General features: G+C 37.2%; 4 protein-coding genes and 5 long non-coding RNA genes across 29 annotated transcripts; 4 read left to right on the plus strand and 5 right to left on the minus strand.

The window, feature by feature from the left end:
- Positions 1-2,914: 2,914 nt before the first annotated feature.
- Positions 2,915-4,456, minus strand: si:ch211-262h13.4. The gene is made up of 3 exons (NR_186750.1): positions 4,319-4,456; positions 3,925-4,039; positions 2,915-3,441 (listed from the first exon to the last, which is right to left on the minus strand). It is a non-coding gene; the product is annotated as a si:ch211-262h13.4 (long non-coding RNA).
- Positions 4,457-18,211: 13,755 nt separating this feature from the next.
- Positions 18,212-25,634, minus strand: LOC147843138 (uncharacterized). Its single transcript, XM_087261655.1, has 10 exons — positions 25,096-25,634; positions 23,892-24,017; positions 23,618-23,728; positions 23,062-23,196; positions 22,008-22,718; positions 21,810-21,904; positions 21,657-21,701; positions 20,245-20,737; positions 19,851-19,965; positions 18,212-19,368 (listed from the first exon to the last, which is right to left on the minus strand). The coding sequence occupies exons 1-9, from the start codon at positions 25,379-25,381 to the stop codon at positions 19,880-19,882; spliced, it is 2,088 nt and encodes a 695-aa protein (XP_087117781.1). The 5' UTR covers positions 25,382-25,634; the 3' UTR covers positions 18,212-19,368; positions 19,851-19,879.
- Positions 25,635-27,217: 1,583 nt separating this feature from the next.
- On the minus strand, positions 27,218-34,582 carry LOC141375428 (uncharacterized). The gene is made up of 10 exons (XM_087261653.1): positions 34,024-34,582; positions 32,884-33,009; positions 32,610-32,720; positions 32,054-32,188; positions 31,012-31,710; positions 30,814-30,908; positions 30,661-30,705; positions 29,249-29,741; positions 28,855-28,969; positions 27,218-28,371 (listed from the first exon to the last, which is right to left on the minus strand). Exons 1-9 carry the CDS (start codon positions 34,307-34,309, stop codon positions 28,884-28,886), a joined length of 2,076 nt encoding a protein of 691 aa, XP_087117779.1. The 5' UTR covers positions 34,310-34,582; the 3' UTR covers positions 27,218-28,371; positions 28,855-28,883.
- Positions 34,583-47,057: 12,475 nt separating this feature from the next.
- Positions 47,058-125,139, minus strand: LOC137496194 (uncharacterized). 2 transcript variants are annotated; one of them, XR_015496102.1, is made up of 7 exons: positions 125,083-125,139; positions 124,657-124,754; positions 123,559-123,685; positions 123,297-123,382; positions 122,949-122,991; positions 122,019-122,851; positions 47,058-47,192 (listed from the first exon to the last, which is right to left on the minus strand). It is a non-coding gene; the product is annotated as an uncharacterized LOC137496194 (long non-coding RNA). The 2 variants fall into 2 exon arrangements; XR_015496103.1 differs by lacking the exon at positions 47,058-47,192 and adding an exon at positions 124,199-124,392 and having other exon boundaries at positions 122,306-122,851.
- adamts18 (ADAM metallopeptidase with thrombospondin type 1 motif, 18) lies at positions 101,618-189,397 on the plus strand. 8 transcript variants are annotated; one of them, XM_087261636.1, is made up of 23 exons: positions 101,618-101,996; positions 102,087-102,159; positions 103,266-103,585; positions 129,707-129,993; positions 130,338-130,537; positions 130,619-130,702; positions 132,114-132,273; positions 132,848-132,953; positions 133,666-133,803; positions 136,795-136,948; positions 137,991-138,086; positions 140,015-140,163; positions 149,718-149,890; positions 153,422-153,552; positions 153,714-153,837; positions 156,711-156,958; positions 164,001-164,121; positions 164,761-164,887; positions 176,705-176,909; positions 178,720-178,914; positions 180,967-181,203; positions 181,300-181,477; positions 185,836-189,397. In XM_087261636.1, exons 4-23 carry the CDS (start codon positions 129,810-129,812, stop codon positions 185,952-185,954), a joined length of 3,129 nt encoding a protein of 1,042 aa, XP_087117762.1. In that variant the 5' UTR covers positions 101,618-101,996; positions 102,087-102,159; positions 103,266-103,585; positions 129,707-129,809; the 3' UTR covers positions 185,955-189,397. The 8 variants fall into 8 exon arrangements, with proteins under 8 accessions (XP_087117762.1, XP_087117763.1, XP_087117758.1 ...); XM_087261637.1 differs by having other exon boundaries at positions 153,425-153,552; XM_087261632.1 differs by having other exon boundaries at positions 129,707-129,989.
- On the plus strand, positions 104,359-115,277 carry LOC147836080 (uncharacterized). The gene is made up of 3 exons (XR_015496132.1): positions 104,359-108,619; positions 108,675-113,624; positions 113,780-115,277. It is a non-coding gene; the product is annotated as an uncharacterized LOC147836080 (long non-coding RNA).
- Positions 189,398-193,593: 4,196 nt separating the features above from the next.
- On the plus strand, positions 193,594-481,086 carry LOC147836081 (uncharacterized). Of its 6 annotated transcripts, none has more exons than XM_087261674.1 (5): positions 193,594-193,729; positions 415,934-416,022; positions 416,134-416,204; positions 471,133-471,311; positions 476,546-478,629. In XM_087261674.1, the coding sequence occupies exons 1-4, from the start codon at positions 193,724-193,726 to the stop codon at positions 471,303-471,305; spliced, it is 339 nt and encodes a 112-aa protein (XP_087117800.1). In that variant the 5' UTR covers positions 193,594-193,723; the 3' UTR covers positions 471,306-471,311; positions 476,546-478,629. The 6 variants fall into 6 exon arrangements, 4 of the variants coding, with proteins under 4 accessions (XP_087117800.1, XP_087117802.1, XP_087117803.1 ...); XM_087261676.1 differs by lacking the exons at positions 471,133-471,311; positions 476,546-478,629 and adding exons at positions 445,762-445,886; positions 457,154-458,120; XM_087261677.1 differs by lacking the exons at positions 471,133-471,311; positions 476,546-478,629 and adding exons at positions 445,762-445,871; positions 446,251-447,838.
- Positions 481,087-545,933: 64,847 nt separating this feature from the next.
- LOC141375431 (uncharacterized) lies at positions 545,934-549,624 on the minus strand. Its single transcript, XR_015496123.1, has 2 exons — positions 549,484-549,624; positions 545,934-548,179 (listed from the first exon to the last, which is right to left on the minus strand). It is a non-coding gene; the product is annotated as an uncharacterized LOC141375431 (long non-coding RNA).
- A 12,437-nt stretch (positions 549,625-562,061) lies between these two features.
- On the plus strand, positions 562,062-569,711 carry LOC147836082 (uncharacterized). 8 transcript variants are annotated; one of them, XR_015496076.1, is made up of 14 exons: positions 562,062-562,139; positions 562,419-562,553; positions 563,782-563,815; positions 563,978-564,007; positions 564,099-564,168; positions 564,495-564,524; positions 564,621-564,690; positions 564,776-564,803; positions 565,011-565,040; positions 565,148-565,217; positions 565,571-565,615; positions 566,592-566,725; positions 566,804-566,935; positions 569,432-569,711. It is a non-coding gene; the product is annotated as an uncharacterized LOC147836082 (long non-coding RNA). The 8 variants fall into 8 exon arrangements; XR_015496077.1 differs by having other exon boundaries at positions 566,595-566,725; XR_015496073.1 differs by lacking the exon at positions 563,978-564,007.
- Positions 569,712-576,716: the final 7,005 nt, after the last annotated feature.

A 576,716-nucleotide genomic window follows, 5' to 3' on the forward strand; every position in this document is an offset into this window, starting at 1 on the left:
ACGGACGCGTTAGCCAATCAGATCGCTGTATGCAAATACACCTGCTAGAAAGTGGCCTATTGCTGACTGAATTTTATTTTCTGACGCTTCCATTCAGACACGCCTTCAGTCAAGGGTTGACACTGAAGCCCCGTTTGATTGGGGCGCAACACGAGTGACGTGCAGTTCGTTAATATCAATCGTCATGGCAGAGTCAGGAAAACGTACAGCTAAGCGTAAATACGAAGATGAGGGCAGAACATTTTTATCTGAATGGGATTTTACACTGAAACTAGTGAAATCAAAGCATCGCTTTGTTCTTACTGACACACATGTGAAAGAGTTACTACGAGTAGCCACAACTGAATACGAGCCAGACCTGAAAAAGATTGTGGAAACCAAGGAATGTCAGGTGTCCCACTGAGTCAAGTAAAATGAGGTAGGCTAATTTAAATCCATGAAAACTATTGCGTTATATAATTAGGTGTATAAGTTATTGTGACAGATATACTGTTGTTTGCACATCTGTTGTGTGGCTCTTTGCAGTGATAAAGTTTTTTTTTTTTGGCTCATCATGCCAAACAGGTTCGCCACCCCTGATCTATACTGACCAGCCCTGCTTAGCTTCAGAGAGTCTTGTGCTGCAGGGTGAGATTGCTGTGGTGGTTGGTTGACAGTGTGAAGTGAAGATCGCTGTGTGTGTCTCTGTTTGACATTTACATGTTTTACATACATTTTTCTGAATTGATATACATGCGAGGGTGACATGGTGGCGCAGTGGGTAGTGCTGTCGGCTCATAGCAAGAAGGTTGCTGGTTCGAGTCCTGGCTGGGTCAGTTGTCATTTCTTGTTGGCGTGGGTCTCTGGATGCAGCCTTTATGATGCAAGCTGAGACTGCATCACTCAGAGATGCAACGTCAGACACAGTGCACTCAAATAGAGCTAGTGACATCATTGTAAGGGGTGGGGTTAGGTGAGCGCATTATAAAGCATTAGATGCAGCTCACATTGCACTGCACCAGGTCTGCATCCCGGTTTCCCCCACAGTCCAAACACATGCGCTATAGGGGAACTGAATAACTGCCACAGTGAATTACGCTACATGAATGGACCAAGTCTGGCTTCCATACAAGAGGCAAACATGGACCATATCTGGACCGAGTCTCAGCCAGGTTAATAACCCATAACTGGGCCTGAACTGGGCCAGATATGTTGGTGTGTTGCGACTGCAATGTTTTTATAAACCCATGAAGCATTTCGCATTACGGCTGAGCTTTTTCTTGAAGCCACCTGATTGACGGAATTTTTTCTTTACTCAAAAATAATTTAAATGTGTTTTAAAAGTGGGTCAAGATAGACCAAACTTACATGGCCCACATATACATTTAAACATCTGGGCCAAATACTACATTTGATATCTGGCCCAAGTCCTGTGTGCCGCCTGTAAGACGGTGCCACCTCAGCTAAACCTGGGCCATGTTGGCCCACATGCTGCATGCCAGTGCTGGACGAATGCCTGCTGTGCCAGCTTTATACCAAATCTGGGCCAGAATTCTTTGCTACCCGGGAATATTAACTTTGATCTAAACCATACCGGTCATCTGCTGCATAAAATATGTGCAGGATAAGTTGGTGGTTCATTCCGCTGTGGTGAACTCTGTGAAATCAGAATTATTCGCCCGCCTGTCAATTGTTGTTTTCTTTTTAAAATATTTCCTAAAGGATGTTTAACAGAGTCAGGCATTTTCACAACAAACTCTTCATGTACTCTCAATATACAAGACTATATTTAGAATAACAAAGTGCTTAAATGATTCAAAATGAGAATAAAACAGAACTGACAGCAAACTCACCGTTATCCAGCTCATACTCAGAGGCTCCAGGGAAATATTAGCAGTGTTTAGGAGACAATATCTGCATGAGGGACCACTTAAAGGGAGCGTTCACCCAGAAATAGAACTTCTGTGGTCATTTTCTTCTGTTGACCACAAAGGAAGATGAACTGAAGAATGTTGCAAACGCATGACCACTGACATCCATAGTAGAATAAACAAATAGTGTGGAAGTCAATGGCTATTCTTCAAAATATCCACTTTTGTGTTCAACAACAAACTCAAGCTAGTTTTGAACAAGTCTGGAATGAGTAAATAATGGCAAACCTTTCATTTGTGGAAATACAATCAACTTTATTCAGAGCAAAATTCACACTGCCTCTGTAATGCTGATACTGCAGGATATCGATGGTAAGATCATCTGAAGAGGATGTGTTGTTTCTCCAGAGATTATGAGGATGATGATTAAATAAATCCACCATGAATGAGTTGAACACCGGCACTCTCAACATCTCTGATTTCACCTGTAAAATTCTGTCAGCATTAATCCCTCTTTACTTGTTTATGTGTGTTAGTTTATGTATATGTATGTGTATTATTATTATTATTATTATTTATTGTTATTAAAAGGCCCTCCACCACCACCTTACTCCTCCTAGATCATTTCTGATATCAGTAATTCTGAGATCTCCCTCATCCACAAAGTCCAGAAAAATACCAGAATTGTTTTCTTGTGGCAGTTTCTGGACTTTGTTTCTGAGCAACTTGGGGCTGTTGCTGTCCATGAAGGATGAGGGAGCTCTCTGATTTCATCTAAAAATATCTTCATTTGTGTTCAGGGGATTTATTTGCCAGATTAGTAATGCTTGCTCATTTCAGCCTAGGGCTGTCCAAACATAACATTACAAATATAGAAGTCTACAATTACTTTAGGGTCAGTGTTAGTAATGCACACATCCACCCACAACACAAACTGAAGAAAACAAGGCCCTCCACCACCCCCTACTCCTCCTAGATCATTTCTGATATCAGTAATTCTGAAATCTGAGATCTCCCTCATCCTCAAAGTCCAGAAAAATACACAAAAAAGATTTTCCGGCAGTTTCTGGACTTTGTTTCTGAGCAACTTGGGGCTGTTGCTGTCCATGAAGGATGAGGGAGCTCTCTGATTTCATCTAAAGTTCTCTTCATTTGTGTTCAGGGGATTTATTTGCCAGATTAGTAATGCTTGCTCATTTTTTAACAGTTTTGTAATTCATTATTGTTTTAAACCTTCTGCTTATCATATAAACCTGACCCAATGCTTTGTTCTGGTGCTGGTGTTTCTTCATCCTCATCCTCTAGAGGAACAACACGTCCTCCTCAAAATGCACTCAGATTTAACCATCCACATCCTCAGAGTCCATCACGGGTTTCCATTTCTGCCTGCACAGAAGAGGCAGTTTCCTGGCACTGATGACGACGCTGATCCTGCAGTGTTTGGGTCTCAGGACAGACTCTGGATCAGGCTCTGGTTCTGGATCAGTTAGATGTGGGTTCTTCTTGGCTTCTTTATGACGTTTGTGTTGGTTTTTATGAGTTTTTTTATAGAAATGTTTTGTTAATTTTCTGCAGAAGACCTTGCTGCTTTCTGTGTGAAGTCCATACAGAGAAAAACACAAGAGGAAATATTAAAAACATGTCTGGCATTTGTCTAGCGCATATTTATATGACATGAGAAGCATCCCAGCGGGCACCTTGATGACAAAACTACATCAGAAACAGCATAAAAATGCAGATCGATTTATGTCAGCTGATTAACTTGACGTGTTTTTGACGCCAGTGTTAGATTTCAATTTGATGTCGTTTAGACGTCAAGCTAGTTTACATGCATTGTAGAGATATTTGTAATTTGTACTTGAAGCTTTCAGATGAATAAAACATTTCTTATAATACTTTATGTGTCTTTATTTTAGTGGTCAAAAGGACATCAGTGTGTAGATGTCAGGTAGACGTCAAGGTTCTGACATCAAATTGATCAGGGTTTTGGACATGCTTTCTTATGTTGTTTTGACATCAAAGTGAGATCCTAAACCTGGTAAATGTAGTTCCCTTCAGGCTGTGTTGTGTTTACCTTCATCTGTATCGTGTCTCGTCTTCATTCTACGCTCTCTTCATCCAGTCGTGTTGTAAGAACTGATCAAGCGTCATGTTTTGTCTCAGACACTTTGTGATCAGATCTCGGCAGTCTGTACAAGGGGAAAGAAGGTTAATACACTGCTTATAAGACTACATCTTACTTATAAGACTGTATAATATTCACTAAAGCTGACATTTATCAAGATACCTTCTGAAATGTGTGATTAAAAGACTAACAATGACAAGGGCTGTATCCTAAACCGCCCCCTATACCCTTAATAGTGCAGTATTTGCCAAGATGTGCATAAATCTTCAGAAAGTGCATAAAAATATAGGTTTAACTTGAAAAATGAAGGTTATGGAAACACAGCTAGTGTCTGTTCACTCACCTCTCATTAAGCTGGGTGGAAGCGAAATCTTGCCCTTGACTTTAACATCGAAGTAGTTGACCAAGTCTCCGGTCATCATGTAATGCAGCAGGCAGCCTATAGCCCAGGCGCTAGATAAGACTGCTTTATCGTAGTTGTGTGCTTCCACTTTGTAAGCGCAGCCGAAGTCGATCAGCTTGATCTGCATAGTCTTCTTGTTGACCAGGATGTTGTCAGAATGCAGGTCGTTGTGCACGATTCCTTTGTCGATGCAATGCTGGACTGCCAGGACTATCTGTTGCACCAGGCATCGTGCCACAGGTTCGGCCAGCTTGCCCTTCTTGCTTACAAAGTCAGTCAGGACTACACAAGGCTTGGGGTACTCCAGGACCATTGAAATGCATTTAGGTTCATTAAACCACTCGTACATTTCGATCACGTATTTGCACAATGGCGGACGCTTCAGCATGAGCATGATCTCCACTTCTTTAAAAGGTTTGGTAGCTAAACCAGGCTGTGAGAAAGAGAGAACAGGGGTTAGTAGATGCAGATCTGAAGGAAGACTTCATTTAAAAGAGTAGTTCACGCAAAATAAATGTTTTCAGATTTCAGAAAAGCTTTATGCTCTTAATGCTCTAATAGCAATATATTTTGCAGAAGATTTTTCCGATATCGTGCGGCCCTAGTTCAACTGTAATCAAGCAAAGCTCCAAGAACACTTTTGTGCACCAAAACACTGTAAAATGGCTGTGTGTGTGTTTGTCTTCTGCATCAGATCAGGGTTTGTGTTTACTGTGGTCAATGCAACTCTTGCCTGTTGCTCTACTGACTCTAATGGCTATACGCCATGCTGACCATAGTGTTGACCATAGTGAACACACTCTGAGCTGATGCCAACAAGAATACAAGAATTTGTTTGGTGTACAAAAGTGTTCTTGGAGCTTCGTTTGATTACAGTTGAACTACTGGAGATAACTGTTTTGACAATGTTTCTGGTATTTTTCTAACATTTTGAGTCCCTTGTTGTCTATGAAGGATGAGGGAGCTCTCAGATTTCATCTAACACATCTTCATTTGCGTTCTGGTTATGAACGGAGGTCTCGGGGATGAGGGATTAATAACAGAATTTTCATTTCTGGTAAACTAATGTTTAAATGCATGCTACGTTGCTTTAGTATTTCTGTATTTCAGCCACAAACTACAGTAACTGTTCACATTAATCAGATTTCACCACAATATCTGGGCATAAAGGTCAATTTTACAGTAGTTAAGCGATGAAGAACTGCAAAATGACTTTCCTCAACTGGACCATGAGTGAAATGTTCATGCAGATTCACATGACTGGATTTGGCCTTTTGAAATTCAACTACGCAACAGTAAATGTGTCCAAACCATCAACGAATTAAACACAGAGTGATTGTTTTCCAACTTACTACTTGGGTGGCATCGTTTCCCTTCTCAATCTGCTTGATGGCAACCTGCAAAGAGGAAATGCAATTATTCTTTTGCTCCCACATATTCTTCATCAACACAGATGCTCAATTAGACAATTAAAGACAGCAAAATGTGTAGTAAGAGAGTTTTACCTTCATGCAATCAGATTTACGGAGCGCTTTTTGCACTGTGCCGAAGGCCCCGCTTCCCAGAATAGCTCCCAGCTTGTAGAAACTTCCCAAAGGTCCTGAAAAAGAAGAGTTTAAGAGCTTTCAGGTCCATCATACTGATATTATCTTACACTAACAAATATATGTTGTATTAGCAAATATTATAGTACTGACGCCTACCATCAGAGGCTCCTAACGCCGAGATCTGGAGCCCCGAAGGTCCAGGGACAGGCTCTTCATCCGAATCTGGCTCTTTATCTGGATCTGGCTCTTCATCCGAATCTGGCTCTTCATCCTGATCTGGCTCTTTATCCGGATCTGGCTCTTTATCTGGATCTGGCTCTTTATCCGGATCTGGCTCTCGATCTGGGTCCGGCTCTTGATCTGGATCTGGCTCTTCACCCGGATCTGGCTCTCGATCTGGATCTTCACCCGGATCTGGCTCTTGATCTGGATCTGAATCTCCACCCGGATCTGGCTCTTCACCCGGATCTGGCTCTTGATCTGGATCAGACTCTGGATCCGGCTCTGGGTCTTCATCATACTCTTGATCTGGATCTGGCTCTCGATCTGGCTCTTGATCTGGCTCTTGATCTGGCTCTCGATCTGGCTCTCGATCTGGCTCTCGATCTGGCTCTTGATCTGGCTCTTGATCTGGCTCTGGATCTGGCTCTCGATCTGGCTCTTGATCTGGCTCTTGATCTGGCTCTGGATCTGGCTCTGGATCTGGACCCAGCTCATGATCTGGATTGTGCTCTGAATCAGGATCTGGCTCTTGATCTGGATTTGGCTCTTGATCTGGATTGAACTCTGTATCCGGCTCTTGATCTGGATCAGAATCAGGCTCCCCTTTGTTCCGTCTTCTGCGGAGGAAAGGCTTCTTCATGAGCTTCCACACCCTCCTGAAGAAAGCCTGGATTTTGTTCCTCCTGCTGCCTTGTGTTTGGATTTCTGAAATGAAGGAAAAGAACAAAGAAAAGATCAGAGACGTGACGGTCAGTGATTGTGTTCGCTATTAGGAATATATAAATGTAAAACAGGAAAAATATAAAACATTAAATACATTACTTTAATTTCACAGGACCTTTAAGGAGTATAAATCAGGCCTGTGAGAATAGTTGCTTCATGTCTATAATAAGTGCATTAAACTATCATATTGTGTTGTTGATCTGATGATGTTCAGGTTTGATTTTGCCCTCTGTCTGCAACTTTTGAGCTGCTGATTTTCTCACGATTTGTACTAAGAGCAGCTGAATGTCTGTCATTTCTTTTGTGTGTGTGCAGACGGTCTCACTGGTTGTGTTTTCCTCCACATTGTTATCAGGAGAGGACTCATACGGTGCTGTACTGTCATCAGAATGCATTGACCAGTCCTCTTCCAGCCACGGACAGAAGTCGCTGCAGAAGCTGATGATCTCCAAAAGTGAGCCTGCATGACAAAACCAGTCTTAATGGTCAATAATCAGAAACAGAGATTAATGCAAACACTTTACTGGACTCATCATGATACTGTCTCATAAATATGGATGAGAGTTTATGCATGCTTATGACTGTCAACTATTACAACAGTCACCTGTGTGCCTTTGTTACCTGTATTACTGTAACTTGACATAAACAAATACATCATAACCTGTTATTGTCAGGAAAATTTACCAAGACAACATAACATGTCATAAATCTGTCATCAACATGATTGGCATGAGGCCTTTCTATTTTAAAATCACATTATTTCTCATTTTGTTTCATATATAACGTGTCTAATTTCATTTATACATTTATTTTAATCCTCCAATACACTCATAGATCTCCTCACCCAGTTTATAAAATGGTTTAAATGTAAGAAAGCTTACCTGTTGTGTTTTTCTCAAGTGCTGTACCGGCATCGGAAACCACAGTCCAGTCCTCCTCGTCCAGCCAGGGACAGAAGTTACTGCAGAAGCTGATGGTCTCCAAAAATGACCCTGGACACCAAAATCAGTCATAATGGTCAGTTTATTAATAATAAAATATATGAATGAAAATCTTCATGGATCAAAGTCTGTGTAAAACCCATTATTGATCATTTCTCATTTGTGTTTAAGAGTGTTTTAGTCATTTAAGTCTAGTGGCTGCTGACAGACTCACCGGTTGTGTTTTTCTCCACATTATTATCAGTAGCGGGTTCACCGGCATCCGAAACCACAGTCCAGTCCTCCTCGTCCAGCCAGGAACAGAAGTTACTGCAGAAGCTGATGGTCTCCAAAAATGAACCTGAAAAACAAAATCAGTCATGAGGGTCGATTTTCAGAAACTTTCTGAACTATTCATAACAAAACTTCTCCATGGAAAATGATGAACTATTCCTTAATGCACTGAAGATTGCTGCACGAACAGAAAATCATCCATTTTAACTCATACAATGAATTTCTGGCGTTCTAAAACATTTATTCCTAAATTATATATATATAGTTCACAGTGTGTCTGATAATGTTTGATAATATTTGTTCTTCTGGAGAAAGTCTTATTTGTTTTATTTGGGCTAGAATAAAAGCAGTTTTTAATTGTTTAAACAGCATTTTAAGCTCAATATTATTCGCCCCTTTAAGCTATATTTGTTTTGGATAGTCTACAGAACAAACCATCGTTATACAATAACTTGCCTAATTACCCTAACCTGCCTAGTTACCCTAATTACCCTAGTGAAGCCTTTACATGTCACTTTAAGCTGTATAGAAGTGTCTTGAAGAATATCTAGTCTAATATTATTTACTGTCATCATGACAAAGAGGAAATAAATCAGTTATTAGAGATGAGTTATTAACACTATTATGTGCAGAAATGTGCTGGAGAAATCTGCTCTCCGCTACACAGAAAATAAGGGAAAAAATGAACAGGGGGCGAATAATTCAGACTTCAACTGTACATATATATATATATATATATATATATATATATATATATATATATATGTGTGTGTGTGTGAGTGTGATATCTGCATTTTCTAATAGGACACATCCTGAGGGGGTTAAGATAGTGCTGGATGTGTATTGATTGTTTTGGCTAGGCCCAGTGAATAGAAAAGTCTCACTTTTGGACAATTTACCTCACAGGACAACTTTTCTCATCCTAAAGTCTATTTAAACCCCATTATTGATCATTTATCGTTATTGTTTCATGTGTAATGTGTCTTTTTCATTTCTACATTTATTTTAATTCCTCAATGCTTGGAGAATTATATCTCTACTCTTGTGTTAATGGTTTTAACAGCTAATTAAGCTTGAGTGTTTGCTGATAGTCTCACCGGTTGCATTTCTCTCCACTTTATTAGCAGTAGAGGGCTTGTGAAGTGCTGTAGCGGCCTCTGAAACCACAGTCCCGTCCACCTGGTCAAGCCAGGGACAGAAGTCGTCGCAGAAGCCGATTGTGTCGAGCCACAAACCTGCCTCCGCTTTCTCCATTCCACCACACACAGATGCTGTTGCTGCCATCGCGTGGTCAAACACAGGCATCGTGTTTTCACTCATAAATTGTTCTACTTCACTCGTAAAAGTGCTGTAAGTCGACAGATAATTAGTAAATCGATCCATTTACTCAAACTCTGTAAACGCGCTCAAATGACAATCCTTTCACTAGCTTGATAATCACTGAACTGGAGAGTGGTTAGCCGCGTGACGTCACTTATGGAATTTTTGGAATGGCGTCTCTAGCCGCGTTTATTTTCAAAAGTTCAGATTCTTCAGAACAGCACAGAAATGAGTGAATATTACCGAGCCAGCACTGATTTCATATCTGAAACCGGGCCGTAATCAATACACAACAGCTCCTGTCAGAGTCTGCCTCAGAAATAACAGCTCGTCAATGTCAAAATGTCAGCCAATCAAATCAAACAGGGCGGGCTTTACAGTTCGCGGAGAATATTTCAAAATTAATTTCCCAAAATACTAAATTAATACTCGAGTACAAATGATCAAATTCACTAATCACTATGCTCTGGACTGAGTTTTCTGTGTCAGATTACTGTATTGACACTTTATAAAGGACTGAATACTAAATAGCTGATAATATACGTTACTCTTCTGTCTTTTTGCATATAAAAAATAACTTTTAAGGCTGAAAATAAACTTTAAGAGCTCTTTAAAAATGTCCAGAGCTGATTGTTTTAGATTACCCCATTTGGGTTGGTGAATGTAACATTTAGACTACCTAATAATTAACACAAATCACAATAAATGTTATAATTGGGGGGAAATGAAGAAAACCACTGATTAATCTGAGTGAACACAGCAAATTGACAGTTTATTAAAGGAAAAGTCACATAGTTAAAGGTTCATTATTAGTGAGAATTGTATTAAAGTGTGATCAAATTATTGCTTGTTAATTAGTAAACATGGATCATAATGTACATCATGTTACATAAACCTGTATAATAAATACACTCATATTGAAGAGGTTTAATTGTTTCAAGGCATTAAAATAAGCCATCTGCTTATAAAAAATAAACTTTTCATTGAAAAATCACCAAAAGTCTGACCTAAAGGTTTCTGCATACTGTTTTAGATTTTAGAAATAAAATTCTGCCATCTGAGAGGAAAAAAAATCAGCAATTTACATACATAATTTATTATTTACTTCACATTTCTTTTGGACAGATTCATCTAAAACAAAATTCCCATTCATTTTCAATGTGGGGTCAGCAACTACAGTAAGATCAGCTTTAAACATGTTCGATCAACAATCCGTCTCTCAATGACTTTCAAATCCAAGCTTATTTAATATGAGATGTGTTGATCTGAGATGCTGTACAATTGACACACAAAGCACAATTGAGTTTGTATTTATTCCTTTTCACCACACATTTTAAAGGATTTTCACAATACCTTTAAAGGTTTTTGAGTCAGACAGCTCCAACTTATTAATAACAATAACACAACTCATATCTTTCAAAATACCTGATTTATTACACCTGAAGATGAAACAAACGAATCACAATATTTATAATACATCACAATAGTCAGCGCTGAGAAGGCAAATGCTTTAGGTGTTAATTTAAATATGAATAATACACACACACACACTGTTGTGATGAGTCAGAAGGCATTGAATCCATTTGCAAGCTTTATTAAAAGCACACATACAAACAAACACAAAGGGCAATCCAGGAGACAGAACGTGGGACAGGCAAAAGTTCAAAGGCAGGCAGATATCTTACTGGTCAGAATAACAGGCTGGAGATCAGGGGCAGGCAGATGTCTTTCGTAATCGTAGAACAAGCACAGGGTCAGAAACACAGATCAGTCCGAAGCAGGGAGTATGGAACGCTCAGAAATGACAGCCAGGCAAATCAAGACTTCGCAAAGACCCAGAGCGTGAGTGTGGTATATATACACGAGAGCTGATGAGTTGCACCTGGACCGCAATCAGTGCCAGGTAGCAGGGCTTATGGGAGTTTGAGTCCGTGAGTCGAATTAGAATTCTGGCGATGGCTCCCTCTGGTGGTGCACAAGAGGATTGGCATCGCCCTCATTTACAACAGAACCCCCCTCCTGCGAGCGGCTCCTGAAGCGAGAAGGCACCTGACGCCGGGGTCTACCGCGCTGTCGGGGGGCTGGTTTCTCTGGGAACCTCTGATGAAACTCTTCCGTGAGAGTTGGGTCTAGGATATCCCTAGCATTCACCCAGGACCGTTCCTCTGGACCATACCCTTCCCAGTCCACCAGATATTGGAGGGCGCCACCCCGACGTCGAGAGTCCAGCACTTCTCGAACGAGATAGGCTTCCTCGCCCTCGATCATGACAGGTGAGGGGGTCCTGGTTTTCGATTCCTCCTCAGCCGCCTCCTCTCGTGGACCACCAGCGGGTTTGAGTAATGACATGTGAAAAGTAGGAGAAATACGATAATGATTAGGCAAGGCTAAGCGGAAAGACACTGGAGTGATCTGGCGTAAAATTTTGAATGGCCCTACATACCTGGGACTGAGTTTGCGGCAGGGTAATCTCAGACGAAGGTCTCGTGTCGACAACCACACCCACTGCCCTGGTTGATACGTGGGTCCCTGGCGTCGATGACGGTTCGCCTGAATCTCTCTCCTCCGAACTGCCCTCATGAGATGTCTGTAAGCCTGATTCCAAACATCCTCACTCCGTTGCAGCCAATCCGTGACAGCAGGTAACTCAGTGGGTTCTCCGGACCATGGAAACAGAGGTGGTTGGTAGCCAAGAATACATTTAAATGGCGTAATACCCGTAGCTGGCTTTATTAATGAATTTTGTGCATATTCTGCCCACATTAGATATCGGCTCCAGTCGTGCTGTTGTTGATGACAGTAGGAACGTAGAAATCTGATGACTTCTTGATTCATTCGTTCAGTTTGACCGTTGGATTGAGGATGGTACCCTGAGGTGAGACTAACATTAATATTTAGATTTTTACAGAGAGCGGACCATACCCGGGAAGTGAATTGGGATCCTCTGTCTGAGACGATATCATCAGGTAAGCCAAACATTCGAAATACATGATTGCACAGGGCTTCTGCGGTTTCAAAGGCAGAAGGCAATTTGGGCAATGGTATTAGGCGACAAGCCTTGGAGAAACGATCAACCACCGTGAGAATGACTGTGTTGTTCTGGGAAACAGGAAGATCCGTGATAAAGTCCACCGCTATATGGGACCAGGGTCGTTGAGGAACAGGTAGCGGTTGTAATAAGCCAGCAGGGGTTTGGTGAGATGCCTTCGTTGTTTGGCAAATTTTACATTTCTGAACATAATTAATCACATCCTTCGTGAGAGACGACCACCAGAAACGAGCTTTGACTAACTCCAATGTTGCAGTGATGCCTGGATGCCCCGAGCTGGGAGTGTCATGAACATGGGTCAGTAATCGGGTACGTATGTTATTGGGTACAAAAATTAGGTGATTCGGACAGTCTACTGGAGGGTTGTTTTCTCAGTTAGCCTCTTGGATCTCGGTAAGTATGTCCCACTGTACTGGAGCCACTAATAAGTTTGTGGGAAGAATGGTTTCATCACTAATTGTGGGTTTATCCTCTGATAGCCTGGATAGTGCATCTGCCTTACCATTTTTACTCCCTGGTCTATAGGTGACAATGAAGTTGAATCTGGTGAAGAACAAAGCCCAACGAGCTTGTCTGGGATTTAGACGTTTGGCTGAGCGGAGATATTCCAGATTCTTGTGATCAGTTAAGATGGTGAATTGTTGACTAGCTCCCTCCAGCCAGTGTCTCCATTCTTCCAGGGCTAATTTCATTGCCAGTAATTCGCGATTTCCCACATCATAATTTCGTTCTGCGCTGGTCAATTTACGGGAGAAGAAGGCACATGGATACATTTTGGATGGCTGACCCTGACGTTGGGATAACACCGCCCCGAATCTGTGTTGGATGCATCCACTTCCACAATGAAAGGTAGGTCTGGGTTGGGATGACGGAGAATAGGAACTGTGGTGAATTGAATCTTCAGATCACTAAATGCTTGGCGTGCTTCAGAGGACCAGGTTAGTTTGTGGGAGCTTCGTTTGGTCATGGCTGTTAACGGTGCGGCTATTGAACTAAAGCCTCTGATAAACCGTCTATAGAAGTTGGCAAAACCTAGAAATCGCTGCAACTCCTTGAGATTCTGGGGTAACGGCCATTGTTGAACTGCCTGTACTTTCGTGTCATCCATAGTAACCCCTTCTGCACTGATGACGTATCCCAAAAAGGCGATCTGTGTCTGGTGAAACTCACACTTCTCTAATTTGGCGTACAGACGATGTTGAATCATGCGTTGCAACACCATACGTACATGTTCAACATGTTCCTCCATCGTGTTTGAATATATCAGGATATCGTCAATGTAAATGATAACCCAGCGATCCAGCATATCCCGAAAGACATCATTCATAAAGGATTGGAACACGGACGGACAGTTTGACAGGCCGAAGGGCATTACCGTGTACTCGTAGTGCCCCCTAGTGGTGGAAAACGCGGTCTTCCACTCGTCACCGGCACGGATTCTGACCAGGTTGTATGCACTGCGAAGGTCAAGCTTGGTATAATATCTAGCCTTTCTTAATTGTTCCAGGGCAGGAGGTACGAGGGGTAATGGATAGCGGAATTTTACGGTGATTTCATTGAGCCCTCGGTAATCAATACAGGGACGTAAACTGCCATCTTTCTTCTTTACAAAGAAGAATCCAGCTGAAGCAGGAGATGTAGAAGGTCGAATGAAACCTTTGGCCAATTCCTCGTCGATATATTCAGACATTGCCTTGTGCTCAGGTTGTGACAGAGGAAATATTCGACCCGTTGGAGGACTGGAGCCTGGAATTAATTCAATAGCACAATCGCTTGGTCGATGTGGGGGATGTTGAGTAGCTTTTTGTTTGCTAAAAGCTTCATGTAAGTCATGGTACTCAATGGGGATTCATTCATCAACGAGTTCAGGTAACATATTGGTGATTCGCAATGGAATCTTGTGAATGGGCTGGATGCACTGTTTCATGCATGACTCACTCCACTGCAATATCTGTCCGTCCCTCCAGGAGATATGAGGATCATGTTGTCGTAACCATGGCAGTCCCAATACCAGTGGATGATTAACTGAATCAATAATGTAGAATTGCATTTCTTCAATGTGTAGAACACCAACTTGTAACTGTAGCTTATTCGTAATCATACGGATGCGTCCTTCACCCACAGGACGACCGTCTAATGCTTCTACTGCAAGACAGGAATCATATGAGCTGAGAGATAGTTCGTGATTTAAAGCAAATTTCTTAGATATAAAGTTTCCGGCAGACCCAGAGTCAACAAGAGCCGTGGTATTAATCATTCTTTTATCAAATTTAATAATGACAGGAATCAGTACACTGAAAAGTGCTGGAACATGGGAAGGACTCACCGATTGAACTGGGGTATGAGGTCGTACACTGCAGGTGGATTTCCTGTGCCCTGATTGGCCGCAGTACAGGCATAGATGATTTTGCAATCAGTGCATTCTTTCCTCATGGGTAAGACGGGTGAAACCCAATTGCATGGTTCATCAGGGGGCGTGTCGCCTGAAACGTGGAGCTGTGTGCGAGGGTTTCTACGGCTGCGAATCAGATGATCAAGACGGATGGTAAGTTCAATGAGTTCGTTCAATTTCTTTCCTTCGTCACGGCAAGCCAATTCAGATTGTAGAGTGGTAGTCAGACCCCGTCTGAATAGTGTCTTCAGTGTGTCCTCAACCCAGTTAGTTTGAGCAGCGAGAGTGCGAAATGATAAGGCGTATTCTGCAGCGGTGTTACGCCCCTGGGTAAGAGAAAGTAACTGCTCACCGGGGCTTCTCCCCTCTGCTGGGTGTTCAAACACTTCCCGAAACTGCTTGAGAAAATCTTCAAATGTGGGGTAGTTACATTCCTCCTCCTTCCATATCGCTGTAGCCCATTCCAGCGCTTTCCCCGTTAACAGATTGCATACAAAAGCTACCCGACTAGAATCAGTGGGATATAATGCAGGTTGTTGGTTAACAAATAGTTTGCATTGTAATAGAAAGCCTTTGCAGCGAGAAGGTGAACCATCAAACTTTTCAGGAAAAGCTAATCGGGGACTTACGGTAGCCGGAGTACTGGAGACATGCGTTGGACGAGGAGCTGTAATGGTAGCAGGCGGGGTAACTGCAGGATTCGGATGGCGGAGTTGTTGCATAGCTCTCACCAGTTCCTCCGTGAGAGAAGTTAGATGGGTGAGTTGTTGATGATGGGTGGCTAACTGAGTGGCTTGAGCGGAAAGTTCAGTAGAAACTTGTGCTAAAGCTGCTGGATTCTGTAGTGGCGAAGTCTTCTGTTGTGATGAGTCAGAAAGCATTGAATCTATTTGCAAGCTTTATTAAAAGCACACATACAAACAAACACAAAGGGCAATCCAGGAGACAGAACGTGGGACAGGCAAAAGTTCAAAGGCAGGCAGAATAACAGGTCAGACTGGTCAGAATAACAGGCTGGAGATCAGGGGCAGGCAGATGTCTTTCGTAATCGTAGAACAAGCACAGGGTCAGAAACACAGATCAGTCCGAAGCAGGGAGTATGGAACGCTCAGAAATGACAGCCAGGCAAATCAAGACTTCGCAAAGACCCAGAGCGTGAGTGTGGTATATATACACGAGAGCTGATGAGTTGCACCTGGACTGCAATCAGTGCCAGGTAGCAGGGCTTATGGGAGTTTGAGTCCGTGAGTCGAATTAGAATTCTGGCAATGGCTCCCTCTGGTAGTGCACAAGAGGATTGGCATCGCCCTTATTTACAACACACACACACACACACACACATACACACACACACACACACACACACACACACACACATAGCTATATATATATATATATATATATATATATATATATATATATATATATATATAAAGCTATTTTTTTTAAATGTCAGATTTTGTTGACAAATATCAAGCGTAATTTGTCCACCATTTAATAAAAGAAATCCAACAAACTCAATATTTATTGAATTATTTAAGTCCTCACAGAGGAATTATGTGGCAGCAGTGTGTGAATATCAGTCACTGGTGATTATAACTCCAGCAGGTCATTTTGAAAAAGGCTCTAAGGTCAAGTATAGGAGCGGTACTAACAGTGTACATATATATGTGTGCATATATACTGCTTATGATCGCAAGAAGTGAAGAGTGTTGTACACAGTATGGTGTCCCCTTCACGTTTACTGGGACATCAGGACTCACACAATCTCTCTAACAGCACTTCCACCAGCAACACTGACCATCCATACTGACCAGCCCTGCTTAGCTTCAGAGAGTCTTGTGCTGCAGGGTAAGATTGCTGTGGTGGTTGGTTGACAGTGCGAAGTGAAGATCGCTGTGTGTGTCTCTGTTTGACATTTACATGTTTTACATACATTTTTCTGAATTGATATACATGCGAGGGTGACATGGTGGCGCAGTGGGTAGTGCTGTCGGCTCATAGCAAGAAGGTTGCTGGTTCGAGTCCTGGCTGGGTCAGTTGTCATTTCTTGTTGACGTGGGTCTCTGGATGCAGCCTTTATGATGCAAGCTGAGACTGCATCACTCAGAGATGCAACGTCAGACACAGTGCACTCAAATAGAGCTAGTGACATCATTGTAAGGGGTGGGGTTAGGTGAGCGCATTATAAAGCATTAGATGCAGCTCACATTGCACTGCACCAGGTCTGCATCCCGGTTTCCCCCACAGTCCAAACACATGCGCTATAGGGGAACTGAATAACTGCCACAGTGAATTACGCTACATGAATGGACCAAGTCTGGCTTCCATACAAGAGGCAAACATGGACCATATCTGGACCGAGTCTCAGCCAGGTTAATAACCCATAACTGGGCCTGAACTGGGCCAGATATGTTGGTGTGTTGCGACTGCAATGTTTTTATAAACCCATGAAGCATTTCGCATTACGGCTGAGCTTTTTCTTGAAGCCACCTGATTGACGGAATTTTTTCTTTACTCAAAAATAATTTAAATGTGTTTTAAAAGTGGGTCAAGATAGACCAAACTTACATGGCCCACATATACATTTAAACATCTGGGCCAAATACTACATTTGATATCTGGCCCAAGTTCTGTGTGCCGCCTGTAAGACGGTGCCACCTCAGCTAATCCTGGGCCATGTTGGCCCACATGCTGCATGCCAGTGCTGGACGAATGCCTGCTGTGCCAGCTTTATACCAAATCTGGGCCAGAATTCTTTGCTACCCGGGAATATTAACTTTGATCTAAACCATACCGGTCATCTGCTGCATAAAATATGTGCAGGATAAGTTGGTGGTTCATTCCGCTGTGGCGAACTCTGTGAAATCAGAATTATTCGCCCGCCTGTCAATTGTTGTTTTCTTTTTAAAATATTTCCCAAAGGATGTTTAACAGAGTCAGGCATTTTCACAACAAACTCTTCATGTACTCTCAATATACAAGACTATATTTAGAATAACAAAGTGCTTAAATGATTCAAAATGAGAATAAAACAGAACTGACAGCAAACTCACCGTTATCCAGCTCATACTCAGAGGCTCCAGGGAAATATTAGCAGTGTTTAGGAGACAATATCTGCATGAGGGACCACTTAAAGGGAGCGTTCACCCAGAAATAGAAATTCTGTGGTCATTTTCTTCTGTTGAACACAAAGGAAGATGAACTGAAGAATGTTGCAAACGCGTGACCACTGACATCCATAGTAGAATAAACAAATACTGTGGAAGTCAAAGGCTATTCTTCAAAATATCCACTTTTGTGTTCAACAACAAACTCAAGCTAGTTTTGAACAAGTCTGGAATGAGTAAATAATGGCAAACCTTTCATTTGTGGAAATACAATCAACTTTATTCAGAGCAAAATTCACACTGCCTCTGTAATGCTAATACTGCAGGATATCGATGGTAAGATCATCTGAAGAGGATGTGTTGTTTCTCCAGAGATTATGAGGATGATGATTAAATAAATCCACCATGAAAAGGCCCTCCACCACCACCTTACTCCTCCTAGATCTTTTCTGATATCAGTAATTCTGAGATCTCCCTCATCCACAAAGTCCAGAAAAATACCAGAATTGTTTTCTTGTGGCAGTTTCTGGACTTTGTTTCTGAGCAACTTGGGGCTGTTGCTGTCCATGAAGGATGAGGGAGCTCTCTGATTTCATCTAAAAATATCTTCATTTGTGTTCAGGGGATTTATTTGCCAGATTAGTAATGCTTGCTCATTTCAGCCTAGGGCTGTCCAAACATAACATTACAAATATAGAAGTCTACAATTACTTTAGGGTCAGTGTTAGTAATGCACACATCCACCCACAACACAAACTGAAGAAAACAAGGCCCTCCACCACCCCCTACTCCTCCTAGATCATTTCTGATATCAGTAATTCTGAAATCTGAGATCTCCCTCATCCTCAAAGTCCAGAAAAATACACAAAAAAGATTTTCCGGCAGTTTCTGGACTTTGTTTCTGAGCAACTTGGGGCTGTTGCTGTCCATGAAGGATGAGGGAGCTCTCTGATTTCATCTAAAGTTCTCTTCATTTGTGTTCAGGGGATTTATTTGCCAGATTAGTAATGCTTGCTCATTTTTTAACAGTTTTGTAATTCATTATTGTTTTAAACCTTCTGCTTATCATATAAACCTGACCCAATGCTTTGTTCTGGTGCTGGTGTTTCTTCATCCTCATCCTCTAGAGGAACAACACGTCCTCCTCAAAATGCACTCAGATTTAACCATCCACATCCTCAGAGTCCATCACGGGTTTCCATTTCTGCCTGCACAGAAGAGGCAGTTTCCTGGCACTGATGACGACGCTGATCCTGCAGTGTTTGGGTCTCAGGACAGACTCTGGATCAGGCTCTGGTTCTGGATCAGTTAGATGTGGGTTCTTCTTGGCTTCTTTATGACGTTTGTGTTGGTTTTTATGAGTTTTTTTATAGAAATGTTTTGTTAATTTTCTGCAGAAGACCTTGCTGCTTTCTGTGTGAAGTCCATACAGAGAAAAACACAAGAGGAAATATAAAAACATGTCTGGCATTTGTCTAGCGCATATTTATATGACATGAGAAGCATCCCAGCGGGCACCTTGATGACAAAACTACATCAGAAACAGCATAAAAATGCAGATCGATTTATGTCAGCTGATTAACTTGACGTGTTTTTGACGCCAGTGTTAGATTTCAATTTGATGTCGTTTAGACGTCAAGCTAGTTTACATGCATTGTAGAGATATTTGTAATTTGTACTTGAAGCTTTCAGATGAATAAAACATTTCTTATAATACTTTATGTGTCTTTATTTTAGTGGTCAAAAGGACATCAGTGTGTAGATGTCAGGTAGACGTCAAGGTTCTGACATCAAATTGATCAGGGTTTTGGACATGCTTTCTTATGTTGTTTTGACATCAAAGTGAGATCCTAAACCTGGTAAATGTAGTTCCCTTCAGGCTGTGTTGTGTTTACCTTCATCTGTATCGTGTCTCGTCTTCATTCTACGCTCTCTTCATCCAGTCGTGTTGTAAGAACTGATCAAGCGTCATGTTTTGTCTCAGACACTTTGTGATCAGATCTCGGCAGTCTGTACAAGGGGAAAGAAGGTTAATACACTGCTTATAAGACTACATCTTACTTATAAGACTGTATAATATTCACTAAAGCTGACATTTATCAAGATACCTTCTGAAATGTGGGATTAAAAGACTAACAATGACAAGGGCTGTATCCTAAACCGCCCCCTATACCCTTAATAGTGCAGTATTTGCCAAGATGTGCATAAATCTTCAGAATGTGCATAAAAATGTAGGTTTAACTTAAAAAATGAAGGTTATGGAAACACAGCTAGTGTCTGTTCACTCACCTCTCATTAAGCTGGGTGGAAGCGAAATCTTGCCCTTGACTTTAACATCGAAGTAGTTGACCAAGTCTCCGGTCATCATGTAATGCAGCAGGCAGCCTATAGCCCAGGCGCTAGATAAGACTGCTTTATCGTAGTTGTGTGCTTCCACTTTGTAAGCGCAGCCGAAGTCGATCAGCTTGATCTGGAAAGTCTTCTTGTTGACCAGGATGTTGTCAGAATGCAGGTCGTTGTGCACGATTCCTTTGTCGATGCAATGCTGGACTGCCAGGACTATTTGTTGCACCAGGCATCGTGCCACAGGTTCGGCCAGCTTGCCCTTCTTGCTTACAAAGTCAGTCAGGACTACACAAGGCTTGGGGTACTCCAGGACCATTGAAATGCATTTAGGTTCATTAAACCACTCGTACATTTCGATCACGTATTTGCACAATGGCGGACGCTTCAGCATGAGCATGATCTCCACTTCTTTAAAAGGTTTGGTAGCTAAACCAGGCTGTGAGAAAGAGAGAACAGGGGTTAGTAGATGCAGATCTGAAGGAAGACTTCATTTAAAAGAGTAGTTCACGCAAAATAAATGTTTTCAGATTTCAGAAAAGCTTTATGCTCTTAATGCTCTAATAGCAATATATTTTGCAGAAGATTTTTCCGATATCGTGCGGCCCTAGTTCAACTGTAATCAAACGAAGCTCCAAGAACACTTTTGTGCACCAAAACACTGTAAAATGGCTGTGTGTGTGTTTGTCTTCTGCATCAGATCAGGGTTTGTGTTTACTGTGGTCAATGCAACTCTTGCCTGTTGCTCTACTGACTCTAATGGCTATACGCCATGCTGACCATAGTGTTGACCATAGTGAACACACTCTGAGCTGATGCCAACAAGAATACAAGAATTTGTTTGGTGTACAAAAGTGTTCTTGGAGCTTCGTTTGATTACAGTTGAACTACTGGAGATAACTGTTTTGACAATGTTTCTGGTATTTTTCTAACATTTTGAGTCCCTTGTTGTCTATGAAGGATGAGGGAGCTCTCAGATTTCATCTAACACATCTTCATTTGTGTTCTGGTTATGAACGGAGGTCTCGGGGATGAGGGATTAATAACAGAATTTCCATTTCTGGTAAACTAATGTTTAAATGCATGCTACGTTGCTTTAGTATTTCTGTATTACAGCCACAAACTACAGTAACTGTTCACATTAATCAGATTTCACCACAATATCTGGGCATAAAGGTCAATTTTACAGTAGTTTAGCGATGAAGAACTGCAAAATGACTTTCCTCAACTGGACCATGAGTGAAATGTTCATGCAGATTCACATGACTGGATTTGGCCTTTTGAAATTCAACTACGCAACAGTAAATGTGTCCAAACCATCAACGAATTAAACACAGAGTGATTGTTTTCCAACTTACTACATGGGTGGCATCGTTTCCCTTCTCAATCTGCTTGATGGCAACCTGCAAAGAGGAAATGCAATTATTCTTTTGCTCCCACATATTCTTCATCAACACAGATGCTCAATTAGACAATTAAAGACAGCAAAATGTGTAGTAAGAGAGTTTTACCTTCATGCAATCAGATTTACGGAGCGCTTTTTGCACTGTGCCGAAGGCCCCGCTTCCCAGAATAGCTCCCAGCTTGTAGAAACTTCCCAAAGGTCCTGAAAAAGAAGAGTTTAAGAGCTTTCAGGTCCATCATACTGATATTGTCTTACACTAACAAATATATGTTGTACTAGCAAATATTATAGTACTGACGCCTACCATCAGAGGCTCCTAACGCCGAGATCTGGAGCCCCGAAGGTCCAGGGACAGGCTCTTCATCCGAATCTGGCTCTTTATCTGGATCTGGCTCTTCATCCGAATCTGGCTCTTCATCCTGATCTGGCTCTTTATCCGGATCTGGCTCTTTATCTGGATCTGGCTCTTTATCCGGATCTGGCTCTCGATCTGGGTCCGGCTCTTGATCTGGATCTGGCTCTTCACCCGGATCTGGCTCTCGATCTGGATCTTCACCCGGATCTGGCTCTTGATCTGGATCTGAATCTCCACCCGGATCTGGCTCTTCACCCGGATCTGGCTCTTGATCTGGATCAGACTCTGGATCCGGCTCTGGGTCTTCATCATACTCTTGATCTGGATCTGGCTCTCGATCTGGCTCTTGATCTGGCTCTTGATCTGGCTCTTGATCTGGCTCTCGATCTGGCTCTTGATCTGGCTCTTGATCTGGCTCTGGATCTGGATCTGGATCTGGACCCAGCTCATGATCTGGATTGTGCTCTGAATCAGGATCTGGCTCTTGATCTGGATTTGGCTCTTGATCTGGATTGAACTCTGTATCCGGCTCTTGATCTGGATCAGAATCAGGCTCCCCTTTGTTCCGTCTTCTGCGGAGGAAAGGCTTCTTCATGAGCTTCCACACCCTCCTGAAGAAAGCCTGGATTTTGTTCCTCCTGCTGCCTTGTGTTTGGATTTCTGAAATAAAGGAAAAGAACAAAGAAAAGATCAGAGACGTGACGGTCAGTGATTGTGTTCGCTATTAAGAATATATAAATGTAAAACAGGAAAAATATAAAACATTAAATACATTATTTTAATTTCACAGGACCTTTAAGGAGTAGAAATCAGGCCTGTGAGAATAGTTGCTTCATGTCTATAATAAGTGCATTAAACTATCATATTGTGTTGTTGATCTGATGATGTTCAGGTTTGATTTTGCCCTCTGTCTGCAACTTTTGAGCTGCTGATTTTCTCATGATTTGTACTAAGAGCAGCTGAATGTCTGTCATTTCTTTTGTGTGTGTGCAGACGGTCTCACTGGTTGTGTTTTCCTCCACATTGTTATCAGGAGAGGACTCATACGGTGCTGTACTGTCATCAGAATGCATTGACCAGTCCTCTTCCAGCCACGGACAGAAGTCGCTGCAGAAGCTGATGATCTCCAAAAGTGAGCCTGCATGACAAAACCAGTCTTAATGGTCAATAATCAGAAACGGAGATTAATGCAAACACTTTACTGGACTCATCATGATACTGTCTCATAAATATGGATGAGAGTTTATGCATGCTTATGACTGTCAACTATTACAACAGTCACCTGTGTGCCTTTGTTACCTGTATTACTGTAACTTGACATAAACAAATACATCATAACCTGTTATTGTCAGGAAAATTTACCAAGACAACATAACATGTCATAAATCTGTCATCAACATGATTGGCATGAGGCCGTTCTATTTTAAAATCACATTATTTCTCATTTTGTTTCATATATAACGTGTCTAATTTCATTTATACATTTATTTTAATCCTCCAATACACTCATAGATCTCCTCACCCAGTTTATAAAATGGTTTAAATGTAAGAAAGCTTACCTGTTGTGTTTTTCTCAAGTGCTGTACCGGCATCGGAAACCACAGTCCAGTCCTCCTCGTCCAGCCAGGGACAGAAGTTACTGCAGAAGCTGATGGTCTCCAAAAATGACCCTGGACACCAAAATCAGTCATAATGGTCAGTTTATTAATAATAAAATATATGAATGAAAATCTTCATGGATCAAAGTCTGTGTAAAACCCATTATTGATCATTTCTCATTTGTGTTTAAGAGTGTTTTAGTCATTTAAGTCTAGTGGCTGCTGACAGACTCACCGGTTGTGTTTTTCTCCACATTATTATCAGTAGCGGGTTCACCGGCATCCGAAACCACAGTCCAGTCCTCCTCGTCCAGCCAGGAACAGAAGTTACTGCAGAAGCTGATGGTCTCCAAAAATGAACCTGGACACCAAAATCAGTCATGAGGGTCGATTTTCAGAAACTTTCTGAACTATTCATAACAAAACTTCTCCATGGAAAATGATGAACTATTCCTTAATGCACTGAAGATTGCTGCACGAACAGAAAATCATCCATTTTAACTCATACAATGAATTTCTGGCGTTCTAAAACATTTATTCCTAAATTATATATATATATATATATATATATATATATATATATATATATATATATATATATATATATATATATATATATATATATATATAGTTCACAGTGTGTCTGATAATGTTTGATAATATTTGTTCTTCTGGAGAAAGTCTTATTTGTTTTATTTGGGCTAGAATAAAAGCAGTTTTTAATTGTTTAAACAGCATTTTAAGCTCAATATTATTCGCCCCTTTAAGCTATATTTGTTTTGGATAGTCTACAGAACAAACCATCGTTATACAATAACTTGCCTAATTACCCTAACCTGCCTAGTTACCCTAATTACCCTAGTGAAGCCTTTACATGTCACTTTAAGCTGTATAGAAGTGTCTTGAAGAATATCTAGTCTAATATTATTTACTGTCATCATGACAAAGAGGAAATAAATCAGTTATTAGAGATGAGTTATTAACACTATTATGTGCAGAAATGTGCTGGAGAAATCTGCTCTCCGCTGCACAGAAAATAAGGGAAAAAATGAATAGGGGGGCGAATAATTCAGACTTCAACTGTACATATATATATATATATATGTGTGTGTGTGTGTGAGTGTGATATCTGCATTCTCTAATAGGACACATCCTGAGGGGGTTAAGATAGTGCTGGATGTGTATTGATTGTTTTGGCTAGGCCCAGTGAATAGAAAAGTCTCACTTTTGGACAATTTACCTCACAGGACAACTTTTCTCATCCTAAAGTCTATTTAAACCCCATTATTGATCATTTATCGTTATTGTTTCATGTGTAATGTGTCTTTTTCATTTCTACATTTATTTTAATCCCTCAATGCTTGGAGAATTATATCTCTACTCTTGTTTTTAATGGTTTTAACAGCTAATTAAGCTTGAGTGTTTGCTGATAGTCTCACCGGTTGCATTTCTCTCCACTTTATTAGCAGTAGAGGGCTTGTGAAGTGCTGTAGCGGCCTCTGAAACCACAGTCCCGTCCACCTGGTCAAGCCAGGGACAGAAGTCGTCGCAGAAGCCGATTGTGTCGAGCCACAAACCTGCCTCCGCTTTCTCCATTCCACCACACACAGATGCTGTTGCTGCCATCGCGTGGTCAAACACAGGCATCGTGTTTTCACTCATAAATTGTTCTACTTCACTCGTAAAAGTGCTGTAAGTCGACAGATAATTAGTAAATCGATCCATTTACTCAAACTCTGTAAACGCGCTCAAATGACAATCCTTTCACTAGCTTGATAATCACTGAACTGGAGAGTGGTTAGCCGCGTGACGTCACTTATGGAATTTTTGGAATGGCGTCTCTAGCCGCGTTTATTTTCAAAAGTTCAGATTCTTCAGAACAGCACAGAAATGAGTGAATATTACCGAGCCAGCACTGATTTCATATCTGAAACCGGGCCGTAATCAATACACAACAGCTCCTGTCAGAGTCTGCCTCAGAAATAACAGCTCGTCAATGTCAAAATGTCAGCCAATCAAATCAAACAGGGCGGGCTTTACAGTTCGCGGAGAATATTTCAAAATTAATTTCCCAAAATACTAAATTAATACTCGAGTACAAATGATCAAATTCACTAATCACTATGCTCTGGACTGAGTTTTCTGTGTCAGATTACTGTATTGACACTTTATAAAGGACTGAATACTAAATAGCTGATAATATACGTTACTCTTCTGTCTTTTTGCATATAAAAATAACTTTTAAGGCTGAAAATAAACTTTAAGAGCTCTTTAAAAATGTCCAGAGCTGATTGTTTTAGATTACCCCATTTGGGTTGGTGAATGTAACATTTAGACTACCTAATAATTAACACAAATCACAATAAATGTTATAATTGGGGGGAAATGAAGAAAACCACTGATTAATCTGAGTGAACACAGCAAATTGACAGTTTATTAAAGGAAAAGTCACATAGTTAAAGGTTCATTATTAGTGAGAATTGTATTAAAGTGTGATCAAATTATTGCTTGTTAATTAGTAAACATGGATCATAATGTACATCATGTTACATAAACCTGTATAATAAATACACTCATATTGAAGAGGTTTAATTGTTTCAAGGCATTAAAATAAGCCATCTGCTTATAAAAAATAAACTTTTCATTGAAAAATCACCAAAAGTCTGACCTAAAGGTTTCTGCATACTGTTTTAGATTTTAGAAATAAAATTCTGCCATCTGAGAGGAAAAAAAATCAGCAATTTACATACATAATTTATTATTTACTTCACATTTCTTTTGGACAGATTCATCTAAAACAAAATTCCCATTCATTTTCAATGTGGGGTCAGCAACTACAGTAAGATCAGCTTTAAACATGTTCGATCAACAATCCGTCTCTCAATGACTTTCAAATCCAAGCTTATTTAATATGAGATGTGTTGATCTGAGATGCTGTACAATTGACACACAAAGCACAATTGAGTTTGTATTTATTCCTTTTCACCACACATTTTAAAGGATTTTCACAATACCTTTAAAGGTTTTTGAGTCAGACAGCTCCAACTTATTAATAACAATAACACAACTCATATCTTTCAAAATACCTGATTTATTACACCTGAAGATGAAACAAACGAATCACAATATTTATAATACATCACAATAGTCAGCGCTGAGAAGGCAAATGCTTTAGGTGTTAATTTTAATATGAATAATACACACACACACACACACACACACACACACACACACACACACACACACACACACACACACACACACACATAGCTATATATATAATATATAGCTATATATATATATATATATATATATATAGCTATATATATATAAGGGAGCGTTCACCCAGAAATAGAAATTCTGTGGTCATTTTCTTCTGTTGAACACAAAGGAAGATGAACTGAAGAATGTTGCAAACGCGTGACCACTGACATCCATAGTAGAATAAACAAATACTGTGGAAGTCAAAGGCTATTCTTCAAAATATCCACTTTTGTGTTCAACAACAAACTCAAGCTAGTTTTGAACAAGTCTGGAATGAGTAAATAATGGCAAACCTTTCATTTGTGGAAATACAATCAACTTTATTCAGAACAAAGTTCACACTGCCTCTGTAATGCTGATACTGCAGGATATCGATGGTAAGATCATCTGAAGAGGATGTGTTGTTTCTCCAGAGATTATGAGGATGATGATTAAATAAATCCACCATGAAAAGGCCCTCCACCACCACCTTACTCCTCCTAGATCTTTTCTGATATCAGTAATTCTGAGATCTCCCTCATCCACAAAGTCCAGAAAAATACCAGAATTGTTTTCTTGTGGCAGTTTCTGGACTTTGTTTCTGAGCAACTTGGGGCTGTTGCTGTCCATGAAGGATGAGGGAGCTCTCTGATTTCATCTAAAATATCTTCATTTGTGTTCAGGGGATTTATTTGCCAGATTAGTAATGCTTGCTCATTTCAGCCTAGGGCTGTCCAAACATAACATTACAAATATAGAAGTCTACAATTACTTCAGGGTCAGTGTTAGTAATGCACACATCCACCCACAACACAAACTGAAGAAAACAAGGCCCTCCACCACCCCCTACTCCTCCTAGATCATTTCTGATATCAGTAATTCTGAAATCTGAGATCTCCCTCATCCTCAAAGTCCAGAAAATACACAAAAAAGATTTTCCGGCAGTTTCTGGACTTTGTTTCTGAGCAACTTGGGGCTGTTGCTGTCCATGAAGGATGAGGGAGCTCTCTGATTTCATCTAAAGTTCTCTTCATTTGTGTTCAGGGGATTTATTTGCCAGATTAGTAATGCTTGCTCATTTTTTAACAGTTTTGTAATTCATTATTGTTTTAAACCTTCTGCTTATCATATAAACCTGACCCAATGCTTTGTTCTGGTGCTGGTGTTTCTTCATCCTCATCCTCTAGAGGAACAACACGTCCTCCTCAAAATGCACTCAGATTTAACCATCCACATCCTCAGAGTCCATCACGGGTTTCCATTTCTGCCTGCACAGAAGAGGCAGTTTCCTGGCACTGATGACGACGCTGATCCTGCAGTGTTTGGGTCTCAGGACAGACTCTGGATCAGGCTCTGGTTCTGGATCAGTTAGATGTGGGTTCTTCTTGGCTTCTTTATGACGTTTGTGTTGGTTTTTATGAGTTTTTTATAGAAATGTTTTGTTAATTTTCTGCAGAAGACCTTGCTGCTTTCTGTGTGAAGTCCATACAGAGAAAAACACAAGAGGAAATATTAAAAACATGTCTGGCATTTGTCTAGCGCATATTTATATGACATGAGAAGCATCCCAGCGGGCACCTTGATGACAAAACTACATCAGAAACAGCATAAAAATGCAGATCGATTTATGTCAGCTGATTAACTTGACGTGTTTTTGACGCCAGTGTTAGATTTCAATTTGATGTCGTTTAGACGTCAAGCTAGTTTACATGCATTGTAGAGATATTTGTAATTTGTACTTGAAGCTTTCAGATGAATAAAACATTTCTTATAATACTTAATGTGTCTTTATTTTAGTGGTCAAAAGGACATCAGTGTGTAGATGTCAGGTAGACGTCAAGGTTCTGACATCAAATTGATCAGGGTTTTGGACATGCTTTCTTATGTTGTTTTGACATCAAAGTGAGATCCTAAACCTGGTAAATGTAGTTCCCTTCAGGCTGTGTTGTGTTTACCTTCATCTGTATCGTGTCTCGTCTTCATTCTACGCTCTCTTCATCCAGTCGTGTTGTAAGAACTGATCAAGCGTCATGTTTTGTCTCAGACACTTTGTGATCAGATCTCGGCAGTCTGTACAAGGGGAAAGAAGGTTAATACACTGCTTATAAGACTACATCTTACTTATAAGACTGTATAATATTCACTAAAGCTGACATTTATCAAGATACCTTCTGAAATGTGGGATTAAAAGACTAACAATGACAAGGGCTGTATCCTAAACCGCCCCCTATACCCTTAATAGTGCAGTATTTGCCAAGATGTGCATATATCTTCAGAATGTGCATAAAAATGTAGGTTTAACTTAAAAAATGAAGGTTATGGAAACACAGCTAGTGTCTGTTCACTCACCTCTCATTAAGCTGGGTGGAAGCGAAATCTTGCCCTTGACTTTAACATCGAAGTAGTTGACCAAGTCTCCGGTCATCATGTAATGCAGCAGGCAGCCTATAGCCCAGGCGCTAGATAAGACTGCTTTATCGTAGTTGTGTGCTTCCACTTTGTAAGCGCAGCCGAAGTCGATCAGCTTGATCTGGAAAGTCTTCTTGTTGACCAGGATGTTGTCAGAATGCAGGTCGTTGTGCACGATTCCTTTGTCGATGCAATGCTGGACTGCCAGGACTATCTGTTGCACCAGGCATCGTGCCACAGGTTCGGCCAGCTTGCCCTTCTTGCTTACAAAGTCAGTCAGGACTACACAAGGCTTGGGGTACTCCAGGACCATTGAAATGCATTTAGGTTCATTAAACCACTCGTACATTTCGATCACGTATTTGCACAATGGCGGACGCTTCAGCATGAGCATGATCTCCACTTCTTTAAAAGGTTTGGTAGCTAAACCAGGCTGTGAGAAAGAGAGAACAGGGGTTAGTAGATGCAGATCTGAAGGAAGACTTCATTTAAAAGAGTAGTTCACGCAAAATAAATGTTTTCAGATTTCAGAAAAGCTTTATGCTCTTAATGCTCTAATAGCAATATATTTTGCAGAAGATTTTTCCAATATCGTGCGGCCCTAGTTCAACTGTAATCAAACGAAGCTCCAAGAACACTTTTGTGCACCAAAATACTGTAAAATGGCTGTGTGTGTGTTTGTCTTCTGCATCAGATCAGGGTTTGTGTTTACTGTGGTCAATGCAACTCTTGCCTGTTGCTCTACTGACTCTAATGGCCATACGCCATGCTGACCATAGTGTTGACCATAGTGAACACACTCTGAGCTGATGCGAACAAGAATACAAGAATTTGTTTGGTGTACAAAAGTGTTCTTGGAGCTTCGTTTGATTACAGTTGAACTACTGGAGATAACTGTTTTGACAATGTTTCTGGTATTTTTCTAACATTTTGAGTCCCTTGTTGTCTATGAAGGATGAGGGAGCTCTCAGATTTCATCTAACACATCTTCATTTGCGTTCTGGTTATGAACGGAGGTCTCGGGGATGAGGGATTAATAACAGAATTTCCATTTCTGGTAAACTAATGTTTAAATGCATGCTACGTTGCTTTAGTATTTCTGTATTTCAGCCACAAACTACAGTAACTGTTTACATTTATCAGATTTCACCACAATATCTGGGCATAAAGGTCAATTTTACAGTAGTTTAGCGATGAAGAACTGCAAAATGACTTTCTTCAACTGGACCATGAGTGAAATGTTCATGCAGATTCACATGACTGGATTTGGCCTTTTGAAATTCAACTATGCAACAGTAAATGTGTCCAAACCATCAACGAATTAAACACAGAGTGATTGTTTTCCAACTTACTACTTGGGTGGCATCGTTTCCCTTCTCAATCTGCTTGATGGCAACCTGCAAAGAGGAAATGCAATTATTCTTTTGCTCCCACATATTCTTCATCAACACAGATGCTCAATTAGACAATTAAAGACAGCAAAATGTGTAGTAAGAGAGTTTTACCTTCATGCAATCAGATTTACGGAGCGCTTTTTGCACTGTGCCGAAGGCCCCGCTTCCCAGAATAGCTCCCAGCTTGTAGAAACTTCCCAAAGGTCCTGAAAAAGAAGAGTTTAAGAGCTTTCAGGTCCATCATACTGATATTATCTTACACTAACAAATATATGTTGTATTAGCAAATATTATAGTACTGACGCCTACCATCAGAGGCTCCTAACGCCGAGATCAGGAGCCCCGAAGGTCCAGGGACAGGCTCTTCATCCGAATCTGGCTCTTTATCTGGATCTGGCTCTTCATCCGAATCTGGCTCTTCATCCTGATCTGGCTCTTTATCCGGATCTGGCTTTTTATCTGGATCTGGCTCTTTATCCGGATCTGGCTCTCGATCTGGGTCCGGCTCTTGATCTGGATCTGGCTCTTCACTCGGATCTGGCTCTCGATCTGGATCTTCACCCGGATCTGGCTCTTGATCTGGATCTGAATCTCCACCCGGATCTGGCTCTTCACCCGGATCTGGCTCTTGATCTGGATCAGACTCTGGATCCGGCTCTGGGTCTTCATCATACTCTTGATCTGGATCTGGCTCTCGATCTGGCTCTTGATCTGGCTCTTGATCTGGCTCTCGATCTGGCTCTCGATCTGGCTCTTGATCTGGCTCTGGATCTGGCTCTGGATCTGGACCCATCTCATGATCTGGATTGTGCTCTGAATCAGGATCTGGCTCTTGATCTGGATTTGGCTCTTGATCTGGATTGAACTCTGTATCCGGCTCTTGATCTGGATCAGAATCAGGCTCCCCTTTGTTCCGTCTTCTACGGAGGAAAGGCTTCTTCATGAGCTTCCACACCCTCCTGAAGAAAGCCTGGATTTTGTTCCTCTTGCTGCCTTGTGTTTGGATTTCTGAAATGAAGGAAAAGAACAAAGAAAAGATCAGAGACGTGACGGTCAGTGATTGTGTTCGCTATTAAGAATATATAAATGTAAAACAGGAAAAATATAAAACATTAAATACATTACTTTAATTTCACAGGACCTTTAAGGAGTAGAAATCAGGCCTGTGAGAATAGTTGCTTCATGTCTATAATAAGTGCATTAAACTATCATATTGTGTTGTTGATCTGATGATGTTCAGGTTTGATTTTGCCCTCTGTCTGCAACTTTTGAGCTGCTGATTTTCTCATGATTTGTACTAAGAGCAGCTGAATGTCTGTCATTTCTTTTGTGTGTGTGCAGACGGTCTCACTGGTTGTGTTTTCCTCCACATTGTTATCAGGAGAGGACTCATACGGTGCTGTACTGTCATCAGAATGCATTGACCAGTCCTCTTCCAGCCACGGACAGAAGTCGCTGCAGAAGCTGATGATCTCCAAAAGTGAGCCTGCATGACAAAACCAGTCTTAATGGTCAATAATCAGAAACGGAGATTAATGCAAACACTTTACTGGACTCATCATGATACTGTCTCATAAATATGGATGAGAGTTTATGCATGCTTATGACTGTCAACTATTACAACAGTCACCTGTGTGCCTTTGTTACCTGTATTACTGTAACTTGACATAAACAAATACATCATAACCTGTTATTGTCAGGAAAATTTACCAAGACAACATAACATGTCATAAATCTGTCATCAACATGATTGGCATGAGGCCGTTCTATTTTAAAATCACATTATTTCTCATTTTGTTTCATATATAACGTGTCTAATTTCATTTATACATTTATTTTAATCCTCCAATACACTCATAGATCTCCTCACCCAGTTTATAAAATTGTTTCAATCTAAGACAGCTTACCTGTTGTGTTTTTCTCAAGTGCTGTACCGGCATCGGAAACCACAGTCCAGTCCTCCTCGTCCAGCCAGGGACAGAAGTTACTGCAGAAGCTAATGGTCTCCAAAAATGAACCTGGACACCAAAATCAGTCATAATGGTCAGTTTATTAATAATAAAATATATGAATGAAAATCTTCATGGATCAAAGTCTGTATAAAACCCATTATTGATCATTTCTCATTTGTGTTTAAGAGTGTTTTAGTCATTTAAGTCTAGTGGCTGCTGACAGACTCACCGGTTGTGTTTTTCTCCACATTATTGTCAGTAGCGGGTTCACCGGCATCCGAAACCACAGTCCAGTCCTCCTCGTCCAGCCAGGAACAGAAGTTACTGCAGAAGCTGATGGTCTCCAAAAATGAACCTGAAAAACAAAATCAGTCATGAGGGTCGATTTTCAGAAACTTTCTGAACTATTCATAACAAAACTTCTCCATGGAAAATGATGAACTATTCCTTAATGCACTGAAGATTGCTGCACGAACAGAAAATCATCCATTTTGACTCATACAATGAATTTCTGGCGTTCCAAAACATTTATTTATTAAATTATATATATATATAGTTCACAGTATGTCTGATAATATTTGATAATGTTTGTTCTTCTAGAGAAAGTCTTATTTGTTTTATTTGGGCTAGAATAAAAGCAGTTTTTAATTGTTTAAACAGCATTTTAAGCTCAATATTATTTGCCCCTTTAAGCTATATTTGTTTTGGATAGTCTACAGAACAAACCATCGTTATACAATAACTTGCCTAATTACCCTAACCTGCCTAGTTACCCTAATTACCCTAGTGAAGCCTTTACATGTCACTTTAAGCTGTATAGAAGTGTCTTGAAGAACATCTAGTCTAATATTATTTACTGTCATCATGACAAAGAGGAAATATATCAGTTTTTAGAGATGAGTTATTAACACTATTATGTGCAGAAATGTGCTGGAGAAATCTGCTCTCCGCTACACAGAAAATAAGGGAAAAAATGAACAGGGGGGCGAATAATTCAGACTTCAACTGTACATATATATATATGTGTGTGTGTGTGTGTGTGTGTGTGTAAGTGTGATATCTGCATTTTCTAATAGGACACATCCTGAGGGGGTTAAGATAGTGCTGGATGTGTATTGATTGTTTTGGCTAGGCCCAGTGAATAGAAAAGTCTCGCTTTTGGACAATTTACCTCACAGGACAACTTTTTTCATCCTAAAGTCTATTTAAACCCCATTATTGATCATTTATCGTTATTGTTTCATATGTAATGTGTCTTTTTCATTTCTACATTTATTTTAATTCCTCAATGCTTGGAGAATTATATCTCTACTCTTGTGTTAATGGTTTTAACAGCTAATTAAGCTTGAGTGTTTGCTGATAGTCTCACCGGTTGCATTTCTCTCCACTTTATTAGCAGTAGAGGGCTTGTGAAGTGCTGTAGCGGCCTCTGAAACCACAGTCCCGTCCACCTGGTCAAGCCAGGGACAGAAGTCGTCGCAGAAGCCGATTGTGTCGAGCCACAAACCTGCCTCCGCTTTCTCCATTCCACCACACACAGATGCTGTTGCTGCCATCGCGTGGTCAAACACAGGCATCGTGTTTTCACTCATAAATTGTTCTACTTCACTCGTAAAAGTGCTGTAAGTCGACAGATAATTAGTAAATCGATCCATTTACTCAAACTCTGTAAACGCGCTCAAATGACAATCCTTTCACTAGCTTGATAATCACTGAACTGGAGAGTGGTTAGCCGCGTGACGTCACTTATGGAATTTTTGGAATGGCGTCTCTAGCCGCGTTTATTTTCAAAAGTTCAGATTCTTCAGAACAGCACAGAAATGAGTGAATATTACCGAGCCAGCACTGATTTCATATCTGAAACCGGGCCGTAATCAATACACAACAGCTCCTGTCAGAGTCTGCCTCAGAAATAACAGCTCGTCAATGTCAAAATGTCAGCCAATCAAATCAAACAGGGCGGGCTTTACAGTTCGCGGAGAATATTTCAAAATTAATTTCCCAAAATACTAAATTAATACTCGAGTACAAATGATCAAATTCACTAATCACTATGCTCTGGACTGAGTTTTCTGTGTCAGATTACTGTATTGACACTTTATAAAGAACTGAATAGCCTACTAAATAGCTGATAATATACGTTACTCTTCTGGATATAAGAAAACCTTTATAGGCTGAAAATAAACTTTAAGAGCTGTTTAAAAATGTCCAGAGCTTATTGTTTTAGATTACTCCATTTGGGTTGGTGAATGTAACATTTAGACTACCTAATAATTAACACAAATCACAATAAATGTTATAATTGGGGGGAAATGAAGAAAACCACTGATTAATCTGAGTGAACACAGCAAATTGACAGTTTATTAAAGGAAAAGTCACATAGTTAAAGGTTCATTATTAGTGAGTCTCTCTCACTCTCACTCTCTCACTCTCACTCACTCACTCACGCGGGCATGCACTGTGGTCTCATGAGGAAACGCTGCTTTTTGATATAAGGTGCGTTCGACATGAAGCTCAGCTGCAGCCGGTGATCAACGAGATTAGCCGAGCGCAGGTGGGGGCGGAGTTGATAACGGAGCCGTCAAGACGGACAGCTGGACACTTCGCGAGTTGCTGCAGTCATGATGACCGATCACATGGGGGTCATCATATATATATATATATATATATATATATATATATATATATATATATATATATATATATATATATATATATATATATATATATATATATATATATATATTTTGTTTTTTGTTTTTTGTTATTTTTATTTATAACAACAAAACATTTACAAATAAAACAGAATACAGTCTCTACAAACTGTAGTTCCTTTTTAAACAATAAGGGAGAATTACGAATAAAATATTACAAATGCATGAGAGAAATAAGAGGAAATGAGAGGTTAATATAAACATAAAAACGAACAGGTCTATTAAATACAAAGCAATAAGCATAAATTCTAGGAGTTAAACATCAATCTTTAGGCTAATACTTTTTGTTTGAATATGCTAAAAAAAGGTTTACATATATGTACATTTATAGATATAAAAATTTCCAATGTAAAAAGCAAAACAAGGTGTTTTGATTAGGTCTTAATAAATGAGATTATTTTGGATAATGAATGAATTTTCAAAAAAGCATTTTAATCCAAAAAGATTGTGTTGAAAAGAACAAAAGGTAAAATAAGTGAGCTATGTAGAAGTTTCCCAGAAAGAGCAGGTAGCCTTTAAACTGCTAGACAGGAAATAAAATATATATTTATATTATAATAATAAAACCATTTTATAATTATTTAATAAAAAAGTTATTTAGCTTTATTTGTTAAGAGGGCTTTAGGGTGGCAGGATCAATGATGATGATTATTTTATTTCAAGTCTGTAAGACTTATTTAGGTTATTCACTAAAATATACACTAAAATATATAATTTAAATCGTTCATGGAGATGAATGCAGTAAATAGTCTGTATAAAAAGGTTGAAAATAAACCTGTGCAAACAAGCTAACCTTTATAACCGGATTATTTAACAAAAGATGATACTGCAGTAAAATATTTGTAGTCTTTTAATAAGCAAGATGTGTACAGGATAGAGAGGGTGTGAAAAGTGAATTGTTTGTTTTGAAACTTTTGAATCGGAATTTGTCCAATTATAAACCCGAAATACACGTGTTTGTTGTCATGTGGTGAACTCGGCCAATCGTGTAATATCGGTGTCGTCATCAGAGCTCCTGCAGTCGATCTTCAGAAGCTGCACGGTCTGAGTCTGCCGTCTGATCTCGGAGCGCTGTCGCGGTACTTTGATGCCACATGTGACAGTCACATGGCGTCGGCGCAGCATCAATCCGGACAAGATTTCTAACCAGCATGCACCGCTTTAAGACAGATTTCGATCGATCTGCGCAGCGCTGCATGAAGTCGAACGCACCTATAGTGTTTTTCTTGCTCCCGAATACAAATAATTTTTCAAGTATTTGTTCGAATCAAGTATTCGTAAAAACACGCTATTCGTGCCTTTCCGAATACCGTATTCGGGTTCGGCTCCACCCTTAAATATGCATATATAAATGTATGCATTTTATTTCTAAATACAACATGAGAAGTATGTACATTTAGAAATATATTTTGGTCCATTAATTGACACGTGAGATATTTGTGTGTATAAATATTGAGTTTATCCCCCCAACCCCCATAAAAAAATAAAATAAAAAAAATTACAGGTTTAAAAGTACTAGATTATGCAGCACTTTCATACTATTTACTATTGCTGATCTGTTACTATGTATGTCCAGCAGATGGCAGAATATACGTCTTTCAATGAAAGTTTCTTAGAACTAGGCTAGAAGTTGATATCCATATAAGTTCAGATATCCAGATATCACAGCTCTCTAATTTAATTTCTCTTTTGCATAATTTATTATATCATTTGCTCTATAATTTTCTATGTGAAGCTGCTTTGACACAATCTACATTGTAAAAGCGCTATAGAAATAAAGGTGAATTGAATTGTATATTAAAGGAATAGTTTTCCAGAGATGGGTTGTGGCTGGAAAGACATTCCGCTGTGGCAACTCCGGATTAATAAAGGGACTAAGCCAACAAGAAAATGAATGAATGAATGATTTAAAGGAATAGTTCAAGCAAAAATACATTTCTGTAAACATAAATATTTTTGGGTGAACTATCTCTTTAATCAGGCAGATGTCCTTGGGTCATTACATGTATTATTTGAATAATAATTTTATATTTAGCTGCTATTAAATAATTTCTCTCTGACTCTAACAATGCTCATCTCACATTGTACGACACCAGACAAGACATTATCCAAAATCAAGTTTTTTATTACTTAAATCTCTCCTAAAAAAGTAAATAAGTCTGTTCTGACCAGCTTTTACATAGCACTGAATATGTGTGAGGTTATGCTTTGTATATTCTAGAATATAACAATGTTGTGGATGGTAAATTGCACATTAATGTGAATAAAAGTTAAACAGTCTCATATATTTATCCATCATGCACAACACAACACATAGCCAACTATTGAGTTTTTATTGATTCCGGAAAAAGGTTCTTTTTTGAAGCATCAACACAATATCTAATAAAACAAAGACTCACAGCTCGGTGGACTTGAATGTAATAGTTATGCTTATGAAGTTAACTCTGGCATTATTTAAACAGTGTTTAAAACTCTGAATCCGGTGATTACAATAGTTGCAGAGTGTGAAATTAGATGAAGATAGTAGTTTCTCTCCTCCAAGTTCTAGGAGATTCGTCTGGAAACTAATGGAAACAGGGCTCATTACACTCGCCTTATATTTAATTAAGTCTTTCCCATAGAAATTAAAAGCCTGATCTGCAATATTAAACACAAAATGTTCCCCACAGGATATAAGCTTACGGGGAATAACGCTACAGCGTGGCTGTGTATAGAAGCTGACAGCAGTCTCTACTTCACTTAGATTGGGTTGACAGACAGCGGCGCTGCTGTGCTGGGGACCAGAGGAATTCTAGGTGATGTATGAATTTGCAGACAAATGAACTGTGAATGTGGGACAAGAGTGAACTCCACCCCTTAGAGGTCAGAGAACGCACAGACTCCCATAAGAGAATAACATATGGTGTATCAGCATATCAGACATATAAGGAAAGGAGTATAATGGTCCAATGTTGTACTAATATTACGGTGCAAAACAATCTGTTAATTCACAGTTTTATGACTGAATATGTTACCAGAAATGGTTCATAGCCTGTGATTGATGGGGGTACATTTTCTTTTTTTAATGCATTATGGGACTGATATCTGTTTTAACACTTTTTTTATGTTGAAAATGTTTCTAGAGTTTAAGTTACTTTTATTGACGTAATTATTATGAAACAATACATTTATCAAGTTCACTCAGAAGGGATTTGTTTTAGGAAAGTTTACAATTTCAAAACACTTAATAGAGCTGAAATATGGGAATGTCCTCTGAAAAAAAGATATCTGGTCATCTTATTAAGACGTTTAAATCATAGATGACCTAAGTTGGCCTATGGTAACCTTTGATTTGGTCCACCAACCCATCTAAAAAGAGAGGGAGAATGATAGGGAGGTGGCTGGGCAAATTCCTTTGACAGAGAATGTTATTTCGATTCTAATGTAACTTTTTGTTTCTTTGTTTTATTGCTGAGCTACAAAAAAGCCAACTAAAATTAAATGATTCAAATAATGCATTGTAAATAAATCAGACTTTTAAAATGTAAAACCTGTCACTTGACAAAAAAACAATGCACAAGACATCGTCGAGCAAATCAGCAGCACATCGACTAGTGTTTTCAGCACTGAACTCCATTGTGTTATAAATGAGACTGTTTATGTTTTTAATGTAATAAGTAGCAAAATGATACTGCATTAGTTAATATAATTTAAAACAATGTTTTCTAGTTATTTTTAAAATATTAGCGAAAATATTAAGAAATTAGCCATGGCAAATTTAATATAAAACGGTGTGATATATTCGGTTAGGTAAATAATCGGCCCACATCCCTCAATCAAGTTTGGTTTTTAGAACTGTATAAGAAAATGTTTGGGCACCCCTGGTTTGAAATTTTTATATAAAATTAGCATTTTTCTAAGGCTGTTGTGTGTAGTATTGGTAATTTTACCCATAGTACAAATAATCGGTTATTATCATTGTCTTACTGTGAATTCACTGAACGTAAACAAAGGAGGCTGAGAAAAACGCCCATTTTAGAGGAAATTTTTAGAAGGCTTTTCTGAAGACACACTGGACTCTTCAAGTATTTATTAGAGTGTAAATTGAATTTTACTACCAAATAAAAATTCTAAATGTAGCGAAATAATGGTTAATGAAGTGCAATTTACCCTTCCTGTTCAGGGCTTGTTGTTTCTAGTGTTATTTAGTATTACGGTTGAGGTTATTATTATTACTATTACATTTTTTTTCTTTTCCCCAGTTTCTGTTTAATGGAAATAATCTATATTTTTTAAATATCTAATTTCTAACTGATTTATTTTTTATTTTTGCCATGATGACAGTAGATAATATTTTACTAGATACTTTTCAAGATATAGTATTTAGCTTAAAGTGTAATTTAAAGGCTAATTAACTTGGCAGGTTATGGTAGTTGGGGAAGTCATTGTATAACAGTGGTTTGCTCTGTAGCCAGTAGAATTAACAGACAATGTTTTTAATCTGGTGAGACTTTAAATGAAATATTTTTAAAAGCTTATCCTAAATTTGTACATTTTTTATCAAAAGTAATCCTTTTAGATTTTTATCTTATATTTTATTATTATTATTAATTTATTTTATCTTGTGAATTATTTATTGTTTATTTGTTACAATATTTTTATAGGTATAGAAAAGTGGCATTTAGGTGTCATGGTGGCGCAGTGGGTAGCACAATCACCTCACAGCAAGAAAGTCGCTGGTTTGAACCTTAGCTGGGTCAGTTGGCATTTCTGTGTGGAGTTTGCATGTTCTCCCTGTGTTGGCGTAGGTTTACTCCAGTTGCTCCGGTTCCCTCATTTTTTGCCATGACATAGCCAGAGAAGCTGATATGGCAATAAACTCAAAATTCTCTCGCTGTAGCCAGTAGGAAAAAAAAATCTGCAGACAAAAAAATATATATTATAGAAATACTGTGAACATTTCCTTTATCCGTTAAATATCACTTAAGAAATATTTAAATAATAATTAACTAATAATTTTGCCCTCAACTGTCTGCATGCACTGTATGTAAACATGTTTGAGTAAGTGTTGAAAATATAAACTGTGTTTACATATGCACAATTTTAGAAGGGGAAAAAAAAATCCATTATTTATCATTAATATAATTATATTTGTATATCAACTGTAATGAATCATTTGGATAAGCTAGGCTTGATTAAATAATGAAATCGTTTAGCAATTAAATAAAGTTAAATAGGGTATATGCACAGCTAATGTTTCTTTCCATGCTAATAAACTTCAGATAAATGGTTAGTGTGACGTTTTTCAATTTTATACGGTTCCTTTTACAGCATCGATGTTGTAATGTAATTACAATACATTCAGTTAAATAGACTTCGGCATGCATTTAGTTGTTCAAGTGTAAAACAAGATGAAAAGTCGTTTAACACGCACGCGCCCGTCAGAAACTCCATTGAAAATACTAGAGTAAAATAAATTTTCGTATTTTAATGACATGGCGCTGACATTCTGAGACCCACATCATATCGTATAAGAATCAGGCAGTGAAGATCATTGATTTTTAAAGAAAACAGATTTTAGACGTGCCGATTTTGTAATGGCATACAGTTCACTGGAAGCGTTTGACCCAGATTACTGAAAAATTAAAAGTCCTTCTGCATACTTTCGCATATGCCTTATTAGCTAAAATAAAAATAGGAACAAAATCAAATGCTATTTAAATAAATATAAAAAATGCATTTGATGTCATTAAACATTTCATGATCACATTGTGAGTAAAAAGAAAAAAAAAACTGCCCAATAATCCAATGGACTCATTGTACATAATAAATGTACATGTATGTCTGCATAAGCCACAGTTTACTTACAGACAACCCCTATTTCTAATGAGACGACATTGGTTTATTGTAACCTGCATTGGCCTTACAGTCTAGACCCCTTGTTGTGCTTATAAGCACTTTGTAGTTTATATGGCAGTTACAAGGTTGTTATCCTGTCCAATATTCTGTGCTGTCTGAGTCGTATGTCCCTGCACTACCTCTCCAGTACAGTTTACACTTTTATTGCTCTTTAAAAAGTGCCCTATGAAAATCCTTGAAACTTGAATCTAAATATTTATCCTCCATTAAGTCACATATTCCCTCTCATGCTCCTACATTTTACACATCCTCAGGCAATCCGGATAATATTTGGCTCCCTCTAAGATACACGGCAAACAATAAAATTACCCTCCATCATTGACAAAGTAATCCTTGCTAGTCTCCACACACTTCATAATCGGCGCAGGAACAAGCAGAGTGACACACACCCATCAACACATGCTCTTTTGCAGAGATTATCTCACCAAACAAACCCTCTGAAGGTTTGGAAACACTCCAATCCATGCAAGAACAGTAAAGTTGCGTGAAACGCACAAATCATAGCGACGGCGAGTCTGCGGTTGTTCGTGATCCAGACTCTTATACCTACTCGCAACTGTAGTTTAGAGTGACATTTAAATAGCTTTATTGCATTAGCTCTGACACATCCAGACAGAAACAATTCAGGAAATCAGCACTCAGTCTACAAATTACGCAGGTTTGAAAATGGTTCATGTGACAACTGAAATTACCTTCCCCAAAAGCAAATACAAGGAAAACAATAGCCTCATTTTGATCAATTAGTTTGAACCTCAGGTATGGTATTGGGCTTGGCGTATTGCTATAAATCTGTCCATATGAATGTTGTAGCAACATGGCCTATAAATACCAGAGGTTGCTAGTGTGAATGAAGCTACAAATTTGACATTAATAAGGTGAAAACAACATTACTTTGTGAATGCCAGTATGATCTCACCACGTATGAAATACGTAAAGGCTAATTTATATTCATCATATATCAACATTCACATTCATCTGAAGTTCAAAGACAGCTAAAATGCCATATTATCTAAAGACTCGCATCTGCCGCACAGTATCCCATGCTATACTTATTATCAACCTTGTTTCCATTGCATTTGTTGTTTTGTCTTTTGTTGGGTCTATGGTATATTTAAAGAGTTTTTTATCAAATCTTTTTTAAAGTTAGGTTTTTATTAATTTATTTTTATGATACTTTTTTTTTCAAATATATGATGCTTGAGTCATTCTATAGCTTGTAAGTCATTTCAAACCAGAGGGTGCTTTAGAGCTATATTACGGCCACTGACAGTGAGCATCCTCTTCATATCAAACTGACATTCTGTAAACTAACCAGCATGTAAACAATTAGAATTTGGAAAATTACAAAATGTTTGGTAATTAGGATTAGAACTTATGTTGGGAGAAAAATCAATGTCAATTAAAATTGTAAAAAATATTAATGTTTTATTAATTAATTTTGTTCATAAACACTTTTTTTTTTACTTACACTACATTAAAACAGGATAGCAAAATTAATGGTGTTGTTTATTATTGACACATCGAAAAGTGCAATTAACAAAGAAATGTTTTGCTTTGATGGTGGAAATAAAATATTACATCAGTGCAAGTAGAAAAATAGTATTAGATATTTTTTAGATGTAGATATATAGATTAGATATATCTTTAATTGGCCTTTGAGTAACATTTTTGATTAACATTTTTGTTAATTAGGCTAGACATTGGACAAAAAAAAAAAAATATATATATATATATATATATATATATATATATATATATATATATATATATATATATATATATATATATATATATATATATATATATACATATATATATATATAAAAAATACTGACCTAAAAAGTCATTTTTAAAAATGGAGAAAAAAAGGCGGAACATAAATAAGACTTTATCCAGAGGACAAATATAATAGGAAATACTTCTGTTCTGAAAATTTCTGTTTTGTTAAATATTACTTGGGGAAAAATGAAAAAGATTTACTATATCTGATTTCAGACTTGTTATTTACAACTTATTTAATAATGAGTTTTACATTTTAATGAATCATTAAAATGTTGGTCCCTAAAATTAAATGTCCCTCTATTCTATGTGTATTGGCAACACCTCTGGTTCTGTCTCTTATATTTTTTGTGTGCAAGTATCAAGTTGCTAGCTGCTTTTCACTTCTTTTCCCAATGTTATTACTAATAACAAAGGTTTCTGAATTCTACATATAGCCCCTTTAACAGTGGAATTATCTGGTGAAAAATCTGGCTCTCTATGCTCTCAAGAGACTTTGCTCTCAGTTTTTATGTTGTTTTATAGCACCACTGCTGAGCGCAGATCTCAGCTGATTCTAATATTTAATACTAATATTTAATATTTTTGTGACATTCACCGTCATCTATGCCAAAGCTATATATCAGGCTCTTGTATTTCATATACAGTAACTGCATCATGATGAACTTGTGTCTTGCTGATCTGTTGTAGTGAAAATGACCTAAGGGGACTTAGCAGCATTCTTCTTGTTGCTAGATTGATTTGTAGAAGATTCAGGACAATATAAATGCATAATGATTAAATAATTTAAGCTGAATCAACATTTCAACATTCCATTTATAAGCAGAGGTAAATCACATTTAGCAGATGGACTTAACCCTATAGATGTGTCTGTGTAAACCATTAGCCACCAACAAATGCCACTTGCTTCATCTCTTTGGTGTTCGTCTTACAGAACAAACAGTTTGAATTGGGTAACAATGTGGAATGTCTGAGAAACAATGAAAAAAGTCAACTGTAGTCCAAAATGTCAGGCTTCTACAGTATTTCTACTCTGACAGGCTCGTTTAGTCTCTGGCAGTATTATTAGTCACCAGTGAGGGGTTCATTTTGACTGTGATTATTGCCATGTTAACTGTGAACTGATGGAGCCCATTATCCACTGAAAGTATGACGTCATCACTTTTTGAATGGATAGAGCGATAAGGCCATGCTGGCAACCAGAGGCAGGCTACAATTGTGGGAAAGAAAGTGACCACGTAAACTGGTGTTCCTCATACATAATGAATGCTTATGGAACAGTCTTAAATGTATATAAATGCAATTCTACACCGACTAACTAAACTGCCTGAGAGTTTGAAGGCTCTCTCACATAAATGTTAAGTATGAGTTCTCTCAGCAGATCATCAGCACCCTGAGGACAGACACCGTAAATTAAATATATTTTAAAACATAAAGATAAGTCTGTAAAGTTAATATGTGATATACTACTAGAGCCCAACAAATTTGTGTAATCAAATCTAGTTGTTTGTTGTTCCAAATTTCCTTTCAAAAAATACAAATAAATAAATACTATTAACACATATACAAAAATCTTACAAAGCCAAGTTTAACCTTAATGTCCTTATGAATTGAAAATTCATGTTTATTTTGCTAGTAGTGACATTGTTATTATTTAGGTGAAAAATATTATTCTTTATGATAAAATAATGTGAAAAAATATTGTGGAAGTTAATCTACTAAAAAAACGTTTTGGTAATCTTTCATCAATGTCTGAATATTTACTTCCTTATTTGAAGTTGCTGCCCTTGTGTTGACATCGATTTGACAGCTTTAGCTACAATACTCTTAACCATGCCCATCTTACCATTAGTTTGCTACAGGGAAATGATTTGCAAAAATAAAGCCCCAACCCTACTCAGTATTTCCTTTCAGTTGAAAATACATCAGCATTGTAAAATAAAAGTCTCCGCAACTTCAGGTTCACATGGACATTAACGTCAAATATTATTTGGTTCTAGTTTTGGGAATAGATTTGTTTGACCTTCATAATGGTTCTCAGACATACTATTCTGCTAATGTGGACAAAACTCTAAAATACTCTGAAAGTGCGCTATTATTCAGAGAAAAGTCATATTCCTGCTTAAGATACTTTTTTGAGACACTTTTTTTTCTGTCAGTTAAATATATAGGTTCTGTTCAAAATGATAATCCTTTTGATCTGTAGGTATGTGTATAATTTTTAATTTCAGATTTCAGATGACTGTTCATGAGAACTCCTTTGTGGCTCATATGTGTCTTTAAATCATGTCTCTGCTGAGCCTGCACTTCCCAACTATCTAAACAACTTTATGTCATGAAAATGTGAAATTCATGAAAAAGGCCACAAACACTCAAAGTGTCATTTGTGACAAGGCCATGCTGTTCAGGAAGTAATGTCCTTAGGAAAAGTAATTTTTTTGAGAAAAGATAGAAGAAGAAAATAAAAAAAACACAAATTAGTGAAGTCTAAACCTTGCCCACCAGTTCAGATGTGCACAATCTTAATATTTCTATTTTGTTTCCTAACCTCTGAGTGGGGTTGTTCATTTAGTTGTCCCTTTTTAGAGTGTGGCTGCAGGTACTCCACTGTCTATCTGAATCAGGATAAATCTGACCAGAGTGTTACAGAAACCACACGGCCAAAAGCATTGGCAGTAGCATGGCCACAGCATGAAGTGTGAGCTGCAGGAACTTTCTAAATTAATGACAGGTTTAACAGATTCTTGCGTTCACACTCCCAAGCATTTACACAAGGGGATCTTACTGGACTAGGCACAGTCAAACATGATTTCTGTTAAAATCCCCCTTCAGTCCTCTTTGGCTGGGATCCACGCAGTGCTACCTGCTTGATGAAACCTTATCCCTGAACTTGCTCCAGATGCCCCCATGAGGTGCATCTTAGCCATAATGCTTTCTACACATGTGAGGGGTGGAGTTGGGTGTTGTGGCGTTGACGTTTTGAAGCAGTAGGGTCTAAGGAAGCTTCTCAACAGGGAAGGTGAGAGAGTAAGAAAACAATATAAATAAAACAGACTGGGATGAAGAAGAAAACACAATGCATAAAACTCTAGTTTTTGCTTTGAACTAGATAAGAAGTGGGATAAAGAGGAGCAGGAGACAGAATACGAAGCCAGCGGAGCCCACAGGTACACAAACATGTGGTTTCAACTTCCAGAAGCTTTCAGCTTGATTCTTTGAATTAGCTATTCAAGTGCAGACATGCTCAAACTGATTCGTTTGCTCCATGTCCAAAAATATGGGTTCCTCTGTAGCCTCTGGAACTGGAGGGTTACTACCTTTAAGTTATTATTATGAATGAGAGATTAAAAAAAACACAAGACAGCAGTGAACCTGCTTAAGACAGCCAAAGGAGGATGAATGGGGTGAAAGCGCAGGGTGAAAACCTCAAATGGAGATTAAAAGTTAGTAAATGGGGAAAATAAGAGAGGGCTTTGCTTAGTACTAAATGTGGGTCAGGCATGACCATGACCTTCCCATACTGCAGATGTTGTCTTCTTTGAAGCACATTCTTACCATCCTAGAGGGAGTCTACCAATAACACAGGTGTAGACACACTTTCCTGCGCTAGGCTGCGTAATTTATGGCAATGGGTTGCCTAAGGGAGTCATTAGAGAGGGGTATTCCCTGTCAGAACGAGATCCTTGTTGCTGGCAATGGCCCTGGATAAAGTCGACGATGAGAACCGATGTAGATAAAGTCATGAGCACAGAACGGAAAGAGGCCCCTCTTGTCTCTTGTATACACATCCTCTCAGGCCGCCAAGCTTGGAGTTGCATGTTCTGCACAGCTCACCATAAACAGCTCTCGCAGGCCAACAGACTTCATGCCTGAGTGGGGCTCCTTCAACCCGCTGAATCATGAAATGTTTCAAGAATGGTGTCACCACACCAAAGACTCATCTCGCAATGAGCTGCCACTGGGGGGAGGTGGTGAGCAGCTGTAAGGGCAGTGTGAATGACAGTAAGCTGCTGATAAACTATTAGTTTATTGTCATATTTGTTATTGTTTACCATGATAAACTACATATTAATCATATACATTAATGCATTTGACCCAGCTTAAAATATACTGATTTTGTTTAAAACTTAAAATCTTTTAACATTTCCTGTGTCATAGTTTGTTTCTTTCTCAGAAATGATTTAAAGAACAAATACCCTTTATTTTCTATTATCTCACAACTAAAACATTACAGTTGACTGGATTGTAACAGCTTGATCAAAACATAAATAAAAATTGATATGAGGTGGCAATTTCAAATGTATTTGAACTTTGTGATTCACATGTAATCTTTAAATGATGATGACATGAAGGTCCACTCTAAACCTGGTGTGATGTTAAAGCATGGCTCTGCTTTGCATTTCTCTCATTCTCAGTGAGTTGTAAATGGTGGGCTGCCATCTTTGCTGTGGCACCCAGCAAGCAATTGAAGTCCCCGTATTGTAACGCGGTTCCTAGAGAAACAGAATATTAAAAGACAAAACAGTGGGCATGGCTTGTTTTTTTGATAGCGAGCAGAATGGATGTTGTAAAGTAGGCAGTTAATTTAGAAAGCCTGAGAAAGGGTTGGGGGAGAATTATTACAACCTAACAAGACAACCTAACAAGCGTGGTAAATATGTTAGCCACGCCTAGTTCCTAAGATATGTAATCTGTCAATCTAACTGAAAACAAACAGGAAGTGCATTTTCAGACTTCATTTAAAGATTAGAAGGGCAAACTATTTTCTTTTGCTAAATGACATGTACATATTGTTCACCACAAAACTACCAATGTGAGCTAACAAAATCATATGGTTAGTTTTGATTTATTGGGCACTTTAAGGTTGTCTTGTTCAAGTCTTTGGGATTGTATGTGTAAAAGATGTTCATACTGGGAATCAAATCTTTGAATTGATACTCTAAAACAACTAGACCTAGAAAGTATTAATTAAATTGCACAGATTAGCCACAAATCTGCCAAAATATAAGTAATAGCTGTCTAGATGGTTTTGTTGGTTGTAAGGAGACACCTACAACCTGAGCTGACTTCAAAAGGGAGAGTGATATAACTGCTGGTTTGAGCTGAGGGCTGTGGGAGCAGAGCGAGATTGGTGGTGCGAGTGGTAAGGAGTGCCATACCAATCTCAAGTCCCAAAGAGTTGCTCCAGAGGGATAAAGAGATGAACAACTACAATAAATGATGAGAGAGGACAAGGCTCTAGCATCTTGTGTTGTTAATTTTATGTTTCTGCAGCAGTCATTAAAGAAGAGCTGCTGCTTACTTTACATTTACTGACTAGATTCCACTTTCCTAATCTTTTAACCTTGCTACATTGGTGCCAAAGTGTAGAAGGAAGAATGGGCTGGTGGTGATTGCTCCTGTGGTTGCTTGTTGGATTGGTAATGGAGCAACTTGTTCACAGCTTTGTCGGTAACAGGCAATTGTGTTCATCTAGTGTGAAAGTTGCATAGTGTTGCTTTAAAGCTGTTGTGAAATGAAAGTGTATGTTTTTTTTTTTAATTGCGACATGTGAAAAGGTTGTTGAGCACTCCATTCTATTAATTAGGTGTTGTCTGAAGTGTTCTTGCTCTGAAGTGAAGGCAGTTGAATGTGAGTGAATAATATTTCTAAAAAGTAGGGGTTTAACACTGGCATCCTGGCCAAATTTGCACACTGGCCTCTGTCCATCATGGCCTCCTAACCATCTGCTTATCATAATTGGCTTCATCACTCGCTCAGTTGGCGTTTTTGTGTGGAGTTTGCATGTTCTACCTGCGTTCTGTGTTCTCCCGGAGATGGGTTGCAGCTGGAAGGGCATGTTCGTAAAAACATGCTGGATAAGTTGGCGGTTCATTCCACTGTGGCGACCCCGTATTAATAAAGGGACTTAGCCAAAAAGAAAATGAATGAATGAATGAGTAGAGGTCACGTCCCCAGGTGCTTGATCCACAAGAACAGCAAGCACCGAAATCTGCCCACTTTTCATCTGATTACTGACGGCAGGCTTAGAGGGATCACTCTTGATTTTAATAATGTCTTCAGATGAAACGGCAACCGGGGCGCTCCCTTTCTTTAATCTTCCTTTCCGGTGACATCAAATCCTCATTATTGTCTAAAGCACGTGTGAATGTCTGTATGACCTTCGTTGTCTGATGCAGAAAGGAAAGGTAAGCGATTATGCCGCTGTCACAGAGGCTCACCTGTATGAGAAAATAATGGTCTGAAACCTGAAAAATGCCCAATGGACGGTATACAGAGTAGGGGATTAAGGCATGTATGAATTTCAAGGTTTACATAACATCCTGTCTACTATGATATAGTCACAGGCACAGCTATAAACTTTACACCCACAAACCGCTGGCTGAACGTCTGATGCGTAAGCCATACAAAATTGGAAGCATTTTATAATTTAAAGCATAGACTCTTTATAATATGTCCAAGAGTTTCATACACTGCTCTGTTATTGCAAGTCATAAACACTCCATTTTCACACCCTTAAACATGACTCTTAATTAAACAAACAGCGATTTGGTTGGTTTACATGTCAGTCAGATGGCCTCTGTTTGGTCCTTGGCCAGTAAAGGGATGGAGACCAAAATAGAGAATCGTCACCCAGAAGAGATTATTGCTGCTTGTTTAAACTACTCATTTAAAAGGAGCTGAGTCAACACAATACTTGAGCTTTGGACAATTTAATTTGAACAATATAATTGTTTTATGTTCAACCCACTCAAATTTGTAAAAACAATTAAATAAACTTAATTGATATTTGTTGGGACAACATGAAGAATTGTGTATAACCCAGCATTTTTACAGCATTTCTTTTTATAAAGACTATGAATTCAGTGCTTATGATAAAGTCTTCATGTTCAGTTTGGGGATAAAAAGAGAAGCGAAATATAAAAGATGGGAGCATGATTAAAAATAAATGTTTACAATTTATGATTTAATTAACAGATTACCATTGAATATCACTTTATAACTCTGCACATGTGCACGGTTAGAAGGACACTGGTTATTTATAAACAGACAATGGCTGTTTATTAATGCATTACATTTACATTTAGCCATCTAGCAGATGCTTTTATCTAAAGTGATGTACAAATGAGGACAATAGAAACGCTTCAGGTCACCGAAGAGCAGCAATATATAAATGCCATTAAAAGTCTTAAGTTGATTTAGACTTTTTAGTTTTTATTTATTTATTTTTTTAATCAGACAAACAGGAAAAGCAGTTAAGGGTAACTAGTAAGTGTTGTTGTTAGTCAGTTAGGTGTTGACGAAACAGTCTTCGAGCATTTCTTAAAGATGAACAAAGACTTGTTTGTGTTGAGTTAGGTAGGTCAATCCATCAGGATTGAATGTTAAAGATGATTGTCCTTGCAATTGAATTTGTAGGGTATTGAACCCAAAGTGACGCTAGGTAGCAGTATGCAGGATTGGGCGACTACAGCAATGTGGTCAGTGAATTTCAGCTGGTCATCAAGCACCACTGATAGGTTACTGATGGTCGTGAATAGAATGATGTTCCCAGCTATATGGTGAAATTGTGAGCATGTGTTCGGGAGGTTGGAATTACCAGCAGTAAAATTTTGGAAAGGTTTAGTTGAAGGTAAAAGTCCTTCATCCAGACAGAGGTCAGACCTGCTGATATTCAAGAGTTCCCACTTAGATATGCTTGGCATTTATAGCAGGTTTGGCATGCTGTCTCGGGAGAGAACTCTGAGCTCGGAGATATTTGAGCCCAGGGCTCCCGCCCGGTCTAGAAGCATATCAGGAGAACCGAGATCAGGTAGGTCTTGATCGCTCCCCCTTTAGAAGTGGAGAAAAAGGAGGAGATGGGGTGGAAGGGGGGATTCTTCCAAAAAGAAGATAGAGCAATAAGCAGAAAGTGATCCATTTATATTAAGCTAGGATCATTCTGATTGGATTATTACTGATTATGGATGAGTGCCCAGCGGTGCAAAATCATATCACGTGCTACTCTCGAAATTAGTTTATGAAACTTCACTTCATGCAGTGGTTGTTGTGTGTGAGAGGCAGAGATGGCTGTCATTAGAATGGAAATAATAGGAAAAGTCATGTTTTTGAATGACAGTCCCAAGTGGTGTCATGTAGATGGAGGAGAGATGTCCTAGGACAGAGCCCTGAGCCACCCCAGTAAAAAAAAATGGCAGCTTCGATACGTGTTCTGCATATCTTCAAGACACCCTAAAAGGTCTACCTAAGGGCATAAGTATGAAGAATGTGGAGATCAAAACACCTTTGGAACCCATTGATTAATTTGTATAGACAAACAACATACTTGAAAAAATATTTTCATTGTTTCACATCTTCATTTTTGGAAGTGATATCTCTTTTTTAAGTTTTGTGTGTAGAAGTGTCAGTTGACAGTTGTTTTGGCATTGTAAATGTTTGATGAAGTGTGACAATGGAGCTAAAGCATCTGGTGAACCATATAATGCAACAGAGACAACAAGATGCTTCAGTGAGTATAAATATATATTTATACTGTTGTAATAATTTATTACCCAATTTGAACCCACTTTTACTTTTCTCTGTTTACTCTGTGTAGATGTTTATTCTTTTTTTTTTCTTCTATAATAATAGTATGTGGTCAGAGTGCAAGCCAAAACAAATTCCTTGTTTATATGAATATACTTATAGCCCATAAAGCTCGTTCTGAATCTCATTCAGATAAAACGTCATGCATTTTTTTGCATAGCAATGTGGAACGTGTCACTTCTTGTGCCTGAGCGGAATATCTTCAAAAACCCCTGAGCTTGCTTGAGTGCACTTAGAGAGACATGCCAGATGTTTGTTCAGATGCAAGAATGAGAGCTCAGGTGTCTTGCTGACACCATTCTGTTTCCTCCCAACAGAATGTCTTCCCATTCTGTCAATCACTGCTATAAGTACTCCTTAGAGGAGTTAATGAATAATTTGCCACCTGAAGGCTTGTCTTCTTACAGGATGCTTCTAATCTCTGACCCTTGCTCTAAAATCATTGCCACTGTCAGTTACCAGTCATGTTTTAATCCAGACAGTGATACAAAAAGAACTGTGTGTGGAGAATACACAAAATACAGTACACCCATCAATTTTGAGTAATACTTTATTTTGATTGCCCCTATTGCACATTTTGCTCATTAAATGTTGCATTAAAACTACATGTCAATTACTTCCCATTTGAGTATTAGTAGATTGTTTGCTTAATTTCTGTTGATACTGCTACTTCAACAGACATTTAACTGACTATAGGAAACTTTGCAAGTACATGTCAACTTACTCTAACCCCAACCCAACAGTCTGCTTATAATTAAATGAGAATTAGTTGGCATGTAGATGCAATGTAACTTAAATTCAACAAAATGCGTTAAAGGGACCATCAAAATAAAGTGATACTGAATTTTCTTAATTTTTTTGCACTCTTTATCAAATTAAAATATTGTTACCAAAATACCAAAAACTATTGACAATGGTAAAATAAAATGTAATAATTGATCCAAATTGTGATAACTGTTTTAATCTGTAATAAATAATAATAATAATAAAACATTCGATAGTAAAGCTGTTTTTATTTAGTGCAACATGATCTTTCAGAAATCATTCAGATATGCGGATTTGTTGCACTAGATATATTTGTGCTAATGAATATTTGTAAAAAAAATTATGGCCCATTTCTTTTTTCAAGATTCTTAATAAATAGAAAATATTTTAAAAAGCTGTATTTTTTTGTCAACTGATCATTAAATAGCATCAAATATCAATTACAAAACAGTATTATAGAAAGATTTACTGCTCTTATGGATTAAATTCTTAAGTTGACAGTTTTAATTGTCTAAAAATGACACTTATAATGAAGGAATCATAAGTTGCTTAATTTCAGTATAAAGTTTATTGTATTTTGTACAATTTTTCATAATACATAATATTTTATTGTTCAGTATTTCTAATACTAAAAGATACTCATTATTGCAGGCATTTACAAATGTTCTGTTTTACATGTACAATCTATAGACAAAACAGTGAAACACTTTTCACATGCTCAATTACACTTATTTACTTGCAGTCCTTAACTTAAATATATGTTTTAATTAACATGTGCTGACTTTATTTTTTTGCAATGTGGTCTTTTAAGACCAACTGTTTATCAAAGATCTCCCCAAGATTCCTGACTTATTTAGAAGGTACAATATAATTGTAGATGACTCCAGCTGGATAGTCAAATTATGTACTGTATTATGTACAGGCAGAGTTTGAATGTTCTCCCCGTGTTAGTGTGGGTATCCTCTGGGTGCTCCAGTTTCCCCCACAGTCTAAAGACATGCGCTATAGTTGAATTGGGTGGACTAAATTGGCCGTAGTGTATGTGTGTGAATGTAAGTGAATGGGTGTGTCCTAGTACTGGGTTGCAGCTGCATCCGCTGTGTCAAACATATGCTGCATAATTTGGCGGCTCATTTCGCTCTGGCAACTCCTTATGAATAAAGGAACTAAGCCGAAACAAAATGAATTAATGAATTATCTACAGCCAGATTTGTAGGGAAATGCTCAGGGAAAGCACCAAATGGTGATATTTCATCAATGCTGAGATTTCCTTCAGGCAGTGCAAGATCCACAAAGCTACTGTTGGATCGTTTAGTTGAACTGAGAGATAGATCTGTGTGCCATCAGCAAGCATAACAATAGTAAAAAAAAAACATGTTCTGGAATGATAGGACCCAGGAAAGTGGTGTAATCTGAGAAGGGGTCCAAGAACTGATCCCTGAGGAACCCCCATGACCAGATGTGCTTCGGATACCTCTCTCCTCCAGACAACACTTAAGATCTATTCGTGAAGTTAGACTTAAACCATTAATGTGGAGTTAAACATGCCCATCAAGAATATATGGATAGAACAATCTGATGATTCACAGTGTAGAAGGCAGCAGACAGGTCTAGCAGAAGCAGAACGGATGATTTAGAACCAGCTTTAGCAATCTTCAGGTTATAGCAGTCTCCTCAGGTCTAATAATTAATTAATTAATTAATTAATTAATTAAATAATAATTATTATAATTCTTGTTATTATTATTATAAAAATATGAAGAAGAAAAACATCCATTTATTGATTAAAATTCCAAACTGCTTGTCCAACCTTTGCAGGGTCTCAGGAATAGAGAACACCATACTAAGCGTTTGAAGAAGCATTCATATGCATGGCATGTCTTCCATCAGGCTGTTTGAGTGTTTAAACTGTGCTGCTCTTCTGTTGTTTGTGGGGGCGAATGCTTATGTGGGTGTATGTGGGTAACCCTTAACCTCCGCTGTGGCCTCTAATCGATCACGTCTGCTCCTGCCCTTTCATCTGCTGTTAGCTGGGCTTGACTGGCCACGTGGGCTTTGCTAAGTTCATCCAAACCGAAGCCCTGACTCAGCAAGTGACCAGAGGGCAGGGAATCCGAGGCTGGGAAAGAGCTTTAGCCTCAGGATGCACAGAGCCGGAGTCTGCATTTGCCAGCAATCCTCCAACACAGAGGCTCTGTTTCGGACTCTCCAGGATACTTCTTATTTCTTTCACTGGCTCAGGTTTTCAAACCACCATCAGTCTCAGTGAAGTGGGGATGTGTATTAAGGCGTTTCGGAAAGTAGTTTCCATTATTCGAGAAATTTAAGTCAATATTTGTCTTTGACACTAATGACTCTCAATTGAAAACACTAATGTGGTAAAGGGATAAAGGCCGTCTCTATCCGTCAGACTGAGAGACATTGGAAAGTGAGCTGGACTGTGCTCTCGCTCACAGTTAGAGGTGTGGTGCTGTACTGTATGTGGGTGTGGGGTTATGGGTGGATGGAGGTAGTGGTGTAAACCCAGGCTCTGTGTTATGGATTTTGTCGGTTAATGTTTCTGCATTTCCCTATCATCATTCTAAATCCAGCACTCAGTTTGGGAAAGGCCCTATTCTTACTCTGTCTTCCACAGAGTTGTCCTATAGAGGCTTAATGGAACTTAACCTGCCTTTTTTTCACCGATGGCCTACAATACTATGAACTTATTCATTTTTAAACATTAGATGCTGAATTTTTTATTTCGTTATTGGCCAATCAGATGCTCTTATAGAAGGAAGATATACATTTGTAACACTCATAATAACCATGTAGAAATAAATCAATTTTTGTCCGGGGAACAATGTTTTTATTTTTGAAGAGATATAACCATTACAATAAATGTTATTATGTGTTTGGATTACTTTGGATTCAGATATGTGGAGTTATGTTGAGAATTATAAAACAACAATTTTTTTTAACACACCTTGAATGCATAATAAACTTTTTAACCCATTGTGAAGGTTAATATGACTTAATCCTGGCTAGAGCTCCTGCTCTTTTTCTTTCTCTTGAGAGTGTCTTTTTCCAGGGAGTATTTTTTGTTCAATAAATAAATATTTCAAATCAAGTCAAGTCGAGTTACATGTGTGGACATACAGAGGAATGAAATGTCATGTCTCACAGGACAAAAACACAACACTGGACATAAGAGCTATGCATAACCTATGCATAACAAATATATACTATAAGATACTTAACTATACACATAAGACAAGCTATCCAAGTACTTTTACATGAGACTGAACAATGCTGTGCAGGATATTGTGTAAGAGAGGTATTAAAGGTAAATATTGTGCAAAAGAGGTATTTAAGGTTTAATATTGTGCAAGAGATGGAGTTTAGATAAAATGTCAGGTACATAAGCGAGAATAATGTTTCTACAGGTGGTTTGTCAAGCCCACTCACCTGAATGAAGCACAATTTAAAAATCACAGTGCTTCCAAGAGACATGGACTGATTAACAAAGTGCCTATAGTGCAAATGTGCAACCTTGTGCAAGAGTCAGAGAGATGAAAGGGTGTCTTTTCTACAGTTGGTTTGTTAAGCCCACTCACCTGTATGGGACATACTCAGGAATGCATGGGGATATTTGTGAGCATGTTCTGTTTGCGGAAAGCTTTTCCTGTCAGACAAATAAATAAATCTAAATATTAGGTTGGATGACTCAACATCTGATTAGTAGGGACCGCTTATGGATGTCAGCAGACCACTTTTGGACATGACTGGATGTCAAAGGGCCACTTTTAGACGTAAGTGCAAAACAGGTTTGGTGTCTGAGTGTTCGATTGGTAGGGACTGATTTTGGATGTCCATGGACCACTTTCGGTCGTCAGTGGACATTTAAAAGGTTTGGTGTCTTAACCTCTCATTAATTGGAACCACACTCTGGTGTCACTGGATAGTGAATGCTAGTATACCACTGCATTTGGACATTACTGGATATCATTGGACTGCTTTTGGATGTCAGAGGACAGTTGCTTTTAGGACAACTTTTACTTGACAATGATGTAGCCAGGCGAAGCAGTGGCGCAGTAGGTAGTGCTGTCGCCTCACAGCAAGAAGGTCGGTGGGTTGCAGGTTCGATCCTCGACTCAGTTGGCGTTTCTGTGTTGAGTTTGCATGTTCTCCCTGTGTTTGCGTGGGTTTCCCCCGGGTGCTCCGGTTTCTCACAGAGTCCAAAGACATGCGGTACAGGTGAATTGGGTAAGCTAAATTGTTCGTAGTGCATGAGGGTGTGAGTGAATGTGTGTGTGTGTGGATGTGTTCCAGAGATGGGTTGCGGCTGGAAGGGCATCCGCTGCGTAAAAATGTGCTGGATAAATTGGCGATTCATTCCGCTGTGGCGACCCTGGATTAATAAAGGGACAAAGCTGACAAGAAAATGAATGAATGATGTAGCAAAAGTTTTTCTCTTTTAAAGAGTTTGAATAAATGTAAAGGTCTAAAGCGGGACCTGACCAGATTTTATTGCGTGTGGGAATTAATTTCCGAATCAAAAGCGGTATCGGTCGGTAACTCTTGTGTAGTTTAAATGGGAGTGGGCGGGCTAACATTATATTGTTCTCCAAAGAAATAGAGAGAGAGCATGAGCGAGAGAGAAAGCACGCACATCCGCCATGGTGCTGTGTGTGTGTGTGTGTGTGTGTGTGTGTGTGTGTGTTTGTGTCTGTGTGTGTGTGTGTGTAAATGAGAGAGCACACATCCGCCATGGTGCTGTGTGTTGCTTGTTATAGGCTGTCTGGATTAGGAGCATCCAACTTGGTGTTGTTTGGGAGGCATTTCACATTCTTCCTTGACCCCGTATGTACCTGCTATGTGTATAGAAATAATGCTGATAGGATATATGAAGCACAACAGGTAGTTGGCAAATATTTTTAGTTGATATGTTTATAAATCTGACTTTGAAAGAGTCAGTGCCTCACCAGCCACAAACCTCACCGCACGTAACTGTTTAAGCCGGCACTCATGTCTTATCACAAAGGGGCAAACAAAACGGACATTTAGCCTACAATTCTTGCACAATCTACACTTTTATCTGTTATCTTTCTCTTTTGGTAGTACCCAATTTTAACGTGAGACTTTGGAAACCAGATCTTAATTTAGCGGGAGCGGTCAGGTTGGGTAGAAATTGGGGCATGTCAGGCAGCGAGTGACGGTCGGGTACGCAATAAAACCTGGCGGTAGTGGGACTTAGAATTCAGTCTCGCACAGATCTCCACAACAGTGTTTCAACACAATTTGTGTTAATACATTTGCTAAAAAGCTGCCAGCAGTTGGTGCTGTGACCTTGTTAGTAAAGAATAACTAGGAATATGATGATTAGAGTTGCCGTTGGCACTGATGTGTATGTAGTATTTGCATGTGTCTATGATGCATCTCCATTATTTGTTGTAATATTGAAGCAAGTCCACTCTTTGCTGAAGAATCGTTAGCAAACTCTTGAGCAGCATTGCTATGTATTATGTCATTAATTTGACAATGGATATATATTGCACATGTTTACATGCCTGACAAATGCTACAATTGGGCATAACACTGCCCGTTTCAAAGATTCCCATATTAGGTGTTTACTCAGAAATAATAATGATGATATTTTCAAAAACTTTTATTTTGAAACCCGTTTTCAAAATGATGTGTTTTCAGTCCCCAAAACAAAGAAGTTTTGGGCTAAAAATGTTGTTGTGTAAATGGCCCCTAAGTGGGATAGTTTTTACTGCATGTCAACTGCATGTAAATATTTACAGAGTGTAAGATGATGTCATGTCTCGGGTTCTGTGTTGGTAATACTGATTGTCTCCGCTGTGAGCAGCAGAAGTGGTGCAACTCCAGGACTGAGCGGCCATATCAAAACAGAGTCGCTGCTCATTCTGACCAATCAGGGCGGAAAATTGGAGACAAGGGGCCTACGTGGACTTCTAAAGCCAGGCCAATGCACAGCAACCCACGCATAGTGTTTCCTTTGCCCTTTCAAAGAGTCCTCACAGATCACACTAACAATCCCTATTGTAATACATCATTGGGAAACAAATGTCACTCCATCAAAATGCAGTTATTCAAGCATAAATGCATATGGTTGCTTTTTCATCACAAAGTCTGGTGTAGCAGACGAACCCCCAAGAGAGTGACAGCTAGTACTTATCTTCATTAAGTTTGACACAATAAAATAACAATACTAAGGAACTATTCTAAGTTCACAATAAGCTGATTCACCAGCATTTTGAAATTCATTTTAATTACATTTTTGCATTTGCTTAATCTTCCATCAGATTTTTTCCCCTTAGGGCTGGCAAAATGACCTAAAATCAAAATCTTGAATAATGAAAAACTATTGCTACCAATAATCTGTCAGACTTCTGAATATCAAATTAATAAATATTAATAATTGTGTTCTCTCGAACTACCACACCCGAGGGGTATTGCACAAAAGTGCAATCAAGAAAGCCTGGATAACAGAAAAAGTGCAGCTTGACCTAGTTTAATTGGGTCCTCCTGGATTATTGTTTATTCACGGCATCTGTTTAAAGACCATGGGATCGATCGCAAAATCAATGATGCAATGATGGATAAAACCTGATGTGAGCCAATCGAGTAACAAGATGAAAAAAACACCTCTCTTGTCAACCAATCTGGGAACTCCCATTACTTTCATTCTGCGAATTAACAAACATATGAGGATGTGTATTAACTAATTAAATGGTTCACTTTGCCTTAAATGTGACCAGTTGACATTCATGCTACAAATAAATTTATCGTGAAGATTATTGCAAACACTTACCCAATATGGCAGATTTATTTTATCTGTTTATTTAATCAAATTTATTTAATCTTCATCATTTATTAATTGCTTTCATTCATAATTTTTCTTTCTGATTGAGTTTAGTTAATCGATTGTTTCATCATCATATATATAAAATTTTAATCTGAAATGGATATATATGGACATATATAAAATGATTGCTTATTATTAATTCTAATTGTTGGAAAATATATGTAAATAGCCAAGAGCATGGAGTGAGTATAAAACAAATTAATTTTTTGTAACATTGGCAATGAAACTAACATAAACTGTTTTTCTCAGTGGCTTTGGTGCATTTCTCACAACACTATTTACATTTGCACAACAGTTAATGCATTTCTCAAAACAATTAGTCATTTGTGCACATCATAGTAGCAGTTTCTCATGCCTTTCAACAATTTGCAAATGCTTTTGGTCATGCATGTTTTGCTTTCATACAACTCTGCTGTTTATAACATCAGTTGCTTATGTCATGTCAATCAAAATTAACTTGTGAATGCTGAATAGTCATTCCATATAAAGCTAATAGTCCTCATTTCATTACTTGAGTCATTACATGCAAATCTGTCAAGCAAATTTTATTTAAAAAAATTAAATATTTTTTCCTGAAAATGTCTTCTAAACTGAACTATTTTATGAATGATTTAGACCTATGTATGTTGTAGGTTCAGCTTCAATATGTGCTGCAATATTGTTTACAGTTGTGCACATGTACCAAGGGAAGTGTATGTTTGTTGTAAATAAGGGTGTGTTTGTTGTTTTGCACAATGCTGTGAAGAAATTAGAATTGCAAAGAAGTAAAAATGTGAAAGATAAATTCAGTGTCTTGTACTCAGATAGCACAGTAAATGCAGTAATGTCTAACTTTACTGAAGTTTTCAAATGGCTGTGCAAATAGTATAAAGTGCTGTCTTGAGCATTTTCAGGAAGCGTCACCGAAATCTGATTTTTTTGCATTGGAAAGAATTAACAGAGTAAACTGTCATATTGAAAACATGGCAAAGCCATTTCACTATCTTGTTCATAAACAATGATGTCAGGACTTTTCATCTTGATGAAACTGACACTTACATTGACATGAATACTTGCTTTTGAGGAATGAGCTATCTATTTTAAGCAAGTGACACGCTTTTGCAGGTTACTAGGTTTTGCAGTTTGTAATAATTGTTTTGAGAAATGCATTAACGGTTGTGCAAATGTAAATAGTGTTGTGAGAAATGCACCAAAGCCACTGAGAAAAATTTTAAATCACAAGGATTAATCTTAGCCTGTTTGTTAGTCTAAGAATAAATCTCGTAGTAAATTTATTTAGCTTAATTTAGCCAGGTTAGCCTTACAATCCCAGCTTAATCTTACTTTTGTGTACCCCTCCGGTACTTAACCAGTTGTGATAGATAGATGGATGGATGGATGGATGGATGGATGGATGGATGGATGGATGGATGGATGGATGGATGGATGGACGGATGGACGGACGGACAGACAGACAGACCGACTGACCCATTCATCCATCCATCCATCCAACCAACCAACCAACCAACCAACCAACCAACCAAACCAAACCAAATACAATTCTTGTAAAGCCAGCATTTTATTTACGTTTTTTTTTTTTTTTTAATCAAATATCTCAATTTAGCATTTATATAAACTTTTGTGGGAAAACTATGCATGGAATCTAACAGTAATCAATAAACAATTAACTACAATTTATTTTGACACAATTATCTTCATCTTTAAACATCTTCACAAACACACTTCACAAGTTTAACATCCTGAACCTGAAATTTAGGCTGAAATCCAACAAGTAAAAGGCAGAAATTGCCTTCTCTTGTCTTGAGCATATAACAAGGAGGTCCATAAAATGAGTTTCCCAGTATTTTCATAAGAAATAACTGAGGGTGCGAAGTCAAGAAAATGAATGCTTGATTAGCTGAGCTGTGGGTTTGCTCTTTGACAGACAGTGGATAATGGGTATTTACAGTAATTACAGCAGACAAACATGCCTGAGCGTGCGGCTGCATTGTACTCTGTCTCCCACAGTGAATGTGTTTTAACGAGGAACAAATCATCTGTGGATTTCTTAATTGATGACTCTTATATTTACAGTACTGTATTTCCACTGCTCTTCAGGCTCATCGAAATGTGTAATTGAGATGTGAAGTTTGAGATGCTCCGAGGGTGGAGGGGTTTCAGGATGTATCAGTGTGTTTTGAAGGATCTGCTTCAACGCTTTTGTTTAGACAAGAGGGATAAAGGCTTTCAGCGAGAGAAATGAAGCTGATGACAGAGTAATTTACAGTGTGTGAGCCGGAGACCAGTTGTAATCTTCGATGAGGGGATGGATTTATTTTTTGATCTCTTGTTCTATTGCATTAGAAACACCCAGCACACTAAGAAAATAAATATAAAAAAAGCCAGGCGAAATGCCATTATACCCAAAGCTCCTGAAAACTGCAGAAGCAAAATAAACAGGCTTGATTTATCACCTGAGAGGAAAAAGCTCATTGTAGAACAAAGTAGGACATGACAAAGCCACATTGCTCCTGATGTTTATCACTTGCTGACTGGTGCAGAGTGTTTGGATCTGTTTAATTCATTGCATGAGTCTCAGAAGCCACACACCCTGGAGATCAAAAGATTGCAGAGTGAATCAGCTATTGTGTAAAAACTGGGCTATTGTACATAAGTGTATTGGAAGCACGTATGCTTCAGTGTGTGTGTGCTCACTTTAAAAGTGCTGACTGCTTATGAATTTTTGAATATTGCACTCATCGTATTTATGCTATAGTATATGACTGTAAGTTTACTCTAGATGCATCAACAAAAGATTTTTAAAGCATATTCCAAGCCACTAGTTTGACTTAGCCTGGTAAATAATTAAGTTTAGCTTCCTGCCTGCGAAAGGTGCTTGAATTATTTACTAAGAGCCACAGAGGCCTATAGAGTTATAAAGGCATAAGAGTCACTTATGTCACCATTTTGATAGTTCAATAACTTCATCAAGATTTTTTGAATTCATCTTCAATGCCTTTTTCTTCATCTTACCTCAGACATACTCAATTATGTTTATGTCCAGTGACTGGGCTAGCCAATCCTGGAGCACATTGACCTTCTTTGCTTTTAGGAACTTTGTTGTGGAGGCTGAAGTATGAAATGGAGCGTTATCATGATGAAGAATTTGCCCTCTCCTGTGGTTTGTAATATAATGGGCAGAACAAATGTCAGGCTTTTGCCATACACTCTGCAGATCTCTCACATGCCCCCATACTGAATGTAACTCCAAACCATGATTATTCCTTGACTGGACTTATTCCTTGACTAAACTTGGAGTGCGATTTAACAGATGATTAATCGAACAAATCTACCTTCCGACACTTTTCCAAATGATCAACTAGATGTCAAGTTATTTTTTGCTTTTACAACTGGGATTGATGACAAGACTTTTATCAGGTAGTGTAGATTTAGACACTTTACATCTACTTGGATGTAAACACCAGCATTGGATTGCACTGTAATCTGCTACTGAACACATTGGTTTGGTTATTTATACTATCTAAACAATGGGAAAATAATGTGCAAGCTGCTTAATCATATAGGGAACAACTTGGTGAGAAGGAAAAAGTGAAATATGTTGACAAACTGACTTTTATAGGCTATCTTTGCTTACTTTCTTAACTTTTAAATATTTATTTCTGGTCCGGCAGATTAGTACAGGCCAAAACATAGGAATTGATAATTAGCAAGTTTGGTTCAGTTTAGTGGCTTTGTTTAAGGGCAATATGGTTGATTGATTATGTGTCGGGAAAACCCTCTAATAACTGCAGAAAGCTAATGGTAGCATCTCTATTCATCTTAATGGTGTTTGGCTGGAGCACACTGTAAAAAAATCTGTTGTTTAACTTTTTTTTCTGGCAGCTGGGGTGCCGGAGGAAAAAAAAAAAGTAAAATAGTGCCTGTTAACTAACAAAAATTTATTGCAAAATAATGAACGTTTAATTACAGAAATTGTCTGCCGAATTGAATCAGGGTAAATTTCTGTAATTTAACATCTTTTATTTTACGGTAAATTTCAGTAATTTAACAGCTGCTATTTCACTTTTTTGGCACCCCAGCTGCTAAGATAGCAGATTTTTTTTGCAGTGCAGTTTTGCTTAAAGTATACTTACACAACAACAATAGATATATACACTAGATATTGCATACGGACCCTGAGCATGCGTCAATAGCGCCGCCATATTTGTAGCCCTTTAAAATGTTACATGCCTTTTAGATCAGAAAGGTTATTTTGCACATTGAGATGCAAGGATATCGATGGTTCACACGAGTTGTTCATAACGGAGATTCATTCACAAACAAATCCGTTAGAGTGAGAAGTGAAAGCAGGAAAGGAGGTGTGTTTCAGGACACAGATTAGATCAAATTTAACAGGGAGCGTGGATGATATATTTCCATACAAACATATGCTCTTAGTCGGCAATGCCCGTGCACTCATTATCCATCAATGTAGAAAAGTGATGTAAAATTATAATTTTCGTAATTTAAAAAAACAAAACTGTGTACTGACCACCAAGAAAACTTCCGATCATAGATATATGTAGTTAGTCAAAATTATTAGGCCCCCCCTTAATTTATTTATTTTTTTTATATTTCCCAAATGATGTTCATCAGAGCAAGGAAATTTTCACAGTATGTCTGATAATATTTTTTCTTTGGGGAAAGTCTTATTTGTTTTATTTTGGCTAGAATAAAAGCAGTTTTTAATTTTTTAAAATCTATTTTAAGGTCAAATTTATTAGCCCCTTTAAACTAACCTTTTTTGATACACTACAAAACAAATCAGCGTTATACAATGACTTGCCTAATTACCCTAACCTGCCTAGTTAACTTAATTAACCTAGTTAAGCCTTTAAATGTCACTTTAAGTTTTATAGAAGTGTCTAGGAAAAATATGTAGTCAAATATTATTTACTGTCATCATGGCAAAAATAAATCAGTTATTAGAAATGAGTTATTAAAACTATTATGTTTAGAAATGTGTTGAAAAAAAAAACTTTTTTCCATTAAACAGAAATAGATAAAAAGGGTGGCTAATAATTCAGGGGGGCTAATAATTCTGACTTCAACTGCATATATGTGTATATATCTATGGCTCCGGGTGGCCAGTCCTCCACTGAACCTTGGTCCTGCATTCATTTCAAAGGAGCGCTACCCTGTACTAAAATGCGGCTCTATTGATGCATTCCTTCCAATAGACAACTATAGCGTAGACGACATCTAATTTAAATGTGCATGGCGATAGTAAAAAAATAATAATAATAATTGTTTGTGTTCTATAAGGCTTCACATGTACACAAAGTTTTCAAAACAATTTACATTTACATATATTTGTGAAAACTGCCAAAAATGCTGTTACATGTGCAAGGTAAGTAGTTGGCACTGTGATCTTGTTAGTACAAAGTATCTGTAGGAATATGACGATTAGACTTGTCGCTGGCACTGATGTGTATGTAGTATTTGCGGTGTACATGATGCGTCTCCACTATTGGTTGTAATATTGAAGCAAATCCACGCTTTGCCCCTAAACAACATTACCACTATTGTTGTGTGTTGCTCATTTTTTTAAGATTTGCTTATTGGAGTGTTTACACACAAGGGAAACTATGTGCTTCAGCCTCCAAAAAGCTGTTGTCCTGTAAACAAACAGGCAATATGCAGAAAAAGTAAGCGGCCATTAAACTTGTTTAACAGCTTCAAAATGTTGCCTTTAGAGATAGCACATGGTGGTAAGAGGACAATGTCTGAATCTAATGATTTTGTTAGATCATGTTTACAAAGAGGGAGGCACAGTTCCAGAATCCAAACACTAAAGGTGCTTCAGGAATTGAATTAGCAAGGTATTTAAACAAAATATCCTTCAATGCTGTGAAAGTCTACAGTCCTTTGCTTTTAATTCTGACAGTTGAGCTAAAAAATAAAGATGACACCTGAGAGCTTGTGGCTAGCGGTGAGTAAATGTGCTGCTTAATCTAACAAGGATACATAAATAGTTCAAAATTTGTCACTTTGGTGGCTAATTTGTACATATTACCATGAGTTCGATTATTTTTAAAAAGAGGCATGGCACCAAACACCACCCCTAAACCCAACCATCATTGGGTGATGAGCAAAATGTATTAAAATGCAAGAACAAGAGCATACTAATTTATACAATTTAGCTACTAAATCTAAAAGTTACAAATTGGCTTCAGATCAGTAGACCAGAGAGAATAGACCAGAAGTCCGTCCAAAATCAGTTTTGTGAGCTTATTGTCCATGTAAATGGTGTAAATGAAGTTAATGCAACAAATCAGCTACCTAAGCCATTGGATATTTTCTCTTCTGTGCTCAGTCCTGTCTTTTCCTAATTATAGTTAACTGGGTCATGTTAATTGGGTTAGCTGGGTCAAGTTAACGGCCAAACTTCAACCCATTGATCATGAAAAAAAGCAAAACATGACATCTTCCTATTGAGTTCCCTCTCTGTTTCATATCCACAAGAAAATTACAGATCGTTTCATTGTTCTGTCAGACCTGGGGGCTTTTATTCTCTGAAAGAGTGCAGAGATGATGTTCATGACACACCTCGGGGGAAATGAAGACCTCTTTCACACCACTTTTGGCAAACTAAAACCCAGCCCTATATATGAAGTGAACAAACGATCTTTGTTTTCAATGCTTAGTTGAGTTTTTAAAAGGGTAACTGTGTGTGTGTGTGTGTGTGTGTGTGTGTGTGTGTGTGTGTGTGTGTGTGTGTGTGTGTGTGTGTGTGTGTGTGTGTGTTGTTGAGGGGAGGTTGGCAGCGACCCACATGTAGAATCAACAGAAGAAAAAAAGTAAAGTTGGTGTGCAGGTGCTGTGGAGTTAAGAAACAACATGAGCACAGAAGACTGCACCTGAATCTCAGGCTCTCAGAGTGATCATCCAGTCAGTGCAGAGCTCTCCCTCTCCGCTGAGCTTTGTGGTCAGCAACACTTCATCCTCCAGCTTGTAGAACTTGGATAACAGTTTTACAGTTTCAGCATGGAGCACTGGCCCATAACAGAAGTCTGCTTTTGTTTTCACAGAGCTACTTTTACTGTAAAGACAAGATCCTTAAATACACCCCAAGTCAAAAGCCTTTAATTTTTTAAATTGTTAAAAAATAAATAATAAAGACTAAATAAATTATATTTGCTCAAATATAAAAGTATTTGGATACATTGATTTGCTAAATGTGCTATTTTGCTTTTAGTGGTTTTATTGGTTAGCCTAATTGCAATTTAATGTAGCATCAATGAAAGAAAAAGAAAGAGCTGAAATCCCAACATAATCTTACGGCAATTCGTAACGCTTTGATTTGGTAGCTATTTCATATGAATTTCGATCTCGTTTATACAATTTAGAACTATTTTCTTATATCTTAATGATGGTTGGGTTTAGGGGTGGGGTTGGGTGCCACGTCTCCTTTTTAAAATCCTACATTTTCATATGACTGAACTTGTGAATTAACCACTAAACTGACTAAACGTAAAATACTTACCTTTCCTCATGAGATCAAGCTGGAAATTCACATTTTTAAAAAATGCATTGCTAAATCCCAATAATATTTCACTGGATGATATCACTGTACTTTTAATAGGGTAAATTGATATAAAAACATTTAAAAGATATTGGCTGCCTGTGAAGTATCGCATAGATTTAAAAATGTTATTGGTAATTTTCAAGGCTTTGCATAAACTTGCACCACAATATCTGGCTGACCTTTACAAGACTCTACTATCAAAGACCCCTATCAAAAATTTACGATCTTCTTAGTGTGGTCTTTTAGCTATTCCTACAACTTGTCTGCGATCTAGGGGCAACAGGATCTTTTCTCATTATGATCCCTGCTGACATTAGAAATGCAAAGTCTCTTGCAGTTTTTAAATCTTTGCTTAAAACTTTTTTGTTTATAATTGATTGTTTTTGTAAACTTTTATATTGCGACTAGACAGTATTAAAACGAGACTTTACTTACAAATATAACACAATCAAGCATTTTAGAATATGACATTAAGACCCCTAAAATCAACTGAAAGAATACTAAAGTATAAATTATTAATATAATAGTTAAATTAATACAAATTTAAACACTGTTAAACTAATCTGTCATCCATTATCTGTTTTTTTATTTCTTTTTTGTATGTTGTCTTGATATGTAAAACACTTTGACAAAATAACTTTAAAAGTTCTACATAAAATAAATGTATTATTTTATTATATTATTATTATTTTTGATCCTACAATTTTAAACAGTTGTGTTTAATGTTTTTATGTTGGGTTTTCCCAGAAAAGCAGATCTTTCCAGTGCTTAGCATTCCTGTTTCAGATAATAATTTTGGCTAATTGCTCTTAGCAATTGGAATCTGAAACCCATTATTGGTATTTTAGGCTTTCCAGCTCTCAATGCTCCATGCTTCACTCCAAGCTTTTGGCATAATATAACCTACACATCTTTTATACAGTGGGGGAAATAAGTATTGAACACATCATGTTTCTGGGGAAAAAAAATTCTAAAGGAGCTGTTGACATGGAATTGAGCCGGATTTCTGTAAAAACCCAAACAATACAAACATAAAACAAAAAAACAACAATGTTACGTGTAATAACAATGAAATGACAAAAGGAAAAAGAACTGAACTACTGAAATGCCTTCAGCAGAATGTAAAAATCTTGATGGTTCTTTGGGTCTCGTCTATCAAGTCTAATCTTTATTTTGTATTTTCTGTTGGATTTAAGTCAGGTGATTGGCTGGGCCATTCTACAGCTTTTATTTTGTAAATATTTGAAACTTTCCTTGGCTGTGTTTTGGATCATTGTTTTGCTGAAATGTCCACTCTGGTTTTATTTTCATCATCCTGATAATGTACATATTGGAATGAAGCTGCTAATATTTATTTATGTTGGTGAAGGGCAGAATAACTACTGAGAAATTTCAACTGCTGTCTGGGCTTTTACTACCTTTCTACACCTCCCTGTCTTCATGTGTTCAATTACTTTTCCTATGTCATTTAGTATTATTACGCATAACTTAATTGATCAATTTACCTTAATTAAAATGGTTTTCTTTGTATACATATACATCTATTTTTTTGGTTGTTATTAACATCTGGTGAAAATTTCGATAGTAACCAGACGATAGTAAGTTTTTTTTTGTTTTTTTTTTGGGAGGGCAGGATAAAATGTCCTGATGGGGTTGTGGTGCTGCTCAAATAGAAATATGTATGAAATATATTGTTATGTAAAAAAGTAGCATTGCCTTAAAAATTTAATAAAGTGCAAATATTTAAAATAGCTTTTATTTATTTGATTTAAGCAGTGAAAACATTACCCGTTGCAATTCTAAATCAAAGTAAGATATCAAAGTAAGAGATGTTATACATTATGTTTGTATTTTTTACAGATGGCAAATAAGAGGGAAATTTATGTTAAAAAACATAAATAAATAAAAAAAATAGCAGTATTAATATTTTCCTCTTTAAATGTAAAACTTTTTAACACTTTTAAACAGCTTAAATTACTAAATTGTTGTGTTGAATTAAGTCAAATGTTTTGGCACCCAGAAACAGGTATTTCAGTCCATAATGAACAAACTGCATCTCACCATTCTTGTGATGTTTGGGTTTTGCTTCAGAAACTGAATTTTGAATGTCAACCCAACTGTTTTCACTTGGGTTGAGGTCAGGGTATTGAGCGAGCCACCCCATCACCTCAGTCTTTTTTTCCTGACATCAAAAGGCTGCTCACACATATTTTTGGGGTCGTTGTCTAGTTGAAAGACTCATTTCATGGGCCTCTCTTCGGCATATAAGGCAACATTATCTCTTAAGTTTTTTGCCACTTTAAAGTATTGAAGATTATTTTTTTATTGAATTACATAGTTTTTCTGAACAATGCTTGGAATAAACCATTTTATGTCACAGTTCAGAAAAAAAATGTAATTTATAGCAATGTGTGACACATTGCTGACCTACCTCCTTAATGAAAGACCATTAATAACATCTGTTATATTCACAGAATTAATTATTTCTCTCATTAAACTCTACACTGACATTATTTTGAATGCTCACTTTCAAGGATTTAACCAATTCCTCTGCACAGACAGCAGAAAGGACATTACAGCTGGGTCTATTGTTTTCTAATCGCAAATAATTCATTTGTTCATGATTTACTTTTGCTACTGTGATTTTGAACAGTGGTTCAAGAGGTTTTATGTTGTACTGCTAGTTTTTATGACAACTATGTGTCCATTCCACAAATGTCCTGCATTTAAAGATTTGTACAGACCACAGTAAAACATTTTAGTACAGTGTTCATCTATCCATATGTTAATCACAGATATATTTTTATTAATGCCAAATATAGTATTTAATGTGACTGGATGTGAGCCCCAAAACAATCGACCCCTTTTAAATAATATTTTACAGCACATGTTCCCTTAAGTAAATAATTATAATACAGCTCTCAAATTGCATGTTTTTTTTCCTGCTTTAAGCAGAATGTTCAAAGTAACATGAACAGGAATCACTCCACCCATAGACAAGGCACACCACAAAGTAGAGGAATTATCATAATCAGGGATGAACATTTCCCTATAGGACCAATCTAAAAATATCTCATGCCAAAAGTCTTCCTTGCAATTTTTCTACCTCATGATGTGTTTACCCTCTAAGATTGGAAATGCTGACATTTTGAGCTGGGACACTGACCAGAGAGAGAGAGAGATTAGAGGAGTGTGTCCCGCCAGTGTGGTGAAAGAGTTTAGGCACCCTGAGGTCTGTCACATCCTCCTGGATGAGACTATGCCATGTGGCACAGCCGGCTCACTTAACATTGGTAAAAATAAATTGTTGAGGAAAATCCAAAATCACAGGCAGCTTGCTACGTTTAACATTTTATGTTCACTCTGTTTGTATTTAAAACTTCCTAATAATTGCATAGCATACACTCAACATTTAATCATGCTGTAAGCTCATATTTTCTCATATTAAACAATGTTTATATTTGTATTATTTAATATTATTCCTGATCATTTATTTTTCGATTGATTTTAGGAGTCTTAATGCCATATTCCCAAATGGTTAATGGTGTTATAATACTATCTAGTGGCATTATAAAAGTCTGCAAAAAAAATCATACTAAATTTAACATTTGTAAAAGTTGTATTAATAAATACATTTTAATAAATGTGAATGTACACTCACTGGCCACTTTATTAGGTACACCTGTCCAACTGCTCATTAACACAAATTTCTGATCATCCAATCACATGGCAGCAACTAAATGCATTTAGGCATGTAGACATGGTCAAGGCGATCTGCTGCAGTTTAAACAGAACATTAGAATAGGGAAGAAGGGAGATTTAAGTGACTTTGAGTGTGGCATGGTTGTTGTGCCAGACAGGCTGGTCTGAGTATTTCAGAAACTGCTGATCAACTGGGATTTTCACATACAACCATTTCTAAAGTTTACCGAGAATGCTTTGAAAAAGAGAAAATATCCAGTAAGCAGCAGTTCTGTAGGCGCAAATGCCTTGTTAATGCCAGAGGTCTGAGGAGAATGGCCAGACTGGTTCCAGCTGATAGAAAGGCAACAGTAACTCAAATAAGCAGTCTTTACAACCGATGTATGCAGAAGAGCATCTCTGAACGCACAACATGCCGATCCTTGAGGTGGATGGGCTACAGCAGCAGAAGACTACACTGGGTGCCACTCTTGTCAGCTAAAACAGGAAAGTGAGGCTACAATTCGCACAGGCTCACCAAAATTGGACAATAGAAGATTGGAAAAACATTGCCTGGTCTAATGAGTCTCGATTACTGTATCACCATTTGCATGGTAGGGTCAGAATTTGGCATCAACAACATGAAAGCATGGATCCATCCTGCCTTGTATGGTGTGGGGGATATTTTCTGTCACGTGACATAAAAGATGAGGAACCCAATTGCAAGAAAAAACAAAGTCTTTTAATATAGTTCTCACAATTAGACAGATAATTGGTGAGTGGCTGGAGGCACTGAACAGGTGAATAATATAGTGGTGGTCTGGTTCGGCAGCACTGATCAAATGTTCATAAACTCATCAACAGAGCAGATAAAACATTCGTCATAGAAGAGACCGGGATGTCTCAGATGTACTTCATCAACAGAGCGGATCACACATTCATCAGGAAGAAACAGGAAGCATCAGATACTGCAACATGGAATATAACCAGACCACTCACCACCAGCGAAGAGAGGAGCCTGACAAAACACAAAGAACCGTGAGCAAAACAACGAACTGACAACGTGAGACAGGAACGCTGAACATTTATAGGCACAACAAATGTGCTACACCTGTAGCGCGCTGATTATCAGCCGAGCGGCGCTACGGAACAGTTCCGGTAACAAAGATCATGTGACCGCTCAGCTGATGACATGAAAACAAACACCCACTGACAGCCACGCGACACCCACACAAACACAGAGAGAGAAAGGCACACATACTTAGAAACACGTATAATAATAATGAACTGTCACACAACGCAGACACTTCAAATAAGGAGCAGATGAATCCACAACCGTGACATTACCCTCTCCCCTAGGGACGCCTCCTGGCGTCCCCAGACGAGCCTACCTGGCGATTGTAATCATCGATAAGAGAGTGGTCCAGTATGTCCCCGGCTGGAACCCAACTTCTCTCCTCCGGACCGTAACCCTCCCAGTCCACCAAGTACTGAAATCCTCGTCCCCTCCGTCTAGAGTCCAGAATGCGCTTAACCGAATAAGCAGTCTCCCCATCTACGAGACGCGGCGGGGGGGGAACTGGAGTGTGCGGATTAATTGCCGTATGAAAAACGGGCTTTACTTTGGATACATGAAATACGGGATGAATTCTCCTGTACGCTGGAGGTAATTTGAGGCGGATTGCCACTGGACTAATGATTTTAGTGACAATAAAAGGGCCAATAAATTTAGGAGCTAACTTATTGCAAACGGTGCGGAGAGGAATGTTTTTAGAAGAAAGCCACACTTTTTGACCGACAACGTAAACGGGAGGCTTAGACCGGTGGCGATCGGCTTTAGCCTTGGTGCGCGTCCCCACTCGGAGGAGGGTCTGTCTGGCCCTGTTCCAAGTGCGACGGCACCTCTGGACAAAGGCGTGAACAGAGGGAACCGCGACTTCGGATTCCAGACTGGGAAAAACTGGTGGCTGGTAACCTAGACTACACTGAAACGGAGAAAGGCCCGTGGACGACACTGGTAACGAATTATGTGCGTACTCCACCCACGAAAGTTGTTGACTCCAGGAGGAGGGATTCTGCGAGACCAAACATCGCAATGTGCGCTCAAGATCCTGATTGGCTCTCTCGGTCTGGCCGTTACTCTGGGGATGAAAACCAGAAGAAAGACTAACAGTGGCCCCCAATAAACGGCAGAATTCTCTCCAGAATCTAGAGACAAACTGAGGCCCCCTGTCAGAAACCACGTCCATCGGGAGGCCATGAATGCGAAAGACATGATCAATGACAGCAACCGCTGTCTCTCTGGCTGATGGTAATTTGGGCAGAGAGATAAAATGAGCAGCCTTCGAGAACCTGTCCACCACGGTCAAAACTACCGTGTTACCGTTAGAGGATGGAAGACCCGTAACAAAATCTAGCGAGATGTGTGACCAGGGTCTTGAAGGTACTGACAGCGGTTGAAGGAGCCCAGCAGGTGGGCGATTGGAAGACTTAGAAACCGCACAGACAGAGCAAGCCAATACAAAAATCGCGCACATCACGAGCCATAGTTGGCCACCAGAATCGTTGTTTGATAACGAATAACGTGCGACTCACCCCTGGGTGACAAGCTACCTTGGAGGAATGACCCCACCGGACAACGTCGGACCGTAATTCCTCCGGCACGAATAACCGACTCGGTGGGCATCCGATCGGGGGCGTTACCCCATTCAAGGCTGTGCGAACCCTCGACTCGATCTCCCAGGAAATGTTCGCTACAACAATCCCCTGAGGAAGCACAGGATCAGGTGATGACGTGCGATCCGACGGGTCGAAAAGACGTGATAATGCGTCAGGTTTGATGTTTTTGGAGCCTGGTCTGTAAGAGATCGTAAAATTAAACCGTCCGAAAAATAATGCCCACCGAGCCTGCCTGGAGTTTAATCTTTTAGCGGATCTAATATATTCAAGATTCTTATGATCAGTCCAGACGATAAAGGGCACCCCCGAGCCCTCTAACCAATGACGCCACTCCTCCAAAGCAAGTTTGACGGCCAACAACTCTCGATTACCAATGTCGTAATTTCTTTCAGCAGGAGATAATCGATGAGAGAAATACGCGCAAGGATGGATCTTGCCATCCGAGGAGGAGCGCTGGGACAGAATGGCTCCGACCCCAACCTCAGACGCATCGACCTCCACCACAAACTGCCGGGAAGGATCAGGGGCAATGAGGATCGGGGCTGAAACGAAGCAGCCTTTTAGTTTGGAAAAGGCAGCTTCAGCTGCACTGGACCACCTGAACGGCATCTTGGAGGAGGTCAAGGAAGTCAGAGGTGCGGCGAGCTGGCTGAAATTGCGAATAAAACGCCGGTAAAAATTGGCAAAGCCCAGAAACCTCTGCAGGGCCTTACGGGAATCTGGGGTTGGCCAATCTACCACAGCCTGAATCTTCTCTGGATCCATGCGCATCCCCTCGACTGACACAATATGTCCCAAGAACTGAACCGACTGTGCATGAAAAACGCATTTCTCCGCCTTGACATAAAGCCCATTCTCTAACAGCCTCTGCAACACTCGCCTGACGTGTTGAACGTGTTCCTGGAGAGAGTGAGAAAAAATCAGAATGTCATCCAGGTAGACATAAATAAACTGATCTATCATATCTCTCAACACGTCATTGACGAGTGCCTGGAAAACAGCCGGAGCGTTGGAAAGGCCGAAGGGCAGAACGCAGTACTCAAAATGCCCTCTAGGGGTGTTAAACGCTGTTTTCCACTCATCCCCGGGTCTTATGCGAACCAAATGATAAGCATTGCGGAGATCTAACTTTGTGAAAAAGTTCGCCCCCTGCAGGCGCTCGAAGGCCGAAGACATCAACGGCAAAGGGTAGGTATTCTTAACCGTGATGCTGTTCAACCCTCGATAGTCAATGCATGGGCGAAGGGAACCATCCTTCTTTTTCACAAAAAAAAATCCCGCTCCCGCCCGTGAAGAAGACGGGCGGATGATCTTGGCTGCTAGAGAATCAGAAATATATTTCTCCATGGCCTCCCTCTCTGGAACAGACAGTGAATATAACTTGCCCTTGGGCGGAGACGTACCTGGCAATAAGTCTATAGCACAGTCATAGGGACGGTGAGGAGGTAGAGAAGCAGCCCGGGACTTACTGAACACTCTCTTCAGGTCATGGTACTCACGGGGCACGTTTGACAGATCCACCTGCTCCTCCTGAAACACAGAACAAGGAACAGTGGAACAAGCAGACAATAAACAAGACTTGTGACAACTCTCACTCCATGAAAAAACTGCACTGTGGCCCCAGTTAATGTGGGGCTTGTGTAGGACCAACCACGGATGTCCCAAAATGACAGGATTATTAACAGATTTAGTAAGAAAGAAAGAAATGCTTTCAGTATGATTTCCTGAAGTGACAAGTCTAATAGGAGCTGTGATGTGTGTGATGGTTGGAAGAGATAATCCGCTAAGTGCTTGGACTGCTATGGGTGAGGAAAGAGGAGAGAAAGGAATTTTTAACTCATTAACTAAATCAGAGTCAATAAAGTTCCCTTCAGCTCCTGAATCAATGAGCGCATAACAGGAATGAAAACTTGAATTAAATCCCAACTTAATGGGTAGAGATGTGGTATTGGGAGAGTCCTTTCCAGTCATAATCTCTCCCACCAAAAAACGCTTACCATTAGGTGAATTATTGTTCTTGACCGTGCATAAGGCTGCAAAATGCCCTGCAACCCCACAGTACATACACAAACCACTTGTGCGTCGGCGGTGTTTCTCCTCCGCTGAGAGGCGAAATCCTCCCATTTGTTTGGGCTCGGATTCTGGAACAGGAAGTGTAGCCTCCGAACAACCGGTCTGTGAAGCCAAACATTGTGAACGAAGCTCTCTGTGGGCACTCCTGCGCTGAAGGCGATTGTCCACCCTTATGGCCAGGTTAATGAGACCGTCCAGTGTCTTGGGAAGCTCCAAAACGTAGATCTCATCCTTAATACGGTCCGCCAGTCCGTGAAAGAACATGTCCCACTGTGCTTCGCTGTTCCACCCGCACTCGGCCGCCAGGGTGCGAAAGTCGATGGAATATTCCGCCACACTGTGCTCCTCCTGACGGAGCTCAGCGAGTCGTCTGGCTGCCTCTCTCCCCGAAGTCGCTGGATCGAAAACCACCCGGAGTTCCTCTGAAAACGCTTTAAAAGACACACAACAGGGAAGTCTCTTCTCCCAGACCATTGTTCCCCATAATGCAGCTTTGTCCGTCAGTAAGTTGATTAAAAATGCCACCTTGCTCGCCTCAGTGGGAAAAAATGAGGGCTGGAGTGATATAAAAAGATCACATTTGGTAATGAAGGATCTGCATAAATGGGGTTCACCTGAATAACTTTGTGGTGGTGGTAGTCGTGGTTCGGAGGTCCGTGAACTCTCATTAAAAACAGGACTGGGTGGTAGTTTGACTGGAGACACTGACAACGTGGATCCGGCTTGGAGACCCGAACTGAGTTGCTGAACTTGATTAGACAGCTCGGTGATTTGATTAAAAAGTGCTTGGATGGTCTGGCTGGAAACCTCCATACTTGCTGGGTTCAAATCTGGTCAGTTCGTTCTGTCACGTGACATAAAAGATGAGGAACCCAATTGCAAGAAAAAACAAAGTCTTTTAATATAGTTCTCACAATTAGACAGATAATTGGTGAGTGGCTGGAGGCACTGAACAGGTGAATAATATAGTGGTGGTCTGGTTCGGCAGCACTGATCAAATGTTCATAAACTCATCAACAGAGCAGATAAAACATTCGTCATAGAAGAGACCGGGATGTCTCAGATGTACTTCATCAACAGAGCGGATCACACATTCATCAGGAAGAAACAGGAAGCATCAGATACTGCAACATGGAATATAACCAGACCACTCACCACCAGCGAAGAGAGGAGCCTGACAAAACACAAAGAACCGTGAGCAAAACAACGAACTGACAACGTGAGACAGGAACGCTGAACATTTATAGGCACAACAAATGTGCTACACCTGTAGCGCGCTGATTATCAGCCGAGCGGCGCTACGGAACAGTTCCGGTAACAAAGATCATGTGACCGCTCAGCTGATGACATGAAAACAAACACCCACTGACAGCCACGCGACACCCACACAAACACAGAGAGAGAAAGGCACACATACTTAGAAACACGTATAATAATAATGAACTGTCACACAACGCAGACACTTCAAATAAGGAGCAGATGAATCCACAACCGTGACATTTTCTTGGCACACTTTGCCCCATTAGTACCAATTGAGCATCGTGTCAGCACCACAGGAACAAGAAATTCAAATCATGGATGTGCAAAATCTCTGAGGAATATTTCCAGTACCTTGCTGAATCTATGCCACAAAGGATTAAGGCAGTTCTGAAAAAAAGAGGTCCAACCCGGTCTTAGTAATGTGTACTTAATAAAGTGACCAGTGAGTGTATATTTTATAAATTAATTTAGTAAAAATGTATTTAAAAAGCAACAATGCTTTGTATATAAAGTTCAGATGTTTGATTCTCTTAGTCTCTTAAGTACATTAATGCTGCATTTCTTTGATGAAAATAGAGTAATGTTATAAAATGTTATTACAGTAAAAATGTTTTCAGCTGTATTATTTAGAAAAAAAAGTGTTTTCTTTATGTGAAGGCAAAGCTGAATTTTTAGCAGCCGTTAATCCAGTCTTCAGTGTCACATCATGTAAAAATGTATACCTCTAATGCACTATAAGCTGCTTTGGATAAAAGCATCTGTCAAATGCATAAATGTAAAAAAAAACCTTCTTAAGATTTATATCCTGTTATTCACATATTTCCCAACTACATTGCGATTATGATAGTTTGCATCTGTGGTACATGGAGCATTGTGGTTATTGCACAAACACACACACACACACACACACATGAGTATGTATAATCTGGTAAAGCCGATTTGGGTGTGGTCATATTAATCATTTCTATCTGGGAGGTGAAGCTGCTGTATTTGATACAGAGAGCTCAAGCATTGCTCTATCTGTAGACTCGCAGCACTAATGAGTGACAGGCAGCTCCCACAAACACAAAGCCCTGCTTATCCTCTTTAAGGCATAAATCCAAATTCATTTGAGTAATCCCTGGCAAATATTCCTCAGGCACAGACCTCATGTTCATCAGAGCTTCCGTGGTGATTTCTGGGAGAGAGATCGGTGCGTTTGATCTGACCCCACGCCCCTCACTTGCTGATGGATAAAAAGTTCTCAAAGGGGAAAGTCTTACGTCAGATGTTTTTACACTGTCAAACACACTCCTGTCACTGCGCATTTCAATGGGAAGACTTTCTCCACCTGAACCTTTGGTGTGTGTTTATGTTTACACAGACGTGTGGGAAGTAAATTATCCCGTCTGCTGTCTCCGAAGTGCGTGTGTTTTCTTCGCTTTATTAAGCTTTACAGCCCATAAACCTATAGTTCTCTAGGAGTGCTGGGCTTTGATGGAGAGCTGTTAATTTTCTCTGCTCTCCCTGACTGTTGTGCAGCACCGTGAAATGGTGATGACTGGGTTAAGACCTTTCTAATAAAAGCTATTATGTGGGTTGTGAGAACCGGCACGTGATTTACTCTCGGGGTCATCTGCTTGTTCCTTTCATTCAGTTTTCTCCAGGCATGTCTTTGGCCACTCGGAGACGTAAACTCCTCTCACCTAAAAAGATCAGAGGAAATAAAACATACGCAAAAACTAAGTGGATGGCTGGATGGTAATTTATGGCTTCGCAAATATAGCAGCAGATCATGATGTGGTCCAGAGGGCACTGTGGAGCCGAGCTGTTGACAGTGAGCGATTGGATTTGCTCTACCCACCCATTATTCAAAAATGTGGCTCAACTACATCCAGTGCGCTCTATCAGCTGTGAGTCTACCATTTGGGTCTGTGCTGATGTGGCACAACTATGTCAGACAGTCTGTACACTTTGCCAGGCCACACGAGCTGCAAGGAGTTTTATGATAGTCTGTAACTGTTGGCGAAGGCCAATGAGAATGATAGAATATGTAATGCTGTAAATGAATCTGTTGCGAAATTTCTTAAAACAACTCATTTTTTACGGTTGACTCTAAATGCAACCTATAGCTCACTTCAGAATGAATATATCATGACAAACAAGTTAAAGATTAGCAGCCAAGCAATCAATTTATCTGTTTCTACAGAACAGGGGAACAGTAATTGGTAAAAGCCTAGGGGTTTTAAGGGCCCTTAAGCTTTTCTTGCAATTATTATTTTTTTTTTGGACTTGATAATAAGAGTTGATCTATTTTTTTTTAGCTCTCCTTTACAATGTTTAATTCACAATTGATACTCATGAGACTCCCATTCCATCAGCAAATTGCCAAGCGATGTCAGTGACAAAACTCCAGCCCAAGCTTGTAAAAAACATGAAGCTTTGGTGACATTATTTTGCTTCTCCTATGTTTCACGAAGGTTCCAAAGTGTAAAACATGTTCAGTTTTCTCAGTAACAGATAAATGTGATGGTGGTGATGCTTTATTATTTTGGTTTGTTTGTTTTACAACAGTTAAAAATTAATGGTGGATGAGTAGTGCTAATTTTAGATAATGCTTTATCGCCTTTGAAATGAACGCATCACCTACACCAAACATTTCCCTTGATATGGTCTAGTGTTGCCAGACTTTCAGACTCATGGCAGACACCGCAGCTTATAATCAAATGAAATCCGATATTTGTGAAAATGTAAAGTCGTTATCCCTACAAGAACAGTGTGAAATCAGTGTGCAATCATTAAGTCATTCATTCAATGGATGTTGTGTTCAGTAATAAAGAGTCTGTGCCATGAACTTCTCATACTTCAAAAATGCAATGTGTAGCTAGTCCTGATGAGCTTAAATTTTCGCAAAAAAAGTGTTTAAATAAGTACTTTGTGCACCATGTGCTTTAGACATTTATCTAAGGTTGAGACCATAAAACGAAACCAAAAATGTTTAAGAAAAAGCTACCAAACAAGTTTGCTGCGTTCCAAAGTGATACATATGGTGATAGCCATGTGATGCACAAGTTACAAAATTACCCTCTTACCGTACGTTCACACCGAAAGCAACAAGAGTGTCAAAGTAGGCAGAAGTCATTTATTTTCAATGAGAGTCAGTGGCAAGAAATCAAGTCAACTTTATGGTAACGAGCTATGATGCGGTTCGGCGGCAAGCAATCAAAGTGAAGAAGTCCACCACTTGAGAGGAGTTCAGAGAACACAGACCTGCGAACTTTGGTTCTGACCACAGTTGTTCCCAAAAAGGTTTGATTATTGCGGTCCTGTAAGTTTCTTACAGTAACATACATTTTGAAAAGTTACTGGAAGTTACTGATGTGCATTAATGTTATATATATTTACATTTTAAAAAGCGCTTCAGAATATTTTAGACATTGGATAATTAAGTGGAGCAGAGCCACACCACGTTTAACTTGATCTTCCATTGTGAAATGAATTTGATAAAAAGTGTGCAACATTTTTACGCTAGAAAGCATGTTTTATGCAGGAATGTAACTGATTTGATATGCTGCAATGGCCCCTTTAAATACGAGATAAATGTAGCGAATTTTGACGCTCTCGCCTCAGAAGCTGAAGGCAGACAGTGTTGTCGACAGGGCGGCTAGAGCGACCTTGGATGCTCTCACCGCTTTTGGTGTGAACTTTACCCAAAAATTTAAATTCTGTTATTAATTACTCACCGTCTTGTTGTTCCAATACCCTGAGATCTTCTTTCATCTATAGAACACAAAGATATTTTAGATGAAATCCAAGAGCTCCCTCATCATCTGTAGAGAGCAATAGTCTTGAGACATTCACAGTCCAGAAAAGGAAGCTATAACATTGTCAAAAGTTTCCATCCACATTTGACTGTATCATACAAAGCTCCAAGAACAATTTTGTGTGCCAAAAAACTGCAAATATGACTTTGTTTGTTTATATCTTCTCTTACTTGCCAGATTTTTATGTGTGTTTACTATGAGCAATACAACATATTGTCATTACAGTCAGCACAACAACACACAAGTGTCAAACCCAGGCTCATTCTAAAAACGTACCGCTATATACATTTCTGGGGAACGCCAAATATGTCCCAGGAGGTATGTTTTTTTTTGCAGTTTTTTATTTTTGCAAATCCACCAGAGGTACTGTGTATGCTTTTTGCGATCTAAATTTCTCTCATGAGTGCCATTTGCGCCTGCTTTTCTTACCTAAATAATTTTGCAATCTCCAGAAATGTATATAGGGCTACATTTACAGAATGAGCCTATATTGCAAGTGTCGTATTAAGTGCAGTAAAAGCACACCCTGATTTGTTCTGTAATACATTGCCAAAGAATAGTCTTTTCTGGCACCTAAAAAGTGTTCTTTTAGGTTTGTTTGATTACAGTTAAACCATTCAAGTCCAAGTTCAAAGTTTTTGTTCCATATCTAGACCGTTGCTGTTTATGTAGGATGAGGGAGCTCTCTACTTTATTTATTTGTATATTTGTACCTATTTATTTTGAGAAACTGTCTTTTGCTTCAATTCAATATGACAACTAGTCTCTCTGAGTTTTTCTGAAGGTACTTTATGCTTTGTTTTGTAAATCTTAAGTTGAAATGCTTTACTGTAATATCAACAGGTTGAGGCAAATTTTGTAAAGCCAACAGATTCAATTGACAATAAATGCTTGGATGACCACACTGAGCCATCTTCTTCACTGACTTCCACATTATAATAGGAACAACCTCTTGTAACCTTGAATTTTGCATTGTGTCTATATTTGCATATTACTGCATAACATGCATGTAACCTCAACTTGGATAATGTGCTGACTGTCCACGGCTTTTTTTCTGACCATCAACTGATAGTCTCAGAGGGCTATGAGTCAGTCCCATGTCTACCTAAGACAAGAATGAAGTAATGCTCTTTCATTCACAAACATAAACCCGCTCAATGAGAAGAAAAAGGAAGAGGAAAAAATAGGTCATAAACTCCCATTGTAGGATGGGTAACTGGAGCTCTTCACATAGTCAGGGCCAACTTTTTCTCTTTACACACACACACACAAATATAAACTTGAATGGCTGATTGTGGTTAACAGCGGTGGCTTTGCTATTGATGGAGCTCTTCTAGCTGTCTCCCATTCACAACAGAGACCATGTCACAACGTGTCCCGTCACGCCTGTCTTGTGCCTCCAAATGTCAATGGAAGTTAAATATTTATCTGCCTAGTCCCTGTTACAGCAAGTGCATTGTCTAAGGGCTTGATTGACTTTGTATTTTTAATATGGTAGAGTCTCTGTCCATTCATTCTCTGTGGTGGTTACACTGTGACAGAGCAGGATGTTGAATCTTCCATGGAATACTGTACAGTATGTTGCTGTTATATTGAGTAATGTAATATTTACCCTCGTGAGCATTACCGTGTGTTCTCATATTAACAGCTTCTGGCATTCATACTGAGAGCTGAGCAGTGAAGTGTTTTGTTTCAGAAGTTTGTTCAATGAAATCAAACCCCCTCACACACATCCTGCACATGCATTGTACACATTTGTTGACTGTAAACATCAAGATTGGCTGAGAAAAAATAAAAATCTAAACTGACATATTCTCTGAGACTTGCATAATTAGATTGTGAGCATTTAAAAGTTCTAATATGAATGTTTGTAGTATGAATATAATCCAGGCACAATACATTTGTCATATGGACTCTGGACCACAAAATATGTCTCAAGTTGCACTGGGACATTTGTATGCTGTGACACCCAACAGTCAACTTTGTCAAATGAAGTGAGTGTAGGTAACTCAAAATGAATTGAAAGTTAATTCTACTCATTTAAAAAGATGTTTTGAACTAAGTGTTGAAGGTAAAGAGTTAATTAAATGCCTCATTACTTCAACTTAAATGAAGTGAGTTCACAGTACCCATTAGGATTAGTTTTTGAACCTAAATGGCTTGTTGCAATTGGTTTTCTTCAAATGGTTTGAGTTACCTTAACTTACTGGATTTTACAGTACTCAGTTGATTTAAGTTCTCTTCATTTATTGGGTTTTACTAAAGGGACTAAGCCGAAAAGAAAATGAATGAATTAATTGATTTTTACTTTGCTCAAATTGCTTCATTTACTTAAATGAATTAAGTTCACAGTGCTCATTAGGGTTAGTTTTTGAACTTAAATAGTTTGTCGCAATCTGTTTTCTCAAATGGTTTGAGTTACCTTAACTTATTGGGTTTTATAGTGTAGGGATAGCCGAAAATACAATGATGAGTCTAAATTATAGATTTTAGTTTTAATGCAGAAAATAATTATACTAGTTAATGGTCAAAAAAAGATCATGTTCCATAAAGGAATTTTGTAAATGTTCTACTGTAAATACGTGTATTCAAACAGAACATTTATGATATGCATTGCTAACAACTTAATTTGAACACGTTAAAGGCAATTGTCTCAATATTTAGTTTTTTTTTTTTTAAATCCTCAGATTCCAGATTTTTAAATAGCCATGCAGGAAAATAGTGTCTATCCTAATGTATCACTCGTCAATGGAAATAGTTTGTTTTTAATTATGATTTCAGTTGATGTGTTCCCTGGGTCAAATATTATCATCATCTTGTAATTTACTAGTTATTTACATCTTGTTCCGACCTCATGTCTCATGGCCTTAGTAGTTACCATGCACACTTCTCAGAAGTATAAACTCATCCAATCACTTTTTACCTGCTGCTTTATGTATAAACTGTAGGTATATAGACTTTTGTTTTTGAATGCTATGATTATATTTGTCATTTTATTTATACAATTAATGTGTATGTAGAATAGCTTATTAGCATAAGCTAATATGCAGCCCTGCAATGCACTGTGAGGATCCTTTTAAAAGCCTTTTTCAGATATTTTACATTTATAAGCTAAATAATCTGTATTTGAATGACAAATTGATATTGTAATTGTAATGGATTGCATTTACTCATACTTTGTATCAGCAAGGGGCAGCACGGTAGCGTAGTGGGTAGCACAATCGCCTCACAGCAAGGTTGCTGGTTCGAGTCCAGGCCGGGTCAGTTGGCATTTCTGTGCAAAGTTTGCATGTTCTCCCTGTGTTGGCGTGGTTTTCTCCAGATGCTTCTGTTTCCCTGACAAAAACATGTGGTATAGGTGAATTGGATTGGCTAAATTGTCTGTAGTTAATGTATAGATGTTTCCCAGTGATGGGTTGCAGCTGGAAAGGCATCCGCTGCAAAAAACATAAGCTGGATTAGTTGGCGGTTCATTTCGCTTAGGCGACCACAGATTAATGAAGAGACTAAGCCAAAAAATAAAAATAAATGAATGAATGGATGAATTGTATCAGCAAAATTATGTATTTTGGCCCTGCTTGTTGCACCTACTGGTGAAAACTATATACTCTGCACAACGAGTCACAAGAAAATAAAATGCACAGAATCCTGCCTGGAAGACTTAGATAAGTACAGTGGATATATAAATTGTATTATATTAAGTTATATACTTACTGGTCATTTTATTAGGTACACCTATTTAAGTACAATTGACCTATTTCCGGGTCCTACTTTCAACAGGATAATGCATCATGTTATAAAGCACGAATCATCTCAGACTGCCTTCTTGAACATGACAATGAGTTCACTGTACTCAAATGGCATCCACAGTTACCAGATCTCTATCCAATAAAGCAGCTTTGGAATGTTCAGCCGATCTGCAGCAACTGTGTGATGCTATCGTGTCAATATGGACCAAAATCTCTGAGGAATATTTCCAGTACCTTAAATCTATGCCACGAAGGATTAAGGCAGTTCTCAGGGCAAAAGGCGGGCCAACCTGTTACTAGTAAGGTGTACCTAATAAAGTGACCGGTGAATTTATTATAACAATATATAAATTATACATATAAGCTACAAATCTATGGAAGAGTGTAAATTCAATTCTCAAACAGTTAAGTTTCCTGCAATAACATATGATAAGAATTAAGAACTTATTGTAAATTCCTTCAGGTTAAATAGTTATACATTTTTGCTTGAGCCAAGTGTTTTATCCATTACACATGGATGACACTGAAACCAAAAGTGCCCTGCGCAAAAGTTACAGGCTGAGTGACTATTTGAGCAGAGGACAGGCTGTGATGACTGTGAATAGGTCAGAGTGAATAGGCCTCCTGTTGATGGCCGGAGACGTCTCTTTAGCCTCTCTACAGGAGAAGAAAGCCAGACTGCCACTCGGCCCACTAATGCTGCCTGCAGCTATTTGTAAGACCCTGTGTGAATGCAAGAATGCAGAGGTGGAGGGGGGGCTAATTTGACAAAGTGAAAGCAAATCATCTTAGAGAGTGAAAGGAGCATGTAAGAAAAGAATGTATGTGTGTGTCCGTGTGTTTTCATACTTTTGATGGGCCGGCCAGCAGGGGGCTACATTGGGAATTCCCAAAGCATGCCGAAACACATCCCCTCCTTTTCCAGACTCTTTAACCCCAGGTTCTGTTCACTGGAGATCCTCTCACATTTATGGTATTTTCTCATTCATAGTGTTCTGACTCTCACTAAACCTTCCTTTGGTAATAAAAATCAGCCCTTTTGTCAGCTTTGCCAAATTCAGACATGTAAAGTCTTAAATCTTAGCAAGCTTGTCTTCAAGCATAATGGCGTAAAAATATGTATATGGACATTATTTTGCAATCTCTTTCAATAAAATCTAAGATAAAATCCAATCGGTTTAAAATGACATTGCAATAAAGAGTTAAAGTCAAACATTTTCAAGTGCGTTCTCTCCATTCACAAAAACACTCTTTATTTAGGTTTCTTTTCTGCCTGGTGTTGGGTACAAAGAAAATGAACTTGGCGAACAGATTCAGCTTTTGGTGTTGTTAGTGCCCATTAGCCTTTTCACCAGTATTATTGTCCTTTTAAATAAATTCAAACACACTCTGAAACACAATGAGAAATATCTCAAAGCAATGTAAGTTATAAGTTATTTAACTTATATTTAAGTTATAACAACTACTTCTTTTGACATTACATTTTCTACAGCAGTGTTTGGATGTACAAACTGCAACTTAAACACTTACTTTTCAAACAATTCAGAGGGACAAATGGCAACACTTACTTCCTATATTTTCCCATGTTGAGGTACAGTCTGTGACAGTTCTTTTTATACTGTCTCTCACCTATATTGAAGCTGCTATGAGTATAAATGAGATAGTTTGCCTAACAAATACATACAGAATATTGTTATAATTGAAGGATTTTAATTGACCAGGCTTCAACAATTTATTGACAGTATATGCAGCAATAAATCATTAAATAACAATTTTATAATCATAACAAAGATAAATAGGACAAAAAAGAACTATTTGGACAGGCACTTTCATGTGTCAAGAATTTAGCAATATTAATTGTAGTTTTTCTTTTGGCATAAAAAGTTTTTTATAAATAAATTAATTTAGCACATAAAAAAGCATTTTGATATTTGATAAGTGTTTGCATTTTTTGCTTGGTCAAATCACCTGCATATTAGCTCTTAACAGCTTATATGCATGATTCATATAAAGTATATAATTATTCCCGAAGGAAGGGAAAAAAAATACAGTTGAAAAGTTGTTAGCCCCCCTTTGAAGTTATTTCTTTTTTTAGATATTTCCCAATTGATGTTTAACAGAGCAGAGAAATTTTCCCAGTATGTCTGATAATAATGTTTCTTTTGGAGAAAGTCTTATTTGTTTTATTTTGGCTAGAATAAAAGCAATTTTAAAATTTTAAGCACCATTTTAAGGTCAAAATGACCAGCCTTAAGCTATATACTTTTTTCTATTGGCTACAGAACAAACAATTCTTATACAATAACTTGCCTAATTACCCTAACCTGCCTAATTAACCCAATTAACCTAGTTAAGCCTTTAAATCTCACTTTAAGCTGAATAGAAGTGTCTTGAAAAATATCTAGTAAAATATTATTTACGGTCATCATGGCAAAGATAAAATAAATCAGTCATTAGAAATAAGCTATTAAAACTATTATGTTTAAAAATGTGTTGAAAAAATCTCTCTGTTAAAAAGAAATTGGGGAAAACATATACGGGGTGGGCTAATAAATCTGACTTCAACTGTTTATAAGATATATATGAATATTGACAATATCTATTATACAATCCCAGAAATTGCTCCGAGAAAGAGCAGTAGTGTTTCAAATATGCACAATTGTATTGCTACTTCTATAGTCCTCAATTATTTACAGTACTATTGTAATAAAATACCAGCAATAATACATACTTTCAGTATCACCTTTGCTTGAAATGACAATCTAATCCTGTTTTAGCCTGCTCCTGAGCAGGTTTGCACTTTCAATGCAATGACAACAACTTCTGAATTAGTTTTGAAAATCAAAATTATCCTGCATTGTTTCAAAATAGTCAAAAATCCAGCTAATTGAGTAATCCACGTATGAAGTACAGACACCTGTAAAGTGGAACACATCTTTGGGTAGGATTGCTTCACTTCATTCCCTCATTTATTTAAATCCACGGTTTATAACATATAAATTAAGAATAGCCAAAGATGCATGCCTATTTTTTATACCAAAGCTTTCAATGTTGATAGACCTTCAGAGGATAACGTTTCTAAATTGATGTCTGCATCCGAGCTTCTCTTTCTCACCTGAGGCATTTCCACAACTGTTGTGCCTTTCATTGAATATGTAACTGAAGTCCTCTGCTGCTGATGCCAAAGTTATGGAATTGGAGACACACATAGTATCCTCTTTGTATCAAAATCAGAGTAGACAAAAACCCATTAATCACTTGCGTCAAAATCAAGCATTGCATGAGGGATAAGCACACCACATTTTACCACATTGCTCTGTTCTTCATCACTGACAAATGTTTCATGATCGCCTTATCTCTCAGTTGAGTTGTGTCAGCATGCAACATTTTTGTGCAATTCAGAAATCCTTTGCGTATATGCTAATGATTCTTGAGTCTTATGGCTTTGTGTTCATATGTTCCATTCTGCAAAAAACAAAACAAAAAAAACACAAATAGATTTTCTTGAACTTACAATACATATAATGCAGCACCTATCTTTGATTATTCTGCAGCATTCCTTTTTTCTTTGGCATACCAGAGTTTTGATTTCTCAGAACTTGATATTGCTTGCCTCTCTGCCAGTCTTTTAGCTACTTGAAACAGTGGATCACCTGGCCCTCAGACAAACCTCCTGATCTGACTCATATTGTTCTCTAACTTGTACTCAGAACAATAGTGCAATGAGCTTAAATTTGTACTTATCTTGCTGAACATTTTAAAGTCACACTTGAGTAACACATTACTCACAGAGTTAAGATCAGAGTGTGAGAATTGTGTGATGTTATGCTAATGTCACACAACCATCACAGGGTTAAGATCACAGTATAAGGATCGTCTGATGTCACTTGTCATATCAAATGTATTGATAAATTAAGAGTTATGGGATATTGGCATGAATTATTTTTGTGTTTGACAGATTGATTTATTTGTTGTGAGAATACAGTGTGAGAATCATGTAATGTCACACATTACACACAGGATGTACTTCCCAAATGCTTTACTTCCCAAAGCATGTCGAAACACATCCCCTCCTTTTCCAGACTCTTTAACCTCAGGTCCTGTTCACTGGAGATCCTCTCACTTTTATGCTCTTTTCTCAGTCATTCTGTCTATCTCACTGACCCTTTCTTTGCTAGTAAAATCACCAAACTTTAATCTACTTTAGTCATGTAGAGTCTTAAATCCAAGGAGGCTTGATCTTTACCTCAAGTTTAATGGCTGCATTTCAGACTGATCAAATAAAACGAATGAATTATGTCCTTATTTGTTCCTAAATCTAAACCTCACCGTCCAGTGCGAGCACTTTAACTCTGACTAACCTTGGATAGAGACCATCAACCCATTTCTGCAATGTTCATAACAGAATTCACAAACCAATCTTTTTTGGCAGCACGACATGTGGCATAAATAATATTCATAGATGGGCATTATTTTGCAATCTCCTCTTAGTATAATCTAAAGCGAAATCCATGGAGTTTAAAATGACATCACAATGGAGAAGTGGTAAGGCACCAATGGAATCTGCAAACAGGCTTGGTGACAAATCATAATTATGATAAATATTATGATAAATATGTTATCTGGTTTTCTAGCCAAAATGGGAAAAGATAACTTCAGAATATTACACTCATGCTACTATAATATTTAGTATTTAGAGATGTTTTTAGACTGTAAAGAGGAGCCCAATGAGAGGTTCATGCACAGAGTGAAGTTTGTTGTTATTAATTCTAGTTGCTTTTTATTTATCAATGTAATGATATATGTTATTATACTGATAATCATATCAGTATTTACAGAAAAATGCACATTTATATAATATTATCTTTATTGGCTTGATAAGAGAATAATGGCCAAGAACGTGTTTGATAAATTAAAGCCAATACATTTTTTTATTAATGTCCTCTGTTGAACCACTTCAGATGTTTTATTGACGTTCCTTCCATGTCACGGTGTTATACGCACCAGTGGGTGTTTAAAGAGTTTATGTTAAAACAATTGGTCATCAATCTGGCCGTTTTTTTCGCTTTGAATATAAGATAAGATGTAAGATATATATGTTTCTTTGCAGTTTCCTTGTTAATAGAATAAAATATTACAAATGCAATCAGTTTTCCACTTTATCTGTTTGCTGTTTTTTTTTTAATAAGTAATTTTCTTAACAGAAAAAACTATTAACAAACAGAAGAAGTTAATGGTGATTATCTCAATCAAAAATGTATTATTGTAATGATTTATTATTTGGCAGTATACATTTATGCATGCATTTATGCATTTTATGCATTTATGCATTTTTTTGCATCCTTTTGCACTTCAACAGTTTCAAAATATTATAATAAGAAGATCAAATACTTATTTAACCCTTTAAAGGGATAGTTCAAGGGCGACAAGGTGGCATAGTGGTTGGCACTGTCATCTCACAGCAAGAAGGACGCTGGTTCGAGTCCCATCTGTGCCAGTTGGCATTTTTGTGTAGGGTTTGCATGTTCTCCCCGTGTTCGCGTGGGTTTCCTCTGGGTGCTCTGGTTTCCCCCAGAGTCCAAAAGACATGAGCTATAGGTGGATTGAATAAACTGAATTGGCTATAATGTATGAGTGTGAATGTGAAAGTGAATGGATGTTTCCCAGTTCATTCTGCTGTGGCGACCCCTGATGAATAAAGGGACTAAGCCAAAGGAAATTTAATGAATGTAGAAATAGTTCACCCAAATTTACTCTGTTGGGACAGAATACAGTTTTAACCTAAAGAATGACCAGTCTGTCAGATGAAGAAGAGCCGGAGTCAGAGATTGAAATAAATAAATCAAGTTTACTGAAGATAGTTTGCAGTTTCATCAGCAGAAGCCAGCTTCAACACTCGCAATGAGTTCCTAGGCCACTCTGCCTTATTTTTCCTATGCTAGTGTGAGGATCCTTATACTGTGGTTAGTGACTTAGCCAATGTTACTGTTTAAATGCCATCAAGTCTAAAATATTTAATAAAAATAATGAGGAACAGGATGATGAGAAAAGGATAATCGTTGATCCATGTTGAGATAGATTGGAAGGTATACATCCAAATCCTTAAACTCACCTTCATGTTGTTACATTTACATTACATTGCATTTAATTATATAACAGACACTTTCAGTTACAAACGTATTAATTTTTTAAAATTCTTTTGAGCTAAAAAAGGAGTCATTTTGAAGACAGCTGAAAACCACTGACCTCCATTTGTAGGAAAAACAAAACTGTAATAGTCAATGGTTATAGGTTTTCAGCATTCTTAAAAATATCTTTCTTTCTTGCAAAAGAAAAAAACCCTCAAACAGGGTTGGAACAAGCAAAAGGTGAGTAAATAATGACAGGATTTTCATTTTTGGATTTTCATTTTTGGGTGAATAAAAACAAAATCTTTTAAATGTTAATATAAAAATTTACCTACGCCTACTCTATTAAACACTTCTAAGATTAGTTAGAGATTTGTTTGTCAGATCAACACATCTATGCAATGAATGATATATTAAATTTTTTGTATAAAATACTATATAATTGAACTATGACCATCAGATACTTTCTTAACTGCTGTTTTCTTAGTTGTCCTTTTTTCAACTGTAATTTTAGTAACTCTTAAATGATTATTATTACAATGTAAAGATTTAACTCTGAGATTGTCAGTGCTTTAACAGGAGGTCAAAAAGTAGTTTGAGAAAGTTACTCCGTCTTTCACCCTGAGGAAGTATCTGTCAGCACATCAATCACCCCCTGAAAGACACTTCTGTGGTGGGTAAGTGTCTCCCTGTTGTTTATTTGTCCAGCGATTTTAATGTTCATCTTTGCTCACCTCTCGTAGTCTTAAGCTCCAGGATGACTCCCTCAGCAGCCTGCTCGGGGCTAAGATGGACCAAGCCTCCTGGTGGGATCAAAGGCTAGCTTTATCCTCCAGAGGGGTGTAGGTTACAGTGCAATTCACTTTATGGGTGGTCAAAGGGTCAGATGTACATGTAACCACATAGGAGATAAATCCGTAAGAGTAACAGGCCCAGGGTCAGCAGATATGCTGTGATGTATGAGGCGAATGTGGGCGATATCACGTCCGCTGCTCTTACAGACCACCAGGACTCAGACACTCAGTTCACTGGCGACTTATCTAAAATGTGGTGCCTTGAAATCAGAGCTCAGAGATAGATAATAAAGAGAAGCTTTGGCTTTTAGGGTAGAATAAATCGTCAGATGCAGTTAAACACAGAAGCTCAATGTTTCTGTAACACTGGTAGAACAGGTATGTCAAGGAGATAGTCTCTTTAGATTATTTAGATTGTAGTTCATTTACTTGTGTTACAATGATAGTTTATTTATTAATTTCAAGCTTGCTGACGACTTGAAATCATCTGTGTCTTGTATTCTTTACATTGTGGGGACCAAATGCACACACACGTAAAGCAATTCTAGCAAATGCTGACCTTGCGAGGACATTTTTGGCCCCCATAAAACCCTTTAATAAATCACACAGATTAAAGTATTTTAAACATCTCAAAAAATGCGGGGTCTCAAAAAGTATTAAAAGTTGATGAATCAATTATGAGAAAAATAAGGCCCTTAAAAGTCTTACAAGGTCTTAAATTGTGTTCAACCTTTGTCCAAAGTGTTTAACTTCAAAAGAGCATAAATATATTTATATTACTTCTAATTATAAAAATGGCGTCCTTAATCCATACGATTGGTTCGGGTCCGAGCGCTGAGGCCGGGCGCTGATGCCAAGCTGTACATCTAAGCTTCTTCATTCAATTGATGTCATGTAATTTGCGACAAATAGGGGAAGGTAATGTGATGCTCTCCACATGTAGCGAAACCATAGAGCAAAACAGACGGCAAAATGGGAAAATATAAGATTTTGTACTCCTGGTTGGAGAAAGATGAGCTTAAACAGTGGCTGAAGCCTGTCGCTAAAAAACAACCGCATATTTTATTCTTTTTAATAAAATATCCATATAATGAAATTTTCCTCTGGACAGTAAATTGTTAAGCATTGAAGCTGTGGTAAATCTGCCACTCTCCCTCCAATGTATTACCATATCAGATGGGAATTAATTCAAAATAAATCAATAATGTGTTGTTGATATAGCTCAATGGGGCATTGTAAGTAAATCATTATTGTCAACCAGGCCCAGTGGGGCTATTTTTTATGGATTTTAGTGTTTTAGAAAGACCTATTGTAAAATTAAAGCTTGTTAATTAGTATAAATACCAAAATACGTTTTGGTATGTATATATTAATTTTTCAGTAAACTTAAAATATGTTGTTTTTGAACCAAAATAAGGACTAAATTTATGCTGTATGTAGTTTTTCTGCTTATAGTAACATATCAGAGACTAAGGGTCTGTATGTGTTCATATATGTAGCAATTATTTATTTATTTAGTATAATTGCAGATTTTACAGTAGACTATTTCACACTGTCATTGATCTGCAGTTATAATCAAATTATGTTCATAGAAAAGTTAGTAATAAACATTTATACACAAGTATTTATGTGTATAAAGCATCTGTTTTGTGAGAAGTGTTTTTCATTTGATATGTGAACAACCTGTACACCTTTACTGTAGACATTTATTCGAGGGAGAATGACGTAGACTGAAACTTTCTGTCGTACACCACGCCCATCAAAAGGGTACCCTTGGTAGTGAAAATGCAAGTCTGATAAAGGTGACCCGTATATCTTACCGTACCATACCGGTCAGTGTAAACGAGCCATAACATACATGCAAGAGTGATAGAGCCCACTCTATGTGCAAAACCCTTTACACAGACTTTATCACTTCACCACTTGCATGGCTCCACTAATGACGTTTCTAATCAATGTGTTTCAAACAATATTGAAAGTAGTTCGGGAACAGTTGTGACAAACTAGTTTGTTTGGGTTTATTCCGTATTTTAGTACTCTTTAACAGAAAATGAATGAGAAGTGGAATGAGGACCTTTCTTTCCCTCTATCGTATATTATACAATATTGGTCAGACTTTATGTTGTTATTTTAAGGTACAAGTCTCACTAATAACAAACCATTAGCAAAGACTTTTAACTCCTAAGTTGCTGCTTAATAATGCTTAATAGTTAGCAAGGTAGTAGGTGGGTTTAGGTATTGGTTAGGATTAGCCATGTAGGATTAAATTCTTTGATACTTTATAAGTTCAAATAGACAGCCTATGTCTTAATAGTAAGCAAATAATAAGCCAGTAGTTAATAGTGGGAATTGGTACTGAAATTAAAGTGTCAAGGAAGGTTGAGAAGATCTTTTTATGCAGAGGCCAAGAGGTTGTCATTTGATGCATGTTTAAAAATCTCACTGGGCCATACAATTTAGATTTATATATCTGACAGAGTTCTATATATTGTATGTTTAGTTTACATGTCAGGCTGTTTGACAGAGTAAATTGAGCTATAAGCACTGTATCTTTATCTTGATTATTGTATTTGGAGTGTCCTTGGTGCCACTCCTTATCCCCCAGCTCTCTCTGGTCATTGTGGTAAGTCAAGAAAGAGGCTTCAGAACAAACTTCTGCCTGTTCCTTCAACCTCTCCACTCCTGCAATTTTTATATTTTCCACACATGTTGGGGGAAAAAAAACAACAACAATATTTAGGCTGCAATTACCGGAGAGTAAAATTCTATGTCTGACGGCGAATGAAGGACGATGGTTTCGTATGGTCAAACACACCACTCAGAAGATTCTTCGAGGGCAGACCACTAAACTAAAAATACTTTTGAGTCTGGTCTGTTTGCGCACTCCAAACAAGAACACAACTGAGTGTTGCTGTGAGGTTTACGCTAGCTGTCTTTAGCAAGCATAAATCAGATGCTAATAGGATGTGGTGTGTTTTCTGCTTGTGATTTGTGAGCTTCCGTGTACAACAATAAATAAACCCTGACATGTAAAAGGAGTGAGTACAGGAACAAATGGTATGAATGTGTGCAGATATGTTCTGTAGGTATGCATGTCACAGTGTGTATTTGATAGATCAGAGTGAGAATCCTTTAAAGAAGAGTCGGCAGACTCCCAGGTGCCTCGTCTCCCACAAATTATCTTCCTCTTACCTTAAGCCTGCGGGGCTAAATCCCACCTGTGGTGATACTCTACACAGGTTCTTTCTTTTTTGTGGATTGAAAGAGAAGGGGGGTGTTATTAATTTATTTATTGCATAGACAGGAGTATATTTTGTTATCAAAAAGTGGTCAACTTAAATTTATTACACTTGCATGTTGAATGTTTATTTTGCTAATTTGTATTTCTAGTTTATTGTGGATGTTTAACCAAAAGTTTAATCTTTCTAATCTTCAATCCAATTGATAACTGAACTTTTCTTATAAAATTACTTTCCTTTTTAGGTGAAATCACTGAGGCCAGTCAGACTACTAGATAATGTTGCCCAACAGCTACACTGTAAAAAATGTGTTGCTCACTTTAAGAGCACCTATGATGAAAATTATCTTTTGGAAGCTGTTTGGACTGAATTGTGTAAGTATAGTGTGTCCACAGTCATATTGGAGTGATATAAAGACAATAGGTATCTTTTTTTTAAATTTCCTGACATGAAATAGGAATTAAGTCCCTCCCATTTTGAGGCCGACCACAACATGATGTAGGAGTGCGGTTTCCCCACCCCCCGATTTGATTGACAGCCGTGTGTTAACATGTCTCTGTAGTAAAGCATATAATCATATCAACAGGACGTGCGCAAAGCAACTGAGATTAAAAGATCTGGGGTGCGTTTCCCAAAATACACATAACTCAAACTATCATAGTATGATGCAGTGTTTGGGAAAAGTATGATGCAGTGTTTGGGAAAAGAATGATGCAGTGACGAGTGTTTTCCAAAACCCGTAGTTTCTCTCACACAGATCCATCGTTTGAACCACGTTAGTTATAGCGTAAAACACTCATTATGAAGCTGTAAATGGGGTGGTAACAACTTCTTTAGAGATGAACCCCGTAATTTCTTTGTGCAAATTATATTGTTTTACACGCAAGCACATTTAAAAAAATCCAAATTATATTGTTTTACACGCACGCGCATTTAAAAAAATCCTATATTAGTTTTGGTTAAAAAAAATGCATATGGGGGAAGACTGGGAATAGAACACAGCAAGGAACTATGTTTCTAACTACAGCTCCAGAGGTGCAGTTGCAAGTGTATAAGTTTGTGAATATTCGTTCTAACGACGGATTTGGGAAATGCCAAATCAACGAATTATGCTTGAAACGACAGAACTTGCGGTCTGAGTTGGCTAGATGGATTTCGAAAAAGCACTCCTGTTCAGCTCACTGTGATCATCAATCATCATCAAATGTGATCAAGAATGAGTTTTACACATTTAAAACATTTTTAAAACAGTGCATATTTGTAATAAAGTAAGTTAAAGACTAAAATTGCTGTAATTCATCTCCACAGCCGCATGTCAGTACAAGACTATTCAATCCTGGTTTGTGGACGTTAAATCAGGTTTATTTTGTGCATTAATATAATGTATATCCATATAGCAGTGGATATTAATGTGTATCCTGTCACATTTGTAGTGCAAAGTTAAACGCACATGCGCGTTGTGTGTATGTGTGTAAACTTTGTAATGATGTTGTTTGTGATTGCAGTGTCATTGCAGAAAGGCTTGAATTAACTCCACAACAAATCAAATAATCATTGGTAACTTTCTTACTTTAATATTTCTCACAAACATTATGTGAGATCTGCTTACTTTATGTCTGTCACTGTGCTGTTTATCTGACCATTGTGTTTAGAGCTCACAATTCCAATATTCTGAAAGGTATAATTAATAATCTGATGAGTGTTTTGAGGTGAAACTTTTTTTAAAGATCTTAAATTTTTTAAAGGGGGTAAAATAGGTGCTTTTTTAATTTTTGAGTTTACCTTTTTTAACAATACATCTTTACAAGTCACTTTTGCAGCTTTTTTAAACTACTTAATTAAAAAAATGTTGAAAGAATACAATTTTTCCTTTTTTTTAGGGACAATTTATACATTTTATGTTTAATCCACCTAAAAATGTAAAAATAATTAAGTTAACTTAATTGATTTGCGTTGGGACAACATTAAAGTATTGTGTGGAACCCAGCATTTTATCAGTTTTTATCTATTAAGTAGACTTAAAAGATCACTTTAAAATTAGTTTAACTTAAAAAACAATTTGAAACCTGATTAACCATTTAAATTAAGTTAATGTAAAAAACATTTGACATTTATGAGACAATTTCTGCTTTAGAAATGGGTTATTTCTATCTTTCACAAGCAGTCGTCAATGGGCTTCAAACACACACACACAGCCAGAGTCACCACCCCACACCCCTACCAGAGACACACACACACACAGCCACTCAATTTTAATATTAAAATTATAAAAATATTATTCAAATATTATAATTTTAATAATATAATTTATTGCAATAATATAAAATATAAAGTAATGGTTTTAATAACGGTTGAGATTTTTTATTTAATTTGATTAAAATTTAATTAATAATATTACAATATTTAATTTAATATTATAGTTTAATTACCAGAATTATATAGTCTGTCATATAGTCATATAGTCTGATAAAAATCTAATTACCGGAATTATAACTTAATTAAACTGATAAGTATCTAATTACCGAAATTGTAAAGTTTATAAAATTTAAGGGGCAGGGCTGTCATCAATCAAAATTTTCTCTCTCTAACATTACAGTGTACAGTAAATCACTATTATTTTAACAAAATGACATTCTACCTGTCTCTATTCTTGTATCACTTTCCTCATCAAATAAACTAGTAAAATTTCCTCTCTGATTTAGAATAAAGGTGAATAGAGTGTTTTAGCAGTACAAAAGATGTATTGAAAAAAGCCCATTATGGAAATGAGACACTTACAGTTTTATGGGTCAACACTGATGGCTTTTAAAAGGGAATGGGGGAGGGGGCATTATCCTAGATTAAGGCGTCATTAGCTACACTCTTATCAGATTTTACATATCATTCTTTTTCTCTTTAACCTCCCCCCGACCCCCCATGCCCACACAGACATACACGAATGCGTGCAGGCCTCTAGAAACACAAAGACTAAGCAAACAGATCTTACAAAACAGACCTCCGCATATACAAACCGCTCTCCCTTGTATTTGTATTTATCCGAATGTATTTAGATGAGCATTTGACCCTTGTCTTTAGGCCATGTCATGTTGATAGTATCGGAGTTATTTATTTTCATTGCCCTGAACTTCAAGGAGCTCCACTGACAATGTCAAGCTGTCGTTCTAAAACCAGGCTCTTTAACAATACTAACATTATGAAATATGCTTGATCATTTATAGACTGCTGACACTGTTTTGAAATCTATATTCTCGGGCCAGGTGCACAATTGCAGAGAATAGCAAACAGACAGTAAACAACATTAAACAGACAGTAAACAGCCACATCAGCACCGATTTAGCCAATGTTTGACCCATACATGTGGACACAAGAGCTTGAAATGCCGATCCTTAGTTACTCCTTCAGAAAACAAAGACTGATATTTATTTTTAATTTATTTTAAATGTGTTTGTCTGTGATAATGCTAATTGGACGCCTTCGAGTCACTAGATAACAGATATCAGGGATGTTCTCCAGGGTATGAGCAGAAGTCAACAGGTCAGGCTTAAAAGGCAGTTATTTCCTAGTTATTTCCTAGACTGTTTGGGGTTTCGGTGACACAGTCAAATAAATAGTGGGTGCAACCGCCACTCAAAGGTGTATTGATTCTTGTCATGGATTAAGATTTATGACCTCTCCCAATCCACATCCTAGTCTGGATACCACATTTACTTCTAAAGATGCAGCCCACGTAGACTATATTATGGATAAACATTTGTTTTCTTCCCAAAAAGAATGGAAGTCGGAAGATTCTGAGGTTTTTATTTAGAATCCAACGTGTTCAGCTCTATAATTTCCCCTTCAGTACAATGAATGATTGTTTACAAACCTGATTTTAAATACATGAATGGCTGCGCTGTGTATTTCTGCATAGATAAATTGAACCCCGCATTATTTAGAGATGTGCTTCATTCAGACATTACAATTGCAGTGCTGCACTATGTTCTTTAAAACCCAGTATGGGGTAAATTAAGAGCAGATACGGGCAACCCTGACCTGGCATACTTCTTCCCAGCTGGAGCCCCTGCTGGAAAAGCTATTTCTTCACAAGACTCAAACAAATATAAAACAAATGGTGTACGGCCGTATAACAAGAAGAAGAAGAACAAATGCTAGCAAATATGAGGTCAGATGCACAGTTATGACCTCACTGCCTATTGCATTACGTTAAATTGCGAAAGTTGCTTTAAGCTATCATAAGCGCCAGTGTTTTGCATGAAGCAAAACTGAATTGATGACAATGCAGGTTTAAGAGACATTTCATTTACTCCAGAAGTTTGTATTGGCAGGGATTATATCTTTGCCCCCCTCCAGGGTTTAACTGCTCATTGGTTGGTTGCGTACAGCCTGATTTTGGACAGAAGTCTATGAGTGAAGCTTTTGACACTCCATTTAACATGCTGTGTACATAAACCCATATGTCAGCATGGCTTTATGGGGTTGTACGTTGGACTGTCTGTGCCCACTTCATTAAGTGGGCACAGATTTAAAACCAGGGAAAAAAGTATTGGCACGCAAACACATGCTAAACAATGTAGTCAAAGCAAAAACCATCTTCCATTGGGGTTTGATGCATTTGGCTTGGACAATCTGAGCCCTAAGCCAACATTTGCTAAAACATCTGACAACACTCTTTCGGAGGACTTTTTTGCAAAATGAGGCTCGAAACTAATGGATTGTAAAGTACAATTAAGTTCACTGAATGATCCTTTTCACATAGAGACTTTCTTTGAGCTACTTGTCATATGGCTGATATTGTGTATAGCATGGGAATCTTGGCCTCCTCTGTTCATTAGAAGCAAATCAGAAACTAGTGAGAGTTTTTTTCTTTAAGTAAAATAATAAAATAAATACTTTTAATCCACATTGTATGACGTCTTGAATTGATCTTTTATGCTTTGGCTGAACCGTGACTTTAACTTTTATGTGATTCATAAAATTTTAGTATGAAAATCAGGTAGTTTTATGAGATGGTTTAATAAACCAGTGAACAGGGAAAGCAATCAAACAAATGAGATTGCTCAAATTCACCCAAATGTAGACAGCTTTTGTTTTAATAAGACTGTGAGACTTTCCTCTGCGGTTTGGTTATCCTAAAGTTAGTAATCTATAACTAATTAATATTGAGAAATTGATAAATCTCTTAAACAATTACCTTAAAAAAAGATTTTCATGACTTTTTTTTTCTGCTTGCAGTCTCATGAAAGCCTTCTCAGTAACACTAACATTGATATTGTTATTTAGGACTAATATTCAATCTACAGTGCAAAATTTAGAGCACCATGCAATAAGTGAAAAATGATTTAACTCAAAAGTTGGTAATGAACAGCTAGTGAACGAGAAAGCATATGCTTGATCATTTTAAATAGTCAAAAATTATTGTACTCAAAATCTAGACATTTTGAAAGCTAGACATTTTGGAAATTATATAACACCATCTGAACTCAAAGACTTGTATAGTCTGAATCCTGAGACTCTTAGGGAGGGTTTTGTCCGTGTAGCATCCGTTCAGTCGATTATTCTATCTATTTATATTCTATTTTGTATAGGTGTGTTTGCAGGTAGCGAGTTTACATGTATGTGGACGTATGTATCAAGTTTATGTATATATGTAAGTTTCATAGATATTGTTTTGAACATCCAGTATATGGAAGTAATTTATAAGTGTAAATGTACCTGTTTTATGTATGAGTTGATAAGCGAAGTTTGATATAAATCCTACAGCCTCATAGCTATTTGACCAATCAGCAGAAAGCGTGGCATCTCCGTCTCGTGCACACCCACACGTTGAAATCTCGTTTTTTTTGGTGTTCATTTTTTGATCAAACGAATAAACAAATAAATGCCTCGTTATTTCGTTTTTGTTTTGTGTTTGTTTTAATTCTTTTGAGTTAAAAACAGGATAACTTATTAGCTTTTTTGTGCCTAAAGATTAAACAGTAAAACTAAATATTGACTGTTTTTCTGGTGTTTTGTTTTCCAGAATAAATAGATTTATCAAATGAATGGACTGGGTTCACACTGGTCTGGTTCTCTTGGTTCTTTGAGTGTGGGCCAAAATCGAAACCTGTAACCAACTTCCATAGTAGCTATTTGTTTTTCCTACTATGGAATCAATGGTTACAGGCTTGCAGATTTCTTTAAATATCTTCTTTTGTGCTCAGCAGAAAAAAAGATAAACATAAAGCTGTGGAACCACTTGAGGGTGAGTAAAGAAGTTTTAATTTTGGGTGAACCGTCCCTTTAAATCAGTTTTTAACATTGTCCATATGCTAAGACAACCAGGCTTATATAAGCATTCATTCATTCTTATATCTTGTGATATGCCCTGTTTTTGTTTCATAAGATGTGTTGGAATCACAGCAGATTTTGTTTGAAAGTGAGTGTCTTTGCATTTCATGATTTTGCCAAGTACGAAGCGATCCTGGATTAATTTCTATGTTGATCCTGGAACATCATTTTTGTTTGAAAATGTAATCCTTAACTTTTCCCTTCCCCTAAACCCAACCATAACTGTAAATTATTCCAAAGTTCAGAGGTGAATAATTGTTGGATAACACTCAGAAGTGCGTAAACCTAACCATAAGCCTAAATTTACCATAAACTGTAAATGTATCTCTTAATTCTGATTGGCTGATTGAAATATTGTTCCAGGATCAGATGTTAATCCAGGAACATGTCCTACATGGTGAAATCAGGTTGGCGGAGCATCTTTTCAGGGGTGTCTGTCAGCTCTGGAAGTTTACTAAGATGAATCACACTAAAACAGAGCTATCACACCAGTGTTTAATATAATCACACCAAACTAATCAAGTGCTGATTCTTCACTTGAGGTGTTAGTAAAGGAATTGTCCTGTTGAATGTCAACTCTGTAATCTGACTTCAGACTACTGAGAGTCCCAACTAATTTACTCAAAAGTTATATTACGTAGAATGTCGGGAAACAGGCCGAATAAATAAATAAAGCAGATACAAGCTGTCACATATTATTAAACCAAAAGCACCCAGCAATCAGCGGTTTGAGATTCATGACATTAGAGTTTGAACAAGACCTGACGTGAAAGCGCTTCATTATACAGTACAGCATACAGTATCATAAATCATCCCTCAGCCCATTCACTACTCTTCAGCTCCACATTAAACACATAAACTCCTTCGACAGCATGTGTTTACTTGCTCGGACGGTTCTGTGAACATGCTTCTCATTTCAATGAACTCTGTGATCTGTGCACGCGCGGACCGTCGGACAGTGAGGAGCGCTAATACACTGAACCGCCGGCAGATGCTCGTCGCTGATTGGTCCAAACTTAAAACTCCACTCTTTGCCCATCAGCCGGTGCCACTATCCCTAGTATACACAGACGCACACACATACGCACACACACACGCATACGCGCCGACTGTCACCACTCTGGAGTCAGCAGTTCTGCGTGTACCTGTGCTTGCAAACAGAGGGAGCGCGCATTAGCCAAATGGACCCGGTGGATTTTACTTGAGGAGCGACAGAAACGGGACTATTAGACAATTAGCAATGTCTCCATATTGCATTGCATGGATTTACGGACTGTTGCTTGTCACGTTTTTGAAGAGTTAACGGCAAAGGTGCATGCATACCAACATGGATTGCCTTTTCCTTTTGCTTTGGAGTTTACAAGTCCCACTGGTAACCTGCACATCATTTAGATCGCTGGCAAGTGTGTCGTTTGGAAACTTTCTAAAGGCAGGTGACATGTTGACAGCTATTTATTTATCATTTTGCACTCAGTATCATTTACCAAGTTAATTGTGGTGAGTTCTTTGCGCTTTGCAGGCTGTGCAGTTCTGTTGTTTACACTCTGTGGCATCGGTCTCGTTTACCGGAGACACCGGCGGACTGTATCAAGGTTTGTGTCTTTACGCACTGCAGTTGTATTTCCGTTGCAAATGATGACAACATATGATTGATGCCGAATTGTCAATGCATGCTTCCGCGCACGGGTTAAAACAAAAAGCCGTACCTGCCTTCCTTGGATACAGGCTACCTGTACACAAATATAAATACACCGAAGCACCACATTAAGTTTCAGTGAATTAAAGGGTTTACAACACAGCCTAAAAGCTCCCAAGATGAGTGCTTCCCGTGCCGGTGGTCGTGCGCTAGCCTGTGTAGTGTGTACTGTTGTATGTGTGGGAGCATTAAAGGGATTCCCTCATCTCTTCTCTGCCGCGTACTTGAAGTTAGTCACAGATCATTTATTGTCTTTTTAATTAATATTTACATTGCCAATCAAAAGTTTGGGAAACACATACTCTGGAGATTTTGGTTAAATGTTTTGTTTATATATTCAAGCTAGATTTAATGTAAGTTTAGTTTCATCTTTTCACATCTACTGCAGGGTAGAATGGACATCGCTTATAAATATAATGTACAAAATGCAGAAATATGCAGGTAGCTTGCAGATTTTGACAAGACCCCATGAAATGGCCTGAGTAGTATTCCTTTATTGAAACCTTTTGTACTGACTAAGAACAATTTTTAGTTATGTTGAAACATAAGGTCTAGTGCTTTAAAAATATACATTCATTCATTTTCTTTTTGGCCAAGTCCCTTTATTAATTAGTGTTCGCCACAGTGGAATAAACCGCTAACTTACTTAGCATATGTTTTCCGCAGTGGATGCCTTTCCAGCTGCAACCCATCACTGGGAAACACCCATGTTTTTATTAACGCCCTGTTTTTATTATACCGAGTGACAACCTCATTAGGGAGAATTTGATTGGACAAAAATGTGTGTAGTGCAGAATGAGTCATCGATGTATTTGGTGGATGTTTTTCTCAAAAAATAAATAAAGACTACACAAATAAACGAAACCAAAAATCTAACAAACATCAAGAAAAGCTACAAAACTCCTTTAAAGACTCATTACTGTTATATTAGACCACTGCAATTGACCAGTGAAAGACTGATGTTGACTCGTGTGATTTAAACTGTGTTTGTTTCACCCACAGATTATGATTTTGCCACACCAGTGGAAGTGGACTCCTATGGAGGCTACATTTCGCATGATGTGTCAAGACATGGACGGAGTCGAAGGTCTCTGTCAGAAGCTGGCAGTTTAGTGCACTATCATGTCTCTGCTTTTGGCAAGGAACTACATTTAGACCTCCAGCCATCCCACGTGCTGGCAGAGGGGTTTACCGTACAGACACTGGGTGCAGAGGGCATCAATACAGCAACACTTGACCCCTCTATTCATAACTGTTTCTATCAAGGTTCCATACGAAACCATTCTGATTCATCTGTGGCTTTATCCACCTGTACAGGTTTGGTAAGTGTCTGCTTTTACACTAAAACATTCACTGAAATCAGATCATTAAAACCTACATACACATTTTCAATATGAATTAAATGCAGTTTGATTGAATGCTGAAGAATATTCTTCAGTGGGTTTCCTCAAGATTTTCAGATGAGGGTTAATTAGGGGTTGAGGTGTTCAGTTAGGGCTGTTATAAAGTCTATGGTAAGCGTATCTTAAATATATTTGAACATTTTGGTTTGTAAACATTTTAAAATGTATCAGCATATTTCCACCTGTAGTTTGGTTAAAACTTACTGTTATTTTGTATTTTATTTCAAGTAATATACAATAATAAGTGTTCTATTTTTTTGTTTAGTATAAAACATTTGTGTTGCCCTTTATATTGAATTACTGCTTAGTACTGTATGCATTTGTATAACTTTGTCAGTTTGGTTTTAGAAAAAAGGACATATTTACATTCTCACATTGTTAATTTACTTATTAATTACATGGATATATTTTAAGTAGCTGTATATGTCAATAGATGTAAATGTCAAGTATTGTGCAAACATATTTGAGTTACAGTTAATGTGCTTCTGGGTGCTTAGGAAGTATATAGTGTGCTTCTATGCATATAGTGTAATAAATAAAGAACATATGAAGTGTGCACGAAGAGCTTAGTAAAACAAGATCACTGAAGCACTGAATGAAACCAACACAGAGGCATGATTTGTGTGTGGCAGAGCTGTGCATTGAGCTTTGTTTGACAAGTCTTGGTTATTGGTTTATGTTTTCATTCACAGAGGATCATGTCACACCTTCCGGATGGTGGGCTACTGTAAAATCATACCCAGAGTTGTGCTGACGGTTTTGTCTCTGCTGCCTGCTCTTTTGTTCTATGTTTGCCCTGCTTTCCTGCCTTCCTTGTTCTCTACAATTAAAGACAGAGCGAGGTTTCAGGCGCTTGGCTGGCAGCGCTAATCTTTGCATTGTCCTTTTCATTAGTGGTAGCTTCTCAACAATAAAGCAGCAGTGACCCATTCTTTTAAAACTGTGTGACAACACAATGTGATTTGGGAGCAATTGCATCTGAATAGACTGCAGGGACTCTTTGATCTACTCCCCCTTTCTTTTGAAGCTCCTTTTTTGAACGATGGCCCAAACTCTAAATGATTCTCTCGGTGGTCTTAAAGGTGCCCCTATTTCACATATACAGGACGCCAAACAAGACCTGTGTGTCCCTTCGGATTTTGTGCTTAAATGTACATAAGAAAAAGGAAATGTCCGAGAAAAAAAGGGGGCTCTCTCATTCTGTCACTCTGCCTCTTTCACTCTCCCTTTCTTTGTCAGAGTGAAAAAGAACGAGTCACAGAGGACTTTAACCCTTCCATGTCATCTCCGCTTGATGAGGAGCTTTGGATTAAGTACAAATGAGAACCCATTCATCCCTCTGCTGATCCGCAGCTAACCCTTGTGCTGCGAAAGGCCGAGGAGGCAGTTGCTTAGAGAGGTTTTGTGTGGCGAGAATGTCGGTCCAAAAGTAAAATCAATGGTTATGTGGATGAGAACCCCCGCAGTCGGTACATGCCATCCATTAGGTTACTGAGTTGATGAAAGCCCGATTTGCTTGAACTAGTCCTCTTGCTTTCTGTTAAACAGTGCATAAAATAGCAGATGGAGAGGGATTCTGTTGTTAAACGAAGAACAGGCGGTCCAAGCCTTTAAATCAGGAATAGAGGGATTTACTCAGTAAATCCTGCTTCATTTAAAGTTTTTAATTACTGAGTGCTCTTCAATTGTTGTTATCACTTGCTTCCAGTGGATTGTCTGGCCTCAGATTAACGGCAAGATCAAACGTTTCCATCCAACTTTAAAAAAGCACACATCATTGCAGTAATGAAATGCTTGTTATTTTGTGTATTAGTTTAGTTTTTTATGCTGTATTATGTTGATTGAAAATCTTGTACATGAGCTCCTCCAGAATGGCATATGAATTAGTGCCACAGTGGAAACATCTTCAGTTTGTGAAAGCAGATTACTGGTGGAGATACTGGGGTGGCGTTTTGCAATGTCCGGTTCAGAGGTCAGAACTCCACCAGATCAAGTTGCAGGCCTGCATGGCTGTGCAAGTTCAGAGTTGCTTTTCCAATCTTGATAAATGCACATCCTTGGGCTTCCGTTGGGTTACCATTACTTTTAGCTGGTGACAGGTTCAAGCCAGCCCCCTTGGCTGATCCTGCTTTCTAGATCTGTTTTGACTGGCAGGGCCAGTCAAAGTCATTGAGAAGTAGATCCAGTATGACAATACAATATTTAGAAATCTTTAATAATACTGTTTAACAGACTATTGATGAATTAAATATTCTGGCAGGGCGACACAGTGGCACAGTGGGTAACGTTGTCGCCTCACAGCAAGAAGGTCGCTGGTTCAAGCCCCCGCTGGCTCAGTTGTCATTTCTGTGTGGAGTGTGCATGTTCTCCTCATATTCGCATGGGTTTCCTCCAGGTGTTGTGGTTTCCCCCACAGTCCAAAGACATGCGCTATAGGTGAATTGAATAAGCTAAATTGGCTGTAAGGTATGAGTGTGTGTGAATGCTAGAGTGTATAAGTTTTTCCCACTGCTGGGTTGCTGCTGGAAGGGCATTCGATAAGTAAAACATATGCTGGAGAAGTTAGCGGTTTATTCCGCTGTAGGGAATAATCATAAAAGAAAATAAATTAATGGATGAAATATTTTGGCATATTTAGTTGTTCTTATGATTCATAGCCTATGACACATTAGCACTGAATTCTGGTTGGTTCACTAGCTTCAACTCAATGATTGACTTGTCAGCTTAAGTTGTTGAAGCTGGTAATCAGATAGTAGAAATGCAATGCTTCTTTATTGGGTTGTGTTAACTGATGCCATTGTTTGCTAACAATTAGTATGTTAGCAATCCCTGCCGGTAGAGATAACTTTAAGTTGACTAAATAACCTCAGGTTACAAATGTTGATGTTGTGAATTAATCAATTATCCCAATCAACAAACAAAAGAGGCAAAGCTTCTCCCTTATCATGATGTACAACTTGATAATAGGCATGGGATGATAACCGTTTTTAGGGTATACCGCGGTTTGGAACAGTCAAGGTTTTAAAACAGTAAAAAATTTAATGCTGTAAATATTTTATTTAAATTTTTTTGGTTTCTTTTTTTAGGTCAGCAGTATCTCCAGCAGATAATATATCCAAAGATGTGGTTTTAAATTGTAAAGAAATCAGTGTTTTTGAAACAAATGATGACAGCAGAAGTCAATAATTGATTTGAATTATTTAGCCTGACATGTTTACTGCTTCAAAATATTTGAAAAGTTTCTTAAAATAAATTATATTCAGATTTTTTTTTTTACCAAGATGATTAAAAATAATATATTTTTGAGCAGTAATCACAATACTGTGAAATCTTGATATTTTTGTCCAAGGTTATCATATCGTCAGAATCTTATACCGGCCTATGCCTACTTGATAAAGATGTTTATTGCTTATTTAGTACAAGCTGTTTTCTGAGCCCTGGAGTCCTCAATTTTTTTCATTAGCTTTTTTTGTTCCTGTTCATTGTACACGGTCGTTGAAGTAAAATTATTGGAGTCCACCTTGAAGACAACTGAGGATACCTAATTATCTTTCTGGTCTTTGAATAGTTTGAAAGCAGGGATTTGTAGGAAAGAGGATTCAATACAATCGCCTTTCACTGAATTTTAGCTCTTTCCAAACATGTCCAATCATGCTGAACTTAGACATGACCTTTCCCAAGCCCCCACTGTCTCTTTTGTTCACGGTCAGACTGTCATTTATTTTTCATCTAGTTACTGTTTACATGATAGCACACTTGAAATAGGGTCCTATATGAGTAACGTATTTGCTCTGTTGCTGTGGATTAATGAACTGAATACTAAGCCTTCATAAATGTATTGATTGACCAAATTGTCGCTTTCAAAGGATAGGTTCTTGTAAACTGTGAATATGTTTAAAACAGGTAACCTAATTAATTATGCAGTATGCACAACCGTTATAAGGTGTTAGTTACTTCAGCTTAACAGGTTTCCCACAGGGATTCTTCTACTCTGTCTTTGGGGGTGGAGATGTTTCATGAAGTCTTTCTGGATGGATGGTGAAGTGTTCTTTTATCTTTTATGGACAGCCCAACCCATAGTCCAGCCTTGTGGGTGCTAGACTGTCTGTGAATGTGTGAGGTGTGTATGTGTGTGAAGTGCTGGTGAAGCACTTCAGCTGTGTTTATTCAGTGCCAGACCTGCTGGTTCAAGCTGATGCGCTAACGTGTGGGATTGCACTTAGGGACAGTTGTGATGCTAATTCACCCTGACTGGAAAGGAGGAAAGCTGTCAGTGCACTCAAAGTTTGTGTGGACACACTGCAGTGAGAGTAAAGCACCGGGCCATTCATACATCAATGGATGAGAGAGGCCGGGAATTGCCTTATGCAGACTCTAAGAGTACTTCTTTAGTTTTTGCATGACTTTGGAATAAGATTGCGAGAAAATCTTTTGAGGCTTTCAACAAAGTTGGCACTCATGGATTGTGCTGAAATGACCACTGTTGGAAACCTTACAGTTTGAGATCCTCTTCCTGGTGTAAATTAAATGTCAAGGCATTAAAAGGCATCATGGCTTGCTGACCTTTCCTTCTTACCTTTCCATCTTACGTGAGCTGGTCCTATGCTGGTCCTTATAGAGTGGTACAGTGCTGTATGGTTCGGTATGGGTCACCTTTATCAGGCTTGCATTTTCTACTGCTTAAAGGGTACCAATGGTTACAGAAAAACTACATACAGCATACATTTAGTCCTTATATGGGGACAAAAACAACACACAACATATAGCCCACAGTCAGTGCAAACCTCACATCTGTATCTTAAATCTTCACCAGCTCATGTAACTACTTGTTAAAAAGTAATTCCGTCATTCCAAGTTCATATTAGCATGATAATATTTAACCATGGCAGTTTGTTCATGTTTTAGGTTGCTAAAACAATCATTTGCTCCTTTGTTTTTTCTGGCTTTTCCTTTGTTTTTTCAAGCTTCACTCTTGCATTTGTCCATTTCTGAAAGGATTGGAGGTCAGAAGCACTTCAAAAATCATGCGCACGTTATTATCATCAGCTCAAGAATTTTGTCGTTTCAAATATAGATGCGCTGCGAGTGCACTTGAGAAAGCGAAACTGCTAACGCTTTAGACGCCCTCGTAAAAAACTAACGGGCACTTGATAGATTCTGCTCTTCTTCTTGGCTTTATGGCTGTTCAAGATGACGACAAGGTTTGTTTGAGCTCAGGTCGACCATGGCTCGCTATTATATGTATATATTATCACGGTGTAATATCTCAGCTGTGTTTTTTTAAAAATGGTGGTTCCTTTGTTTTCATTCTCCTGGCTTGTTGCATGAGCTAGTGAGCTATCTCTTTAAACCAATAGCTATTAGTTGTATGTCTTGCTCTGCCTTTTGGTACCCTTTTGTTGTGCTCATTACCCTTTGCAAGGGGTACCCAAAAAGTGGTACGGTACGGTTCACTTTTAGCAGGGCCGGCCCGTGGCATAGGTAGTATAGGCAAATGCTAAGGGCGCTGTACATCCAGGGGGTACCAGAAATGAGCGCGGATAAGTTGGATTTGTTTTTGATATTCCTGAGACATTCAGTAATAGATGGCAATAACTCAAAAACCTCTTAGCCTAAAAAGATCTAAAGTGTGTTTTCTACAAAAAGACAAAGGTGGTTATGTTTCACAGCTGTCTCTTTTTTTTTTTTTTTCGCTCAACATTACGAGCACTGCTCCGTTTAGCCGGAGATATGCGTTTAGCCAGGAGAGCTTGTGCGGAGTGAAGCTTTCAGTAAGGGACCGTCGGAAAAGTGCTTCTTTTTTTCCATTTTTTTTTTTTTGCTCTGTCCTGCGTGTTTTGTTTTAAACACAACTAATTTTCTCTTAAATGTGCACAAACAGTTACTAAAGTAGTCAAATGCTTCATTCATTCATTCACATAGATCTGTGCATTCTTGCATTAACATCTCTGTTATCAAACAAAACACAATGAGAGATTAATCTGCTGTTCTTCACTAAATAACTATAGTAACTTTAATCAATATGCAAATACAATAAAAAGTTAAATAGATTTTATAGCTTTATTTAATTTCTGTATAGGGAATTGATTTTAATACAATTTTATTTTATTGTCAATATTTTCTATTGTTTGCTGTGTATTCTATCATTTGAAGCTATTTGTTGTCCCAATTTTTTTCCCAACGTTGACAGATATGGCATAACATTGCTAATCAATAAATATCTATAGTGCTATCTGTTAGTTTTAATGTCAGCTAATGTTATAGAAGGGCATAGATTTTATGGAAAATAGAAATTGTAATGTAACTACCCCCATCATTCCTTCCTCAAGCAAATATAAGATTTATTCAGCTATAATGTTAATTGCATTGGCATATTTACCTGACGTTTTCCCAGCTTGTAGTAGTCGATCAAAAAGCTATTTAGTTTTTTATGACTATATGTACACTAGCAGTGGTGGAATTTACTGCAATGTGACAGGGCACTATCTGAAATCTTGCCTAGGGCGCCAAATTGGTTAGGGCCGGGCCTGACTTTTAGGTACCTTTTGACAGTGGAAACGGCCATAAAAGCGTACCTAACTGAACCGTACCTAAATGTACAACTCAGTGGAAACGGGCCATAAATAACTAGCTCCTGCTCAGAACCAGCAAATAACCAGTTTGAACCAGCTCATGACCACATCATAAGCTAATAACCAGCTCAAACCAGCAGTCATGCTTCAAAACTAACTGACCATGCAACCTTATTCCAGTGCTCAATGGTAAAGTTCTTACAGTCGGCCATATAGTTCCATATGCACCAGAGTGAAATGCACATGATGTGACATATTCCACACATTAACTACATTATAACCTTCGGTGAACCAAGTAGAACTTCAGTAAGCTCGGGCCAGATAAGATAGCCATTAAGGAAGTTTATTTAACAAAGATTGTGTGAAGAACTAATCCAGCAGCTAATCCAACCAGTCAGTGAAAAAGGAGGCTGGGATATTTAGCTGTCAATCACCTCTGTCCTGTTAAATCTTCACAACATCTATCCACCACATCCCTGCCTAACCCTTGTCTGGTTCCCACCCAGTGTAAAACAGAGGAAGAAGTGACACCTTGAACCACTGTTGGTTAAATCCCACCACAGCTGACTGGGAGCAACCCATATGCCTTGCTGTGTATTTCCGAAGATAAACAATGATATTTGCTATACATGCAACATGCTTGTGGTGATGTTTTTATCAACACACTTCACAAATATCTATAGGAGAATGGCTAGAACCAGTCTGGGATTTTCCTGCTACGATTTGACTCAGTCCCTTGAATTAAGTCTGCTAGCTGAGACTCGGTGCCCTGCTACCATGGGAGACAATGCTCAGGTGACGTGGTGGACATTTATACTTGTCTGAGTTTTGGGAGGGCAGACAGACAAATTGAATCCAGAGTGAATATACGCTGGCTCCTTTGTAGTTACAAATGTTCCCCACTCCCCCTTTCATAATTCATGGGGTGTTATGCCATGTTAGCACTATAGAAGTTTGCCAGGGGCTATTCCCTGGTGGTCTTTGTGGTGACAGTGATGTAGAGGCTGCTTAGGGATGCCAGGAAGAGAGAGAGGCTATAGGGGAGAGCGAGGAAGAGGAAAGGCAGGCTGGTCCTGTAATAGCTCTTGTTCTCACTCACTTGAAGACCTAAAACTAATGGGCAGTGGTGAAGTGGCTGTCACACCAGCTCTGAGAAGCCATACATATTACACACAAACCCTTATCTAGTGACTTGGACCGTTTGGGATGGACATTTTAAAAATATAATTTCTCCATTGAGGTTTAATTATTTTAGTGAAGCTCATGCATCTTTCTGAGAGTTATAGTGTTAAGAACGAACACCCTTTTGTCACAGACAACTTAGCTGTTCATCCCAGGCTCATTGGAGATACAGTATGTGCCCAGGGCTACATTTTTGGAAACTGCAAAATATGTGGCTGAGGCGACGTCTGCTTGCAGCTTGTTTTTATAAATCCACTAGAGGCTGCTGTGTAAATTTTTGACGATTTCAGATGTGTTACTAGGCCAAGTTTTGCTCATACACTGTATTCTCATGCACATCCATTTTATTTTATTTTTTACCTGCTTTCTGTAGCCTATAATCTACCTTCCGACAGAGATCAGCTGCAAGCTTGACTAAACACATCTGTCTTTAATTATCAAGTTCTCCTTTAGATCCTTCTTAGTTGGTTTAATTGATAAGGGTTGGAGCTAAGCTCTGCAGGAAGGTAGTCTGAGGCTCTGGTAACACTAATACGTTTTAGTTTTAAGACACATAACTTTTGCCATGGTTATGCCTTCTGTTCACCCTATCCCAGAGTTTTTAAGCCCCTAAAATGGAACGTTTTGAAAACGCTGATAAGGCCGTTTTGGTTTTAAAATGCTGCTGCTCGGTGTCAGTGTGGATCAGGGAAAACAGACACCTCTGAAAATGAAGGCGTGGCTGCAGACATTTGACTGTCTAGACATTCCTCTATCTTCACTGTATGCATATTTATAACAAAACAAAGCCTTTAACTTAACTGCCTCCTTTCATTTTCGTTGAAAAATATAAAACGCACCCTGTCTTTTCTCCTGAATATCAATTTCAATAGTCAATAATGACTATTATAAAAGTATAACGTACAATAAGTTTATACAATATAGGAAATAAAAGCAAGCAATCAGTCAATATGCAGAATCAGCTTTTCAGAATCAACAGAATTAACTTATCTTTCCACTCAGACAAAACAAGTCACCTGAAAAAGACCAAAGAGTCGTTAGTGAAAAGATTAATTAAATAACACATTTAACAGCTAGTGAGATGAGATCCAGTGGTACCCGTATATCCTTGATGAACTGTCCGACGTGCACTGCTCTCACCTGGGTAGATGTGCACAAAGCATCTGCTGCCTGCCTGGAGCTCAGAATTGTGCATGCGCTTCATCGCAAGCCAGAGTGTGTGTGTGGTCATGTGATGTGCGTTTTTAGCGGTATAGTGTTGACGGAGATATTTTCAGAAACTCTAGATAAAACGCTAGTGTGGGCGTGGATCATTTTTGTTCAAAAATGCAGTTTTAAAACTGAAAGGAGTGAGCATGATGTAGTACTTTTATAGATTGCACATAGTAAAAGCTGCTTTACATTTTCAATTTAAATTTAATATTTTGTATAGTCCAGCTAAGGTCTTTCGAGAGTTTATGTTTATATTACTCATTCTTGTGGGTTCAGATCTGCAAGTTCTGCAGCATTTTTAGGCATCATAGAGGATTGTGTTAGCATAGCAACATTTGCAACACCACAATCCTTTCATCTATGTAGATTGTCCCAAATCGTTAACAAAGTATTGCTGTAAGTCTAGGCATTTTCATCTTCTTAAGTCAAGATTCAATATTCTGATTCCTCTTTCCAACTTTGATCCACTATCCCCTGTTTATATGTCTTAGAGTTTTATGTGGTGACTATAAATAGTGCTTTGAACTCAATTCACCTACACATGCCCTCGGAAAGAAATTTACTTTTATTGACTAGCAGTGCATTAAAATTAATGCCCTTGTATATATGCACTAAAAATAACATATACTGAACTTTTTTTCTCTGTACATTACAGTGTGCCTGCTGAAGTTAGTGCATGTAGAGTTGTTTTAGTGCATGTAGAGTCAACATTTTAAATGTTTATATTTCTTTTAACATATCAACCATAACTAAATTTAGCATGTGACTACTGAGGAAAGCAGTTTTGTTTATGATTGGTTATCTGTAGGCCCACACGAAATCTGTGCGCGCAGAATTCCGTAGATTTCCACAGATTTTTAGCCTATTATTAATTCTGTTTATTTACTTAAGTAAATGTGTGTAAATTAATATTTATTCAGTTTTTAAATTAATTACAGTAATATTATTGACTAATATGAAAATATTAGTCAATGTTTATTATTAGTCAATATGTCTTTTCGTAGATATATGAGACACTTGCTTTGTTTACCAAATAAAGTGGATCTAATTGTATTTGCATTTTAATTGGGCATATTTTACTTTTGCTTTCAGTTTGACGGAGCTGCCGTCCGTTTGTTTTGGTTTAGATGGCAGTCTCCGTGAGGAGGTGCCGTCACTGTTATTAATAAATAATTTAAACCTGCGTCGGTTCTCCGCCTCCTTCTTCCTGGCGGCCAAAGGGCCCTGAACGACATTACAATATTATTTTTTATTTTACATATAAGGGTTTTAGTTATGATAGTACCAAAATAATTCCGCTGAAATCCGCATATTTTTTACCAAAATTCTCAGCAGAAATAGCGAAAAAACATCCGCAGATTTTGTCTGACCCTAGTTATCAGTTATAAACACAACATAACTTTATTGCAATATATCATTTCAGACCTCGAAGACACTTTTTATTATTCTACAAGACCTATTTGAACCCAGTGTTTCCTAACCCAAGCTTTAAAATGCTTAAATAATGTACACATCCTGTAACAGCGTTGAGGCCAATTTCTGTTTATTTATTTATTTTCAAATGACCATTAAGTGTCTATTATTTGTCTGTGCATGCAAACACTCTGTCGCTGCTGTAGCCATAGAGTTGATGCTCTGGTCAGATGTAACCCAGCGGTGGAATGCAGATGTGTTTTAAAGCTGGGTAATAAGCAGCTTTGGGTTTCTCACTGCTCCCTTCCAGCCTTTAACAGCATGTAAGCACTTACTCATCTAGATTATTATACCACAGTTGGAGGCTTTAAAAACACTCACAGTTTACACAAAGAGATGCTAATTACATTTCACAAAATCAGAGACAGGCAATAAATTATTTCCCATACTTACAATGAAGACTCGCTAGTGATGGATTCAAAGACTGATCTCACGAAACCACATAAAACAGACAGTCTTTGCGGTTTAGTCGACTATAGAGCAGTGCTTTGGTTTATTAGTTAATTCCCAACATCTAATGTTCCTTTGATTAAGTTAAGACTCCAACTTAAGGGGAGTGAGAGTTAAAAGAGCTCTCGTGCTTTCTGTGCTTGCTGCGAAAAATGAAACGTGTTCATCTGGCAGCAGACTCTGGCCCTCTAATCTACATCTCTTACAAGTGTTTCTTGAAGGAGATAACTAGAAGTCTGACACATGAATGTGAAACCAGAAGAAGAGACTGTGGTTGAGTGCTTCCCCAGTGTAATAGGCTTGAAGTAGTCAGGTGGTTTTTGGAGAAGGCTGTAGTTAGACTCTTGTGTTATTATGTGATCGCCTGTCATACGTTATTACATTAAAAGTGTTGAAGTACAGAAATGTCTGTTCTGTAGTAGAAATTCGCTTTTTTATGTCAGATAAACTCGTTTGACCTTAATTGTTACACGAAGTAGCTTTTGAGGATTTAAGCACATATTTTAGTAATGTGATACATTTAAACACCCACCGTTCGCTGATGTAAAAATAAAGGCCAAAAGTGTTTTTTTTAATATGTGTATTTTTACATGTACAGTGGTGGACAGTAACTCAATATATTTAATTCACTGCTGTACATTTTTGAGTCTCTGCCTTTGTCAGAGTATTTATTTTAGGAAACTTTAACTGTTATTAAACTACATTCCAAAAAAAAAAAAAAATTTTTTACTACAAGAGATAGCAATATCAAAAAGATAGATATTCTGTTATCATTTAGTCACCATTGACTTGTTACAAACTATTAGAGATTTTTTGTGGTTCTCTTTTTTTGGGTTTACTTTGGTTCTGATATTTCAAAGAATGTTGGAAACCGGTAACCATTCACAACCATAGAGGAAAAAAAATACTAATAAATAAATGGTTGCCAGTTTTCATTCATTCATTCATTCATTTATTTTCCTTCGACTTAATCTCTTTATTTATCAGGGGGAAGCCACAGCAGAATGAACCACCAACTTGTCCAGCATATGTTTTACACAGCGTATGGCGTTCCAGCTGCAATCCAGTACTGGGAAACATCCATACACATTCATTCACACACATACACTACGAACAATTTAGTTTATTCAATTAATTTATACCAGGCGACGCAATGGCGCAGTAGGTAGTGCTGTCACTTTACAGCAAGTAAAGCAGGTGCTTCAGTTTCCCCCACAGTCCAAAGACATGCGGTACAGGTGAATTGGGTAGGCTAAATTGTCCGTAGTGTATGTGTGTAAATGAGTGTGTATGAATGTTTCCCAGAGATAGGTTGCAGCAGGAAGGGCATCCGCTGCGTAAAACATATGCTGGATAAGTTGGCGGTTCATTTCACTGTGGTGACCCCAGATTAATAAAGGGACTAAGCCATAAAGAAAATGAATTAATGAATTCATCTATACCCCATGTCTTTGGACTGTGGAGGAAACCGGAGCATCTGTGGGAAACCAACAGCAACACATGGAGAACATGCAAGCTCCACACAGAAATGCCAACTGACCCAGCCAGAACTTGAACCACTCCTGAGCCACTGTGTCCCCCATTACCAGATTTCAACATTTTTAAAAACATTTTAGCTTGTGTTCAACAAAGTTACCGTTACCAGAGTAGAAGTTATTTTGATCTTGAGAACCGTCACTTGCTCATATCCTATTTATGAATGAGATGAATAATGTCTTTTAACCTGATAATTGGTTCACAAAAAGCATTGGACAAATTAGTGTTGTGAACTGGACAGATCATTAAATTAGCAAACATAGTGTGGTGGCCACTAATTATTAAAGGGACAAAGCTGAAAAGAAAACGAATGAAGTGTCAAAAACTGGCATCACGGTGGCGCAGTGGGTAGCACAATCACCTCATAGCACCTCATAGGTTGCTGGTTTGAGCCTCAGCTGGGTCAGTTGGCATTTCTCTGTGGAGTTTGTATATTCTCCCCATGTTTGCGTGGGTTTCCTCCGGGTGCTCCGGTTTCCCCCACAAGTCCAAAGACACGTGGTACTGGTAAATTGGGTAAGCTAATTTGTAGTGTATGTGTGTAAGTGAGTGTGTATGGGGGTTTTCCAGTGATGGGTTGCAACTGGAAGGGCATCTGCTGCTTAAAACATATGCTGGATAAGTCGGCGGTTCATTCTGCTGTGGCGACCCCAGATAAAAAAAAAGGGACTAAGCCGAAAAGAAAATGAATGAACTGATGTATGCAGCTGATGTAAATTAGTAATACGCAATTTTAGGATTTATAATTGTAAATGAAAATCATTTTTAGGTCTTGACAGCTGTGTTTATTTATTTTTGTTAAACACTTAGTATATGGAATAATTTGGTATTTGCATTTGTTTTGCTCCAAGAATTTTTATTATTTATCAGCATGGTCATCAGGCAAGCTTTCGTTATAAAATGAGACATATGCATGTTTTATTAATCTACTTCAGCTCGTATTCACGTTTTTTTGACCAACAATATAATATGGAAGTAGGCATGCCCATCCAAATTTTAAGTGTGCTTAGAAATATCAGGACCTAGCTGCATAGTATGTAATTGGGAGAAAATATCACCTGGGTATGCAATATGAAAAAGTCTGTAGAAAAAAAAAGGAAAGATATGTTGTGATAATAGGATCGCTGAGGCTCTTCAGTCAGTTTTCTCTCTCGTCTTCAGCCAGCTCCTTTCTTTCTGCATCTCGTCAGACATAATGGCCAAAAAAAAAATAAAAAATTGGCTCCAGCTGGAATCCATTTACCCCCATTATTGAAGCAAAGCGCCTCCATCTGCTAACTGCTGGACTAAGTTGTTAGATATTTGACAGTAAAGTTTGTTATGCCTCTAAAACAAATGAAATACATGTGTTTTAATTGTGTGCGGTGGACTGCAGGGCACATGCAGTGGTCCTGCAGGATGTTGGTTAAACACATGCTTGCGGGGTGCCACGTTTAGGGAGGGCTTCTCTTCAGGAAGCTCGTCTAGAGTAATGTGCCGGAGTATATTCAGAAAATGGCAGCATCAAAATCTGGCAGCTTTTCAGATAACGGCATCTTTTTTAGTAAATCATCTCCCATCCCTAACTACCTTAGTCGGCTATATCTAGATATGGTTGCAAATAATAGTTGATTATAAATGTAAAAATACTTAAATTATTATTATTATTGTTTATATTATTGTTATTAGAGCTTATTAGAGGGGAAAATAATCTGTCTGTCTGGGTGGTTTGAAAGATACATGCAAACCCACATCACAGCAATGGGAGTTGTCCAGTTATTTTTGAAAGTAGTATTTCATAATTTGTGCAGAACATGGATCAATGGCATTGGTTTTCTGGTTGTGAGCAAAGTTTTAATGCAAATCCACACTGTAATTCCAATACACTAATAATAGGGTGATTCTACGCTATTATCATCAAAAAAGAATGTTACCCTGTTATTTAAAGAAAGTAAATTACATACTGGCCTTCTTTGGTACTGTAGATTTGTATGTGGCAGATGTTAGACGTTACAGTCTTTATGTGCATTTGATGTTTGTAATGCTTGAATGCACATTTTAGTTTTACAGTGGCGTGCACCATGACTTATGCATGAATAAAGTCAAACCCACAGAGACAGTGTGAAGGAAAAGAGATGTCCTGAGAATACATTTTAATATGCAGTATGATTATTCTCCACAATGTTGGTGTATATCCTTGATTAGTTTAGGCCAAGAATCCATAATTAATGATTGTTATATTCAGAGGACTCGACGATGAGTCTGTCCTACTGGCCTGTAGCCCAGTGTCAGAGGGATTCAGGCCAGATGACAGAACTGTCACTTGTCCTTTCGCGCCAGTGCGTTGATACTGAAAACTTTGCAATAATTGATTTTGCACATTGCTCTAGACATATTTTTACAAAAAAGAAGTGATGGTCTTCAAAGCACCAGTAAGTATCAGAAGTTAAAAGAACACTATTTGTACATCATTTTTGCAGATTTGTTTAGGCCTGACTTTTACAATAAATGTGGTTCATATTAATTATTTCTGTAATTAGTGTTACATTTCATTCAAATTTCTGCTATTTACTTTTTAAATTTTATTTACATTTATGTATTGGTTATGGACTTGTTATTTCCGAACAAATTTATATGAAAGATAATGACTTACAAATTTGTGCAACTTGTGCCTCATTTCATCTAAATGATACAGTTCTGTTCAGTGCAGTATGGTATGGATCAGTACAGGTCACCCTGATCAGGCTTGCGTTTCCACTGACAACTCTTTCTTTACTTGGTAGGTGTGGTGTATGGCAGAAAGTTAGGATCAAAGTTGTTCTCACTCAAGGAACAAGGTTTACATGCTGTTCAAATGAAGTTCGTTTTTTTAAATGTAGAAGCGTGGTAATTGCATGCATTTAGAGAGAAGAAGAGGCCCAGTGAAACACACAGTGAACTGTCCCATAAACAACAATGAGGACATAGAGAAGATCTTGCTCTTGCTTCTTATCATGGGGATTTCACACTAAGACATCAAGCTCTGTCATCATTGTATTTCAGTGTCATGTCTTGGATGTGTAGTTGAAAATGGTGCTTTCTGAGTTTTTTTCTGCTGGCTTGTTGCACACGTTGCTGACGATTCTTTGTAAGCTAATAGCATTTAGCAGTGAACCTAGCTCCAACCTTTTGGTACTTGTTGTTGTGCTAGTTACCCTTGTGAAAGGGTGGCAAAAAGTGCTATGTTATGGTTTGTTAATTCGGTACCTTTGATAGTGGAAATGAACATAAATGCTGTATGGATAATACTGTACCGCTCAGTTTAAACAATTATTACTTTTTATTACTTGTTTTTTTGTCCTATTATTAATTTATTATTAATTATTATTAATTTATTGTTTGACACAGTGCAAATTATTTTCTGGAAAGTACAATAAATATTGTTTATAGCAAACATATTTTAATGGTGATTATGATATTAGTTATAAATATATATTAAGGAGACAACTGATCACTACTTTTTTTGGTCACACTTTATTTTGATGGACCGTTTGTTGAATTTAAGTTACATTGCATCTACATGCAGTTACATTCTCATTAGATTATAAGTAGACATTTAGGTTTAGGGTTGTGATTAGTGTAAGTTGGCATGTACTTGCAAAGTTTCTTATAGTCAGTTAAATGTCTGTTGAAGAAGTAGTATCAACAGCTATTAAGCTAATACTCAAATGGACCATCAAAATAAAGTGTTACCCTTCTTTTTGTGATCATGTTTGCAGATAGTATGGTAAATTAATAAACTCTACATCTGACGTCACAATTATTTTTCCTTCAGTTTGTGAAAAGAAGCTGTTAGCCATAAGACGAAAGGTCAGCGTGGCTGGAGAGGTGGCCCTGTAGCCCTGTGTTAAATGGTGGGAGCAGATGCCCCAAATGAGCGTGGCAGCCTGCCATGGTCTACCACTGTTTTCACAGCATGCGTTTTTGCGGGCACCGCCTCGGCCCTGGGAGTGCCCTCTGTTTACTTTGCCACCTGCGAGATGGGAGGGGTCGGGGCACATGTGATCAAACACACAGGGGCATGAAGAACAGAAGGGGGTTAAATCAGTAAGTGAATGCACAGCTATTTTGCAAGGATTTGCCCATTCGTGGAGGCTGGGATTAGGTAGAATTCCAGAGCCAGCCGGAATGTGTGAGCTTCAGCAGCCTGGGAGACAAAGGTTAAAGATCTAGTCTCAAAGAGGGAAGATGACCTCCACTGAGAAGTGCAGGAAGATGTACTGTCCCATGACATACGGCTTCTTTATGACACCGCAGGTTCCTAAATATTATGTTTGAATTTTATGTATTATATAATGTATGTCTTTTAGGAAAACATTTAGTATTTAAACATTCAGTTTTTATTTCACCCCCCAAGTCAAACTGAAAGGACAGAGTGGCTCATCTTTAGGATGGTATGTTTATTATATCTTTGTGGTTGTGGGTGAAATATTTCTTTTACTTAGCTAGAAACTTAAAGACAGCCGGTTGGCTTCTCTGAATGTTGTATCTTTGGCAATAATGACTCTGCTAGAATGAATATTGCCCTGGCAGTGATTACTGGAGTAATATAATTTATTTTACAACTCCAGCACTTCCCACTTTGCAAAGCCAGGCCTGTCAGGAGTAGGCATGGGCTGATATAAGTTTTGGATGGTATGATAAACTTGTATAAATAAACACCACGGTTTCACAATATTGTAATTTCTACTCTAAAATAGGTTATTTTCTTTTTACCCCTTTGAACACAATACATTTTATTTTAGGAAATATTTATAATATTTTGGAGCAGTAAATGTGTATATATATATATATATATATATATATATCCCCTAAAATATACCTTAGGAATGGTATAACAGAAAACTTTATAGGTTTTAAAACCTTGACTTTCCCAAACCGCTGTAAATCTTGAAACTGGCTATCATCCCATGCCTAGTGATGAGCATAGTCATTGTTGATGAATTAATAATAAATTGGTCTCATTACTAATATGGCCATATGCAGAGTCTGAATGAAAATATTTAACAGGAAAGAGAAGTCAGTAAATCGATATTTGACCATTTACACCACCCTTGTCTGTCTGCAAGTGCAGTAAAGCAATTATTGATTTTTTAAAACTTATCAGTAATCCCATGCAAGTGCTGTATGTACACATTAAGTGCAAGAAAATTAACAAAACAGTACAACATTAGTGTTTTTGTCTTCTAATGCAAACCAGTGGCATTTCTGCAGTTACTTGTTTAATTTCTGAAACAATCAGCAGTTTTGAATTAATCATTTAAGCTAATGATTTGATTACTGCTCATGTAAATAGCAAATTTGTTTTGTTTCTGAATTAATCTCCTTTTTCGAATAATCAAAGTAAATGAATTAACAAAATAGATGAGCATTTAAATCAGGGGTCTCAAACTCAAATTGGCAGAGGGTCATTTCAGTGACTGGCAAATCATAGGGGGACCGTTGTAACTTTCAAGCACAAGAAAAAAGTGGAAACTTGACATAATTGATGCATCTTAAGACAACAGACATGACGCTTATATTTCAAGCATTACCTGTCACCAGTGATAATGCAAATCAGCGCGTTTATCCGTCACACAGCTGCTGAAATATATATGTGGCTGTTGTGTGTGTGGCCAAGCATTGGACACACATTCAGCATTCTTCCATAGAGTATATGCAGTCAACACTCTAGCTTCTTGTTTATTGTTGTACATATTGAGGTGGAATTTCAAACTGCTATGATAGCGTAAGAACAGCAGAAAGTGTGGGTAACTTTAGTGACTAAAATTGTTCTTTTAAATATCTTAAAGGTCTCTATCGTAAAGATTTAGGCACAAAGTCTAAAGGCTGATTTATACTTCTGTGTCAAACGCCAGCATATGCTACGTCGTTGACGCATAGCCCTTCGCCGTGGCCGTCGGCGTCACTGACGTGCACCTCTCAAAAAATGTAACTAGCAAAATATGGGGACCCAAAACAACTCTATGGGTGTTAATTTCAACCCTTTGAAAGTGTCTCATGGGGTCCACTCAAAACAGAGTTAAATCAACACTTTCAAAAGGGTTGGCACATTGACACCGAAGTAAGGGTTAATTTTAACTCTGGGCAGAGTTAAAATATGTAACTATATTTAACACCGCCTGGTGTAATATATTGTTATTTTATTCAACTCTCTTGAGTGTAAATATGGTAAAAAGGTCAAATAGACTGTAAATTACAAAATAAAAAAACATTTTATTTGAAAACATTCACCACTTCAACAATTCATTCAGTTTTTAAAATGCAACAATGTCAAATATGCTTTAAATGTTTTATTAGTACAGACAATATCAACAAAATATGTATGACCAGTGCTCAAAAAGGCTGTTTCAGTCCTTTGGTCCAAACTTGATGTTTCATCAGAGCCATTTGAAAGTTCAATATAGCGTCACTCATAGTTTTCTTCTGAACTCATAGTTTTCTGAAATTACATTTTAAACAACTTGGCGTGCAAATCTTTCACTTCTGGTGTTTCCTTTGTCCTCCATATCAAACACAGCAGTTTAAATGAAGGTACAAATGCTGTAAACTTGTGTGAAAACAAACTGGAGCTAGGAAATCTCATCAAGCATGTCCTGTGAATGAAGTGCTTCCCAGCCACAGGATGACCTTTTTATCCATGACGATGTAGCAGCTGCTGATCGCTCGTCTGGTGGTTCCTGATGCACGGATATACTGTAGGGTGATGCTCATCTAAGAACTCTTCAAGACTCCAGCATGACTAAGAAAAATGTTTGAAAACAAATTGCAATCAAATTCTATGATATATTTAAAAGAACATTTAAAGTAAATAAAACATTCAAGAAATCTAAACTCACCTTTTGAAAATCTTCATGATGATCCACAACTTGACTCTCCCAGCTGGTTGAGGTGACAAGATATGGAAAAGTAGAAAAAACACATACATCACTGTTGGATCTCCAAAAACAATTAGGTTAACCACTATGACTAGAACTGGAAAAACAGGCAGCTGTCTGTCCAGAATCCTGAATTTAACACAACACTTGGAGCAAAATTTAGAGGAGCTTAAAATCTTTTATATCATTTAGTGATGCTGATTTCCCCAAAATATTGGCCACAGTGTAAAAATATTCATAAACTTACAGTTTTCTGTAAGCGTGTGCGTGCATGTGTGTGTGTGTGTGTGTGTGTGCGTGTTTCTTTACCAGATTCAACTTGTTAGGCCCTTTCAGGTCCAGTATTGACGCCACCTTTCCTGGAGTCTAGCAGATGTTTCAGGTCCAAATATAATCTAAAATATTAGCATAAGCAGAAGAGGAAAAGTGCAAAGTAAAGAGCAAAACATTATTTAAGTAACAGTTCACCCACAATACAAAACTTATCACCTTCATGTCATTTGTTATTCTTTAATGCAGTAATACCCTCTCAGCCTATTGTGAAACAAATACAGAACTTTATCAAACATACCTTCATTATTATCACCACATATGACCAAGAAGTTGTGCTTGGTCATTTCACCAACTCTGGAAATACACCATCCGTCTCTAATCAGCCACCGTCACAGGGTCTTGTGTTATTGTATAGAGAACTGTGGCTGTTAAAAAACAACAAAACATTAGTATCTAACACATATGCATAACCTTCAGATAAAAAAGAGAGATGAACATCACAAAGTATGCCTCACACTTTTTCAGATATCTTTTGATTCAGATGTTGATTATTGATAATAAATCTACAAATCAAACCTGTATCATCATTAGGCTGCTCAAATATGAATCAGTTGATTAATTTTACAGACAGGTGGCTGTTTACAACGCACTAAATTGTCTTTAATAAAACGGAAATGTTGTGTACAGTACATGCTAAGTTTAGCCTATAGTTTTAAGCACAATATCATGTGGGAGAAAAAGCTTGACTAAGATGTTCCTGACAACAGAAATAGCCTAACTTACTAACGTCAGATATCCCAAGTTGGGAAAAGTCATTTACGGGGGATACAGAGTTGATTTGCGGGAGGTAGCGGGAGAGATGAGTACCTGAAGAGCAATGAGATGAGTTGCGCGCGACGTACCTAAAGAGCGGTGGGGGTGACTTGCGCGCGACGTACCTGAAGAGCTGGGAGGGATGCGGTGCAGAGGGGTGTGCAAAGTGTTTAATGACCGGGCGGGAGACGCACGATTTCCAGGAGATTATCATTCATTTGCGGGTATCTACTTGGGCATCTGGGAGTCTCTGTGCATTTGCGGGATAACGTTAACGTTAGTCCCGCAACTTCCGGGAGACTTCTGTAACGTCAAATGTCTGAAAGTGCAAACGCGGTCATTTAAAGACATTAATGTTAACATTCCGACTTTAATGGTTGTCAACACTTAATATAATTCAAGCGTAACTGTTACGTTATCACACGAGTCTATGGACTAACGGTAAGTTATATGGACGGCCACGAATCAACCAGTTTAAAAGGGCCGCGGTGTTTAAAATAACCAAATTAACGTACACGAATAACAAACAATCATATGTTTTAGTCAGGAAGCCTTTTACAAGTAAGCATGTTCATTTACTCACCAGATACGTTTTAGAAACTCTCCAGAGCTCATGGAAACCGTCCTGTGTTGCCGTTAGCATCCGGGCAGAGTAGGCTAGGCGCTCCGGGGAATCCCTCGCTAGTTTGTTTCGAATTAAAGGAGAAGTGTCGATTTTATTTTACAGATGGGTAACAACGCACAAAATGGCATTAAGCGTGACAGAAATGTGTTGAACATGTACATTTGATGTTTTTATGCACTATGTATGCGTGAGCATTTATAAAAACATTCTTGAAAAGAAGTCAATAGTAATGCAGTTAAGCTAGATACACAAACGACCATGAATGAACCGCAGAAGTTTAAAATTGTCACTCCATTCTAAAGTTATTAACTTAACAATATGTTTACAACTGTATTTCCTTAAAGAAAGTCAGTAAAATACCAACATTTAGGTAGTTTGACTCACCAGTTGCTGTTCTAAACCTCAGATGGAAAATGGCGTCTGGAAAATTCTTCAGTGACTGGGGCTGCATGAATTCCCGGATGTTGGAAATAACACCACCAAGTGTTGAAAACTTAACTCCTTGATTTCGCACTGAATAAAATCAATTTTAACTCTTATTATACTCATTTATCAAAATCTAACTCTTTAACGTCAACACTTTACTCTGAAATGCTTCAACACCAAGAATTTAACTCTGATGAATTTGCTGTGTACAAGTCGCAACAACGCGTAACGCAAGCTCTGTGATTGGTCGGCTTGGTAGCGCTGACGAGTCTGGGCGATTGTTTACAAGTGTGGAGTCCCGTGAAGGAGCTCCGGATGGAAAGTTTTGTTTCGTGTTCACCTCATAGTTAAAGTTGTTGCACGTCTGCCGGTTCCTGCCTCAAAATGAGCGAGTTTGAGCCACTTGTACATCCAGGAAGTGTTCAGGAAAAGCAAAACAGCAGCGAAGAAACTCTACACAGAGGAACATTTACACCTCACTGCCAACTAGCGTTTCGGAAGTGTTAATGCAGACCAACAGAGACAGCGCGCAGAAGTATAAATGCACAGACACGGGCGTTGCATGCGCCGCGGGTTACGCCGGTCACTTGACGCAGAAGTATAAACTAGGCTTAAAGCGCATGGCGCAAAAGCATTAAGGGCATGTCAGAATTTACTGTTGCTGTTCTAAGGATGAAAATATATGCTCTGCACCATGGAGCATGGTCTAACAGGGTTGTGCTTATTCTCTTAATGAGTTATGAGTGTGTTTTGAGCATTACATGCATTAAACCAGTCAGAGTCTCATCTCCCATTCCCTTTAAGAGTCAGTTGCATTAGGCCATGGCACATTTGCTATTTACATGGTGGACTTTGTGTATGGAAAAACTGAATGCTTCACTAGCAAGAAAACAGTTAAACAGACCATCTGCAGTGCGAGAATAAAGAATAAGTCTCCTCCATTTGGCTTCTTTACTTTCTCTTTACTTTACTTTTACTCTTTAATTTACTACTCTACTTTTGTAGATATGGCGGTATGTTTTTAAGGTTTTAAGGTGCACAACTAACACTCTCTAAGCTGGACTTTAGACCAGTTTTTAGTTTGTCAATTGTCAAGTTCCTCAAAATAACAACGCAATGGATTTTGCATTTAAACAATCTGGCTCAAAATGAGAATATTAGGGTTGTATGATAGGGCCTGAATTGTTATTCTCTATAACTTTCTTTTTGTAAAACTACAAAGAGGGGGAAGTATCAAGCCTGTATATTCACATTTACGTTAACATGTTCAGTTCAACCAGCAGTAGAATTTTACTAATGTACATAGTTTTTATACAAATCTTAAAATCCAAGAAAATCTATTAAATGAGACCCTTTAAATGAAATATTAGAAAAATATCATATTTGTTACTCAACCTGCTTAATGTGTATGCCATGAAAAAGTGTTTGCATAAGTGTTTGCTGTATGAAACTGATAATACTCAATGTCTATCAAAATAGAGCTTTAGTAAAAATAGAGCACTTACGGACATATATTTCAACGTTTAAATCAACTCAGAAACAAACTGCATGTGGGTTATTCTCGGCCGCACGCTAGGAGAAACTGAAAGTAAAACTTATCCTAATGCACAGCCGTAAATGTCCAGCAGGTGGCAGGCCAAAACCACATGTGGCTATATGCGACTGTACAACAATGATAGTGACTCAAAAAAATATGTTTTGGTGGACCGAATATTGTTATATTTTTGAAATCAGTTGTGGATCAGAGGGGATGCGTAAATAGCCCATGGGCCAGGAGTTTGAGACTCCTGATTTAAATGAATGATTCAGTTACAATAATGTTTTTCCTCTTTGCACTGGGAGAACAGTATACCTCCAAACATCAACACAATCATTGACTGTTTTCCAAAATAACATATGATATAAATGTAACAAAAAATCTATAATGCATAACATAAATATTCATTAGGTAAAATCACTGTGTAGTATGTATGTTTTATAAAGCTGACATAAATAGCTTTTTCCACTGGCACTACAATTTTCAAAGAGTGATTCAATCCTGAAATACTGCTACATTTACCTGGAAACGACATTGCACAGAAACACTGACCCAATCCAAATAAATCTTCAACACAAGTATCTGACTTATAATGAAGTAATTAAGCTCTGACATGTTTTATTAGTAATGGCTAAATATGCGCATGTGTTGGCTTGCAGTGAATATATCCCAGGGCACTAATGCATGTCACCATCATAGCAGACGATAAGCTTCGGGCTTGCCTTTGACCCCGCACCTCATTAATCACTTCTCACGAATGTCTGACCTCTCAAACATGCCATCTAATTCAGCTCTAAAAGATACATAAAACTCCCCCAACTCAGATAAGATGAGACTGGATGATGTGATTTCGAGTATGCTTCTGAAAATGTGGCTGTGTTAGAATTAATATTACCCTCGTTGCATGGTAGATAAACAACAGTAAGTTGCCTCTCAGGCTTTATTTTTCCACGGAAAAAGAGAGTTAATTAGGGAGTTTCAAGGCCTGAGTGCTGTTGAGAGAGGATGTAGATGTGATAGTCTATCAAACCTGTCATGCCTGGCTTTTGGCCATGCTAATCGTCACTATAAAACAAGCTGCTGAAAGGTTATGCTGCATATGAATTTTCCCTTTGCTCTCTGTACTGAAACATTTGATAAATGGGCAGCTCCGTAAGATGCCTCCAGAAGCCCCAGGCTGCTCTACGTCCCACCATGTCATCTTTTGTTTATTGTGTACTGACAGCTGTAACTATGGCGATGCCCGTTTTTTGTGACTCTGCAACAGCTGTTTTTTTTAAGCACCAAAGTTTCAGCTGGAGGACCACGAATCCCCCGCAGCCAGGAATGTAAAAGTCTATGGTCTCCTGGAGGGCTTTTCTTCCATGACATCAAACTCACTTAAATACCTCACGTCTTTGATTTGATATATTTTCAGTCCCGTATCTGTGCACTTCGATTTATAACTTGAACCAGAGGGATAGGTTTACTAGACGTTGACCTCTGTTGACAGCATCTGTTGCGTGCTGATTGCCACCAAAAACAAGTTCAAGTCAGCCCTCAGTTTGTAGAAAGAAAACAATAAACATGCTGACAGTTGTGTCCACTTGTGCTTACAATGGAGATCTTTTAATTAATCACAGTATGCAACACATGCTGTTGCATTTAAGCTGGAAAATGACCTTAACTTGCAATAGTGGTAACAAGAGAAGCACAATGTATTGGTATTGAATTGATTATCCGCTGTTCTCAATAGACAGTATTGTCAATATTTGCTAAATATCAGCAATCTATTTTTGTAAAACATCCGCCATTTTTTTTAATGCTCAAATAATTTTCAAATAATGTTTTGATGCCTCATATATTTATTAGTATAGTATATATTTTTTATTATTTTGACAAAATTATGTATAATTTTAATAACAAAATACTTTTTTGTTTAATCTGTATTGACCATAGTTGTAATATTTGTGCACAATAATTCTCTACTGTAAAAAAAACAGACATTATTTATAACGCACATATACAGGTGGGAGGCACATATGCAACCTGTCTACACCGTTCACCTCAAATTAAAGCTGACAGTTTGCAGTTAAAGCACATAAATAGAGCCAAAAGTGTAAGAATTGTGTCGATGTCTCAATATTCATGGACCTGACTATATATATACAGTTGGAGTCAAAATTATCCCCCAAAACCGAACCGCGTATTAATTCATTCAGAAAGGCTCCCAAAGCATGGATCCGTGACTGAAATGTGACTTCTGGTGGACAGTAGCAGACTCCAAAATAAGACGCAGATTCAGTTCCACATGAGGTTAATTAGCAAATAATAAATTTTACGAATGTAAACATTAGATGAGCAGGTTACAATGTAACCCCTTGTCCTAACTACATGCTATGTAACGAGATTTGCAGTCATGAGCAATTTGGCTATTTGCACCAGACAAAACACGACATAAATTTAAATATAGCCATTCAGAAGCACAGAATATGCACTCAGTCACAAAATGGTAAAGTTTATAATCTCATTAATAGATATTAAACTTCTTTAACATTATTAAATGCGCATGCTGAATCACTCATATGTGTTTAGTGCTAAAGTTCAATTTTATTTTTATTTTCAAGATCTGAGGTGACCTATCTGCTGTTGTTTTCAGTAGTATGTCATTTAAAATGGCATTCAAACTCACATTGTTAGCATTTAACACTGAATAAAGCTGATGAGGTGTACCTGAGGTGATCATTATCAGTTTTCTGTTTCTAAACAAGCTGTTTCTAATATATCAATTAAAGGTGTTGGTTAGGACAAAAACTCCTTTAAATATGGAAAATAATCCTTCTATTGTGTGCCGTTGCTTTTATTTAGAACACGATTTAAATCAGCCTTTAGGTTCGAAGTTTGGACTTGTTTTGATCCAGGAATGCAATACCTAGTTCAACCACTGGGTGTCAAACTTACATACTGCACCTTTAAATAGTAATCTGTTTATCTGTCTTTCATGCAGACACATTTCAACCAAATTGTTTGTTATTACATTTATACCTCTTCCTCTGTGCTCTGCAGTCGGGCCTGATCCGGTACTCCAGTGAGGAACTTTTCATTACTCCACTACCACAGCATTTGGCTTTACAACACAACTACAGCGCCCCCTCTGGACATCACCCACATGTCATCTACAAGCGGTCAGCTGAGCGCAGAGTGCATGCTGATAAAACTGACCGGACCAGTCGCTTTAAATCTAGCAACCCCTATGAAGATCATCACCATCATCACCACCACCACCGTCACCATGATTACCAACACGGAAAGCTTCAGAGACAACATTTCTGCGGACGCCGCAAGCAATGTATGTAAGGGAATTTCCTTTTTAGTTTTTATTTTGTATTTGGAAAGCACATTATATAATTGTAGTAGCATTCATCAGCAAACCTCTTTGAGATATTCTGACTGATTCCAAAAGCAAAACTGTTGAGTCATTATCATCTGTTGTACCGAATGAATTGAATGAAAGCTTGGAAACGGCATGTGAGGTTAATGACTGTGTATTTCCTGCTCTGTCATCGCCTCTCCACTGCTTTTATCTGGGAGCTAGCTTGGAAAGTGGACAAGCAGTTATTTGAGGCAATTTCCAGTTTCTCTCACTCTTTTTCATGAGTTTCCATGCTTTTATCTTTTCACCTGATCCTAACTACAGATACTCCCAAGCCTCCTACAGAGGATCACTTTGTCATGCCTGACGAGTTTGAGCAGCAAATCCGAGTAAAACGCTCAGAGATCACATCGAGCAAAGAGGGTGGGCTGAACGTGGAAACTCTGGTGGTGGCAGACCGGAAGATGCTGGAGAAACATGGCAGAGACAATGTCACTACCTATGTCCTTACTGTCATGAACATGGTGGGTGGAGCTACTACACTGTACTACATTAAAGACACTTTGTTTCTAAAGTGATGTGTCAAGTAATGTTATGTTAAAAAGGTCTCCAGTCTTTTCAAGGATGGGACTATTGGGAATGATATCAACATTGTTGTGGTCAGCCTCCTCCTACTTGAGAAAGATCCGGTAAGAAAGATAAGTGTCTGTCTGTCTGTCTGTCTGTCTGTCTGTCTGTCTGTCTGTCTGTCTGTCTGTTAGCCATAGCTGTTCATCTATCTGTCCATTCATCCATCCACCCACCCATCCATCTATCCATCCATCCATCCATCCATCCATCCATCCATTTTTCGGATGAGACGTTTAACGGAGGTCCTGACTCTCTGGGGTTGTTAAAATCCCAGGATGTTCTTCAAAAAGACTAGGGGTTTAATCCCGGCATCCCGGCCAGTTTTGCCCCCTGGTCTCTGTCCATCATGGCCTCCTAACCATGCCCATATCATAATTGGCTTCATCACTTATTCTCCTCTCCACCAATCAGCTGGTGTGTGGTGTGTGGTCTGGCGCAATATGGCTGCCGTCGCATTATCTAGGTGGATGCTGCACACTGGTGGTGGATGAGGAGATTCCCTCAATGTGTAACGCGCTTTGAAGCAGAAAAAGCACTATATAAATGTAAGGAGTTATTATTAAGTATTATTATTATCCATCTATCTGTAAACCCACCCACCCATCTATCCACCAATCCATCCACAAACCATCCATTAACCGATCCATCCATGTACCCATCCATCCATCCATTCACCTACCCACACATCTATCGATCCCACCCACCACCCACCCATCCAAACACCCACACACCCATCCATCCAATCACCAATCCATACATTCACTCATACACACCCACCCACCCATTCAAACACCCACCCACCCATCCATCCATCTATCCATATACCATCCCACCCATTCATCCATCCATTCATCCATCCATCCATCCATCCACCCACTGACCCATCCATCCATCCATCCATCCATCCACCGACCCATTAATCCACTAATCCATCCATCCACCCATCCATCCATCTTTCCACCAATCCATCCATCCACCCATCCATACACCCCCACCCATTCAAACACCCACCCATCCATCCATCCATCTATATACCAATCCACCCATCCATCCATCCACCCACCGATCCATCCATCCATTCATCCACCGACCCATCCATCTATTCATTCATCCATCCATCCATCCATCCATTCATTAACCGATCCATCCATGTATCTATCCAGTGTCATTTCTGGTAGTAATAAGGTGGCTAAATAAAAGGTATTATAATTTTTAAATTGAAGTTATCATTTTCTAGGGGTATGAGTAGTTTTGGGCTGGACTGTATGTCTTAATTTGCTTTTATGACAACAGCACAGAGGACTCTGGCCACTACAGCTTGTTTGTTTTTATTTAAAGGAGAGTCTACTTTTTGAATGATTCCCAGCATTTTCTAAGTTTCTTTCATACTCGACAGACACCTGATCATTCATTACTTTCTTTTCTTTCTCTCACCACTCCTTTGATCTCTCTTGGTTTCACTGCTGTCAGCTGGGCCTGTCTATCAACCACCACGCAGACCAATCCCTTAACAGCTTCTGCCAGTGGCAATCGGGCCTTGTAGGTAAAAATGGCAAGCGGCACGACCATGCTATACTGCTGACAGGGCTGGACATCTGCTCTTGGAAGAATGAACCGTGTGACACCTTGGGTAAGGCACTTGACATGCACCATCCAGCATCAGGGTCACATGTTGTGATGTCAGCAGCTACTCAAGTCCTAGAGAGTGCATTACACAATGGCAAGGTTAGAAAGAGCTTGTGGTTGGTGATGCATGTCCTGGGTTGGCCTCAGGCAAAGAACTTCACCTGAATGAATCCAAGAAAACTCAAATCCACTTTGCAGTCAGTTGGCAGCTTCTTCAGTTTTTGCTATAGAGGCGTCAGCCAAATGTAATGAATTCAGCTTTAAAGCTCCAAACCACAAGTATGCACCTCTTTGAATGTATGGCAAAGGGGAAAGCACTGCTTTTATATTGCCTCTGTATGATGTGAAACTCAAACCGAAGCCTTTTTCTGAAACCATGCAGTCAGAAAAATAGTAAAATGGGATTGTGTTTCAATTTCTTTAGGTTTGAAAACACTAGGGTTGAGATAAGTGATATTTAAATCATATATTACTGCTTTCATCCACAACTCTTGGACTTTAATGTCTCTGTAAGCAATTCATTTGATTCATATTTGACTTGTACCTCTGTTTTGTTCTTTCTAACTTTATGTCTGCAGGTTTTGCTCCGATAAGTGGGATGTGTAGCAAATATCGGAGCTGCACGATTAATGAAGACACAGGGTTGGGCCTTGCTTTCACAATCGCTCATGAATCGGGACATAAGTATGTTCATTCCTACTTTCATATCACGCACTTTTACATTTGGGGAAACCATATGCTGTGTAACAGACAAACATTTTGTTTGTGTTTAACGGTTGCCATTGTGATAAGGGGAAGTTTATGTTGTACGTCTGAGATTTAGTTTTTATGACAGCCGTATTTTGAGCCGATTGGTCCTTTGGCATGTTCTCAACATAAACTGGAAGGAAATCTTTCCTGGAGAACCACCAGGTTGATAACACGTTGTGGGATTTGTTATTCTCAGTGGTTGAAATGTTTTGGTCAAATGAAATGGACACGTGCCTGCTATGTGCATGGTGTTTGGGGCAAAATCTTCACTAGCCAACAGTCATTAATCACTCATTTATTGAGGAGTGGTCATTTATAAACACATGACATGTCTTGCCAGCATTGCACATGTCTGCTATATTTCGTGATTATAGTTGTTTATTTTGAAGCATTAATTGGTCTGAATCTCACAGGGCTGATGAAAGTATGCCTCTGAATGTGTCAGTGTGAATCTCGTCCAATTCGGCTGAGTACAGAGATTATTAAAGGGGTTTGTGGGATGAAAGAGCTTTCAGCTACAGAGGTAATGTCCCACCTGACTGAGGGAGTGGTTTCTGTCCTGGGGTTGTTCATTAATAGTCTCTCTGGGTAAAACTCACAATCTCCATTTCTCCCTCTTTTTCGCTCCCTCTATGTTTTGCTCCAGTTTTGGAATGATCCATGACGGAGAGGGGAATCCCTGCCGGAAGACTGAGGGGAACATAATGTCTCCAACACTCGCCGGGAATAATGGTGTTTTCTCGTGGTCTGCATGTAGCCGACAATACCTTAACCGGTTTTTAGGGTAAACTTTAACCTTCACTTTACATTATATTATTCTCCGACTAAAGTGTACATTTTGGAAATGTTTTTTTTTATCTTCACTGTAAAAAAATTTAAGTCAGCACAACAACAACAACAACAAAAAACATAATCCTTATTTCCTTTCCCTTTTTTCTTGTTCACTCAGCTTTTGAAAACATCAGCTGCACAAACAAAAGATTATTAGTTTTCTGGAGAGGTGAACAAAACGTTTGTATTTATTATCAGCAGAATTGGAATGCCTGAAGTTGTGTGAACAAAAAGAAACATTATTCTTATTTTCTTTAGTTTTTTCTTGTGTACTCAACTTTTCTTTCACACCTTTAATTGATAGGACAGTGGAGAGTAAAGCCAGGAAAGGAGAAGAGAGAGGAAGGCTTGGCATAGTACCTCGAGGCGGGAATCGAACTCAGACAACGCACTAATCACTACACCATTGGCACCGACATCCACTCTTGAAACAAATTTTTGAAAACATCAGTTGCACTGACCTAAACTGTCTTAAGTTGAGTAAACAAAAATTTTATTTTGGAAATCGATACTTAGAAATAATACATTATCAGAACAAACAAACATAGTACAACTGAAAAAATCAGGAAGGCACAAAAGCATTTTTTTCTGTTTTGTCCTGCCATGTTTTGATCCTTGTCTTGTTTACCGTTATTGTTTGTTTACCTTCTGTCCTGTTTCTAATTCTGTCTAATGCATGTTTTGTTAACATTTCTCTGTTTTATTTTGTTTTCCCTTGAACTATGTTTGTTTGTTCTGATAATGTATTATTTCTTAGTATCAATTTCCACAAGAGTTTTTTTGTTCACTCAACTTTAGACATTTTAGGTCAGTGCAACTGCTGTTTTCAAAGATTTAATACAAGTCAGCACCAATGATGTAGTGGTTAGTGCGTTGACACATAGCACTCTGGTTTTCACAGCGACTTGAGTTCGATTCTCTCATTGAGGTCCTATGCTGATCCCTCCCCTCTCTTCTCTCCTGACACTTTTCTGTCTACTATCCTATCAATTAAAGATAAAAAACAATTAAGTACAAAAGAAAAAACAAAAGGAAATAAGATTATGTTTTTTGTTTTCTCAACTTCAGGCATTTCAGTTCTGCAGACAAAAAAAATTTCACCTGGCACAACTTAAAAAGGTTTGTTACAGAGTTGCTCACCTCTCCAGAAAACTAATAATCTTATGTTAACCCAACTAAAGGATTTTTGTATTACTGACAAATAATTGTAGTTCAGTGCAGCTGATGTTTTCAAAAGTTGAGTGAACAAGAAAAAGCGTAACTAATACAAAATAATTTAATAAAACAGTGTAACATCCGGATGAGTTTTTGATCCAGATGTTACCTTTTTTTAGTAAGAATGCACTATAATGCAAAAAAAAAAATTAAACATTCATAATGTTACAAAATGTATAGGCTAATTGATTTATATTTAAAATGTACATATTAGGTGCATGTGAAGACTCATAATTTGTATTGATTAATTGATAATAAACTAAGTTTTGTGAAAAAAATGTCATGGGTAAGATAATCTTGCACTTTATCATTTAGAAAACAGGTTTCAAACTCAGTTCTTCACAGCTCTGCACAGTTTAGCTTTAACCCTAATTAAACACACCTTATCAAACTAACCGAGTCCTTCAGACTTGTTTGAAACCTACAGATAAGTGGGTTGAAGCAGGGTTGGAACTAAACTTTGCAGAGCTGCGGCCCTCCAGGAACTGGATTTGACACCTGTGCTTTAGAATGACAAATGAAACAGCATGGTTAACATTATCAACATATATACATATTAAAGTTAATTAGTAATTTAGGACTGTGATCCTTAAATAGTATCAAATTACTTTTGTTTGTCAATAGTTTTGCGTATATATAAAATTTGTTACACTGAATGACATTTTAGTGGGTGTCGCTTGTAAAGCATGGTAAAAATTTATGATAGTAATAATGTTTTGCTCAGAAAAAAAGAAAAAGGGGGTGTTACGGTGGTGCAATGGGTAGCATATTCGCCTTACAGCAAGAAGGTCACTGGTTCGAGCCTAAGCTTGGTCAGTTGGCATTTCTGTGTGGAGTTTGCAGGTTCTCCCCTTGGTTTAGTGGGTTTGCTCCGGATTCTCCGATTTCCCCCCCCCCCAGTAGAAAGACATGTGCTATAGGTGAACTGCGTATGTTGAATTGTCCGTGGTGTATGTATATGTATAGGAGTGTATGGTAGTTTCCCGGTGATGGGTTGCAACTGGAAGGGCATCCACTGTGTGAAACTTATGCTGGATAAGTTGGCGGTTCATTCCGCTGTGGGGATCCCTGAGTAATAAAGAGACTAAGCTGAAAAGAAAATGATGAAATGAAAAAAGAGAAAGGACACAAAAAAACAGTACAGTAAGGAAAAAAATCAAGCTGTTTTATTGCTTTCATGGATATTATGAGTCAAAGGTCCTATTTAATCAGGGGGTCCACAGGGACTTAAAAAGTGTTAAAAGTCTTAAATGCTATTTTACAAGGTATTCAATTTTATATATGATTAAGCAAGGCATGATTGGTTGTTAAAGTTTGTCTGAATTAAATCTGTGAATATCAGGATGCTGTGTGGCTTATGAACTCAATGAAATCCTGCTAGATTTGACATCATGCTGCTTTGTTTACTGCAAAAACCAACACTTTTATTTCTGCAGTTTTATAGGCGCCAACCTGCTGAATTAGCTAGATTTGTAAGATTTTTATTCAGTATATGAAAAATGTTTTAGTTTTGGATTAGTTTCTTACGTTAATATTTAGTAAATATACTGTTTAAATATAAGTTTAAATCTCGCCAGTGTTTCCGGTTGAAACCTAAAGTGGTTATAAAGTCTTAAAATGTATGGAAAGGGTCTTAAAAAAGGTCTTAAAAGGTATTGAATTTCACTCTCTGATTCCTGTATATACTCTGTTAATGCTCATCTTTCTTCATGTACATTCATCTTCACAGTACAGCTCAGGCTTCGTGTCTAGTGGACGAGCCCAAGCAGATTGGCCAGTACAAGTATCCTGAGCAGCTTCCAGGTCAGCTGTACGATGCAGATATACAGTGCAAATGGCAGTTTGGCTCAAAGGCAAAACTATGCGGCCTGGACTTTGTAAAGGTAATGCATAGCATTTAAGATTTTCCATTCATAGTTGAAGCACTTTAATGGATCTTCATACCAAATTTGTTTGAACACATGTTGGAAACGGTAAACGCCTCAGCTTCACTGAATCCTTTTGACAAAACACAATATCACGAAAGCATTCACCGAGATTGAGTTCATTCAGAGTCTCGGATATTTAAATGTGCTTTAACCTGTAATGTTTGTGTGCAGAGACTTTATGGTCAACACAAACACACATCAGAGTTTCAGAAAGAAAACAAACTGCTGAGAGGAACCCATTGCCTCAAAATCTACTCTAAGTCTTCATTCATAGTCCCTGCGGAACAAAGGTTCCACAAAGATGGACAGGGCCCCCTTTGGCATCCGCTGTAGCCTTTAGCGTCTAACGCACACATTGATATGCAAATAGTTATGCTTGGGAAATGAACATTGCGAGAGTCTATCTGTGGGATTAGCTCTCATGCTATGGACTTCCTCTCCTGTTGCTTTTGTGCTCTTCGGAGACTGAAAAGAGTCTTGAACGTCGACCTTGATGGAAGGCAGCTGTACATCTTAATTAAGAATGATTGTGGAGATAAAACCCACTGTTTTTGTTTCCTCCATCCCCCACAAACCATCCCGTCCTTGTCACAAAGTCGTTGAGATGTAATTAGCCGTGGGAGCTAGCGGCATTAGCTACCCGATGATCCATGGTCCGGTGTTGTTAGCTTTTTGTAAACCACATCTCTCTCTCACTCGTCTGCCAGATGCAATCGGGCCGTCGGCCAGCAGTGGCCGGTCTCCCAACCTCTCATCACCCATTATTATCATCGTATTGTGGGAAGAAACAAAATGCAACGATAATAGCGTGTTTCTTTTGGGCAGCACAGTGATTGATTTTGACAGGCTTTTTTATTTGTTGGGAAAGTTGATTGGCCGTTGCTGTAGAAACAGGAGGTCGTCGTGGTGAGGTACAAGTCAGGGAGGTTGAATGGTTTCCCAGCGGGTGTAGTAGGCCTGTCTTTGACTGTTCTCTCTGTGTGTTCGTGCCCACCAGGACATCTGTAAATCATTGTGGTGCCACAGAACAGGACACCGGTGTGAGACCAAGTTCATGCCTGCTGCCGAGGGCACCATCTGTGGAGCAGACATGGTGAGTGAGTGCTTGTCTGTGTGAACTTGATGAACCACCACTGTCCGAATTCTCTCTAGCCACCTGTGGTATTGTTCTCTGCTTTGTGTGAATGAGCGTAAAGACGGCTTGTCCTGCGTATCTTTCCACTCGACGAGGGTGAGAGGTGCTGATGTGTGGGACTCTGTGGCTTGGCTGGGCCGAGTCCTGCTCTCCAGGTGTAACTCTGGGCTTAGTCCCAAACCAGCAGGCCACAAGATCTCCTCAGCAGATACACACTCTCTCCATTTACCTCACATCCCCTCTCATGCCTTCTCTTTGACTTGAAAGAAATCACGTTGGTCTTCTGTTATCTCTTCATTTACCACACAAACACGGATTTCGGGTTGCGTTGGGCCTTTTGAATGTAGGCACATTTCTCCTGAGGATGTTTTTATATCGGAAAAAAAGTGTAAAATAAGAAAATTGAAAAATAAGGCATTTCACAACTCAGACATAATTTATAGTGTGATATTCACAGTTTTTAACCATTATAATACCACAACTGCAAGAAATAGTTATAATGTGAGGTATAATTTAACATTATAAAATACGAGGTCGCAATTGTATGTATGTTACGTTACGATATAATAATTTGCTGATAATTGATAATAATAGCTTGTTTGGCACGCTGTCCCCTGAGCTCATAAGATCCTCGAGGTTCCTCCTGTTAGCAGGGCGATAGTGTAGTTTGAGCTCAGGTAGATCTCAATAAACTTCCCCGACTTATTTCTGCCTAATGACAGATAAAGGAGTGGCTAAAAAGAGATGTACGACTTACTAAGAGTGTGACTATGATGCCGGTTTAGAATGTTCGATTTACTTAGGGTGCTTTCACACCTACACTTTTGTTTCGGAACGTATCTCGTTTGCCCAGTTAGCGCGGCTCGTTTGGCATATGTGAACAGGGCAATCGCGCTCTGTTCCGCGCCAAAGTAATCGCTCCGAGATCGCTTGAATGAGGTGGTCTCGGCTCGATTGAAACGAACCCTGGAGCGGTTAGATTGCAGTTAGAAAGAGATCCGATCCGAGAGCTGTTATGTCACAGTGTTTTATGGATATGTAATAGGCTTACGGCTATATGAAGAGAGAATTATGAGTATGGCGGGAAGTTTCGCGAGTCTCCGGATGCCCGCAAACGAGTGATGATCTCCCGGTAATCTCGCGTCTCCCTCCCGGTACTCAAATAGGCATCGTCGTGCACCCTTCTCACCCCTCCCCACCGCATCTCTCCTCAGACACGTCGCACGCGCGCACCCTGTCAATCACCACCAAACCACCACCTCTTCTGACAGCTGAGCAGGACGCTGCAAAATAAACCCTGACACTCTGACCAATGTGAGGAGAGTTTACTCGCACGTGACTTTTTTTTTAGCTCTTTTGGTCCGATTAGAAACTTTGCAGTGTGAAAGCAAACCGCTCCAAGAGCAAAGAGCAACAATGTAACAATTGTAATCTCTGTTTCGGAACAACTGAATCGATTCACAGGTGTGAAAGCACCCTTAGGTACCACGTGAGCACAGGGTGAACAAGCAAACTCTGCACAGAAATGCTGACTGTTTAGTAGGGATATTAAGCTGTGACATTCTTGCTGTGAGGCAACAGTGCTAATCACTGGTCAAAAGAGTCGCCCAATCTAGAATGGAGGGGGTGTAGAGGTAAGAAGGGGGATTCTTTAAGACAAAAATACTAGGAAGAAACTTTGGTTATTTATAGTGAGTTAGGAATCATCTGATTGGTGAATTATGTATTGGCTAATGCGGAACCAGCCATGGACAATCAATTGCGCGTGATCCTCTTGAAATTAGTTTTTAAATAAACTTCACTCCTTGAGAACTCAACTGGAATGGAACCAGACTTTCACACATTACTGATCAAGATGATCTTTCTTCTTCTTTTCCATAATTCAGTGGTGTCGAAAAGGACAGTGTGTCAAATTTGGTGATCACGGTCCTAAAGCAGTGCACGGCCAGTGGTCAGGCTGGTCTGAGTGGTCTGACTGTTCACGTACCTGCGGTGGAGGGGTCATGTATCGAGAGAGATCCTGCAACAGCCCCAGGTAAACAGCGACACACTCATTTATCCCCAGACATAATATTCTGCCTTTTATTTTTAAATGAACTATCAGCAATTGAATTGAGTTTTAGTTTGTGTGAGAAAGAAAACGCAGATATATGGCCTTTAATTTTAAATGTGTGTTGTGGCTCATTGTTTGTGCCTGTCACCACAGTAAGAAATGAATGGCACTTTGGATGGTAGATCAATGGTGAAAACACATGTGTTTCCTGACCGACTGACCCACTGTGACTCCTAGATTACCCCCGAACTTTGACACACTGAGTAATCTTGGATTAAGTGCGTTCTGGTATGTCAGGGTTCACTGAAGCAGTATGCCCTTAAATCAGTGTGCAAGATCATTGTCTCTACAAATGACAATTAGAATGGATATTAGTCGCAGTGGATGAAATAATAAAAAGAGCCTAAACATCTGGCAGATGCTTTTATAAACTTACATTAAATCTAATGTCGAGTGTCTGTCAAATGGCAGATGTATTTTTTTGTGCGTTCAGGTTCAGGTGCTTCCTTTCTGTATGCGGCGGCAGGTTTATTTGAGATTGGGTTTCTATAGACCGCAGGTGGATCTACATGTGGTTTGGTCAAGCTGACGGAACACGGGATTGTGCTTCATCAACATTTGGCTGTCTAGAGCATCTTAACATATTTCTGTTGGAATGGGAAATACTTATAATGTCTTAGACAGCCAAACCAACATCTCAGTAAAGAAAGTAATAAAGCAAGAAAGAAACTATTCAAAGTGATGTGAGGTTGAGAACTTCTTTAAAACCTTGAAAATATACCTTCTCCAGAAAAGGTGCATATAATTTCTTTTATGCATTGTGATCTCTTACAACATTTTGGTAGAATCTTGCAGTTGATTTAAAGATCCTTTACACAGAATCTGAGAATTAGAGAGGAGATGTTTTGCTAAATAAAGAAGCTATTTTTTAATAGCATTGAGAAACCTTTAAATTGACCTAAATGCATTTATCATTTGTTGTATTTAATTGAGAAAACAAATGGTGATAATCTTTTATTTTGCCCTACATTTTTGGATTTGTTTAATCTTATGTGCATGCAGATATTGAAAGGTTTTCAGCTTGAGTGCTATATATTTTTGTCATGTTTCTGATGGTGTGTATTAGTCCAGAGATGTTTGATCCACTGAGAAAAGCTTAGGGTGTAGTGAATCTGTCAGATGGTCTTGCTTTTAATGCACCATTTGCGAAGTAATCTGAGATTTTGGGAACGTATCAGTCTCCATTTACTGTTTTTGCTATCAGTGTCACCCCCCTTATGGTTCAATAAAAATAAAGGAATAATGCTGCTGCTTAACTTCAGTCCTGATTAATACAGTCAGTGCAACAAAACTCTCTTCACTAGAGGTGTGAACCTATACTGGTCTTACGGTTTGGTTCGGTTACGATTATCATGCCATCGATTCGGTTCAATTCGATATCTCGGTGCATCACGGTGCATTGACAATGCTTTCCATATACAGTGTTATATTTTAGGGGGGAGGCTATAACATGCTGTCTGTATAAACACACAGACACACAGCAACACACTGTCACTCATTGTCTCTCACTGTCAAACACATTCACAAACATAGACAGCATCAAACAAACAAACACACACACACAAACAAACACACTTAAGCCCTTGCAACAGGGAGAGCTCGCGCTGAGCGGAGCAGAAAAACGAAAAAAATAAGCACTTTTCCGACGGTCCCTTACTGAGAGCTCCTCTCAGCGCGAGCTCTGCCGGCTAAAGTAAACGCAGACTGCGAGGGCTTAAACGGAGCAGTGCTCGTAATGTCGAGCGAAAAAAAGAAAGACAGCTGTGAAACATAACCAGCTTTGTCTTTCTGTAGCAAACACACTTTAGATCTTTTTAGGGTAAGCGTTTTTTGAGTTATTGACCAAACAAAACCAACTGAACCGCGCTCATTTCTGGCGCCCCACTGGATATACAGCGCCCTAAGCATTTGCCTATGGTGCCTATGCCACGGGTCGGCCCTGAGTTGGCTGAGTGTTGTAAATAACGGCGCTCACCTCCCTCGCGACAGAGCGCATAGGAGATAAATGACGTCACTACATAATAACCGGTTATGGTTATTACTGAATCGATACCAAATTGTCCGCGTCTGCATCGCGGTGCACCGAAGAAACAGTTACTTTTGACACCCCTACTCTTCACATTGAGTGGCTGTTTACACACATTTAAGCCTCAATGTACACTTTAGATTACTGCCTCTTTTAACATTTGAGAACATATTGAAGTTAAATGCATATTCAAAATAAGAAGTGGTATCCTAGTTGTGATGTTTTTTTTTTTGTTTGTTTTTTATAAAATTTTTTGTATTTGAATAATATTAAACACTGGCATCTAGGATTTCCTTAAAATAAATAAATAAACCTTACTCTGTTTTCCATTTTTTGTCCTCAACTGTGCAGATTCAAACAAAGAAACCTTTTAAAAAGCACGGGAATTGCATCATTTAATAAACTGCCCTAAAATAACAGAAGTCTTGTGCAACTTAAAAAATAGACAACAGATTAATAATATTAAACACATCCTAGCTTTTTTTTTAACAGTAAAGAATTAGAACTTCTTTATAATTTCTGTTTTAATTAAATAAAAATGTAATTGCATTTTTAAATCACATAGTGCAGGTACAACTAGTTACTACTCAACACAACTTAAATGTCTGTATATATTAGTTCTAATCCATGTAAACTTTGAAAAAGGTTGAACATTTCTAGTGCACTTGTTCTGAATCACTGTGTTCATGCATCAAATGCAACCCAGGCTCATTGAAAATACGTGCCTTAGCCTTCATTGCATATTTCAGATGACAAGTCTAGTAGAGAGCGCTCTACATTTTTTGCAGATCTGAAATATGTTACTCAGGGTCTGTTTTGATATATGTGTCAGATTCATGTTCTTGGTGGGAGTTGCACAGATCACCTTCTGAACACTGACCTAAATCCTTCGCTAAACCCAAACAAAGGTGTTGTCAAATGCAAACGTAAGACCTTTTACCTTGATCTTACACTGCTTTTTTATCTCTTTTATGGGACCGTGCTTCTCAAACTCAAGCAGTCAAGAACAAGTGCGTCACAACAAGTACAAGAGTTTGTGGTTTTATTTTAATGCATAGATATTGTTGCTTTTTTGGTATTATTCTTATGTTTCTATTGTCTCTGTAACTATCATTAATGTGTATAAATACATTGGATGCCTGTGGGGCTCATTTTAACTACACTGTAAAAAATAAAAAGCTGAGTTAACTTAAAGTTTTAAAGAAACCGGCTGCAAATAAATTTTGAGTTTATTAAGCTTCAGTGGCTAAAGTTGTGCCAATTCTTTTTTTAAGTTGACTGAAATGGCTGTTTTAAGTCAAGTATACTTTTGAAATAATTTGGCACAACTTCAACCACTGAAGCTTAATAATCTCAAAATTTATTTGCAGCCGGTTGCTGTAAAGTTTTAGCTTAACAGAGCTGTTTATTTTTTACAGTGGTAAACGCTTAAATGAAGAAATCAAAATTCTAAGTCTCCTCAACTGATTTTTTTTTTACTTTCATTGAACAAACAGTTCCAAACATGCAGCTAAATTGTTTTTATGACTAAGTTTAGCTCAAAATATGTCCATCTAACTTACAATTTTAAACTGAGTTAAAATATTTTAAGTTGGATTTTTTAAAGTGTAGAAACTGCAGTCAAACATATGTTTAGTACACATTTTTGCAGTTTCACAAAAATGTAAGCTGACGCACATATGGTTCCAATGAGCCTGTGTTAATTAAATGGACTATTAAATGAAGTATAGTTTAAAAGACTGTTGATGTAAAAAAAAAAAAGTGTATATATATATATATATATATATATATATATATATATATATATATATATATATATATATATATATATATATATATATATATATATATATGTATGAAAACTTAATACATTTCCATGGACAAAAAAAGAAAAAAAATATATTCTGTATGGTAATATATTTTGCTAAAGTCATTTGATCTGTTTCAATCCAAAAGCAAAAGTTCCTGTTTCAGAACAGGCATTTTGATGGATAATCTCCCTTTGCGGCTCTCAGACAGCACCTGCAGCAGAAAGAGGTGCTGGTATGTCTTGTGTTTGTGGCGGTGAGGTTCAAGGGGAATCCCTGTACTCATCACTTCAGTATAAAGTCCTCAGGAGACAGCTGTTGAAGCCAGCAGCACAACATATCATCTTACTTGGATAACATTTATCAATAAAAGTGATCCTAAAAATGTGACTGACTCCATATTCAGCTGCTAGATTTACAGCTTCATGAATCTCTTTGTTTGAAAAATATGTTTCTTAGCAAGTCTAGAGGAGATGATTTTTGATGGACTTGCTTTTTTTGTAAGCTTGTTTAGTGTACAGGAAACTTTTATAAACTAGCAGAGAGGTAGGGGTAGCATTAATGCATCATTACCGGGGGCCAAAGTTGAAAGAGTAGGATGCAGATATATGATCACCCACAGGACTTCGGAAAGCCCCTAACAAACAAACGATCCATTTTCATTACATCATTGTTTGGTATTGTTTATTTATATGCAGAGGGCTGTGTTTTAATGACTTGACTTTAAAGTGGATACCTAATGGGTAACAGTGTGGGCATAATGAGAGTTTGATTAAAGATAGGGGTCTAGGAGATGGGAGATGTATTAAGGGAGTGGGATAGAGAAGAATGTGGGTCTAGGTAGGAGTTTTGGAGGGATTTTGGCAAGCAGACAGACTGAGTGACCTTGTTTCCTTCAAAATGTGTAGTAATGCTGTTTTGAATATGACATTGTCTGATTGGAACACAGTTGCTACAAGGTCTTGTTAATATTTAGAGGGAGAAAGAGAGAATAATGTTGTGTTAAGATTAGCATGTAGCACAAAATTGATTTGGACACAGTTACTTTAATGTCTTATCAGAAAATCTACACATGTCCGTCTCCCCCACATCTCTCTCTTTCTCTCTCTGTGTGCTCTGTGTTGTTGTTGTAAGTGCTTTACCATATGGGCCCATAGTATACTATCTCTAAAGCTCTAATAGGATCAGCCTGAAAACCTGCTCCAAAAACAAAAGCAGACATGCACAAACAGCCATCTGACAGCACTGTTAGACTGTCATTGTTCTCATTGACTTCTCTTGAGTTGCAAAAGACATTATTTCTTTTAAATAAAAATCACATGAAGCTTTTTTGCATGCCAACTGAGTAGGCGGCAACATAGGCTGATTCTGAAAATGTAACCATATATACATCTCTGGAAATGTTTGAGTTATGTAGCTTGAAGTATGTATGGCTGCATTTCGTTTTTAAAACGGATGATTTGAGGCGGTATGATGCCATTTCTTGTCGCTCTTACCAGCTGACTGGTTACCTCAGTATGGACAGCTTTCCCACTGTTACCAGTTTGTCTAGTTAGCTCACTATCTATGTTGGCAGACTTGAGACACAGGGAGGAGTTAACCACAATGGCAGGGTTCGAGTCCAGTGAAGTATGGTTCAGGAAGCAGTTAAGACAAATAACAGAAGCCAAAAAAGTAAAATAAACAAGTAAACAACAGGGTGAGAATGTGTTAAAATTTGAAAACATGGGAAATAATCAGGTGAGGGCTTTTCTTTTTCTGGATTGCAATTGGTGCTTTTGAAAACCCTATTGGTTGGGTTTAGGGAAGGAGGAGGGTGGGTCGGTCAATCGGTCAGTCAGTCATTCAGTTAGTTGGTTGACAGTGACCTCTGGTGTATTTACGCGATAATAGCAGGTGCGAATGGCACTCGTGAGAAATATTAGAGATCTGAAAAAGCATACACAGTGACCTCTGGTGAATTCGCGAAAACAAAAAATGCAAAAGAAACGTAGCTTCTGGGATGTATTTAGTGCGCTCCAGACATGTATATAGCGAAACGTTTTCAGAATGAGCCTGGAAGTAGGGATGCACCATTTGACCAGCCATAAATTGGAACTTTATTTTTGTTTTATTTTAACCAGTCTTGGTCCATACTTGCATGTAAAATGCTTTGCAATTCTATTCAGTGTGGAAAACATTACAAAGCCTGTAACTGGACATTAACAGATGCCAGGGATGCTTACAACAGAGCACAGATCTACTAGCATACAACACACTATACCAGACATTTTCTTTTTACCTTTCCAATTTTATAATGCATGTTAATTGACACTGTGATGTAAAAAAATGCTGTAAACTGTAAAATTCATAAGTGCACTGTGGATTAGCAATTGCAATTGTGATGTAGTTTTACAATTATAAGTTAATTTACACTGCACTTGTAAATTTTACAGTAATACTGGCACAATTTACAAGTTCACAGTAAATTAACAATAACTGTGCTGTAGTTTTATAAAATTGCCAGTACTGTACATTTTACTGCATTCTTTTTGTGTAACCGAAGAAATGCTGTTGCTATATACAGTTGAAGTCAGAATCTTAGCCACCCTGAATTATCAAACATTTGTTTAAGAGCTAACTCTATATATTATTTTTTGCATGCAGCTAAATCTAACTACTGTAGTTACCCACTTATTACCACTCCACAATTTCAAAATGGCTGTTCTAGACACTATAAGTATGTTGTATGATTTGTATGAACAATATTGCATCTGTTTCCCAATGCTTATTCATTTCGATCATCATACATGCATAAAGAGCACAAGGAAGGCCCAATTGTCCTCTCTTTGAGTGGTTTCTTAACCTCAAGTGTGAACACGCAATAAAAAGCTAAAGGCCAGAGACCAAAAAGAACATGCACAGACACAATGACAGGCCCGTGGCGCACTCCTTTACTTTGAGGTTAGTCTACAAGAGAGTACCCAAGAGTCTTCCACTTGAAAACATGCAACCATATGCCGCAAGCATGCCTCCGCTCTCACAGCCTTAGTTACAGAAGCTCTGGGCTGCTTTTCCCTGAGGAAAGAGGGTGACTTTCTGCTTCATGTGGCACTCGGAGGCATTCCTGTGGCATTGGGAGGAGGCTTCTGCTCTTCCCCAGCCTGGAGCTGCCTCAGCAAGACAGGGGGAAGATTTGAAGTGATTGTCCAGAGTCTGAGAGTTGACCTTTTTATATAAAGTCCTGTGTGCAACAGTTTAATTTGTTCACAGAGTAGTTTGCACTGATAAAATAAACATTCACCAGCATGGACCACACTACACTTTGAGCTAGACTTTATTGTAGGGATGTAGGGATGAAGGGGATGGTAAAAGAACAGTGGGATGAAGGGGAAGGTAAGTAAGAAGATAAATAGTTAACAGGTAGGTAGGTTGATCAGGCGTCCAACAATGATGACCAGGGACTCAAAGTGGGGGTACCGTTTCTGTAATATTTTGATTGAGTTATAGGACCCCCCATTCAACCTAGGAGTGAAGAGAGGTTTATAGGCTTGTGAATGGGAAGGGAAGTAATAGAAGGAGGGAGAGTGGGTTCGAGAAAATGAGAATAGTGCTAGAGGCTGGTCTGCTTTAAATTAGTTTAAGGGAGTAGGTGATTGGTTAAGGAGACAAAGTGAGGCGTGGTTCAGCTGCTGAACCTTTGCTAACAAGTTAAGTACTCCATAACAAAAAAGTCATATTTAAAACACATGAATGCTTTCATCCTTAGAACACTATTACATATATATATTTTTGACTCAGATATTTAATGCAACCCCCCTCCCAAATGTTCATTAAGACATAAAAGCTGTTGAGCTCTTGAATCCAAGTCTTCTGAAGATGCACAATTGATTAATACAGGTAGTCGAAAATTAACTATCCACAAAAAAATGGTAATATAGTCCACTGCCTTTCAAGGCTGATGCCTGTATTTTCATCACAATGGAAAATAATAATTTTACTAAAATTAACTGTTGCAAGCAAGCCATCTCCAGGTTGAAGGAAAGTCTTTACCCCAGGTTAAGGTGTTCAAGTATCTTGGGGTTTTGTTCATGAGTGAGAGAAGGATGGATGGTGAGATTGACAGGTGAATCAGTGCAGTGGCAGCAGTAATGCAGTCGATGTATCGGTTCATTGTCGTAAAAAAGGAGCTGACCCGAAAGGCTTTCCATTTATCGGTCAATCTATGTTCCTACTTTCACCTATGGTCATGAGCTTTGGGTCAAGACCAAAAGGACAAGATCTCGGATACAAGCAGCTGAAATTAGTTTCCCTCGCAGAGTGGCAGGGCACACTCTTATAGATAGAATTAGGAGCTCTGTCACTCAGGAGGAGCTAGGAGTGGAGCCGCTGCTCCTCCACATTGACAGAAGTCAGCTGAGGTGGCTCAGGCATCTGTTTCGGATGCCTCCTGGACACTTACGGCTCATTCACACAATTCACACAGTCAGCCCCAATTTCAGACACGCCCTCTGTCAAGCATTGATGCTGAATCCCCATGTGAATTGGGCGTTATCTAGAGAGATGTTCCAGGCATATCCCACCGGGAGGAGGCCTCGGGAAAGACCCAAGACACACTGGATAAACTATGTCTCTCTGCTGGCCTGAAAACTCCTCAGGATCATCCCGGAGGAAATGAAGGAAGTGTCTGGAGAGAGGGAAGTCTAGAGTTCTCTCCTAAGACTGCTGCTCCCTCAACCCGGCCTTGGAACAGCAGATGAAAATGAATGAATAACTAATGCAAGTTAAAAGAAATGAAGAAATGCAAAAACAATTGAAACATTGAAAGGAAATTTGTGCCTTCGTAGCGATCTTCCTGTATCCTGTATGACATCAACAGAAGGACCGCCACTCCAAATGGGGAAGCAAATGGCCAGACTTTGTTTAAAGATTGCCAAAAAATAAATACATTCAGTGGATTAACATCCACAGATTGATTATTCACCTTAAGAATAGCAATGTGAGCTAGCAAAATAAACAGTAAATATTTATTTCATGCAGACTGTAAGTATACTTTATGATGTAGTGTTTCCAATGAATGAATGGCATTCCACATTAGATCAAGCAGATTTATTTTAGTTGAGTGGATGTTTTATTGCTAGATCAGCATTGTGATATTCACCAGAAGGCTTGCACTACTTCTCCTGAAGAGAAGCTTGTAGGTTAACTAGTTTAGAAAACAAAAGATTCCCAATATAAATGCAACAGGGAAGCAAGTCGACTCAGATAACACAATGTGTAAAGTAAATTAGTCCAGCTGTGTGTTGTCTTGTTCTCGCTGAAGTTTATTATTCAGAAATCATAGCTGTTGAAAACACGAGCAGGTCCAAGTCATGAATGGAATCGCATCCTGAACATTTTATATCTTTTACAGCTGTCAGTTGGGATGGGATTCAGTCGGACACATCACCGATAACACACAAAGACATTCCCTCAGCGCAAATGCTAATGCACATCATATGAAATGCATCTCACCAGCCGCTCTTCCAAAAAAAATAGCAAATGGCTGTCATTCCACTCACATGTTGAATGCTTGCTTAGGCACATCTGTTTCTTCTCTTCTTCTCTCTCTCTAACCTTGCTTCCATGTTCGCTCGTGCTAATTGCTGGTTGTTTCACCCAAGCCCACAGCACAACGGCAAGTTCTGCCAAGGCCCCGGTCGACTGCACCAGCTGTGTAACACCAAGCCATGCCAGCCCGATGGAGTGGACTTCAGAGCTCAGCAGTGCGCAGAGTACAACAGCAAACCATTCAGGGGGTGGTACTACAAATGGAAGCCATACACCAAAGTGGAAGGTATGGGAGATATCTGGGCCTTAATGCATTAATTACCAACAAAAACAAGTGTCTCTTTAACAGTTGAAAAAGAGAGTGCAGCAAACCTCTGCTGCGGGTTCAGTATCGCTGTGTTTATTGGACATGTAAGACTTAATTCTTTGTATATAAAGGCTAATTAAATGTATAATTAATATGGGGATTTAACTAACTATTCTATTCTCTATGCACTGTAAAAATATCTGATTTATTTGGTGATTCACATGTTTTTTGCATTTACTTTTTGAACACCTATAATGCAGTTTGGAAGCATTAATAAACAAAAACAAAATCCAATGATAAATAAAAACAAGAAACTGTTATTTATTAATAAACTATTATTCAAAGGTTTGAGGTCACAAGTTGTTACTTATTTAATAAATATTATTTTACAAATATATTTTTCTATAAATTTTTATAATGTTTATAACATGCATTTTATTAATGTAATCTAATATATAATAATTGATATTAATATAATATAATTTATATGCTTTTAGCATTTAAACATCACTCTAACAGGCTGATTTGGTGCTCAAGAAACATTTCATATTGTTATCGAAGTTAGAAATTATTTGTCAATATTTTTAAAGTCTATGATGTCACTTTTGAACAAAATCTTGCTGAATAAAATATTCACTCACTCACTCACTATGATTTATCAGAGGGTCCCCACCATAGAATAAACCGCCATGAATTAAAAGATTAAGGGCTCTATTGTAACAATCTAGGCGCAAAGTCTAAAGTGGATGTCGCAAAAGCAATAAGGACGTGTCCGAATCCACTTTTGCTATTTTAAAGACAGAAAATACAGTTTGTGCCACTGCGCATGGCCTAACAAGGTTGTGCTTATTCTCTTAATGAGTTATGGGTGTGTTTTAAACATAACGTGCATTAAACCAATCAGAGTCTCATCTCCCATTCCCTATTAGAGCCATGATGCATTTGCTATTTACATGACAGACTTTGTTAGTGAAAAAAACTGAATACTTCACTATCGAAAAAACAGTAAACAGACCATCTGCAGCGCAAGGATGAAGAATGAGCCTCCTCCATTCGGCCTCTTTACTTTCTTTTTACTTTACTTTTACTCTTTACTTTCGGGAATAAGGAAACGGTGTTGTACGCCCTCCACTGAAGACATCCATTAGCCTACATATTTAATTTTTTTTAAGCGCAAAGATTTGTTTGAACTATTTCTAAATTCAGTTCTAATTTCCAGCAAATGAATTAAAAACCATGAGCTCTGCGCTGGACCTAAGACCAGTTTTTAGTTGGTCAATGGCACAGTCTATTTCAGTTCAGTTCAGCTCAAATTAGCGTGCCAACAATGCGCCTTAACACACCTCTTTTATAGACCAGCACACCCATGAGTCTCCAAAGTGGCACAAATGCATTCGCTATAAACAACATGGCACAAAACGTGAAAATTAAGGGTTTCGTTGGTCTGAAAATAGCAACAAATCGCGCCATACACGTCTTGCACTATAGTTTCTTAAAAAAACTGAATACAAATCTTACTGACCTCCAAACTTTTGACCGGTATATGTACCCCAACAAAACTTCTGAAAACATTAATCTTAGATCTTGTCTACTTAGTTTTTAATACCCTCTGATATCTGAGTCAGCATGAACAGGTGTGTTTTTAAATAGTAATCATTCCCATTTGTTTCTGACAATATGCAGTGAGATTGTTACATGGGACAAACGTGTTCCGCCCAAGCGATTCATCTCAACGAATGTGTTGACTGAGCTGTGTGTGGATTTGGACTGGAAACGTGTAAGCACTCGTTCTGTGAGCTCAGTGCTCTGATCAACCCAGTAGGCAGGTTCGTACCTGAACAGGACCCACTGAGTCTGTTTATGCGTTTGGCCTTTCATATGTCAGTTTCGAAGAAAGATCAGAAGAGGAGATTCTGAGCTGTCTCCAGGGGTGTGAATGAAGCTCCATGTTTTCAATAGTAGATCATATTTGGCCTTGGGATATTTCACTGGCTACTACATCTGTTACGAAGCACTTACCGTTGTTTGACTGGGATTTTGGAGTTCAATCAAATTTCATTAAACACTGACGTCTTACTGGTGTTGTTGTTGTTATGTTTTATATGCCCTTATTATTTATCGATGTAGCGATTCCTGTTAAAATTCTTGCTGTTGTTTAGTTTCCCTTACAGCAGCACCTATGGACCTGTAACATCACTAGTTGTGTTAAAAAGAAAAGTATTTTATGATCTAATAGGATCCTAGAAGGACAAAACCCACAGTATCATACAGTTCATACTGTGCTTGTGTATTGAATGAAGCTGGGTCTGTTTCTTCTGACTGGGAAGTGCGGATGCGTCTCTGATAGGTCCATATTTCTCTCCCGGTGGGAGAGTTGGACAGAGTCATTGCTCTTGCATTCCAGCTTTATGGGCCGGTTTGTAACAGAGTTTTAAATTTTAGTGTAACATGTGTTCTGTGGATACGTTCTCTACAACACAGCGAGTCTTCCAGTTGTTTCATGGCCAACCACACACAGCTTACACTTGCCCAGTAATTAGCACTAGACGGTTGTAAACATTGCATTGTGTCTGCTTGGAATAAATTATGAAAATGTATTATTACTTTACAACTTATAAATGATAATTATTTATTTATTTTTAATTCATTAATTTTATTTGGGTGTAGTTCCTTATATATCCGGGGTCGCCACAGCATAATGAACCGCAAACTATTCTGGAATATGTTTTACGCTGTGGATGCCTTTCCAGCCATTACTGGGAAACACCCATAAACTCTCACATTCACACTCCTATATTAGGGCCAATTTTGTTTACCCAGTTCACATATGCCACATGTCTTTGGACTGTGGAGGAAACCCACCATGCATTTTATTTTATTTTATTTATTTATTGTTTAATTTTTATTTATTTATGATAATAATAATAATAATTATTATTATTATTATTATTATTATTATTATTTATAAAAAAATTTAATTAAATTTTTTATTAATTTTTTTATTTAATTAATTTAAAAAAATTTATTATTTTATTTATTTATTTATTATTATTATTAATAATATTATTATTATTGTTTATTTATTTTTTATTTTAACTTTTAAGTTTGATTTAATTTAGTTTATTTTTTTATTTTATTTTATTATTTTGTGTATTCATTTATTTATTTCTATTTATTTGTTTATTTATTTTTGTATTTTTTTTCCCAATTGTATTACTGCAATGATCCCATTCTGAACCTCAACCCACCTGAACATACTAAACTGCCGTATTGGAATCATTGGTTTTATGAGTGTGTGCATAGGTCTTGAAGAACTGTTTTTCATTTGATGTAAAAGTCCACCTGCATTTTGTCTGATAAATGTTGATACGGTTATAGCTCACGCATATGTTCTCTTGCATGAAACTTCATAGCAGCATGCTTCATTTACCTGTTCACAGCTTCAGAAGATCTCATATAAAATCACTCTGGAGATATAAGATCTAATGACCTCATTCATCTCCTATCTAGAAGAGGACATCTGCAAGCTGTACTGCATCGCTGAGGACTTTGATTTTTTCTTTGCTATGTCCAGCAAAGTTAAAGATGGGACATCTTGCTCTGACTACAAAGGGGGCGTGTGCATAGACGGGATATGTGAGGTATGTGAGGAGATGATGATACTGAGATGGCTGTGCATTTTGCACTGGTTTTCTGCATGACAATTGATTGACATATGCACTTATTTGTGTTCAACAGGCCCAGTGGGCTGAACTGACTGTGTCATTTTGACAATTTAATTTTAATAACTTTTCCTGTGTAGCCGGTGGGCTGTGACCAGGTGTTGGGATCAAAGGCCGCTCTGGATGCCTGTGGGGTGTGTAAAGGAGACAACTCCACCTGCAAGTTCTACAGTGGCCAGTACACCCTTCAGCACAGAGCCAATGGTGAGTCTTTATTCAGGCCAATTCTGATTCATTCAGATTGACCTTTTAAAGAAAATAAAAGGCATCAAGAAAAAGAAATTAGTCAGTTATATCCAGAGTCAGACAGAATCTGCGGACATTTTGTGCTATTTCTGCACAGAATTTTGTAAAAAACTGCGGATTTTTGCTAAATGATTTTGGGAGTATCATAACTAAAAACTCAATATATAAAAGAAAATTAGATGTTTTTAACTTATGGGCATCATGGTGGTGCAATGGGTAGTACGATCGCCTCACAGCAAGAAGGTGGTCGGTCCAAGCCTTAACTGGGTCCAGTTGGCATTTCTGTGTGCAGTGTGCATGTTCTCCCCTTGTTCACGTGGGTTTTCTCCTGGTGCTCTGGGAGTATCATAATTAAAATGATACTAAAATGATACTCTGGTTTCCCCTACAGTCCAAACACATGCGCTATAGGTGAATTGGATAAGCTAAAATTGTCCATTGTGTTTGTGTGAGAATGCGTGTGTATGGGTGTTTCCTAGTGATAGGTTGCAGCATCCGCTGCATAAAACATATGCTGGATAAGTTGGCGGTTCATTCTGCTGTGGCGACCACAGATTAATAAAGGGACTAAGCCAAAAAGAAAATGAATGAATGAAATGTTTTTAACTTATTTAATTAAATAAATAACTTCATTATTTAATGTGTACAATGCAAATCCGATATTATCCACTTATTTGGTCAACAAACCAAAGCTTTCATATGATATATCTACTAAAAATTACTTTAAAAACTTTATTGTAAATAAATAATATGAACATTTTAATATTAGTCAATGATACTATTGACATTAATTTAACAACTGATTACATATATATTCCCACGAGTAAATAAATAGACTAAATGGTTGGTGAAAATCTGCAGATTTCTATGTGTGCAGATTCCGTGTGGGCCTATATATCGTATGGTTTGTTTGAAAAATTTCTGATATTCTATTTTGGTGTTCAAGAAATTATAACTTATTGAACTTATTAAAATAATTATTAAAAACTCACTCCCTCACATTCTTTCGGCTTATTCACTGCTTTTTCAGGGGTAGCCACAGCTGAATGATCCACCATTTTTTCAGGCTATTGTTTTACACAGTGGGTGCCCTTCCTGCTGCAACCCAGTATTCTGAATACAACCGTCAGGGTTGGGAAACTCCCAAGCATTCCTCCATTCACACACACACACACTCATAAATTACTATTTATTTATACATTACAAACTATTTATTCATTCATTTTCTTTTAGGCTTAGTCCCTTTATTAATCGCCACAGCGGAATAAACCGCTAACTCATCCAGCATATGTTTTACACAGCGGATGCTCTTCCAGCTGCAATCCATAACTGGGAAACACCATACACATTCATTCACACACATGCACTACGGACAATTTCAACTCACCTAATTCACCTATAGCGCATGTCTTTGTACTGTGGGGGAAACGGGAGCACCCGGAGGAAACCCACGCGAACACGGAGAACATGCAAACTCCACACAGAAACGCCAACTGACACAGCCGAGGCTCAATCCAGCGGGCTTCTTGCTGTGAGGCAACTAAGCTAACCACTTAGCCACCATGCCGCTCCAGTGCTGAACGCATTTGCACTACACCTAGGTAAATCTTTAATATTCAGAGGAAGTCCAAAAAGTGCAACCGGAGGACACGACTTGATGTTCATCTGTCACAGAAGAAAAGCATTTGAAAATTGATTACCAAAAAGAGCTTATAGAGAGGCAAAGCCATAACATATATTAAATCTGTAAAGGCTTGCTTTAAGCAAGATCACATAGGGTCAAAACCTTGTATAATCATAGGCAATCTCACTTTTGTCCAGTAAATTCGATGAACAAATTTTAATTGGATAAGACAATAGCTATGTTTCCATCCACCTATTTTTATGCACATTTTAGATATGCGCATAAATAAACGGTTGATTGAAATGCCAAGATGCGCATTCATTTTAAAAATGAGAACTGAATAACTGAGTAGAATAAACTTTTTATTCGATAAGAAAAGATGCGCATAAACTACAATGGAAACACTTTTACAGCACAAACTCCAATATATGCATTAAAAAAGGTCATGTGATTTTGTTATAAGAGATCATGCCATGATAAAAAATGTGTGTAAATGGATAAACCAGCAGGCTGAGCACTGTAAAACATCAGAAATGTTGTTTTAGTCATTCTAAAGCCTTACCATTTCAGTATTAGTGTTATTTTATTATTTATGACCTCCAGAACTGTCAAGTGTCTGTGCTCCGCGTCTGACACCTTCAAACACCACTGCGCGTTGACTGCGTGTCAGGATTGCCTTCTGAGGCGTAGTCATTTATTAGATGAAGAAAAGATTGATGCAGCTTCTCTTACTGCAGCAAATTCAGTTTTCACTGTTGATATTTGAAACCAGTTAATCTGGAAGTGACCATTTTGTTGTCTTTGATTTGTTGGATGAAAACGCAGCTTTATTTGCACGTCTTTGATGCGATTATTCTAGTTTTGCTCATAAAGTTCATTTGCATTTTTGGATGGGAACATAGCTAATGTCATGCACAGATATAGGAGGTATGAATACGGGACAAAAATCTGGCTCTTACTGTCATTTTTAAGTGGTCCATGTGCCACTGTAGAGCTCTTCTCTGCAAGCTTTACAGAAAACAACACTTTTTCATCCAAATTCATGTATTTTTTAGAGTACTTACAACCGTCTGGCACCTCATCACTCTTATCCATCTGAAGGAGGTGATAATGCGTCAGTTCAATGATGCCAGTTCTTCTGAAATGGTAGAAGTGGCAGAAGTCAGCAGACATGGTGAACCCATTTTTTCTCCTTTTCCCTTCTCAGAGTATTACCCTGTTGTGATGGTTCCTGCCGGCGCGAGGAGCATTCAAGTGCAGGAGATGGAGATTTCCAACAGCTACCTGGCTGTTCGCAGCCTGAAACGTGGCACTTATTACCTGACGGCGGATTGGACGGTGGACTGGCCGGGCAGGTTCCAGTTTGCCGGTACTACATTCAACTATCAGCGCTCTTTCAACCGGCCTGAGACGTTGTTCGCCACAGGCCCCACTAATGAGACCCTGCTCTTTGAAGTGAGTCACCCCCGTTCCCGTTCTGCCTGACACCTGTTAGCGAATTAGCCATGACAGGGTCTTGGCAAGAGCGCCGTGGCCATTCGGTCAGATGAAAACAAGGCTAAGGGACAGTGGGTGGGCGAGAGAGATGAGAAGCAAATGAGGGAAAGATAGAGAGAGAGACACAAGAGAAGGCACACAAATGAGCCGAATGGGCAGACTAACGCCTCTGTTTGGGATTAATTGCAGGCCAGAACCGACGTGGTCATTGCGACTTTCATCTTCAGTATGTAGAGACTCCAGATCAAACGACGCGACAATGTGAATGGCTCTAAGCTTTGAACTCACTGCACTGTGTGCTCTTGCTAATGGGCAGCACAGGGCACCTCTTACATGAATAATGATGAGTATGGGTATAGGTGACCTTTCAGGTCATAGTAAGGGTGCTTCATATAACTGTACACATCTGAAGCACATCTGAAAAACAGATCTGATGAAACAATTAAACTTTTGTTTTAACAGATTACTCCATTAGTTTGGCAGCTGGTAAAGGAATAATTGATGATTTAACATTCATTCAATCATTCATTCATTTTCTTTTCGGCATAGTATCTTTATGGCTCATTTCCACTGACTGGTAAAGTACGCTTCGGTTCGGGTCGGTACGGGTTATCTTTATCAGGCATGCGTTTCCACTACCAAGGGCACCCTTTTGGTGGGCGTGGTGTATGACAAAGTTTTTACATTTTCGCTCGCTTGAGAAAATGTCTACAGTAAAGCTGTACGGGTCGCTTACATATCATATGAGAAGCACTTCTCACAATATACCCCTGTATAAATGTTTATTACTAACTTTTCTATGAACAAGATTTGATTATAACTGCAAATCATTGACAGTGCAAAATATCCTACTGTAACGTCTGTAATTATATAAAATAAATGCAACGTATATGAACACATGCAGGCTCTTACAGTCTCCGAAATGTTTCCAACTACAGAAGAACTACAGACAGCAGACATTTAGTGCTTATTTAGGTTCAAAAACAACAGGAAATATAGCCCACAATGTAGTCCACAGTCAGAGCAGACCTCTCATCTGTGTCTGTAATCTTCAGCAGCACATGTAGCCTCTGTTGAAGAGAAATTCCATCTTTCTGAGTTCATAATAGTCCAAAAGGTGAAGATAATACTTAAACAAGACAGTTTGTTCATGTTTGCTGAAAAAATAATATGGTCCTTTTTTCCAGCTTCTCCTTTTTTTCCACGCTTCACTCTCGCGTTTTGACAGTATCTGACAGAATCGGGATACAATAGCATGTCAATAATTAAGCGCACATTATTATCATGAGCTCAAGAAGTTTGTTATTTCAGATATAGACGTGCGGCGAGTGCAAGCAGGAAAGCGAAACCGCTCGCACATCAGACTGGCTCGTAAAAAACTAATTGCCACAGGGTAAATCTGCAATTCTTTTTGGCTTTGTGGCTGTTCATCAAGACGACGACAAGGTTTGTTTGAGCCTGGGTCGACCATGGCTCGTTATTATATGTATATATATTTCCGCTGTAATCTCTCGCTGTGTATTTCAAACATGGCAGGTTTTTGTTTTCATTCTGGCTTGTTGCGTAAGCGTATGACGTATCTCTGTAAACCAATAGCGTTCAGCTGTAAGTCTAGCTCTGCCTTTTGGTACCCTTTCGAAAGGGATACCGAATAGTAGTACTTTACGGTTCGGTTCAGTACGCCTTTTGACAGTGGAAACGGCCATAAAAGCGTACCAAACCGAACCGTACCGTACCACTCAGTGGAAACGGGCCATTATTAACCTGGGGTCGCCACAGCGGAATGAACCGCCAACTTATCTAGCAAATTTTTTACGCAGCGGATGCCCTTCCAGCTGCAACCTTTCACTGGGAAACATCCATACCCAAACTAATTCACACACATACACTACGGATGATTTAGCCTACCCAACAAGCAACCTTCTTGCTGGAGGCAATCGTGCTATGCACTGTGTTACCTGGCAACCCTAATGTATCATTTAATCATAAGAAAAAAATGCACACCTTGGTTTTTGATGGTCACTTCTAGACATTTTGTTAACTACAAGAACTTTGTTCACTCTTTATTTTAATGTACAATTCTCACTATTAATAAACCATGAACTGTTGCTGCGTCCCAATTCACATACTTATACTACACCCTAAAAGTATGAGCTTTTTTGTGAAGGAAAAGTATATACTTTCGAGTGTGTAACAGCATTACTTTCATATTTAAATGCCTACCTTATTGGACAAGCAGCAGCAGGACAATCTGACATTCGGGAGTCTTTCATGCAGAGAAATCTCCTCAGGTATTTAAATAATTATGCATTCAGAAGTTGTCCAAACATATCTTGAAATAAGTTAACATTGTTGTTGCAGATGAAATATAACACAGAAAACGAGATTTAAATATGTTCCACTTTAAACCTTAAACCTCTTTACTTGATGTTTGGTCTCGTGCGTCTGCCATGTTTATAGTTTATTTACACCTTTTCACTCATGTTTGTAGTTCTAATCAAATTCACGTCCAATGCGCAATGTATTGTGGGCTATATCAGCGATTAGAGTATGGACGATTCTAAACTTTGAATTTTTATTGGTAATAGTAAACCATGCAGGAACCTTCGGTGTATTCTTTTCAACATACTACGATTCGGACATACTTATTCTATTTTCAAATACTACTTAACATGGACAGTATGTGAGTTGGGATGCAGCATATGACTTTTGCCTCAATAAAATAATTTGCTGCTTATTAATAGGTATTAAGGTTGTATAGAATCATGGATTGTATGTACTTTATAAGTGCAAATAAACCACTAATATCTTAACAATAGGCACGTAATAGCATAACTTTACAACTATTTCAATTGCTAATTATCTGCTAACACTTTATTTGGATGGTTGCCTCTAAACATTTGGCTGAATAAAAGTAACTCTGCTTCCAGCCATTACAGTATCAATTGACCGTCTGCTTAATATGAATTAATGTAGTTATTTTGCTGTATATTTTTATGCTAATGCTTTATTCTGATGGTTTTCCTGAATACGTTCGGTGCACTGCAAGAAAGTTTTCAATTACATGCAAGAATCACTTCAGTAAAGCCATGCCTAAATATAAGTTGACATGTAGTTTTAAAGTTTCTTTTTGTCAACAGAATGTCTGAGGAGGTTCATCAAAATATAACATGATATATGATGTTTACAACAAAAGACAAACATAAAGAATAATTGTATGGCACCAATATATTTGTACTGCTGAATATTTTCTAAAAATAATTTAAATGTTGTAATCCAAAGTCTAATTAAATTAAATTTGACCAGATTTCATTTTTTTTCAAAAACCTACAACCTTTTTGTTTTTTTTTATTATTTGTTTATTTAATTATTTAACCAGTTACAATATCTCTTCTACCAGGGATTCCTGGTCTAGACAGGCAGCATAGGACAGAGCTACAAAAAAATACATATCACAACACATAGACACACACAAAAATAATATAAAACCTAATCAATTGTTAAAATGTGCACTGTTCTAAATTGACTTCAAAATATTTTAAAATATAGTGATAGATGGTATAGATTTCATATGTAATATATCTTGAAGCTCATTCCATACTTATGGTGCATACTTGGAGAATGCAGATCGACATAACTCTGAGTGGAAAAAATGCCATCTTAAGAAAGAGTATATATGCTGATCTGGTATTTGAGCAGTACTTCAACAAATGCTGTAAATCGTTCTAGTGCCATACTCCACTATCTGTGCAAAAGGAATGATGTTTAGAGACACTTTAAGATCTAACATCTCTGAACGCCTTTTTTGTACATTTGCCAGTTCAAAATTCAGTTACACCACACTCTCAGAAATAAAGGTACAGGAGCTGTTCCTGGGGCGGTATCTTTTCAAAAGATACGTATTTGTGCCCAAAGAGTTCACAGTGGTACCTCAAAGGTGCATATTAGTCCCCAAATTTACCTACAAAGTACTCTTCAGGACTCTTCAGGTACAAATATGTATTTTTTAAAAAGGTACTGCCCCAGTGACAGCTCCTGTACCTTTATTTCTCAGAGTGTTTATCATACCACCAAATTTCTTTTGTTGGAAACATCCCAAGCTGTTAAAAACCCAATTGTCCTTTATGATCAAACTTGATGGCTTTGCAGGTGTTGTTGTGTAAGTTATACAACAGTCAGGCATGCTTCATTTAATACATTTTCATTCTGACCTTATTTACTGGCCTTTGATCTGCACCACACTCAACCTGTGTGTTACGTGTATGCAGCTTTCCCCTTGAGCCCGCGTGCCCTCTGTTTATTACGTTTTCCCAGGGTGGGTGGTGGCAGCGGAGTTCTGATTTGCTGATGAGTTGGCATTAATCTCCCTAAGTATGCTCTGTAATTTCAAAAAGAAGAGGAGGGTAGAGAGAGATTAAAAGATTAAGATTTCTGCAATTGAACTCAATAGATCAGAGAGGCTCGGGGTTGCGATTCGAGGGAAGCAGCTGGTCAATTAGGCTTGGCTGGATCTTTGTCCTGCTATGGAAAATAGATACTTCAGCTTCAAGACCCTTAATGAACACTTAAGAAATTTGAATGTAAACTATGATGAGGTACTAAATCTTGTAATCAGCTCAGCATGGTAGATTGAGAGGTACTAGATTTAGTAAAGCAGTTTCCTTCAGACTTGACATATTTCTGACTGAGAAATACTTTTTAGAATTCATTTACTTATGGATATTCTTGTGCCATGTTTTAATAGGGTAATGCCAATCCTCAATGATGCATTTAAATCCCCAATAAACTTAATAGTCATATCCCTTCCCTCACTTGGAGGTTAAAATAAGATACCCGAGTGTACAGTGGTGTACACTTAGTAATATCTAGTAACAACAGTTACTAGAAACCAGTTGTAGTTTGAAGGATATTACCAGCTGGAGCAGACTTGTTTCAAAACGTTTGGTTTCAGACACTGGTTAAATCTCCAGAAAAAAACTCCAAAATGATTCCCCAAAATAATTCTTATTTATGTCACATCGGTTTGTTAATAACATTTGGTTAAATGTTGAAACTGTACACCCACTAATCAGTTTTTAATCCACTCTTGCTTCTTCTGTAACTGACATGTTTTTAGCAAGGGAACACATAGATTTTTGTGTAGTAACCCAATACTGGGAGTGCTTGATAATGAACCTGTCCTAGTGGTCCTGTTCAATAGAGTTCAGTAATTGCCCCAGATTTTCTGTCATTATTCAGAATGACTAGGGTGAAAGATAGTAAGGGAGCGTCCACACTGAGAAACGGGATAGAAAAACATGGAGTGAAGCTATTATTCCAGCATAAGACAATAGAAAATGCAAAGAGGCAGTAGGTTTTAGGATGTTTAGCATGTTGAGTCAATGTTCAAAATTGTGTTTCTTGTTGCATATGTTAGGACTGAAATTCTAGACATCCTATATCAGAGCACAGACATGCTGCAATGGGCTCATGCAGGCCTTGACCCTGGATCAGGAGAGGTAGAGTTTCCCCATGTGTTGTATCCATAGTCAGATGGCTAGCCGGATCACAGATGGATCAGAGACCTCCTCCTGAGCCTGATTCTGGAATAGCTGCTCTGTGTTCAGTGCCAACTGTAAATCTGGACCAGCTTTGAACAGGCTAGCGTGCAGGGTCTCGTGGACTGATTCCAGGGCAATAGATTCAGCCTGGACACTTGAAGGGAGAATGAGCCAAGAAATGTTAAAAAGTTTGCTAACTTGCCACTGTCTTTCAAGAAACTTGTTTTACTTCCTCTGGAAGTCCTCCATCTCTCAAACACAGCCTTTGTTTGATTCGCACAATGTCTTCTGCTGTTCTGTTGATAGATTCCTTCCACTTCTGCAGGTTTGGACTTACTGTACTTGTGATAGTTTCAGTTACATTCACATCCCATTGAAACAAAAACAAAAAAAAAAACAAAAGGGATTGCACACAAATTTATACTCTTCATCCTGTATAACGTATATGCATTTGACACTTACCTGATCCCAAGTTTGGCTAGGAAACTACAGGTAGAGGATTTAAGCTAACCCAATAATCTGACAATGCATTGAGCCCGTTTGAAGAGCATTTATTGTGTTTATTGTGACAGATTAAAGATAATCTACCCACATCAGCAGCAGCCTGCCACACGCTTCCTGTTCAAACCATTAACTCACTGAGGGTAAATCCAGAGTAATTAAAGGTCTGCATAATCCATACTTCAGCTCGTACTCTTACTTACGAGAAATTTGGGTTGCCTTGCTATTACTGTTGGTTTGTGTAAACACTGCTGCAAACTTTTCATTGACCCTTTCGGTTTGATCCTTGTTTAGCTGCTTTGTTTATACTTTTGACATATAATTTGGTGGTTTACCAGTTCCAGTGAATTTAGTGTTGTTGCATTTTTTTATTGCAAATAGTCTAAGGAAATTCCCCATGTGGCAAAGCCTAAAAACAAAGGTCCTCTTCTTGTTGCAGGACTTTTCCACTCCATTAGAGTTATCCTCAGGCTGTCCTCAGTGGCCCTGGGCACAGATTTAGTGAGGAACTGGCTGAACTTCCTCTGTGGTCTAGTCTCACATGAACAACTGTAAGATCTTCTCCAGGAACAGGCACCAAAACTATAGCATGCAGGCCTACCAAAACATAAATATGGATGTCAAAATTTCAGGGAAATAAAGTCTCACAGTATACTACTACGGAAAAATATTCAGATTCAACCTACCCACTATTTGGTCCACTTGTGCCGTTTTCCAAGCTGACAAGCTTCAGTTCAAGTACATAGACAATCTAATTCAAGTACCCCTCTAGAGCAGCATCACGAGACACACTGTGGTGTCATCTCTTAGTCCCAATGGAGCTATAATCATAAAACACCACTAGACACTATGGCACCTTTCCTTTTACTTTATTTAGACTTGTTCTTTAACTGCACATTTCTCCAGACTTCTGAAGGGTAGTGTATATAAAAAAAACTATTACCTCTTCTTGTTCACAGATTCTTCTTCAAGGTAAGAATCCTGGTATAACATGGGAGTACACTCTACCACATCCAGAGAAGAAGCATAACTACACCTGGTCTGTTGTGCGCTCTGACTGCTCGGCACCTTGTGCGGGAGGTGAGTTGATGCTGAATGTACGGTAAATGTTTGCTTTGTTGACTCAAGTGGGAGAGAGCAAGTTGCAGTTCATGCGTGTTAGTAGGAGGAAGGAAGCGCATGTGTGTGTTTGTCCAGGTCCATCAAATGCACCTTTGTGAACAGGATAGAAAGACAAAAGTGTGCCCCTCCTTCCTCCAGACCTCCCAATCTCACTGGCTCATCTCTGTGTTAGTGGCTCCTCCATTCACAGTCAGTTGTCTGAGTGTTGGTAGCAGACAGGCAGCACTATGACATGCCCAGAGCACAGATCTCTATCTGCGCTCTCACACAGTTTCATTCATGCTTTTCTTTCAAACGGACCTCTGGGCCGCCCCTCCTGGCCTCTCACACTGACAGAGGCCCAGCTTTGTTTGCCACAACAGAAGCCACACTACAGTACTGCCATTCATCCTGAGCTCCCTTAATCCCCAAAAAGACCATTCACGGACAGTGTGTCCCAACTTTCCTTTTTAAAAGATTGCTCAGAGGATGCATTAGTTTATCGCATGATAAAGATGCATGTTAGGCCATGTTAAAAAGATGGATTGCTGCAATATGTCCACAGAGAGTAAATGTTTGCACTCACTATCTTTGTATCTGGTTTTAACTCTCTCTAAGGTCGTGTATCGACGAAAGCCATTTGTCTGCAGGATCAGCAGACGCAGGTCAACTCTTCACTCTGCAACCCTCAAACAAGACCGGTGGTTGGCTCTCACCTGTGCAACACACAGCCCTGCCCTGCCTAGTAAGAGTCTCTGTCTGTTTTGTTTTGGTTTAAGATTTGACTCTCTTTCAATTTAGGAACTAGAATTTGAATTGAATCCCAGCATCGAAAGATAAACCAGAATTTGAATTATAATGCCATGAGGTACTTTGCATATACAAACTATAAAAATGATGTCACGTTAATCCGTGATATGTAAAGTTAATGCATTAAATACAAACTATTATGATCACACTTTATTTTGATGGTCCGTTTGTTGAACTTAAGTTACATTGCATCTACATGCCAACTAATTCTCAATAGATTATGAGTAAACTGTTAGGTTGGGGTTAGGGTTGGGTTTAGGGTTAGTGTGAGTTCAAATGTACTTGCAAATTATCTTATAGTCAGTTAAATGTCTGTTGAAGGAGCAGTATCATCAGATATTAAGCAGTCTACTAATATTCAAACGGACCATCAAAATAAAGTGTTACTATTATTGTTATGAAATACTTGATTATGATTGGTCATTCACGACATTACAAAGTTTGATATTCCAAGACAACAACTGTTAAAGCTAATAACAGAGGCTCATCTGGGTACTTTTTAATCATGTTGACCGTTATGCCTATCTGTCATCTGTCAGTGTTAATGAATTATTACACCTCAGATCTGTTTTGCATCTAATTGTTAAGTTTTGTGGCAAGTCGGTATGTAATAAGTGGGATATTGTACATCTAGCCGGTTGTTTTTGCAGCATAAAGCCCTTTAGTCTTATATAACAGCCTGAGCTGTTGATAACCCTGTGTGGCTTTATTCTGCCAGAAGAACCATTTAAATCAGGGGTGGCCAAACATTGTCCTGGAGGGCCAATGTCCTGCATTGTTTAACTTCAACATCTTTCAACACACCTGCCTGGAAGTTTCTAAAGAGAGTTTGATTAGCTGGTTCAGGTGTGTCTAAACACTGCAGGACACTGGACCTCCAGGATGTGAGTTTGAGGGAATACAGTATCCCTTTCATAATATACAACAATGGTGATAGTACCTTCAACCAATTGAATATATTGTTTTGGTAAGTATCAAAGCATGATTGTTGTGTTTAGATAAGCCTAAACAAAGTAAATAAAGGGAGAACATGCATCATGTTCTTGAAATAGTTTTAAATATTGAAGTAACAACTCTGTTCTTTGTTCTGGACATCCATGCTCTCCAGCACTATTGGTGGGCACGGTGCCCTGGTATGTCTGTCTGAAATCAGACATGGTGGATTCAGCGTGAGCAGAACCCAAATTAAATCTCTAAAAAGTCACGTTCTTCCTTGGGTACTCCTCTCTGTTTCATTCTTTAAAAAAAAACAGGATTAACATAGCTTCCAGACAGGGACTGACTACTCCTTCACTGCCCAAACTCCAACTCCAAGCCACAGCCTGCCACACACGCACCTCCTAAATTATACAAATGCAAAGCCACATGCATACATGCGCACATAAGGCACATATACACACAAATACTAGTCTCTCATTCTGTCTTGTGTTTTTGTTGACTACAGTGAATTACTAGTCAAAAATTCCAAGAATTGGAGCCATATTTTTTTTAAACTCCCACTATATTTACATTGAGTGAAAATGGTTATAGTGTTATATTTGGAAACGAGCAGAATAAATGGAAAAAAAGGCACATTGAAGAAGTTGATGAATGAATTGGATAGAGACATTGTACTTTGTATGAAACATGCTTAATGACTTTTTTTGCATGGAAAAAGAGAGAAAGAAAAGCAGGGACTGTCTCACTAGGGATCCTGAGAAAACATTCTCCGTCTAGGTGTCAGAAACCTCCTCTGGGCTCTGGAGACTGAAAGGAGCTGCTCAAAACAGCCTTTCTCTGGGTGTCTCAGAGCTGAAGTCAATCTGCCGGTCCATCTTCCTTTAGAGAGGCCTACTGCCTTTCATATAAGAGCAACCCCTTAACTTGACTTGATTTACGGATCTCTTGCCTTATAGAGGCATCTACATGCCCAACATCCCTCAATTGCCAGCCTGAAAGGCATTGACGCACCATTCTGGTGCTCAGATAACAAATCACCCCTTCTGGCTTTCCTCCCTCAGTCCTTTTCACTTTTTTTCTTTTTGGCCTAACATTGTGTGAAATGTTGGCTGCGACCGATTATAATGTGCAGGCTATGGTGAGGCGATTCTAAAAGGGGAAATCAAGACCATATGATTGTTTCCTTACAGCAACAAGCTCTAACCGATTTGGCTTGTCCCATTCAAAGCCTGACAAATAGTCCAATAACAGTGTAATTGAAAACAATGCAGGGTTGACGGGAGAGCAGCATGTCTGCGGCCGTGCTGGATATGTGGAGACAGACTACACAGGTTCCCATCACTCATCACCAATATCTGCCTGTTACCCGATGACACTTTAACTCAGGGAGCTGAAAGGCTTTGATTACCAGTGGAGATTATCACTGATCCCAGACTCCTTCTGTTGGCGTCAAATCTAAATGACATCATTATCCTGGTGGTGGGGGGTCACAAAATGAGTTAGTTATTATGCCATACCTACAGTTGAGAAGTTAATGCAGAAATATTATAAAATGTAAGCGAAGATAAAAAAAAAATATTTTAACTAATTTGATCCATCCATGTCTTTTATTTATTTATATACTTTATTTATTATTTAATATTATTTCTATTTAATACTGTGGGCCACACAGTGGCTCAGTGGTTAGCACTGTCACCTCACAGCAAGAAGGTTGCTGGTTTGAGTCCCGGCTGGGCCAGTTGGCATTTTTGTGGAGAGTTTGCATGTTCTCCCTGTGATCGTGTGGGTTTCCTTCGGGTGCTCCGGTTTCCCCCACAGTCCAAAGACATGCGGGACAAGTGAATTGAATAAACTTAATTTGCTGTAGTGTATGTGTGAATAAGTATGAATGGATGCAGCTGTGTAAAACATATGCTGGATAAGTTGGCAGTTCATTCCGCTGTCGCTATCCTTGATGAATAATGGGACTAAGCTGAAGGAAAATGAATGAATTAATTATTTAATGTTATTACTGGCTGTCCTGTAGAAATTCAGCTTTCCATATTAAATAGGCTAATATTCCAGTAGGGTAATTTTTAATTATTACTGTCTTTTAATAGTAATAATAATAATACATTTTATTTAAAAGGCGCCTTTCTAGCAACTGAAGGACACCGTACAATCAACAAGAGCAATAAAACAACAAGAGAAATAATAAAATATACACAGCAAAAGTGCAGATAATATTAAGTATTAAAAGCCATCTTAAATAAGTGGGTTTTGAGTCTTGATTTGAACAGTGTGAGGGAGTCAATGTTTCTGATGGCAGGTGGTAGAGAGTTCCAAGGCCGCGGAGCAGAGCGGCTAAATGCTCTGTTGCCCATAGTTGAAAGGCGAGAAGAGGAAACAGACAAGTGGAGAGAGGAAGAATATCGCTGGGTGCGAGAAGGAACAGAAATTTGGATGAGGGCAGACAAATATGGAGGGGCGAGATTGTGGATGGCTTTGAATGTTAACATCAAGATTTTAAAGTCAATTCGAAAATGAACAGGTAACCAATGAAGCTGCTGCAGGACAGGGGTGATGTGATGAGAAGAAGGGGTTCTGGTGATGATACGGGCAGCTGAGTTCTGGACCAACTGAAGCTTACGGAGAGATTTATGAGTGAGACCAAAGAGAAGAGAGTTGCAATAATCTAAACGAGATGTGACAAGGCTATGAACGAGAACAGCAGTGGCATGAGGGGTAAGAGAAGGGCGGAGACGGTTAATGTTGCGTAGGTGGAAGTAAGCAGACCGGGTGATGCTATTTATGTGAGAATCAAAAGATAGGGTGCTATCAAGGATGACACCCAGACTCTTAACCTGTTTAGAGGAATAAATGGAACAGTCGTCAATTGAGAGAGAAAAGCTGTCAGTTTTGGAGAGTGTTGATTTGGTACCAACAAGCAAAACCTCAGTTTTTGAACTATTTAGTTTGAGGAAGTTAAGAGAGAGCCAGGACTTGATTTCTGCTAAGCAGTCTGTAAGGGATGTAGGTGGAAAACAAGAAGAGGGTTTGCCAGAGAGATAGAGCTGGGTGTCATCCGCATAGCATAGCACCGCATAGCTTTTGGCAGAGCCTGTTGCCTGTCACCACTCAGTCCACCACTGCTATAAATTTGTATATGTTTACTAGATTTACTACATATATTATTCACTTTTGGGTGTTCTTTTACACTTAGAGCTAGTGACAGTTTCCTTTAAGGAACGATTGTTTACAACCTCCTAGTAGGAAAGTATGACAGCTTTCACCCAGTGATAAGCACACTTATTCAGCAAAATTAACGTTAAAGTGAGCGGTGTTCATCTGACAGGTCTTTTGTGATAGCACCTCCCAGTGGATATTGGATATTACGAAATGGCCAAGCATCCAGTGGCCCGAAATATACAACTATCTCATTGAAACTCCAAGTGATTTTACAAGAAAGAAGTTACAAGCCTACAAGTCTTTGGATGCCTACAATTTTGTTCTGTGTGGGCATGTGCAAGAATTAACCATATTTAGCTGTCTTTGGTGAAATCATTCCTGCAATCAACAACGAGTAATGTGTATAGTTCAGCATAGCGTGAACTTACCTGATTTGAAATGAGAACTGCAGAGTCAAGCATTTTTAATTAGCTCCTCACTTCATTCAGCTCTTCTGATGGCTGTTAGCCAAAGCCGTCTGTGGTTTTTTAAAGCAGTGGGATGTACGGTAAAAGTTCATTTTTTTCTATTTTTGGTTTTGTGAATTTGGCATCCTTCCGCTCAACATGGCATGTTTTCTATTGCAGCACAGTCTTTTTTTGCAACCGCTATGCGCGGTTGAACCCGTGTGACGTCATGTGTCACATAGGTTGGTAATTCCCCTTTAGAGAAGGAGGAAGGCGAGTCAGCCAATCGGCCAGTAATTCAGTCAGTCAATCAGTCAACAACGGCCTCTGGTGGATTACACGAGAACAGCGGGCACGAATGGCACTAGCAAGAGAAGTTTGAGGTTTCAAAAAGCATACAGAGCGGCCTCTGGTTGATTCGTGAAAACAAAAAGTGCAAAAAAAACGTACTTATTAGGACAAATTTCAAGATCTCCAAAAATGTATATAATGGTACATTTTTAAAATGAGACTTTGTTGGATTATTTTGTAGGTCAGAGGTGTCCAAACTCGGTCCTGGAGGGCTGGTGTCCTGCTGAGTTTAGCTCAAACTTGCTTCAGCACACCTACCAGGAAGTTTCTAGTATGTCTTGCAGAAGCTTGATTAGCTAGTTCAGGTGTGTTTGATTAGGATTGGAGCCAAACTCTCTAGGACACCGGCCCTCCAAGACTCCCTGTTGTAGACACCCCTGTTGTAGGTAGACTGAGAGACACCTTTTTAAGCAGTTGGAGTAGGTGCGCTAAGGTTCAGATGGTAGCATTTACACTTACACTCTGACTACTTTAGATGTCTTGAGTGGATGTGGAATATATCAGATACTCAACAGTAAATTGATGCCTTTTGGAGGACAAAAGAACTTGCAGTGGTTAGTTTGCAGCATCATTTGTGAAGAGCTTCCAAGTTTTGTTGGACATTTTATTTCTTTTATTAACTGCACTAAGAGGAGTCGCACAAGTATTTATTTTAACCAAACCAAGCATGCCAAGTGTGAACACACCCTTACTCTTCATCATATCATTTTTAAGCCAGCATATTGTTTAGGACTTTCATATATAAATAAAAATGTCTTTTTGTGTGTATTTCACAAATCACAGAAAGAATTTTCATTTTCCTTTTTTTAAAAGCTTATCAAATGTAGATGCAATGAGGTATTATCTTAAATGGCCTTGTGTTTTTCTCCTCTCTGCACGATATTCCCACCATTCAAGATGGATTTGCTTCTCTCTCTGTGTATGTCATAAGTGTGTTTATTGTTAAGGCAGACAGGTTCTAAATCCCACAGTTACTAATGACCTCCCCCACTGTACGCAGAGCTGAGTCTGTTTCCCCATATAGTGAATGACATCACGGCCTTACCATATCAACTTCAGACTGCCGAAACATTATTTGTTTGAGGCATTATGTGCTTTGATTTATGACCGCTGAAAAGAGGAAAACTAAGAAAGGGTGCAGGAAAGGGAAAATAAATAGACCTTTGGAAACACTTCCAGAAAAAGTTTGGGCATGCATTCAAAACAGAAGAGAAAGACAGAAGCTTCTGCTTATCTTTCCAGCAAATATCTTTAGTGTTGACAGGTCTGCCCATGTTTTATTATGGCGCAAAAGAGACCACATCCCTCTGGGGATCGACTGCGTCTAGTTGGCCAGGAATTGAATGCTAATCTTCAGACTGTGGCCTACAAGACTCAGTCTGACGATGTTCTCCCGACTGCAAACGCTGCCCTGCTGCTTCTGTAAAGCGTGGAGTGCGGCGACTTCAAACGTGGGCCTTGATTTGTTCCCTAAAATGTCATGAAAAGATAAATGCATGTCTTAAAGACTTTTGCAGTGCTCTGTTGCATGATTGCATGTTTGCTTTTGTCTTCAAATGGCACTCTTCAGGCACAGACAGTAAAACATTTTACAGTAGCTGTTTTTCCATCTAAAGCTGCAAATGTAACTTACGTGGGAAGTTAGGATATCATAAATTATTTGCAAATGAAGCATTATTTCTATCCTACACTCTCATAAGCTTACACTTTTCAAAAGGTTCAGGTTTGTATCTATAGGTCTTTGCTGGAGCCTTAAGGCTGAGACACACCAAGCCAACGGCTGTTGGTAGAGTCAGGCTGTTGGTAAGCATCTGTCAGACTAGTTTGTTTGGTGTGTTCTACACATTGCCTCTCATTGGGCTCACATCTGATTACACATTTTGCAGTGCAAGAAAATGCAATCTTGTGAGCCAGATCTAGGTACTTTAGTCAAATTATGCACTTTTATTCATTTCGGAACGATGTAAATATCCTCTGAGATAATTACATGGATATCAATTTCCAGTCAGTTCTCCAGTCAAAATATGGATTGCATCTAAGTCACATAAGAAAATTTATTTGGTAAATGTGTTTCCATCATAATTTGATCATGTTTTCTCATTTAATAAAATTCAGACTTAATTATCTGAATACATGGACCTTTATAAACATTTTAAGTTTTTCTATGCATCTTGGAATTGCCATTCAACCGTTTTATGCATAATCATAAAAATAAGCAGATAAATATGTGGATGGAAATAGCTAGTGAATCATTTTTTTTTTACTTTCTGTTAATTTATTTTAATTAAAAGATTAGCACCAACATGTTCTGATTTCTGAAGACCAAATAACAGGAATAAATCACAGGGCTACAGTTATATTTAAAACATGTTTCTGGATGGATGGATGGATGGATGGATGGATGGATGGATGGATGGATGAATGGATAGATAGATAGACAGACAGACAGACAGACAGATAGACAGACAGATAGATAGATAGATAGATAGATAGATAGATAGATAGATAGATAGATAGATAGATAGATAGATAGATAGATAGATAGATAGATAGATAGATAGATAGATATATAGATAGATAGATAGATAGATAGATAGATAGATAGATAGATAGATAGATAGATAGATAGTTGCTGCAGATTTGTCAGATGCACATCTGTGTAAATCTCCTGTTCCACCATGTCCCAACGGTGCTCTATTGGATTGAGATCTGGTGACTGGGGAGGTCATTTGAGTACTGCGAACTCATTGTCATGCTCAAGAAACCAGTCTGAGATGATTCATGCTTTATATTATGGAGCATTATCCTAAAAAAGATGGGTACACTGTGGTCATAAAGGGATGGGACATGGTCAGCAACAATACTCAGGTAGGCTATGGTGTTGACATGATGGTCAGTTAGTACTAATGGGCCCAAAGTATGCCAAGAAAGTAACCCCCCCCACCACCACCACCAGTCTGAACCGTTGATACAAGGCAGGATGGATCCATGCTTTCATGTTGTTGACACCAAATTTTGACCCCACCAACCGAATGTTGCAGCAGAAATTAAAAGAGATTTCTGATCAGACCAGGCAACGTTTTTCCAATTTTCTATTGACCAATTTTGGTGAGCCTGTGCGAATTGTAGCCTCAGTTTCCTGTTCTTAGCTTACAGTGTGGCACCCGTTGTGGTCTTCTGCTGCTGTAGCCCATCTGCTTCAAGGTTTGACGAGTTGTGCACTCAATGATGCTCTTCTGCATACCTTGGTTGTAACAAGTGTTTATTTGAGTTACTGTTGCCTTTCTTTTAACTGGAACCAGTGTGGCCATTCTTCTTTGACCTCTGGCATTAACAAGGCATTTGCGCCCACAAAACTTCTACTATGAGATGGTTTTGCATGAAAATCCCAGTACATCAGCAGTTTCTGAATCACTCAGACCAGGCCGCTTAGCACCTAAAACAATGTCATGTTCAAAGTCACTTAAATTACCTTTCTTCCCCATTCTGATGCCCGGTTTGAACTGCAGCAGATCGTCTTGAGCATGTATACATGCCTAAATGCATTGAGTTGCTGCCATGTGATTGACTGATTAGAAATTTGTGTTAATGAGCAGTTAGACAGGTGTACCTAATAAACTGGCCTGTAATATGTATATTTTTATAAAATACAGCTTTGGTGAGCATTAGATACTATTCAAAAAATTTTAAGACTACTGTATTGAATAACTGATATGTTTCCATAATAACTGAAATATTCTGTAATGAATAATGATGCATAATATTAATTCAATATTCTGTAATGAACAACCAATATATCATGCAACCAAACGTAGCCGAAGTGGTTAACGCGCATGCTTTGGTCAGTTTAAACTGATATATTTAGCAAAATAAATAAATGAAAAGTTGCGTGGGTTTAGAAAAATACATGGTTCTCTTAGAGCTCTTAAACTGACAAACACTTCCAAACCAAAACCATTCCCCAGAGAGCGCTAAAAATTCAGCATTTGTCCCGCAGTATGACCAAGGGTAGCTTAAATTTCAGCAAGTGATATGGAACAAGTATGCATTATGGGTGCATCGTTTTAGGCAGACATGCGGAGGCTGCCAGCAAAATCAGACTGTATCCAGAAATGTGAAGCAGTCCGCATATTATTGTCCCCAAAGATATGTCTCGTTTAATTGTATGCTTGAAATATGCGAGTTATTGAAAGATTCCAGAAATGTAAAATTAAAACAGGAGCCAGCAGTGGTTTGCAGTGAGGCACGGCAGCTCAGCTCTTGACCAATGACACATTGTCATTTATGTGGCAAAGAGAGCGCGAGGAAGAGGGAAAAGACATATTGTGCCGTGGATCAAGTTTCTTCCCTCAATTAAAATAGCAGTTTAACCATCTCCCTTCAATTTGTCAGATGGCTGGAGGGAAAATGAAAGGATTTTTCTCAGGTCTGTGTGAGTGGTTGGGTGGAACTGGGTCTTCTAAGAAGTCGACCCAGGGCGTCTGTCCGGTGTTGCGGCCACAGCTCTCGTCATAGCTGTCATTTGCTCTAATCTCTCCTTCGTCTGCCCAGCTCTATTTTAAAGCCTCTTTTCATCCACAGCCAAAAGAAGCAGGCACAGAGTTGCAATCTGAGCACTGGAAGAAAACTGATCTGGCACCAGTGTTAATTTATACACATTTAGTCTTGTCTTATAGAGCGAAATGCTAGTATTTTCATTCATTCATTCATTTTCTTGTCGGCTTAGTCCTATTATTAATCCGGGGTCGCCATAGAGGAATGAACCGCCAACTTACCCAGCACGTTTTTACGCAGCGGATGCCCTTCCAGCTGCAACCCATCTCTGGAAAACATCCACACACACTCATTCACACTCATTCACTACGGATAATATAGCCTACCCAAATCACCTGTAGCACATGTCTTTGGACTCTGGGGGAAACCGGAGCACCTGGAGGACGTGAACGCAGGGAGAACATGCAAACTTTACACAGAAACGCCAACTGACCCAGCCGAGGCTCGAACCAGCGACCTTCTTGCTGTGAGGCGACAGCACTACCTACTGCGCCACTGCGTCGCCCATGCAAGTATTTTTTCATACAAATTATTTAAATTTTATCCCCATTCCAAAAAAGTGCCAAATTAAACCAGATATTTATTACAAATGTTAAATTACTTCTTCTAAATGTTCTTTTGTGCTGCAAGAACCTAATCAACATTATGAAATGATTTATGTATAATTGTTTAATTATCAAAATTCTGCTTTAACAGGACAGAAATAAATTTATTTAATAAAAACTGAAAAAAATAATATATTGTTATTTAGATTTTTTTTTTATGTCAATTAATTTTGATCAAATGAATCCAAAGCAAATAAACTGAGCAAAGAGGCTTGTTAAAACGTGTAAAAGAAAATATATATACATAATATATATAATAAATATATAAAGAATAACTCAGCCCACACACACACACACACACACACACACACACACACACACACACACATACACATACACATACACACTCAATACATATACACACTCAATTTAATTAAGGTTAATAATTTCAAACATGTTTTTACATGATTGGCCATGAGGGGGCACTGTTGCAATATCACAAATACAATTTGGAAACGCCAAATGTGCAAAGACAAACTTTGACATATACTGAGAGTATTCAAATGAGTGATTTCGATTTATGCCAGCTGTTGTTCATCATATTGCTGCAGTGAAATTGATGCCACTATGACTTTAGTAATGTTTTGAAATGTGAAGAAATCATATTTATGAACTCAAGATGTCTGCGTCTACTGGTAGCATTTCAGTTCTGTGGCTGGAAGAATTAGCGTAAAAGATAAATGTGTATGTTTATATGAGGAAAAGGGTGGAGCGGGTGCACACAGATGTATGTGGTTTCTTCATTAGTGTTTCCATCATGTGGTGTGCAGAGTAATCAGATCAGTCATAATTTAATGATCATCACATTAGGCAGATTTCTTTTGAAGAAGATTGTGTGTATGTGTGTGTACATGTCTGTGACCTACAGTATGGATGTAAAGTCTCCTCTTCAAGTTTTGTTACCAAAGGCTTGCATGTGACACTGGGCCACAAATAAGTGTCAATTTTTGGATACTGAGATTTATGCATGATCTGGAAGTTGAATAGATTGAACTAAACCTTTCCATTGATGTATGGCTAGTTAGGATATTTAGTCCAGATAAAACTATTAAAAATCTGGAATCTAAGGGGTTTAAAAAAATTTAAATACTGATAAATTTGCCTTTAAACTTGTCCAAATGATGTTCTTAGCAATGCATATTACTAAAAAAAAATTATACAAAATACATTAACGATAAGAATTGTACAAAATGTCCTCATTGAAGATGATCTTTATTTAGTATTCTAATGATTTTGATAAAAGAAAATGATAATTTTGACCCATACATGGTATTTTTGGCTAATTCTACAATTTTCTGACCACATATATTCTCAATCAGCAATCAGTAAGGCTCAATTGATCATGTGACATAAAAGACAGGGGGGGAAAAAATCAAATACAAACCAGTTATTTTAAGTCATAAATGATGTTGATGCAGTATGGATGTCCAGTGTCCTCCTCCATGTTAAAATGTGATAAAATAATAAAAACACAAGCTTTGTGTCTAAAGGTTTTTATATTTTTGATCACCAATCAGCAAGACTCAGTGGACCATGTGACATAAAAAAATAATGGTGTTGTCTTTATATATTTATTGTTGTAAATAACTGTGTTTAATAGTAGACTATAGTAAAGTACTATGCTCACTTCTGAGGTAATGTGAAATAGCTCGGGTTCATGCCTCAAGATCAGATGTTTTGTCTTGACAGCTGGACCACAGGTAAATGGGGAGTGTGTAGCAGAACATGTGGAGGTGGCCAGCAGACGAGAAACATCCGCTGCCTGAGGAAGGTGACGTACCAGCGGGAGGAGGTGGCCGCTCAGTCCTTGTGCCCAGTAATGGCTCCGGCTCAACTACAGCCCTGCAACACACAGTCATGTCCTCCAGAGTGGAGTACCAGCTCCTGGACCCAGGTACTGTTGGATTACACACAATATTCTGTCAATTCTTTGCACTTTATGTTTTTTTTCAGCATTTTAGTTTTTGTGGTTTGAAAAGAGTGGATTCACAATGTCACTTGTACAGTCTGACTAGTGTGTAATTGTATTGTGTTAAGTTTTAAGATGTTTTGTAGAGTATACTGTATATGCAGTCAGGTATATATGTTTAGGATAAATAGGATAGGTTATTTTGTTTTGCTTAAGTTTCAATGATGACCAAATATATTACAAAACCTACAGAGAAACAAAACAAGAAAAAAAGTATATCTTATTACTTTATTTTAGGGTACAATTCTTGCTATTGCCAAACCATTACCTATGACATTTCACTCAACAAACTAATTTGCTTATTAAGGTAATGAGATCATACAGAATATGTACTTTACACAGTAAGTGCTAACAAATAGCCATTATCTTAATATTTGCTAGGTAATAAGTCACGGCTCCTACACAGGAGTGTGTAACATAAATATGCATCACAACACATTATCTATCACCATCTATTTCTTTCCATTAGAATAAATAGGATGTTGTATTGCAAATATAGTCAAAAGAAGAAGAAAAACAGACCAGATCGTGCTGAAATTCAGAAATTCTGCTAATGCCTATTATATAAACACCCCCTTAAATTGTAACCCCTTCAGATTCATTTTTTGTAAAATGCTCAAACAGTTCCACTTTAAAGCAATAAACCTTAGATAGAATAAATAGGATGTTGTATTGCAAATATAGTCAAAAGAAGAAGAAAAACAGTTAAAATTAGTTAATTCTAACTATCTAACTGAATAAATAAATAAGATTGCTAAAATATTCATATAAATGTTATATAAAATAATAATAATTATAAAATTGTTAAATTCAGTTGACCAAAAGGCCTGAAATGTTCTCTTTTATTCTGTTAGATAGTTTTACAAATGTATGGGCTATTTTCAATCCAACTCTTGTATTTAACTCACTTTATTTTGCAAATCATGTTATAATAAATCAAATTTAGTTGTCTGAGCTTGACCAGATCGTGCTGAAATTCAGAAATTCTGCTAATGCCTATTATATAAACACCCCCTTAAATTGTAACCCCTTCAGATTCATTTTTTGTAAAATGCTCAAACAGTTCCACTTTAAAGCAATAAACCAAATATTGAAAGGAATATTTGAGATGGCCAGAGTAAATTGTAAAAGCATCAGAGCTGAAACATTACTGCCCCCTGCTGTTATTGAACATGTAGCGCATTCTGCTTCATCCGTCTCACTCTTGTTTACATTCAGAGTGCATTCTGCACATGGTTGAAGTGACCATGCATTGTTTGGGAGTACAAATGAGCACACTGTTTAATCTAAAATCTTGTAACATGCTTTGCCATAGCATATCTGCTGGTTTAAATATAGTTTTTATGTGTCTGAAAGATTTTTTTTTTCATATAAACAGGAATTCCAGAGAATGTTGAAACACACCAAAGTTCATTTGATCAGTAGCAGAGAAGCTGAATCTTTAAACTTTTTTTTTTTCAGTCTAATTTGATGAAATATGGTAAATCATAAATCATTGTTACACATAAAGCGTTTGCAATCTTTGAGAAATGGTAGTTGATATTGACTAAATTCCTCCTTTAAAGGTCAGAATAAGTTCACAGCGCCTGTCTCCAGAGTTCATATCAACTGTTGTTGGAGGTGAAACTGCGTGCCACTGTGACCTTTACAATGCTTAAACTAACATCACTCAAAGACCGCATGAGGGTAACTCTCTTTCTCTCTGTTTATCTTTCTTTTTCTCTCTTCTCTGAAGTGCTCGAAGACCTGCGGACGAGGCTTGAAGAAGCGCAGTGTTTTCTGCAGGAGCACTGATCCAGGTGCCAGGGCTGTGGTGGTGCCTGACAGCATGTGTAAATTACACCTGAAGCCCAAAGCCCAGGAGAGCTGTGTGCTGAGCCGCTGCCCCAAGAATGAGCGTCTTCAGTGGATAACTAGCGCCTGGGGAGAGGTAAGGCCCTCATAGGAATATCAAAGGTTATGTAGAAGCACTCGCACAAACTGTTCATATATAGAATGTGCATACATTGATGGTAATAAAATGTTGTTATGCAAATCACACACAGTAACATCCAAATTCAGACAACATACATGATGTTGGTGTGTGATGCAATCCAATGCAGTTTAGGTTGTGGCTAGATTAATGTGGATTCACTTAAAAACATTTTGATTAAGTTATTGTGTTAAAGCTAATAAAAGTTAGTTTTCTAAGATAGGCCAGAACATGCTTTGCCTACGTTAAGTTTCAAATCCACATTGCAGCAGTAGAAAAAGTATAAGTCATCTTAATGCATATTATTCATTCATTCATTTTCCTGCTGCTTGGTCCCTGAATTTATCACAGCGGATTGAACCAGCAACTATTCCGGCATATGTTTTACACAGCGGAGGCTTTTCCCAGCACAGGGAAATTATTGTATATCCATAAAAGTAAAAAAAAATATTAATAAAAAGGACAGAAATGGTGATTTAAGTGATGATATTAAGAGACCAGACATGAGTGTGTTTTCAGCCTAATCTTCTGGTATAATATTTTTTCAGCAAAATATTTAAGTAATTACAGGCTCATTCATGTCACACTTATGTTATGCTTCAGGTTTGTTATTGCAAATTAAATTTAGGTCATTTAAGTAATTCAGTTGGAATATTGGGCATATTAACATTTATATTTACGCTACAAAGTATAAGTGAATAACGTGTAGCTGGCTAATGCTGGTAAAGACATTGATATCTATATGTACAAAATGTATCTGTTGACTAAACATCCATCATCATTTTTTAGAAACAGCATTTTCAAAGGTGTGATAGAGTTCCTTGATTTAATGTTAAATTGTTCTCTGGTATATACATAGAAAGTATGTGGCTTAGGTAATATCTGAAATTTTCCAGAAACAGTTTTGGTCACACTTTACTTTGATGGTCCGTTTGTTAAATTTAAGTTACATTGCATCTACATGACAACTGATTCTCATTAAATTGTAAGTAGAGTATTAGGTTAGGGTTAGTGTAAGATCACATGTACTTGCAAGTTTCTTATAGTCAGTTAAATGTCTGTTGAAGGAGCAGTATCGACAGATATAAAGAAGAAAGTCTACTAATACTCAAATAGACAATCAAAATAGTGTTACAACAGTTTTATATCCTCTTGACTATTTTGAGGGATGTAAACAAAAACAATGGTCCCAACATATTTCCTGCTTTACATTTTTAATTCAATAGCTTCAAAGAATCCAAAAAGAGCCACATATTGCTAAATTGTCATGGTATGCGTTTTAACATTAAGTTATGAATGATTTGTCTCTTGTTACAGTTATGAAGTAGTTTGATAACAAGCAGGACATGTTCATGGGCCAATAGCATCACCACAATGAAATGGTCTATAACTTCAGGAATTACCACTATACACTTATCTTGAGCAGTTTACATGTGTTTTTTGCTTCATTACATACAAACAACCGCAAATTACACAATATACATGATAAACTAACAAAATATACATTTAAACAGCTTTGTAAAACAGTATTTGCAAAATGTTGTGTTCTGACAATGAGCTGTCATGAGATGAGATACTTCATGCCTGGTTTTGGTACCTGAAAGCTCTATATTTACAGTTTCATTTTCAAAATAAGAGTCCCACATATATAGTAAGTATAATACAAGCTTAGATCAACTTCATAATAAGAATGAGTTTATCATTGTTATAATTTTATTAGAAGTGTTGAATACATTAGATTATAATAATAATACAAAAGTTATAAAAAAAAAAAAAACTAAGTAAGTTTTAAGTGACTCATGATTGTAATATATTACTTCTAAAAGTAACTTAACCCAACCCTGCCCATTAGGAAGTGTTATGGCCAATTAAACACTGCGTGTGCGTGGATATTAATGATCCTTTGTGGATCGTCAGAGTCTTTGTCGATTTTCTCATTGGCATTTTGTTTTACCCTCATAGGATTTGCATGGAAACAATGTGTTATCTAATTGTTGGGTTATTTGACAGTGTTCGGCCTCCTGTGGAGCAGGAGTAAGGAGAAGAGAGCTGCACTGTGGGGAGAAAGACTCTCAAGGAGGCTACACCGAGTTCCCTGCGAGGAGGTGCAGGAACTTACAAAAGCCTGAAGCAGATCTCGAGCAATCCTGTAATAACGGCCCTTGCCCAGAGCCCTTGGCACCCCAGCTCCTCCAGCCTGGCGGACCTTCTGTGACACTGGGCTGGTACTCTTCTCCTTGGCTGCAGGTTTGTGTAACTAGCTCTTCATAACTAATCAGTCCTTTGTTCTGTCTCTATTCTGCCAAGGCTCTAATATTTCGGTCCTGTCTCTGTGTATTTCAGTGCACAGTGTCCTGTGGTGGTGGGGTGCAGACACGCAGTGTTCAGTGTCTGAGACAGGGGCGTCCGTCAGTGGGCTGTTTCCCTCACCAGAGACCGATAAGCTCACGGGCCTGCAATACACACTTCTGTCCTGCTCCAATCCCAGTGCCAGTCCCACCTCCTTCACCCACTCTTAAAGGTAAAAGCTGCTTTAGTTTAACATTTGACATTCGAATCAAACAAAACATCATTTTCAGTCTGTACTGCTATTTAAACACTTTTGGTCAGTAAAATTATAAAATAAAAAGTGCTATAAAGCAAGTATAACTAAATACTGTTTTAAACTTTCTACTAACTCTTTTTCCCACCATTGACTAGAAATCTTGTCTCAAATTATAAGATAATCAGAGAACATTAAAGTCAGATTGCATTTAAAAATGAAGAGTTGTACAGCTTTTCTTTGATTACTTTTGATTGCCTCAGCAAAGAGATCCATTCCTAAGTGTGTGTGCATTTTCTCTGTTTTTTGTCAAAATGTTGCAATTTGCATTCAAGTGGTGATAAAACATGATCACATCATATATGGTCATATATTTCTAGCAGAAAATGTTCTAAGGCACTGTCAATTTTAAGTGAAAATCATAAAAAGAAACAAAAAACCGGTGATGGCTGGTAACTTCATTCATTCATTCATTCATTTATTCATTGGTTTTCTTTTCTGCCTAGTCCCTTTATTAATCTGGGGTCTAAGCAGCGGAATGAACCGCCAACTTATCCAGCATATGTTTTACGCCATCACTGCACCCAATTCACCTATATACCACATGTCTTTGGACCGAAGGAACCCGAAGGAAACCCACATGAACACGGGGAGAACATGCAAACTCCACACAGGGCTGGCAACTTTAAAAAAAAATTACTGGCAGGGAAGGGGTAATCAAACAGAACTAAAAGCAATATTATGGTTTTCAAAAAATATTAAGCAGCATTACATTTTTTAAGACTGATAATAATGATAATAATAAGTATTATTAAATTATATTAGAAGGATTTGTGACACAGCAGACTTGAATAGTAGCTATCACATGAATACATTTGATCATTTATCTTAAACAGGCAGTCACTTGAGAAGTGCTCAAAACAAACGCAGTGGCGCAGTAGGTAGTGCTGTCGCCTCACAGCAAGAAGGTCGCTGGTTCGAACCTCGGCTCAGTTGGCGTTTCTGTGTGTAGTTTGCATGTTCTCCCTGCCTTCATGTGGGTTTCCTCCGGGTGCTCCAGTTTCCCCCACAGTCTAAAGACATGCAGTACAGGTGAATTGGGTAGGCTAAATTGTCTGTAGTGTATGAGTGTGTGTATAAATGAGTGTGTGGATGTTTCCCAGAGATGGGTTGCAGATGGAAGGGCATCCGCTGCGTAAAAACATTCTGGATAAGTTGGCGGTTCATTCCGCTGTGGTGACCCCGGATTAATAAAGGGACTAAGCCAACAAAAAAAATGAATGAATGAAATTGGCGGTAGTGTATGTGTGTGCATGTGAGAGTGTGCGGGTGTTCCCAAGTACTGGGTTGCAGCTGGAAGGGCATCTACTGTGTTAAACCTGTGCTGGATAAGTTGACAGTTCATTCCGCTGTGATGACTCCTAATGAATAAAGGGACTAAGCCAAAGGAAAATAAATGAATGAACGAATGAATGAATAAATAAATGAATGAATGGTTGCCATCCTTAAGACCTGAACTCCCACTTTTACCTCAACTCTTATCTCGCTCAACAGTACCTGCAATGCCTGAGAGGACACATCACTGAATGTTTATTGGTTATGACTTACCGCTGAATGTTTGTTTGTTAAGGACTCTCATATCTCGCTCTGTAGAGGAGCTGGCGGAGCATGACGTTAGTAATGTCATGGGTTGGATTCTCAGGAAACATTTACTGATAAAATGGATACCTTACTTTGGCTAAAGCATCTGCCAACTGCATAAATGTATACATAATTTCAGTGCGTTTTATTGTTGTTTTGATTCACATGTATCAAAGGCAATTATCAAGCTTCACTAATAGAATTAGAGTTTATATTAATACATTATGTATTAGTTGTAAAAACAATGTGCAGTTTGCTTGTTGATTCAGTTGATAACAAGTCAACTGAATTATATATCCACAGAAGAGTGAAATACAATGTGTGATTAAACATCATCAATTAATATCATAATAGTATGACTTATACCAGTATTTCTCAACCACATTCCTGGAGCACCACCAAATTCTGCATGTTTTGGATTTCTTTTTTGTCTGTCATACCCTTTACAGAGCTGTTTCTCGATTCCCAGACTTGCGTTCTCATGGAGAGAAGTCTTGCCAGGTTACCTCTATAGAACGAATTCGGAAGACGGCGAGAACACAGAAAGCGCCCTGTGAGAAATGAGATGCTGCTCTTGCTGATGGTCACATGACCTTCACATATTTGTAACGGACAAGGATTTAAACATTACAGCATTCATACAACGATTTATTGTTTTCTCCCTTTTCAATACATATACCATGCACAAAATTCTCATTGAGGGAAACTCAATAAGTTATATCTCTGAACTTCATTAATAAACGGGTATAGAATGCTGTGCTTCCCACCTCCTTTATTTAGCTGAAATGACTTCTGGGACTTCTCGAGCGAATTTAGTGCTTAAGACTGCATTGACGCATCCTCGATATCAAGAACACATCCGGGAACTTTCACACGTCTTCCGTTGGTCTTGAGTTTTTGAAATGAACTTTTACGGTTGATGATTACCTTTCACGAGAACACAAGGATGCAAGAACGCATACTAAGAAACAGCCCAGGTCTTTTAGTCTCTGCTATTGAGCTGATGATCTGAATCAAGTGTGTTTGGTTAAGAAAACATAAAAAATGTGCAGAGCTGGTGGACCTCCAGGAATGTAGTTGAGGAACACTGACTTATGCAATATCAGTGGTGTAAAGTAAGAAATTACAAATACTCAAATTACTGCAATTGAGTCATTTTTCTCAGAAATTGTAATTTACTAAGTAGTTGTGTACTTTTACTTTCCCTTGAGTACATTTTTAGTGCAGTATTGGTACTTTTACTCCACTACTTTCCTTCAACCAGCAGTCACTACTTAATTATTTCTTGTCTACAGGGATTATAAAAATCAGTCTTATGATTTCTGTCCAATCAATTTGCACATAGAAAGTAAATCGCATCATAATGAACTACCTCAAGATATGCAGCAAACCGTCTGGAAGCATTAAAAGTCTCCAAGAGGATACTTTACACGCAATGACCCAGAGACTGTTTAAACTGGATGTCACTGATGAGAAGATGACGGATGTTTACTGTATGATGACCAAAATGGCCTTAAAGAATCACTAAATGCACTTCAGAATGTTACGTTTACACACACACACACACACACACACACAAATTACATGTTAACACATCAACCTCATCGTAATACTCACTACTCTTGAGTACGTTAAAAAGGGCTACTTTTTACTCATACTTTGAGTAATATTTACAGCAGATACTTTTACTCTACTTGCCCTATATTTTTGGGCAAGTAATAGTACTTTTAAGTATGATTTACTCGGTACTCATTACTCACCCTCCACTTGCTCCAAACCTATCTGAGATTTTTTTTTCTTCTGTTGAACAGTTTTTTTTTCTCAAAGAATGTTGGAAACCAGTGCCCATTGACGTCCACTGTATTTATTTATTTATTTACTTTGGATGTCAATGGCAACCCTTTTCCAACTATCTTCAAACATTCTCGTGTTCAATAGAAGAAAAAAATAGCATAAACATTAGCATTTCACTTCATAAGACGTTAGTGGGAGCCAGGGGCAAACGTTTTGTTTGTGATATGTTTATACTGTTGTTTCATTAGCCTTATTTAATGTTATTTAGAAGGTAAAAGTCACCTACTTCATGAATGGTCTAGCTGTGTTTAAATCAACAGCACTTTTTCATTTTTGGGTGAACTTTACATTTAATTATAACGATTTTGAAAACTCGAAAACATATTAAAATATTCATTCATTTTCTTTTTGACTTAGTCACATTATAATTCATGGGTCGCCACAGTGGAATGAACCGCCAACTCATCCAGAATATGTTTTACGCAGCGGATGCCCTTCCAGCCGTAACCCAACACTGGAAAACATATTGATATATGTTTTTTTATTTATTTTGGTAGTACTGAGCACATAACACAAAGGACAGAACTGTGTTTGTGTGCATAATTGTTCATTCCCATGGGAGATTTCAGTTTGAGGGTCTTCAGAGAGCAGGTCAGGTCCTTATCAGTATGCCAGAGCTGTATTTCCAAGTGGTTAGCAACCTCTCTGCAACGTCTCTATATTCATGGTAAACAGCACTTACTCAAAAGTGTTTCTTCAGGCTTAAATAAAAGATCCAGTCATTTTTATTTCTGTAGCACTTTATACAATGTGGATTGTGTCAAAGACATTTTACATTGATGAACAGGAAATGATGAGAAGGTACTCAAAATAATAGTCATTTTGTGTCTTTCCGTTAACAGAAGACCAGCCATGCATTGACTTCTTCAGCTGGTGTCATCTGGTGCCTCAGCATGGTGTTTGCAATCACAAATTCTACGGTCAACAATGCTGCAAGTCCTGCTCCGCAAAGAGACAGTAAAGCAGAAAATCTTCACTTCCCTCAGGCCTCCTCACTGACTCTGAGATCTGTAAATCCTTGTGATAAAGATGGCCACTATGGACAAAGTTGATATTTGCGAGATGTGGTACAGAAAGAGAAATTCCAACAGTCCGTGTCTTGGACTGATAAGAGATAATGAGAGCCTGGTGTCCGAGGAACTCAAAAACACATTGGACTGATTCTGGCTTTATTGGAGGTTTTTCAAAAGCCAATCTACGGAACATTTACATTGTAAATACCTTTGTTTGTTCTCCTTTGATTGGAGATGCAAGCATCAGTTAAAGCCATTAAGAGACAGCTATATGCTACATTGATGAGAACCATTGGCGTTACTCTGGTCAATGTGTGGCTGTGCACTCCTGAAGTACTGTAGAATTTGTGTTTCCTCTTTGAGCTCCAGACGAACCCATAAAACAATATGTTTACCAGCAAGTTAATGAAAACCGAAACACAACATCCTTAGAGCCCATTCATACCATTTTTGTTCCACTGCACTGCTTTTTAATTAATTTCTGTGTAAACACTTACTTAAAGTTACACAAACTAATTTCGAGAGAAGCACGTGATATGATTGATTGCAGCTGGTCTCCCATCCATAATCATTAGTAAGCCAATCAGATTAATCCAAACTCACTATAAATAGCCCGTCTAGTGCCCACTATAAATCCATCCCATCTCCCCTTTTTCCTCCTTAACAGGGTGAGCTCTCGAGAACTATCTGATCTCGGACACCCTTACATGCTCATTGACCATACGGGAGCCCTCGACTCAAACATCTCCGAGCTCAGGGTTCTCTCCCAGGACAGCATACCAAACCTGTGAATGTTATCAAGCCAATATCTTAAGTGCGAACTCTTGAAGTGACGTTTCACAAACTAATTTCAAGAGGAGCATGTGGTATGATTGATCGAGACTGGTCTCCCATCCCTAATCATTACTAAGGCAATCAGATTAATTCAAACTCCCTGTAAATAACCCGTCTAGTATTACTCCCTTATCTTCGTTTTTTGAAGAATCCCCCATCCACCCCATTTCCTCCTTTACCAAGAGGATTTGTTGAAAACTATCTGATCACGGACACCTTTACATGCTCATCAACCAGGAGGGAGCCCTGGGCTCAATTATTTCCAAGCTCAGGGTTCTCTCCCAGGACGGCATGCTAAACCTACTAATGTTATCAAGCAATATCTAAGTGTGAACTCTTGAAGTGAAGTTTCACTAACTAAAGCTGCGGGGTCACACTGGAGTTTGAGCATGCGAAATTCTGTCGGACGGTGCTGCGAAAAGGGGTGGGAATAAACAAGATGATTAGACATTTAAAAAAGCGAGCGATTGGTCCGTATTTAAAATTTCTGTCCAGAGATGTCATGTTTTAATCCGCGATTGGTCTCACGCAGTCAAATGATGCGATTTTGCAGGTCAGAGTCACCAAGTTTGAACTTTGCAACGCAGTGAACTACGAAACTTGATGCATGACTTTGCGTTTTCGGTCTGACGCATTCATGTGCGTATGAATGGAAGTCTATGGGGAGAAACGTCCAGTGTGAGCGCAGCTCAATTTTGAGAGGAGCACATGATATGATTGATTGAGAACTACCTGATCTCGTACCCCCTTACAAGACCAGGCGGGAGCTCTGGGCTCAATAATCTTCGAGCTCAGGGTTCTCTCCTGGGACAGCATGCCAAACCTGCTAATATTATCAAGCAATATCTAAGTGTGAACTCTTGAAATGTGTCTTTCTCTATTCCGTGCCGCACTGCTTTTTCAGTGTTTTGCACAGAAGAGTCTCATTTTCGTGACAATTATCAACGTGTCTCGTGTTTTAAATGCATATTTTGTGAATGACAACATTTTAGACTACACAGAAAACTTTATGTATTTTGGCTTTTCATTTACACTACAGCAACAGTTTGAGGGCAAACATTTGGAGAATGCATTTTTTTTACTATTATTTCCATTTTTCATTCCAAGAAACACGATGTAGTCAAAACATTGGCATCATGTACTTTACAACAGTCAAGGAACATTTGCTTTAATTTAAAATGCAGATTGGAATTCAAATTGGATTTCATTCATGCTAAATTTGCTAAAAAAAATGCAGAAAAAGTAAGGACATTTTAATTGCGCCTGCTTTACATGACTGCTTTATTAAATCAGGAAATATTTTGAATCAGTGTTTTTGGTGCAATAAGAAGTGCAGTGTACATTCATGTTTCATTTTTTACACCCCTAAACAGCCTAACTACATCATATCATATTTTCCTTGGCAATCAAAACCCTTTTGATGATCTCATGTTTACAAACTAACTTAAGACTTGCCAAAATCGCCAGTCAAGAGAGCGTCCATGTATGTAGGCTTCTGATTTTAACACATTTTAACATGCGCAGATTATCTCTGTGGAACTGCTGAGACTTGTAAAATTGATTCGCAATCCCATGTGATCAGCACAGAAGTCTAAAGCAGACAAGATAGATTTATCATTAATGAAGATCAGCGCTTCTGCTGAAATATGTAGTGGGTCCATCGACGGATGAACTACGTTTGTGTATGTGCGCTAGTGTGTGTCATTTGTTCATGCAGTGCTATCTCCCACACGGCGTACGAGAGGGCTGAGCTCGTCCCAGATGTGTGTCAGAGAGAGTAGAGTAACTTGCTCTCAGTCACTTTAGAGGGACCAATTAGTGTGCAGGAGTGAGTGTCATGTTCAGGAGGAGGAGCAGCTAACAAACCCAAGCCTCCCAGGACTCGGGACCTCATCTCAGTTTACTTTGTTAGAGCTCTCCGTCTCTTTCTCTTCCAACTCTCGGAGTGCTGCAGTTGTTTTGTGCTTAACAGAAGAGTGGAGTTTCACCTCGCACAGGGTTCAGGTATGACGGTCGTGCTCTAGCAATAAACATTAGAGCAGATGGCACAAGAGGTATAGCATCAGCACTCGTTCTGTCCTCATTTCATTCCAAACACTTCATTACCAGTCCCCAATCCCTTGAAGGGATATTTGCATACACTAATAAGTGCAAAAGGTCACTTTTAAAAGTGGATGTTGCACTGCAGGGTGCAGTTCTTTCTTTGCAGAACCATTTCAAAGGGTACTTCCGTTTATTTTTAGTTGTATAACTTCTGGATGTCCATTAATGAACTCTCGGTCTCTGTACTCGACTTTAAAAGTGTTCCTAATCATGAACAAATGGGGAAATACATTGTTTAGCCTTGTTGTGATGTTATGTATGTTGTACAAATGATGAGTTATGTCTTTTCTCACTGTCTGGACGGAAAAACGTTGTAATTTATTACTATGTCAAAATAGTTCCTGGGCTACAGTGTTGTCTGGAGAGGAGCTTCCTGTATAATAGCACACTGTAAGTGTGATATTTAATATTTTCGCTGAAAGTTTTATAATAAAAAAGTATTTGATTTACTGTATCCCTCCAGTGAGGCTTTTTCCGCTTAGTGGTCTTGCAACGGCGAGAACAGAAAGCACTTGAACGATGAAAACGCTGCAATATTTAAGGGATGAAAAATGATATGCTGTCATCACAACAAATTACTATGAACATCAAGCCAGCAGCAAAGTGGGTTTTAAATAAAATACTCCCTAGCATAATATCGACAAGGAAAACAGACTTGGTCTTCATGTAAATATAAAACATTGTTTAAATTGTGCCACTATAAGGGACAGATTATCAGTGGTGAAAAGTAACAAATTACAAATGACTGTATTTGACTAGTTTTTTTTAGGAATTGTAATTTACTAAGTAGTTTTAAAAATGTATACTTTTCTCTTGAGTACATTTTTAGTGCAGTATCTGTACTTTTACTCTACTACTTTCCTTCAACCTGCAGTCACTAATTTCTTGCTTTCTTGTCTATGGTAATTGGCTAAAGTAGAAAAATCAGTCCTGTGATTCTTGTCCAGTCAAATCGCACATAGAAAGTAAATCAACCTCAAGACATGGGTGCTTTATAAATGCAGCGATCCTTTTAGAAGCATTAAAAAAGGCCTAGAAGGTGTCCCAAGTTTTTGCACACAATGACCCAGAGACTTTTTGTTGACTGCATATCACTGATGAGAAAATGAAGGATGTTGTCTGTATGATAACTGAAATTACCTTACAAGGATTCAAAGAAGGACTCTACAAATGAAGGAATGAATGAATGAATGAAAGTCCTAATGAAGGACGGAGCAAAAATGTGAACGAACGGACAAATGAATGAGTAAACGAATTAAACTAGCAGGCACACAACATCATAAGACGTTATTATTAGGTTAGATTTAGGTCATGATGTCAGGTGACCAAAATTTAATCTCTAGCAAGTGTCTTAGAACAACATTATTTTGACATACAATAACATTGTCAAATTACGTTGATATCTGGTTGTTATTTTGTTTTGGAAAGTGACCAAAATCCAACGCCTGACAGATATCACAGTGATAACATCCACATAATGTCAAGGTGTAACATAATTAGACATTGATTTTTGGTTTATTTAAGGTTGGATATTGCTGTCAGCCTGATGTTGGGTTCTGATGTCAACCCGAATTTCATTTCCAAACAAAATCCAATGTCCCCACAAAATTGGGGTATGAGGGGTACAACATCAATATGACATCATGTTGATGTCCTGTGCCTGCAGGGAAGGGAGGAACAAAGGAAGGAACAAATTAATGAAGAAAGGATGTAAGGAAGGACTGAACAAACTAAGGAAGGAACTAATAAATGAAATAACAAAACACCTAATGAAGGAAGGAACAAAAATATGAACGAATGAACAAATAAATGGGTGAACGAATGAAGGGAGGAACGAAGGAAAGAACAAATTAATGAAGAAAGGATTGAAGGAAGTACTGAACAAACAAAGGACTGAAGGAACGAATGGTCGAATGAATGAATGAATGAACAAAGGACCTAATAAAGGAAGGTAAAAACATAAACAAATGAACAAGTGAACAAATGAAGGAAGGAACGAAGGAACAAATGAATGAAGGAACGAACGAACAACGAATGAATAAAGAACAGAACAAACAATGGAATAAAGGTTAGAAGGATCGAACGAATGTAGGAAGATCACAAAATGCACTACAGAATGTTACGTTTACACATCCCCGCACAAACTGCATGTAAATGCATCAACTTTTCACAGCATAATACCCACTACTCTTGGGTACTTTTAAAAGGGTTACATTTTACTCATATTTTCAGTAATATTTACAGCAGATACTTTTAATCTACTTGCATTAGATTTTTGGGCAAGTAATGGTACTTGAGTATGATTTTTCACTACTCTTTCCACCACTGATAATGATAAGCTATAAACACTAAAACGGAAAACCTCTGATACACAGAACAATGTTTCCCAGCCAATCCTAATGTGAAATAACCCAAACATTCGTATTCCTTTCTTTCCTCTTTGTGTTCCAGGCAAAATGTTCCTGTGTGTACTAAATGCCCCAGTAAATCACACTGAGTTTGCTTAAGCCCTCCCTTGGCACTCTTGAATATCTCTTCCTCCTCATAGTATGCACGCATTTGTCATTTTTGTCATATTTCTTAATTTCCTGTGTGTACAATTATTTGTGATAATTTCTGACAGCATCGAGAGACTCGTAAAAGAAAGGAGCAATTCCTCATCCGTGTCACTGGATGCACAGACACTGATTATGAAGACTGAATACCAAGCACGTCTGTGGCATTTCTATATCCTCTTGTGCATGGTGCAGACTCGCTTTGTTTCTCTCTCTCTCTCTCCTCACACAAACATGCACACAGAAGACTCTTCACTCTCACAATTCACTGTGTCACTTCAGCTCTGGCAGTATGATGCTTCTTTGGAGTACCGCTCACTTTTGACAGGTTTTCTAATCACATCTTAACAGGGCGCTGGCCGTGAGCACGCTCTCTTTCACTCTCTCTTTCTCTCCTTCTCAGCCCTTAGATGAAGTGAGAGCTGTCATCTCTTCCAGACATATCTCCAGTCATCAGCTAAAGGTCATCATCCAGCATCCACTCTGTGCCCTTGCAGACAATAAAGCACTTTAAGGGTGAATGCACGTAAAACAATGATTCACAACAGGTGGGTCGCAGGTCAGTTCTTATTGTGGAAATAATAATACAACTAATACAATGTAAATAACCATCTAAATCTGTTTAGTTGAGTGATATTTTAGAGCTTAGCAAAATAGGCGTCATTCATTTTCTTTTAGGCTTAGTCCCTTCATTAATCAGGGGTCGCCACAGCAGAATGAACCACCAACTTATCCAGGATATGTTTTACGCAGCAGATGCCGTTCTAGCCACAACCCAGCACCTGAAAAAACCCATACACACTAGCATACACATACACTATGGCAAATTAGGTTTATTCAGTTCACCTATAGAGCATGTGTTTGGACTGTGGGGGAAACTGGAGCACAAAATAGGCTTATAAACAAATAATAATAAATATTTATAAATGCTTTGGTGTTTAATGTACAAACTGTGCAGCAAAATAGCATCATTTTGTGGCCGTTTATCAGCATACATAATTACACCCCACACAAATCTATCTTTTAAATTCATATGTTTAATAGGAAGCTACATAACACAGGTAGCAAAGAATTCTGGCCCAGATTTGGCATAAAGTCGGCACAGCAGTCATTCGTCTGGCACTGGCATACAGCATGTGGGCCAAACATATCCCGGGTTTCGCAGAGGTGGCACCGTCTTTAAGGTGGCATTCAAGACCTGGGCCAGGTAATTTAGTATTTGGCCCAGATGTGGAAAATTTATATGTGAGCTACGTAAGTTTGGTCTGTCAGACCGAATTTTAAAATACATTTATGTTATATTTGAGTGAAGAATATATCAGGTTGCTTCGAGAAAAAGCATGGCCATAAAGCAAAATGCTTCACAGGTTTATCAAATTCATTGCAGTCGTGACACACCAAGATATTTGGCCCAGTTCAGGCCCAGTATATGGGTTATTAACTTGTCTGAAACTTGTCCAGATTTGATGCTCGTCCCTTGTATGGAAGCCTAAACTGGTCCAATCACGTGCCATAATTCACTGCGGCACCAGGGCTGATTGTGTGGACCAGAGCTGGGCTAGAGAAATTTTGCTATGTGGAAATATTATATTTGTGTATGTACTTTAGATTACTGAAGCTAATCTGGAGCTAATTTAACCAAATAACTTACGATAACAGTCCAAAAACAAGTACACCAAAATTTATGTTCTAGAAAAATATTAAATTCTAAATAAAAAAAGGAAAAATCAAGAAAAGCAAAACAATTTAAAAAATATTGAAATTATGTAGATTGTATTTGTTTATTTGCAATATTTTGCTTGAATTTAAATGTATTATCTTTAAATGTCTAAATATGTTGGGTGACTAATATATCATATTAATAAATATCTGTGTTTAATAAATCTGTTTTGTTTAAATGCAACAAAATACATTGCTAGTAATAAATACATTACTTTAATCACTGAGAAATGAATATAAATATTCATTTTCAAAATGGGGTGTACTCATTTATGATGAGCATCACAACCACAAAACTATGCCATTATAATATTGAACGTTTATAATATATATGAACAAAATAATAAAATATCTAATATTTACATGGAGTCACCTCAGGTAGCCCCGCCCATGTAAAACTCATTCGTTTTCTGTGCATACTCATAAGCTTGGATTCAAAGTTTTGAAATGGATTTGGATTGATTCACTGCATAGGGTTCTGAAGAAGCATTGCGAAGTCTAGGAAAATGCAGGTATGTGCTTTATGGTTTATTTCGCGATGGATGTATAAATGTGCATCGAGGATTTGCACACGTGGTGTTCAGAATGGCTGCTGTTGGAAGAGCGTCGTTGCTAATATGGCGTCCTGTACTGTTATTTTTTGTTCGCATAATTTTGTTTGTCTGCCTGTCTAGTTCATGGTTTGATTTAATGTTTACTGTTGTGCTTCCTGAGGTATAAAGCACACTAATGTCACTTGACACACTTGTGAATCACTTGTAAATGTGTGTTTGTGAATGCACACAGTACACGCATGCATGCATGCATATTCATCATAAAAAGTTGCTGTTTGGATTTAAGAAAAACACTTAGTCGTTTAACTCTTTTAAATGTGTAGTTTATTTTTATTTAACCCTTTAAGGTGCACTCCTTTAATTTTTTTTGGCCCACGCTTGCATTTAATAATAAAGCCTACTGACACAACTCTGATAAATAGTAATAAGCAAATAAAAATAATAATGATAACCTATGGATAAAAGATTGACCAGGTGGTTATGATGCTTGGTAAAGGGAAAATGGCAATGTTGCATTGGATGGTCATAATTTGCAATGAATGTGCAAAGATTCTCTGGGCTCAAATAGTTAAGATGGATAGATAGCTGCGGTGCCTTACGCTCAGCAACAGAGTACTTTCATACTAGACTGTGACACAGTTGGTGAGAGCTGGTTCTTGTTAAGTTGCCTAAAGAAAAATAGGCGCTGGTAAGCCTTCTTGAACAGGCTGGAGGTGTTGGTGGTCCAGGAAAGGTCCTTTGAGATGTGGGTCCCCAGGAACTTGGAGGATGAGACGAGCTTAACGGCCATCCCATTGATGTGGATGGGATCATGTGAGGCTGTTCGTCTTTTCCTGAAGTCTACAATAAGCTCCTTGGTCTTGGTGGTGTTAAGGAACAGATTATTATCAGAGCATCAAGTGGCCAAATGCTGTATCTCCTCCCAAACGTGCTTGAGTTTATTAGTTCTGCTGAAAACAAAATAAGATATTTTGTAGAAAGCTAAAAACCCGTAACCATTGACTACCATAGTATTTGTTTTCCCAACTGTGGAGGTCAATGGTTACAGGTTTTTCTTTTTCTTCAAATTATCTTTTTTTTTTTTCAACAGAACAAAGAAACTTATAAGGTATTATAACCTAAATGGTGAATACATTTTCAGTTTGAATTAATTGACCTGAACACCTGAACTGCATGTCTTGAGATGTGCTGGAGTTGACAGTGGACAGGACGCCTCAAGGTCACAAAGGTGGTTTCATTATTAGTAATTGATCCCTCTGCCGTAAATGAGTAAAACTTTTGTCATATCGTGATGACTGCATAAAGCAACCAAAGCTAAAAATGATCCTAAAGTTGGGTACTATATGGCTCCTGCCTGCGATGTCATTCCAGCACATCTCATTCTTAACTGCAACCCATATTTGTCCGTCAAACCCCTTTAAACACCCACAAACTACAGCAGCTATTTCTGCTGAGAATTTAGTTTTATTTGAATTTATTTTAGGAGTATTGTAACTTAAAACTTAATATAAATAATACCTTTTTAACTTTAATGTTACAATGCAAATTCATCTACATCCACTTGTTTGGTAAACAAAGGAAGCCTCTCATATAATACATGGTTTCCGCTACTAGCTTCTTATTCAAAATATTCAGTCGTTTTTTTAAATAGCGGGTTAAAATCACACCGAAAACGTATGAAATAAGTGAATAATAACAGCGCAAACTTTTCTGTTACCTTAGTAGTGCTGTGCGTTCTGTTTAACCCTTTAAGGTGACGTGCTGACTGACTGACAGGTGCGTGATGCGTGAGACCAGCAAACACGGCGTAGCTTTCAGTTATGATGAACACAGTTTTCATAATTATACTTTAATTACAGATAAAGGTCTGTGGCTCTGCATATAATGACTTTATCTTGCTGTAGTTTATAGCCGTTTCGCTTTACTTCAGGACGCATTAATGCCGTGGTCCGCTCCGCAAGTCTATTAAAAACTAAATAAATATAAATTTACACACGTAAGTAAATAGACTAAAGGGCTAAAAATCTGTGGAAATCTGCACATTTCTGCACGCAGATTCCGTGTGGGCCTACTTATTACTTACACTTACACATGCTTATAACTTGTGAAGTTTAATCCAGCACGTTTCAGTCTTTCAGTGGAGTTCAGGTCCATTGGTGGTGGTCAATTTGAATTCTTGCATTGTATTTCTGAAATGTGACCATGGGATACGTCCTCCAACATGGTCGTTTAAGAAATGAAGCAGAAGAAAAAAGACTGAAGTAAGAAACATTAATCACTGCAGTACATGAACAATTATATACCCATAAGAATTAGCTTATATATAAACAACATTTGGGTGGTGGTGGGGTGACACGCAGCGTATATTGTTGTTGTAGAGTAAGATTAAACAAATCACAATGTAATACTTTCAGTCATATTACTAGTTCTCATGTCCAATGTTATTTTTTGGCTCCTGAGTGAAAAGCAGTTGAAAAGCACTGATGTAGACTCTCAGTTGCGTTCACACAGAAACCATGTTCACACAAGCATCCCACTCCATGTCAGTGCTTTTCTTCCCAATTTCTTGCTTTTTTTACACACATGCACGCACACACACACACACACACACACACAAACCCTTTCTCGTCGCCTCTGTGGGAGAATTTCAGCGTAGGTTATTTCGGGAGGATTAAAACGTCAGTGTGGGTTTAGATGGCTGTGATTGTGTCTAGGCTCAGGAGCGGGGCTCATTTGTAGCTGTCAGTCGGCATTGGCCTTTTCTCAGTAATGTAAAGATGGCAGTCTCCGTGGCCCCGTTTGTCGCTGCAAGAGCGATCTCGCAGATTATCATCTCAAAGGGACCGATAGCGGCTCGCTCCACCTTTGTGTGGCTGCCTCTCCAGCTGAGCGGAAGACCCCCGACCCCCACAGTCTCGACTCCTGGAAGCTCTGCGACTTTGAAAAGTTTTACTGGTGGCATTAAAACCCTGTCAGAAAGTCTATATAGGGGAGATTTGTGGATTGCCACCCACGTTTTACAGGCTTTGGGGGGAAAATAGAGCTGTATTATGGAACTTGACATGTCTCATAACCGGCACAGTAAAAATGGGTTTTGTGGTAATGTCTCAATTAAATGATTTCACTCAAGGCAAAAACATTATTTAATAAGTCTAAATGAAGCCAGCTATAGATTGGGTTATACCAAAAACAATATTTTTTAAGGTCAGATCGGGTAGAAATACAGCTGCTCCATGAAGCAAAAAATGAAGTTTCTTTCATCTTTTACTAACCCTTGTGCTGTTTCTTACCACTATGACTTCCTTTCTTCTGCAGAACACAAAAGGAGAAACTGAAGACTGTTTTCTATGACCGTTTTCATGCATTTACAAAGAATAGAGAGTAAAGCTTTCAGACATCAAAAGTGCCATAAAAGCAGTCCATATAACGCGTATGCTATTTGCAAGGTCTTCAGAAGCCACACTATACCTTTTTTGTGAGATGAGTCAGTAAAATTCACAGAAAAAATAAGTTTGCATCCTCACTCTTCTTTGTAAATTCATAATAGATGGCTGTGTCTGAATTAAGGCTGCACAATATATCGTTTCAGCATCGCAATGTGCCACAGATCAGAACACACAAGATTTCTAGACTCACTAGTTTAACCATGCTGGAGTGAAAGTTTATCATGTGCTTTTAAGGCCTGTGAAGAGGACACACAAAATTTGACTGCTTATATATCTAATAAAGATGTGTTTATTTAATTATTTATACAATGAAGACTAAACAGTGTTTATTTTTTATTTTTTTTATTCAGTTTTTATATGTGAATAATTCCAGAACAATCCCTGTAATCTTTCAGAATAATCTCAATTAATTTAAATAAATGAGTTCTTTCAAAAAGAACTCAAGCTATCTGGTGACATTTTATTCATATCGCAATATACAGTTGAAGTCAGGATTATTAGAGCACTGTTTATTTTTTTCCCCAATTTTTGTTTTGCGGAGAGAAGATTTCTTCAACATGCATTTAAACATAATAGTTTTAATAACTCATTTCTGATAACTGATTTATTTTATCTATGCTATGAAGACAGTAAATAATATTTAACTAAATATTTTTCAAGACACTTCTATACAGCTTAAAGTGACATTTAAAGGCTTAACTCTGTTAATTAGGTTAACTAGGCAGGTTAGGGTAATTGGTCAAGTTATTGTATGATGATGGTTTGTTCTGTAGACTTTTTTTTTATTATTAAAAACTGCTTTTATTCTAGCTAAAATAAAACAAATAAACAAACAAACAAATTTTCTTTGGAAGAAAAAATATTATGAGACATACTGTAAAAATTCCCTTGCTCTGTTAAACATCATTTGGGAAATATTTTTTAAAATAAATATTTAAAAAATATAAATATTTATATAAATATTTAAAAAATTCAAAGGAGGGGTAATAATTCTGACTTCAACTTTATATTGTAGTGAAACAAAATATCACAATGTCAAGTTTTTCAATATCCTGCTTGTCTAAATTATAAAAGCAGAATTCTATTCTATTCTATTCTATTCTATTCTATTCTATTCTATTCATGAATTCGAGTCATACCATTGAGTTATGTTTAAACAACATCTAGATTAATGCTGTAAAATTGTCACCTCTTCACATCGATCTGCAAAATTATAAAAATTCTGCAAAAGTGTTAAGCCTCATTCACACTACAAGCGACTCGCAGCAGCAAAGCAACAAACGGCCATTGATTTCAGCAGAGAATCATTTAAGTTTATGCAAATTAAGAGCAACTTTCTTGATTGACAGCCGATAGGAGCACCAGTAGAGCTCAGGTGATCCTCTCAGGTCGCTCAGAGACCGGTTTTATTCGTGCTGTATATACCTACACAGACCTGCGTTTGCAGCAGGTTGCCACCCAGAGCGACAGGCTGACGAAGTCGCTGCTAGTCTAAATGAGGCATTATTCATACTTGGCAACTATTTGTAATGAACACTGAAACTGCAATGATATGGGTCTATAGTCCACTTTTAAATACATTTTTCTCATTTGCCTACAGTATAATCTGATCATGTGCATAAAGTTTGTGCATGACGTCACCATTATTACAAAATCAAGCTTTTGAACTTCCAAAATGTTGTTGTTAGGTAAATAGTCGTCAAAATTAATTTAAAAAAATCAGTTTTAATTGGAAAGTCTGTTGTGTAAAAAGTCCTTCTTTATTTTTAGTATTCAACTAATTTTAAAATAGGATTATCACTGAAGACAACTGCAATTCAGTCAGTTTTCCACTCAACCCTATCGAGTATGATTTAGACGACTTGAAATTTAGTGCATGGATTACTTTTATGACTAGAATCGTAGTCACGTGGACTACTTTTATTATGCTTTCATCTTGTTTTTGCCTCCTTTTGAAGCTTAAAAGCTCCAGCTTATTCAAATCGCATGAAAAGATCAGCGAAAACAAATTGTCTTCGTATTTTGTTCTTTTGTGTTCCACTGAAGAAAGGAAGTCATACGGGTCTGAGACAACATGAGGGTGGGTAAATGATGACAGAACCATCCCATAAAGGTAACAACTGCACATTTTCAGATAATTTCCACAGACAGAGATGAAGGAGCTTGATGTTTCGTGGCACTGAGATTGTATCCTCACCTTATCAAACTTATAAAGCACTCGTATCAGAAGATGTAGCCCATCACGCTGACAAAAATGAAAAGAACTGTTTCTAAAATTTCCTTTCAGCTTTGCTCTTTTGCCCCTTATCCCATTGGGAAAATCCAATCGTAGCTGCTCAGACACAGCGTGATAGATCACAATTACAATTATTATTTATCCTATTACCTTCTAATTGGACATCCGTCCCATGCATTCACCTCTACTTTTACATCCCACGCACATACAGTACATATACAAAAGAAATAGCAGCTCGATGTTGGCACTTCAAACAGAAAAGGTCCACAAACACCTTCCTCCATTGCTTTTCTGAATAATGCATTTTGTAGTGGTTAAGGGCAAATTTACTGCAGAACATCTCTGTGCATCTCCTCCACAGATCATTGATTAAAATTGTAATTTATTGTTTTTTTCCCCTGTGCGCTCTGAATATTATTGATCTGTGTGTTTGTGGCTGTGCTCTCTCATCTATCTTCCTTTGAGCGACTTGTTCAGATTTTGCTCTCCCTTGAAATGTAAGAATTGATTACAATTCCTATAGCGGAGGCAGGCAGCCTTGCTGACCTTGGAGCGAAGTAAAAGACGCTAGCGCGCGACGAGAGGAGCGTTTGTCCCCCATTCTCTCTCTCTCTCTCTCCCTCTCCTCTGCTTTAACCTCTCCACTTCAAGGCTATTGCGATGCATTTCAGAACTCTTAAACTGTCGTACTGTATTACCTTAAAGACCACAGGCAATCTGAAGTCCTTCCTTTTGACACTCCAGAATTAATCAATTTACTGCCAAAAGCAGATCCATTTCTTGTCAGTGTATTTCAAGGAGCTGATGTGCCTGATATTGTAAAACAGCCCCATGCCTGCACACACACACACCTACCGACCGAACGACCCTCTCCTCTTCTCTCGCCTCCCCTGAGATGTTGTGTGTTGGAGGACATCGATTTATTTTACATAGTAATACAAACAGTGGGAGGGAACAGGTCACCTCAGCTATTGCCACCTGTGCGTCGCCATGAAGCACATGGCACAGGTCAGTGAAGCCCTTTCTGCTTGAGTGGCTGCTGCATATTTCATTGTACGCATGAAGAATGCCAGTTGTCGCTTCGGAGCGGGAATGTTTTGAGTGGAAGCAGCTCTGTTCCGCTCAGCTCCAGTAGAGGGAGGTGCTCACCTGCTGCTGAGCTGCCGGCTGCAGTCTCTGAGGACAGGGAAACACAATTAGATTCTTTCAAGGATGAAGATCTGTCATTGCATGAGCGCTTTAAAAGGGATCTGCACTTGTATGTAGATATGGCAGTGTGTGGGTATCTTTTTTGATCCGTGGGCTGATGTAAATGTGATGTAAATGTGTTTGTTTTGATACATTCAGTATATTTAGATTTTATTAGATTTTTTTTGCACTGTACATATTGTTCAGAATTGGGCTTGGAAAAACCCAAAATTGATATCCTTAGGGGGGTTCTAAAGACCCACCCCTCACTGACAAAGATCTAGAATTTGTCCCATTCATGAGCCAATTTGTCCTATTTTGACTGCTATGCCGTCATAAATAATGAAAATAACCCAGCAAAAAAGGCTTTAAGACCAAGCAGAATGCTCGCTACTGTATTGTTTTCAAATGGAGAAAACATTTGACAAATAACTTTTATTCTAAATCTTGGACCTTATTCTTGAAACTAAAAATGACCAATAAAAAAGTGTGAAGCACCAAAAGCGACCCATATTACAAATTTGAATACTATTTGAATACTATTTTGGCTATTGGTGTTATCCATGAAAAGATGCTAGAAAAATTGTGAAGCTTTATTATTATTATTATTATTATTAAATGTTTTATTATTCACATGGCCAAATTCTGACTGAGGAAAGTTAAATGTGCTGGCCAGTTTGATATTTGCCTAATAAATTACTAAAGGCTAGAGTTTTTTATTTAAAACTTTTATTCTAATGATATTATATTGTAATAAATTTGTATTTTAAAAATAAATATTTTTCATATTTCTTTATTCTTAATAATTGTAGTAATGATGACCATCCGACAAGCTAATTCAGCTAAAAATAGTGCTTAAAATGTAACCTAAAATCAGTATATATAAAAAAGAAGCATCCCTCTCACCAGGTTTGCTACTGGCCTGTGCATTTATCTTGTACATTGTGCACAAATTTATCTTTAAACTTAAAAAAGATTTAACTAAAGTTGTTTTTCAATGTATAGAATACCACTATTATCTGTCAAAGGTAAATATGATGAAATATTCTGTTTTTTTATGTTTTTGAAATAAGTCTCTGCTTACCAAGGCTGAACTTATTAAAAGAAAAATACCAGCACTGGCAGTCAAAGGTTCTACTCTATACAGTAATAAGTTTTTTTTTTTCTTTTTTTTTCATGTGAATACATTTTAAAATGTACTTTTCGCTGCGATTCTATGCAATTCTGTACCACAATACCATTCATAAGTAGGGCCAGATGGAATCTGCAGACGTTTTTTGCTATTTCTGCAGAGAATTTTGGTTAAAATCTGTGGATTTCTGCGAAATTATTTTGGCAGTATCATAACTAAAACCTTAATATGTGAAATCAAAAATTAATATCTTTTTAACCTTTATGTAATGTTTAAAGTGCAAAACAATTAGATTCACTTTATTTGGTAAACAAAGCAAGTCTCCCATCTATTATATCTACTAAAAGACAGAAAATATTACTTTACAAACGGTATTGTAAATAAATCAGATGAACATTTTCATATTAGTCAATAATATTACTGCAATTAATTAAAAAAACTGAATAAATATAAATCTGCACACATTTACTCAAGTAAATAAACACAATTAATGATGGGCTAAAAATCGGTTGAAAATCTGCAGATTTGGCGTGCGCAGATTCCGTGGGGGCCTAAAAGTGTAATTGAAGTATGAAATTGAGATTTGTACATCATCCGAAAGCTAAATAAATAAGCTTTCCACTCCATTTGTGGTTGTTATAAGACACATTTTAAATCAGAGGTAGAATTAAAATCTAGAATTGCTTTAAATGTGTCTTTAAAGTTAATAGCAATACATATTACTAAATTTGTTTTGATGTATTTATGGCTGGAAATTTACAAAATGTCTTGTTGTCTTGAAACATGATCTTGATTTAATATTATAATGATTTTTTTGATGTACAATTTTGGCCCATATAGTATATTGTTGGCTATTCCTATAAATATACCCCATCCAACTGGTTTTGTAGCCGAGGGTGGAATATTTAGGGGAGAATGAGGATGAAAGTAGCAATTTTCATAACCTCATTTTAAAAGATAATGATTATAGCAGAAATATCTATCTATCTATCTATCTATCTATCTATCTATCTATCTATCTATCTATCTATCTATCTATCTATCTATCTATCTATCTATCTATCTATCTATCTATCTATCTATCTATATATATATATATATATATATTTATTTATTTATTTATTTTTTTGCTTTGGTTAGTTACTCACAAGAGTGGCCTATCAAAACCAGGTGTTATTTTGTGTCAATGTACAGTAGAACAACTCTAATATAACTTCAATTTAAACAAAAGGAGCACATTGTTGCTTTTGACCCCATCAGCAGACGAAAGTAACACAACAATATTTGCTAGATTTACTGGCTTAATCTTGTTTATCTGACTATGACTATGTTAAAGTTAACTGCAAACATTCTTTCATTTCTTTGTCATACATTTTTGCAAAAATATTAAAACTGCATTTTCACTTTAAACTTCAGTTCCATCAAATGTTTCAAAAGCAAAATGTTCACATTTTCTACAACTGTTGAATTCTTTTTATTATTATTGGCAATATGCATATATTCTTTGAAACATCTGAATTTAAACACTGCAAACTGTAATGTGGAAGTGAAAAAATAAGTTATGGCTATTATCAGTGGGACATAAAAAACAGTGTTACATTCGCCCCCACAGGAAGTCCTGCCATTTAAACATGATTTACTTTTAAACCGAAAAACTCAGACAAGGCAAATTTAAGCCTGTGTTATTGTACTAAATAACCTGTAGATTGATCAGTAGTGTGACACATGAAAGAGAAACACAACTTGCAATAAGGAAAAAAGTCCACTTAAAAACAGAAATTCTGAGCTAACCGGGGGTCACAGTCCTGAAATCAGGTGATATTCGGCAGCTCCATCAAAGGTTACATGCTGAATGTGCTGTTATAGGCTGGAAATCAAATGTTAGGGCTTCGAGAAAATCGCTTTGTTACTTTTATCCCACTTTACGTTCGTTTCCGCTCTCCCCTACACATTTTGCATACCGATGAACTATTCATTATTTTTCATCAGTGCAGCATTTTGTTCAAATATAGATAATAAAATATTATGCTTTAAAATGTCTCAAGATGCTTTTTGTTTTCAATATATATAGAGAGCTACAGTGACTCACCTTGACATATTTGACAAACAGCAATTCATAGAAACTTTTCACTGAGCTAATCATCGTAGATGAAATGTATGGAAACCATTCTTTGTGTGAATATGTTGAATTTCTATATTTTTGACATTCAAATACGGGTCATTGACATCTCACTATTATCCACAAAGCAATAAAAAACATACTGATACAGAGAGAAAGCAGAGATGATACGTTTCACTTTTTGAACAAAGCAACAAAAGAGTTCTTTCACTCAGCCTTAATGTCTTTAACACATTTTAACATTATTGGACATGGACCAAAGCTCCAGTTATAAAAAAAGAAGCCCCAAGATTTCATTTGTGAACTTAAACGTTTGTGAAACGTATACAGGATATCACCGTTTTCGGTTTTCAGTACGCGTACAGGAGCTGTCACACTTCCGTTGCTTTAGTTGGTGGCAACTGCTGTGCATCTTTGTTTAAGTGTCTGTTTGGCGAAGCTGACATTCTGCATAGTTTGTCTAAAAAAAACTCATCGAAATTGACAGAGACAGTGTTCAGCGCTCTAAAGGAGAGCTATTTTTACACCGCGGTCTCTGAAGATTCCTCCAAAAGACAAGTGACAGGCAGGTATAACTCAAAACTGGCCTGCCATCTCCAAAGATAACGCCACTATCTCTGCTACCTGGAACTGTTTTGCTTGAGAGCTGTCAACATTTGTCAGCTGGAGACAGGGGAGTGTCGATGACAGTTACAGCTCACACTTAAGTTGTCGTCATTCTTTCTTTCTTTTTTTTTTTTAACTCGACGCCTCTGGTAAAGTGAGCATGAAAGTGGTGAGTTGTGGCAGCGTTGCTACCCGTTGTCGTTATTAAAGCACAAAACAAGCTGTCACTGAAAGCCAAGCCACGCTCCTGTCGGGCTCGGGAGCCTTCATGTGATGCCATGAAACTCAAAACAAATAAAGCGCGTGCGCCTCTAATAACTTTGGAATAAATAAATCATATTTACAAATCACTCCATTATTAAGGGGAGCGACAGCGAGCGCCATGAGCGCACTCTCCTTCTCGGTATGTGCCCAAAGCCCAAGGCACAGCTGTCAAACACGGTAACAATTACAATAGATATCACGGCAAATGAAGCAAATCAATCACCTTTCCCCCCTCCCCTCCATCACCTTCTCAAAGAGAGAATAAACAATCATTAACATTCTCCACTGCCAATAAGGTCTGTTTTGCTCTGGGAGGCTCAGGTTCTCATTTGGGATCCACTTTCGGGGGTGGAGAGGGGGGACGAGTGCACTCCCATAAGCCCTTGCTGTGGGAAGTTGACTCTCCTCTCTGCAGTCTGCCACCGCGTACCTGTTCACATCCCTGGCATCACATCAGTTAGTGGAGATTTAAAGAATGGTTTCTGCCGGGACCTGTTCAGGGGGTTTGGGGGCTTAATTAGTCCAGAGCAGTGCATGCTGTTGGAGAAGTGATTACCAGACCAGCCTTCAGAAAAAAAGAGCTGTGAAGTGTAGTTTTGGAGAACAGCGGGACGCAACGATTAGTTCCACTGCAGACGCAACAAGAGGAGAAACAGAGACAGTTGTTTTGACTCCTTAATACCTTCCCACTGTTCCAGGCTGGAGCTGTAACAAGGCACACTCAATAAAAGAGGACTTCACTCTTTCGTCAAGTGCACACTGCAGCACAGCTGTTGTTATCAGAGACACACAAGTGTGGGAAATCACAGTCAGGCTTCCTTCCAGTGGTTTAGATATTATTAAAGAAAAATTATGTGCTTTTATTTTTAGTATTAACAAGCATAAATGATTTTCCTACTTAACGTTTTCGTTTTGTTTTGAATCCAAATATCTACAAATTCTTGAATCAAGAAGTATTTAAATAAGTAAGAAAAGCATTTTTTTGCAGTGAAATAACAGCATGAAAATAAAACCTTCCAAAAACTGATTTAAGTTTGTTTTATTGGCAGTTTTGGAAGGTGTTTTACATGCGGAAAAATTGTGCAATTGAATTTAGTAATACATAAAGGATTGCAAAAAAATAAAAAATAAATAAAAATCACATGAGTAGCAGTGGGATATGACTGTATATTGGCACTGGTGGGAGGCATGTGTTGGCTCGAGGCTGCAAGCCGAGTGCCTTAGTGCAGACAGCTATATTGTGCTGCTATGAGTGTGATATTGTGATTATACAACATTTTGACGGCATAATTGTGTATACAAAAATAATATCAGACACAGAGTCTAAAGATCATTTTGTATGAGGAACTACTTTCTTCTGCATTCACATCTGCAGTTGACGTCAGAACAGCAGAAACCATTGCTACTTTACCAACGTCCCTTTAGAGCTAGTTTTTTAATGATTCTCTAGCAATAATAATTGAAGTGATGACATAACAGGTTATTTTGCTCACATTTTAAGATTATAAGGCTGAACGGCATGAAATGCCATCAGTCTACAGAGATTTAACATTAGGCTGTAGGAAAAACTGTAGTAGGCGAGGCAGTGGTGCAGTAGGTAGTGCTGTCGCCTCACAGCAAGAAGGTTGCTGGGTCGCTGGTTCGAACCTCGACTCAGTTGGCATTTCAGTGTGGAGTTTGCATGTTCTCCCTGACTTCGCGTGGGTTTCCTCCGGTTGCTGCGGTTTCCCCCACAGTCCAAAGACATGTGGTACAGGTGAATTGAGTAGGCTAAATTGTCCGTAGTGTATGAGTGGTTGTGTGAATGTGTGTGTGGATGTTTCCCAATGATGGGTTGCAGCTGGAAGGGCATCCGCTGCGTAAAAACGTGCTGGATAAGTTGGCGGTTCATTCCGCTGTGGCGACCCCGGATTAATAAAGGGACTAAGCCGACAAGAAAATGAATAAGTGAATGAATGAATGTTTGTATGTGTATTTAGTGACATTTTCTCTTTAAAATATTAACTTATTGTCCTCCAATATACCTATTTTTTGTTAACCTTCTCCTAGCTCCAAGTGATGTTACTTTCTCTGAAGGCAAACCCTTGAAATCATTGAGGCATGTCATCTAATCTTTACTCATTATTTTGTACAAAATGTTTAGAATACACAAATAGATTCATTATTTCTCAACTGTTATTGGGATATTTCAGTTATTTATATTTTTCCATTCACTTTTTAAAAAACAATAATACAATGGAACTGCTTTTTTATTATATTAAAATTTTTTTAGAAATACCATGTTGTAACAGCTTGTCAGCTGTTACTCTCCAGTCTACTGGTGGTTTAAAACATTTAACAGTAATTTAAACAACTATTAGAAATAGAATCAAATGCCCCCTATCACATTTAGCATTATCTTACATTAATAATGGATTCAGTTTAGTGTAAACTATACATGTCTTATGTATCATTCCAGTTTAAGGTAAACTAAAAGCTTTGAAATGTACCTGCGATTCTAGAATGAGGCACGTGTATAATCAGATACCATCTCAAGAACTCTGTTGTTCCCTGACACTAAATACCATCCTAATTTTTCTTGTAACCAAATAAAATTCACCAAATTTAAATATATACAAATAAACAAGTTCAATTTTTTTTCTTTAGAAGTAAAGGAGAAGCAACTTGTGTATGTACTTGCTGACATTAGGAGATTACACCATGAAGCTGGATTAGCTGGCAACCAAGTTTAAAGTTTAGTTCAACTCTGGGTTTCTGGGTATGGTATAGGCAGATTAGTCTGGGTTTGAGATAGCAAACCAATCAGCTGTGAGCAAAGTGAAATCTCGGACACCCAGGGGCACTGTAACAGGGAAGATTATGATTATATTTAGGGGCCCTGGTCACACAGGGGCATCAGCCAACTTCTTTACATTGGCATATGATTTTTGGCTTTTAAATTGAACCTTTGCACAATAATCTATGCACGGCATAATGAAAAGCAACCCTTTATTTGTTCTAAGAGAATGTGTGTTGTAGGACTGGGCAATACAGCAAAAATAAATATCATGATATAATCTTTCATATCATTCGGTATTGGTAATTATTGAATTTTTTTTATTATTATTATTTTTTTTACAATCCATTTAGGATTTCTATTTATTTAACCAATTTATTTAAATTTAACAGCATTGCTAAGGTAAATAGCTTTATTAGTCAAAAGCAAAAAAATAAAATAAAATAAACAAAAATATATTGTCTCTTATGTTTTATAATAAAATAAACGATAGTGTTAAAGAGACTCTTAAACGTGATAGATAAAATGTTACAAAGCGTGTGTAATAGTAAAGTGTAAACGCTAAACAATCAGAGCAAACTTTAAGGTAGATCAACACCTGTGAGGTTGTCAATAATAATGATACATTAAACCTCAAAGTCTGTAAACAAAACAATTTATGACAATTAAATCTGAGCTTTCAAGTAATGGAACCAACTATCATTATTCAAATACATACTGCAACATTACAAATTGTGAAGTTGAATCAGGGGCACTGTTGGAGGGGAAGTTAGGATGATTCTAAGGGTCCACGCCATTTTGTGACTCCCAGAGTTACTGCCATCAGATGATTTGCCATATTATTATTGCCATATTGTCTTCAAACAAGTTTGTGAGTCAGATAAAAATATCTGGATGAATTGATCTAAAATCAATGTGTGTGCTCTCCCACCAATGCCCAGCACCGTGCCCCCCAACCCCCGGTGGTTATTTTTGCCTTTTGACCATCACATTTCTGCTCTTCACTTTTCATCCCTGTGCCAAAAAAAAAAAAAGCTCTTCACTTTCGTCCGCGATAAGCACAACCACCCCCCACTCCCCAACTCTTCACTTTCATCTGCAACAACCCTATAACCCCCACCCATCCCTCTGCCCTCAATTTAGTTCACAACATAATCTATATGTTGTCATAGGGCTCATACCAGCCAGTTGTGCCCATGAGTTGAAAGACTACATTTCCCCTATGCCAAAAAAAATCTTTTAAGTGGGGTGCCTGTGGCTGGCATGCACAAAAAAACAAAAAAAAACAAAAGCCACTCTGGTAATTACTATCTCGTCACTGCTGCTAGTTTCTGCGCTCATTTTTTACGTGTTATTTTTATATGATTTTTTTTTCAATTCAATTCACCTTTATTTCTGTAGTGTTTTTACAATGTAGATTGTGTCAAAGCAGCTTCACATAGATAATTATAGTTAATTGAAACAGTATCAGTTCAGTTTTCAGAGTTTCAGTTCAGTTCAGTTTAGATTAGTTCAGTTCAGTTCAATGTGTTTTAATATTCACTGCTAAGAGTCCAAACACTGAAGAGTAATCCATCGATGCGCAGCTCTACAAATCCTGAACTATGCCAGCCAGTGGTGACAGTGGCGAGGAAAAAAAGCTTCATCAATTGGCGAAAGTGAAGGAAAAGTTGGGCACGACCCATTTCTCATATGACCAAGCGTCTTGTGCAGAGCTGCAGTCTAGGTGCTGGAGGCTGGAGAATGCTGGACCTCAGCGAAGACTCATCTGTCTCTGGAGTCTCACAGGAATCAGACGCATGCTCTTAACTTCTCCATGACCACCACAGCAGCTGCTACGGCCTGGTCCAAGATTGTGGAAACCTTGGGATCATCTCTTTACAGTTCTTTACAGTGCTTCAGTGGCACTGCATAATCTTCGGTGGCCTTGGGATGAGTATCCCCAGGTGGAAATATAGAAGGTATGAGGTAGTGATGATAAAACCCAACTGGAGTCTGTTCACATGTGACTAAAAGCAAGTAAAAACATGAATGTGTGGATTCCTTAACCATTGTCAATGAACTTTGCACTCATGCTCCCCTGGTGTCTCTTATCTAGACGACCATCAACCGTTTTCTCAAAGGACGACAGACGGTTTGCTACGGTTTCGATACAAGTTCAGATTTATGAAGATTTAAAAAGCACTGCAGAGTTTGGGTGCTCAGTGTTTGTCTAATAAGAGGTAATTAGTCTACTATTATTACCAAAATGTGTATGTTCCATACAAAGTGTGAAGCAGATTGGTTAGTTCTACTACATGAATCGCACTGCGCAAGTGGCATTCTGAAAAGTTGAGATGTTTTTGACTGGAAGAGCATGGAAAATGCAACCGCGTCATGTGCGCTCCGCATGCACACCCTGTGCACGTCACTCCCAAACCCTGGGCTTCGATTGGAAATAACCATAAGCTTATTGGCATTCCTTCCAAGGCACGCGCACAGCCGGCACATTTTTTAAAAACTATAGCGCTTCATACTGAAACTTCATACCAAACTTTTTTTTTAATATTGTTATTGACAATGGTGTTTGGTCAATAAATATCGATACCATCTTATTTGTTCTTACACTGTAAAAAATGCTGTGTTACACACAATCAATTTAGTGTTGGAAAAACGAAGGAATTAAGTTAAATTAAAAAGAAATTAAGTTAACTTGTTAATTTTTACAAATTTAAGTGGATTGAACATAAAATATATTTTCGCAAAAAATTTGTTTCAGCTTATTTTAAATAATTAATTTGAACAAACAGCAAACTGATTTTTTTTTGGAATGTAAGGCATTTGTGGGTTATTCAGTTCTTTAATTTGTGCATCATTCAGGTAGATGTAAAAACTGTGGCGGTATCTTTTCAAAGTTTGTGTTGGTGTCTAAATAGTCCTTGTCTTAAAAGTATATACTGTATGAGTACCTGAAGTGTACATTTTAGTCACAAAAAGTACAAAAATGTTCTATTTGAACGCCTTAAAAATCTACAACACCCATGAGTTTTTGTTACTTTTTTACTTTTACTTTTGTTTTAAATTGTACTAAAAAATTCCCTGAAAAAAAAAACAGAATGGAATACCATCATTTTTTTTTCAGCATCACCTTTTTCAGCTTCAAATAACAGAATCTAATCTTGTGATGCTTAGCACAGAATTTAATCTAATCTAAATGAAATAAACATGCACCTATAGCAGTTTTGGGCTTAAAGACCTGTTGCTATGACAACAACCCCTGCTTGAGTTTTGAAGAACGAAATTATCCTGAATCACGTCTAATCCCCAATAATCAAATCCAGCTAATTGAGCAATCCACATATGAAGAACGGACCCCTGGGGCAGTTACCCAGGGGGCCCAGAATCTGTTGCAGCACCCCTGCTGACTCTCAAGTTACAGATCATATGCATTCGAAATAAACAATCAATAGATAAAGTTTTAAACATGACTCCAGAACACGTTAAAATTTTTAAACTATACAGTAGTAACTATATAAACTAACTTCACAACTTGCTTTGCTTCATAATAAACTTTTACTTGCACTGCAATAGCATAATATTTTCTTTTAGTTGTCATCTTTTAAACAGCTTCTTTCATCTTGCTGTTTAAATGTTTAAATCCTTCATATATTTCAAACTTTTAATCTTTAGCTGTGAATCTGGCCAACTCTCTCACAAGAAGTAAAGCACAGATTCAATCCATGTGAATGGATCAAAGCCTGAGTTGACAGAGAAAATGGATGATCAGAGTTATGGTGTCAAGTCAAAACTAATTCTGTGACCCCAAGTTTTTTAATTGTAATACACACCCTTGGCATCAATAGACTGAACAGAGGACATAAACTATCTGTTTAACTATAAATTAAAAAGGATTTCCTAGTCAAAGAACTCCTGAGTAGGACTGCACAACATTGGCAATATTTAGTTTTTCTGTGATATATATATTGTGATATGAAATTTAATCTAAATGGAATTTAGATTGATCGGGTTGATTTTTGTAAGTGTGTCTTAAAAAAAAAAAAAAAAAATATATATATATATATATATATATATATATATAAACAAATTGCAAGGAAGAATAATTACAAAAGAGCAAAGTAAAAAGAAACATAGCTTTTTGGTTTCCAGAGAATTAAACAGTATTCAGGGGCAGAATTTGATGATGAAACGACAGTAATAGTGTAAAACGACACTATATAGTCTTGGTTGTATTAATAAATCCGTAAAATAATTCTTCATTAAAGTTACAAATTGTGCGAAAATGCTTTAAGCTGTCTTGAAATGGTTTTAAAACGCATGCAAATTTTAAAGTTCACTCTGTTATGGTTAATTTGTACTTTGCAATTACTGCTTAAAACTCATGCATTCTCAATTGTGGATCAACTATAATCCTTTAACATTGCATATTTTGGACTGTGACTATTGTGGACACACACATTGCAGTATCAATGCTGAAACGATATATTGTGCAGCCCTACTCCAGAGCTACACCTACCTATTACATCATCGCCAAACACCAGTAGTAGTTTTATGGCGTTTACCAGCTGAAGCAGTTTAAAATTGAAGACTAATTTTTCTGGAAGCTGTTGCAAACTCCTGAAATAAACTCTAAACCTGTAATATCTAGTGGTGTAACGGATCCCAAATCTCATGGTTTGTCACACTACGATTATTGAGTCACAGATCAGACCATTTTTCAGATCAGAAAAAAAGAGAGGAGACAAATGTCATTTGCTTTCCATTTACACAAAAATATCACTGCAAAAACCATTGATTTTAACAAACATAACTTAGAACCTGTGATTTTAATATAATAAAAATAAAAATCAAGGAAGAACCAGCGAAAAAAAAGGAAAATATTCAATTCGAAAAATGATCTTTACTACTGTTACTAATAATGCTAAATATAGAAATCTAACATCTTGAACAACATGTCATATTTATTTTCAATTAATGATTCAATAATTCACACATTAAACTTATTTTTTCATTATAGGTGGATCATTTTTGAAAACCTATTCAGTGACATCATTTTGATGGTTGTTTGCCGCCACCTATTGGTTGTGCAATGTAATTGCTACAACATTCACCAGCATCAAGTTCCATTAAACAGTGATTTACCATAATCTTTACCATAAACATCTGTGTTTATATAGAACTATAATCTGTTCTCCCAGTACTTCTGTGTTATTTGATTGTTTGTAACAAGAGTAAAAACTGAATCACTCTTGATCAAATGCATTTTTGAATGCAACGCTTTGAAGGATTAATAAACATGTTTATTGTTATTATTTATCATTCATGTTGCATGGGTTTACATTGACATCTGTTTAATTGTGATGTTTAATTGTGCAGCGTTACACTGAATGCATTAATGCAGGCTAAACAAACTGTGACTGAAAACACCCATATGTACTAGCGTTAGTGTTTTTCAGCTAATTTATGAACTTCCGGCGAAAGGTTTATGTTTTCGTGCACGGGTGAATTATACCTTATAAATACAGTATATGTGACACTTAACGCCATTTGAAGGTGTCAATGTTGCTGTGAAGACTTGTGCCTTGCTTCTCTCCTGACCTTGAAAATATAATTGTCTGAATCGTAGAAAAGCTGAATTAAGATCGTGTGTAGAGTCGAATCGAGATGGTGATCTTTGTTGTATAGTATATGAAGTATATGAGGTTTTTAATGTGCAGTGTGCAGGATGATTTTCAGTGAACAATGACTATTAGGTCTAGTTGCACTTTAAGATTTATTTCTAAACGAAAAAGTTTCTCAGCAGGTTTATTTTCTTTCTTTTACTTCAATCTATCCATAGAGCAGTATAGATATCCTGCTAAATATTTTGTTTTATTTAATTCTGTTAGAAACAGAAAAGGCTTTGGAGTGGTGTGGGTGAGTAAATGACAACACAAAGACTTTTTCTTACCCCATCTCAAATTTTCTTTCCTCTTTTTAAAGCTACAATCTAACAACATTAAATGAGATTTATGCTCAAAGCAAGGAAATAACAATTTGCCAGCAGGGTGTGAGAGGGAAAATACACTTAATTCCAGAGATATTCTGTGAAAACAAGTCGTACTACATTACACACTTTTGCTCATCAAGTAAATGCGTCTTGTTTTAATGATAGTTCGTTTTACAGAGAAACCAGCCCAGATCCTGATTAGGAATATTACGTTCTGTTTTGTTGAGATTCCACTGCTCTTTTAGTCTATTCTAATAGAGCCCTTTTTCAGAAATCTGAATATATGCTTTTAAAGATGAAGGATGATAATGCAGCTCTGTTCTCCCCGCTCCTCTTCAGAACAAAACATTAAACCCAAAGCGCTACTCAGCTTATTTTCAGCCCCGCTTTTAGCTCGGAAGTGCTGGATATTGCTGCAGAGTGTCTGCTGCCTGAATACCCGAGAGCGTCTGTGGCCACTGCAGTCCTTTCACCCAGCATGGGTTATTTATGTCTGTGCTGTGAGAGGGTCAGTGCACAACACGGGCCAAAGCCGCGTGCAGGAGGACTGGACCCTGAGATGAGGATGTTGCTTCATCCAGAGACTCGCAAGCCTCCTCGTTCCCTGCTGACTAGTGAGATGACAGGTGAGGTGGAGGGGTTTAATTCGTCAAAGACGTCTCGCTGGCAGTGTTTGTGCCCAGCTGTGCATGTTTGTGTGTATGCATATAGGTGAGGGGGTGTGTTTTGAACAGAAACACGCATCCTAGTCCAAATATATCCATGCATATTTAGTCTCAGGTGCATAGGCAGATCCAAACAAGCTCAGTATGTTGATTCGCAGGGACATGCGCACGAATACAGGCAACGTGTGTGCACACATTCCAACACCTAGCTAATGGAAGTGAACACAAATGTGCATTCCCGCAAACACAGACTGGGGTTTGTAGAGTGTGGTGGTATATAAAAGCCAGTATGATCCATCCCCAGCTGTCTGTTTCTAGGTAGCTTATGGATGACGTTCCCTCCTTTATCCGTTTGCTATTATGGTTGAAGGCTTGTATGTACTACCAAATTTCATAAATTAAAAAAAAAAAAACATTTTAGTTTAAATGTCAGAATTGCACACTAAAACTTGTAATTGTAATGTTACTGTACATCTTTTATTTAAGAGATACACATATATACAATTCTGTTTGCATCAGCGTTGGGCGATGTTGACCAATTTGGCATCGTATGATGTCTAATGTAAAATATTGCAATGGATGATGGCATCGTCATCGCAGGCGTCGGTGAATTAATTATTAATTAATAATTAATTAATTCATAACAAATAAATTATTTGTAGCCCACCGTTTCAACTACCTGAACCGCATGGTCTTTTTTTTTTTTACCCATAACCAAATCAGAAATAAATAAAGCTAAGTTACATACAAATTACCACCTCAATCAGTTTTTCAGTGAGACTCTGGCATGAATGGGCAGTGATCTGTGTAATTATAATGGTGTCGACAAACTTGGCTGGTAAAAAAGGTGCACAACCAACAGGAACGAGCCAACAGTATCTGAGGTATGAGCGTGAAAGCAAAAGATTCAAACAGTGTATTGACGCTGTGACACGTTACCTGATAGATTCAAAAGACTGAAGAGTCGTTAGAGACTAAATATCCTGTTTAACAAATATAGTGAGACGCGATCCAGTGGTACATCCTTGCACTGCTCAAAGCATCAGCTGAGCTGGAGCTCAGACGAGCGCATTACTGTGTGTGTGTGTGTGTGTGTGTGATTACGTGATGATGTGCGTTTTCAGCAAGTGGTACTCGTATAGTGCTGAAGGAGGGCTGTTCAGAAATGCTAGATAAAATGCCAGTGTGGACGTGATTCATTGTCATTCTAATATACCATTTTAAAACTAAGACATATTAGTGTAAATGGGGCCTAGGTGTGTATTTTTGCGAGCGGGTTTGCGAAAGGGTACGGGCGGAGGATCGCGATGGCATCGTCTATTGACCCTTGCATCTCACAATTTAGACTGTTTTTCCTTTCAGAATTCCATTTTGTTGTAAAGTTTTGTCAGGTAGTGTATACACAAGTTGCAATTGATTATTTTTTATTTAATGTTTTTTTTTTTTTTTTCATGGTGGAAACAAACTTCCACAATTATGCTCTTTCATATATGTAACTATAAAATTAATAGTATGTTGAACTCTCCATCTTTCTCTGCATGGGGGAGTTTTCCCTTTCGAATTACAAAAGGCTTCGCAGCAGGTAGCCGGAAAGGCCTCTAATGGGTGTACATCTAGAGAGAATGACAGCAGAAGTGTTTTTATTTATTTATTTATTTTTTTTTGTGGCTGTTGTTGTTTTTATGATGCGTTTTAATGGCTTCAGGGGTCCGGCAAGCCAGCAGAGTTGTGTTTTCCATGCACGCCATGTCCCTGTCTCCTAGTCCGCCCTCCCCTCTGGCCCTGTGGGATTTGGAAAAGCACTCTGTTGAGGGCTCATCAGCCGCCTGGCATTTGATCAATTCGGAGGTCCCTTTGTGCAGGTAACCCACAGATAAAAGACATTGTTATCAGCATAGAATCGCAGGCAGATAACAGGGTCTGAGAGAAAGAAAAGGAGAGGATGGGAGAGAGAGGCGGAGGGGGAGACTGAGAGGGACAAGGAGAGATGTGGATAACGAAAGAGGGAGTGACACGTTGGAGGTCAACACCTTGATATGAGCCGTTACAGCTGTCAGAGGTTTGAGAGTGAAAAGAGAAGCAAGATAATGGTGATGGTCTGCTGGTAAAATGCTACTTGTTAAAGGAGAGTAATTATTATCGCAGAGGTGTTTAGCAAGGTTAATCACAGTTAACAAAAATGGACAATAAAATGAAAGCTAAGATTTAAAATCATTTTCGTTAACTGAAAAAAAAAAAAAAACGAGTTTAAAAAAATAATAGAACTGAAACTGTCCATACAAAACTAACTAAAACTATAGCAAAAACGTCCTTCGTTTTCGTCTTTGTAAATGTATTTGATACATAATCTTACTGTAAGCCTTTTAGAGTAAATCTGTTTACTTCACGCTGCAGGTGTTTGACCTCGGAATCTGTAATCTTGCTGCCATTGACCAGATCGAGCCGGTTCTCCTCCAGTTATCTTCGCTGTTGCTCCTGTGACAAAACAGCAATTGGACATGACAGCAGCACTGTGACAACATTAAATACAACCCAGGCAGAGACTTAAAATTATAACTTTAACACATTTGGCCGAATAATGGGTTTTATTTCTGTATTAGTGATCGCGATCGCAAACATTTTTTTAACCAGATCTTCTAAAAAAACCTGACAGAATCATTTGAAACGATTCGCGTCTCCAGGAAGCACTATTATCCGCAAACTTCTTACTTTTTAACATGCCTAATACCCCTTTATGACTCTAAATAAACCAATATATACCATTATTCAGTTAGAACAGTACAGGGAGATCAGATTTGAGAAGCGGTGAACCAATAATACTTCGCATGGTTGATTCAGGGAACCAAACACAAACAGTACATGGCAGCCTGCTGTGACTGAACTAAGTGAAGTTTATTTTATAAACTATTTTTGAATGGATCACATGCTTATGATTGCTTGCCACGACCCCTACTCCTCCTCCTTTCATAGATGGGTGGCACGGTGGCCCAGTGGTTAGCACTGTTGCCTCACAGCAAGAACGTCACTGGTTCTAGTTCTTACCTAACCAACCAACGTTTCTGTGCTCACGTGGGTTTCTCCCGGGTTCCCCGGTTTCCTTCCACCGTCCAAAAACATGGAGCTTAGGTTAATTAACTAATCTAAATTGACACCATAGACATGCTCCTAGTAAGTAGATATATCTTTAGAGCAATCACTATCTGTTCATTTACTACTACAGCAAGGAAGTTCTCTCTTTGTACAAGTTTCAAGAGTTCACACTTAGCTGATTATTGATTCTAAGGCCCCGTTTACACTAGTGCGTTTTAGTTTGAAAACACATAAGTTTTGCTACGGTTACGCCATCCGTCCACACTACGCCGGAGTTCTCGAGCGCCGAAAACGGAGCGTTTCGAAAACGCTGGAGTGGCCGTTTTCATTCTAAAACGCTGCTGCTCCGTCTCAGTGTGGATGGGGAAAGACGGAGACATCTGAAAACGGAGGCGGGGCTGCAGACATTCGCCTCTCTGATTGGGGCTTTTCCTCAATATTAAGTAGCCTAACACACACAGTTCAGTCCTGAATCTTCTCCGTGTAAGTTCAGACATCGCAAGTTTGATCAAGGCTGCAGTCTCTTCTTCTCAGTTTGATATGGAAAACATACCGAGGACACGCGTCAATCTTCACAGGGAACCGTGTACTTTATAACTTCATTCACATTACCTTGGCTACGTTGTTTCACTTTCTCAACAATAAAATGTAAACTTGATATAAGGAACTGCCTATTTTTATTTTAATATTAACAACTAAACAGACAGCAGACATGTTGAGGCGTCGTGCTGCATATATGAGCGTCATCTTCACTGTGTGGATATTAATAACAAAACGGAGCCGATAACAACTGCCTTCTTTCAATTTCAGTGAAAATACGAAACACACCCTCTCTTTTGCTGAATATCAGTTTTAATAATCGATAATGGCCATTATAAAAGTATAACATACAATAAGTTTATACATTATAGGAAATAAAGGCAAGCGATCAGTCAATATACAGAATGTAGGCTACGTGGTTTCATTAATCATTAACTTATCTTTGCGCTCAGCCAAAACACGTTACCTGAGAACAAGTAATAGATTCCAATGACCAAAGTCAGGGAATATGTCGTTAGATAAAGACAACAAGATGAATGAAATATCACGTTTAATAAATATAGTGAGATTAGATCCAGCGGGAGATGCTTGATGAGAAGTCCGACTAGCAGAGCTCTCATCTGGGTAGACAGGCTCCAGCGATTGCCAAAGTGTGTGTGTGTGGTCACGTGATGTGCGTTTTCAGCGTTTTGGTGTGGACGGAGAGCAGTTCAGAAACGCTGGGTAAAACGTGAGTGTGGACGCGGATCGTTTTCATTCTAAAACGCCGTTTTAAAACTAAAACGCACTAGTGTAAACGGGGCCTAAAGCTTGTTTGGCATGCTGTCCTGGGAGAGAGCCCTGAGCTCATAGGATCCTCAAGCCCTGGGCTCTCTCCCGTTTGCAAGGCGAGAGGGGAGTTTGAGCTCAGGTAGATACCTCTCGCCTCTTCTCTTCAGACCCATCTGAGCAAAACAAGTACATTTTCTACCCCAATAAAGGCTTCTTTCTCATTATTTAGATAATAAAAAATGTTTCCATGTCAGTCTCGAGTGTTTGGTTGTGAGACGTAGTTTGGGCAAGGTTGTTGGTGATTTTTTCCATTTAAAGTCATATTGTGTGAAACCCTGTCGCCGATCCATCTTGGAGTATAAACAAAGCTGCAACGAAGTGCTACCCCAGATAGTCAGGGAGTGCGAAAACACCTGTGACACAACTACTTTGAAAATCGTGCAGTCTGAACTCGGCATAAGGCGGCTGTTTTTGAATATGTGTCCTCTGAATACATGTTTCAAAAAATGCATGGTTGCGTTTTTATATACAAAATTTATTATGATGATTTTTAATCTTGCACCTAACAAATATCCTTATTTAGAAAAAAAAACTGAAACTAATACTGAAACAGATGAAAACTCAACTAAAACAAAGCAATTTAAAAAGATTGAAACTAATAAAAACAAATCAATCTACCTCTAAAACCTATTAAAACAAACTGAATTTGAAAACAAAAAGTCAATATGAAATAAAAACTAAAACTGCTAAAAAATCCAAAACTACGCTAAACTACGCTTGGTATTAAGAGGTTTTCTATTAAACTTGAATATATTTAATTGATGGATTTTTCTGTTGCAAACCAAGAAAATGTTTTTCTGTTTTGTAATTATTCTTATTTTTTATTTGCCCACAATTTTGTCCTAACATATTGTGAAAATGATAAATGAGTGTGGTCGTCTGTTCTCTCTGGTCATTTTAAACTCTGTGCTGATAACATTTTACAATAGTGCTGAAAAAAAAAGTCTTCTACTTAATTAAGAACGAATCACTCTAATGGAACTTCACTGCTACTTGCAATTCAAAATTAAATGGAAGGTTTTTTTAGGTAAATCTAAATGAAGACAATGTCATTCATTGAGATTGTTTTAAAACGGCTGAGTTCCAACGAGACCAGAGCTGCAGGAAAATAATAAGGCTATGACAAAGAGCATATTGACATGACGTCCTGCACGCTTGGTTTGATGTGCTTTACTCACAGTGTCAAAGACAACTGAGGACGAAAAGCATGAGCTGTAATATAAAACATTAAACAATGACAGCCAGATAAAACAACACGTTCTCAGCGTTGTGTATTATCACAGCATTCTTTCTGTTTTTCTTTTTTCCCCTCTGATATGTTTGATAGTGCTGAGGTTGGGTCTGTATTTTTGTTAAAGTCAATAATACATAAAATCGAACCAGACATAGACAACTGGAGGCTTCTGCTTTGCCCAGCATAACACCCTAAAACTCTACAGCAATGATGATGGAGGAAAATGGATGCTGATAAAAGATAGTGGTAGAGAGAGAGAGAGGGAGAGAGAGACTGAGTGCAAGGAGAGGTGGACCGGGCAGAGCTGCCCTGCATGAGCTCCGGATGGGACGGGGATGTGCTCTAATTAGACGAGAGCTTTTTGCATCATGGCTGAATCCCCAGCAGATACTGAATCTGGCAGTCTTCTGCGAGTTACTTCACTCCTACATTCAGTAGGACACAAACTGCTTTCAATCTTTCTTTCGTCTTTCATTTTGTCTGCATTTTTCACTCGTTCACCTTTCTCTCATTCCCCCTTTCGTTTCTATCTTTCTTATTTTCTTTGGTTTTTTCAAAGTGCTTACCTCTCATCTTTCATTTCCACCACTCACTCTTTCTTTCTTACATTTCTTTTTTCCTTCCCTCCTTTCTTTTTTCTTTTGTACAGTCTTTTTCTTTATCTCGTCTCTCCTCCATTCACTCGCCCCTTTCATCCTTCCTTCATTCATTTGTTCAATCTGTTTCCTTTCAACATTTGTTACTTCCCCACTTACCATTTTCTTTCTTTCTTTCTTTCTTTCTTTCTTTCTTTCTTTCTTTCTTTCTTTCTTTCTTTCTTTCTTTCTTTCTTTCTTTCTTTCTTTCTTTCTTTCTTTCTTTCTTTCTTTCTTTCTTTCATTTTAGCTTTCCATACTTTCTTTGTTAGTTTAGTATCCATCCATACACCCATCCATTCATCCATGTTTGTTTTTTTATTGATTCCCCCATTCTCTTATCCTCCTTTCCTTGCTTCTCTCATTCCTTTCCTTGTTTTTTGGATGGATCCATCCATCCATCCATCCATCATTAGTTCACTCTGTCCTTTCCTTCATTCTCTTTTCTTTTCATCATTTATCACTTTTTCATTTTTCCAAGCATCAACCGTCCTTCAAATTGTTTTCCCACTTATTTTTATGTATTTTTCATTTTCTTTCTTTCTTTCTTTCTTTCTTTCTTTCTTTCTTTCTTTCTTTCTTTCTTTCTTTCTTTCTTTCTTTCTTTCTTTCTTTCTTTCTTTCTTTCTTTCTTTCTTTCTTTCTTTCCCCTTCTCCTTTCTCCATTTCTTTATACTTCCTCTTATATTTTCTTATTCATTTTGTTAAATATTTTCTCTCTAATCCTTTCTTCATTTCTTCCTTTTTTCTTTTTTGCATTGTCTTTCTTTTTCTCATTTCTTTCACTTTTTCTTTTTAGTTTGTTGAATCCATCCATCCGTCCATCCATCCAACCATCCATCCATCTTTCTTTATTGTTTTTTCCCTTCTCTTATCCTTCTTTCCTTGCTTTTCATTTAATTGTTTTATCTTAAATTTTGCTGAGCATCCATCCATCCATCCATCCATCCATCCATCCATCCATCCATCCATCCATCCACCCATCCATCCATCCATCCATCCACATTTTTTTCCTTCTGTACTTCATTTCATTTTTCATTCTCTCCTTTATTCATTCCATTGTTGTTTTGTCAGTCTCAGTCTCTATTTTCCCTGCTTATTCTTGTTCTGCTTAAATGGAAATATATGTATGTGTCTATGTATGTGCGCGCTCTGTGGGAGGGGCAGGTCTATTCATGGCACAGTGACAAGGCCATCAGCTCAGCACGACACATCCGGATTTGCAGGAGTCCTCCACACATTCAAAACTATTACCCATGACCTTTTACTGTAGCAGAGACACCCCCCACCACTGTCTAAAACAACAACACAAGCACAGAAAGACACACAGAACACAAACACACACACCTCCCAAAAACGGTGTTCAGATGCTCTGTATATCAACTGCAAAGCAATGTTGAGAATTGCTTTTATGGCCAGAGGAGATGCTGGTTTATCAGGCTAACCAGCTGTTGGTTATCATAAGCTCAGTGCAGGTGGAGACTCTGAAATGGTAATGGCTGAACAGCTGTAGATGCCGTTCTCATCAGCGCTGGAAGTTGGGAAAAGTGACAGAGTTTATCACCTCCTGCCCAGCCCACAGCCGCCACACACTGCTTGCATGACACCACCTGTCACAGCACTGTCCATCAAACAGGACTCGCCGCCCATGCAGAGTCACAGACTCTCCATCCCAGGAGGCTCAGAGGCGAAATATCTGCTGGGTGATATATATCGCTGCTACCACCCTGTCCCCTCTGGCAACACAAACCTTTATTTAACCCACACACTTTGCTTTGCCTCCATTTTTTTCCAAGCCATCGCCAATGCATGTTTCTTTTAAGCAGGACAGCTCTGTTCTGTGATGTATATCCCAGTTGATCTCATGTTTTTATCTCTCTAAATAAAATCTATAATCATAGTCCTGTTTCAATAGGAGTGCACCATCCTGCTCTCCTGTCGTCTGTTGTCCCCTGCCTCGTCCACATAAAAGTGAAGAGACTAATTTAGTCTGAAGTGCTCTGTTGTTGCTTGGCTGTGCGTATTGCATGCTGGAGGACCGAATTGAGAGGTTTCGTTAAATGACTGGATGCAGCTGTGGAATGAGTCATGTTTGCATAGGTGGACAAGAGTGAGATTGCTGTTAAGAGTTTTGGGCTTAGTAGGTCTCCTTGGCTTAACCTTTTCAATGTGGCAAGATCAATTGGAAGAAATATGTGAAAAGACTACATTATTGTTTGCTGGCTTTGTTGCATGGCATTAGGTTGTGATGATTATGTACAGTACTGTAATCCTTTAGCAGATGCTTTTATTCGAAGCAAATGAGGAACTCAGAAGTGATCAGGTCAACAACAGAGCAACGATAGGTGGGTGCTGTGGCAGTCCTATTAAATTAATAAATAATGAAAATGTAGATTGAAATGAGACAGAACAAAGAATGGTGCTGTTAGAAATCAGAATCAGAAATCAGAAAGAGCTTTATTGCCAGATATGTCTCGCATACGAGTAATTTGTTTTCATGACAAAGCTTCTACAGTGCAACAGACTTACAGAGACAGGACAAAAAACAGATAATAAATATATTTAAAAAATAGAAGTAAATAGTGAATGCAAATATACAAATTGGATGTACATGTATATTACTATGTACAACATTATAAAGGATTAACCAACCGGGCACACCGGTTGCAAAAAAAAAAGACCGGTTGCAATAGCAAACATGTTGTGCTGTGCGATAGGATGCCAAATTCAACTTAAATTTTACCGTACACCATACTGCTTTTAATGCCAATTGCAGATGTCTTTGGCTAACAGCCATCAAAAGAGCTGAACAGAGTACAATTCCGTCTTCTTTCCTTGTCTTTGGCTAGGCAGAACCTCGGTTTTTAGCTCTATAAAGTTTCTGGTAATCATGGAACATTATTTCTTGCACGTGACCACACAGAACAAAATAATAGGCGTTCAAAAACTTTTAGGCCTTTAACTTCTCTCTTGTAAAAACAGTTGGAGTTTCATTGAGATATATTGAGTTGTATATTTCAGGCTGGATGCTTAGCCATTTTGTCTTATCCAATATCCATTGGGAGGGTGCTATCGCAAATGGACCTGTCAGACAAATGCCGCTGTCTTTAACGTTAATTTCGGAGAATAACTGTGCTTATCACTGGGTGATAAGCTGTTATAATACACTAAAAGCATTATGTAAATAGTATATATATTATTTTAATCTGGCATTCACTGTCATGCAATAAAGCATGCACACTGTAAATCTAAATATATAGATATATAATGATCTAAATTTTTCACAGTTTAAAGGCTTGTAAACATCGTTTTTTGTCAGATTTTTTTCAAGACATTTTTGTGCATTAAAACCCAGGCGATTTTCATCTGCGTTAAGCAGAGTGAACACACAAAATCACCTCCTGACATTAGATGGCACTTAATGAACTTGCAAGTCATGAAAGAAAAGTAAATTGAAACTCACCATCTAATCCTACATGCTACTCTCAGCTCCTACTGACATTATTGTAGTTGTGGTTAGTTGTTCAGACACCAATGAACAAAACACCTCCACATTCATCTAGCCTTGGTGCATCATTTTCTTCACAGCTTAAGCTCCTCCAATTGGTGTTTACTGTAACTTCAACAGCTCTGGGCATGTGAACAAAAGTGCCGATTTGATTAGTGGAGAATTTTTTGATGTGGTACGTCAAACCAGAGTTGCCCAAACTAGGGCCCAAAGTTGGCTCGTGGTAACCTTTGATTTGGCCCGCCGACCAATAAGAGAAGAGATCAGAGAATCCTTCAAACTGAGATCATTATGTCTTATTTAACATAACTTTTTACTTGTTTAATTGCTGAGCTACAGAAAAGCAAAACTGCGTGGGTTTCCTTTGGGAGCTCCGGTTTCCCCCACAGTCCAAAGACATGCGGCACAGGTGTATTGGGTAGGCTAAATTGTCCGAAATGTATGAGTGTGAATGAGTGTGTATGGATGTTTCCCAGAGATGGGTTGCAGCTGGAAGGGTATCTGCTGCGTAAAACATGCTGCAAATGGTTGGCGGTTCATTCTGCTGTGGCGACCCCAGATTAATAAAAATTATTGAACTCCATTGTGTAATAAATGACATTGTTTAATCTTAATAATAGATAGTATAATTATTAAAATGGTTAGTTTTATATATATATATATATATATATATATATATATATATATATATATATATTTTTTTTTTTTTTTTAAATAGTATTAAATATTAAGTTACCCTGACAACCTTAATGTAATACAGTTTGGTACAATTAGCTTCAGCCCACCACCCTCAATCAAGCTTGTTTTTGGCTCTTCGTAAGAAAATGTTTGGGCACCCCTAGTCAAAACAAAAAAAGGGGCACGATCACATTAGGGCACTGGTTACGAGGCATTGAGCATTGACGAAAACACAATCAAAAAGTGTCCTGGTGTGAACTGGCCTTAACTCTAAAACTTGAAGGGTCAAACTCCTAAAAGGCACTTTTAACCCTCTTAGTTGTTCTGTGAGTCTGTTCTTTTGTGATGTATTGCCGCTTGGACTGTCAATGAAAATCCACTGTGGAGCTTGCTTGCCTATGCATGGCTTTTTTTTAGAGAAAGTTTCCTCTCTTTCAAAATCAACTGTAAAAAACACAGCGTCTAAAACTTACTATTGGAAACATTTAACTCTGGTCAGGCCAGAAGCAGACTGAGAGTGCCCTTGGATTGCATGCCCAGTGGATAATGGAGGTAGAAGTTTTCCTGCCTTTTTTGTAAGACAACATTTTTTTTCTCTGCGCTTAGCACTAAAGCATGCTGCATACGCAGTCAGGTTTTACTGAAAGTACATTTTGCTTGGACTTAAGTACCAACATTTTAAATCCATCAATAATGACACAATCTGTTGGTTAAGTCTCTCAGAAAACTGTTGTGTTGATATTTTGTGGGATTATATTTTATTATATTTTTATTACATTATATTATATTATATTATATTATATTATATTATATTATATTATATTATATTATTATATATTGATAGATATTGATTTTTCAATCAGTATTTTGGGGACAGTTCTTTCAATGTTGCACAAGTCATTTATGTAGGGATAGTTCATCCAAAAATTAAAACGTACTCACTCACAATTTATTCAATGGCTTAAAACCTTTTTGAGTTTCTATATTTTGTTGAAGACAAAAGAAGATACTTATAAAAATGTTAGAACCTGTAACCACTGACTTCCATAGAAGAACAAAGTACTTACAGGTTACAGGTTTCCAGTTTTTTTTATCTTTTTTTAAACTGAATTATAAAGCTCAAACAGTTTTGGGACCCATTCCTTAATTCTTAAAGACTATAAGACAATAAGACTTTCCAGCGTGGCATAATTATGATTATTATAATTTTTACTTACTTATTTTATTGTAAGCTACTGTATCTAGTGTATCATATATGAATGAACTCGGTCCTCAATGATCTCCTCAACACCGACCCACTGTCGTCTCCATGACCTCTAAAACTCCACCTCAGCTCCATCCCACCGCAGCTGAGCCGCTCTATCCAGTCTCCCCTACACCAGATCTAAAAAGAGCCGCTCTCCACCACCAACAAAATGAAGCAATATAAATGATAATTTGTAATATTTCAGCAGGGACTGGCTTGACTCTCACTTATGTAGATGAATAAAACATCATTGGTAGCGCTTATTGCCAATCTGAGGTGGCTATGAAATGAGAACATTTTAAACCAATGTTCTTTAAACTCTCTCTCTTCCTCCCTCTCTTCGGTGTGCACACTTTCTTCATTATATTTACATTTAGGTTCGCCAGGCAAATAGACTCCATTCTGCCGTTCCCTTAATGCATATACCACTGCTGTAACTATATGATCAGTCAATGTTTAAAAGACACATTATGAAATGGATCATTTTCATAATTGTATTGTCTTATTCCCGGGCAGCTCACTTCCCCACCCACAATCCTCAGCCGGCAGCCTTCAGCACTGGACCATAAGCATCAATTTGCAAAGCTGTCACACAAATGCTTATCAACCAATGCCCCGGCCTTGGTCTTCTCATCCCTTAACAATTACAGATAACAAGATGAACACTAGAAATGAAAAGGCAGCAGCGCTGAGTGGGCCTAGATTGGAGCCGCATATCACCAACTCCTCTTCACATTAACCTTGAGCTGATGATCTCATCACGGTCATTCCTTCCACCATCTGAAGTGAAAACAAAATGGCTAAATTTTGGAGTGCAGTCAAACTGCAGCGCCTCGGCCAGATTCTTCACTTCTTCCTAATTTGGTTTTGATGCTTTGGATCGATTTGATAGCGGGCGCTGCCAAGGAGTGCATTTGTTGTAAGGCATAAATATTTACGTGGGTGCAATAAACGTGACCTGTGTCTGGCAGGACTCGGCTGTTCATGTAAATGGCCCTGCCGCTGCATCGTTACTGTACATACGATGGAGAGTGCAATCCTGCGTAAAAGTGTGTGCAGGCCTGTGATAATATTTTGATAGAGTCCATCAGCGGCGTGAATCCTTAAGCCTGATTTACTGAGGTGCTGTGCTGCAGATACAGGCCAGAGAGGCGAGAAGGAAGGGGTCCGGAATGTTTCCTTCTACCCTGTTGAATTGAACTTGATAACTGCGGATCTAATTCCAGCAGGGAAATGCAATACATCTTATTTATCACCACACACACATAGACACTACAGCGTTATGACTGGGAAACGCCACAACCGAAAGAACAAGGCAAACATGCGTACCATATAACCACAGCACTAATGTATGCTCCTTATCTTCTCATTTCCCAGCCACAGCTATTACCATTCCAGCAAAACATGTAGAAGCTCTAGTGTTTCTTTCATAAAAACCTCATAATGCAGTATCGGATCAGGAGGAGAGAATGGGAGCAAGATAAGAGGAAAATCCCCAAATGTTTGATGTCTCAAGATGAGATTTAAAAAAAAAAAAAAAAAAAGAGCAAGCACTACAAAAAAAAAAAAAAAAAACCTCCAAATGTTTGATGGTACCGCATGGTTCAGCCTATTGTGAGGTTTCAGGTTTTAGACAGCTAGAGGAGTTAGCTTGGAATTTAAGAGGTGAACTGCATTTTCTTACACAAGATGGCACTGCATCGCCTCGGTGAGAAAGATGACTGCTTCAGGCCTGCGATCGTATCTGCAAGGGATCAGCTAAGGGGAAAGAAGTCGGCTTTGATGAATACAATGACTTTAAAGACACAATAACTAACTTCAGCCATTTTATGCTGCATTTATCAAAAACATATCTTTCTTTTACAGGCATTACCTAAGCCTTGCAAAGAATTTCATACCTGCAATGACTAAAAAAAAGACACTTCATCTAAAAATGAAACTTCTGTTGTTATTCACCCACACCGTTCCAAATCTGTATATCGCTATTATTTCTGATAAATGTAAATAAGTAAACAATGGGATTTCCAATGTCGGCTAAACTTTGGGTGAGCAAAAGAACATTATTTAACCTTAACTTGCATATTAAAATAATTTGAGATAACCAGGCCTGTCACAATAATAAATATTTTAACTAATCGTACAACACATGGATAATACCTAAATCATTTTTGGTGATTCATTATACAGTTGAAGTGAGATTTATTATCCCATCCTTTGAATTTTTTTTCTTTTTTAAATATTTCCTAAACGATGTTTAACAGAGCAAGGAAATGTTCACAGTATGTCTGATGTTTTTTCTTGTGGTGAAAGTTTTATTTGTTTTATTTCAGTTAAAGTAAAAGCAGTTTTAATTAGTTTTTTTTAAAGGTCAAAATTATTGGTTATTAATACTCTAGTTAACAGAAATGAGTTATTAAAACTAATATATTTAGAAATGGGTTGAAAAAAATCTTCATCAGAAATTCTGGGAAATTCGGGGAAAAATAAATAGGGGCTTATAGTTCAGGGGGGCTAATAATTCTGACTTCAACTGTATATCATTCATACATAGAAACAATTCTAGCAACATTTCAGCTGATCTCTATCTCTATTGGCTGTGTCAGTGTCAGTGTCTGTGTGGTTTAAAAAACACTTGTATTTATTATAAATGACTTTAGTATATTGTCATATTGGTGTATTGGTGTCATATAGATCTGTTAGCAGATATCGCAGCCTCTTATACTTTTTACCTTGCACTTTTTTATGAACATTAATGATTATTATTATTTTTTTGTTTAGGATATACGTTTTCACATTCTGATTCCAACGTCTAATTATTAAATAGTTTAAATAAAATATTCTTAAGAATAAAATATTATGTGTTCTTTGAGTGTACTTGCATTCTGATATTATATTCTCATTCTGGCGTTATATAATGAGTGACATAAAATAGTCTTAAAATGTAAATAATATCGTTAACCGCAATATATTTTAGTGCAATATATCCTACAACAAAACAATAGATATCGCGACAGGCCTAGAGATAACAAGATACAATATTTGGCATCTAAATGTTAAAAATCATTAGGCAGACAGCATAGTAGTGAAGATTAAGCTGCACAAACATATTAGTGATAACATACCAGGGCTTAACAGGGTCATATTGACTGGCTTGCAGGTCATCGTGGGATCAATAATATGTAGGAGTTGGTAATGACTCAAAAGTTGCCTATATGGTGAAAGCATAAAAATGTGGGAACAATTAACAATTTCCATCAATTCAGGTTGTTCGATGCCTTTCCCCTGAGAAGCCGGTACCCTACAGAGAACTAGCCATTTGGAGAATAGATGAATGTATTGACAGAATTGTCTGTTTTCTTTGCAAATGTCACATTTTAATGTCATTATTTTGGCTTTGGTGAAGTATTTTAGTTTGTTTATTAGTCCACTTTATTTGACCTTGTGGTGAGTCCTCAGGCTTGGGTTGGTTTATCTGGTAAGTGTGAGAAATCTCTCTCTCTCTCTCTTCAACTCCTTGTTCATGGACTTTAAAACTCCCCACTGTTTTTTTTTTGCCCCATAACTGATACATTGTTCATAGGAGGTTGTTTTTGATCTCAAAGGAGTTCATTTTATCCAGACAGTGATGTTGCTTTGGTAACAGTGGTTCTTCTAGCATTGTTTGAAAAGACCAGATAATGCTCTTGATCAGACAAACACAGAGAGTTCTATCTAAAAACAGCATGATGCTTTGTGTCAGAATGTATTTTCAGAAGCATATTTGGCCTTGACCCAGCCTAGTTTAGCAGACATCAAATAACAGCGGCAGGTAGATCAGCCGAGATGAGCCTGTGACCACGAATATGAGAGAACAAAGACAAGGCCATGTTTTTGGGGTCAGAACTATCAGTCAGCTTATTTAGCCGAGTGCTGTTTTAGGATAGCAATCTGTCAGCTTGTAGTGTTTATCTCGTCCTGTGCTAAAGATAGGACATACACACTCGGCTTACAGCTCAACATGCAGAATGACTTGTCCAAATAATTGAACATCATATATCATGCAAAAGAACTCGAGGGTAAACATAATGCACCGGATTGTAGGGTTGTCGCAATACCATTAATTCATCTTACGATACTATACCAGCTGAAGTATTACTATACCAAGTAGCATTGCGATACGTTAATTTACTACTCAAATTATAAAGAAAATTGTCAGAAATACTATATTTTGTTATAATAGGCCTACATGAATTTAATTCATAATTCCCTTATTATTTAAAACAGCATTATTTGCACGTAACTTCACCTAAATTTTATTCATTCTGTTTATTTTGTAGATAATTGACCATCAAAAAATATATAAAAATAAAGATAGACATTATACCAAATGAAATGTGTCACAAAATAAGCATTTTTCCAACACAATTTGGATGTATGAAGTGGTCAAACGTTGTTTCCGGTTGCTATTTTGGGTTTTTCATCTATTGTTTTATAAGGTAACAATCCAAAATGATTCAAAATTTTACTTTGTGAGTCGTTCTTTTAAATAAATTGTCGCAATTGTTGTAGCTACTAAGTTATATTCACAGGAACAGAAATGAACCAATTCAGATGTGCATTCACATTGAAGCGTTAGAAAACATGTAAGAGGCTACCATAAAAGGCGCAAATTCGACAGTTTTGCAGCCTTAAAGGGCTTCACAGACTATTCAAATAAAATGGTTTATTGATGCGCATGCACCATTATTTATTGTAGATGGACCATCAATGACGATACTACCGTTTACTAACTAAAGTGGCACCGCCAGTATCTTGGAGCCATAGAACCGCGATACTACCATAGTACCAGTAAACCATGCAACCCTACCAGATTGTTATGGATGTTTACACTATCAACCCTAAGCTTAACTGAATTAAAACAGAATGATATAGATATTTCACCCCCTCAAAAATTAAAACGGAAAAAAACAAAAAAAACAACATCACATTTTTTGTAGATATTGTCACTCAGAAATATGCCCTTGTTTATAATAAAATAAAACTGTTGAAATGTAAAGTATAGCCTTTGAGATGTATTGATTTAGCCCTCAATGAAGTATTGTAAGGTCAGACAAAATTAGCTTGGATTACCTGTTTTATTTTTTACTGCTACGGTTAAGTAAATTGTGGTATTGGTTTCTATTTGAGAGCTACTCAGAGAGTTGATGTCTGCTACTTGCCCAATACGACCCATGGGTTTGCAAGATAATACACCTAAATGGAGAAAATCAATCTGTCCCCAGCTTCACTTGTGGTGTTAAAGTGATTCCGTGGTGGATTTCTCCATGCTAGTTTGTTGATGACACTCACACCGTTTAGTTCCGGTAACTCTTCATTTTTCTTGTGGGGTCATTTTGTCATTTGAACACATTGACTTTGTCTTTCCTGAAATGTTGCACTGCGGTTTGACTTGAAAAGGCGAAAGCCAATTTAATACATGCAGCAATACTTTAATACAGGGAGAATAGTACATTCTGCCGCCTGTTCAAAGCTGATGTTAGTATCTTTTACGGTAACTGTCATATTAGAAACTCAGGCTGGATTTTTACCTATTAATTCAGCCAGGGCATTTCTGCATGGCTGATCTGTTGCCCTGTAGAATTTACTGAGTCACAATCTAATGAAAGTCATGATGAAGAGGCAATGCTCATACCTTTAGAACTAGATTATTATGGCTTTCTGTTCTGCTGCTTGGTAAATGTTAGAGCCTAGCACAATGAAGTTATTTGGAGATGCACCTAAACTGACATTTCCATGTGTAGACTGAGAGTGTTGCAACGTGTCTTGCATTGTATTTCTTCTACAAGGCATTTGTCCTGGAAATACCTTGAGAGAGATTAAACTTTATTTTGATGGTCCCCTTTCGACTTTCTGTTGACTACATGTAGAACTGGGCGATACATCAGTCAATATTGATAATTATCTCTACAAATGTGAAAATCTCAGTTTCGTTTAGGAAACCAGAGTCAGAGAGTTAAATGTTCATTAAACAAACAGATCCACCAGATAAGCAAATTCACAAGTGTGTGAGGTACGATATTTATTCATTCATTCTTTTTCCTTCAGCTTTGTTTGCTATTTATCAGGGGTCACCACAGCGGAATGAACCACCAACTATTCCGGCATACTGTATGTTTTTTGCAGCTGATGTGAGGTGACAGTGCTAACTACTGAGTCACTGTGTCACCATAGGTGCATTATTTACAATGATAAGTATCTCTAAAGCTTTTATTGAGTCTTTCGGCAGCCCTATTTTCTTATCAAAATATCTTAGAGTTAGATTCTGCATGCTCTAATGCACAGGTGTCAAACTCAGTTCCAAAAGGGCCGCAGCTCTGCACAGTTTAGTTCCAACCCTAATTAAACACACCTGATCAAACTAATTGAGTCCTTCAGGCTTGTTTGAAACCTACAGGTAAGTGTGTTGGAGCAGGGTTGGAAATAAACTGTGCAGGGCTTCGGCCCTCCAGGAATTGAGTTTGACACCCCTGCTCTAATGGATGTTATCAAATCATGACAGGATGCAGATGTAAGTTTATGTTCAGTAAAATAATAACATGTAAAAATTAGAGATGTAACGATTGTAATTTATTCAAGTATGTGATGATTCTAATTAGTAGAAATGTTGAAAAGGGTCAGTTGACTAATATGCCAGTGTTGAAGATGTGCAAATGCAAATGATGTTAACTTACACTAACAGAACAACAAATATGATGCACATAAACCGTAAGCACAGTGAAAAACTCATGTAACAGACATTTAATAAGCCAAACCACAAGGACCGGTTGATTTGTCGCTCCGCTTGCTTCGACGAGTGCTACAGAGATGGCACGGTGCAGATGTTTTTTTCAGACTGAAAGAGAAAGTTGTTCTGTGGCAAAACCAGGTATCAGATTATTTTTACCCTCTCCTTTTCAAATTAGTTTATGCATATTTTAGCAATTTGCTTATCATTATTATTGAATATTTGAAAATGTTCAAGGTTATCTCTTCTCAAGTGTATTAAGTAAGTATTGAAGTAATGTTAATTATTCACTTTTATAATCATGTTCAACTCCTGGCTCCTACTATGTAATTAGTCATTTTATAATCAGTATTTTATGCCAGTGGCCACCTCTGTACACACTGCTCTCTGGTTTAGGAAAGGCTTTCCTCTTCCCGCCAGCCATCTCAGTCCCCATTGAAAGAGTTTTTGTTTTTCAGCTGGGGACATTGTAAATGTGCAAAGACCTCAGCTTATGCCAGAAAGTATAGATATCATCACCTTGGAATTATAAGGTTCTATCAGCGTTCTGAATGATTTTGAGATATTGAGCTTCAAAGTTTTTGTATTTCATATAGCAAACACAGTATGCGTGTAACATTTGTTTTTTAAGTAAAAAGTTTTAAAATGTAAACAACTTATAAAAAACATCCCATAATGTAAATAAGTTGTCATTTAATACGAATGTCAATTACTCAATTTTGACAAAAATGTCAGATAAAACCTTATAAATCTAATAAGGGTGTCACGATCCTCCAAATTCTCGATTCGATTACATTTTCGATTCTAAAGTCACAGTTCGATTCGATTTTCGATTATGAATAATTAATTAATTGATAACGAATGAATTATTAGTAGCCTACCATTTAAACTACCTAACCTGCATGGTCTTTGTTTTACCTATAAACAAATCATACAGTAAATGAATAAAGGCAAGTTACACGCATAATTACCACCTGTCAATCACCTTTTCTGTGGGACTCGTGAATAGGCAGTGATCTGTGTCGTTATAATGGTGTCGGTAAAAAAGGTGCACAGCCAACAGTATCTGAGGTGTGCGCTTAAATGACTAAGTACAAGTGAGTGAAGGATTGAAGCAGTCTACTGACCCGCTAACTGCCTGTACCCGCTGTCTCGAGCGCATGGCTGTGTGTGCGTCTGTGTCTGTGTGCCTGTGTGTGAATGAGTGTGTGTGGTCACGTGATGTGCGTTTTCAGCTGTAGTGAGGAAGGAGGGCTGCTCAGAAATGCTACACGCCACTGTGGATGTCAAATCCTTGTCGTTCTAAAATGCCATTTAAAAAAAAGACATATTAATGTAAACAGGGCCTGAGTGTGTACTTTTCGCGAGCAGATTTGCAACGGGAGCGGGGCGGAGGATCGCGATGCCGGTGTTGTCTATCAGACGAACCCTACGTAGGCTACATAGCAGAGCTTGCAAACTGTGTTTTTTTTGTCGACAACACGAACGTTGTCAACATAATTCACTGGAAATCCAAAATGCTTCCACACCAGCGACTTCATTGAAAGAGTAAAGGGTTTAAGTTCTGTCGACGGGTCTCCTGCGTCTGCAGTTTAACAAGCACTTCAATAAGCGTGTATTTTTCCCGCTTGGCAAGCCAAGCTAACGTGACATGGGGGCGTGGCAGTATCGACAATTAAATTTTTTTTACTCGATAATCGAAATTGAGCATAAATTTCGATCGATTTAGATTTAAAATCGAAATCATGACACCCTTAAAATCTAAGGTGACGATATGCTGATAATTCTTTAAAAAAAAATTTAAATCCCAACAGTATTAGTTTGTTTATATTAACAATATTTTTTTCTTTTTTTTTTAAAAAAGATTTGTTTTTGGCCTTTTTTGCCTTTTTTAGATAGGACAGTATTTATACAGGAAGCGAATTGGGAGAGAGAGTGGGGGGGGGGTGGGCTTTGGATGGGGGTAGGGAAATGTCCTCGAGCCGGGATTCGATCTCGGGACGCCCTGACGTGCCACTGCACCTCATGTCAACGCGCCAACCACTAGGCCATTGCGCCGACTATATTAACAATATTAACTTTTATTTTACATCTACAGAATTGTGAGAAAGAATCGTGATCTTAATTTTAAGCAAAAAAATCGTGATTCACATTTTAGCCAGAATCGTGCAGCCCTATTACATATTGTAATAATTATTGTTATTGTTTTATGGCCCAGCCCTAACTTAAAGTAGCTTTGCAACTGTTTATCAAAACAGATTACTTGTTAAGCAGTCAGGTTAAAGTACCAACAGTCGGTTCTTTTCTGACTATCCTCCCGAACATTTTTTTTCATGAACACTGCGTTTTTATAACAGATACAGTATGTAAATGTATAATAAACCATGCTAAATACTTTTATGCTTTAAATTTCATAGTTTAAAAAAAAATGACATGAAACCGTATCTTCTCTATGCCTAGAGTGCCTTGCTGATTTTAGCATCGCATTGGGTACACTAGGTCCAGTGTGTAGAATGTGGGTCAGTATTACAAAATGGATATGCGTCTTTATACAGTGTGACTAAATGTATCACTGAGCTTTGGATTTTCCGAACAGATCTGCAGCGTCCCATATGCATTCAGAAACAATCAAGACAACAATAACATATTCCTGGCATTCTGAGGGCTAATGCTTTGTGTGTTTTTTCCTTTTTTTTCCCTTCCCCGCTAAGTAGGTTTTAAGAGCCTTTAGTGAAATGAGTCTAACGCAGGCCTTTTAGAGCGACACGCTCGCTTTGATCATTGCTTTCTCTTGTGTGTATGTTTGTGTGGGTGACTGCGATTCATTTGTTGGTGTATAGTTATAATTAGACAGCAGCAACCGTATGTATATGTTAAATTTGAAGGAGGAAAAAAAGCATTCTCATGGAAAAGATTAAATGGGCGACTTTTGGAAAGTCCCCAGCTCACTAAGTCTTTAAATGGGCTCTAGCTGTGTTCAGTAAAGTACTACAAAACCCTCATAATTAATCCTCTATTTTGAGCTCCATTTCTCAACCGCTAATAGTGACGTACGAGAATAAAATTGTCCATTCCGAGAGCTACTTTTACAGGAAACACGTTTACATCCAGACGCCAACGTTTTCGCAAGCGAAAAATAGCTGTATGAAATACTTGAAAGAGAGTGTGTTAAAAAATCAAGCAGCAAAGCCGAGGAGACAAAAGACCGCCGTAGAAAAGGAGTAAGCTGTAGAAAAGGTCAGATTTAGCAAGATTCCCCTGTCTAATCTGTTATCATCTTCTTTCATTCTAGATTTTCTCCTCCTGATGTGTTTTAATGAATAGCTGAGCTCTTTTCATCCTGTATCAGCCAGCGCTGGTCAGTTACAATCAATCACACCTGCAGAGAGAAGAAAATCTATCGACCTTTCTCTGTCACATTTTTCAGATGCATGCAGGTTTTTTCAGCCAAAATATTTTAGCCTGTAGTCATGAGCTGGGTGGGTTTTATTGATTAAACATTAAAGGCCAAAGAGAGGCTCTTGGCCTCCTCTCCATGTGGGGCAGCAGAGGGACTGACCTAAAATCCACTGATGTTTTTTCTGGATACCTCCAAAGCTCTGGTCCACGATCAAGTGCTCGCAGCCCTATAAACCCTGACTCTTTTCAGCGAGATCATCTGGGATACAGTTGTGCTGTGGGCCATCTCTCTCCTCAAACACCGTGCAGGTCTGCAAATTAACACATTTAAGCTGTGCAGCTTGGAGCAAACACAAACACTACACACACCATTTTTCTGTAGATTATAGGTCAAATTGCTGTGCTGGATGGTTTCGACTTCCTCTGCATTTTGAAAGAGACCCAGTCTTAGCAACAGCCTTGAAATGCATCGGTTTGGGGGAAATAACACTTTAGCACACCATCTTGCAACCTTTCTGTGCATTCTAAATGCGTTTCGGCCACATATTTGACAGCAATCTCATACCTGAACCGAGTCTGCACTGGAAATGAACAAATACCTTATGTGACGGACATGCAAAGCCGCAATCAATACTTCTCACAAATGGATAGTGTGTGTTTGACGCACTTTTGGAGAAATAGAGGTGCTAACCTCTGCTGTCTGTCAGGCTGCTGCCTTATTTTTGGCCGTCACTTGGTAGATGCAATCAGCCAACAGTTTTTCATCCAGTCACCTCCTCCATTTCTGTCAAATCACACTAGAGAATGGGAGCATAGGTAAAGGTTAGAGATCATCGTCTCTCATTATTTTGATTTTTTCTTTTATTTCGCAAAAGTGCTGAACTAATTTAAAAACTTTAAAGTCTTCCTTAAGGGAAGCAGTTACTGTTTTCTCTGTGTTATTATTGAAATGACCTACAGATGCACACCGGGGGGCTGAGTTTGTTGTGCGGTTTAACAAAGTAAATCGTCTGCGCTGTCAGTCGGCATCTGTTCAGTCGGAGGGAATCTGGTGCAGTGTATATCCAGTTTCGAATGTCTGTTTAAAGCCCTTGTCTGATGTGAAGTGACGTTTTGGTTTGCTGTGACTGCCATCATATGATCATACTGGTGCATTTGTGCTGTGGTGTTTGAGATTAAAAAATAAACAAATCACACATTTCTGCTAGACATTTTTAGTCTTTTTTTTAGTAGGACATTTGGAACGATTTTTTTTTTTTTTTTTGCTGCTAAATCATAAAATTCATACATTGAATCTTTTACCAGATGCTGTCATGAAATCATAAAACGCAAGTCAATGGCTTAATTTTTTTTAAGGGTTTACTATTTTTCACATTGCACCACAGTGCTATATGTTGATGTACTTAACACTAGAACTACTGGGGTGGTCATTTTGACATTTTTAAATACATAACTATAATACACTGATCTTTTAAAAATGTCTGTATATTTATTTTCAACATTTTTATTTTATTAAAAGGACAAAAGCCATGAGTATTTCTAAATGCAATTACTATAGCTTTTAAAATGACGGCTTGCAGTTTCACCATGATTTTCAATATGTGTGAGTTTGATGCCTAGCTAACAGAAAACATAACTTTCTGATAGCAAAAACAAATCTAGTGCCATAATGTAACCAGTGAGGTCTAGTGAGTAACACATATATAGGCTGTATTGCCAAAAATATTGTATTTTTAGGCTAATGACTACATAAAACATGACAATAGACATTGATTCATTCATTTTCTTTAGACTTAGTCCCTTTATTCATCGAGGTTAAAATGGATAAGAATGAATCACCAACTTATTCAGTATATGTTCTACACAGAGGATGTTCTTCCAGCTGCAACCCAGTATCCAAGATCCACACAAAAATGCCAACTGACCCAGCTGGAACTCAAACAAGTGACCTTCCTGCTGTGAGGTGACCACTGTGCCCCTGTGTCGCCCACAACAGACATTCAAAGCTTAATTTTAATATCTTAATAAAACTTTTAAATGTAAATATAATATGACAATATGCCATCTTATATGAGAATGGTCAGAACAACCACTGTGGTAATTCTAGTAGTTCCAGTGTAAACCGCTAGGCTACTGGCACCAACAGGCTACCAGCACTTTGAGTCAAAGACACAAATAGACAAACAGGAATTATTATAGGTTGCTTGTTATGATACACTGACACTCACTTAAATGATCTGCCCATGGAAGAAACATTTAATCTATCTAATTATTCTATCTGTTACAGTTCACATCTTTGAATTAAACATAGTAATGTTTACAAAAACATTATTGGAATCAAAGGTTAATATTTATTAGACCTAAGATGAACTAAAACATAATTAGTTGTTCAATTAATTAACCTTCAAATGAGGGTGGCATGGTGGCTCAGTGCTTAGCACTGTTGCTTCACTGCAAGAAGGTCGCTGGTTCGAGTCCTGACTGTTTCTGTGTGGAGTTTGCATGTTCTCCTCGTGTTGGTGTGTGTTTTCTTTGAGTGCTCCAGTTTCCCCCACCAGTTTAAAAACATGCACTATTAGTGAATTGGATTGAAGTAAATTGGCTGTAGTGTATGAGTGTGTGCATGTGTGTGAATGCAAGAGTGTATGGGTGTTTCACCATACTGGGTTGCAGCTGGAAGGGCATCTGCTTGTATAAAAGATATGCAGGAATAGTTGGCGGTTCATTCTGCCATGGCAACCCCTGATAAATAAGGGAATAACTGAAGGAAAATAAATGAATGAACTTTAATTGAATTAATAAGTTCTTTGTGACTAATGTTAAAGAATAATAAATAATGTTAATGAATAATAAATAAATACTGTAACAAATGGGTTGCTTTGCTTTAATATTAAACAAATGCATTACATATTGTAGCCTGACTATAAAGTGCTACTAAAAAGTAAAGGTATCAAATTAGGTTGTAGGTTGACCTTTTTGTTGCTAAGCAAAAGTGGCAAATACAATCCTAACAAGGCAAAGCGAGAGAAAACAACACGTTCTGCCTGAATCAGTCTCTGTATGAGGTGATATCACACACTATAAATTTACCACATGCAAAAGCGAGGAGTCTGTCGAATCAAATTGCATTTTGTACAGTTGCCGCTTTGATCATGTTAAACAGGGAGGTCCCTGGAGGAGCATTGCATGTGTTTACAGGGTACAGTGGTGTCGGAGAGTCAATGCTGCAGCTTAGTAACAGCCGACATGACAGACATACGCTCCCACTGTACTGCTATAAATGTATGACATGTCTCGCCAATCCCCCCCACCATCATCCTCTCATCCCCTTTGATTAAAAAAGTACATCTGAGACATGCACACAAGTCTGAAGAACACCAGAGCGCACGAGAGATGGAAAAAGAATTAAGGTATGCATTTGTTATTAAGCATTGCAGCAATTTACGCTGGGTGGGAAAAGAGAGAACAGTTTCTGTGGTAACCTGAAGAATACAATTTAGTGGTCATTGAGTTCTCTGGGTCAACTAATAGTGCCGACTTTAATGAGCTCCAGGCGAACAGAGAGAAATAAATATATAACTAGTATTCTACTCATTTTGCACTGATCAAAACAGATGACCTATTTTCTCCTCTGGCCGACAATACATTGAGGAAAAACACTATGCCGAGGGATTTATTTATTTATTTTCATTCTGCAAACTTTGACAGGTAAAAGCTAGAAGACAAGCAGTTATAAGATTTGAGAACAGACAAGTCAGCAACAAAATGAAAATAAAAGAGAGAATAAAAATCACTACTAAGTCATTTTGACTGCACTCATTAAAAATTGACTATATAGATGGATGCAGTGGCATGACTGCAGTGTTTAGAGAATACAAGTGATGAAGAGGCTGCAAATTCATTTGACAAGTGTAAATATTCTCAGATAAACAAACCAGATGCGGAATGCAAAAACAAGGGCAGTGGTTCTGCCATATTTAACTAGCTATCTGTAGCTTTATACTTCAAAAGAAGATGCTTTCAGAGGTGACCTACAGGCTGTAGAGTGACGAAGAAGGATTTTTCTGATTGAGTCATTTGTGGTGGTGACGCAGTGGCGCAGTAGGTAGTGCTGTCACCTCACAGCAAGAAGGTTGCTGGTTTGAGCCTCGGCTGGGTCAGTTGGTGTTTCTGTTTAGAGTTTGCATGTTCTCCCCGCGTTCACGTGGGTTTCCTCCGGGTGCTCCAGTTTTTCCCACAGTCTAAAGACATGCGGTTACAGGTGAATTGCGTAGGCTAAATTGTCTGTAGTGTATAGGTGTAAATGAGTGTATATGGATGTTTCCCAGAGATTGGTTGCAGCTGGAAGATTAATAAAGGGACTAAGCCGAAAAGAAAATGAATGAATGAATGAGTCATTTGTGGTTTGCAAATGAAGATGGAAGCAAGTTTTAGGGTTCATTTGAATCTCGATGCTTTGCATTCACTGTGTGTTCAGTGCAAATATCTGCTAATTGTAAAATCTAATATTGTTCATGTCATCGCCAAAGAAGCTCGCCTTTACAAAGTTTAAACTGAAACTGCGGCTCATGACAAAGAGCAGTATTGCGCCAGTGGTCGTCGCGAGAATCCTGCTCTGCCTGTTCATAAATTGGTATGGCTGACTTGCCTGCTTTTTTCCAAAACACAGAAAAAATCAGCTCATAACGAGACTGAGCATTTAAAATTACACAAACCCAAACCCATACATTTAAAGAGTGATAGAAGTGAGACTTTACTTTGTTTTGTCCATTCCTTCTTGAGATGTATATTACTTTTCTATTTAGTCACTGAAAACTTTTGCAGTTTTCAGCATTGAATTTAATGATGTAATATAATCTTTTGTTTGTTTTGTAGCAGAAATATTATTTATTAAATTGACATGCATATAAAACAATAGTGCAAATTAAATATTTCTTACTGCAATGCTTCATTTTTGTTTGATGCAAACCATAAATGTATTTTTTTTATAAAGTAACAGACTTTTTATAGCAGATAACTTGCATTCAAGCGCATTCAAAGCAGCATCTAATGAGTAATGTTATTCATTGTAACTATTTTTGTGATTTTCATCATCATTAATATTCTATAATTTTTAGACATTTATTTTGGAATTATAGCTATGTATATAAGCTGAGTCTGAGAGTTTTAATTATTTGATAGTTTATTTCACATTTCTTGTTTGTAAAGGCTAAATACAAATAAAAAGTAAACATTCATTTTTTTGTACTGTTTTTATTTAAAGTAAAAAGAGCCTGGATGTTATTATAGACTTTGCAAATTCATTTTGCAGACATTTGTGGGTACAGACATCCTTAGTGTGCAGTCTTGCCAGTTTTTTCCTGGCTTTTTAATATTGTCCATATTGATATCGGAATTATATTATATCAACCGAAATTAAGAAATATATCGTGATATAAATTTTTGCCATATCGTCCAGCACACAAACCAACAGAGAAGGTGGTAAGGGGGGACAATCGAACTTGGGTACGGTCCAGCCAATTGAACCAATTGTGAAAGCACCCTTACTGCACTTTGGCAGAATTGTAATTTTCATAGAAAAGTGTGTGACATTACCTTGTTCTAATGACTCTTAAAAGGTCAAAGAGAGCAAAGCTTCATTTCCGGCTGTCTCACCACTGTGATATCAGACCGTCAAGAGGAAAGCGAGACTAAAAACTGAGAAAGCTGTGACACACATGGACTCATTTCGACATTAATTCAGCATGGAGGTAAAAGACAGACTAAATGAAGATGTTAAACACTTTGACCTCATGTTAATAAGTGTTCATTACACAAGGAAAATGGCCCATCTGTTCAAGGTTCTTGCAGAAGATAAGATGTAACAAATCCTCGAATAGCACATTTAACCTTCATAAATTCTAATACTGTACATAAATGTCTTATAGAGTCACATCCCTCAGAATCATGGGGGCACTCAGCCACTTTCATAACCTCACTATGCTAAACAGAATCACTCAAAGGTGGAGGGAAGACGGCAGGTTGTGGTGATGGGGTGGCAGTGAAAGGTTGTGATGACAGAGCAGGTCTATTACTATTCATGTGGCTGTAAAATTCCGCTTTTACTACTGAAAAAGCTCCCATTTGTAATCTTACTCTGGTCCACCTTCACTACTGCCTGCATATATCTGTGTTGATGAGTTGCTCCGTAGGGTCTTGAACTGTTTGAGATCTGCCAAGCTGACTTTGTGATCTCCATCCAGCCTCCTCGGGTGCTCTCCTCTCCCAATGGCAGTGATTAACGAATATGCGATCATCTCCATCATTAGTCCTGCCCCCCTCTGAGAATATGCCACAAGCAAATCAACCAGAACCTGAATGACCTGCTCTCTCCTCCCACTCTTCTGCCCTGGCTCCCAGTCAGACCCTCCAGTTCATCCAAGACCAAGACATCACCATCAGGGTAGCGACAGCAGACGGTCCGGCCCAGAGCCCATGATCCCAGCTGCACTAGGGCTGAAGAAATTAAAAAAGGACACCATGCAGGGGGACAGAACAGTGTAACTAAGCTAAGTCATTATAAGGGGATTTTGTGCTGGAATGTTTTCATAGTCCCTATAACCAATGATGAAAATAATTATAGAGACTTTGTACTGCAGGTTTTATGGTGAAAAAAAAGTTTACGCCAAAATTTAAATGACCTCAAAATTTACTGTCCCTCATGTGGTTTTACACCTTTTGAATTTCATTCTTTTGAACACAAAATAAGTATTTTGAAAAGGGCTGGAGCCCATCAACTTACATAGTAGGGTGAAAAAAATACTATGGAAGTCCATGGGCACAGTCTTTTTCAAAATACCTTATTTTGTGTTGAAGCAAAAAGGTTTTGAATAAGTGAAAAGTGAGTAAATGATTGGTGATTAATTTTTCAGTGTCACTGTCTTTACGTGACTTTTAAAACATAAAAACATTTCATAGTTCTTAGAACTTAAAAAAGTACTTGTTTTTTTGGTGTGTTCTGGATGATGAACAAGTCAGGACCATTGCTGTTTATAGACAGAGTTTTTGGATTTCATTCAAAAGGCCTTAATTTGTGTTTTGAAGATGAACAAAGATCTCAGGGCATCGAAAACCCCATTAAGAGTAGGGTCACAATAGGAAGTGTCATTGATGTAAGTTTGTAAGTCTGAATGAGTGATATATACAGTCAGGGCTTGACATTAACTTTTTTGATTACCAGCCACTCATTCGCTATTTTCACTAGCTACAATTTTGTTGTTGGGAATATGTATTTTATATGCATATGCATTTCATTTTTTATGTGTTGTGATCAGTGTTAATTTCATTGATGAAAAATGCTCATTATAATTGAAAAGTATATCATTTGAAAAGTAAAGTATTATATTATAAAGTATTATAATTTGAAAAGTAATTGATCCACAAAAGACGCGGGATGCGGTTACATCATCATGTGTAGGAGCGTCTGGCTGATTAATTTTTGTATAATGAGATGGCAACAGCTGAGAGAAGAAGAAGATTTCTGTTTGATGTCAAGACAAAAAGACCATAAACTGTATGGTGAGGAAAAAGCTGATCTAATCAAATCTAAAGTGACATCAGCGTGCCAGGGAATTACCCCAAAATTAACCGTAAACTTAATCTTTTTATTTACCTGAGTGTGTGCATTGTCCTGTCTGTTTCCAAGAGAACCGATCACACAGTTGCAATTCAGGCATGGTTGCTTCGCGGAAGGTAACGGGAGCGCCCCTGTGTCTCACCGTCCACATGATCAACCTGGTATTTACCTGCTTTCTTTTGCTCGCACGAACAGTTATTTTGACAGTTAATCATGCTGCTTCTCGATTGTAAGATCACTTTTGCACACATATTGACAGACAATCATAAACTTTAATTCTAATCTTTAGTGACCAGCCAGCACTGGCAAATTTAAAAATTATTTTCAGCCAGCCAAAATTGCTAGTGGGTGTCTGTCTAACTCGCCACAGCTGAAGGCCTCGTTTACACTAGTGCGTTTTAGTTTTAAAACGGCGTTTTAGAATGAAAACGATCCGCGTCCACACTCGCGTTTTACCCAGCGTTTCTGAACTGCTCTCCGTCCACACCAAAACGCTGAAAACGCACATCACGTGACCACACACACACACACTTTGGCAAGCGCTCCAGCATTTCTACCCAGATGAGAGCTCTGCTAGTCGGACTTCTCATCAAGCATCTCCCGCTGGATCTAATCTCACTATATTTATTAAACGTGATATTTCATTCATCTTGTTGTCTTTATCTAACGACATATTCCCTGACTTTGGTCATTGGAATCTATTACTTGTTCTCAGGTAACGTGTTTTGGCTGAGCGCAAAGATAAGTTAATGATTAATGAAACCACGTAGCCTACATTCTGTATATTGACTGATCGCTTGCCTTTATTTCCTATAATGTATAAACTTATTGTATGTTATACTTTTATAATGACCATTATCGATTATTAAAACTGATATTCAGCAAAAGAGAGGGTATGTTTCGTATTTTCACTGAAATTAAAAGGAGGCAGTTGTTATCGGCTCCGTTTTGTTATAAATATGCACACAGTGAAGATGACGCTCATATATGCAGCACGACGCCTCAACATTTCTGCTGTCTGTTTAGTTGTTAATATTAAAATAAAAATAGGCAGTTCCTTATATCAAGTTTACATTTTATTGTTGAGAAAGTGAAACAACGTAGCCAAGGTGATGTGAATGAAGTTATAAAGTACACTGTTCCCTGTGAAGATTGACGCGTGTCCTCGGTATGTTTTCCATATCAAACTGAGAAGAAGAGATGCAGCCTTGATCAAACTTGCGAAGTCTGAACTTACACGGAGAAGATTCAGGACTGAACTGTGTGTTAGGCTACTTAAAATTGAGGAAAAGCCCCAATCAGAGAGGCGAATGTCAGCAGCCCCGCCTCCGTTTTTAGATGTCTCCGTTTTCCATCATCCACACTGAGACGGAGCAGCAGCGTTTTAGAATGAAAACGGCCTCTCCAGCATTTTCGAAACGCTCCGTTTTCGGCGCTCGAGAACTCCGGCGTAGTGTGGACGGATGGCGTAACCGTAGCAAAACTTATGCGTTTTCAAACTAAAACGCATTAGTGTAAACGGGGCCGAAATCTACCCGCATTTGATGGGTTGGTGGGTGTTAAAAATAAGCCCTGTATACAGTACATGCAATGTATTTTAAAATGTATCAAGGCAAATAGAAAACTAATGCTAATACATTAATTTAAGCATTAACCTGTGCCCTTGTCTACAATGCTTTGACAAGTTGTCATAGGTTCTTTCAGTCCCATAACTTACTTTCTGATTTTGTCTAACAGCATGCTTTTTGTTGCAGCCGACCTGCATACAAGTTTTTAATGAAGTGCGAATACAAAAGGGAAAATAAAGATTTAGTTATTTAGTTTAGTTTTTTGGTGAACAGCATGGTTTCTATAACTGAGAAAGAAAAGACTTTTTATATAGAAATGTCTCTTGGGGGAAATATGTAAATTACCCAGCACAATAGCAATTGGAATTGCACTACTATACTGTAAAACCCATCAGTCAACTTGATCAAATGAAATGTGTGTAGTTAACTTAAAATTGACTGAAAGTTAATTCTACTCATTTGAAAAGAGTTTTAAACTCAGTGTTGAAGGTAATGAGTTAATTAGATACTTCATTTCTTTAACTTAAGTGGGGTAAGTTCACAGTACTCATATAGATTAGGTTTTTTTTTTTTAACTCAAATGGTTTGTAGCAATCTATTCCCTCAAATGGTTTGAGTTGCCTTAACTTATTGGGTTTTACAGTACTCAGTTGATATGAGTTCTCTTCATTTATTGGGTTTTACTGTGCTCAGATTGCTTCATTTACTCGAATGGATTCTTGATACTTAAATGATTTGGTACTTTAATTGATTTGTTGCAATTGCTTTCCAGAAAGGTTAGTTACTGTAACTTTTTGGGTTTTACAGTGTACTGCTGTATTTTTGGTGCATACTGGTGATGCGAATGCAACCAGGGAACTAGCTGTAAGAATTAGTTCTTGAAAGTGCCATCCTTGTTCCTATAACTACCATGTGAGAACGTTAATGCGGTTGATCATTAACAGACAGGAAAAATTAATCATCATGTGCCATTAATATTCATAGTTTTTATTAGGAATCTACAATATATGAATTTGTTATTGTCAGCATGTTATATTTTTTTAGTATCAATGAATTTTATCATTATTGTTATTATCAATAAAAACATGTATTTTTTTGTTCTAATAATAAATTAACAATACTTAATACTAATACTACTAATAATAGAAATGTACAATTTTGCGTTAATTAATATTGAAAATATTTATTTAAAAAAATAACTTTAGTTTCAGAGATTTGTTCATGCCTAGATTTAGAACACTTCTAAAATCTCTCTCTCAGCCTAAATAACCCTAAACCCTGATTTAATTTTATCTCAGTTTTGCTGTGAAAATATAATTTATCTGACGTAAGCTTGCCTAAAACCATCCATATGACAGCAGTACATCAGGGTGGGCTAAGGTTAAAGCTGTTTGCCTTTTTTGCCATCTATAGGCATGTCTGAAAGGACGTCTACTTGCGTCAGCCAAGAGAAAACATACCATCACCGCTCACTGGCCAAATAATTGCAGACTTTGATTATTCCCAATTTTGTCTGGAAAGCATGTGGCCATTGCTAACAGGCGCACATGCATAAAGACGGGTGCCACTGATGCTCTCGGTTTCTGCTGTAATTGAACCAAATGGGAATCAGCAGTGCCATAGTTCACACCCTGTCAGTGTTTACATGCTGATACACAAGAGACCGTCTCATTAGCGCCTCCTTCAAACGGCTCTACCAAAAAAACCACACCAGGCCTGGGATGTTGAGATGTGTGGGACTTGGCCAAGGGATGTTCTTGGGGGATGAAAGCACATGTGGAATGCCAACAGCACTGAGGCAGCATTCTTTGGATTTATAGTCGTCAATTGTGAGGAACCGATTGGTCATGAAGAAGAAATGGGGAGTCTGTAAATTGGGCACTGAGCTTCAATAGACCATCTGTGAAAGGATTACAAACTGCTCCTGCATAAATAATGCCTGACAAACAAATTAGGACAGATATTGTAGCTGACAATCCTGCAACCAGGGTCGCTGAGCCAAATTGTTGATTGAGTTCTTTTCTGAGACGTTTCCAATTTTTCTCTGGACTCAGTGATCTTGACATATCAGAACTAATTTTTAAACAAGGTTTTCGCATATTAATAAATAAATCAGTTTCATAAATCTGAATGAGATGTTCGGCTGCATGATTAATAAAATCAAAATGATAAATAAATGAATTGCAAATTTCACCCACTTTCGCAATAGTAGTGCAAACCAGATATTTTAGTTTTAAAGGGAGGCACAACTTAAAAGGTTTGAGAAGCATGGAAATGTTATATGTAAAATACATGACCATATATAATTACTATTATTAGTAGTTTGGACCTGTAAAACTTTTTACTGGTATACAAAACATTATACAGCTAATAATGATGGTATTCAAATGTTTTGGTTTGTGATTGATTGCTAAAGCTTTTATCAGGTTATTCATTTATCCATTAATTTTCCTTCGGCTTAGCCTCTTTATTCATCAGGGGTCGTTACAGTGGAATCAGCCACCAACTTATCCAGCATTTGCTTTACACAGCGAAAGCTCTTCCAGCTGCAAACCAGTACTGGAAAACTCACACACACACTCTCAAATTCACACACATACACTATGGCCAGTTTAGCTTAACCAATTCGCCTATAGCGCATGTCTTTGGACACTGGTGGAAACCAGAGCACCCAGAGGAAACCCAAGCCAACAGGGAGAGAACATGCAAACTCCACACAGAAACGTTAATTGGCCCAGCTGGTGCTCGAACAAGTGACCGTGCCGCCTTTTATCAGGTTATATGTACTACAAATACTTAATATATTGCTTTATTGTATACTTTACATGTTCAGACTCAAGAATAAATAAATGTGTAAATCAAATTAAAATGCAAAAGGATTACAACAATCAATTGGTAAGTCTAATTGGTAAATGTTAATAACTGATAATTAATAACTGATCAAACTCAACTGTATTTTTAATACTAATATGAACACACAGTAGTAAAATAAACTGATTATAGATCTGTAATCTGATTATGACTATACAATTTGATACATTAATTGGCATCGACCAATAAATTTGTCATCTAAAGAAAACTAAATATTATGTCTTTTTTATTTAGAGTTTACAGTTGTCAAATTAACGAATGTTGGACTATTGGAGAAATTTCAGTCAATATTTCATTAAATTAAATTTTTCTTTATTTCTATAGCGCTTTTACAATGTAGATTGTGTCAAAGCAGCTTAACATAGAATTTTTAGTAAACTGAAGCTCTGTCAGTCAAGTTTTCAGAGTTTGTTCAGTTTAGTTCAGTTCGGTGTGGTTTAATTTTCACTGCTGTAGAGCAGATCCATTTATGTGCAGTTCCACAAGTCTCAAACCAAGCAAGCCAGTGGTGACCGTGGCGAGGAACAAATTTCACCAATTGATAAAAGTGAAGGAAAAAAAAAACCTTGAGAGAAACCAGGCTCAGTTGGGCACGACCATTTCTCCTCTGGCCAAACCTTTTGTGCAGAGCTGTAGTCTACGCGCTGGAGGTTGGAGAACACTGAATGTCCGTTGTGGAGAAGCTGCAGATTTGAGTAGGTCACCGGTGGGTGTTCAGGCTGACCCATGTGGTCAATGCGGAGACTCGTCTGTCACTGGGGTCTTTCAGGAATCTCATGCGCTCCACTCCTCCAATACCACCACAGCATCTGCTCAGGATACGGCCCGTTCCAGGGTTATTAGACATCTAGAAGTCCTCTATGGTTGGCATCATCTCTTCACAGGTCTTGGATCAATGTTGCGACACAATCTCTAAGGAAAATAGGGAAATATTTCACGTTAGAATGCCAGATTAGCATGTGAAAATTTTCATGTTCACATTGAAAATCATAAAATCCTATATCGTTTAGTCATCTATAGACATTCACTCTGGATTTAGATCACCAGTCTTTCATTTCTACTGGAATGCCATTTAAAAGCTTCCATTCATCTGAGGCTTTTATTATTTACTAAAACATGCGCGTCATAGCAAACTTCGATTTTAATTCTGCAAATGCATTTTAATGTGAAGAAGCAGGCTGATAAGCACACAAACCTGCACGTTTGCGAGAGGTTGAGTTTTTGTGCTTGTGGCTCCACAGTGTTTCTTTCCAAGGCCAATCACCATCCATCAGCGTCAATATTGATGTGTTCTAATTGTAGAGCACACTTGATCCTGATCTTTAAGAATCCCTGCAGGGCGAATAAGCAAGGCCATTTGTTTCAGTGGAGCCTCCATTTGAACAGGTCCATCTTTATATGAAGGAACTAGAGCTGCCATTCAAAGATGTTTAAAGGACGGGCCTGTGTTGTTGCAGAAAAAAAATAGCAGAGATGGTAATGAATGCTTTATGATTACAGCTCTCTCTCGATCTATAGATGACGGTGATACAATAATCCCTTTTAAAGGATGTGGCACAGCCCTTAGGGGGCTTATTGTGTTGATTTAGCCTTCTCATTGTCAGCGAGTTATCTGCCACAATGGGGTGGTGAGTGGTGTAATTCCTTCATGGCTTTCAAACATCACAGTGACATGACTTTTGTTTCTGCTCACGCTGTAGTGTTTTCCTGCAGCTATTTCTTTGCGGAGATAAATGGGTATCAGCCTCTACAATTGCAAATGTGTTGGTAAATAATTGAGAATTCTGAACGATTGTGTTACAGCTGAAACATGCATTAATTGAATTGGAAAGATTCATTATGCATCATGAGTTTATGCTTCATTATGGATTATGTAGCAACATTATGCAGCTATCATTACAGTAATGACACAACATTTCTTTAGCCATGCTAGGTTTGCAGTACAAAAGTACTAGGCTACAAAAACAGCTACAATGTCAGGGTTCAACGCTAAGGATTTTTTCTACTGGCCTGAATATTTTCACTGAGTTAATAGTTATTTCTTAGCCACATATTGTAAATAATATATGTAAATAAATGTTGCAAATCTAAAATTTCAATGTAGAATTTAAAAATGTTAATAAATGTATAATGAGCAAAATTTACAATGTTATGCAAACAAAAAAGCAATATCGAAAATATGCAGGTATTTTATTGCAGTTGTAATTCATTTAACAAAATGTGGCTGACTTGCCAAACTGACGGCAAACTGTGAAAAACATCACTACATTTTTTTCAATTGTGTTGTATCCAAATAAAAGTCTGCTTCCAAGACATTAGAAGCAGACCTTTTCTTTTAGCATCATAATTTGATGTTGCTGCCTCTTTGCTGCACTGGTAGTTACCAAGTTACAGAAAAAATAACATGCTCACAGCACATAAGAGGAACCGAAAAGCAATATGGTGTTTGCGAAATGACATTAAAAGTAGCATTTAAAGGCTGTTTGTTAATACTTAGGCAAAAACCCAATTCTCCCCCTCAGCCCTTCCTTTACCCCTACCCCCTAAATTTGCGTGTTCCCGTGAAGGGGTAGGGGTGTATCAATTTTTAGCTTGAAGCTGTAAGGCTAAGAGGAAGGGGGTGAATAGGCCTTCGAACAAAGATTTTTCGGGGCCACGCTCCAAACCAAGGGGTAAGAAAATTTCCCGGAATACACCAGCCTCAACAGCAGAATCGCAGCACCCGGAAGTAAGGAGATCCAAAAATTAGTATTTTTTTTTTTTGTCATTATTATGAATTTTTACAACAAACAAGCATATGTTTTAATATATTCATAACAGCGTTCCTGTTTTACCCTCATGCTTTAAAAAAATGCTAAATAAAAACAGCTATATTTTGTGATCTATAATCACTAATAATAACTCCTGTACAGCAGTCCCGCAACATTCTGACACTCTTATAACCTGTCAGTAATGTCTAGTGCTATGAAGCAAGAGATCACAGTGACATATGATGATTTAGGTGCTGTAGTGCTGTCCCAAATCTTAGGGGTAAATGTTAAAACCCTTTCCCTTCACCCTCGCTTTTATGGGCCAAGGGAAGGGTAAAGGGTTAGGGGTACAAAAATAGAATTGGATTGGGCCTAAGACCATATTTGCATGCAACTCACAAATAGTTGCAGTCAAATTAAACTTTAGTGACAAGGCCAGTCGGGCCAGTAATGATCCTGTCTACTAGCCTGAACATCTCGCACACTGGTCCCGGGCCATCGGGCAGTCCTTATTGTTAAGCTTTGAATGTATTCAGACACAGAAATAGGCATTATTCTGGAGGCTATGGTATTTTGAGCTTTACAGATACATTCTGGAGACACCAAAGGTTTATCTTACATCTTGTAGAAAGAGTGAAACAGGTGCCTAAAAACATTTATATTTTAAAAAGTCAAAGAAATGTGATCGGTAGTGAATGGAAAAAAAAGAAAAGGTTTTACTCAAAACTACAGTATATTGGCCTTTTGTAGTGCATAAAATAATAATATTTTTAAAATATTTCAGGTTTGTACTGTATATTATGCGTATTGTTGTAATACTTGATTATACTGATAATATATTATATTTAATTAATATTTTGGACTAAACAGAGGAGCATTGTTTTGTGAACATTCTAAAATGCATGTCCAATTAAAAGATTTTCAGTTTCACAGCAGTTCATTAAGATTTTAGCACAAAGTAACCCTATGAAAAAATTTGGCTTTGTGTAAACGAACGAGTGAGGTTACAAAAATTCATTCTAATTAGCCACTAGTTTGCCAAAAAATATATAAAAAAGCTTGTCATGCAGATGGGACAAATGTTCTCAAAGGACAAAGAAAGCAAGGTTATACACTGCTCATCAAAACAAAACAAACTAAAAAATGCATCCTTGATGTACAGAGATGCTGAATTATGAACATCAGGCTAATGTTTTTGCCACCTTTTTATACCTTTGAGAATCAAAGAGACACTTGTTTGTTTTACTCAGGAAAGCCATCTTGCAAATGTCAAACTAAAACAGGAGGGAGTGCAGGGGGAAAAAAAAGTGTTGTTGAGCCTGGTAATTGGAGAGGAACAAGGCACTGCTTCACTGTCAATTCAGCAAGCCGGTCCCCAGACAGTAAAACAACATCCCTGACAGAGAACAATAAACACTTCTTGTGTAACAATTCGTAAACATGTGTCCTGAGGGTCATACTTTATTTTGAGGGCCTTTTTCTGCAGTCGTTGAACTGCTAATATAGACAGCAGGGTTCCTGCTGAAGCCTCCAGCCACAAGAAAGAGACAAATCAACTCGCTCTGCACACATCCACCAGTGCTCGGTCCATAACAGTGATCACAGCAAAATTTCATTAATCACAAAGCCTTGTGCCTGCTAGACAAGAAAGATGAGTAAACAGAGAGAACGTTCTACGCACACTTCCAAGAGTGCTAAATCATCCTTTGAAAAACAATACCACCATTTTTTCTTTCCCCACTTTCTTTGTCACCGGTTTTTATTTTTCCATCAAAACACTGTTGCACCATTTTAAAACTAGATGTGCAATTAATCTAACAGTGCTAATATGAGCAATACAACAATAGGTGCATTTCTGAAATAAGTCATGCGTAAATTCTGTAATTTGCACATGATGACTTGAATAGGTTTATTTGGAAAGAATGAGTAGTACTAGATTAGAAATCAACCCCCAATTGGTTATACTAATATTGTGCCTTTTTCCATGAATAGGTTACTGTAATCAGGTTTGGAAGGTCCAATTTAGTGGAATCTATAGAATGTCAGATGACTATTTTAAGAATTGCACTGGGTCTGAGGAAACACAGGTTAACTATAACTAAACTTAAACATAACAGGGCTCAACAGTAAGGATTGCTTGATGGCCCGAGGCCAGCGTGTGAGACGCTTGGGACAGCAGACATGAAGGTGACTGGCCCGATTAGGCCAGTGCTGCAATGTCACTAAAGCAAATGCAGTCCTACGTTGCTTTTACACCCTAGAGTGCTGTTTATCTGTTAGGAAAATTAACAGAAATTATCATCTGATAACTGTTCCATATTTTAATCTTATGATATTTTGTATTAGGCCTGTTGTTTTGTTCATTTCTACAATGACACCTAGACAGAAAGATTAACATTGATATGTTTCATGACCAGACTGCAGTCTCGCTTCATCTGTTATTTCTCTCTATTATTTGAGCCCATAATGCATAATTCTAGGCAACATTTTTTTTCAAATAGATTAATTCAATAGTAGGGGTGTCAAAATTAATTGTTTCTTCGGTGCACCGTGATGCAGACGTGGACAATTCGGTGTCGGTTCAGTAATAATCATAACCGGTTATTGAGTACTGACGCCATTTTTCTCACATGCGCTATGTCGCCGTAGCTTACTATGGTGAGGGAGGCAAGCGCAAGTATTTACAATGCTCCAAATACTTAAAAAGGCAGAAACTGTGCACAATTTTACTGCGTGTGTGTTTTCTGGACAGTCTTTCACTGACACTTACAGCAGAAGCCCCTATTTCACTGCGACTGAGAGAATGAAAGTAAACTTCATTTCTCTCTCTCTCTCTCTCTCTCTCTCTCTCTCTCTCTCACTGTTGCCCATTTGACCTGCTGGCATGACTTTTCCTCTCCTCTCAGCTGTTACAGCGATACTTCTGGATAGAGGTCTGCATTCCTGCGGCTATACCGTGGAAATTGCGGGACCCGACCAGGTTTCTTGCAGCGTGGAAAAAAATTTCTGCGGGAGCGGTCGGTAACTCTGGTGTAATTTGAACGGGAGAGGGCAGGACAATATGTATGTAATATGTATCAAGAAATGTGTGTGTGTGTGTGTGTGTGTGTGTGTGTGTGTGTGTGTGTGTGCGCGTGCGTGCGTGTGTTTATGTGTGTAAATGAGAGAGAGAGCGTGTGCTCTGTCACTTGTTTGGTGCTGTCTGTTTGTGCATGTATGTGTGTGAGTGAGAGCGTGATGCTGTGCGTCTATGTGTGTTTATACAGACAGCTTTTTGTAGCCCCCACCCCCCAAATATAAAACTGTGTATGGAATGTGTCGTAGATTCACCCAGATATCGAATTGAACTGAATTCGTGGCATGATAATCGTAACCGAACCGTGAGACCAGTGTAGGTTCACACCCCTATTCAATAGATAGATTTTTACAAAACTTGACAATGAAAATAAGGCTATGTATGAGAAAGTCTTACGTCTCTGATTTATAAAAAAATGTTATATTGTTAAATACTTATTTATTAAATATTTGTTTATTATTTATTGTATGTAGTTTCAAATGAAATTATTACTCCAATCATTATTGCTTTTATTACTATTACCATTGATAATAATAAAAATCATAATCATAATAACAATAATAATAATAATAATAATTCATATTAGAGTGATTTCTCTGCAGGTTCATATGACTCTGAAGACTGGAGTAATGAAGCTGAAAATTCATCTTTAAAATCACTGGAATAAATTCTTTAATTAAATTATAAACTACTTTTGAACAGTTATTTTATAGTGCAATAACATTTCACAATTTTACAATTTGTACTGTATTTTTGTTAAAATAATTTTGGTGGAGCCAGTGAAAATTTTGGCAAGGTAAGTAAAAATCTGAACCACTGGCCGGAACATAAAATGTAGTTTAAATTTGCGGCTCACTTCACTTTGAAAATTGTTGCACATTTATTAACCTTTTACCGAGCACACATTGAGAAAAAAAAAAAAAACATTGGAAAAACCCTACATATGTATATGTATACAGTTGAATTTTTACCCCCCTCCCCGAATTATTATCCCCCCTGCTTATTTTTTTCCCCAGCTTCTGTTTAACAGGAAGAAGATTTTTTTCAACACATTACTAATCATTATAGTTATAATAACTCATCTATGATAACTGATTTATTTTATCTTTGCCATGATGACAATAAATAATATTTTTTCAAGTCACTTTTTATACAGCTTAAAGTGACATTTAAAGGGTTTATGTTAACTAGGTTAGGGTAGGGTAGGGTAATTAGGCAAGTTATTGTATAATGCTGGTTTGTTCTGTAGACAATCGAAATAATATAGCTTAAGGGGGCTAATAATTTTGACCTAAAAATGGTGTTCTATGACAGTATTCTAGATGAAATAAAACAAAAAATACTTTCTTCAAATGAAAAAAATATTATCAGACATACTGTGAAAATTTACTTGGACTGTTAAACATCATTTGGGAAAAATCTAAAAAACAAACAAACAAAAAAAAAATCTAAAGGGGGTTAATACTTCTGACTTAAACTGTATATAGTAATCAATGTCAATGGCGTTACCATATATGGTCCTTCATGCACCTGACAAAGGGTTAAACCATATATATTATAAATCACAGCCGACCCGATGTGAGAAAATACTGTAACCCATATTGTGATATGGATTTTATTCAACATATCATTCATCCCTATATAAACCCCAGTGTATCTCGTTTTCATGCTCTAGCCTGCTTCTCTGTCACTTCTCTTAAGGACAAAGGCAAAAAGCTGACAAGCACCCGCCACGATCACCTCCGTGCTTCATGTGAAAACGCAGCCCTACAAGTGTTTACCCAGACACTCCTGAATGCTTTCCGTCACAAACTCTCTGACTCCAATCCATCAAGCCAACATTTAGACATCACCAAGTGTAGTTGGCAGGACCGAGTCGGGGGAAATTCAATAGGGGCTGTCCAACGACTTGACATTCTCCTTAAAGGACAACACATTCAATCATTTCATGTAAATAGGAGGGGCCATTGACGCTGTATTTCATGTCTTTAGTGTTGTCGGCCATGATGGATGCAGATCACGTCTTGTGTTTTATCACATCAATATGATTTCCTCCCATCAGAATGAAGCTGCTGCTTCATCCCCTCCGAACGCATCCCAGCGATATTTCTGAGAAGAGAGATGCTACTGAAATTCACAATTAAGGTAATAAGACTTAGTTTTAACCCCAAAGCAGAAATGCAAATATTTCAGATGTGCAGCAACAGCAAATCTGTCGACATTTGATGAGTATTTTTCGATGTTCTTTTTTAAATGCAAATGTCATCAGATTGTTTTTCTGATCCCCTAAATGCAGAACAGGGACTCATTCGGATAACAGCCGAGGGGAGGGCAAAGATTCACTAAACGCAGCCTCTAATTACTCATGAATTCCTTCGCTCAGCAGTCCACAGGCTTATATGCAGCAGTTCCCTCCTCACTTTCCGATTATGGCCTCTACTTTCCCTATGGGACCAATAGCAACTCCAACTCTATTAGGTCCGACAGCACTTACCAATATGAACTACTCAATAACAACAGGAGGAAACACGGCGTGCTCTGTTAGCAAAAAAAAAAAGAAGAAGAAAGAAATAAACAATCCAGTTTTCTTTCTATTACTCATGTTCTTCTCTTCTAATATGTCTGTGCAAGTATGAAGGCACCCCGGTGTAACACTTTGGATAATGATATGAGATGAATCAGAGCTTTACGACCCCATCCGGTCAGGTAAATCACACCACCCTCTTTTATTTTATTATATTAGTCCTGCACTTCTGTACACACATCAATATCGACTGCGTGATTGGTGAGAGATGAATAAGTTGGAATGAGCTTTATTACACTCCCAAGGAGGTCAGAATAACATAGAATTGGAATGGGTTGATCTTTCAGTTGTTGCAGATAGAATTAAAAGTAAGGATGGACGATGTAGACTTAAAACAATATCATAATATTTTCTGGTAATATTGCGATAATCATAATTTATATGCACCCACTGACAGTCAAAAAAGTGTTGTATCTTTAGAGAGGTGTATTCATTTATAAATTTATATAATTCTGACAGTCACGCACCGCTACATGAACTCAATATTTTGAGGATTGCATATGAGGAGCATCGGCGCCTGTAATGGAAGGGAATTCCACCATTTTTGTACTTATTTCAAAGTGTTTTCATGCCTACACTGTAAAAAGCAATCCGTTATTTATGTTTTTTTTCTGCCAGCTGAAGTGCTGGAAAATAAAACGTAAAATAACAGCCGTTAAATTACAGACATTTACTGTAAAAAACAGATGGTAAAGTACAGAAATGTACCAGAAATGTAAATTTAAGGAAATTTCTGAAATTTATCGTCTGTTATTTTATGGTAAATATCTGTAATTTAATGGCCGTTATTTAACTCCAGCACCACAGCTGCCGCAAAAAAACATAAAATATTAGATTTTTTATAGTGTATTTAAAATGAAAGCACAGAACGGATAAGAGCATGAGGCATCCCCTGGTGGTTCGGCAACATGGTTTGAGTATATGGAGGATCCGCCCTTTCATGTTTATCGCCATCCTTCTGAGAAATATTGAAAATATGGTAAAATGCCTTTACCGGATGATAGTGGGATAGAATTGTAAATTAATTCTAGGAGAATCCTGGGAAAAAGGGGGGGTTGACAGGTATGATGGAAACAAATCAATGTAAACTTCACACTCAAGTTAATTAATTAGAATGAATTTATCGCCCAGCCCTACACAAAACTGTATTGCACTGTAGCAATTCAGATCACTCATCCTTACAGCAAAGCCTTCCTGCAACTATAAACAGCAATAACTGAGAGGCCGCTAGAGTTGTGTACACACACACGCATAACAAACTGACAGTATCACTGCCTGTGCCCGCCATGTTTAATTGATGCCTTGTCTGTGTGATAATCGAAAGCCAGACAGAGTGGACAGGTGCCATCTGAATCCTCTCCTGCCCGCTGTTTGCGAAATTCTCTGGGCTCAGGTGCTAATTTATGCTGCCACACCACTTTTCACCCTGACTGCACTATCAGAGACCCTAAGGCACTCTATGGGACAATCTCATTTACTGGTGAGAATATATAACATCGCTCTCACTCTCTGCCCGCAAGTGAGAGGAGCACAATGAGACGGTTCTAGAATAGCACAAGTCACGGCAGCAGAGCTCATGTCACAGTAACAAAACTGTGATGAAAATCTGGTCAACATAAAAATCTAATTTGGTTTGTGTTCATTAAAAAAAAAACTGCTTATAAAAATAAATCTTGATTACCCTTGTTCCTTGTTAGCGTGCATAATATTTGTATATTCATTCTTTATTAGTGTTTCTGAACCACAGACAGTATTATTGGCTTGCTTTCTCTAAATATATTTGGTTTTCTTAAACCTATCCCATATTTAAACATTACAACGATTGCTTACCCTTAGTATGAGGAAGTAGTAATTAAGAATTTATAGAGTGAAAGTCATCTAATAGTGCCCTAATCTAAAGGATTACCAAATGTTCAATCGATATATGGAAGTTTGTTTCTATTAGATCAGTGTATCTACCGATATCGAAACCCAATTCAATACTTGTATTATACATAAAAAGAACAAAGACGAGCAAAGAAACATCCAGGATGTTCCTTATTTTTTATTTAATACTTCTGAGAGGTAGCTTGAACAATCAAGTATTAAATAACATACATTTTTCACTTTTGGACTTTAGTACAACATAAAAACAACTAGCACCTCAACTTATAATACCCGGCAGGCAATCCCAAGTTTACATATCCCACAGTTTGCTATGGCAATCTTGTCGTCATCACCTTTATAATACCTCCAGACCACAGACATACTCGTGCGTTCCGCTTCAAGCTGCTTTCGTGTTCTACTTTGCCGGCATTTAACCAATAGCGTCTCTGCAACAAAATCATGTCATGCTGCATACATTGCTGTTTCTGTGTGAAGTATGTATACATACACAGCTGAAGAAAGAATTATTAGCCCCCCTGAATTATAAACCGCTTGTTTATTTTTTCCTCAATTTCTGTTTAACGAAGAGAAAATTGTTTCAACACATTTCTAAACATAATAGTTTTAAGAACTAATTTCTAACAACTGATTTATTTTATCTTTGCCATGATGACAGTAAATAATGTTTTACTAGATATTTTTCAAGACTTCTTTACAGCTTAAAGTGACATTTAAAGGCTTAACTAGGTTAATTAGGTTAACTAGGCAGGTTAGGGTAATTAGGCAAGCTATTGTATAACAGTGGTTTGTTTTGTAGATTATCGAGAAAAAATATAGCTTAAAGGGGCTGATAATTTTGTCCCTAAAATGGTGTTTAAAAAATTAATAACTGCTTTTGCTCTAGCCAAAAATAAAAACAAAAAAAACAAAAAAGACTTTCTCCACAAGAAAAATATCAGACATACTGTGAAAATGTCCTTGCTCTGTTAAACATCATTTGGAAAATATTTAAAAAAGAAGAAAAAAATTCAAAGAGGGCTTATAATTCTGACTTCAACTGTATATTCGAGTCCTGATCAGGAGGTAACATTCGATTCGATCAAGTCTGACACCACTAATTTTCAATCACGTGCTCGGATCTGGACATCATTAATGTATGATATATAATCTATAACATATCAGACACCCCAGTTTTTTTTTCAATTTTGTGATCACTGAATCCAACGCAAAATCAACAAAAAGTCGAAAATTGTTGCGACCCTGCAAAATTCTTAATTTAAAAGCAAAATAATTGCAAAAAAATTCAAATAATCTCATAAAACGTCCAATTCCAAACCATTTAATCAAATAATATGTATTTCAGTTGGTAATTAATTATTTTACATGACTTATAGATGTTGCATACATATTTGCATACGAGTGATGTATTTGAGTTCTCGAAAAAAAATTACGTCTCACCTGTTTCCTCACGACCATTACATTACATGGAATGGGGTCAGCAGGAGTTTTCAACTTGTGCAGTAATCAGATGAATCGCGACTGATTTACATGTGAAGTCATAGCAAAGATGAGATGTAAACATCCTGTGGCGCAAATTGGGCACTTTGTGCGTTTCACATGCTTTAGACTGCAAAAGAAAGTGTCAGCAAACTTCTAACAAATAGACCTTTTCTGCCATTGACGAGTTTTACAGCAATTCATGCTTTAGGTGTATTATGATAGGGGACACCCTAACGCATGTCCTATGTGTGACACGATGTCAAATGCTCCGGGGAGTGCAATTTGAGAGGAAGTAAGATTGTTGATAAAAATAAGAGTTATGCAAACTTAATCCCTACTGTTTTAGATCTTGTCTTGACAAGAGACCAAAATAAAGAAGCTTTATTTTTATGATTTGTGTCATTGTCATTTTTTCAAATTGCTATATATATATATATATATATATATATATATATATATATATATATATATATATATATATATATAATGTATTCTTTTATTTTTTTATATATTACGCAAAAAAAAAGCATTTACTTTAGTTCAAATAACTATATTTTAAAACGAAGACAAGGGCTGCGTCCGAAACCGCCTACTACTCAGTAGGTACTGCATTAGAATTCAAACGTACTACTCGGCCGTTAGAACAGTAAGTTCTATACAGTATGAATGTGAAAAGTATGAATGGAATTCGGATGTACTACATCCGCCATTTTGTCATGGTCACATGACCTACCTGCGTCAGTTGTGTTGCCTCACTTCCATTCATGAATTCTCTCACAGGGCATTATGGGATAGCGCACCATGCATGGGATGCGCACTACAGAATCTCACCGGAAGTATTAAGTCATCCGGGTACTTCTCGCTTACTGATTTTCGAATTCTATGAATTCGGACATACTACTCAGCTCAGATACTGATTTTAGCGTACTATATAGTATGGAAGTATGCGGTTTCTGACGCAGCCAAGATGTTTTACTTACCCCAGTGGCAGAAATTTTTACTTGTTTTAAGGATAAGCTCTTTATGTTTACCTATTTCTTTTTAAGTTACTTCTTAAAGACTATTTTTACTTGAACTATGATATTTTAGATATTTGAACTAGAAATGAGCCAAAGTAAGAAAAGCCTTTTTCAAAATTATGGTTAGACTGCCCAGAAAGCTTTCAAAATCTTGTGAAACTGCAATATTTATTGCAGGAAAATGTAATATATCAATATAATTTTATTCCAGTGACATGCAGCCCTAATATATATAACACTAACAAAAATTGCTAATCATATAAGAAATTCTATGTCTTAACATTGAGCACAATATTTTATTGTTTTGTTCTATCTATTGCATACATAAATGACAAAGCTGCTCTAATTTACTTTCAACGGGCTGTAATTACGAGTTTTTTGATGTGTAGTAATCTGATAGTCCTTTAAGTGTAATAATTTATCTCATATTGCTCCAAACCAGTCTGACCTTACGTCTTCTGTGGAACCAAAAGTGGAAATTTAAACAGCTAATGATAAAATCTAATGTTTAAGCATTTGGTGGATGCTTTATCTAAAGTGAATTAAATTACATTCAAAGTATGCATGAAAGAAATGATCCTGCAGTTTCAGAAAACTTGGAATTTGAACAATCCACTCCAAAGCCTTTGTATGGGAAAGAGTGCCCAGTACATCCATAAATATGTCTACTTTTGTCTTCTGAATAGCATAATAAAGTCATACGGGTCTGCAACAATATAAAAATGACTAGATTTTCATTTCTTGGTGAACTCTCTTGATGGAGAATATTTGTAAAGATATAAAATTGATAAAAGAGTTAACCATTGTGGATGAAATATAAAACGGTTGTATTATCTGCAGTCTGAGAGATAAATCTGAGAGATGTGGGCAGTGAAATGGTCTGTTTATGGTAGAAACTGGTGCAAGTCAACTTCCAGTGATGGAATATTACGGTTTCTGGCTGTGGGATTTACTCTTGAGTTTGTTGTTGTTGATGTTGTCTGGATGACAGCTGATAGCACTGTGAGCACTGGGACTCCCATTTATTATTAATGGCCTGTGTGTCATGGCTGTCACTTCACATTGTTTTTGCGTTACCTCGAGGAAGAGCTCACAATGATGCATTCACTCACACACAGACTCAAACACACTTGTTTCCCCAAACTGACCTCGCAACATTTTCAGCCTCCCTTTTAGTGCTGTGTGGATACTTTCAAGATGTGCTTCTCTGATGTGCGGAGGCAGAGGGAATGAAGGATGCTGGTTCAAAAGCTTTCCACACCATGTGAAGGCCAGACACTTTGCTCCAAAAGACCACGCTTTCCACGCGTCAACCCGTCAGCTGCTTGAAAGACAGATAAAGGCTAGGCAGAAAATAAAGATGTGACATCAAATTGCTTTTTAATTCAGCGGAATTAGCATAGTCTACATTGTTTCATGTTTGAACAGCACCTTAGTGGTTAGACAGCTTCAAGAAAGATTTTGTGTTAACTTTTCCTCACGCAGAGCTGATGAACACAAACCCGCCATTGTCACTGAGTGCTGAAAGTCAATTTATAAGATAATTGAAGTAATCTCTCTCACAAATAAATAGATTTTAAATGAATAAAACTTGATTTTTGATCTACGAAGTTGTGAATCGCTTTTATTGGCTTTTGTCAGAGATGCATGCTGGCCTCCTGCGGTGTTCAAATATATACTGGGAATAAAGTCAGTGTTATTATGCGGGACCAAATTAGCCTTACTGCTGAGCAAATCGATACATACTAGCAGAGGGGATTAACTTATAAAAGTCAAGATGAGCAACCAATGGCAGCTTTGAATGATTTTTCTACTGAGATATTCCTCCAGTACACTGCGTGAGGCGTTTAGAGCAATATACAGGTGTCTGGGGTGAAAGCAAATTGATAAACAATATTACGACAGGTTTATAAGGTGGACACCCAAGTGATTAGGGGATTTAGGGGTCCAGATGACTGTCCAAAGGATGGATGTACTTTGACAGTCACTTGTGCTTGATGAAGATCATTAGGCTCTCTTAATCACAGCCTACACTGTAGAACATTAGTCGATTGCCTGTGAAATTGCATTTACTCATGTTTGTAACACTACAATCAATTTCGCTATGTTGTAATGATGAATGATATTGAGTGACTCGCATGCGAGATGCATGGATCAAACAGAACCAAACTTATTGGACTGAAGTCCTGCGGCATGGCTGCTGACACGTGATGCGCACACAAATGTTGTAATTCTAATAATAGCGAGGTGACCTTTACTCACAATTCTGGGTTTTAATCTGCAATGTGCTGTTAATTATCAGGTTGTGGGACTGGAAATGATATCCCATTGTCTTCGTGGCACAGGACGGTGGACAACTTGGAAATATGTTATCTTGACTGTAGTGAAGGTGTAGAGGGGAAAAAAATAAATTTCCTGAAAATGAGCCGTGGCATCTAATTAGATTGAATGCTGCTGAGGTTGAGTTGTTGCCAAAAGCGCTGCTTTTGAATTAAAAATGTGGTGTTTGGCATGGGAGACAAGGTAGAGTTTGTGGTCAAGGAGAGACCAGACAAAAGCCCTCATCAGGTAAATCAGGGCTGACTTTTATTTCTTCAGGTGACAAAGCTGGGTGGCCTTCTCAGGCCAGAGAACAGTAAAGCGTCCTGACAGAATGACTTGCAAGGGCGCACAGGGGGCGGGGGAACAGTGCTCTTTCAGTCTCTGCAGTGACACTTTACTTTGTGTGTGTGTGTGTGTGTGTGTGTGTGTGTGTGTGTGTGTGTGTGTGTGTGTGTGTGTGTGTGTGTGTGTGTGTGTGTGTGTGTGTGTGTGTGTGTGTGAAAGAAAGAAAGAGAGAGAAAGAAAGAGAGAGAGAGAGGACAATGGACCGTTCAGGAAAAAAAATGTTTAAAATATTTCAATTGTCCAGTTATGCTAAATCCTGTATTATTTTAGGTGAAAAACTTTTCGAATATGGGTCAATGACATACAACCATAATCACTTTTTAAAAATCATTTTTTTCATGAGGGGCAGCATGGTGGCTCAGTGGTTAGCACCATGGCCTCACAGCAAAAAGATTGCTGGTTCGAGCCCTGGCTCGGTCAGTTGGCGTTTCTTGGTGGAGTTTGCATGTTCTCCCCTGCAGGTGTGGGTTACCTCCAGGTGCTCTGGTTTCCCACACAGTCCAATCACATGCGCTATAGGTGAATTGAATAAGCTAAATTGTCCGTATGTGTGTGAATGAGTGTGTATGGGTGTTTCACAGTGCTCGGTTGCAGCCGGAAGGGCATCCGCTGCATAAAACATATGCTGAATAAATTGGCAGTTAATTCCAAGTGGTGCTCGCTGCAGAGCCATTTGAGGAGAGGTGGGCTCCAGAGAGGGGGAGCTTAAGCTTGAGCTCCACCTTTTTTGCACTTCTTCTACGAGTGATGTCACTGGGGGTAGGGTTAGGGGTGGGGTTGGTGTACGCATTAAAACAGCTTACAGGAGGAGGAGCGACAGCTCATGCTCCCCCTCTCTGGAGCTCACCTCTCCTCAAATGGCTCTGCAGCGAGCACCCTCTCGTTAATTCTGCTGTTGCAACCAACCAATAAATAAATAAATAAATAAATACATACATACATACATACATACATACATACATACATACATACATACATACATACATACATAAAATTAAATTAAAAGTCAGATTTTATTTTTTTTAAATAAGATAAGTCTTGCACTTGTCTAAAAACTACAGAAAAGCACAGTCCAGTATACCAGAATTTAATTGTTATTGAACCAAAATCTTTTTGTCCCAACAAAAAAATGTGTTATTGCTGAAATGATGAGTTTGTGAGCTCTGTTATAAAATAGTTGTATGTTGTATACTGTATATGAGTACATTATATGTTAGGAAAATTTCATTTAGTGAACAAACACTTTTAAAATGACAAGGTAATGTTTTTTTTTTCAGTGACACCTTTAGATTGTTTTATTCTGGTTTTAAATATAGACTTAAGTACTATTTTAAGTACACATTAATGACACACTCTAAACCTAATTTATTTGTTATGGTTTTGCTTGCTTGCTTCTGAGTGTTTAGACTATAGATACAGTTTTGTTCTTAAAGTAAATAAAAGATTACCTTTAACTATGACTTGTGTAATGGTGAAAACCACTAAAATTGCAGATTTTAGATTTTAGACAGTTGTATTATTATTTGTATTTTTTATTTTTTACTTTTTACTTTTTAAGAACTGACATGAACAAAATTAAACAAAACAACTAGTTTACAAAATTATTATTTATCATTTTTACCAGTTGAAGCATTAAATGGCATGTATCAATAATCACAATACTGTGACAGTCTGAAACCGTGGTATTTTTATCCAAGGTTATCATACCATCCGAAATTTATACCGGCCCATGCCTAGTATCAGTAAACTACTTAATTTTTTTCTGCCCTTAATTTTAAATGAGTTTTTCTTTATGATAGCAAGACATGTGTTGATCATTTTAACTTTATTCCTTTCCCTAATGAATAGATTTGTTTATGCATTTGAAGACATCTAAAAAAGATGTTTAGAAAAATCTAATAATTATCATGGCCTTTACCCTTGTGGCTTTATTCTCTGTGGAGTGGAGGTTAAATAGGCTACTGCACATCTGTGACTTTTTTCATTGAAAGCAAAATGTGGACCCTTATTATAGAGTAATTTGCTCTAAATGATATTTATATGTCACATGCTGCCCTGACTTCCTCTGGGGCTCTGCAGGCCCACCATAGAAACATGCAATTTCCCAGTGAAAGCCATGGTCTGAAATGTGTAAACACGGCTAAATTACATCCGGACTATATGATTTGCTTTGTTGGTTTGGTTGTTTGTTTGGAGTCCAGTAACCAAGCATGGCTTCATTAGGTGGTGGAAGCTGTGAGGTTTCACCTCCCCTGTGCATTTTCCAGATGCCCACTGATGGGCCACTGCTGGCAGAGGTGTTAGCATCACATTTGCCTCCATCAGGGACACAAATATCACAGTATCAGTCACACTTCACTTCACATTAAGTCTGTCTAATTAAGGCCGAAAAAGGAGGAGATGTGGGAGTTAAGGCACACATGCAGACACTGCTGCTTTCCCATTACTGCCTGTCAGCGCCATTTTGTAAAACAACCCAGTCAGCAAGTGCTCGCTGAAGTGCAGTTGTCCGTGTGTCTGTTTTTAAGCCATTTCTTTTTTACACTTTTTGCACCAACACTTCCTCATTTCTATTCTTCAAATGTTTTATCGTGAATAAAACGCCCTCTGAGGAGCAGATAGTCCAAACCCTGACTTTTTCGATTTATGTTTGAGAAAGCCGGCGGACCACAGGGGTTAATTAAAAGCGTAATTGCTGTTATTAAAGCCCTCTTCCCATTTCTCCTGCCTTTTTTTTTTCCAGCTTTCTGACACCGCTTGCAGAACTCACTCTTTTTGGCATCTGGAGCTCCTATTAAAAGATGTGGGCTTGATTCTCCTCCAGATGTTCCGGCTAATCATCTGTCCAAAAAGGAAACACTTTATAAGCATTCCAAATATTTACACACCCGAACACTTGCGATGCAGGTTTTAGCCCCTTGGGTTGGACCCAAAGCTTGGGAAATCTATGAAGTCTTAATAGAGTCAGCCTTAACCACCTCTCAGAAGCAGATGCTCTTTTGTATGAGTGCGGTTCAAATACGTGCGTTTTATTAGGTGTTAAACACAAGCGTAATCACGGTGCTTCCGAGCTCACAGACTGCTGTGCCTATGCCAGAATGTGGCATCACCACTCCTCTGCCATCCTCAACCGAGAACACCCGAGGAGCTTAAAGTGATATAAATGTTCTTGAGTGACAGCGTAAATCTGTACGATGACAAATAACCTCCTTTGAAGTCAACGCCGCGTCCAATAGGATACAAGTTTTGTATTATAAAAATGCCCCAATGGCTGAAAAAAGCAAAGCACAATGTCAAAGTGACAATCTCAGCTCGCTAGCTATGAGGAGTGAGGGTGTTATCTGAATAAGAGCGTCACGCTCGCTTAAATCTGTATTCCGTGGTAACTTGGCACGTCGATGACGGGGGAAAAAATAGCACATAATAAAGTCAGCGCAAATGAACATTTTTCGTGTCCAATGCATGCTGCAATACATCACAATTCTGCAGCCGGGCCCAGAGTAATATATAAACTTAGGAGGCTGTCTTGTTGCAAAAATGAAAATGTACTTCTAAGAAATGAGCAATTTCCCCATGGAAGAATTGAAAATTCAAAGGGACTGTCTGCCGGTGACCTGTCATCAATCATGGCTGGTGCGCTGGGGGCCTGGGAGAACGGCCGTCCATTGACAGGTGCTACCCGGTGCCTAATGGCACACAGCAAACACAGAGCAGTGCGAAGGCAAGGCAATAGGACTGTTAATTGCTCTGGCTCTGCTCTGGAATACTGAAAGCGGCTGGCTGAAGGCACACGGCGTCCGCGGCCTCCCCTGCTCTCATTTCCCCGCCGGATCCCGTGGATGCCTTGCAGATTACGTGCCCAAACCAATTGCTTTCGGCCCTTCCAATACTTATTGAAGCAGGAGTCTCTGACATGTGACAATAAGAGATACTGGCAGCTCAAAAGCTGCAGCTCATTCTGTAGGTTAAATAGCCCTTCCAACGATGACTGCGAGAATGAAATGGAAAGTTTTTTTTCGAGGTGCTTCATTTCAGGGTATTTGACTTTCTAGGTTTACGTCTTCATTAATGTGAAATGAAACACAAAACACGTCAGAGTGGTTCAATGTTTGATTGCAGCGTGGGCGTTTTTTTTTTTCTTCTTTTTTCTCTGCTTGACAAAATAGTCTAAATTGTCGAATATGGCTCAGTCAGAGCCAAAGCATTACCTACACCTCCCATCAATAATTCTTTCCAAACCACACCACTTAAATCGTATGAACTGCTTTAAAGCCTTCATATGTGTGCCGTGCCCAGATGTGTGCGTTTCTCTCCTCATTTGTTTCAGGCATTAATAGTGAAAAACCGCATTAATATTCCTGGAAACCGAGCGCTCTTTTTCTCAGCTGAGGCGGATTTCCATTCCAACTGTCATCTGGCGTATATGAGCTTTTATTGATGTATGACTGTGTCAGGCTCTTCATTTTTGGAGTCAGTAAATGCAGATGCTCATAGGTTATAATGGGTCTTTGTTAGCGTGCTGTCTGTGTATGTGGAAAGCTGAAAGGAGGAGAAAGATGGAGTGGATGTGAGGTAGCTCTCATTGTGTGTGAAGCTCTCCACCATCTGCAGGCTGAGCGTGTGGCTCCCTGTCGATGGCTCCTGATGAGGGCCAGATGTTCACTCTGGCTGCTGTGTGTTCCATTAGGAGCTTCAAGGCTAAACGTGTTACTCTCTCAAGCCTGTGGGTTTTGTTCAGTGTGGGTTCTTGTCAGAGGGTGCATGCCAGGATTCAGCTTAATTCCAGGACAGCCTGCCATTTCTTTTTTAAATAGCCACTTTCTTTCTTTCTTTCTTTCTTTCTTTCTTTCTTTCTTTCTTTCTTTCTTTCTTTCTTTCTTTCTGCAGTAGTTTAATAATTTGTCAACTTTATTTCTTGTTGAAATAAAGTTTGTGTTTTGGCGCTGAAGAATATATAGTAGACTTGTTTTGAGGGACTTCACCTCTGTTATTTATTCATTTTTGTAGATAACTGACCAACAAAGCATACAATAAAATTAAGATACAAAATATACCAAACATTTTCCTACAAATTTTTTTTGAAGTGTATAATTTTTTAGTTCGAGCACTTGTTACACATCTGTGCTGGTGGATGACTTTATAGAAAATAAGGAATTAATTAATGCACCATTGTAAATTGTTGTGCCAAAGACCTCTGTCAAATAGGCATATTTGCTTTATTAGTAATGTAGGTCATAATTTTTAAAATTATGTTTTAAGCATCCGATTTTTCCTCAGTGCTGATGAGCTTTCATTTTCTCTATCTCTTGTAATAGGTGTGTTATATCATCGAACTGTTCGATAGAATAAGTGTGTAAATAAAAATTTGTAATCAACCATAGTGTCTTAAAATCCCTTTGTTAGAGAAAGTTGCAGAGCTACTTTATTCTGCCACAGATTTACATCTGAAGTTGACTGCAACAGCTTAGCAAAAGCCATTGCTAATTCAAAAATGCCACTTTAGAACAAGAATCTGAATCATTTTATTGCATCGTGTACCGTATTGTCTTAGTGAAGCTATAACAGCTCAATGACTGCTCACAGCTCAGGATCATAATGCAAAATGGCATAAAACAAAGTCTTCAACATCTGGGAACATAAAAACTAAACACTGCAGTCAGACCATTTTCCTCTGAAGCAAATAAAAAGAATAAGTGTCCGTCAGAGCGATGCTCTCTGTGGGGATTAAAAGAGCTAAATGCCTGTTGGCGCGCTGGAAGTCTACATTTTCAAATAGACGCTATCCTTATGTATAAACCACATATTTGAAATCTAAAAAACTACATTCTTTTCCTAATAGTATATTATGTGGTATGGCAGCTTCAGTATTTGTAACTACTCAAATTATTTTAGTCTTTCACTTAGCACTCATTGCAGGTGGAGTGATACACATGGCATAAGAGGCTGGAACAGTTTATTAGTGTAAACTAATAGAAAACGATTTGCCAGATTTGTACAAATAAGCACTCATGCACACGCAGACTTGTATATGTGATTTCAAGGACTCTCTATTGGCATAATGTAATGAAACACCAAGATATAAACATATCCGCATAATTGAGTAGGATAAACTTTTTATTCAATAAGAAAAGATGCACATAAACTATGTACATACAATGTATGGATGTACATAAAATTCAACATTCAGGTCTTTTTGACCAACTGCATCTCTGTTTAATGTTTATCGTCTTTTTTTCATATTTATTTTGTGTTCACACTTGTCGCTTATGTACACTGTAAGCTTCTGTAGCCAAAAACAAATTCCTTGTGTGTGTGAACAATTAAACTGATTCTGATTCTGAAACACTTTTACCAAGAAAATTTCAGTATGTGCATTAAAAAGGTCATGTGATTTTGTTATAAGAGATCATGTGATGATAAAAATGTGTGTGAATGGACAACCCAGCAGGCCGAGCATATTGTAAAAACATTTGAAATGTTGTTTTGGTCATTCTAAAACACTTTAACCATCTCAGTATTAGTGTTATTATATTATTAGGTACCTCCAGAATCAAGAGCATTTGTGCGTCGTGTCTCAAACGCCAACATGAATTCATTGCATGTCAGCATCTGTCTTTTGAGGCGCAAGTCATTTATTAAATAAAGAAAAGATTCACGCAGCTTCTCCTACCGCTGCAAACTCTGTTTTTTCTGTTGATATTTGGCACCAGGTGATTAGAAAGTGATGATTTTGTTCTCTTTGACTACTTGGATGGAAACGTTGCTTTATTCGCATGTCTTTTATGCGATATTCCAGTTTTGCGCATAAATTTAATTCACATGTTTAGATGGAAACATACATAATGTCTTATAAATTTCATACTCATGTTGTTATACAAATTCTGTCCAAATGTAAACCACAGAAATTAGTAATTCATTAATTCAAGTTTATTTACAAAGCATTTTTCACAAAAAGTACACAAAAGGTGCACATTATTGTATTAAAATTAATATCAGAAAATGTTAATAGTTACTATAACTTTATTAGTTACTAATAACCATAACTAATAAACTAAATAATAGCTTTTAACAGATTAATGTTATTCAATATAAGAATAGTTAACTTACAGTTATATAATAAATAGTTGATGTCATCGTGCACATGTTCAATGAAATGTATTTGTGTATTAAGTGTTGTCCTTGAAGTACAAAATCACACACAAGCTTTCATGAATGCACTCACGCAAACACTTAGCTTGGATGACCTTTTCTTTTAGAGTAAAACTGAATTTTCATCACTAGTTGTTTGGACGCTTAAAGAAAGTAATATTACTTTCTTATTAGAATTTCATATTACATTCATGTATTTGGCAGATGCTCTTATCCAAAGCGACTTACACTGCACTGAAGGTACACATCTGATCACATTGCTTGCTTTCCCTGGGAACTGAGCCCACAGCTTTTTAATTGTTCCCCAAAATATTTATTTAATTAAAATGATGGCAGTGTTTCTGCACCACCATCTTTCATCAATTTTGGAAATGCTTTTTTTTTTCTCTCAGAGAACCCCCAAGCAAAGAAACTCTGACTGTGTCTGTAATCTTAAGAGGATCTCAGGTTAGCACACAAGTGAGGCAGCAGAATTTGAAGAGTTGCTTTTTTTCATGCATTCAATTCTTCCACTCCACTGGTTGCTGTTGACACCTGACCTAGCAGATTTCCCCTGTGTCCTCTGATGTTTGTTAGTCGGCTGCTTACTAACACTGTGTGGAAATCTTGGCAATGTTCATTGATTAAAATGATGTTTACTGGTGGCTGTAACAAGCTTTGCTTCTTGCTGTGTTTATGCATGGCGGTCTTTATCGCTGATAGTGGACCCTGCAGGGTGCTACTATGAAATTAAGTGGAAGTTTACAAGACCACTGTGTCGATACAGGAGTTGAGGATAAAGAGGGGCAAAGAACCAGTTCTTTGTTATACTGACACTTTCGTTTTATCGTCTTCTCAATAGGCAAGCACTTGGGAAGCAAAAATGTTCATTTTGAAAGAAAAACAACTGAAAATATCTACTTTCTTGGGAAATAGCTGCAGTTGCTAAATGTGCGTTCGGTAGGAGAACAAAAAGCATGAAGACCAATGTAACCCCATGTGCATTTTCTATCAGGTGTGTAACCCGGTTTGGACCGAGGCTGTAGGTAATATCTTTGATGAAAACTGTTTTCTTTGATTTTCTCCAAAGCTCTTTCTTGGCGTGACAGAGCAGGTCAACAACAGCTGCAGGGATTCTTCTTAATTATAAAAAAACATGCTGTTTGAAGGGAGTAGGAGAAAAAAAAGAGCAAGAAAAATACTTCAGGTCTCGCCTGCAGTGCATACTGATATAATTTTCATAGTAATGAGTCCTGGATGGTATTCTCCACGGTAAAGGTGAAATTATAAAAGGATAAGTAGGGGAGGGCAGACGGTGCGAGGAGGGGAAGAGTCTTAATTAATCTTGCAGTTTGCTCAGAGGGTGAGGGTCACATCACATACATCTGATAACAGATATATCGGAATTTCACTTGAAGGGAGGAAGTGGCTCATCAGCTTTTAATATTTAAGATGTCATAAAAACAAACGCACATCATTTGGCTGTTCAGTGAATCAGTAATAAAGCATTCCAACATGTATTATCTTTTGAAAGATTTTAAACACACTAGTGTTTCATTTACATCCTAAATGATTTTCAAGATGTTAGAGACCACAAACTTAAAAAAAAAAAAGATTTACAACTTTTTCACCAGATGTTTGCAAAAAAGAGCACAGCACACCCCAGCAGATTTTCAATGAGTCCCAAATGTGAAATTTCAGGAAATCTTCCGAGACTTTCGAGAAAAAATTAAATTGATAAAAAGAAAAAATTGTGCTGTTGCCACAAATCGACAAGCTTTGTCCTCATCTCAGCATCTCAGCTGTCCAAATTCATTTCACTTTGTGCTGCACCAATGTTTGTTATACTTCCGTCTTCTGTTCTCTTGCTTTCTGATTGGATATTGTTTTGCTTCACGTGTTGATCTGTGGCTCGTATGCAAGTTTGTCCCCACACACACACATAGAGATATTTCTGATCGTAAATATTCAATGTATTGACAGATTTGGGATTGGAAAGCCTCAAGCCCAATTTACACTAATACGTTTTAGTTTTAAAACGCATATGTTTTGCTATGGTTATGTCTTCGGGCCACACTACCCCGAAGTTTTCGAGACCTGAAAACGGAGACATCTGAAAACGGAGGTGTGGCTGCAGACATTCGTCTATCAAACTGGAGCTTTGTCACAAAGTGCACAAAGTCTTGCATCTTTTCCTTGTAAGTTCAGACTTTGCAAGTTTGAGATGGAAAATAAACTACAGAAGAGATGTTGGGTGAATCTTTCAAAGGGAACAGTGTACTTTAAAACCTCATTCACATCACTTTGTTTCACTTTCTTTACAATAAAAACAAAACATGACATAAGGAACTGCTTATTTTCATTTTTATATTAACAACCTAACAAAAATGTTGAGGCGTCGTGTAGCTACATTTATATAACTGTCATTTTCACTGTATGCATTTATCAAAATGGACCCTATAACATAATTGCCTCCTTTGATTTTCATTAAAAAATATGAAAGATGCCCTCTCTTTTGCTGAATATCAGTTTTAATAATCAATACTGGCCCTTATAAAAGTATAATGTACAATAAGTTTATGCATTAAAGAAAATTAGTAATAGATACCTTTAGAACAAGTAGTAGATGTGAAAGGCCAAAGAGTCGTTAGGTAAAGGCAGGATGATTTAATTATCACGTTTAACAATAATAGTGAGATGAGATCCAGTGGTACCTGTATATACCTGATAAACTGTCTGACATGCGCTGCTCTCACCTGGATAGGTGGCCTCAAAGCACCCACTGACTGCCTGGGGCTCAGAACGTGTGCATACTCTGCAGCGCATTCCAGAGTGTGTGTGTGGTCATGAGATCTACGTTTTCAGCAGTATATTGTGGACGGAGATCTTTTCAGAAACGCTAGGTGAAACGCCTGTTTGAAAGTGGGTAGTTTTTCTTCTAAACGCCATTTTAAAACTAAAATTAATTAGTGTAAATGCGACCTCAGACATTTTTCCAAGTAGTTGTTAACAAACCTCACACTCTTTAGAACCGTCAAGTCAGTCAGCCCAATTATCTTGTGATGTGTGCATACGATGGAAGAATGAAAGTTAAAACCAAACTCACAGCAATTGTATAGTTGTTTTAGGTATATTTGGCATCTCTGAAAATATTCATGTGTTACGTGTGAGGGTGGAAGGATTGTTAAAAATTGTTGGATTCCTTAGATGGATGGCTGGTTCTGGACGAACTCATAATTTACACGTATTACGACTATGATAATTCACAGACCTTGGTAATCATGATGGCCTGTGCTCTAATGCCAGACAATCTGCATTTCTCCAAGGCACAACAGATTCCCTTAAGTCACACTTGATGAATTTTATCTTGTAAACCACAACCACAGTGAGAAATATGAATGCCAAATACATTGCTGTTAATTATTTAACAGGAGACAATGTCATGATGTCATTTCAAACAATGCTGTGTTTTATGTATTTCATTGTTTATTGTATTGCATTTAGGTTTGCATGCCTTCTTAGGATTACAAGAAATTGTATTATGGGTACATTTTTATGTGCGTACCAAACTGAAAGTCCCAGGAAGTAATTTAAATAGGTTAAATTAAATTTTTTATAATTTGTCAATAGTTGACTAGAAAGTAGAAAGAAATTAACTTCATTAAACATCCATTAAGAGGTTATATTTGCTTCCTGGTATTGATATTTATATATATATTTTAAATTACCTTAGCAATTATACCTATGTTGTCTTTCATTTAATATACAGTACTGTGCAATTACATCTGAGAGTCAAAATAAATCATTACAACAAACTACTTGCTAAATAAATATTTAGTATATAAATGTTTAGTATAACATTAACATGCTATATACTAACATATAGCAACTGTTTATTATATAAATGACTAATATTCAATACATGAACTTATAAGAATAATCTAATATTTTAAGTTTTGAGCATTGCTCTTGATATTGCAATTCTGTTTATGGTTACACTTTATTTTAATGTACAATTCACACTAATAATAAACCATTAACTAAGACTTTTAGCTCGATAAACTAATAATTAGCTGCCATTTTTTCAGACCATTCTCTGTAAACCCTAGAGATGGTTGTGCGTGAAAATCTCAGTAGATCAGCAGTTTCTGAAATACTCAGATCAGCCCGTCTGACACCAACAACCACGTTCAAAGTCACTTAAATCACTTTTCATCCCCATTCTGATGCACGGTTTGAACTGCAGCAAATCGTCTTGACCATGTCTACATGCCTAAATTCATTGAGTTGCTGCCATGTAACTGGCTGATTAGACATTTGTGCTAATGAGCAGTTGGACAGGTGTACCTAATAAAGAGGCCAGTGAGTGTATATGTTTGTACTTTTTTTGTGTTTCTCTTATCAGATCATTTGAATGCCGGTCACAAGAGAGGAGTGTTAAAAATATGCATTTTATATCTTTATATTTTCTTGATTTCGTCCTTTGAGGGCTGAGAAAATGTTCATTTGTTAGACAGCTTTCATTAGCACTTGTGATTTTTGCTGCTTGCTGCAGTTAAAAGAAGATCAACCCCGAATTTCTGCAGAATCAGCAGATTGTCCATTACAGGAATAAGACAGATATAGATTGGTGTCTGATCGATTGGTGCACCTCTATATATCACCATGAAATTGACATCTAGTAATGAGTGTAGTGCCAAAGCATAAACAGAAGCATGCGATCACAAGACTCATGCTGTTATTAGTGCTAAATGATGCAGGTTTTGTACCCACTCTGGTTTTTAGATCAAAGACTTTGAATTTAATGCCTTTTCTTTGGCGAGATTCATGAGCAATTTGACACAAGTTCTATGACTCATTAGCTTACATGCATTCAGAAGTGCTAAATTGCCAAAGAATTAAGCTCGGTGCTTTTGCTCACTGTTTTCAGTCTGATCGCCTTCAGGTCCAAGCACTCCTGCTATGAGATGAGCATAATGAGGCAGGAGATGTTTGATCGATGGGCTTGGTTAATGTGAAAATGAAATGGTTTGAGCTCTGTGGCTCTTCTCTATATAATATTGTGCTGTAAATTGAAGCAGTGGGATTATTCAGCAAGAGAGAGTATCAAAGGATTGAGAGGAACTGTACAATTTTACTGACATGTAAAAATACTATATAAAATGCACCTTAAACTAAGAACAGGAATCATCAGGGATTTGACATGATATCTTCTCATATTATATCAACACGGTCTCACTGCAATTCGTAACCTTTTGATTTAGTGGCTAATTTGCATAGACTCATACAATATTATTCCTACAATTTATTTATTTATTTATTTTTAAACGTTTATTTGTGTTTATTTGTTAAGCCTTTAATTATTTGTTGATATGACCAACTCAATTTCAAATACAATACAACTCAATTTCTCCTTACAAGACAAAAGTTTAAACATTCAATTGTAATTCATGGTATTTCATAATAAAAATGTTGTTCATGTTCAATATGATATATTTTATTAGTGAATGTTTGTATGTTTAGTTTTTTATTTTTATTATTGATTGTTAGTAGTACAATCTATGAACATTACCAAGTCATTACAACAATGTATAGACAAATAAGAACAGAGATTAGAAATTCATACAGTTTAGTACGATTTGCTTGTCCCCAATGATGGTTGGGTTAAGGGGCGGGGTTGGGTGCCCCTGATTTTTTAAATCATAGATTTTTGTATTAATGAACTTTGTATGAACAAATTTGTAAAAATTAGCCACTAAACTGACAAAACGAAAAATAGTTACGTTTTCTCAACGTTTTTGACTGCACTTGGTGAAAATAAAATATGATAATACAAAAAAGAAGAAAAAAAACATTGACAATCAGTTCTAAAAGGACAAAATGCTTTGTTTTGTATTTGCATGTCATATAGTGCATGTCTTTGGACTGTGGGGGAGAACTGAGCAACCGGAGGTAACCCACGCAAACACTGAGAGAACTTCTCACTGAAATGCCAACTGATACAGCCGGGACTCAAACCAGTGACTTTCTTGCTATGAGGTGACAGTGCTAGCCACCGTGTCACCACCGTGTCACCTAACTCTGATTCTTTTTTTTTCTGACTCTTTGCAATTTAGTTTAATAACTATTAATTAAGAGTATTGTGAATTGATTGCATTTGAGTTCTCATGTCATTTAATTCAAGTGATTGAAATTATACAACTCTTATTGGGTTAAATGCTTTGTGTACATCTAAAAACTAAATACATTTCTAAAGCCAATTAAATTGAAGAAATAAATAACTTTTTACATTAAATTGTACTTAACAAGTAATTCTCAAATAGACTATGACTTTACTGAAATGTTATAATTAACTTGTTTTAGTGAAATTTAATCCAGAGTTTTTAATAAAAAATAGTGTGTTAAAGAATAAGAGATATCATTATTAGAAATATAATGAATATGTGCATTTACAATAAATAGTGAAGTAAACACTGCCAGTGCAGCAAAAGTTTTAGAAGGCAGCTAATAGTAAATATTATATTAGTCAAAATCAATCAAAATCTATTTGATTTTATTAATTTAGTTTCATTAAAAAAATATATTTATTAATACAAATCTATATATTAATATTCAAATGCAAATTTTAATTTAAGCTATTGCTTATATTAATTGACAACTTTGGGATTTTATTGTCATTTACAGTTGAAATCAGAATTATTAGCCCCCCCCTGAATTATTCGACCCTGTTACCCCCCCCCCCCCCCAATTTCTGTTTAACAGAGAGATTATTTTAAACACAATTACTAATCATAATAGTTTTAACAACTCATCTCTAATAACTGATTTGTTTTATCTTTGCCATGATGACAGTAAATTATATTTTACTAGATATTTTTCAAGACATTTCTATACAGCTTAAAATGATATTTAAAGGCTTAACTAGGTTAATTAGGTTAACTAGGCAGGTTAGGGTAATTAGGCAAGTTATTGTATAATGATGGTTTGTTCTGTAGACTATCGAAAACAAATATACCTGAAGGGCTAATAATATTGACCTTTAAATGGTGTTTTAAAAAAAATTAAAACTGCTTTTATTCTAGCCAAAACAAAACAAATAAAACTTTCTCCAGAAGAAAAAAATATTATCAGACATACTGTGAAAATGTCCTTGCTCTGTTCGACATCATTTGGAGGGAAAAAAAAATCAAAATGAGGCTAATAGTTCTGACTTCAACTGTATATTGAGACTGTTGATTTTGCTTTTTGATGCCATTATTATTATTATTATTATTATTATTATTATTATTAAAAACTCCCTATAAGAAATCCATAAAAAAATAGTAATTATATATATATATATATATATATATATGTATATATATATATATATATATATATATATATATATATATATATATATATATATATTTGTTTTTTTTTTTAGTTGGGGCTGATTTATGCATTATAACATGCATGTCCCACTCAGACAATGGATGGTTTTAGTCTACTGAGAAAAAAAAAAACAGAAAAAAACAACAACTAACAAACAAACAAAAAAAGTTTCAACATCAACCACATGTAAACATTATGACATTTCAACATCAAAATTATTTGGAGAAGAGATCAAGGTCAACTATTGCAATCTATCATTTATGCAGTTCACAAAAATGCTTTTCATTTTGTGGTTTTAGTTTTTGTTCTTTATAAAAGGAAATCCTGTTTAACAAAGTTTAAAAGATCACTTGTTAAATATATAATTTTTATATAAATGTGTAAAATGTTCAATGATTAATAATGAATAAATTATGCATTAAAAGAGAAAAAGACTCTCAAATAACCCTAACATAAAACGTTTACACATTAGTAAATTATAGGGGAGATTAAGTCTGGATGTCATATGGAGCAGTTGTCATAACAAATTCCTATAAAAGTTTGATAAAGTCTGGTTCCATGCGGTTTTAAATTATAATATTTCTGTGAACTCTGTTATTCAGACTACAATCGAGTGATCAACATTTTTGCGTAACATCTCTAAGAATAAACACAATAAACCCTGACTTGAAGCATATGTTTCTGCATGGAACATTTATTGTAAACAAACAGTGTGTTCTTAGGTCAAGGGTGTTTTGAACAATCAATTGTTCCATACATGTTTTTGTTTGAGGCTTAACCATTGTTTTCCTGGTGAATAGTCAATTCAAGAAGGGTGAATTGTGTCTTTCTTTCTTGGTTGATAACAGTTAAAGAGAGTTTTTGTAACCAAGACTTGCCTATATGTATTAAAACAACAACTTGCATTCATTTAAGTATGGATTATACAGAATTCCATGGTCTGTTGAAATTCTTGATTCTGATTAGCTAGGGTGTGTGCATTATTTTCGTTGATACACACAGGTAGTTCCAGTAAGTTTTGATCACAGTCTGAAATAAACGTGCTTCTCCCAAACGTTTGTAGTTACCCGAGTATTTCACATGTACTTAACAGGAAACCAATGAAGACTGTTAATGGCGGATGGGAAATCCGCAAAATTAGAAAAATACTCATCAATTATGCCACAAAATGAAGTTTTAAAAGGTTTTCAAGTGAGAATATAGTTATTTTAAAGTCAAATCCGCAGTTTATGTATAAAGAAAGCATCTTTAAAAGTTTCGACTCTAAGCTCCAGGAGGTTAGCGATAGCTCTGCCAACACAGCATGCAACAGAACAAAGTGTAAAGGCTTAAAGTTGATAGGAAATAATATAAACTATCTTTAATTTCATTAGCCAATGAATAAAGTACCATATTCCTAAAGCGTATTTAATTGATATGGTACTTTTAGTAAGATTTGTATGTTTATTATGAAATTTTAATTGCAGTAATTATGCTATAGGTAGCCTAGCTTTTGCAGTATTAAAAGTAATGTTATGTTAGAAGAACGCCAATATACAGATCCTTCCTCATCAGAGAAGTGGTAGAAAGTCGACCAAAGAAACATATGTGACTGGAAACACACTCCATTTGTGACTGGAAATGACTTATTTGTCCACCTGTGATCGGATTGATGAAATCGCATCTTAATGACGTTAGCAGGTATGAACAGCATGCTGCGCTTTGTGTGGTCTTTCACCTCCATGTCGTGCATTAAAATCCTTTAACATACGGCAAGCTGTTGATTATCCCTTACATTAGCCGAGTTCAGACTGCACAATTTTCAAAGTAGTCACGTCACAGATGTTTTCACACTGCATGACTATCTGGGGTAGCATTCCGTCGCGAACACATTTCACACGGCAGGATTTTGAGTCGCCAACAGGTCCAGATATTTAGCATGACAAATATCTTGTGGGTGTCGGCGACTCATCTAAATTCTCCGAAATCAAAAGAGATAGTTTTTGATAATTGGTTAATCACATGAACAAGCACTAATTTGCCTGTGATTTCAGACATTTGTCAGTGTTTACTTAAAGCCTGTTGGCGAGCCAAATTCGTGGCTAAAATCATGCAGTCTGCGCTCTGCATTACAGGCATTGCCATGTCTGTATAATATTCTTATCTGTGGAATATAATGTTTTTATTTACAATTTCATTAACTTTACAATTGATTCTATTTAACTTGTTTTAGGACAAAGTGACCAGTTTCCAGTGTTTTCCCTAACAAACATAATTGTTTACAAAAATGTATTTTTATGTAAAATGTATATTATTTTTTATGGCTTTAGCAGGCTAAAAATAAAAAAAAACAAACATAAAAAATAATAATAAAATAAATAAATAAATAGATAAAAACAGAGAAAAAAACAAAAGTAAAAATATTAAAGCGTACCTATTTTACCCCTTTTACGAGATGTAGCATAAGTCTTTGGTGTCTCCAGAATGTGACTATAAAGTTTCAGCTCAAAACACCCATCAGATCATTTATTATAGCCTCCAGAATATGCCCATTTTGCTGTTAATTACATTGTAGCTATTTTTGTAGCCTGTAGCTTTAAATGCAAATAAGCTGCTTCTCTGTTCCCTGCCCACTGTTCCTACGTGCGTGTCTGCTTCTCTTCATGCCTTGCGACAGTTAAACAGCAAAGTGACAGAGACAGACTTGAAGCTAAAATACAGCTCATTAGTCAATTTAATTTATTTATTATTTATTTAAGCCTTTCTGAAATGATGAATCACACACAAATGCTGTTTTCAGTACACACAGACACATATCACATATGTCATCATGGGACCGTGGTAATTAGCTGTTAAGAAATACATAGCAATTTTCTGCATCTATTACAAACATACTGTTTTTAAAAAAAATGTTTTTAAACTTATAAAAATCACAGAGAGTTGTAACAGATATTTTAATCCTAGTTTATTTGCAAAAAAAGTTCTTGTAACGTGTATACATGTTATTATGCAAACTTGCAAACTAAAATAGGATTTGGATCCTATTTTAACGTCAGGAAATTAAAAAAAGAGACTTGTTGGGTTTATATCACTCCAGTATGACAGTGAACACCCTATACCACAGGTGTCAAACTCAATTCCTGGAGGGCCGAAGCCCTGCACAGTTTAGTTCCAACCCTGCTCCAACACACTTACCTGTAGCGGGTAAATTGATGGCTTCATGATTGGGTATAAATGTATAATCTCAGTCTTTGCAAGCAAAGCTGGCTCATTGCTCATGGCTCATTGCGTTGTGCCAAAAGTCTTGTGAGAATTGTCAAACAAAGCAAAAATCACAATTTTCAATGCAACATTACGACCAATTAAGGTCTTTACCTCTGCATGAAAAAAGTCACGCCATGCTATTAAATAAAGCCAAATGAGCTTCTGCTATGATTCATACATTCTTGTGTCTTCTTGGAATTCAATTTTAACACAACTACATTTAAACAAGATAGCAGATAATCCATGCTTGGTATTATATGTTGATACTTGTAGAGCATATTAGCATTTTAGGAAACTTTAATAGTTTCTTCATCAACATTCAGTCAGGATGCACATGCAAAAGACCAAACTGAAGACAAAAACTTTCCTTGGGGATGTTAGTTTTCTCGTTGGTCATCTCAGCTCCTAAGGGCATGACATCATCTCTATAAAAGCTGAAAGTCAAGGCCCCCTTATCTCTACCGCATTCAGCAACCAGGCATCACATGAGAAGATGCTGAACTAACAGCCTTTATCAGCTAATGAGCTAACTCGTTACATGTCTTTTATGGGAAGTTTATGGTGATTAAATCAAGTCTCTTTCTGCACATGCAACAACAGTGTGCTTTTGTAAGCACAGAGTGAATTGTCTAGTCTGCCATTTCTGATGTCCAGATCTGTTTGATATTGGAAACGTATAGCTCATCATAAAAAAGAAAATCACACAATGATGGTACTGACTGTTGAGCTACTAAAGTATTTTCTATTTGATAAGACTGGGCTTTTAAGATTTTAACCTATAAAAATACAGGGGGTTAGTATGCTCAATTTCCATGAGTCACATTTATAAATGTGGTTTACGAACAAAACAGGACTGGAAACATGCATATATCACTTCCTTTGCAAATGTTTTGATCTATAAACGGCAAACGTCAACATGCTCCAGTAGTCTGGCTGCAGATTCGCACTTGCACCTCCAAGCTTGCACGCTCGGACTTGCACGATCAGGCAACCGCGCTTCCTCTGCAAGTGATGTCATTTAAAATCGCCACCTGTGTCTGCATGCATGAAAGTCCTTCGGTAATTTAACTTAAGGGTGTCCCTGAGGCGGAAAAATCTCTCAGGTAACGGATTTCATTAAGATCGTTGCAACAAACTTCTTATCTATCACCCTTACTCAATTGCCTGTTTTTCTAAGCGTTTCACTGTGGTTTCTGGCAACATACAGCGACGGGTGCCACAGTTGCTATAGTTACGTAAACAGATTGTAACGAACCACGAATGCTTGCCTTACAACAGCTCTGCAGTATTGCTACACATCATCTGTGCCACTTTCTTTCCGTTAAGCGAGTCGAGACGTTCCCTTATTGAGTCGATCTCAGCATTATGTTTGGAGGACCTATAAAACTGGACTGGGATCATGTAGAGACTGTTGAAGCTGCACTGCAACTGTGATTTCATATGGACGCACTCCTGTGCAGACGAGCGAACTTATCAAGAATAGTTATTATTATAAATATAGTTTCCCAAGTCGTTTAAGAATCATTAATATTATATGCAGCATCCTTAATTTATTTCCTTTGGTAAGGCAAAATCTTTCCTTTAAAGTTTATACTTAGAGGGAAAATGTGCTTAATGCATTAGAAATCTTGAAGCATCAGAATCAGTGTCACGGTCACCAGCGATTCAGCCTGTGCAGATTAAACACAGTTCACTAACAGACTACAAATTTGCCCTTTTGGACTACAAGTTCCAGTCATGCACCACTCACACACACCTGTTCTGAGTTCCGTTAATGAAACACACAGACACAGCTAAAGCTGCTCATTAACTGATTTCAAGGACTATTTAAACAGCGCACACACACACGCATCTATGCTGAGTCTTATGACATTATAACATTTTCCTTGCCTTGCCGGTTTTGACCCTCACTTTGTTTGTTTGTTTACATTGTATGCTGCCTGCCTTTTGATGATTCGCCTATGTATTGATCACGACTCTGGATTGCCAGTATGCATCTGTTTTTTTCTGTGTTGACTGTTGCTTGCCTGACCATTCTCTGCATTATAAACCCTGCATTTGGATCCGCACCTCCCTTGTCAATGCTCGCTTCACATTACAATCGGTACTCGGTATCAGCCGATCACCATGACAAGGAATTGGTACTCTGCATCAGCTGCAAAAATCCTAATCGGAGCAAAACGTACATAGCATTTTTTTTCTATTATGAAAGTCGATGGATGCCAGCAACCAGGATCCTTCAAAATATATATATATTTTTGTGTTCAACAGAAGAAGGAAACCCGTAAAGGTTTAAAACCGCATGAGGTAGAATAAATGATGAGGTAATCTTCAGGAACTATGCTTTGCATGTTGCAGCCATCAAAATCAAACTGTTTATATTTAGAGAATACAATATATTCATTAGGATTACATAATTTAAATAAATGGTAAATAGAATCAGCAAATCACATATTGTGTATTTTTTTGCATTTTCCCCAACTTTTTAGAATTGTGCCATGTGGAACATTTTCCTAAACACAGTATTTAGATCATATTTAAAATACTGCTCTGCTGTCAACACTGTGTACGTTTAAAAACACTTGGTCTACATTTAAATCTCTCTAGAAACAGATCTACAGGTTTGAAGGTTTGTTTCTGAGTGTCATGCAATTGAGAGCAAATCAGGTGATGGTATTGCTTTTGTTTTACACTTTACATTTGATCCTTATTACATGATAATTACTTTGATGAACTAAATCTGAAACCGTGAGGCACCACACAGTTATCAGTACAGCCTGTAGTGAGGATAATTTGTACCATCACAGCTCGACATGGGCTGTTATGTTCTGAGATCAACTTTTCTCTCACATTTTTGGCTGGTGAATACTTTGGGAGAAAAATAATATCTCAAGGTAGAGTTGACAGTCAAGTGAAGTGACCTGACCTTAGCTTGGTGCCAATGAACAGGCCCTTTAATAAAACTCCTTTGGGTGGTTTGGTCTTTACAAATAAAACTGAATGCTGTGCTTTTTTTTGTTTGTTTGTTTTCTTTAGCCACTAGAACCATGTACATGCTTGACCATGATCAAGTCTATAACCATTCAAACTGCAGTTCGTGCACAGTACACAGTACACTAGAAGAAGAATGATAGTAGGAGTAAAGCAATATAGAAATATAATAGCGATGTTAAAATCTAAAAAGAAGTGAGTTTCAAATAATCTAAGTAATGAAAAGGACAGAACATAATAAACAAACTAGCCAAAAGTGTTTCTCAAGGCTGTATCCTCCACAGAAGAGCAGGGTATTGTAGTTGTGACTGTTTTGTTAGCAGCTCCAGCCTTTCTGAGGCCTGTGAAGCATCACAATAAATAAAAGACTGAAAAAAATCAAAAGAAATGACTGTAGTGTTGCAAGTCAAGCATGAAAGCGAGGATAAAATGTTCTGTTTAGAATGTTAATTGTGAGTTTGTAATCATGCCATAAATATTAATGTGCTCATTAGCAGGTGTCAGCCCCATCAGGCTCTTGTACGTTGCAGAGTCGGCTGCGCCATTTGATGAGCTTGTTAATGGAATCCAAACGAGTTGAATGGAAGGTATTGTGGGTGACCAAAATTTTACGATGTTATGAGAGATGTTTGTGACCTGTAGACCTTGTACTAGTTAACCTATTTTTTTTTACTTAAAACCTTGTGAAATTGTCTCATTCTTGTGACAATGTCTCATTGTCAGCAATGATTTGACATGGGGTGATTATATGTATATATAATGATTAGATTTTTTGGACTGTTTTCGAATGTGCAGTACAGATTTTGTAAGATTATGACTAAGCCTTGTTCACAGCCACAATTTGGTCATCTGAGACAAATTTGGAAAATCCTAAAAGATTCCTGTAATCCTAGGCTAAAATCTGTGGTCTTAAATCTTTGGTTTGATGTATTCACTCAGCCTCTTAATAGCCATTGCGATGAAATCTTCCCTCTGATTAAAGGTACAGTATGTAATTTTAACACCCAGTGGTCGAACTAGGTATTGCGCACCTGGTTTAAAACATGCAATTGCATGTTGCCGGATTGACGACATCAACAGTAGTGTGCCTGACTTTCGAGCCTAAAGGCTGATTTAAACTGTGTTCTAAATACAAGCAGTGACACGATAGAAAGAATAATTTCCTTATTAAAGAGCCCATATTATACATGAAATAGGGTCATATCTTGGTTGTAAGGGTATCCAACAACAGTCTAATATGCATGCAAGGTCAAAAAACACTTTCATGGTCATGCATAATCTGCATTTATTTTTACCTAATTATCCCAGCGACTCCCGTATGAATCGTCCAGTGATTCATTTGTTCCCAAACCCCTCCTTAGCGCGAAGCTAATCTGCGCTGATTGGACCGATGACAGTCTGTTGCGATTGGTCGACTGCCTTCAGTCAGAGAGTGAAATGCCCAACAGCTAATCAGCAATATAAAAGTAATCCCAGTTCATACACGCTCGATAGTGTAGGCGTGTATTTTAGCTGCCAGTGGGTCAATGTAAATACAGTTGATGGACTTAAAAATACAGACGACTAACTATTTTATTGAGCAAAAACTCCAAAAACTGTCGAGGAGGTCTCCTAGCTTGTCTCACTCTGCTCTTTTCACAGACACACACACAAACACACATATTGCCCTCGTCCTTGCGCGCGCGCACACACACACACACACACACACACACAAAAACACACACACACACACCTCCGGACGACAACGCTCCCGCTTCCGCCCGCACCCGCCAAGTTTTAGCCTGAACCCGACCGCTCCCGCTTATATTAAGAATTTGTTGACCCGCCCCGTTTTCTGCCCGCCGCGCCCGATCCTGCTAAAGAGCGGGGGAGAACAAAACCGAAAATCACCCAGCTAAACAGTCCAGACAGCCAAGCTGTCTGTATAAACACACACTCAAGCACCAAGCAGACACACAGGCAAAGCTCTCTCTCTCTCTCATTCGCATAGCAATATCCGGGATATTGCTAGACAGCCCGCTCCCGTCCCAAATTAAACCCATTACCGACCGCTCCTGCGAATTATTCGGAAAATTATTCCCGCGCCGCAGAAATCTAGTCGGGTCCCGCGGCACCCGTGGGACAGCTGCGGGAATGCAGACCTCTACCACGGAGCTCCGTAAACAAAGCAGCACGCGTCGCATTTTTAACGTGACTTTGCACGCGATAAGAGAATATAGCCAGTTAACCTGATACAGTACACTCGGTTACAAGTAACAAATCACAACTAAATACATTTGAAAGCTAGAGTAAACGAGGCAACAACTTTAATCGCACGTACTTACACTTGAGAAATGGAGGAAGAAACCCATCCTGACGTCCATCAGTAAGTTACTCTTTACTGATCCTTCCTTTAACAAACGCCGATGAAGTATTCTTTGTAGCATGTAGTTTCCAGAAGTTTCCAGTAGTTTCCAATTGCTTGGTTATAATGCTGAGGTTTCATCTTTGGGTAGAGACTCGATAATATCCATCTGCAGTGTGACTTCAATCGACCGGCATGTTTGTGTGTGCGTGTTTGTGGGCATGTTTGTGTGTGTCTGGGTTTCTATGTCAGAGGGCGGGGCCGCAGGGTTCAAATCTCCCGGGTTTGCGCGTGCACGTGAATAACTTGGTTTCGTTCGTACGTCATGGCGAAACACCTAATGACTCGGTATCAAGGCGACTCGTTTGAAGCACTATGAGTCGACTCTTTTATGGATAAATCAACCGTGTTAAACACTGTACTCTTAAAGATTTAAGCCTTAGCTGGATACTTCACTTCACTTAGAGCTGTGTTACACACTACATGGAGGGTAATTTTCAAAAACCCATAATATGGGCTCTTTAAAAGGAGTTTTTATTCTATTTTTAATTCTTATAAATTACTATTTCTTGCAGCTGAACAACAGAAAACTGACAATGATCTCCTCAGGTTCACCTCATTTGCTTTATTCAGTGTCGAATGCTAAAAATGTGAGTTTAAATGCTATTTTACATGACAATTGTTGCCATACTACTGAAAGCAGCAGCAGATAATTCACTTCAGATCATAAAAATAAAATAAACCATTTGAAATGGAACTTTAGAACTGTGACTGATATGAAGTGATTCAGCATTTACATTTACTAATGTTAATATGTATTAATTATATTATAAACCTTACCATTTCGTTGGAGTGCAGTAAGTGAACTATTCTGTGCTTCTCAATGGCTGTGTTTAAATTTCTGTCATGTTTCGTCTGGTGCAAACAGCCATTACATCGTGATGTAGCTTGCTGTTAGGACATGGGGTTACAATGTTACCTGATCATATTTAAAAAAAAATTAATAACCACCTCATGTGGAACTCTGAATCTGGGTCTTATTTCGGAGGCTGCTACTGTCCATCGGATGTCACATTTCGGTCATGGGCACATGCTTTGAGAGCCTCCCTGACTGAATGAATAAGATATGCTGTATTCTACAAAGGCAACACAGGGTGCTGAATTATAATTGGATAAACTGTTTTTGTCATTTAATCCGCCCAATGCCAAAGATGTTATTTTGGTCATTTTGTCATAAAACATTACATGCCAGATGAAAAAGTCTGGCATGTAATGCCCATTTTCAAAGCAGAATATCTGACTTTAGCATTGTTTTTCAGATAAACAAGAATGTTCACATCACTTGGCATGTTTCTTAAATATCTGCAAACCTAATATGGTATTTTTATGTTTTAGAATTGTCAAAAACTTACATACAGCACCTTTAATTTCAGTCAGTGTCAAAACATTTCAGACTCTATGCGGCAGTGGACTGCAGCTGCTAGTGTCGAACCAAAAACCAATAGGAGCAATGAATCTTATACTGTAATGCAATCAGTGCAACAAACAGTCCTGTTTATTGGAGAAAAGATTTTGAAATATTTGAATAGTTTTATTACCTAATTTCTAATAATTAAATTATTTTGTCTTTGCCATGGTGACAGTGGATAATTTTGTATTGTTATTTTGCAAGATAGTTTTGAGTTGAAAGTGCAATTTAAAGTCTTAACTGGGTTATTTTGTTAACTAGGCAAGTTAGTGCAATTAGGCAGGTTATTGTATAACAGTGGTTTGTTCTGTAGACAGTCTAAAAAAAATCTTAATAGTGCTAGTAAATTTTTGCCTTAAAATAAAAATAAATAAAAACTGCTTTTATTCCAGCAAAGATGAAAGTAAAGACTTTCTACAAAGCAGAAAAAAATATTGTAGGAACAACTGTGAAATTGACCTTGGCCTATTAAACATCACTTGAAATATATTGAATGAAAAAAAAATATTTGACAAGATGGCTAATAATTTTGACTTTAACTGTATATATTTGTTTAAGGATTGATATTTTGTTGGGAATCCAAGCTATGATATTGGTGTTACTAGTAGGGATTAAGTTTTTAGCAGATACCAGTAACACTATATATTTGGAGGCTGAAATTGATATCTTTATAAATATAAATCTAATATGACTTTTGTTTCTGAATCTGATTACAAAAATCCATCCATCCATCCATCCATCCATCCATCCATCCATCCATCCATCCATCCAAAAATTGTATGACATTTTAAAAATATTCACATGTATTTTGTGTATGCATTTATATTTGTTGTAATGTGTGAGAAGTATAATGTTTTATACTCAATGATCTCGCATAGATCAGTCATTTTTAATAGATCAACAGCCAAAACTTCATTGTTTTCAGGCAATTTTTGTTTTATTTTTATTTTTTCCTGATGTTTTCCCACTAATAATATAATAATAGATTATTATAGATGTAATACAAAGTACAAGTATCAAGTCAAGCCTTGATATCAGCTGTTTCAGTGCATTAAAATAATTGGATTGTTGGTACAAAAAAAAAATAATAATAAAAACTTGATGATTTTACATGCCTCTTTTATAGTGTGATTATTGGTGAATTATATTGAATCCAATTTGAGTCAGAGGCTCAACATAAAACTCATACCCAAATTCCAAACATGCAGCAACATGAGTTTTAAAAACTAACATATGTGACAGGCATCTTTGGCATAGCCTTTATGAATAAATGTCATGAACCATCAGCCCACTGAGACAGACTACAAAGAGCATCTGCACGGACAGATCATCAGATGAGTTTAAAAAAAAAACATTACGTTATCAGTCTCAATACTCGCGTGGCTCAGTCTGGGCAGCTTCTGGCTAGCATATTCATTCGTTTTATGATGAAACCTGTTGCAAATATACATAAAAAAGAGGACTTCATCAGAGCAAAGCAAAACGCAATTAAAGGCCTTCAATAATGAACATCTAATCTTATAATTACCTTTATTATAATAGTACTAAAGGGACGAATTTATAAGAAGGCCCGGTTCAAGGCACTGTACATTAAGCAGATATTATGCGCAGCTCCTTATTTAAATCAAAAGGAGCAATTATGTCATAGACTGATGACTCATTAACTCCCCTTTTAAAAAGCCTCCCCAACATCAAATGTGAGATCCTGCTTTTATTCAAGGCCTCGTGCTCAAAAATAGTCTCGTTACACACCAAGACCATGTGACAAAAGCAGCTCTTGTCCTACTGAGTCAAGAAAATTTGCTATTCAGGAATCAAGAGGCAGCCTGCAATACGAAGAAAACAATAGTCCCAAAGCCTCTTTCATGGATGCGTGGGAGAAGTATTGAAAATATGGCTATGTTTGGATTTTAGAAGGGGCTCATTACATTTTTGCTAATCAAGAATCAACCTTTGCCAGTGAAGCTAAAAAGCACTAAACGATTTCTACAGTTTTGCTTTCTCCAGCCAGATGACGTAACGTTTCTCCGCATCCTTTCTTGGTTACCTTTATGAATGCCAACACATTCTGTTCTATTCAGTACACACAATGCATTTTGGCTTTCGCTAAGCACTGGTTTGCTAAACTCATGATGCTGTTAGCAAAACATTCAAAGTGATTTGAAGTTGAAATCGAAAGGCCTGGAGAAAAGCGTATGTGTGCAACATTTCAGCGCTTCCCTGAATAGGACCTGATGTGATGCCATCCTGTGCAACTGAACATTAAATTCCATCCCAATTCGACTAATTCATTTTTTCTCTCTCTCTCTCTCTTTCTCTGTTTGTGGGAGTCTGGGCTCCATGCAGAGCAAAAATCAATTTGCCATCTCAGATTGTCATATTCCCTCTCACCTACCCGTCTGCCCGCAATTATTGTCTCACAGCCACTTCTTGCTGAGAAAGGGTCCCCTGAGTGGCAATCCATTTTTTTTTTCATAAGCAGACATGCACAAGGCCCTACACACAGAAATGCACACGCACAGCTCCACTGGAGATTAAAGGTGGCTTGCGGTGACCCTGGCTTATAAAAGATAGAGGCATAGGAGGCAGGGTGAGACGGCTGGCATCTTTCCTCACGGAGCATTAACAATGTGCAGTGGACAAGGGTCTGCATGCCACAGCAGATATAAGTGTCATCTTGCACCCATAACATCACACTACAATAGTTATATTTTACAGGTGACAATTGAAAATAGAAAACATGACAGTTGGAAAAAACAATATGTTTAAAAATGTTTGATGTTTAATTTGATTAAAACGTTCTAAAAGCACATATTTATGAGCTTGGAATATTATTAAAATCAAAAGATTTCTATTCACTATATTTTAAGATTATTTTTATTATCATTAAGATTCCGTGTTTTGGTTAATGCATAGCAATTAATGCAAGTTACGTGATTGTATACAATATAAATGATAAATAATGAGTAAAGTAACACATTGAAAAAATAAGTATTAATATTTGAGTTACTTTTTGAAAAATGTAATGCAAGTTACTTTTTAGTTAATTTGCTTTTTAAAAATTGCTAAATTAAAATGAGCGCACATTTTCTCACAAGGAAGATGCTAACAACAGAGTCCGGATTCAAATGCAGGATTTATTATAAAGAGATTGGTCAGGCAGGCAAGGATCAAAATCAGGAGCAAATGGATGTATACAGGGAATCCAGAGTTGTGATCAGTACAGGCAAGCAGCAAACAACATCAACAAACAAACAAAGCAAGGGTCTAACATGGAAGGAAAACACATCGTAATTTTAACTTGACAGACAAACAAGACTCAGCAATCATGTTAGTGTGAGTGCTTTCTTTATAGTCTGGGTAATGAATGATGAGCTTCAGCTGTCTCTCTGTGTGTATGTAATCACCGGAAACAAGGAGCAGGTGTGTGTAAGCGGACTATGACTGGAACTTGTAGTCGTTAAAAAGGCGGATTCGTAGTCTGTTAGGGATCTGCAGTCTCTTGATCGCCGGTGATCCTAACAATGGTAAATCCCACACACAATGATAGAATGCAGGAACAGACAGATATGAAGATGACAGATATTTCTGTGATGGAAATATTCTCAATATTTTGAAAGAAAAGGAAAAGAGGATTATCTGAATGAACAGTGATTTTACTTTTAAATAAGACAACAAGTACAAAAAGTTGCAAACGCATTTGTGTTGTTTTATGCCATGTTTGAGAAATAACAATAATAACCTACTCATATTAACCTTTATTTTACATCTACATAATTGTGAGAAAATCATAGTCTTGATTTTAAGCAAATAAATAAATAAATAAATAAAATAATCTTATTTTAGCCACAACTGTGCTGCCCTAATATAGGCAGAAATCTAATGTCAAATTTTGCAAGTCATTGAAAAAATGAAAAATAGCAGATATTTACACCACAAATAATTTTGTTCTTAGATGTTACTTTTTTTTTGTCTTGTTTCTAGTCCAAATACCTAAGCATTCCTAATTTAAGAAGCATTCTTTAGACTGACAGAGAATATCTACCTTATACTGGCAGATTATTTGGCTTGTTCTAAGAAAAAAACTTACTTAAAGTTATTGTTTTTTACATTTTTTACTTGTCTAAAAATTGCTTCTTAATATGTTTTTGAAAATATATTTGGACTAAAAACAAATTAAAGCCTCAGCATCTTGTTTCTTTTTTCCTATGTCTAAACTTGTTTTTAGATTATTTTGCTCACAATAGTTGTAGATTGTTTAGCTTATTTTAAAAAGAAACAATTCTAATGTTCTTTCTAAAAACAAGACAATAATTTTTGCTTGTCTAGAAAATGCTAATTCGCCAACGAAAATTTGGACTAGAAACTCTTTAGTAAAACGGAGTTTCTAACACCTGATGTTGAAGTCCCTTGAAACTGTCCCCGGTAATAACCAGCATTTAGACCTGTTCTTCTGAAAGTTATTTGATTCTTTTTTGACATGTATCTTCATGAGTAGTCTGAACACATCTGCATAAAACGGCAATAAGCAAACTTCTCACATTTGGACTGTTTGCAGGCCTTTGTTAGAGAGTCTTATATTAGACTACTGTTTATTACAAAACTCCTTGAAATTGTTATATCTTCTCTGAGTTTTTCTACAAAGAAAGTCACAGAATCTTTTCACAATGTCGCGAAAGTTGTTCACATATATTCGGGTAAACATTATATTTCTGTTTGATGAAATCTTATCGGCTTTCTGCTTTAGAATGACTACTGAGTCTCTCAGATGTTCAGACTCGCACATGAAATTGTTTTCCTTTCAGTGCTTACGTCTGTGATTCATGGATTCATCTGGTGCTTTTGATGACGATCGGTCTCAAGCACAAAGGAAAGGAAGGGCAGCTAATAAACAGCGTGCTCAGAAGTCTACCTCAGGACCCCTGCTGACATCTGATAGCATGCGCTTATCACATCCTTGCTCTCTCCTCTCTCAATGACAGAGCTGATCTCTGCCAACTTTCTGCATACAGTCCCCACCTTTCATTCCACCGCCAGCCCCTTATTTGAAATTCGGGATCCAGGCTTTAAATTTTATTAGCAGCCTTTATTAAAGCCACCTGTGGAAAAAAAGGGAAATGGAGAAAAGTGGAGATAAAAGAGGAGTGGCGAGAGAAAAGCGCTACATTAATTCATTGTCAGGAGAGTGCACAATGTGATTAAAACAGAATGGAGAGATGGAACGTCCACTGCCTCATTGTGCCAGCGCTCAGATATAATTGCCAATCAAATCCAGTCCTTTGTCATTCGCCACTCCAGCCCCCCCACTACCCTTTTCCCCCCTCCTCTATATGTCAATCTCTGAACCTCTGCACATGCTCGCAGAGTCTGCAGCCGGAGGCGCCGATAAAATGGCTCCCTCGTTGCTTAACTCTTTAGCCATCAATAAAACGACACGGACAGTGCATTAGCATAGAGCCCATTGTTAGCATAATGGAGTTTAGAGTGTCTAGAAAATGAGGCTAACCTGCAGTTAGCGCAGTGTCTCGCGGCTACATTGTGTTTTACAACTGTTTCCTTTTGTTCTGCTCAAGCACCAGGACTGTCCACAAAGAATGGGCCATTTCAAATATTAATACTGTTATTGTAATCCAGGCCGGTCAGACCCGGGCTCTTGTGTTACAGCAGAGTTGAGAATTGGAAGCTGTTATACATTTGTAAAATTACACGGGTAGCATTCAGTGATAGGATAAGGATGATGGAGGAAAGTCTTCATCAGAAGTGTCATGGGTTATGTCATGAAAGCTGGGGCATTCCCACCAGATATAAGAATTAGCCACCAGACTGGTCCCCTGGGAGCTGAGGTTTTTTTTTTTTTTTGGTTGCATTCTCACTATCAGGGAATTCTGGTGTCACATATGCTGGCAGAGAGCATCATTAAGAGTTGTTGTATAGATTCATTCAAAGTATTTTCTTTTCAAAAATTGCGATATCATCCAACACAATCTCAAGTCATTTGGGGGCACATCTCCTTTTAATAATTGTACATTTTCATGTTATATTATTTAAAAATATTTACGTTTTCTTATGAGATCAGACTGGTGTCATCCAATTTTAACACTAGAACCACCGAGGGTCAATAAATGCCTACAATTGTTTAAATGTTTCTAAATTTTACCCACGCACGTATTCTGTTTAGATATGGTTAAATGATATACTATTTTACTGTATTAGGCCACTTTGTTAACAAAGAAGTGTCTACAGCAGGGATGCCTAAAAGTTTCATATTAGGGGTAAAAAGCAAACTTGATTCAGGGCGGTGGCCTGAATATATACCAAACTGTATATATTAAATTTGCCAGGGGTAGTTTTCAAATTTATTCTGTAAGATTTTAAAATAACTTTAAATCATATTGACTAACACAGTATAATTTTTACCACTTTATAATGAACATATTACAGTAAAAACATAAACAATCTCATATATAATACAAGTTCAATGATAAATACACTAGCTTACTTTGATTTGCTCGCAGATCTTGTGCATCTGTCAAGTGACAGTATTTACATTTTAAAAGTCTGATTCATTTACAGTATTTAATTGAATCATTTAATTTTAGTTGGTTTTTTTGTATCTCAGCAATAAAAAAAAAAAAAAATCAAAGGGTTGTGTTAAATTTGAAATGACGATCACTGTCAAAGGCAATCGCCCCACCCATCTCCCTCTCTTTGGGATGGTGGGCCTAATCAAATGTTACCATCAGCTAACTTTGGCCTGTGGGCCTTACTTTGGGCATCTCTGGTTTAAAATGTTGAAATGATTATTTCTAATCATCAACTATATTTTTGTCTTTTTTAGTTTGGGTCTTTTTTATGCAGGTTACATGTGATTATAATATAGTCAATAATCAAATATTAAGATCAGTGCTTAATTTGTGAATTTAGAGATCCTAAAAAAGATCAGGGTAACTGATCCAGCATATTGCCTGAAGATGGAGATTTGCTGCGCCTGAAAATAGAGCGGGGGGTGTGTCGAATGGTGGAGGGGTGATGCGGATGAAGGACGAAAGTGAAGAGCGGGGGGTTGTCGCAGACGAAAGTGAAGAGGGTTAGGAAGTCGGGAAGACAGTAAAAGTGACCAGTCATTTCATAGTCATTTATCACACATATATGTAGAATACAAACATTCAGAGCACAGCTTTTCCATAGTAATTTGATTAGTCTATTAATTTTTAGTTTCAATAAGAGAACAACACCAGTAAAGTTTAAAAATTCCAGAGCTGCCTAAAACATCTTAATTTGTGTCTTAGAGGCTTGCTGTCAGATTTACATTTACATTTACATTTAGTCATTTAGCAGACGCTTTTATCCAAAGCGACTTGCAAATGAGGACAAGGAAGCAATTTACACAACTAAGAGCAACAATGAATAAGTGCTATAGGCAAGTTTCAGGTCTGTAAAGTCTAAGAAGGGGAGTATTAGTAGTATTAGTTTTTTTTTTCTTTTAAATAAAAAAAATAAACTAATAAACTCCATAAACTAGATACTGAATCAACCTGGACACATAACTTACTTTTATGTTAAGCTGCTTTGAAACAATTTGATCACCATTTTTGTGATCCAAGACCCGTGAACAGATGATGCCAACCATCGAGGACCTCAAGTATAACACATACAAAGAGATGGTACCATAGAGCAGTGGTTCTCAAAGTGGGGGTCGGGACCCCTTGAGGGGTCGCGGAACAATGAAGGGGGGTCGCCTGGTGATTTCCAAAAATCTACTTATTATTATTAGGCCATAAGAATTACCATATTTTATCCATAACCAACTGAAGAGAAAAAAAAACAGTCGTTTATAGTTACTACAGTTGCTTATTTACTTGTTCTATTGGATTGCGACCCCTGGGGTAAATACATTATATTAAAGACAGCAATAGCGTCAAATGCAGCAGATTGATTTTATAACACCAGGTTAAACTTTCTGGCCCATTTACAGCACTGACATACATAAAAGAAATTAAACGAAGAATAGACTTGGGTCTCTTGGTGTGTGTGTGCGCCATTGCATGCAAGTTTTCTGTATTTATAATCACCTCAGAGGATATTGGGGGTCGCGAGTCACTGACATTGTTATTTTAGGGGTTGCGTGCTGAAAAGTTTGGGAACCCCTGCCAAAGAGGACTTCTAGAGGTCTCCATAATCTTGGAACAGGCTTTATCCTGAGTAGATGCTCTGGTGGTCATGGAGGAGTGGAGAGCATGAGACTGATTCCTGAAAGATCCCAGTGATAGATGAGTCTCTGCATTGATCCCATGGGCCAGCCTGTACACGCACTGGTGACCTATTCACACCTGCAGCTTCTCCACGATGGACGTCCAGCGTTGTCTTTTCTCTGATGCCTAGACTGGAGATCTGCACAAGAAGTTTAGTCTGAGGAGAAATTTAGTCTGACCAACAGAGCCTGGTTTCTTTCAAGGTTTTTTCCATTCACTTTCGTCAATTGTTGAAGTTTGTTCCTCGCCACTGTCGCCACTGGCTTTCATGGTTTGGGACTTATGTAGCTTTGCATCGATGGATTTGCTCTTCAGTGTTTAGACTTTTAGCAGAGAAAATGAAACCACACCCACCTGAACTAAACTGAACTCTGAAAACTGGACTGACACTGTTTCAATTTACTAGAACTTCTTTTTTTAAGCTGTGTTAACACAGTCTACTTTGTAAAAGCGCTTCAGAAATGATGAATTGAATGTCCATTCATCCATTTTCCGTTCAGCTTAGTCCCTTTATTAATCTGGGGTCGCCACAGCGGAATGAACCGCCAACTTATCCAGCACGTTTTTACGCAGCGGATGCCCTTCCAGCCACAACCCATCTTTGGGAAACATCCACACACACACATAATACGGACAATTAAAAAAAAAAGCCTACCCAATTCACCTGTACCACATGTCTTTGGACTGTGGGGGAAATTGGAGCACCCGGAGGAAACCCACACAGGAAGAACATGCAAACTCCACACAGAAACGCCAACTGAGCCGAGGTTCGAACCAGCGACCTTCTTGCTGTGAGGCGACAGCACCACCTACTGCACCACTGCTTTGCCTTTGAATTGAATGTCTGCCGCATAAAATATATGCCAGAGTAATTAATGGTTTATTCCGCTGTGGCGAGCCCTGAAAAATAAGTGACTAAGCCGAAGGATAGTGAGTGAGTGACTTAATTGTAAATAAGTCAAATTGACATTTTATGGAAGGTCTGTTATATACATTTGAAAAACAGTGACGGAAAAAATTTAGCCCATGGTGGATAAAATGTTAAAACTAATATTTCAGTTATGTACAATTTTGCTGTCATAACCTTATTTGTTAGACATCAAGGTTAAGTTTTATTTGTCAAGAACCACAAAAACAATCAGCATTTTAATTTATTTGTTTATTAAGTTTTGTGGCAGGCTAATACATTTTTGTCAGGAACCTATTTGAAATAAATAAAGTATTTCAGCCATGGCCAGCCTGCAAAGGAGGATGTGAATTGCGATAATGGAATATTTTTTTCACAAAATGACATTTACTCTCCACAGACCTGTCCCTGCAGGTCACGTTCTGAGCCCTTCTTAAATTAGTCTGCACAATCCTTTTGTGCCAAACTTTGGCTCCCCCAAATCCCTGAGCGCTATCAGCTGTCTTTCCCCAGGTAGCGCCACTGTTTATGTTCTTGTTCTTCTTTTTGGAATCACTCTCGCTGTGCTGCCTTTTTCACAGATCCACGGATAGTCCAAGCAGCTTTCAATAACCACAGTGGCAGTATAGAACGTCTGCGCGGCCCCTGCAGGGTTACCTGCTGCGCCTGAGCCCTGAGGCGGAACATCAGAGCGAGCCTCAGTCAGGCAGAAAATGGAGACCGAGCCATATCAGTCCTCGCAACCAAGAGCAGATGATCTTTTCAGAGGAGTCCTTAAAAATTAACTGCTAAGGGATGTTAACTGTGGGCGCTCGCATTTGCTGGTTCTCTTTCTGTGAGATGTTCTTCTGCCAGTTGATTTGTGGTGGGTGTTGTTGATGTACTCCAAATTGCTCTTGAAAAGAATGTCTGTTTGCAGAGCAAAAAGTGGCCAATTAAGCTCAGGGGTTCGTCGTGATGCTTCGGCAATTATCTTCTAGTGGTTGTGTAAAATAGCCACGCGGCGATATAGATGAATGATACGTTTTTAAAATGGCCAGATCCACAGTGTGTGGCTGTGTAGATGGACTACCTCTCTATTATCATTTGAAAAGGCTCTAAGTGCATTACGAGCGCGTTTATAGTGGAGATACGAATGCGTGCGGCCTAATAGTACTTCCATATTTTTTTTTAAAACATGGCCGTGCAAGTCTGAGAGTACATCAGTGAGCCAAATCACCTCCTTGTGCGAGATTTTCTATAACACACATCCGCTCGCCTCCATTATTCAAGTCCTTTCATAACGTGTCATTCTCAACACGAGAAAAGCTATTTCACTATGACTCATGGCTCCATCCCTCACTGCAAACATCAAGCTGAGACTTTAATCAAAAGGCATTTCAGTAAACAAAACACCATCTCACCCTCACGCACGTCAAAGAAGAGACAGAAAGCGCTCAAACCGGGAGAAAATATGTTGTCAGATCATTTTTATGTTTGGTTGCTTTCCAAGTTTGTAAAAACAAAGGACCATGTGATGCGGCGCTGCTTTTGTAGGTTACATGGATGCTTTTTGATGAGAGACAATGAATAAGGGATAAGTTGTTTGCTACTCTGAGGACCAGTCGCTCTATTATTTACACTGGAAAACCACAATGGCTTTACAGAGCGAGCGCAAGCAAATATGAGAAGCTCTGGAGGAGGCTGATGGCTGACACCTCAGGGTATCCTCCTGGAACATCCCCATAATTCCCAGTCGTGTCTGTCTGGAACATTTAAATCACTGTCTAACAATAACCGGGACATGCTGACTGAGGAACGTTCAAAAACTTGTCATCCAGTGTATGAGGTATGGTTATGTGACAAGCTTTGTGTCACATCTTTATTTCTGTGTAGCTCACGCTCTTTTATTAATATTTTTTGGAGCACTTTCAGAACACTTCTGGCTCTCTCAGAATGACTCCTTATTATGAAAGACCCAGACGGAAGGGACATAATGCCGCTCTGAGAAATCGATTACAAAGGTTGAAAAGGACGAACGTTTAGGTATGAAACCTGTGGTAACTCAGCACTGGGTTAAATGGTGAGCAGGAGGCTGATAGTGTGAAAGGAAGTATAGAGCAAAGGAAGGGCGTTATGCAAGCTGTAGAGAGGTAATCATGGTTATATGTACATTTAACTTCTCCTGAGAAATTTCTGATTGTGAGTTTAAAAATCATAGTTGCTTTTAGTATGATGTGCACACAAGTGTTTTAGCTGTTATACAATTCATATAAGTAATGTGTAAGCTTAACCAGCTTAATGAGCCAACCGTTATGCCTTTATTTTGTTAAAGTGTTCATTAACAATACACACAATGCATACAAGCTAATTGTATGACCAGCATTCATAGTTAAAGCTTATAATGATCAGCGACAAATAGCTTTAATCATAAAGCTTTAATTGATGCTTTCCAATTTATCAATTCGGAGCTAAAAACAGTAACGAGTATCTCATTTGTAATAATGACTTGATGGTGCTGTTCATGGTCACTCAATTAGTAAATACAATTTATTCTGACATGACTTCTGCACACCATTATGCAAGTGTCGTATGAATGTTGCTATTTGCTATTTACATACTAAAATAAAATTATGCAATTAATTGAGCAAATGTGAGTAAATGTCTGAATAATGTGTAACAATAGATTATATCTATAATTCGAGCTCTCTCTCTCTCTCTCTGTGTGTGTGTGTGTGTGTGTGTGTGTGTCTATATTCAGCCACTTTATTAGGTACACCTCACTAGTACCAGGCTTGACCCCTTTTGCCTTCACAACTGTCTTAATCCTCCATGGCATAGATTCAACAAGGTACTGGCAATGTTTCTTAGAGATTGTGGTCCATATTGACATGTTAGCATCACGCAGTTGCTGCAGATTTGACAGCTGCACAACCACGATGCGCATCTCCCGTTCCACCACATCCCAAAGGTGCTCTATTAGATTGAGATCTGGTGACTGTGGAGGCCATTATAGTACAGTGAACTCATTGTCATGTTCAAGAAACCAGTCTGAGATGATTCACGCTTTATGACATGGAGCGTTATCCTGCTGAAAGTAGCCGTCAGAAGATGGGTACACTGTGGTCATAACGGGATGGACATGGTCAGCAACAATACTGTGGTAGGCTTTGGTGTTAACGCGATGCTCAATTGGTATTAATTGCTGAAAGTGTGCCTAGAAAATATCCTCCACACCATTACACCACCACCACTAGTCTAAACCGTTGATGCAAGGCAGCATGGATCCATGCTTTCATGTTGCTGATGCCAAAATCTAATTCATCAGACCAGACAGCGTTTTTCCAATCTTCTATTGTCCAATTTTGGTGAGGCTGTGTGAATTGTAGCCTCAGTTTCCTGTTCTTAGCTAACAGTAGTGGCATCCAGTGTGGTCTTCTACTGCTGTAGCCCATCCGCCTCAAAGTTTGACGTGTTGTGACCCTCTTCTGCTTACCTTGGTTGTAACGAGTGTTTTTTTTGAGTTACTGTTGCCTTTCTTTTAGCTGGAACCAGTCTGGCTATTCTCCTCTGGCATCAACAAGGCATCAAAACCCACAGAACTGCCGCTTACTGGATATTTTCTCTTTTTCAGACCATTCTCTGTAAACCCTAGAGATGGTTGTGCATGAAAATTCCAGTAGAATAGTTTATACTTTGTTTATACAATACTCAGACCAGCCTGTCTGACACTAACAACCAAGCCATGTTCAAAGTCACTTAAATCACATTTCTTCCCCATTTTGGTTTGAACTGTACTAGATCGTTTTGACCATGTATACATGCCTAATTGAATTGAGTTGCTGCCATGTGATTGGCTGATTAGAAATTAGCGTTAGCAAGCAGTTAGGTATATATATATATATATATATATATATATATATATATATATATATATATATATATATATATATATATATATATATATATATTACAATAATTAAGTAACAATTTAAAATTACTTTTTAAAAATAAAATACAATTAAATACAAGTAGTTTATAAAACATTAATTGAGTTGATTAATATGTTTCCTCAAATGAGCATATCAGAGTCATTTCTGAAGTATATGTAATACTGTAAACTTCACAAGCATGACTTATATTTTAGAAATATATTTCAAAACAAAAAAATATTTTACAATATTACTGTTTTTATTTTTTTTATTATTTTTTTTAGTTTTGATCAAAGAAATGCAGCCTTGCTTCAGTACATCTTCCAAGTGTCACTTCCTCCTCCATAACACTTGAGGGAGCTATACATTTCCTCATGAAAGCTTAGCTTGAATTCATCACAAATAATGTCCAGTCATAACAAAGAGCATCTGCTCTGATGAAACTTGTGAAGTGTATGTACACGTTAAGCAGTGTTTGAAGGTGAGTGCAGCATCTACGTTTTTCTCCTGTTGATAGTTGTGACAGTGAAATTGCTATAATCATAGCCTCAGCTTGACAGGTTTTATCTTCCCATCATAGCAGGCCCATTTCTGCAGCTTGTTTTAGTGCAGCATGTGGTAGATGGGGTTGAGCTGTGTCAGAGGTAACACTCTTCCAAGTGCCTTTGTTGGACCTGCAAGAAAACCCAGCACAATAATTGCTTGCATCCTTGTTTTTCCCTCATAGACCTAAAGGAGCAGGTGCTAAACCTTCAAAGACAGGAATTGCCAAATCTCTGTGGAGTGGGAGGCTTCTGACAAGATGGCAGAATGATCGCAGGATTGGAAGGAAAGCAAGATAACTGTCAATGTCGTATTTAGTATGAGATGCATGGCATCTCTTTAACAGTCTGCTGATTTTGGTCCTGACACACGCAGACTCTCTTCTCCTTTCCTCTCTGATAGACGCTTCCTCCTCTGCCGCCTCCTCTTCTCTCGCTCTCAAACCTTCACAAGTGAAATGAAAGCGAGCTAATGAGATCATTTGAGCAGAGATCACACGACACTCTGTTTGTTAGATTAATCGAAGATAACAAGCCATAAGTTTGCCAATAGCCAAAGATTAAGACATGAAAAGGCGGCAGTTCTTTCTGTTGCAGAGAAGAAAGAGGCGAGAAGAAATAGAGAAAGAGTAAAGGTAGAACTGAAGCTCATGCAGGAAAAATAATGAGGATTAGAAGACGTAAACGCCGTAAGACTCCTGCATGCTGGACTTGGATAATGTAGCACCGATAGTATTGCCAAACAGGAGAAGAAAGCCCCCATACTGAGTCTTCAACGCACTCGCTCTCAGCACTTCATTACCCAGCAGGCAATTGGAATGGAAAAAGAAAGTACGAAACGTCTCACCTACACATGCCCATGCTGTTTGCCTTTATATTCATGTCTGTCTGCCAAGGATCAAGCGCACTGAGGGCATTAAGCCTAAGAGAGTGCACTAAACATGTATCACACACAAGCCATGACACATTTGCTCGCCAACTGTAAAACACCCTCATCTCAGTCCATGCGGCACGTTCATGTACTCATTTTGGTCTCCAAAGCTGCACACTGACAGTGGTTTCTTTTATTTTGTTCGTGGAATGAAATGTAAAGTGATGTATCTTCTGACATTCAGTGTGTCTACATGCACTTTAACCGTTTGAATCGATAATTCCTTTTAAAATGTCATATAAATGCTTTTGGTCTGGCTGAAATCACAGCAGTCGTGCTGCATATATTCTTTTCTTTTGTGAGGTTGGACTAATGGACTTGATGATTGTAGCCTGGCTTCATTCACCGTTTATGCACATTAATCAAGTAAGACCGGGCTTGTGAGGTTTGGTTAATCCTTCTTATATTTAAATCTAATGGTGTTATGCACATGCATGACATTATTAAAAAGATGTCAACTTTGGCCAGAGGTTGTGATTGGAATAGGGATTGCAAAACTGAATGTTATTTCTTGTTTCACTCTAAATAGTTGATTTACAGCTCTGTTATGAATTACTCACCCTCATGTCTTTGTAATCCCCTGAGAACTTTGTTCATTTTTTGAATACAGATTAAGATATTTTAGATTTAATCCAAGAGCTCTTTGCCTGTCCAATGACAGGAATTGTACAAATGCTGTACAAAAATCGTGCTGGACCGTTCTTCATGCTTAACCACTCCATTCCATGCCAAACCGGGCCAGACAGCATGAATACGGTTTCGTCGTGCTGCAACAAAGCTCTTCCGAACATTACACAAAATGCATCAGCAGTTGCCTTGGTAACGCAACGTAAACGGCTCCTTTTGTTCAGTTGAATTTAAATAAAAGTCTGAACTATTTCTTTCATGTTCTTGCGTGAAAGCGAAAGCAAACATGTGACTGAACACTGTTGTGCTATATATAGGGTTACTAAATATAGCTACAAGTCACAGCACCTGTATTTATTTAGAGGTCAAATGTTGTGCGGCTCTGGGCAAATTTTATTTGGAGGGAAAATAACCGAAATGTAATGTGATGATTAAAAATTATTAGAGGGGAAATTAGTAATATATTTTAAATCTCTGCACATAACAGAAAAATAAACTATAATAATGCAACAATAATAGTGCCTTTGTATTAGTGGCAGAAATATATATTTTGGACAGGCAATGTCAAAAGTTAGCGGGCACTTTTTATAATGAAAAATATAGCACTTAAATTATTTAATTTTTAACAACCAAATTAAACAGCAGTTTTACATCAAAAGTTGATAATGATATAAAATATACTGGCAATTTTGGTTGGCAGTAATACTGTAAATTTTACTGTAAAACTACAGCACAATTGTAATTGTTAATTTTCAGTGCACTTGTAAATTTTGTAGTACTAGCAACCAAAACTGGCAGTAATACTGTAGATTTTACAGCAACCCTTTACAGTGTTTTCTAAAATCAAAACAGTATATGTGGATTTTTTTGTACTATTTAAACATTTCAAGAAATTGTTTATTTTTAGCACGCTCATGCCAATTGTGGCTATCATGATAAGCAAGCTGTATGAAAATGAGGAAGGCAGCATGCTCAATACAGTTAAAGTCAGATTTAGCTGCCCCCCCTGAGTTTTTATTACCCCCGTTTATTTATATCCCAATTTCACTTTAGAGGCTAGAAGAATTTTTAATCACATTTCTAAACATAATAGTTTTAATAACTCATTTCTAATAACTGATTTATTTTATCTTTGCCATGATGACAGTAAATAATACTTGTCTAGATATTTTTAAGACACTTCTATTCAGCTAAAAAGTAACATTTAAAGGCTTAACTAGGTTAATTAGGTTAAGGCAAGAAAGGGTAATTAGATAAGTTATTGTAGAATGATGGTTTGTTTTGTAGACAATCGAAAACAAAAATAGCTTAAAGGGGCTAATCATTTTGACCTTAAAATGTTTAAAAAAAATAAAAACTGCTTTTATTCTAGCCGAAATAAAACAAATCAAACTTTCTCCAGAAGAAAAAAAAAATCAGACATTCTGTCAAAATCTTCTTACTCTGCTAAACATAATTTGGGAAATATTTAAAAAAGAAAAAAAAAAGATCAAAGGAGAGCTAATAATTCTGACTTCAACTGTACTTTCTTGGTTTGATTTTAAATTGTGCACTCTATTACCCAATGCACTACACAATAGCTGCAGCATACGGGAGTTGTGTCATTCTGATTAAGATAACATATTCCTTTAAACATCTGTGAGTGTAATCACCTTGCCACAAAGGTTAAACTGTGGCAAAGCAGGATTTCTTAACCTATTTTTACTTGACTGATGAACAAGCTAATTGGTCTTTTGACTGAATAACAGGTGTTCTTAATTGACAAATGCATAAAGGGCCCCAGAGTGGACAGACAGAGATTAATGACCGGCGTTTCTTTGACGCGTTTCCTCACACCTCTTTTTTTTAGCCATATCACGGGGTGTCTCTCTCTTTGTGCTTCCATGTGCTTGTGTTTTCTTGAATTATGCTAATTGTTTGTTTGACACAGATAGAAGTGCACCAGGGTCTGTTATCATAAATGAATTGTTTAACTAAACTAACTGTGTTATAATTTATTCTCTTTTACAACATTCCAGCTTTTTTATTTGTCTGCTGTGGGAAAACAAGGATATTGTAATATCTCTGACACCCAAAGTGCTTTGCAAAAACAGCATTCAGAAAATGATGATAAGAAATAACAACAACAATAATAGTAATGTTTAATCATAAGGTCACACTTAATTTTGATGGTCCGTTTGTTGAACTCAAGTTACATTGCATCTACATGCCAACTAATTCTCATTAGATTATAAGTAGACTGTTTGGTTGGGGTTAGTGTTGGTGTAAGTTGACTTATTTGCAAAGTTTCTTATAGTCAGTTAAATGTTGGTCAAAGGAGCAGCATCAACACATATTAAACCGACAGTCTACTAATAAAGTGTAACCAATCATAAAATGAATTTAATAAATAAGAGCAATAAAAAAATTCTGGGTTGTTGTAACTGCATGTTGGATCAAATATGCACAAACAACGGTTAAAAAGTGTAGTTTACATTTAATTGAAAATAATATCAATACTATACTACTACTATTAATAATAATCATAACAATCCAATGTTGAGTTACAACAAATCCCAGCATTTTTAAAATATAATAACAACAATAACAACAACAAAATCCACAACAATAATAATTAATCATAACAATTATTTAATAAATATTCTAAATGAATTGAAAATAATATTACTACTACTACTACTACTTCTACAACTAATAATAATAACAACCCAACATTTTTAAAATATAATAATAACAACAACAACAACAAAAACAAGAACAAAACTAATTATTATTTAAAACAAATATTTAATAAATACTCTAAATTAATTGAAAATACTACTACTACTACTATTACTACTACTAATAATAATAATAATAACAACCCAACGTTGATTTACAACAACGAAGCATTTTTAAAATATAATAATACTACGAATAATAATAATAATAACAACAATAGTAATCATAATAATATGAATAATTATTAATCATAACAATTATTTAATAAATAATAACAGTTAATGAAATCCTGAGTTGTTATAACCCAGTGTTTGGTCAAATATACAAAAACACAATGGTTAAAAAGTTTTGTTTAATTTTAATTGAAAATAATATTAATACTACTAATAAAAACAACCCAATGTTGAGTTACAACAACACAGCATGTTAAAAAAAAAAAAAAAAAAAAAAAAAATTAATAATGACACCAACAAAACATCAACAATAACAACAAGTATTTAAAACATAATAACAATTTTAAAATTCTGGGTTTAAAAGAACACAAAAGTTAAAAGTGTAGTTTAAATTTAATTAAAAATAATATTTATACTATTACTACTACTACTAATATTAACAACACAACGTTGAGTTACAGCAATCCAGCCTTTTTTTAAATAATAATAATAATAACAATAATAATAATAATAATAATAATAATAAGACAACTTTGGAACAACTTATAGGGGATTCAATATAATTTAATATAATATAATAATTATAATTTTTTTATTAAACGGCTGTATCACTTTAAATATAGCAAAAGAGAGTTTAATTAGTTTGTCTCTACAAGTCTAGTCATCAAAGCGTGTTTAATATGTCATGCCAAATGTTAATTTTTTAGACAGAGTGCAAAAACATATTCAAACTAGGGTTAATTTGACGTAAAAACCTCATTGTGATTGTTGCTGTAGTTTGTCTAACCTGACAAAAGACACCGTGTTTGTTTGTAATAAATCACATGTGATTATACATAATTAACGCTTCATTAGGATGAGCCCATTACTCCAAGCAGAAAAAAAAGGGCAAAACCAATGATGCGACTGCGGGCTCTCAGATTTGTTTTATAGCTTAAACCCACAACAAGTTATCTGTCAGTTTGCTGTGGTGACAAGCCATACATAACCATTTCATATGACTCTGGCCTCATATTAATTATCTGCAGAGATATCACTGTGTGCCGACAAGAGTCTTAATGAGAGCAGAAATGAGATTGTTCGCTTGAACGGTATTAATGTATGTGTATGGATCTGGACTGTTAACTCGGTCTGAATGACAAGTGCTAGTAAACAAGTGATTAAGCTGGAAAGGGAAAGATGATTGAAGTCTGTGTCATCTGAATACATGTCTTGTGCTCTGTCTGTTGAAGAATGAGCTGGTGTTAAAAAAAAAAAAAAACAACAACTGTAGGAGAGAAAGGGTGAAAGATGGAGAGTTGTAAGGGAATTAGAACAGCAAAAGAAGAGCAGCTGGTTAGGGATGTTCCTCTACCTCTGGGAACTGACTTGGAGAGAAGTTCACATGGAATCAACCTACTTAATCCAGAGAGAGAGAGAGAGAGGGAGAGAGGGAAAAGATTACATTCCCTGTCTAACCTGTGAGAAAGGGGGAACAAAATCATCTCTAAGTGGGTTATATGTAAAGAGATATTATGATGGAGTAATCTATTACTGAAACTCTGAGAGGTGCTGTTAGTTTGATACTTTCAAGCTTAGTTGGATAAAAAGGTTTGAAGTATTAATTATAAAACATATATGATTCAGATTTTTAAAAGCAATTTTGTTGGAATTTGGATCATATTATTGTTGATAGTAATAGATGCCATTTATTAAGGAGAATGTTGTCAGTGTCTGGAAAATAAATTCCTATTTTTTTGTACTTGCTTTTATTGACTTCCTTTTTAATATGAGACAGAGACACTATTGAGTTCTTCATATTCTGTGTGTTATTCCGGGCTTAATTTGCAAGTTTCTGTTCCAAGGTCAAAATAGTTTGTCAAATGTTAAAAGCAACATAGAACAGTGCTTAAAACTTAGCTGATACCGTTTACAGTTAATGATGCATCACGAGATGTAGAAACATTCAAATATAATATCAAATACCACATTTATTTATTTACTGTATTTACCTTTAGGAAAGCTAGGTTGCTGCTCAACCTGTGGTCTTTGTGGGTTCTAAAGCTGGGTTTATACTTTCGCCTGGCGCCGCATCGCGCATCTCTGCTGACTACGCGCGCATCTCTCGAAACAGACAAGGCTTTTATACTTGATGTGTTCGTCGTTGTGATATTCGTTAAAATGACGGGGGGTGGTCAAAAGAAACCCGAAGTAGAAAGTTTCTAGTACTATGTCATATCATTAATTTCACTTAATATTTTTTTACTAATTATTTGTTATGTTTTAATGACTCTAAAGATTTTAATAACCATTCAAGAATTTTTTAATCAAACTTTGATGCATCACTTGCTTTTGTTCATATATCGGACAGTTTTACCTATTAATGAGTTTATTAAAATATTAATGACAACAGAACATGGGTTGCTTTACAAATATTTTTTTATTATGGCAAGAATAAAAACAAAAAAGTACACTTGCTAAAAAATACAGATGTTTTTTTAGATGTAGCCCTTTTCATAATTCACATATTACTGTCTGGCTAGTTTCTGTCCTCTACTGATATGCTAAAGGCAATAATGCTCCAACATTCCTGACCATTATCACCAAAAAGCCTGGAAAAACAGGGCATCGGTTTATTGTAAACCAATAGGTTCAAATATTCCTTCCCAGTGATCAAAGAAATATTTATTTCCTTAATTAGAGCATATACATTAGTGTAAAACCTATGAATGGTGGAAAAACATATTCTGTAATTGAGTACCTGGGTCTCCACTTTTGCCATGACCTCTTAAAAATCCCAGTATGTTCTTTGAAAAACTTAGGGGTTTAACCCTGACATCCTGGCCAAATTTGCCCATTGGCCTCTGTCCATCATGGCCTCCTAACCATCTTCATATCATAATTGGCTTCATCCCTCTGTCTCCACTCCACCAATCAGCTGGTGTGTGGTGTGTGGTCTGGCGTAATATGACTGCCGTTGCATCATCCAGGTGGATGCGAATTAGCTTAAATGTCCAGTGCCTCTGTAACTGTGAATAAAAGCAGGTAACTCAAGGTAATCTGTAACAGAACAGGAGGAGAGAGCAAGAACACAAGGTACAGGGACACTGGTGGTGGATGAGAAGATTTCCCCCGAAATTGTGTAAAGCTAAAAATTACAAAATTGTGTAAAAATAAATGCCTGTTTAATGCATTGCATTGTATCAAAAACAAAATCAAAAATTCATATCATACTGAAGTGCAACATGGCATTACACCACCAGTGATATATATATATATATGCCCTCAAATCAGGGACTAAGCCGAAAGATAGAAAGTGAGTTTCTGCTGTAAACAACTATACAGCAGAAACTCACTTTCTATCTTTCGGCTTAGTCCCTGATTTATCATCAGGGGTTGCCACGGTGGAATTAATCACCAATTACTTATGCTTTATGTGGCAGATGCTTTTCCAGATGTAACCCAGTGCTGGGAAACACCCACACACTCTCTAATTCTTACACATTCGTACACTACGGCAAGTTTAGTTTACTCATACACCTATACCACATGTCTTTAGACCCGAGCACCCAGAAGAAACACACACAAACACTGGGAGAACAAGCAAGCTCCACAGAAATGCCTCCTGGCACAGACAAAACTTACTTTTAGAAACTAAGCAATTAAACCACAATTATTCCAATAATAGAAAAAGTGGACTGACTGTCTTAAACAGTAAAAACAAAACATTCTAAAGAACAATACAGTTAGTATTAGCTGCCCTCTTTTGATCCTTCCTCTGTTGTCAAGTGAAGCATCTGTGCAGTGTAGCAACAGGCAATGTTTTGACTCTCGCATGAAGTGCGTTCTTGTTACATCTTTTACGATTTGTAATTTAACATCAAATGTTTCATGAAAAAACTGGCTCATATGAAAATGTCATTTTCAACTGTTTCATACCACAGTAAAATACAGGAAAAACTATGCCCTAAATTGATAATAAAGAACAAATTTCTTTATTTTAATATGGAACAATTCTGCATTACAGTAAATAAGATGGTGGGAAACCCTAAGCTTGAGAGTATTTGTTTTTATAAAACTTTTTTTTTTTTTCCAAAAAAAGGAACTAGTGTAGATACTACAGTACATGTTGCTGACATGCTTGTAAAATTAAAAGAAGTGTAAAAATGTTTGATTAAAAAATGTTTGATTTAATTCTGGAATGTACTCAAGCTCATGCATTCCAAATCTCTGTGGTAAAAACAAAGCCAATCCTAAAGCTATAGGGACTCTAACCAAATATTTGTGAATGGGCCTTCTAGCAAAGGCTTAATAAAAGTCCTATAATCCCCTGAACTTTTTTAGTGCACTGTAAAACCCAAAAAGTTAAGGTAAATCAAACCGTTTGAGGAAACCGATTGCAACAAATCATTTAAGTTCAAAAACGAATCCTAATGAGTACTGTGAACTTAATCCAATTGAGTAAACGAAGCAATTTGAGCACAGTAAAACCCAATAAATAAAGAGAACTCAAACCAATGGACCACTGTAAAAACTAATAAGTTAAGGCAACTCAAACCGTTTGAGGAAACTGCTTGCTACAATCCATTTAAGTTAAAAAACTGAACTCAAATTTCAAGAGTTCACACTTAGATACTGTTTGACAACTTGTTAGCAAGTTAGCAGGTTTGGCATGCTGTCCCGGGAGAGAACCCTGAGCTCGGAGATAGTTGAGCCCAGGGCTCCCGCCAGGTCCATAGAGCATGTGAGGGGAGTACGAGGTCAGGTGTTCTCGGGAGCTCCCCTCGGCAAAAGAGGAAAGGAGGAGAAGGGGTGGATGGGGGGTTTCTTCGGGAAAACGAAGATAAGGGAGTAGTTCTTAGCTAGGTTACTTATAGTGAGTTTGGATGAATCTGATTGGCTAACTAATGAGTGTAGATGAGTGGCCAGCTGCAGTCAATCATATCACGTGGTCCTCTCGAAATTAGTTTGTGAAACATTATTTATAATTAACTCATTACCTTCAACACTGAGTTCAAAACTCTTTCCAATTGAGTAGAACTAACTTTTAGTAACACTCATTAAGTTGACTGTTGGGTTTTACAGTGTGCCATTTCACAAACAAACAAACAAACAAACAAACAAACAAACAAACAAACAAACAAACAAACAAACAAACAAACAGTGAGTTGATACAGTCAGTTATACAATACACAAATAAATAAACAATTTAGCCTATTAAAATTAAGAGCCTAATACACAGAGACTGTATCAGTTAATCTGATCTCATTACTTTTATATTAGACATAAATTCTAATTAAAAAGACTATAGTTGTTTGTGAAAAAACTTGACATAATTATAAAATTTTCTTCATAATTATCAAAGATTCTCTCATTTGTTGTTCATTAACATTCAGTGACAGAGTGTCATTTAAAGACTGCATGCACACATTTATTATATGCAACATTTAAAAGTAACATGAATGAACATTGAATACTTTTGCCAGCTGTTTATACCAATTTCAGACATTCTCAACTGTGTTTAAGGTAAAAAGATTTAAGTGTGTGTTAAAGAAGCTGTAGTTTCATTTATAGCACCATTCCATTGCTCAAGGTTACCTAACATAGCAAACAAAACAAACACACTGAGCTGTTGAGGTAACATTTTGCAAAATACAGATTGAAAATATCTGTTTTTAGCTGAGCCTTAAAGATAGACAGAACTATTGGTCCATTTAAAGGGTCACGAAACACCAAAACACATTTTTTGAGCTGTTGACAGTCGTATATGTGTCCCACACTGCTAAAAACACTATTAGGACACCTATATTTCACTAAAAAGTGTAAATTGGTTGTTTTTGCGTTATTTCAAGCAAATTCGTACTTCCTGTTTGAAACGAATTTTTGAAGCTGCGTCACGGTCATGACATAATAGCGTGTATTCCAGCGTGCAGACTGGGCGTCTGTGCCAGAGTGTGCCTTATTACGTCTTACAGTGTGTTGCATTAATGCATGAGTAAGGCTTGGTTCAAACCAATCAGCGCGCTCTATTGTGCAACTTCATTAATATTCATTAGTGTCACCGTCTTTACACCACAGAGACGCCACGTTGTGTTGGCAAAACAAGCGTGAAGTGTTGCTTTTACAGTTTGCTGCCATTAAGTTTCGTTTTCATTTTCTCTCTGTGAGAGCTCAGCTGGATCACGTGTGGATTACAGTGTACGCGACGCTCGACAACAATAATTTACGTGTCTAAGGGGGATTATTGTTTACCTGAGAGCTGTTCTCATCTGCAAATGCTGAAATCCGGATTCCGGATGTAGTCTTCTCTTCATAAAGACGCGGCTCTAGTTGCTGGTGATTGTCCTGTCTCTACAGATTTGGTAAGTGAGCGACCAGTGCTCTTTGTATATTCAGTTTGTTCGTATCAAATAAGTTAACTATTGCATTGAGTGCAAACATGTTAGCACCGCATTTTGTGACCGGAATAACACACGCGGCTTTCGGACGCTACCTGCCGTGTGCATCTAAGTTTCCGGGAAATGCGGAGTTTTTTTTCTGTCATTCGCCGTGCGGTATAAAACATTGCATGAAAAATACACGCTTAGAGCAGTTCCTCGAATCAAATATCTCATTTGTCGCGAGGGGCATGAATGAATTCCCTGAATGAAAGAGCCAAACTGCAGTTAAAGTCCGACATTTAATAATTTGGCAAATAATTCGACTACAGATGTCCATGTAGGTTAAACACCATCCCTTTCTCCTGTGTATTTTGACTGAAACTCGCGCGTGCCCAAATAGACACTCCCACACCCTCCCACTTTAGTTCCTCCGACACTCCCCCCTAAACAGAGCTGGACACCCCCACTTTTCTGACTTTTTCCAAAGAAGAGGTGTGAAAACACCCTGCTGAAACGAAGGGGTTTCATGGCCCTTTAAGCTTATACTCAAATCACAAAGTGATATACAAAAGCCATTCAAGGCTTGTCCCAACACAAATCTTTTAAGTTAACACTTTTAACAAATTTATGTGGATTGAACCAAAAAAATAAATAAATTAAGTTGTCCCAATGAAATCTCAATTGTGTTGTTTCAGCTCATTTTAAATATGTAGTCTGAACAAATAAAACAAATATATATTTTGAGTGAAGGGCAGGATGGGAAATTCTGGCTTAGCTCAGGGTGTAGCAAATGGCAACCAAATGGTACTGTATAAAGAGTGACTCTTCACAGTATGTCAACCTACCATTTCCCTCTGTATTTATTCTGTAATTTTAGAAGAAAGGAAAGGGCTTGTTTTGGGATTTTATATCATACTAAAATGTCAAATGCCATATTTGTTCATATTTACACGAATGGCCTAGCTAGCTCGTATCTGTCTCCCTGTTGTCCTCCAATAATGTAATGTTAATATATGTATCAATGGTGTACATTTGCTTTTGTGATTGGTGGGGACGTAATTTGACAACCCCCCCCCTCCCAACCTTGTAAAATTGTTAAATGAATTTAAATTAAATTAAACCTGACATTTAAAATGTAAAGTTAAAGGAATGTATGACAAAGGTAATTTATTAAAGACTTTCATTTACTGAGGGCTTGTTTGTGCATAATTACTCACCACCTCATCTGAACACATTTTTGCAAGTATAATATTGGCGTGAATGCACTTGAGGCTAAAAGATGACTTTAGATGTCCATGTTTTTTTCCTTCTCTGAGAATGCAAACAGAACAGCACATGCTCTGTTTCGCACTTAAAAAAAACTTATTAAATAAATAAATCAAATACAATTAGTAATAAAAACTAAATTAAATCAAGCATGTCTTATGGTGCAAAAGTAAATTTACATGATTTTACTTTGACCAGTAGTGAATGCAGACTTCTGGAAAGGGGAGGCATCGACACAATAACCATTTTATCTCGATTGTTGTTTTTTTTATAATCGTTGTAGAGGCCAAAATTAAAACAAAATTTTAATTGCACATCCATGGTTACTATTATGGTGGACTTTAAGTGACTGACACTTTTCTTTAAAATTGTAGCTGTTTATGTCCATGTCTTGTCTGATTCTTGCACAGTAAGCCTGACTGGAAAATTTCCACAAAGCATTATTTCATTTTGGAGGCGATTAAATTATTGATGGGGACATTTTAATAGTCTGTGGCTAATGGTGGGGACACATCCCCTCCGTCCATGCTAATTGTACAATGTTGATATGTGTACTCATTCATTCATTCATTCATTCATTCCTTCATTCATTTTCTGACGCTTTTCTAAAGCTGGGTCATGAGAACAGCAGTCTTAGGAAAGAACTCCAGACTTCCTTCTCCCCAGACACTTCCTCCAGCTCCTCCGGAAGGATCCCGAGGCATTTCCAGGCCAGCCGAGAGACATAGTCCCTCCAGCGTGTCCTGGGTCTTCCTTGAGGTCTCCTCCTGGTGGGACATTCCTGGAACACCTCCCTAGATAGGCGTCCAGGAGGCTTCCGAAACAGATGCCTGAGCCACCTCAGCTGACTTCTCTTAATGTGGAGGAGCAGCGGCTCTACTCCGAGCTCCTCCCGAGTGTCAGAGCTCCTCACCCTATCCCTAAGAGTGCGCCCTGCCACCCTTCGAAGGAAACTTATTTCGCCTGCTTGTATCCGAGATCTTGTCCTTTCGGTCATGACCCAAAGCTCATGACCATACAGTAGGTGAGAGTAGGAACGTAGATTGACCAGTAAATCGTAAGCTTTGCCTTTCGGCTCAGCTTCTTCTTTACCACAACGGACCGGTGAATCGACCACATTACTGCTGCCGCTGCACCAATCCACCAGTCAATCTCGATATTTGCAAAGAAAAAAAAAACTGTATTTACTGATGAAAAAGTGACCTGCGCAGATTTTTGCAACATTTTACTGCTGCTTCTTCCTCAAGTGCTTTCTTTTAGGTGTACTTTCCCTTTCTGCTCCACCTGGCTGCTTTCTTTGTCTGTTTAGCCACTTTAGCGGAGGGCGTGAACATTTAATTTATTGTACGTTGTTTTTGAAAAAAAAAATCTCTTTACTACAGTGATCAAACAAACAGGAAGATTTTAGAAAAAGCAGTGATATGCAACTATTTCACCAATAATTTCATAGTGTTTTTATAATTGCTGAACAAGGCGTCATGTGTAGCCCTTGTATTACATATGTTTAAGAGCAAGCGGGACCTTTGCACCATGGTGGTTGGGGGAAAAAGTTTTTTACATTAGATGTCACCTATGCTATTGTTGTCTATTAGAAGAAATGCGTCAACAGAGCCGCCATTTTAGTACAGGGTAGCGCTCCTTTGAAATGAATGTGGGACCAAGGTGCAGTGGAGGACTGGTCATCAGAAGCCATAGATATGTAAACATTTATACATGATTGTTAGTTTTACTGGTGGTGACAATGCAATTATATATATTTTTAATTTACAAAAATCGACAAATTCAACAAAGAGTGTGTGTTTGTGTGCATGGAAATGTTTTATCTTCCTCACTGTTAAATGTCATCTAATTTGTGTCCTGAAGCACACACCCTCTTCCGCTTACTTCTCATTTCAACGGAGGGAGCGATTCATTTGTGAATGAATCTTCGTTATGAATGACTAGTTCACTTAGCCGACAGTTATACAAGTTTCTAGCAACGCAGCATTTTGTTTTCATATTTAATTTACATTGTATGTTTATTTTATTCAACAAACCTAGCATAAGCCTAGAATTTAGTGTTAGTTGGTGCTACTTTGCCTTATGGCCAGTGCACTAAGAGAGTGTATTATCATCAGTAGCGTGACTTGAGCACAAAAGTTCATAACAAACAAAATCATAAAAAACAAAATCTTACCTATGAAATGTGATGCCTTTATGATTTGTTTTCTTTGTTTGCTTGTTACTACATTCGTACACAGCACTAAAGTCCAGCATTTTTACATTGACTTTGCGGTTAACCAGTATGGTTGAATGACTTTTGTCCTTGAAGCACTGTACAAATGTGGTGGCGCTATTGACGCATGCTCAGAGTCCGTATGCGATAACTAGTGTATATATATCTATGGCTGGGGGCCCTATGCAGGTTGCATACTGTGCATATAGAGAGAATCTATATGTACCTCTTAAAATATCAATAGTTTGCAACTTGGCAGTTGTATGTGCAGTCTCCATCTTCTAAAAACAGCACATATCTATCAATATAAAATATCTTCTTGAGATTTGAAAAGCAAAGCATGATCAATAAAAGCATGTTTATTTACACATTGACCTATCCTCTCCATGCACTCTTTTTTCTGTCAGAAGTCAGAAGGTCAGCAGGAACTTCTTCATTACATTCAACACAGGACAAAGGAAAAGTATGACCTTTCTCTAACCTACATTTTAAGCAGAATATTAAGTATTGTGTGTCTATTATGAGAAGAGCTTATATTTATGTGGCTCTAATCACCATGACATACTTCTTAAGGCACTGTCTTAATATAACTGACAGTTCTTTAATCAAAGACACACGAACATCATGTTTGATTCCTATGTCTTGAATCTTTCTTGGCAGTATGTCTTCTGAAGGGGGGAATGGTTTGAAGTGGACCAATTCTGTAATCCATGAAGGGTAAAAAAAGCAAGCGCACCGAGATAAGTCATTCACTATGGATTATAGTCACTACTGTGGCCTTCCTATTTCTGGCACAATGAAGTCTAATCCCAAACTTTAGGCTGGATTGAGCTAACCACGGCTGTCAATATTCCGGGCCTGTCATCTCCGACGTGGCACCCATAAAACTAGAGGCTCTGAATAGAACCTGAACATTTGCATTCCAACTAGCATTAATGTGAAAGGGTGGAACAAGTCGCTTTGAAAGTCATCCAGTGTGAAGCTCACAACTATTAGCAAAAAGAGGGCTGGAGGGAGGTTGAGCGCTTTCTGCCGTGCTATATCCTATTCCCCAGTTAAGGCTTTTTGCTGGAATCGCTGGTGTATTTCGTATATGAGCTTACGACTCCACACTGTGTGGAAAATCCCCCAGCTGCTTGGGTCCTTGGGCATTGAAAATGTCATTTTTAATCACACTCCCCTCTGAGATCCCATCCCTGTGATCAAAGACGCCCAGACTTTAAGTTTACATGCCAACAAAGATGCAGTTTGGGGACATCTCTACAGAAGCCTTTCACATGGGTGAGTGGGTGCACAAGGACTGATGGCGGTGTATAAAAGGCTATAAGAGTCCTAGGAGGACCCCTGAATTGGTATTTCAGTGTACAGTAGTAGTAGCTTAGCAGTCAAGCTTAGACTTTTCTTTGGTGCTATTTATAAAATTGGATGATGTTAACCCCATGACCCACATCTACCAGATATGGGAAGTAACAAAGTACTAGAGCTGTGAACCTACACTAGTCTCACAGTTCGGTTCGGTTACAATTATCATGCCATTAATTTGGTTCAATTCGATATTTTGGTGCATCACGGTGCATTGAAGGTGCTTTCCATACACAGTTTTATATTTTCTTCACAGCAGCATTTCTTGTATTAAAATGTATGAATATATTCATATTTATATACTATTTGTAAAACAATTTTGTCATTTAATACAAACAGTCAGATATATAAACTGTAACTTTAACCAACACGAGCATTTAGCAAGTAATATAAACAAATATAAATATCCAGCTCAATTTCTGATCCTTGTCTAGTTCTCTTACACCCCTTTGATTGGTCACACCCTCAACAAAAACGGTTGCGATTGGCTCTTGCGCGCTGCGTTCTTCACAGATGAGTGATACTAATAAGCGGCAGGCGGCAGCAGCGATCTCACAGCTGATGTATGATAGACACGGTGGAGAAAACTCTGCAGACACGCGCTCGTTTCTGTATGCAAAAGTAACGCTGTAAAACAGCCGAGAAGAGAAGAAAAGCCACGCCAGCAGGTCAAATGGGCCACTGTGTGTGTGTGAGAAAGAGAGAGAGAGACAGAGCGAGAGCAAGAGAGAAAGAAAGAAATGGAGTAGGCTACTTTCATTCTCTCGATCTCAGTGAAATAGGGGCTTTTGTTGTATATGTCAGTGAAAGACTGATCCAGCAAACACACACAGTGAAATTGTGCACAGTTTATGAGTTTTAAGTAGTTAAAGCGCTGTAAATACTCGCGATCGCCTCCCTCGCGACAGAGCGCATATGAGGTAAATGACGTCAGTAATAACCGATTATGATTATTACTAAACCGATACCGAATTGTCCGCGTCTGCATCGCAGTGCACCGAAGAAACGATTAATTTTGACACCCCCACAAAGTACAAATACTTTGTTACTGTACTAAAGTACATTTTATTGGTATCAGTACTTTTTACTACTCCTTACATTTTTACACAGATATCTACTCCTTCTGTTTTTAAATCAGCTTGTTACTTTAGTTTTCATGTGTTTGTTGGCAAAATTATGAGAGAGGCAAGGATGATTATGCACATGAGACAGAGGGAGACAGAGAATTTAACATTACTGACGCTGCCCTGTTTACACGTTAATAATTTAGCTTGACCAGATCAAAGGTAAACAAGAGAGAAAAATTTCAGTTCAAAAATATGCCATATAAATGCTTAAGGTTAAAGTCTTTTGTCCACTTCCGATCATATTACATAATATTTCTCTCTTTCAATCTAATACTGCGAAAAAAGTGCTTTTATTGGTGAAGATTTGTACATTTAGTTCTAAAACAATCAAATACTTTATAAAAACTTCATGCATTGAGAATTATTTCCTTTATTTACTATGAGTTCATATTTTCTAATACAGAATTTATGCTGTTTAACAGTTTCATGTATGTTTTTTTATTGACTATAAAATCATATAATATAGGCATATTAATCTTCATTTAATTTTTTTAACACGTTTCACAAATATAAATATATAACAATATAATGCGAAATATCCTGAATTTATCATGTGAATAAAAGATCATGCACATGTTTTGTAGGCTGTAGTCATGCCTGTGTATTTAGCTTTTTGCATAGAATAAATGTAATAACAGAATTAATATTTGTCCATTAAATAAAATATTCACAATACCCTGAAAAACAAACACTGAAATAATGGTTTTGTATGAGAGCTGCTAATGCAAGAAAAAAAAAGAAGTTTGCAGTCAAATATGATCCTTCAGCTTAGTCCCTGATTTATCAGGGGTTGCCACAGCGGAACGAACCACCAATTATTTCAGCATATGTTTTACGTAGTGGATGCCCTTCCAGCCACAACACATTACTAGAAACACCCATACACTCTTACATTCACACATGCACTTACACACTTGGGCCAGTTTAGTTGATCTATTCACCCATACGGCATGTCTTTGGACCCTTTTTATTTAAGTACATTTTTGAGGCTGTACTTTTTTACTTTTACTTAAGTATAAAATTGTAATCAGTACTTTAACTTTTACCAGAGTCATTTTAAACATGATAATCTGTACTTCTACTTGAGTAAAGGATGTGTGTTTTTTTGCAGTCTCTGACATCTACTATTGCTTGGTTAAGATTTTGAGGGCAAAATACCAAACATTTCAAGAGGAATCAGAATGAAACTGATTTCCGCATTCATTTTGTGATGTGTGAAAAGATATATCTCTTGTGTGGAACTTGCTGTTAAACTTAAAAAAAAAAAAAAAAAAAAAACTCATTTAATTATAATTATGCATTGTAAAAAAAAAATATATATATATATATAAGCTAAGTTATTAATAACATTCAACAATCTTTGATTTAATCTACAGAATGAAGATGAGTTACGAATGTTACTTTGAGTAGTGTGGTTTCTATTTGTGATTAAAACCAATTACTGTACATCTTGTTGAAACTGAAATCAAGTTTTAGTTCCATTACTTTTACATTTGTGGAATTAATAGTCATTCATTTAAAAGAGAAAGAAACAATAAAAGAAAGAGCATACTACAATTAGATTTGGCAATTCAAATTATCCAAATATTTTGGAAAATAAAATCATGGTCAAAATTCTATCCGCTTGTTCAGTCCAAGTGGCATATTAAGCTGAATGGGGAGACAACAACTGGTAATATAAAACGTTTACAAAGTGATGTAACACTTTAGAAAACATGTTTTATATATATATATATATATATATATATATATATATATATATTTATATATATATATATATTTTTTTTTTTTTTAAACTTTTTTTTTAACTTTTTTTTTCTTTTTTAAATATTTCCCAAATGATGTTTAACAAAGCAAGGGAATTTTGACAGTATGTCTGATAATATTATTTAGTCTGCAGAAAGTCTTAATTGTTTTATTTCAGCTAGAATAAAAAGCTTTTATTCTAGCTGAAATAAAACAATTTTATATATATATATATATATATATATATATATATATATATATATATATATATATATATATATATATATATATATATATATATATATATAAATTTATTGCTATATATTTTAAAGTTTTTATTTTATTTTTTAAAATTATTTGCCACTTTAAGCTTTAATTTTTTCGATTTTCTACAGAACTAACCATCGTTTTACAATAACTTGCCTAATTACCCTAACCTGCCTAGTTAACCTAATTAACCTAGTTAAACATTTACATGTCACTTTAAGCTGTGTAGTAGTGTCTTGAAAAATGTCTTGTCAAATAATATTTACTGTCATCATGGTAAAGATAAAATAAATCAGTTATTAGAGATAGCCAGAAAGTGATTAGTTTTTTTTTTTATTAAAAAATTTTGCATGCAAAAATTCTTTATACAAAAATATTGGTGTCTGAGGTGCAGCAAGTCCAGAGACTGATGTGTACACTACGATTTCATATACTATTCACTTTAATGTGTGATATGACTAAACAGTAGTCATAAACATTTTTTTCTCAATTCAAATGAGTAGCAGCTTGGATCCGGAAACAGTATTTCATACATTACCAATATTTCATGACTTAACAAGCGAATAAGAAAATATAGATTTTTAGTTAAATATTATTACTTTTCTTTTATGGAAAAGCATCCCTAAAGCAGTCCTTAATACTGTTAATTTGAGGCTGAAATTAGTCAAATTAGGGTTAAAAATGGTCTGCATCCTTGATTGACCTTCATTCGTATCTTTCACGACATTGCACCAGCCTCTATGAAATTGATATTCAACCAAAGAGTCCATCAAAAAGCGGAAGGCATTCTCTTCTGCATTTTGAAGCTTCTCAATGGTCTTCCCCGGGAGTGTTGTGCGTACACATTATTATGTTTCCTGGCGAGCTCTACTGCTAGCAAATATCCCTCTCTCTATGGTGAACTGCAGTGCATCTGTGCCAGCAGAGCGTCCCCGTGGTATCGCTCTTTGTGTACACATTACCCTTATTCTGTGCATAAAGGCCTGCACTGCGGCACATGCTCATCACCGCGCACACGCGCACGCAACAATGGGGAAAGCACGCGTGCCAATGAATCGCATTGGACTCAACCGGGTTGGAGTCGCCAGCAAAAACATTCAGTGTTGAATGACTGTCTTTGTTGCGGCTGATCTCAGAGGAGCCGGCAGAGGAGTATTATCCGGCCAAAGCTGGCAGTCTCCAGCCACAAGGAGAATTGCAATGCACCGAAGAGCGTACGGCGGCTATGTGACGATTTAAAAGCAATTCCAGTCAAAGAATCTCATTTCTGTGGTTATCACGCTCGAGCAAACGCCACTCTCCTCTCTGCTGGACTGAGGGAGAAAAATCTCTCCTGTGCTATACCTTTCCCTCCTTCTCAGCAGGCTTTGACCGCTCTCAGTCAGACTACGTCCTGGCTTTGAGACTGGGACATGATACTGCGGGCATTAGACTAGCAATGATGCCTCTCAGTAAGCTCACCCCCCTTTTCCTTGCACTTAAAATGACCAAGATTGTTTCATTTTCAGTTCAATGTATGGTGATCACATTTCTAAAATCTAAAATGCCTGCATTTTCCACTTCAGTGGACAAAATAGCATTGAAATATCACTTATGATTATCTCTAAATTTAAAAAAAACGTGGACAACATATTTTGTACATTATTATTTTGTAATTAACCTTTTAAAGTCAAGTGTTATTTTTGGCTTTTCACCTGAATTTTGCCTACCCAAATTCAAAAGCTTCTCACATCCACACGCAGAGGTGTAATTGCAAAATTTTGGCATCGTTTTAAAGAAAACCGTTTTAAAGAAAACCAACTTTCATTAAAAAAACTGTTGAAAGTAATTAAGATAATTGTATATATTGTCTCTGTTATAATAAACCCCTTCAACAAAGAGGAACTTTTTTGTAAACTCAAATTTGAAAGTGTACCATTTAGGTTCTGTGTGGTCTAAGTTGTTGTAATTAATTTTGGTGGTTCCTGCACATGTCAGTAATCATAGGAAAAAGATAAATGTCTCGGTCATAATCTATGCAAAAGTTATTCTATTCAAACTGATGAAGAACGGAACTACTTATGGGAGTATTGAGCCAGTACGGACCTTTAAAGTTTAAACAGTGCTGAAGTAAATGATGTCATGGAACCGGTATCAGGTTTGCATAGTAAAATAGGGACACCCTTGAAACCTAGTCACTCTATTTCAAGCTGTTCTGTTACAGTACGTACAATCACTGATCTGCCACTGTTTAAAGCAAAACTTAAAGGTGCAGTGGGTAATTGTCTTCAGAAACTTTTTTGTTGTTGTGCTGGTTGAAAGTCTCTTCATATTCCAATTGTAGTGATTAAAGTAAATGATCTACATGTATTTATAAGTATTTTGATATTCTGGGTATCGCATAAGACTAAAAAAAGTTCATCCATTCAAATATTGTTGGGTCAATAATTCCCATACTTCTGCTAAGTAACCCAAACTGCCTGTCAGCAAATGTAGGTTTGAACATCTGCAGCCGTTAACGCAGATCCACCGTTAGTGCGGGCTCACATGCACACTAAAGACAAGGAGAGAAAAACAAATGCTGAATCAAAACTTTTTAAAATCCTGGATCAATATTGGAGTTACTTTTGCACACTGGAGGAAAGATTATAGATTTTATTGGTACAAAGGAGTTATATGCACAGAAGTGTTGTTCAGCCACTGAAATCTTCAGGTGAAAGATTGATGTGACTATTTACAATTTCATAAGGTACGTTTTACAGCATCGATAATGTAGGATTTTATTTAGTTTCACAACAAAACATAAGTCAATAGCGCTATTCTGCCTAGCATGCTTTACTGAGGTCAAGTTGGTGTTCACATTCACATCACATTGGTTCAATTTTGAACAATGACAACCTGTGACACGCTGGCTATATTGTTATCCATGCTACTTTGAATATTCGGTTTGAAATAGCATGTAAGTATAGCTTAGTAATTATTGTAATTCCTTCCCGCTGCCGTTGTTTTAGGAGAGCATGTGAGAGAGGGTTGTCTGTCATTTTTAAGGTGTGCATGCTTGTGTATCAAGAGGCATGGCTTTGGACGGCAGGGGAGGGACTGTGTTGCAAAGAGATTATGCTAACCGGTTAGCATTGTTTCAGATCACCTACTGCACCTATAAGACATACTTTTTCATAAACACTGTAGTAGCACTATGACACTTTTCTTCAGTCGAATGTTTTATTGATATTTTTGTATAGATTATGAAATATTTATTTGTAATTTGTTATTGTTTTTATGTTGTAAAGCACTTTTGGCCAAAATTGGATGTAAGGTGCTAAATAAGTGGTTGGTTGGTTGGTTGAATGGTGGATTGATTTGATGTGATCGATCCATCCATCCATGTGACAAATTTGTGTGACCTCCAAATTATGAGTCTTCTTATTAAAAGATTCTTCTAAAAATTTCTGGTCGTTGCCTACAAAATGTCATCAAACAATGATACTTGTGACCTCACATGAACCCTTTAACTGCGCAACCAAAAAAGAAAAGAAAACAACAACATCTGGATTGCATTTCTTCACACCCAATGTCAAACTCAATGCATTTTGTTTTTCAAGACATACTGAAGTTTGTCTTGCGCGCTTGGGTTTTTTTTTAGTTACTTCTTTGGTTTAGTGCGTTTATCTTATCGTTGCTATTATTCAAAAGAAGGTAATGATTCGCACTCAATTGCTTCGTACTGTTTTTATTTTGACTTTTTCTTACATTTTACGGGTGATATGTCTTTTTCAAGACATCCCACAATTTCTAAAATATCAACCTCTACCAACTGGTTGATATGTTGATTTATGGTAAAAGTACCGGAATTAATACATATACTATGAAAAAATCAGAAAATATGAAGTGTAAGACCAGTTTATTTAAAAACAATATTTTTTTAAAATGCTAAATCACCTTTATTTTTGCAATAAGTTTGCCATAAAATATTTTAGCTTCTCATTTAACATGTTTTATTTATTTTGTATTACTTCCAATAAAACGAAAATCAAGTGTAGTGAACAAGATTATGTTTGTTTGATTTGTTTTGTAAACCAACAATTCTGTGTGTGTACACAATTATTTAAAACAGCCATGCTTTAAACCACTTTATTAGTCATTATTTAGACTTGTGTCTTGTTATTGCCAGGCGTTTAAAAGCACTCTAGTGCAAAAACATAGAAAGTCTGTCCATTGACCCAATGGCTGAAAGATTTGACGCATTACATTGCACTGGAAAGAGTCACCTACATTATAAAGGGCAAATTAAAAGAGTACCATGAAATTTGGGGTCTGTTTATACAATTTTTGGAACAAAACTATACAATGGCACTAGCATGTACCTATCATGCTTTGGCATGGGACGATAACCGTTTTCAAGGTACACCGCGGTTTGGAAAAATCAAGTTTTTGAAACTGTTAAAATTTTCTGTAATACCGTTGCTAAGGTACGTATACTATTTTTTAAATAATTTTTGTTTTTGTTTTTTTAGGATAACAGTTTCTCCAGCACAAAAGATATCCAAAGATGCTATTTTAAATTGTAAAAAAAAAAAAAAAATCCGTTTTTAAAATAAATGAAGACAGCAGAAGTCATTGATTCACTTGAATTATTTAGCCTGATATGTTTGTTTAATGTTTCTCAAAATAAAATATATTTTGTTCAAAGTGGAAAAAAGTTGTTTTTTTTTCTACCCAGACATTTAAAACAAATTTTTTATTATTTTTTTATTTGTTTTAGAGTAGTAATCACGAAACTGTGAAACTGTGATATTTTTATCCAAGGTTGTCATACAATCAGAATCTTACACAGACCCATGCCTAATCATGCTTCTGATTAATTGATTGATATTTGTTTTTGTATGTGGAATATAGTAAATGCTTTTATTTGTCTTAGCCCATGCATAACAATATATGAAGAGTTCAGATGCCTCTAAGTGCCATCTGAAATTTTCTCCTAAAATGATCATTTGTCTCAACCACCTATAGTTATGTTCAAGTATATTTCACTTTAAAAGCAGTGAAAAAAAAAAGAATTTATCACTATAAAAGTAAAATTTCTGAGCATACACAGGCTCACAGAGAAGAGAGTTAAAAAGTAAAAAAAGAGTGTAATTTCATGTTACATTTCAAGTAAAAAAAAAAAAAAAAAGTAAAAAGTAAAAAAAAATAGTCATTATTTAAAACAGTCAAAACATGATCAATCATTTGGTAGAGTGGCCAGTTAAAGGATGAATGTTCCCAGAAATGCTCATGGTCAACTTTCCATGAGCAATGGGCTCAGTTGAACATAAATAATCTGTAGTAATGGACAAAACTCTCTTCTATGATTTGCCTATCCAGCACCACTGCTGTCTCTCTCTCTCAGCATGCTTTTACCATTTCAGACACACTGCGTCCTGGCTTTGAGACCGGGACATGATACTGTGGGTATTAGTCTAGCATGAATCCCTCTCAGCAAACTCACCCACCTTTTTCCCTGCCCCTGTAATTAAAGGCTCCCACTATAATTAAGCCCTATAAATGAGCAAACATAATTAGAGGAACGTTGCATGGAATAAATGGGAATGGGATGTGCAGGTGAAATTTTTTTAGCCTTTTGTTGAGGAATGAGGGGTGGATCCTAATGTGCTTTGTGAACCAAGGAGAACAAAGTTAATTGTTTATGACCTAAATATTGTCCTATTATTGCCGGGTTGCACGTTGCAATGTGCTGCTTTGCTATTCATGGGTTACAACGTCGGGCATGCATAATAAAAAAGAGCTACACTGTGAATATTCATGACTAGTCAGTTTGAATTTTGTTTAGCATAATTTTCGATTGGTACACTTTAGCCTGCGAAAACAAGATGTCTGTCAGGAATATGGGCGGATTGGTTATTACGGATAATATTTGACCTACTTGTTTTTATTTATAAACAAGTTGTTGCATTCTTCATCTGAAAAAGCTTTAGAAATACATTTTAACACGCCAAGTAGTTCTCTTCAAACACTTCAAAACTACCTGACTAAACTTTTCTTGGATCAAAGTCTCTTGATAATGTGAATTAAGGTGATTGGGTCCCCTGCTGTGGCCTTTACGGTGTTGCTATTGAAACATGTAATTTGAGAGCATGTCACCGAATTCAGTCAGACAGACACATAAAATTGGTATGGCCGACCATTGCTGTGTAATTTGCTTTTGTTGCTTCCATTGCTCATGTTGACAGAACGTGTGCTTTCATACACTCGAGTATCGCCGTGTTTGGTGTGAGGTCATGTAGCGGACTGATAACAGGGTACCGGCAGTCTCTCAATGAGTTACGACTCCCTGTGGCAGAGCCAACAGTACCCGACATGACATCTGCTGAAATACAGCTCATATAAATCTCCGAACAAGCTCCCGTAACACACCCAGAGAGAGCATGACAAGTTTAGTGAACAAAGTTGTGTTTCTCACCAGTAACGCGACCAATTAAAGAGACTGTAATAGCCTGTTATTATTCCTAATCTTCAAATCCTCGCCATGTCTTCTTTCATTTTCCCATGTGTTCAGCAAATAGTGAATTGAATTATGTGAACATTGGAAAACACACACACACACATGGGGAGTCTTAATGAAAGTAAGATCAAAAGATTACTTAATATGCAACTGTGTTATTAAACACAATACTGATGGTGAGCAAACAGCGTATTTGCTAAAACCCTTTCAGGCCACCGGATCTGTGCAAAACTCCCGTTAAAATGAACAGAGCAAATCTGGAACCATCCTGAGCTCCAATATATTATGTATTCTTCTCTCACATTGGCTTTAATTCCCTCGCGCAGACAGGCGAACACAATAAAACCCACTTTTTCAAACAAACATGCAGCATGCAGGCACATGAGAGGAGCTAAAGAAGTTTTCACTTCTGGTGTACATGAGCTAAATTTAACTCCTCAGATGGAGATTAAACCTCATCAATGTCCCTGTAAGAGAGGGCTGTATTTAGCTTGGATGACAGGAGAACACATCAGTTGTTTTGGCCCTTGTAAAAAATATGTTTGGAACTTTATCTGTGTACTGTGATGCAGTATATTTTTAGATGACATCTGTACATTGGTGGCATTATGGATGTTTAATCACATGTATGTTTGCTTGAGTTTATTTTTCTATGGTTAATTTGATAGCAATTGTTGATGTGTTGTGATATGTAATGTCATTTTATCTATTAAATAATTTAAGAATAACAGTGAAGACGTTGGAATTGTATGTTTTTCTATGCTTTTTACATTTACAGTACCAATGATTAATTTGAATTTCTTGTGTGATTAATTAATGATTAATTGGATGAATTACTTGACACATCATGTAATTAATTGGATTGCACATTTTTATAACTTCATTCATTCATTCATTTTCTTGTCGGCTTAGTCCCTTTATTAATCCGGGGTCGCCACAGCGGAATGAACCGCCAACTTATCCAGCAGGTTTTTTTACGCAGCGAATGCCCTTCCAGCCGCAACCCATCTTTGGGAAACATCCACACACACATTCACACACACACACTTATACACTATGGACAATTTAGCCTACCCAATTCACCTGTACCACATGTCTTTGGACTGTGGGGGAAACCGGAGCACCCGGAGGAAACCCACGCGAAGGCAGGGAGAACATGCAAACTCCACACAGAAACGCCAACTGAGATGAGGTTCGAACCAGCAACCTTTTTGCTGTGAGGCGACAGCACTACCTACTGCGCCACTGCCTCGCCCATTTTTATAACTTGACAGCCCTAATTATATTACATTATTTCATATTTAGTGCTGGGCAATTATTATTGGCAAATTATCTTGTTCATAATAAAAATTGTATTTACAATTTACAGCAACCTATAACAGTGTGTGTACTATGTACATTTAGTATGTGTGTATATAAATACACTCATTCATGGAAATGTTAAATAAACAGGAAGTAGCTGAGGTATGTATGTAATATGTATTCATTAAATTATGCATATGTGTATATATATATATGTGTGTGTGTGTGTGTATATATATATATATATATATATATATATATATATATATATATATATATATATATATGTGTGTGTGTGTATATATATATATATATATATATATATATATATATATATATATATATATATATATATATATATATATATATATATATGTATGTATATATATATATATATATATATATATATATATATATATATATATATATATATATATATATATATATATATTGATTTATTTAAATATTCATTATTAATTAATATACATACTACAAATATTTTATATAAAAAAATAAACATAATGAAAATTAAATATTTATATAATTATATATTATATTATAATGGCCTCATGAGAAACATGTTTTTTGACCTATACTCACTGCCCACTTTATTAGGTACACCTGTTCAACTGCTCATTGAGCTCGGAAGAGAATTGCCAGACTGGTTCAGGCTGATATAAAGGCAACAGTTACTCAAGTAATCACTTGTTAAAACCGAGGTATGCAGAAGAGCATCTCTGAATTCACAGCACATCGAACCTTGAAGCAGATAGGCTACAGCAGCAGAAGATCTCACTGAGTGTCACTCCTGTCAGCTAAGAACAGGAAACTGAGGCTACAATTCGCACAGACTCACCAAAATTGGACAATAGAAGATTGAAAAAAATGTTGCCTGGTCTGATGAGGCTCAACTTCTGCTCTGACATTCGGATGGTAGGGTCAGAATTTGGTGTCAACAACATGAAAGCATGGATCTGTCTTAGGCCCCGTTTACACTAGTGCGTTTTAGTTTTAAAACGGCGTTGTAGAATGAAAACGATCCGCGTCCACACTCGCGTTTTACCCAGCGTTTCTGAACTGCTCTCCGTCCACACCAAAACGCTGAAAACGCACATCACGTGACCACACACACACTCTCGGGCAAGCGCTCCAGCATTTCTACCCAGACGAGAGCTCTGCTTGTCGGACTGCTCATCAAGCATCTCCCGCTGGATCTAATCTCCCTATATTTGCTAAACGTGATATTTCATTCATGTTGTTGTCTTTATCTAACGACATAGGCCAATTCCCTGACTTTGATCATTGTAATCTATTAAGTTACTTGTTCACGGGTAACATGTTTTGGTTAAGCGCAAAGATAAGTTAATGATTAATCCAGGTACATTGACTGATCGCTTGCCTTTATTTCCTACAATGTATAAACTTATTGTATGTTATACTTTTATAATTATCGATTATCAAAACTGATATTCAGCAAAAGAGAGGGTGCGTTTCGTATTTTCACTGAAATTGAAAGGAGGCAGTTGTTATCGGCTCCGTTTTGTTATAAATATCCAAACAGTGAAGATGATGCTCATATATGCCGCCTCAACATTTCTGCTGTCTGTTAAGTTGCTAATATTAAAAAGAAAATAGGCAGTTCCTTAAATCATGTTTACATTTTATTGTTGAGAAAGTGAAACAACGTAGCCAAGGTGATGTGAATGAAGTTATAAAGTACACTGTTCCCTTTGAAGATTTACCCGTGTCCTCGGTATGTTTTCCATATCAAACTGAGAAGGGGGAGACTGCAGCTGATCAAACTTGCGAAGTCTTAACTTACAAGAAGAGGATGCGTGACTGAACTGTGTGTGGGCTACTTAATATTGAGGAAAAGCCCCAATTAGATAGGCGAACGTTTGCAGCCCCGCCTCCGTTTTCAGATATCTCCGTCTTTCCCCATCCACACTGAGACGGAGCAGCAGCGTTTTAGAATGAAAACGGCCTTTCCAGCGTTTTCGAAACGCTCCGTTTTCGGCGCTCGAGAACTCCGGCGTAGTGTGGACGGATGGCGTAACCGTAGCAAAACTTATGCGTTTTCAAACTAAAACGCACTAGTGTAAACGGGGCCTTAACTTGTATCAGCGTTTCAGGCTGCTGTTGGTGGTGTAATGGTGTGAATGATATATTATCTTTGCACACTTTGGGCCCATTAATACCAACTGTGAGTGTTGTTAATGACCTTGTTTATACCTTTCTGACCACAGTGTACTTCGAATGGCTACTTCCAGCAGGATAATGTACCATTTCATAAAGCGTGAATCATCTCAGACTGCTTTTTTGTACATGACAATGAGTTCACTTTACTCGAATGGCCTCCACGCTCACCAGATCCTCAATCCAGTAGAGCACCCTTGGGATGTGGTGGAACCGGAGATTCACATCATGGATGTGCAGCTGACAAATCTGCAGCAACTGCGTGATGCTATCATGTCAATATGGATCCAAATCTCTGATATATATTTCTAGTACCTTATTGAATCTATGCAATGAAGGATTAAGGCTGAAGGCAAAAGGGGATTTAATCCCGGTACTAGTGTGGTGTACCTAATAAAGTGGCCAGTGAGTGTATTTATGTTGTCTTAATAAGGTCGAGTTGTCATGACAAAAACAGTTTGTGATACATTTGTTTATGCCAAGTTGTCATAAAGACATCTCAGTCATTGTCACTGTAGCATTTAATATGACACAGCTAATAAGCTGGCTTAAAAAAATCTTACATGTACATAATATTTCATAGAATGACTATAAAGGTATGATGTCAGCCTTATGAACACTTCAAGTAATTTATTTTAAGTATGCAACACACCTAGCTTTCCATTTGAGCTTTATTTTCCTTATCCAAGAAAACCTTTGCCAGTTTTGAATGTACATTGAATGTGGAATATTTTCCGTAATACCCCATGAATAAATCCACTTCTGAGTCCACAGAAGTCTCTGTTGCCAGACACTTCATTTTTAATGCCTGTGTCACAGAGGATATTCACACTTCTGCCCTGTTCGAACCTCCTATAATAGGCTATGAGAATGAGCGGTTTAGGCCCCAGGAACACTATGAATCTGAGGATGCCAGACATGTACATGCATTGAGCATAAAACACAGAAATAAGCCAAATTATGTTACTACACCTACTGTACTGAAATAAATTCTTCACCTCAGCCCTCAAGGCAATTCTGTTTGACAGGTCGAAGACAAATTGAAAGCAATTTTACTCCTAACAATGACTGCCCACGCTGAGAATGTCCACGAACATTTTGGTTTGTTCAAGCAGAAGTTCCATACAAAGATTTGCTTGAATAACAAATAGTAAACCTGTTATACCAATTTTAAGATACCAGTCAGAAGATACAGTATCAGCTCAGATGGAAAAAAGAAACCTGGTCTCTCCCTGAGGACCGATAAACATTTTATTTATACTTTCATGTGCACATATGTAGGCCTATACTTTTGAATTATTCATCAACTCATTTAGTCTGTTAGATTTGTTGATTGATATTTAAAGAGCCGCAGTTAAAGCCCTTGAAAAGTGAGATAACTTTATTTAGTTTGTTCATAACATTTAGTCAAGGCTGATATATATAAAGCTGCAAATATAAAGCATTATTAGAACAAAACAAGACTTGATCCAAAAATAAAAGTGAGATCAAATCAAAATGTAATTAATCAAACTCGCATTTGTAAACAAAACATGACCCACGCTGGAAAAAAGAGAAGCCTTTGTTGTTATGACTTTGATTCTCTTCGTTTTCGCAAATGGGAATTAATGATAAGAATCCCTGTGATTATGAAATGAAATAATGATTAACAAACAAACAACAGTGGGGGAGAGCGGGAACACATAGACAGAAGGAGAATAACAAAGCGAACCGACTCTAGAGACAACTTTAATAATTCTGCATATGAGAGGGCGAGGAAGACCTGTCATGCACAGCTTTCAAATATGAATGTTTTAGATTTGTCTCTAATTAGAACTTGTTGAATATAGAGAAAATCACCATCTTGATAGTAAAGATCACCTGTTCTCATGTTGGACATCTCCAACATTTATTGTAATCCCCTTACAGCATATCGCACTTTTCATTCTCTCTTTTCTGTTTAAGATCAAAGCCGCAGTATATGAAGTTAAGCATGGGAATGTAAAGGTGTGTTGTTTTATGATGTGAAACATATATTGTGTTGGATTTATGCTTTGTTTTTTGTATGCATATTGATTTATCATGACCTGAGAAATGTTCTACATCAAAAAAAAAAAAAAAAAAAAGATCTGCTATGTAGCCACAAGCCTTGTTTTCCTCTAGACTGTGAGACACTGTCTATGTAATTGTGTGTAGTTTAGTGAGAGTGGCATTGCTCTAGCAGCTAAAACCCCAGGGTGAGCATGTCTACGCTGTAGTTAGATTTTTCTAGCCTATTCATTAATAATGACTTGAGAAGCAAAAGCACTTTAACATTTTTATAGCAAAACAATATGAGATTTTTTTTTCGTCTGACGGAACTGAGAGCATCAAAGCTTTCCTCGCTGTTTCCTTTCTTACTGTTTTTGAAGCAGTCATCTGTAACACTAGTTGTGTAAAATGATACCACTTTTCATTCATTCGTAAATATGCATATGGTACAAATACAGTTAAAGTCAGAATTATTAGCCCCTCTGTTTATTTTTTCCCCAATTTCTGTTTAACAGAGAGATTTTCTCAACACATTTCTAATCATAATAGTTTTAATAACTCATTTCTAATAACTGATTTATTTTATCTTTGCCATAATGACAGTAAATAATATTTAACTAGATATTTTTCAAGACACTTCTATACAGCTTAAAGTGACATTTAAAGGCTTAGCTAGATTAATTAGGTTAATTAGGCAGGTTAGGGTAATTAGGCAAGTTATTGTATAACGATGGTTTATTCTGTAGACTATTGGGGAAAAAAAAAATCTTTAAAGGGACTAATAATTTTGTCCCTAAAATGTATTTTTTTAAATTATAAATTGCTTTTACTATAGCCAAAATAAAACAAAAAAAGTAGAGAAAAAATATTATCAGACATTTTGAAAATTTTCTTGCTCTGTTAGGAAATATTTTAAAAAGAAAAAGAAAAAATAAGAGCGGCTAATAATTCTGACTTCAACCGTAGTTGACATATGTCAGGAGTGTAGTGAAAAAGGTTTTAATCCTCAGGGGTCTGAGGTGATTTCTGGACCCCTAAGATGTTTTGACATGCCCTGACATTTGTTGTCATTTCACCTACTTATTACATAGTATTGGCCAACATGTATTTTTTTTGTATTCAGCACAAACTGTGCTACAATAATATGTGAGAAATATTTATGTACAGTATACATGCTTGAATTTTTTAGAAAAAAAAAAAAATGAGTGGTTAGTAGGTTTTGGGGCGTCATGGTGTTGCAGTGGGTAGCACGACCGCCTCACAGCAAGAAGGTCGCTGGTTCGAGCCCTGGCTGGGTTGGTTGACATTTTTGTGTGGAGTTTGCATGTTCTCCCCATGTTTGGGAGGGTTTCCTCCGGGTGCTCCAATTTCCCCCACAAGTCCAAAGACATGCATAGGTGAATTGGGTAAGCTAAAATTGTCCGTAGTGTATGTGTGTGAATGAGAGTTTATGGGTGTTTCCCAGTGATGGGCTGCAGCTGGAAGGGCATCCTCTGCTAAAAAACATGTGCTGGATAAGTTGGCAGTTCATTCTGCTGTTGCGACTCCGGATTAATAAAGGGACTAAGCCGAAAAGAAAATGAATGAATGAATGTCTGTCATGTATTCGTTAAGATTCTGCTATTTTTTTTCTGACCACAGTTTACGTTACATTACATTTACTGATTTCAATTAGGCCACTAGTTATCAGTCAGGGGCCCAGGACCCAATAGGGGGACTTAGCAAACTTAAAGGGGGCTGCAGAATGATGTAATCAGTGACAGATGACATGAGGCAAATCGTGCCCTCTTATTGTCACGGTGTGCACAATTTTTTTTCTCTTTATTTTTTATTAATTCATTTTTGACTAAATCAGGAGTGCAAAATCAACATGGCGAGACTTTTGTTTTTCAGAATCACAGCGCTTCACTAAATAATCAAGTAGGGCTTTTAGTCCAGAAGTGTGATATTTGGAGAAATACTGCTGTTTTACACATTAACTTTGCATTTCATTAAAAAGAATTACCATTTATATTCATTTTGGACAAAATTATGCAGTCTAATGAGTGAATAAATGAAATGACTAAAATATGAAATTGTCAAAACATATTAAAATTAAATTAAATTAAAAATATTTTTAAATAATCAAATTAAATATAAAAAGAAATAAATAAAAAAAGTGGTTTTAAAAAATAGGGAAAGAAACTTTTTATTGTCTGTGTGTGTGCTTATGTGTTTGAGTGTGGTTTTCTGTGCTTTTATCGATACATGCGATGCAAATGCAAAGGCGAACGTGTCAGTCCGCGTGTGAGCGAGAGCTCCCCTCTCATGTTTAAATTGCCTGGACGGTCATTTGGCTCATGCTTAAATTCCATCTTTAATCTGGCATAGAAGCTGCCTGGCGCTGGCGGCCCTGGACAGTCACAAAATCAATTGCCTAGAAATGACATCTGCCAGGATCAGCCTCAGGAGCGCTCCTAGGTTGCATAAATGAAATCAGAGGTCCTAATTGTAGGCTGATTTATTCACTTGTCTGAGTGCATCATGGCAGATCTGCACACTGCCCTCAGCACCCGCTGACTGCTTATACTGAAGCATTGAGTCCTCCTGTGTTTGCCTTTAACTCTCGCTCTCTCTCTCTGAAGCCACCAGTGACAAAAATCACATTCATTAATTCAGAACTTTAGAGGCCAAGGAAAAATGAAATGAAGTGAACTGTCATTTGGCTCAAGCTAGATAAAAATATTGATGCCTACAGACATGGGCCTAACACAAAGGAAAATAAGTTGCTTTGCCAGCTCTTGTTCATTTTGAATGGACATTTATAAACAGACACATCTGACAGTAAGCCACAGCAAGGCGATTCGCAGGAAGTGGGGAAGCGGCAAACACATGCAAACAACCTGCAGAGCAGGAAGTAAGAAGCTTTGGAAGTGAGACATCATTTCCACCCGAGTGGTGCTGCCTCTGATTCTCCGTGGGCAGCCGTTGGATCGCCACCCTGATATTTCCGCCAGGGGGATTAAAGGGGCGACAGCCCGGTGAAACTTTAACCTGCCGCTCCTCTAAATAAAACATTGAACAATGCTGAGTAAAGTGGCACTGAGCCAGAGAGGTATTAAACATTGATGCAGCTCCTGGGTCACAGGAGGAAATGTATCTAAGCTGTGAGTTCCTCTCCATCAGCTCCCCGTCGCAGAGGGATGCAAATTCAGAACTCGGGGATCTGATAAAAGAATGGGAGGGAGATAAAGTCAAGGAAGAGGAGAGAAAATAGTAAAAGGGTTCTCTCGTTGTCCTCTTGCCTCAGATAATTGTAGCATGTGTGTTTAAAGTTGCTATTTTGCAGCAATTATAATCCTTAACCTCTCTCAGGTCAGCTAAAAAATTGAAAGCATGAAGTTTGATAAGTATAAAATTATTAAGTTTTTTTTTTTTACCTGAAGAAAAGGCAGACCCAAGATTCATGCTAGAATATTACACATTATTTCCTATTATTTCATACACATTATTTCCTATTTCCTAGGTACTGACATAAAAACATAATTACTGAATAGGTTGAAAATTCCTTATACTAACCAAGGTTTCATTTATTTCATGAAAACTGAAGTAAAACACTAGTATTGTGAAAAAAAAATCAATTCAAAAGAACTGTTTTCTATCATAATGTATGTTGAAATGCAATTTATTCTTGCATTTTCATAATGAAATGAATGTTATTCGTTATTAACATTATAAATGCCTTTACTGACACTGTAGAATGTGTTGTGTCCTTGCTGAATTCATGCATTAAGTTTCTTAATAATATTCACCGATGACATAACCTCCGTTCTTTATATCATGTTTTCATAAGTATCTCAAGTCTCAAGTGTCTTGAAGTGTTTAGTGTTTTAGTGTTTATTTTTTATTTTATTTTATTTTATTAGGTACATTTTACTAGTACTGGTTGTGTCTTTAGAAATGCCTTCATTCTACATAGTATTCAGCAAAATGCTGGAGACATTACCTGGAATTTTTTCAGTATATTAACATAATTACATGATGCAGTTGCAGCAGACTTGTGGGCAAATCCCCTTTTCTCCACACCTACAAAAGGTGCTCTATTAGTATTGAGATCTGAAGACTGTGTAGACCATCTGAGCATAGTGAACTCACTGTCATGTTCGAGAAGCATGTTTGTTGTCCAAATTTGGAGAGCCTCTGCAAACTGCAGCTTTATTTAAATCTTTAACAACATTGACAATATATTAGAGTACAGAGCTCTACAACAAAATGCAAAACGCAAACATCACTGTTGATGTGTAGCGTATATGTAAGGGAGTTTGGTAGTTGTAGTTTTTTAATTTATGATTAAGTCAGTCGCACATGTGTGCCTTGCAGTTTTAAAGGGTCTAAACATGCTCGAAAACTCACGAAACCTTACACACATGCCAGAAGTGGCGAAAATTTACGTTTGTTGTAGCTTTCTGAAGTGGGTGTGGAAAAATGACTCTACAGTGCCACCTATGCACATTTGATGAAGTGGCCTCCGAGTTACGTTTTACGCAACCGTATGAAAATTGGCACACACATCAAACATGCCAATACCTACAAAAAAGTCTTTTGGAGTAAAATCTCAAATCCAACAGGAAGTTTTGTCCTGGTCGCACACAGTAAGTTTTGGTCACAATTGTTACAGAAATGGTCGCACTGTAGAGCCCTGCAGTATGATATACTGTAAAATAGGGAACTGTTACTCAAATACAGCCTATATGTATGTTAATCACTGAATGATATAGTTCATAAAAAGTTTTTTTTTTTTTAAGTGAGTACACTTAGTAAATTATTTTTATTGTTTACATATTTTCGAAACAATTAAACGGAACAATAAGCATTAAACCTCTAATGCTAAATGTTCACCACTTCAGGAAAATATGTTATGCAATGCAATCATTGCCCCTGTTCAAATCCACTTACATTTTCAATGAATGGGGCCTATTTGATTGCATTTAGTGTGATTTTTGACTTTGTGATTAACTAGTGTAGCGTAGAGAGCTGCTTGAGCCAATTCCATTTCATTTTCAACGAGGGCAGGTGCACGTTATAAGAAGTCTTACAGCTATATGTGGAGAGGCACAGCATATTGACTCCGTCCACAAATAAAAAACAGATTTAAATTCTTAGCCTGTGAGGTATATGTGCTCATATCTGTGCACGCGAGTGGCCAAGCATCCAAAGCACCGCTCATATACCTTTGAAATGAATCACGCTTTCTATTTTGCCTTCAGAACCTGTTTATTCTGGTTGGAAGAAAAGTCTGGCCAATCTGTTTTAGAAGATCAGCCTCAATCCCTTAGGCTCAGTTCGATTGGATATATTTAAAGCTATACGTCCTGCATCCTTCTGTGTATTCTTATATTTCAATGGCTTTCAGAGACCCAGGTGCTCTTTGCTGGCTACAATTTTCCTCTCTGCAGGATTAACTCAATAATATGCCCTCGCTCCAGGAGCTGGGGCTGGTATCGTCGTCTGACATTTTCAGCTGTCTGCGGGTCTCCAAGATGTGGCGGGTGTACCTTAGACTGTAAACAGGGTCAAACAATCCCAGTGTCGATCAATACCCCAAAGAGAGACCTAACAGGCCCAGCACTGCCAGACATATTCAGCAAGCCAGCCTCTTCAGTTCCAATGAGTGGCAGCCAACAGGAAAATAAAGCGCCACAAATCTTCAACAAGGCTAATGACTCAGGGCAGGGTAAACCAGCCACATTAAAACGACATCATAACGCCTGTTTTCCTAAGATGCTCACGCTTAACCACACGCCAATGTCGATTGAGGAGCAGGCAGTCTATTCGGCCTCTCTCTCCCTGTTCTCCTGCACCCTGGTGGCAGATGTTGCACCATAGAGACGATTAAACACATCAGCATCTCCATGAAATGTGAATGAGGCAATGACAACATTCTGCTGAGATCACAATGGTAGTCGCATCACGCCTTACTCATTCTGACTTCTTTCACATAATCACTGCAGCTGGATCCAATATTTCCCCACATAAAGGCTATGTGGCCTGGAGCATCATGTATCATTGAAAACTTTTATCGCTTGTTTTTGTTTTTGTCTTTTTTGAATTATTTTATACTGTTGACCAACATCCAATTGTGATGTTTGTGTGGTTTTTACATTCAGAAACAATAAGTAATAGGCTATTTTTTTTCTACCCACCTGTCTTTTGGAAGTCCCTTACTATGAATGGATAACAGTTCTGCATAGCAAACTAAATACATTTCAACTAAACTAAACTTCCCCTGGGCAAGAAGGTCGCTGGTTCGAGCCCCTGCTGGGTCAATTGGCATTTCTGTGTGGAGTTTGCATGTTCTCACTGCATTCATGTTAGAGCTGCACAATTAATCATTAAAAGATCGCGATTTGATTCGACCCCCTAGACGATCTTAATCCAGCCTTTCTACGATTCTGTCAATCATATTTTCAAGTTCAGGAGAGAAGAAAAGGCGGCTGCACGAGTCTTTTCATTGTTTCACACACGTTGCTCAGTGACATTGACACCTCCAAATGATGTTGAATGAGTTACATACAGTATTTATAAGGTATAATTCACCTAAAATTTCATATTTGTCTTAACATGATGTTTTCGCGGCCGGGAAATCACATGTGACTTGAGCTGCTGACCTACTTAATGATAGACGCGCGCGAGTCTACTTTAGTGAACAGAACCTGCATATGTTGCGAGTAACAGGTAATACTGTTGTAAATAATATTCAGTTTGTGGCACAGAGGGATCGTTTGGGAGCCGCCCGAAATATGAACAAGAACTTAGCTGTCAAAATGAAAATGAAAGTGTGCACTTCATTTAAATGATCATATCACATTTTAGAGTTATGATTACGACAAGCATTTGCTATGTTTTTTTCTGTCATAGCGAACACACAGTTGTGCATGAAAATAAATGTTTACAGTGTCAGTATAACTAATCTAGCCTATATATTGTTGAATATAATCTGATAATGGCAAATGTCTGATTTTACCAGTGAATAAAATTGTCTAATATGACAGATTGCAAGCATACATCTCAAATTCAACATCAGAATTATTATAAGTAGAATAAAATTATTTATTGAAACCAGTAGACCTACACATAATATTAGTATCGATGTTGTGCCATATGTTTGTTTTTACCATACCTTTATTTTACATCTACAGAATCTTTATTTTAAGAGATCTTTATTTTAAGCAAAAAAAAAAAATCGCGATTCTCATTTTAGCCAGAATCGTGCAGCTCTAATTCATGTGATATAGGTGAAATGAATTAGCTAAATTGGTCGTAGAGTATGAGTGTGAATGCAAGAGTGTATGGGTGTTTACTAGTCTTAGGTTGTAGCTGGAAGGGCATTGTGGAGATACTCCTTTGTGTAGATGTGGCAATCAGATGTCTGATCCCAAATTTCAAGACAATGAACCGACTAAATCTCAAATATTATGGATGTTCCAGCTCAGAAATCGCATTAACTGAGAATTTTTGGTCAATTATTTGAAGAGCAGTCTGTTGAAGTCATAAACTTCTAACAATAAAAACATAAACAATACAATTCAATAGAGTTCAATACCTTATACTAGTCAATCTGCACTGTAAAAATATATCTGTTAATTAACAGTTTACGTATTTTGTGATTCACAAGTGTTTTTCATTTATTAATTTTGTGCATTATGTGACCTTGATCTCTGTTTTGTCGACTTTTAATCTTGAAAATTCAACTCTACAGTTTAACAAAGTGATTTTATTGACATTTTAGTATATTCATGCATTAGAAATTATATAGAGGGAAATAAGTCTGTAAAATAACAGAAAATGTACTGTCAGTTTATTACAAGGTTTTTGTATTTTAATGTTCAACACCAACCCAGACAATATAATATTAAACTATTGAAAATTGTAACACTTTTTCCAACTTTTCAAGGTTAAAAGTTGTTGGAAGAAAGATTAGGGTTTCATAATACAATTCAAAAGCATAAATGAATGAGAAAAACTAAAAACATAAATCACAAAATTACAGATAAATCACTCTAATTTACGGATATTTTTACAGTGAGCTCTGTGCATCTGCCTATGCCTTAATTTGCTCACAGATGTCTTGTGCATTGTCCTCTGTTGGGTGACAGTATTTTAGAAAAAAATCTGATTCATTCATAACTCAATTACTTGTAGCTCTACAATTAAAGAAACAAAAGGTTATGATAAAGGGATTGTTCACCTAAAAATAAAAATTGTCATCATTTACTCATGCTTTACTTGTTTCAAAACATTTTTCAAAACATGCTTGAGGAAGAGTTAATAATGAGTAAATTTTCACCTTTGTGTAAATTATCCCTTTAATTTAGAAACAACGCGATCTTTGTTAAAGGCATTCCACCCAACCTTCCCCATCATTCTCCCTCTTTTCTCAGATGGTATGGCAGGCCAAATCAAAGGTTACCATGGGCCAACTTTGTCCTGCAGGATCTAGAGTAGCTTGGGCATCTCTGATCTTAAACAATCCAAAACACACGACTAAAATCATATGGTTTATTACAATATACAAAAAAAAAAAAAACAACACAACGTTTGTATGATCACATAACCATACATATTAATACTTTCTCCTTGATGACTGCAAAGTATTCACAATATTCATATATAATATTTTCTTGTCGGCTTAGTCTCTTTATTAATCCGGGGTCACCACAGCGGAACGAACCGCCAATTTATCCAGCAAGTTTTTATGTATCGGATGCTCTTCCAGCCGCAACCCATCACTGGGACCCATCTCCATACACACATTCACACACACACACTCATACACTACGGACAATTTAGCCTACCCAATTCACCAGTACCGCATGTCTTTGGACTGTGGGGGAAACCGGAGGACCCGGAGGAAACCCACGCAAAGGCAGGGAGAACATGCAAACTCCACACCGAAACACCAACTGAGCCGAGGCTCGAACCAGCAACCCAGCGGCCTCAATCATGTTTAAAAGTAGTTAAGCATAGTTTGTTGAGAATCATGTTAGCCAGACTTAAACTTTATTTCACCTTCATGTGCTTCAAATTGAGGTAGAATAGCATTGTGGAATGGACTTGAGCTTGCATTACAGTTTAATATGTCAGGGCACCTTCCTCAATTATTAAATCACAGCTCTGTTGTACCTGATGTTTAAATGAGAAGTACGAGCAAACATAAATGTGAGAGGCACAGTTAAGCCCATTTCACTGCGTGCTAATCTTACTCCCACCACTTCTCGTTCCAGAGGGTTAAACACTTGACTTTACATGCTTATGGATCACATTTTCCATATTTCCACTTCTCTGAATCTGAATGAGTGCATTTGAAAGTTTAAACTGACGAATATAAATGTCACGGGACATCCATTGCGAACGAGTTTGTGGAATAGCATAAAAACTGGCCCCGAATCACCAGAGCATGCAGTGGTAATGATAAGGCCATTACCTAGGCTATGAAGAGACGTTGCCAATTCTGTCACCCAAAATTAGAGAAGAGCCAGTAACGCTCCCACATTTTTGTCGCTCTTGTTTGGAGAGGATTCAGCCTGTCAATAAGTATACCATAATAGTGTGGAAGTACTGCCAGTTCGAATAAAACAACAGAGAGATCAACTGAATGAAAGGTGACCTTGCCATAATTGAGATTCATCACAGGCATGGCGGGCGTCGGAGGGGAGAAACGAGAGCGAATGAAATAAAAGACAGAGAGAGAGAGGGAATAACACAACCCAAATATGCATTGCCAATTTTATAGGAGAACGGCCAACTGTTGTTCGATCGCACGGCCTGAATCTCAATTCCAGGCTTAAAGCGAAAGTTCCCTTTTTTCATGTTTAGCTCCCTACGTCTCTTCTTCTCTCTCTTTTTTTTTCTCTTATTGTGCAGGGCAGCATGTATAGAGAGGCAAATTATGCCTTCCCTGCAGTAGAAAGAGCTTGCGGTCGGAGCTGTTCACTCTGTGGGAGAGATAACAGAGCTCAGCAATCCAGCAGTCAGACAGAAGATTTCACTTAATACGCCGACTTCAATCACATTATTTCCTTATTTAAAATTCGGAGGGAATCAACCTCCTGTGCAGAGCTTCAAGGCAACAGACAGATGTAAGTAAGCTGGATGTCAGGGCATGAATAGGACTCAGTGGGACCTGGCTTACGCCGGGTGAGATTATGCTGCCTTTTCAGTGATGTACAATGGGCAGGTTTGAGTTTCTGCTGTATCCCTCTGCAGGGAAATATAAAGGCCTCACTGTCCAGTCGCCAGATTCATGGCTGTGCCATCCAATGATGGTAAATGAGCACAATTTGTTTGCTTGGATAGTGTTTAACATTTGAGTAAAAATCTATATGATTACGCTTAAGCCTATACAATGATTATGCTTAAGCCTGTTCACCTTATTTTTCATGTACGAGTGAGCGCAGCCATTTGAATCTCTTTGGCTCGAGACTTCCTGTCTCATTAACTTGCATTAATTTTTAGACGTTAAAAAGAGCTCGTTATGCTGCTTGATGTTGCAATCTGATATTTCCTTATTATATTAATCTACTTTGTCTGTATTGTCATGCAAACACTTGTTAGTAGAGTAAGTAGTTCGACCATTTTCTGTGGTTTATTATTACTAGTTATTTCTCCCATAGGCAACTGAATCTGAAGTTTTAAAACGATCGCAAAAACGAGCACACTTCTGCATTTTAAAATAAAGTCAATACAATGAAATAAAAGTGAAAATTACCTTTCATGTGGTAACACAGCTATATCTCAATGAAAACATTCTGCTGAGTTAGTTTTAAATCTTTTTATACATGGTTTTAAAATACACCATGCATAAAGTTATGGTTGTTGTTAGATCGGATACACTTGCGGCCAGAAGTTAACAAGAATTAGTTATATTATTTATTAAATTTCCCATTTATTGTATTTTATTAGCGTCTACCGCCAACCCAACCCTAAACCCAACCGTAACAGGACTGTAAAAATATGAATTATTGTTATACAGTGTCATAAAAAATGCTGCTATGTTGATGTGCATATCGCACTTCCAGCCAGCCGTGTATCCGATCTAGACTTTATCTAATGTTATTGTCACACAAAAGAAAGTGTTGACTCAGAGTCATTAAAATAAGACATTTTCCAAACAGATCCCAAGCTGTTTCGTGGTGATGTCTGAGTTAAACATTGCCTGCCCATTTGTTGTTGATGCAGACCTGGGAAAACTTATATCATATTCTGGAGCAGGGGTCCTCAATCTCGATCTTGGAGTTCTGGTGTACTGCAGATTTTAGCTTCAACTTGCCTTAATACATCTGCAAGAATGTTTCTAGAAAGCCTAATAAAGCTGCGGTCACATTGGATTTTTCACCCCATAGACTTCTATTCATATGCATGTGAATGCATCAGACTAGAAACGCATGCTTTTGTCACGTTTTGCAGTTCGTTGCATTGCAAAGTTTAAGCTTGGTGAAATTGGACAAACTTGGGGGTGGTGTGTATCCTAAAAGGTTGAAAACCTTGATGTTTGCTTTACATCTCGAAGACACTGTGCTCTTCATTGTAAGGTTAAAAGGTGTTTTATACTGCTAAAAGACAAGGATCTGAGGAACCAGTGGCAGAAGTTAATTTGCACAATAATACCACAGCAGTGCTGTGCTGTTTCCATCATTTTACTGATGGCTGCTACAGGAACCTGCTGTACATCATTGGATTTGCAGGCCAGTTTTTATTAAAGGAAGGATCAGTACCTATTTTATTTGAACCAGCTTCTTCTCCCTCCAAATCACAATTTGTAAGCGGGACTCAAAAAGTGGCCTTCATGTTCTCTGTAGCATGTAAAATCTGGCAAAACAAAATAAGTATTTCTTTTCTCAAGGTGACACTAATTGCCTGTGTTAAATGGGGGAGGGGGTTAATTGGTGAGAACGTAATTAAAGGTTATTCTTTAGACATGACTGTTAAAGACAAGACAATTAAAGGCCCATTACTCCATAATGAGATACATGTGGGATAAATGCCATACAGCCATCTTTTGAGGGCTTGATGGACTAAATGGAACACAGCTGTAGGATGTAGGATTATTATTAATAATAATAAATGTTACAAACCCAATCTTATTCGATTCTAATGTGGATGTATTTTGTTGAGTGACATGTTTTTTAACTAGTTGGCATTTCTGTGTGGAGTTTGCATGTTTTCCCCATGTTCGCGTGGTTTTCCTCTGGGTGCTCCGGTTTCCCCCACAGTCCAAAGACATGCAGTATAGGTGAATAGAATAAACTAAAATTGGCCATAGTGTATGACTGCATGTGTGAATGTGATAGTTTATGGGTGTTTTCCAGTACTGGATTGCTGCTGGAAGGGCAACAGCTGTGTAAAATGATATGCTATAATATTTGGTGGTTCATTCTGCTTTGGCGACCTTTGATAAATAAGGGACTTAGCCGAAGGAAAATAAATGTGTGAATGTAAATTCTTCATTGGGAATAACACAGCGGCCAGAGCGACCTTTGCTGCCCTGTAATGAAATGTCTGACACCCTGTTACCCCGAGGATAAAAGAAGCGGTCCAGTTGGACATGATCGAGTGTCTCGTAGTTTCCAAAAGGAGACACAGCACGGCCCAGATTACGTCCCACCTGTCTCTTTCCTTCAGCGCTCAGCTAAGGCCCATCCATTCTCTCCCACTATATCTCTGTCTCAACATCTTCCCGTGTCCCGCTCTGCTTGGCTCTAATGGATGGATGGCTGCTTCAATCTCCAGGTGTGTGAATGAGATGTAATTTTCCTCAGGTGTCTCTAATTGCCTATCATTTAGTATTTATGGCCTTGGATATTTATCATTTGCTTCTCTAACGCCAGAAATGGGATCTCACAAGTCCAGCGTGTTATATTTGGTGATGAAGATGTGGGGTATCTGCTTCCATGATGGGAGCTGTATTATATTCATGTAATCCGCTTGAGTGGTATCTTTATTTAGTGACAGTCACTGTTATGAGACTTCACTCCAACAACTGGATTAAATAGGGTTTCTTATAAACTACATTGCAGCATTACCTCTTATCTCACATAGTCTGAAACTACTGTATTTGTTTAAGAATCCAGTCTCTTTAAGCATGTATAGACATTCATAAGCACTTCAGAAGACTTGTTTGAATGACTAGCATGATCCACTGTAAAATTGACTCTTGGTTTGCAAGTAAAGCTGCAAATTCCTTTATCAATATCACCTGGCTACATAATAATCTTCTGATAAGTGCAGTACAAGTGCATGGAAACTGCTATATGGCATATATGATACATTTATCTGACAGTCTATTAGCTAAAGTGCTTTTCTTTCTATTAAACATAAATGTGGCCCTGCCTGTTATGCTAAAGTGCAAAGAGTGTAAGAGGCAATCACGGAAGGTTTGGTCTGAGGCTACCATACTCCTACTCTAGTTTGATGGCTCAGTCTGTTGGGATTGGTCTATCTGGCACAGCATGTCAGAAACAAAGCACCCATTTCCATATTTGATGTTCAGCCCTATAGGCTTCCCTGGTAAGTTTACACAATGATATTGTCAAAGACTGACAAGACAAGAGAAGGAAGCTAGAATCTGAAGGTATTGCTTGTGTTTCTCTTGTGTTGGGCAATCCCCTCAGTGGTGTTGTTTGCTGAAATGGGGTTTCCCAGGTTCGTTGATTCATGGACAGTCTGTTTGTGTCTGGAGGGGTGTCCGGGGCAGCCAGTGGCCACTGGCTGAATGAGAGATTTGGAGTCTTGTATTCGGTTTGAAGTTTTTGGCTGGTAAAGTCAAAGTTGGAGATACGGCTTTGTGACAAAACTTAGAAAACAAGACATTTAATGGAAGAGAAAAGAAAGAAAAGCAATGAAGAGAGTGACGAGGCTAAGACTAGGCTTATGTCTCTGTGATGGTAGATTAGCAGCAGGCCATAAGAGGGCAACAAGCAGACAGGCAGCGCAAAAGAAGCAGAGCAAAGAGGGGACTTGTGCTCTCCTTAACATTTTTTCAACTTTAGCATTTTTCTATTGCGGCTCGTTTTTTGTGCCATGACTGTTCTTACAAGATATATAAACCATTTCTGTGTCTGCACAGTTCAGAGAGGTCTGTCTTGCAAAGTCAAGGGGGTCACCTGAGGGAATGTGTCATGTGTCAAAACTCGCTCATTTAGAGGCAGGAACTGGGGGACGTACAACATTAATCATAGGGTAAAAACAAAACAACAGTTTCTATCTGGAGCTCCTTCATGGGTCTGGACACTTGTAAACACTCACTCAATCGAGCACACAGCTTTCAGCTCCACCCACACTTGTCACATCTACCCAAGCCGACCAATCATAGAGCGTGCGTGCATTGCGATGTGTAGTTAAGGCTGATTTATACTTCTGCGTCAATCGCATGCGTATGCTCCGGCACAGCCTTCGTGCGGTCGCATAGCCCTCGCTGTGGCATATACTGACAAATTTAAAATGCCTCTTTAAAAAATGTAATTACTCGTTGCAACGACACATAGCGCAAGCTCTGTGATTGGTCGCCTTGGTACCAGTTACTTTTGTTGAAACTGTTGTTTTATGTTTACCTTTATGTTTAAAGTTGTTGCACTTCTGCCGGCTCCTGCCTCTGAATGAGCGAGTTTTAGCTACTTGTAGCATTCAGAAAAAACAAAACACCTGTGAAGAAACTCGACACAGAGGAACATAAAAACCTACTGCCAGCTAGCTTTCGGAAGTGTTATTGCAGAGCAACAAAAACAGTGCGCAGAAGTATAAATGCACGACTATATGCAAGGCATGTGGTGTGGGTCACCGCGATCACAAAATGCACAAGTATAATCCAACCTTTACTCTTTTGAGAGGTGCGTGTCAGCATCAGCCACAGCGAGGGCTATGCAACCGCCAGTGTTGCGGAGTAAGTAGTTTTATATAACGGTGTTAGGTAATTTAATTACAAAATAAAAGCAACAGTAATTTGTTACAGTTACTGAGAAAAAAAAAAGTGTAATTAAATTACAGTTAATTATGAAAATGTTAAAGATTACAAATCGGAGAGCTGCCAGGATGGCGGGTGATAAAAAGGCATTTCATTGCTGGAAATTTAACAATAATTTCACCCTGAAATCTGAGAAGGGCACAAATACAACAATTTAGTGCGAAATTTGTTTGCCAGCTGTTAAAATACTTTTGACATCAAAGGCTTCAATGCTGAACCCAAGGAAGCATCTGCAGGTATGTAACCTAGCCTTGTCAATAAACAAAAAAAAAAAATATTGGCAAATTTTAAAGAGTTTAAAGTCACATTTAATTATAAGGTGATGCATAATGGTGTAGTGGTATAGTTGTGACACACTTTTGGAGGAATATTATCAAGATGATGCAAGCAAAGGGGTTTTGAATTGCATTTGAATTAGCCCTTTGTGAACCCAATTTTGTATTGAATCTTGAAATAATGGTAATGCTATGTTGCTTTGGGCCTCTTAGTGGATTTTCACTTTTTATGTTGTTTTAAAAAAAACTCAGATCTAGCTGTTCGTGTCTGGTTGGCTGTAACGCCTTGCTATGAGCAAACTGAAGCAACATTAATGATATCTGAAATCAATTACAAAGACGTTATGGAATGTCAGAGGCCAGATCTTAACTATACAGAGGAGGAGATGAGGACAAGAAAGGGTAATAAGCTCCTGACCAGCACAATGAATAGCAGCTAGAGGATAAAACATAAAATCTAACTTAAACATGAAAGTTATATAAGTATATTATATTCAGTGTGTTATATTCATCTCCTTATCAACTTATGCAAGCTTGACTTACATGACCTCCCAAAACTCAAGAGTAGATTTCGGTGCATTTAATAGAAATTACTGATGACTTGTGCCAGGCAGTTTTCATTTAGAAAACAGTAACTCAATTTATCCTTCCATATATACATTAAACGTTTATCCTATAAACTTTCTAGACCTTTTCCCATTCGCACATGACTATTTTGCACACCACTTGAAAGAAAAAAACATCTGAAAAAGCATAACAGGGACACCTAATACTAAAAGTCCTTTTCCTTTATCCTCTATTTGGATTTTTCCCCCTGTAATAGCTTGTGAAGGGCATTTTCCCCCTGATAATTATGTAGTTTAACCTTACTCTCCCATTTCTGTTGCAATTATGACCAAATCATTTATTAATAACGCCAAACATGCATTTTTAATTTGTTAAATGATCGTCTGTCTAAAATGCCCTGCTTTCCCAGATATGTTTCCTCATTATCGATTAAAGGAACTTTAAACCTGTTCCCTAATTCAATCAGTTGCCACAATTTAATTTGTTGTTGTGAGAATGTTGTAATTTATTCCATCTAATTGCTGTCATCTGTTTGGAGTTCTTGATCTATCTGTCTCTCTCTCTCTGTCTCTCTCTCTCTGTCTCTCTCTCTCTCTGTCTCTCTCTCTATCTATCTATCTATCTATCTATCTATCTATCTATCTATCTATCTATCTATCTATCTATCTATCTATCTATCTATCTATCTATCTATCTATCTATCTATCTATCTATCTATCTATCTATCCACCCAGCCATCATTATATCCATCAATCCATCCATCCATCCATCCATCCATCTATCCATCATTATATCCATTCGTTCGTCTGTCCGTCCATCCCTCCATCCATCCATCCAGGCTGGATTGCCACTAACAAATCGATGGGCTAGAAAAGTCAATTCATTTATTGTAACAGGTTAATTTCGTAACCCAGCCTTCAAAATGAACAATAATGTACATTTCCCTGCCTCCACAGAGAACAAAGAATCATTCATCTAACTGTATTTGCCTTAAAGTAACGAACAAGCTGATCACAGCTGGTGCCCCTAAAGAATGAAGTTAATGAGCTGCTTCGTTTGTACTTTTTTATGAGTCTGTTTTTCAAATTATTTTCTCAGCTTAATTACTTTTTGAAGTAAAGGGCCTCAAAGTTAAAAGGCAGACATCTGGAAACACTGTACACATTCGCATCCATGCTTGGACAAGAACTACCCTGTTCTACACAAATACATCCCACAAATAAAGCATGCTCTGAAAATATGATGCTGTGATTTCAAACATGAGAAAAATCAGTTTTGTTTTGTTTTTGTTCTTCTTTTGTGAATGAAGGGAAATATACATTAGATTTTTTGGCTGAAAACAATGTCAATATTGGTCTTCAAAGGTGATTTTTGGTACTTGATATTGTACTTGATGGTTTTTTTTAATGTTACTGTATAGTGAATGATTTTGCTGATTTAAAATGTGAAAATGTGTTTGTTTTATGCATTAACTGTCATTTGCAGCCATACTTAGTTTTTTTAATAGCGAGCACCACTATGCAAATAAGCCCAGGGCATTATTGTGTTTTTATCATCGACGGTTTTATTTCAAAATGTATGGGATATTTGAATATTTGTACAGATTGTCTAAAATCTGTCAAATAAAAATGTAACTCAATTCATTTTTTATTTTCAATAATAATAATAATAATAATAATAATAATAATAACTGTGGCAATGCAGTAGGTAGTGCTGTCGCCTCACAGCAAATAAGTCGCTGGTTTGAGCCTTAGCTGAGTCAGTTGGTATCTCTTTTGCATGTTCTCCCCGGATTCGCGGAGGTCAGTGGGCAAATTTGGCCAGGATGCCGGGGTTAAACCCCTACTGTTTTTTTGAATGACATCCTGGGATTTTTAACAACCTCAGAGAGTCTGGACCTCAGTTTAACGTCTCATCCGAAAGACAGCGCTCACTGAGCAGTATAGAGTCCCCATCAATATACTGGGGCACTAAGACCCACACAGACCATAGGTTGAGCGCCCCCTGTTGGCCTCACTAACATCCCTTTCAGCAGCAACCTAGCCTACTGAACGGATGCAGCCCTGCTTACCTTCAGTGGGCAACCATGTAAGAGTTGCAGAGAGCTAACTGCCGGCTTTGACATAAAATAGAACACATTTATTTAATAAAATAAAAAAAATAAAAAAAATTCATAGAATTTTTTTTCCAAAATACATGCAGCTCATTTTTTCTTCATGTAATTACTGAACCATACTCTATGCCGATACTTTATATTAATTTAAAATCAGCCGATGTATATCAGTGGCCTTTACATCGGTGCATCCCTACTTATTAACACTTAATAACATAAAGATTAAACAAATAATCCTGTGCAATGCCTGCACAGGTGTCAAAATCTAGTTCCTGTAGGGCCGCAGCTCTGCACAGTTTAGTTCCAACCCTAATCAAATACGCCTGATCAAACTAAGTGAGTCCTTCAGTTTTGTTTGAAACCTACAGGTAAGTGTGTTGAAGCAGGGTTAGAACTAAACTGTGCAGAGCTGCAGCACTCCTAGAACTGGATTTGACACTTAAAGCATTGGTTCTACTTATTTGCCACTATACTAATTTGCACTTCATTATATTGGTATGTTGCATTGATTGATTTATAAATGACATGTTAATTTGTCAGTAAAACACCTGTCAAAATACATTTAACAATTTTAGCTCTTAGCATTTTAATTGACAGAGGGGGTCGGGACCCCCTGGGGGGTAACTGGACAATGACAGGGGGTCACATGGTGATTTAAAAAAAAGTCAAGTAAATGTTATTAAACTTTTAGAATTATGATATTTTAACCATAACCCACAGAGGATAAAAACAGTAGTTTTTAAGCAAAAAAATAATAACCTGCAAATGAAAAGCCATCAGCCTTTCAATAATTTTTTTCATAGGATTGGTGTGTTTACGTTAGATTAACAGCACAGCCCTAGCGTCAGCAGTAGCAGATAGATTTTATAGCATCAGGTTAAACCTTCTTTAAACCTCCTTTATGGCAATCAAATACATAAAAAATAAATACAGGCCACAACTGAACAATAAGGACGATCTCTGAGTGGCGGTCTCCAAAATTAAACCAAGAATAGTGATGGGCTGAAAACATTGTGCCCACCAGTCTCTTTAAGTGAGGTTAATATTAAATAAAACAAATTATTAAATGACTATAAAAATGATATGGTCGTTAGACTGTTACACATTTTTGTGTTGTCAATATGCTCGTGTTAATATAGGCTTCGTTTGCATATTTTTAACCACCTAAGAGGAATTTGAGGGTTGTGAGTCACTGGCATAAATTATTTTGGGGGTCGCGGGAGTTTGTGAACCCCTGGTCTAGTTTGATTTAATTTCAGTTAAACAATTAAATGTGTGTGCTTTTTTAAAGCTGCACAGCTTGGAAAGACAGAACTTTCTTCTGTGGGGGAACAATCTCTAACATCAAGCTGAAATCCAGTGATAGTGTGGTCTAAAGTAACACCTCAAACTGGAGTTCCAATTACATGCTTTGCTAAACATGCAATTTTTGAAGCCTTGTGTCAACAACCAACAACATAATAACTTTAAATAAGTAGTTTACGTGATTACAGATGAGCAATTAAGAGATAGCGGGAAATAAACTGTGGGAAGGGGAAACAATAGCAGATCCACAGCAGGCAGGCAGTGCTAGAGAAAGGGAGCTGTCCATTGTGCCGTGGTGCTGAAATGCTAGTCCTGCAAGGATTAAGAGTAGAAACACACCCTGTCACTGGCGATACTATGCAGACATTGGAGCGCTCATACTGTTCAAAGAATGAAAACGCTGCATGTTGCCTCTTTTCGATAAATATATGTTCAAAAAAACATATGAAGCACTTGAGCTTAAACAAATTAAAGCAGAGTTTTGTACGTGCTCCTCTCCCGTTTTGCTTCTTAGAGCACTTTTATTAAAATGTGTTTAATTACATTCTTGCTGCGAGGCGAGATCAGAGGAAGAATCCCCTGAGCCACCTCCTGTTGTCATCTAATACCCTTCAGCGCTTCCAGCACCTACTTCCCCAACTTTTCTCTCTATCTCTTGCTTGTAATAATCGTCTTCTGCAATGTCGCAACAACAACGTGACAAATCCGTGACACTGAAGGCAGCAGATAACCAGCTTTATGTTATCACCTTGCCTCTGTCCAACAGTTTTCCTCAATATCAAACGCTTGTGCATTTGATCATGTATTTGAATCCAAATTTTATGTTTTATGAAGAAGCAGATTGTCCTGTAAAACTGGATGACATTAGTCTACTTAGTTGGGCTCTACTAAATCTGTTTATAACCTTCCAAACAATTATAAAATTTATTATTATATATCATATATATTATTTATATATAATATTGCTTATTTGCAGATGCATGTAAAGCAGCATTATTTTAGTGTTTTTTACTGTAATGTATTAATATTTGCTTTTTTAAATACATTTTCAGCTTAAATGTAAAAATAATTTTTGGCTTATGCACTATTTTAAGTTATAGTAATTTTGTTTATTCATCTATCGGTCTATATGAGTTTTTAAAACATTAAATTTTGTCTAAAAAAACAAATAAACCTTTCATGTTAAAAAATAAACAAAAGAAACATTTGTGTGTATATATATATATATATATATATATATATATATATATATATATATATATATATATATATATATATATATATATATATATATATATATATTAGCCCTTTTGAATTTTTTTCTTTTTTTAATATTTCCCAAATGATGTTTAACAGATTAAGGAAATTTTCACAGGGATAGTCTTTAGATGTTTTATTTTGGCTAGAATTAAATCAGTTATTAGAAATAAGTTATTAAAACTATTAGGTTTAGAAATGTCTTCTAAACATCATAAAATCTTTGAAGAAAAATCTTCCCTCCGTTAAACAGAAATTAGGCAAAAAATAAACAGGGCAGCTAATAATTCAGGGGGGCTAATAATTCTGACTTCAACTGTATGTCTGCTTGAATTATTATTGTCCACTGTCCTCTGTCATCCCAAGTCCACTGGACAGCGGTAAGCTCGAGCATGAGGTAGTTTTCATTGCTGCTTGCAGCTTTGATATTATTTTATATTTGTGACGTGCGAACACTGTCAATGGAGATGAGGATTTGAAGTGAAGTTGTGCTGGCAATGGTCAAAATCAGGGGCGAACAGAAAAATAAAGATTAACCAAAAAGCATAGTCGAAATACAGGCAAATGGTCAGGCTAGGGGTCCGTTCTTCGTACGTGGATTACTCAGTTAGCTGGATTTGGATATTGACGATTTGACATGATCCAGGATCGTTTCGTTCTTCAAAGCTGATCTGAGAGTTGTTGTCATAGCAACAGTTCTGCTAGCTCAAACCTGATCGGAAGCAGGTTCAATTCATATAAACAGGATTAGATCTGGTCAGTTCAAGCAAAGATAATAGAGAAAGTACCGAATTATGATATTTTCTTACAGTAGTAGTTATATACACTTGGGAAAATAGTAAAAAAAAAAAACTATATATATAAAGTTATAGTTATAAATAAAATAAATAAAGTTATATTAACAAAACTTATGCAATCTGCACCCTCAAAATGAAAGTACAAAGAGAAAATTTATTGATATGAACTTTTTAGATCGCTTTAGTAAAATTTTTGTATGATAATAGAAATGCAGAATATGTGACTTTTTTAAAAAAAAGAAATAATACATTTATGCAGTCATGAATATGTTTTGACAGTAAATATGCCAGTGATTTGATGCTTTACAAAAGTTGCAGACACCTTTACCAATATCAAAATGCTTTTGTAAACATCCAGTTATTCCATACAGCGAAAAAAAAAACGGCTACCGTAATAAAGAAAATATTTTCTAAATGTAGAACTAAATACATTGATATGCATTGAAATACATGATAAATACTCTTGACACATGAAAGTGTAAAGCCTGCAGTTCACAACATATGTGGAAAGTTATTGCATGTCATATTTAACAAACCGTATGCTAATTTGATGTAATTTTGCTCACATGGATAATTGAATATTAATCAGATGATGTCATTACGCTGCTGTTTTTTCAGCCAATCGTTGCATTGCTGATCATGATTTCGAGGATCGATAGATCTGTCCTTCACAACACACGCAGCGATCTCAGATCAGTTCATCCAGACATTCTAATCTGATTCACGAACTTGTTTGAAGAACCAAATTAGCGAGAGATCAGTTATCAAGATTAAAAGATCCAGGATCGGCAAAATCATCTTAGATCATTTAAGCGAGGTACGAAGAACGGACCCCAGGCAGCAAAACGGGAAACAGACAAAGGTCAAAACACAACAAGAAAAAAACTGGAAAAACCGCTTTATAGTGTTCGCTGGGTAATACAAGACTCCACAAAGTGTGTGTGAATGTGATCAGTGTATATAGTATGTGTAAGCAGTCTTTGATCAGCTCCCAGCTGTGTGTGTGTGTACGTAATCATCGGTGAACCAGAACAGATGTGTGAGGTGCATGAAGGGAAATGTAGTTCATAAAGTGACAGACGTGTAGTTTGGGTGATGGTGCATGTTTACCAGCGATCTGCAAGCATGGATCACTAGTGATCATCATTAAAATATATTACATTACATTACATCACATTATTATAATATAATATAATATAATATAATATTATATTATATTATATTATATTATATTATATTATATTATATTATATTATATTATATTATATTATATTATATTATATTATATTTTTAAAGAGTTAATTCATTTTCCTTCGGCTTATTCCCTTTATTAATCTCGGTTCGCCACAGCAGAATGAACCGCCAACTTATCCAGCATATGTTTTACACAGCAGATGCCCTTCCAGCTGCAATCCATAACTGGGAAACACCCATACACCCATTGTGCCACCACGCCGCCATTATATTATATTATATTATATTATATTATATTATATTATATTATATTATATTATATTATATTATATTATATTATATTATATTATATCACAATGTCTTCAAGTTAAACATTTGTCAGGTTGTCATTAAAACAATTTCTGTATAAACAAATAATATAATTGCAATTTTTCTAATCTCTTTTATTCTATGTTTTTTTCTGCACCACTGAAATAAAGCAACCATAACTAAGGCTGCACACCATGTTCTCAGTGAATAAAATAAAATTGTCCCCAGTTGCTTGTTGAAGGCCTGAATAGAAATCCCTGCAGGTCAGTATACTGATTAGTCATCAAGGAGAGAGGCAGAATATTCCCCTCAGATGATTCACTCGTAATATCCAGTGGAATGGCTGCTCTATCTCTCATTGCCAAGGTGCTATTATTGCCAGATGCTGCCTTCCCCGTCATCCGGCCATCCAACAAACAAATACCTTGAAACACAGGAGGAAAAGAAATCACACTCATCTGGGCCACACCACAGCCAGATGGCCAGTATTTAGAGACTTGTGAATCTGTCTGCCCTCGACGAGCTCAACTATGAACAACACATGCAGTTAATAGCATTGCCACACTGCATTATGTGCCTGATTGTGCCTGTGCAGCGGATTTGGTGGGGCTGAGAAATGTAATAAATAAAACGTGATAGAAAAAATGTTGATTGATTCAGGGTCAGATTAAAGTCAGAATAAAAATACATTGTATGGCTATTACTAGGCTTGGGCGGTACCCAAATTAAAGAGGTACCTCTTTAATTTCGGTATACTGTACGGTATTACCATACTTAATAAAAAATTATGATGTAAGGCTCAGAGAGCGTCACCAAACTGGCTTGTGCCTAAACCAGGGCTATTCATTTAGTGGCACTCAGGACGAACCCGCCCCCCGAGGCAATTTGTTCTGGCCCTCCAAATATTGTGACCAAGACATCAAATATAAATTTAGTTCAGCTGAAAAATGGTTGCTATAGTTATAAAGTAACATGCGTCTGTTCAATACAACACAAGCTACAGTTAAAGGCTGCGCAGAGAACATTAAGCGAGTGGAGCAAGCAGCCAAACACATTTGGATATGTTTGTAGAAAAGGTCTTTTGTACTATGCACTGATATTGTTTATAGGGATGCAACTATTAGCCGATTTAGCTATTAATCTCGCTTAAATTCATTATGGTTAATTAATCGTAAAGGCTTCTCAACGCCACTTTTCTGTTGCAAAGAACGAAACTACTGCAACTAATCAAAGTTATGTCACTTGTGTGCTAGTTTAAAGTTCCGAGCTTATGCCGAGGCTAATATGCACGCATGCTCGATTAACTATAGCAGCAGGCCGTTCACATATTGCGTCTTTTCCACGTGCAAGTTCATCATTTCCAATGGAGACGTGCGCAAATTGGGAGCGGTGCATGCAAGGCTCACAAGCCGACCGACACACTCTCGCCCTCCAGACGCACACAGTAGAAATTATCTCATGCTGTAGTGGTGAGAGTTGTGCGTGATTTTCTGTGCAATGTAAACATAATATACGTTAGACAAATTATTTAAAATAATTCAAATGATTATGTATGTATGAATGCAGTTAATAACAACAGTTCATTTACATTCTTAGCTAATATATTACTTAAACTAACATTGGACACATACTATTTTTACTTATTCTTATTTTTGTTTATTCATTGTTCTGTTATTTATTTTCATTGTAGAATTATCACTCATGTTTAAATCAAACTTTTTCATTAATTTTTAAGTCTATATAGAGAAATGTACTATTGTTTGTTTTTTATAAATAATTTGTGCTGTATTTGGTTACTGAGCAGCAAAAACAACACTTTAAAATATAAGCAGTTTTCTTGTGACTTTCTAAACTAGTAGTGTTTTAAATTTAATAAATGCTTAATAATTGTCATAACCATGTAACCATGATTATTCTTCAGACTATAATCATACAACCAAAATCTATAATCATTGCATTCCTACTTGTTATACAGTTTAAAACATAACATATGTTATGTTTAGAAGTGTTTTAGAATGTAGAAGAAGCCAACATGAGCAATATACTAATTTTGTTGTGCTTCGATATACAACATTTGAAAATGTTTGTAAAAAAAGCCACATTGTACAATGCAGTGATGTTGTGTAGTTTCAAAATACAACATAATAACATTTAAATGTAGAAAAAGTCAACGTGGGTGTCTTAAGGAGCAAAAATACAGCATATGCGCTCTTGTATTGTTGTTGTGTCATCACTCACAGTATATTGCAAGGAAATCTCTCTAGCCCCTTATTTGGGATGCTCTTCATGCAGTGGCCCCCATGACAAACTAATTGAATAGCCCTGGCCTAAACCATTCAAAAACTTAATACCATATGCGACCTTAGGTTCAAGGTATTTCCATCCCTCGCGGTCACCTTTTTGTTGCACAATTTGCAAATTGCCTTGTCCGTATTTACCGCCTCTCCCTTCTCGTTCGTTCGAAACTCAAAATAATGCCGCATATGTGTTTTTAGGCATTAAATAAATTATATTTAATATTTAATCCTTGTCTCCCATGAAAGTGCATTGCTTCTTATGAGGGTATAATGGTTTTGAAACTGATACCGTTCCTATTTTTAGATCCCGCGTTATACCATATTACCACATTACTGCCCAGGCTATTACTAAACTACTAAAAATCAGTATCAACAATAAATCTTTAAATGTAAATGTCTGTCTGTCTGTCCCTTCATCCATTCATCCATCCATCCTTTTGTCTGCCATGTCTATAGTTTTTTTTATTTTTATTAAATACTAAACTTTGTGATCTTATACCATACAGCACAGTTATAAAGACTCTACTGTAAATCTATCAGTCTATCCCAATATTGTGGGCTTTACAACACAGTACTTAACCATATCTGCACCCTTTTAATACACTAAAACATTAGTGAACTATCGCTGCAGAGGGCAGTTGACCTTTTTAGTGTGATTTCCTGCAATAATCGTCTAATTCCAGAGGCTTTTGTGCACCTTTAATGATACAAACATTCAACTCTTTTCCCTGATAGTTTTTAATTACATGAGTGAGTACGGCACGGTAATCAAAACTCACATGCAACAATGTCAGCTTTACCAGGAATGAATAGCACGATTGTCGATGAACAAGGTTATATTCTGAAATAGAGAGGAATGTGTGTGACTTTGGCTTTGCCATTTCGTCTTCAGAAAACGTAGCTCAAATTAAAATGCAGACTTCTAAATGTCTCCATTTCCATACCAAATGCTGTGTGGTTTATTTAAATTTTAACTTTGTTTAAGCATGAAGGACACAAGACCGGTATGAATGTGTCCTTAGTGTAGAGAATGCGTCTGAATTACTTTTCAGCTCACACAATTTCACTTGGTCTCGTGGCATTGGTAACGGCTCATAAAGCAGTCGCTGCAGTTTTAAATGTAGAATAACTGGAATTTAAGTTGATAGAATTTGGCTTTGCGCTCAATGTGAAATGTCTACTGTATATCTTAGGTGCGATAAACCACAGCGCGAGAGGATTATAAAATCTTCATGATACATTAAGCCTTATTAATTCATTTATAGTACCTTGGGATCGGTACGAAGGAAATTCATGCAGATGAAAATGGAAACAAAGCACTTTTTTGGGGGCTGAGCTTTCCAGTTGCGTACAACACAAGCCCCTTGGCTTAATGCCAGCGAACCTCCGCGTTTCCAGCGGATTTGCCTAATAAGAATCAATCAAGTGATTCTCTGTGCAAAGTTGTTCCCCTCTCGGCTCCTCTGCATGCATCACAGACATCTTGACAGGCCGCAGAGTGTGTCGTCCTCTAGTACTGTTTAGACAGCGTCTCATTTGTCAGAGCGAAGGGGAAAAGTCAACAACGAAGAAGCCTGACAAATTCCTTCAGATTCTCGAGCTGATTAAATATTCAATTAATTTTTGGGGGGCCCGTGTTGTCACGCGTTCCCATCCCCGATGCTTTCAAAAGGACAATAGCCTTCACAATATCTCATCTTCAGTCACAGCCAGTGACAGCTGGCTCTGGAAAGGTTAGCTGTCCAGTAGCTTTTTTATTATTTCCTGTGGGGGTGAGATAAAGAGGGAGAGATAGAGAGGCCTTGTGTTTTGGTAAGGTTTTGCACAGCTGTCTGAACTGTTAGTGAGGAGGATGGACTGTGTGTGCATCAAAAGCTCTGTGTGCTATAGAGAAAGCTGTCTGGGAGAGAATAAAAGGCCTCTCCAGTGGTCATTTAAACAGGCTCAGCTGGGCATTCAAGCTTTCATCAGCTTGAGAGAAAGAAGGAAAGAGAGACACACAGAGACAAAAAGATTTTAGGCATCAGAATGCATATCAAAGCGCTAGATGTCCACGGATGATGAAAGGACTTGCCAGACAGCGACGAGTAGCCACCTGACTTTGGTCAATAGCGTTAATTAGTTATTTATAAAACAAACAAACAATAAAATTAGTTTTTTTTTTTTTGCTGTTTTTTTTAGAGCCTCATTTCTCCGCTGTGTGTATTAGCGCCATTGATGGGACAAACAAAACTGTAAAACAGTGTCCTTGTCTTCTTAGACGTGCCAAAAACAAATAGCCCCGCCCCAGACCCATGCCATTGGTCGAGCTCATGTTGCTATGTCTGGGTGCTCAAGCACAGCAATGCTGAAAGAGCCACAGAGCTGCACTTCTTGAAATTGTCTCATTTACTCACCCTCAAGCTGTTTCAAACCTGTATGACTTTCTTCTACTGAACACAAAAGAAGATATTTGGAAAGTCGATGGGGTCAAGAAAACATTAGACCCTGCTGACTGTCATTATATGCACAAAACACCTGAAAAGATTCCTCAAAATGGTTTCCTTTGTGTTCTGCAGGAGTAAAAAGACACAGAGGCTTGAAACGAAACAGGTTGTGTAAATGATGGCACAATTCTAAATTGTGGTTGAATTTTGTTTGGAAATAAACTAAATGGTTAAACTTTGAACAGGGGTTTAAGGCTGGGCCATTAATCAAAATGAAATTGCAAATGAGGTTCAGTAAAGCTGCGATTATTATGCACATCTTGTCAGAGACACAAGGTGTGATCCAACATAGGCTTACTGGAAATAAGTGCTTTAGCTTAGAATTTGTAATTAACTGCAAAAATATACTTTAATGTACAGATGAAGTCAGGAATATAAGCCCCCCTTTGAATTTTTTTATTTTAAAGAATTACATTTTTAACATAACATTAAACATATCTCAAATTATGTTTAACAGAGCAAGGAAATTTTCACAGCATTTCTGATATTTTTTTTTTCTTCTAGAGAAAGTCTTATGTTTTATTTTGACTAAAAGCAGTTTTAAAATGTTTAAATATTTTAAAATATTTTAAGGTCAAAATTATTTGTTCCTTTGAGCCAGGGTGCTCAACCCTGTTCCTGGAGATCTACCTTCCTGCAGATTTCAGTTGCAACCCTTATCAAACACACCTGTTTGTAATTATCAAGTGCTGTTCAGGTCCTAATTAATTGGTTCAGGTGTGTTTGATCGGGGTTGGAGCTAAACTCTGTGGGAAGATTGATCTCCAGGAACAGGGTTGAGCACCCCTGCTTTAAGCTATATATTTTTTTAATAGTCTACAGAACAAACAATACAATAGTTTGCTTAATTACCCTAACTTGCCTACAGTAGTTGACCAAATTAACCTAGTTAAGCAGGACGTTAATTTAACCTAAATAAGCAGGACGGCTAATAATTCAGGGGGGCTAATAAGTCTGACTTCAACTGTACTTCTGACAGCAGTTTCAAGGTAAAATGAATGCTACCTGGCAGTATGATGACAACTTTTGTTACTTTCATATTAATGATAGTCACTGGGACATGTTATTATTATTAATAAATACATAAAAACATTTAGATCATTTACTTTAATCATTACTATTGTAATGTGAAGAGTCTCTCTACCAGCACAACAAAAAATGTTTCTGAAGGCAATCACCTACTGCACCTTTCAGATTTTTCATCAGATACCTCCAGTTAAATGTACCCAGAGCAACATATTTTACATTTTGCAAAAATATGTAGGCCGAGGCTGATTTTCAAAGAGTCTGGTTTGTGTGATCAGTAGTAAAGCTAGGCAAACAGCTGTTCATAGTATAATAGAATGATTATCTTGATGTGATTATCAATCGATTAAATCGAATTCAAATTCGATTTAGTAAATCTGATGTAGTAAATCTGCTCCATCTGAATGCACATGTCCTCACCCAGTCCTACAGGGCTATCTAAAATTTTGTACATCACAGACCATTTTGTATTTTAAAACATAATTATTTTTTCAGACCAGTTGTATATTTAGTGTAGCTGCTTTTGCAGTTTGATGCCACAGTGAATAAAACCACATCCAGGAATTTATCAAAGTTATCCCCACATATGCCAAAGCAATTGTGCAGTACTGCTTACACTGATGCTACTATATTATACAAGATGGAGAGGTTTTTTTTTTGCTCACCTAAAAAATTGTCAAATGAAGAGTGGCCATGTTTTGATTCATTTAAATGATATATAGAAAATAAAAATAAATAAATAATAATAATAGTCATCAGCTAGCTCTCTGCAACTCTCACTTGGTCACCCACTAAAGCTAAGCAGGGCTGCACCTGGTCAGTACCAGGATGGGAGACCACATGGGAAAGCTAGGTTGCTGCCTGCAGTGGTGTTAGTGAGACCAGCAGTGGGTGCTCAACCTGCAGTCTGTGTGGGTCCTAACGCCCTAGTAAATTGATGAGGACTCTATACTGCTCAGTGAGCGCCTGAGATGTTCTTCAAAAAGTTTAACCCCGGCATCCTGGCTAAATCTGCCCACTGGCCTCTGTCCATCATGACTTCCTAACCATTCCCATAACATAATTTGCTTCATCACTTCAGCCCACTCCTCTCCACCAATCAGCTGGTGTGTGGTGTGCGGTCTGGTGCAATATGGCTGCTGTCGCATCATCCAGGTGGATGCTGCACACTGGTGATTCCCCCAATGTGTCAAAGTGCTTTAAGGTTTCCAGAAAAGCGTTATATAAAATGTAGGGAATTATTATTATTATTATTATTATTATTATTATTATTATTATTATTATTATAAACAACTAGTTATGTCACATTTATGCCTTAATTTAGTGTTTATTTCTTTTCAGTTTTGTGTTTTTTGTGTTTTTTTTTTTTTGTCACGCCCTGTCTCCTTAGATAGCCAGTTTGTTACTATAGTTGTTTATTGACTGCACTCACCACTCATCTCGTTCTTCTGTTTAGTCTGGTTGTTTTCCTGCACTACATATACCAATTTGTGTTTGCCTCTTGTCATTTGTACTTTTTCTAAAAATGTGTTTCTGTTTTGTTCTGCTCATGTTGTAGTTAAGAGTTTTGTTAAGTAATAAATATGTCAAATGCTTCGATTGGATCCTCACTTTGCATTTCCTACTTTGCACAACAGATCATGAAAAATAGTAATCTGTTCACTATGTAACAAATAACAAAATGATTGCCATTAAGAATAGCTAAAAATGACTAAAGAATATAAAATGACTTCAGAAACTTATACAACGACTTGATTGCCTTCCTGATTAATTGAGGTTACCATGCTATTAACGTAAAATACTCATCAGGATAGTTAATAATTCTTTCGGAAGGATTTGTTTATACTTGGATCATTTCTAATGCTTACCACAATCTTAACTGTAAATATAATTATGATAATGATATATTTCATTGTTTACTGGAAAGTATGATGAATAGTATTTACTGAATAGCTAATAGTGAAATATGGCATTAGAACTATGAGCAATTACTTTGTAATCGGTATTTGTTAGATAATTACAGCAATCCTAATATTGTTATTCATTTGTTATTGTGTGATTACTCATTATAAGCCAATGGCTTCCCAGCATATTAGAAAAGAATCAATTGCACAAATTTATTATGTATATTTAGTTGAACAAGGCAGTAGTTAAAAACAACAGACAGCCAACTCAAAAGCCTACAAATTGTTGTAAGGTAACCCTATTTGCCCTTGTAAATTTGAATCGTGAAAAATTTCTGGATTCACAACGAAGACAATTTTTCTGAACACATGAAGGGTTACAGTAAATACCTTTCAGATGTTGAAGGAAATTTGAGTCATGGCAGCTGCTCCAAGATCCATTTGAAACCCAGCAATTCTTTAGATTGGTTACCGTTCTGCTCATCTCTCAGTTGCCTCTCTGTACTGCCCTTAATGCCAAATAATATCCATATTAATATAATGAATGAAGGATTTAATAGACCTGGGGCAGTGGGGAAGAGTTGGTTTAACATGATTGTCTGGGGTGAATTATAATAGCAAATAGACCTTATTCAGTCTCCACATGAGGGAAGAAAATCCCATTTGCTTCTGTAAATCTGTAAGCTCAAAGGCAGTGTTGACTTCTTATTGTCTCTATGCCACATACTACATTTTTTCGTGATGACTTCAAGATGTGGTATAAACTATGTTTAGAAATCTCTGTAAGCCAATCAAACAATACATTGACTATCTATAAATTGGCTATTTTGCTCTGTTAAGGCATCAGTAAGTGTTTTGGATTGAAACAGCATAGTCAAGGTCATTTACTGAAACATACAGCATAATATACTCAGGCTTATTTATTGATTTACTTTTTTTTTCTATTTTATTAAAACAGGGAAATGGAATTGTCATTAACACTGTAGTTTAGATTATTGTAATTTACAGTATGAACAAGCCATTAACTAACCCTATTTGATTAATAAACTAATTAAACAGCTAATTCGCAAAAGTAAAAGCAAAGTAAGCAGTCGCTTAGGGCTTTAGGAAATTTGGAGGCCCCCAATAAATACCTAGAAGTATAAATCATACACATAACATTGTTTTCTATCATGTTTTTTTATAGTGAGAGTCTAACAGATAACATTTTAATGTAACTATAACATCTACACAAATCTCCAGCAGTCATGTCAGGTAAAGATTCAGTTTTAAAAACTATTTTCGATTAAATTTTATTAATTTTTTTTTGGTGAATTCATTGTAAAAAAATAAATAATTTAAATGGTAGAGATTTCATCAAGATAAAGCATGGAAAAGAAGATTCAGTGATATTAGAAAAAATATATAGAAATTAATGAATAAATAAATAAAAATAAAGAAATAAACAAAAAATTTATAAAACTACGAAGGGTAAATTTTAGGACTGTTAGGCCCCATGACTGGAACTGCTTAGGGCCCCTAAATTACTAAATCTGCCAATGGAAGTTGGGTTAAGTTTTGGGTAGGATTAGGGATTAGGAATAAAAGCATACATTTTAACTACTAATGACCAGTTAATATGGTACTATTATGAAGGTAATAAGCCTTAGTTAATAGTTAATAGCATGAATTGTGACCTAAACTAAAATGTTACCAAATTGTCTCATGTTGTTATATGGATATGCAGATCAATCTTTTAAAAATTCACCACAATTTGAAAAAAAAAATAAAATAAATGAATTGGTAATCATTTACTTACTCTCATTTCACTTCAAACTAGAGCTGAACAATATATCATCGATATCGCAATGTGTGTACCCTCTAAAAAATATTGTTAAAGGGCCATGAAACCCCCTCGTTTCAGCAGGGTGTTTTCACACCTCAGAAAAGTGGGCGTGTCCAGCTCTGTTTAGGGGGAGTGTCGGAGGAACTAAAGTGGGATGGTGTGGGAGTGTCTATTTGGGCACGCGCGAGTTTCAGTCAAAATACACACACATGAGAAAGTGATGGTGTTTAACCTACATGGACATCTGTAGTCGAATTATTTGCCAAATTATTAAATGTTGGACTTTAACAGCAGTTTGGCTCTTTCATTCAGGGAATTCATTCATGCCCCTCGCGACAAACGAGATATTTGATTCGAGGATCTGCTCTAAGCGTGTATTTTTCATGCAATGTTTGATACCGCACGCCGAATGAGAGAAAAAAACCCTCCGCATTTCCCGGAAGCTTAGATGCACACGGCAGGTAGTGTCAGAAAGCCGCGTGTGTTATTCCGGTCACAAAATGCGGTGCTATGTTTGCACTCAGTGCAATAGTTAACTTTATTCGATACGAACAAACTGAATAAACAAAGAGCACTGATCGCTCACTTACCAAATCTGTAGACAGGACAATCACCAGCAACTAGAGCCGCGTCTTTATGAAGAGGAGACTAACGTTACAAGCGAATCCGGATTTCAGCGTTTGCAGATGAGAACAGCTCATCAAAACTGCAACACACTGTAAGACGTAATAAGACTCACTCTGGCACAGATGCCCAGTCTACACGCTGGAATACATGCTATTATGTCATGACTGTGCTATACTGAGATGATATACTGAGCTTCAAAAATTTGTTTCAAACAGGAAGTACGAATTTGCTTGAAATAACGCAAAAACAACCAATTTACACTTTTTAGTGAAATATATGTGTCCTAATAGTGTTTTTAGCAGTGTGGGACACATATACGACTGTCAACAGCTCAAAAAATGTGTTTTGGTGTTTCGTGACCCTTTAAAACCAAACAAAAAAATAAAAACAAAAAGTTGAGTACTTTAAAAATGTAGTTTTTTTTAAATTAAAGTTTATAACAAAACCAGTGTTATGTCCTTCATTACATGCAAGTTTTCAAGTTTAGAACCTTAAGTAAATGAGGTAGCTGAAATTGTTTCATTTTTTGTTTGTTTTCAAATTTACTGTACGTTTAGTTGTAAGAAATACATTCAACAGCAACATTTTTGTTTTCCAGTAATTTTTTATTTATTTTGAACCACAGATTTTCATTGTTTTAAAACAAAAACATGTACTGTCCCATATAAACAGTATGAAAAATGACAAAAAAACAGTGTGTGGGCTTAAAAACACAAAACAACTCCATTAATGTGGAAACAGTAAGTTATCAACCCAATTATTTTGGGTTGCTACTAGTAAAATATTGTTTTAACCTAATTGACAGATATATTTACCTTTAAATATCCACATTTTTAAGTAGATATAATTATTAACATTTTCCTGTTTCGAAAATGTTATAAAATTATTCTGGCAACTTAAAAGTTTTAGTCTAATCAGCAATTTAGAATATTTAAGTTACAACAATGTATTAAACTATGTAGTGGTAACAGACCTCTTGAGTTATATTTAGTCACATCGCAGGATTAGATTATTTACTAAAGATTAAAAGAAAAGATTAAATATTATTTTTAAATTATTTATACAATGATGACCATTTTACATTTGAATGTTCAATTTCTGTACTTGAATGCTGTTAGACTCCCCAGAAAACTACAATGCACTCTTTATTTATTTTTGCTTGTAATTTATTTTAATTTATGCAGATTCACAGCATAGAAAAGGACTTGATCATTTCAATAGATCTGAACGAATGAAAGCTTTCCAAGCCAGTCAAATCATCTGGTGAAATTATATTCATATCGCACTAAACCAAAATACAGATTCAGATTTTTCCAATATCGTGCAGTCCTATTCCAAACTAATACAAGATGTGCTCATCTTCAGGAAAGTAAATGAATTTTCAATTACGTTTTTAGAGATTTTTTTGTTCTCCATTGAAAGTCTATTCACACAAATCTCTTTCAAAATATTTGTGAGGAGATCAAATATTCAATTCATATTAATTAAGTTGCTAAATATGATGAACTGATTTAATTCAGATTTTCATTCAAACATAATAATGAACTCAATCAAACCCACTTGATGGGCAAGGATACACCTCAATAATTCTTGCACATGAAGGATGGATTCTTGTTAATAAAACCTAAAATAAATCTGTTCATTATATAAAGAAGTCTTGCCATTTTGCAAAAAATAAAATCTACTCAATTTAGATTGATTTATTAAACCTTTTACACATTCTTCAAAATCTTTGGATAAACAGTTGCAGTGGAGAGACAGAAATGTTTCAGATTTGATTCAAAATATCTTTTAATATGAACAGATTTCTTAAAATGACAAATAAAATATCGACAACAGAAGTTTTATTTTGAGGTTAACAAGCCCTTTAAAAAAGAAAAGTATCTTTTTCCTTCTCACTCTTTTTTTCTTGTACTGTAAACTTGAATATCAGCTCAAGTAATAACTCAAGAAAAAAAAAAAAAAATAAGCCCATGGTTTGAGTGACAGCTCCTTAAAATTCAAAATGAATGGCTAAGGATGTGAGGACCTGAACTGTGCCCAATTATAATGATGAACAAGAGCAAAGGGAGGACCACACATCAGTCAACAAGCCTCTAGCACTTATTTTCAGCTCTTGTAGGTTGCATCCGGGCCGTGTCTATGAGCGTTGGAGTGAATCTGCCCAGCAATCCGTAATCATATTCTGCATCTTGGCTGACACTAAGAAGCAGATCAATCATGTTTCCGAGAGACATGCATAGCCTCCCACCACCCTTGGGCTGAAGCATCGAGAGGTGGCTCGCAATGCCTCCCCCTTTCATTTCCCATTCTGTAGATGTCAAATGCCACACATCCGTGGTTATGCATGCAATCTCAGGCATTTCAAATGCGCCTGTCCCCTTCACACAACCAACTAATTTGTCTTCCTGCAACTATATGGATTAAATAACTCAGTTGTCTTTGATCTTCCATCCACAATGAAGCTTCTGGAATCTAATTTGACCCAACTGAACTCTAGTTTGTGCGACCCGCAACGTGACACTGTTTAGATGTGATCTAAACACATTGCCTGTAAGTTAAAGCTATGGATTACCTGTGAGAACAATTATGCCTCTGCTTTTTCTTTGTAACTTTAAATCTTTGTTTTTGCTTCAGTCTCTGTTTTCTTCTTTTTTTTCCCCCTCACTCGCTCTCTGTTGGCACTGGGTAATAATATAGACATCTAAATTTTAGCTGTTTGCCTTTATTAAATACGTATGGATGTTTTTTTTCTTCTTCTTCTCTCTTTCTTTCTCTCTCTCTTTCTTTCTCTCTCTCTCTCTTTCTCTCTCTCTCTCTCTCTCTCTCTAACCACACTTTGTAATTCACTATTACTTGGCAATTTCTGCATCAGCTTAGCCTCTCATTTTAGGTAATCAATGATATGCCTGACAAAACTGATCTTAATAAAAATCGAAAACAGGACTTTTCACTAGCAGAATCTAATCAAAAGTGAGCTTTTGAAGTAGCTCTGTACATAATCCTTCTAGATTGATCTTAGAACGACCGCTCTTTGGAACAACAGCTTGAGTCTCTTTCAGTAATAACCTTAAAAATAGATGTGATCATTAATAGTTGCGTTAAGATTAAATAAACTTTTATAGGAGAAAAAAAGTATTTTCAGTTGGAAAGAATATTATTTAATAGTATTATTTATTTATGTGTCCTTCTATATTTATTTTCTGCTTTATTAAAACAACATTTTAATGATTACTTAAAGCCTTCCTGTAGCTGAAACAGTAGAACATGTCACTTCCAATGCCATCATTATGGGTGTTTAATTCCCAGAGATGGAAGAGCTGAGGAATGTGTGCATTCAATGTAATGTAAACATACAAATGTACATTTTTAGATGTGTTCAACAAGAGGTTAACATCAAGATCAAAAGTTAAAAATAAGTGTCTGAGTGCTTATTTGTCAGATGCTTTACATTATCTCTATAAATGGCTGCTCCACCAAATGGTTGACCATATTTTGACTCTTTTAAATAAAGACCGTTAAAGTCATTTGAAGATTGACTGTTTTAAATAACGGTTTAAAAAAAAACTACACTTGATTTTAAATTTATTGTAAAATAACAACAAAAATAACAACAAAAGATGTTAAATGAGAATCTGAAATATTTTATGACACTTTAAAAAATAAACATGTTTTATTTTGATTATGTTTTAAATAAATTGCTCTTACACTTCATATTTTAAGATTTTTCATAGGATATTTATTCATTTTAGTACTTTTACCATTTGATAGAGGTTGATATTTTGAAAATTATTGGGATGTGTTGGGATAAAATGCATTGAGTGTATTAACTAGCGACATTAGGAGTTAAAAAATGCAATTCAAAAATGTTTTTTCTTGGCGGGGCAGTTAAAAAATATCAGTTGAGCCCATGCCTTTGAAAACCGTGTGTTTTTGACAACACAAACCAAACTCTTACAGGTAAAAGTAGACATTATTAGCTGGGATCCAATGAAGACCATAAGATGGGATTGTTCACATTTGTAGAGGTGGGGTTTTTGCAGTCATTGTTTAGCATGTCACAATAAATGATTTAATATTAAGTCCCCAGTCTTTGTAGTGAAGTGTGAAGTCATGGTCAAGCCCTAGTAAAGCTACAATTCTGCAAGTTTCAGGATTTAAACAAATCATTTGTGCTGTTTGCCCAAAATAGTTTAATAATTAATTACTATAATATATTTGTACTCATTTATATTAGGAACATAGATTTTACTGTAATTTAAACAGGTAAAGTTCCTGATGTACAGTATACCTTTTTGTTTTTATGTTTTAAATTTCCATTCGGAAGAGCTGAAACACTTTAAAATATTAAGGTCATAAAAAACAATTATGCGCCTGTATTTTAACATAAATAGTATCACAAGGATATTTGTGGCAACAGCTCTTTTTAGTTTAATGCATCTTATTTAATATTTTCTCTTTGTATTCTCTACAGTACAGTAACATTTAACACATCTGTAATATTAATGAGGAAATACTCATCTTGAATGTTTGGGGTTATTCATGCTCTGCTGAAAGTAATTTGATCATTCTAACGGGTTCCTTTTAATGTCTGATGATTGGAATGCGATGGGAATAATGATAAGAAGCATAATTGTTTATCACTTAGCAGAAGTTGCTCCTATAATATGTATAAGGCACCATCCACTAGTCCATTGTATAAAGTGTATAAATAGATTCTTATTTATTTTATGGGATGTTTTGTTATAAGTTGTTTACATTTTTATAAAAAAATAAAAATAAAAAATGTTACACACATACTGTTTGCTATGGAATGCAAAAACTTTAAAGCTCAATATCTCAAAATCATTCAGAACGTTGATAGAACTTTATAATTCCAAGGTGACGATATGACAAAAAGTTGTATATGTTGGAGAAAAATATTAAATTATTTTTTTTAAAAATAGAAAAAATCAAAAGAAATAAAAAATATATACAGTTTTTTAAATGTTGTAGGTAGTATTTCTTTTGCAATATTTTGCATAAATTTAAATGTATCATATTTAATAATATATATGTTTAATAAATCGGTTTTGTTTAAATGCACCAATATATATTATGCATATTAACTGAGATAAAAATATTAATTTTCAAAATAGGTTGTACTCATTTATGCTAAGCACTGTACATGGGATAAGTTATGTTTGAAGTCAAATCTGGAATCTTCTTATAGCTGTTTTTTAAATTGCTGTGATACTTGTTTCAAAGAGATATTGTTCCTGAAGAAGGCTTACACAGAGATGCGAATCTAAATGCAGATTTGTTTACAAAAATAGTCAGGCAAGGGTCAACAACAGGCACAATCAGGTACATACAGAAGTCGTCGTCAATAAGAAGGCAAATGGTCAAAACCAGGGAAAGTAAGATAAACAAGAAACAAGACTAAAAACAGATTACATAACACATGACAAGGATCAAGGAACACTGCTATTGCTATAGAAATGAAACACTATGTAAAGTTACAGGTTCATTTAACTAACAAAACAAACAAAGTGTGGTGTATAAACAGTCTGTGTAATGAGTTCTTCATCAACTTCTAGCTCTGTGTGCGCAATCAGTGCGTGAACTGCAACTGGTGTGTGTAAACAGGTTGGATGGGATTTGTTGTTCTTTTGGTGGCAGATTTGTAGCTCTCCAGCGATCTGTGTGGACTAGATCACTGGTGATATTTACCTAATATGATTTTTTTCTTTAGAGCTAAGTTTTTTTTTTGCAGGTTTTGTTTTCGCAAATCCACCAGAGGCCATTATGTACGCTTTTTGAGACCTCCCATTTCTCTCGCGAGTGCCTATCGCGCCTGCTGTTCTTGTGTAAACCCGCCAGAGGCCACTGTCATCTGACTGAATGACTGACCGATCGACTGACCCACCCTCCTCCTTCCCTAAACCCAACCAATTCTATTGATTGACCCGCCCACCCACTTCCCTAAACCCAACCAACATTTTTCAAAAGCAATCAAGAAAAAGAAAAGCCCTCGTCTGATTTTTACCACGTTTTCTGATTTTACCGCATTCTCATCCTGTTATTTACTTGTGTTTTTTATTTTTTAGCTTATGTTATGGTCTTACCTGCTTTCTGCAACCGTTCTTCATTGGACTCGAACCCCATCGTCGTGGTCATCTCTCTGTGTCTCAAGTCTGCCGACATTGATGGCAAGCTAACAGGACAAACTGGTAACAGCGGGAAAGCCGTCCATACGGAGGTCAGCTAGTAAGCACGAAACTGAATGGCATCATACTGCCCCATACCATTGTTTTAAAGTTGAAATGAAACCATACTGTACTTCTGGCTACATAATTCTTGATCTCCAGACACGTATAAACGACTAAGTTTTAGGATGAGCCTTTGCATTTGGTAGTTTAGTACAGCTTCGTATGAATTTGTACGAGGTCAGTTTTATGAAAATGTACAGTTGTGGCACTAAACCCAACCCCTAAACCCAACCATCATTGGAGATGAGCAAATTGTACTAAATTTTATGAATGAGATTGTATGAATTCATACAATTTAGCCATTAAATTGTTGTGAGATGGCGTTGAAACGCGTCAATGGTAGAAATAAACTTATAAAATTAAACTTATTTTCTTAAATGTTTTGAATTTTGTTTTGAACCTCTTTAAAACATTTAAAACATTTATTGGCATTGAAATAGGCAAGTCACGTCATTTGCATATCTTACGAAAGTTTTTTAACACCTTAAATTTAACTCTAAAACTTTTTAGATGAGCGGTTTATGGACTGTGCGAATCCTCTGCTTTTTATCATCCCCAAAATTGCAGTCGGTTTCACCTGTACTGTACGCTACACTCCATCCAGGTATTGGAAGGTCATCTTATTTCTGCACATTTAAGTGTATTGCTCAAGCAGACACGAAAGGCTGGACACATGTGGTGATGTTGCATCACACAGTAAATTGGTAAGGGAGCTGAAGGCGGGGTCTAGGTGCTAGACAGCAACTGTAATTCACCATCTACTCCTGTAATAGGCTTTTCATTTTTTTTCACCATTTACTCCAAACAGACCGTAGCACAACAAAACTCTTCATCATCTGTGCACAGGCGTATCTGCCCGCCAACAATGAGCATTTGTGACAAATTCCACGATTCAGTCAAGCTTTAAGGAGAATAACAAAAGCAACTTTAAACTCTATTAGGTCTATTGTCTTCACCTACTGAAGCAAACAAAAGCTCCCAGTGTCTCAATGACCTCCTTCATCTCGCCAAATTAGAGCATCACACCAAAATGTGAAACTAATCCCAAATTCATGAGATTAAAGAAGTTTGCCTGTAAAGCTCGCAAAGAATAATCTAGTCCGACATTTCATCTTATTTTTTTCGTGTACGGAGATATGCAGATGAGAACATTTGCATAATCTTTCCAGAAAATGAAAAACAGATAATCAAATACCATCACATCCTATTTATATTCAATTAGCTGTTATTTATGCAAAGTCATGCCGTCAAAGGAATTCATAATTGCTGAAGAATAACAAGTGGACTGTTGTAAGGGTTTTCCAATGAGAGAGGGATCAGGAAGGTGTCTCGAATCCTGTACAGCCATCATGTTTCAAAGATGATCCACGTTTTCTGTGTTTAAATCTCTTATTATGCATGAATCAAAGAGAAGGACTAGGCTTAATATGTCTTTAAAGCTACAAAGAATCCAACACAAGCTGCTGCCAAAAAATGAACTGATCAATTTTTTGAGTGAAATTTACCATGTTTTGACCTTTTTTATTTGATTAACTAAGGGCAGTTATACAACAATTATTTCCACAAAAAAAAAGAAAACGTTTATCTGTTTGGTCATTCATTTACATAAAAAACCAGGAGCGTGGCCTTCATTTGAGAAATGAGAGGCGCATAATGTCAAGTGTAATATCAGTTTATTATATTCTATCCTATTCCACAGTCCATGGTTCAGAGGATAAATAAGTTAATGAAAACATGCATATACATAAATTTGCATAAACTACATACAACATTTGAAAGGAGACCTTTTGTTAGCAGAACAATATCATGTAATAAACATTTGTTGTAGTTTAGTTTATTGTCATTTTGGTTTGAGTGGCTTTTTAAATGATGTTTTCAGGCTTTTTAATATTTTTGTTTTGCTTGCTAACTGGTTTGTTAATAACTTATATGTTAAGGCATGTGACGACAACCATTTTCAAGGTTCACCATGGTTTGGAAAAGTCAAGGTTTTAAAACTGCCAAAACTTTCTTTTATACAGTTTTTATATGCAAGTTTTTTTTTTTTTTTTTTTTTTTTACAGTTTTTTTTAAAACAACTTTTTTATTTAGTTTTTTAGGGCAACAGCATCTCTAGCTGAAAAGAATCCTCCACATCAGAAACTACTTGTGTTCAATTGTGAAAAAGTTGTTTTTACGCAGACATTTACTGTAAAAACAAGATATTCCAGAGCAGTAAAAACACTGTAAAAAGGCTGGGTTCCACACCATTCCTTCATGTTGTCTCAACACAAATCGATTAATTTAACTGAAATACTTTTACAAATTTAAGTGGATTGAACATAAAACAATTCATTTGTCCCCCAAAAAGCTGATTCATTGTGGCAATTCAGCTCATTTTTAATAAGTAGTTTGAACAAGCAGCAAAAACTTTTTTTGAGTTTACCGCACCATGACACAATGAATCCCTAATATTTTTATCCAAGGTTATCATATCGTCAGAATCTTATACCAACCAATGCCTATAAGGTATGCATCTCTCACTTTTAGAGTCATCTTTGACCAACTCATGTTTATATTTATCATGTTTAATTGACTTATTATTTTTTAATTATGTTAGTGGAATGACACATTCTTCTCACAAATAAAAATTAATTTTAAACTTTGTTTTAAACCTATTTTGAACCTAATCAGGGGTCTGATTTATAAATTTTGCTTAGAAACATTCTTAAAACAGAACCTACACCAAATATTTATTTATTAATGAGTATGGCTCATATGATGTTTTAAAGTGGTTCAATTTGGTCAATATGCGTTTCTGTCATTTATTTTACAATTAAAAACAAGTGGTATGTTAAAATACAAAATATTAAATTAGTTGTTAGAAACCTTCAATACACGTGTAGTCATCAGACTGCTTCTCCACAATCAAGGAGACTGAAAAAATCACAAGACTATGGGCCCTATCATACACCCGGCGCAGTATGGCGCAAGGCGTGGCGCAGTAATCTTTTGGTAGTTTCAGCTTGGCGCATGAGTCGTTTTGAGGCATTGCGCTACGCTGTTTAAATAGCAAATGCATTAGCGCTCATATTTGCGCCCAAAGGCGTTCTGGTCTAAAAAGGAAAGCGTTCTGAGGCGGACCGCTGGCGCGTTGCTATTTTGAGAATCTATAATAGATTTTTTATTAGACCAAAACTAACCTGGTCTAAACTCCGGCGCAGAGTTGCGCCTCGCTTACACACTGCTTAATACGCACAAGAGAGCAATAGGCAAATATCTTTACATATGAAAAAATGTAAATATCAATCATATATATAGGATATAATAAGAATTGATATAGAATATAAATATAAAGGATTAAAATATTACAAAACATATTATTTTCTAGCCTACATAAATATGAAAAATCACTGCTTTTATGTCTTCTTCATCTCGGGAGGCTTTTTCAGTTCATTCACAACAATTTGCTTTTGTATAATGGTATTGTTATTAGTAGTGTTATTTAATATATCCATATTTATATTTATTTGATTAAAAACAAGCTTAGATTTGCCCACCTGTCAGGTTTTAGACCATATAGGGCATGGCAGGTGTATTTGGAAATAACTCAGTATTTTGACCACACTTGGGCATTAATGTTCATTTATTCGTTTGCTAGAAATTAGAACTGAATTTAGAAATAGTTTTGAAAAATCTTTGCGCTTAACAAACGAAATTGATTATTTATAGGCTAATTGATGTCTGTGCGTAAAGGTTTCCCTATCCAAGAGCGAAAGTGAAAGTAGATCCATTATCTCTCATTCTCACGCAGTAGATGCTCTGTTTAACAGTTTTCTGTTAAAAAACTGTCAACTGTTAACTGTTTGCTTGTGAAATGCTCATTTTTTCCACTTAGACTTACTTTGCGTCCTGTAAATAGCGAATGCCCTCTTGGCGCGACGCAGCTGGGTCTTAAAGGGAATGGGAGATGAGACTCTAATTGGTTTATTCTCAAAACACACCTATAACTCATTAAGAAAATAAACTCAACCCTTTTAGAACATGCGCCGAGGCGCAAGGCAGATTTCCCGTCCTTAAATTAGCAAAAACGCGTCCTGACACGCCCTGAAAGCGTTTGCGCCCTGCGCATGGACCGTCAAAATAGAGCCCATTTTCTCAAAAAAATAACTCCAGAAATTAAATTTTGCATGATATTGCCATCGAAGTCAAAACATATACTTAGGAGATGTGTAGCTTTTGACCTATTACTTTTCTGTATTGCTCCAGGGCTGATTTCATATATTTGTTTATGAAATAATAAAATGTTTAGTGTGGTGCAATTTTTTTACATTACTTAAATATTGATAACTTTTTTTTTTTCATTTTGAGCATTATAAACTCTAGATGATAGATAATTAAGCCCAGAGTGTCGTCTTTCCAAAGAAACATAAACTGTGAATATAGACCAAATTATTCAGCATGCAACTGTTACTGTTTTAGTCTTGGAAGGTCATTTTTAAGAAAGTGCCTATGACGGTGAGGGAGAGAAGGACACCGAGTCTCGGAAAGCTTTTTACAGAAATCAAATTTTGCATGCTATCCTCATCAAATTTGAAATATAAACCCATAAAACGCTTGGCTTTCAAAGCAAACATTTTTTTTTAAAAACATTACAATAATGTTTTCCTTTGTGTATGGAAAAAGAAATATTAAACACTACATTTTTTTTCTTATGACTTCATAGTGTATAACTTTTCATGTTTTTGAGTATGAAACTTCCCCTTTCAGCACATAAAGCCCAAAGTGTCTTTTTTCAAAAATATCTATTTAGTGTTTGTAGCTTACTAGGGTTAAGAACTGTTACTATTTAAAGTTGGGTAGGTGTAAATATCCAAAAGTGAGTGCTGGCTGAGTTAAAAATGTTTACTTACAGTTTACTTACAGCTGTGCACATTCTCCAGTCAAGTTTGTTTTTTTTATAGAATGTGTGTTATCAGTGGTTATCAGCTGATAGATATTTGCCAGTAGGGGCCTTCTGCACCTACTGGTAGGCTCGGAAAACTGTTATCATCCATCCATATGGTTAATCAGCTGTACTCATAAAGAAGACTCCAGATCCAGACCTGTTTTTACATTACTGTGATGGTTGTGTTTAGGGTTGAGGTAGGGGTAGACATTAATAAAATACAATTAATGGGAAATTTTATTAATAATATCAATAATTATCATGGTTAATCAGCTTTACTAATAGGGAAGACTTCAGATCTGTTTTTACATTACTCTAATGGTTGGGTTTAGAGTGGGGTAGAAGTAGACGTTAATAAAATACAATTAATGAGAAATATGATAAATAATTAAAAAACAATTCCCGTTAACTTCCGGCTAAAGCTGTATGTGATCTATAGCTGATTAACCATGTGGCCCCTACTGGCCCATATCTACCAGCTGATAACCATTGATAATGGCCATTCAATCGAGTGTTAATGTTCTAATCTGCTGAGATAACAACTTTTACATGGTAAATGGCGTAAGCAGGTTTCCACCCGTTTCGTGCATATGCAACATTTATAAATGAGACCATTGGTGTTTTATGTTAAGGCTGTTGCTTCTGCAAAATTTGTTTCTAGAATAGAACAGATTTTGGCCCACTGAAGATTAATAATTGGGTGGAGCAACATCAGAGATCTGATATTTTTGTCTATCACTGACTTAACAAGTTACAGAAAAGTGGCTAAATAACTTGTATGATCAAGCACTGAGCGATGCAATTAAAACATATTAATTAACAAACTATTTCCTATGACCATGTGTGACACTGGGTCCACACTAAATAATTAATGGAAAAGCATATATCATGGTAAATCAAATGTCACAATTTCTAGATAATCGATTAGTTCCTATTTAGAAACCAATTCTGTATTTAAAGGGTTAGTTCCCCCCAAAATAAAAAATCTGTCATAATTTTCTCTCCCTCAACTGGTTTTAACTGTTTATTAGTTGATTTCCTCTGTTGAACATAGAAGAATATATTTTAAAGACTGCTGGTTGCTAGCCCCCATTAACTTCCATAGTAGGAAAAATTAAATATGGAAGTCGCCGCAACCAGAATTTTTCAAATTGTCTTCTTTTTTGTTCAATAGAAGAAAGAAACTCAAATAGAATAGAAACAGGAATAGTAGAGGGCCACAGCTCTGCACCGTTGTGCTCCAACCCTAATCAAACACAGCTGATCCAACTAATCAAGGTGTTCAAGACTACTAGAAATTATTATGCAGGTGTGAGTTGGAGGTGGTTGGAGATAAACTATGCAGATCTGCGGCTATCCAGGAATTGAGTTTGAAGACCATTGCAGTAAAAGGTGAGCAAATAATGTGAGGATTTATTTTTTGTTGTTGTCTGATCTCTTTAATGACCTCTTGAAATTGTAGTTACATTTAATATAGAGCTAGATTTAAATTATATATAAATTTTAATTAATGAAGTTAACTTTACCGAAGTGCAAGTAAAAGGCCTACAGTACATGCATTAAACCAAGGGTGCTCAACCCTGTTCCTGGAGATCTACCATCCAGCAGAGTTCAGCTGCAAACCTGATCAAACACACCTGCCTGTAATTATAAAGTACTGTTCAGGTCCTAATTAATTAGTTCAGGTGTGATTGAACAGGGTTGAAGCTGAAATCTGCAGGAAGGTAGATCTCCAGGAACAAGGTTGAGCAGCCCCTGCATCAAACCTTCGCCCATACCATTGAATTCCACCAGTGGGTGGTTCTTACAGCATCTGTATGGCCCTTCCCCAATGAAACTACTGTACACCAGAATCTAGAGCTTCTGTGTGAATCTAAAGGCCTGACTATGCGATACTACATGTGTGTGAAGGCTTGTAATACCTTAATTTACGAAGTTCTGATAATGCATTTTAGTCTATTTTGGGAATCTGTGCAAAGTTGAAACATTTGGCAACCTTGTCATCTATACATATAAAGCAAAAACATTTCAGTGTTAGTATGTGTTACCTTAAGGTGATCTGGTTATATATGGATGTTACAAAGTGTATGGGTGTTTTCCAAGAGTAATCTTTGTCCTATCAGTTCTAGATTGTGGCATCCGCCACATAAAACGTGCTGTAATTGGCAGTTCATTCCGCGGTGGCGACGCCTGATAAATCAAAAACCAAGATGAAGGAAAAAGTGAGTGTTACTTAAATGTGCACTACATACTGCATGTTGCCAAAGGCTGGTCATTAATATGACTCCCATATTCCTTTCATATAGTTACAACAAACTCATGTAAGATGAATCTGCTGTGGGCTCAAGAGTACACGCTGTAGTCTGGGTAAATCTGACAGTTTCTGCGTGAATCTTCCTGACAGTGTCATCTAGACTGACCTCTTCATGCTTCTTCTGTTGGTGCTCTCTTGGTAATTCCCCATAATGAGCTTCGGGGCTGAGACGGAAGTGACCTGGTCCAGATGTAGCTCTGACCGGACTCGGGCAGCCCAGCAGCCCGGTCTGGAGGGTGCATACTAATGTACATCTGTTACAATGCTCCCCCTCTGGAGCGCTTTCATTTAGCAAAGTCTGACCATCAGAGGCATTTTTATTTCTCTCTGAATTGAATGCCACCACAAAATACAATAAAAGCCGCTCTCTCTCTCTCTCTTTCTATGCAGCCTTTTGTTTGGATTATCGTAAACAATTTCAGTGAATAATGCACATGCGTTTGCTCGTGACATTGCAGGGATGCTCAAGCGATACGTTTTGTAGTTGCAGCATGAATATTTTAGATGCCTCTGTTGAGGTGATATTCAATATTCATGCATCTCATCTGCGCATCTACAGTATGATTTACTTTGTTCATTGTTCTTGGCACAGCATTATATCTAGGTTAATTAGGGTTTTTGAAGTTAGTTGTAAGCCACTGATGAGGTTTGAATACATCCTGAGACCTTTAAGGCCCAAACCTGTGGGATGGTAGCTTAGGGAAACACTGTACTATAAATGTGGGAAGTAATTCCATTTCTTTTCTCACTCGACTCTCGATCAGTTTCTTTTCAGAATCCTCTAAAAGGTTTTTCTTTTCTTTTTTTTCCAAAATAACATCAACTTCAAACAAACATTTCACTTTTAATCACTGTATTTTTCCTTTACACGATGCACTCTGGCATCGTGGGGCCTTGAAGCTGTTCTTTTTTGAGTGTCAGCTGGGAATCGCTCCCTAGTGGCCTGTGAGCTTACACCAAAGCTCCTTTTTCAAACCGAGCTTTGAGAAAGAGGAAAAAGAATCCTCTCAAAGGAAAATTGGCTAGAATGAGAATTGTGAAACTGCTCGCTTTGACACACACCTGACCAGAATATAAACGTATGCACAAAACGTATATATGTGTGCTTGTGTGGGATGGTTTACGTAGCCATAGCTCTGACTAAATATTGTTCACTCCCAAAAGACCCGTGACTTTTTTCTTTTCTTTTCTTCTTTCTTCCTTGTACCTTTTTTTTGGTAACACTTTTATCAATGTACAGGGTGGGCCATTTATATGGATACAGATACACCTTAATAAATTTGTTGGGAATTTCACAAGAAAAGCGATGGTGTGCCTGGTTTTAAACGTAACTTTATTTTTTCATGAGTTATTTACAAGCCTCCTCCCATATACTAATGTGCCACAAACAGGACATTAATATCTCCAGCCATTCCCATTTTATTAAGTTGTATCCATATAAATGGCCCACCCTGTAGATTAGATATGAACTATTAGATAGGAACTAATACAATACAAATACAATTTATTCAAGTATTTATTAATCTTAATTGTGAATTTATATATTTATGACCAATATCACTTGAGTAGCAGTGCAATGTGGCTGTATATCAGCACTGGTGAGAGGTGTGCCTTATTATCCAACCAGTGACGATATATCGCACTGCTGCAAGTGTGTTATTGCATTTATACAACAGTTTGACAGCATAACCGTGTATGTAATTTAGAAAATCAAACACAGAGAGTCTAAAAATCTTTTTGTAACAGGAACTACTTTCTTCTGCCATTCATTCACATCTGCAGCTAATTTAAGAACAGCGGAAACCATTGCAAATTCACCAACGTCACTTTAGAGCTAGTATTTGAATGATTCTCCAGCGTAATGTCTAAAGTGATGACAAAACAGGTGATTTTGCTCACATTTTAATATTATAAGGCTGAACAGCATGAAATATCTTCTAGTATTTCTCTGTTGCAATCGGAATATCACAATAATTAACCCCGAAAAAAGCTAAAGCAGCACAAACACTACCAGATTACTGAACACATGGGCATTTTTTCTTTCTTTCTGTTTCCTGAAGTAGTCTGCAGTGAGTTCCCATCTCACACTCAATAGACTACAATTACTATGGTATAAATACAGCACTACAGCATACAAAATAGAGGAATCAACTTAGAAAGTCACTTACCAATTTTATAATGATTGGATCAGCTGTAGTTTAAAATTATGCTGGGTTTTTTCTCCTCTAAAGGCTTATTTTGCGCTTTCTGCCACCATCTTGTGGATGGCGTTGTATAGTTGCAATCTAAACAACTACATTCTTGTCTAAATTTTGTTGTCCAACAGCAGCAATATTTGTCAAAATGTAGTGAGTTTATTGATCTGCTGTCACTCTATGTGGGCAGAGTAATACAGAAGGGTGGGGAGGCTATAGGAGTTCTGATATTGCAAAATATTGCACTGCTATCAGCCAATCAGTTTCGAGAAACAGACAGAATTGTTGTATCTGCTTATATGTATATGTTTCCCTTATATTATACACTACATTAGCTAATACTATTTATACCACGTGGTGAATTAATAAAACAGAGAAACATATTTCGGTCACACTTCATGTAAAGGATAAAATACCCACAGGTTGTTGTTATCTGCAACTCAACACAAATCAGAGAGATGTTGTATAAGACTGAAGGACTTCATTCAGAAAAAATAACAATTCTGGATGTACTGTATCCCACTTACTACATGTATTAAAATGTAAATTATAAATTAGACACAAAACATTAAAATTAGACATAAAACATTGTTCTGAGCTCTAATAATTTTTTTATTCTATAATTAAATGCAAGGCTGACAGAAACAAAAATGGCTCATGGAGCATTTACTAATCTACATATTATTAAGTCACAAGAAGGCACCAAACTGTGGAGACAGACAAGCTAATATATGGATGTGAACATATTCAGTGATGTTTAATATGATTAGAAGTTACCGGATGAGTCTGTGTTATTAGTTTCAGAGATTGTCATTGTAACAGAAATTAGCTCATTTTATGAATATTAATAATCAACAATAACGGTTTATTCTTAATTATTAATATTCCGGCTTAAGCTTCAGTCAATTTGGTCAAACAAACATATGATTGTAAATAATCCTGCCCGCTCGACCGAGCGGACTCTCAGACTATGAATATTAATCATCAACAATAACGAATTATTATTAATCATTAATATTCTGGATCAATTTATTGTTAACTTGACCAAACAAACATAACTAGAGCCGCTGCTCTTCCGAGCGGCCACGGCAATGATCATTTAGAAAAAGGGAATTTAATTGCTACTTCTTGTGACGTAGATTAATCATTCATAAGTTTTAATCAACTTATAATAGCTAGGCAGGGGGATCTGTATTTCAGTGACATTTTCTCGTGAGGCAAACAATACAACTCATTTGATTATAATGGAATTTATTGACTAGTCAGACAGATAACGAACAACGCACAAACATACATTAAACACAGAACAAAGGTAAACCACGTGGAGATATCGGGTCTATAGAACATGTAACAACAAAGAGAAATAGTAAAGCGAGGAAATAGAGATTTCAGGTAAAAGAGTGACAAAACTTTCAGTTCCACGCACACCATTAAGGACCACCAAGATTATAAAACCAAAGACACCTTTTTTGATAAAAGGGGCACAGCTTAATCGCATAACTAAAAATACCTGGTCTTTCATGTCTGGAGGTCTCTCTTTTTATGCGAGTCTCTCTTCCGTCGTGATGAAAACTCCTTTTGATGTCCTTCTTGATGCGTGGAGTTTGTAATGTAGTTCGGACGAACACGATCGCAAACTTTAAACTGAGTTTACTTTGCCGGAAAATAAGGAAGCGTGGCGGGAAAAGTCCATGCGGCGTGGAAGAGCTGCGTGGCCCTCCAAAAGGGCCACCTTTTGGTGATGTTCTTTGTTCGGACATTCTCTGCCCAGATGTTTTGGGGAGAAGTCTGGTTATACCTGCTGGTCACATGACAACCCGTTCAGCCTTCTGACCAATGATTTCAGGGGAAAGTTTAAGCGTGAACCCTTCCTTTGTCTCGAGGCTGCTCGTATGCAAATTTGAGTGTCCGCCCAAAGCATGCGGACAGGCATTTAATGCAGGGAATTAAAGAATAAAGCAATGCGAGTTATGATCTTGCTCTATGCATCATGTGTTGTAAAATGTCAGCAGAAACCCATCGGTACCAAACATGGGGGGTTTAAAAGTACATCAACATAATTTTTCACATCCTCATATTATTTATGCTTTAAAAAGGCCAAAAGGGGAACAGGCATACAGGTTATAAGAGAGGTTACACAGGTAAGAAAAGTCAGAAATGAGATACAAAGTTTACAAAACATAACACTTTAGTTTTGTGCTGGTCCCTGATTTCTCAGTCAATTTCTCTTTGGACTAGTGTCCTTGTGGGTGTGGGAGGTGTGTGTGTGCATGTAAGAAAGGAATGTCTTTGAAGTTCCAGGCTTATCTCTCCAGTCTCCCTGGATAACTTAAGCTGTCACGAAAATACAGACTTCTTGGAGCCAGGAGTCGTAAAACCCACGCGAAATACTCTGTGATAAAATCAATAAGTAATTTTATCTTTGGACTGTACGCTACATCATCACGGAAAAGAATAACTTGAAACATCTCGGCTGAGTCAGAGGTCATTGGGGTAATTATGGAATAAGATCATGCAGAATTTGTATACGTAATAATAAATAGCCAATGTGCTAATAATAAGCAGGTAATAAGCCATTAGATAACAGTGAGAACTGTTAAACTAGTGTTACCATTTTCATCTTGGTTAAACTGACCTTTTTTAATTTACTTAATTTTATGTTTTTATTTTTTACACTTTTATAAGAACTTTTTATTATTAATTGTGGAGTAACATTGTGAAATATGAATACATTAAAATGTTCATTGTTTGATAAGGTTAGGTAATAATTGTTAAATACAATAACTTTTTTAAAGGTCTTTAATTATAGTGAATCTTGGAACTATTAATAACATCTAAAACTTAAATTTGGTGAGTCTCCCATCCAACAAATGCTTGTACAGCATTTATTAATCATAGTTTAACATTCTAACAGTCTAACATTAGTGAATGCACTGTGGGTTAACATGAACTAACAATGAACAACTGTATTTTCATTAACCATTGTAACCCCATTAACTAATGTTGAGTCCATTGTTTGTCCATGTTAGTAAATGCATAAACTAACATTAACTAATAAAACCTTATTGTAAAGTGTTACCATAAATAAATAAATAAATAAATAAATAAATAAATAAATAATAAGAATAATAGTTGTTAAATATTGTCATATTGACATGGCTTTATTGTTTTGGGTTGTGAATCAAAACTAAAGAATTAAACTTATACAAATTTTTTTATGCACAGCTCCATAATATCTGTAATATTTTTTAAAAACAAAACTCTATTATTTGTAAATAAAATATCTTTTTAAAGCTATTACTATCCCCTCTTTTTTTGAATTCCACTTTGTAAACCAGGGCTAAAGGTGGTGAACATTATTTTAGAATCCAAATGTCAGCGTGTGTGATATTATAATTGTGCTGCTTCCTGATCCGTGTGTAACTGACCTTAGGTGGTCTATACTAGATTATGAGTTTCTCACCAGCGTGACTGTTCCAGCAAAGAATTAACTTATCCTGTAGCATTAATCTTTAAGTATTGTAACACCTTCAACATTAAAAGAAACCAGAATATCAGTCTCCCTGACATCACTGAAAACATCAAGCGAAGCAGCAACTGGTTACTTTTACTCAGAAAACCTCGTAAACAAACACAAGCACTGCCAGAAGTGGAGTGGTGTGCAATTACTCAGGCTCACATCTGTTCTGTCACACTGGAAAACAAGAAAGTGGTTAATTGATATGTTGATGAGCTGCAAAGTCAAAATGCGAAGATGCATCTCAAGATTAAACCATGTTCCATCAGATATTAGATTACAAGATAGATAGATATAGATATATAAAACTCTTTGTGATATGAAGAGTAAAACACTGTTTAAAATTTTACAATAAAAATAAACTGATTTACAGTAAGTTTCCTTAATATATACAGTGAATAACCCTTTAAAATGCCCTTTTTGATGTATTTACATTTTTGGTGACAATTTTTTTCTCTCATTATTATAGTTTTTATGATTTTCTCATTGATGATGTACATTATAGGTTTATGTTACATTACCTCTAATATTAATAAATAACTTTGATGACATTAATGTCATATAAAGGTGCTTCGGTAGTTGTGTGAATGACACAACATCTCTTCTATATATATTTATATATATATATATATATATATATATATATATATATATATATATATATATATATATATATATATATATATATATATATATATATATATATATATATCTATATATATATATATATATATCAGTATTTTTCTGTGCCTGTGGATAAAATGTTTCTATTGAGCATTGGTTCTCTATGTTTTCTCATCACCACATGCTTTTGGTTGTGTTTTTGTCTGTATACCAAAGGTAAATGTGTAGATATTAGTATATATATACAGTATATATATATATATATATATATATATATATATATATATATATATATATATATATATATATATATATACAGTTGAAGTCAGAATTACTAGCCCCCCTGTTTATTTTTTCCCCCAATTTCTGTTTAACGGAGAAATAATTTAATTTCTGAACATAATAGTTTTAATAACTCATTTCTAATAACTGATTTATTTGATCTTTTCCATGATGACAGTGCATAATACTTTACTAGATATTTTCAAGACACTTTTATGCAGCTTAAAGTGACATTTAACGGCTTAACTAGGTTAATTAGGTAAACTAGGAAGGTTAGGGCAATTAGGCAAGTTATTGTGTAACGATAGTTTGTTTTGTAGACAGAAAAATATAGCTTATAGGGGCATATAATTTTGACCTTAAAATGGTTTTAAAAAAATTAAAAACTGCTTTTATTCTAGCTGGAATAAAATGAATAAGACTTTCTCAAGAAGAACACATACAGACATACTGTGAAAATGTCCTTGCTGTTAAACATAATTTGGGAAATATTTAAAAAGGAAACTGTACTTATCAATTACTTAAATTGTGTATGTATAGTTAGGTCCATAAATATTTAGACATCGACACAATTCTAAAAAAAATTTATCTCTATAAATAACAAAAGGGATCACAAAGGTTTTTGTTGTTTTGTTGTTTTGTTTTTTCAGAATAACGATGGCTGCTTGACTGATAGTAACAGCTCTTTGGATCTCATCTTGAGAGTTGACAGTAACAGATTACAAATGCAAATAGCACACTTGAACTCTGGACCTTTTATCTGCTTGTTATAATTGGGATAATGAGAGAATAACACACATGTGGCCATGGAACAGCTTAGAAGCCAATTGTCCAATTACTTTTGGAACCTTAACAAGTTGGAGGCACATATGCAAACTGTTGTAATTCCTACAGCTACACCCGATTTGGATGTAAATACTCTCAAATTAAAGCTGACAGTCTGCAGTTAAAGCACACCTTGTCCCTTTCATTTCAACTTGATTGTGTTGGTGTGTAGAGTCAGAAATGTTAGAATTGTGTCAATGTCCAAATATTTATGGACCTAACTGTAAATACAACACAACCTTTGGTAATAAAATGATTATTAATACAGCTTGTCAGATTTGCCCCTAATTGGGTGAGCAAAAGCACAATGTTTTTATGTGCTCCTTTAAATGCAGTGAAGGTTTACCTGTTGGGGTCAGACAATGATGGAGAGGAAGACACGTAAAACATAGGTACTTCACTAGGACATTTCTGAATGGTTAGTGAATTCTTTTATGCAGTTTTTGTGGAATAGATTTGATTAAACTCATTAACTAGAATGTTTTGATTAGTATGATTCTCTTATCTTTTCACAATTTTAATAGATATAAAAAGATCTTTAGGTTACCTGATGAACAAAGTCTAAAAGACCATTATCTGATTATACAGAGCATTTGTGCAGTTATGAATTGAGCTGATTATAAGCATTTTTTGGCATAACACTAAAAGCATTACTCTCCTCTCTGCATAAACAACAGTAACTTTGGTGCTAACAAAAACAACCTTTTCACAAATCCAGTGTTGAAATGACCCTAGCTGGTGAAGCAGTCTGGCATAAAATATATTTCGCTCAGACGTATAGCACTTACTGACATTCTTCGGCACATTTTCTTCAAAAATTAAATTCAATGACCCCAGGGTACTAGTGCTGGGAATCATTGGAGGCTCTTAAGTTTGTTTGTACAACCGAACGTCTGTAATTTTTTACAATGCAGACATTGTAAATCTCCAGCGAGCATACAGAAATGGCAGATTGCTGCAGTTCACTCTGGAAGGGATCTTTGCTAATACATCAAATCATCTTAAAGTCATGGTTAATAGAGTAATGCAGTTTTAAAACCGTAACTGTGCTTTTGAAGGGACTGTTGGTGATTTATAATGTTTATAAAGAAAGGACTGGGCAGATTTTTACCATTTTATAACACACATATCTGTGTTCAACGCCTTATAAAAGTGAATTTTGTAAAACAGGTCCCTTTTAAGGTGACTAACAACAACAACAACATCAAATATTCTTTGAAATTAAGAAATAAAGGACAATATGTCAAAAGCCTGGATTTATACTCGCTACATCCATTTTTATTGGCAAGATCCACATTACGTTCTGTTTTGTATGTAGATCTTCATCTTTTAGACATTGTAGTTTACTATAGTTTTGTTAAAATGTGCAAATAAAAATGTCTTTGGAGTAAATAGAACAATAATGGCTGCACGGTCCAAGGATAATGTTGGATATTTAACCATGCAAATACAAGTTATAAGGATTATGCAAAAACAGATTAACATTTTGAAATGTAGAAGCCTCTCTCTGTGTCTCTCTCTGTCTCTCCCATTCTTGGTGTATGTCCACGCTTGGAAATTCAATTAACAATAGAAATGTTTTGTGAGATGGATTAAAAAAAGTATTGCCTTCAGCAAGCCGGGATAAACTCTTAACCTCAGAGACAGTTTAAGTGGTGACCTAACACAAAGGTTGAAATTATGATTTATGGATTGGGAGATATTATTCTTTGTTCTTCTCACAGTGGTGGGGGCCGATAACGGGAACGTACAATAGCGAGATTAGCCCAGCGATTGGAGTCATTCCTAAGACGCGCACTTGTGAAATCTCTCAGTGTCTGTGATGCAGCTCTCTGTTGTAACAACAGGGCCTTGATAATGCCATTGCTCACGGTTCATGACCAGAAAAAGATAAGAGAAATGAGTTTCTGTAAGCCTGCTACAGACTTAACCTCTGACACTCATTTCATATCAGGCCTTACAAAACCTTTCCCTCCAGCCTGGCCTGGTTCTGCGAACGCCACCCAAACACAATCTGCCACAGGTATTTAAATGCTTCACGCCTGCTCCGTGCCACAGTTTGCAGGCTATCTAACATCTCCTTGACCTTAAGAAGGAAATTGCACAGGGATAAGCAAACCAGCGAATGGCAATACAAAAAACATCCCTCTTAGCGGAGGCTTTTTCAGGTGCTTTGTTAAGTGGATTAGGTCTAGCGGCTCAGGGCATTGTCTTTCACTTGCATATCGCTAATATTGTTTGTGACAAAAGCCGTGTAGTTTATCTCGCTGCCTGCTTTTCCGCCTATCCATCCTTTTGTCATTTCCCCTTAAGGACATGTTGTCAGGGAAGTAATGGTGTAGAAAATCATTGATATTAGAGGAGCATCTCCTGAAAATCCTTGACTCTGATAAAGTTAGATCCTGTAGCAGATTCCACATGCCTTAGAAAGTTAATGGATAAATGCATTATTCAGATAAGTTGAGAGAGAGAAAAAAAAACAACATAACTCGATTGAAGTAATTTGCAAACCATCAATTTCGGATCAAACTGAGTCTGTTTTCTTTTGGTGCTTTTTTTCCCTCTCACTGGGGAACTCTAATGGCTAACCATAGTTGACGTCTGATTAGCAAACAACAGCATGCCGGCTCAATTTTTTCCACCAAACATCATTTCAGGCACATAATTTTCAAAGTAAGCTTGTTGGTGTTATATTGAGTAAATATGACCACCCAAATTGAATCTGACAAAGCAACATTATAATCCATCACAGCTTATTAGAAATTTCAAATTTTGGAATTAAGGACTAATAAGCAGACAATGAAGCTTTCAAGGAGATGGATGAGGCCTCTGAATAAACAGGAAATGGCCGTAATAAAAACACAGACCATCAGTGTTCCCTTCAGCGCTGGGACACCGAGTCAAAATGCTGCTTTCTTCCCTTCAAATGTAATGAAATAATCTGTCATCAAATCATCATCACTGTCATCAAATAAAGAATGGAGGCCATTTTTGTGGTAATATGTGCTCACAATAAGGACTTGTAATAGGCTTATACTTTAATGCTGTGTTACCTTGTTGTTGCAAAATATACTGTACACACAAAACACATAAAAAGCAAAGAAATGGAAAGAAGTGGAATGTGTATAAACACAAATCAGAATAATACTGTATACTGCATATAATGACTTCAATGTTATCCCAAAACTTATTTCACCTTTTACACTTACACAAGGGTAAAAAATTATGTTAGTAAATTATATATGTGTGTGTGAGTGTATGTTTGTGTGTTGTCAAAAATATACTCATGTAAAATAAGTTAATGTTTTTTTTTTTTGGTCTATACTTATTTAGCAATTATTTTACATGTTATTGTTTATACCTGTGTATATTGCAACATAGGCTTATTCTGAAAACGTGGCCCTATATACATTTTTGGGGATCGCGAATTGACCCTTTGCTTATCCACACCCGAAAACTGCCACACACCAATCTTAGCAACCATAGCTACGTGCAGGAGGTCTGTCAATCTGTCGAGTGAGGGAAACAAGCTGAAGCGTTGTGCATATGGATTGTGCAAATCTAATACCCAGTATCCTAAAAGTTTGTATGGGTTGATGGAAATTTTTCCCCCTTAGAAAACCTAAAACCCAGGGGGAAAAATGCAGCATGGATCAAGCTGTGTGAGGGCCATAAAAGCAGCCTAATCCAGTCATATTTCCATTTGTTTCAAGCTATGAATATTTGGATTATATCAATACAACAAAACAGAGATGTGATCACAAACTGGACATTTTATTTCAATATACTTCACCCGCAGCTGTTTTTCAGTAATTTATAACCCTCATGTCCATGTCAGAGCTACAATTTACCAATGTTTTATTCTGTCTTTTGGAGATTTAGTCATTGGTGTTGATGTTATAGCGGGTTAGTGTCTGCTTTTGTGTTTGGTGTCGGGTTAATATTTGCTGGTAGGAAACATCTATTCACTTCTGCTATTTATACTTTCATTTGTATTTCAATTTTTTATTTTTTCTACTTAACTGCAAATTAGAATGGAAACTGTATAAAAATCACACAAACATACTGACAGTTATAGTTATATTGTTATGGATTAATAATGCTAATATTTGGCACAAATCCATCATATTTCCCTTTCTGGCTTTCTGTGAATGAATTATGTAGAAGCACTGTCCATGCGTATTTCCTCGCTGGTTAATAACGCTATATTTCATTGCACAACAATTAATCAATCAGGCTTTTTGGCTAAAATAGAGATATCACAGATTAATTTGTTATTATTAGATTATGTTTAAATTTCACCCCTCCTGCTGTGCATGAACTAAGCTGTTGAAAGGTCAGTGTATGAGGCAGCTAGGCTTTAGCTTTAATTTTGATTGAATTAATTTCTAATCGGTTGTGTATTATGTTGTAAATATACCCATGTAATACATACTGCAGTCCCCTTTAGTCTGGCTTTCTCAGATATTTCACCTGTTTGCCAAAAATGACTATTTATATGCCTGGAATACATATTAAGCTAGAAGTACGTATGGCTGCATTTCGTCTTTAAAAAGAAATGTGGCATGACGCTGTTCCTTTTCGCGTGTATTAGCTGACTACTTACCTTTGTATGGATGGCTTTTCCTCTGTTACTAGTTTGTCCAGTAGCTCATCATGTACATTGGCAGTTTTGAGATGTAGAGAGGAGTCGATCGGTCAGTCATTCAGTCAGTTAGTCGACATCAGCCTCTGATGGATTTATGTGAGAACAGCAGGCACGAATGCCACTCACGAGAGGAATTTGAGATCTGAAAAAGCGTACACAGTTACCCCTGGTGGATTTGCAACAACAAAAACTGCAAAAAATCGTAGCTCCCAGGATGTATTTGGTGCGCTCCAGAAATGTACGTATCGGTACAGTTTCAGAATGAGCCTAGGTGGGTATAATGACATTAGTATGGGTCAAAATAGATGTTTCTTCTATAGTTGTCGATTTTTCATTGTAACCACATGGTTGACATTTTGTCCATATCATTAAAACAAAAAACTTAAATGTTGCTAATTGCAAAAACAGGATTTAGTCAAAGATATTCATCATGTTTTTTTCTTATCGTGGAATGGATATACAGTAGCTTATGAGGTAAAGAGTGAGGAGAGCACATTAACGAGGAGCACTGTCATCGGTCCAAACCTTTAAGTTGGGGTTTCTGTATGGTCTTAAAAAGTCTTAAAATGTCTTAAATCTCAAAGTACAAATATTAGGCCTTAAAAAGTCTTACATTTACTGAATTATTGTGTTGTAGGTCTTAAATCTTTTTTAAACAGGTCTTAATTTTCCTTGGTTCATGTATTGCTACTAAATCTGGCCAAAACCCACACAATCCCCAACAATCAGCTCAATAAAAATGTAAACTTTTTATTTCAAAAGGTCAATTTTTAACTCTATTTATCCTAATGGTTTAATTATTTTTCTTACAATAAAATTTGTTTAAAAGTTTCATGTATTTACTGCCGAGTACACCAACTTGGAAAGATGATACGGCAAATAAAAATCTTTTCCATCTGGGCCATTTAAAAAAAAAAAGCCTTAGCCTTTAGCCCTTTATGAGTGTGAAATTTCATTCCTAATGGTCTTAAAAAGTCTTAACCCCTGTAAATGCTCATATCCACTCTACGAAGGACAATAACATAGAAAACATAATCTTATTTGCACAAAATGCATTTTTGCATTGAAAAACATGAGGCGCAGGCAGTGGACTGGGAGAAAATTCAAGGTTATGAGATGTGCGTTGAAATTCTTTTAACTTAAACACAGTGTTTTTTTTAGAATTGCTGTGCATGAAATGATACAAGTCATAAGATGCAAATGAAACAGTCAAGCATGTCCATCAACGGCATATTTACATAGAACAAAACAACAGAATAGCAATACATGTATTTACATTGTGGCAGTTTGCGTATGATGAGGGCAGGGATAAAATAAAATCTCATAGGTTGCTGCAATCGTTTATATTGTGTTTCAGAAAACCTGAAGACTGTTCTCTACTACATCTATTATTATTTATCAACACTAATAAACACAGCACAGTTTAAAATGGCACTAAATAGTCTCATTATCATCGTTTAAAGAGTTATGATTGCTGCACAATCTTCTGTCTGTACAATTCATGTTCACAAATCACATCCTGCTATTTTTAATGCAGTTCTTGATATTAATTAACTCAGAGTCATGTTGTTTGAGATTTCCCCGGGTTGCAATAGCTCCGGCTTTCACAGCACGTATGGGCAGTAACAGAGGAGAAGAGAAATGACTCACAAAGGCTTGCAGCAGAGGTCCCTTGGACAACATTACATGTCAGTACGAAGCATTTGTCAGAAGCCAGCCTATTTCTTCTCACCTGCCACAGTCATTGGCTGCGTGTGTGTGTTCCAAAATGTGATCAATGTAGCCTACGTATACAATAAGAAGAATTTCATGCACTATACGCAGTCTCTTGATCCCTCCGCTACACATCAGGAGAGCGTGGACAAGAAAAGGAGCTCGCTTAGCATTTCAGATTAATGAAATCGCACCAACTCGAATTAGCACATTTGATACGGAGCCAGGAACATTATCATTGTCTGACATTCTTCGAAAGCGTTGCATTCATATTTTAGTCTCTGTGTCTGCGAGACATTTCTTTTGTGAGAAGCTCATTACGGATTCTGTAGTGCATATTTCCCATGTCTTCCAGATTTACTACAAATAGATTTTTTGGTGACAGATCAGGCAGAGCTCGGATGGATGGATCAGATGTATTTATCTTATGCTATATGGGCTGATGGTGGTGATAATGAGAGATGCTGGGCTGACCGCTAAGCTGGGATGTAGAGAATTATTTATCCTATTGATCCAGGAGAAAAGATAACACCTCAAATCCTCCGTTGCTTGATTAAATGAATGATTAAAGCCAAGGCTTTGAGGACAAAGAATAGCAAATTGTGTCGGATTTTAAGGACAACAATAGCACAACACTACTAGTTTTATTTCCAGGGGGACATTACTGATTTTACATGTAAAGTCTGAAGCTCAACATGAAGATACTTAAGGTTTTCATGAGATTACGAGGCACCTTGATGCTAGCGAAGTTTGATAAATTCATCTTGCACCCACACATCTGTTTTAAATATGACAAGCAGGTAATGCGTCTGCTCATTTGCTGCTTTTTTTTCTTCTTCTTTGTACTGAATTTGCTGTAGTCGCTGTTTTTATTAATACTTTTTCGCATTGGAAGTCGTAAATAAGTTTTTGTTTGGGACCGTCTTGGATGTTTAGGGAATTCTTGTTTATAAGGGAACCTGACAATTTATTCTAGACAGCTGCACCTCTGACAGGCTATCATTAGCTCCAAATTCTTGGGAGATGTTTTGTTCCCTAAAGACTGAGACAGATTGCAGAAAATCTAGAAATTACACGATATAATTAAGGTTTATCTTTCATACAGAAAAGCATCACTGTGTCAAGCTTTTTCAACTCTCCTGTTGATGGCCATCATTGTCTTTAACTAATTATACAGCTTCTTAGTTTATCATCTGGATTTCTCAGTTTTGATGATCATCAAGCTATGTGGCGTCATTTTTTGCATATTTTAAAACTGTTGAAGAAAAATAAAGATATTATGAAGAAAGTTGAAAATCTGTAACTACTAACTTCCATTGTAGGATAACAAATAAATACTATGGAAGTCAATAGTTACAGGTTTCTTGCTATCTTTATTATATCTTCTTTTGTATTCAACATACAGTGCTCTGCATACAGTATACGTGTACACCCATCACAAATCTATCTTTTAAATTCATATTTTTATTAGGAAGCTATACAATATTATATTTGTGCATTTACATAAGATTTGTCAGAACTGAAGCCAAATCTTGAGCTTATCTAACAAAATAACTTACGATGACGGTCCAAAAATTAGTACACCCAAATTTGTGTTATAGAAAAATATTAATTACAAAATTTAAAAAGAGAAAAAATTTAAAAGAAGTGTAATCTTTTAGTTTCTAAATATGTTTGGTGACTAAAATATTATTTTAATAAATACTGTATATCTTATATATAAATCAGATTTTGTTTTAATGCACCAGTTTATATATGACCTACGTATATTCACTAAGAAATGGATAAAAATATTGATTATCAAAATGGGGTGTACTCAATTATGCTAAACACTGTGTCTGAATGTTGGATTTATTAGTTTTATGTTTTTTGTTCTCTATGTATAATGTATTTGACTCATAAAATTATAATAGTATTTACTTTTTTGTTTTGTTGTTGCGTAGATTACGTTTTCATAGAGTATTTCTAAAATACTTTGGATTTAACAAGCATCTGTTAAATAATTTGTAAATGTGAATATAAGATTTAACTATGAAACGAAAAACTGCAATACATAATTAGAAATAATTATTATAGTTTAAAGGTTCAGGACACCCTGGACTACTTTTTTATTTTTTATTTTCAAACAATTGTGTTTCTGTCAGCTTTAATTGTGGGAAAAACTGGATAATTTTGAGCTTTTGTCTGTTAATTTCATCTTCCGAGTTTAAAATAATTTTTTGTGGCGGGAACAAAATCGGTGACGTATCGCGAGTCTGCTAGTGGAGTGATGACACGTTGGTTTCTCAATATTATTCATAGTGGAGTTCCTAACCTATGAGAAAACCCTGCTTCTTAATTATTCATGAGAGCATGTGCTTTCTGAAAGCAAGGCAGATCTGCCAAGCTTTGATCCAGTGACTGGGTGAGACCGCGTTTGCACGGCACGGGTCGTATGTGTTTGCTTCTATGATCAATGGGGTTTGTTGCATGTTTTTCCCCGCAATTCTGTCAGGCCTGATACAGCAAAGCTGTTGGTTTGCAGCAAGTTTTTTTGTCGGGAGTGCTGTGCGAGAATTGGAGAATGGCGGACTTTGTCTTTCATCAGTTGAGTTTCTTACCATTCAGACACATCGCCTAATCCTCCAGATTACCGGTAGGGTAAGTGGTTGAAATAGACAGGGAAAGAGACCTGCTCTACTGCTATCCACTGTGTCTGCATGCAGACCTGGGGATTCAGGAGATTATCTTTATGATGGTATAAAAAAAAATTGTGGTTATGTGTATATAAAATTACGAATAACATTTAGCAGGACATGAAATTACTTACTGTTAATTTCTTTGCATTTTAACTTTGTAGTCATGGGTCTCCTCATGGTTTATGTCTCATTTTGTGAGCCAACTGACAGTTGTTTACTTCGCTCCCCTCTTTTTCTCTTGTTGTGCCAGCTACGCCCACTCCTCTCTCTGCTTGCAGAGCTCCACGCCCATTACGAAGCATTTTTTCTTTAAATTCTGAGGTAGACTTGAACCAAAAGAGGGGGGTTTCATGGCCCTTTAATAGTGTTTAAACTAAAAAATATCTATGTCTAAATGTCATCATTATTATCAGCAATGAGCGGTCAGCACGGTTGGTTGGTTTGTAGCTAATTCATGAGGATCAATATCCTAAATTTAAGACACTTTATCAAAATATAGATCCCTAGAATCATTGTTTAGTTTATTTCAGTACAGTGTACTCTCGATTTTCTTTTGCTTGTATCTCTATTACATTTGTCTCTCATTAAATTACCTCTGGTTGCCCATACAAGCAATACCTCAAAAATGGCGCATGTGTGTCGTAACACACAACAAACGCACGTGACTAACAAAGACCAATAGGAGGAATAAATAATTTTTTCTTTAAATCAAAAAAGACAAAGCATATCTTAAACAGGCTTGACTAAATACTTAGTAACCATGTAATAGTTGCATCTTCTGCAGCATTGTGTTTGTCGTTTTGAGTTTTTAATGGATTCTGCAGATGTGTTAGTCCTAATGATGAGACTCTTAATGTGGTAATTATCATTCATTGATATCCAACTCCAATTATGTTCTATGAAGATTCTTTCCCCATTGATTTTCACAGTCATTTAAGAAGAAACTTACTTAAACCGTCGGGGCAGGTGGAAGACCTGACAGTCTTTGAACAAAAGGAAGCTCGGCAACAAAAGAGGCAGAGAGAGAGGAAAAAGTGGCATGATTATCTCAGATGATGGCTTTGTAGTTTTCTAACTATGACAGAGAGAAGAGGTACATCCACGCATTATAAAGACAGGCAGTCTGGAGAGAAACTGAAAGAAAGAAAGTTTTATTTGACCTATTATCGTACAAGCTTATTTTCAGATGTGCAGACTCATCTCTTAGTTTTCTTTGTGTTGTGTTATGTAGTTTTCGTGACTGTTTGTAGTCTGGCTTTATGGTAACAGTTTTGATGGTTTGTTTTGCAATTTTTAATAAAAAAGCAACAACTAAACAAATAAATAAATAGTCTAAATAGGCCTCTGTTTTTGTGGAGTGATCATATGAATTTTTAAAATAGAGTTGAATGTTAAAATTATTTGCCCTCCTGTGTATTTGTTTTACAAATATTTTCAAAGTGGTGTTTAAAAGAGCAAGGAATTTTTCACAAAATTTCCTATAATATTTTTTCCTCTGTAGAAATTCTTGTTTGTTTTATTTCGACTAGAATAAAAGCAGTTTTTAATTTAAAATGAAATAAATGAACACAATATTTTGAGGTCTTTATTTTTAGCCCCCCTAAGCAAAATTATTTTATCATTATACAATGACTTGCCTCCAACTTGCCTGATTAATCTAGTTAAGTCTTTCAATGTCACTTTAAGCTGAATAATATCTTGAAAAATATCTAGTCAAATATTATTTACTGTCATCATGACAACAATAAAATAAATCAGTTATTAAAAAATGAGTTATTAAAACTGAAAATCTTCTTTCCGTAAAACAGAACTTGGGGGAGTATACAGGGAGCTAATCATTTAGGAGGACTAATCTGACTTGAACAGTACATGTTAATCTTCATGTGTTTATTATGTCTGCTAAAAAATAGAGAATATGAAGAAAATACAGCAACTAAATAATTAATGGAAGTGTATAGTTGCTTCTCAAATGCAAATAAGTGCCTGTATACACTATGTACTTACTGTATACCCTCAGCTGTGTAGTGTATGAATTAAGTATAATTCTAATTGGTACACTAACTCTTTTTTTTACTACTTGGGAATTTAATCCATATTTCTGTTGACTTTTAGCTGGTCTCACACAAAGCCAAGCTAATTAAATAAATTACCAAACTAAACAGTAACTGTTACGAACACAAACTCAGTCACCATCAGGAGGCAGCACAATCACCTTTGTAGGAGAACTTTGCTTGCATCATTCAGAACAAATATTGTAGCTAATCCAAGTGTAGCAACAAAAGCTCCTCCCCTACCCCTACATAAGCAAACCTGTGACCACTGAAAACATGAAGTTCAACATCCCACACTTCTTTTTATCAGCCTAATAAGTACATTGTTCAGTTATTTAAAGTTCACCTTTTCATTTTAGAATAGATAGATAGATAGATAGATAGATAGATAGATAGATAGATAGATAGATAGATAGATAGATAGATAGATAGATAGATAGATAGATAGATAGATAGATAGATAGATAGATAGATAGATAGATATGTCATTATTTCTATGCACTTACTGTGATTTGGGACACATCTTATACAGTATGTATTTTAATCTAAATAAATAATATTTATAACCTGTCTGGCCAAAAAAAAAAAAAAAAGAGAAGTGAATAAGCAAATCTATACATAAATAGTCTAACAAATATTACATTTTTCAAGTGGAGTGAATGTGAAATGATAATATAGATTTTTTTTATATGTGTGTGTTTTAAAATGATCACAATATCATATATATTTAAAGTTTTTAGTGGTAAAAAAATGGAATCTAATGAAAGGAAAAACAAGATGTAACAGTGGTGGATAAAATAACTGAGAATATGGAGAGCCAGTCCTGAGCAAGGCTTTCCCCTCTTACCTTTAAATTAAATTTGAAAGAACCTCTCACAAGACTCTGGTCTGGGGAGTACATTCAGGGTGGAAAAGAGACCATTAGCACTGGGACTGTGTGGACGAGAACATGTAAGAAAGTCCAGAGATCTCTGTCTGAGCTTCGGGACCCTTAGAGCAATCTAGCAGGGGAATAATGATGAAGAATATCCCCTCAAATCTTTTAGCTGAAGACCCCTGGGACCCTGCAGCGTTCTTTGAAAATACCTTAAAGCAGATGGCAGGAGATCTATTAACTTCATTATATTTTGAAGAATGTCTTTAGCATTTAAAATCTGGAAGTCAAGCAACCTCAATGAATTGCTTATTTTTTTCTCTTTTTTTATAGTGCATCATTTTTAGATTTATAGAAGCATTCTAGTGTGTTTCTAGACACCTCTCACAAGACAACTTCTGTAATTGAGAATGACGTGAACAATCGTCTCATGTTCCCTGTCAATCTCCAGAAGTGATTTATTCAACAACAATATGAGACCCTCAAAGAGACTGATCTGATTATGTTGCGTCAGTGAAATCATGCTGTCATGGAGATGACAGAGTGAGACAACATGAAAGAGAGGGAGAGAAAGTGTGTGTGTGTGTGTGTGTGTGTGTGTGTGTGTGTGTGTGTGTGTGTGTGTGTGTGTGTGTGTGTGTGTGTGTGTGTGTGTGTGTGTGTGTGTTCCAGGAATGAGGGTGAGAAGAAAACAAGAGTAGCTCATAAAGTATACTAATTAGCAGAAGCACTTAGTAATAGTCTTGATCATTTTAAAGTTTAGTTCACACCTTGAATTAAGGGATATACAGTATAGTGTGTTCACTGTTAGTTGCCAATTAGAATGCATATTATTTGCAGTCTGGCTTTTTATTAGCACATGTAAAGTGCATGTTAATGTTTTGAATGAAGTTTGAAGCAATGTAAAGGAAATAAGCATCTTAATACTAGTTTGTGGGCAGCGCGGTGGCGCAGTGGGTAGGACGCTGGTTCGAGTCTTGGCTGGGTCAGTTGCCATTTCTCTATGGCAGTGGTTCTCAAACTTTTTTCATCAAGTACCACCTTAGAAAAAATTTGTCTCTCCAAGTACCACCAAAATGAGTAGTATTGAAATACAGTGGCGTAGTAGGCCCAGTAAAGCAGCTACAACTCTAGAAAAATCATGGCAGATTACCTCAGAAATATAGGCTATATGTCATATATGGCATACTATATACATCATTTTTGGTAAACTTGGAAATGTGTGAAGCATGTACAAGACATATTTCATTCCTCCGCGTACCACTAGAAGGAAGCCTGCGTACCACTAGTGGTACACGTACCACAGTTTGAGAACCACTGCTCTATGGAGTTAGCATGTTCTCTCCGTGTCAGCGTGGGTTTCCTCCAGGTGCTTCGGTTTCCCCCCCAACTCAAAAGACATGCGCTATTGGTGAAATTGGGTAGGCTAAATTGTCCGTAGTGTATGTGTGTGAATGCATGGTTGTTTCCCAGTGAAGGGTTGCAGCTGGAAGGGCATCCGCTGCATAAAACATATGCTGGATAAGTTGGCGGTTTATTCCACTGTGGCGACCCCTGATTAATACAAGGACTAAGCAGAAACAAAAATGAATGAATGAATGATACTAGTTCGCTTAAAGCAGGACCTCAGTTTATTGGTATTCAGTTCGATTTAGAAATACTTCACTTAGGGGCGTCACGGTGGTGCAGTGGGTAGCACGATTGCCTCCCAGCAAGAAGGTTGCTGGTTTGAGCGCTGGCTGGGTAAGTTGGTATTTTTTTGTGTGGAGTTTGCATGTTCTCATCTTGTTTGCGTGGGTTTCCTCCAGGAGTCAATATTTACAAAGACGTAAGTGTTGTTGCCTTGTCATTTGAGATTCACCTGTGACTAATTATGGATCGATTAGGTCTCAGGTGTGTACAGTATTAAAAGAATTCCAGTACACTAGATCTTCACATTAACTGCAACTAGACCTTTGCACTACACTACAGTGTTGATTATCCGGAGGTTGAAGACCAGATCCACTGCTGATGTGCAGCCACCTTCAAATATGTCTCAGCGTCAAGTGCAGAGGATAAAAAAGATTTGAAGAGACTGGAGACATTTTTGACAAGCCCAGGTCAGGCATACTCCGCAAGACAACTGCTCGAGAGGACAATTTGTTGGCTCAAAAATCCAAGGCCAGCCCATTTTCCACTGCAGCAGAGCTCCACAAGACCTGGTCACCTGAAGTCCCTGTTTCAACCAGAAAGGTTTGTTGGATTCTTTCTCGAAATGGCCTCCATTGCCGAGTCAGTGTCCAGAAGCCAAAGACATGTGCTATTGGTGAATTTAGTAAACTAAATTAGGAGTAATGTGTGTGTGTGTGAAAGAGTGTGTACGGGTGTTTTTGACAAGCTCAGATCAGGAAGACTCCACAAGACAACTGCTCGAGAGTACCGTTTGTTGGCTCAAAAATCTTACGCTAGCCCATTTTCCTCTGCAACAGAGCTTGGTCATCTGAAGTTCCTGTTTCAGCCAGAAAGGTTTGTTGGATTCTATTTAAAAATGGCTTCCATGGCCGAATCAGTGCCCAGAAGCCAGCACTAAACAAAACATAATTGAAAAACCACGTGGCATTTGCCAAGGCCCACAGTCTGCTAAAAGGATGGACGCTGGAAAAGTGGCAGAAGGTGGATTTTTCAGATGAATCTTCTGTTGAATTACACCACAGTCACAGCAAATATTGCAGGAGACCTACTGAAGCCCGCATGGATCCGAGATTCACCCAGAAAACGTTTGGTGGTGGAAAAATAATGGTTTTGGTGCTTACATCCAGTATGGGGGTGTGGGAGAGATCTGCAGGGTGGAAGACAACATCAATAGTCTAAAATACCAAAAAATCTAAGCTACCTCTTATATTCTCAACCTTAAAAGAGGCCAAATTCTGCAGCAGGATGGTGCTCCATCGCATTTTTGCATTTCCACATCAAAGTTCCTCAAGGCGAAGAAGATCAAGATGCTCCAGGATTGACCAGCCTAGTCACTAGACATGAACATCATTGAGCATATGTGGGGTAGGATGAGGAAGCATGGAAGACGAAAACAAAAAATATTGATGATCTCTTGGAGGCATGCAAGACTGCTTACTTTATTATTCCTGATGACTCCATCCATAAATTGTATGAATCCCTGCCAAACTGCATAGATGCAGTCCTTAAAGCTCATGGAAGTCAAACAAGATTTCAAATTTGGATCTCATAGCATCACTACTTAATTTGCTGACAGATGTTTGTATTTGGGCGAGGCAGTGGCGCAGTAGGTAGTGCTGACGCCTCACAGCAATAAGGTCGCTGGTTCGAACCTCGGCTCAGTTGGAGTTTCTGTGTGGAGTTTGCATGTTCTCCCTGCCTTCACGTGGGTTTCCTCCGGGTGCTCTGGTTTCCCCCACAGTCCAAAGACATGCAGTACAGGTGAATTGGGTAGGCTAAATTGTCCGTAGTGTATGAATGTGTGTATGAATGTGTGTGTGGATGTTTCCCAGAGATGGGTTGCAGCTGGAAGGGCATCCGCTGCGTAAAAACTTGCTGGATAAGTTGGCGGTTCATTCCACTGTGGCGACCCCCGATTAATAAAGGGACTAAGCCGACAAGAAAATGAATGAATGAATGTATGAATGTTTGTATTTGCAGTACATTTGTTCAATTTCTGTATAGAGGATAAAACTTTTGTCTTGCCAAAATTTGGCCTTTCTGTCTGATTAAATGATAAATCTTTTGTCAGTGAAACTAATTTATTTTAGTGCATTAATTGTCATTTGGGAGGGTTTTAGCTTTTCATATGAGCTATTTCTTACACTAATTGATTAATTAAAATGCAGGTTAACTGCAGAGGTTTCTACAAAATATATAAGAGATAAGACTTTTGTCAGGGACTGCTTACTCAAAATTGGCTGCTGTTGATTTTAAAGTTTCAGTTTACAATAAGTAATCCGATCAAACAGTTGTGAGGATGACACTTTTTTTAATATTATTTGAATGTACTTACAGTACTTGATAAAGTTATCTGGTCATTTTTCCCTCAATTATATTTTGGAAAGATAGTTCTGAGATTCAGTTTTCACTGCACATCCATACTTTCACTAATGTCTTAGTATTTTTTACATCGCTTTTCATTAATCTAGATGGCCTTGCCGGACGTGTTTATTTAAAAAAAAAAAAAGCCAATCTGACTCTCTCAACCATTTAAACGGTGCTCATCCTTTTGTTGTGAAATTGAGATTTGATTATGTGAGGTGTGCTACTGGGTGGCAGCAGGTTCATTTTTATGAAGGCAACACATTGTGTGACTCTTGAATGCCTTTTGTCACATGCCATTAGTCACTTTGAAAGACACCCAGGTAATGGAGTGCTCCCAATTTTTTGCTTTCCTTCTTATTCTTTTTCGTCGCTACCCAGCTCAGGAGAATTTATCTGTGATTGATGGTGGATCACTCCAAACTGCTTGACAGAACTTTCCATTTAGACTAAGGAAATTGCTCTTCTCTTTCCGCACGCTCCATCTTGAACTGAACGCTTGAACTGTTCACAATAATGCTGAGTCCGGCAATAAAATGTTGTGATTGATATTGCTTTACCGTAGAAGGCAATAACCTGTTTCTTTTGACCCTAATGTCTTGATGAGAAAATGGAATATGCTTTTATTTTAATAAAGGCAGCGCTTAATAATGCCATGGATAGATAACCTACAGTTATTTATTTATTTGCCAAAATATCAGAACTTGTAAACTTTTAAAGTTTAAATATTTAGTGGTTAATCAATTTCAGTCTTGGCTCATATTCAGACTGAACTGCTGCTTCTAACTTTTTTTCTTGTTGTGTAGTGTTTTGTACTCTTGATATATTAACTATTTGGTATTGCAAGGTCTTGGGGGTTTAATGTGCTAAAGATTAACTTCAAATAGGGAAAAAATCTAAACAATTCATGCTTTTCTGAATGGGCTTTTATGTTTGTGTAGTTGAATGCTAATATTCAATACACTGTAAAAAAAAATGCAGTGTTTCACACAATTCATTCATGTTGTCCCAACAAAAATCGATCAAGTTAACTAGTTTAAATGAACTTAGCATAAAACAATTATGTTGTTCCCCTTAAAAATTCAAGAATTGTGTTTTATCAACTCATTTTAAGTAAGTTGCTTGAACAAGCAGCTAAATAATCATTTTGAGTTTAATACAATTTGTTTTGATAATGAACATGTAGAATATTTGTATTTTGGGGACTTTAGAAATACTGTGAATAATTATTTATGATTTAAACTTTTAGAATGTCTTTTAATAATATTAAAATTATTAACAGTTAATTTATTTTCAAACATTAACATATTCATTTTAATAAATCCTACGACATTGCGTGACTATTTAATAGGAATTTTTGTTTGCTAGCATTGTAAAGTACACTCTCAGAAATAAGATACACAGTGGTACAAATAATATTCCTTAAGGAACAGTTTTGTAAAATATGGTACCGAAAAGACCTTTTATGATACAATTGAAATGAAGGTACACAATCTTTCCCATATACAAGGTACAAAAGTGTTGAACAACTCCTTCTTTATTACAATATCTATGAGAATAAATATTACTTGAAAGGCAAAGTGATTTTATGAATGATTTATTATTAAAATATTAGGTAAATATTAAAACAAGAATCATCATTTAAAAGCATATGTTTAAAGAACCATATAAACATTCAGTTTAAACTGCAGCAGATTGTCTTGACCATGCTACATGCCTAAAAGCATTGAGTTGCTGCCATGTGATTGGCTGCTTAGAAATTTGTGTTAACGAGCAGTTGGACAGGTGTACCTAATAAAGTGGCCGGTGAGTGTGTGTGTGCGCAAGCATTCTTGTGTGTGTGTGCGCGCATGCTTGTGTGTGTGTGTGTGTGTGTGTGCTTTAACATGAGCTAACCTCACTTCCTTTTGTAATTATAAAGTCTTTTCTCAACACATCCAGCTGCTCTAATACCATTGTTCAGACTGACTGTTTCCCTTTGACTTCAGGGAGAATCTACAGTCTCTGTAGATGCATCGCAGTAAAGAAGCTGGTTATATATGAGCTATATTTCCACCAGTCAAAAGAATCATTTTCGTACAACACGTTTGGGATCCCCAGCCTACTGCTAACTTTTTCTCTGAGCTTCCCTGAGGCTTTGTGTGCTAACGGAGAAAAACAGCACCATGATCAGCACCATGCAAAGACAGAACTGCTAAAAAGAGAAAGAGAAAAGCAGGAGTGAAATAATAATATTAAATAGAATACCTTAAAGGCATCATGAGATTGAAATCAAAGTGATCTGACAAGTCTTATAAAATATTATATGTAAGCATATTTATTCATTGATGCAGGTCACTGTAGTATGTTGAAGTTTATTCATTTAGTGCCTTTTCAGTTTATGTAAGATGTGCTGCATCTAAGCAGCTGCTCAGATAATTATAGTGCTGCAATGGATAGATTTTGCAGAGTAAAAATAAATATGAAGTATGCTTGAAAGTTTAAATGAGAGCGTCTGAATTAAATGTTATTCAAAAAATAATCATTGCTTTTTATATATGCTGTTAATGCATTCAAATATGTTCCAAATATCTGAAGCCTTTAAACATGTCTTCTTCAGAATCACAGGGTATTTTTAGTTCATCTGTGTCCGCTTTGAACCTAGAACTATCACTCAAATAAATATCTTTGCTGCTTATTTGCAAACTACTTATTTAAAAAGAGGTGAAACCACACAATTCTCAAGTCTTTTAGGGACAACTTAATTGTTTTATGTTCAATCAACTTCTTACTATATTAATATATTATTACTAAATTAATGTAATCAGTTGTGTTGGGATGAGATGAAGGGGTTGTGTAGAACCCAGCATTTTTTACAGTATAGAGTGGAAGCTTAGTACTGTATTTAGATATGTATTTATAATAAATCAATGCTATTGGTCCATTTTGGGTCATTCATAGTTTACTAAATTTACACCATGAAAAGTATATATAAAAAAGACTAAATCTTGTAATGCATTGATTGCCCAAACTTTCAACAAAACATCTTATGTTGCTTGAATAAGCACTGTGTTTTTATTTCTCAAGAAACAGTGAAGAGTGTACTTAAGCTACTGTTTACTGTCAGGTCATATACAATTATACTATTATGCATTGTAAAAGGTCATAATTTTCATTTGGGGGTCTCCAACAACAGGCTGATATGCATGCAAAGTAGAAAAAAAAAAATTACTGTCTAATAATATGCTTTTATTTTGACCTAATTATCCCAATGACTTCCGGTTTGTTCAACAATTCATTTTTTCCAAACCCCTCCTTTGCGTGATGTTCCCCGTTTGCACAACGCTCCCCCCCTGCTCTTTACTTCAAACACCCCCCCCTCCCCACACGCTCTTCACTTCACGCACACAAACCACCACCTGACACGCCCCCACCCCCCCATGCGCAGAGCTGTTGCAGATGTTGTTGTTACAAATGGGTTATATGCACAGACGTGTTGTTCAGCCACTGAAATCTCTCAGTGAATGATTCATTGGGTCTTTTCTGAACAATGACAGCCTGTGACGTGCTTTCTATATTGTTCATCATGCCACTCTGAATATTCGCTCTGAAATAGCATTTCAGTGTGGCATTAAGCATTAAGTGTGGCTTAGTAATGAGTGTAATTCCTGCACACCGCCGGGCCAACCACTACATGCACTTCTAACTGGCGAATGACATGAACTAGTGGGTTGTCTGCTGTAGTGTCGTGGTGGGCGCTTTCGCGATTTTAGGAGGCGTGGCTTTGAAACACAGTCCCTCCCCTGCTGTCCAAAGCTAATATGCTAACCGATTAGCATTTTGGCTGATCATCTACTGCACCTTTAATCCACACAATGGCAAAAACTTTTTTTGAAAACTGACTGAGAAAAAAAAAACGTATATAAATAAAAATTGTATATATATGGTGTATAATTATATAAAATTATATATAATTATATTATATATGGTGCTTAACATAATTGAGTTTTTGAAAATGAATATTTTTATCCATTTCTCAGAGATTATAGGCAATGTATTTTGGTGCATTTAAAGGTTCAAGACACCTTGGATCACTCTTTTTTTTAGATTTTAACATATTTGTGTGTTGAGCATCAGCTAAGACAACATCTACACCTGTCAGCTTTAATTGTGAGGAAAACTGGATAATTTTGAGCTTTAGTCAGCTAATTTATTTTTTTTGGTTTAAAATATTTTGTTAGGGCGGGATCAAAATCAGTGATATAGCGCGCAACTTCTAGTGGAATAATGGCGCGTCGTTTTCTCATTATTATATATATATAGCTGAGTTTTCTTATCCTATGATAAGACCCTGCTTCCTAATTATTCATGAAAGCACATGCTTTCTGAAGGCAGGCAAGTGTTGTATGGGTCGGCAAGGGTCGTATGTGTTTGTTTCCATGATCCACGGGGTTTGTTGCATGTTTTCTACGTCCATCTCGGAGCATTTTTTCTTTTTTTTTATTCTGTGGTAGACTTGAATCAATAGAGTTCATTTCGGTTCATGTCCGTTTATCAAACCAGATTTTTGAAACAGATATACTGTATTTATTAAAATAGTATTTTAGTCACCAAACATCTTAAGAAATATAAAGATTATACATTTCAATTCATGCTAAATAATTAAAAAAAAATTACAACTCATCAAATTTCAACAAAATTTTAAACTTTTTTTAGTTTCTCTTGATGTTTCTCTAAATTTTTATTTAATATTTTTATTCTACATATGAAATTTTTTTATTTTTATATTTTACATATGAATTTGGGTGTAGTAATTGTAGACTATTGTTCTAAGTTAGATAAGCTCCAGATTTGGCTTCAGTACTGAAAAAATGTATATGCACAAATATAATATTGCAAAGTTTGTGTGGGTTTCCTCCGGGTGCTCTGTTTTCCAAAAACATGTGGTAGGTGAATTTGGTAAGCTAAATTGTCTGTAATGTATGTGTGTAAATGAGAGTTTATGAGTGTTTCCCAGTGATGGGTTGCAACTGGAAAGGGCATCTGTTGCGTAAAACATATGCTGGATAAGTTGGCAGTTCATTCTGCTGTGGCGATCCCAGATTAATAAAGGGACTAAGCTAAAAAGAAAATGAATGAATGAATAATATTTTACAGCTTCCTATTGAAAATATGAATTTAAATAATAGTTAAAATCATATACGTTGAGCACTGTATAGATACAGTTTATATATATATATATATATATATATATATATATATATATATATATATATATATGCATACCTTTTTAAGGACAAAATATAAATAAAAATCTGTGACCACATACGGTAACTACAATGACCTTATAATATTTATTTGAGCTTGATTTTGCTAAAATGTTAATCACATCTTTGACCATTTAAATCCACACTACTAACACTGATGAGATGTTGTTTAATTATTTAATACTATACCGTTTTTTAATCATATGCAAGGTTGCCTTTTGACAACGATGATACGAAGACACTAAATGACTGACCTTTACGTTGAATCATGTAAAGTACTTACCAGGAATATCCAATGGGTTGTGACACTTGCCTGGAGACACCTTAAGGCAGTTTGGAACATGTATCATTCCAAAAGCTCCAAATTCCTCTGGAGACCAGTGGGAGCTGTGACACGGGAAACAAATAGACCAAAGAGACAACGTCCTTGAGGGCTAGTGCACTTTTAACTATTTCATATCACTTGCAGTTTGTTTCTTTGTCCTCTGCTGTTTGATCCTTAACACAATGGTTCAGTGGTTGCACAAAATATTGTAGTGTACTCAGGTACCGGTAATTTACTTTCACAATACAGCCAGAGGCAAACGTTGAGCTAAGATATTGTGATCAATCTTGGTTTGCATTAAATTAAGCTGCGCCGTATTGGTTAGTAGGAGACAATAAGGGCAAACGAAAATATAGGTGTGCTTAATTTGACACAAAGAGTAAACAATAGCTGTGAGCAGTGTATAAACAACAATTATTTTACATAGAAGGGCATAGAGGGACACTAATTAAAGGCTATTAATCATTTACCACCCAATGGATCAACCAGGGCATTGGTTGCTTCTGGGTAGAAACGCTTAACCCCCTTAAACAGAATTTTAATCGTTTCGAAATATCTCCTTGAATATCCCTTGCATTGCAAATCGTGGGTCGAGTTGATCCAAAGTGTTGCTACTTTAAGCTCAGCTCATCTGGTTGCATCAAGCCCTCTTCTTACTGCGCATATTATGCGAGTGTTCAATCCCTTATTAGCATCATGCAGTGATAACCTCCATTGTCATGGTTCAAAAGCTATTCCTGCAATTCAGCTGTTTCCCATAATCACTCCCCACTAGAGCTAATGCAGAACAAGCATCGAGCCTGATAATTATCTTATTCACCCTCCACGTCTTTGGTGCCCTGGAAATGAAATGTCCTCTTGAAAAGACCTGCGTCACATTTATTGCAACCCATTTGTCCCGCAATATTACAGGTGGAGGAAATAAATGTGATAATTGTGAGCGTATCTTTTGAAATACATTATTCATGCCATTTTTTTTTGAACCCATCTATTTGAAGTCATCTGATGTTCTTGTCAGAAACACAGCACATTAGGCAAAAGCATTGACTTGGTTCACTGACTTGGGGCTTTCAGGACAGATACAAACAGAATCAGCGGGATCAGGAGGAGAGAGACATGCTGTTTTCATTCCAGCTAGTTGCACTTTAATAGTCTGTGTGGGACTTTTATCTCCATATTTTTGTTGTTGTTGTGTTTTTATGAATTGTTTATCTGAGGCATACTGGATTTGTTTCTTCTTCTTTTTGAAAATTGTACAATGAATGTCCATCAATTTGTTGATGAGACTGGGTCTTGTTTTTCTTAGATTTTCTTTTCATTAAGCTCTGTTCAGCATCTGTTCGATCTCTCCCTAGTATCTGTTCTTCAAATGAGCAAACACTAAACTAAACTGTGATAGAGAATGTGACACATGATAGAGAAACTAATATTTTAGCATCCTCCCTTTGATGTAGGGTATCGTGGTGATTCATAAACAACAATAGGTATTTGGAAGCAGGAATCCATAATTTAATCTCACATGGAGTGTCAAAGTGAATGACAAACTGCTGATGCCACATCTGGAATGCTTCACAGTGTCCTGTTAGAAAGACTAGCTTGTATAATTTTTTTTCCAGTGTTCCCTGATGGGTTCCATCACATCTGTGGTGTTGACCAACAGGAGCAGAGAAGCTCTTTCATACACAGCTTTCAAACATGGTAAACATATTAAACAAGCATTAGTATCTGCCTTGTTTTCAATGCCAAAACATTACGTTTGCAGACAAGTCTCAGGCAAGCACTTGTAGACCAATGTTGTTCTCCACCATTTCACTGATGATAGGTGAAAAGATTATTCATATTGACAAGACAGCCATTTATTACATTGAACAATGACCGTGTACCGTACAGTATGTCTTGCAGTCAAGTGTTTATATTTTCCCTCCTGAACATTTTCATTCCGATTGAGATGGAACATTTAAAGTCTAATTGGACTTTGAAACTAATTGTAACATGAATACAATGCTCCACATGAACACATCTATGATATTGAGTCAAAAATCACAACAAAATATTGTGTAATGTATTTTTATATTGCACATTTACTGTATTGTGTATGGCCATAATCCCAAAGCACTTTACAATCATGGAGGGGCATCTCTTCACACCACCACCAGTGTGCAGCATCCACTTGGATGAATAGACGGCAGTCATAGGACAATGACACCAGTGCACTCACCACACACCAGCTATTGGTGGTGTGGAGAAACAGCGATACAGTCAATGGGGATGTTTGGGAGGCCATGATGGGGAAGGCAGATGTAAAAGACTTTTACTTGGGCTTTAGGTTGACCACAGGTTGAGCGCCCCCCTGCTGGCCTTACTAACACTACTTTCAACAGCAACCTGGTTTTACCATGTGGTGTCCCACCAGTCTGAAGCCATAACCGGTCTGAACCCAGCATGAAGGCAGCTTTGAGAATGTGATTATGGAAGAAATCCATAGTATGTGAACTCTTTATGTAAAAATAAATTTTTTTTTATAAGTAAAGCAAATAAACAAGGATAACAAAACTGGCGTGACTGAAGCCTGGCTCACACAGTGTGATTTATAATAATCCTACTGTATAGACTTGTAGCTTGTCAGACTGCACAAACATGATTTCCAAGGTTTCACTGTAAAATCTCTGTTGTTTGAGTGTCAGACTGAAGGACAATCAAGACGCACCAAACACGGAGACGCAAGAAAAACCACCACCTAACACGACACATTCAATAACCCATGCTCCTAAATAATACCTCACAGCAAACATAAACAATCTGTTGTGCTAATGTTGCTTGCAAAATGCCGTAATAATAAAATAATAAAATAATTAAACCAGAAAAAAAAAAATCCCCATGGTGGTTTAAAGTTGTTGTGGTGATTGCATCCTCAGGTTCTGCGCTGCTATTGGTTCTTGGTTTGATGCTTGGTGTAGCTGAAGTCACACTTAGGGTTAGGGAGTATTTATGATATATGTATTTAAAATAAATACAAAATAGTATTTTGTAACTTGTATATAACAGGGTTTCTAAAAATGGCTTAACACTTTGTATTAAAATACTTTAGTGTCTTTTATTTTTGTATTTTTAAAATTCTGTAAAGTACTTTGTAAAAAGTCTACATGATGACATCATAAAAATGTAGCCTTTGATTGGTACTTTCTCAGTTAATTGTCAAGGTTTGAGATCAGACTAGAAAATAAATTAATATTGAAGAAGTTGATCAATGCTTGGAATATGGATGGAAATTATGCATCCCATATAGTAACAGACAAATAGCAGCAGCAATATTTGTTGACAGCGCTTTACCAACAGAGAGATAGAGGGAAAAACATTACCTGATGGATCGTTGGTAATATTTCCTCAAGATGACCATGTCGCAGTTTAGCTAAATTAGTTCACGCCTCGTCCTGAAGAGACGTGCGATGCATTAAAACATTGTTTTCCAGCCACAGCCGCGCTTCATTCTCGAAATGTATAGTTCGTCTAAAGTGATGCATGCAAACTATATGGTGTAATATATCATCCCTCCATAGTCAAAAGCGACATATTGTGTCTGCCGGTTTGTTTACTTGCCGGAGTTTATTGGCATTTTCCCGCATGTTAATTCTGACCAATTGATAATCAGTTTAGGAACTATGTTCAACAACAACTGGCCAATGAGTAATGTGGATTTTGTCAGATGACTGCATTTTGGTTATTTTCATCTGGTTTGGACCAAAGTCAGCAGTGTGGTGTGAAAACGACCCAAAGACGGCAGAAAATGCAACAATGTATCATTTATTGCCCTTGGTCCGGACCAAATAAAGCGAACTACAGATATGAAAGTACCCTACAAACAACATAAAGGTTCTACAGGGGTGATACCTACAAAACTTCATTGGCTACTTCAAATGTCAGTAGCTGATCCGCAGGTGCTCTTTACAGTTAAGTACAGTACAAACTTTGACATAGTTACTCAGTATGAGACAAAAATATTAAATATTGCTCCAATCTACAGAATGGTCAGAAACTACCAACTCACGTTTTTTGGCAGCGAAAACCGTTAGTTTTATTTATTTATTTTTTGAGATATCGTGTTTTATATTGTGTGAGTAGTACAACTGCAACAAAACATGCTCAATGCAAACAACTAAAACTGGAGATTTTAGTAGTTTTCAGAAATCATGATTTTACATTGAATATTTAAGATTTTAATAGCAAATATGTTAATTGTTTTGCAGTTATAAAGTGAATAAAGAGATCATCTTCAAGACAGTACTTTCTGTATGAAATTTGTACAAAATCTATGGTCCTACTTTATATTGTGGCCTTAACTAATGTGTACTTACATAGGAACTAATAGTTTGTTACAATGTACTTATTGTGTAAATACATGTATTTACTGTGTATTTATGCTTGCTTAAATACATGTATGTAATTACATCTGTAATTACCTTTTGTAATTACATTTGTAAATACACTTTTGACCATCCCTTACACCTAAACCTACCCATGCCACCAAACCTGTCCATAACCCAACCTCTATCCCAATCTAAAAGCACCACAAGTGTTCTCAAATACATTATAAACACAGTAAGTACATTGTATTTATTTTTTGATATAAGTACATAGTAGTTAGGGACACTTCATATAAAGTGGGACCAAATCGATTCTAAAATCAAAGTGAAACACAAGTTACATTTGTATAAATACTTCCTTATGTACAGTATCAATCATTGTTTACTTCAATAAATCAGTTTAATGGTGAAGGAATTGATCCAATAGGCCTATTTATAAAAGGTTTGTGGGGAAAAAAAAGTAAAAGTATTTTGTAGTATTTTTAAAATGTAAAATACAGTATTTTCTTTTGCTACATTTGTGGTTGCAGAATGTTGTTGTTGTTTTTTGATACAATTAAAATTGAAGTATTTGGTATCTTATTTAAAAATACATTTCAATGTTTTTTTGCCCAACCCTGGTCACACTGCAGTAAAGTGTCTGAAATTGTTCTGAAACTAATAGAACTTCAGTTGAGGGAAAATTTGGTTATTAATCGTCTGTCAGTGAAAATGTCAACCCAACAATCAAAGACTACAGGTTTGAGCCTAGGATTATGAGAATCTTTTAGGATTTCCCAAATTTGTCTCAGGCAGGAAATCTTGGCTGAATTCGCACATTGTGAGCAGGGATTAAAAGACATAGAAAAACTGTGTGAACATGACTTAAACATAAGTTGAATTTATTAAAGGCTTAAGACTTGATAAACTCACTATGGTTGAGGACATACAGTCATTTTTAGTTCAAGGACAAAATCAAAATGCAAACTCAAAAATCAAGGAAAATCCTTACAGACAGAATGATGCACAAATATAATGTTAAAGCACTGATTGCCTTTCACTTATTTGTAGGGCTGTCATAAACAGTTGTCAGTTCATCCGCTGAATACTATATTCACAGATTTCACAGAACAATAAATAAATGGTAAAAAATTATTATATATTTAATAAAAATATATATACATATATAATAAACAACCATTAAAATGGCAGAGAGGATGCTTTTTATTTTATTTAAAGCTGTAAGAAATCTCCATTTCTAAAATATTCTAGTCTTGACTACTGATAGGGTAGGGTTGCTGTTTTAAATGCAAACGCTCAAGTTCCACACAGAATTTATTTCAAGTAAAAGAGGAAAGACAGGCGTTACAACAACCTTCAGCTAGAACAAGGATTTATTACCTTCAGTATAATTTGCATAATCATATGCATTGCATGCGGAGTAAGTACACACTACTTGCACAGATGATCAGATCTTATCTCCAAACCATCCCATAAAGATAAAGGCAAAAAAAAAAAATGCTCATAATAAGTTATGTCAGTGCTTGCTGCACAAATCAAATTATTTAAGGCCTAACAGTCTTAAAAGTATTACAAGTGGAGTTCACCAACTCTTGTAATCATATTTTGTTGTCAGCATTAGCTACGGATTTAGACAGCTTTCTGATTTAATCTCTTGATAGATGTTTGATATTCGATGTTGCAACAGAACAATATTTTTCATAACACTTTTTATTGCAGTGTTCATACTTAACACACAATGTATTAACAAAATTAGATGCAATATTATTATTTTGTTGCTAACTATTATCAAACTAATCAATATTTCTGTTTATGGCATGGTTTAGGTAATGGTGTCTGTTTATTCAATTAGCTCAATTTATAAGTCAATTCTAACAATATATTTATACAACAGTTCTGTCTGGTTCTCGAATCTGATTGGCTGATAGCAGTGCAATATTCTGCAATATCAGAACTCCTACAGCCTCCTCACCCATGTGTATTACTCCGCCCATATAGAGTGACAGCAGATCAATAAACTCACTACAGTTTGACAAATATTGCTGCTGTTGGACAACATAACGTACGTTTGAGACTTTTTTAGGCGAGAATGTAATTGTGTAGATTGCAGCTATGCGGTTTATTAATAAAGATAGTGTCTATTTTAAATATTTGTTATTTCTGAGATACAGCACCATCCACAAGATGGCAACAGAGACCGTATAATAAGCCCTTAGAGGAGAAAAACCCAGCATAATTTTAAACAGCTGATCAAATCATTATTAAACTGCTAAATGACTTTCTAAGTCAATCTCTCTTTTGTATGTTGTAGTGCTGTATTTATACCATGGTAATTGTAGTGTGTTGAGGGTGACATAGGACTCACATATTAGGAATGTATGTATTTAGTGTTGGCCACTCCTTGTATAACCAAAGAGTGAATTTCTTTGAGTTATTTTTTTGGTTGGCCATTTGCTTGTTTCTAATGAGTGTCCTGTTTTTGTTACTGCAGACTACTTCAGTAAACAGAAAGAAAGAAGAAATGCCCACCTGTGCCCTTTTTCGTTATCACAAACACAACAGCAATCTGGTAGTTTTTATGCTGCTTTAGCTTTTTTCAGGGTTAATTATTGTGATATACCGATTGCAACAGAGAAATACTGTTAAATCTCTGTAGACTGATATTAAAATGTGAGCAAAATTACCTGTTTTGCCATCATGTTGTGCTAGAGCAGGGGTGGCCAGCCCTGTTCCTGGAGAGCCACCTTCCTGCAGATTTCAGTTGCTACCCATATCAAACACCTGAACCAATTAATTAGGACCTGAACACCACATGATAATTACAGGCAGGTGTGTTTCATATGGATTACAACTGAAATCTGCAGAAAGGTGGCTCTCCAAGAACAGGGTGTGTCACCCCTGTGCTAGAAAATCAATCGAATAGCTCTAAAGTTAAGCTTGAGAAGATATGAATGAATGGCGGAAGAAATTAGTTCCTCATACAAAAGGATTTTTAGAGTCCCTGTGTTTGATTTTCAGTTTTATATACGCAATTGTGCTTTCAAACTGTTGTATAAAAGCAATCTCAGTGGAGTAGCAGTGCGGTGTGGCTGTATATCATCATTGGTGGGGCACTAAGGCACTCGGCCTGTAACCTCGTGGTAACGCATGCCTCCCACCAGTGCTGATATGCAGCCATATCGCACTGCTACTCGTGTGATATTGCTCATATATATATAACCCTCTAATTAACCCTTTTTCATCAAACATAAAGTTAATTTTAGGCTAAAATGAATTCCGAAAACTGCTAGAAATATATCTGTTTTTCTGCATTAAGTATGAGTGACCCTTAATACATAAGGTGAACACGGAGATACTGAAAATTGAGAGCTTTTTTTATGCCCAGTAGTTTATATAAATTTTTTAGTTATTTTGTGTTTGACTAAAATTGCAACCCTAAAATTGCAAAACACATATATACTATTAAGTTACTATTTGCACCTACATCTATCTTCCTTTTTTCTTTTCCCCTGCAGGAAAAGCTTCAAAAGGGAGAGTGTCAGGGGCCAGGAGGGGTGTGGAGCTGGAGGACAGCAGGCAGGGGACCAATGTTGGATTGTTCCGGGTGAGGAGACTTCACAAAGGCGATCTGCCCTTTTATTTTGCTGGAATTCTGAAGATCCAATTGAAAAAGCACTGCTGTGTCTGTTTTCCTTCTCACTGCTGTGGCCTGCAGAGAGCCGAGTGGAATGAGAGAGGGAGAAAGAGAGAGAGGAGGGTGTGTCGAAGGTCTGGAGGCAGGTAGAGGTGAGCGCACATCAGTGGGGGTGTGAGGGAATGAGAGCAGTGGGGGCAAATGACCCCAAAGAGTTGCTCCATTTGTTCTCGCTGTTTGAAGTGGTTGTGTCCCCCTGGTCATTTTTTAAAAATGGCAGTCTTTATGTGCCTCATGTATGGGCAGCCGGTCTCTCTCCCCCTACCAGAAGCAGTGGAGTGTCGCATGTGCATTCGGCTCCCCTGATGGCAGCGGGTAAATGTTTTGTTCTGACTTTTGCCTTCAGAGCTCTGAAACAACACAAGGTGACAAATGTTTGCGTTAAATGATAAGAAAGTCTGTGAGCTCGAGGCGGTGTATCTATTTACCTATTCATCTTGTGCCGTGACACTAGACGAACCGCTGATGCACCAGCATACATATGCATACAGGGCCTACATATGCATTATATATGCGATCCCGTCTTGGTGCCGGAGCACATCTATATTCCCATTAAGTAGCGCATTGAAACTGGTATTAAATTAAACACTTTGTTTACAAAGAAAGAGTTGATTAGAGGTATAACCCAATACAGTGCGCAAATAGATTTTCTACTGTGAGAGACTTGGCTGAGCTCGCCGCTGTGTGGATGGATGTGGGTGGGAATCTGATGGTTTCATTTCCTGCTGCTTTGGATTTCAAGCTGCTTCAGAGTAATGGGCAGCCTGGCCGTGGTTCAGCCACACAGCGAGTCTTCTAGAGAGAGGCTCTGGAGTCCTGGGCGCTTTCATAAGTACTACTGAACCTGCTTTTGAAGCGAGGGCTCATGGGTAAAATGTTGTTTTATCCGTTTTGAAGCAAATTAACAGCCTCTTTTGTTATGTGCCAGGCTAAAAGGAGCACCGGGCGATACAAACATCAATCTGCTGATGTAGCTCTTTGAGAACCTGCGATGATTGCACTTCATTAGGAAATGAGAAGAGATACGCATTTGAAACAAACTCCATAATTAGGTCATAGGATGAAAAATCCGTTTTCCCATGTCCAAAGCGTAGCACTAATTGCATTTTTTCTACTCTGTCTGTCTGTTTTCACACAACTCTTCACCATGAGTCCAAGTGCGAGCCTCTTTAGAGATGCTCGCCCTCTCTGGGTGCAAATCCCTTTTCAGCTCAAGGCCCCAGTGGCGTTTTATACCTTCCTTTTTCATCGTCATCCTACCAAGGGTCAGGAATTCTTAGAGGCCTGTTCCCAAGACTCATCCGCTGGCCTTGCTCCCAGCCAGATGGCTCTCATCTGAGAGAAAAAGAGCTCATCCTTCTTTACTTTAACCAGCAGAGCTTCTGGCATTGTTCTTACTCCAGAGAAATGAATACACACAGCATGTTCATCTCAAAGCCATATTACATAGTGACATCCTTACAATTTTATGGGGGCTTGTGTTCATACAGTATGTAAATGAGCCATCATGACATAATAATAATAATAATAATAATAATAATAATAATAATAATAATAATAATAATGAAAATAATAATAATAATAATAATAATAATAATAATAATAATAATAATAATAATAATAATAACAATAATAATGATGATGATAATAATAATAATAATAATAATAATAATAATAATAATAATAATAATAATAATTATTATTATTATTATTATTATTATTATTATTATTATTGGCTCAGTGGCTTAGTGGTTAGGGCTGTCGCCTTACAGCAAGAAGGTCGAGTCCTGGCTGGGTCAGTTTGCATTTTTGTGTGGAGTTTACATGTTCTCTTCTTAATCATGCTCTAGTTTCCCCCACAATCCAAAGACATGTGGTATAGGTGAATTTTTATGTTTAGGTGAATGAGCGCGTATAGGTGTTTCCCAGTACTGAGTTGCAGCTGGAAGGGTATCTACTGTGTAAAACATATGCTGAATAAGTTGGTGGTTCACTCTGTTGTGGCGACCCCAGATTAATAAAGGGACCAATCTGAAGGAAAATGAATGAATAATAATAATAATAATAATAATAATAATAATAATAACAGCAGCAACAACAATAGTAATAATAATAATAAAAGATACTACTACTACTACTAATAATAATAGCAACAACCATAATAATAATAATAATAATAATAATAAAATATGCTGATACTACCACTACTAAAACTACTACTAATAATAGCAACAACAACAACAACAACAATAATAATAATAATAATAATAAAAATAATAATAACAACAACAACAACAACAACAACAATATTGATAATAATAATAGTTATCTTAATAATAATAATAACAACAGTAGTAATAATAATAATAATAATAATAATAATAATAATAATAATAATAATAATAACAGTATACAAACATAAAATCATTGTCATCATCATTATTATTATTTGCAGCAGTACTAGTGCACTAGAGAAAAAAATAACAGAATATTGTTAAATTAACACATATATTTAATACATAACAAATCATTAACATATTTGAATGTAATTGTGCAATGCACTGAGAAAGCCAGAACCGGAAAAGTATCCACTGTGGCATGTTCATACAGATTGCTCTGTTTAAGCCTCTGCAGAGAAGGGTGAAGTGGAAGACATAAAAAAGCACAGTGTCCCCAATCACCCTCCTCCTACAAGAGAAGTGCACCATCTTGCTGATTGCACCGGGTTGTTGTTTATGCAGACCAGCCTCTTGGAGCGATTGCCATTAGTGGATGCAGCTTTCCAGACCTGCTCCCTTTTTCAGCAGATCCCTCCAGCAACAACTATAAAAAAAACTGTAGCAAGCCATCAGTGGCTATAGGGTTATTTGCAGTGCAGGGTCAAATTACTGACCTCTTCACTGAATGCTTTATTGGAAGTGTCTATCAGTAATGCCCTGAGTACATAGAAGCAAACCAGAGGTTCAGTTAAGAATCTATTTGCACCATATTGCATACAGAGACTGTTATTAGAATTGGAGTTAATGCTTGCATGGGAGACAAAACTTTGGTTGAAACATGGCCGATAGCCATTTGCATCACCTGATGGGAAAATATTTTATGTATTTAAAATTTATTTAAAATAAATGAACACCTTAAAAAGTTCCCTTCACACTGCAAAAACTGAAATGTAAGCAATCTTGTTTTTGGCAATAAAAATAAAACATTTTATTATTTATAATAAATTCTAAATCTAGTGTGCAGTGTGTTTTACAACATTCTTAATCTTTCATGTTTTTTTCATAACACATCTCAATTTCAGATTATTTGGAAAAGCTCTCATAACAAGCTCAATTTAAAGTTAAACTATACAATTTAATGTAATTCTATTAAGGTACAATAGTATCTAGTTATTAGATATGTTGCCTACTTTTAAGAATTCTAATCACATGAATTGCAAACCCCATTGGTAGAACATTAACTAAAATTAAGAGATTCTAGCTTAGTGTATTTTAAGATTTCTTTTTCTCTAAAAAAGGCCACAGCCATATTATTCTGCTACACAAGACTAGTTACTCACTGAAGCTAAGAGGGCTGTGCCTGGTTAGTACCTGGATGGGAGACCACATGGAAAACTAGGTTGCTGTTGGAAGTGATTTTAGTAAGGCCAGTAGGGGGCGCTCAATCTGCAGTCTGTGTGAGTCCTAATGCCCCAGTATTGTGAAGGGGACACTATACTGTTAATGCACGCCATCTTTCACGTGAGACGTTAAACCGAGGTCCTGACTCTCTGTGGTCATAGAAAATCCCATGGCACTTCTCATAAAGAGTAGAGGTGTAACCTCGGTGTCCTGGCCAAATTCCCTCCATCGGCCTTTACTCCAGGGTGTTCGCAGGGTCTTAAAAAGTATTAAAAGTTGATAAATCAATTATGAGAAAATTAAGGAAAATGAAAATAAATGCATATTAATGACTTACTTACAAAGAAAAACATTTACATTTTTTATTTTTTTTTGCTAAAGCGTTTCAGGGCATCATTTCCAGATAATTTTCCAGAAAAACTGTATACAGTTTACAATGTTTTGACTTCAAACATTTAAAAAGGCACATGCAGCTTATTTTGTAGCAGCTTTCAGGCAAGTCGAGTTTTATGCATTCTGTCTTTTCTCACTTTAAGCTAGAGCCGATGAGCAGGAATGAAGGTGGGGAATCCTTGAGTAATGTGTGGTGTGAAACTTGCATAATACCCCCACTATTTACTGCGAGCAGCCTACGAGTGCCAAGATGAAAACTTGTGTGCACACAGAGCGAGTGCAATGTTATAAATTAAAATTGAAATAAATGTGGAACATTTCTCTTGGATTTCTTTCCTCAGCCCATGGCTCGAGATGGAAAGCCAAGTGCAAATATTCCTGCCATGTAGCCGTATTGAACATCCTACCTACATATTCACCAGCACAGTAAGCCTAGCTATGCCAGACCATCTGCTTGGGATTTGTTGGCTCGCTGTGTATAATAATTAATCAGCCTATCAAATGCATCTCTGATGAATCTCTTTGCTATGCTGAACTTTTTTCATACTAAAAATATTTGTCTCATGAAGTTCCATAAATTGCTTTTTGTTTTTTTTACATAAAATGTTTTTTTAGACTCAATTTAGTTGTAGACTATCGCTCAAAAGTCTGGCGTCAATAATATTTTATACCTTGATTTTTAATCATTTAATTTGCACAGTAAGGTCTGACTTTGCTTAGAAAAACGTCTTGTCACAGAAATAATGTCCATGATGCAGTGGAAAACAATTAATATTGTGTATGACTCCCATGAGCTTGCATCCATACATTTCTGCAATTACTCAAATTGCGTATTAATAAAGTCATCTGGAATGGCAAAGTAAGTGTTCTTGCAGGAGAATCTTCAATGCCTCCTCCTTTATCTTACCCCAGAAATGCTCAATAATGTTCATGTCTGGTGACTGGGCTGGCCAATCCTGGAGCACTTTGACCTTCTTTGCTTTCAGAAACTTTAATATGGAGGCTGAAGTATGAGAAGGAGCGCTATTCTGTTGAAGAATTTGCCCTTTCCTGTGGTTTGTAATGTAATGGGCAGCACAAATGTCTTGATACCTCAGGCTGTTGATGTTGCCATCCACTCTGCAGAGTTCTTGCATACCCCATACTAAGTGTAACCCCAAACCATGATTTTTCCTTCACCAAACTTGACTGATTTCTATGAGAATCTTGGCTCCATGTGGGTTGTACAAAGGTCTTCTGCAGTATTTGTGATGATTGGGATGCAGTTCAACAGATAATTCATCAAAAAAAATCTACCTTCTGCTACTTTTCCAAATGATCACCAAAATGTCAAGTTATTGTTTTTTGCTTTAAACTGGGATCGACGATGAGACTTTTGTCAGGTAGTGCATTGTGGAAGTCAATGAGTGCCAGCTAGCATTCTTCAAAATGTGTTCAACAGAAGTAAATTATGACAGAATTAAGCAATTATTATGTTTACCCTGTTAAATGTTACCCTAAAGGTCAGATGTGGTGATAGTGTAGGTTAAACTGTGCAATATATGACACATTCTTCAGCACAAGTCTGCGTTTTACTGTTCAACTGCACGCATTCAGCTCAAAGACGCTATATATATTAAACAAGTTCTTTCTTCACTATTACTTTGTTAAGCCATGTGTCTAATGATGTGGAACGTGAATGCCATAATTCTCACCAAGCCCTCATGTGCTTTTGAAAGCCTTTAGATCTCCTTCCTCATGAGCAGTGTGATTATGCCCATAGCTGCAGGCTCTGAATCAGACAGCTGAGAAAATACTCTGCATGTCCTGCCTTAAGTTGGTGCTGGAAAATGAGTCAAATGTAGAGATAGTGCCCATTATTGTGGCCAAATAAATAAATATATAAAATAGCATTCCCTTCAAGACATTCAGTGTCTTTTTACATCTAGTTGTTTCTCCTGTTTCCTCATTTTATTCCCCCATTGCATTACAATTAGAGCAAAACTCTTTGTTTCAAACTCACCTGCGAATGGGAAGTCAATTAAGGGGTTTGAAATGCAGCCTCTAATGAATTACAGGAACGCGGTATGCATATAAAAGAATGCGAGATTATGAATATTTCAGTTAATTTCGCTCTCCTCTCTCACCTAGTTTTATTGCTCATATTGTTTCCAACATTATTAATAAATGGAATTGTATTAAGGAGTTATTTTAGTGATAACTTCAAAGCCTCGCCTATTTTCACTTGACTGTTGTAATGAAAAAAAAAAGAAGAAGAAGAAATAAAAGCTTTTGAGAACGAAGAATTCTCAAGTGGATTACATATATCATAGGAAACGGTGCCTTTGGATGAAACCAGCATGATTTGCTCAAAGCACTTAGAAGAGGCCTTTAAACAGTGTTTGCTTTTTTTTTAAATCATGTCCTTATTAGGAACAAACAAAGAAATAAACCATGAAATACATCTGAAGTTAATAATTTATGCCAGAACAGACTTTAAACATGTCTGCAGCTTTATATCCTAGATTATCATTAGCAATGTATTCATTCTAAGGGTAACAGCTTGTCCCTCTAGAGCAGGTTTTTCCGAATGAGGATTTGTTAAGTTGATGAAAAGCTACTAATGAAATTAAATGTAACATTAAACTAAACGTGACTGCCAAATTATATGAAATAAAACTAAAATCACAGTTTAATTAAATGAAAATGTGCAGTCTGCTATGTGTGTAGCTTACAGTGTTTTTAGAGTGCCTCATTTTTGGAACACCATATTTAATTTCTGACAGGAATGAAAACAAGCCTGTGAGGGATAGAAGTACACCGTGTTCAATGTATTCTACTGTTGTTGAACAGCATACACATTGTTCAGCTGCCAAAATGGAAAGGTTCCTTACATTTTCTGAAAGAAATCCTTGCATTTATGAAGATCTTGCAGCGCATGCCTTGCTTTTATCTGCATTAAATTAAACGTGATGCCATTTGTTTCACTTTATTTACATTAAGTTCATATTAATTACACATTTCCACTGGTTTTAACCATAATAACTGACAGGGCCAGTATCATGGATGGACACAAGTGGCAACACTCCTGCAGAAAAAAACCCTCTGCCAAAATAACTGTAATTTTTTTTTTTGGAGAAGTGCAATAGACTGTGAAAAAATAGGCTTTCTAACATAAACATTAGCTTACTAAAACAAACCTTTTACTATATTTATAGTATGCTATATATAACAGTCTTCTTCAAAGCTGCCACAATTGACATTTTTTTTTGTTACGCTGAATTTCCTGTGCCATGAAGAATGCAGATCTTCTGAGTATGCTAAAGGTATGATGACTTTTTAATTGTTTGTCACCGGCTGTAGTGCAGGCTGTTCTAACCTGCAATAAAATTATGCATCTGTTAAAAGGTTTGCAATCAGTGCATGTTATGTTGCAATGAGCTGCCAATCTGATGACAGTGGAAAGATGTTAAAATTCTCTTTCATCATTCTAAAAAAAGTAAAGGGTCTAGTTTTATACACTTTATATTCAGTGGAAATCAGATTTATTAACCCTCCTTTGAATTTTCTTTACTTTTTAAAAGACATTTCCCAAATGATCTTTAACAGAGCAAGGACATGTTTACAGTATGTCAGATAATATTTTTTCTTCTGGAGAAAGTTTTATTTGTTTTATTTCAGCTAGTATAAAAGCAGTTTTTATTTTTTTAACAAACAGGTTTAAGGTAAAAATTATTAGCCTCTTTAAGCTATATTTTATTTTCAATAGTCTACAGAACAAACAATTGTTATATAATACCTTGCCTAATTACCCTATCCTGACTAGTTAACCTAATTACCCTATTTAATCCTTTAACTGTAACCTTAAGCTTGTGGCGAGATGTGATGGTCTCCAATTTTTTCTAAGTGCCACTAGGGGGCGCTGCTCCAAACTGCCCTTCCTGGAGCTTCCAGAAAAATACTTCCAGGGCCAGGAAGAAGGTCAGGTAGGGAATAGGAGACGATAAAAGAGGTATAGAAGTGTCTTGAAAAATATCATGCCAAAAAATAAACAAATCAGTTATTAGAATTTAGTTATAAAAATTATTATGTTTAGAAATGTGTTAAAAAAATCTCTCCGATAAACAGAAATATATAATTTATAATATTTTTTATGTAAATGAAGTGATTTTCACATCATTTTAGTATTTTAGTAAATCATCTAGCCTTCCTCATTCAATAGGCAAAAGCTTTGAGTAATTATATTTGCTCTATGCATTTATACTTTATTGCCAAAGTTTTGAGACACTCCCTGAAATCATCAAATTGAGGTTTACCAATCACTTCCATGGCCACAGGTGTTTAAATCTTCTATAAACATCTGTGAAAGCATGTGTCACTCTGAGGGCTCAGTGAATTCAAGCCTGGTACAATGCTATGTTGCCACTTTTGTGGTAAGTCAATTCCTAAAATGTATCCCCTACTAAAGTTTGAGCGTCAAGTAAACTTACTTGTCAGAACCTGCTTTTTCCAACTACAGTTACTTTCCAAAAGCAAAGCTCTTTCTTTCTTTTAAAGACTTTGAAAAGGTTATTCATGTTTTATCTCGTCTAGGCTGGACTGTTGCAACTCACTTTACCATGGGATTATCCAGAAAGCTCTTTCCTGGTTACAACTTGTCCAAAAAGCAGCGGCCCGTCTCTGGGCTGGAATAAAAAAAAAAAGAGGGAAGGTATTATTCTAATCTTACTCTCTTTACACTGTCTGCCTGTTCATTTTAGAGTTAACATTTTTACTTATTGATTTTTAATCTCTAAATGGTATGACTCCTGCTTTCCTCAGTGAGCTACTGACTTTAAATCTACCAGATGCCTTCTACTCTCCTATTAGGACCTGTCACGACTTAAATGTAGGGGAGATCATGCATTCTGCATTGCGCCCCCAGGTTTTGGATTGCCTTGCCACTGTCAAAAAACAAGTACCTTCCATCAATATTTTTATGTCTAGATTAAAGTGTTTATTCTTTTGGAGTTTGGGTTTGGCGGTTGCAGGAGAACAATACTTGCCTGACTGGATTGTCCCTATCCTGTGAAACCCAAAAAGTTAAGGTAGCTCAATTCGATTGAAACAAAACATTTAAGTTTAAAAATTAATCCTAATGAGTACTGTGAACTTAATCCATTTGAGTAAATGAAGCAACTTGAGTACCGTAAAACCCAATAAATGAAGAGAACTCAAACCAACTGAGTACTGTAAAACCCAATAAGTTAAGGCAAGTAATAAGGTATTTAATTAACCCATTACCTTCAGCACTGAGTTCAAACTCTCTTCAAATGAGTAGCATATACTTTCAGTAATTTTTGAGTTGACTACACTCATTTCATCTGATAAAGTTAACTGTTGGGTTTTGCAGTGTAGTGTAAAGTTTGGTGGCGGTGAATTATAGCATGGGATGTTTTTCAGGGGGTGAACTTGACCCCTTAGTTCCAGTGTAACAATCTTTTAATGCTTCAGCATACCAATAAATTCCATTTGAGAGTAGAGCTTGGGGATATCCCTTCCCTGTTCCAACATGACCATTTTCATTGGCAGTGCAAAAAGCAAAGTCCATAAAGATATGATGAGGGAGTCATGTGTGGAAGAGCTTGACTGACCTCAGCCTGAGAGAACTCTTATAGGATGAATTAGAGAAGAGACTGTGAGCCAGGCCTCTCATTTAACATCAGTGCCTGACCTCACAAACTTAAGTTACTCAATCCCACCATCTCTTTATGTTTCAGTTGAGTTGTCAAACATCAATGAAAAAAATTCACATTTCAAAGCAACTCAAATAACCTTTAAACCCTACAAAATAAGATTGTGATGATAATAAATGCATATACATGTAAAATCAGATGCACCATTAGATAATTGTGTTAGAAAAAAAAAAAAAAAAAAACGCTCAAATGTCAAGGCATAGCAAAGCCAAACCGGCAAAATACCAGACCAGGGTTGCTCAGACTAATTCGTATGAGGAGCCAAAAACCAAATATCATTAAAAGCTGTGGGCTGAAGATACACATACCAACCTATTTTACAATATAGTTGCCATGTGTCATTTCATAATTCATATTGTGTTTTCATAATAGAAAACATTACTTTGAATTGTATTAACTAATGCAGTATAGTTTTTTTTTATTATAACTTATTTCAATAAAAACAATTACATGTATAACACAGTGGAGTTCAGTGCTGAGTACACTAGTCAAGCAGAATCTGCCTTTGCCAATTCACTCATCAAAGTCACTGCATTATCCTCTATCTGTCGTGTATACATTTAAAAAAAATCTGATTAATTTACAGCATTTAAATTGATGTATCTTTTTTGGTAGATTAACAATAGAATAAACAAATAAAATGTCACATTAAATTTGACATTACAATCTCTAAACGACTGTATTATGAGATGGCGGGCCAAATTAAAGGTCACCATGGACCAACTTTGGCCTGCGTGCCCTATTTATGGGCATCTCTGCAATAGACAGACAAAAGGTTAACCAACATCACACACAGTGACTTATTTTGATATTGTGTTGTTAGAGTAAGCACAACAAAATCTGGTATCTTCTGCTGTTGAAGGAAATAGAGCCAAAGGAGCTGTGAAAGTATGATGAAAGAGACCTGTTGTTGGACATAGGTTTATCCGTGGGCATTAAAGATGAGAACCAAAAAAGTGAGAACAAATCTCATTACCATTTCTACTAAAAGTGGGAGGAATACGCAATCGTGCTGCCATACCTCAGGAGAATTAGGCAGGTCTAAACCTAATGACCACAAAAAGAGCCTTTTTAGAGACAATGATCTGACCATTGAACTACTTTAGACTTGATCAGTCATTATAAAGCGCTCCACTCCGTCTTGCACTTCTTTTTTTATGAGTGTCTGCCTTCCTTTCTTTCCCTTTCATTTTTGATAGCCTCAGGGAGAGCGGCCTTTTGGATTGGCAAGAGCTGAACGGTGTGTCTGTGCAGTGGTTAACCGTGAGCTCTATGATTACACAGCGTCTCATTCTAACAGACAACCGTGACCGAGTCTGTAATTAAATATTCAATCACCGTAGAGCAGGTGTGAGACTGTAGCACTTCCACAACAACAGAAAATGTAGCTCTTTCTCGTGGGGGTGGTGGTGGTGTTGTAAACTAGATTTACTCTTCAGCATAGTGACCACTGATCTGAGGAGCTACACAATAGCTGCAAATTTATTTGATGGATCAATATGCTGCGCACAGTAGCACATTGTATTTACTGGGAAATAAAACCTGGGACATCTTTATGGAAACGGGGCACTCTGAAATAATACAAAGAAGTCCCGGTGTGTAAAATTGAATTTGCTATAGGAGTTTCAAAGAGGAACATATGTCAATATGCATGTATGGATGAACTCTGAGTGTCACCATCATTGTGAGACCCTGTCTAAACATATACAAGATAGTGTGGTGTTGAAAACGAATGTTTAAAATCACCCCTTATGGCATTGATATCGTTTTCTGAATGCAGTGATAACTCAAAGACAAACGTGTCACCTAAGATAATACACACTTACTCCAACAAAGCTCTCCGACTGCTGCCACAATGTTAGATCCCCCACCGTCCTTCATCTACTGTAGGTTAAAAATAAACATCCTATGAGCCCCACTGATAACAGCTCTGCCTGATACAACAGCAGAGACATTCACAAATGTCCCCAGAATACACAGAAGCACATCGTTTGCGTTTAGTTTCCTCCATGTCTCTTTTGAAAGGTGACACAGATTAGCGGTTGCTCTAAAAGTATGGCAAGTCTAATCTAAAGGGCTTTGAGACATCACTCTGAGATTGATGAGGGCCAAACATAAGCTTTGTCCCAATTCAGACTTCAAGGTGTGCCCTTCTAAGTCCACGAAGGCCGAATCAAGCACTGTGAAATGGGAAGGTTTAGCATAAAGAGAATTGGTTTCGCCAGCAAGCAATTGTGACAATTGACACTGATGAGCAGGAGAAATTATTGCACTGGACTTTTTCATAAAGCGCTATTGAACTTGTATCAAAAATATCTCAAAATGGAGACTTCGCATCTTGCTTACATATGTTTACCTGTGTCTGTTTAAGTTTACATTAGAAAGAAAAAAAACTTTAGAAAACAGTAAATTATGTATTTGTATTTTAAAATATAACCAGAGCAGAACCCAATAATTAGGTTATATCCTATATATAATATCCCATCACTGAATTTATAATGTATATAATATCCTTTCACTGAATTTCAATAAACTGTTTAAACATCAACTATCCATCTAGCCACCAATCCATCCATCCATCCATCCATCCATCTATCCATCCATCCATCCTTCATCCACCCATCCATCCATCCATCCATCCATCCATCCATTTATCTATCCATCCATTCACACATCCTTCATCCACCCATCCACCAATCAATCCATCCATCCATCTATTCATCCATCCATCCACTTGCCCACCCACCCACCTGACCATTCATTCATCCATCCATCCATCCTTCCACTCATCCACCCACCAGTCCCCCATCCACCCATCCATCCATCCATTCATGCATCCATCCATTCATCCATCCATCCACCCATCCATCCATCCACCCATCCATCCATCCATCCATCCATTTATCTATCCATCCATTCACACATCCTTCATCCACCCATCCACCAATCAATCCATCCATCCATCCATCCATCCATCCATCCATCCATCCATCCATCCATCCATTCATCCATTTATCTATCCATCCATTCACACATCCTTCATCCACCCATCCACCAATCAATCCATCCATCCATCTATTCATCCATCCATCCACTTGCCCACCCACCCACCTGACCATTCATCCATCCATCCACCCATTCATCCATCCATCCATCCACCCATCCATCCATCCATCCATCCATCCATTTATCTATCCATCCATTCACACATCCTTCATCCACCCATCCACCAATCAATCCATCCATTCATCCATCCATCCATCCATCCATCCATTCATCCATTTATCTATCCATCCATTCACACATCCTTCATCCACCCATCCACCAATCAATCAATCCATCCATCTATTCATCCATCCATCCACTTGCCCACCCACCCACCTGACCATTCATTCATCCATCCATCCATCCATCCTTCCACTCATCCACCCACCAGTCCCCCCATCCACCCATCCATCCATTCATGCATCCATCCATTCATCCATCCATCCACCCATCCATCCATCCATTTATCTATCCATCCATTCACACATCCTTCATCCACCCATCCACCAATCAATCCATCCATTCATCCATCCATCCATCCATCCATCCACTTGCCCACCCACCCACCTGACCATTCATTCATTCATCCATCCATCCTTCCACTCATCCATCCATCCATTTGTCTAACCACCAATCCATCCATTTTTCCATCCACCCATCATCTATCCATCCATCCATCCATCAATCAATCAAACCACCAATCCTTCCATCCATCCATCCATTCATCCATCTATCCATCCATACATCCATCCATACATCCATCCATACATCCATCTATCCATCTTTCCTTCCTTCCTTCTGTTTGTCCTATGATTCTATTGTTTTGTGAATCTCTCTACAAATTCATGGAGGAAGTGCATCATTTTCAGCCATTTACTGTCTGCACATTCTGCTCATATCCTTGTTTAAAAGTTGTTTAACAGTCTAGAAACAAATAAATAAACAGCTAACACTAGTCAGACATGTAAAGTCTGTAAAACAGCAGTTGTTAAGCCTCTGGTTAAAAATGAATAATATCTATGCTAAACATCAGGCCTGTCAAAAAACTTATTCCTTCTCTTTGAAGTACTATTTTAGGAGAATGCAATATAATACATTTATTTCAAAATAGTTATTATATAATGCCATTCATTTTATAGGACAGAATTTTTATTATTTTTATGATTTTTTTGTGAAATGAGCTCAACTTATTTTTGCCGTGCTTTCACTCTTAAAACAACACATGCTTATACATAGAAACACACATAACCTTCTTTTGCATGATGCAGACATATTTCAGATATAACAAGGCCAGTGTTCCCATGATCCTCTACATTTTAAAACAGTAATTGGATGGGCCAGTAGAGTTTAAAGAGCAAACAAACTGAACTTGCAAACCATGGCTGGATTGCTGCTGTTAGCTTTTCTCCTTGACCTTTTCCAGCCATGTCATCCACCCTCCTAGTGCTAATTGGGCTCAGTGTCTTATTATGACCTCTCTGAATGGAATGGTAACAGTAAATGGAGCAGCAATAAAGCATACCAACATATGCTTAGTTTTTAATGTATTTGGGGAATGTTAGCATCATCAATAATACTATGCAGAGAAAACAACTTTTTATATAAGGTTTGTGTATTTTTTACTCCACATTTGATTCTTATTGTTTCTTATTTGAAATTAGGTATTACAATATTTTAAAAGAATATGAAAATAGTTATTATTCATTTTATTTATTTTCATGGTATTTTTTTCTTAAAGGACACTGAATATATTTATACAATGTAATGTAATAGATAAAAAATAAGCTAATTGTACAACGTCAGAGCTTGTTTCTGTTTATTTATTTATTTATTCATTTATTCATTCATTCATTTTCTTTTCGGCTTAGTCCCTTTATTAATCTGGGGTAACCACAGCGGAATGAACCACTAACTTATCTAGCACGTTTTTATGCAGCGAATGGCCTTCCTGCAGCAACCCATCTCTGGGAAACATCTTTACACACTCATACACTACAAACAATTTAGCCTACCTAATTCACCTGAACCGCATATCTCTGGACTGTAGGGGAAACCGGAGCACCTGAAGAAAACTCACACAAACGCAGGGAGAACATGCAAACTCCTCACAGAAAGGCCAACTGACCCAGCCGAGGCTCGAACCAGTGACCTTTTTTTGCTGTGAGGCGACAGCACTAGCTACAGCACCACTGCATCGCCTTATTTATTTAATTTTTTTTTCAATATAGTGAAATGAATTTAGTAGTTTAGACCTCAGTTTTTTTTAAAGTTTATTTGTGTTTTTCTGAAGAAAATGTCATATTGGTCTGGAACAACAAGAGAATAAGTAAAGATTGAATTTCAATAATCCAGCTCTATGAACCTTGATAAACAAATTAATAATGACCTTTATAACCAATAGAGACAATTTCAAAAAAGGCCAGTCAGCTTCTAACCGAAAGGTTCAATCTGTTAAAAACTGGACATATTTTAGTTTTTGGCAATTTTACTTTTTACACTGCTTGACTAAACCTTACTAATACAGAGAGTGTAAAATGTACTTTAAACTCAGTATTACGCATACAATTATGTACAACGCCAAATCAGAAAAAGTTGGGAAAGGAAAACACACACACACACACACACACACACACACACACACACACACACACACACACACACACACACACACACACACACACACACACAAAACACAAATAAAAAAAGTAGTGATTTCTAAATTTACTTTGACTTGTCGTTTGATTGTATTTCACAAACATTATTTAGGGTGTTCCTCATGATCTCTCTCTCTCTCTCTCTCTCTCTCTCTCTCTCTCTATATATATATATATATATATATATATATATATATATATATAATTATTATTATTATTGTTATTATTATTATTATTGTTTATTTATTTATTTTTAAATAAAACATATTCCAATTTTGGTTCTTGCAACATTTTAAAAAAATCAATGGTAAAATATTTACCACTTTGTAATGTTGCCATTCCTTTTCACAACACCAAGTGAAGAAGTGTTTCATGTGTAATTTTGTCCCATTCTTCTTGCAATCATTAAGGTGGGCAACAGTACGAGGTCTTTGTAGTTGCATTTTGTGCTTCAGACTGCACCACACATCACATTCTCTATTGTAGACAGGTTAGGATTGCAGGCCGGCCAGTCAAGTACCTGTATCCTCTTCCTCTGCAGCCAGGACTTTGTAATGTGTGCAGAATGTGGTTTTGCATCGTCTTGTTAAAATATGCATGGGCCCGAGAAAAGAAGGCAGCATCTTGTGCTCCGAAATCTTAATACGCTTTTCAGCATTAATGGTGCCATCACAGAAGTGCAAGTTACCTTTGCAAAGGGCACTTGACCATGACAGACCCTGGCTTTTGTGTATGTAACTATAAATTGTGGTAATTAACAAAGGTTTGCCAAAGTAGTCCTGAGCCCATTTAGTGATAGTGCTTATAGATGAATGACAATTCTTTATGCAGTGCCGCCTGAGGGATCAGAGATCATGGTTGTTCATCTTAGGCTTACGTCCTTGTCCTTTATGCACTGAAATTCCTCCAGATTCATTGAATCCTTTAATTATGTTCTGCACTGTTGAAGGGGAAATATCCAAATGTTTTCTTTCTTTCTTTAAGGGAATATTGTTTTTAAACATTTCAATAATTTTCTAACATTTGTTGGCGAACTGGCAATCCTCAGCCCATGTTTGTTCCTAAAGGACTAGGCCTTTCTTGGGTGTTGCTTTTGTACTGAATCATAATTACAATCACCTGTTGACATCACCTGTGTCCAATCAAGTCATTATTTAACAAATTTACCTGAATACTAGCCCTAAATTCCTCCTGTTCCAACTTTTTTGAAATGTGTAGCAAGAACCAAAATTAGAATACATGTTTAATAATAATAACAATGATAATAATAATAATAATAATAATAATAATAATAATAATAATAATAATAATAATAATAATAATAACAACAACAACAGCATTATTATTATTATTATTATTATTATTATTATTATTATTATGATTATTATTATTATTATTATTATTATTATAAAAATCATGAGGAACACATTTAATAATTGTTGTATTGTCTGCAATGAAATACAAATCAAAGAAAATTTAGAAATCACTACTTTCTTTTATTATTTGCATTTTCTATACAGTCCCAACTTTTTCTGATTTGGGTTGTTAAGATTAATCGACAATGTTGAAATTTGATTTAAAAACCTGAGTGTTGACATTTTATTTGAATCTACTTTTCTGTATGTTTGTTCCCCAAATGACATTTGTCAAATTGGCCACCATTGATTGATTGGTTAATTTGTATGCTGGGATTAAAGGCTAACGACTAAAGTGAATAGTGATCACTAAACAATGATTGCCTTATGCTTAACCCTGACAGACTTTGATAACCAGTTTTCTCAATGAATTTCTAAACGAGTTCCTTCACAAGCATAAAACATCAGTGCGTCCATTCTGTAGTTCTTAATTCCTGCCAGTGCTGTCTGGACTTTTTAAATGTCTCCCTTGTTCCTTCACAAAGAGTAAGAGTTTAATTGGTGTGGAGACATAAATAGCTGAGAGGTGGAGTAGAAAAATATAATGGGAATAAAAAAAATCTCTAAGCAATAAATCATTATTGGAATGACACCGTGTGATTTACACCATGCAATTTCATTCAGCCCAATGCCCCTTTCTGCTTTAATGCATTTGACTGGTCCTCTTCATATACAGTAGCTCTTCTGAAAGCCTGTGGCATCATTTTCCAGCACACTCTGTTCTCTCATCAAGAAAAAAAGAATGTCTCCAGCTCTAATTACCATCAGTCTATTTACTGAGGGGTTTTCCCCAGTGTGGCAGGACTCTCTGCGCTCTCTTTGCGCTTCCCTTTTCAAAGGAAGACAGACATAGGTGATAAAAACCGATGCAAATTATGCAAATTTTTTGAAGTGGAGCGCTGTGAGAAAGGAATGAGTCATCAATCTTCTGATAGTTCTTAAAATATAAATGAGGCGACAAAGTAGTGAATGCCTTGATGGGCCACAGCTAAATCTCCAGTCTACGGTGGACATGAGCTGGAGTTAGTTCGGTGCTGTAAAATGAGCAGCAAACTGCATATTGAACATTTGATATATTTTGATTTAACAGATAAACAATTTATAAAAACAACACTTAAGTTTCTTTTAAACGCCATACGTTCATATTTCTATAGACAATCTGCATATAGTAGATGATCTACATCAGAGATGCCGCCATCCTATTTAAAAAGAGAGGGAGAATGATAGGGAGTCGATTAAAGGCGAATGCCTTTGACAAAGATTGTCATTTCCAATTTAACGTATCCTTTTGTTTCTTTGTTTAATTGAGGAGCTACAAAAAGCCAACTGAAAATAAATGTTGCAAATAAATCAGACTTTTACAATGTAAATACTGACATTTGACAGGAGCAGCTCGATTAGTGTATTCAGCATTGATCTCCATTGAGTTATGAATGGGATTGTTTATGTTTTTACTATAATAAGTTCATTATAAAATGCTAAAAATAATACTGCGTCATTAATATGTTTTAAAGCAACATTTTCTAGTTATTTTCAAATATTAGCAAAAAATTTAGGAAATTACACATGCAAATTTATGGTACTATGGTTCACAGTTAAGCACCCTTATTTTACGTCAACAATTTTGTTAATAAATGAATTTATTTATTTACACTCATATACCTAAATACTTTAAAGCAGGGGTGCCCAAATTTTTTTGGTATAAAGGGAAGTTGAATATACCAAACTGTATTACAATAAATTTGCCATGGGTAATTTTCAAATTTATTTGCTAATATTTAAAAATAACTTGAAAACATTGGTTTAAAACATATTAATTAATGACACAGTATAATTTTTAACATTTTCTAATGAACTTATTATAGTAAAAACATAAACAATTCAATTTATAATACAAAGGAGATCAATGCTGAGTACACTAGTCAAGCTGTTCTTGTCTTTGTCTTGATTTGCTTGTTGATGTCTTGTGCACTGTCCTCTATCTGTCGAGTGTCAGTATTGACATTGTAAAAGTCTGATTCATTTACAATATCTATTTTTAGTTGGCATTTTTGGAGCTCTTCAATTAAACAAAGAAACAAAAGGTTAGGTTCAATTGGAATTTTAACCTAAGGCATTCACCCTAATCAACTCCCTATCATTCTCCCTCTCTTTACAGAGATGGCGGGACAAACCAAAGGTTACCATGGGCCAACTGTGGCCCACAGGCCCTACTTTGGGCACCTCTGTTTTAAACGCACGTTAGGCCATAAAGAAGTTTCTCAAAGAAGCTTTCAATGATTGGTTCTTAAAGGAACCATTTCTTTTTCTTATTGTAAAAAACAATGCGGCAAGGTGGCCCAGTGTTAGCACTATCACTTCAAAGCAAGAAGGTCGCTAGTTCAAGTTCTGACTGGTCCAGTTGGCATTTTTGTGTGTTCTCCCCATATTCGTGTGGGTTTCATCCAGGTGTTTCGGTTTCCCCCACAGTCCAAAGACATGCGCTATAGGTGAATTGGGTAAACAAAGTTGGCCGTAGTGTATGAGTGTGTGTCTGAATGTAGAAGTTTATGGGTGTTTCCCAGTACTGGGTTGCAGAAAAGTATCCGCTGTTAAACATTATACTGGAATTAATGGTGGTTCATTCCACTGTGACCACTCCTGATAAATAAAGGACTAAGCGGAAGAAAAATAAATGAATTAATGATTTTAAAGAACAATTTAAATAATGTGAATAACTTGTTATGCATCAACTGTCTGTGCAATAGATCTCCCCCAATTAAGGAACCACAGATGCCAATAATAATAATAATAATAATAATAATAATAATTAAAAAATAATAAGAAGAAAAGCTTAATTTAAGAATGTAGTTCAAAGATGTAATATGCCATTTTAGGGTCTGCATCAAATTAAATCTTAAAAATGACTATATGCAAATGAAGCTAATTAAATGCAAGTAAAGAGTACTTACAGAGTACTTCAGATAGATAGATAGATACATAGATAGATAAATGTGTTATTAAAATATGCACAGACGACAATAAAATATTCATTTGGTCTGGCTTGAGAATGACCTTATCCCTTTCTTGTTCCTTATCTGCAATCATCAGTCATGGACTCAAAATGTCAGCGTGTACAGAGGAATTCTTGTCACAGTTGTTACAAAATGTCAAGACAACTTTATTTACTTATCTCCCTGTATGATTGGGGATATAACCCCTCAGAACAGAAGTGACGTTGCCAAAAAAAAAAAAAAAAAGAGAGAAAGATAGAGAGAGAGATTTCCCTTTAGAGCACATGATGGACAGGAATATGTCCGTCTTTCATTTTTGTTTCCAGATAAACAAAGATGTCACGCAGACAGATTTATTGGGACAATTTGAGTGACAGTAAAAAAATCAAAACTTCATGCTTCCAATATGTCTCAGAGTCATGTCCATGAATACGTTTATTTCCAGTTCTTTGCGGCTCTTTTTAATAGATCCGAGAGAAGCAGTCTCTCTCTCTTTCACAACACAGCAACTAAAGAGACAATAAAACACAAAATCATTGACAACCGGCTGACAGTTCATTTACATTCCGGTTCATGAGTGTAGTTTGATGATTGTGCATCAATTTTTTGGAAAATTCACTCTGCATACTCAATTTCATTTGGAGAAATATCTCCCTTTTGTCCCTTTTAACCCTATCTATAATTGGTGATGCAACTGTCAGAGAGTATTCAGTCATTGCATGCCCTTGTACCATCAGTCAGTGTGCTAATCATTGCCTAATCTGCCTTCACTGTGCCAGGGCACGAGGTCAAACACATCCCATTAGTGTGCTTCCAAAAAATGTGCCTGCTCTCGCTTAAAACATTTGACCCCCATCGTCTGGCATACTGCGTAATTAACTTCCATTATTTCCTACCAAAGCTGATCAATTAGGTCATACTGTATGTATTAGAATACTGTATCATGCATGCATTTGACCATTTCCTTTCATTACCCTCCCCTCTCTCTCAGTCTTTTCAAAGATGCGGATGGTTATCTCACGTAAGATAGCAGGATTTAGGCAGTCTCATGGCATTCCTAAAGGTTGCCGGAGTCCCAGTGAACACGTCTGTTTATTGGTTTTTGAGTCCGTGTTGGACAGGAGTTATTGGCTGACCAATATAAATGCAGTGGAGAGCTATTTTGATTTCTCTTCCAGCCATTTGTGGTCTCTTCTCCCATTATTAAGGACACCAAGTTATTGGATTTATTTCAGTGCAAGATAACATTTGGCTAAAGGGCAACCCAATAACAAACACGACTGGCCCACTAGAATACCTGGGTTGTCAGTAGAATTGACCTCCTTTCCTGAACATCATGTCATAGAATATAGAATACAGATTATTCAGCGCTAATGAAATCCTTTAGGTGTAAGCAAAACTATTACTCATTCTCATGAGTAGGTTTAGTGTTTTTTATTGAACTTTTATTTCAGTTAATTAATTTAGGTTTGTTTGCTATTTTTATAATTTACTTGCATTTTCTTTTTTTTATAATTTACTAATTCATTTTTTTATAATTTTTCTATTTTTATAATTTACTTGCATAATTTACTGCAAAGTTATAACTTACTGTTTTTATGGCATTTCATCTGTCAGTGTGGTCAAATGTTTTTGTCATCTTTAATGGTCATTGCAGACAAGCAGTAAAGTATGATACACACTCTCCGGCCACTTTATTAGGTACACCTGTCTAACTGCTCGTTAACACAAATTTCTAATCAGCCAATCATATGGCAGCAATTCAATGTATTTAAGCATGCAGGCATGGTCAAGACAATCTGCTGCAGTTCAAACTGAGCATCAGAATGAGGAAGAAAGGTGATTTAAGCGACTTTAAATGTGGCATGGTTGATGGTGCCAGACGGGCTGCTGATCTACTGGGATTTTCACGCCACAATATCTCTAGGGTTTACAGAGAATGGTCTGAAAAAAGAAAATATCCAGTGAGCTGGGCTGGGGAACAGCAGAAAAAAGACCACATCGTGTGCCACTCCTGTCAACTAAGAACAAGAAACGTTCGAGGTTACTAAAGTAACCCTTCGTTCCCCGAGGAGGGGAACGGAAGCACTATAAGTGGATTTGATTGTAAAATCCACGCATTGGGAGGTTCGGTTCAGAAGCTACTCGTCTGAAAGAGTATTGAACGGGCCAATTAAGAATGAATTGGCAGCGCAAGCCTGCGCAGGTGAGCGGCATAAGCAATCAACTGAGTATATAAGCTCACCTGGCGCCAGCAGACGCTATCCTTTTTAAGCTGAAGAGACTTTCAACAGCTAAGGGACAGTCATTATGGCGACGGAGTATAGTGCTTCCGTTCCCCTCCTCGGGGAACGAAGGGTTACTTTAGTAACCTCGAACGTTCCCCTTCGGGGGGAACTTCAGCACTATAAGTGGATTTGATTGTAAAATCCACGCATTGGGAGCCCATTGAAAGCGCCATAATGACTGCACCTTACCAACACCCCCGATGAGGAGATAGTCAAGCAAGCGTGACGCACCCACATCATGGGGGGCGCGGTCCTCCAACGTGTCCCTGGCCCTAATTTATCCTACTTCAACAGAAGTTTTACGGATTTATATATATTTTTTGGGAAGTCGTGAGCATCTAGATAATTCTAGGAAAATACGACAGTACGTTGGGAAGCGTGCAATCCCGATAGGGAGGACGCTGCGGAGGCCATCCGTTACCCAAGGGGGGATAGATGGCAGAATTACATATGGACTAGCCCTAAAAAGGGGGAGTACGCATAGCAAAAGAGTGGTTAGCGGGGAGGGAAGACACGGGTCCGCCCAGGGGGGGGACTTAACCGTGGCGGAATAAGCATATGGGATCGCCTAGTGGGGATCACTCATAGCAGGCACCTTTACCCAAAACGCGGGCTGACCAGCGGGCAGACCTACAACGTAGTGGGCCAGCAAGTGACTCCTCCGCTGAGTCAGTGCTGGGGGCCACGGAGGAATCTGCAGGGCTCACCTGATGGGGAACTTTACTGACAGATAAAAAGGCGCACGTATCTCCGTGTTAGGGAAAATGGCGCAGCAAGCGTGTTTCAACACCCTACCGAATTGTTTCCTCAATCACCAAGGGTTACCTAATACCCTTGAGGAAACCGGCTCCACTCGCAGATTGTAAAACCTTGCAAATGTTCTGGGTGTTACCCAGCCCGCAGCTCTACAGATGTCTGTTAGAGGGGCGCCGCGTGCGCGCGCTCGAGAGGATGCGAAGCTCCGAGTGGAGTGCGCACGCGCTCTCGGGGGACGCGGCTCATCTCGGCTCTGATAGTGAAAGAAAGGCATCCACAATCTAGTGGGAACTTATTTCGGTACGGCACTTCCCTGCTGCCGACCGCTATAACAGACGAAGAGCTGCTCAGATGATCTAAACTCTGAGTGCGGTCCGGATAATACGCAAAACGCGAACTGGACAATAAGAAGGGCTGGGTCTGCCTCCTCCGAGGGCAGCGCTTGCAGGCTCACTACCTCGTATTAAAACGGAGTGGTAGGAACCTTGGGCACATATCGCGGGCGGGGTCTCAGGACGTGAGAGAAGCCAGCCCAATTACAGGCACGAGTCACTGACCGAAAAATGCCTCCGGATCCCCGACCCTCTAATCGATATCAACGCGACCAGCAGAGCTGTCTTCAGGGACAGAAAAATACTGAGTCGAGGATCGAAGGGATCTGACGCGGCTTGTGTAGCGAGGGCGAGATCCTAAGAGGGCATGAGAGGGGGCGGGGTGGATTAATTCGCTTAACGCCCCTGAGGAACCGGATGATGAGGTTATGCGTTCCTACGGTGCTGCCAGCCACCGCGTTATAAGAGCGGAGATGGCAGCCACGTAACCTTGAGTGTGGAGGGCGACAGCCTGCTCTCCAACTTCTCTCGGCGTAAAGAAAGCACAACGCTGATCTGGCAAATTACGGGGGTCTTCTCAGCGAGAGACACACCATTCAGTGAATAGACTCCACGTCAGGGCATAGGCGCGCTCGGGGAGGGGGCTCTAGCCCGAGTGACGGTATTAGCCACCGCAATCGGAGGTTACCTAAGTCTTCCTCGCGTCTAAAAATCTCTTCAAAGATCGGCGAGGGTGCCAGGTGGTGCCCTGTCCCTGAGAGAGTAGGTGCTCTCTCGAAGGGACTGCCAGGGGAGGGCTATCGCGAGGGAGAGCTCTGACATCCAGGTCCGGTTGAGCCAGAGGGGCGCAACCAGCAACCTGTTCCTCGTCCTCCCTGACCTTGCACAGTAACTGCGCGAGCAGGCTCACTGGGGGAAACGCGTATTTGCGCGTGCCCCGAGGCCAGCTGTAAGCCAGTGCATCCGTGCCGAGAGCACTCGGTCAGGAAAAAAACAACTGGCAATGAGCGATCTCGGGGGAAGCAACAGATCGATCTGGGCTTCCCCGAATCGCGCCCATATCAGCTGAACAGACTCGGGGTGGAGTCTCCATTCTCCAGGACGCAAAGCTGCCGTGAGAGCGCATCGGCTGCACGGTTGAGCTTGCCTGAATATGAATGGCGTGCAGCGATTTCAGCCGCGGATGACTCCAGAGGAGCAGACGGCGGGCGAGCTGAGACATGCGGCGAGAGCGCATACCCCCTATACGGCTGATATACGCCACCGCCGCCGTACTGTCCATCCTGACCAGCACGTGTTGCCGCTCCAGCACCGGAAAAAACAGTGGAGAGCGAGGAACACTGCCAACAGCTCCAGGCGATATGCCAATGCAACTGGGTACCTTTCCACAGGTCCGCAGCCGCATGCCCGCAACGCACAGCCCCCCAGCCCGTGTTGGAAGTGTCTGCTGAAACGACAACAAGACTGGACGCCTGTTCTAGAGACACCCAGGCCTGTAGGAACGAGGGGTCGCTCCAAGGGCTGAGGGCGCGGCGACACAGCGCAGTAACAGAGACTCGGTGTGCGCGCGCGTGCCATGCGCGTCTGGGGACTCGATCGTGAAGCCAGTGCTGAAGTGGTCTCATATAGAATAATCCGAGCGGCATGAAGCGGCTGCGGATGCCATATGCCCCAGGAGCCTCTGAAATAGTTTCAGTGGGACCACTATTTTACTGTCGAGGTCTCTCAGACAGTACAGCATCAGCTGAGCGCGCTCTCCGGAGAGGCGCGCTACCATGGTGACCGAGTCCAGCTCCAGCCCGAGAGAAGAGATCCTCTGCACGGGGGCGAGTTTGCTCTTTTCTCGGTTGACCTGAAACCCCCACAGGTGGAAGTGCCAGAGCACTTTGTCTCTGTGCATAATCAACTGCTCCGAGAGAGGGCAAAAATCAGCCAGTCGTAAAGAAATTGAGTATGCAGATGCCCGCGAGCCGAAGGGGCGCTGAGGCACCCTCCGCGGGCTTGGTGAGGACCCGCGGAGACAGAGAGAGCCCGAAGGGGAGGGCTTTGTATTGCCAAGCTCGACCTTCAAACGCAAACCGTAGAAACTGTCGGTGGCGAGGAAGAGTGGAGACATGGAAATACGCGTCCATCAGGTCTAATGCTGCAGACCAACCCAGAGGACGAACGCACCGGAGGATGCGCTTCTGCGTGAGCATTCTGAACGGCAGCTTGTGCAGACAGCGGTTCAAAACGCGCAGATCTAGGATTGGCCGTGACCCACCGCTCTTTTTGGGCACGATGAAGCGTGGGCTGTAAAACCCGCTCTCCATCTCGGCTGGAGGGAGCGGCTCGATTGCATCCTTCGCCAGGAGGACAGCAATCTCCTCTCGCAAGACAGGGGCGGACAGGGGGCTGACCCTGGTGAATACACACCCGTGACTTGGGGGGCCGTTTCGCGAACTGAATCGCATAGCCGAGTCTGATTGTGCGTATGAGCCACCGCGAAGAGCTGGCCCGCGCTAACCAGGCAGGCAGAGCTCCCGCTAATGGACTCATCGCTACAATCGCTGACGTACCAGCAGTGGGGCAGCGCGGAGTGGGTGTGCTGATCCGGGAAGCTCGCGGGTCCCACGGAAAAGCTGGAGGTGAGATATTTGCTCTCACTCCAAACCCGAGCTCCGGAGGGGAGGCTCGAGGGGTGGGAGAAAGGAGACCGTCCTCCCAGCGCTCGTGAGCCACTGGCGAAACGCACCGAATCTGCAAGCTAGAAAGCATAGCGTCCCAGACTGGCAGATTTCGGGCTGTCACATATGGGGAAGTGAAAAGTGCCCTTTCATAATGTTTTCATGGCAGTAAAAAGTGCCGTTGGAAATGGGGCCCCGCCCTCCAGCGGGGAAAGAGCAAGTTCCCTCTTCTCCAGATGGCCTGTCCCAGGGGCGCTTCGCGGTCCGTTGCCGGACTTAGCGGCGTTCTGGGCAGGGGGGCTGCCTGCTTCCGAGGTGCCCGACGCACTCGCTTCGCCGGAGGCGTGTGCGGGGGCGGAGCAGCTCTCGTAGGCGGGCGCCTTCGGCGAGGAGCAGGTATGAATGGCACGGCGGGCGGAGCGGGCTACGGACCGCCGATAAGACATCACCCACCAACTGCTCTCTCACCGCCTTGAATTCCTGGGTGAATTCACAGACAGTGTCGCCGAACCTGGCTGGGGATATGGGGAAGTCAAGAAAGCGGACTTTGTCGACTTTGCGCATATCAGCCAGGGGTGGCGCTCCTGGACCACTAATGTGGACATCGTCCTCCCCAACGCACACGCAGCGGACTCAGTAGTCCGAAGAGCTAAGTCGGCGGCGGTGCGAAGCTCGTAAGCCTGGGTTGGACCCACCCTCGTGCTGCTCGGCCAGCGCCTGCGCTTGGTAGCGCTGGTAGGTGGCTATCGCATGCAAGGCGGAAGCAGCCTGGCCCGCAGCTATGTAAGCTCTAGCTCCGAGGGAGGTAGATAACTTACAGGCTTTGGATGGGAGACGAGGCGGACCCCGCCAAGAAGAGGCGCCGCGCGGATTTACCGCCATCGCGCACTCAACCTGAGGAATCGCCACATACCCCCTGGCTGTTTCACCGTCAAGAGTGGTTAGGGTGGAGGAACACGCAGCACGAGCAGAAAAAAGTGCTTTACAAGACCGCGTGAGCCTACTGTGCACCTCCGGGAAGAAGGGAACGCCCCTCTAGTCGGTCCGGCCGCGGAGCTGGGGGATAAACCATCTCCAACCCACGGCCGAAGCAGCCCGGGAAAGCACGGCTAACATGTCCGTTTCAGGATCCGTAGTGACAGCGCTCACCAGCCCGAAGGGGGCGAGCGGGTCTGGATCATCATCGGACAATGAAAGCCCACCCTCCGATGCCGCGGTGGACATCTGGTCTCCGGTGTCATCGGGCGTAAGGGCTACCATCAGTTAGACGGATCGCTTCCCCCGCCCGAAGCTTGGATGGAGCGCTTAGAGGAGCGGGAGGTCCGCGGGCCCGTGGGCGACGGATTATCTCTCGCTGAAACCCTCAGATCTGCCCGAGTGCCCGCTGCAGAGCAGGGGACAACTGGGGTGGTTCGCCCTTTTGCAAAGGCTAACCGCGATCTTGCGCAACAGTCATGGCATCGCAATGACGACATGAACTGCCCGCGAGCAGCGCATTAACATGCTGGACCCCCAGACATGTAACGCAGTGCCCGCGCCCATCATCCGAGGACAGGAAACCACCGCATCCAGAAACGCACAGTCGGAGCGCCGTCCTGATAAGGACGTGCTGCACGACTGTGTTGCTCTTTCTGTGAAGTTTGCAACTTTATACGCACCGCTCTGGAGGACCGGACCCAAAGAACGCCAGGCAAGGGAGAAATCCAGCTCGACCGTCTGCCACTGCGTGTACACACTCTGGACCGGGAGAATGCTCTCGTTCGCTCAGAATCGCTGGTCACAGCAGGAGGAACCCTCATCGACTCGATCAGAAAGTCTCTGAAGCGAAAAGGATAGCGTCTGCTGGCGCCAGGTGAGCTTATATACTCAGTTGATTGCTTATGCCGCTCACCTGCGCAGGCTTGCGCTGCCAATTCATTCTTAATTGGCCCGTTCAATACTCTTTCAGACGAGTAGCTTCTGAACCGAACCTCCCAATGCGTGGATTTTACAATCAAATCCACTTATAGTGCTGAAGTTCCCCCCGAAGGGGAACTAAAGCTACAATTCGCACAGGCTGACCAAAATTAGACACCATATTTTGATGTCAAGAACATGAAAGCATGCATCCATTCTGCCTTGTATCAATGGTTCAGGCTGCTGCTGGTGGTGTAACGGTGTGGGGGATATTTTTTTTTGGGACACTTTGGGCTTTAAGTACCAATTAAGCATCATTTCAATGCCACAGCCTACCTGAGTTTTGTTGCTGTCCATGTCCATCCCTTTATGAACACAGTGTACCCATCTTCTGATGGCTACTTCCAGTCGGATAACGCACCATTTCATAAATGGTTTCTTGTACATGACAATGTGTTCACTGTACTCAAATGGCCTCAACAGTCATCAAATCTTTAATCCAATAGAGCTCCTTTTGGGATGTGTGGGGAATGGAGTTTTGCATCATGGATGTGCAGCCGACAAATCTGCAGCAACTGCGTGATGCTATCATGTCAATATGGACCAAAATCTCAGAGGAATATTTCCAGTACCTTGTTGAATCATGCCACGAAGGATTAAGACTGAAGGAAAAATGACCGACCCGGTACTAGTATGGTGTACCTAATAAAGTGACCAGTGAGTGTATATACAGCTGTATTTAGTAGGTTTTGCAGTAACAAAAATTTTACTTAGTTTCAAAATATATTTTATTCCCACAATATGTCATCAAATGTAATGTGGTAGGCAAAAGTAAAGTGATGTCTTGAGCATGTAAAAAATTATAATGACGGCGCTGTGTGGCTGTGTGTAGTCAAATACATAAACACAATAGAGACATTATATTTGGCAGTATATATGCAATATATACTTAAGCCATTACCATGTATTTTTCCTATATTTCTAAATTTCACACAAAATTTAGTTACATTAGAATACACTTTACCACTTTACAAGTTCATTCACGGAGAACAACAAATTTTACCAATGCATGTTCTGGAATTGAACCCTTGATTGTTCTGCTACTACAGCACAATGCACTGCCAGTCAAGCTACACAATTCACAAATATTATTATTCATGAAGGTCTACAGTACATTATGTATGTTACTTGAGTAAAAACTGGCTAACATGTTGTGTTGCTTTGTTACTCGCCCATTTGCGTCTTAGACCATTTTTTCCCACTATATTTTTTGGAGGACCACCAGCACTGCATGTTTTAAATGTCTCCTTTGTCTGTCAAACCCATTACAGGTGTTACAGTCTCTGCTAATGAGTTGATAATCTGAATCAGGTGTGTTTAATTAAGGAGACGTGGAAAAATGTGCAGAGCTGGCAGTCCTCCAGGAACATGGTTGAGAAACATTGTCTTAGACAACTCAGGCTCATTCTGAAAACGTACCACTATATACACTTCTGGAGAGGGCCAAATACATCCCAGGACCTATATTTTATTGGAGTTTTAGTTTTTACAAATCCACCAGATTATGCTGTTTATGCTTTTTGAGATCTCAAATTTCTCTTACCATTTGCGTCTGATATTCTCGTGTAAATCCACCAGAGGCCACTGTCGACTGACTGAATGACTGAGTGACCAATCAACTGACCGACCATCCTTATTCCATAAACCTAATAGACAGTGTTTCAAAAAGCAATCCAGAAAAAGAAAAGCAGTGGTGGCAGCCTGATTTTTACCATATTTTCAGATTTTACCACATTCACACCCTGTTATTTACTTGTTTATTTAATTTTTTGTCTTCTGTTTTTGTCTACCCGCTTTCTGCAACATTTTTCCACCAGGCTCGAACCCCGTTGTTGTGGTCGAGTTCTTTCTGCATCTCAAGTCTGCCGACATACATGGCGAGGTAACTGGACGAACTGGTAACAGCACGGAAGCCATCCACATGGTGGTAAGCAGTCAGCTGGTAAGCTCTAAAGGAACAGTGTCACTTTGCCTCATAGTATTCATTTTAAAGATGAAATGCAGTCATACGTACGTCTGGTTACATAATCTGCGATCTCTAGAAATGTATATAGGGCTACGTTTTCAGAATGAGCCTATGTTGGTCTTAAATGTTAGATTTATATGGTATTTTTAATATAAAATATTCTAATAATACCAACATCATACTTCTTGAGCAACTCAAACAATGATCAAAAGTGGCCATAACATTATTTTTTCCATTTAATATTTTAAATGTATTTATTCATTAGTAGTGTATCATTAAAAGATCATTTATTCATTTATTTCTTCAATGCTTAACCTAAACCCTATTCTCCGTTTCCCAGAACTGAAAGCACCAACACAGCATCTACATGACATTTAATGGTTTGTAGTTTAAGATGTCTATTTCTCTGTTGCAGCAGAGAGAGAGAGAGAGAGAGAGAGAGATCCGTGCATTGTGCTGAGCTTGTTGTACTTAGTTGTTTAACCTGGCATGGATTCAACTTACAGCATGAAGGGGTTATTTGTCTTGGCGAGTCATTGCCCCAGGCTACAAACAAGAGGGCAATTAATAAGAAACAAGTGACACTTTTTCTAAATGATTCAACAGTCCTCAAAAATGGCCAGTCCCCCGTAGCTAGTGTCAGTGTCAGGAGTGACTTATGGCATTATGTCACTGTGCCCTCAAAGGGCCGCAGAACAGCTTTGCATAAATTACACATCCGAAAATAGACTGGACAAGAACTTCCTGGAAAAAAACAAGAAATATTTCGCTTCCAACAAACCTTGCTCACTTATAGCACTTACCACGCTTTTCCCTAATGGAGAAAGACACCAAAAGCTCTAATGCACATGGAAGAGTGGAATCACTGCCATTTGAGATGGAAGGACACAGTGAATGATATGAATATATGAATATGAATATAGACCACATCCTTTACTTCTTGCTAATGCGCTCAGGACAAAGATACTTTGTGGTTTGAGGAACCTGACACGTTGATGAAATTGCACACTAGCCAAGAACCAAGTCATAAAAGTTGGTCCCCTCATAGAGTTATAAAGACTTCATACTTTGTTTAAAAGAAGAAAAAAAGGGCTGCAGCACAAAAGACGGCTTAAGTTAATGCAGAATTATGCATCAATTATGTTCTGCATTATTAACATAAATTGGCAATTACATTTTACAGACGAAGGAATGCAAACACGCACAAAAAAAAGATTGAATGGCCCACTCCTTATTAATGACATTTTTTTCCTTCATGCATTTTTATGGCTTCGATGTTAAAAAATTGACCAGCGGAAGATATGGTAATTCAAGTCTGATGTCCACCAGGAAGAAAGTTTCTCGAGATTCATGTTGACTCCACATCCACCTAAGCACTGCACAGAGTGAACTTTCTAATTACATTTCATGCCTGATTGGCACAAGCGCTGCTTCTCGAAACTGAAAGACAGCAGTACCAGCAACAAATTCACATTAATCAATTGACCGAGTCTGCGGGGGAGGTCCAGTTCCTGCTTTAGGGGGGAGTTTCTATTTGTGCCGCCGCTCTGTGCATAACATCCTCTTCCTTGCAAGTGTTCAAAAAATGCCAGGTCTAATTACTTAATTATAGGAAACAGTAATCTGTGGACAGTTGGATCCCTGACTGATTTAATTAAAACAACATTTATTAATTAACTCACCTGTGCCATTTATACTATGAGCACTAGCCCGGGGAGAGGGAATGTGCATAGTTTTGAATATCAATTGCATTGTTTGAGAATTTGCCCTTTATGTCAAGAGAACTGAAGGGGCTATAGTACAAGTGGAATAATACTTGAAAAAAGTGAAAAACATTTTCATGTCATCATTGATGATATGCAGCTACCTCACACTGCCATAAGTGTGATAGTGCATTTATACAACAGTGTGACGGTATAATTGTGTATAAAAAAAAGAAAATCAAACACAAAGAGTCTTAAAATCCTTTTGTATGAGGAACTACTTTCTTCCACTGCTCATTCACTTCAGCAGCTGACGTCAGAACAGCAGAAACCGTTATTAATTCACCAACAGCACTTTAGAGCTGGTGTCATTTTAAGGCTGAATGGAATGAAAGGCCATCAGTCTACAGAGATTTCCCAGTATTTCTTTGTTGCAATCAGGATATCATAATAGTTAACCCCAAAAAAGTCAAAGCAGCCCAAAAAAAAAAAACTACCAGATTGCTGTTGTGTTTGTGATAAGGAAAATGCTGAATCTGAACTCTTTATATATATATATATATATATATATATATATATATATATATATATATATAGTCATGATTGATTGACCTGAAGCATATGGCAAGTACTTTATCAGAGTGGCAGAATTAGATTGCAGTGACTTTCAAATATCAGTAATTAAATGGCTATGGATGACAGTGCATCAATAAACGTCATTACAAGGTTAATAGTGCCATTCTCATTGACGAGTATTGGCACTTTCTTACATTGAATTGTCCATATGCTACACATTGATTGCCCACCCTAATCACTCCATTGGCTGACAAACCACATTTGTTCTGTTTGCCAAAGCTTCAATACAAGGCTTTCCCCTTCAGAGGTAATCTTACCCACAATAACGCTGGCTTCCAGATCATGTGTTTCACAGCACTCATCACAAAAAGCTCTCTGATTTAATGGCTGCAGTCTGGGTTCAAATGGACAAACCACTGATGTGATATGAAAACAAATTCTGGACAAAAGACTCTATTGCGCTATTACAGAAAGGTAATCATGTCCATTTGTTAAGAGGAATTCTTGTTTCAGATCATCTTTGTAAAGGCACTGTAAATAAACGCAGTGGAGACGCATTCCATCCTCTTCTGTGTTATTTTAAACAATGGTCATGATGTTTGTGTTTTAGCCACGCTGAGAGCCATTTACCTAGATTAGATGTGAAATGAAAAGATGATGAAAAGAAAGAGCCCCCATGCCTTACTCCAGTGTTTTGGTTTTATTCTCATCATCCTCTCTTGCGCTCACACTGTTGTAATCATTGATTGTGGGGTTTTACACCCCAGTGGCGACTCTCTTTGATAGACACTCTCACTCGGTGTGTGATCTTGGCGATTCTTAACCCAGATGATGTTGTGACTCTTCAGCTGAACAGTGAGAGGTTGAAAACACCTAGAAAGTGTGGTTTGCTAGATCTTGATGGTGCATTAAGTCTATAAGAACAGCACTACCACTAATATCCGTTTAAAATGTAACACTGAAATGTCAGTGTTAATTGGATCTAAATGTATTATAAATCTAAATCTGGTGGCAAATTGAAACAAAATATGCAAATTAGCTCAAAAGTAATTTAAAAGTGATTCAAGAGTAATCAGAATACATTACAGTAACTAAATGGGTAATCTAGACAAGGGGTTCCCAAACTTTTCAGCCTGTGGCATATCCTTTGAGGTAGTTTTAAATATACAAACCTTGCAAATGCATAGTAGATCACACACACCTTAAGACCGAAGTCTATTATTTGTTTAATTTATAAAGTAAAAGAATGCCACTTAGAAATCATCCTCCATGTTCAGTCGTGGCCTGTATTTAATTTTGTTGTATGCGAGTGCCGTAAAGGTTTTCGAAAGTTTACCCTGACTCTGACTCTATTGCTGTGTCTTTAATCTAACATAGAGACCCCAGGGGTAGCAATCCAATGGGAAAAAAATGTGTGTTGTTTTATAAGTATTAAATAATATTTTTATCTTCTGTAGCATATGGACAAAATATGCTCATTCTAATAGTTTTAGTAGATTTTTGGAAAACACCAAGCGACCCCATGACCACCTGAGGGGTCCCGCCCTCACTTTGTGAATCACTAGACTTTCCTAACTAAGTTACTAACTACAATTTTCATAAAGTATATTAAATCTAAATCAGACTAACAATCAACAAATCACAAAGTAAAAACAATGTTCCAATGTTTCAAATGTTTTTAAGGTACTATAATACATTTATTAAGTGTTAATAAATATAAAATGCAGATGAATCACAAATGTTGGACAACTGTTCTTTTACTTTATAATTTCGCAATTTTCATCACTGATGGAAGTTATTAACATGTTAGTTTGATAAAACATGAATGCATAGTAAAAGAAAAAATGGAGAGTGAGATGTCCATGCTTCACATTAAAATGTTTCAATATGATCCCGGTAACGGCAGAAAAAGACAACTTAATGGAGCTTAGACAACAGAACAGAGACTTGTACATTTTTTTCACATACAGTACACAGAAAATGTCAACAGTCCTGCCTCAACGAGTGTTCTTTTAATAACATCTAGTTATGTTTATGTTAGTTTTTTACCTTGCATATGAATTTTTCACCACATACCGATGGAAATGAAATGAACCCAATCCATACAACTGAATTTGTAATATGTTAGCAATGATAGCACCTTCATCTTTTTTTTTTGTTTACACTGGATAATAACAATGTAAATAATAATTGTAATTCACTTTGAAAAATTTCCATCAGGCTAATAAAATATTGTAGTTTAAATGTGTCAATGTGTTTTGGGCAGATCTTAAAGCGACCTCCACCTAATAGACATATTGTGGAAAGAGTACTGAAAAATCATACCTTGGTAAAAATACTATTAGTTGCCCAAAAATGTAGTGCAAATAGAGTATAATTATCTGTTGTAAATATTACTCTAAGTATGAGTAAAAAGTAGCCCTTTTAAAAGTACTCTGATGCATTTACTTTTAATTTATGGATGTGTGTAAATGTAACATTCTGCTGTGCATTTAGTTATTGCCCAGCAGGCACACAACGTCATAAGATGTTAATATTAGGTTAAATTTAGGTGTTGATGTCAGGTGACGAAAATTCAATGTCTAGCCAGTGTCTAAGAACAATGTTATTTTGACGTCAAATAAATATGTCTAAGGACGTTGATATTTGGTTGATTTTAGGTTGTGGGAAAAAGTGATTAAAATTCAACGTCGAGCCAACATCTTAAACCAACATCATATTGACGTCAAATACTGACATTTTTTTGTAATTTATTATTTTGCCAACCAAAATCCAACATCTGATAGATGTCATAGTGGTAACATCCACACAACAGCAAGCTGTAACATCATTAAATGTTGAAATTTGGTTGATTATAGGTTGGAAGTTAGACGCTGATGTCAACCTGATGTTGGGTTCTGACGTCAACCTGATTTTTGTTTCCAAACAAAATGCAGCGTCTCCACGATGTTGGAATGTAACGTCAATCTGACATCATGTTGACACCTTGTGCCTGCTGGTTGTTTAAAGCCATTTCGTTCATCATACAGTAAACATAGGTCATCTTCTCTTCAGTGACAGTGACTTCCAAACAGTAGTGACTGAAGGTTGAAGTAAAATAGTCAAGTAAAAATACCAATACTGCATTAAAAATCAAGGGAAAGTAAAAGTATGTTTTTAAAACTACTTGGTAAATTACAATTCCTGAGAAAAACTACTCAATTACAGTAGTTTGAGTAATTGTAAAATGTTACTTTACACCACAGGTCTATATTCATACTTATTAGTAATAACAAGTAAATTAAAAAGTAAAGTAAACTAAATTAATATATATATATATTATATATTATATATATATATATATATATATATATATATATATATATATATATATATATATATATATATATATATATATAAAGTATATTAAATCTATACTTTGAAGACTTTGTAGTGTTGTACACAATTTCTTATATTCATGATAAGAACCGACTAAACCCCCCCCCAAAAAAGTGTTTTTTGCTGTATCGCAGAAAAAGCTTACACATACAGTACTCCTCCTTTCTCTTACACACCCACGTTTATACGAAATACATTCCCACTGTTCCTAAAACATGTCTCAAAGATAAAAGCGCTGAATTATGCTTCCTCGCTGGTTAAAACAACCCTGTGACTCTGAATAAGGAATGAGCGAATCACTGCAAATACACATTGTATCTCTGAAATGACACACTCAGAAAGCTGAATTATTTAGTGCATCCCTGCAGAAGCCTCGCAGTTCAAGTGAGCTTACACTGCACAACCTGAAGCGCTACACCTCAGGTGATTGGTCAGTTTTACTGCCTCCGTGGACGCTCTGAGGTGCAGTTCCTCCCTCCACATGTCCTTGTTCCCCCATTTCCACACACGGACAGCCTGTAATGTAGTATCTTTCTGCCTCTTTGTTTACTGCGCTTCTGCTGCCTTTCTTCTCAGAGAGCGTCTGGGGATCTCATTCTGCTGCCGATCGGAGACAAAAGCTTTGCCACTAGGTGTAGCTCAAGGACTCAGGTACCAGCTGCTTGAGAGATTCTGCAAGAAATAGTGTGAAAACAATGAAAGCGGTTACTGTATGTTCATCCATGGCAATGAACAGCTAATGCTACAGTGCACAATTGTCCTCGCCTGGCTTTATGTGTTTATTTGGCTTGTAAAAAGCTACTCATTAAAGAATATACTTAACTTAAAGTGTATTATATTTACTTAAAGAAGTAAAAGACAAAATATGTCTCATTTCTTCTGCCATAATGAATAATAAAATATTAATAATGATAATGTATTTTTAAAGCTGATGTGCTACCCCATTTGTTGACCCGGGTCGACATTATTCTGTGCCCCATGGTGTTCTGTGGACGATGTATTATGTCAGTGTCACCATTCCAGCACTGGAGAAGGTCTTTGCATGGGTGTGCATAGGCACCCATTATGGAAATATTTGCAGCCGGCCCCTCGATCATTTGGCTTTCTCTCCACTCCTGACAGTTGTGAGTAGAGGGGAGGACACTCAGCGCTTGACCTGATTTCTCATAGATCAGTGACCGTTCGTCTGGTTCCCGGATTTCCGCGGTGCACGTAAGTTAAAGTGACATTTGCCTGAAGCTGCCTTGGAGCTCTAAGCCCTGTTCGTTCTCCAAAACCATATATGACAAGCAGGGCAGAGCTTGCTGGGAAGCGTCTGGTATTTCACTGACAGAGAATGAGAAAAAAAAGTGGTAGTTTTCTGTTGCTGTGTTTTTTTTTGAGAGCATAACACTCATGGTGTGGACAAGAGCAAGGCCTCCTGGGATCCAGGAAGGAGAAGATTGTGTTCTGTCCGCTTGTGTGACTGCGCCACCAGCTCAAAGGTGAAATTACCCATGGCTGGATAGTTGGGGAGAGGTGTGAAGACTTGCCTGCCTCCAGTTCCTGCATCACCGCTGCCCTTTTCCCACACAATGAACGAGTGGAGACAACCAACAAATCATGACAACACTATCAGGTCCAAACTGTGTCACCACTGGGCTTGGCCTGTCAGTGCTGTAGTCAAAATGCTATATTTTCTCGCTGCCCTCCAACCTGGATTATCGAGGCTACCTTTGCATAAAACCAGAAAAAATGGTTTGCTGACTGTGACTACATTTATTTTAGCTTATATTTTAGATACATAAATGAGAATAAAGACTGTGTAGTAGTATTAAAATGACTATCCATCTATCTATCTATCTATCTATCTATCTATCTATCTATCTATCTATCTATCTATCTATCTATCTATCTATCTATCTATCTATCCATCTATCCATCTATCCATCCATCCATCCATCCATCCATCCATCCATCCATCCATCTGTTTGTCTGTCTGTCTGTCTGTCTGTCCGTCCGTCCGTCCACATATGCAGTAAAACATGTGCGTAAAGTATTCAGACCCCCTTAATTCTTTCACTTTTTGGTTTATTGCAGCCATATGCTAAAACCTCATTGTTGTACACACAGCATCCCAGATTCACAGTTTTTATTTATTTTTTGCTGATTTATTAAAAAAGAAAAACTGAAATATCAGTATTCAGCTTTGCTCAGTATTTAGTAGAAGCACCTTTTTGGGAAAGATGCAACACATTTTTCACATCTGGATTTAGGGTTCCTCTGCCATTCCTCCTTGCAGATCCTCTCTACTTCTGTCAGGTTGAATGGTAAACGTTAGTGGATGGCCATATTTAGGTTTCTCCAGTGATGCTCAATTGGGTTTAAGTCAGGGCTCTGCCTGGGCCATTCAAGAACAGTCACAGTGTTGTTGTTAAGCCACTCCTTTGTTATTTTAGCTGTGTGCTTAGTGTCATTGTCTTGTTGGAAGGTAACCCTTCAGCCCAGTCTGAGGTCCTAGGCACTCCGGAGAAGGTTTTCAAGATATCCCTGTACTTGGCTGCATTCAACTTTCCATCGATTGCAACCAGTCGTTCTGTGCCTGCAGCTGAAAAACACACCCACAGCATGATGCTGCCACCCCCATGCTTCACTGTTGGGACTGTATTGGAGAGGTGATGAGCAGAGCCTGGTTTTCTCCACATACAGTTTATAGCTTAGAATTAAGGCCAAAAAGTTCTATTCTGTCCTAGTATAACCAGGCCAGAGAATTGTATGTCTTACCATATTTACATGGTCTTGTTTTGCAACAATTAACAATAGCCAATAAGTATATATTTTTTATACAATATACTTTATATTGGGGTGGAATGGATGGTCGGGTGGTGTCGGTGGGGTTTTGGGGGATCCCTGCTGGCCTCACTAACACCACTTTAAACAGCAACCTAGTTTTCTCATGTGGTCTTGCATCCAGGTACTGACCAGGCATAGCCCTGCTTAGCTTCAGTGAGGAACCAGTCTTCGGCTGCAGGGTGATGGCTTTGGGATTATGAGAGGCAGACATTGCAGGATTATTATTATTATTTTACACTATGGATTATTGGTTATTTTATCATCCACATTTTATTTATTTATTTATTTTCAGTTCTAGTGCCCGTTGTTTAACCTCATTATGAAAGATATTGCATGTATATATCACGTAAGTCAAACAGAGTGCCTGCTCGCTCTTTAATCTTTAACAAACTGGCTAAATTAAGCTGCCTTTGAAAAAGTTTTCATTAAGGCCGAAGCAGGGTTCATTGATGGTGTTGAATTGACTCAAAATATGCACGCTGGGAAAACGGGCAAGTCGGGTGATAAAAGATTTTTGAATGCCCTGCTGTCACATTTTATGGAAGGACCTCTGATGTTTCACCGCTCTCCTATTATACATTTTGACAGCAGGTTCAATGAATTTTAAAGAATATTCACATAGAAGAGTCATCTTACATCATCCTACTCCCCTTACGCCAGCATGTCTAATAAATGATGTTCTTTTCAATTTAAGGCATGTCATGGCAACTAAAGTCATCAGATGTATATTTCGTCAGCAGGACTTCTCACAGTCTTTTCAGCTAAATTAATCAGAACCATGAAAGTAGAGCTCAAAATCAAGAAAAGTGAGAATGGCAGTAATTAAAATATGACACATGGATGTTTCATTCTTAAAACCCTCATCGATAACTAATGAGAATTTCTTCAACATTTCAAAGGTTTTGCATGATTCAGTGAACGTTACGAAAATATGCATTAAGTTCAAACAAATTTTAAAGTGACTACATGTAGAATACAGAAACCCTTGGTAGTAGTGACACTGCGGGCTGTAAAGTGAATTGACAGAGATGTTGTGTGAAGAGGTCAGATGCAAAAAAGTGCTGTCTGAAATTTCCATCAAAAATGAATATTTTTTCTCAACCTCCTTTGTTTATGTTGAGATATTTTACTTTAAAGACCAGGAAAAGGACTTATTCTTTGCCATAGAATTGATATTACTGAACCTACACACATGTGCCTGATAAAAAAGCTCATTTTTGATGGAAAATTCAGACGGCATTTAGAGGTTTTTGCATCTAAACGCTCCATATTTAGATATGGATATTTATAAATATAGATATCACTATGTGAGAATAATTTGATTTATTTATTTATTTATTTATTATGACAGACATTTGTGAGCATTTAATTCTTGTATAATAGAAGTTTGCACAAGTCTGTGATTTTTAAGTAGGCTACACTGAAAAAATTATTGCATTTGCTCTTTTTTAAAGTATGTGATTGGAAACATTATTTGGGCTGAATTTAAACAGACAAATTAAGTTGAACATTGCTAAATTTAAGTTGTTACTTAAACCTTCAAACAAATTAGTAAATCCAATGAATATTTTTTTCAGTAGTCATACATACACTGTAAACAAATTATATTATTAATAATAGTTTTGTCACAATCGCCAGTGATCTAATCCTTACAGATCACTGGTAAACTCACAGATCACATAGAACTACAAATCTGCTGGTATATGGACTACAAGTTCCAGTCATGCAACACAAACACACCTGCTCCAAGTCTCCATTGATTAGACTCACACAGCTGATGCTGCTCATGGACTGATTATTGGACTATTTATACAGCACACAGAAGTTGCTGAGTGTTGTTAAACTGAATAGTGAACAGTACGATGCTTTTGCCTTGCCTTGCGGTGTTAGACCTTTGCTTTGTTGTTTTGTTTATATTGCTTGCTACCTGCCTTTACTGACCATTCTTCTGCATATTGACCAAGACTCTGGATTTCCGTATACATCTGTTTGCTCCTGATTGTGACTGTTGCTTGCCTGACCATACTGCTAATAAACCCTGCATTTGAATCCGCACTCCCTTTATCCAACGTCCCATTCACATTACAGATTTTTTGTTACGTTAAATTATATTAAAAAGTTCATTATATTCAGCTTGTTTTTTTAAAGGGATTTGAGTCTAAACAATGTTTTAAGTCAGTTTAATAAAAGTCTAAAAATACATTTTAAATTTAACTTTAAAAATATAAAGGGAGTTACACATTTTACAGCGTAAAATACCTTTAAATGATATATCTAATTTACTGCCAGGTTTTTATATCGAAGTTGATATTTAGCCACAGCATGTTGGTGTTTCGCATCTAATTTTTACAAGGTGGGTTGTTAGCCCAACACTCAACCCCCAACCTGGAGGACCAGGACTTACACTCAACACTACAGACAATTTACCTTACCCAATTCACCTATAGCGGGCTCGAACCAACAACCTTCTTGCTGTGAGACGACAGCGCTACTAATTTAGCTGTAACCAGCTAAAATGTATCATCCTTATACGACTTTCCAGAATAAATAAATAATATCAATTCGTAATAAAAAGTGAACTGTTAAAATAGTCGGCTGTGTCCCAAAAGACATTTCCCTAAAAGCAGCAATGTGTTTAATTTACCTGATATTACATCTCAAAACTGGCAGGATCTTCCCCTAACAATCAACAGCTGGATAGATTTTCAGCTACATTAATCGTGCAGTAATACGCTGATTTGTTCACATCCACAGGGTATTTCATCGCTGAAACATCTCTGCATCACAAAGTCTGACAGATAGAACTGTCACTGACAGAAATTCATTCTCAGCTCTCCACTGCATTTAAGAACTTTACTCCCATCCAGTGGAATGGCAGAAGACTTGTGCTTAGGAGGCAAGCATGCTTATGATGTTGTAATCATTTGTCCCCTAATATTTGGGAACAAACATCAGTGTTTGTCAATGAAGCTTTCCTTGGAAGTGCTAATTGGATCTGGGATTTCCGTTTTCTACACTCAAATTAACTGATGCATCAAAATGATACTCAACTTGAAACATTTCTGCCTCATGAGAGAAATGTCTTTCAAAACCAGTCAAGAAAAAGAAGACTTTTAAAGTCAAATTTCAAAGACTTGTTGTCAAAGGTTTTAAATTAACATAGCAATCAGGCAAATTCAAAACTATGCACATTTTAGAACACTAGATCAGAAGTCTGAGGAGGCTAAAGATGATTCATAATAACAGGATGTAAACTGTGGGGGAACTAGGGGGAGCTCGGAGCCACTTAATAAGACATGGGCTCCCCTGAAAACGTGATTCTTGAGTTCACACTTACAGATATCTTGAATTAATAGAATATGCATATTTGGCATGCTGTCCAAGGAGAGGGCTCTGAGCTCAGAAAGAGCTATTCATGTTATTTCTTGTCAGGAGGGTGAGAGAGACCAAGTGCAGTGTATAGCCTCATAATGATCACCTGCTCTTATTTAAGTAGGAACCAGGTTTAACCCTTCTACTGAGACTTAGTTAGAATGTAGTTGCAATATAATTTATAGTCAACAAAATGTGCAAAAGGAACTATCAACATAATAGTGTTCAAACTGATTTCTCTTTCATTGTGTTTGTGGCTGTTTTTGACCCATTGACTTCCATCAGTAGTTTATTTTGGATTGCTAATCTATGAAATAAATATAAAAAATAAACACATTTACAAAATAAATATGCATTCTTTCTTGATGGAGTTTTGTCCTGTTGGAAAGAGGTACAATTTGTCATTTTTACTGTTGATCATCAGTTGGCACCATTAACCCTATAGATAGGCCTGTGCAAAAATGTGTCTGGCATATGGACATCTATGGAATAAAACTTCAGATTGTAGCAGATTACAAAATGTATACATTAATATGGTTATTATGTTCTGAGAGCTTTGGTGCTATTTTTTTTTTTCTCAAATATATTAAGGTGTGCAAAAGTCTCTCTTATATGACTGTTCACCCTAATAAGTTGAGACTACTCAAATGATTTGAGGAAAGTGATTCCTTCAGTTCCTTTGAGTGATGGGAAATCGACATTTCAATTAGCTGAGTTGACCAAATGTGGTCTTTTCATTTAATTAACCTAAATGCTTGATTACAGATGACAATGATTAAGTACAGATAACTTAAAAAGGCTAATAGACTATTTATTTACTTTTAAATTGTTTACTTACTTACTCCAAGGGCCATTTATATCAAAGTTGATGTTTAGCTGCATCATGTTGGTTTTTTCGTAACATTTAATTTTTACGAGGTGGGTAAAACACCGCTGGAGGACCAGGATATACATACATACATTACAGACAATTTAGCTTACGCGATTCACCTGGAGCAGGTCTTTGGACTGTGGGAAAACTAGACACGCGGAGGAAACCCACGCCAACCTCCAACCAGTAACCTTCTCTCTGTGAGGCGACAGCGCTACCCACTGCACTGCAGTGTCGCTTATCTACTTACTACTTACTAATTTAACTTTTCTCTTTCGTCAGATGGGTTCAGGTACTGTAGTGCCTCTGTCCTGCTGTGCTTCAGCAAAATTCAGCATAAACAAAATGACCACCTTGTGTCATATAACATATATCAACCAGTCAGCACTGTTGTCAAGGCAGAATTTCAAGTGCAACCAATCATTTTAAACAGAGGCATGGTGAATTGTTTAACGCAGTGGTTCTTAAACTGTGCTTCATGTGCCACAAGTGGTACGCAAGCTTCCTTCTAGTGGTACACGGAGGAATCTCTGAATAATTCAAGTAAAAAAATAAACACTTTTAACCCTTTGACGCATCCGATAACAACAATGTGATCAGGAAATTGATATTAATTGGCTAAACTTTTTGTTTTATTTTTAAATTTTTTAATGTTTGTTGTGTATTTTATTATTTGAGGTTATTTTCCTTCCCATACTTGTAACGGTTGTTGGAGGTATCTCGCATTTTTTTTATCCCAATGTTGACAGGTAAAGTTTAATTATTTGCTTTTCTGACACACATAGCCTACTCTATTGACCAGTGAGCAGATCTAAGTTCTAATTTAAATATGTAAATCCAACACAAGTTAACGTTTAGATTTCAAAGATATACAAATAAGTCATATATACATGCAACATATATTTCTAAATTTATCAAACAGAGTTGTATATGAATATTATGACACACGGTACAACCTATATTTTTGAGGTCCAAGAAACATTTGCAGTTTTTGATGAATATGCTACTTTGTGATAATACTTTACATTTAACTTTTTAAGAACAGTGTCTCTTTAAATTAACTTTTAAAATCACAGTTTAATTTAAACAATGACGTTTTATTAATCTTTTTTTTTTACCTGTAAGTGTGTTATTCTTCAAACTATTTATTATAATAAAAGTGGCTTACAATAATAAATAATCATTATACTAAGAATTAATCTGCCACGTTTGTGAAACTGTGCAGAGCTGTAGCCGCTACATTAGGCCTACTATGTATTTCAATACCAGTCATTATGGTGGTACTTGGAGAGACAATTTTTTCTGAGGTGGTACTTGGTGGAAAAGGTTTGAGAAACACTGGTTTAATGAAATTAAAATGTTTAGTTTAAAGAACTTTAAAAATTAAATTTTTTTTTCTGCCAAATGAGTAAGTTAAGCACACCTGTTTAAGTTTTGACGTCAAAACTTGATATTTTAAGCAATGTCAAGTTGCATTACCCTAATATCTTTAGTAACGACAGCAGCAGGGTTTATAGTGTAATCTCACCCACAGACACTTACACACACAGTGCAAATTATTCCTGTGTTTAGTATAAGTTAACTCAAAGCCTGATGTGTTGTTTTATAGACTACTTGTGAATGGCTGTTTTTTTAATCCATGTGAATAATTTATGTTTAACAGCATAAAAGGCCAAATCAGGTATCATTTAATTTTGATAGTTCTTTTAACACATTTTGTTGAATTTTAGTTACATTGCATCTACATGACAACTAATTGCCATGTACTGCAAGGTTAGGGATAGTGTAAGTTGACATGCACCTGCACTTGCAAAGTTTTTAGTCAGGAGAATATGTTGGTGGAGCAGTGTCAGCAGATTTTAAACAGACAGTCTAGAATTAGTTGTAATATAATTTATTGTCAACAAAATGTGCAAAAGGGACCATCAAAATAAAGTGATAGCATAAATCCTGTATAGTATAACGATAAATTGCTTGCATAAAGCAAGTTATGCATACACCTGAAACTGCTATGCATCTTTGTAAGCCATTGTGTGGCACGCATAAGTGCACAAACCCCCAAAGAAAAGTGGGCTCCACCAAAATCCAAGGCATAGATTGAACACTGATTAATATTATGGTTACTCAGGTCTGGATAAAGAGTCCATTTTTAAGAATGCCATCAGCTAGTCATTGACTTGAATGCAAAGCACTCCAAAGCCTTGTAGACCGAAAACACAAGAGGTAATCTGTGCTAACTTTTTTTTTCTTCTCACCACCTTTTCTACCTGTCTCTGTGATGGCTTTTAAAAATTGCTCATCTATTAAGTGGATTGGGTGCAGGGGTAACAGATCAATCAACCAGCAGATGATAAGAATAGATGAGCAGAGATAACCTTGGGCGCAGCTGAGAGAATAAAGGCAGGCAGGAGCTATGATCACTAGGGTTCTCTTGCATAATGGGTAAAAATGGATGTCTTAGAACACAGCAAGATGTGCTCTGTAGACTGAAGATGGCTGAATAAAGCCACAGCTTTTCTTTTGAAGCGCCTTTTCTGAGCGCGTGACCTCCACTAACCTACCTGCACAATTACACCTTAGATTTGCTAAATGTGTTTGAAATCTAATACTAAGGAGAAATTATGCCTCAGTCTACATTGTATTCACCTAAGGCAGTGTGAAAAAAAACAAAACATTATATTAAATCTTGTAATAATGCATATTGAGGCACAATATATTGCATATTTAACTTAATTTGTCCCGAGCTTTATGATATATAACAGTATTAAAACCTCTCAATGCAGTCCTAAAGAAGATCTTCTTTCTGTTTGCATGTTGTCCTTGTCTAGACATCAGCAGAACACACGCTGCACTTATTTACACCGAGCTGCCGCATTGGTCATAAATGGCACATGTAATGACACATAATGTCTGCTGTGATGGTGCATAAATCTTTGAGCCATAAATTGCTTATCTAACATTTACTTTCAGCAAATTGCTTATATAACAGTGTTTTGCTTGTACAAAATAACTTCATCATTTGGTTTGTGGGTAAGTACGACAGCAAATTTCTTCATTTTGTGAAGTGAAATAAAATGTGATGGTTTAAAACTGCAAAACAACGTGAGGCATTCCACCAGAAACTGCATGGAAATTGTCAGCGGTACACCTCAGAAATTGCCAGCTATATGGTAATTCTAGAAGCTGAATAAATGATCTGTTTTTCAATATTTATTCATTTGGGTGTGAAAGACAAAAACAAAAAGCAACTCTACTCTAAAACAATGCTGTTATAAAATGGTGTTGAATATTATATGAACCTTTTAGTGTTGATGTTAAAGAAAAGATATGTATAGTTACACTGGCACATGCTAACTTGGTAACATATGTAGCCCAATACTTAAACTGCTCACAATCTGTTTAGTGGAAGGCTCAACATTTATAGCAGTGTTTTAGATGCTTTTATTTCTTTGGTGGATTTGTTAAAGGATTCCAAAATTCAGTGAATGGTCACTCATAACCTCCCAGATATGATCCATTATCTATTTAAGGACAAGTGATTTAAGACACACGATATACCAGCAAATGTCAGCAGCAAATGTTATACAATTTAAAGGCGCCGCTGTCCTCAATATGGTGCAATTGCAGGATAGGAAAATCTATCACAGTTGAACACAGTTAAAACCTTTTGTTTGACTTGACATTTTAGATCACTGTGCATTTGGAGCTTATTTGATCCTGCTAGACTTTTCACCTCCTTTTACAGCTCAAACTAATTTAATTACTTGAAAGATAAAGTGATTAATTGATTTCTGATGAGCACTGACTCTCTGGGATTTCTTAAAGGGAATAGTTCACCCAAAACTGAATAATCTGTCTTCATTTTACACACCCTTTACTTGTTTCAAACCAGTTTGAGTTTCTTCTGTTGAACACGAAAGAAGATATTTTAAAGAAAGTTGGAAACCTGTAACCATTGACTTCCATAGCATATTTCTCTACTTTTAAGTTTTCGTCAAAATATCTATATTCTGTGTTCAACAGAAGAAAGCCTTTGGAACCACTTGAGGGAGTGTAAATGGGTGAATTAACCTTTTCATTTAGAATTGAAACCAACATGCTTACTTTTTGTAGAACTGCAAAATGCCTAAATTATTCATTAATAGCAGTAAAATGCTAAATGCAAGCAATTGGGCAGATTAATAAAAGCTATACTTTAAAAAATCCTACCATAGTATTAGTATATATCCATAATGAATAGTTTGAAATCTAGTGAAATTTAAAATAAATAATGCTTATAATAATAATAATGATAATAATATTAATTATTACCATTATTATTATTATTATTATTATTATTATTATTATTATTGTTATTATTATTGCTGGTTTTAATAATAATAATAATAATAATAATAATAATAATGGGCGAGGCAGTGGTGCAGTAGGTAGTGCTGTCGCCTCACAGCAAGAGGGTTGCTGGGTCGCTGGTTCGAACCTCGGCTCAGTTGGAGTTTCTGTGTGGAGTTTGCATGTTCTCCCTGCCTTCGCGTGGGTTTCCTCCGGGTGCTCCGGTTTCCCCCACAGTCCAAAGACATGTGGTACAGGTGAATTGGGTAAATTGTCCGTAGTGTGTTTGTGAATGTGTGTGTGGATGTTTCCCAGGGATGGGTTGCGGCTGGAAGGGCATCCGCTGCGTAAAAACTTGCTGGATAAGTTGCTGGTTCATTCCACTGTGGCGACCCCAGATTAATAAAGGGACAAGCCGAGAAGAAAATGAATAATTGAATAATAATAATAATGAAAATTATAATGATAATGTGTATGTTTTTTTTCTGACATACTGTACTAAACTTGCTAGCTCGTCTTGTAGAGTATTTCAAGAGCACCATCAATCACTATCATAATAACAGCTTTCATTGGCATTCACCAAAAATGCAGGCTCTGTTCCATTCTGAAGGTTTCATTCCTGTGTCCTCATCCCTTTGAAAGCTTTCACCTAAGCATTTTAGTATTGGAACATACATTCACTGTTAACAAGCCTCAATCAACTCCAACTGCTAATTCTTAGAATATTGTTGTTGCAGCAGTTTGGCAGAATATAACCATGTTGAATAAGGCTTAATATATGCTTTATACAGTAAGTACTTATAAAATTTAGTACAAAATATAACAAGGTTTTTAAAGATTTACAAAATTATCGTGAAATAGAGTATCAGTTCCTTTACTAAAGTGTTACCAAAAAAATTTTTTGGGGATACATTTGTGAATTATTCTGCATATTTGAATCACAAACATTTTATCACTTGTACCATGCAGAATCCTTTATCTTACCTTTATTACTTTATTCAGAGCCTGTTTTTAGCACTTCCTGTTTGAAACAACTCTTGAATAGCCATGATTTATCTTTTTTATTTTTATAAATAGTGATCTTTGATGGTGGATTTATCATGTCTAAAATAATATCTTAGTTTATAAATTGCCATGATGCACAACAAAACTTAGAACAAAAATACAAACATCATGTAATTTGCTCTGAATTTTTGCCGCAAGTAGGTTATTTTGTTTTTTTTGAGACAGCAGTTAAGAAAAAAAATATGCCTTGACTTTGTATAAATAAATCTTTTTTTTTTTTCGTTTTTAGCTTTTACAAATCAATAAAAATAATTATACATAATAAATGTTATGATTTCAGTTACAACAACAGCAACTCATTCCAACATAGGCTCATTCTGAAAACGTACCCCTATGTACATTTCTGGAGATCGCCAGAAGTACTTATGGCTGCATTTTATCTTTAAAACGAACGCTGCGGAGCGGTATGACGTCGTTCCCTTTCACACTTACCAGCTGACTGCTTACCTTCTTATAGATGGCTTTCCCGCTGTTACCAGTTTGTCAAGTGGCTTGCCATGTATGTCAGCGTATTTGAGACTCAAAGCGAAGTTGACTGTGATAACGAGGTTATAAAAATGCCGCAAGGGCTTTTCTTTTTTCTGGATTGCTTTTTAAAACACTGTTGGTTGCGATTAGGGAAGTGGGTGGCTGGGTCAATCTGTGCTTTTTAAATCGATTGAGTTTAGCGAAGGAGGAGGACGGGGGGGATCAATCGGTCGGTCGGTCGGTCAGTCAGTCAGTCAGTCAGTCAGTCAGTCAGTCAGTCAGTCAGTCAGTTGACAATGGCCTCTGGTGGATATACGTGAGAAGAGCAGGCACAAATGGCACTCGCTAGAGAAATTGAGATCTGATAAAGCGTACACAATGGTCTCTCGCAAACTTATGTGAGAACAGCAGGCGCGAATGGCACTCGTAAGAGAAATTGAGATCTGAAAAAGTATACACAGTGGCCTCTGGCAGATTTGCGAAAACAAAAAATACAAAAAAAAAACGTAGCTCCTGGGACAGATTTGGCGCTCTCCAGAAATGTAGATAGGGGTACAAAATTAGAATGAGCCTGGGTTGATTGATTGATTCATTCATATAATTCATTAATTAATTTATTCATTCAATGACTCAAAGCACACACTCACACAGTGGGTACAAAAAGTATTCAGGCTCCCTTTGTTATGTTGCAACCATTTTGTAAAATCACTTAAGTTAATTTTTTTCCTCAATGTAAACACAGCACCCCATATTGAAAGAAAAAACACAGAATTAATGACATTTTTGCAGATTTCTTAAAAAAAAAAAATGAAATATCACATCGTCCTAAGTATTCAGAGCCTTTGCTGTGAACAAATTTAACTCATGTGTTGTCCATTTCTTCTAATCATTCTTAAGATGGTTCACTGATTGGACTTAACTAGCAAAGCCACACACCTGTCTTTATAAGACCTTACAGCTCACAATTTATGTCAGAAATGAGCATTAAATGATTTTAGGCAGCACAGTGGCTTAGTGGTTAGCACTGTCGCCTCACAGGAGGAAGGTCGCTGGTTCAAGTCCTGGCTGGGCTAAAAGGCATTTCTGTTTGGAGTTTACATGTTCTCTCTCTTCATACGGTTTTCCTCCTGTTGCTCCGGTTTCCTATACAATCCAAAGACATGCGGTATAGGTGAATTGGGTAAACAAAATTGGCCTTAGTGTATGTGAATAAGTGTGTATAGGTGTTTCCCAGTACTGGGTTGCAGCTGGAAGGGCATCCGCTGCATAAAACATATGCTGGAATAGTTGGCAGTTCATTCCTCTGTGGTGACCCCTGACAAATAAGTGACAAAGGAATAAATGAATGATTTTGGCAAATGGCTGCAATATAACAGAGTGGGAGTCTGGATACTTTCTGTACCCACTGTATATACCCCTTGAAAGTTTGAAGGTCTAGTTGGAGTTTTCAGCTGCTGTAGCATTGATCCTGGTAATTTCAGGGCCAGTGTGTCTGGGCTGTCAGGTACATCAGGCCACATCAGAGACGCACTAAAATAGTGAGGAGTCTGTGGGCCGTTTGCTGATAATTAGAATGCCATGTGTTCATCCCTACAAGCTAAAACAGCACTTGTTAAATGAAAAGCTGTCACACTTTAATTGTCTCCACTGAGACACGTTGAGGAAGAAGGGGGGGAGTCAAGTAATACCGCAAACACAGGGCAAATCATGAGGAAGCAAGGTCTGAAAAATTACTGCACCCTTAGAGATGCATCAGCATATCATTTCCTTGTTGGAAGACATCATGGCTCATGGCAGTTTGGATTAAATGAGTGCTGATCGTTTGCAAGTCATTCTTCTCGTGTCACACTGGGACACTGATAGAGAAAAAAAAAATCAATTTCTATTTACCCAAGTTGCATGTATTTACCTCAATTTCAGCCCATATTGCTTTAATGAGGACTTCAGGTCAGTACAGTTATTAAGAAATGACATTGTATGAAAACTGCACACTTACACTACAACCTTGAGAGGGAAAGTAGCATTTGTTTTATATTCAGAATGCACAACAAATAAATTGTTTAACTCCATTATAATATACTCAATTCCCTTCGTTCTGAACTGGTTTGAATTTATTTGTTGTACCGAAAATATCGGTAAATTGGTCAATTTGTGTATTTTGAGATAAGTGTTTTTATTTTTCCACATTTATTTATGTTTTTGATTTGCATAATGGGTTCTTGATACTTCTACCTTCACCCTTCTTGAAAAGTTGGAAAAAGTGACATTTTATAAACATTTTGAATAGTCAAAATTATAGGTGGTCATACAGTAGATTACTTTTTAAAATCTAGATTAATTTCGGAATTAATCTAGATTAATATGGCTCATTTGAATTCTGCAGAAAGCATTCAGAATATGTGTGCTACCCAAATAATAAGCCTTTGATAACGGGTTTCTCAACTCAGGTGGCGCATTAGACCAGGGGCTTATCTCCTGTTTCCAAAATGCATCACAAACTGCTTGAGAAACTGTTCTACTATGATAATTAGAGATGGAAATAAAGGATGTTCAATAAGATGTACTTGTGTTTACTAACTGTTTATTCAGTTAAACAGAAATTTTGAACTGTAGGCCTACATTTTTGATCTCCTTAATGCGACTAAAGTCATAACTGAACTAAACAGAAATGGAATTAAGACGTGGAGTATGGAGATATTAGTAACATTATTGAAGTAAACACCGCAATCAAACTATTATCGTCATGTAGGACTTTTCGCCATATTTTCCGACAAGATCCACACACGCGGCTGTCAGTAAAGTACCACACACACACACACACACACACACATATTGTGAAAATGCTGATTTTTTTTTCTTTCCATTTGGCTTGCGTTATTAAATTATAACAATTTCTCCAGTCCTTACTTCTTATTTGTGTTCAGTACCCCAGTTTGTCATGGCGGCATGATACTGCTCCTTCAACTGACATTTAACTTACTATAAGAAACTTTGCAAGTACATGTCAACTTACTCTAACTCAACCCCAACCCTAACCTCATTCTAACAGTCTAATTATAATCTAATGAGAATTAGTTGGCATGTAGATGCAATGTAACTTAAATTAAACAAACAGACCATCAAAATAAAGTGACCAAAACATATAATAAATTCCTATTAGCTTTTGCATGACTAGCATGCTTACAAATGTGACATGGTACAGTAGAACAAAATTTCAATTTAATTATCTTTTAAAACGACATAGGACTTTGTGTTTCCCAGTACTGGGTTGCAGCTAAAAAGACATTTGCTGTGTAAAACATATGCTGGATTAGTTGGCGGTTCACTCTGCTGTGGTGACCCCTGATGAATAAAGGGACTGAGCTGAAGGAAAATGAATGAAAATGAATGAATGAATAGGACTTTTGGTTGCAATATAGGTGATTATCCTGTCTGAAGTGTTTTTCTCTTTAAAATGCTGTGAGAGATCCACAGGGAAGATGCTGATGATATTAATAAGGTAATGAACTCAAATACTTTTCACAAATACTCAAATGAAAACTCTAGAAAAACATATTAAATCAATAATTATGAATTGTATAATAAGCTTTGAAATTATTACTCAAGCATTTGAACTCATGTTTTAAAGGTCAAACTGTAAATGAAAGCATTTGCTACTGATTTTGTAAAGATTTGCCAGAGATAAAATAGACATATGCCCTTAACTCTTTGAAAAATCACCTCTGTTTTCCTTGAATGTTAGGAACTGAAAGGCTGAGCATTTCAAATACTCCTAAGCCTTAGATTAAGGATGCAAATTTTGGTTGCACCTTGTGAATCGAATTGATAATGCCTGCATTTAAAATGGATTAAGATTGTGGTAACAAACAAGATGCAATATTTGAACGTAACATGAATTAGAATTAAAAAGAACTGAACTCATAAATCACAAATATGATGAGGGAATCATTTGTGCTGGATGTTCCCAGAACAGGATCCTGGGCATCTCAGTTTGTGACTTTCTGTGATCTGTTACCTGTATTTTCCACCAAAATATGTGTTACGGGCACTTTTGACAAGAGTTAGGTTAAACAGCCAACTTTCAACAGAATATTGGTTGTGATGATGGTAAGAATAGATGTTAAAAATGGAAACGGAGGATACACTATGTTCTTTTCTTGTCACTTCGTTCCTTACAGTCAGTTATCATTACCAATGATGTCAACTTGATGTGTCCTGGACTAAAGATCAGTGTTGCCAGATCTTAAACCCACTAAAAAAACAAAAAGCACCGCTCAAAAATCTGGAGACTGTAATAACCTGTTGAGAAGCTGAGGAGCGGGGTGGGATTCGGGGTGGGAGACCACGACTGGTGTAAGCGTTTGTATGTGAACAACGTGGTGTATGGCATCTCGGAGATCATAACAGGTTTATGCAACCCGGGCTCATTGTGGAAACGTAGCCCCGCGGACGTTTCTGCGGACCGCGATTTACGTCCCGGGAGGTACGTATTCGAGCGGTTTTTGTTTTCGCGGATCCGCGAGAGGCCGCTGTGCGCGCTTTTTCGCGTCTCGGGCGCCTCTCGGGAGTGCGCGCCGTTCGCGCCCGCGCCATTCTCGAGCGAAAAGCCGCCGGATCGGCCAACTCGGCCGCCCTCCTCTTCCTCCTCCTCCTCCTCCTTCCCTAAACCCGAGCGACGGTTCGCAAAAGCCGTCCAGAAAAAAAAAAAAAAAAGCAAAAGCCCTCGTCCTCGACTGCGTTTTCGGATCCCGCCGCGTTCTTGCCCTTATTTTTCAGATTCCGTTTTTCGTCTTACCTGATTTCCGGAACCTGCTGTTCCCCGGACTCGATCCCGGTCGTCGTCCACCGTGGCCGGCTCCTCCTCACGCAACGCTGTGAGCTAAGCGGACAAACTGATTGCATCGGGAAAGCCCTCCACTCGGAGGCGAGCCGTCGGCCGGCTAGCGCAAAGAGAAGGGGCGAAGCGGCGCCACACCGCCCCGCAGCGTTCACTTGAAAAAAACTAAACGCAGCCTTTACGTACCTCCGGCCACGTAAATCGCGGTCTCCAGAAACGTCCGCGGGGCTACGTTTCCAAAATGAGCTTGGGTTGGGTTTATAAGTGAAGACTGGGGCTGACGGGCAAGCCCTTGCAAAACCTTCCAAATGTTCACTACTCACCTATGTCATTTTTTACCCGCAAAATCAAATTCAAAACCGCCCAATCTGGCAACACTGCTAAAGATTACAATATAATATTTAAAATAAATCATTTGTTCATTTTCCTCCGGCTTAATCCCTTATTTAGGGGTCACTACAGCGAGACTGAACTGCCAACTATTCCAGCATATGTTTTAAGCAGCAGATGCCCTTCCAGCCGCATCACAGTAATGTAAAATATAAAGAAGTCAAATGTTCATAAATTGTTCTTTACCAGAACACAATATCAAAAGTCAATAAGAATAATACTCTAATATTTGTTATTTCTTTGTTGTGCTTCTCTCTGATAATCTGTGCTCTTTATATTTTGAGGAAGACAAACATAATTTATATTATAGTCTGCCTCAGTGCATTCAAACAGCACTTGCCAGAGCCGAAATGATTGAGAAGGCCAGTCAAATTAAACACTGCAAATACACGAATTATAGTCTCGTGCTTCAGTTCTAGCAGAGAAAGATCACTAGGGCATTGCAAGATGCTAAACATTACGGTAAATCAAAACTGTGATTTAAACTGTCAAACATTTTATGTTAAATGTCTACAGACATCATTTGCAGTATATAGATAAACAGAGTGTTTAAAATGTCATCTATTTATTTTATTCTGAAATCAATTGCAATTTTTGCTCCTTAGTCTCCACTGAAGAATTATCTGTGAGATTTTCGACTGCAAGGGTTGCATGCACGAATGCAAAGGATCGCGTCAAGCTGCTTGTATTCAGCAGCACCATGTTGCGGGAAGATTGAAATGACTTTGGAGAAGACCATCTCACACTGAGTACAATATTTCGCTTTTATTACTCTGACTGTAAGGCACCAGGTGAGACGTTCTCACATATTGTCTTGTCTTGAGTGGATGGGACTGAATTTCTGAAGCACTGAAACTTTTTTTATTCAAATAAGCAGTCTGCTTTCATGCAACCTATTAATTCCCGCTATTGTTCTCCGAGTTGTTCGTGTCATCTCTAAACAAGATCATCTCAGCATCTTCCATGGCTCCAGCAGGAGGGGGAATCAGAAGGCAGATGGCCCCGAAAGAAAACAATCATAATTGAGTCTTTATTACCTCAGCAGTTGAGCTGCATGCTCGACTTCGCTCAAGTTTGAGGTCGGTGCGATGTAGGCGACATTGTGCCCAAGCTGTGCTGTTTGAGTGCCATCCCTTCACATTTGTACAAGGAAAAGCATTTCAAGTCAAATAAAAAAAGTTCATGTTCTCTTTTGGGATCAAGATGGGAGGCCTTTTTACCCCAGTAAAGCTACTGATCCTCAAATGATTCTGACAAAGAAAAGAAAAGCACAGCGTAGCACGCTTGAAACTCTTTGGCTCCTGTGGGCTCTATTATAATGTGATGTGTCTATTTCAGAACAACAAACCTCATCATTTATTTTTCTAGAGACCATTTTGCTAACTACTTGTTTCTTTCCAGAGCCATGTGAAGTACGTCTAAGCCCCCTGCTTCTTCTCGCAAAGAAGATTTGTAGCAATCATCGCCGAAGACATGTGCTGCACGGACATACTACAACCTTATCACAACCCCTGCAATGTTTCCTGTCTGTACATCTTATCTGCATTGCTCAGGGAGGCAGGCTGCTCTTATAAATCAAGGTAAAAAAGCAAACACATCAAAACGTCAAAGCCTTCCGGTGTTTTCTTTGGAGGTGTTTGTGTTCTTGTGATTTTTCAACAGAGAGGCTAGAGAGGATTCACATCTATATTTAGATCTCCAGGATGCTCTTATAAATGTTCTGCACAATTTTCCACTAGACCTTTATGGTGGAATAAAGAGGTGTCCAGAATAGATTGTGACATCAGGGAAACATAACTGTCAGAACAGAGGCAGACTGATCCATGACAATGTGAACACTTAAAAGCCATTAGGCACTGTGAGTGCTGGCTCTCTCCTCACCATTTGTGCTGAATTATGTGTTACAAATTTCAGCAAAATATTAGGCCTCTGAGAAACGTAAAATCCACTTAGAAAGTATCAATGCACAAAAACACATACTGTAGCACCATCCCTATGTTTACTTAAAGGGATAGTTCACCCAAAAATGTATAATCTGCTATCATTTACTCACCCTTGACTTGTTCTAAACCTGTTTACATTTCTTTCTTCTGATGAAGGTATTTTGAAGACTGTTATAAACCTTTAACTATTGACATACATAGTAGGAAAAAGTAATGCTATGGATGTATGTTTGTTTCCAACATTCTTCAAAGTACAGTATCTTATTTTGTGTTCAACAGAACCAATAACTAAACAATAAATAAAAAATGGTTTGGAAATTCAAGGGTGAGTAAATAGCCCCTTTCACACATACAGACCATTCCAGAAAATTACCGGCAATTTTCCGGAAAGGTGGGCATGTGTGAACGGGCTCTTTTTGAAAATACCGGTAAATTCTTTCCGGCTATTTTCCGGAAAGAGAAGTTGTAACATTACCGGTAATTTGCCGGAATGCTGCGCTGTGTGAACGCAGAAGGAAGATTTCCGGAAAGAGCGCGTACACGTCTAGATCGTGCTGACGTGAAACGTCTACTTTAGCCAATCAGAACAGTCAGACGCATTCACGTGTGCGCGGTTTATGAGAATAAAAGCCTTTGAATATTTTTCCAGACACCTTTAGCTGCTAGATGTTAGTCAGATAACGTTTCTATGTTCCTTCTTCATGCTAACTGTGTAAATAATTATCGATAAAATGTTTATGATAATCCGTTGTTTGTTTACCTTCAAGCTTTGCGTGTGCCCGTGAGCGCCCATAGCGCCAGCACACACACATATCATGAACATCTCGACATGCGAAAGTGTTTCTCTATGTTTTCATTGGAGTTGTTCACAATACTGATCCATCCACAGAGTTTGTGATGTTGTCAAATGTTTACAAACATAAGCGCAACCGTTTAGAGGTCATTTCTAGTTAATGATGTCAGAATTTAACGGCATTTTGCGATGGATGTGTGAATGCTCTTTTCCGGAAAAATTCCGTAACGTCCTCGCTTGTGTGAACAGCGCCTTTTTTGAATTTACCGGTAAAGTCGTTCCGGAAATTTTCTGGATATTTACCGGTATCGGATATGTGTGAAAGGGGCTAATGATGGCATAATTATCATTTTGGGTCAACTATCCCTTTAAGCTGTATTGACGCATTTGTCATTAAAGATTCAATACACCAATAATAATGGCATTATAGTTTAAAATAACTATTTGAAGACATTTCAAAGAGTCATTCCTTCACCTTTGAGTGTCAAACAATATTTCTGAAATCATTTTACAGTAGTGTGCTGATTTCTTATATGGTGTTAAAAATGAATGTGCTGTTCAATATTCATTAATTAATTTCCCTTCGACTTAGTACCTTTATTTATCAGGGGTCGCCACAGCGGAATGAACCGCAATCTAATCCAGCTTATTTTTTACGCAGAGGATGTCCTTCCAGCTGAAACCCAGTACTGAGAAACACCAATACACTCTTACATTCACCCACACACTACTGTGCTTATTTAATTAATCTATACCAGATATCTTTGGACTGTGGGGAAACCCACACGAACTTGAGAAGAACATGCAAACTCCACATAGAAATGCCAACTGACCACCCAGGGCTCAAGGCAGTGACTTTCCTGCTGTGAGGTGACAGTGTTAACCACTGAGCCATCATTCTGCCCTGTTCAATATTTTCTTATCTTTTTTTTTTCTGGACTCTATGATACATGTTCTGGTATGTGAAAATACAGTAAATGTGCATGCTCTTTATACTACAACAGGGAATCACACGCCTTTGGGTATGTAGAGGGTGTTTTTAGTATTTTATTCTCTTTCATTGAGTGGAGTATTCATGCTGGAACTCCCGGACCCACATTTGCTGGTGGCTAACAATTTAAGGGCCATGAGTGGCCACAAGACCAAGTGACTTTTTGTCCTTGTAGCTGTTATTTTTTAAAAAGGACACTGTCAGAGTTTTGCTTCGGGGACATGTTCCCAGTCTCTTTTTCTATTGCTCAAGTTCAGTGTGGCTAGATCTGTTGGGAATAGAAATGTGTATTTACACATTTATACATTGGTGAGCCATTGTGAGGAAGAGCCTGTGGAGAAGCTTTGCTGTGTGACTGTTTTATAGGTCGAGAATGACAGTAATATCATTAAAGTCTTTGTTTAAACTACAAAAAAAGTATTACACTGTAAAATCCAATATTTTCAATTTGCGGAACCCAATTAACTCAAAAATTATATATCTGTTTTTTTTTTTCATTTTCTTTTCAGTTTAGTCCTGTTAGTAATCACCACAGCGGAATGAACCGCCAGCTTGTCCAGCACATGTTTTATGCAGCAGATGCCCTTATTGCTATACCCATCACTTTATAGATTAACTCAATGTTTCATGGGTAAGCCATAATTATCAGCAGATTTGCATTCAACAATTAGATATATAGTGTATATATATATATATATATATATATATATATATATATATATATATATATATATATATATATATATATATATATATATATATATATATATGTATATAATCTACTGTAACTGCAGGTTTACCATAAACATCCATAAATATATTGTAATATAAACATCTATAAATACATGAAAGAGAGGTAAGTAGTTTATTTATAAACTAATTTCGAGAGGATCATGTGCTTATGATTGAACACAGCTACTCCTGCATTAGCCAATTCATGATTCACCAATCAGACGATTCTTAAGTCTCCATAAATAACCTTACCATAGCACAGCCATCTTCTTTTGAAGATTTCCCCCTTCCACCCCTACTTCTCCTCCATTCCTAGATGGGTGGCATGGTGGCCCAGTGATTAGCACTGTTGCCTCACAGTAAAAATGTCAATGGTTCTAGTCCTTACCAAGCCATTCAACGTTTCTGTGCAATGTTCCCGGGTCCCCCGGTTTCCTCCCCCCATCCAAAACTTGCAACTCAAGTTAATTGACTAATTCAAATCTACACCATAGACATGGTACTAGTAAGTAGTACCAATCGCAATTTGTAGCAACCCCTATTTGTTCATTAGCTGCAACAGCAGGGGAGTTTTGAGATCTACCTGAGCTCAAACTCCCCTCTAGCCTTGTAATGGGAAGAAGCCCTGGGCTGGAGGACCTTATGAGCTCAGGGATCTCTCCTGGGACAGCATGTCAAATAGGCTTTATAATCAATCATCAGCTAAGTGTGAACCCTTAAAAAACTCACAGTATGAATCACGTGTGTGCATGCATGTATAGATAGATTTTTAGTTCACAGAACTTTTTATCCACAATAAAAGTAGCACACTAAACTTAAGCTTGCTTTTGAGTGAAGTCGTTTAATTTACAATGTTTGATTTTATACTTTGTGTAGCAGTGAAAATTATGTAATGTGTATGTGTTCAGTAAATAGGTATGTACAGACTTGGACAAGGGTGGACAACAGGTAAACTATGTAGCACCAAAAGTTCCTGCTCATTTTTTCTCTTTCTTAACCAACACGTTTAATTTCTAACCAAACCAAAGCAGAACCATTTAAATTGAGAGAATAAAGCTAAAAAATAATAAACAAAATCAGTTAAATGACTTATTTTCAGTGAATTAATGATTTTTTTACATCAATTATGTAAGTCACATGTTGCTACCCAGTGATGTGTCCTGTTAAAACACTTTTACAATGTTATCTATATTAGTTTTTATTGTACATTCATGTTTAGTCATACTTATGGAGGCTATTTTTTTTTACAGTTTAAAAGAATTTAAATGTTAAATCCAACATAACTCTAACATGTATAAATAAACACCTTAATATATTGTTGATTGTGCTATTGCAGTTTCAATATGATATACAATAGCTGAATTGATCCAAGTTTTCTTACAAATATGAAGGAGTGAAAAGACAAAGTGATTAAATAATTTACTGCTAATCTGTCTGTTGTTACTCACTTTCCAGACGCACAGACATCATAAACTACATCAGACTTTATCCACATGAAGTGAAATACCTCCTAGGACTGCTGTGCACAGCTAAGATCTTGCTGTGTCAGTCGATTCAGAAATTAAATTTCCAATGACCCAAAATAAATACTCATTGAAAACAAAATTTTTTATTAAATAATTCAATGCTGCACCATAGAGGACAAATCCAGTGTAATTTAACAAGGGTAAGGAGGCAGAGGAGAAAAAAAAAAGTGTCAATACAAAACCCTGCTGCTCAATGAAAACCAATTTTACATCCCTGGCCCAAAACAACAGCATTAATCTTCTGCTTATTTCAGATATTTCTTTCCCCCGATGATCGCATATCGCACTCTTTTGTGAGAATTTATAAGTTCATTATAGCTGCAAATAAATGGGCACTCTGGGTGGAAATGATCAAGTAATTTTTGCATTCATTAAGGAGCAGAGATGAGTTGTAAGATATTTTCTAACAGGCGGTGTAAGCAGGGCTTTATTTTTTTTTTCATGCTCTCGCAATAATATGCAAATCAAAGCACTCTCCATTTTTGCCTCTCCATAGTTTTTGAAGAATAATCCTCTTCTTGTGTGGTTAGCCATTAGTAAATAGTCTTGAGTTTAGGGTTTTCTTTGTTAAATGAACTGTTGGCCCGTCTGATGCAGAACCTTCATCAGAATACACTTCAGCGGAATAGCTGAAATTCATTTCTTTCTCTGCTATTGCACTATCCCAAACATTATTCTGGTGAATTGTTGCCGCATGCTCCTCCTTTACCTGTCAAGTCCACTTCTGAATCCCATTCATTTGAGTTGTGGAATTATTTGTGTGTTATTATCTTTATTATTTTTTTTTACCCTCCTGAATTTTAAAATGCGCCGGAAATCTCTTCCGCAGATTTCAGCATTCAGTCAACATCACATTGGCGTAGGAGCTATTCTCCCTTTCTGCATTTGGAATTACCCTCCGCAGCTACATTCGCATGAAGGGTGCAGTGGGGATTGTGCATCGCAATGCAACGGCAGGCAGGAAAAATAGCGCGACCATTTTTGTCTCCCACGTGAACGTATTAATTTGTAGCCCGGACTGATTCTCTCTTCCTCTGCCGGTGGCCCCTGGGTTTAGCAGAACTGGAGCCTCATCCCAGCCGCGGTGCACCTGATTCCTCTTCCTCTCCCCAAAGACCCCGGCGCCGTCCCCCATTTGTCATTGGTAAGCATGCCGACAAGCCATGCTTCACTCGACGGGGGAAGGGGACCTGAAGCGAGCAAAACAAAGGGACAACAAAATCAGCATAATTCCTCTCAAAATGAAAACACATTCTTCACGAAGGGGGGTAAAATAATGCAATTATCCTGGCGAAGACTGTCACTGGCAGGATGATGAATTTTGGGATGCAGACATGGAATGTGACACTGTTCCTCGTAAAAAAAAAAAAAACCTGAAAAAAAAATGGTTTACTCAAAAGATAAAGAGGAGCGTTTTAGAACCCAGGGCTTCCACCTCACTTCTTGAAAGCAGCATTTGGAAACACAGTAGATAATCATCATGCTTCACCTTTGAAGAAGAATTTTCTGCGAGGAAATCACAAAAAAACGAGCCAGTGGAGGACCGATTGCTGAGCGTGCAATCAAACTTTTGTGATGAATGATTACTCGCTGTCATTACACATCCTTTGCCTGCTCCGTGTGCTACCCCCTTGTGGAGAGCAGTCGATGCGTTTTCCAAAGTGTTTTTAAATACCCACGCTTAATATCCTTGATGATGAATGGGTGGACTTGCATATGGTGGAGGCGGGGTAGAGGGAAGCCTGACGAAATTACAATGCGAGCTGATTGATCTATGCAGAGCTGGCATGCAGCCGGGGAGCAGGTTAAACTGATGAATGGAGATTTGTGTCAGAGGCCAATGCGGAGATTGTCAGGAGACCTGACCTTCACAACCGCTCTGGAATCCCCGCATGGGCCCGGATCCACGGCACCCGACCAAAACCCGTCCATCATTTCCAGGGTGAAATCTGTCTTCACTGGGGAAACTGGTGTGAGTCAGTACAGCTTACTCACTTGAAGATGCTTGTATCGGCATAGTCGTTATGATTTACAGCGCCGCTGAGGTGTGGATGTGTGATCATTTCCCGCACATCCTGAAAGAGATGACAGCACTAGCAACATAAATGAGAGGCTTTCACAGAGGAGTGAACTGCTTAATGTTGTCGGGCTGCGAGTTGTCATGACAATATCTAATCAGTGGAGCCGATAAGGAAGGAAGAGTTCCAATACATTTCGTATCATATCAAATCTTTTCAAATCACACAGAAATTAGATCATTTATCTGTTGGCTATATTGATGCTATCTTTCGTCAACAATCAGAAACAGCTTTTTCTTCAGCTTCTTCTTCCTTTTTTTTATCCCAGAAGCCAAATGAGTCCATCAATCGAGGGTAGATGGAAGTTTCTGCCCTGTTTTTATTAAACACACAGACACACACACAAAGTCACACACTTCAAGAAAATCAGTACTGCAAGAGGAAGCAGCAGGGGTTCACTACTGGGAGACTCATTGTGCCCATCATGCAAATTTAACCTCTGAACTGTAAAAATGGGTTTGAGTCTTTTTTTTTTTTCCCATCACCATCAAACACTTCTGTGTGAGGTGCACTTTTATTACAAACAAGAAATAAGTTTTATTTTTTTTAGATAGAAATTGTTGATTACATTACCCAAGCAACAGCACTCTTAATGCTGTGTCTTTTTTTAAACCGTTGCACAGTGTAAATATAAATGCTTAGCCTTTGCATTTAGTGCTGGAGATTACTGTGAAGAGTGACATTTAACAAGTAATACTAAGGTAGAGACAGTTTAAAGACAGTTTAAAAAACATGAATTAATAAATACAATTAAAGCTAAATTAATAAAAGCTGATAAAAACACACACTCGCCGGCCACTTTATTAGGTACACCTGTCCAACGGCTCGTTAACGCAAATTTCTAATCAGCCAATCACATGGCAGCAACTCAGTGCATTTAGGCATGTAGACAGGGTCAAGACGATCTGCTGAAGTTAAACCTGAGGATCTAAATGGGGAAGAAAGGTGACTTAAGTGACTTTGAATGTGGCATGGTTGTTGATGCCAGACGGGCTGGCCTGAGTATTTTAGAAGCTGCTGATCTACTGATATTTTCACGCTTAACCATCTCTAGGGTTTACAAAGAATGCTTTGGGAAAAAGTGAAAATATCTAGTGAGCGACAGTTCTATGGGCGAAAATGCCTTGTTGATGCCAGAGGCCAGATGAGAATGGCCCGACTAGTTTGAGCTGATACTAAGGCAACAGTTACTCAAATAACCACTTGTTACAACTGAGGCATGCAGAAGAGCACCATGTCATTAAGCATTAATCATCTTAGACTGGTTTCTTGAACAAGACAATGAGTTCACTGTACTCAAATGGCCTCCACAGTTTCCAGTTTCAATCCAATAGAGCACCTTTGGGATGTGGTGAAGCAGGAGATTCACATCATGGATGTGCAGTCAACAAATCAGCAACTGTGGGATGCTATCATGTCAATATGGACCAAAATATCTGAGGAATATTACCAGTACCTTGTTGATACTATGCTACTAAGGATTAAATCAGCTCTGAAGGCAAAACGGGGTCCAACCCGGTAATAAGTAAGGTGTACCTAATAAAGTGACCAGTGAGTGTATGTTGACCCTTATTGAAAACTGTTATCTGAGGTATGTTTACATTTACTTAAACAGACAATATAACTAATTTAAAGATCTGAATTTAAATATGCTTAATTCATAATGGATCATAACAAACAAACAGGCAAGAGCTGCATTTTGAATTTGCAAAATCTTTTTATTTTATTTATTTTTGTAACAACTGCTTTGTCAAGAACAGTTTGATTGTGATTGCTGTTGTCACTTAATGCTAGGAAAGTGCTGCAGAACTCTGTTTGTGTGGAGATTGTAGTTTGGAGCTCTTTGAATTGTGAAGAGACCTGGAAGAAGTCTCAGTTGTCTGCTTGCTCGACCCTCTATTCTCACCACTGTTGTTTTGGATGAGGAGGTTTATTATTATACCCAGTGGAGAAATGCCTTTCCTCTAAATGCCACTTTAATCTTTTCTCTGGTGGCAGTGAGAGTTACTCATTTCCATTCAGAGTGGAACACTCCATCTGACCTGTGCTCATGGATAAATCTCAGAAAACCTTGCTTTTGAAGGCCTGGCTATTGGCAGGTGTTTATGTGTGTGTGGCAGTGAAGAAGAGAAAGACAGCTGTGCAGGCAACTGGACAGTTAGACAAAAAAAGCTTAAAATGCTGTCAGTTCAAGACTACAGATGTATGTTTGAAGGGACTAAAACTGCATGCATTATACAGTACACACTGTAAGTCTACATACAGTAGAATAGAACTCATTCCAGAGTTGCGGGTACACACAATGAATGGATCATTTACAGTAAACACAATCGTTTATTAATTAAACATGAACTTGTTACTATTTATTGATTAACATTTTAATCCATAACATTGTTGACATTTTTCAAACTTTTTGTGCTTTAACTCAAGACGTTAATTTAAAAAATGATACCACATGGCATGCCTAAAACAGAATTTTATGTTTGTCATCAAACTTATGTCAAGCATTGATATTGCAATGTGCGCATCCGCAATAGTCACATGGCATGATATGCAATGTTAGGTCTGAATTATATTTGACCTAGAGCTACAGAATTGCATTTATTACTGTGTCTATAAGGAATTTATACAATTTAATCAAATTAATTCTAACTTAGAAAAATAATTTTTGTCTTGTTTTTAGTCCAAATATTTACATTTCAAAGTGAAAACAAGATCATTTTACTTACCCCACTGGCAGATAATTTTGCTTTTTTTTTCAGGAAAAACTCTGACTTATTTCTTCTGGAGTTGAAAAATAAAACGCCATATTTTTACTTGACCTAAGATTTTTTTTTTTTTTTAGATATTTGGACTAAAAAGAAAATTAAGAAAAGAATTGTGATTATTCTATTTCTGTACCTAAATACTGTTAAACTCACTAGAAAAGTCAAATAGTGCTATTCAACTATCTCGTGAAACTGTATTCATGTCACAAAATTTATTGCAGAAAAATAAAATATTGTTATCAAATTTGTCCAATATTATGCATCCCTATACTAAAATATTGCAGTAACAGAGTTGAGAAATTATTCATCTGGTGTTGCTGTATCCTTAAACTTTTGTACAAATTAAAGGGAGAATATTAAATGACATACCTTCCAGAATTTCCCGCCAGAGGAAGTGACATCACTAGGAGCAAGTCATATGTTGTTTATATCAGTGCTTTACCGTTTATGTCTTTTAATGACAGGTGTAACAGAGTTGACCAGAATATAGGGAGAGAGACATGTATTTTTCTAATTGAAATTACAAATAAAAAAGAAAATATGTTTAACAGAGTAAAAAAGTAAAGTTAAACTTCATTTTTTGATATTTCATGCTGAAGGTATGATTCAAGAGGCAGAGACAGTCAAACTAGTTATAAGCCCCTTTCACACAGTGATACCGGTAAATATCTGGAAAAAGATATAACCGGTAAATTCAAAAAAGAGCTGTTCACACAGGCGAGGACATTACGTAATTTTTTCGGAAAAGTACGTTCACACATCCATTCCAAAATACCGGTAAATTCTGACATCATTAACCAGATATGAGCTCTAAACGGCTGCGCCTATATTTGTAAACATTTGACTACATTATAAACTCTGTGGATGGATCAGTATTGAGAACAACTTCAATGAAAACATATAGAGAAACACTTTCGCATGTCGAGATGTATTGTACATGATATGTGTGTTTGTGCTGGCGCTCACAGGCTGTTTCACGGGCACACGCAAAGCTTAAAGGTAAACATACAACGGCTTATCATAAGCATCTTATCGATAATTATTTACACAATTAACATTAAGATGAACATATAATCGTTATCTGACGAACTTGTAGCAGCTAAATGTGTCTGGGAAAATATTCAAAGGCTTTTATTCTCATAAACCACGCAGACGTAAATGCGTCTGACTGTTGTGATTGGCTAAAGCAGAAGTCTCACGTCAGCACGTTCTAGACGTGCACGCCCTCTTTCCGGCAATCTTCCTTCTGCATTCACACAGCGCAGCATTCCGGCAAATTACCGGTAATGTTACAACTTCTCTTTCCGGAAAATAGCCAGATCGAATTTACCGGTATTTTCAAAAAGGGCCTGTTCAAACATATATTTCCAGAAAGGTCCGTATGAGTGAAAGGGGCTATAGATATTGTTAATATTTTCATTCCCAAATACACACATCGTGCAAAAAGTGGAGATAAATCGTCACCTTAGAATTATAAGGTTCTATCTGACATTTTTGTCTAAGTTGAGTAATTGACATATACTTATTAAATGACAATTCATTTACATTATGGGGTATTTTTTATAAGTTTTTTCACATTTTATTTTTATTTAAAAAAGTAAATGTGTGATATGGGATGCAAAAGCTTTGAAGCTCAATCTTCCAAAAACATTCAGAACGCAGACAGAACCTTATACTGTAACTCCAATTTTCATACAAGTTTTTTCTGTTTATCCTGGAGCCAATATGTACCAATGTACCAATATGTACCCATAATGGCAGAATAGCCCAGTTCCAAAATCAATCAGTGCACTTTTAATACACAGAAGATGCACTGTCACAGGTTTAATTTGGTAGTGGGAGGGGCTGGGCTTGAAATCTTTGAGCTTTATAAAGTTCATTCAGGGTTTTGAGAGCCTAATTTGGCACACAACCTATGATTCACTCCATAAAATGTTGCTATAGAAAGAAGTGTTCTTATTTCCTTATTTGAAGCATTGGTAACTGAATGAATACAGCCTGTTTTATTGAGTTTTCCTGAATGGACCCATGCAACTATAAAGGTATGAATGCCATAGTTTTCACAGTTTGACATTTTTTTCATCATACAGTATTCATCAAACTGCTAATACAATGGTGCATTTGTCACTGTACAGATGCATATGAATATGTCAAATAAATTGGTTGTCATTTATTAAGCATCTAGCCACAATATTCTATAGCTCAATTGGCAAGAGATTAGTTTTATATCAGAGGAAGAGGTTAAGTGCTCTACAGTAGTTTCTCAGTGTTTTAGCCCTGTTCAAATGTGTACAGATATTGTCAACAAAATTATGGCCATTTATATGTTCTTTAAAAAGGTAACACTAGCCTGTACAGATAGTCCAGCAGTAAATACATACGTAAATATTCCACAATATCCTTTTTTTCCCCACATATCTACAAGATAGGAAATGCTTGAAGAATGTTTATTCAGTTGTGTTCTGGGCAGAAGGACAAGTCTGTAAACCTTACATGTTTTTAGCATGCATGCCATTACAGTCAAAAACATGTTTAAGTAATTTCTAGAGGCACAAAAGCTGTTGGTAAAGGTTTTACCCAAACAATGTCATATTGAATTATTAATTAATTAATTAAATTAACAGATTACATCCATAAATAGTCACATGTTATTATAATGATCCACATCATGACAGGAAGGTACATGACAATGATGGATGTACATGAACAACATTACTCCTGCCACTTCTGGTAGTTTTCTTATTCCATGTAAATTGCCCATTCTAGGTTAAATGATGTTGTTTGTTAGCATAAAATTAAATACACCCATAACCCTATACAGGACCTTTCCCCTTTTGATTTTTCTGTTATCATTTCTGCTGATGGCTCCAATTGTGTTTATGTTATCTGTCCATTGTTGGGGTCAAAAATGTTTAGTTTTTTAATTGCTTAGTTCACCTTGAATATTACATATGTCCCGTTTTAAAATTACATTGCTCATTACATTGCTTTACACTGGAAAAGTTTCATTTACCTGGGGTTATAATAGGGCTTAGAATGACAGTAACCTCTGATTAAGTAGTTTACTGTACCAATCCTAACAGTTCAATGGGTCTTTGTTCTTGTTGTTTCTGGATGAATCAACCTTTTTGAATAAATTAGTTGAATCAATAAATCAATCACTTACTCCAGCGTTCTGGTCCTTGTGCCCCAAATCGTACTGCACATTTCATATGCTTCTCTATTTATGTCAGATGTTTTTTCTAATTTACCAACAAGTGCCCTGCAAAGTGCACTCTACAGGTTATTCACCATGTTTTCAGTTGGAATTGAGCATGTTTTGTTCGAATGGCATTTTGGTTTGTGATATGTTCATATTTATTCATTCATTCATTTTCTTGTCGGCTTAGTCCCTTTATTAATCTGGGGTCGCCACAGCGGAATGAACCGCCAACTTATCCAGTAAGTTTTTATGCAGCGGATGCCCTTCCAGCTGCAACCCATCTCTGGAAAACATCCACACACGCATTCACTCATACACTACGGACAATTTAGCCTACCCAGTTCACCTGTACCGCATGTCTTTGGACTGTGGGGGAAACCGTAGCACCCGGAGGAAACCCACCCGAAGGCAGGGAAAACATGCAAACTCCACACAGAAACGCCAACTGAGCCGAGGTTCGAACCAGCTACCCAGCGACCTTCTTGCTGTGAGGCAACAGCACTACCTACTGCGCCACTGCCTCACCTGTTCATTTTTATATTGTATTTATTTGTTGAGGTATATTACAGTATGTCACACTTCATACTTCTCTAGTACGACACTGCAAGCAGTGCCATTGTATAAATCCATGAATGAACATTCTGAAGTGAAATAAGTGTATGACAGCAATGAAGGAGAAGGGGCTAGGGAAGAATGCACTCTATGGACGTATCAGGCAGAACACAGCTCAAGCATTGATCTCTTCTAACAAGCTGGTCACCTAAATATGCAAAATATGTAGTACATGAGGACCAGGGTTAGGTATTGGGAAACATTGACTCAATCATAAAGACACTAATAAAGTTGCCATCTACTAGTGGAACAATAAGAAATCTACAGTAAAACCCCCACCACTTATATATATACTGACTAAGCCACACACAAACACACATCCCAGTGCTCAGACAATTAGATTTGAAGGGAATTAAGTGCAGAACAGGGCCTGGAATTAAACTCATCAGTTTACTTAAACTGACTGTGTAGTAATGACCAAGCATGATGCATTATTTTATAGCACAGCGACCACTTAGACTATGTTACTGTGATGGAACAATGCTAAGGCAAGTTGAGCAAAGTACAAAAAAAAGAGTAATCAAGCAGTGGTGTTATTGAGCTGATGAAATCTGCTGAAATGAAAGAAAGAAAACTGTCATGTGAAAACATTTGATAATCCTGTAAAAACCATATTGGGCAATGTAAATATGTTCTGTTATCTATAAGGGCCTGTAGCTACAATACACTTCTATATTCCCGTGTTCCCTCTGAAAATAAGCCGATAAAGTAATTGGGCGTGAATGCGGCACCACGAACAAGATCAAGACTTGCAACTGCTGCAGTGTAAAAGTCTGTTTATGGAAGAGTGAGACTGAAAGTATGTAAATTTAATCATAGCATTTCATATAATGGGATGCTTGAGGCACTGTAGTAATTTCTGCTTAGAATAGCAGTTGTACTGACAGCGAGAGGCGCTGATTAAACCCCATTAAAGGAGTTTAAGAATATCTTGATAGTAAACTGCTCACATGACATTGATTTCATCAAGAGCTTCGCCCATTAAGACTTCAAATAGGGCCTGGAAAATGGCATCGCTTTTTTCCTTATGTGTGAGATCAGTCGGAGTAGAGGGTTTCACTTTAATCTGTTCAGCAGAGGTGCTCTGATTTCATAATGATTAAACCTGTGCCAGTCGACCCTGCTTCTCTGTTCTGTGACCAGTGTTGCTTTATAGCTGTTACTTTGTGCATAAATCCTCCAAAGACATGCCTCTGGGGGACTACCCACCGTGCCCATAGCCTCTGCGCATTTCTTTTCTCTCATTTGGGCTGATATTTCATCAAAGTAACTGCGCGCTCAGCTCAGAATATATATGCGTTTAGCTGGTTAAATTGTCGTTTTCCCCTCGCACACAATGCACGGTATATGATCGTTATATGGGGAAAAAATGAAGCCCACCCATACTCAGCCGAATTCTCTTCTATCCTTTATTTCCAGAGTGACTACTCTAAAGATAGTCTGTGTAATTATATCAGTATACGGTCAATGAGTAATTTGCTGAGAGGGAAAATGTAAGGTAAAATGCTCATTATAGCAATTCAGTGCTTATTATTGCTGATAGTCTACAGATAGTCAGGCATATTTCAGACATTTTTGCCTCTTCTTTTGTCTGGGTGTACATTGCCATACCTGATGGCTTTGATAGATGAGGTAATCTGAGCAAGTTGTGTTGAGAGATCCATCAGGAAACGGACAAGCCCATAGCAAATCTAAACCCTCACTGGCATCCATCGGCAGGCCTGTGGTTTTATAGTGGTTCCCCAAGGGCCTATAAGTCACATGCATATGCAAGGAGAGTAAAAGGGTTTGCCAGTCTATAGCACATCAGAAACATTGACCCTAATCCTCTTTTATACCTCCTATCACACCATAGTCCTTAAGCCATTAAAACAGCAGCAAATTATTTTCATTTTGTGTTTATGTATTGATATTGTTTATTACCAGTTATAATTTAATTCGTTTTGGCTAAGCCAATGAGAAAAGTTTAATGTCCAAAGTTGGCTTCTACTTCTGCTCTTTCTTCTTATCTTTCATTTATTCTTTCATCCATTCATTCATTCATTCATTAACCCTCGGCTTAGTCTCTGATTCATCAGGGGTCGCCACAGCGGAATGAACCGCCAATTATTCCAGCATATGTTTTACGCAGCGGATGCCCTTTCAGCCGCAACAGTACTGGGAAACAGTATTGTTTACACTCTCGCATTCACACACACCCTCATACTTACTCCCAGGGCTGCTTTATATCGAAGTTGATTTTTAGCTGCACCATGTTGGTGTTTCATAATATCTAATTTTTACAAGGTGGGCGGTTAGCCCAATGCTCAACCCTCAACCTGGAGAACCAGGACATACACACATACACTATGGACAATGTAGTTCATCCAATTCACTTATAGCACTTGTGTTTGGACTGTGGGGAAACTGGAGCATCTGGAGGAAACCCACGTGAACGCAAGGAGAACATGCAAACTCCACACAGAAATGCCAACTGACTCAGCTGGGACTCGAACCAGTGACCTTCTTGCTGTGAGGCGACAGTGCTAACCACTGAGCCAAGCTTGTTTTATACCAAGCTTCTATAACAATAAAAATAAATAAATGTTGACAAAGTATGACTCCATGCCAAGAATGATAATCAGCAATCAGTCATACAGCTTCACTGTATGATGGAAAATACTTATTCACTGCTGACATTTAAAACGTCTGATTGATGCCTTTTTTTTCTCGCTCAAATAGATAAAATATGTAACTTAAGTAATAGTTATATTGTCTTGATGTATATGGGTAATTTTTGTGAAGGTTTGTTTGCCTAACAATGACCAAAAATATTTTAACAAACCAACCAATACCTTATACTATCGAGTGCCTGTTTTAAAACTAAGCACTGTATTGAACTTATTCTCTAATGCGAAGTCCGCTTGTTTCTGCGATTGTTTTAGAACTTCCAATCAGTTACCTACTGTATAGGAGAAATGACTAAATGGCAGAAAACAGTCACACTACTTGCTCTACAAACTAATGTGTTCATGACTATGCATTAAAAAAAGAATATAATATGCAAATATCAGTTTGCAAAATCACGCAGAACAACAACCTGTTTTGAATGTCTAAAAATCATTAGAAGTGAGAAAGACCTTGGAACAAAAAGATTCCTATGGCTGTCCCTGAGCACACGAGAAGAACAAGGTGAATTCTATACTATAGTTCAACTAGGAAAGGTTTGCCATACTCCAAAAGTTGAGGTTCGCTGTTGTTTTGTTCACCGAATGGCAGCTTCATGTGGTAAATTTACCAGAGGTGTGGTGTTTTGCCTTTTTAATAAAGAATACATCCAATCCATGCACATCCGTGTGCTGTTGTGGATATTTTCATCCACTCTGTGGTCACTTAATAAGGCCATAACTTCTTTGATTTTCAGAGACAAATCTTATTTTGACACATATTTTGGCAAAATGCTTTGAAATTTTTTAAAGAGCCCATATTATGGGTTTTTGAAAATTCCCCTCTATGTAGTGTGTAACACAGCTCTAAGTGAAGTGGAGTATCCAGCTAAGGCTTAAATCTGTTAGTGTACTGTGTTAAAAACGGTTGATTCATCTAAAAAAGAGTCGACTCATAGTGCTTCAAACGAGTCGCCTTGATACGGATTCATTAGGTGTTTCGCCATGACGTACGAACGAAACCAAGTTATTCACGTGCACGCGCAAACCCGGGAGATTTCAAACCTGAGGCCCCGCCCTCTGACGCAGAAACCGAGACACACACACACACACACCCACAAACACACACACACACACACACACACAAACATGCCGGTCGATTGAAGTCACACTGCAGATGGATATATTGAGTCTCTACCCAAAGATGAAACATCAGCATTATAGCCAAGCAGTTGGAAACTACTGGAAACTTCTGGAAGCTACATGCTACAAAGAATACTTCATCAGCGTTTGTTAAAGGAAGGATCAGTAACTTACTGATAGACGTCAGGATGGGTTTCTTCCTCCATTTCTCAAGTGAAAGTACGTGCGATTAAAGTTGCCTCGTTGACTCTAGCTTGCAAATGTATTTAGTTGTGATTTGTTACTTGTAACCGCGTGTACTGTATCAGGTTAACTGGCTATATTCTCTTATCGCGTGCAAAGTCACGTTAAAAACGCGACGCGTGCTGCGTTAACGGAGCTCCGTGGACGGGGAGTAACGTTAGTGTGTGTGTCTGTGTGTGCGTGCGCGCGCTGTCGTCCGGAGGTGTGTGTGTTTGTGTGTGCGTGTGTGCGCGCGCGTTGTCGTCCGGAGCAGGGTTAAGTGCGTGTGTGTGTGTGTGTGTGTGTGTGTGTGTGTGTGTGTGTGTGTGTGTGTGTGAGTGTGTGTGTGTGTGTCTGTGAAAAGAGCAGAGTGAGAAGCTAGGAGATCTCCTCAACTGTTTTTGGAGTTTTTGTTCAATAAAATAGTCAGTCGTCTGTATTTTCAAGTCCATAGTCTGTATTTACATTGACCCACTGGCAGCTAAAATCCACGCCTACACTATCGAGCGTGTATGAACTGTGATTACTTTTATATTGCTGATTAGCTGTTGGGCATTTCATTCTCTGACTGAAGGCAGTCGACCAATCGCAACAGACTGTCATCGGTCCAATCAGCGCAGATTAGCTTCGCGCTAAGGAGGGGTTTGGGAACAAATGAATCACTGGACGATTCATACAGGAGTCGCTGGGATAATTAGGTAAAAATAAATGCAGATTATAAGACCATGAAAGTGTTTTTTGACCTTGCATGCATATTAAACTGTTGTTGGAGACCCTTACAACCAAGATATGACCCTATTTCATGTATAATATGGGCTCTTTAAAAACTCAACGATACTCAAATTTACTACCCTTTTGATATGTTAGGGATGAAAACCTCCACCAAATTAAACTGGTGTAAATCAGATTGATGGAACATGGTGCATCAGATTAATATTTTCTACATTTGTTTTGCATACAACTGTTAATCCTTAGTCTTGATCAAATTTACTAAATTGTTTAAAAAATTGCAGGACTTTAACACCAGCAAAATCGGTATGCAAATCCACTTACCTTGTTTATGTTTAGTCTGTACTTCTTAACATCAAAAGGCAGCCGGTGCATTAATACACAGTCTTTGTTTTTGTTAACTCTATGTAGTTCTGAGAGCTAAGATGCATATTTTAATTTTCTCAGACACATCAATGTAAGTGCATAAAGGTCACTCTCATACACACATACACACTTTAATTTGCTGTTACTCCAAATAACTCCATATAAAAGCTTTTTTTTTTTTTTTTTTTTGCAAAGGCCTATCCAAAGAGTTAATGGTGCCAACTGAAGACCAACAATAATAATTACTAATTTTACCTCTTGCCAACATGGAAAATCACTGCTTTGCAATCATATAATGTGGTTATAGTGGAAGTCAATGGGGCAAAAACAGCCACCAACAGTAAATTAGGGAGAACAAATGAAAATCTTATGCTGCACACAAACTAACAGTGCATCAAAGGTAATGTTGCTGCTAATTGTTCATATGTCCAAGACTTATAAAAAAAAAATCGACTTTTTATATTGAAAATAAGTAATTTTGTGTTTTTTTCTTTCCACCAAATCAGTGACATCATTTAGAATTTGTCAATTAAAGAGTTGGATTAACATATTTTTGCAAACAAAATTAGAAAAAAAAATATCTGATGCATTTTTACAGTATTTAAATTTAGAGGATGTTTTCATCTCTAACATAATAAAAAGGTAGTAAATTTGAACAATGTACAAGGGTTAAGATTAAACCTAATATTACATCTTGAAAATGTGTTGACAAAAACACATGACTCATAACCAATGATTCCTGAATCCTACTAAAGTAACTTTTAGATGCTCTGATTTTCTGTACTGCATAGCTATTGAATTTTTTTGTTTTTTCAAATGTACATTTATAAACTGTGATTGATCTGTGGTCTTATACCAGTTCTCCAATTTTATTCCTCTGTTTACCTCAGGGGAAAAATTTCCATGTGAATCATGAAGCAGTCTGATAAATGAAAACGTTTTCTTTAAAACATCAGATCTCTCAGCTTTAATATAATTTAATAGCACCTTAAATACAACCAAATTCATTCTCCTCTGAGTATCTCTTTTGCTTTATTGATTGGTAAATGCGTAGGATCCCAGGCCTGACTGACGTGGAATGGCAGGAATGAGGGCTCTTACGGAGTAAAAACTAAAACTGCATTTTCCTTGATGTTTGGAGTCTAGACGTGGTTGAGCCAAAGACCTTTTACGGTGATTACAAACAGCAGAAGTGAGGTGCAGCTATCAAATGCGTTTATGATATTCATAAGTCACTCCATTATCATAAGTAGACTACAGATGTGCTTGGGTTTTGAATAGTCTATTCAGCTGAGGTCAATAAACCATTGGGACAGCAATTACACACAAATACACACAAAGCTGTATGACTTTTTCTACTTTGCACTGAAATGCTTTATGCAAGATTACTGTTTGATACTTTTGTACACTTACTGTACACTATTGCAATGTAATAACCTTGTATTTCGATTGGTTAGACTGAACTGTGGCATTTTAAGTGAATTGTCTATACTGTATTTGCTCTATAAGAAGGTTCCCAAACTAGTTTAGCCAGAAATGAAAATGCTGTCATCATTTATGTTATATGGAATAGTCATCATTTGGGTCATGATTTAGGTTATGAAATAGATTCAGCTAAAATACACCTGTATGCAGATGATACAAAAATATATACAGCTGCACACTCCTTAAACCAAGCTGTATAGTATATACAGAATGCTTTTCAAGTATTAAAGTGTACATTGCAGGATTTAAAATAGTTTTTTATATTAAAAAAGACTAAATATATTATTTTTAGCCTTGGCTGCACTAAGGTAACAGACTAGACAATCACATCCTCGAATAGTGGACCAATAGAAAGAGTTAGCTCTTATAAATATCTAGGTATTTGGATTGACGAGAGATTAGCGTTCGATATACACATCAACAAGTTATTGAAAACACTTAGGCTGAAATTTAGCTTCTTATTCCGATCAAAAATGTATTTCCTTATAAGGCTCGTAAGAAATTAGTAGAGAGTACGTTTTTGTCTATAATTGATTATGGTGATCATCTATATATGCATGCAGCTGCTACGCTGCTTACAAAACTATATTCTGTTTATCACACAGCAATACGCTTTGTCACAGGTGCAGACTCACGAACACATCACTGTATTTTGTTCCTTAGATTATGAAAATTACCTTTAAACTTATTTACTCTAAAGGCTCTCGTAGGTAAACTACCATCCTATCTTTCTAATTTGCTAACAATTAACATGAATAAGCATCACACTAGATTTGGTTCCATGTATACGGGTAACTGTCCCAAGGGTATTGTCAGAACTTGGCAAATGTATGTTTTTCCTTTTATGCTCCTAGGGCTTGGAATAATCTGCAAAATCAGCTTAATCTTGACAACCTTCCGACTCTGAGTACATTGACTCTTAGTACACCTTCTGTTTAACATCTTAAATGATACTTGTAATTGTTTTTTTTAATGATCTGATCTTTTTTATGAATGCTGATTTTATAATTTTGTGTAATTGTTTTCTGTGATTTTTGTGTAAAACCTCACGTGTTGCCTGCCATCTTGACCAGGTCTCACTGGAAGAAGAGACAGCACTGTCTCAATGTGATCTCCTGGCTAAATAAAGGAAGTAATGATGATAATAATAATAATTTACTAACCTTCATTTACTCAATGTGATTATCATTTACTTTACCACTTACACCTTTACATTTTACCAAAACAGTTGAACCCCCCCCCCACCTCCCCCCATTTTATTCCATTGATCACAAAAAGAGTAAGTTTGGTTCCTTAATCATTGACTTCAATATTATTAGGTTCCTAAACTACGAAATTTGATGAATATAGCTTTCCAACATTATACAAAATATCTTATGTTGTGTTTAACAGGAAACAAAAAGAAAAAAGTACAGAACAAGTAAAGGGTGAGTAAATAATGACAGAATGTTTATATTTGGCACAAACTAGGATTTCTGACCCCAAGATCCAGCTGAATTTTTTAGCTACTGAAACCATCATCCAAACAGAACACTGAGGCAAGACATAATCAGTTAGACATTTTTGTCATTATGTTGAGCAAATAATGATAAGTGTAAATAATTATGTTTTTCTTATATTTACCAAGGGTTTCACTATTATCTGAGGGCACATATACTGTACAATTCTGCTTCTTCTACATTTGCTAATATAAGACATCTTCCACCTTAAACATATACTTTGACAAAACAGATCAGGGTAAGAGGCAGAGGGGAGAAACAGGGAGCTCTTGCCCCCAGACCAGTAAAGCAGGAGAGGCCGCCAATACTCACAGCTTCTCAGTAAATTCCCCACAGAAGCCGGTGGGGCCCTGGGGAGAATGAGTCAGGATCCTGCCTGCCTCCAAAACCTGGGAACAGCTGGGCTTGCCATCTGCCTCCTCTTCATGGTGGATACCTGCAAGTCGATTGTTGCCTCTTTCTATTTATGAGGAGGTGAGAGAGAAAAGCTTGGTACTTACATGACTGCAGTACCAAGAACGACCTCAGCACACCTCTAATACAGCCTTAAAATTAGCAAAAGGAAGCAAGAAACGTTCTCGAACATCTCTCTAAATCACTGAATTCTGGTGGAGTTCCAATCACTTTCGTCGCCATGGGTATATATAGTAAAATCAAGCGCCTAGGCGCCTATGCAGACTGCTTCAACAAACATTTGTGAAAGAATGGATCACTTTCAGAGCTCAGTGAAGTGTTCAAGTGTGGTACTATGGTACATGTTGCCACCTGTGCAATAAGTCCATTCATGAAATTTCCTCACTGCTAAATATTCCATGGTCAACTGAGAGTGGTATTGGAAAAAAGTGGAAGCAAAATGTGGTATTAACAATGCATAAAGCTTCTTGGAATGGGTTTCCATTGAAGAAATATGATGAAATATGTCCGATATGGTGGTGTAAAGGCCGAGACACATGAAACCAACAGGCAGCCATTGGGCAGCGCCAGCTAGTCTGTGAGCATCTGTCAAGCTAGTTTGATTGGTGTGTTCCACATGTATCACCTCTTTTTTTAGCTCAAGTTGATGGGAGTTTACCTGAATCAGAAAAGGGTGTGAAAAAACAGAGCATCTTATGCAGGTGTAAGATGCAAGCTCTTATTTCAGTCTGTTGCTGACTTTTTGTGTGTTTACACATTTTTTTTTGGTCCTGATAGGACCAGACACAAGCAACAACACAGTTGGTTTTTATCAGCACTAGTTTTTTGGCATCATCTTGGTGTGTCCCAGACTTAAAACACTGCCACCACTGGACTATAAAACACTGAGATGTTCTCAGGGGTGGCCAAAACCACTTCTCTGGCAATTCAATGGACGAAGCTGTGGTTGCTATGAGAATGGTACTTGCCTGACTGCATTGTGCCATGTTGATAACATTGCTAGAGGGGGATTATGGTGTGGGTTGTTTTCCAGGAGTTGGACTTGGCCCCTTAGCTCCAGTATAAGAGACTTTTAATGCTTCGGCATACCAAGACATTTTACCAAATAAGAAAATTAAAAATAAATTACAATACAAAATGTAATTTGATTATTTATAATTAATTAAGCAAGCTGGATACACAGATATATATATGATAGGATATCATAGGTGTACAGTATAAAATAATAATAATAATAATAATATGGATATGAAAACCAAATATATACACACATTCCAAAATGTGTTTGACTCCTCAGGAGCATTTCAGATAATGAAACCAGACAGCAATTAACAGTCACTCACTGAGGCGCTGGCAGATGATTTCTGCATTTTGATGACCGACTCTTTGCTAAATATATAAATAATCAACACCTGTTCTTTTGAGATGATTCACCAAATGGGTAATCGCCATTCATCAAAAGTCGCTGTGTCATTACTTATCCAAATGAGATGGTGTTAATTACAATAAATTACAGATGTGTTTGATGCATTAGTGAAGCTTCAATGAACACAGAGCGCCAGGTTGGTGCCTAATGGCTGTTGGTCAATGGAATGTGTGTGTTTGTGTCTGCCTGTTGGTGTGTGAGTGCGTCCTTGCAGAAAGAAAGAGAAAGCACCTGTGCAACATGAGGCTTTTTTTCACAGGACAAAGCAAAAACCATGCTTTTCAATGCCTGGGAATCTACAAAATGAAACTGGCGCTATTCTTTTTTTTTCCAGAGAGGCCTTTAGGTTGAAATGAGTTGATCATCACATTCAGAATAGATGAATCATTTGAAATGCTGAGGCGTCTGGCGTGAAAAAAGAGGTCAAAAGCTCTTCAGCATATAAAGTATGAGCTGCAAAGACTTCAGAGGGGTGGGTGCAGACCGAGTCCACAGTGGCCCTCGAAGTCACCCTGGCTTTTAACGCTGCCATATGAGCTGGTGCTGTAGCATGGTACCCTGCTTTGAAGTAGTCTCCTGATCTCACTCCGCCACTGAGAGGAAATTGAAGTCAAGGGTTCACAGCACCTAATGCTGGAAAAAATGATCTCACAGGACAGAGGGAGAGAAGGGTAGCCAGGGGAATTAACCCGGACACTTCCTCGTAAAATAAAGCCAATGATGAAAACAGCACTTGAGGATGGTGTGAAACTGAGGTTCAGTCTCTCATAAACAAGTGGTATGAAGAGGCTTTGGCTGAAATCACTAAAATTGATTCACAGAGGCTCTTCTGCAGTGCCCCCTTTGCTCAATCAAGAGCACCATATTATGACAGCACGTATTCCCTCAGTCACAACACAAAAGCATCACACCGGCATTCGGTCGATTTCAAGGTTTCAGACTAATTCGTGTACATCATGTGTCATGGGATGGCTATTTAAATGTCACTCTGCTCGTGTTCGCATAAAGCTCCCATAGCCCAACGGGGAGCCTAGGTAATGTGCTTAAATATTTAGGCTTATTGTTAGAGACAGAAATAGATGAGAAGTGACTCGACTTGCCTGTCATCAGTGATCAGCCTGCCTTAATGAGACAGACACAGGCACCTCCAAAGTCAAATATTCTAATTTCTCCCACTGAGGAAGTGCCTAAAACGGCTGCCTTGGAGCTAGCCCACACCAATCTCATTTAGTCTCTTAAGTATGGCAAAACTTGTCAGAAATGCCCTTTGAACCTGGCGGTGTGCCAGAAGCATCCTGTAAACCTTGATCTTTGGGACTGTGTGAATTAACAAACAGCTAATGCAGCAGGCCAGGAGATTATTGTGGCCTCTTTTGATGATGTCAGCAAATGGAGTTTCATATGAGGGGGCAGTCATTCAGGGCAGAGTCAATTCACCACACACCAGACACATTTACAATAGAGAGAAGTGATTCTCCTGTCTTGAAACGTAACTTCTCTTTGGAGGACAAAGGCTTACCAAAGCAATTTACACCAAAGCAAGCTGTAGCAATTCATTAGCAATAGCAACTGCATAAATTAAAACAGCATGGTTAAAAATAAAGGGATCCAAAAATAAAGAGAATGAAGTGTACTAAGCTACCTGACAAAAGTCTTGTTGCCTATCCAAGTTTTAGGAACAACAAATAATAACTTGATCATTTGGTATCAGAAGTGTCTTATATAAAAGGCAAATGCCTCTAGATTACGCTTATTTAGAATAATAAGATCATGCCTTGATTTTTAATTATTATTTTATTAGAACTTTGCTTAGACAAAAGTCCTGTCACTTAACATAAATAATGTACAGTAAAGAATATAAAGTCAAGGTTTAGTGGATACGTAAGTAATATTGTGGACTTCCATTAGCTTGGACGACTGCATCCATACATCTCTGCAATGACTCAAATAACATTAATAAAGTCATCTGGAATGGCAAAGAAAGCGTTTTTGCAGGACTCCCAGAGTTCATCACAATTCTTTGGATTCATCTTCAATGCCTCCTCCTTAATCTTACCCCAAACATGCTCAATAATGTTCATGTCTGGTGACTGGGTTGGCCAATCCTGGAGCACCCTAACCTTCTTTGCTTTCAGGAACTTTGATCTGGAGGCTGGAGTATGAGAAGGAACGCTACCCTGCTGTAGAATTGTCCCTCTCCTGTGGTTTATTATGTAATGGGCAGCACAAATGTCTTGATACTTCAGGCTGTTGATGTTGCCATCCACTCTGCAGATCTCTCCCATACTGAATGTAACCCCAAACCATGATTTTTCCTTTACCAATCTTGACTGATTTCTGTCAGAATCTTGAGTCAATGCAGGTTCCAATAGGTCTTCTGCAGTATTTGTGATGATTGGGATGCAGTTCATCAGATGATTCCCCAGAAAAATCTACCTTCTGCCACTTTTCAAATGATCAACTAGAAGTTGTTAATATTTGTTGCTCTCAACTGGAATCAACGAGTAGCAATTGTCAGGTAGTGTAGGCACTATTGTCTGTTGTGACCAATCTTTGGCTCTATTAGCTCACTATGCTCATCCCCTGCTTTGCTTTAAGAATAGCTGTAGTCAGCCAATTGAAAATTGAAAATCCTGCTGTGTGTGTTGGCTAAATCCATGCTTTTCCAAACTTCAATTTGCAAAAAAAAGCCTTGACTCTTGACTTTTTCACTAGTACTTTGGCATGCAATCTCAGTACCTCACACTTGTTATTCGTGGTGTCAGAAACTACGTAAATAAAAATAAATGGATAAAACTGCTCCCAAAACTTCCTCAACTTTTCCAGCCTAAGCTCTGCCGATGCTGTGGTAAAACACTCATTAACTCAGAACTGATGGCTGACCTCATCTCATACACTATTAATAGCACACAATCATTATCAGTGGCTCATGAGCGGCACTGGGGCATCTGCTTGCTGAAACAAGCTATCAGGAGACTGTGTGTGAAGGATGAATGTGAAAACACCGGGCAGATGCATAAAAAAGTAGCTTTTTGTTTACCTCTTCACCTTTCATTCAGCACATCTGTTTGGGGCACTTTGGTTTCCAAGGCAACAGGCTGCATGCAAACTCTCTGACAGGTGAGTGCTCCTGGACATCAGCCGATCTCCCTTGGGTGCATCTGTCAGAGCGAGAGCGTAGACCAAAGCAGAGGCTCTCCAGCACATCACCCACCCACATCAACGCAGACCCATCACAAAGAAGATGTCAACCAAAACAAGGGAGGAAAAACTCACTAAAAGCACACAATAACAATCGGGGCGCTTCATTTCCTCCATATTTGGCTATTTGCATGTGTGGTACTGCCGAGAATGGACTGATGGAGTAAAATATTCACTCATTTCACTCTAAGAGTGCATTTCTGCTGGTTTGCTTCACAGTGGTAGTCTGCCCTGAACGGACGCCGCACTTAGACAGCAGGCAGTCCAATGTGACACTAAGAGGGTTTGTGATATGCCGGGAGCACAGGCAGAATGGAAGTGACCAGGGGCTGTGATTGTTTTTTCCCGCCATTTAATCTCCTCTCAAAGATGGTTCATTAGTCTGGAGGATAGCAAACTGCACAAAGATAAAACCTGATCTGTGAGTCAGGGACACTCCACAAATCCATTTCCATTCAGCTCTGCGCCCAGCGGCTATACCATCAAAAGCATCGCTCTGTTTCTTGCTCAAATGAAATGAAAAGAGCAGCTCATACATTTTTTTTCCCTCTACACTCCACCCCTTATTCTTCATCTCATTCTCAATTTGAGTGATCATTTTGCATTTTGTGGTGATAGAAACTTTTTTTGATTTTCCATCTATCAGACCAGTTTTTCTCCCCTGAGTGACACTGACAGGGTATCCATACAAATACATTCTTCTCTCTCTCAGAGCGAGAGCCTCAAGTGTTCCGCCAGTCATTTGTGACCTTGATGTTGTAGGCTTTCTACTTTGGAAAACATTTCTTTGAACATGAGCACACTAACATCAGCTTATCCCCTTCTAATGCTAATGTTTGTAATTTTCAACACGATGATAGACTAATCTGCTCAAAAGCGCCAAGATGTCCACATTTTTGGTGTCTGCTTGCCAGGCTGAGAAATCATCATGGGGGAGTCTCGTCATGTCTGAGACTCAACATGGTGTGACATTCAAAATGATCAGTTGTCATTAAGGGGGACATGGCCTGGGGCCGATGGGTAGAGGACCCCGTTTTTAGGAGACGTGGGAGTGTGTCGGAGGGAGCAGATTGTGTTCTTGGAGAGCCTATTAAAGCTGACAGGGACGAGGTGGTGGAGTCGGATCTCGGCCTGATTACACCCCTCTCCTCGGCTCCCCTATTGACTGTGGTTAGGATGTAGCTTTCCATTTCCTGCAGAAATAAATTAAAAGTCAGAAGTAATTTGGCTGATGTGGGATGCAGGTGGATTTTCCCCCCCTCCTCTCTTTGCCTCCAACTTTCTGAATAAAATTCTCCCCTAGCCTGAAAATCAATTGAAGACCCTCTTTGATGAGGGAGGGCTTATTTTCTGCCACTGACAGTTTTGTGGCAGGGAAAAAGCAGGGATTTGATTAAAGTAGAGATACCGCGAGATTGAGGTCTTGTTCCAGCCAGAAGAAGGAGAAAGGCCTCTAATCGTGTCTTCTGCTACATAAAGAACAGGACGTGACATTAAAGCTTCTTGAGGCAACCAAATGCTAATTTTAACATCCATCTATTCGTCTGTCCATCCATCCATCATCCATCCATCCATCCATCATCCATCCATCCATCCATCCATCCATCCATCCATCCATCCATCCATCCATCCATCTATCCATCCATCCATCAGTGGGTAGATTGTATCTCTTTACTAACTTTTATATACTACAGAATAATATACTATGTTATGTTATGCTATACTATACTTTACTATACTATACTATACTATACTATACTATACTATACTATACTATACTATACTATACTATACTTTGTCGTGGAGGTTCAGGCCAAACTAAAGAACTTGGGGGTAATATTTGACATCGCAGAAGGCACAGGACGTCAGAACTCAACGTCAGGCCAACGTCAATGTCCAGTGTCGGACAAACGTTGGATTTTGGTTGCTTTCCAACCCAACTTCAAACCCCCTTTAAAAAAAATAAAATACATAGCATAATAATGTTACAGCTTGATGTTGTGTGGACATAACCACCATGACGTCTATCAGATGTTGGATTTCGGCTGACATACCAGATGAATAAATGTCAGTATTTGACGTCAATATGATGGTGGTATAAGATGTTGGTTCGACGTTGGATTTTGGTCACTTTCCAACACATCCTAAAATTAACAAAATGTCAAGGTAATTTCATGTCGTTTTAGACTCTGGCAACCTAACCTAATATTAACGTCTTATGACGTTGTGTGTCTGCTGGGAAGAATCTAACATATGACAAACCCACATGCTGACCACTGTAAAGACTTACTCTTTTCATCTTAAAAACATTTCAAGAATCCACCCCATGCTGTCCTTTTCTGTGATAGAAAAACTGATTAATACATTCATTTTTTCTCGCTTGGACCACTGCAATGTCTTACTAGCAGGCATTTCCAAAACTAACATTAATGAACTACAATAAGTTCAAAACTCAGCTGCCAGAATTCCGACAGGGACCAAAATCAGAGACCACATTACTTTTTTTTTGTAATCTCTCCATTGGCCACCAGTCAGAATCCGTATAGATTTTAAAATCCTCACACACCATGCCCTGCATGGTTTGGCTCCACATTTTCTATCTGAACTTTTATTATGGTACTTTCCTTCATGTGACCTCTGTTCCTCTGAAACTGATCTTTTAACAGTCCCCTCCACTCATATATGCTCTATGGGTGACTGGGCTTTCTCTTCCCTGGCTCCAAGGCTCTGAAACTCTCTCCACTATGACATTAGACACCCTGAATCTTTTACATTGTTTGAATCATCCTTAAAAATACACTACTTTACGATCGCCAAGTCGTGAAGTGTTTTATGTTTCTGATTATTGTAATGTTTTATCTATTTTGCATGTTTTACTTTGAATGGTTCAATTGTACTGTTACTACTGTATAAGCTGTTTATATCTGTATCTTTTTGGTGTAAATCACTTTGGGAATTAAGCTTTAAAGGCGCTATATAAAAATAAATCATTATTGTTATTAATATTATTATTATTATTATTATTATTATACTATAGTATACTATATTGTGCTGTATATTATCTCGAAAGCTTGTGTTTTTAATAAAATAATGATTTTTAATGATAGTTCATCCAAAAAAATAAAAAATTAAAAGTAAAAATTGGAAATCCTTTCATAGCAATTGTTTTTCCTACAAACTAAGTCAATGGTTACAGGCTTTCAGCTTTTTTTCAAAATGTCTTATTTTGTGCCCAACAGAAGAAAGAAACAGGTTTGTAAAAATATTATGGTGAGTAAATGATGACATTATTATTACTGTTTTTAGATGGATTATCCCTTTAAGCCCATACAAAATATTATACACATTCCACTTTGATAGATACAGCTTATTTTTGATTACCTCCCAAGTTAAATCCTTGTACTGCATTTTCTTCTTAAGTATGATCTTATTCACTTTAATTCAGCATGGTTGAAAAATCCCTTTACACCTTGTTCTTAAAGCATTTTTGAAGTCTCTTGAGCTACGGGTGCTTTGTTGCTTGTGAGATGTCATCTTTTTAGTCATTATGTTGCTATCATGTTGCATCATATGTTGTCATCATGTTGCAAAATTTGCTTAATACCGATAGGTACCATCATAAACAGAAAAAAAAATGACTTAAATAAATACTATTATCTCATTAGCTAAGATCTGAAGAATAAATGACAGGTTCCAGCTTTTCGTTATTAGTATTATCAATGTCTTTGGTGGAGTATAATCTGATGAACCACATGCCAGAACTGGCAATGCATCAGCAATATACAGTTATTTTTTACCTGTTGACATACAATGGGGAAATTGTAAACCTGTTTTATTTTTATATGTATTTTATATATTTTATACCAAATGCATCTACTTTATGAATAAATACAATAGTAAATAGTAACATTTTATAACTATAATATTACAATTATATAATTAGTAGCATTTTTTTTGTTTGTTTTCCCTTCTCTCTCTTGCTCTCTCTTTTTTAATAAAATTATTGTATTGCTATTTATGTTAAATGACATAATATAATTCGGCTTTATGCATACATGGTAAAAGTGATTCACTGATTCAAGTGTTAAATGATTCAAACATTAATGTGCAAGGCCAGAGATTAAATAGCCTTTCTATGTTTCGAAATGCCCAAGAATTCACTTATGGAAATGTAGAACTTGAGAGGGGGCACTGGAAAAGGATCATAGTGCATCTTTTTACAACTGATTTTCTTTGCTTCATTAATCAGTTTTATTTCTTATGTGCTATTAATTGCTTTTGAGAAATTGTTGTGCCCCTCCCTTCCACCCACTCTCTTGTTGCAGACCACTTCAACTACACAATATTAATGATGTCTTCATATAAAGAAATACGTTTTTAATTGTGGGAATTATCAAAGCTCATGCAATGCTTGTTAATGAATGGAGACACGTTTTATTTTTTGTTCACATTGTTTCACAAAATCAATAAGGCACTTATAGAACATATCGCTGACTACATTATCTTGAAATTCACTAGGAAGTAAGAATATTGCCTTTCAATTTCTAAGACCATTATTTTCTATTATGAAAAATGAATGGCTTTCTTTTATTTTAACATGCATTGAAATATGACTGTACACCATTTGAATGAAACATCATTTTAAGTCATTGCACAATAGATTTTATTAACTTGAATCTATTTTCCATTTCATTTTGATGGGATAATTGCTCGCTTTTTAAGCTGGATTCCATCAGAGCATAGATAAGAAATGGCTTCATTATTAGATATTTATTCAGATATCAGTAGCTTGCTTCAGTTTGCCATTGTATGAGGAAAGCTATAGCAAAGTCATCTAATAAACATTCACTGAAACAAATAAATCTATATCATTACAAGTGTGTGGGTTGAAGTTGAAGTTTTCTCCTCGGCTCAGTTGACGTTTCTGTGTGGAGTTTGCATGTTCTCCCTGGGTTCGCGTGGGTTTCCTACGGGTGCTCCGGTTTTCCCCACAGTCCAAAGACATGCGGTACAGGTGAATTGGATAGGATTAATTGTCCATAGTGTGTGTGTGTGGATGTTTCCCAGAGATGAGTTGTGGCTGGAAGTAAAAACGTGCTGGATAAGTTGGTGGTTCATTCCGCTGTGGCGACCCCGGATTAACAAAGGGACTAAGCCGACAAGAAAATGAACGAATGAATTAACTTCAACCTCAGATTGTAATTCTGTCATCATTTACTAAATCTTGTCTTTATTTAAACCTTTAGCCTATCATTTTTTTCTTCTGTTGAACACATGAGGAGATATTTTGAAGAAAGCTGGAAAAGAACAACAAAACTAACATTTTATACTATAGAAGTCACAGGTTAAAGGTTTTCAATTTTCTTCAAATTATTTTCTTTTGTGTTCAAAAGAAGAAAGAAACCCATATGGCTCTATTTAAATGATCTACAGTAGGCACAAAGTCTAAAGCACATGGTGCAAAAGGGTTGTCGATTCGACCTCATATTAATTTAATTTGTTAAGAGCAGAGATTTGTATAAAAACGAATTCTAAAATCAATTCTAATTTCCAGCAAACAAATAAATGACGAATCCAAGTTATATCTATACACAAGTCCTATTCTTATGGCTAATATGGTGTTGCAGACGTCTCCAAATCCTGACAGATTTAAACTTGTTTTTATTAAAAAATAAAAGTATGCATATAATAAATAATACTGCTAATAATAATAGCATTATAAGAATGCAAATTTCCATGAATAAACTGAAAAAAGCCCCACTTTAGACCTGCTTTAAGTTGATCTATGGCGCAGTCTATTTCAGTTCCTCAAAATACCAACGCGGCAACAATGCGCCTTAACACACCTCTTCTATAGACCAGCACACTCTTGAGTCCACAAAATGTCGCAAATACATTTGCTAATTAAACAACATGGTACGAAACATGAAAATTAGGCTTGCGCTGGTCTGAAAATAGCAACAGATCGCGCCATACACGTCCTGCATCTTATTGTTCTGAGTGTATGATAGCCCATAAATGTTTGAAACCACTTGTAGGAGAGTAAATATTGAGTACATTTCTATTTTTGAGCAAACTATCAAATCAAGCTGTTCTTCAAACATATATTTCCAAGGAGATCGTTATAACGTTGTTAAGATTGATTGTTGTCATAGCTTGACTTTGGTTGAATTGATGCAGACCAGTGGTGGGTCTTATTACCGCCTTAGTTGTTTTGATGCATGTGAGGTCTGTTCTAATCCTAGCCAGAATCACAACAATTGGTTTTGAAAACATGTCTCGCTGTTCTGACAACTCTTTGTGCGTCAGTGAGTGTTCACAGAACCGCTGGGCAAGATTCTTTCAGACAGTTAAGCTGCCTGCGCTTGTGCATGACAGTGCGAGTGTGTACGTTAGTGTATGTTTCTGTGACTTCTTCCTATAAGCGATCTGAATTCAGGGGCATTTTCCGCTGAAACAATATAAAAATCAATTTCTTCACAATAACAGAAATGACAGACGTGACAGATGGAGAGAACCCTCAAGCTCTGTAACGACAGAAAGACTGTTCAGGGAGACAACTTCCATTCCTTTCGGATTACTCTTGTCTTGTCCCATAAAGCAAACTTTATTAGAAAAGCCAAAGTCAGAGATAAGTTCTGTTTCAAACTAGGCAAAGGCTTCAGTTCTTTTACTTTCCTCTGTGGATGCGCCTTGATAAATGTTTGGTTGTTTAAATTTGTCTCTTTGTGGTCGCCCTTGTATCTCTTTGCTTTTTTGAATGCGGCTTTCTAACCGAGCATCTCGCTACCCTCAAACAAACTGTCTCATGGCATGTCGCTCCCATGTGGGCTGTTGTTCAGAGCAAGGTGAACCTCTCTGACATCAAAAGGCATTTCATGTTTCTTTTATTTTAAACGGCAGAGTTTCTGTACCACTAGGCTTCTAGTGCCAAGTTAACTGCGCCCTCTGCTAGGATGACAGATCTAGTCGCAGCAGCATCGTCCCTAGGCAGAGTTGTGTCTGTCTACAGGTGATGAGGGAGGAGGCCAAAGTGGGTGCCGCGCTCATTGAAGTAAGGATATGAAATTCACATCAGGTACAAGTGGGGGAAAAGCACAAAGCACAAAGGCAGACGATAAGGTGTCGGCGTCATTTATATGCCTAAATCTACAGCCTCAGATCCAAAGCCCTGCTCACGGAGCCCATCTGGGAGAAGGCGCTTGTGCTTGAAGTTTGCTCCAGACACAGCATTTTCACAGGTGCTACAGCCCATAGGCCATTTCTGATCTTGAGATATGCAACAATGGTTTCCCCCTTGGTGATCCTTTAGGTTATTGATCTCACTTCACAATGTTTTGCAAAAAAATACCCTTTTCACTTCTGCCAAAATCAGATTTCAAGCTGTGCTGATATCTACAGTGCACAGACTTTTTGTTTTGGTTCTAGTCACTATTATTGTATTTTGACTTACCAAACATTAAATAATTTTGTTTTCATTCACTGTAGTAACGATTACTACAATTTTTGCTTAATAAAAGTAATAAATGACTAGAAATTACATTTTAAACGTTACTTTATTACAAACATGCACTGTTTTAAAAACATTTTACACTTGTAAATCACATTCTTGAAGTGCAGCTGATCACAGAGAGTTGAACAGACCTTTTAATCCCAGTTGCTTAACACAATTCCAGTCTTGTGGATCTCTTTGTAAGCATTACTATTGAGACATGGTAATCTGCTGCTGTCAGTTAATTCGATGGGCGGGGAAAACCACACTTGTGGTGGGAATCAAAATATCAGGGATCTGAATCCTATTTTAACATCAGAAAATTAAAAAAAGAGATACTTAATGTGTTTATATCACAAGAATAAGACTGTGGACACACTATACCTACACGCAGTTCTGTCCAAATAGCTTCCAAAATTTGATTTTGCATCAAATGTGCCCTTAATATATATTTAAAATGAGCTGAATCTACACAATTCCTGAGTTTTCTTCGGGACAACTTAATTGTTTTATGTTCAATCCACTTACATTTGTAAAAACAGTTAACTTTATTTGTGTTTAGACAACAAGAAGTGTGGAATCCAGCATTTATTACAGTGAGGGTTAATGTTATTTTTTTATGTTGTTATAATAAAACTATTTCAAACAAAAGGTTTTTTATACTCTGTTTTTAGAATATGGTTAAAAAATTATTAGTATTATTGTTTAATTTACATTTTAATAATGTTCCTATAGCATGTTTCTATCACTGTTATAATGTTCCAAAAACGTTATGCTATTATTTACCCAAATTTTAATAAGCATTATTGTACTAAATTCTTGTACTAAAGTCTGTCAGTAATGGTCTAGTTTGCTTTCACTTTCATTCTCTCCTGGTATCGATGATAAATGTGCGTGCATGACAGTAAGATGATTTATGTTCCTTTATTTATCGTGTTACAGTAATCCTGCTGCGGCACAGCCAACTGATATTATTAGTTCATATTGGAGTTTATAGAACTTAAAGAAATGACCAGTGGGTGACCAGCCTACATTTAGCGCCTATCTCGTCATATATTTATTCATGTTATTTTGAAATGTATGCTGAAGCGAATATTTGTGCTACTATAAACAGACAGATTGTTATATTGTATTTGTTTATTTCAGATGAAACCACACATGTTACCAACTCTATTAATCTGAGAGCTGTAAAATACTATGGTGTAAAGTACCACATGCTGAAGACATAAAACACTTAACAATCATCATCTGTCTCCTGTCACTGCTGGGGCTCCGTGGTGGACTAGCACTTCAACCAGATAGAACGAGTATTACAATCCTTGCGATTCAAATTATGGAATGCTCTGAAAACACTGACGACAAAGAATTTTGAAAGAATTTTTAAAAAGTGGCAACATGTACAGTTCAGAAACCCTTGTTATTACAGTATTGACAGTAGAGATTAAGTAAACACTTAACAAAGAAGAAAGTGAATGTTATTCAAAGCCCCGGTTTCATCTTAGATTTACAAGTAAACAGAAAAGAAATACCAATCGGTTTATTGAATATGACAATACTTACCATATACTCAAATTGCCTCCACAGCCACCAGATCGTAATCCAATAAAGCACTTTTGGCATGTACTGGAGATTACTATCATGCACTCTCAGAAACAAAGGTACGCAAGCTGTCACTGGGGTAGTACCTTTTCAAAAGGTACAAATTTGTACTTAAATGCTCCAAATTGGTACCTTAAAAGTATATAATAGTTTCGTATATTTTAGGTACTAAAATGTACCTTTGAGGTATTAATATGGAACTTTTAGTTATAAATTTGTACCTTTTGAAAACGTACCAGCGAAGTGACAGCTCGCTTACCTTTATTACTGAGAGTGTGATGGGGAAGCTGCCAAATCTGAAGCAACTATGTGATGCTGCTATCAATTCCAAATGGACCAAACCAAAACTTTGATGAATGTTTCCACTCTCATCTGAAGGTAAAAGCGAGTCCAACCCAGCATGAATAAAGTTGCCAGTAAATGTATGCTACATATATCTAATCTCAAATGTATGTATCAAGTGAAATCATTTAATCATTGTCCTGTGCATTGGTTTTTATCTTTAGAGTGGCTTAGATCAATGAGACAGTTGGAGGTTCTTTGTTAATCAAACATTAAGCTCCGTCTGTGTTCACAAGCAAAAGCACACTTTGTATCGCATCTCTTCAAAGTCCCATTGCAGACAAAACAAAGCAAAGAGTAAGAAAAAAGAAGAAGAGCAATAGAATAACAGTGTTGCAATAAGGCCGCTTTTTGAGTTGTCCTCCCAAGACAGCCCCCTTCTCACTAAAAGAGAGTTATCTTCTTCCTAACAAGCTTGATGGTATTCTTGGTGCCCGGGTGACAGAGAAAGTGTCTATTCTCCAGAGTGACGTGGGAGATGTAGCACCAATCAGGTCAGCGCCTCAAACTGTGCCCTGATCATGATGAATGGAAAGAGCGAACACAAGAGGCCTGGAGTTCTCTCTCTGTGGGGGGAGACATCACTGCTTCTGTCGCATTGTATTGTAAGCCATTCATTTTCTGTGTCCGAACCCTAATATTGGATATTCATCATGCGTGTGTAAGGAATAAAACCTCGCTCCATTGGTGATACAATCGGGCTGGGACTAGCTTGCTCCGACTGACCAGTGTCTCTGCTCTGTGCTTACAAATGGTCTCATTCTCACATCTTGCTTTTAGTATAGTCACATTCTCCCTCCCTCTATTATAATCTTTCCTGCTCTCTCTCTCTAACGGATCGCATGCACACAGAGTACATCCCTTCAAGCACTGATAGTGTTTTGAAGACATACAGTCTGTCACAGAAATCATATGAAACACTTCTTTCAGAATATCATGGCTCTGTTTTGGCTTTGATCAAAGCCAACAATGTCAATTTCCAGAGATGGTGGAGTAATGTATGATGAAACTGTCAGAAAGTTGTGGCGGCTCTAGTGTGCATCTTAAAATTATCATTCTCTTGCTGGAGATTTTTTTTCTTCTCCTTCGTTTTTTTTTCTTCTCTTAGTTCTTTAAGAGATTTAACAGACATCCTTGTGAAGAGGAATGCAGGCATATTTGTTTGCTTTTATAATGACTCGTACACAGCCACGGCCATGGAGTGCCCTTGCAGTAAATGGCTTGCTTTAAAATAATAGATGCGATATAATGCTCAAAAGAGCTGACAAGACATTTAGCCTATCTCAACATAGACAGCAAAAGGAAGCCAGCATAATTTAACGACACATTGATCTTTACACTATTCTGTTAATTACATTTAAAGCAAACTATAGACGAGAAATTAATGAGAGGGAAGATGGTCCTCACCTCACTTTAGTCAGCAAGGTTGCAGCAGACATTAAGTTATTTTCCTCTGGCTTCTCACTTTTCTATCTGTGTAATTTATCATTGTGATCATTTATTTATTTGTTTTTCTCGTATTTTTAGCTAAAAAAAATATCTTTAATTCACCAAAACATTTTACAATATCCAAATTGTTATTTATTCATTCATTCGTTCGTTCTCATTTATACTCAGTTAAAATACTTTGGTTAAAAATACCCAAGGGCGTAGATTCGCTTCTGACATTGGTGGGGACATACATCCCTAGAGCGCATGCACTGAACAGCAGAAATTCTGTTTCGAGCTTTTAAAAACATGAATAAAGTACTTAATAATATAAAATAAACACTTAATAATACAAATAACAATCCCATCCCATGCTGCAAAAGTCAATTGACATGATTTTACTGCAGTCAGGCCTTGAGAAGGTATGAATGTATAGAAATTTAGAGAGGTGTGTGACACAATTTAACAGTTTTTCATAATCATGGAGGCCAAAATCAAAACTGAATTTTAATTGTACTGCCTTGGTTAATAGTATTACAGTGATCTAGTAGTAAACTTGATTTGGTGCACGTGCAGGTTAATAGTTGATTGAGCATTCAATTGTTTTAAAGTCGATTAAATTATTGCTATAGGGACATTTCAGGGTATTTATTTTGATGGTACATTTAAGTATTAGTAGACTTTCTGCTTAATATCTGCTGATACTGCTCCTTCAACACACATTTACCTGACTATAAGAAACTTTGCAAGTACATGTCAACTTACTCTAACCACAGCCCTAAACCCAACCTAACAGTCCACTTGTAATCTAATGAGTATTAGTTGTAGATGCAATGTAACTTAAATTTAACAAATGGGCCATCAAAAGAAAAGTGTGACCCATTTCAGTAATTGGTGGATAATGGTGGGGACATGTTCCCTCTGCCATGCTAATTCTACACCCTTGAAAATACCCCAAAATATAACCCAACTATGGGTTGGGTTATTTTAAGCCAATGTGTAATGTGAAGTGGTACACTGACAACAGAGGTGCGGATCCAAATGCAGATTCATCAAAATGGTCAGGCAGGCAAAGACGGATAAGGCAAACGGCCAATAAAGGCAGGCAGCAAGCAACGTAAACAAACAAAACAACAAAGCAAAGGTCTAACATGGAAAGGCAAGGAAAGGCAAGGCAAGGCAAGGAAACCGCGTTATAATGTTCAGAAACAGTATAAAAGGACTTAAACTGTGTTCACACTAGAATTTGAGCTTGCAGAATTCTGAAGTACGGCACTGGGAAAAGGGATAGGAATAAACAAGATTATTAGACATTTAAAAAAGCGAGCGATTGGTCCAAGAGGTCATACTTTGATCTTCGATTGGTCTCATGCAGTCACATGATGCAATTTTGCAGGTCAGCGTTCACCAAGCTTGAACTTTGCAACGCAGTAAACTGTGAAACTTGTCGCACGAGCTTGCGTTCCCGATCTGACGCATTTGCATGCATAAAAATGGAAATCTATGGGGAGAAAAGTCCAGTGTGACCGCAGCTACAGCCATATATATATATATATATATATATATATATATATATATATATATATATATATATATATATATATATGTGTGTGTGTGTGTGTGTGTGTGTGTGTGTGTGTGTGTGTAATCAGTCCATGAGCAGCATCTGCTGTGGTATTGTAATCAATGTATGTGTTGCATGACTGAAACTTGTAGTCCATATACCAGCAAATTTGTCGTCCATTAGCGATCTGCACAGGCTGGATCGCTGGTGACCATGATACAATGCATTGGTTATTTTTATTAAATGTTATTTTTTTCCATTCTGGTATTACTATTGCTACTATTACTAGTACTACTTAAAAGTTTATAATTATGGCAATGTAAATAAATAACATACAGTTTTCAAAAATATTGAAAATGCTTTATTTCCATTACATTTTTAATTCCAGACACTTCACAAATTTTTATCCATTTAGTATAGATCAGCTATGAGGTGCTTAGGTGTTTGTATCGTCCATAATTAAGAGTGCTGGTGAAACGGATAGAAAAAACAACAACACGGAGAGATCATTTGATATATTTTTTAATTGCAACATTAAAACAACAAAAAAACAACAACATTCTTGCGTTAAAGCTTACATAAGCTTTATAATGCAAAAACAACATTACATACGCATATTAATACAGCTATTCTGTGTCAGTTAAATCAGTTGACTGTTGAAATTATTTTTTTTAATCCAACTGGTTGAGTTATTAAATAAATAACCCAACAAAGCAATAAATATTTAACCAAACTGGTTGAGTTTCTTAAAAATACAACTCAATAAAACTCAACGTTTTTTAGAGTGTATGTTTTTTTTTGTAATTCTTTACATTTTAACATTTTTTTTTACAATACAAATAGTTGTCATTGCTTTCTTTAGTTATTAGATATACATTTATTTTTATGAAATATGCTTTTCTAAAGCTCAATTCATGAAAATAACACAGAATATGGCATGTTCTCTATGGTTGTTACGATAGACCCACTGCTTATGAGAGCAAATCATCTACAACGGCACCCTAATAACATGCTAATAGCTAATAATCCTATAGCGTGGGGGGTAATGAATCATGTCGGCTCAGGTAAATGGCAATATCAAGATTCAAATAAGATGCTATAATGGTGCTATAATGTATGATCGTATTTCTCAACACAAGGTTCTTTATAAGGACTTTTTGATTAATATTCAAGCACTGAAATGCTAGAACTGCCGTAAAGTCTATAGAGCACTTTGGCCAATGTTCTGACACAATGTGCACATTAAAACAGATTTATCACCATTATTAACACCATATACTCTAAGATTAACAGGCCCATATAAGTGAAAAGATATAGTTCACCCAAAAAATGTCATCATTTGCTCGCCCTCGTGTCATTCCAAACCTCTTTTACTTTCTTTATTATGTGGGTCACAATAGAATGATGTGAAAGGATGGATATTGAGTGAATGTGACAGATATTTTTACTTTTAAACAAACTATACAATTGAAATACATTTTAAAATAGTCAAAAGTTAAGCTAAACTTTCTTAAAGTTGTGATCATAAATTATTTTACAGGATTTTTAAGGTCAGTGTCTGACCGTGATGACTGATTAAACTATAAAATAAATGCACCTTTAATGCATTGTTGAAACCTCACTCTGTTTGCTGTAATTTATTCTGCATGGCCAAGGTAGAATACGCTTTATTCTTTAATTTATTGAAAGCTTTTCAAAGCAACCAACAAAAGCCACTTCTTCTGATAATACAACATGATTCTTTATTTTTAACAGAATTTTCCACTCAACCATTAATAATGCATTCTTGATTTATGTATTAAAATGTCACAATCTCATTATTTTATATTCTATTCATCTGCTGAGAGATTCAGAGCTTTGATGAATAAACAAAGAAATAATCATTTAGCTTTTAAAAACTGCTTCCCCTGTGCATAACATATGGATTATAGTTCTTGAAACTAAATCAAGATCTGGGGCTTCATGTAAAGTCATTTATGCTAATACGCTTTCTTTGAAATGATGTACATCTGAATGGTTTCAGTTCTCCACATTGCAAACACACCCTCATTAACCTCTTTTGCATTTAAATAGCACAAGTAAATGTCTAAAGCCCTGGTCAGATCACGCGATTTTGTCACAATTTCGGCACGATTTCATTGACGTAGGGTAGTTCGTAAACAACTAAAGGGCATCATGACAAGATTCATTCGTTTCTTCTAGTGTAATGTGGCATAGTTCATGACAACTAATACCATGTCTGCGACACCTAACAACACCATCGCAGAAAGTCTAGCAATTCTTTCCCCGATCTTCAAAATGAGTTCTGTCATGTGTGTGACACTGAACAATAGGAGCACTATATTTTTCAGTTTTATACGTGGCTGCTGCTGTTAATCCGTGGGTCAGGTTATCAAAATATTTTACTTATTTACTTATGCGTGGGTCTTGGGTGGATAAGATCAATCATTGGTGATGCAAACTTTAACTACTTTCTCTAAATTATTAAATAAATTCAAGCAATTTTATTTGACAGACTGGTGCAAATACCTAGACATCTCTATTTTTACATTGAGTTTCTGAGTTCTCTCAGCCTTCTGACTGAGTTTGTTCCTCCGAGGTAATCTGGAAACATGTTCAGTTCTGTGAATACACTGTATAAGCACTGTCTTGTTTTTTCAAATTACTTGATTAACTAATTAAATTTAAACTCACTGGCAATATTTTGTCATTAAAAATTAAAACAAGTTTCTCTGAAACTGTGAATATTTCACTTTAATTTTATTTAGGCTAGATTTAGTTGTATTTAACTAACTACTTCGCACTTTGGCGCTGCAGCATATAGCAGACTAGTTTGAAAGCACTTCACCTCAGATTTTATTTGTTATTCTTGCCTATCTAGTTGATAACTGAACTGATTTTTTTATTATGTCATTATTTTGTCTTAAGCATCTGATTTTTCCTTGGTGCTGATCTGACATAGTGACTTTCGTAACCGACAATAAAAATTGTGCAAAATGACCAGGGCTTTAATACTTTACTTGACAATGGAAAGTGGCAAAAATAGGAACATTCATAAATAATCACATTCTGCCACAAGGAAAAAGGTATACCTTGAAATTCTGCTAAGCACTTACAAATCAAAAAACATTCAATTAATCCGAATGCTGGGGTGGATTTCAGCCTACGAAATCAAATCTGTGTATGCATGTTTTCATAAATAACACCCCAAGATGGTTCAAATAAGAAGCACGATCTTTAAAGCAGAGTACAGGAAATGTCCAAATATTTCTTGGACTTTCAGAGCAACTTCATTCTTGACTGACAGATTTAATATACTTTATGTCTTCATGAATCAAACTCCTCATTTCATTTTTTTTTCAGAAAAATCAAAGAATATATGTATTTGTGGTGGCAATAGAAATAGGATGACATAAAGTTGGGGGTAGAATAAAGAGATATGCACATGTTTAATGAGCACTTAATAGTGCTGGCTGAAATTCCCATAATAAGAAACCATAACTGCAATTAACACTAGAGCGAATAGCCTCTAGGCTTTTTATTACAATAGCCAAATGCAATACTTTTAATTGATATAAGATTTAATTTATCCACTAGTATGGAAAATTAATTATTTTAAATAAAACTTACAGCATGGATGACATTTATTTATGAGGAAAAAAATAGCTTAATTGGAGAAAAGCAATCATCCAAACATCCAGTTGAGAGACCTTTTTTCCAAATGCGAGACAGGCTATTGCTGTGCCAAAATATCCTCTCAATAACCTGAGAAGCCTGCATGGAGTAAATATCCCGCTGTTGCTCAATACTGTGCAGAGAGAAGCGCATTATTACCGTTTTCAGCAGGGGGCACCAATCAGAGGGAGAAAACTCATGTGGAGTCTGCCTTAGACTCCTCGGCAAAGCCATCGGGCCTAATCGTTTTAACCTTCCTCATCAGGTTCTCTGTAAATACATTTCTAATTTATCATTTTCTATATTCCATGCTTCACTCTCCATGAATATGGAGGAATCATTTGAAATTCTCCACTTCATGAGCTTCTTCTCTGGAGTAATTACTTTAGCACAATGAGCAGGCTAGTAGAGAAGCGGTCCACAGCACACCTTGGGAACAAATGAGCAAAGGAAAAGGGGGGAAAGACTGAGGGTAAAATTGGGTGAGAGGGAGCACCATATCAAGTGTTTTAAGCTTTCACTTTAGATTTGTTCTTCCCTCTAAAAGTTGTTTTGCTGTAGCAATGAAAAGAGCAGTACATAAATAATTATAATTGTGTTGTTGTGCACATGAATATGGGTAATTGGCAGTTTCTCTGCTGTCCGATTGTGAGGTATCTAATGTTTAAGGGCATGCCCCAGGTAAACGGCAATATTCAACTGAGAATCGTATGGTTCTGTAATATATGATCCTATTCCTCAACAGTTTTTTTTTTTTTTTACATTTTTGATTAAAGTAGTAGTTCACCCAAAAATCTTGTTTTTGATGATTCACACACATTCTACAGTTGTTTCAAACCCCAGAGATCGTCTTTCATCTTCAGAACACAAATTAGGATATTTTGAAATCTGATAGCTCCATCATTCTCTATACTTCCAGGGTTCCCGACTTGTTCAAAGTCCAGAAATGTACAAAAACATGCTCTAAACCTGGGGTGCTCAACCCTGTTCCTGGAGATCTACCTTCCTGCAGAGTTTAGCTCCAACCCTGATCAAACACAACTAAACCAACTAAATAGGATCTTACGGAGCACTTGGTAATTAAAGACAGGTTTGTTTGATCAAAGTTGCAACTGAACTCTGCAGGAACAGGGTTAAACACCCCTGCTCTTAACAAACAAAAAACACTAGTTTATTCAACAGTTTCTTCTCCTCTGTCTCAGTATAGGGCACACACTCACATAACACGCTTGGTCAAGTGCTGATTTATTTAAAGGCTGATTTATTACCTCAAATGCCCCTCTGCAAAGAGACAGATAAGTCTGGGGGAGGGGTGGGATATGACATTCCTCCACGGTGTCAACATGCGCAATATACTGACACTGGTGAAAATAAACTGTTGAATAAATTCATTATTTTTGTTTTATGTGCAACTAAAAGTACCGTTGTAGTTAGAAAACATTTTGATTTAGCCACTGAAAGCATATGGTCTGTTTTGAGGATTTTTTGGCATCTTTCTGGACAAAAAAATGTTTGGATTCTTGCTATCTATGAAGGAGATCTCCAGATTTCACCTAAAATATCTTAATTTGTTTTTTCAGCCTCAGAATATTGGAATAACATGAGGGTGAATAATTAATAACACCCTTTAATACTCAAATACTAAAGTTTTGTAAAGTTTTGCATTTATTACATTATCAATACCATAAATTGTAAGATTAACTGGCCTATGTTATAGTTCAACCAAAGTGACATTTCTGTCAGCATTTACTCATTCCTACATCATTCTACATAGATACTTTCTTTATAATGTTGAACATAAAAAAAGAATCGAAAGGATAGAGGTTGAGTAGATCAGTGGTTCCCAAAATGGGGGGCACAGGACAATGACAAGGGGTTGCTTGCTATTGTGTGTTGAATTTTGAGGAAATAAAGGAATTTAATCCATTTTGGAATAAGTAACATTAAAAAAATGTGGAAAAAGTGAAGCGCTATGAATACTTTCCAGATGCACTGTATAGGCCTATTGATGTGTGTGCAAAATTTGTATATGTATAACCACCTCACAGGAATTTTGGGGGTCGCGGGCTGAAAAGTTTGGGAACCCCTGGAGTAAATGATCACAGATATTTTTAGTTCCGAGTAAACGATCCCTTTGAAATACATACAGGAGTAGTTAAATGTCAAGTTAAACTTTCCTACAGCTATAATCATCAATGGATTAACAAAAGTGCGAACCATTTCAAGTGCTTCAAGCTTTCACTTTAGATGTGTTCTTTCCTCTAGACGCTGTCTCACCATAGCAATAAAAAGCGCAGCACATAAATAATGGGCAGTTGTGTTGTTGTGAGAATGAATATGGGTAATTGGCGGTTTCTCTGCTGTCCTCATGTAAAGGTAGCTAATGTTTGAGGGCAAGCCTTCTGAAGAGCTGAAGTGCTAGAGGGGAGGAGAGGAGGTGTGGTTGAGGGCATGAGGACAGAGGATGATTAAAGACTACAGTGACACCATACATGCAGTGGGTGAAAGTTAATCGTGTCAACATCACAGATGAGGACACGCTCATTCAATGTCGTCCGGAGGAGGACTGGAACAGTCAGAGCACATGTGGCTTTGCACTCGGCATAATTATGACTACAATCCACCTCTGTGACAGACAGGAAGTGCTTGGAGTGAAACAGGAGATGTCGCTGGTTAGAATTTCAAGGCCTTTAACAGGACTTGTAGGAACACTGGATGCACAAAGGTTCGCGTTGTCCTTTTATTCCGCAACTGCCGTGCTCTTGTCATCCTAATAAAAGACATAAATGTCATGGAGGATATTTTAGAGGAGCTGGACTGTTTCAGCAGTGGATTCAAATCCCCCAGCTGCTGTCAAAATACAGAGCACTTTGTTCTGTAGAAGTTTTAAGGCATTCTGATGTGTCCAAACCAATTTCTGTCTGCTTTTTCAAACGCATTGGACAACGTGAATAGATTAAAAACTTGACCATCGAAACTTGTTTTGACAATCGAGATCTTATATTTTAATTTGCTTTGAACTTTTGAGCACATTGTTCAAGATGTATTATAAGCTATAAGCTAAATCAACCATTTAAAAATGGACAAATGCTAAAATGAACTTCTTTCAAACTGTTGAAACCACTCTTGGTTTGCTGCCATTTATCTTTGGATACATTTGTTGGTTAACAACTGTTGGTTAAATTAATAGGTCAAAAAATGCATGCCTATTAACCATTTATTATTTTGAATGCCAGTGAAATATTAGGACAACAACAACAACCAGTATTGGGGGTAATGCGTTATAAGTAACAAATGTCAAATTTATAAATGTAATAACATTACTTTTCCAAAGTAACAAGTAATGCATTACTTTTAAAAATAAGTAATATTATTTTAATTACTTTTTTAAAAAATGTAACTCGAGTTACTTTTAACCTTGCTTAATTGGCTTTTACAAAATATATTGCAAAGTAAAAATGACTTTAGTCAAGTTGAATGACACACTCAGTGAGAGAGCGTGCTGCGAGAGAACAGCCGGCTACCACTCATCATCATCATCAGGTCTCCTTTTTCACAGCAGATGAGTCAGTGTACTGTTCAATATTTTAAGTTGTTCAACAATATTTTAAGTTGTTGTGAACCGTTTTTAATGACAACAATTTATTGACCTGATTTGACCAGTTCACTAAAAAGATCCAGTTAAAAACAAACGATTCAGACAGTCAGAAACAGAAGCAATGGCAGGCCGGAGACTGACATTTTTGCAATGGATTCTTGTTATTTTGAACTCATCGAAGACAAGAAGTGAATTGTCTTTAAGTGTAGATTATGTGTAAAAAAATAAAAAATAAAAAACTTTTGACAACGACAAGAAACACGACATAAAAAAAAAATCCCAAACAAGACTGGATGCAAAGCACTACACCCATACCCCACATCCAGCTAAACAACAAACAATTGACATCAGTTTACCTTCTCCAGGTAAAACAATTAATTCGACAAAAAAAAAAAAAAAAAAAGAAAAGCTTATTGCTTTTATTGTTGAGGAGATGCAGCCACTGTCTACTGTAAAAGTGAATATTTTTTGTAATGTAGTAAGACTTTTTGTCTCGTGGGAAACAATTTACTTATGTGTTAAAGCCACGTGAAGCAATTTATTCAATGTATAAAGCTCAAAGATTTATTCTGATTTGGAGTTTTTTTTTTGTATCGTCTTACTGTTTATTTTGTTGGTAAACATTTTAAAGGTTTAAAATCAGTTTTAGCCTTAATAAAAAATTTTCATGTTAGCCCATTCTGGCTTTATTGCAGTCTTTATTTCAATAGACAGTGAATTTACTTAACTAACACAAAACATACAAAAATAGTAAACACATTACATGCTTTCGTTAATCTGTATATACATCATGTATAGCTCTGGGCTCAGAAATTTCTCAAAATATAATAACATCCTACATTTTTTAAAGGAAAATTAAGGTGTATGTTATATAGGTGGTTGTTACATGCAGTACAAAGATGGAAAAACACCTGCAAGTTCTGAAAGAGATCAAACCTCAGCCAGGAAAGGAAAAGTAATGCATATGTAACTCTAACCTAATATAACACATTACTTTTAAAAAAAAAGTAACTAAGTAACACAATTACTTACTTTTTAGTTGGAGTAACTCAATATTGTATTGCACTACTTTCGAAAGTAACGGTTACACTTTATTTTGATGGTCCGTTTGTTGAATTTAAGTTACATTGCATCTACATGCCAACTAATTCTCATTAGATTATTAGTAGACTGTTAGGTTAGGGTTAGGGTTGGGGCTAGGGTTACTGTTGACAAATACTTGCAAAGTCAGTTAAATGTCAGTTGAAGGAGCAGTATTAATATATATTAAGCAGACAGTCTACTAATACTCAAATCGACCATCAAAATAGTGTTACCCAATAAACTTTTCCCACTACTGACAAAAGTCATATAATAATCTCATAAGTCAACCAAATCAAGTTTGATTTGTTTTCTTTGAATTTACCTCTCAGCTGATGACACCCCATTGACTTCCTTATAGATTATTAATATTATGTGCAACGCGGATGTCATTTAGAAAAGTTTATTGAGCAGCAAATCAAGATATTAGTATGATTGACATTCAATTCTAAAATATATTGTTATGGAAAATTGCATTCTGTTGCAATATAAAGCCTACAGGTTGAGCTACAAGAATACTTTTTACACACTGGAGTTGTTGAATAAAACACATTCGTATCTTGAACATGAAGTGGACCATTGTTCCAGCTTTTGATTGTGCTACTGCAGAATCATCTGGGAGGCTGTTTATCGGATGAGGAGGTGTAAAAGTTGAAATGTGATTTACAAGGCCATTACCAGCCTGTCTCAAGACACCGGTTCAAGTCAGAAAAGGCATATTGTAATGTCACTATATGACAAAGCTAGGTGCTTTGCAAAGAGGGTTCGCATGGGGGGTGTTGAGTGTAGATTATAGAGTCCGCCTGAGGTCTCCTCCATCAGCAGGGGAATTATGGCTAATCGTCCGTGTAATGCAGTGCTCTTCACTTTTTGACAGGTTTGTAAAAATGGTGAGTTTAGGCACAAGATCTGGATGACAGTCTCGCAATTAGTCCTACTGCATACAAGAGCAAAGGTGAACAAAAGCACCGGCGATATTAGATTATCCATCATCATGCTTAACCATGAACTGTCTTCCTTAGGGAATGGGGGGAGAAAAAAATGGAGTGATAAACCCTAAAAGTGAGTCATTACTATTTAAAACATCCATTTCTGCTCTTAAATCCTTCACCTTCCCAAGATGGAGTGCTCATCTCTACGTGTATGGCTTGTTGTCTTGTCGAAGACCACTTAATAGTAGTTTTGCGGTCTCTTGGGGACTCTTTTGGTCCTTTGAGTGGGACTGCAAAACTCATTCAAGACTCGATGTGCTGCTCTCATCTGCTTGTAGTAGTCAGCAGAAAAGAAAGAGGGCTCCATCTACTTGCTTGTGAGCTGTCAGTTTCTATTTGGAGTATGTATTTGTTCCTCTTCGCTGGCTTTATTTATTTATCACAAAATATGCGTCAGGGGTTTGACTCACAGGAAGACATGCCAAGACACACATAAAACTAGCAGTGTCAGGACTGTTAACACTTCACTAGACACCACTTTCGTCAGGAAAAAAGCAGGGGCCATTGATGCTGTTTTCAGTCAAAGTCAACTCCGTTTTCATGACGGCAAGCTGGAAGAATCAGCCTGTGCTCTGAAAATCACTTAAACTGGCAAAAGTTGCTGTGGACTGTCAACACAAAAGATACGAGATCAAAAGGAATTGGCTGAGGGAACTGTATACCGACCATTGAAAGGTTCAAAGGAATGTAACCTCCATATTTGTATATGCAAAATGATTCATAATAGCATGTTGTTTCACATTCAGAAATTCAAAAGAAGAAGAAAAAAAGGTTAAATTGATAATAGTTAAAAAGGTATAAAAATATATATATATGTATAAAAGTGATTTGGCTTCTCTGCAGAGAAGAGGCTGTGCACCTGCCTTCACTGTCAAGCACCAGTAGGCTTTGGTGATTTAGTTTAAGGTAAATTTAGCACAGGCCACTGGAGACTGGGAATTCAATTCTTTTTATAATACAATAGCTCTCTGTGTAAAAACCACAAAATATATTACCCACAGGTAGGTGGTGGGGGGTCTACAGTCATTAAATCTGTCAAATTGAAAAGTTTGAAATTGATTTTCTTTTCTGTACTCTAAACTCCCATTTTTTCTGTGAGTAAAATGCAGAATTTACAATACCTGACGAAACCACTTGGAAGCCGTAAGGAGCCTTCATCACACAGTCTGGCTGGTGGGGGTATTATGTTTGTTTCTCTGTGTGCATGCGGTGCATTTGTGTGAGCTGTCAGGTACTTGCCATCCAAATTTAGCAGCATGAAATCCAATGAACGCTCAGACTTTGAGTTATAATAAATCAAAGGGGTTCATAGGGAAAAAAATAAATGTGCAGTTGCAAAATGAAATCAGTAGCCAGTTGCATAAATCTGTTTTAGATTAGTTTTGCAAGTTAGTTGTTTAAAACTTAAAAAAAAGCTGGCCTTTTAAGTCAGTTGCATAGCACCTAATTTAAGATCCAGAAGGTTTGGATACCTTCAGGATAACTTTCATTTTATAGGTTTTTTTACACTTTATAACAAGGTCTTATTTGTTTATGCTTGTTAGGTGCTATAATGTATTATTAATCATGTTAACTATATGTGGCTAAAAGATTGAAAACTGAAAATCCAGTCATCATTTACTCATCCTTCACTTGTCCCAAACCTGTCTTTCTTCTGTTGAACACAAAATAAGATATTTTGAAGAAACCTGTAATCATTGACTTCCGTAGAATTACTTTTTCCTATTATGGAGTAAAATGGTTACAAGTTTTCAGAAGAAAAAAGGGATGTAATTGGTGCATCTTAGGACAACAGACATGATGTTGACAATTCAAGCATTACAGTACCTGTCACAAATCCACAAATCAGCACACTTCACACAACTGCTGAAATATATCTGTGCCTGTTTAAATTAGCATTTTGACATTAAAATAGTCATAAAAATTATAATAATTATTATTATGATTCTGTCACAACCAATTGTTGCTTTACCAAAAGTTTAACAGAATGTTTCCACAAGAACAGCAGAAACATTTTGGGTCACTTCACTGACTTTATTGCCGATTGTTCTTCTTAATATCTTTATTTTTTGTAAAACTACAACAAAGGGGGAAAAGTAAATATATATTTTACATTTACTTTAACGTTCGATTCAACCAGCAGTAAAATGTACAGTTTTCATAGAAATCTAAATATGCATATAAGGAAAATCTAGTAAATGAGACCATTTGAATCGAATATTAGAAAATGTAGCATATTTGTTACACCACAAGCATAACATGTAAGCCATGAAAAAGTGTTTGTTCAACAAAATACAAGCTGTATGAAACTGATAATAATCAAATGACCCTTGACAATTTAAAAATTGAGATTTAGTACAAATAGAGCACTTATGCACATTTATTTCAACGTTTATTTCAGCCCCAGAAAATAATCTGCATGTATGTTTCTCTTGAACTTTAAACTTCAAATAGGTGGGGGTCAAAAATACAAATGGCTAAATGCACAACAATGATAGTTATTAAAAAACATAGGTTTTGGGGGGCCAAATCTTGATATATTTTTGTCGTTAGTTGTGGGGTGGAGGGAGGAGGAGGGGGGCCGCAAACGGCCCGCATGCCGGGACTTTGAGAACCATGGTTTTGTGTGAGTAAATTGTATATTTTGGGGTGAACTATCCTTTTAAGATCAGTAATAATATATTAATATATTTCTATTGGAACATAGTCTGGAGGTGAATTTCCGGTTTTCCTCTTAAAAGGGTCTAGGCCAGATCTTTTTATTGTAAGTCTCCAAAAAGTCTGAGAATAAAGTCACTCAGTGACATTTTATCTTTCAAGATGTCAAGATGCTGGTCAAAACTATTAGATGTATGCAGGGCTTAAATTCGTGCCGGAACACACAGGATCTGGATCCGGCACCTCTGAAATCTGATTCGGCACCTTATTTTACCGATACCCCTCCTCAACCAACCGCCCTACTCCCCAGTCCGCTGTTCACTTTTGCTTTCTTCCGGGACTCCCCAACCTTTTTCAATGTCATCCGCGACACCCCTCCGCCATCCACCGCACCAACTCCCCAACACCCCCCGCTCCACACTTTCGTGCGCAACAGACACCTCTCCCTTCTTTGGTAAAATGCCGGATCTGTTACGCGATCTGTTCCAGGACCTCGCAATTCACGAATTAAGTACTGGATGTATGCACCAATAGACCTTTTATGATGTTATATAATATAGAAATTTATAGATCCTGCATAAATGTGTTTAAAGTGTCCTTTTTGCTACCATTGTACTCCTTTTTTTTACAACACATTATGCAGAATGCATGATAATAACTTATATACTTTACATTAAAGTCAAAGCAGTAAGTAAATCAGCATACTATTATCGCAAAAATATTGCAAGAATTAGATGCTTTGTTCCCAGTGAGGATTTGAGATTCATGCTTTTATCAGCAGCAGGGTGGATAACTGTAATGGACTCCTCACGGGCCTCCCCAAAAAGACAGCCAGACAGTTGCAGCTCATCCACATTGCTGCTGCCAGGATTCTGACCAGCACCAGAAAATCAGAGCACATCACACCTGTCCTCAGGTCTCTACACTGGCTCCCAGTTATATATATTCCAAATAGATTTTTATGTGGTATTACTTATCTATAAATCACTAAATTGCCTAGGACCTTAATACAATACAGATATGCTCTTTGCATAAAAACCTAACAGGTCACTCAGATCTTTTGGTTCATTTAAACTAGAAATTCCAAGAGTTCAGTCAAAGCAGGGTGAATCGGCCTTCAGCGATTACGCTCCCCGCTGCTAAAATCAGCTTCCAGAAATGATCAGATGTGCTCCAACATTAGGCACATTCAAATCGAGACTGAAAACGCATTTGATTAGCCATGCCTTTACTGAATGAGCACTGTGCTACGTCCAACAGATCACACTATTATGCTTTTCTTTTCTTTTAAAAATTCTTTTATGTTTAATTCTTTTATGTAACATGTTTTAACATATTTTAATAGTTTTTTTTATCTGTTTTAATCACTTTTATCATTTGTTTTTATTTTCTTATACTTGTCTCTTTTATTCCTGTTTATGTAAAGCACTTTAAATTGCCACTGCTTATGAAATGTGCTATATAAATAAACTTGCTTTGCTTTGACTAAACAAATATGAATGCCATTATTTAAATAATAGCTCAAATAATACACGAAAAGGGCTGTATGTCTAAAATCGATCTGTTTGAGTGCCCGTGTATGTGTGCATGCTTGCTAGTTAAAGCAACACGCTAGTGATTAACCAGTGATGCTGATACATGTGCAGCATAATCTTGAATGAACACTTCAGATGAAAGTACATCTTGATAGCATTAACTGGCTCATCTTGTCTGAGTGTGATGATCAATGGAGTCATGGAGCAGAATTTATGGGTCATTACGGGATTTGATGCTGTGCCAGCAGTTATGATTAGAAGCTGACTTATTAAGACATTGATGCTTTAAATTGGATTTAAGCCATAAAGCACGCTTGTGACTGAGCACTAATTGTTACAAATGAGAGCACCATTGGTCGGAGCGTTAAGATGTTGATTGCATTCCTTTAGAAGCAATATGATGTGTGGGTGATTTGAGGAAGTTGATATTTCCTTTGCTTTTTTTCCTGGAATAAATATCTCATTAGAGCTTTTCATTAAAATGCACAAAATGTTGATGTATGATTTACAAATATATTATTTAACCAGTTTTTATGCCAGTTTTAGTAAAAGAGGCACCATTTCTCATAAACAGACCATTTACTTTATGCCATGTACTGTACTGATGAATATCATCACTGTGTGGATTTCATACATACATTTATACATAAATATGTTTGTTTATATTTCATAGATGCTATTTGGAACTCTTGCATCTTTGTGGATTTTGAAATTACTTTACTAATGGAAAGTAATAAAATACCTTGTTGTGACTAGTCCTTGTAACTCTATTGGAGTCCCAGACTGTCAGTAAAATCTATTAACTCTGCCCTGCCTTCACATTGGAAGTACTGTCAAAAACAGACTTTGCACAGCACTGATGTGACATTTTGTCCATTTGGGAGAAAACAGTGTGCCCACGGATCTATACTAAGTTCATAAAAAACTTTCCAAATTAATGGATTTACAAGTATGAACAATTAGATTGTTGGTCATTTACTAATACATTTTTAAAAATTCTAAGTTAAAATCCTATGCTTGCTAACATTAGTAAATTCACTGTCTGTTAAAAAGAACTAACTATGAACAACTTTTCATTAAACTAACCAACCCAGGCTCATTATGATTAAGTACCCCTATATACATTTCTGGAGAGAGGAAAATACATCCCAGGAGCTAAGTTTTTGTTTTTGCAAATCTGCCAGAGGCAGCTGTGTACGCTTCTGTGTACGAGTCACTCCTGCTGTTCTTGCATAAATTCACCAGAGGTCGCTGTCGACTGACTGATTTACTGACTGACCAACTGACCGATCCCCCTACCCTCCCCCTTCCCTAAACCCAACCAATAGTGTTTTAAAAAAGCACAGATTGACCCGCCCATCCCCTTCCCTAAACCCAACCACTGTGTTTTAAAAAGCAATCAAGAAAAAGAAAACCCCACATCTGATTTTTTTTTCTCAATTTTCAGATTTTACCACATTTTCACCTTGTTATTTACTTGATTATTTTATTTTTTAGCTTTTGTTTTTGTCTTAACTGGAATCTTTCTGGAAGCATTCTTCACTGGACTCGGACCCTGTTGTCACAGTCAACTGCGCTCTGCTGACATACATGTCGAGCTACCCGACAAACTGTTAACAGTGGAAAAGCCGTCCATACAGAGGTAAGCGGTCAGCAGGTAAGCAAGAAAAGGAACAGTGTCATACTGCCCCGTAGTGTTCGTTTTAATGACAAATGCAGCCTAACATAGCTCTGGCTACATGATTCTTGATCTCCAGAAATGTATAAAGGGCTATGTTTTTAGAATGAGCCTATGTTGAAACTAAGCACAAATAATAACACTTTAATAAATGTTAGTAAAAACTTTAACTTTAACTAATAGAACTTTATTATAAAGAGTTAATAATATAATTGCTAATAATATGTCTGACTCTGAGAAAAAACGACACTAAACACCTTGATGGTACTTTAATTATGGGATACTGGGATATTCTCATTTCTTAAATAGTAGAAATTTGCCAAACTATTTTGTTTTAAAATATATCCAGTGCATTGAGCTGACTCCACTGATCATCTTTAAGAAGTTTACACATCTTCCATTTGTGGCAGATTCAGTTGATTGGAAATGATTGGGAAAGGCTTACACCATTTATGTAAGGCCATACAGTTACAATGCATTTCATAGCACAAACCAAGTCATGAAGTCCAAAGAACTGTCAAAAAAGTATTATAATAGAGGCACAGATCTTGAGAAATGTACTAAAAGAAAAATGCAGCATTGAACATCCCACTAATCACAGGATCCTCTATCATCTGTAATTTGACAATGCTTGGAACCACTTCCTAGAGTGGCCCATTCTGCTAAACTGTGATCAGAGGAGAAAGGTGTTAGTCAGAGAGGTGACCAAGAACTCTTGGAGAGAGAAGAACAAAGTTTTGAAAAAGTCATGTTAATTAGTTTAACAAATATCTGTATACTTGAAATAGGGCTGCGCAATATTGAAAAAATCTGACATTACGGTATTTGTAATATACATTGCGATGTGAATACAATTTCACCAGATAATTGAACAGGTTTGTTTTGAGTAATTGAGGGCATTTTGTAGAGGAGTGAATCTTAAATAATATAAAACAAATAAATTACAAGCATAGATAAATAAAATATAGTCGAGATAAAAGTGAATAATATATTTCATGTATTCACTAATCAGGTACAGATATTGAATAATCAACACTGCATAGTCTTCATTATATATTATTTAATCTTTATTAAAGTTACAAAACATTTCTTGTGGCCATATATCATTCAAGAATCTTGAAATGTTTACACAGTCACAGGCTTTAAAGGGACAGTTCACTAAAAGATTAAAATGTACTCACTTTTTACACACACTTCACTTCTGTCAATATTATTAGAGTTATTAAATTATATTCTTTTTGTATTCATAAATAAATGTTTGAAACAAGTGAAGGGTGCAATTCATTCATTCATGTTCTTTTTGGCTTAGTCCCTTTGTTAATCTGGGGTCACCACAGCGGAATGAACCTTCCATGCCACAGCAGGATGCCCTTCCATCTACAACCCATCTCTTGGTAACATCCATACACACCCATTCACACTCATACACTACAGATTACTTACCCTATTTTTGGTAAGTAATTCTCTTTAAAAATGCATGCTGATCATAAACTTTTACTGCATTATGATTAAACTCTATATTAAACTATAATCCCAACATTGCATATCTTGCGGTGTGACTATAGCGGATGCACACATTGCGATATCAACGCTGAAACAATATATTGTGCAGCTCTAACTTAAATACAGGTTGGTTGCCTTTACTTCTTTTCTGTCCTTGGCCAAAAACTTGCTCTCACATTGTTAGTGCTGTGTAAGCATTATCAAAATCAATTTTACATAGATATAAAAACAAATTTAAACAAAATAGATTGTTGCGTGTTCTATGATATGCTATAATAAATTAGAACGTCATTGAACATCATTGTTTTTCTTATTATTTATCATGTATTTGTAGACATTAAATGAAACGTCATTGTGGATGAAAAGCATTGTGGTTTGTGGATGTGTTCCGTTGGTAATAAATGGGAGACTAGTCAGGATTGAGGAAAATATGAATACAGACATTGTTGATAAAAACTTGTTCATCTTTCAAAAACATAATGACCAAGATAACAAAATAGTGTGCACAGGACAAGTAAATGTCAATGAGTGGCCCAGCCAAAGCCCAGACCTAAACATTTCTGGAGAAATCTGAAAATAGTTGTACACTGATGCTCCCCATGCAACCTGATCATACACAAAAAAGACTTGAGGGTGTAATTGCTGCCGGAGGTACTTCAACAAATGATCGAATAAAGGCTGTAAATACATTTTGGATGCATTGTAATGGGCATAGGAAGCAACATGAGGCAGCTGCTACTATTTTTTTAACCAAATTTTCATACACTTTTGCTGCCTTCCATTCAGCAATGTCCAGGCTTGTATTAGCGGGTTCCAGCAGTGTGGAGGGAAAAGCTCATTTGGTCATACTAACCATGCCAGTGTTGCTCCAGTAGGAGCCCTATTGTCGTTCATGACGTTATCCCACTTCTGACCTTGAGCGTGCAGAGGCAATGTCAGAGAGTAAGGTTTGTTGTGGTTGAGTCCTGTCTGCAGCTCTTTTTAGCTCTTACTGCGTGAGTGAAATGGAGGGTGAGAGAGATGCCTGTATAGCGTGCTAAACATGGGCTGCTCAATACCTCTGCCTGTGTGATTTCAGCTCTGTGGACACGTGGGCTCAGGTTCACTAGGCCCTTGAGAAGGCAGAGGATCCCAGTCTGCCACAGGCACATTTCCCTTTCCCCTTCCAAATGGGGCCTTAATGATTTATAGATGTTTGCTTTAAAAAGCCATTGGCATTAATCCCATGGCTCATTAACTGTTTAATTAAAATTAAATTCAGTGGTAGGAGTTAAGCAGATTGAAAGTGTTCCTGCTTGGTAGGTGGCTGCTAGATTGCCTAGTTTTCTGAATCTCTCCTTGGTGTTTTGGGTTGGAAATGATCAACCAATGAGAATAAAGACCAGTGGCGTGGAATATATGGAATAGATAAGTGCATTAGTGCAGTCGTCTGTGCTTGTAAGCGCAGTCGCACTAATATCCACAGCAGAATTTTAGCAGTGCATGCTTTACATTTATGCGAAATTCTTCTTAAAGATTTAAGTTAACATTCGCATATCCTACCTCTGAACTGAATGGCTGTAAAATACAGTTAGCTCATGCCATAGGGCAAACACTGAGACATTCTGCCTTTTCTCTCCATGTTGGAAACCTTAGTCTAACTCAAGGAGATACTTAAAAGCCTGCTACATAAGCCGGAGGCTGACAGCAGGAAAACAAAGAGTAATATTTGGAAGCATTTTCTGTAACACTGATACAGGATAATTAAGAGGCTAGACTTCTTCACCAGCAGCGACGGTTGCGGAGTGCTTTAAATTGCTTTCTAAATGGGTCTATGTTACCTAATATGCGGTTTTTATGTGTGTTTCAACAACCTGAGGGAGAGATGGAGCGAGAGGGGAAAATGGCCTGAGATTGATCGCGGAGCTCCTAGTTGTAACCCTATGCCAGTCTTCGTCCCCAAACTGGTTTTTATAACATTTAAAATAGCATCCCGGTAATGGCAAACATGGGCACTTTGCAGGACAAGTTGTGGTCAAATGTGCTGGGAAATGATAGAAGGTCAAAGATATAAGTCCACTAAAACAACCTCCTGATCTCACACATGCTCTGTTGTCTGTCTCGATCGACTGACAGCACCGGCATTCTTAAAAGAGCAAGTTCTAGAGGGCTGGATTTCTGGCAATATTTGTTCAGAGAAGAAGTCGGCCTCAAACAAAAGCCATTTTGGAGTTTTTGCACCATTATACAATACTGGTTTGGTCTGTGCCTTTTGGGTTCTGAATTTGATTACACTGTGGGAGGTTGAGTATGTGTATGGCAGGTTAGGAGAGATTGGGAGAGGAGGCGAACTCAGGCGAAGTGGCTCAGATAACTTGAAAAACGGTGCAAGGCTTCAGTTGTGTGCGTGATATGCTACAACTCCCCAAATTCTCTGTGGGTGATGCATCGAAATTTAGAGCAGCTCCCAAAAATCAGCAGGAATCCTCCAAAAAGTGAGAAACGCAGAAGGAAATTATAAGATGAAAAAAATAGACTAGTGCTAGATTTGTTTCTACATGCTACAACTAAATCTGTTGTAAATAAAGCAGAAGACAAATACTAGATGTGTACCAGTATTATGTGTTGTGTTCAAAGCAAATGTTTTGGAAACCAGATCTTCCAGCCAATCAAAACCTCTTTTTGATAATAACAGAAGTTGTACTGTATCACTTTTTTTTTTATTTTTATGGACAAGTGATGCTCAGCTAATTTAGTTTCTGTAAGCTTTGCATTTTAAATTGTTTGAAGCCATCTTGTGGCTAAATGCTTAATGTATAGTCCATCAGCTGTTTTCACTTCTGTCAGTTTTGCATTTACTTAAAGAATTAATAAACTGTTACGGCTCACAAAAATGTTTTGTGTCTATTTTTAATATTTTGTGGGATAAAGGGGTGTCAGTGCGGCACAGTGGGTAGCACCATTGCCTCGCAGCAAGAAGGTTGCTGGTTGGAGCCTCGGCTGGGTCAGTTGGCATTTCTGTGAGCAGTTTGCATGTTCTCCCCGTGTTTCCTCTGTGTGCTCCCCCACAGTCTAAGTGTATGTGTGAGAATGTAAGAGTGTATGGGTGTTTCCCAGTGTTGGGTTGTGGCTAAAAGGGCATCCGCGGTGTAAAACATATGCTAGATAAGTTGGCTGGTCATTCCACTGTGGCAACCCCTGATTAATTATGGGACTAAGCTGAAAATAAAATGAGTGAATGAATGAAAAGGGATAAAGTAGATCCAGGGTGTTTTTTTCTTCACAGAATAAGGCCCTTCAGTTTTATACAACAGCCTTCTTCTTTGCATTAGGCAGCCAATAAGTCTGTTGAGCTTTAAGATTAAGTACCCCATTGACAACATTTGTCACCAATGTATTGCAGTCAATAAAATACATTAAACTTATTTAAAAATTAGTTAAAGCTAATGCGAGTAAGCACATCATGAAGGTTTTAAATGGAGGTCTTTATTATTAAGAAAAAAAAAAAAAAAAACATAGCTCTGTGAGAAAAAGGTTTGCCCTCTAAAACTAATAACTGGTTGGGCCACCCTTAGCAGAAACAACTGCAATAAAGCATACTTGATAACTAGCAATGATTCTATTACGCTTTAGAGGAATTTTAACCAACTTATCTTCACAAAATGGTTGTAATTCAGCCACATTGGAGGGTTTGGGGATGGACTGCTTTTTTATGGTCATGCCATAGCATTCCAATTGGATTCAGGTCAGGACTTTGACTAGGCCCCTCAATGTCTTCATTTTGTTTTTCTTCAGAGATTCAGAAGTAGACTTGCTGGTGTGATTTGGTTCTGTAGCAGGTCAATGATCCAAAGTTCGCTTCAGCTTGAAGTCACTAACTAATTCTCCTTCAGGATATTTTAGTAAACAGCAAATTTCATGATTCTATTTACCACAGCTTCCAGGTCCTGAGGCAGTAACAAAGCCCCAGCCGAACACCTCATTTTACTGTGGATATGATGTTCTTTTTCTCAAATGCAGTGTTACTTTTACAACACACATTTTAGAACACACACCTTACAAAAAGTTAAACTTTTGTCTTGTTAGTTCCCAGAGTATTATCCCAAAAGTCTAGGGCAGGGGTCACCAATCTCGGTCCTGGAGGGCCGGTGTCCCTCCAGGGTTTAGCTCCAACTTGTCTCAACACACCTGCCTTGTTGTTTCAAGTATACCTTGTAAGACCTTGATTAGCTTGTTCAGGTGTGTTTGATTAGGGTTGGAGCTAAAATCTGCTGGACACCGGCTCTCCAGGAACAAGTTTGGGGACCCCTGGTCCAGGAGAACATCAGATGTTTTCTGTCAAAACTGAAATGAGCCTTTTTATTTGTTTAACAGTGGTTTTTATCTTGGAACTCAAAATGAAATGGCCATGTAAACCATTTTACCCAGACTCCTTATAGTGAAGTCATGAACACCAACCTTAACTGAAACAAGTGAGGCCTGCAGTTCTTTGAATGTTGTTGTGGGGTCTTTTGTAATCTCTTGGATGAGTTGGTGCCGCTCTCTTTGGGTAATTTTTTCAGTTTTTAAAGCACTTAACTCAAACACTTTTTCACACAGTGCTATGCAATTTGGTGTTTTGTTTTCCCTTTCATTGAGGAAGCAGAGACTGGGGATGCAGGGGTGTACTCACCCATCACCCAAGCTGAGGTCACTGAGGTAGTTTGCAAGCTCCACAGTGGCAAAGCAGCAGGGGTGGATGAGATTCACCCTGTATGTCTTAGATCACTGGATATTGTGGGGTTGTCATGGCTGACACGTTTCTACAATGTCACATGGAGGTCGGAGACAGTACGTCTGGACTGGGCAACTGGGGTGGTGGTTTCCCATTTTTAAGAAAGGGGACCGGAGGGTGTGCTCTAACTATAGGGGGATCACACTCCTCAGCCTCCCTAGGAAAGTCTATGCCAGGTTACTGAAGAGGAGGATCATGCCAATGGTTGAACCAAGGATCCAGGAGGAGCAATGCAGTTTTCATCCAGGCCGTGGCACACTGGACCAGCTTTATACCCTGACCAGGGTGCTCGAGGGTTCGAGGGTTCAGGCGGCTGGGATAAGAATCAGCACCTCCAAGTCTGAGGCTGGTGCTCGACCGGAAAAAGGTTGGCATCTCCAGGTTGGAGGAAAGTCTTTAACCCAGGTGGAGGAGTTCAAGTATCTTGGGGTTTAGTTTACGAGTGAGGGAAGGATATGGCGTCAGATTGACTGGCGGATCGGGGCAGTGGCAGCAGTAATGCGGTCGATGTACCGGCCCATTGTGGTAAAGAAGGAGCTGAGCCAAAATGCAAAGCTCTCGATTTACTGGTCAATCTACGTTCCTAATCTCACCTATTGTCATGAGCTTTGGGTCATGACCTAAAGGACAAGACCTCAGATACAAGCGGCTGAATGAGTTTCCTTCACAGGGTGGCAGGCCACACCCTTATAGACAGGGTGAGGAGCTCTGTCACATAGAGAGAAGTCAGCTGAGGTGGCTTGGGCATCTGTTTTGGATGCCTCCAGGACACCTACCTAGGGAGGTGTTCCAGGCATGTCCCACCGGGAGGAGGCCTCGGGGAAGACCCAGGACATGCTGGAGGGACTATGCCTCTTGGCCTCACCATCCTGGAGCTGGAGGAATTGTCTGGGGAGAGGGACGTCTGGAGTTCTCTCCTAAGACTGCTGCCCCCACGACTCGGCCCCAGATAAGCGGATGAAAATTACATGTTTTCCCTTAATAAAAAAACATTAAAAAGAACACAATGTGTTTACCTTTACAAATCTTTGACTAATATTGCAATTTGTTTAATAATTTGAAACATTAAAGTGTGATGAACATGCAAAAAAAAAAAAAAAAAAAAAAATCAATAAGGGGGCAAAAACTTTTTCACACTACTTTATATGAAGAGTTTAGATCAAAAAGTCTCTAAAATGTTCTTCTTAAAGAAGCAGTTTTAGAACACATTTATCAACATAAATGTAAAATTGTAAACCTACATGCAAAATTAACCTAAAACGATAGTTTTACATTGTTTACACAATGGATGTCGCACTCTCTTTCTCTGACTCATTAACATGCTGCTTAAATGCATTAAATGCATAACTTTCTGCTACTTGATAGAAATTTTTATCATTTATATTTATTTTTTCCCCACTGATTTAAGGTTTATGACCCACACATGACTCTGTTCCAAGATGTCAGCATCAGATTTTTTTTCAGTGGCGTGGAACTGCTTACACTGCAGACGCAAGTTAACACATTCGATTCATATAGCATTTATTTCCACGTGAATCAGATTTTGCTTTCCTTTGTGCTTACACATACATGCTATATATAATCCAAATAGGGTTACTTAAACCATGTAGCGTAAATGCAGCCTATTAATGGTCAATGAAATCATTGAGACATTCTCAAATAAGTTTAAGTTTGCCTGCATATTTATAGTTTAAACAATATTATCCTTGCATAAAAAACTCATATTCTGCAACAGATTCAGGATAAATATCTAGTGGATTTGGTCCTCAATTATGACACAGGTATGGATGCTTGTTGTGGGGTATTTTAATACTGGTAATATTGGTTGAATACTGCATATAGTATTTATTGCATAAAATATATTTACAGAATTGAGCAACATAATATAAGCATGCGTATATTTGTGATAATTACTTTTGCTTTTCAAATAAATGTAAACATTTGAAAATCAAATTAGTGGTAGATCAAAGGATTACATTTGATTTGTTTTTTGTCTTTGCATACATCCAACAAACAAATCTGAAAATAGGTTCATTTCTCTGTTTGAATGGCAGCTTCTTAGTCATCGAGGGTTAGGCCTTTAGTATAATTATTTCTTTCCTGTTGCTGGCAGGAGGCCAGAGATGAGGCAAGCTGGCAGGCAGTTTCACATCAATATCCAAAGTAGCCACTAGGGTACACAGATATGGTCAGGGACGCTTTAAGGCAGCTGGTATGTTGCTCTGAGCTGTTCCCACTCAACCAAGGGTTTAAATTAATTTTAATGATGGAGATGACTTTAAAGAAACACGTCTATTATTTTTGTTTGGCTTATGGAGACACGGGATGCTTTTCTCCACACCAGCGGAAAAGGATATCATCTGATTGCTCTTGATTCCAATGATAATTGGTATCACATGGAGTAATGCAGTTACAAAATAATGATTAAAAAAATAATCTTTGGAAGGACAAGCCATTTGGCAGTTTCATGGATGTTACAAAGAGCTTGCGGTGGGACCAATTAAGCCAGTAGAATTGATTGTGGGTGAAAGTGTTCCTAAATTTACTTGTCATATAATAATAGCACTTAAGTAATTAGCTGCAAGAATTGTTTTTGTTTTAACAGATGAAGCCCTCAAACAGACTTCCGAAAGTCTAATTTAATTTCAACCCAAACAAATGTAGGGTTACACTATGTGGCTCGAATATAATAATCTAATCACAAGACATAATTGGTTAGATTCAAAGAAAATTAGACTTACACATTCTCTAAGCTAACTATACAAAATGTTCATATATAGTGGTTCCTCGCTCATTTCCATTCCTCCCTCACAATGCTCAGAAAGTGCTAGACTTAGTGGAATATAGGTGAGAGTCTTGGGAGTCTTTGCCTGTTAGTCAAACAAGATTTGGCCTGTCTATCCTAAAACCTGTCACAGCAGCCTGACTCAGGACCATTGATTTATTTATAATTGACTGAAGCTCTGCAATGTTATTTCATTTGACTTAGTTTAGTAAAATGTAGCCTCTAATCTTTCTTTCTTTCTTTCTTTCTTTCTTTCTTTCTTTCTTTCTTTCTTTCTTTCTTTCTTTCTTTTTTTCTTTATTTGGGGAAAATTGAAAAATATTTTAATTTTTTTTTTAAAATGAATAAATATATTATTAATTAATTTCTATAAATATATTAAAATGATTTATTAAAATTAAGTAAAAAATTAAATACATAACAAGTTTATTAAATTCTCCCTTAGTTACTTTTATTAAACAGCAAGTTTTTATTTATTTATTTATGTATTTATTATTATTATCATTATTATTATTATTAGTAGTAGTATTAGTATTATTAGTATTATTATTATTTGACTGGAAATGACACAGACTTCTTCCAAAAGATTATAAGATGATTTCCTAAAGCCATCATTGTGAAATATATATATTTTCCCTTTTGCCCGCGACAGCCTCCCCTGCCCGGGTGCATGGTCTAACAAGGTTGTGCTTATTCTCCTAATGAGTTATGGCTGTGTTTTGAGCATAATGTGCATTAAAACCAATCAGAGTCTCATCTCCCATTCCTTTTAAGAGTCAGTTGCGTCGCTCCATGGCGACTTTGTAACTGGAATAACTAAATGCTTTACTAGCGAGAAAACATTTCAATAGACCATCTGCAGCACAGGGATAAAGAACGAGCCTCCTCAATTCAGCTTCTTTACTTTCTCTTTACTTTACTTTTATTCTTTACTTTACTCCTTTGCTTTTGTGGATAAGGAAACGGTGTTGCACGCACTCCACTGAAGACATTCATTAGCCTACATATTTGATTTCATTTCAAAAAGATTTGTTTCAAAACTAATTCTAAATTCTGTTCTAAATTCCAGCAAGTGAATAAATCATCAATAATAACAATAAAAAACCAAAGTGTATCCAAACACACGTCCTATTCTTAAGCCCCATATGGTGATCCAGACATCTCCAAAAGCCCCCTAAGGTGAAAAAGGCATGGAGGTAGGGGTTTTTATATCTATGTAGAAAATAATCATTTTTTGTAATATTTTAATCCTTTATTTTTTTCATATGTAATTATATTTGTGTATTGCTGCATCCTGTGTGTATTAAGCAATGTGTACATGCTTTAGACCTGTTAGGTGCATAACTAAGGTTCTTTGTGCTGGAATTTATACCTGCTTTCAGTTGGTCAATGGTGCGGTCTAATTCAGTTCCTCAAAATAGCAATGGACCAACAATATGCCTTAACACACCTCCTTTTTAGACTAGTGCACAAAGTGGCACAAATGGATTTACTTTTTAAACAATGTGGTGCAAAACGTGAAAATTAGGGTTGAGATGGTCTAGAAATAGCAACAAATTGCTCCAAACACATCTTGTGACTTATAGCGCAGGGTGTATAATAGGGACCATTGTGTGTTACCTATTATCCAATCAGATTGCTGCTTACTTCACTTTAAAATGTTAAGCAAATTGGTGCCTCTTTTAATCACTAGATGACTTGGATGCTTAGCTACATCTAAGATATTTGTAATCCTTTTTATTATCATGATCTCTAAAAATGTATTTTGTTTAAGTCAATTAAATAGACCAAATAAAAAAAATGTAATGGACTCACAATCCAAAAGTGTTAGTTTTGTTTAAAATACTCAACACATTTAACATTTTCTGCAAGGTGTGTAAACTTATGAGTAGAGCATACCGTACAAGTAGGATGGCATGAAAATTTGAAGTAACACACACAGCATTGTATCTGCCAACATGCTGTGCTGACATTTGTCATAGGCCTGCTGATATTTGCCAGACAACCAGATGTATGTGCTTTGAAAGTATGTTAATTGGAGAATAGCTTCAGTTCAGGAGTGACACTGTGGCAGATGCTTATGTCTAGAGTTGCATTTCATAGCAACATTGACTGAAGAGGGGAAGGAAAATAATAAAAAAGAGATACCAGTAATGCATTGTCTCCATTCTATGGTGATTGTTAATACAGGACATAAAGCCCACATCGTTTGGGACATGCAACCTCTCTGGTGTAAACAGAATATCACTTTATTTTTGTTGGAGTATAACAAATATATTGGATCTGTCACAACAAGCTATGGATCTTATTAAGGAATGGCTCGCAGCCTCACATTTTCATTTTCACTTTCTACCCACGTAAACTTAAGATCAGCTCTTGTAAAGTGAGCCATTGTAAGGTTTGCATGGCGTGACACCGTTTGAAGAGGAATTTTCAATCTCATACAAGACAGCAGCCAAAAGAAAACCCAAAGCTATTGTGTTTGTGTGTGTGTGTGTGTGAGTGTGTGTGTATGTCTACTAAAACCAGATGCATTGCTGTCATTCCAAGTCCCATTGAAGGCATCTATCAAATGCAATTTCCTCAAAACTGTTCCCATGGACTGCTGTTCAATGATACAGCTATTTCAGGTGCTTGTCAAAAATACTCTACAACAGGCTTAGGGCAACAGCTTTATGTTTTTATTATCAACATGCAACGGAAGCATCGATGAGCCTTGTATGTCATTCTGTCAATTTTTTCTCACATTCCAGAAATGTGTAAATAAAGACAGGTAATTTATATTGATATGCTTTTGCACGTCGTAAAATTTCGAATAATTATACCAAAGTCACGTGACCAGATGCTTGGCAGATATTAAGTTAAGCAATTTCTTATATGGAGAGAATTAATTAGAGCAGATTGAGGCCGATGGCAACAGCTCATGTGACGAATGCTGAAGGAAACAGCTGTCCTGATGGAGGAGGATCCGGTAAGTGAACAAGTTAAACCTCTTTCTAATTATTAATACTGCAACTTAAATTATGTAAACGGGCCACTGTTTTATTATTTGAGGCATCATTAAGAACAGCTGCATATGCAAGTGTTTTACAATGACAACAAATTCAATATAACAGCAACACTTTCAGACAAAATAATTACCCACGATGGTTAAGCGTGTATGGGCAACCTCTGGGCTGCAGTCTCCACAGATATAAAGCTCATGGGGGTTGCAGCATGTGACCTCACACACTTTTCGTGTCCTTGGAAATGCCTTGAGGCTGAATGAGGCAAAAAAAGCATTTGTTTGACTTTGTGCCTTGAGGATACTTGCGCTAGTGCTCAAATTCTGAAATACAACAATATTACTGGCTCAACATGCATGCAAAACAGATTCAAAACAAAGAATCAAGCATTCTTTTGTTTGCCTTTATGCTGAGTTTCACACAATTCCTTTATGTTGTTGCGATACAAACTAAATCAACTTAATGGTTTTTACAAATTTAAGTTGACTGAATATAAATAAAAAAAGTTGTCCCTAAATAACTCAAGAATTACGTTAATTCAGCTCATTTTAAATAAGTAGTTTGAACAAACAACAAAAATCATTTGTTGAGTGTGCTCCAGAATACTTCTCCTCCTACAACTAAACTGAAAAAAGGATTCAAAGATGATTCCTTTTATTTACAAAATTGTTTTAAGGTGAGTGGTTGTAAACAATTTATTTGGGCTGAATTTAAACAAACAAATAAAGTTGAACATTAGTAAATTTAATTTGTTTGTTTAAATTCAACCCATATAAATTGTTTTACAACAATTGTGAAGTTGGGTAACACTTTATTTTGATGGCCCCTCTTTAGTCTGCTGACCACAAGTTACTTTTTAAGTTCTGATCTGCTTACTGTCATCTAGGTATTATCTGTAGGCAATCATTACAATGTCTACAACATGTAAACATTTATTAAACTTTTAGTCAGTTAAGTGTTACCAATTTAGGTTTTAAATGTTCAACAGTGTATTAATACAGTGCATTCGGAAAGTATTCATTGTGCTTCACTTTTTCCACATTTTTCATGCTATACAGCCTTAAGATTCAATTAATTTATTTTCTCAAAATTCTACACACAATGACAATGTGAAAAATGTGATTTTTCAGCTTTTTTAGCTGGACGACGACCAGGTTCGAGTTCGGGGAAGAGCGGTTCCAGAAATCAGGTAAGACAAAAACAGGATCCAAAAAATAAAGTGATCAAGTGAATAACAGATGAGAATGTGGTCAAATCGCAAAATGTGGAAAAAATCAGACGAGGGTTTTTGCTTTTTCTGGACATTTTTAATTTTTTTATTTTGTAAATTGTTGGGTTGGGTTTAGGGAAGTAAGCGGGCGGGCGGTTCAATCAGTAAAACTGTTTGGGTTTAGGGAAGGAGGAGGAGGGTGGGTCATTCAGGCAGTCAGACGGGACGTATTTCGCAGTCTCCAGAAACGTCCGCGGGACTACATTTTCAGAATGAGCCTGTTTTTTTTGGTTTTTTTTTCGGCTTAAATGGTTTGTTGCAATCAGTTTCCTCAAATGGTTTGAGTTGCATTAATTTATTAGGTTTTACAGTATTCAGTTGGTTTGAGTTCTTTTAATTTATCTGGTTTTACTGTGCTCAACTTGCTTCATGTACTCAAACAAATTAAGTTCACAGTACTTATTGGGATAAGCTTTTGAACTTAAATGGTTTGTTGCAATCGGTTTCCTCAAGCGGTTTGAGTTACCTTAATTTTTTGCGTTTTACAGTGTATGTAATAAGTTGCTAAAATAAACACAATTGTCAGGGCATGTCAAAACATAGGGGCCCCACAATTACCTCAGACCCCAAAGGGTTAAACCTAAACAGCATCTATAAAAGGAAACTGGCAAAGACAAGACATAATAAAAAGATGGTGACAATTTTAGATAGAATATGCAACTAGATTAGATTCAAGTTTATTGTCATTACACATGTACAAGTATAAAGCAACGAAGTGCAGTTTACGTCTAACGTGGAGAGCAATAGCTGCAAGTGTTATATAACCTATTGGTGTAAGTTATTTATAAATTATAGAAAAAGCATGGTGATATTTACAGATGGATGTACTGTGATATCATAACATAATCCTCCATTATTCTCACAATACAGACAGCACATACTGTACATGACTAATAGTTAAATGATAAAAGGAAGTGTTTTCCTATTTCAAATTCTATAATCTTATAAAACAAGCATAAAATATCAAACAGACCAATATTATATATTATTAAAAAAAATGTATGAAGCAAGTGTTTTCTCATGAGTTAAACATGTAAGTCTTTTTCGGTTGTTCATACAATAGACTGAATATTGTAGATGCTGCCAGTAAGCCATTACTGTTTGCATTAGGCTATATGTAAACACATGCATGTGATACACTTGAATCATAATTAACATACAGACAAAAACTTACTGTATGAGATCACGTTGCCAGTTACAAGATAGCAAGAACAGCACAAAACAAATTCGTTTTGTCAAAGGGAAACACATTCACTCCATTTTCTGAAGCATCTGCTGTGTGTATTAAGGTTATACGAATGCTTGTGAGGTGTTAAGTCGTCTTTGCAAGGAGAAAAGTTGCTGGGTTCTGAGGCCCCCAATGATTTCAGTGATGCATTGAAAAATCAATTAGAATACTTGCCAAAATGGATCATGGCGACTAATGATGGCATCATATTGCTTTGGGTAAACAGCTCAATACTCTCCCTGGTGAACTGTGAAAACACATTTCTCTTAAAGGAAAATGGTGCATCAAGCTACGGGAAGGGCTGGAATTCTGGAAGAAATCCAAATTCATATATAAATGGGACGCCTCTGTTTAATGCATCTTCATTTGAAGCAGAATCATAGGCTTGACTTTTGGCCAAACAAGTAAATTCTACACAACATTCTGGATGGCAACATTGACTGCAGCCAACTGTTGGATGATTTTTATCGCTCAGTGCATCTCAAGTGTCTCGCATAGACGTTCGAAATGTGCAGAAATCATTGTTCAGTACACGGACTGTGACACATGTTTGAAAGCTCGCTTGATAAACTTGCCTCTTGCATACTGCAGTTTAATCATATTCAGCTTTAAAAGGCTCATGGTCATGCTGGGCAGATTGAAATAAACAAGTCATTTGTAGCCATGGGTCTCCAGCCCTAGACTGAGAGAAAGAGTTGTGATGGAGCTTTGAGTTTCTTACTGTGACATTCTTGGCTGCGCAGTGGCACGTCAGAACCACATATCACCCTACACTGACACCCTGCGTGTCCCTGCCAGCGATGGGCCATCCACAAAACACTGCGTTTGCAGGAACACTGAAAGCAAAACATGTGCTTCCCTGAGTTACAAGGACATGGACAAGATGCACTGACTTGATGTGCATTCCAGATGAGAATTATAAGTTCCAACCCAGACTCATTGAAACTATGTGCCTTACTATGCTTTTGCAAAATATAAAATACGTTGCTCTGGATATATTTCATTGCATGTTTCATATAACACTAATACTAGATTAATACTAAATTTTAGCAAATTTGAAAAATGTTACTTGAGTACATTTTGTTATACGATTCACAAAAAGGCAAGATTGTTGTACAGATCAACTAGCAAATGGCTGATCTAAACCGTTCCACAAACCCAAGCAATAGTGTTTTTTGTTTTAACAAGTGGAAAAGAGTAAACTGTAGTTTTACCTTGATTTTACAGTGCTCTTTTGAGGATCTGTGCTTCCCTGGACCAGCATAGTAAGCTTCTGCACATATCACACAAATTGTCTATATGGAGACAAGTAGGTGAAGCAAATGATTAAACTACAAATCACAGACACTGTTAAGTTGTTGTCTATTTGGTGTTGTTTATTAATTATTTGTTGATATTATTTCTCTGTAATATCATTAGTGTGAAAAAGAAAAAGAAAGTACTGTTCATTTTACCTAGTAACTGCATTGAAATTAAATTTGTAAGTACTTTTTTTGTGGTTTCACCAAATTTTAGGGATAAAAACATATCTCCAATAAGATTTGTGTTGCAAAGTTTAGGTTAGTTAAATGGAGGGAAAGTAATAAATTAAAAAGGATAAAACATTATTTTATGTGTAGGCTCCTACAAGGAAAGTCTGTAACTTGTGATTTTGTCAACACTATTTACTATTCATAGTTTTATAAACTTCCAATTCAAGTATCATATTCTTATTTCATACATTATTTGCCAATTAAAGTAATAATCAATTCAGCAACAAAACAAAATATAAATGAACAAATAATTGTTTTATGCTCAAATAATGTCCAAAAGCTAATTCTAGGGTGACAAAACCATGCTTATGTGCAAGTTTCATAACAGTTTAACAATGACACCAAACAATTTCTAGTAACACTTTAGTAACAATTTTCTAGTAACACTTTGAAGTCCTCTTCCACATGTATATTATATAGAATAAAACAAAGCTATATACATGATAAATACAGGTTAACAATTCATTCAGTCATTTTCTTTTCAGCTTAGTCCCTTTATTAACCTGGGGTCGCCACAGTGGAATAAACCGCCAACTTATCCAACATATGTTATTTGCAGTGCATTAGCATTCACACACATACACTACAGGCAATTTAGCCTACCCAGTTGACCTTTATCAGGGGTGTCCAAACTTTGTCCTAGAGGGCTGGCGTCCTGCAGATTTTAGCTTCAACTTGCCTCAAGACACCTGCAAGGATGTTTCTAGAATGCCTAGTAAGAGCTTGATTAGCTAGCCCAGGTGTGTCTGATTCCGTGGGTCGGTACTAAACTTTGCAGGACACCGCCCCTCCATGACCGAGTCTGAACATCCCTGACCTGTACCACTTTGGACTGTGGGGGAAACTAGAGCACCCGGAGGAAACCCATGACAACACGGGGAGAACATGCAAACTCTACACAGAAACACCAACTGACCCAGGTGAGGGATGAACCATCAACCTTCTTGCTGTGAGGCGAACATGCTACCCACTGCAGTACCATGCAGCCCACAGGCTAACCAATTGTTGTTATTTTAAGTCTCGTTTTCACTAAGTGGTACAGTACGGTACAGTTCGGTATGGATCACCTTTATTAGGCTTGTGTCTCTACTGCCAAAAGGTACCAATGGTACCCTTTTGGTAGACGTAGTGAATGACAGAAAGTTGCAGTTGATGTCATTGTCATTCGAGGAAATGTCAAAGTAAATCTGTATGGGTTGTTTACATATACAAGAACCACTTCTCACAAAACAGAGGTTTTATACATATAGATACTGCATAAATGTTTATTACTAACTTTTCTATGAATATAATTTGATTATAACAGAAGATCAATGATGCAAAATGCTTACTCTAACCTGTGCAATTATATAAAATAAATAAATGCTAACATATATTAACACATACAGACCCTTACAGTCTCCGATATATTACCAATTACAGAAAAACTACACACCACATACATTCAGGCCTTATTTGGGTTCAAAAACGGCACAAAACATACAGTCAGTGCAAACCTCTTATATTTTTAATCTTCACTAATACATGTGACCTCTGTTAGAAAGTAATTCTGTCATTCTGAGTTCAAAATAGTCCAAGAGACGATAATAATAATTAAACATGGCAGTTTGTTCAGGTTTTAGGTTGCTGAAAGAATCATTTGCTCCTTTGTTTTTTCAGGATTCCCCTTTGTTTTTTCACACTTCACTCTTACGTTTGTTCGTTTCTGAAAGGATGTCAGAAGCACTTCAATAATCACGCGGATGTTATTGTTATCAGCTCAAGAAGTTTGTTATTTCAAATATAGGGATGGCTGACGTGAAACTGACATTTAGACAGTGTTGAGATCTCAAAGCACAAAGGTTTTGAAACACTGCACCAAAGCATGATCCCAAACACCCAGGTCAAGTGATTAAAAGTTATTTTAAACACCAGGTCACATTACTTAAGCAATTCATCAGTCATTTCAGAAACTTTTCTAAACCTAGCCCAATCTTTGTTTGACTGATCACACGCACTTTTAGACAGCCTCAAGACACAGAGAAGATTCTGCTCTTCTTTTTAGTTTTGTGGCTGTTCATCAAGACGACGACAAGGTTTGTTTGAGCTTGGCTCCACCATGGTTCATTATTATATTAATCTATATTTTTACATTATATTGGCTATGTTTTAAAAAATGACACTTCCTTTGTTTTTTTGCTTTTTCTGCTTGTGCACATGCTATGTTTCTCTAGAAACCAATAGCATTCAGCTATGCATCTGGCTCCGCCTTTTGGTACCCATATATTGTGCTATAGGTACCTTTTGGAAAGGATACGTAAAAAGTGGTGCTGTACGGTTCACTTTTTGGTACCTTTTGACAGTGGAAAGGGCCATATACCGAACTGTACCGTACCACTCAGTGGAAACAGGCCAATATACGGCCCTGTCTATACCTGGTTCTCAGGTACATTTTTGATCAGTCTGATCTCAAGTTTTGATTTTGTCAACTTTTGACCACTTCAACAGGTAGTGGAAACACATTTTAAAAAATTATTTTCACAGTGTAAACTAAAGAGCACCTCCTCTCTGCAAACTGACCATGTCTGAAAAACAGGACGTAAAACCAACTGGCAATCTCTCTGGTACAGCCACGTTTTTTACAGTCTTTGATTTAAACTTTAATGTCTAAAATTGACATTTTAGTTTGAAGAAACAACAACAAGGCTACAAAATATTTACAGCTCTACAATTTTAGAGCTGAAGACTTTCTAAGTTTAATTTTGATTGATCTTCATTTTAGGGTCATTCTTTTTTGATTTCGATTTGGACAGTGTTGTTTTATCCCCCTAAAACCATTCTTTTTTAGGTTCATTGAATCATTCTCTCCAGTTCAATGCTACTGCGTTTACATATTATTAAACTTGTCATGCAATATCTGTTTTGTATATGATTTCAAACAAACCTAAAATTTCAGTATTTTAACAATATTTCTGAACACACACTTTTGACCATTTTCTGTATTCCAATCATGAAGTCTACTTCAAAACATCAGCTTGCAAATTGCATTATAATTTATAACACGGTCATTGCTTGTTTCCACAGCAATCGTCTCATTAATTACATTACACATCTCTTCTGCTTTGAATTATTGCTTCAGATGTGACATTATTTCCACAATGCAATTCAAATCATGTCAACATTAGAATCGAGGAAGATAAAATATATGCCAATATAAATGACCACAATTTAGCGAGAAAATGTTTCTTGCTACATATCCTCCTACAGCTTTCAAAGATGTCAATCTGTGGGAGCTACATTAGTGCTCATTCATCTAAAGCGCCTTCAGTTGGTAAGTCATCCTACGCATAAAGTATTCATGTTGCATTTCTTTGTGAGAAAAAGTCACTTTTGTACCTGACTTTGAATCAGTCTCTTTTTCAAATGATTTATTTGGTTACATTTTAAGCTGTAGTGTATTTTTTTTTTTAATAACCAATTGTTCCTGTGTTCTTTTTATTCTGAAATGCCCTCTTTCAGCATTTAATTACGCCGTGAGCACTTTATATAACATCATGCTGAATAATACTTCCTGTGGTGTTAAAGAGCACGTCAATGTGTTTTTAGAGCTTTTCACGGTGGCCCATTGTTCCTTTCGTTTCAAACCAGACGATATATGAAAAGTTATTCTGAATGTCTCTTGTCTTTTCCAGAAGGGCCACTCCAGTGAAGATGTGAATGTTTTGACCCGCATGGATATTTGAGAGTGCGCCCCATTTGTTAAAGTCCACTGGGCTTTCTGTGAAAATTGGTTTCAAGCTAGAAGTGGATCCCTGTGAGCAAAGCTATTGAGAACTTATTCAGTGTGAATGGTTTAACACAGTTTTCTGTTTCCAGCACATATATACTGCCTTTATATTGTCATTTACGAAATATCTACATATTTCTTTTCTGTTTTCCTTCATCCTAAAATGCACATAAAATAATAATATAAGGGACACATTAAAAAATAAATAAATTATAAATTAGGATAGCGTACTGACAGCTGTCAGAATTTCATAGTTAAAAATAAAGTAGAAACTGTAAAAGAAATGTCTAAATTGTTATAGTAAACTGCCATATTTCATTAATTGATGGTGTTAACACAAAGATGTTTTGAAATACTACAAACCTTAAAGAGCCCCTATTTTGTATTGTAAAATGTCATGTTTTGGTTTTGCGCATCTCCAACAACAGGCTGATTTGCATGCAATGTCAAACAACACTTTAATTGCCTTAAATATGCATTTATTTTTACCTAATTATCCCAGTGACTCATATATGATTTATTTGTTCCCAAACCCCTCCTTTGCATGAAGCTATTCTGTGCTGATTGGTCTGATGACCCTTTCTGTTGTGATTGGTCAACTTTAGCACAAGACAGAGATAAATGCCCACCATGGCTATGAAATAGCAGATATGTGAGAGTCCTATGCATGAATGCAATAAAGCTATGCAGATAAAAACCAGCATATTACTCTACACTTAAACCTAACCCCAGGTAATAACAACGACATTCATTCAGTATTAATCCACACAGTGGCAAAAGTTGAACTATTTTGAATATTGACTGCTCTGCATGAGTGAGGAACAGCTGATAGTGGCCACATCGAGAGACAAAAAAAAATATGATGCAAGTTAAAAAAAAAAAGCATTTAAATCAGTAAAGGAAAAAGCATGCGTTGTGCAGCAAATGGTTTTGGATGCAATATGTGAATAGGCCCATAAAGATTTAACCTGAGAGATACAGTACAAGCACAGATATATAATACAGAAGTGATTACAACTTACAATTAAACTCACATTTTCAAAATACTGAAAATGAGGCAAAAATTTTAATTGCATTTACAAGTTATAATCTGGAGGAAGAAGAAACTGGTTACAGTTACTGACAAAGTTCCATATATTGATAGTCTTTGTTGATCCTTCAGTTAATAACAAATAGCAGACGATCCTGCGTTGCAGCATTGGTTATTGTTTCAAAAATCTGAAAAAATGACAGGAGACAGCACACGGTTGGCTATACTGTGGTATTGTTGTGAAAATGAACTTTTTGTTATTGAACTGTTTATTCCGCACAGCCAAATCTTTATCTGTCAGTGATCGTCATCTTCATGTCATGATCAGTCTCATGTTTTACCAGATCCAGCACAACATATTTGGTGATGTGCCAAGTCAACGTCCATGCGTTCAGGCAAAAGATCTGTACCCAACATGATTCCTTTATTCGACTATTTAGTTAAAGAATGAATAGTCTTAAACACGGTGCACTTTCAGATTTAAACCTCAGCTGGAAGTTTTCATTCACTTAGAGCTGTGTTACACACTGCATGGACAGTCATTTTTAAAAACCCCAAATAGGAGCTCTTTAAAATCTATACACAACCAAAAGCATGTGGAGACGGGAAGTTTACAGTATTTAATGAATTAACACTCATAACAAATGACTTTTCCATTAAATGAAAGCAGTAAACATTATGTATCAAAATTAAATGTAACACAGAAAGAAAAACTTTATTTTACAAAAAAAAAATAAAAAATTCTGTGAGATATTCTGAGAAAATCAATTGATCATTATTCAAATAATAAAGAAACATACTGTTCAACAGGTTATAGATTTTTCCTTTTTTTTTTTTTTAAATATGTAAATGGTGTTAATTTACTGTCCCTCAGGTTGTCCACTTTTTTGTTCAAGATATTTGTTTTCTTTTGAATGCATGGTCCTTGGTGATTGATGTAATGCAAACAATAATTTGATATAAATTGATTTAAAAACAGCACACATACTGTACAGGTAAAATAAATACCCTTTGCTTCTAAGCAATTGGTGCCTTTAATTCACAGCTTCAGACAACACTCTGGGTGCTTCAACCAACACATAAGATATGTTTGATACACATACATCATTATGCAACATGAAGCGTGGGCTACAACTATTGTGGATCTGCCAGGACTGACTTTTAAAGATGTAAATAATTTTAAGTTTCTTGAACAGACCAATCATTTTGCTTTATAAAACCCAATCAGAAGGCATGTATATATACTTATGTAATAGTATTAATTTCTAAAGTAATAAGTTGTGGTTTAAGATTACACTTGTCATGATTTTGCCAAATATGATGTGATCCTGGATTGGAAAATGTAATCCATACTTATTCCCTACCCCTAAACCCAACAAGAGGAGAATGATCAATGGATAACAATCATGTAGAAGTGCATAAATCTAACAGTAATCCTAAAGTCGAACGTAAATGGTAAACGTATCTCTTGATTCTGATATTCTGATTGGCTGATTGGAATGTTGTTCCAGGATCAACACCAATGTTAAGTCAGGAACAAGTCCTACATGAAATAAGGTTGGTGATAAATGACTTTAATTGATACTGATATCTGGTAAACATTTCAAGTCAAGAGCACCTTTAGAAATGTGTTTATATTTTAGAAATAAATGAGTATTTATTTAATGCAGTACTAAAAAAAAAAACTAAAAAAAACACATCTTGTTTTGCCTGAGGGCAAGCAAATCATCGACACAATTTTCATTTTGAAGTGAACAGTTCTTTTAAAAATTTCAGCCATGTGTTATCCTCTGGTGTGCCGTATGACCTTATAGTCCTCCTCTCATCACTCTCAGAACAACTTGGTGTTTTATTAGTCACATGACCCCTTCATCTAACTTCAGAAAGTTTTTGACACTTTGACTGTTCAGGCTGTGCTGGCACAGAGAGATGGAGAAGGGAAGGAGGGGAGGAGAGGCTGTAGAGGATGGAGGAGACACCGCCATGAAAGGACAAGAAACTGTGCCAGCCCATTGTTATCAGCGCCGAGATGAAAGGCTGGCGAGCTAATGAACATCTGCCTGACACACGCAGGTACTTCAGGAGGCTACGTTGCTTTGAAATGGACCATTGAGCAGAGCAGCTGTTCGGCTCCCATAGACCTTGTGGACTGATGTAAACCTGTAATTAAAGGGCATTCCAGGAGGAAGCCAGAGAGACCGACAGAGAGAGAGGTAGATAGATAGAGAGAGATTGTGCCCACGCTAATGTGTTTTTGAGGATATTTGCAGTCAGATTTTGAAATATCATGAGTGGCAGGGTTGATTTGCACACTGAGATAACTCGGTTATGCAACAGAGGGGAGTTTATTTATAATTAAGCATTTATTTATAATTAAGCAATTAAATTGAAATCCCAGTGAAGAGGCTGGACAGACATCATGTTCGCGGTGGAGGGTGAGAGAGGCAGTCTGCGGTCCAAATTGCTCTGTTCTGTGAAAGAGGCCTTATTTACTTGTAATTTATTTTTAATGTTGGTGTTATAATTATTTTTTATTCTATATAGACAATACTAGTATAAAACCTTTCAACTGAAAAATGGGCAGACCAATGTGATTAAAATTTTAAAACATTTAGATGTTTGGTGCTAACATAAAAAAAGTTTTATTGATTGATTGATTGATTGATGGCAGCATGGTGGCGCGGTGGGTAGCAAAATCACCTCACAACAAGAAGGTCGCTGGTTCGAACCCCGGCTTTGTCAGTTGGCATTTCTGTGTGGAGTTTGCATGTTCTCCCTGTGTTCGCGGGGAATAAAAAATGTAATAAAGATTTGTTCACTTAACTTAGTTAAGTCATGTCGTTGCATTGACTTAGTTGAGTTGTATTGACTTACTTAAGTTTTCTTAACAAGTTAAACTCCACGGACCCGGTGCCAGGTCTCCTCTGTTTTTGAGGTGATGTGCTTAAGTAATCCTTTTATATGTCTGATGTGATCAAAACACAGTGAATTATGTTTGATCAAACAAAAGAATAGTCAAATATAAAAACAATAATCGGTCCTTGTGGCTTGTATTGCACCTCTCATCAGTTGGAATACAATAACTTTTGCAAAGATTACGGCAGAGACATTTTTCTTTTTTTACTATGATTACAGACATGTGCAGGTACCACCAAAATCAATTGCAGCAAGCTAGACCACACAGAACTTTCACATTTGATTTTATGAAAAAAGAGCCTATTTTTAGTTGTTTATTATAACATAGACCACATATACAGTTATTTTAAACACTTTCAATAGTGTTTTATGAAAATTTAAAGGGTTTTCTTTAAAATGATTCCAAATTTTTGCATTTACACCTCTGCATGTGGATTTGGGAAGCTTTTAACTTTGGGTAGGCGAAATCCCAAAATAACAGCAGAATTTCTTAAAACTTTTAGTTGAAAGTTAAATAATTGACACACAATTAAAGAAGCATTACTTACCAAATGTGAAGACTGAACAATTAAAAAAAAATTGGTGAAAAACATCCCATAAGTCTGACTTCTTCTGGTGCTTTACCGGCAGTCAGCAAACTGACTTAATGGTGCATATTCTGCCATCTGCTGGATTGGAAGTATGCGCGCAACTTAAAGGATGCTAGTTTAGCATATGTTGAGTTGAAAAACACTATTACAGAAAATCTTACCAGGTTTAGTTAGTATAAAAACTAAAATGCAGAATATTTTTTTAGTGTAACACCATCGAGGAGTTATTCTTTTATTATTTCAGCAAATAGGATTGTACAAAAATGATCTGTTGTATACTCTCGATTCACTGCATTCTAATTTTACCTAGCTATGATGCCTTCTGCTACTGAAAATGTGAAAAGGGTGTATTGGTATAGATTTATATGATTTGTATTCACTTACAAAATCTGCATTCTAATAATCATTATCATTACCATGGCTCATTGTTTGGATAACATTTTTGTGAGTGTAGCTAACACTAAAAGGTTTCGTAAAATCCTTGTCCAGGCTTCAAAATTGAGGTTGCACTATATGTTCGGCATTAAGAAGGCTAAGCGAGTTTTTTTGTGTGTAAGATTAGTCTATTTGCTCAAATTGTCTAACGCCTGTTTCACACCGCAAGCGTCAGCGGCGCGTGAGCAGAGCGTGAGCAGCGCGTGTGTTTTCGGCGTCCATGTTAACAGATTAGAGCTTTCATACCGCACGCAGCAGCAGCGCGTCAGAGCGAGGCGTGAGCGTCGCCGAAGCAGCAGTGCAGCGATAGTTTCGGCGCTGGGTCTATTTTTGACGCGCTGCTCACGCTCAATTAAAGTGACAGTGCATTGATAATGACCAAAACACATTGAATGACAGTAAAAAGTAGCAATTTTACCCAATAAATGCGTTAATAATGTCAAATGGTTTATATATAGTCTTTCAAATGAACTTAAAACGATTAAAAATGGCAACAAACATTTATTTAGGCCCGAACTACAAAACCGAATGTAAAACAATTTTACTATCAGTTTTGCTTAAGTTGCACACTAGTGTTGTAGGAGAGGGGAAATAGAATATTTACGGGATTTGTAGTCCATAGCGAAGTGTATTGTGGGTAGTGTAGTGCGACACGCATGCTGGATTATGTGAGCTCGCTGTGTTCTGTGCAGCTGAGCAGAGGAAGAAAGTTTTAATCGGCTTTGTTTTATGTTCACTCGAGTTATTCCTACCGGGAGCTGTTTGCACTGTGAATCTGACAACACGAAAATAAGTAAAGGAATGGCATGCATTGGTTACTTTTGTCCGTCTCATCCTCTGCACGAGCATGAATTAACGAGCTGTTATTCTGCCGCTGGACATCACTGAAGCGGAGAAAGTAACACTAGTTTGATCATGTATAAATATCATTATAACTGTATTGTATAAATATTATTATAACTAGGTCTACAGCAACCTGATAATCAAAAAACAAATGACATGATATCACAGGCGATTGTCTTCTGACTGTAGACACTTCTCATATAAGTTAGCTTTAGAAGCATACAGTACTATTTGATCTATAAAATTTGTAAAATAAACATTTGCAGGTTAAAGAAACAGCATAGGAGGGGCCTTGGTGCAGATGAAAAGTTTAAAAAGTGTATTTGTATATAGAGGGGTAACTAGATAGAATAGACAGAGATAGGTTGATCTCAGCAGCAGCTGCCGAAGAGCTGCGCGCTGCAGACGCAGCTGGTGTGAAAGGCAAACGCCTGCGTGCTGCTACTGCTCGACAAACGCGCTGCTCACGCTCTGCTCACGCGCCGCTGACGCTTGCGGTGTGAAACAGGCGTGACGCGTTGCTGCTGCGTGCGGTATGAAAGCTCTAATCTGTTAACATGGACGCCGAAAACACACGCGCTGCTCACGCTCTGCTCACGAGCCGCTGACGCTTGCGGTGTGAAACAGGCGTTAGACCTAGACTTTTCACTGCTTGTGCCACTGCCACCAGAGTAGGCAGTAAAGCAGGCATTGATTGTTCATTTGGGATCCTTGACCAAACCACTGTGGTTTGCATTTTGGAATTGTTTTTCAACTATCGGCTGATTTTTACACTTAGCCTAAAGGTGTCATTACGAAGTCGGTTGCATAAGTTCCTTTATTCTAGATCTATGGAGAATGTGCATCTGTAAAAAAGGGGGTGGGTGGTTGGAGCCACCAAACCAGTGACATTGTGCTTCTTCCACATGCATCACAGTTTGATCCAGCTTGACCTAGTCCACTATGGAAGCCACTAATGCAAAGTTTTTTTTTTTTTCCTACACTAATAAGCCAAAACAATAAAAATACATAAAAACTGAAATAGTGTATATATATATATATATATATATATATATATATATATATATATATATATATATATATATATATATATATATATATATATATATATATATATATACATACTACTATATAATTCAGGGGGGCTAATAATTCTGACTTCAACTGTATATGTATACATGACAGAGATAAACACAGAATAGCACAATTTATGGGGGAGCTTTGCTATTCTGTTACTATATTGAATTGCAGTAGATAGCTGTTCAGTCTTAGTGTTGAGTCAGAAGTAATTCACAGATAATTTGTGAATGAAATGGATGGCTAACATTATTATTATGTTTTGTTATGGTTACACTGATAACACAATTGGTAAGAAAATAGATGTATGAGATGAGAAAACACAAGTGTAGCCAGCTTGAGTAGAAATTCACCTGGGAAATAGAGGGATAGAAAGAGAGATGGGAGAGATTTTCCTGGAAAAGACCTCCAGTTTAATATCCACTGTGGCAAAATATGTCTCAGCTTAAGCCAGTTTGTTTGTCATTGCTTAATCATGTTCTGAATATAGAGCTGTGTAATTCACACAACTGACAAGCACATTCTAAAACCACATTCAAATAATTTCATTCAAAATTTTGACAGTGTAAAATGATTTTTAATATACAGTGTGTATGGAACTAAACTGAATCTTTATAACGTACTAAATTACATCCTGGTAATGATCATCAGGATACGAAGTAGAGTCATGACTCTACTGACTGACATTGCCAGATCTTGTCAGGAAAAAAAAAAACCCAAAACCCCCCAAAATCTTATGTATGATTAGCATATGATAAACTCTATGGGCCCTATCCTACACCTGGTGCAATGCGGAATTTTTGATTGCTAGTTTCAGCTTGGCGCAAGAGTCGCTTTGACCTTTTGCATCACACTGTTTAAATAGCAAATGCATTTGCGCTCATATGTGCGCCCATAGGTGTTCTGGTCTATAAAAGCAAGGCGTGTTGAGGCACATTGCTGGCGTGTTGCTATTTTGAGGAACTAGAATAGTCTATTCAATAGACCAGATCAAATCAGCTCTATTGACCTTATTCTAAAATGCGGAAGTGTGCCTGTTTTTGCTATTGTCTTAGAACTTCCGTTTTAGTCGCCTATAGGAGAAATGACAAGGAATGATAAACGGCAAAAAACAGTCAAACTACTTGCTCTACAAACAAATGTTTGCATGACTATACAGACCAAGTAGAATAATATAACAAGGAAATATCAGTTTGCAACATAAAACCGCGAAACGAGCAGTTTTTAATGTCTAAAAATGAACGGCAGCGAATGAGACCGGAAGTCTCGTGCCAAAAAGATTCAAATGACAGCGCCCGCTCGTCCGCGGAGAATAAGGTCAATAGTACAGTGCAGAGTTCGTTATTTGTGCGCCTCGCTTACACATTGCTTAATATACACTGGATGTACAGCAATACGCAAATTTCTTTACATATATAAAAAATAAAAGATTAACATATTACAAAAATTAGGATTTTCTAGCCTACATGAATATAAAAACCATACTTACCATACCAATCTTTTTCAGTTTATTAATTACAATTTGCTTTTGTATATTGTTATCATTATTAGCAGTATTATTTATTATATGCATATTTATATTTGTTTTATTAAAGATTTGTCCACCAGTCAGGTTTTAGACCATATGGGGCATAGCATGTGCATTTGGATAAAACTGTGAATTTAGTTTTGTAACAAATTTTTGGCCTTAGCTAATTAAATTAATTATGTATAGGCTAATGGATGTCCTTGTGTACAACACGTTTCCCTATCCATGAGAGTTAAAGTGAAAGAATGAGGAGGCTCTTCTCATATACTTCGTTCCATCCTTGAAATAGCAAAAATGGATTATGACGTGCCCTGAAGGCTTTTAACCCCTGCACTTTGGACTTGACTCGCATGGATCAAATAAATAAACAAGCAAATAAATAAATAAGGTAATAAATAAACAAACAAGCCTATAAATAAATTAATAAACAAGCAAATAAATGAATAAGTTAATAAATTAATAAACAAGCAAATAAATAAATAATTAAGCAAATAAATGAGTAAATAAGTAATTAAATAAATAAACAAGCAAATACGTAAATAAAGAAACAAGCAAATAAATAAATAAATAAATAAGTGCAAGAAGAGCAATTTGCTTTCCACAGTCTGTGTAAAAGGTTTTCATCTGATCCCACCCCTCCTCTTCCCCCTCACTCTTCCAGTAAGACACAAAAAAGGGAGGAAACATAACGCTTCAGTCAGTGGATCTATTACATTAACGAAGAGAAAGGATTACATTTACCACTCCACATCTACAGAGTACACACACATACACACACACACTTGTATGCCGCAACCGGAGCTCACGAAGTTGTCATCGTCAATGTAATACTGTGTTTTTAAGCTGTCACCTTCAGATAAAAATAGCCATTTTTCACAACTTAAACCTGCAGTTGTTAAGTGTTTCCGGGAAAATGAAACGGAAAGGAAAGCCTCTATGGGTTTTCTGAGCGTGGACTTGACAGATGCCAACGAATTAACAGTGCTAATGTTCTTGTTCAATAGCCTCCACCGCAGGATTTCAAAGACGAGAGAACATTTAACTTGAGACCTGGAGCAGCAGGAGCACAAACGGGGCTTGAAGAGGAGCAGGACTTCAGAGTGATATGTAAATAGAAGATTACCCTTGGAGACAAGGAGCGACTCTGTGGTAATTGCTCAAAAAGTCCTTCAGCTCTCCAGGGAGCCTGAGATGGTGGTAGAGGCCTACAGGATTACAGAGGCAGAGGTGCAGTTCAGAGGGTGTCAGTGGGAAACTGATGGCAAGAAGGTGTAATTGGCATTGGTGGCAGAGAAGATTTCGCTCAGACAGGAAGGTCATCGCCTTCGCCCACCATGTTAATCTCTCCTTGCGACTGCAACACCCTCCTGAGCTTCAGCCCACCAGTGGAGAATGGTTTGCTTAAAGGATAGGTTCAGGCCCAAACTCGAACTGGATCGCAGACCAAAGCTTTTGGACACAGATATGTGTAAATGTATTCATATATACTCACTCAAAATAAAAAGAGAGAGAGAGAGTGGGTGTGATAGAGCATGCTCAGACTTTTGTTTGTTTGAAACCGATGCCAATTTTCCATTCTTTCTGTCAGTAAGACTTGTGGGAGTGCTATGTAACACTATTAAGAGAACAAATACAAAAGGATTAACAAACAACATACGAGATTTAGCCCACAGCACAAAGAAATTCATCTTCGACACAACAGAATTAGTGCACAAAACCACTGAATTAACCTACAACATTAAACAGAAGCTTTGCATTAAAAGTGGGCCACGGCAGAACATTTTGACAAAAGCAGAAGTGGTTTTGTGATGCTAGCTCTCATTATGCCTGCAGCTACTGTACATTTCTCCAAAATTATATTACACTGCTTGTTAAATACACACAACGCTGCCTCAACGTGACAACCTTCAGCAACAACCAAGAATCCTCAACCTTTTTGCTAGGTTGGTGCAACGTTGTAGAAAGGTCGCCACGTTGAGGCAACGTTGTGTGTTTGTTGGGCAAAAGAGAGACTCAACTAATGTTGAGAGAGTGACTGCCTGATTGTGTGTGTTGGACAGGGCAAAATAAAATCATCTCAGCATGACAAGATATGTGTGGAGATTCAAAATAACCCAACGCAGAGAAACGACCGCTACACTAGTAGTCATGTTGTTGTAGTTTTACAACAACGTGGGTAGTGGGTAGTTTTACAACAACGTACAGTAAGTAGATGTCTTTTCAGTGCTATAGTCTTACATTATTGTTAAATCTGGAGTACTGTGGGTAAGTAATCTCATTGTGTCCCACAGGCCTATGTTATATTGACAAATCTAAACACAAAGTGTATTTGACAAACAACAATAAATTCTCTTAAAAAACAAAAAACTCTTAAAAAATGTTTCTTTCCGTGAACAGTCGGTAACTGTAACCTGGGTGGTGAAAATGTTGGCGCATATTTTATTGACTGTCTAATATCAGTTTTCAGTGGGAGTTGGAGTCCCTATGACTCAGTATGGGTTTATATTTGTCGAGAAGTACATAACAGTACTCAGCATGAGTTGCTTTGTTTCAGTGCTTCTGTCGACGTGGATGTGTGTGGTTTGCACACTCTACAGAGTGCTTGGCAGTAGTTCTCCAGGCGTGACTGATACTCTAAGGCCAGTGGTAACATGTAGGGGGGAAGGGGGGTGTTTGGGCTCATATAGTGAAACAGTTATTCTCGGGTTAAACAAGTAAGCCTCCCCATGCTGCAGCTCAGTGTGATCTAACTTTGAACAGAAGAAACAATATTCAGCACACAAACTGAGGACTTTGCTCTGCCCATTTCACACACTACATTCAGCTGGATTCCACTGTAAGGGGTACATATGATGTGTGATCCTGAACTAGCATGAGTTAAAAGGTCTGTGGCTCAACATGGACCTGTTTCCATTAAGCGCGGGTGTGCTGGGTGACAGAGCCGACTGAAAAACCTCAGGCAGATCTTTTTGTAAAAATCCTCATTGTTTCTGACGCTGTATTCCATTACACACCTGAAAGAACAAACACTTTTAGTTCAATGTTCAATCAAACATGTATGATTTGTTTCTAATTAAAACCTCAATCAAGTCATGTCTGCATGTCTGAGTCATAGTTAATAATTTTGCTGATTATTTTAATTTTGCATGTTGGGTTGAGTTTGATTAGCAGCATTTCCTAGTGATATTACAGCGACCCAAACCCCCCCACCTCTCTCTCTCTCTCTCTTTTTTTTTAAATTTATATTAGATAGTATAAAACATTCTATATATATATATATATATATATATATATATATATATATATATATATATATATATATTGAAGATGCAGTAGGTGATCTGCTTAAATGCTATCCGTTAACATAATATCTTTAAAACACAGTCCCTACCCTGCTGTCCAAAGCCACGCCTCCTGATATCACAAAATCACTCCTTAAAGATGACAGTAGACAACCCACTAATCATGTAATTCGCCAGAAAACTTTATAGTACTTTATAATACTACAATTCCTAACAAAAAACTATATTATATCTAGCACATTTCCAGTTAGCAAGCAAAACTTGTGCAATATTACATGCATGCAAAGATCACTGGTTTCACTCTCTCACATGTCTTGTCCTAAAGTGACTACTGTATGCTTAGTGTTTGGTCAACGGGGTGCAGGAATTACACTTATTACTAAGCAATACTTACATGCTGTTTCAGAACGAATATTCAGAGTAGCATGGTAAACAATATAGGAAACGTGCCACAGGTTGTCATTGTTAAAAAATGAACCAAAGTGAATATAAAACCAACTTCACCTCAGTAAAGCAGGCTAGGCAGAAATACTTTTGTTTTGCTGTTAAACTAAATAAAAACCTACATTAACGATGCTGTAAGGTACTTTATGAAAATGAAAATAGTTACATTAATCTTTCGCTGGAAGATTTGAGTGGCTGAACAATCTACATAAGCTTTGTATGACTAAAATAGTTATAAAACATAACATTATCTGTCTAAAAGAAATACTTCAGCCATGGTGTCACCCTTCCTCCAGTGTGCAAAAGTAACCCCAATATTGATCCAGGATTTTCAAAAGTTTTGATTTATCAAGCATTTGTTTTTACTGCTGTCACTCTCTCGTGTGCAGGTGAACGTGCGTGCACAACAGAACTGTCTGTGTGAACGGCTGCGCAGATGTGCAAATCTACATTTGTTGACAGACAGTTTGGGCTACTTATCAGAATTGTGGGAATTATTGGCCTGACTAATTTTAATTGGATGAACATTTTTTAGTCTTATGCCTTTCCCAGAATAAAAAACAAAACAAAAAAAAAAAACATATAAATACATTTAGATCATTTACTTTAATCACTACTATTGGAATGCCGACTTTCAACTAGCACAGCAAAAATTGCTTCTGAAGACAATCAGCTACTGCACCTTTATTCTAAGAGATAATAAAACAGATCAGTAGTTTAATTTATACATTTAAAAAAGGCATGAGGTCAATTTGACAAGTTTTTGTTAGTTTAAAATGTATATCATCAAATTTGGCATTGATGTTTTAATGAGGAAACAGCCAAGTTAACTGTGTAAAAATGTTGAATGCACATCTATGTATTGTGTCATTTCACTCAGCTCTTACTAGGATTTTTGTTAAAGTGAAAAGATACTAGACTTTATTTTAGAAGTAGACTTTCTAAACTTATGTAACTTATATATACAACTTTAATACATATGTGTTGATCCCTTTTGTTGAGAATAATTACAATTTAACCTATTTTTCATCTAAATCAAAACTTAGTAGTAAACTAGGTTAAGTAAGACCCAGGATATTTTAAATGGTTAGGCAGGTCCAGGTCAGGTCCCGATATTTTTTATAATTTATTGGGTCTCCGTATATTACCCAAGTCGACTGTACACTGAGAACACAGCATATACCAGCATGCACTCGATGGCACCTTTAAATTTCATAATTTGCTTTGCTTTAAATTTCATGATCAGCCTTTTATGTTTTTACCATATTTGTTTATTTTACTATTCACACACACACACACACACACACACACACACACACACACACACACACACATATATATATATATATATATATATACAAAAACAAAAAAAATATTCTTACTATTTTATCTATTAAATAGTTGAAGAGAGGATTAGGAAGTAGAGTCCTAGCTTAGTCCAAGCTATTTTTATGTATATATAATATTTTTAATTTATTTTAGGGTGGCGCAGTGGTGCAGTAAGTAATGCTGTCGCTTCACAGCAAGAAGGTCGCTGGTTCGAGCCTTGGCTAGGTCAGTTGGTGTTTCTGTGTGGAGTTTGCAAGTTCACAAGACATGCAGTACAGGGGCCTGTTTCAGAAAGGAGGTTAACTGAAAACTCAGAGTATTTTAACCCTGAAATGAGAGAAACTCTGGGATTTCCATTTCAAAATGGCAGGTTTGTTAAACTGGAGAAAGCAGGGTAAGTCAAGCCTGTTTCTGAAAGAAAGGTAACTTTAACTCAGAGTCAGTTACTGTGGTAACTTACTCTGTGAATCTAACCTGGTCAGAAGCAGGTTTTATTCTCTAAACTCAGAGTTTCTGTCTGTCTCCTCCCCTTTTTTAAAGATGAAGCGGTATTTCTCGCCTTAGCCTTACGTTTCCACCCACCTATTTTTATGCTCATTTTGGATACGTGCATAAAAACAATTGATAGAAACGTCATGATGCACATAACTTTTTAAAATATATGTATAAAAAACGCGCATAACTGAGTAGGATAAACTTTTATTCGATAGAAAATGTGCGCATAAACTACGATGGAAACACTTTTACTGAACAAATTACAGTATGTACATTAAAAAAAAGATCATGATCATATGATAATGAAAATGTGTGTAAATGGACAAACCAGCTGGCTGAGCACACTGTAACATGTCTTAAATATTGTTTTAGTCATTCTAAAATGCCTTAACTGTTTCAGTATTAGTGTATATTATTAATTACCTCCGAACGTCTGGTGCATGTCAAGAGTCTCCGCGTCTCATGGCTTCAGACGCCCCCACGTGTTCATTGTGTTTCAGCATTGTCTTCTGACATCGAGGTGCAAGTACATTAATTAGGCTAAATAAAGAATTAATTGACGCAGCTTCTTCTACCACAGTAAATTCTGTTTTTACTGTTGATATTTGGTGCCAGTTTAATCAGGAAGTGACAATTTTTTTCTCTTTGACTCGTTGGATGGAATTTTATTCGCATCTTTTATGCAATATTCCAGTTTTGCACATAAATTTATGTAATATATTTGGATGGAAACATAGCTATTGCCTACATTTTAGTCACACACAGAAGAACTGTACTAGAATGGCTTATCCTTTTTTAATAAATAATTTAATTAAATTCACCTTCGACATGCACTGTAACTAGATTAATGGGATTATTATTCTTTCTAAAAATTATTTTTAGTACTGCTTACCTTTTAAATGTTATATTAACCTCTATCACTTGATCAATAAAAAAAGGCAGACACACAAGTGCACTGTTAAATCATTTAAAACTAATAAATGTATAAAAAAGTTTAGAAAAAAAATATAAACGTCACAAATTACATTACTTATTTTATTATACTTAAATATTTAAATACTTAAAAAGTGAAATTAGGCATTAACTTGAGCAGCTGTTTTCCCACGCTAATTGTCTCTTCTTCACTGATGTTTGCTTCTTTTCAAATATATACACTCATATTTGCTATAACTTTGCATGAGAACATCAAGTTCAGCTGGAGAAAGAAATGCTGATCTCTTTTATAAGATATTGCCATAGTCACTCGTAATGTCTGCGCTCCATTGATAATGCCTTTTTAAAGTCACGGTGTGCGCGCTTAACTCTGAGTTGGTCTACTCGAAGTTGATTGACCCAACTCAGATCAGCTGTTCTGAAATCGAAAACTCTGAGTTTTTAATCTCTCGGTAAATCAACTCAGAGTTCAAGTTTAAACTCTGAGTTGTTTGAACCTCCTTACTGAAACAGGCCCCAGGTGAATTGAGTAGGCTAAATTGTCTGTAGTCTGTGTGTGAATGAGTGTGTATGTTTCCCAGAGACGGGTTGCAGCTGAACAGCACCCGCTGCGTAAAACATATGCTGGATAAGTTGGCGGTTCATTCTGCTGTGGCGACCCCAGATTAGTGAAAGGACTAAGCCAAAAAGAAAATGAATTAATTTATTTTTTTATTATTTTTTTTCCTTATAAAATGTTTTCATCCAGGCCAGATTGTCTAAACATAGTTCAAAGTTATCTTAATAATTCAACCAGCTCAGATCATCAAATCACAGATACATTCCTTTCATAGAAGCATTGAACTTAAGAATCCACTGAAGTATGTCTACACACAGAGACCTTTTCCTTGAAGGAAACACTCAGACTAAAATTCCATAGGCAATTGGCGGAACAAAGGTAAATATATATTCACAGCAGAATTTTATTAGTTTCACCTTTGACTGAGTTTATGGCCATAAAAAGAATGATGAGTCTATGATGTCTATGGTGAAACCAGATGCTGACAGTGTGATAACTAAGCATTTGTGTGCATCTAAATGAGGAGCTGATGATGCACATGATAAGAAGTAAAGTAAATGTGAGTGGCTGACTGAAGGTAAAGTAGCTTAATATTTAATATTCTAGTGCTGTTTTATGACAGTAATGTAAAACATTAAAACAATATTCAATTCAACTAATCTTTATTTCTATAGTGCTTGAGTGTAAATGAAGTTCTAGTAAATTTAAACTGCTTCAGTCCAGTTTTCTCAGTTGACTTAATAATTTATAATTTAATAATGTATATACTTCTAAATAATGTATACTAAATAATGTTCTAATAATGTATACACTGCTAAAACACTGAAGAATGATGTTATTTCTTGATTAATCCCCTTTCTGGCAAAGCAGTGCAGAGCAGACTCTCATAAAGAAAGAGAATCTTAAAAAAACAAAACAAACAAAAAATACTAAAATAAATAAAGGTAATTTTAAATGTATATTATAAGAACATTAATGTTAGTTGACCTTGGATTTATGCAATCTTTCTTTAAAAGGGCACTTTGATAAAAACATAAACACATCAAGTGCACAAAAACAAAGAAAACCAATAGCGGCGCCCCATAAATTGGGGATGTTTGCCTTTAAGAAAGGCTATCAGCGGGGCAGCAGAGACAGCTGCGGTCCTGTAGGCTGAAGCTGGCCTGGATGCTTTAAGAGATGAGAAATCCCGCCGAGACTCAAGAAATCCCACCTGATTGATTACTAGTAAGGAGGTGATTCATCATTAATCCGACCTGCTCCAGCTACTTATAGGAAGCCAAAGCCCGGGGAGGAGGCCAAACCACAGCTAGCAAACAGAGAGGATGATGGGACAATAAAATTAAAGACTTATATCAACACATATATTTGGATTTATGGAACATGAGAAGCAGCTCGAATTGTGTGTAATGTGGTCCCCAGGCTATTTAAAGTTTATGGTGAGTTTGTGATTCAACAAAAGTCCCTTTGGAGTGTGTCAACACTGTAAAAAAAATCTGTAAAATAACAGTTAAATGACTGTATATTTTAACAGATTTTTTCCGTATACACGTATTACGGGTGTTTTTCCGTTTATATACATTTTCGAATTGCATTGTGGGAAGGGGATCGCAGCTCAGACAGCGTTTGATGGACATCGGGACATATTTCTTCCTCTGTTTTTTCCCTGGTAAGTACGATTAATAAAACATATAACAATATTTTAGTTAAAAGACTGCTTTATTACCTTTTTATCGTTATTTAAAATGATTTTGTCTTGTATGAAGTGCCCATGGAAAGTACAGCAGTGAATTACGTTTAATATTGTTAATAAGATCAGACTTTATTTCATTAAGATCAAACTGAGCTATGAGTGGTTAAATGTAATTTAAACAAGCATTTACCTAATGATTTTTTACCTTTTTATGCGTTTTCCTCATCAGTAAATATGGTATCTGTTCATTTACAGTTGTTTGTCCGTATTTTTCTAAACTGCCGTGCGCGGGAAGTGACGTGACGTCCCAATCACCCACTCACTCCCTCTGCACCTGCGAGTCTGACTGGATTAACGGTAAACGTCAGCTTGTCTGTGAGAGTGTGAAAGGTATGTTAATTATTTAATAGAAATATAAATGTTTTCTTTGTACAGTGCATTGAACAAGGGATAGCATTCAAAGTTTGTGACACTGTGCAGTTTGGTTGATATACGTTACCTTTAATGAACACTAACGTCAACGTGTTTCATACGCTCGTAACACCTGACCGTCTGTGTTTGTTTGCATATTAATAACTAATATCATATTTTTACTGACGTTATCAAATGTTAGCTTTAGTTTGACCGACGTATTAAGGCTGTGTGACCGAGTTTCAGTGGAACAGCTTTGCTGGTTTTTAAGTAACGTTAAGTTATAAGTTAGACTCGCGTGAAATTGAGGCATTTGTAACTCGGTATGAGGGGAAATACACACTCGTTAAGTTATTATTAGTGGTGGGCCGTTATCAGCATTAACGTGCTGCGTTAACGCGAGACTTATCGCGCGATAAAAAATATATATCGCCGTTAATCTATTCTCAACGTTGGGTTGGGAGCTGCAGCTCATGGGTGACTTTCATACTTTGACATTTTAGCGCGGATGTATACCTGACAGGTGAGCCGTCTGACAAACAAGTGCCCTTCTGAATCAAATCAGCAGGATGCCTGACTTTAACTGCAGTTCGGCAGTTTCACTTTAACTCATGAACATTTCATTCATTCCGCGTGACAAACTGGGGTAATAGACGCAAATAAGAAGCAAGAACTGATGAGAATGTTATGGAATTTAATAACGCTCACCAAATGGAACGAAAAAAAAAACTTCCGCATTTCGCGACGTGTGTTTGTGTGTACAGAGATAACAGAGTGATACAGTAAGTGTGTGACATTTAAAAGTATTTATAGTGTTTACACTGTCATGCGTTTTCGGCCTCAAATAGCCTACAACGTGTACCTTAAAGCACACAATTAAATGTTTGTTGTAGTCGAGTTGAACTGTCATTGATATTTATTTATTCACTTTTAAGAACCTCAAGGGCAGCTAATATGAAGATATAAAGATGAGTTGTTCTTCCACAGTCTTAAAATTCTTCAAACTAATTGACAGTTCGATTCATTATAGCAAATAATACTTTCTTTACTATTAAGAGATCAGGAGTTTTATTTGAATGAAACCTTGATAATAGAGTGAACTACACATGGTGTTATCGCAAATGAAATCTTTTTATGTAGATTTTGAGTCAGTTTTTTTTTTTTGCACATATAAGGTTCACTGATATTTTGCTTTGTTGACTTTCAGGTTCTTTCATTTTGGTTATAAGTACATGTTACAGGTAAATTCTTAGATTCAATCCAAACTGAATTTGAATTAATACAGACAAATGAAATAAAATACACCTGGGATTTTAAATGTTTTAATTTTTTTATTATTCACAACGTTTGTGAAGTCTAAATGTAGACTGTCTCAAACTGAATGAGTGTTATTTTTGTTGTAGGTGTGTTGGTGTAAAAATTGATGCTGACTGGTTAGTACTGCATTTTTAACCATAACAATAATGATTTATATTTAGCATTGCATCTATTGTCATTTTACCAAGAATGTGTTTGCTCTTTCAGAACTCAGGCAGTTGTGCTGGACCTTCTGTACTTTATACAGGAGATGACAGTAAACTTTCAAGTTTAAGAGGTAAAATGTTCAGGGTTTTTCTGTTTGATTTTGAGTGTTTTGTAGATATAATGTTCACTGATATATGATATAAGATTTGCCATTTGCCAAGATGTTGTCATTTTGGTTATAAGTACAAGGTACAGGTACATTTTCACAGCAATCTAAATTAAAATCTTAAATCTTACATTCAATCCAAACTGAATTTAAATGAATATGAACAAATTAAATAAAATACACCTGGGATTTTAAATGTTTTCATTTTTTTGTTATTTACAAAGTTTAAAGTTTAAAAGTAGACTACCTGCTGCATGTTTCAAACTGAATGAGTGTTATTTTTGTTGAAGGTGTGTTGGTGTAAAAAGTGATGCTGACTGGTCAGTACTGCATTTTTTAACCAAAAAAATAAACAATGATTTATATTTAGCATTGCATCTATTGTAATTTTACCAAGAATGTGTTTGCTCTTTCAGAACTCATGCAGTTGTGTTGGACCCTCTGTACCTTATACAGGAGATGACGGTAAACTTTGAAGTTTAAGAGGTAAAATGTTCAGCGTTTTTTCTGTTTGGTTTTAAGTGTTTTGTACATATAAGGTTCACTGATATTTTGCTTTGTTGACTTCCAGGTTCTGTAATTTTGGTTATAAGTACAAGGTACAGTTACATTTTCACAGCAATCTAAATAAAAATATTAAATCTTACGTTCAATCCAAACTAAATTTGAATTGATATAGACAAATGAAATAAAATACAGCTGGGGTTTTAAATGTTTTCATTTTTTTATTATTCACAAAGTATGTAAAGTATAAAAGTAGACTACAGTGCATGTTTCAAACTGAATGAGTGTTATTTTTGTTGTAGGTGTGTTGGTGTAAAAATTGATGCTGACTGGTCAGTACTGCATTTTTATAAATAATACAAAAAATAAAAATAAATAATGATTTATATTTAGCATTGCATCTATTGTTATTTTACCAAGAATGTGTTTGCTCTTTCAGAACTCGGGCAGTTGTGCTGGACCATCTGTTCTTAGTACAGGGGATGACAGTAAACTTTCAAGCTTAAGAGGTAAAATGGTCAGGGTTTTTTTTATATTGATGCTTTTATTTTTATTATTTGGCAAAACCAATTTCTTGTACCTATATTTTTACTAAGTGTTTACATGAACACATTTTGCTTCAGTAATTTAGAATTTTGTTAACATGTATTCAAACTAAAAAGTACTGGGTTGATGTGGGTGTTTTATCTAGGTTTTTTAAGCTGCTACTGTAATCTGTTAAATAAACCAAGCAGTTATTTATTATTATTATTTATTTTTGCATCATTTGAAATGTTACAAGTTCTTTATTTTGGTAATGTCTGCTTAAAGTGATAAGGAAATAACTGGTCCACTGCTGAATCTCTTTTCTTTTCTCTCTTAGCCACCTGATGATGAGAGAGACAATTTCAATGTGGCCATCTTGATGGTGAGCCAGGCCTTCATGCTAATTTTGTGATTGTTTAATCTATTTAGCGTCATTGTAATAACATTATTTCAGGATGCAAAACTGGCTAAAAATCAAATTTAAATTTCAACATTAATTGTATGATAGTGTGGTTGATTTAACATTTTATTTAATGTTGGGTTCATTGTAAAAATAAAAAAAAGATTTAATTTTGGTTGAATAAATGCTGATTTTGGGACAGTTTTGTCTATTTATCATCATAGAATTAACATTATTTCAGGGTGGAAAACTGCCTAAAAATCAGTGGTGACTTTTTAACGTTGTTTCAATGATAGTTTGATTGATGTTTTAACATTTATTCAATGTTAATTTAACGTAGGTTTGCTCTCTGGGTAAGAACTAACTTAAAAAAATGCGAAAAACTTATGTATGTGCCACTTGACTTTTGTATCACATGTTATTGGCATGTTATGGAATTTAACTATGGCAAATAAGTGAGAGGAGATGGAAAGCTATGATGTCTACACGTTTTCCTGAAACATTTTCAAGGTCAATTCTTTCTTGTATAAAGATAGTGGAAAAGAAAGAAATGTAAAACAAAATGGTTTGTCATTTTTTTAAATTTTGTTTTCTTTCCTTTATTGTTTTTTTTTGCCTTATTTTTGTTCTTGCACTATAATTATTTCTTGTAATATTTGATTAAGTAAATATATATATTTTAATTTCTTTTAAGTTATGTAGCAGACATGTATTTGAATAATTTTACATAATAATTATAATATTTATAATATTATTTATAATATTAATAATTTAACATATAGGTGTGCATATATGTACCCATATATGTACATATAATATAGGAAAACAGCCAATTTTATATTTGTCACATATTTCAAAAACCTAAATCAAAACCTATATTAAACCATATGTTTATATAGGTTCTTTCCATGTGGACGTGTACAAGACCCAACACACAACTCACTTTTCTTTTTTTCAGAAGAAGAGTCCACAGTCACAATAACAAGATCATTGGGCTGTCCCCTAATTGTGGTGAGCTACATGTTTAGTCTCTTATGTGCTAAACATTATGTAGCCTAAGGAAGCAGCCCTGACTCTGGAGTTTATATGAAGGTCTGTTTTTACATTTTTAAGTTTATTTCAGTTTTATAAGACAAGTAAGTTGATACATGTTTGTTGTATTTACAACAGGAGCATGCTGAGTAACTATCCAGAATGTAGGTCCAAAGCAGAAAAAAGAGCACCAAACAGAAACATACCATCTAAACTCCTTCGATTCCTGTCAGACCAGAAAGACTTTCAGAATCCTTGGAAGATTTAAAGGTAATTAAGCACACCAGTAATACTTTATAATAACTAAACACTATTGATTAATTTATTAAGCATTAGCAAAAAGTTCTGTTAAGCATTAACTCTACATTAATAGACCTTAGTATACAGTTTATAACTACAGCTGCAAATGCTGTAATATTGACTTATAAGCACATCTATAATGTGCTTAATGATTTTGTTTTTATATTTTGTTAATGATTAATTTTTCATTACTAAATTTAGTATAGCATTATTTACAAACCAGTGATTTAAGAATAGTTGGTGTATTTTTTTTCTAATCATTCAGAATGTGTAAGTAAATGGTTAATAAACTATTCAAACTAACATTTATATATCTTATTATTCAGGCATATAGTAATAGTTGGGCAGCACAGTGGCTAGCACTGTTGCCTCACAGCAAGTAGAGCTCCGGGTGCTTAGGTTTCCCCCACAGTCCAAAGACATAAGCTATAGGGAAATTGATTAACTTAATTGGCTGTTATGTATGAGTGTGTTTGTAAATGTGTGTATGGGTGTTTTCAAGGGCGTACTCATGCTATGCACAGTTGCCTTGAAACTGGAAGCGTGCTTGTCTCCCCGACGACCTGCACTCACATTTCATTCGAGCCTGAGCATGCTTACATCATCAATAATGCACTGTTCAGTTTAACAAGTGCTCTCACTCAGCACAGTGGAGATTTCTTTATATTGTTATATCGTTTTAGTTGTTCAATATGCAGTGACACGCAGTCAAATATTTCGCCGAACAGATCAGCCACTTTTGACGCTCATAAACAATCAAAGTCAATGTGCTGCAGGTACTAGGAGGTTTGCTAAAGGTGCAGCTGTTGTGCAGTGAGGGGTTTGTGTCTTTAATCTATGACAGTTTGCAAGGGACTTTGATTTGGATAAATTAATCACTATTACTGTTCAATGAACGCAAACCCCTTACTGCACCACAGCTGCGCCTTTAGCAAACCTCCTATTCCTGCAGCACAAGGAATTTATGATTGTTTATTAACATCAAAAGTGGCTGATCTGTTCGGCGAAATATTTGACAGCGTGTTACTGCATCCCAAATGACTAAAACAATATAACTAAAGAATTCTCCTCCGTGCTGAGAGCACTTCCTAAACTAAACAGCGCATCATCGATGATGTAAGAGTGCTCAGGCTCGAATGCAATGTGAGTGTGGGACGTCAGGGGAGACGGGAGGGAAGACAAGAGTGCTTCGGCCTGGTTTAAGGCAACTATACATAGTGTGAGTACACACTAAGCTGAAGGAAAATACATGAATGAATTGTAATAGTTATATTTGTAAATAAAGTATAAAAAATAAGTATATAAAGTATATACAATATTTATTTTAATAAGTGCTTTTGTTAACTTCATCCAGTTTTGTAGCCTAAAGTGAGGATTGTTTATGCTTTGTAAATCCCCTTATAAATCACAATTAAAGATTCAGTTATATTCTAAAAATGAAATTCATTTTATTGTATTAAATGAAAAATAAATCTTATCTAAAATAAAATTACTGTACAGTTTAAGCATAGCTAAATAACACTGAAATGTTGTATCGTAATATCATTAAATTATTTTAGTGTTGTTTTATCCAGTTTTATGTTATATTCTGGCACTCCAGCTATTCAGCAAGGTTTCATATTTACAGTAATTACATTTTTTAGATAAGACTGTTTAGATAAGAATGTTCATTTGTTACTGAGCCTTTAACTGTCGTTTATAAGGATTTATAAATCATAAATAATCCTCACAGATTAGGCCACAACTGGAAGAAGTTTTGTAAATAATCCAATATTAAATATAATATTATATATATATATATATATATATATATATATATATATATATATATATATATATATATATATATATATATATATATATATATATAAAATAAATAGTAGTGTAAAATCAATCATTAAAGTTTGATAACACAATTATTAAACTGTAGCTGTAGCAAATTTTGCAGCTGTATTTATAACCGACTGCTAACATCTATTAATTTAGAGTCAATGCTTAACAGATAATGAATTCACTATTTGCTAATGCTTCATAAATGAATCATAGCCTGTAGTTATTATAGTGTTACCAGCATAGTTTGTTTATATTACTGTTTCTCTCTTGCATTATTGTTCCGAATATTGTCAAAAGTACCTACACTTTATTTTGAAAAATCTTAAAGTGATTTCTCACCCAAAACTGAATAATTGATAATTCATAATTTACTCACTCTTGACATTTTAAACCTGTATGACTTTGTTTCCTCTGCAAAACACAAAATATCATATTTTAAAGAATGTTGCTCCTATTTCTCCTACTTTGTTCTGTGGAAGTATGTCAGTCAGACAGGCTTGAAATTACAAGAGTGAGACAAGAAGATGATGATAAAACTTCCATTTGTGTAAACTATTGACATGCAAGGAATCACCCCAGTTGTAAGTGAAATGTCATTAGTAATGTTTTTTTTTTTTTGTTTTTGTTTTACAGCCATTGAAGTATCAGTATTGGAGCGGAAGAAGACCCAGTTGTATCGTCTGTTTCCTGCCATCTTGCAGTTTAACCTGGTTTCTTAATGTAAAGTACTTGTAATTTGCCCACTTGTCCTCAATTATCTTAAAGCTAACATTTAAAACTAATTTGCTATGAGATTATTTGCCAAGACCTCTCACTGTGTGATTCACATGTCAATATGTATTACTGTGTGTATAACTAGCTATTTGGAATTTAAATGATTTGTATTCATTAAAGAATCTGTTTTAATTGCAAAGTTGTTTTTGTACTAATTGTAAGTTCACAGTTAACAAACTATTTACTGCTTCTCTACACATACAGTATAGAATAAATGTTTTTTTTTACTATGGTAAACCATTAATAGTGTATTTCCCATATGTATATGTTTATCCTTACCAACTGCCATTTCTATGCTGCTTGAAGAGCATTAAATTAGTAAAATAATATTTTTTTTACAGTAGGTATCCCATTAAAACAAAGAATCTGTTCATTTTTTCACTGTGTATATATACTATTAAAAAACAAAAAAGTCCTCTTTTTACAGTAGGTATACTATTAAAACACAGAATCTGTCTGTTTTTTTACAGTAGGTATACTATTAAAACACAGAATCTGTCTGTTTTTTTACAATAGGTATACTATTAAAACACAAAATATTTCCGCTTTTTTACTGTTGGTATACCCTTAAAAACACAGAAAATAACCGTTTTTTTTATATAGAAAACCCTTAAATTACTATAAAATGTTTCGTTATTTTACAGTAGTTTAACCGTCAAAAAACGGATATTTTGTAGTTTTTTTAATGTGGACACACTTGTCAATTAACAGAAGTTTTCCGTTTTTAATTTACGGTAAAATATTTGTGTAATGAGCTGCCAGTACATTTTACCGTTTTTTTACGGAATTTTTTTTTAGAGTGAAGGATGCGTCTTTAAACACAAATGCATAGCAATGTGTGCTTTAACAGCAAGTCAATTTAACACATCCCACTAAGACATGTCTGCAAAATAGTATATTGCTGTCTGAATCAATTTTCATGTTTAGAGGCGAAAGTGGTGTTGGCAAAAGCATTATTAGTGCCTTTCCTAACTCGGTCAGCCTCCTCGATATTCATTCAATCTCCCGAGCAGGATTTAAAATCGATGCGTGTCTAAATCAATTGAATCAATATCTACTCTAGCAATCACGAAGGGTGACCGATCAGAATCTGTCGCCTCAAACTATATATCTGCTTTAAATTCCCAGCAAACATGGTCCTTACAAGCACATCTAATAAACTTTCACTCCCCATGTCCCTCGTCACACAGCGGCCGACAGAAACCATCATTATGGATCAGCCAGTGATGTAAGACAGAGGGTGTAAAATTTTATACCCCACTTATGGCCACTAAGGATTCATTTCCAGAGCTTGCTTTTTAGGAGGACCTAAATCAATGCGAGTGCTCAGCTCTTTTCAGAATAAAGTCAATAGACCTTCAACACTAACAAAAAATGTAAGATGTGAAAAAAAAGCTGAATTTGATTTTACACATCCCTGATTGTGCAAGTGCAGAGACATGCAATTACTATATTCACCTGCTGAGTGTTGAATATGTGCCAGCCTACGCAAGGTTATAATAGTTTTGGATTTTTTCATTAGTTTTAGTTTTTATTTCAATTAGACTTTTTGTTTTCAAATTCAGGTAGATTTACTAGCTTTTGTATTTTGAAATTGCTTAGTTTTAGTTTAGTTTTATTAGTTTTAGTATTAGTTTTTTGTTTGTTGTTTTTTTGTGAGTTCTTATATTTGTTGGGTGCGAGATTCAAAATCATCAGAATAAATATTGTATAATAAAAACTCAAATATACATTTTTTTTGACACAAGAACTCTACCGTCTACCACTACCAAGATAGCAGTCTTAAGTAAAATATGTGTGCAAGACTTATAAGGGAAGTTTGTGATGAGAAGTTTGGATCTTAAACGCGAATCAGATCTTTTGATCTCAAATTATGTTTAACAGAGCATAGAAACTTTCACAGTCTGTCTGATAATATTTTTTTTCTCCTGGAAAAAGACTTATTTGTTTTATTTCAGCTAGAATAAAAGCAGTTTTTATTATAATTTTTTTTAAATTTTAAGGTAAAATTAATAGCCCCTTTAAGCTATATATTTTTGCAATAGTCTACAGATTAAACCATCTATATACATCATAAGTTGCCTAATTACCCTAACCTGCCTAGTTAATCTAATTAACCTAGTTAAGCCTTTAAATGTCACTTTAGGCTGTATAGACGTGTCTTAAAAATATCTTGTCAAATATTATTTACTGTCATAATTCAACTATCAAAAATATGTAGTCAGCAATCATAATTTTAGTCACATCACCATGATTTGAAAAGTTTCTTACAAATTAGTTTAGTAACCCAACTGAAGCATGATTCACTTATTTAAATTCAAAGCGGCAAAATTTCATGGAATTTAATTCAAACATAACATTCTGATCACAAAGGTGATCGACAAAATGATATTCTAAAAATGCCAGCAGGTGGGAGCAAATGACTGCATTACTATTTATTTTACCAATTCGTTTGAATCAATGATTCTTTCAGTAAGATTTTCTACTGAATGTATCGAATAGATAGGCGTTCGCGAATGACAAAATCATATATAAAGTTACTCAGCTTATTAAATTTATGGCTGTTGCTAATATATTAGGCCTACACTGAAGTCGAGTTTGCTGGTCACTGCAAATTAATTCGCTCCATGCTGTGCAATGTGACAGTTTTACCACCGATTATGAGAGCTGGTCAGCAAAATAAAACAGATGACATGCTAAGATGCCTATGTATGATACAAGTGTCTAAATAAAATACATTACTATGACATTTTTTAAATGACAGATGTCTAATAATACTGCTAAAATTATTTATTTTATTTCATATAAAATGATAATTAAACGGTGGAGCTACTTGAGTTTGTTCAATACGAAACCTGTTGATTAGTGGACTAAAAACTCTGGACTAAAATTGGCTAAACAGAATATCCAATATGTACAAATCGTGTCCTGCCAGGAAGGTCTCCATGAGCATTTTCAAATACACATTCATTGGTTTATAAACACATCTAACATAATTCATAAATGCATGAGGAAAGTAATCCAAGAACCTCATATATACATAACTGTGTAAACATTTTAACAGTATTTATGTAAGATGCATATGTGCGCATTTGGGAAATATTTTGCTTTTTACTTTTGAATTGTGCATTCATGAATTTTATGAATACAAATGTATTATTTTTGAGACTGCTCTGGCTCCATACAGCAGTCTGTCATGTACTGTTTGTGTTCAATTCACTAAATCAAGCATGTGCAGTATTATCGGTTCATAGCTTCTCAAATCTGATGTTAGTGTACTGTTCAAATAACTGAATAACTCAGTATATATTGGTTTATTTCGAGTCAGATGGGGTATCAAGTTGTTTGTGGGTAAGTGCTTAATGTTACTGTAGACAAGAATCGTTTTAAATGATTCAGTTCGATTTGGTGAACAAGTTAGAACTCAACTTAAAAGATCCGGTTAAAAAAATGATTTGTTCGGAATTGCAATCACTAATACAGAAATAAAACCTATTATTGGGCACAAATGGCGTTATATTAATACTTTTTAGTGTCTTCTCGGGTATTTTATATTGTCAATGTGCTGCTGTCATGTTCAGTCACAGCAAGGATGACTGAAGGATGAGTCTGAGATGCTATACGGTCAAACACCGACAGTAGCAGTGCAAAGTAAATAGATTTACTTCTAAAAGGCTTACAGTATTAAAAACAATTACAAAGACAAAAACAAAAGTCATTTGTGCTATAATAAATTACAGTTTCAGTATAATTTTAGTTTCAGTTAGTTTTGTATATATTAAATCCAGTTTTAGTTAGTTCTAGTTTTATTCTTATTTCAGTTAAAGAAAATGTTTTTTAAATTTTAGTTTCTAGTAGTTTTCTATAATAACCTTGACCCTATATAAATACATTTATATATTTTATAAATATTTATATATTTATAAATAACAAACATTTATTTATAGTATAGCAAATATAAAAAAAAATATGAGCTATTAATTGTGATGTTGTAGTGTCATTTTATGGAGAAGCAGACACACTGTCTCATGTTTACTTTACCGCTTGCATGGCATTCAAAAGTGCTTTTTTTGGTATTTGGTAACTTGGTATTTGCGGCTACCCGTTGTGCTCTGGGACACACAGGTAGGTTTTACACAGCTTTTGTGCTACAAGCCTTTAAATCAGTGGTGCAGATAGAGACTCCCTGTCTGTGGCACACCACTGAGCAGGCCAGGAAGAAGAGGAAGGGCATGAAGAAAGTGCAAGTCTTCAGCACAGCCAGAGCATCCTGGTGGGGAGTCAGCTAATCTCTTCCGTACTGTCTTCCCACTGGAAAGCGCCTCATTTATGGCATGGATCTTTCACTGTATTGCAGCAAGTGCCTGTTTCCCTTGTGGCTAGTGCAGAGGCTGGAGATTCACCTGCTCGACACCTGCCTAAATTTCTCCTTCTGCACATTAATATACTAAATATAGTAAGAATAGGGAACATAAACTACTACTACTATGTATTTTTTATCTTACTGTTTAAGTTCCATGTGCGAGCCAGTGCATAATAAAATACAAACTATGCGTCTAGATTTACAGACACCTACAAACACCTTTTTTAAAGAAAAATGTTTTGTGAACATTTACACTGTCTGTTGAAGCTCTAGATTTGCCAGTTTCAAATCGATGAATTAATATTTTCGGTGCAAACATGCATTCACAATGGTATGAACCATTTTAGGGGTGGTCAAATGTGTATTGAAGTTATCTATTATTTTAATTATTAACATTATTTGAAGATACTACTACTACTACTACTACTACTAATACAAATAATAATAATACAACTTATTTAAGTCTCAGTGGACAGGGACAATACACATTAATAATGCATACATTTAAAAGGTGCCAGAAAAAGTTTTTTTGGATGTCTTCAGTCCCTAGAAACATGGTAATATATATCATCATAATGTAAATGTGCAATATTACACTCGTAGGAGTGTGATATGGCTGTATATCAGCACTGGTTGGAGGCGTGCGTTGCCTTAGCGTCCCACCAGTGCTGATATACAGCCTTATCGCACTGCTACGAGTGTAATATTGCATTTATACAACAGTTCGATAGCACAATCGTGTATTTAAAAAAGAAAATCAAACACGGAGAGTCTAAAACCTTTTTGTATTAGGAACTACTTTCTTCCGCCATTCATTCACTTCTGCAGCTGACATCAGAACAGCAGAAGCTGTTACTAATTCACCAATGTCACTTTCGAGCTAGTATTTGAACGATTCTCTATAGCATAATGTCTAGTGATGACAAAACAGCTGAATTTGATAACATTTTAAGATTATAAGGCTGAATGCGACATGAAATGCCATCCGTCTACAGAGATATCTCCCTAAAGTCAATTAAAGTCTACAGTATTTCTCTGTTGCCGTTGGAATTGTGACGGGTGCCAGGTGTCCCAGCGTTTAGCCGGAGACTTGAATGAAAAAAAAAAGGAGAAAAACCATTTCGCTCTTCCTATTGGCCGTTATGCGTTTCTCCCAAATGCTGTTGACTACATACATGCCAGTCAAGGACAATGAGTATAAAAATAGGAAAAGAAAAAGACACTCAAACATCCGTCGCAAAATAAAATGTTACATTATTGAAATAAAAGATTGATAACTTACAGCGTTAGAGCGACCATCACACACTTCTCCTCAGAGCTCGAGCTGAACTGAGCGTCCATACTTGTGTGCTTACATCTCAAAGGTAAAACAACCACAGAAGAAGTCCTCCTAAAGGGGACATGTCATTTATACACAATGCATATCAAATATTAAGCGACCGTTACAATATCACAATAATTAACCCTTAATAAAAGCAGCACAATCACTACAAGACTGCTGTTGTGTTTGCGATAAGCAGGGACAAGGCAGAAACCAGCTTCTTATTCGCAGCTTCTTATTGACGCTATCTGGTCGCCCTTAAAAACCGTGACACTTCTGTTTTTCAGCTTCTTATCCGCCCTCAAGAAAACATGCAGTTTTAATCTTCTAAGCAAGGGCTTATTATACGGTCCCGGCTCCATCTTGTGGATAGACAACGTCAACTTTCTTTAACTAATGGAGACCGACTCGCTGTCTCTCAGAAATTATAAATGTTTTAAAGTAGGCACTATTCTAATAAATAAACTGCATAGTTGAAATCTAAACAACTACATTCTCGACTAAAATAGCCTCAAAAGTACATTATATGGCCCAACAGCAGGAATATTTGTCAAACTGTAGAGCGTCCTCTGCTGAGTAATACACAAAGGTGAAGAGGCCTTTGTGTGCTGTTACTGGCAAAATATCTCACAGCTATCAGCCAATCAGATTCATGAACCAGACAGAACTGTTGTATAAATAACTACAACCATATCAGGGCTGCACAATATATTGTTTCAGCATTGATAACGCAATGTGTGCATTCGCAATAATCACATTGCAGCATCTGCAACGTGGAGTTGGGATTGTTATTGTTGATTAGCAATCAGGGTTTCTTCAGGTTTCTTCAAGTCAAATTTAAGACTTTTTAAGACCATTATGAATCAAATTTTAGATTTATACAAGGCTAAACACTAAGGATTTTACTTTTTCCTAATGGCCCAGTTACTTCTTTAAATAGTATTTGTATTAATGGAAGACTATGTAAAGGGATTTGTTGCTTTAGTTTTATTTCCTCGATTAGGGAATTTCCTGTAAACATGTAAGCTGTCTTGAATTGTATCTCTTTGCAATAAAAACTTTAATATAAAAATGTTGTGTCAGCCCAATAGGGTAGGTTTACTTAGACATAGGAAAATTAAGACTAGCTTAAAATTATTTAAAACCTACAAGACAAAATTTCAGTGAATTTAAGGTGTTTTTAAGGCCTAAAATATTGCTTTTGAAATTTAAGACATTTTAACACTCAACGGACACCCAGAGCAATGGAGAATGCACAGTGTACACGTTTTAAATTACATTTGATTATTCAATAATAAGGGCAGGACAAAATAATAATATGTATGAGTTATCGCTTCTCATAATAGCGGATTGAACATATATCAATGTTACAATTCTAAGAAATATATGTGCTGTTAACAAAATAAATAACAAAAAAAAAAAACTTTTTGATGCATTTTTCCCTCTTCATTGACAAATAT

This window comes from Danio rerio, chromosome 7 (genome assembly GCF_052040795.2).
Source record: "Danio rerio strain M-AB ecotype USA chromosome 7, GRCz13ab, whole genome shotgun sequence".
Taxonomy (NCBI): domain Eukaryota; kingdom Metazoa; phylum Chordata; class Actinopteri; order Cypriniformes; family Danionidae; genus Danio; species Danio rerio.

Bases quoted from the DNA above. Each gene is read 5' to 3' on its own strand.
- LOC147843138 (XM_087261655.1), bottom strand. From the start codon at position 25,381: ATGGATCGATTTACTAATTATCTGTCGACTTACAGCACTTTTACGAGT. The intron at 23,197-23,617 runs GTAAGCTTTCTT...TTTGTCATGCAG, and splicing joins ACTTGAGAAAAACACAACAG to GCTCACTTTTGGAGATCATC. The intron at 22,719-23,061 runs GTGAGACCGTCT...CCTTTATTTCAG, and splicing joins TGTGGAGGAAAACACAACCA to AAATCCAAACACAAGGCAGC.
- LOC147836081 (XM_087261674.1), top strand. The intron at 416,023-416,133 runs GTGAGGAGACTT...TGTGGCCTGCAG, and splicing joins CCAATGTTGGATTGTTCCGG to AGAGCCGAGTGGAATGAGAG. The intron at 416,205-471,132 runs GTGAGCGCACAT...GTTTCTTTCCAG, and splicing joins AGGTCTGGAGGCAGGTAGAG to AGCCATGTGAAGTACGTCTA.
- adamts18 (XM_087261632.1), top strand. From the start codon at position 101,883: ATGCATACCAACATGGATTGCCTTTTCCTTTTGCTTTGGAGTTTACAA. The intron at 101,997-102,086 runs GCAGGTGACATG...TGCGCTTTGCAG, and splicing joins CGTTTGGAAACTTTCTAAAG to GCTGTGCAGTTCTGTTGTTT. The intron at 132,954-133,665 runs GTATGTTCATTC...GTTTTGCTCCAG, and splicing joins GCTCATGAATCGGGACATAA to TTTTGGAATGATCCATGACG.
- LOC141375428 (XM_087261653.1), bottom strand. From the start codon at position 34,309: ATGGATCGATTTACTAATTATCTGTCGACTTACAGCACTTTTACGAGT. The intron at 33,010-34,023 runs GTGAGACTATCA...TTTGTTTTTCAG, and splicing joins AGTGGAGAGAAATGCAACCG to GTTCATTTTTGGAGACCATC. The intron at 32,189-32,609 runs GTAAGCTGTCTT...TTTGTCATGCAG, and splicing joins ACTTGAGAAAAACACAACAG to GCTCACTTTTGGAGATCATC.